Source organism: Podarcis muralis, chromosome 1 (genome assembly GCF_964188315.1).
Source record: "Podarcis muralis chromosome 1, rPodMur119.hap1.1, whole genome shotgun sequence".
Classification (NCBI taxonomy): Eukaryota; Metazoa; Chordata; class Lepidosauria; order Squamata; family Lacertidae; genus Podarcis; species Podarcis muralis.
Window position 1 is genome coordinate 5,772,625 of NC_135655.1, and position 570,962 is coordinate 6,343,586.

The 570,962-nt window shown below is 47.5% G+C and overlaps 13 protein-coding genes and 1 non-coding gene across 35 annotated transcripts; 8 read left to right on the forward strand and 6 right to left on the reverse strand.

Annotated features, from left to right (window-relative positions):
- Nucleotides 1-26,133: 26,133 nt before the first annotated feature.
- On the forward strand, nt 26,134-39,042 carry CDKN3 (cyclin dependent kinase inhibitor 3). Of its 5 annotated transcripts, none has more exons than XM_028725528.2 (8): nt 26,134-26,330; nt 30,207-30,274; nt 32,944-32,996; nt 33,244-33,288; nt 34,006-34,228; nt 36,005-36,036; nt 37,264-37,367; nt 38,620-39,037. In XM_028725528.2, the coding sequence occupies exons 1-8, from the start codon at nt 26,307-26,309 to the stop codon at nt 38,704-38,706; spliced, it is 636 nt and encodes a 211-aa protein (XP_028581361.2). In that variant the 5' UTR covers nt 26,134-26,306; the 3' UTR covers nt 38,707-39,037. The 5 variants fall into 5 exon arrangements, with proteins under 5 accessions (XP_028581361.2, XP_028581411.2, XP_077772604.1 ...); XM_028725578.2 differs by lacking the exon at nt 26,134-26,330 and adding an exon at nt 29,814-30,103 and having other exon boundaries at nt 30,207-30,254; nt 38,620-39,042; XM_077916478.1 differs by lacking the exon at nt 26,134-26,330 and adding an exon at nt 29,971-30,103 and having other exon boundaries at nt 37,267-37,367; nt 38,620-39,040.
- Nucleotides 39,043-41,850: 2,808 nt separating this feature from the next.
- On the reverse strand, nt 41,851-51,841 carry CNIH1 (cornichon family member 1). Of its 2 annotated transcripts, XM_028725656.2 has the most exons (6): nt 51,642-51,841; nt 49,425-49,493; nt 49,136-49,183; nt 45,755-45,867; nt 44,482-44,625; nt 41,851-42,790 (listed from the first exon to the last, which is right to left on the reverse strand). In XM_028725656.2, the coding sequence occupies exons 1-6, from the start codon at nt 51,720-51,722 to the stop codon at nt 42,763-42,765; spliced, it is 483 nt and encodes a 160-aa protein (XP_028581489.2). In that variant the 5' UTR covers nt 51,723-51,841; the 3' UTR covers nt 41,851-42,762. The 2 variants fall into 2 exon arrangements, with proteins under 2 accessions (XP_028581489.2, XP_028581547.2); XM_028725714.2 differs by lacking the exon at nt 49,136-49,183 and having other exon boundaries at nt 51,642-51,835.
- A 4,639-nt stretch (nt 51,842-56,480) lies between these two features.
- On the reverse strand, nt 56,481-82,694 carry GMFB (glia maturation factor beta). Of its 2 annotated transcripts, none has more exons than XM_028725814.2 (7): nt 82,503-82,694; nt 76,191-76,287; nt 71,876-71,925; nt 70,191-70,240; nt 65,914-65,996; nt 64,334-64,407; nt 56,481-59,983 (listed from the first exon to the last, which is right to left on the reverse strand). In XM_028725814.2, the coding sequence occupies exons 1-7, from the start codon at nt 82,503-82,505 to the stop codon at nt 59,912-59,914; spliced, it is 429 nt and encodes a 142-aa protein (XP_028581647.1). In that variant the 5' UTR covers nt 82,506-82,694; the 3' UTR covers nt 56,481-59,911. The 2 variants fall into 2 exon arrangements, with proteins under 2 accessions (XP_028581647.1, XP_028581734.1); XM_028725901.2 differs by having other exon boundaries at nt 82,426-82,506.
- Nucleotides 82,695-86,976: 4,282 nt separating this feature from the next.
- On the forward strand, nt 86,977-103,352 carry CGRRF1 (cell growth regulator with ring finger domain 1). The gene is made up of 6 exons (XM_077916835.1): nt 86,977-87,220; nt 88,936-89,075; nt 91,067-91,244; nt 94,194-94,341; nt 95,686-95,793; nt 102,452-103,352. Exons 1-6 carry the CDS (start codon nt 87,117-87,119, stop codon nt 102,743-102,745), a joined length of 972 nt encoding a protein of 323 aa, XP_077772961.1. The 5' UTR covers nt 86,977-87,116; the 3' UTR covers nt 102,746-103,352.
- Nucleotides 103,353-115,980: 12,628 nt separating this feature from the next.
- Nucleotides 115,981-251,566, forward strand: SAMD4A (sterile alpha motif domain containing 4A). 2 transcript variants are annotated; one of them, XM_028726174.2, is made up of 13 exons: nt 115,982-116,180; nt 118,020-118,795; nt 185,785-186,306; nt 206,654-206,917; nt 215,978-216,087; nt 217,359-217,445; nt 221,768-222,062; nt 225,716-225,801; nt 229,079-229,197; nt 232,817-233,018; nt 238,241-238,367; nt 239,719-239,802; nt 242,767-251,566. In XM_028726174.2, exons 2-13 carry the CDS (start codon nt 118,600-118,602, stop codon nt 242,793-242,795), a joined length of 2,121 nt encoding a protein of 706 aa, XP_028582007.2. In that variant the 5' UTR covers nt 115,982-116,180; nt 118,020-118,599; the 3' UTR covers nt 242,796-251,566. The 2 variants fall into 2 exon arrangements, with proteins under 2 accessions (XP_028582095.2, XP_028582007.2); XM_028726262.2 differs by lacking the exon at nt 206,654-206,917 and having other exon boundaries at nt 115,981-116,180.
- Nucleotides 251,567-269,718: 18,152 nt separating this feature from the next.
- GCH1 (GTP cyclohydrolase 1) lies at nt 269,719-312,136 on the reverse strand. The gene is made up of 6 exons (XM_028726603.2): nt 311,402-312,136; nt 294,002-294,111; nt 287,780-287,835; nt 276,647-276,678; nt 274,072-274,156; nt 269,719-272,997 (listed from the first exon to the last, which is right to left on the reverse strand). Exons 1-6 carry the CDS (start codon nt 311,745-311,747, stop codon nt 272,871-272,873), a joined length of 756 nt encoding a protein of 251 aa, XP_028582436.1. The 5' UTR covers nt 311,748-312,136; the 3' UTR covers nt 269,719-272,870.
- A 10,168-nt stretch (nt 312,137-322,304) lies between these two features.
- On the reverse strand, nt 322,305-358,698 carry WDHD1 (WD repeat and HMG-box DNA binding protein 1). 3 transcript variants are annotated; one of them, XM_077916997.1, is made up of 27 exons: nt 358,560-358,698; nt 356,689-356,916; nt 356,088-356,173; nt 353,910-354,021; nt 351,431-351,582; nt 350,074-350,185; nt 349,075-349,125; nt 346,522-346,617; nt 345,407-345,499; nt 343,493-343,599; nt 342,019-342,160; nt 341,644-341,845; nt 341,270-341,457; nt 339,573-339,757; nt 338,874-339,115; nt 336,833-336,970; nt 335,009-335,165; nt 333,606-333,720; nt 332,539-332,670; nt 330,137-330,369; nt 328,194-328,330; nt 327,752-327,793; nt 326,808-326,860; nt 326,536-326,694; nt 324,867-325,000; nt 324,592-324,727; nt 322,305-323,360 (listed from the first exon to the last, which is right to left on the reverse strand). In XM_077916997.1, the coding sequence occupies exons 3-27, from the start codon at nt 356,162-356,164 to the stop codon at nt 323,157-323,159; spliced, it is 3,399 nt and encodes a 1,132-aa protein (XP_077773123.1). In that variant the 5' UTR covers nt 356,165-356,173; nt 356,689-356,916; nt 358,560-358,698; the 3' UTR covers nt 322,305-323,156. The 3 variants fall into 3 exon arrangements, with proteins under 3 accessions (XP_077773123.1, XP_077773099.1, XP_028582566.2); XM_077916973.1 differs by having other exon boundaries at nt 356,689-356,798; nt 358,560-358,680; XM_028726733.2 differs by having other exon boundaries at nt 356,689-356,819; nt 358,560-358,656.
- A 444-nt stretch (nt 358,699-359,142) lies between these two features.
- SOCS4 (suppressor of cytokine signaling 4) lies at nt 359,143-377,937 on the forward strand. Of its 3 annotated transcripts, XM_028726945.2 has the most exons (3): nt 359,143-359,823; nt 363,493-363,539; nt 376,068-377,937. In XM_028726945.2, exon 3 carries the CDS (start codon nt 376,178-376,180, stop codon nt 377,486-377,488), a length of 1,311 nt encoding a protein of 436 aa, XP_028582778.2. In that variant the 5' UTR covers nt 359,143-359,823; nt 363,493-363,539; nt 376,068-376,177; the 3' UTR covers nt 377,489-377,937. The 3 variants fall into 3 exon arrangements, with proteins under 3 accessions (XP_028582778.2, XP_028582703.2, XP_028582865.2); XM_028726870.2 differs by lacking the exon at nt 363,493-363,539; XM_028727032.2 differs by lacking the exon at nt 363,493-363,539 and having other exon boundaries at nt 359,143-359,812.
- Nucleotides 377,938-405,515: 27,578 nt separating this feature from the next.
- Nucleotides 405,516-425,381, forward strand: MAPK1IP1L (mitogen-activated protein kinase 1 interacting protein 1 like). 2 transcript variants are annotated; one of them, XM_028727167.2, is made up of 4 exons: nt 405,516-405,662; nt 415,769-415,796; nt 418,582-419,289; nt 420,799-425,381. In XM_028727167.2, the coding sequence occupies exons 2-4, from the start codon at nt 415,773-415,775 to the stop codon at nt 420,808-420,810; spliced, it is 744 nt and encodes a 247-aa protein (XP_028583000.2). In that variant the 5' UTR covers nt 405,516-405,662; nt 415,769-415,772; the 3' UTR covers nt 420,811-425,381. The 2 variants fall into 2 exon arrangements, with proteins under 2 accessions (XP_028583000.2, XP_028583096.2); XM_028727263.2 differs by lacking the exon at nt 405,516-405,662 and adding an exon at nt 408,093-408,869.
- Nucleotides 425,382-439,175: 13,794 nt separating this feature from the next.
- On the forward strand, nt 439,176-461,190 carry LGALS3 (galectin 3). Of its 4 annotated transcripts, XM_077917420.1 has the most exons (7): nt 439,259-439,312; nt 449,340-449,401; nt 452,292-452,313; nt 454,050-454,472; nt 456,795-456,883; nt 459,209-459,377; nt 460,898-461,190. In XM_077917420.1, the coding sequence occupies exons 3-7, from the start codon at nt 452,296-452,298 to the stop codon at nt 461,051-461,053; spliced, it is 855 nt and encodes a 284-aa protein (XP_077773546.1). In that variant the 5' UTR covers nt 439,259-439,312; nt 449,340-449,401; nt 452,292-452,295; the 3' UTR covers nt 461,054-461,190. The 4 variants fall into 4 exon arrangements, with proteins under 4 accessions (XP_077773516.1, XP_077773546.1, XP_077773467.1 ...); XM_077917390.1 differs by lacking the exon at nt 449,340-449,401 and having other exon boundaries at nt 439,176-439,312; XM_077917341.1 differs by lacking the exons at nt 439,259-439,312; nt 449,340-449,401 and adding an exon at nt 450,571-450,602.
- A 1,758-nt stretch (nt 461,191-462,948) lies between these two features.
- On the reverse strand, nt 462,949-485,361 carry DLGAP5 (DLG associated protein 5). 4 transcript variants are annotated; one of them, XM_028727693.2, is made up of 19 exons: nt 485,252-485,361; nt 482,118-482,360; nt 480,952-481,172; nt 479,505-479,585; nt 478,892-478,979; nt 478,379-478,483; nt 476,954-477,027; nt 476,091-476,377; nt 475,276-475,400; nt 474,296-474,425; nt 471,957-472,042; nt 471,607-471,767; nt 471,142-471,237; nt 468,271-468,490; nt 467,341-467,542; nt 466,193-466,253; nt 465,833-466,082; nt 464,859-464,908; nt 462,949-463,175 (listed from the first exon to the last, which is right to left on the reverse strand). In XM_028727693.2, the coding sequence occupies exons 2-19, from the start codon at nt 482,347-482,349 to the stop codon at nt 463,074-463,076; spliced, it is 2,571 nt and encodes an 856-aa protein (XP_028583526.2). In that variant the 5' UTR covers nt 482,350-482,360; nt 485,252-485,361; the 3' UTR covers nt 462,949-463,073. The 4 variants fall into 4 exon arrangements, with proteins under 4 accessions (XP_028583526.2, XP_028583436.2, XP_077773414.1 ...); XM_028727603.2 differs by having other exon boundaries at nt 475,264-475,400; XM_077917288.1 differs by lacking the exon at nt 479,505-479,585 and having other exon boundaries at nt 475,264-475,400.
- On the reverse strand, nt 478,610-478,742 carry LOC114585627 (small Cajal body-specific RNA 14). Its single transcript, XR_003703934.2, has one exon.
- Nucleotides 485,362-487,574: 2,213 nt separating the features above from the next.
- Nucleotides 487,575-493,741, forward strand: IMP3 (IMP U3 small nucleolar ribonucleoprotein 3). Its single transcript, XM_028727821.2, has 2 exons — nt 487,575-487,709; nt 491,589-493,741. The coding sequence occupies exon 2, from the start codon at nt 491,597-491,599 to the stop codon at nt 492,158-492,160; it is 564 nt and encodes a 187-aa protein (XP_028583654.1). The 5' UTR covers nt 487,575-487,709; nt 491,589-491,596; the 3' UTR covers nt 492,161-493,741.
- A 13,960-nt stretch (nt 493,742-507,701) lies between these two features.
- FBXO34 (F-box protein 34) lies at nt 507,702-562,034 on the forward strand. Of its 4 annotated transcripts, none has more exons than XM_028727950.2 (4): nt 507,702-507,898; nt 538,502-538,580; nt 557,769-557,978; nt 559,248-562,034. In XM_028727950.2, exons 3-4 carry the CDS (start codon nt 557,899-557,901, stop codon nt 561,316-561,318), a joined length of 2,151 nt encoding a protein of 716 aa, XP_028583783.2. In that variant the 5' UTR covers nt 507,702-507,898; nt 538,502-538,580; nt 557,769-557,898; the 3' UTR covers nt 561,319-562,034. The 4 variants fall into 4 exon arrangements, with proteins under 4 accessions (XP_028583783.2, XP_028583872.2, XP_077773682.1 ...); XM_028728039.2 differs by lacking the exon at nt 507,702-507,898 and adding an exon at nt 508,338-508,580; XM_077917556.1 differs by lacking the exon at nt 507,702-507,898 and adding an exon at nt 538,276-538,405.
- Nucleotides 562,035-570,962: the final 8,928 nt, after the last annotated feature.

Genomic DNA, 570,962 nt, shown 5'->3' on the forward strand with positions numbered 1-570,962 from the left:
AATCTAGTCTCTAGAAACTTGCTATAACATGAAATAATAATAGGTATGGTGCAAACTACTAATAATTATAAATAGCAGAATGTAGGCATCCTATATATAGAAAGGAGCAAACCAGTGATATTTGAGGGAGCAGGCGAGCAGGCGGGGCCCATGACTTACATCTTAGGAGCCTACACAAGACAAAACACTGTTGCTATATGTAGGTTTTATTTTATTTGTTTTTTTTATCTTATATTTTGGAAATGTGCATCCAGGGTGTTTCTTTTGTTTTGGTTCAGGGGGGGCAAGAGAGTGGGGCCCTAAGCTATAGCTTGTTTAGCTTATACGTAAATCCGGCACTGTGTGCATTACATTATTCACAGAAGCTTGTGTAACCCTCTGTCATCCGCGACACTTTGGGGAAAATGTGTGGGAATGTTCAGGGATGCAGGAGAGGATATATTGTTTGATTATAGCCTTTCCAACTTGTGTTAACAAGTTCACAATTTAGCAGAGTAACATTCCCCTTTTTAAACTCACAGCGGATGTGTTTGCTCAGGTTCGCTAAAGCCTCTGTAATAACTGTTCTGGTATTTTCACCTTATTCCCTCATAAAAGATAAGACATGACACAGTCTTCTATAAAAGTATAAAAAGAGTTTACTTACTCACATTCTGTTTACAATCGGATCCCAGAAGGCAGACTTAGCTTAGAAAAGTAACATACACCTGGAAACTATCTCATAAGGAGACAGTCCCTTTATCCGCTCTTGACTGGAGGCCAAGAGAGCATCTTTGGCTAAGCAGATGTTGCTTCTTCGATGCATGTAGTCAAAGAGAGAGAGAGATGGCTGCCCTGCCCTGTGCTTTTGTCGTTACCTGCACAGGTGAGGCCACACCCACCTCTAGTCACATGCAGAGGAAGTCTGTCCCAGCCCAGAAGCAAACAGGAAGTTTACCTGCTGGCTGGACAAACCTTCCTCCCCATGTGTAAACATGTTCTCTCTAGGAATGTTGTGCTTGACTGCTCTTGTGTTTCACATCCGACAAAATGTTCATTCCTAAGATCATAAGAAGAGCCTGGCTGCTGGATCAGGCCAATGGTTTATCTGGACCAACATCCTGTTCCCACAACGGCAGAGCAGGTGATCGAAGAGGAAGCCCACAAGCAGGTGATTTTATTCTTATTACAATCAATCAGTGTGTACATTTTATTCAATAAATAGTTTAGGAATAAGAAAGCATCCTGTGCTGGTCCCGGGGGGTAGGTTACTGTTACCGTAGTCAAAGTTCAGTCCTGAGTCACTAGCCTGGAAATAGTCCACAAGGTGCGAGGCGAGGTCCGAAACAGGGAGCCGGGCGGGGACAGGAACGCTGGAAGGTCAGAAGAAGCCGGGCGGGGAACAGGAACGCTGGAAGGTCAGAAGCAGGAAGCCGGGCGGGAAACAGGAACACTGGAGGAACAGGACTGGATGCTGGCCGAAACAGCTCTTCAATGACGACGTTGCTCCCGCAACCTGGGACCGGGCTGACTGGCTTTTATCTTCTCTAAGGCCAGGGGCGGTCCCGGCCCCCAGGAGCCCCGCCTCTCCTGGCCTTAAGGCGAGCACTCCTCCTGGGAGAAACCAGTTCCCTTCGCCTCTCTGCCCTAAGCCTCTGCAGTTCAGGAGAGGCTGAAGGGTTACTGGGTCCCGGGGGAAGCTCACCTGTAGACACTGAGTCCTCAACCACCTCTGGGGCCAGAATGGATTCACCTGGTGCCTGCTCCTGAGGATCTGGCACAGGTGCAGGCTCTTCAGAATCCAGGCCTTGCCCCAGTTCAGCCGGCCCTGGAGGCGGGGACTCCTGTGCCGGCTGGGATTCCTCCGGTTCACTCTCAGAATCGGAATCCCAGGCCATCACACATCCACAATAAAACAATTTCACAAGACAATGCAATTAAAACAACTTCGAATCCAATAGTGAGGCTGACTGGGGCAAAATCCTCCCTTCTGAAGTCTTGTTGAAAGAGAGAGGTGCTTTGGGTGGCCGCAAACGTTCATCCACAAATGTTCATCCTGCTCAGAGTAGGTCCATTGAAATCAATGGGCATGACTAACTTAAGTCCGTTAATTTCACTGGGTCGACTCCGAGCGAACCTTAGCTGGATCCTTGGTCTCCGTGCTGTGATTTAAGTTTGTTAAAAAATATTTTATTTTATAGAGAGGTCTTTCGAGGGCACAGTTTTGAGTCCAAACTTGGAAGACCGGCCAGATATTTTAAAACGAAAATAGTACAAAAATGAAAATACAGAGCGATTGGAGTAAATGGTTTGGTCCGCTGGGCTTCTCGTTTGAGAAAGGTAGAGCATCGTTTCTTTCAAAACTCCAGCTCTTTGTTGCGGTTAGGATGGTAAATCTATTAGCAGAGCTGAGGCACTTAACAAGTTGAGCGGCTGAAGGGAGAGCCCTTCTGGATTTGGGGCATGTCTGCAAACCTCTCCGAGTGACGAGTTTTTCTGAGAAGGCCCACCACCCACCATGACCATCAGGGGTTTTTATTTTTCTTATTTCCTCAGAACTGTAATGATGGATGGCACCAGTGGGCTTAAAATGCAAGGCTTGGCTCCGTCCAGGAACCTTGTTTTCAAAGGCAATGATGCAGCGAAGAGTAATTTCTATCAGTGCATCTCGCTGAAAGGGAATCGTTCCTAACAAGGCCCACGAGAAAGGATGTTAGTTTGAGTACAGGACCTGTTTTCTCCGGGTTAGGAACTGTTTTCTGTGTCAAGGCTCAGTCACAGAATGTGTGAGGAAAGGGTGATGGCTGCCATTAGAGCATGTGCAAAGCGCATTTCTGTACCCAACAAGTAATGGCTGCTTATTTGGGGATAAAGGGTAATATTCAACTAAGTTCTAAGTTCTACTCAGAGTATACCAATTGAAGCTAATGAGCATAAGTATGTTAGCATTTCAACATTCTTCTTCTTCTTCTTCTTCTTCTTCTTCTTCTTCCTCTTCCTCTTCCTCTTCCTCTTCCTCTTCTTCTTCTTCTTTATCCTCCCTTCACCCTAAGGTCCCAGAGTGGGCTACAACAATTTAAAACTTCAAGAACTCTATCAGTTGCAGGATTTTGAAAGCAGCTCAGCTTAGGAATCTGCTGTGGACTTTATCACAGCAAGGATTTTGACTCAAAGAACCCTCTCTGGGATCAGAGAAAGCAAAGACTATTTTTAACAACTGTAAATAGAGGTATATTAGTGGCACATGCTGGTGTTGGCCTAGTAGAGACAACTCTGCTAAACAGCTGTTTTTTGTGGTGAGCTTAACCGCTTGGCTGAGCTTCTGCACCCCACAACCCCAACAAATGGGAGTGAGAAAAGGTGCTCACCTGAGGATCTTAGCACCTGGGTGGGTTTGTATAGGGAGACATGGTCTCTCCGGTAGCCTGGACCCAAGCTATATATAACAAGCCCAGCTGCTAACAACAGAACCATAGAATCATATAATTGTAGATTTGGAAAGGACCCCAAGGGTCATCTAGTCCAACCCTTTGCAATGCAGAAATCTCAGCTAAATCATCCATGACAGATGGCCATCCAACCCCTGCTTAGAAAACCTACAAGGATGGAGAGCCCACAACCTCCAGAGGGAGTCCGTTTCACTGTCAAACAGCTCTTACTGCGAGAAGGATCTTCCTGATGTTTAGTTGGAATCTCCTTTCTTGTAACTTAAATCCACTGAATTGAGTTCTACCCTCCAGAGCAGGGTTTTTGGAGGTTTTTAAGCAGATGTTGGATGGCCATCTGTCATAGATGACTCTTAGTCATCCAACTCTACAACTCTTCCAACTCTACAACTCTATTATTCTATGATTTCATGTGACAGCCCTTAATATATTTGGCTAACATATCTGGTGCTTGAGAAGACTCTTGAGAGTCCCATGGACTGCAAGAAGACCTATCCATTCTGAAGGAAATCAGCCCTGAGTGCTCACTGGAAGGACAGATCATGAAGCTGAGGCTCCAAGACTTTGGCCACCTCATGAGAAGAGAAGACTCCCTGGAAAAGACCCTGATGTTGGGAAAGATGGAGGGCACAAGGAGAAGGGGACGACAGAGGACGAGATGGTTGGACAGTGTTCTCAAAGCTACCAGCATGAGTTTGACAAAACTGCGGGAGGCAGTGGAAGTGCCTGGCGTGCTCTGGTCCAGGGGGTCACGAAGAGTCGGACACGACTAAATGACTAAACAACAACAACAACAAATTTCCTCTCAGTCTCCTCTTTTCCAGTAACAAACCAATAAGAAATGAACCAATAAGAGATTTAAATGCAGTATCGGCATTCTGAAGTAATTGCATGAGGAAAGAAGGGGATGGAGGAAATGTTTGTTAGAAGGCCTTGTAGACAGAGCCGGCCCTCCCAAGAGGCAAAGTGAGGTAGCTGCCTCAGGCGGCAAATACTGGAGGGTGGTGAATGGGCAGAGCTGTGCATGCATACACCTTGTGGCATATCCTGCACCTCCTAAGCTGATCTTAGCTCAGGTGCAACCGAAGATATGAAGTAAGATTCAATTGCCATTCCCTGGGCATCCTTTTCTCCTTTCCCTCAGGCGGCAAAACATCTTGAACCAGCCTTGCACTCTGCCCAGCCCTAATGAAAATGTGGATCTTGTTTACTTCCCAACAATGAACATCACTCTTGTGTGGGTCCGTCCGTCCCCCCCCCCCCCGAAAGCCAAATTGATACTCCCTTCTAATTCTCTACCTCATTTTCTAGGAAAAGGTTCAGGGAGCTTTTTAAAAAATACCCGAAACAACTGGTAACAAATGATTCATTTCCTCTGGCGCTTTTTAAACATTTATTTTTAGTCTTTATTGACCAAGAAGCTGCTCTGGCCCACACTCCCTCCTTCACCTGCTCATGCATATTGGGCCGGCAAAACTCGATCTCCCCTCATCTCTCAGGCCAGAGGCCTTCAAACCACAGGTCACTGCAGCTTTCTAAACACCCTCAGGGAGCCAAAGCTCTTTCTCCGAGAGCGCCAGACGAAGTGAAATCTACCATGCGCGTTTATATGATGCTTAGCTCCACTTAGTCTTGTATTTTATTCCACATGAAGGATTTGCCTTTTCCTATTCGCAAGACAATCTCACAGGGCGCTTTGAGCAAGAATTAACCAGTGAGGAATGTGGAGGGAGACGTCGTTCCTAAATGTCTTTGCCGTTCCTTCGTGCACAGGGGAAGGAATAAAGATCAGCTAAGAAGAACAATATTAAGGCAATCACAGAATCGTAGAGTTGGAAGGGACACCATGAGTCATTTTGGGGGACAGGAGGCAGGCAGGTGTGGAGGACTCCCTGATCCTGAATGGGGCAACTGTGCCCCCAAAGGACCAGGTGTGCAGCCTGGGAGGCATTTTGGACTCACAGCTGTCCATGGAGGCACAGGTCCATTCTGTGTCCAGGGCAGCTGTCTACCAGCTCCATCTGGTGCGCAGGATGAGACCCTATCTGCCCACAGACTGTCTCGCCAGAGTGGTGCATGCTCTGGTTATCTCCCATTTGGACTACTGCAATGCGCTCTACGTGGAGCTACCTTTGAAGGTGACCTGGAAACTACAACTAATCCAGAATGTGGAAGCTAGACTGGTGACTGGGAGCGGCGCCGGGACCACATAACACCGGTCCTGAAAGACCTACATTGGCTCCCTGTACGTTTCCAAGCACAATTCAAAGTGTTGGTGCTGACCTTTAAAGCCCTAAACAGCCTCGGCCCAGTATAGTGGAAGGAGCGTCTCCACCCCCATCGTTTAGCCCGGACACTGAGGTCCAGCGCCGAGGGCCTTCTGGCAGTTCCCTCCCTGTGAGAAGGGAGGTTACAGGGAAGCTGGCAGAGGGCCTTCTTGGTAGTGGTGCCCGCCTTGTGGAAGGCCCTACCACCAGATGTCAAGGAGAACAACAACTACCAGACTTTTAAAAGACATCTGAAGGCAGCCCTGTTTAGGGAAGCTTTTAATGTTTGATGCATTACTGTATTTTAATATTTTCTTGGAAGCCGCCCAGAGTGGCTGGGGAAGCCCAGCCAGATGGGAAGGGTATAAATAATATATTATTATTATTATTATTATTATTATTATTATTATTATTATTATTATTATTATTATTTAGTCCAACCCCCTGCTATTCAGGAATCTCAGCTGGCCATCCAACGTCTACTTAAAAACCTCCATGGAAGGAGAGTCCACAACCTCCCAAGGGAGACTTTTCCATCTCTTACTGTCAAAAAGTTCTTATTGATGTTTGGTCGGAATCTCCTTTCTCGCAACTTGAAGCCATGGGTTCGAGTCCTACCTTCCAGAGCAGGAGAAAACAAGCTTGCTTTAAAATAATAAGTAAATAAATAAAAGTCGCACACCCTTCTCTAGTCGCGATTCTTTCATTAGATGACCCTTTGGGTTCCTTCCAATTCTATGATTCTAACAGTGGCATTCCTCCCCCAGATCAAAAGCCTTCTGTGGACGCAAGCAGCCTTTTTCATTTGCACAAGGCAAAATCCGGGATCTAGCTCATAGTAAAGAGGAAGAATGTGAACCAACTTCTCTGCCCCCATGTTATGTACTGAGTTGAATAGGATCCAAAATGCAGCAGTCTGATTGGTCCTAGAACAATGCAGCAGTATGACTGGTCTGCAGGAGCCACCCAATCTGGCTCCAGATGGAAGTGAATCCACAACCTGATTGGCTTACAGGAGAATTCTGGAATTAGCCGATCACGTGCAGCCCATTGTGTAAATAATGTATATAAAGCAGATACTTTGAGGGGACATTCATTCCGCCTCATCACTATGAGCTGAATAAACAGCATGAAATCCACTCTCGACACTGAGTATATTTCACCCCAGGAGCTTACACTGCAAAAAAGGGAAGTAATATTCAACAGATAACTGGCACACAAAAATCGTAAGATGTGAAATATCTAATGGCTGCTTGGGGGAAAGTATTCAAACATCCAGAGCCTGTCTGGAGAATATCCAACATGAAAATTCAGAGGGGCGTTAGCAGGATCAAGCACATTTCACTTTGGACCTCGCGAGTTGCAACTGAGCAGGGCTTCAGGCTAGCTTCACGAGAGAGCCTGCTAATGACATGATATTTTGCCATAGTCAGAAGGATAATTTGCCTTGTGGCTTCCTGTGTTTTTTGCTTCCAGGCAGCCCTGACCGAGAAGTGCTCAACTTGTCACCTTTCTCCAGAGGTTGATTGGAGGATCTGAAAACTCACTTAAAGGAGCCCGTGAATTATTTTTTTCCAGGCTCCCTCCGGCGAGCCAAACTTTGCAGCCCAGCTGGGTTTGCTGCTCTACGTACGCTTATCTGTTTTGGTTGTCAGAGTGACATATTTTCCCTTGATCTGCCATGGGAAAGTCATTTACACAAAGCAGGAAGGAAGCTGCATTGCAGGCGAGTGATGAAGGACTTGGCATAAGCCGCCTTCCCACTTTTCCAGAGCGCTTTCCGGAATCACACCACCACTGGGAATGGTGAAATCCTTTTGACACTGAGCTCAGAGCTCATTCCCGACATCCATTTGCATTGCAATGCCATGTCTTAATCAGTGGAGGCTGGTCAGAAGGAAGAGGCTTCTGAATCAGGCCAATGGCTCATCTGGTCCCAAATGTCCTGTGGTCAGACAGAGGTGTGATGGGAATTTTATGGTCTTAGATATATGGTAATGTTCATAAGTGTCCCAACCAAGCACTTACATAGATCAGCACAGGAAGACCGACCTGGAACCATTTTGATTCCTAAACTGAGTAAATGTTTTCTCTACAAGGACAAAGTGGGAAACCTCCCCATTGTCTCTTTCCTCACAAATCCTGTCTTAAAGGTAAAGGTAAAGGGACCCCTGACCATTAGGTCCAGTCGTGGCCGACTCTGGGGTTGCGGCGCTCATCTCGCTTTATTGGCCGAGGGAGCCGGCGTACAGCTTCCGGGTCATGTGGCCAGCATGACTAAGCCGCTTCTGGCAAACCAGAGCAGTGCACGGAAACGCCGTTTACCTTCCCGCCAGAGCAGTATCTATTTCTCTACTTGCACTTTGACGTGCTTTCAAACTGCTAGGTTGGCAGGAGCAGGGACCGAGCAACGGGAGCTCACCCCGTCGCGGGGATTCGAACCACCGACCTTCTGATCGGCAAGTCCTAGGCTCTGCAGTTTAACCCACAGCGCCACCCGCGTCCCTGTCTTAAGGGCACATTTAAGATATGAATAGGGTGTGAGCCTGTGACCTGGCCCAGGAACTAAGTATTTGTGGATCGAGGGCCCGACCCCCGCTATGTGAAATAAATACACAAGGACACGTGATATAAGGTTAATGGGCAAGGAAAGGCCACAACTTTATTGATTACAGCAGTGAAAAGGTATTGGCTTAGGCATTGGATGACTATAGGAGGTGGGTTTATTCAACAGTAGGTGGAGCCTGTTGATGCCAATCCAACTATAGGCTCACCCCCTGATGTCACCGAGGGTCGTGCCATGGCCTCCCGCCAAGCAGGCATCGGACGGAATACACGACCGCCAGATTCCTTTAACGGAATAACCCACGGTAGATAGCATAGGCGATGGCCACACCTAGCCCTTGACACAGCACAACACATGAATCCAATGCCTAACCTACCCACCAATACCAAAAAAGTTGTGACGATTGCTACGAGGTAGGCGAAAAAACCAAAAAGCCTAATGCCAAATGGAAAAATTCCTACCAGGCCCCCCAGACAACCGGGGCGACCAACCTAAGGTCCATAGCAAGGCCAAAAACCTAGACCCTGAGCTAAATGGGAGTGGAGGGTGGGTGACTTGCTGAGGGACGACGACGAATGAGGAGGAGGCGGAGCTGGCGCCACAGCATTAAGCTGCTACACATGCCCCCCTGAGGCACCTGGTTGGCTGCCTCCAGTGGGCGTGGGCGCCAGCCAGGTAAGGAGGGGAGGGGGCTAAGGCCCCCTACCAGGGGCGGAGCTCGGTCTCCCGCCCACAACCACTCCCCTCTCTTCCAGGGAGGAGAGTCTTTATCATTACAAAGGACTGCCCAAGCTACCCAGGCAATCCAATCAAGTAATCTGCCAGACAGGAGATAAACAAGATATTTTCGAGGCTGCTGTTCCCTTATTTTCAAATCTGTAAGTTGACAGCTATGCCACTCTCACTTGCGGCAGTTCTCAGCGAATTCAGAAGCATCCAACTGTGGAGTCAGGGCATAGCCATTGACAATATTATTTCCTCCGTAAATGTGTCCAACCCTCCATGTTCGTAGGCACCGCTGCCTCTTGTGGCAGGGAGTTCCACAGTCAAGCTACGTGCTGCATGAAGAAGTCTTTTGTTTTATCTGTCCTGAGTATTCCAACATTCAGCTTCATTGGCTGACCACGAGTTCTAGCATATTAAGAGAGCCAGTGTGGTGTAGTGGTTAGTCTCGTAATCTGGGGAACCGGGTTCGCGTCTCTGCTCCTCCACATGCAGCTGCTGAGTGACACTCACTTCACAGAGTGTTTGTTGTGGCGCAGGAAGGGAAAGGAGATTGTTAGCCGCTTTGAGTTGTCTTTGTCCATGGAGTTTTCTTGGCAGGGATACTGGAGTGGCTTGCCGGTTCCTCCTCCAGGTGGATCACGTTTGGTCAAAACTCTCCACTATGACCTGTCCATCTTGGGTGGCCCTGCATGGCATAGCTCATAGCTTCTCTGAGTTATTCAAGCCCCTTTGCCACGGCAAGGCAGTGATCCATGAAGGGAAGCTGAGGCTCCAAGACTTTGGCCACCTCATGAGAAGAGAAGACTCCCAGGAAAAGACCCTGATGTTAGGAAAGATGGAGGGCACAAGGAGAAGAGGAGGACAGAGGTCGAGATGGTTGGACAGTGTTCTCGAAGCTACCAGCATGAGTTTGACCAAACTGCGGGAGGCAGTGGAAGACAGGAGTGCCTGGCGTGCTCTGGTCCATGGGGTCACAAAGAGTCGGACACAACTAAATGACTAAACAACAACACCCGCTTTGAGACTCCTTAGGGTAGTGATAAAGCGGGATACTAAATCCAAAACTCTTCTAGAAAAACTTTTCTCAATAAACTTCTATCTTGACCCCTCTTACTCATCTTGTCCCTAAACGAAGAAGTCCCCATCACTGCAACCTTTCATGGGCATAGCCAGGGGAGGACGGGGGGGGGGATTGCCCCTCCCCATCAAAATACTTAACTGAAACTAGAAATGGACTAGGTTTACTGAGTGTGTGTAGAAAAACTGCATTGGGGAAAAAGGAGGAACTGCTGGAAAGGTTTTCAGCAAATCCAAGAAAACTTGTTTTAGTTTAGACTTTTTAAAAAACAAGATGGAAAAAGGTGTGTTCTTTGTAGTTTTGCGAAACAGACTCATTAACCATATGATGCTTCATGCTATGCCTACTAAGTCGAAACCGTTTTGCAGCATTTGGGTTCCGTTAATATTAGAGACAGGGGATGCGGGTGGCGCTGTGGGTAAAAGCCTCAGCGCCTAGGGCTTGCCGATCGAAAGGTCGGCGGTTCGAATCCCCGCGGCGGGGTGCGCTCCCATTGCTCGGTCCCAGCACCTGCCAACCTAGCAGTTCGAAAGCACTCCTGGGTGCAAGTAGATAAATAGGGACCGCTTACTGGCGGGAAGGTAAACGGCGTTCCGTGTGCTGCGCTGGCTCGCCAGATGCAGCTTTGTCACGCTGGCCACATGACCCGGAAGTGTCTCTGGACAGCGCTGGCCCCCAGCCTCTTGAGTGAGATGGGCGCACAACCCCAGAGTCTGGCAAGACTGGTCCGTACGGGCAGGGGTACCTTTACCTTTACCTTTAATATTAGAGACAATCTCCTTTCGTTTCACTGTGGTGGCTTGGTCAAATGGGGGTGGGGTTTTTCAGCTGAACCCCCAAAGCAAAATGAGAGGTGAAGGGTGGAGTAATGGGGGGGGCAGCAGTGGGAAATTCAGGCCCTGCCTGAGTCTATATTTGCCAGGAAACTTTATCAAACCACCATCCTCTCCTCCTCCCTGCATAACCCTCCCAGTCATTTTTTTTAAATCAGGTTTCAACTGGTGTTGACTTGAATTGCAGCTCACTTATTAGAAAAGCTTGGACAGCCGATAACCTAACTGCCCACTTGTTCTTATCTCCATGAGGACCAGGAATCTGGCAAGTTGCTCTCTTCTGAAGAGGATCTGGCAGAAGCAGGGAGTTCGCTTCCCCCTTCACTGCCCTCATCTGCTAAGAGTGGCATGTGAGTCATGGGCGGGGGGGGGGCTTCCTCCTCTGGAGCTAAGAGAGCAATCTCCTGGGTATTCCTGGGGAGATAAGTCCCTAAAGAGCTGTGGAAACAGAGGCGACTTCTTCTGGAATGTTTTAGACTCAAATTGTTGTTGTTCAGTCGTTTAGTCGTGTCCGACTCTTCGTGACCCCCTGGACCAGAGCACGCCAGGCACTCCTGTCTTCCACTGCCTCCCACAGTTTGGTCAAATTCATGCTGGTAGCTTCGAGAACACTTTCCAACCATCTCGTCCTCTGTCGTCCCCTTCTCCTTGTGCCCTCCATCTTTCCCAACATCAGGGTCTTTTCCAGGAAGTCTTCTCTTCTCATGAGGTGGCCAATGTATTGGAGCCTCAGCTTCAGAATCTGTCCTTCCAGGGAGCACTCAGGGCTGATTTCTTTCAGAATGGATCGGTTTGATCTTCTCACAGTCCATGGGACTCTCAAAAGTCTCCTCCAGCACCATAATTCAAAAGCATCAATTCTTCAGCGATCAGCCTTCTTGATGGTCCAGCTCTCACTTCCATACATCACTACTGGGAAAACCATAGCTTTAACTATATGGACCTTTGTTGGCAAGGTGATGTCTCTGCTTTTTAAGATGCTGTCTAGGTTTGACATTGCTTTCCTCCCAAGAAGCAGGAGTCTTTTAATTTCGTGACTGCTGTGACCTCATGGGTAGAGACTTCATTTTACCTGTCCTGAGTCTTGCAGGCTGAGCTTCCTTAGATGCCCATGAATTCTAGTATTACAAGAGAGAAAACTTTTCACGGTCCACTTTCTCTGTGCCACACATCGTTTTCTAAACCTCTAGAGAGATTTTGCCAAAGTGGAAGTAACGTCCCTGAAGATTTTACCCCACTACTTACTGGTGTGCTGAATCAAAAAGGATTTGAAATCTTCTTTTAATTTAAATTTCCCAGCTGAGACACCGATTGGGTATCTGATTGACTTTTTACCAGGGGACAATTCCCTTTGCACTTCTGAAAAAGTGGCCTGTTTTGCCTTTAGAACGGCAATTTTAAGGAGAAACGTTTGTGGAGATGCTAAGTCAAATTCTTCAGGGAAGCAAACTCTTGCCTGGTTCCAGTAATTACTTTAACTGTGTGGTGTTTTGTTCTATGTATCTTCCTTTTTTTGTAATGTCTTCAGCTGCTCAAATGAATAATATTCTACAATATTCTACCTCGGACTTCTCTCATGTTGCCTCCTTCACCTGTTTCATGGCTGCATAACAAAGGAGTGCTTGCAAAGTGTTTCCAAGACAGCGCTGTATAAATATTAACCCTACCCAGAACAGATCTTGTGTAAGGTGCAAAGAGGCCCTGGCAGGTATAAGCCCAATCTGTGCGGGGGAAATTGTGATAATTATAGTGCTTGATGGGTGCGGACTTTTAAGCCACAACAGAACAGCCAACAGCTGTGGCTCACCCATCCCATTAAAATGCAATTTTTATTTTCATTTTTTAAAGCACCCATTGGTTTGACAGCATGGAATGGCTGTGTAAAGAGAGATTTGAATCGCCACCCCCTTAGGAGTCTGCAGATGTCTTTTTTCCAAAGGGGTGGGTTTCAAGGCTTGGCCGATGCTGGAAGTCATGTTCTTTGTTGAAAGATGCGACATGCGGTCCATGTATCTCTCTCGACTGCAGTTTCCAGACGGGACATCTTTCATCCTAATCATCACACCCGAGGAGGGGAAGAACATGTGGCTGCCAGACCCGTTTTCTGCCCAAGGCCACACACTTTCCACTCATTCTCGTTCGATATCCAAAGCAGTAGATGTTGACAACTTCTTCTTCTTTGGCGATCACTCGTAACTGAGTAAGATTGTCTTCCATGAACACAGTCTTAACAGTGAGTCCGTAAGTGACTGTGGAGGCCAATTCTGGATCCACACGTCCTTCCACAGTGCGGACATGGGTTTCCGGGCAGGATTTGATCATGGTGAGGGTTTGCCAAACGTGCCTTCCTCCTAGCACATTTCTCCCTTGCATCCTGAGTTCGAGTGTCTTCAAAGCCCATGACACCTTTGGTCAAGGCTGTTCTCCAACTGGAGCGCTCGCAGGCCAGTGTTTCCCAATTGTCGGTGTTTATACTACATTTTTAAAGATTTGCCTTGAGAGAATCTTTAAACCTCTTTTGTTGACCACCAGCATTACGCGTTCCATTTTTAAGATCGGAATAGAGTACAGTGGTACCTCGGGTTACAGACGCTTCAGGTTACAGACTCCGCTAACCCAGAAATAGTACCTCAGGTTAATAACTTTGCTTCAGGATGAGAACAGAAATCATGTGGCGGCAGCACAGTGGCAGCTGGAGGCCCCATTAGCTAAAGTGGTGCTTCAGGTTAAGAACGGACCTCCGGAACAAATTAAGTACGTAACCAGAGGTACCACTGTAGTTGCTTTGGAAGACGATCATCAGGCATCCGCACAACATGACCAGTCCAACGAAGTTGATGTTGAAGAATCATTGCTTCAACACTGGTGAATGTATACCAACACTGGTATACGTTTAAAGCGCTACTATGCCACTTCACATGGGACGCGGGTGGCGCTGTGGGTTAAACCACAGAGCCTAGGACTTGCTGATCAGAAGGTTGGTGGTTTGAATCCCCGCAATGGGGTGAGCTCCTGTTCCTCGGTCCCTGCTCCTGCCAACCTAGCAGTTCGAAAGCACGTCAAAAGTGCAAGTAGATAAATAGGTACTGCTCCGGCGGGAAGGTAAACGGCGTTTCCATGTGCTGCTCTGGTTCGCCAGAAGTGGCTTAGTCCTGCTGGCCACATGACCCGGAAGCTGTACGCCGGCTCCCTCGGCCAACAAAGCGAGATGAGCGCCACAACCCCAGAGTCGGCCATGACTGGACCTAATGGTCAGGGGTCCCTTTACCTTTATGCCACTTCAAATGAGGTTTGCCCCCCCCCCCAAGAATCCTGGGAGCTGTAGTTTGTTAAGGGTGCTCAACTTTGGTGGTAATAGACCCCCGTTTCCCTCACAGAGCCACAATTCCCAGACTTCCCTGCAAAGAGGGATTGGTTGTTAAACAGCTCTGGAAACTGTGGCTCCATGAAGACAGGGGTCCCCTAAGAACTCTTGCCGCTCTTTTATCAAACTACAACTCCCAGGATTCCTTGGTGGAAGCTAAAGTGGCAACATAGTGCTTTAAATGCATCGTGTGGATGTTTCCTGTTTTATTCAGAGCCCTTCGACTCAGCGCTGTCTTTAGCATATGCGCCGCCGGGGTGCAAAGGTCTGCCCAGCGCCCCCAAATTGGCCCCAAAAACATAACATAATATTTTGATGTAAGAGATAATGTCACGTGCGCGGCACCGTTGTGAATGACAAGCGCCGCCGCTGGTGCGGCGCATCTTTGGTAAATGAGCGCACAAAGTCGAAAGTCCTTTAATGAAACTGGAGGCATACATTTTGGTAATACCTAGGTATATATGTATTTTGTTTTTCTAGCTTGATCAAAGTTATTTAACAGGCAGATAGTTAAGAGCTTAGGCGCCTTCAGCAGCGGGCGCCTGGTGCCCCCCAGAATTTGATGCCTGGGTACCCCACACCCCTTGGACCCCTGAGTAAAGACTGTGGGAATGTTCAGGGATGCAGGAGAGGATATATTGTCTGATTATATCCTTATCCAACTTGTGTTAACAAGCTCCCAATATCAGCAGAGTAAAAAATTCCCCTTTATTTTAAGTTTGCAACAGCAGCGTTTGCTCAGGTTCGCTAAAACCTCTATAATAACTATTCTGGTAATTTCCCCTTATTCCCTCTTAAAATAGAAGAGGTGACACAGTCTTTTACAAAAGTATAAAAAGAGTTTACTCACATTCTGTTCACAATCAGATCCCAGAAGGCAGACTTAGGCTTAATGAAGTAACATACATTTGGAATCTATCTTATAGGAAGACAGTCCCTTTGTCCTCTCTTGGAAGAGTGCGTCTTTCACTCAGTAGATGTTTCCTCTTCGATGCATGGGGTGAAAGAGAGGTGGAAGAGAGATGGAAGAGAGAGATGGCTGCCCTGCCCTGTGCTTTTATCATTACCTGCACAGGTGAGGCCACACCCACCTCTAGTCACATGCGGAGGAAGTCTGTCCCAGAACAGAGGGAAACAGGAAGTTTACCTGCTGGCTGGACAAACATCCCTCCCCATGTGTAAACATGTACACTCTAGGAATGTTGTACAGTGGTGCCTCACAAGACGAAAAGAATCCGTTCCGCGAGTCTCTTCGTCTTGCGGTTTTTTCGTCTTGCGAAGCAAGCCCATTAGCGGATTAGCGGATTAGCGCTATTAGCGGTTTAGCGGGCTTAGCGGATCAGCTGATAAGCGGCTTAGCAGCTTAGCGGATCAGCTGATAAGTGGCTTAGCGGCTTAGCGGAACAGCTGTTAAGCAGCTTAGCGGATCAGCTGATAAGCGGCTTAGCGATCAGCTGATAAGCGGCTTAGCAATCAGCTGTTAAGCGGATTAGCGGTTTAGCGGATCAGCTGTTAAGTGGCTTAGCAGATCAGCTGATAAGCGGCTTAGCGGCTTGGGGAAAAGGGGGAGGAAGGAAAAAAACCCTGCAGGAACTCGCAAGACATTTTCGTCTTGCGAAGCAAGCCCATAGGAAATTCGTTTTGCGAAGCACCTCCAAAACGGAAAACCCTTTCGTCTAGCGGGTTTCCCGTCTTGCGAGGCATTCATCTTGCGGGGCACCACTGTACTTGACTGCTCTTGTGTTTTACATCCCACAAAGACAGCCCTGCTTTGACTGTTCTAAGGGTGGGGCACTTATATCAGCAGACAGGGATTTCCTGTGGGGATTACCACAGCCACAAAGGACAGAAGGCAGGCATTCAGAAGCTTTGCTGCCTCTGATTGCGGAGGGCAGAGCTTTGCCAGCCTAGCTAGTAGTCATTGATAGCCTCTCCTCCATTAATTTGACCCTCCAAAAGAGGATCTAAAACCAGGTCGGTGGCCTTCAGTGTCTCTTGCCATGCAATCGCAACTTTTGCACCCCCTTTTGCTAGAGTTGTGTGGTCTCCTTCCTCCGGCATGTTGATTTCCTTTCCACGTCATCCTGCGTTTGCAGAGGGTTGGACTAGATGACCCCTTGGCCCCTTTCCCACCCGACAATTCTGTGATCCAGTGATCCTGCTACATTTTCCTCATTTAGCACCTGTGCGGAGAGCTCCGTGGCTGTCTCTTTTGGCAAAGTGCTAGGGGTCTCTCTTTCCTCAGCCATCCCACTGTAGGGGGATTAATTAGGAAGTGGCCCCTTAGCTATACAGTGGTACCTCGGGTTACATACACTTCAGGTTACAGACTCCACTAACCCAGAAATAGTGCTTCAGGTTAAGAACTTTGCTTCAGGATAAGAACAGGAATTGTGCTCTGGCGGCGCAGCGGCAGCAGGAGGCCCCATTAGCTAAAGTGGTGCTTCAGGTTAAGAACAGTTTCAGGTTAAGAACGGACCCCCGGAACGAATTAAGTACTTAACCCGAGGTGCCACTGTATATATGGGACGTGGGTGGCGCTGTGGGTTAAACCACAGAGCCTAGGACTTGCCGATCAGAAGGTCGGCGGTTTGAATCCCCACGACGGAGTGAGCTCCCGTTGCTCAGTCCCTGCTCCTGCCAACCTAGCAGTTCGAAAGCACAAAAGTGCAAGTAGATAAATAGGTACCGCTCCAGCGGGAAGGTAAACGGCGTTTCCGTGTGCTGCTCTGGTTCTCCAGAAGCGGCTTAGTCCTGCTGGCCACATGACCAGGAAGCTGTACGCCAGCTCCCTCGGCCAATAAAGCGAGATGAGCGCCGCAACCCCAGAGTCAGCCACGACTGGACCTAATGGTCAGGGGTCCCTTTACCTTTACCACTGTATATATTTTTGGGGGGACGGAACACTCCCCATAATACACCAGCAATAAGAAGAATAATTAATATGGTGGAATTTCCCTGGGGATTTTCCTCTGGGCCTGTCTTCTGTCATTGCAAAACCAGAGCAAAGCTTCAAGGGACAAGAGGCGTTTCGCTCATTAACGAGGAGGCTTCCTGGGTCTTTTGCCAGGAAAGTGACATAAAGCCACTTCTTAGAAAGCAGTAAATGGAAGAAGGCCTTTTATCATGGCTGGTTTATTGTTTGCCGCTCTCTCCCTCTCCCTCTCTTCTTCTGTTTGGTGTCTGCCGAGTGAAAAGGGGCTGCGCAGTCTATGTGAGCGTGGTTTGAATGACACGGCACCCGGGGGGAAATGGTGGCAAAAGCTTAATTGCAATAACGTTAAACGAAGATGTGTCCCGTTCCAGCATGAGGCTGCGGAGAATGGAGTCGGGCACCATCTAGCGGGGTGAGTGCACACTCTTTTGGTCAAGGCTTTTCAGTAAGGCTCTCCAGGCATAGGAGAACTGTTTCATTCTAGGTCAAGTCATTACTGGGGACTGGGGACAGCCGCCGAGACCACATAACACCAGTCTTGAACGACCTACATTGGCTCCCAGTACGTTTCCGAGCACAATTCAAAGTGTTGGTGTTGACCTTGAAAGCCCTAAACGGCCTCAGTCCTGTATACCTGAAGGAGCGTCTCCACCCACATCATTCAGCCCGGACACTGAGGTCCAGCTCCGAGGGCCTTCTGGCGGTTCCCTCACTGCGAGAAGCAAAGCTACAGGGAACCAGGCAGAGGGCCTTCTCGGTGGTAGCACCCGCCCTGTGGAACGCCCTCCCATCAGATGTCAAGGCAATAAACAACTACCTGACATTCAGAAGACATCTTAAGGCAGCCCTGTTCAGGGAAGTTTTTAATGTGCGGGGTACAAATAATAAATTATTATTATTATTATTATTATTATTATTATTCCAACTAGCTCAGTCAAGGGCTATGAGCCACTATGGCTTTGCTTTATCTCCACAGCTGGAGACAGCGACGCTTCTGAAAATCAGTTGCTGGAAAGCACAGGAGGGGTGAGTTACTCTAGTGCAGGGGTCAGCACATTTACTGTGCCTCGGGTCGGTGTCTCCAGCACTGATCGCGCGGCAGGCTGGAGGACAGGGGAGAGCATGCCCATACCCGTGCTCACACCCTATTTCCGGCGCACTTCCGGGTCAGAGGAGCACTGGAAATAGCTTGTGCGCATGTGCACGGGCCTCCTCCGACCCGGATGTACACCGGAAATAGCGCTTGTGCATGCGCACAAGAGATTTCCGGTGCTCCTCCAACCCGGAAGTGGGCAGCTGCGCAGTGCAGCGCTGGTAAGAGCGGGCGGCGGCAGCAGGTGGCAGTGGTTGCCGCAGGCCGGATAAACAAGTCCCTCGGGCCTTATCCAGCCCGCGGGCTTTAGTTTGGGGACCCCTATGCTCAGATCCTGCTTGCTGGTTTCCCACAGGCAACTGCTCAGCCACTGTGAGGACAGGATGCTGGATTAGATAGGCTGTTGGCAAAGGTGGAGCTAGCTGCTCTGGCCCCTGGAGCGGCATACATGCTCTGTACCTGGCGGCAGCTAGCCGCCACGGGGCCTGGCTAGCTGCCCATGGAGGCGCCGCCCGCGGCAAGTGGCGATCATCCCAGGGGGTGCCACCCACGGTGAGCGTCCCAGGGGTGCCACCTGTGATGAGAGTCCCAGGGGGGTGCCGCCCGTGGCGAGCAGCAAGCGTCCCAAGGGGGTGCCGCCCATGGCGAGCGGCGAGTGGCCCAGGAGGGTGCCGCCCGTGCGAGTGGCAAGCATCCCAGGGAGCGACACCTGTGATGAGCATCCCAGCGGGGTCCTCCTGCAGCAAGTGGTGAGCGGCCCAGGAGGGTGCCGCCCGTGGCAAGCAGCAAGCATCCCAGGGGGCGGCGCCTGCGGTGAGAGTCCCAGGGGGGCAGTGCGGTGACATCACCCCCCCCTCCCCCAGGGATGACATCTGCCAGGTGGACCGTACCCACCGTTCCCCCCTTCCTCTGCCAGTGGCTATTAGCCTGATCCAGAAGGCTATCAGGCTCATCTTATGTTTTTAATCTGATGTTTTGCTAAGTCCCCCCCCCCCCCGGGTTATATTTGTGGCAGGGGGTAGGGGTTGTATCCTAGTGCTGGTTTTGACCTGTAAAGTCTTAAATGACTCAGGACCAAAAAAAAAAAGGTAAGAGTATTGGGGGGAAATCCACAATGTTTAAAGTACTTCCCCCCCCCAAAAAAAAAAAAAACAGAGTCCTTTTCGTTGGGGATAATGCAGACTGAAATTCCCAGGTGTCACAAAAAGTTATTTATGTATGCTACTATTGCGGCCCGTGTTTTGTTAGCCCCAAAAGGGAAAACGAGCGAGGTCCCAACTAAAGAATGGCAACTTAAGTTGACAGAATATGCACAGCTTGCAGACTAAACATATGGAGCGGGAAGAACATACGTTTAGAGAAGATTGGAAAATGTTTATTGAATATATGGGGGGGAATTGTGTACACCTGATAACATTGGCAGCATGAAGATAAATTCAACAGTGTAAATAAGTTTAGATCGATGTAATAATTGAATACTGAATGGTTTCGTTTTTGTAAAATATGCAGGGATTTATGATATGTAAAATGAACCATGGAAAGAGAAGAATGGAAGTCACTGATATTATAAGGATGTTAAAATTAGTATTTGAAATTGCTAAACAGAAAATTTAATTTAAAAATTATTTTAAAAAGAAAAAATGACTCAGGACCACAATACCACAAGGACTCCCTTTCCCCTTACGAACCTACCTGGACTCTGTGTTCACCATCGGAGACCCTTCTTTGTGTGCCGCCTCCATGAGAGGTCTGGAGGGTAGCAACACAATAACGGGGCCTTTTCGGTAGTGGCTCCCTGTTCATGGAATGCTCCCCCCAGGAAGGCTCACCTGGCGCCTTCATTATATATCATTAGGTGCCAGGCAAAAACATTCCTCTTCAACCAGGCCTTCGGCTGATTAATATTGTTGTAGACTTAGGATAAGCATAGAAATTAATAAATTCTGGGGTTATTTGGGATGGGAAGGGAGAAATATAAGAATATTCTGCAGCCTTTTAAATGCATTTGTGGAAAGGGGGGGTATTGTTTTGTTGTTTCTGTTTTTAACTATTAACTTGTGTTTTTACCTTGTGTTTTATCCTGTTAACCGCCCTGAAATCTTGTGAGGAAGGGTGGTGTAGAAGTCTAATGAATAATAATTATATTAAACAAATTATAATAATAGCCTAGCATGCTTAGGAAAGAAAGGACGTATTCTTCAATAGTGCAAATGGAAGCTGTATGATTCCACCAACCCACAAAAAAAGACAAACAGATTTTGGGACATACGATTTGTATTTGAAAAGGGGTCTAATGTCTCACCTGCTGATGAATGCACAAAGCCAGCGGGGTCCCTGTGAAGGTGGAAGAGCCATTACTGCAGATGACCTTCTTGATAAGCATCTCTGGGAATTAATCTGCTTGCAATTGTCTTCTCTGGGGCACCCCCTGCCCTCCCCCCCACATCTCAGCCCTGGCTCTATATTTCCCTATGGCTCCAGGAAGAAGCAACCTAAGGCAGTAAAAGAGATTAAGATAAGAATGGGTCGTGGTGACAGCAGGACTGGCAGAGCCAGCCTGGGGGAATGAAGATGCAGACTTGCCAACAGAAGGATCGGCCATCCTTTGGGATTTGGGGCTTGGGAATCAAAGCTGACCTCAGAGGCAAGAAGGATGGAGAACAGGATTGTGATTTATGAGTCACAAAGCAGAAGTTGCCCATGCCTTCTCTGAGCTTACTTTACAACATGTCTTTTGTGCATTATTTGTGATCTCTCTGATATTTGTAGAGGGTATCATTTTAAAGCCTTTCTGTTTCCAAAAACTTCGCTCGTCTCTTCTCTTGAAAATAACTTTGCACGCAATTTTCAGCCCTGGGTTTAAGCACATTATAGCTCAACTGTTTCCAAACAGATTCTTAAAGCACGTGCCCCTAAAAACACTTCAGATCATCCTATCGTTTTTTTGTTTCTCTTTCGCCTTCCCTCCCTCCCTTGGGTGGCCAGAACGGATGGTTTTTTCACTCCTTTCGGAAAAGTCTTGCAAACTGGGGAATCACATCCACAGCTCAAGTCGATTTTATGCTTGCTGACTTGAGATTATGGTATTGTTAACCATTTCGGTAGCCCAAGCTATTTCCATTGGCGACGCAGGCGCCAAAGACACTTGAAGAGAGAGACTGCAGGCAAGTGTTGTTGGTTTTTTTTTGTTACCTTGAATTTACTGACATGCTCTGCATTTTGTATATTTGCATTTTCAATGTTCTCTCTTTGAATGTTTTGAATGTTTGCAGTAAGCTGCTTTGGACACAACTAGTTCTGGTTATAGCTATGGTTTTCCCAGTAGTGATGTATGGAAGTGAGAGCTTGACCATACAGAAGGCTGATCGCCAAAGAATTGATGCTTTTGAATTCTGGTGCTGGAGGAGACTCTGGAGAGTCCCATGGACTGCAAGAAGATCCAACCTCTCCATTCTGAAGGAAACCAGCCCTGAGTGCTCACTGGAAGGACAGATCCTGAAGCTGAGGCTCCAATACTTTGGCCACCTCATGAGAAGAGAAGACTCCCTGAAAAAGACCCTGATGCTGGGAAAGATGGAGGGCACAAGGAGAAGGGGATGACAGAGGACGAGATGGTTGGACAGTGTTTTCGAAGCTACCAGCATGAGTTTGACTAAACTGTGGGAGGCAGTGGAAGACAGGAGTGCCTGGCGTGCTCTGGTCCAGGGGGTCACGAAGAGTCGGACACGACTAAATGACTAAACAACAAGTTCTGGAAAAACAGCATATAAGAAAAGCCAGTCAATCAATCAATCAATCAATCAAGTGTTTATACACTAATGCTAGAAGCCTCTGAACCACCTTTACTGGAGTGCTTGGTTTCAGAAGATGGCATTGATCTAGTAGGCACAACAGAAACTACAACACCCAGAACTGGACACAGTATTCCAGGTGTGGTCTGACCAAGGCAGAATAGAGTGGTACTATTATTTCCCTTGATCTGGACACTAGACTTCAGTTGTTGCAGCCTAGAATAACATTAGCCTTTTTTGCTGCTGCATCACACTGTGCCACCCTGCTCCATCCACCATGACAGAGAAATTCTCCCTCCGTTGGCAGCAATTTTGAGTGAGATTTTGCCGATTCTGTGTGAGCAGAGGAAGACAGTCAAGATCATGGGTAGACAAACTAAGACCCGGGGGCCGGATCCGGCCCAATCGCCTTCTATATCTGGCCTGTGGACAGTCCAGGAATCAGCGTGTTTTTACATGAGTAGAATGTGTCCTTTTATTGAAAATGCATCTCTGAGTTATTTGTGGGGCATAGGAATTCATTCATTATTTTTTCCAAAATATAGTCTGGCCCCCCACAAGGGGTGAGGGACAGTGGACCGGCGCCCTGCTGAAAAAGTTTGCTGACCCCTGGTCAAGATGATCAAGGGTCTGGAAGCCCTATGAGGAACAGTTGAGGGAGCTGGGTATGTTTAACCTGGAGGAAAAGAGACTGAGAGGAGATACGATGTCCATCTTCCAATATCTCAAAGGCTGTCCCATGGAGGAGGGAGCAAGCTTGTTCTCTCCTGATCTGGAAGGTAGGACTCGAACCAATGGCTTCAACTGATTTTACAAGTTTTTTTAAATAATTGCAACAGTTCTGACTTTGGATATGGGCTAAGGTGGAGTAGAGCTGGGCGATATCTGGTTTTCAACATTGTGCTATATCACCAGCTAAATGTCGTGATATAAGCCCTAGGACCCACGTACCTACGGGACCGCCTCTCCTGGTATGCCCCACGGAGGACCGTAAGGTCCACAAATGACAACACTTTGGAGGTCCCAAGTCGCAAAGTGGTTAGATTGGTCTCACCTAGGGACAGGGCCTTTTCGGTACTGGCCCCAACTTGGTGGAATGCTCTGTCACAAGAGACCAGGGTCCTGCAGGACTTGACATTTTTCCGCAGGGCCTGCAAGACAGAGCTGTTCCGCCTGGCCTTTGGTTTGGACTCAGTCTGATCCTTATGTTTCCCTCCCCTTATGGTTTTGACTTTTAAAATGAGGCTGCATTTTAAATTGCATTTTAATCTGTATTTTAAATTGGTTTCCCCCCCCCCCCTATTATGTTTCTACTGTAATTTTACTGGTGTTAGCCACCCTGAGCCCAGCTCTGGCCAGGGATGGCGGGGTATAAATAAAATTTATTATTATTATATTTATTATTCAAGTTGCAAGAAAGGGGACTAAACATACAGAAAAGCTTTCTGACAGGAAAGGCTATTTGCCAGTCTCCCTCAGGAGGTAGTGTACTCTCCTTCCTTGCAGGTTTTTACGCAGAGGTTTTTGGATGGCCATCTGTCCTGGACATAGCTGTCAACTTACAGATTTGAAAATAAGGGACCAGCAGCCAAAATAAGGGACCTGCAGCCTCACCTGTTCCAGGCACTCCAGTCTTCCTGTCCTCCTGCAGTCTGGTCAAACTCATGCTGGGTAGCTTCGAGGACACTGTCCAACCAACTTTGTAACCAGAGGTTCAACTGAATAGAATCTGAATCACATGCACCACAAGGCCTATGCAGCCTCAACTTAAGATGGCTCCCCGGCCTGGCTTTGCACTGCAAAGTTTGCAGCAGCACGTGCAACAAAATGGCGTCCAGCATTCAAAAAAACCCTCAGCTTGCATTAACTAGCCACACACAAGGCTTGCAAGCTCCACCCCCCAGTCGTTCTTAGACTTCTTATTGGGTGAGCAACACAGCCAAGCAACACAGTTGGAGCCTCCCTCCTCCCTGGCCGGCAGGGAGGAAGGGAGAGGAGCTGCTTCCTTTGAAATTTAAGGGACATCATTTAAGGGACATTTAAGGGACATCCATCAATAAGGGACAGCAGTGGGACATGGCGCTGGAATAAGGGACTGTCCCTTCAAATAAGGGACACTTGGCAGCTATGGTCCTGGATGCTTTAGCTGAGTTTCCTGTATGGCAGAGGGTTAGAATCATAGAATCCTAGAGTTGGAATAGACCACAAGGGCCATCGAGTCCAACCCCCTGCCAAGCAGGAAACACCATCAGAGCACTCCTGACATATGGTTGTCAAGCCTCTGCTTAAAGACCTCCAAAGAAGGAGACTCCACCACACTCCTTGGCAGCAAATTCCACTGTCGAACAGCTCTTACTGTCAGGAAGTTCTTCCTAATGTTTAGGTGGAATCTTCTTTCTTGTAGTTTGGATCCATTGCTCCGTGTCCGCTTCTCTGGAGCAGCAGAAAACAACCTTTCTCCCTCCTCTATGTGACATCCTTTTATATATTTGAACATGGCTATCATATCACCCCTTAACCTCCTCTTCTCCAGGCTAAACATGCCCAGCTCCCTTAGCCATTCCTCATAAGGCATCGTTTCAAGACCTTTGACCATTTTGGTTGCCCTCCTCTGGACACGTTCCAGTTTGTCAGTGTCCTTCTTGAACTGTGGTGCCCAGAACTGGACACAGTACTCCAGGTGAGGTCTGACCAGAGCAGAATACAGTGGCACTATTACTTCCCTTGATCTAGATGCTATACTCCTATTGATGCAGCCCAGAATTGCATTGGCTTTTTTAGCTGCCGCGTCACACTGTTGGCTCATGTCAAGTTTGTGGTCAACCAAGACTCCTAGATCCTTTTCACATGTACTGCTCTCCAGCCAGGTGTCACCCATCTTGTATTTGTGCCTCTCATTTTTTTTTTGCCCAAGTGCAATACATTTCTCCCTGTTAAAGTTCATCTTGTTTGTTTTGGCCCAGTTCTCTAATCTGTCAAGGTCGTTTTGAAGTGTGATCCTGTCCTCTGGGGTGTTAGCCACCCCTCCCAGTTTGGTGTCATCTGCAAATTTGATCAGGATGCCCTTGAGTCCATCATCCAAGTCGTTGATAAAGATGTTGAATAAGACCGGGCCCAGGACAGAACCCTGTGGCACCCCACAGGGTTGAGCTAGAGTCCCTTCAAACTCTAAGATGCTATGATTCTAGTAACATTTTTTTTTAACAAAGGAGGAAACAAACAGGCTCCCCAGAATGGCTCAGCCAGATGGGCGGAATATAAATTATTATTATTATTATTATTATTATTATTATTATTATTGGTATGTATAAACCATTCCAGTTTTTACACCCTGCCGTTCAAGTACATGATGTGCAAAAGGCTCACCGTCAGTGGTGCTTTATCGATCACATTATTATTTTGCAAGTGCATAATGTGATGCTAACAAACATATTTTTACAAAGCAGATTTTTAAAGGAGCGTTTTGCATTTATAAAGCAAGGGTGCCCTCTACTGCTGCAGTCGTGTTTTACTAAAACTCCCTTTTTTCTCTCACAGCCCTGTACCCACTTACAAGGGAATAAGCTCTGTTGAACTCAGCGAGACTTACTTCTGAGTAGACACATATAGGGCTGTATTGTCTATTGACGAAAAAAGGGAGGCACTCCAAGGAATAAATCCCTTATTCATAAAAACGTGGAATTAACACAATGCCTTATTTATATCTTAGATCCTCTGTGCTAGAAAGGGACCTAAAACTGTCTCGTAAAATCATGTGCACTTCACAACAGCAAGTGATTCTGCAACTGAATTATGAGAAACCATAGAAAAATATGGCATAATAATGAAATGTATATTTTTAATTTTAATGGAATTTAATGCGATGCTGCTACTAGCTTTTAAACAACAAAAAATTCACTGATACTTAATGTGAAAAACTGAAATTATTTCATTGTGGATTTTAATTATGTGCTGTTATCTTTTCGTTTTTGGTTGTTTTATACTTGTAAACCGCTTTGAGTTAAGAGCAGGCGGGGGCGGGGTCTTCAAAGCCACTGTCCAATAAGAAGCGTCCTTCCAAGAAGCCCTAGCAAGGCGGGAGCTTTGTTTATTCCCCGCCGGCTGATAGGGCGCCGGCAAAGGGGCGGTAGAAAAAAGGGCCAATCCGCGTTCTCGGCTCCGGCGCGAGCTCTCTCTTTCGAAACCGTTGGCGGCCGGCGGCGGTTTGTTTGTTTTTTCAGCAGAGAGGATGGCGCGAGTCCGCGCAGCTGAGGTGAGGGGAGGCTGTATCCTAGCAACGCAGCAGAGCGGGAGGGGAACTGCCAATCCCGCGCCGTTTTCTCTATTTTGGGCGGGAAAAGGGGGCTTTGCCCCCACCTCGTTCTCCTGTGACGGACTGAGCGCGGGGCGAATGGGATCCCTTTCTTCTCAGCCTCTCCCCGCCTCCCCGTACCAATCTCGTTTTTCCACGCCGTTCGCTTTAAGGGTGCCTCTGAGCATGTGCAGAGTGAATTTACCTCAGCGTTACACGGCACAGTGGAAATTAAGGGGGATAAGGAGGGAAAGGAGACAGAAGGCAAAAATTGTTCAGTGTTAATGCGCCCCTCACAGGCTTGTGGGACCTATATTTATATGTAATAAATAAATAATGTGTGTGTGTGTGTGTAATATTATTATAAATTATATTTATATAATTTATATATACACACACACACACAAATATATAAATAAAATTTACTTATTTATTACATTTGACGGTTGCTATATATTGATCATGGCCACTGGTCCCATCACCTCCTGGCAAATAGAAGGGGAAGAAATGGAAGCAGTGAGAGATTTTACTTTCTTGGGCTCCATGATCACTGCAGATGGTGACAGCAGCCACGAAATTAAAAGACGCCTGCTTCTTGGGAGAAAAGCAATGACAAACCTAGACAGCATCTTAAAAAGCAGAGACATCACCTTGCCAACAAAGGTCCGTATAGTTAAAGCTATGGTTTTCCCAGTAGTGATGCATGGAAGTGAGAGCTGGACCATAAAGAAGGCTGATTGCTGAAGAATTGATGCTTTTGAATTCTGGTGCTGGAGGAGACCCTTGAGAGTCCCATGGACTGCAAGAAGATCAGACCTCTCCATTCTGAAGGAAATCAGCCCTGAGTGCTCACTAGAAGGACAGATCGTGAAGCTGAGGCTCCAAGACTTTGGCCACCTCATGAGAAGAGAAGACTCCCTGGAAAAGACCCTGATGTTGGGAAAGATGGAGGGCACAAGGAGAAGGGGACGACAGAGGACGAGATGGTGGGACAGTGTTCTTGAAGCTACCAGCATGAGTTTGACCAAACTGCGGGAGGCAGTGGAAGACAGGAGTGCCTGGCGTGCTCTGGTCCAGGGGGTCACGAAGAGTCGGACACGACTAAATGACTAAACAACAACAACAACAACAACAATATATTGTCCAAGGCGACCCAGAGTGATTTGCAAGTAAACAGATAAACAAAAACCCACGTAATGAACCTAAAAACCAAGTTGGGGATACATTAAATGCACCCTACCCAATTTATAAGATTGTAACTCTCAAGACCCACAAATTATTGGCGATTCTGGGAAAGCAGAAACTAAAGGGGTGCCCAAGGCATGACCTCCAGGAGGATGGTGGCAAGAAACAAAACAAAAACCCTTTGGTAAAGGGATTTATTTCTGCTATAGCCATTTCTGTGGGAACAGCTATTACTGTATTATTAACTGTTGTTATTGCAGCATTTTCTATTGTGCTCTTGGGTAGATTTCTCCAGGGAGGTTTACATGTAAAAGAGCAAACTCACAAAAAACAATTAAAGCTTTTAATATTAAAGTCAGGGTTGGGGTAGTTATATGAAATGCATGATACAGTATGCAGGTGCTCAGTTTTATATATCATTAGCACAATCCACTCCATGCCTTCTACACAGATTTATGGCTCGTGCAGGAGGAATAATCAGGGGAAATACTCAATCCATAATAATAATAATAATAATAATAATAATAATAATAATAATAATAATAAAGCATACAAAGGTGGAAAGTGGGAGGCCCAAGAGCTTTATTACTTTCAAGGTGAGGGGAAGTGATCTAGCAAAGGCAGGCAGAATAGCTTATTCCATGGTCTTAACCCCATCATCCATTAATTAGCCATAAGCATATTGGTTATATGAGGCTGGATATATCCCAGCCCTTCGTGGCCTCGTCTCTCCACTCCTATATCCCCTTGCAACCCCACCAATTACATTTGGAGGGTGGCCACTTACGCAATGCCAAATAAAAATAGGACGAGGGCACACGTAACATTTGCACATGGCCATTTAAATGTACTGTACAGTTGCAACATCTGAAAGTCGACAGTATAATTAAATGGAGAAACTGTAACCTTTTATCCTAGTGGGGGTAAACTGGGTGAGTGACCCAAGGAACCTGTTTGTTCTGCTGTCCAGCTGTCTGCAACTTCAAGGCACATTGCGATCTTCCTTCTTAGGGTTCTTTATCTTTACCAGGCATGGCCAAACTTGGCCCTCCAGATGTTTTGGGACTACAATTCCCATCATCCCTGACCGCTGGTCCTGTTAGCTAGGGATGATGGGAGTTGTAGTCCCAAAACAGCTGGAGGGCCAAGTTTGGCCATGCCTGCTTTAAACCAAACAGCACTTCATATATTATTATTGTTGTTGTTTAGTCGTGTCCGACTCTTCGTGACCCCCTGGACCAGAGCACGCCAGGCACTCCTGTCTTCCACTGCCTTCCGCAGTTTAGTCTAACTCATGCTGGTAGCTTCGAGAACACTGTCCCACCATCTTGTCCTCTGTCGTCCCCTTCTCCTTGCGCCCTCCATCTTTCCCAACATCAGCGTTTTTTCCAGGGAGTCTTCTCTTCTCATGAGGTGGCCAAGTGGCCAAAGGATTGGAGCCTCAGCTTCATGATCTGTCCTTCCAGTGAGCACTCAGGGCTGATTTCCTTAAGAATGGATGCGTTTGATCTTCTTGCAGTCCATGGGACTCTCAAGAGTCTCCTCCAGCACCATAATCCAAAAGCATCCATTCTTTGGCGATTAGCCTTCTTTATGGTCCAGCTCTCACTTCTATACATCACTACTGGGAAAACCATAGCTTTCACTATACGGACCTTTTTTGACAAGGTGATGTCTCTGCTTTTTAAGATGCTGTCTAGGTTTGTCATTGCTTTTCTCCCAAGAAGCAGGCGTCTTTTAATTTTGTGGCTGCTGTCACCATCTGCAGTGATCATGGAACCCAAGAAAGTAAAATCTCTCACTGCCTCCATTTCTTCCCCTTCTGTTTGCCAGGAGGTGATGGGACCAGTGGCCATGATCTTCGTTTTTTTTATGTTGAGCTTCAAACCATATTTTGCGCAATCCTCTTTCACCCTCATTAAAAGGTTCTTTAATTCCTCCTCACTTTCTGCCATCAAGGTTGTGTCATCTGCATATCTGAGGTTGTTGATATTTCTTCCAGCAATCTTAATTCCGGCTAGGGATTCAACCAGCCCATTATTATTATTATTAATTAAATTTCTTAATTGCTTTAGCCCAGAGCAACCCAAAGTGACTCACAACCAAGCAGGCAATAAACCCCACATAGATACATTAAAACCAATATATAGGACAGTCCTCTTTACAGTAGACCCCATGGCCACCCTAAATCTTTGCTCCATCACCCTCTGACACCTGAAGATCTCCTGCTCCCTGAAACGACTGCCCATTTCCACCTGCTGCTCAATGGGCCTGGGCCTGCCTCACCCATCCCCCTGTGATGACACTGGGTCCTTATTTTCAGCTTAAATGCTGGAGGACATGTCACTAGACTAAATGTCACAATAAAGGTAGATATGTCAAAAAAACAACAAACCCACCCCACAATTCTGGTCAAGGCATTTAGAAACACCAACAGCTGGACAGCTTACAATCCTAATTTTAGCGGATGGCAGCCAGTTATCTGTAGCCTTTCATGATACATTTCCTGGCCAGCCAGAATGAACAATAGTCATGAAGCAGCTATACAGGTATCGACAATTTATTAGACGTGTGGAGAGGAGAAGTTGATTTGTACCCCGAGGGGTTGTGTGTACAGTAAGGGGGCTGATGTTGTAAAATGTTGCAATGCAGGCAAACGAGTTCGAATCATCGGACGAAGAACCCTCGGAGGAAGAACAGGTACCCTTTCAAGTATCCTGGTAGGTCCAAATTTCCTCAGGGGATCCCTTCCGGAATTCCTTTGGAGCAGCTTAGCATTCTGGCCACTAGCCACGTTTCATAGCTTGCTTAATTTTCTTCATATGGGGTGTTAGGGGAGGGGTATTCTTGGGGCAGTTTGTCCACCTTGGGTCCCCTGCACCCTGCACTCGGCTCTCGCCTGTGGCTCCTGGAAACTGGCAGTATGCAACAGCGGCCACACCTTGGGAACAACTTCGTCTGGCTAGCTAAACCAGGTGATGGTAGCCGATGGGTCTCAAACCCACGGTGAGTTAAGGACTTCCCCTGCATGCGAAGACAGGCTCTGGCGGATTGAGCAGATGAGACCAGGAGTGGGTTTCTGCACATGCTGCAGAGGGAAGTGAGGGGCAGGTGGGGTTCATTAATCTGTGAAAGTAGGCCATATAAGATAAGGAAAACACTCATCCTAAACCTCTTCTGCCTTACGGGATATCTTTGGGAGAAGAAAAGGCTAAGTAGTAAACCCTACACAAACCCAGAGTGGAGTCCCCAGGAAACCTTGTACGCCTCCTTCCAGCAACTCCTGCAGCCAAGCTGGTACCAAACATTTTGCTCTGTTTTCCTTTGGACCACATCAATGAGTCTGGGGTGTGTGTCTTGTCGTCTGGGCAGCTCAGGACCTCCATACACACTGCCCAGGCATGCACCTCGGAGAGGACACTTCGGTGCTGCTAATGAATTCACCCCGAGCCACACACCATTGTCTCTTGAGCCAGACAGATGCCAACAACAACCAAGTTTGTACTATTTGAAACTTCTGAGCTGTCTTCAAGGGCAGTTCCACAATAACACATTGCAGTAATACAATCAGAACATTGTATGAGCGTAGATGGACTGCAACTTGACTATTTTTGTCCAAAAGTAGCCACAGGTGGTGAACTGGTCATAGCTAATAAAAGGCATTCTGTGCTACAGAGGTCACTTCTGCTTTTCTGATAGCGCTGAATCTAGAAGAAACCCCTACACTCTGAACCTTCCTTGTCAAGGGGCAGGGATAACCTACCTTGTGATGGGTATAATATGGGCAGCTTTCAGCACATTCTGCCAAACAAGTTGCTAAGTCATAGCACAGGCGTCAGCAAACTTTTTCAGCAGGGGGGCCAGAAAGCACGCGAGGAAGCGGCAAGGAGAAGGGGCGCGGAGAAGGAAAGAAGGAAGGGCAGACTGAGGGAGAGGGAGGAGGAGCAGAAGGAAAATGCAGCCGGTGTCACACGCCCCCTTCACAGCGCCGCCCTGCTGAGGCAGGCGAGCCAACTCCCACCATCGATGGCACCTGGCATGGGACAAGATTGCTCCATCACTGAGGAGAAAAGCGCCGACGTGTGACAGAGAGGGAGGGAGAAAGAATGCGCGAACTGGTGAGCCATGTGCTGGCGATCCACGTGGCAATTCCCGGACCGTCCACGGGCTGGATATGGAAGGCAATTGGGCCTGATCCGGCCCGCGGGCCTTGGTTTGCCGACCCATGTCGTAGCAGCTTTACCATTTTGCATTGAATGCAGGTACCCTGTGTTCATAACCATGCAAACCATACTTTACATTTCTCCTTTGGGCTGCAGAGATTATTTGTAACAGAAAAGAAAATCAAGAAAACTGAAGTAGTACGTCATCAATTGGTTTACTGGAAATCGGTTATGCCCTTGGATCGTAAGAGGAGCTTCCCTTCTTTTAAGCTATTCAGTAGCATAGGCAGTACCCCAGAGGTTACCCACAGTTCACCTGGGTGGCTGCACAAGGTTCTCCCACTTCCAAAATTATTTCACACTAACTGATCAGCAACAACCTTGTAATTTCCAGCTTGTATTAAACATATCTTCTTATATACCCCTATGTTTTGCAACTTGAATGTCCCTCCACAGGTCAGGATCATAAATCCTTTCATCTGAAGAATCTCTGAGGGCCTTTCCAGACTAGTCTTTTTATATTGTGGGTGTGTTCTGCAACATGTACTTTGCACAATAATAATGCATGGGGTGGTTGTATTACTCTGCTTTAGCTTGTTCTGTGGTGCTTCCTCAATTTGTTGTTGGCATTCATCTGTCTCGGGAGACAATGGAGGAGTGCGCCTTTGAGGGTGAAGTCAAATGGTTGGAGAGTTACAGCACCTGCTGTGGCTGTAGAGACTGATGAGGGAGAGACATGTTTTGTTGCAGCTGGGGCAGAGGAAGGCAGCCGATTGCACTGCTGCAGATGCACCATGGCGTTTTTTCTCACAGCATTACTCCCTGCAGTCATTCCTCCTCTTGTCAGCCTGGCTTCCCCAATCCTTCCACATTATTGCACAACAATACCGGGACAAAGATCAGCTAAAACTTCTGGGATATAAAACGTTACAGGTTTTCAGCAGGATGTTGTGTGATAGGCTGGAAATATAGCAGTGTGACCGTCCCCACTACTGTTGCAGGCTCGGACAGTGTTGAAAATGGGGTCACATGTAACCACCCCGATAGCATCATGAGCACAAACTATGCATGTGCAATGAAAAGGACATCTAGGGAACTTGTGAGCTAGATTTTAAACTCCTCTCCTGCTGACGATGTAGCAGACCTGTAGCTGTAAAGAGAGCTTGCTGATTGCAAATTTAAATGCCATTGTAAAGGTTTTTAACTTTCTTTCTTTCTTTCTGTAGGTTAGCCCTATCACCAACCTATTCCCAATTTCTTGGAATTTGCTCACTACCAGGTATGCAATAACAGCTTAAAAACTTATTTAAAAGCTCATTCATTTGATGGGGGGGGGGGAATCTTAACTTACCCCATCCCACATTAATCTGCCTATGTCACTACATGTGAGGTAAAATGAAACATAACTGAATAAGGTGGCCTGTTGGTGGTATATAGACATAGATGTCTTGTATTTAACAAATACTTGTTATATTTCTAGCAGTACTTGATATGTTCTTTCATGCATCCACACTGCATCATTTTAGGTTGCCGATTCAAAAGTATTAGAAGAAGCCTTCAGAAAGATATAGGTAATTATATATCAGTGCCCTGGGGATCTTTCAGCCTTCCTTCAATGCCTGGTTGCTCCAAGTTTCCCTTTTCTTATATCTTGCAACTGGCATAGGATTCTGGGATAAGCATTTTTGGTGTTCTGATTTTCCCTTATTCCCTTCTTTGTGTAACATCTTTCCTGATAAAGGGTTCCAGAAGAGACATTTCCTCTTCCCTCTCACTTGAGAGAATAGCTCTTAAGAAGGCATTTGCCACCTGCAGTTTGTACAACGTTATTGCTTTAAGAATGATTTAAGATTTTTATTTTAAATGAATTGTTTATACATTTTAATTTTAAAAAATTACCATTAAAAAAATGATTTAAGCATTTTAAGAATTTAGTGTCTAATTGGGGGACACCTTTTTATTAATCCTTTTTTAAAAAAATTAGTTAATCAATAAATTATTAAATGTTGCTGCTCTCCTTGGAACATTTATTTTCCTTGTATCCTGAGCCGAGCACTAATTCCACCCTGCCAGAGTATCAAATTTCAGGGCCGTGCTGCAATTTCAGTTGCTAAAATTAGGCGAGCTTTATTAGGCGAGCAACCGTGGTTTGCCTAATAATCAGGTCATGGAACACACAAATTCCTTGTTGTAAAGTCAATTTGAATTGCTTTCTGAGTTAGGATTCGCAAGGCTTTTATGGTTTCGTGTAGCATTTTAACAAGGCGAACAGCTTCGTTCCTTTGCAGATGAACTGAAGAGCTACGGGGTGCAGGATGTCTTTGTCCTCTGTACCAGAGGAGAGCTTTCAAAGTACCGTGTCCCACACCTCCTAGAGGCATATCAGAGCCAAGGGATTGCTGTGCACCATCACCCTATATCTGATGGAGACACTCCAGACATAGCCAAATGCTGCCTGATTCTAAAGGAACTGAGGAGCTGCCTCGAAGGCGACCGGAAAACCTTAATACAGTGAGTTCCAGTGCGCCAGGTCTTTTGTCCTCTCTCCACAAGTGAAGATGGTCACAACCTGCATACACCCACCTTAGTTTCCTGCTAACACCACAGTTCAGAAATTTGCCTCCCAGCTTCTGCCACCCTCTTGAATGTTGCCACCGTTCACATGTAGGTGGGACAAAATAAAATGCAGATGTGCCGCATCCTAGAGAATCTTCCTAAATCAAGAAAATCCTACAACTGAATGCTTTAGGGCATAGGTAGGCAAACTAAGGCCCAGGGGTCGGATCTGGCCCAATCGCCTTCTAAATCCGGCCCACAGACGGTCTGGGAATAAGCGTGTTTTTACATGAGTAGGATGTGTCCTTTTATTTAAAATGCATCTCTGGGTTATTTGTGGGGCCTGCCTGGTGTTTTTACATGAGTAGAATGTGTGCTTTCATTTAAAATACATCTCTGGTGCATTTGTGGGGCATAGGAATTTGTTGATTCCCCCCCCAAAAAAAAAAATAGTCTCGCCCCCCACAAGGTCTTGAGGTACAGTGGACTGGCCCCCTGCTGAAAAAGTTTGCTGACCCCTGCTTTAGGGAAAAGTGCAAGAAGAATTCTCAGGGACGAATCACACCCCGGCCAGCACCTCTTTAATCTTCTACCCTCGGGCAGGAGATATAGAAGTATAATCAGTCGTACCAACAGGCTAAAAAAACAGTTTCTATCCATGGACTGATAGGCTGCTGAACAGAAAATAATATACTGCAACTGACTTTCGGGGTTGGTGTGTTGTGTGACAAGCATACAGAGTGTAATGAGACTGAGTGGGGGGGAGGCTCAGTTAATTTCATTGTACACAGGTTGTACATTGACAAGAAAGGTATTATTATTATTATTATTAGCAGTGAGCTTGCGAAGTCAGGATGAGAAGGAAGATGTGAGCCATTCCCAAGATTTGATTTTAGACTCTTAGTAATTATATTTTATCCTGCCTTTGCTCTAAGAAGCTTCTTCTTCTTCTTCTTTGGTGAAATCCAGCATCGCCTGAGCTCTGCGAGTGCGGCTTTCTCCCGATTGAAGTGCAGAGTGTAAGAAGCTTAAAGGCAGCATTCAATAGATTTCCAGCACTCTCCCATGCGGCACCCAGATTCGCTTAGCTTAAAAAAATGGTGCCACAGAAAAGCTTCTGTCCTATGCAACAATAAGGGTTCATTATAAGAAAACTGGAGAGCCCTTATACACTGTCATTGTAGGCTAGGACTGGGTTTTTGAAGGGGAGCTCAAGAAACATAGAGCTACCCGGAGCCCTGAACAAGCCTATGTCAGGGCAGCTTTCCCCAGCCTGACACTGATGAAAGTCAAATGCCCAAACATCTGAACTGTACCAGGTTTGGGGTGGCTGTGTTAAGGATATTGCTTCACAATATCAGATTGGAAACCTTTTTCTGGAACAAGACAGAGCTGGTTCGTTGTGACTCTTGATACTATCACAATGTCCAGTGGTACCTCGGGTTAAGTACTTAATTCATTCTGGAGGTCCATTCTTAACCTGAAACTGTTCTTAACCTGAAGCACCACTTTAGCTAATGGGGCCTCCTGCTGCCGCCGTGTCGCTGGAGCACAATTTCTGTTCTCATCCTGAAGCAATTTCTGTTCTTAACCTGAAGCACTATTTCTAGGTTAGCGGAGTGTGTAACCTGAAACGTATGTAACCTGAAGCGTATGTAACCCGAGGTACCACTGTACTTGTTCTGTTTTTGAAAGAAAAAAAATGCCCAATCCTTTTTTCCCCACTTTCAGCTGTTATGGAGGGCTTGGAAGATCCTGTCTCAGTAAGTAAATACTTTTTCTAAAAGCATTAATTAGTTTAATATTGGCATTTTCCTGCATAAATCCATCTGATCGTGAACCTATGTCCTCTAGTATGTTACACAATTGCAGATGTAAAAGGCGGAAGCTCTTTCAAAGCTGAGTTGGAGGAATTCTCCATGCCTTCTACTCCCTAGGTATAACAACAACAACTCTGGAAGAAGAGCATCACTGGCAGAGCGCAATTCCCCCCCCCCCCCGCAAGTTGCGAGAACTATTAATCTTTTATTTTTATTACTGAGGTGCCCATGAAGAGCCAAGATGGGCAATAAAAAGAGGGAAGTGGAACTTCCTTGCAAGACCTGTGTCACGGTGAAGAGTATGAGATTGGAGCTAGAAATCCTTGCTTTAAAGCTCAAAGATTGTTGTGGCACCTGAAATCCTCACAGATGTATTATGGCAGAAGCTTTTGTGACCAGTTATTCTCAGCTTGCAGGTTATATATCCATTGGTAACAAAGGTCATGAAATGCAGAAGGCATAATATGATATTTCTGTGCTGCCCTGTAGCTCAGCTGCGACTTCCCTGGGGTTCCTTAAGCAAGCCACTTTCTTAGCTTCAGCCTCAACAAGTGTAATGAACGCTTCACAAGAAAATGTGCTCTGAGCATGTACAGCAGGAATGGAGAACTTACAGCTCTCCAGATGTTGGGACTTCAACTCCCTTCATTCCTCACGATTGGCCACATCTGGACAGCCAGATGTTGCTCATCCTTCACATGCAGCATAATCCCTGGCATATATAATCGGAAGTAATCTCCCCTGAGTTCAGTTGGACTTGCTCCCAGGTAAATGCATATAGGATTTGCAATCTTAAAACGTATTAATGTGAAGTTACAGGGAACCAGGCAGAGGGCGCCTGCCCTGAGGAATGCCCTCCCATCAGATGAAAAGGAGATAAACAACTACATGACTATTAGAAGACATCTGAAGGCAGCCCTGTATAAGGAAGTTTAAAATGTTTGATGTCTCACTGTGTTTTTATATTTTGGATGCTGCCCAGAGTGGCTGGGGCAACCCAGGCAGATGGGCGGGGTACAAATTATAACATCATCATCACTGTTACTATTACTCTTATTATTATTATTATTATTCACTCAGGCTTTCAGGCAGGTTTTGCCTCCTCACTAAATACAACTGGTTTCCTTAAGCAGAAAATCTCTTGGGGTTTTTCTTTTTCTTTTTTTACAGTAGCAGCTTGTCTCCTGCTTCAGATATCTGACACAATAGGCCCACAGCAGGCCATAGACAGCCTGCGAGACTTGAGAGGTTCAGGAGCTATTCAAACCATAAAGGTATGAGGGAAGGCCATGATTGGCCGGCTTGGTAGTGGGAGGACAAGTTAAGGGGCAACAGCTGACTAAAGGCAGTGTTTTGTTTGGCACTGAAAAGCTTTCCTGGCTTTCTAAGAGTTAAAGCAGGATATCAGTGCTGCTGGTGACAGTATACAGTGGTGCCTCGCAAGACGAAATTAATTTGTTCCGCGAGTTTTGTCGTCTTGCGATTTTTTTTGTCTTGCGAAGCACGGTGTCGGGAAAGTTTTGGAAAAGCTTCAAAAATCACCAAAGTCTTCAAAAACCTCAAAAAAGGCTACCACACCGCGTTCTATGAGTTGCTCCTCGAAGTCAAGTCGCAACTGTATTAACGGTGTTAAGAAAAAGGAAACAAACTTGCAAGACGTTTCCATCTTGCGAAGCAAGCCCATAGGGAAAAATCGTCTTGCGAAGCAGCTCAAAAAACAAAAAACCCTTGTAGCGAGTTTTTTGTCTTGCGAGGCATTCGTCTTGCGAGGTACCACTGTATCCATAATTCATCATTTCTGCTCTTGACCACAAGGCCATACCAGAATCCTGCATTGCCCTTACAGAAAGCAGGCTTTCTAGACACGAGAAAAGCGAAAGTGTGGATAAGCCCTGAATATTTACAGAGCATTATTATTATTATTATTGGGTGGAATTCAACATTGTGCTCTTTCAGTCATTCCATCTGTGCAAGCCTTGCAGCTTCCCAGACGGAACAACCCCCCCCCCTTCCTATCCTCCCCCATGTGCCGTTCTGTGGGTTGTTCACTGGACCCCCTTGAAGCCAATTTCAAGGTGAGGAGAGGGCGGGAAATCCCTGTTGCACAAGTGGAAGTCCTTGCACCAGGCTTCTGCTGATGGTGCTGGTTTAGTGACTCCTACCCAGCACCTCCCATTGTCCTCTTATTCAGGGAGCTTGCCTTTTAATGGACTGCAAAAAATCAAGGACATGTGAGCAGATTAGGAGGATCCTGGACCTGGGCTCTCTAAGCAAGTTCAGCTGGGTGGGAGGAAAAATTGAAAAGAGACTCTAGGAACCTGCACTCCCAACAGACAATACTTTGTAGAACCTGAGAAAGGAAGGGGATCTGCTTGACAGCTAAAAAGTGAATTGGTCAGGAGTCCTTCCTTTGGGCTTTCAGAAATCTATTCTCACAACCACCTTTCACAACTGTCCTCTACTCATTTTAGCATCTGTGATTAGGGAACAGGTGCTGCAGCTTATCCACCCTGCTTTCCCTTGCAGCAATACAACTACCTGCATGATTTCCAAGAGACTCTGGCTGTCCATCTAGCAACAGAAGGTGCAACAGCAAGATCAGTATCACGATAAACAGCGGCAGTGGAACTGAGCTGCTTCTTACATGACCATGCTGCCAATTGCCTTTGCTTGGTGAATGCAGGTGAAAATGCACCTGTCTCCAACGTCTCATTGGAACTTAATTAGTCAGGTTATCCTGGCACTGTCTCCCTGGCAAGCTGTCTGATGCAAAATACAACAAATGTAAGCTGTGAGGGTTCTCTGTGAGCAAGAGCAATACAGTAATGTTTTCACAGCATAAATTCTCCTTTTAAAGGGTACATTTGTCGATGGATTCCTGAAACGCAACATTCTCAATATGTGGTTGAATTCACAATAAATATGATTAGTTTCAAACCTTCTGTTCATATTTTTAACTCTCCATCCCACGTCTTGTTTTCTGTGCTTTGGTGGGATATGTGTTTGTTCTCTGTTCTTGCATCTCCCTGGTTTGTGGGAAGCCCTACAGAAGAAAACAGCATCTGGCATTTTTAAACTTTAGGGTGCGTCAAAAGGTTTCCTGCTATGTCCTAGGACACACCCGCAACAGCTGGCATTCTGGATGATGTCTTTAACGTGGGCTGCCTTTCCAAATGTCTCTCTCCCATGAGGTTTGAACAAATACTGCACAAAATAGTGCCCCTGCAAGCTTGCACCTTACTTTCCTGTTCACTTCTCTAGAAACCTATGGGCTGTTCCCGTAACTGCAAGGAAACAGTGTGTATTAAAGTGATTGTCCTCCAAGCTTGTGTGATTGCCTAATCTGACTTGCCCCCCCCCCCCCCCCAGTGATCTCCTATCCTGAAACAATTTACTGCTATGGAGGTTTTCTAAAAACCAGCTAGTACCTGTCAAACCAGAAGTACCTCCTGTTCCATTTGAATTTCCCCATCTGAAATCATCAAGGGCAATATTGATCTATTTGATGTAGCCAGCCGTATCTAAGGTAAGCTTAGGCAGCAACCCTGGTTGATGTTAGCTTGGATGGGCTGCTTGTTTAGTGCCTTTGGAAGCCTCTGTAGAAGTGGAAGTGCTTTTTTTTGTTTCAGCCTCAGAGATACCTACATATGCAAGTCGTACTATATATCCATCTGGTCCATTGCTGTCTACTCTGACTGGCAGTTGATCTCAGGGGTCTCAAGAGTTCTTTCCCATAAACTGCTACCTGATCTTCAAAAAAAAAAGCCAACCCAATAAAAAAACCCCAGGAGATATCAGAGCTGAGGAGCCGTTATCGCTATCCCATGTTTATGGGATAGGTAAAGGTAAAGGGACCCCTGACCATTAGGTCCAGTCATGACCGACTCTGGGGTTGCGGTGCTTATCTCACTTTATTGGCCAAGGGAACCGGCGTATAGCTTCCGGGTCATGTGGCTGGCATGACAAAGCCACTTCTGGCGAACTAGAGCAGAGCACGGAAACGCTGTTTACCTTCCCACTGGAGTGGTACCTATTTATCTACTTGCACTTTGACGTGCTTTTGAACTGCTAGGTTGGCAGGAGCAGGGACTGACAATGGGAGCTCACCCATTGCTGGGATTCGAACCGCCGATCTTCTGATCTACAAGTCCTAGGCTCTGTGGTTTAACCCACAGCACCACCTGCGTCCCTTGTTTATGGGATACCTGTATATTGTTTATGGGATATCTGTATATTATAAAGAGATTCACACCTCTCTGCAGTTTCTTCAGTTTCTCCTACACTTACACCCTAGTACCTTATACAGTGGTACCTCGGGTTACATACGCTTCAGGTTACAGACTCCGCAAACCTAGAAATAGTTCTTCAGGTTAAAAACTTTGCTTCAAGATGGGAACAGAAATCGTGCTCCGGTGGCGCGGTGGCAGCAAGAGGCCCCATTAGCTAAAGTGGTGCTTCAGGTTAAGTACGGACCTCCGGAACAAATTAAGTACTTAACCTGAGGTACCACTGTATGTAAAAAAAAAAAGGACCACAAAGCAAGCTTTGAATTAAAGCCGACATCATATTTTAAGAGAGGCAAAGGCAGTTTGATGACAGCACCAGTATCTTATACACAAATGTAATGTTTCTCTCCTAGAGGAAGCTGTGGAAAACAAATGCTACACGCCCATCATGGGCAAAAACCTCGTTTGCTGCCTTAAAAGCACACATACTAAAAGAAGCTAATATGGCTGCCAGCTGTATAAAGATGTAAAATATCAGTCACAACACAGAAAGTAATAGGTAATCTTTTTTACGTGAACATACTGCTATGGACACTGCATGCTATTAAAGCTATGACAGGCACAATTTCAGATCCTTCAGCAAATACTAAAGCTAGAGATGCAGGATCAAGTGAACATAATCTACCCAAACATGTGACACTCGTCGCCAATAATGATGGTTTTGAATATGCCAAATGAGATGAATACCTATTTTTAAAACTGCACAGCTGTCAGAATAAGGACTTGCAGCTTCTTATTATCCTGATGTACTGAATTCACTTTAAAATCAAGTTTCATAGCTGTACAATGCAATCAGAAAATGCTTTACAGGATCTTGAAAACTTGGAATATGAGGCAAGGACTGGCTGAAATTTCTTCATTTCCATTCCTATTTCATCCACCCCTATGGACTTAGGTCGGCAATGCTCATGGCTGTCTTCCTTGGACCTATAATAGGTATCAAACCGGCCTGTTTGTGAATAAAAAGCAGCTCCGTTGTGCTCTTGAAGTCCTTTGATCCAAGGAGCATGAACCTCTCAGCAGCTCTTGCGGCAGAGTTGACTTCCACCAGTGATGGGCATAAGATGCACAACAGAAGGAGTGACCAGTTTCAGTCTGGTGTGATTGACTTCCCCTCTAAAGATCCAAAGTGTTTTGCTTTACAAACCAAGACTCCGTACTTGGAATCTCTTATAGAGTGAAAGCCTAACTTGTCCCTGTTCCTGCCTAAGAACAGAGGCAGTATTTTCCAGGATCAGGCCAGAAGTCTGGCTTTGTAAGAATTCATTTGAAACTGACCTGCTGCCCCCTGAAGGACATTGGTCTAGCTTCTAATCACCTTTGCTCTAAAGGCAGCCCTGCTGTTTAGCAGAAGGTGTCCTTTTTCAAGCTATTGCTTTACCTTTAAAACTAGAACGGTATTACCTAGTAGCGGCTGGCTAAAGTCAGCAGTTCCAAAGCACTTTGAAAAAGCCAAAGCAGTAGAAGAAAATGAAGTTTTATCCGTCTTTGAAGTTTTTATTGTATTGCACTAAGGAACAGCAGGGATATTCACCCAAACTCGTTGAACAAGTGTCTCAGATTGTATGCAATTCTACCTGCAAACTCACAAACTATTTTTATTACCACGCTTGACCCAGGTTGTATGGTAATTTGAGACCGCTACACAAGGTTGTTTTTTTTATATAGGGTGGTTTTAATATGTACTCTTCACCAGTAATTCCCTCTTCCCCTACCATATCTACTTAGTGTAGAAAATTAAAGCAAGGGGCATTCAATGTTTGCCGTAAATATGGGAAGTTTGAGCCATGCACATTATAGGGAGGTAATATCCAAACGGTAAAAAATAGAAGTACAATTCTTCCTGCAGTTGTTGTCATGTATTCATCTATAAGACACACAGAGGTTACCTAAGAGATAACATACAGAAAAGCATTCAGTCTTTCAGGAGCACTTGGTACCTACAGGTGACAGCTAGATGGCAGTCCACAACCCAAATGATCCACTACGAAGTCAATGGAACAAAAACAAAATTCTATTATACTAAGGACAGCAATTAATACTATTATAATCGAGGGAATGGGCTGCTCCTTATGGAGTGCAGGGTCAAAACTGTCCAAAGCCAGAGCTTTACATTAATTTATATGTGATTTTCATCACTTTAAACATCCCAGTAAAATTTAGAAAATGAAACCATCTTTCCATGAGTATTAAAGTATGGGCACAATTTAAAGGGGCAGGAGAAGAAGATGTAGGAGTCGTCTTTCCCCCCACCAGTTGCAACTGTGATCGTCAGATTCCACTGCTAAATCTTGATACTAGATTCTTCTTTGAAAACAATCCTTTCGTCTTGTGGCTTTTCTGCATGCACTTCGCTGGAACCAAGTCTGCTGGATGCCATCTTTTAAGAGCTCACCAAGACATAAATCATGCTGTTGGAAGAAGGATAAACAGAATAATATATACATCTCTTTTAAATTTAGCAGAAATATTTCTGCTTTGTTGCATACAGTGGTGCCTCGCAAGACAAAATTAATTCGTTCCGCGAGTTTTTTCGTCTAGCGAATTTTTCGTCTTGCGAAGCATGAAATCCCATAGGAATGCATTGAAAATCAATTAATGTGTTCCTATTGTCAAAAAAAGTCCAAACAGAGCCAAATTTGGTACAACAAGAGTTTATTAAGTGCTCTTTAAAGTCACACATACTGTAAAGAGCATTTCAAAATTCAAACCCAGAATTTTTTTTAAAAAACAGCAGTGGCCCAATGGTCACAGAAAATCATAAAAATGCAGAAAAAAACCACACAAGCTTCCAGATTCTTGCAAACCCCTCCACAACTGTTCCCCCAGCCACCCACCACACAGAAATTCAAACCCAGAATTTTTTTCGTCTTGCGAAGCAAGCCCATAGGGAAATTCGTCTTGCGAAGCAGCTCAAAAAACGGAAAACCCTTTCGTCTAGCAAGTTTTTCATCTTGCGAGGCATTCGTCTTGCGGGGCACCACTGTACTAGGAGTACCTTCTGTGTTCAGCCTTTACCACTGAGCTCATTATGTACCACCATAAGCCAGAGCCAGATACTCACTGGTACAACCACAAGGGAAGTAGATATCTGCACACAGTTGTTACTGCTGCTGGCACTCACTCTTGTTATAAACCGAGTGCTTGCAGTGGTTATTTATTGCCTGGCGCCCTCAACACAAAAACATGCATATCCCCCAGCAAAAGCACCACAGACGTTCACAACCTGGCGCCTCTGGTTGGCAAACCTGTCTCTTTTGCCAAGGCCTAAAGTAAAGGTAAAGGGACCCCTGACCATTAGGTCCAGTCGTGGCCGACTCTGGGGTTGCGGCGCTCATCTCACTTTATTGGCCGAGGGAGCCGGCGTACAGCTTCCAGGTCATGTGGCCAGCATGACTAAGCTGCTTCTGGCGAACCAGAGCAGTGCACGGAAACGCCGTTTACCTTCCCGCCGGAGCGGTACCTATTTATCTACTTGCACTTTGACGTGCTTTTGAACTGCTAGGTTGGCAAGGCCTAGCACAGTTCTAATAAACAAACTCAAGTGGCAGTAGCAAAAACATGCTTTGCTGGCAATTTAAGCAACAGTTGGGCACAACTTTACTTTGATTACGTTTTAAAGCAACATACTATCTGAAGAGCATGGCACTTTTTTTAAAGAAAGAAGTTTTGTACAACTCAAATTCCACGTCACGTAGCAATTTCAGAAAATGCATCTAAATGGTAGGGATTTGCTTTCTAGTTAAGAGCTGCTTTGCCTTTTAGGATCCAGTGGCAAGGCCCTGTTCCAGGCCGCAGCTTATCCAGAGGCATCTCTCATGCAGACTCCGGGCAAGGCCTTCTCAGTCACACTAATCCAATTACGGAACTCCACCCGCCCCCTGCTGAAAAGGAGGCAGGTCATGAGATGAATTCTGGATAACCTTGAGACACATATGAGATGCCTGGGCTTTTAGTCATTTTTAAAAACCCAACTATTGATACTTAATAACAAATTCTGTATAATGCTTATCTTACTTTCCTAAATCGTCAACCACCCTGAGTTGCTGGAAAGACAGTATGAAAAGTTCTGCAACAAATAAAAATGAAATGTGTGACTTACCCATATAGGTAGTAAAAAAAAGATAGAAGGTAAAATGCTAGTTTGCACCATCCTTCCTTCTGGCAATATGCTAAAATATCTGCATTCATGATGGTTGTAGGATCATAGAGTCCTGGGCCGCTCATTACAGGCCTGCTCATATACCTGGAAAAACGAATTTGCATTTTTAAAAGGTACAAGAAAAGAAATTTTGGTATTCAGAAATTCAGCAATGAGAAGAAATAAAAATGCAGTTGCATTCATGGAACTGGAAGATCTCTCTTCACCTCCTTCCACCTTTCAAGGTTTCCGACTTATCAAAATGTATTGATTTATTAGACTTGCATTCCACCTTTCCTCCAGTATGGAGCCCAAGGCAGCCTATAAGAAGCCTAAGCCTAAAGGAATTGCACCAGTTTAGTGAAGTGCATGACAAAATCCAAGCTAACCAAAACATTCCCTGTGATCCACTGCAACGCTGACATATCTAGATCGCACTGAAGGAGGTGGTGCCAGACATTTTAGCTTTAACAACTAGCTACTGACCTGATTCCTCTGATCGTGACTTGTTTTTGTTATTCGTTTGACAGTGAAAAATAAAATGTCCCTTGCAATGATTTCATGAAGCAAGGTGTTTGGGGCCAAAAAGGCAGGGTACTAACAGTATATATACTGCATTCATCTGCAACAGCTCAGTACAACATACCTATGATTACTAGATAGTAGGGACAAGCAGCAGATGGGTTATCTCCATCCTACTCTGTATCCAACTGCCTACCGTTGCAGACAGAGCACTGGACTAGATGAATTCTTGAACAGCTCTTTACATATTTCTAAAGGCGAAAGCAGGCTCAAGGCAGAACTACAAAGTTTATCTTCTTAAGTTAAGGCCTTACCCATGTGCTTTAAGTATCAGAAAAAGGAATCTCCCTCTACTTTGCAAAAGGAAGTCATGGAAATGGCAGAGAACCATGAAGGACACTGAAGATTTAATTTAGATCCAAGCTTGCCTCCTTTTCTGATTTCCTCTCTCCCAACAATAAGAAGTGGAAACTTGTTTTGCTTTAGATTAAGGCCAAGACTTCCAGAGGCCAACTGATGTGCAACATACACACTGAACAGCTTTGGCTGTTGTATTATTCATTCTTCGACAATCGTACGTGAAAAAGGCTTCAGCTGCATCGTTAACCCAATTCCTCCGCAGGCTTAATTTCCACAGGAAGTCTACACCAAACCGTACAGTAAGAAGTGCGTTTCCATGAATAAATTGAGACTGAACCATGCCCAGCATTACCTCCAAATATGGTAAGCCAACAACGGCATATTGAGACCCAGCGTGAGCCATTCTGTTGCACACAGAAACATAACACAGAAGAACGCGTGGATGAGGTACTCCGGAAGCACAAGCTGCAAAGGAAGACACACAAGTCAAGGCAGTTCTGCTTCCACATTTAGTGTATTTTACTTGCATTACAGTGACAGGGGGTGTACTGCGTCAAAAGAAAAAGTAAGGGGCAATAAGCAAAGCCAGCATTAGACAAGAGAAGCCAACATAATAGTTTCAACGTACTGTGTCATGAGTGTGTAAAACGTGCAAACAATACTTAGTACAATTTGCATAAAACTGGCCACTGCTCACATTGAATACCATTTATGCAATCTGCAGTATGAGAATAAAAAAGGAAAGTTTGCATATTTTGGAGAGGGACATCACTTAAACTGAGGGCTCGTATATATCTTCCATTTTACAACTTACATCTCAGGGAAAGTTAGATTTTCCATAGGCAATGCCCATCTGTCTTTATATTAGACTTGCAGATGGCCTTAAAGCAACCCTCCAAACGATTTCTGCTTACAGTGAGCTACATCCAAACCACAATTTACAGGTGGGATTTCAGCTACCTAACCAGGTGCCCTCCAACTGTATGAGATAACTCCCATCAACCCAATTGTTGGAAATGGTGGAAACTGTGCAAATCTACACATACAGCAAAAGAGGAGGATGTTTGGTATTTCTTTTACATTTTATTTGGGGTGGACACAGAGATCTCTGGTCTTGCCCACTGCATTGTTTAATCAAGTAAGGTGGACACTCACTCAACAAAGTTTTATTTCCTTGAAATCCATCAATGAACTTCTCCCTTCAAAATCAATTTAGCAGATTTCAAAGCAATTCTGAACTCTGTTTGCTTTCTGCACTCTGTGGTTTTAGAAAATTTCACTTTCAGGTTCACTCAGTTACATCTACAAATTATCAGGACTAGAAACTTACATAAAATCCTGAGAATTTCTGTATTCAAACCAAGACTCAACAACTGCACAATTCCTTGCTAACCTTCTATTGCTCCATTTCTATAAATTTTGGATGTCCCAAACTATTCAGGTGAAGCTGTGTACTACTGGTTGTCTAAATCCTGAAACTCTAAAATGCTGTGTATGTTATAAACCAAATGTTTTCTTTAAAAAGCAGTTTTTCCCCTTTACAAATAATTGTGCAGAGATAGGACCAATACTCTAACATAAACAATGTACACAAATATAAACAGCACAAATCCTGCTGTGCAGAAGGGAACAAGCAGTGCCTAGAATCAACTTAACAGGAGCCCATTTCTTACGTTCTACGAAAAGCAATTTCCATTTCTAATATATTCACTTCTTAACCATCATGCTTTCCAGTGAAAACCTACGAAGACAGTGTACCCTGTTTATATGGGAGCTGTTATCATAGACAGCAGTTTGTAGCCAAGAAAAACTGGAAACCATCAACCACAGATGGTAACAGAAACTGCTGTTGATCTGATATTCCTCACTCTGTCTGAACGTGCAGTCATTGTTGTATCCAGTACGAAAGGAGGAAGCACTGCAGTTAACACAGATTATTCAAATCTGCATGTCCCCAAACACAGGTTGAGATTCCAGCTGTGCGTCTGCTAAGCAATAGGAGACCTAAACACGAAAGTTATTACAAGGATTCAGCCACAAAGCATTAAAAACTAGACCAGATTGTGGCTAAAATTATTGTCAACTTGCTGGCCATTTCCTAATCTTGCATGTTAATCCTGTTTTTAAGAGTCCTGCACTTCTTTTAAACCTATTGCATCCCTATTGAGAGGAAAGCATTTATAAGTACGCTCTTTAGTCACGAGAAAGTCTGCAGACTCTCACCTGTATATTTAAAACATAGTTGTCCAACATGCATATGGTAGAATCTTTTTGATTAAAAGTCTGTGATAAGGGAATGCATACATGTAGTGAACATTTTCTCACCCTCCCAAATCAAATGAGAGATGACCGAGCAGGGTAAACTGTTCCATGCGCAACCACTATCCAAGCTTGCAACATTCTCTCAATTCCACGTATCTGCTTTGTGGAAGCAGCTTCTAGCAGTTGTACCCATACAGCCCATAACCTGCTTCTAGCTGATCGGTTTACATTCAGCACTCAAAGTTAGCAGGGCAATACTGAAAAATCATCTAGCTGGAGGTGTAAACCCCATTGCCCTCCAGGGGATGCTTGACTTCAGCTCACATCAGGATCCCTGCCCAATGGCCGTTCTGACTGGGGCTGATAGGAGATGGAGCCCAAACACATCTGGAGGACCAGAGGTTCTCCATTCCTGCTCTCGCTGAATTTTGTTTCCCCCCAACTTTCTCAAGCACCCCTGATTAATGGAGTAGCTGAAGGCAAAAGGGAAACACTTCGAGTGAAGGCAGAGGTTAACACCTGAGAAGTTGTTTCATTTATTTTAGCTCTCCAATCTGCTAAGCAAGTACATGTACAGTTGAAATGCTACATATATAAAATGAGTGTCTGCCATCTCTCTATTTAAACAGTGCAACCTGTTCCAACAGCTAACAGCAGTGTCAATAACATCTCCTGAGGCTGTGGCAACTTTCTCCTAAATCACAAAATGTAGGGATTAAATCCCCCACCAGGAAGGGCCACCTCAAATTAGAGGAGTCCACAGACTGCAGGTTATCCAGCTCTGGTTTAAACTGAAAACCTTTTAAAGACTACGCCTCTCACTAAGGTCTGGTGCAAATGTAACAGCAGCTGCCTACAAACCCTGGGCTGTATCCGATGCAAGTCCAACTGAGAGGACACCCACTGAGCTTAATGGACATTAATTAGTCTTGTCTTAATTTCAGTGGGTTTACTCTGAGGAGGACTGGCACTGGACACAACTCCATGTATAAAATATATATATATCAAGGGGCCAGACTTGGAATAGCACATTCCTGTATCCCAGTCCCCCGACTCCCCAACATGAATTCCCATAATTATGGTTTTGTGATCTGCACCAACACTAAACAGGGTTCACATCAGAACCAGAGTTTGAAGCCATGTTTTGAACTAGATTTGCAAACTCTGGTTGGGAGGAAACCTGGCATTTTCCTCGTTAAACAACAAGTGTCAAATCTATTGGATTCTTGCCAGCCTGGCTTAGTTACAGAAGAATTTAGGCATGTAACAGTTTTCCCCATCTCTTATTAAGCAAGCCAACTCACAACGCACAAAGTCCATGAAGTTATTACAACCCCTGAATAGACAAAAAGACAGGCAAATGAGCAAGCACACCGAACAAAAAGAAGTCAACAGAAATAATACAGATGTTCCTAAGAAAATGAAAAGTAGAGAGTGGCATTAAAACATTAAACTAAAAAGCAGTACACACCTTTAATGCAATTTTGACTCTCTTAATCTTTTTAACCTTTTCAACTGTCTTTGTACCGAAAATGTAAAAAGCAGATTAAAGAATGTTAGTATGACAGCTGACAAGATCACCAGCAGACAAGCAAGTCAGAACTTCAAGCTTAGAGGAAAAGAGAAAGAAATCTGCCAAGAAATCTTAGATCTATTACATATTATCAAGTAACATTTTACTAATGCATCGCAAGTCAATATTAATTACCAAAAACCTGGCTAAGAATGAATGCCAAGAGATCTCTCTCACGTAAACTTACAGGGTTGAGTGTATTACACTGGTCTATGGGATTCTTGTAGTCAGTCTTCAGCTCATCAAAAGCTATAATCTAAAATAAAATTAGAACAGTTGGACAGTAGGGTGAGAACAGCTCAAATGGAACGTGTAGCCCTGTTCAAAAGCACCACGCCCTGAAGAGACAAAATCCTAGTTTCAAGTTTACAGGAAACCCTCCCAAGGGTTAGATCCCAGCCAGCTAGTCTCTTAAAATGTATGGAACAGCTAGGCAGAGTCTGGACACAATGTGAAAGAACTCAAAAGACATTTCCTGTCGCCACAAAAACACTCCCTGACCTGCGCAAGACAGCTCAATTCACAGGTTTCTTCATCCGGTTTCTGGGGCTAATGAGGAGAGGGAAAGCACAAGCTCTCCTTTAACTTGGAAGCAGGCAACGCTCCTTGACACAATTAGCTGGTCCAGTGAAATACGATAACGACATCTATTCTATAGGCAAAAGATTGCTAAAAACAGTATGGCTATTTCGTAGCACTCTCATGACCCAGCCACATGGACACATTTTATCCTGATGCTACTTAGTTGAAGCTTCCCAGTTCTGCACAGAGTAACCCCAGCCAAACATTTGCTGAAGGGAAGCAGATTTTGCAGTCGTGTCAAGTTAAGAAATTGGTAGTAACTGGAAGAAGGTGGGGGGGGGGGGGGAGAGGTCTGGGGGGGGAAGTGCCCTTTGTTCTATCAGGCTCCAACCTCCTGAGCGAGCTCACTTCTGATGGGCAACAAAAATGTTCGCCATCTCCCTTTTGCTAATACCTGGGCAAAGTCACATTAATTCACCCCAGGGCTGGAGTATTAGGAGAGGGAAAAAAACAGAAAGTTGCCGCAAGATTCTGGTTTGGCAACTCCTGGTTGACCCAAATACCTCGAACCCACCACTTCAGTGCCCCACAACAACTCCTTCCTTTAACACCTGCGAACAGGTCCTATTCCCCCCCCCCCATATGCATCCATCTCTGGCACACTCCCCCCCCCACCCAGAAACCCCCTGAAATAATAAGTTCATGCAATCACCCACGCACCCCACTTTCCCCTCTCTTATCTCCTCACCCCAAAATACATGCCACTTATAAGTCCACTTGGCTTCTCCCTCCCGGAGACGAGCACCTATTCCCCCCCCCCCAACACACACAAGTAGCTCTCTCCTGCTAAGCCCCGCAGATTGCCTATGCAATGCCATGGGTCAACCACTAATGCAAACACCTGGAATGCCCTTCCTTCTTCCCATTTCACCCCCAAACCCAAGCTGCATCCCCATCCCCACCCCGTGTCGCCCTCACCCCATGGATCGTAAACCCATTTATTTTCCCCCAACAAACACACCAAGCTCTATCCCGTGAGGACCCCACTTTGCTCCTCCTCAACCCACTTTGCTCCTCCTCAACCCCAACACACAGCCCCCTCCCTCCCTTCACGAGGAGCCCGCCTAACCCCATACACCCCCATGCAAACACCCCAGCCCCCCATTCCCCATGGCTGCCCCCTCACACAGCCCCTCCCTCCCCTTATGAGGAGCCCCCCTCTCCCCACGGATCCCCCTAAACTTCACAGCCCCATTTCCCTGCCTGCATGAGGAGTACCCCTCACCCCATGGACCCCTCATGCCCCCCTCTCTCCCCAGGGACCCCTCCCCAACCTCCACAGTCCCATTTCCCTGCCCCCCTCGACCCATAGACCCCCCCATGCAACCACCCCAGCCCCCCATTCCCCATGGTTGCCCCCTAACAGCCCTCTCCCTCCCCTCATGAGGAGCCCCCCTCTCTCCCCACTGACCCCCCTAACCTCCACAGCCCCATTTCCCTGCCCCCCTCAACCCATACACCCCCATGCAAACACCCCCATGGCTGCCCCCTCACACAGCCCCTCCCTCCCCTCATGAGGAGCCCCCCCTCTCTCCCCACGGACCCCCCTAACCTTCCCTGCCCCATTTCCCTGCCTTCATGAGGAGTCCCCCTCACCCCATGGACCCCTCATGCCCCCCTCTCTCCCCAGGGACCCCTCCCCAACCTCCACAGCCCCATTTCCCTGCCCCCCTCGACCCATAGACCCCCCTATGCAAACACCCGCAGCCCCCCATGGCTGCCCCCTCACACAGCCCCTCCCTCCCCTCATGAGGAGCCCCCCCTCTCTCCCCACTGACCCCCCCCCCCACCTCCACAGCCCCCTCCCCCCCCGTCCACTCACATGCCAGATGGCGAAGAAGATGAGCGCGGCGGTGAGGAGCAGCGCCAGCATGTAGCAGAAGGCGGCGAACGTGAAGGCCATGGCGGCGGCGGCGGAAGACGAGGCCCCGGCCGAGCGGCGCGCGGGGGATGCCGGGCCGGATCATTCAGGGCGGCCGCCAAGAGCCCGGGCAGCGACGGCGAGGCCGAGCGGGGAGCGCCACTGCGCACGCGCGGGCCACGGTGACAGCGGCGGGCGCCTCCCCGCCTCTCCCTCGAAGGCGCCCCGCAGCGGCCACTCGCGGCCGGCGCCGGAACTGCAGCGCCGCCCGGACACGCTTTTGTTCTCCTGTCTCCGTTTCTCACGACCAGGGCCGGATTGAGGTTCAATGCGGACCATAGTGATGTATGGAAGTGAGAGCTGGACCACAAAGAAGGCTGATCGCCGAAGAATTGATGCTTTTGAATTATGGTGCTGGAGGAGACTCTTGAGAGTCCCATGGACTGCAAGAAGATCCAACCTCTCCATTCTGAAGGAAATCAGCCCTGAGTGCTCACTGGAAGGACAGATCCTGAAGCTGAGGCTCCAATATTTGGCCACCTCATGAGAAGAGAAGATTCCCTGGAAAAGACCCTGATGTTGGGAAAGATGGAGGGCACAAGGAGAAGGGGACGACAGTGGACCTAAACTACTGGAAGTACCGGGGCCCTTTTTATGTCCAACTGTCAACAACAAATTGTCGCTGTCTTTTGTGTTGAATATATGCTATATGGTAACTTATGGACCTAATAGGTATCTCAAGCCATTTGCACATGCAGAATGTAGGCACCCTACATATGTTGTTGTTTAGTCGTTTAGTCGCGTCCGCCTCTTCGTGACCCCCTGGACCAGAGCACGCCAGGCACTCCTGTCTTCCACTGCCTCCTGCAGTTTGGTCAAACTCATGCTGGTAGCTTCGAAAACACTGTCCAACCATCTCGTCCTCTGTCATCCCTTCTCCTTGTGCCCTCCATCTTTCCCAACATCAGGGTCTTTTCCAGGGAGTCTTCTCTTCTCATGAGGTGGCCAAAGTCTTGGAGCCTCAGCTTCAGGATCTGTCCTTCCAGTGAGCACTCAGGGCTGATTTCCTTCAGAATGGAGAGGTTTGATCTTCTCACAGTCCATGGGACTATCAAGAGTCTCCTCCAGCACCAGAATTCAAAAGCATCAATTATTTGGCGATCAGCCTTCTTTATGGTCCAGCTCTCACTTCCATACATCACTACTGGGAAAACCATAGCTTTTACTATACGGACCTTTGTTGGCAAGGTGATGTCTCTGCTTTTTAACATGCTGTCTAGGTTTGTCATTGCTTTTCTCCCAAGAAGCAGGCGTCTTTTAATTTCGTGGCTGCTGTCACCATCTGCAGTGATCATGGAGCCCAAGAAAGTAAAATCTCTCACTGCCTCCATTTCTTCCCCTTCTATTTTCCAGGAGGTGATGGACCCAGTGGCCATGATCTTCGTTTTTTTTTAGCAAACCAGTGATCTTTGAGGGAGCAGGCTAGCAGGCGGGGCCCATGACTTACATCATAGGACCCTACACAACACAAAATACTGTTACTGTATGTCGGTTTCATTTTATTTTTTATCTTATATTTTAGAAATGTACATCCAGGGTTTTTTTTCCCCATTGCATGGCAACATGGGCAAATGGCTTGAGATACGTATTAGGTTTTACCACATTGCTTATATTCAATACAAAAAACAGCAACAATTTGATGTTGTTGTTGACATAGGACAGCTGGACATAACAAGGGCCTCATTACCTTCAGTAGCTTAAAAGGTAAAGGAACCCCTGACCATTACGTCCATTCATGACCGACTCTGGGGTTGCAGTGCTCATCTCACTTTATTGGCCGAGGGAGCCAGCGTACAGCTTCTGGGTCATGTGGCCAGCAGGACTAAGCTGCTTCTGGTGAACCAGAGCAGCGCACAGAAACACCGTTTACCATCCCACCAGAGCGGTACTTATTTATCTACTTGCACTTTGACGTGCTTTCGAACTGCTAGCTTGGCAGGAGCAGGGACCGAGCAACGGGAGCTCACCCCGTCACGGGGATTTGAACCGCCGACCTTCTGATCAGCAAGTCCTAGGCTCTGTGGTTTAACCCACAGCGCCACTCACATCCTCCTCAAACCTAAATCTGGCCCTGGGTCCAGCATCCTGTTCTTACAGGAGCTGACCAGATGCTTGCAGGAGCACTCCCTGCACTGCCTTTTTCACTCCCCCAGCACACAGGGACGACTTCCCCCTTCCCAGTGTGACTCCCAAGTTTACTTTCCTGGGAAAGTGACAGCCAATTTGGACTTCACCTAGAATTTCTCTAAAGGACGGACCCAAAGTCTTGACTGCCGCAGAGGCCGCTGTGTCAAATTCAGCCCTGGATCAAAGGACTTGCAGATGCCAGGGGAGAAATCAGATGCCAGCCTGAGTCACAGCGGAGACGGCCTCATCCTGGAATCTCAAGGTCTAGGTCTTGTAAAGCGGGAACAGGGTGCTTCTGAGCATGCACAGACTTCCATTTTCCATCTCAGTGAGTTACTAGTGTGCCCCACATGCAGTCTCTCCCCATCCTGAGATCATCATGTTGTTTAGTCATTTAGTCGTGTCCAACTCACGACTACTGTGTCCAGTTCTGGGCACCACAGTTCAAGAAGGACACTGACAAACTGGAACGTGTCCAGAGGAGGGCAACCAAAATGGTCAAAGGCCTGGAAACGATGCCTTATGAGGAACGGCTAAGGGAGCAGGGCATGTTTAGCCTGGAGAAGAGGAGGTTAAGGGGTGATATGATAGCCATGTTCAAATATATAAAAGGATGTCATATAGAGGAGGGAGAAAGGCTGTTTTCTGCTGCTCCAGAGAAGCGGACACGGAGCAATGGATCCAAACTACAAGAAAGAAGATTCCACCTAAACATTAGGAAGAACTTCCTGACAGTAAGAGCTGTTCGACAGTGGAATTTGCTGCCAAGGAGTGTGGTGGAGTCTCCTTCTTTGGAGGTCTTTAAGCAGAGGCTTGACAACCATATGTCAGGAGTGCTCTGATGGTGTTTCCTGCTTGGCAGGGGGTTGGACTCGATGGCCCTTGTGGTCTATTCCAACTCTATGATTCTATGACTCTTCGTGACCCCCTGGACCAGAGCACGCCAGGCACTTCTGTCTTCCACTGCCTCCCGCACTTTGGTTAAAATCATCATCCGAGGCCCCAAACCACCTGCTTCTTCCGCAGGTCCAGAAGGTGGTGATGAGAGAATGAGCCACAGGATGCTGCCTTATACAGAGTCAGACCCTCTGCCAGAGCTATGGCCTCCTCTGCAATAGCCCATTTAAGGAAGACCTGACTGGCACCAGCCCTTACCCTCATTTCAGCACCAATGATATGATTAAATTTTATTTTCGATAACATTCATGTGTATTTTTATTGACTTTATTTTACGTTAGTTGTAAATCACTTTGGGACTTCTTTTTTCTAAGAGGGGAGCAATGTATAAATTAAATAACCCCTCTGGGAGAGGAACCCCGCCCCTTTTATGTACATACTTCTGCCAAACCCTAAAAAATATGCTATGCAATATCCCTAGTATATGAGCTCAAAAGCCAGCGCTAAACAGGCTTTCGAAAAATAGCACAACTGCATTGCCAAGTAGCCAGTTTGCGCACCACACTTCGTTTGCAACATGCCAGTAGTTCGATGCTGTCTATTGATCTGCATCACATGCGAGAGCCAACTTTAACGTTTCTAGGTCGAAACGTTTTCTGAGCAGGGTGGGAAACAAGGCAAACTGGGGGTCAGCGAACGGGAGGCGAAGGAAGCAATGGAAAACAGCAATTTTAAGTAGGATTCCACACATTCAAACCCAGGTCGAGAATTCCACTTAGCCTTAACTAGGCTCTGGAGGGTAGGACTCGAATCAATGGCTTCAAGTTACAAGGAGATTCCGACTAAAGACCAGGAAGAACTTGCTGGTGGTAAGAGCTGTTTGGCAGTCTGGGGTGGCAGACTCCGTGTCCTTGGAGGTTTTGTGGGCAGAAGATGGATGGCCACCTGTCATGGATGATCTAGTTGAGATTCCTGCATCTTGGGGTTGGACTAGATGACCCTTGGGGTCCCTTCCAACTCTACAGGTCTATGATTCTATGGTTTCTTATCATAGCAAAACAAAAACAAAAAAAACCCCTCACACCTTTCAAACAATGGTTAAGGTTGAACTGGGAATGGATGGAAAGAAATTAATTTAAGGGAAAGGTGGACAGGAGACTGCAACCCTCCACATTACTCCTGATCTTAGAAACGGGGTTAATAATAATAATAATAATAATAATAATAATAATAATAATAATAATAATTTATACCCCGCCCTCCCCAGCCAAGACCGGGCTCAGGGCGGCTAACACCAAATATAAAAATAATTGATTACAATACAGCTTAAAAAAAAAATTAAAATACAACATTAAAACATTAAAATGCAGCCTCATTTCAGTGGAACTCAATCAAAAACTTTTTTGGGGATAAAAACGTCAAGTCTTCACCAAGGCAAACTATCCAGACTGGTCCTACATGGGCCAGAAAAAAGCCAGGGAATCCACTTGGAAATGGCCATTGTAGCTCCAAGTTTCTGGTACGAAATGTGCTTGTGTGAAGCCCCCAACCTTGGTTTGCTGGGGACGCCTCTTTTGCAAATTCCCTCAAGCGGAAGACCCACACGAGAGCCCCACTGACCCACCAATAATTTTGCAGAGGACTTTTGCATTCTGCAAATACAAGCTTATCCATCCTTTGTGTTGGCTTCACGTCATCAAATAAAGAACACACTCCTTCAGAGCATACAAGATTTATTTCAGGTATTTACAGCCTGCTTTTCAATTTGAGAATGAGAACTTCCATGGCACATTTTGTTTTCTCCCCATGGAAATTGCTCTTTGTTATTTATTTGCATTTATACCACGCTCTTCCACCAGGGGAACTCAGGGCAGCTTTCGGCAATGCTTCCTCAATAAATCGTTTCCAAGTTTATAAATCGAAATACTATTAAAAAGTGTAATTTTTGCAGACTCGGTTAATCTCTAGCAAAGAGGAATCCTAAACTACTACCATATTAAAAAGGGCACACTGTCAATAGAAAGGTTAATTTATTTACTCTGTTAGAAAAATTATAGTTTTCTTATGGGAAAGTCAACTGTTTTCCCCGCCCCAATTGTGTGTTGGTCTTTCTTAACACGGTTGATAATAGGTATGCAAAAACTAAAAATCCAAGGCTGGAATAATTATTCCGAATTGAACAAAGTTAAGACGATTGTCATTTAAGTCTAAAAGTAAAAAATAAGGAAAGAAAGATGCTCAGCACAACAATTTAGAATAATGCCACTTACAAAAAGGACAATAAGGTCTCCTAAACGTTAAGAGAAAGGAAAATACCAGGCTTTGTTTTTATCACCATTGTCAACTGCTCTCAAGTGTTTTGACAGCTCAGATGTATCATCAGCTGCTGCACAAGCTCAAAAACTTGTAGGATTAGGCAGCCCAGAAGGGGCTCAAACCCAACAGCAACTAAACTGCCTGATTATCTTGCCAAGCTGGGCAAGGTTCCAGGAAGGTGCAAAAGAAGGGCAGCCCCTCCATTCTCCAAGGCAGGGGCAAGCAGTTTTATGGCCCGTGGGCTAAATCCAGGACGACTGAGTTTCCTGCTGCCCCAGGAAACAGAGGAGATTGCTGCCTGGCAACCCCCGACCCAGATCCATAGACTCGTGGCCCTGCCTGGTTTTAAGCAACGCTAGGCAAAAGAGTTTCCTGCCGTCTCAATCCAAAGGTGAAAAGCCAGTTTGCTCCCAGAAGTCAACAAGAGATTTCACATTTTAGTGTCACCAAGAGAGATCTATAGATGCCCTCTGCCATGCAGGAGAACATTGTTCCAGAAATGATGCGAAGCGCTTGCTGCGGAATGGAACAGAGATGGCAAACCTGTGGCCGTGCAGGTGTTGCCGGGACTCGGCCCCAGCCAATGTGGCCAACGGGCAGGGGATGATGGGAATTGTAGTCGAGGAGTGGGGAACCTCCAGCCAGCAGGGTGACACTGGCCGATGGGCTCATTTCCCCCAAACAGTCCCCAATTCACCCATCCGATGACATAGCTGGTGATGTCAGCTGAAGGGCAGGGCCTTCTCCTTTAAGTGAGCAAGAGGGGAAAAGGTTAAAGGAACCTGTACAATGCAGATTCTTTCCCTCCTACCCACCCATTGCTTGCTTCAAAGGGAAGCACTTTAAGCTAGTCCCCAAACGCAGACAGGGTAGCGGGGACAGCCTTAAAGCAGGCGCTGTTTTGCGTTCAGCAACACCTGCCCCCAGGTATAGAGCTGGATCAGCTGGGAGGTGAGCCCATGCGGCAAAGTATATCCAGTCAGTGGCCTGAGAATGGTTGCTCATGCCAGAGCTTAAGAAGAGCAGGTCAAGGCTGTACAGAACAGACAGGGAAAATCCACCGGCAGGCCAGGCCTGTGTTCTCTGTTGCCAACCCCTCCCGCAGGCAGGGCAATTAAAAGCTCAAGCGCCGAGTCCTGCACCAAGGCAATTCAAGTTGTGCACCGAGAAAGGTGGGCTGCTGTGACCTGCGCACAATTGACTCAACCCTAGGAGGAAAGGAAGGAAATGTGCAGGGCACCAAAACCCTGCCTCTCCCTCGCTGTTTTCAAAGAGGAAAGCCAGCACTGCCCCACATGCTTCCGACATGCTCGCCTTTGCAGCTGCAAGGAGCTAGGGGCATTCCTTCCCCAACGTGGTGCCCTCCAAGTGCTGTTGGGACTGCCACTCCCATCATCCCTGACCGCCGAGCTAGCCGGTTTTAGGCTTAAGGGGAGCAGTAGGACAAAATATTTGGAGAGCACCAAGGTGGGATTGAGACTAGCTTGAAAGAAGAACAGGTCAAGAATTCTGCAAGCGGAATTCTGAATGTGTGCTACCTGCAGAATCACAGCATGTATTACACAGTCCTGCCCGTGGGTCACGGAGCCCAAAGCAGAGCTGTGCTGGACATTCAAATACTAAGGAGCAGGGTTTGTTTTCGTGGATCTTTTTGGGTTGTCACCAGCCAAAGCACCCCGCTTTAAATCGTGGCAATAGCAGCCACAGAATATGCCCCTCCAGATGAAATTGATCAGACACCGTGTGCCCTCATCTTTTAGGCAGAGTCGGCCTGTGTATCAAGTCTAGTGTTTAAAAACTGGCAGCATAAGATTCTCTTACAATCAATGGAGAGATAAAGAAATGTAAAAAAGAAAAGAAAGGCACACAGAGAAGTGCTTGTATAAAAAAGACAAGAGAACAGTTAATAAAAACTGCGTATAAAGACTTAAGGAATGGATGTTCACCAGAGTGTTACTGAGCCCTTACGGATTTTTTGATTATTATTTTTAAGAAATCTACTTCCCTTTGGACTAGTAAAAGAAAAAAGAGGGACTATCTACTACACACAGAGAGAAGAAAAATAGACGGGTCAAACTTTTGACCCGAAATGGAAATATGTTGACGCAAGATCAACTGAGAATATCGTTGGAATTTTAAAGAGGAAAGGAAGCGGTCCATTCTGAAAAACTGAAGAAGCGAGGGTGTGATTAATACTTCAGAAAAATTGCATTTGAGATTGGTTCTAAACCCTTTTATGTCTAGAAGATTCAAGTCACTTAAGAAAATGCTGTTTTCACATACAAGCCATTAAGTGTCCAGTTTCTGTCCAACAAGGATGCCTCTGCAGCTCAGGTGAAGGGGGAAGAAAAGGCTACACATTTGACTGGGAACATCCTGCAAACAGAGCCCACGGACACAAGCAAGAGCGATACAGAGGGTCCCATTCATCTTAAGCGGGGCTTGCGCAGGAAGCGTTCCTTGGAGGGAGACTGTGCCACATTACCTGTCACAGTTACGAGTTCCAGATTAAGCCATATAGAAATATTAGTCACAAGAGGGAGGGGAGGTGGAATTGTCCCTGCAGGAGAGCTGTTCCCTTTTAAAACAGTTAATAAAGAGAGGGAAGAGAAAACGACCCCTTGGGCAAAGTTTGGTTACGCAGGAACTGCCACTTCTCCCCACGCTTGTATAAACTTTGCACGCACAAAAATATATATGTACATACATACACACACTGCAGGAAACGACTATAAATACAGTGCATCCTTTGTGGGTCTAAAAAGGAGGAGGAGGAGGAGTCGCCAAGTCTGGTTCCAGTTCACGCCAGGCTGGAATGCTTAAAGAGTCTTTCAATGGAAGAAGCCAAGTTTCTCGTGCAGCCACTCCTCAGTGAGGTCTTCTGTATTCCTGATTTCAAATACCTTTAGTAAAAAAAAAGGGGGGGGAAGTATTGTGTGAGCAACTATGGTCTCGGCCGATACAACAAGCTTTTCTGCTTGTGTGGTGGCACCTCGGTAAAATCACGTCTTACTGTTTGTAGCAGAGTTTTCCCCAGAGGCAGAGGACAAGAACAGGAGTCATACTCAAATTCACAGTCAAGAGATTCTTTATTGCTTGACTGGTTGCACAGGCATTTCTGTTACAGTGGTACTTCGGGTTAAGTACTTAATTCGTTCCGGAGGTCTGTACTTAACCTGAAACTGTTCCTAACCTGAAGCACCACTTTAGCTAATGGGGCCTCCCGCTGCCGCCGCACCGCCGGAGCACAATTTCTGTTCTCATCCTGAAGCAAAGTTCTTAACCTGAAGCACTATTTCTGGGTTAGCGGAAGCGTATGTAACCTGAAGTGTATGTAACCCGAGGTACCACTGTACTATTATATACAGGCTATTTACACTACCTCTTTATCTCTCCAGCACGGTATAATCTGGAGTCCAGTAATTAACAATCCTGACACAGCAAAACTCATAGTATCAGCAGCACACATTGTCTTACTTCCAACCTTGTTGTCAGCGTGCGTGCTGACAGCGTGTGTGTGTGTGTGTGTGTGTGTGTGTGTGTGCTTTCCTCGTGCGGAAATTGCAGCCTGCAACTTCCTCCCTTTATTTTGCACCTCCAGCTGACACCAATCAAGCCTAGAGGGGCACTCCTACACACTAAAGAAAAAAATCTGGAACCCTCTTTAAAGCTTCCAGGAACTTTTATCTGTGTCTTAAATAATGTTTTCCAAACAGAGAAACCTTTGCACAGGCAGAACGCTTTGGTAAGCTGTCAGCATGCGACGACACAACCCAGGAACAGATTTGACTGGCCTGCTAAACTGGGTGAGGCAAGCCAATGGGTCTCAAACCCTCGGTGACTTGGGACTCCGGAGGATTGAGCGGACGAGACCAAGAGTGGGTTGAACAGTCAAGAAGGCAATTCCTGCACATGCTGCAGATTGAAGTGAGGGGCAGGTGGGGTTCATTAACCTGGGAAAGCAGCCCATATAAGAGAAGGAAAACACTGATCCTAAACCTGGCTTCGCTTCAGGAGAATAAAAAGGCTCAGGAGTAAATCTGGAGTAGAGTGCCTCCTCCTGGCAACTCCTGCAACCAAGCTGGTGCCAAATGTCTTGCTCTGCTTTCCTTTGGACCGCAACAGTGAGAGCCAGTGTGGAGTAGTGGTTAAGAGCAGTAGTCTCGTAATCTGGTGAACCGGGTTCGCTTCCCTGCTCCTCCCCATGCAGCTGTTGGGTGACCTTGGGCCAGTCACACTTCTCTGAAGTCTCTCAGCCCCACTCACCTCACAGAGTGTTTGTTGTGGGGGAGGAAGGGAAAGGAGATTGTGAGCCGCTTTGAGACTCCTTTGGGTAGTGATAAAGTGGGATATCAAATCCAAACTCCTCCTCCTCTTCTTTTTCTTTTTCTTCTTCTTCTTCTTCGTGTCTTGTTTATGTAGTGACCGCTCCCCACATTAAATGGGGGCACCCTTTGCATGGTCACGCACAGCCCCCTGGACCCTATGCAGCACCATTAGCACAGGCTTGGCTTCGCCTTCCCCAGGTGGGATACCTGGAGGTCTCCGCCTACCTCAGCCAGTTACCCAATCCCACCTGGGGAGGCGTTGCCAAGGTGATCAGGCCAGGTAGGGGGAGGGACTACCTGCCCACGCAATAGGGGGAGGATCTTATCTGGGAATCGTTGGTTGGCTCCAGAGATTCTCCCACCCTACCCACCCTCAGTTAAGACTTCTTTTGCAGGTTAACCTTTTTTCCACAGCGGACGCTGCTACGTCAAAGTCGCTGTTGAAGGTCCGGGAAAGGAATTCCTCTGCATTGGCAGGTTTGCCTTTCCCGTAGCAAAACGTCACAACTTTGGCGGTATCAGGCCTTGGGCGGAATCCTTTAGTCTATCTTCCCTATACTCCTTAGGGTAGTGATGAAGCGGGATATCAAATCCCAACTCTTCTTCTCCTCTTTATCTGGTCAGCCCAGGAACTCTATATATCCTGCCCAGGCTTGCGCCCCAAGGACGTCACTTCGGTGCTGCTAACACAGAGGTTCGACTTCACCCTCGGAGGCACACTCCATTGTCTCTCGAGACAGAGGAGGCCAACAACAAACACCAAGCACATCCCTGATACTTAATCCAGAGACGTCTGCTGTTGGGCAGTGTGGTTTGGAGGATACAGCCTCCCAGGCAAACTTGGAGCCTGTGGGTGGGTCAAGACTGGCCCGCTGGCCTGAGAGTCACCCACCCCTGCTCTGCAGGATCTCTCAGAGGGGGGGAAGAAGAAGAAGAAGAAGAAGAAGAAGAAGAAGAAGAAGAAGAAGAAGAAGAAGAAGTGGAGGAGTTTGGATTTGATATCCCGCTTTATTACTACCTGAAGGAGTCTCAAAGCAGCTAATATTCTCCTTTCCCTTCCTCCCCCACAACAAACACTCTGTGAGGTGAGTGGGGCTGAGAGACTTCAAAGAAGTGTGACTGGCCCAAGGTCACCCAGCAGCTGCATGCGGAGGAGCGGAGACACGAACCCGGTTCACCAGATTACGACTCCACCACTCTTAACCACTACACCACACTGGCTCCCTGCCCTAGAAATTGCCTGAGGAACAGGGGAGCAGAAGAGGGGTGCATTAGCCACTGTGGTGTTATTTAATGCTTCCTCTGAATGCAGGCAGAGATGTCAGCTTGGACCGCATTTTACGCTATTGATTCATGCATTGATGTAAAACGGAAAGATGGGAGGGGGGCCCCGAAGCTCCATCACACAGTGCAGATTAGTTACTGCACTCAGAACCACAGTAGGACGATTATGGAAAACATGCTGGAGTGGAAGGAAGGGTCTCCTCAGGGGAGCGATGGAAGGACCAGGCAGGAGAACACAACCCTGCTCAAGACAGGCCAGCTCAGAGGATTAAGGGCACAGCAGGAAGCTGAAGGGTATAATAAGCTGGAAGTCTAGTTCGCCCTGCCCTAGATGCCAGCCACACATGCCCTGATAATAGAAGTACCGTATTTTTCGCTCCATAAGACGCACTTTTTTCCTCTTAAAATCTAAGGGGAAATGTCTGTGCATCTTATGGAGTGAATGTGTGGTCCCTGGGGCTGGGGAGGGGGACCCGGGCTTTCCCCACCAGCCCCACAAGCTCGGAGAGAAGCGGGAAGGCTGCGCGCAGCCTTCCTGTTGCTCCCCGACCTGCTCTTTGGGGCTGGCGGGGGAAAGCCGGGCTTCCCCCACCGCCAGCCCCGGGGAGCAGGTCGAAAGGAACCCGAAGCCTCCAGAGCGCAGCGGGAACTCCTGCTGCGCTCCGGAGGCTTTGGGTTGCCTTCACTGAAGGCGAATGAATGCACCTTGAACACACTGAACGCACCTTGTTTTAGAGGGGGAGAACAAAAAAAATATATCTCCCCCTCTCTGTGCAACGCCCCTTCAGCGAAGTGGCAGGAGAAATGGAAGGGGCTCCGTTTCTCCTGCCGCTTCGCTGAAGGGGCACTGAGCAGAGAGGGGGAGAATTTTTTTCCTTGTTCTCCCCCTCTAAAACAAGGTGCGTCCTATGGTCGGGTGCGTCCTATAGAGCGAAAAATACGGTATTTAAAACTGACAGAAGAGTTTAGGCAATGGGAAAAGCATCAAGTTGGCATAGGACCTGCTCTTATAACAAATAACACCATTGTCTTATAACAAATCAGACCATTGGTCCATCTAGCTCAGTGCTGGCTACACCAACCGGCAGCAGCTCTCCGGAGTCGGGAATCTACCCAAGGACCCCTCTGCACGCAAGGCAGATGCTCTAGAACACATACATAATTTCATTTGCACGCCACCTTTCCACAGTTCAAACCATGCTCAAGGCAGCTTACAACATGAAAACAAAAAACACGTCACTGCAACATAACAAAAGTAGTCGTGAACAATAAATCAATCATTTAAAGTATGCAACCAAAAGGAGCAATTTGTGTGTATATATATCACAACAGGATTGAAAATGATACAAAACAACAACAGCACCCGCACCCAAGAAAGAATCCACAGCAACACCCCAGCTCAAGATTCTGTTCAGCAGCCTCAGCTTTTGCAGCTGGAGTCAGTCAAGGTCCTGCCTTCCAGGCCAGGTGAGAAGCAGGAAGCAGGTCTTCCAGGACTCACAGCTAAGATGGTCTTCAGCAGCCTCAGCTTTTGCAGCTGGAGTCAGTCAGCAGCCTCCCCTCCCCCCCATTAAGCCACAACCCTTCCCCACAATGCAGTAAGTTAGTACCCGGCAAATTCTGGGCGCCTTCCACTCTTACCTTTGTGAGTTCCGCCGTCTGTACGAGCTTATTTTTGCTGCCGGCGTACATCATCTGTTGCTCAGGCTTGCACCCTGCAATTATCAGGAGGAAATCGGGATCAGGAGCCAAGCAAGACCAGCATTAAGGCAGTCTGTTCAGGAGGAACGGGGCAGGGGTGCAGATGGAATAGGCCAGCCGTTTTACTGCCTGCCTGCTGCTTCTCCCCACTCGCTACTGGCTCCTTGCTCTGCTAAAGCCTTTGCCAACCTGTCAGATGCTCTGGACTGCAACTCCCATTGGGCCGATGGGAACTGTAGTTCTGGAGGGCACCTGGTTGGCAAAAAGCTGCTCTACTAGAGTCTCGTCCCTTGCAAGTTGCCCCTTTCCATTTATTAATTGATTGCATTTATATCCCACGAGCTCAAGGTGGTGCACACCATTTCTGCCCCCCAATTTAATCCCCACGACGACACTGTGAGGCACTTGCGTGGTCAGTTCACAGCAAGTCCAAAGAAATGAGAGATTTCATGCAGTATATATATCCTCCAGGCACCCTCTCCCCCTTCCCCAGGAATCCAGTCACGTCAGCTTGTACACGCAGGTTGACATCACAGATGTTTCTGCTCCGATACTCTTAACCATAAAAGGGTTTTCCTTCCTGTACTCCTGACCATAAAAGGGTATTCCTGTCCCTATGCTCTTATCTTGGAGCAAGAGGTCACCAACTCCAAGAACACACTCTGGCGCCGTTCCTGGACTAGGTCTGTGAGTCAGAGTGTGGTAAGATAAGACCCAGACATGTCATCCCTACTCCACTGGAACAGCCAAGTTCATCCTTTGCCGTGACTGATAAAGGAGATAGCTTTGTTTATACAGCTGTGTTCTTGTTATGCATTTGCTCAACAGCTCAAGTTAATGCATTTTAGAAATGCTCCCTTGGAGAAAGAAGAAAAGGGGGGTTTGGGGTCCCGTTTCAAACTGACTACACAGAAATCCATTCCTTCAGGCTGGGCTGAGAGAAGGCAACGACTGGCCTAAGGTCACACCCAATGAGCTTCGTGGCCCAGTAGGGATTTGAACCCAGGTCCTAGCTTGACAATCTTAAGCGTTGCACCTCATGGGCTCCGAAATCTAAGCCAGGCTTTGTTGGCCTGGCACCCTCCAGAGGGTGTTGGACTACAACTCCCATCAGCCCCTGCCAGTGCATGATGGGAGTTGTAGTCCAACAACAATTTCTGGAGGGGGCCAACGAAGGCGAGTGTCAACACTTAAAATTGAGAGCCTGGGGGTCCCGAAAAGGGCAATTCACAAGCTTCACCAACACCCCCCCCCCAAGATCACGTGTGGGCTGTTCTTAGGGCTATCCTAAGACGTGTTTGTGTCCCGTCCGATCAAAACATGGCTCCCAGCGGAACTTGCTGTTCCTTATGGCAATCAGCCGTTTCCATCTTGAAGCCCAGCAGGCAGCTGTGTTTTGCTTCACAGAACTGTAGAGAGCTGGAAGGGCCCTCAAAAGGTCATCCAGTCCAACCTCCCACACAGAGCAGGAATTTGTACGGGAGAAACTGCCCCCATCATCCAGCCGGAGCTCGACTTACCGACGGGGCTGGAGAAGATGAAGCAGAGCGGGTAAGAGACTCTCCCGTCGTCGTGCTGGTACTTGTAGCTGTAGACGATGAACGTTTTCTCAGAGTTAAGGAAAATGGAAGCAGGAGGGGTGGGCAAGAGAGGCTCTTGAAGCCTGCCCGTTGCAAAGTGCTCAGTGTAGCTGAGGGGGGCAGTTCATACCTGGGGCTGCTACGTTCGGATCAATGAAATGCTAAAATGGACTAAAGGCGGCCATGATAATATCAGGCAGTTGAAAGCACTTCCCAGGGACTCTTGTTTGGTCTGAGCAGCGTCTCCCTCCCCGCACTTTCCACCCCAAGGTCCCATTTGCACTATGCATTTAAAGCAGAATCACCCCACTTTAAAACAGTCACATCTTCTCCCTAAAGAATGCTGGAAAATGCAGTTTTGTTTGTTATATTCTTTACGGAAAAATAAGAAGTATAAATAAGAAGTATTTTAAGCGCACCAGGTGAAAGAAAATGTGAAAATAAAACAAAATAACACCCGTGTAAAAAAACAAAAAACTATAAACATTACGGTAGTTAGTTTTCGTAGATTTTCACGGGTACAGGAATGCAGGTTTTGGTGTCCTCGGGTGTCTTCCCGTGTAAAAGTTGGGGTGTCTAGGCGACGTTTCGACGAGGTCTCACTCGTCATCTTCAGGCTGGTGCTTTCGGCTTCTTGTTACTGGAACAGAGCAGGATCTCAGTGTTTGAGTTCCTATAAATACTGTTGAGGGGTGTGGCGTATAGCCTCCAATGTTCTGGGCAGAGAGGAAGTTCCCAGGCTAGTGTGCCTTTTCTTCTTTTGTTCCTTAATTGCTTGAGGGATATCTTGAGTGATTTCTTGAGTGATATCCTGAGTACCACTTAGGTGGGTCATTAGGTGTGGATTAGTTGCTAAAGCCTTTGTGTCTTGACCTCTTGAACTTTGTGAAGAGTTTTTCTGAGAAGATGGCTGTACTGCATTTAGTTGTGCTCTGGCTTGGCTTCGTGTATAGGGGCGAGCTGTGGTTTTGTGGCCTGTGCCAGCCAGATCTGTGTAGGGATTGCAGGGGGGTGCAGCATCCGGAGGTGCCACCATGGTTTGGCTACTGGATGGTGTCTGTAATTTATCTGTGGAGAGGGTCTGGGTTTGGGTCTGGTGTGGTTGATTGGTGATGGCGTTCTGTGTGCCTCTGGATCTGGTGTCAGTTTTTGTGGGGAGGGCTAATTTCCAGATGTCTGGCAAGCGGGATGTGTCGTCACGCTTGTTCATGTTGTGAGGGTGTTTCTCTATCTCGATGGCTTCCATGATTATTCTCTTGTGGTGATGTTCCATGTTAGAGAGCAATTTGGAATCTGCAAAATTAATTTCGTGTCCTGTTTCTTTCATGTGTTGGAAAAGAGAGGAAGTTTTTTCTTCTTTTTTGACGGCATTCTTGTGTTCTGCGATACGTGCATTTATTCGTCTGTTTGTTTGTCCAATGTACAGCCACGTACATTGGACAAACAAACAGACGAATAAATGCACGTATCGCAGAACACAAGAATGCCGTCAAAAAAGAAGAAAAAACTTCCTCTCTTTTCCAACACATGAAAGAAACAGGACACGAAATTAATTTTGCAGATTCCAAATTGCTCTCTAACATGGAACATCACCACAAGAGAATAATCATGGAAGCCATCGAGATAGAGAAACACCCTCACAACATGAACAAGCGTGACGACACATCCCGCTTGCCAGACATCTGGAAATTAGCCCTCCCCACAAAAACTGACACCAGATCCAGAGGCACACAGAACGCCATCACCAATCAACCACACCAGACCCAAACCCAGACCCTCTCCACAGATAAATTACAGACACCATCCAGTAGCCAAACCATGGTGGCACCTCCGGATGCTGCACCCCCCTGCAATCCCTACACAGATCTGGCTGGCACAGGCCACAAAACCACAGCTCGCCCCTATACACGAAGCCAAGCCAGAGCACAACTAAATGCAGTACAGCCATCTTCTCAGAAAAACTCTTCACAAAGTTCAAGAGGTCAAGACACAAAGGCTTTAGCAACTAATCCACACCTAATGACCCACCTAAGTGGTACTCAGGATATCACTCAAGAAATCACTCAAGATATCCCTCAAGCAATTAAGGAACAAAAGAAGAAAAGGCACACTAGCCTGGGAACTTCCTCTCTGCCCAGAACATTGGAGGCTATACGCCACACCCCTCAACAGTATTTATAGGAACTCAAACACTGAGATCCTGCTCTGTTCCAGTAACAAGAAGCCGAAAGCACCAGCCTGAAGATGACGAGTGAGACCTCGTCGAAACGTCGCCTAGACACCCCAACTTTTACACGGGAAGACACCCGAGGACACCAAAACCTGCATTACGGTAGTTAACGTAAACTTAACCTAACTTAACTTAATATGGTGTTCAAAAAAATGAATTCCAAATATCGCTAAATTTGTCCATGGTGAATCTACATTTGTAAACGGCTTGTTCATGTGTTGCAGATTTGTACATACTGTATATTCTATCCATTCCTTGAAGAGAGCTGCATTAAAAAAAATTCCAGTTCATCAATACCTGAGCTTTTGCCTTGGTAAGGGCGTGGACAGTCCATTCATATTTTCCCTTTATTAGGTTCCATGTATTGGGTATATAAGTCAAGAGAATATTTTCCTCTGCAAATTTAAGATTTCTTAAGTTTAAAGGTGCTGAGATTTGTTAGGAGGCCTCCTATTCCTCTCCATAGAACTACAATTCCCAGAGTTCCCTTGAAAGAGAGATGGATTGTTAAGGCACTCTGAGAACTGTAGCGCTGTGAGGGGTCCCTTCACAATGCTCAGCATGCTTAACAAACTACACTACCCAAGATCCTTGGGGTGAGGCTGTGGTTGTTTAAAACTGCATTAGGTAAAGGAAAAGGGACCCTTGACCATTAGGTCCAGTCGTGACCGACTCTGGGGTAGCGCCGCTCATCTCGCTTTATTGACCGAGGGAGCCGGCGTACAGCTTCCAGGTCATGTGGCCAGCATGACTAAGCTACTTCTGGCGAACCAGAGCAACGCACGGAAACGCCGTTTACCTTCCCATCGGAGAAGTACCTATTTATCTACTTGCACTTTGACATGCTTTCGAACTGCTAGGCTGGCAGGAGCAGGGACTGAGCAATGGGAGCTCACCCCATCACGGGGATTCGAACTGCTGACCTTCTGATCAGCAAGTCCTAGGCTCTGTGGTTTAACCCACAGCGCGCCGAATCCTGACCATTGGCCTCTGTCACCAACAATTTCCATCCGAATCCTGCTTGTCCATTGAGGCCCCAGCTCTTACCTAGCTTATAATGGGCTCCCTAAAGACAGCCTCTCACCCCTAGTGGGCAAGAACTGTAAAAAGGGGCCTTGTACCAAGCCAGACCATTGGCCCACCTATCCTAAAATTGTCTACGCCAGTGGCTCCCAAACTACTCATACCACAGACCACTTGAAAATCGGCCAGGTTCTTGGCAGACCACTTAACTGCTTTTCTGCCTAGTGTAGCAATTGTAATACACCATAGGGACACAGGTGGCACTGTGGTCTAAACCACTGAGCCTCTTGGGTTTGCCGATCAGAAGGTCGGCAGTTCGAATCCCCACAACAGGGCGAGCTCCCGTTGCTCTGTCCCAGCTCCTGCCAACCTAGCAGTCCGAAAGCACGCCAGTGCTAGTAGATAAATAGGTACCGCTGCAGCGGGAAGGTAAACGTTGTTTCTGTGCATTCTGGTTTCTGTCATGGTGTCCCGTTGCGCCAGAAGTTTAGTCCTGCTGGCCACATGACCTGGAAAGCTGTCTGTGGACAAACGCCAGCTCCCTTGGATGAAAGTGATATGAGTGCCACAATCCCATAGATGCTTTTGACTGGACTTAACCAACCAAGGGTCCTTTAGCTTTACCTAATGCGCCATGCTAGACACTGTAGGGTTTTTAATTGCACTTTTACAGACATGCTGCAGACCACCTGAACGAAGCTCGTGGGGCCCCAGTAGTCCATGGAGCACAGTCTACACTGTCTGGCAGTAGCTCTCCAAGGTTTCAGGCAGGGGCTGTTCCCATGTGGGGATTGAACCTGGAATCGCCACCACTGACCCATTGATTTGTACACCTGTTTCGTGGCCCAACCCACGTGCCCAGGCAGAGCCGGGTGTGCTAGCTTGAGGCTTTTGCAAGCACCAATATGCAGACCGGAAATGGTTCTTCTAAAGCAAAATATTGCCGCCGCCAAAAAAAGGATATCGAGGTTGCCTCTCGGGCAGCTCGTCTTTTAGCTCATCTGGAGAAATGCCCTGGTAGAATTAAAAATAAAACAAGAGACAGGGTTGTGCACACAGGAAGCCACAGATATATCCAACAGCTGTATAAAATGGTATACATAACAGTAACTAAGTTATCTAAGCTACACTGGCTCCCAGTACATTTCCGAGCACAGTTCAAAGTGTCGGTGCTGACCTTTAAAGTCCTAAATGGCCTCAAAGGTCCAGTATACCTGAAGGAGCGTCTCCACCCCCATCGTTCTGCCCAAACACTGAGGTCCAGCGGCGAGGGCCTTCTGGCGGTTCCCTCATTGCGAGAAGTGAGGCTACAGGGAACCAGGCAGAGGGCCTTCTCGGTAGTGGCGCCCGCCCTGTGGAACGCCCTCCCATCAGATGTCAAAGAGATAAATAATTACCTGACATTCAGAAGACATCTTAAGGCAGCCCTGTTCAGGGAAGTTTTTAATATGTAATGCTGTACTGTTTTTAACACTGATTGGGAGCCGCCCAGAGTGGCTGGGGAAACTCAGCCAGATGGGCGGGGTATAAATAAAACATTATTATTAATTATTATTATTATTATTATTATTATTATTATTATTATTATTATTATTATTATTATTTGTACCCCGCCCATCTGGCTGGGTTTCCCCAGCCACTCTGGGCGGCTTCCAACAAAGATGAAAGATACACTAAAATGTCACATATTAAAAACTTCCCTGAACAGGGCTGCCTTCAGATGTCTTCTGAATGTCAGGTAGATGTTTATCTCTTTGACATCTGATAGGAGGGCATTCCACAGGGCGGGCGCCACTACCGAGAAGGCCCTCTGCCTGGTTCCCTGTAACTTGGCCTCTCACAGTGAGGGAACCGCCAGAAGGCCCGTCGTTCTACCCAGAGACTGAGGTCCAGCTTCAGATATAAAGGAAATAAGCAGCTATCTTCTTTTTAAAAGATATCTGAAGGCAGCCCTGTTTAGGGAAGTTTTTAATGTTTAATGCTGTGTTGTTTTTAACACTTGGTTGGAAGCCGCCCAGAGTGGCTGGGGAAACTCAGCCAGATGGGTGGGGTATAAATAATATATTATTATTATTATTATTATTATTATTATTATTATTATTATTATCTGAAGCATGTTCCCTTAAAGAGCCCTTGACTATTTTATTCTGTGAACCACCCTGATATCTTATGAAGGCTAGTATATAAATCTAATAAATCATCATCACCACCATCACCAGGTGCTGTTCAGATATTTCGCACTACAACTCCCATCAGCTCCACCCAGCAGGGACGAATCATACTGTGGCTGATGGGAGTTGTAGTCCAAAACATCTGGACAGCACCAGCTTGGCAAAAGCTAGGAAATAAAGCCCACTAAACTCAGTGGGGTTTGTTTCTGAACAGACATGCCAAGCGTGATGTTGCTACTTCTGCCAAGACCACCCAGGCATGGTTTCAGAGCATCCTGCAGGAACCAGCACTGCAAAGGGCAGAGGCAGCGTGGCGTGGAAAACAGACAAAGAAACGATTTTCCAAATGGCGCAGCGGTTCACTTTCGGAATCCAGCAATAAGAAAATCTTTGCTGTGAGAAGTTGCAGCTTGGAAGCAGTTTGTAGCTGGAGGCGAAGACACAAAATCCACACCATATAAATAGACCATCCACAAACCTCATGTTCTTCATCCAGAACCACCAGCTGCTTATCCTTGTCGATCTTCACTATAATAAAAGGGAGAAAGAAATTGAAGTGAACCCACTGAAATTAATGAACACGACTCAGCTAGGACCACTGATGCCAATGGTCCTACTGCTTCCTTTTTTACAGGGCTGCTCGCCCTGCCTTACTCTCTGGCTGCAGCCAATTAACAGTAAAAATCTCCAAATGGGTCCAAACTCCAATGTTTAAAATCACTGGTAGAGGACAAAGATCCAGAGATCACGTTAAAGGTGGCCAAATTCTGTGCGATTGCCATAAAACTTAGGGAACAAGCTGTGACACCATCACGATTAAGGTTTTAAATGACAACTTCAGGTTATATTTTAGTGAGTAAGATGTAATTTATATATTTTAATTGCTGCTGCATCTGTACTGTCCCTGTTTTACCGCACTGCAAATTTAAATGCATCCCTATTGTGTTTCGTGACTTCCCTGATTTTGTATGTGAGCTGGAACTGGTCTGTGACCAAAATAATAAATTCATTCAATTAACAGTAGCACAATTAACAGGCCAATGTTCGGAGCAACTCTCAGCTGACCCACCAAGAGGATTCTGGACACTGTTCCAAGGGCTGAATGCTAAAAGTTGGCAGGGCCAGAGGCAAAAGGAGGAGGAGGAACGACAGGTGAGTATGTTTTCCTTTGTGCAAGAGGCTATTTTCCACACCTATTTACGTTCCACACCCAGTATGTTTCCGAGCACAATTCAAAGTGTTGGTGCTGACCTTTAAAGCCCTCGGTCCAGTATATCTGAAGGAGCGTCTCCATCCCCATTGTTCTACCCGGACACTGAGGTCCAGCGCCGAGGGCCTTCTGACGGTTCCCTCGCTGTGAGAAGCCAAGTTACAGGGAACCAGGCACAGGGCCTTCTCAGTAGTGGCACCCGCCCTGTGGAACGCCCTCCCAGCAGATGTCAAAGAGAACAACAACTACCAGACTTTTAGAAGACATCTGAAGGCAGCCCTGTTTAGGGAAGCTTTTAATGTTTGATGTATTACAGTATTTTAAATTTTTTTGGAAGCCGCCCAGAGTGGCTGGGGAAGCCCAGCCAGATGGGTGGGGTATAAATAAATTATTATTATTATTATTATTATTATTATTATTATTATTAGGAAACCCTTCTCTGTCCTCCATGTAGACAAGCAGGGGAAATTGTCAAAGTTCAAGGGCAAATCCCAGCCAGGCAAAAACACTCAAGGAGGGTGCAAAGCAAGGCTGACGAGGGGTGAGGCCCAGGGAAGAGTTCCAAGGGCCAGAGAGAGAGAGGTCTAGAGGGCTGAATGTGGCCCCTGGGTCTGAGGTTTCCCATCCCTGCTGTTGAGCATCACCCTCTGCCACAAATACACTCAAAAAAAGGAGTGTCTTTATGGCAGAGGGTGATTACCAGGTAACACTGACTCCTCACTGGTGACCCGCCTGCACTCACTGTGTGCTATTAGCAACATGGGTTGCTATTAACATCATGCTTTTAAAAAAATAAAAATAAAAGCTTTTATGAAGACTTTGCTCTGTTGTTTTACCACTAGGGAAGGTTTCTCATCATCCTGGAAAAAAGGTGGCAAGTGGGGTGCCACAGGGTTCTGTCCTGAGCCCGTTGTGGTTCAACGTCTTTATAAATGACTTGGACAAAGGAAAAGAGGGGATGCTCATAAAATTTGTAGATGTCACCAAACTGCGAGGGGGAGCTAATGCCGCAGAAGACAGAATCAGGATTCAATACATAGCTGTTTCCCTTTTTTTAAGGGAAATTCCCTTATTCCGAATAGAATTCCTTACAGGAAAAGGGAAAAGTTGACAGCTATGATTCAATATGACCTTAACGGATTGGAGAACTGGGCCCAAGGTTACAAAATGAATTTCAATAGGGACAAATGTAAGGTTCTGCACTTAGGCAGGAAGAACCGGGTGCATAAATTTAAGATGGGGGACAACCCAGCAGGGACAGGGCCTTCTCAGCCACAGCACCCCCAAGTTACAGAACTTGCTTTTTTTCAGGAAGATATTCTTGCTGTTTGGAACCAGATGAAAACCGTGCTTTTAGATGTGTTTTTGCCTGGTGGCTGTTGAGCAATTTTTCTTTTCTTTTCTTTTTTGCTAGCTAGCTTGTAACTTGTGTTTTATTATGGTGGGATATAAATAGTTCATCCACATGCACACACACATAAATACTGCCCAACGTCACCAAACCACCCATAGCAAACGCCACGACGGCAGTTTCTTGTAGTTAAGAGACGTTTGCTCAACCAGGGCAGGGAAGGAGAATCAGGAGAAAGAAGAAACATTTGGAAAAGAACATAAGCCGCGATAAATCCATTTATCTTTGTAACCATGAGGGCAGTAATCTCTTTCGATTTCTTCTTTTTAAAGGGATCCTCAGGATGATAAAAGAGGCTCCACTTAAGCCGACAAGGTCAGCTCTGGACAGACAGACCCAAAGCTTAATTACGGTGTTGACATAATTTGGGACAAATTGGAGAAGCTGCCTCCAAGACTCTGCTGGCCATTTAATACCCTACTGCTTTGCTACGCCAGGAATGGGGAACCCCAGGGCCAGAGGCAACCCTCAGGCCTCCCTCTAAGCCACACCCCCTCTCCTCAAGCCCCTCCCCCTGTCCCCAAACCTATTTGGCTGGCTTCTGTCCTCCAACCAAGAATACCTTTTGCTTGCATGGAATGAGACTTATATACAGTCATAAGGTAAAGGTAAAGGGACCCCTGACCATTAGGTCCAGTCGTGACCAACTCTGGGGTTGCGGTGCTCATCTCGCTTTATTGGCCGAGGGAGCCGGCGTACAGCTTCCAGGTCATGTGGCCAGCATGACTAAGCCGCTTCTGGCGAACCAGAGCAGCACACGGAAACGCCATTTACCTTCCCGCTGGAGCAGTACCTATTTATCTACTTGCACTGGTGTGCTTTTGAACTGCTAGGTTGGCAGGAGCAGGGACTGAGCAACGGGAGCTCACCCCGTCATGGGGATTCGAACTGCCGACCTTCTGATCGGCAAGTCCTAGGCTCTGTGGTTTAACCCACAGCGCCACCCACGTCATATACAGTCATACATCGGGTTAAATATGCGTCAGGTTGAGCATCTTCAGGTTGCATGCTGTGGCGACCCAGAAGTAACGGAATGGGTTACCTCCGGGTTTTGCTGCTCGCGCATGCGCAGACGCTCAAAATGACGTCATGTGCATGCGCAGAAGCGGCGAATCGCGACCTGCGCAGACGCGTCTTACGTTCTGTTCAGGATGCGAATGGGGCTCCAGAATGGATCCCGTTCGCATCCAGATACACCACTGTATACACAATGTGTGTTTGTGTGCAGACAAAATGTGAGAGAGCCCCCTTATCTTTGAACGGCTGGAACCTGGACGACTGAACAAAGGCAATCGCAACGGCCATTGCTCCGCCCACTTCTGCCTCTAGCCCCGCCCACTAGTGGCTCGTCTCCCCCCCCCCCTTTCCCACCTCAATACTTCTCACCGCCAGCATTCGAAATTAGGCAGGCGCCGGGCGCATTTTGCCCCCAGCTATCAGCCACTTGCGACCAAGTGAAGATGACCGGGCGCCAATATAGTGCTTGATCTCCATCTGAAAGCACCTGCCTGGGGATTCTTGGATCTTGGCTGTAGAATTTTGTATTTTATCTGCACAACCAGAATGAATTTCAGGGACCAATTTTGAGCTGCCTGGCCCCAAAATGGCAACTAGGCATTCCGCTTTGGCAATCGTAACCTTGGTTTAAGGAGCCATTTACCGCCTAGCTTATATATATGAGTTTCTAACACTGATCACTACCTTCCAACAACACTTCTCCCGCTATACAAAGTTGGGACCGAGTGCCCGCATCTTGCCTCCGGCCACTCAGCGGACTCACAAATCCACAAGGAGAGCTCTGCTGGATCAAGCCAATGGTCCCCTCTAGTCCATCACCCTGTTCTCACAGTGGACTGCGGGAAACTAGCAAGCAGAATTCAAGCCCAAGAGTTCTCTCCCATCCGGTGGTTTCAACCAACTGGTAACCTGTGGCAGACACAAAGGTTGCCACTCAACCAGCTCTCCAAATTGCCTAGGACAGGGGGTTTTTTGTTCGTTTTTTTGCTGACATCCAAATGCAAAAGTTCTTTCAACTCAGCTCTCAGAAAGCAAAGTGCAAGGAGGCCTCAGGCCAAATGGAGAGTCCGCAATGCCCTCTGCTCTTACTCAGCAGATCCTTCTCCGCCCCAACCCAGAGCAAGGCCTTGAAACCCTGGTGGGCAGACGTCTTACTGATAATCGCAGCATTGTTCGTCTCTTTGCGGAAACGGAATTTTCTCAGCTTCTCCACAAGGTCTTCGGCCACGTCACAAACCACGAGGGATTCACTCTGTGGGGGGGGGGGGTCAGGGAAGGAGAGACGAGGAGGGAGATGAATAAGACATTCTTATTAAGACATTTAAGTCAGCCACAGCTCTCTGATCCCCAGCTGTTGGAAGGTCTGGAGCAGGCGCAAAGCCCCAGAAACTACAGTGGTACCTCGGGTTAAGTACTTAATTCATTCCAGAGGTCCATACTTAACCTGAAACTGTTCTTAACCTGAAGCACCACTTTAGCTAATGGGGCCTCCTGCTGCCGCCGCGCCGCCAGAGCCCAGATTTCTGTTCTCATCCTGAAGCAAAGTTCTTAACCTGAAGCACTATTTCTAGGTTAGCGGAGTGTGTAACCTGAAGCGTATGTAACCTGAAGCATATGTAACCCAAGGTACCACTGTAATAAGAGGAAACAAGTAACTACAGTGGTACCTCGGGTTACAGACGCTTCAGGTTAAAGACTCCGCTAACCCAGAAATAGTACCTCGGGTTAAGAACTTTGCTTCAGGATGAGAACAGAAACCGCGCAGCAGCAGCGGGAGGCCCCATTAGCTAAAGTGGTACCTCAGGTTAAGAACAGTTTCAGGTTAAGAATGGACCTCCAGAACGAATTAAGATCTTAACCTGAGGTACCACTGTATTCTGAAATGCTTTGTGGGGACATAGCTCTGTGATCCTGTGGTGGGAACAGAGGAAGCAGCCTAGCACAAAGTCCTACCATTGGTCTGTCTGCTCAGTACAGTCATACCTCATGTTACGTTTGCTTCAGGTTGCGCATTTTCAGGTTGCATCCCGCGGCGACCCGGAAGTAACGGGACAGGTTACTTCTGGGTTTTGCAGGTCTCGCATGCGCAGAAGCACAAAATGACGTCACGCACATGCGCAGAAGCAGCAATCCGCAGACGCGGGTTGCTTTCTTTTCAGGTTGCGAACGGGCCTCCAGAACGGATCCCGTTCGCAACCAGAGGTACCACTGTATTGCCAACGCCAGCCTCCCCCAACGTAGGACAGGGGGCTGATGGGAGTTGTAGCCCCAGTATGAGTAAGGTTACTGCAGACCTGGGACGGGAAACCTGTGCCCCCTCTAGATATTGCCAGGCTGGCTGCAGCTCCCTTTTCCCCTAACCATTGGTCATGCTGGCTGGTGGGAGTCGGGAGTCCAGGCACGCCTCACTATTCCTGCTGCAAGCGGAGAACTTGAGGAAAAGGACTTTTCTGCTCATGCCACTGGGAAAGTCCAGAAATAGAGGTGATCTGGTTGACCACTGATGCTGGATGAGATAGCAGAGAAATCACCTTGCCGACAAAGGTCCGTATAGTTAAAGCTATGGTTTTCCCAGTAGTGATGTATGGAAGTGAGAGCTGGACCATAAAGAAGGCTGATTGCCGAAGAACTGATGCTTTTGAATTATGGTGCTGGAGGAGACTCTAGAGAGTCCCATGGACTGCAAGAAGATCAAACCTCTCCATTCTTAAGGAGATCAGCCCTGAGTGCTCACTGGAAGAACAGATCCTGAAGCTAAGACTCCAATACAGTGGTGCCTCGCAAGACGAAAAGAATCCGTTCCGCGATTCTCTTCGTCTAGCGGTTTTTTCGTCTTGCGAAGCAACCCTATTAGCGGCTTAGCGCTATTAGCGGTTTAGCGGCTATTAAAGGCTTAGCGGCTTAGCTGCTAAAAGGCTATTAGCGGCTTAGAAAAAGGGGGGGGAAGCGGATTTTCAGTCTTGCGAGGCATTCGTCTTGCGGGGCACCACTGTACTTTGGCCACCTCCTGAGAAGAGAAGACTCCCTGGAAAAAACCCTGATGTTGGGAAAGATGGAGGGCACAAGGAGAAGGGGACGACAGAGGATGAGATGGTTGGACAGTGTTCTCGAAGCTACCAGCATGAGTTTGACCAAACTGCGGGAGGCAGTGGAAGACAGGAGTGCCTGGCATGCTCTGGTCCAGGGGGTCACGAAGAGTCGGACACAACTAAACGACTAAACAACAACAACAACAACAAAGGTGTTGCCGAACCGCAACTCACAGGGTTTCTAAAAGGATAAAATGAGAAGGGGAGAATCGTGTATGCCTCCATGGATGAAAGTTGGGATATAAAAATAAGCAGATAAAGGGACAAGATGAAGTCGTCCCCCCGCCAGGACTTAGACCACGCCAGAGAGTTTCTGGATATACATCACTGCCTCAATGTTCATCTTACACTTATGCAGCTAAGACAAAACAACCCATCCTGCAAATTCCTTTGCTCTCTGCAGCGAAATGCATCTCAGATAGTCATTTCCAGCAGGGAAAGGCCAAGCTGATGCAAGTGGAAGGACCGCAAAGAGCAGAAATGGGAGAGAAGAGGCACAGCGTTGCCGCAAAAGACGTCCTTCTTTATTCCAGCCTGAGCTTCTCTGCTCCGACAAGTAGCTTTGTGAAAATGTATTCCTGGCGGTTACACTCACAAATAAATGCAGCTCAGCGATTGTGTCAGGTGGAGGCACAGCCCAGTTCCCTGAATAGGCTGCCTCCAGGTACTTGCCCCACCCAGAAATCATTTGCTCATCATAGGAGGCCCTGAGCCAGCAAGGCACCCGTAAGCACCAGAACAGCTTACTGCAGCCCTGTTGCCAAGGAAAAGAGAAGGAAAGGCATTTGCGAGTCTCTAGCTTGCATCTCCCTGCCGTGTGGGGATTTGGAATGACTTCTGTGCAATGGTTTAAACCTGTTTAAATGCCAGAGGGTTTTTTGGGGTGGGGAGCAGAGGGACTGCACTTCTGCCGCTGCTGTTTCAATTGTAAGCTGCTTGGGGCAGGGACCATCTCATTGTTTCTTTTGCTGGAACTAAAAATAGTTTTTATTCAGAGGAGTGAGGAATCTAGTAGAGGAGCTTCAGCTCCTGTGCAAACCCACAAAGCACCTAATTCCTGGGGTGGGGAGGAGGCAGAAATCTTGACAGTAAAACTGGATTAGGTTTTGCAAGACAGACATGCCCTACTTTTCTCTTCTTTTGTTTTTTACTCACAGCCAGACTTAAGGCTAAGATCTCTCACAAACAAAACAGCTCAAGGCCTCTAAATTCTAACTGAAGCCTTGTTGAAAGAGGTTTACATCAACAGGCCAATTTCCTTGAGAACTCGCCTTTTGAGCATCGCAAGGAGTTAAGAATTTAAGAGAGGTTGGGCAGGGCGAGTGAAAAACTTGCAAAGGGGATGTGGCCGTGGCTCTGCTTTGCACACAGAAAGGTCCAGGTTCAGTCCCCAGCATATCCAGGTGTAGCTGGGAGAGACCCCTGCCTGAAACCTTGGAGAGCTGCTGCCAGTCAGTGTAGGCAGTGCTGACACACTGGCCTGACACAAGAGAAAGCAGATTTCTTCGCTTCCAAAGTGCCAAGACCAAGGGCCAAGGCCATCTAAACGAACTGCCCTCCCAGCACAAGCACCAGCCCCCTCCCACCATCTGACACTAGTTGCTTGCAATGAATGGTCATCATCATCAGTATTATTATTATTTTAAATGTGCATACTGCCCTTCTTCGTCCATAGATCTCAGGGCAGTTCACGCCATAAAAATACAGTGGTACCTCGGGTTACATACGCTTCAGGTTACATACGCTTCAGGTTATACACTCCACTAAGCCAGAAATAGTGCATCAGGTTAAGAACTTTGCTTCAGGATAAGAACAGAAATCACGCTCTGGCAGCGCGGCGGCAGCAGGAGGCCCCATTAGCTAAAGTGGTGCTTCAGGTTAAGAACAGTTTAAGGTTAAGTACGGACCTCCGGAACGAATTAAGTACTTAACCCGAAGTACCACTGTACAAAATAAAAACACAAAATTCATAATAAGAACAGTAACAAAGACGTGATGATGGTTGGAGGGTGAACAGAGGGTTAAAGATAAGCAGCAGTGGTGGGTGGGCAGAAAAGGAACAAGAGGATATTTATACTGGTGTGAACTTTCCCAAGAGACTAGAGGCAGACAGCAGATTCAGCCCTTTCTGGGCTCCATGAGTGGGTTTTGGGGAAGAGGGGAGAGAAGGCAGTCGTGGGTGGGGTGGGCACCTTTACCTCAATGATTTCCCAAAGCGAAAGCATCGCATTTTGGAAAAGTGCAACTGTTTTACTTTAGCTTTCTCCAAGAGAACAATTAGATGGACAGAAGGAGCCAAAAGGGAACTTAAGATGTATGCATACACAACCTTTTACACCAGATTAGCCAAACACAACAGCCAGCCCGGTTCCATATTTACCATTAACGGAAGCAGATTAGAATGACTAGGCAAGGGTGTGCCTTGGAAGAGATACCAAGTAAAAATTCCATCCTCTCACAGCTCTTTATGTTATTATTTTCCAGGGTGGCTAAAGTGCATAATGACACACAGGCAAGAATCACAATTGGTGTTGATCCAGATCGTACTTAAAATGAAGGAGTCCCATTGACCGCAAGAGAACTAGCTTCCAAGTATCAATAATAATAATAATAATAATAATAATTTACTATTTATACCCCACACATCTGGCTGGGCTTCCCCAGCCACTCTGGGTGGTTTCCAGCAGAATATTAAAATACAATGATTCATCAAATATTAAAAGCTTCCCTAAACAGGGCTGCCTTCAGATGTCTTCTAAAAGTCCGATATTTGTTTATTTCTTTGACATCTGGTGGGAGGGCATTCCACAGGGCGGGTGCCACTACCGAGAAGGCCCTCTGCTTGGTTCCCTGTAACTGGGAGCCAATGTAGGTCTTTTGGGACCAGTGTTATGTGGTCTCGGCGGCCGCTCCCAGTCACCAGTCTAGCTGCCGCATTTTAGTAGTCCAAGCGGGAGATAACCAGAGCATGCACCACTCTGGCGAGACAGTCTGCGGGCAGGGAGGGTCTCATCCTGCGTACCAGATGGAGCTGGTAGACAGCTGCCCTGGACACAGAATTGCACTGCGCCTCCATGGACAACTGTGAGTCCATTAGTGGGAACAGGGTTGAAGTATTCTGGGACAATGCAGATTACATTCTCCACTTTAGGAATAAACATGTATTAAGGGGGAAAGAGTCCTACCATCAACCCCTCCCATCACGAGGACAAGGACCCAGGCTGCAATCCTGGACAGACCTATGTGGGAGTGAGTTCAGTAGGGCTTACTTCCAAGTAGGCACACACAGGACTGCACTTTCCACATCGCAGAATGTGGATTTATCACCAGTGAAGCATTTTTCAGCCACTGATCTCCACACCCTCTCCATTCATGCTTGCAGCGAGTGACGAGGGGAAATTTAATCCACATTCCTGGTGTGAGTACAGACATAAAGTATACTCATCCTGGATTAGGGAGTACAGGAAAACACACTTGCGCATGGCACTTAAGTGTGGCAAAGAGAAACAACCCCAGATCACTCTTTGGAATGCACCCCTGATCCTGCCATTTCCAGAGGGCGAGTGGGTCAGGGTGGGGCAGTAAAAATAAGACAAAAAAGAGGTTGCGGGGCAAGGAGGCAGCCTGGCCAGTGCCTTTTCCAAGCACAGTCCCACTAAATGCAAAGTGGGTAAAATAATAATAATAATAAATTTTATTTATACCCCGCCCTCCCCAGCAAAGGCCAGGCTCAGGGCGGCTAACAACTAATAATAAAAACAAGTTAAATGAATACAACTTAAAAACAAGATTAAAATACAACATTAAAACATTAAAATCTGGCCCTTTCTTTGCAATGAAGCATCACAGTTTTTGGGGTTTTTTTTTTTCTTTGAGGGACAGGAGTCTTTTCTAGCCTTCCCAGAAGTCTGGGGAAATGTACTGTTTTAAGTTTTAACTTGGTGTGTTTGTTTTATTTATTAAATTTGCACACCGCCCTTCCTCCCAAGATCTCAGGGCAGTTCGCAGCATTAAAAAAACCACAAAATAAAGATACATGATGAGAATAAAAACAAAACAAACCTGTAACAACAACAACACCCCCAAATATACGAACAGGAACACGGTTTAAACAAATACCAAATCATCCCTGCAGCGGGAGGACATCGCCACATCTATTTTTTTGTGTCAAAAGTCACATTTATTGCCCAAAATGTCATATCTTCCTCTCCCTCCCCCCCACCCCACCGACGACGGAGACCCCCAGCAGGGACATGGGAGGGGTTTTTAGACACCCCACCTCGGACTCTAAGGGCACAAACCTTCCCGGGAATGTGGAAGCGGCGAAGGAGCCAGCCGGGGCCTCCCCTCGCCGCCCCAGCGATCCCCCCGCACTCACCATCTTGCTCCCGCAACAGCCTTTCCCTCAAGTCCCTGCAGCAGCGCGGCCCCTTTAAGAGCCCCCGAGTGCCCTCCCCGGCTCCCTTTCAATCCGGCCTCAGAACCGCTCAGCGCGCATGTCCGTCCCGGCCCCCGAGCCAATCCGAGGCGCAGCTGGGCAGGGTTCGGAGGCGTCGCCTGAGCTACGGCGAGCGGAAAGGGCCAGTCCTTGTTAACGTTTTCTTTTTCTTCCCCCCACCCAACCCTCTCATGTGATTATCCTCCTCCAAGGCAGGCATCCGTCCAGCCGCCCACGCCTAGAGAGGCCCGAGACTGTGAAGGCGCCCCCGCGGCGTCCCCGGCCTCTCTCGATAGCCCGGGGGCGGGGGCGGGCGGGGATTCTACTTCCTGCCCCCTCCCGCCTTGCTTGGCAGGAAGCGGCGTTGCCATGGCAACCAGAGGGGAGAAAGGGAGAGATGTTGATAAAACGCCCAGGTGGCTGACAAATAATAAAAGGCATGAGAAATTGAAACGCGACGGCCGCGTGTTTATTGGCAGCAGGTTTGCTGCAATAGAACAAACAAATTTTATTTTATTTTTACAAACATTCATACATACTGTACATACATTTGTTGTTTAGTCATTTAGTCGTGTCCGACTCTTCGTGACCCCCTGGACCAGAGCACGCCAGGCGCTCCTGTCTTCCACTGCCTCCCGCAGTTTGGTCAAACTCATGCTGGTAGCTTCGAGAACACTGTCCCACCATCTCGTCCTCTGTCGTCCCCTTCTCCTTGTGCCCTCCATCTTTCCCAACATCAGTGTCTTCTCCAGGGAGTCTTCTCTTCTCATGAGGTGGCCAAAGTCTTGGAGCCTCAGCTTCAGGATCTGTCCTTCCAGTGAGCACTCAGGGCTGATTTCCTTCAGAATGGAGAGGCTTTGATCTTCTTGCAGTCCATGGGACTCTCAAGAGTCTCTTCCAACACCAGAATTCAAAAGCATCCATTCTTTGGCGATCAGCCTTCTTTATGGTCCAGCTCTCACTTCCATACATCACTACTGGGAAAACCAGAGCTTTTACTATAAGGACCTTTGTTGGCAAGGTGATGTCTCTGCTTTTTAGAAGCTGTCTAGGTTTGTCATTGCTTTTCTCCCAAGAAGCAGGTGTCTTTTAATTTCGTGGCTGCTGTCACCATCTGCAGTGATCATGGAGCCCAAGAAAGTAAAATCTCTCACTGCCTCCATTTCTTCCCCTTCTATTTGCCAGGAGGTGATGGGACCAGTGGCCACGATCTTCGTTTTTTTGATGTTGAGCTTCAGACCATATTTTGCACTTATTTTATTTTATTTATACATACTTTCATACATACTGTACATACATACCGCCCTTCATCCATAAATCTCAGGGCAGTTTGCAGCATACAAATGCAAGATGGAAACCTGAAACACATAATAAAAACAATAATAAAACAAACCTATAACGCACCTCCACCAGGTGAAAGGTCAAAGAACCTCTGGAAGGTGAAGTTCAGTCAAAGGAGACTATGGGGTGTGGCGCTCATCTCCCACAAGCACACGTGTTAATTTTATACATCACTTTGGGAAGGCAGGTGGAAGAAGCAAAGCAACTCAGTACGTAACAATCGGCCATGTCAAAGCAATGATTCTTCAGCATCAACTTCGTTGGACTGGTCATGTTTTTTGGATGCCTGATTATCGTCTTCCATAGCAACTACTCTATTCTGAACTTAAAAATGGAAAGCGTAATGCTTTCAACAAAAGAGGTCCAAAGACTCTCTCTAGGCAAATCTTTTAAAAAATTGTAGTATAAACACCGACAATTGGGAAACACTTGCCTGCGAGCGCTCCAACTGGAGAACAGCCTTTGCCAAAGGTGCCATGGGCTTTGAAGATACTCAAACTCAGGGCGCAAGGGAGAAATGTGCTAATGTAGCACCCTGCTTGTGGTTAACGCTTAGCTGGAATGAAATATTCAACGCAGCAATAGAGAAATTAAAATAATAATTTATTTGTCAGACAAATAAATGAGAGGCACAGTGGTATATGGTTACCAAGCTCTGGCCTGCCTCCTGCCATTATGGCCAGCACTTATATTCCCTTAATCCAGCCCCCTTTGCTCCTCCTTGGGCTGCCTCTGTCCAATCAGCCTGGTTGGATTTCCTATTGGCTGATTGCTATAACCAATCCTAAAAGATACACCCATATTCTCCTGTCCTTATATGGAACACAAAGAGCTATATATTGTTACATCTATAAATGACAAATAAGTAGTAATATATCTTACATGTGTCTCAACAAGGAATCTTAATTACTAGCTCACCTCTTGCCCTCCTTGCCCTATTGCCTTCTAAAACAAATGGTTAATCTTAAATTTTTATCTTAAACATATGTCAAGGATCTTGAGTTTCACATCAACATTGAAAGATCTCCTTCATTTGAAGGTTTCTAAACAAATGCCTGACAACTATATATCAGGAGTGCTCGATGGCGTCTCCTTGTCTGGCAGGGGGGCTAGGCTGGTGGCTGACTTAATTTCAGGATAAATACAACTCTTACAACTATATGAAATAAGAATCTAGCATTTCTTAAATCCTTTGCATAATTACATTTAAGCCAATATATTTAATACATAATATATATAGCTTTTTAAAAGGAAAAGAAATCTTTGCAGAGTAAAAGGATCTCAATTTAAAAAGAAACAAGGAACAGCTTTTAAAACGCTTCCCAAAATACCAGCCAGCCAGATGCTTAGCCTTTTTGACCTTTAGGCAAATGACTCTTTGTATATTGAGAGGCCGAATGGCAAAACCTTACTATTTACCTACCACTTTTACAACTTAGTTGTACTCTACAGCATGCAAGGTCAGTGACCTGCTTTTCAGCCTTTTTATGACCGCAATAAACCAGGGGGCCCTTTGCTTGCCAGCTGCTTGCTGGAGCCGCTTGCTGGTTTTCTACCTTGGAAGAAACATTATTTTTAGAATTTTAGGAACCTGATCAAAATATAAGCCAATATAAGCCTTGATTAAAAATGCAGTCTATATTCAGATGCCTCACTAAGAGGAAGGCACGCTTGGCAAATCCACACTGTGAGCAGCTCCCACCCAGAAACCTATGTCTCCACTGTGGAAGGACGTGGGGATCCATAATTGGCCTCCACAGTCACTTACAGACTCACATTTAAAACCGTGTTTATGGAAGACAATCTTACTCGGCTACAAGTGATCGCCAAAAAAGAAGAAGCTAATAACAATAATTACCATTATATTTACATCACTCCTGTTCCCCTGACACACACACATATGCATACACACACACACACACACACACACACACACACACCCACACACACACACACACACCATAAAATGTCAGTTGGTAATACTGATCAGGTTAGAGGCTGGTGCTGGTAATTCCAAGGTTGCAGGTTCGATCCCCACATGGGACAGCTGCATATTCCTGCATGGCAGAGGGTTGAACTGGATGATGCTCAGTTCTCCTTCTGAATGATGTCATGGCCTATGGCTAGTGCAATAAAAAGTTTAATTGGCCTAATTGGAAGATGCTCAGGGTCCCTTCTGACTCTACAATTCTATGATTCTATGCTCTCAAGGAAATCAGCCCTGAGTGCTCACTGGAAGGACAGATCCTGAAGCTGAGGCTCCAGTACTTTGGCCACCTCGTGAGAAGAGAAGACTCCCTGGAAAAGACCCTGATGTTGGGAAAGATGGAGGGCACAAGGAGAAGGGGACGACAGAGGACGAGATGGTGGGACAGTGTTCTCCAAGCTACCAGCCTGAGTCTGACCAAACTGCGGGAGGCAGTGGAAGACAGGAGTGCCTGGCGTGCTCTGGTCCAGGGGGTCACGAAGAGTCGGACACGACTAAACGACTAAACAACAACATGCTTCTCTTCCCTTTCTTTCTTTCTTTCTCTCTTTCTCTCATACACAGGACTCAGCTAGACTGCTAAAGAAAAAGCGATTTACGTATATACCTTGTATATGCGATATAACATTGTGCCAACAACTACCAGACTTTTAGAAGACATCTGAAGGCAGCCCTGTTTGGGGAAGCTTTTAATGTTTAATAGACTATTGTGTTTTAATATTCTGTTGAAAGCCGCTCAGAGAGGCTGGGGAAACCCAGCCAGATGGGCAGGCTATAAATAATAATAATAATTATTATTATTATTATTATTATTGCCACCAGATGGCGACGTGGAGTCCCGGATTTTTTTCTCTACCTCTTTTCCCTGTTCAAGTTTACAGCGCCTTAAAGTGAAACGCTTCTTCGCTGTGTCCAGATCTGGCCACACACATTCCGCCTGCGCTATGCAATTCAAGCGCTATATGATGCCCCGGCTTCCCCCCTTGGAATTCTGGGAGCTGTAGTTTGTGAAGGGGCTGAGGCTCCTCCCCTCACGTACCGCGCAGCGTTTGACGGGGGAGCGGAGAAGGAAGGGCAAAGAGGAAGGGAGGAAAGGGCATCTGCGGAGGCTTCGTTGGCCCCTGGCGGGCATGCGCGTGGTTCGTTCGCGCAGGCGCTGTGGGCCGACAACAAAGAGGGACTGAGGCGGCGGCGGCGGCGGCGGCGGCGGCGCCTCTCACTCCCCGATGGCTGCCGCGTTCCTGGTCGCGCTGTACGAGTACTCGCCCCTCTTCTACATCTCCGTCGTCTTCATCTGCTTCCTGGTCACCAGCGGCCTGGTCATGGGCTGGTCAGTGGAGAGCGGGGGGGGGGTCAGAGGTCACGGGGGAGGGGGAAGCAAGGAGGAGGGGGGTCCAGGGAGAGGAGGGGGCTTGGCTGGGGGGGGGGAGAAATTTATTCCAGTGAATGGAGGGGGGTAAGTGGAAGATGGGGAGCTGTGGAGGGAGGGAGGCATATTATTATTACGACAGTATTATTATTATTATTATTATTATTATTATTTAATTTTATTTTCTCTCCTCCCACACAGAGACTCAAGGCGGCTTTCAAAAATTGAAAATAAACACAGATTAAAAGGGGGAAAGCCTTAAAACGCATAGAAAAATAGTCGTTGGAGACGTAATAAAGCTCTAAGGGGGTGAAGGGGTGCTGCATCTGGGAAAGTGGGGGGATGCTGCTATTATAATAATAACAGTAATAACATTAATAATAATAATAATAATAATAATAATAATAATAATAATAAATTATATTAATAATAAATTTATTTTTTATTTTTAGCCCACCCTGGCTGGGTTTCCCTAGACTTCCCCAGACTGGGTGGCTTCCAACAAAAGATTAAAAATACATTAAACCATCAGTCATTAAAAACTTCGCTATACAGTGCTGCCTTCAGGTGTCTTCTAAATGTCAGGTAGTTGTTTACCTCTTTGACATCTGATGGGAGGGCGTTCCACAGGGTGGGCGCCACTACCGAGAAGGCCCTCTGCCTGGTTCCCTGTAGCTTTCCTTCTACCAGGGAGGGAACCGCCAGAAGGCCCTCGGAGCTGGACCTCAGTGTCCGGGCTGAACAATGGGGGTGGAGATGCTGCTTTAGGTATATTATTATTATTATTACTATTATTATTATTATTATTACTTCTCTCCTCCCAGACAGAGACTCAAGGCTGCTTTCACAAATGGAAAACAAACACTGATAAAATGAGGAAAGCCATAAAACATGTAGAAAGATAGTCATTAGAAACGTAAGAAAGCTCTAAGGGGATATGGGGCTTCTGCATCTGGGAAAGTGGGAAAAGGATTCTAGATTGTGGTAGCAGATATTGTTGTTGTTGTTATTATTTATTGTTCCCATACCTCCCTTTAGCTGAGGATCACGGGGTGGTTTACAATATGAAAACACAAAAATACATATTTATACCCTGCCTTTCCCCATGACAGGGACTTTCCCCATGCCAGGCACCTTAGAAGCAAAAGTAAGAACAACTGAAAACATGAGAGGGGAAACAATAATTTAAAAGCAATTTAAAAATAATGCAATATATCTACACACTGACACATATATATATAAATCTATGAAATCCATACATTTAGTGCAGACAGAGGGGCATACTGTAACATTTAACATGAACCCCACCTGAAGTGTCCAGGGACCTTGACCCTAGCCCACAATATGCTATGCCAGTCAAACTTAACAACAATCTTTTGAGTAGGATAATTTTGAGACCCACATAGCTGCAAAACATGGAGGTGCACAATTTTATTTTTCATTACGGGGGGTGAGTGGATTGCATTTTTAACAGGAGGGAGCAAATAAGAGTGGTAGCCCAGCCCTGTGGTAAAATCCACATGCAGAGGGTCCGTTTCATCGAGGAGCAAATACAACAGGGTTGAAGATTGAGTCATTTTGTTTTAAGACAGTTGTTGCCTTTTGGCTCTACCTTCACCAGATTTGACTGTTGTTAATGTTAAGCGTTTCTGTTGATTTTATTTCGTGCTGCTTAGGTTTGGGTGGGACGTTCCCGTGATTCTGAGAAATTCAGACGAAGCTGAATCGACTGTGAAAGTGTCCCAGAAACAGATGCGGCAAGTGAAAAACCCGTTCAGCTTGGAAATAAAAAACCTGGAAACGGCTTCAGTTGCAAGTCAGTAGATTGTGTGTTTTGTTTTTGTTTTTTTTTTAAAGATATTTATTAAAGTTTTGAACAATAAAACAGACATCACATTCACAATCAAAAAGAAAAAACACCATACAATCAATCAAAAAAACCAAGAAAGAAAAAAAGTACATTAAAAAACCCCTCATACAAAATAGAAGAAAAAAGACATGAAAAAAAGAAAAAAAAGCATAAAAAACCAATTTCTTAGATATTATTTTCTTAACCCTCCTTCTAGACTTCCTTACATCTCCCTTTTCTGTGTTCCCTTTTACAAAATCTTATTCAACAATACTTCACCCTCTTTCAAATCTTATTTTGTATTATACATTTCAACTATGATGTCTCCAATTTTTCCATTTATTATCAATTATTTAAATTTAACATAACCTTATTCTAACTTCACCTTTGTTCTTATTCTTTTTGCATACTCCTTTCAGCTATGTCACTAATGCCGTATTATCTTTATATCCTGCATCATTCTAACATTCATACAATTTACAATGCTTTTGCAAATAGTCTTTAAATTTCTTCCAGTCCTCTTCCACTAGCTCTTCTCCCAGGTCTCGGATTCTGCCAGTCATTTCTGCCAATTTCAGTAGATTGTCTGTTTTGGTTGCTGTTCAAATTTTCTCCCCCTTCCCCCTCCCCTGCTATGCCAAGCGCCAGCTATCGATTTACCCGTAGCAACTATCCCTGTTAGACCCTTTTAACAGGAATGAGATGACCCAGTTTAAGCTGGCCCCTGCAAAGAGATTATTGCTTCCTTGATCTGCTTGACTATATTTATTTCTTCTAGCATATGGTCATGCAGAGGAGATACACCGTGTACTGTGAACTGGCATTCTTGCTAATGTAGGTTTTACACGGTCAATATGAACGTGGCAGCATGAAAACGCCACTAATCTCATGGATACCTGTGCTCTGTGCCAGAGGGATGACAGGATGCAAACACATTAACAGGGATCAGAGCAAAGGCCCATTTATTCCAGCATCCTGTTCTCAGGGTCTGAGTGTCACAGCTGTGCAGAAGAGCTTCCCTAGTGAATTGTTAGATAGCTGCCACCAAGTGACAATAGCAACGCATTTTGGGCTTGATCGTTCTTCTCCAGGAGACAAACAATCTAAATGTGCTTCGAACTTAGTCTCACTCAAAGAAATTGCATGTTTTATGAAGTTAAAAAGGTAAAGGTACCTCTGACCGTTAGGTCCAGTCGCGAACGACTCTGGGGTTGCGCGCTCATCTCGCTCTATAGGCCGAGGGAGCTGGCGTTTGTCCGCAGACAGCTTTCTGAGTCATGTGGCCAGCATAACTAAGCTTCTTCTGGCAAACCAGAGCAGCACACGGAAACGCCGTTTACCTTCCTGCCGGAGCGGTCCCTATTTATCTACTTGCACTTTGACGTGCTTTTGAACTGCTAGGTTGGCAGGAGCTGGGACCAAGCAACGGGAGCTCACCCGGTCGCGAGGATTCGAACCGCCGACCTAGGCTCTGTGGTGTAGATCACAGCACCACCCGCGTCCCCCTTTATGAAGTTAGTTTCTATGAAATAAGATTTTGGGTGCTCCTCACACATGCAAGTTTTCTGTGGTGGTCTCACCAAGTCGCTGGCATCCAAATGGCAGACTGTTTATTTTCCCCGTCTAATCTGGATTTACTGTTTACGGGGGAAATCCAGTAAAAAAATAAAAATACAATATATATTTTTTTAATCCATTGGCGATGACTTGCGTGTTACATTTCCAAAGCCTGATGGCAAATTCATCCGTTGTCTGGGAAAGCCCTTTCATCGCCTGAAGAAGAGCTGTCAAGCATGAAAGATTTGGGGACATGGTGATTTTCATCAAAAACGATGCTTTTCCTGCTACATAGTTATTTGGAATTGACATAATGGGTTCCCCCCCAACCTTTGGACCTTTCAGTTTTCAAAACTCCTGTTTGTGACTCCATGTTCTTTTCTTTCCCCTCTCTTCATAAGATGGCATAACGCTGGTGCCTGATTGCCTGGAAGACTGCCTCCTTACGTGCTACTGGGGCTGCAGCGTGCAGAAGATCCACGAAGCTCTGCAGAAACATGCTTACTGCTTTCGAATAAAAACGCCACAGGCCTTTGAGGATGCAGTGTATGACGAGTATCTCTACCGCCAGCAGTATTGGTATCCTTTGATCAGAGTTGCATATCTTTGCTTTTGTAGAGTTGCAGAATGTTGAACAGCTCTGCTTCTAAGCAAATCATCTAAAGCAAGTTTCTAGCCCCAATGGATCTAGCAAAAAGTTGAGAAAGCCAGGAGAGGAGATTCCAGAGAATGGGTGTCTGGTGCCCTTTCTGCCCATCAGTCTTCCTTGTACTTAGTCTATTTAAAATCAACAGCCTCATTATTTAGAATAAAGGTAAAGGGACCACTGACCATTAGGTCCAGTCGTGGCCGACTCTGGGGTTGCGGCACTTATCTCGCTTTATTGGCCGAGGGAGCCGGCGTACAGCTTCCGGGTCATGTGGCCAGCATGACTAAGCCGCTTCTGGCGAACCAGAGCAGCGCACAGAAACACCGTTTACCTTCCCGCTGGAGTGGTACCTATTTATCTACTCGCACTGGTGTGCTTTCGAACTGCTAGGTTGGCAGGAGCAGGGACCGAGCAACGAGAGCGCACCCCGTCATGGGGATTTGAACCGCTGACCTTCTGATCAGCAAGTCCTGGGCTCTGTGGTTTAACCCACCCTTATTATTTAGAATATAAACCTCATTATTGAAAGGTTTTGAGGTTCGTTTCCCCTTTCACCTCTGTACAGGGTGAGGAGAAGGGTGGGCTGCAGTTTGGAAGTCTTCCTTTTCGCTGCACATAGAAATGAATGTGTAAATTGGAGAATTAACTTGAACGCAGAATACCTTTTGGCTCTAGGTATTTAATTCTTTGGAAACTGCCTGCTGTAGCTCTCTTTCCTCTTAACTCGCTGCTTGGCTGCCACTAAACAGCTGATCAGCAGAACGTAAAGCAGCTCCTTTGGCCATTTGCCCTGCTACTACATGCACTCCTTCACTATCATGGAAAGCCAATGGACATGTTTAACTATTGTATTCTCTTGGTTTGCTTTGGGGGAGATACATAGCTCAGTGGTAGAGGGTCTGCTTTGCATGCAAGAAGTCTCACGTTCAATCCATGGCATATCCAGCTGCCAATCATTGTCAACAGTACGGGACTAGATGGACCAATGGTTTGGTTCGATGCAAGACAGCTTCCTTTGTAGCAGTTGCACAAACAAAGGAGCAGGAAATCGATAACTCCTCAGTCTTTTGTCAGCCCTTGAGTGCTGATGGTTGCCTGCCATAACAAATGTGGTCTAAACCACTGAGCCTCTTGGGCTTGCCTATCAGAAGGTTGGTGGTTCGAATCCCTGCGACGGAATGAGCTCCCGCTGCTCTGTCCCAGCTCCTGTCAACCTAGCAGTTCGAAAGCACGCCAGTTCAAGTAGATAAATAGGTACCACTCCGGCAGGAAGGTAAATGGTGTTTCTGTGCACTCTGGCACTCATCATGGTGTTCCATTGCGCCTGAAGCAGTTTAGTCCTGCTGGCCACATAACCCGGAAAGCTGTCTGTGGACAAACGCCGGCTCCCTCGGCCTGAAAGCGAGATGAGCGCCGCAACCCCATAGTCGCCTTTGACTGGATTTAACAGTCCCGGGGCTCTTTACCTTTACCTCTGCCATAACAAATATAAATTCTAGTCCATAGTAACTTAGATCTTGCACTAAGAAAAGGCAAATTGTGATTGGGCCCAATTTTGTAAATAAAGCAAATTTGCGTGCATTTGCTAATGTTCCATAACTCATTCTTGGTTTTTGCATCATTTATTCTCTCCATGCTAGCCACAGGGAGTGGCAGTCATGCAGAGCACTGAGACCACCTCCCCATGGCTACTGGAAATCTTAAAAAGTGGGGGGGGGGGCCCAAACCCTTGAGGTTATTCAAGTATTATTATTACTACTATTATTTATTTATATCCTGCCCTCCCCAGCCGAAGTCAGGCTCAGAGCGGCTAACAACTGTAAAAATAACACAGTTTACATAAAATCACAATCAGTTAATTGAAATACATTCTAAAATCAATTCATTCTAAAATTAATTCAGAGTCAAATTAATGGCAACCATTGGGCTAAAGTTCTATGAGGATTACAGAAGGAGGGGGTCAGACTGTGCCTTAGCCAAAGGCCTGGTGGAACAGCTCTGCCTTGCAGGCCCTGCGGAAAGATGTCAAGTCCCACAGGGCCCCAGTCTCTTGTGACAAAGCATTCCACCACGTCGGGGCCACAGCTGAAAAAGCCCAGGCTCCGGTTGAGGCCAGCCTAACCTCCCTGTGGCCCGGGATCTCCAAGATGTTTTTGTTTGAAGACTGTAAGGTCCTCTGTGGGACATTCCAGGAGAGGCAGTCCCGTAGGTACGAGGGTCCTAGGCTGTATAGGGCTCTTAAGGTTGAAACCAGCACCTTATACCTGATCCTGTACTCCACTGGGAGCCAGTGCAGCTGGTATAGCACTGGGTGAATGTGATCTCGCAGCGAGGACCTCGTAAGGAGTCTCGCCGCGGCATTCTGCACCCGCTGGAGTTTCTGGGTCAGTCTCAAGGGCAGCCCCACATAGAGCGAGTTACAATAATCCAGTCTGGAGGTGACCATCGCGTGGATCACAGTGGCTGGATCAGGGCGAGAGAGGTAAGGAGCCAACTGCTTAGCTTGGCGGAGATGGAAAAACGCCGCCTTTGTTATAGCTGCAATCTGCGCCTCCATGGAAAGGGAGGTGTCGAAGATTACACCCAAACTCTTAACGGACGGTTCTGGCACTAATCTGATCCCAACTCTCCATGCAGTAAGTTCCTCTGAAGTCAGTGAGACTTTGGAATATACATGTATAGGATTGCCCTGTCAGAGGCCAAACTTTGTAACAAATGCTAAATTCCGTGCTTGTAACAGATGGAACGCAACACAGTTTGTCTGTGGCGGGCAAAGCCAAGATGGATGCTAGATACATGAGTGCATCTTGAGCCTCAGCCTGTGGCACAAACATTGCATTTGTCTTTATTTGCGGTTCTGTTCCTTGACACAAACAAAGCATCGAGACATCTGACAAAGCGGGGAAGCACTGCCAGGTACCCGAAGAGGCACAAATCATTGACTTTGGCCCCGTGCCCAGATCTCGGTACCCGCTAGTTGCACTGCTGACGCTGGAGGATGAAGGCAACAGAGAAATATATGACATTGTAGGTAACTTCTTTCTTGAGAAAAGGAACTGGGACAGGAGTTTGCTTTGAACTGTCTGTGAAAAATTGCCGCCAAACAGAGTTGGCAGGGGACTTGCTTTTGCTTTTTGTCATAGCTGTTGGTGTGTGCTAATATTATTCCTTCTTTAAAATGACATCTCCTCCTGGATCCTTGGATTAGATAAGGGCAAAAATAGTTACAGTGGTGCCTCGCAAGACGAAATTAATCCATTCCGCGAGTCTCTTCGTCTTGCGGTTTTTTCGTCTTGCGAAGCACGGCTATTAGCGGCTTTAAGAAAAAGGAAACAAACTCGCAAGAACTCGCAAGACATTTCGTCTTGCAAAGCAAGCCCATAGGGAAATTCGTCTTGCAGAACAACTCAAAAAACGAAAAACCCTTTCGTCTAGCGAGTTTTTCGTCTTGCGAGGCATTCGTCTTGCGGGGCACCACTGTATTAGAGAGCTTGCCACATCCCAAAGATTGAGAAGCCAGCTCTGTTTCAGTCTGCTGGAAATAGTCACAAAGTTCATTACCCATCACTTCACATGCATAAGTTTTACCTGGGTGGACCTGAAATTTGGGTAGACGATTAATGAAGTTGAACTGGTTTACTTAATTGGCCTTCGTATAAGGCAGAATTACTACCATTGGGGATTTCACTAGACTCAGAGTAGGAAACCTGATGACTGCAATGATTTCTATATGAAGAAATAAAATGAAGGTTGTATAGTTCACTTTTAAAAGCATCCACTCTGAGGTGCTTTAAAAACAAAACAAACCTTTAGATACAGTTGTATTCTATTTGGAACGTTTTTATAATTGTAATGATTTTATTCGTTTCTGTAACTATTGTATATCATTGTAACCATTTCTGGGACTTCATGTTAAAATCTTACTAGTGGTTAATAAATCTTTTGAGATTTATCACTAGCCCGTAAAAACAGGCAACCTAAACAAAGACCTGTAGCAGCAAATAAAATCAATAATTAAGACCAGCCATTAAAATTGAGGAAGGAATTTTGCCCCTCTGCTTAAAATGATGTAATATGAAAGACCGCGTATAAATTTCAGTGCTCTGTTTCAGGGTGGGTATGTATGTGCTGTGTAATATATTAGTAAAAATCGATGGCTGTGTGGCAGGACGAATATTGGAATCTGAACCCAAAGTGATCAAGGCAATTCTAAACAAGATATGGGTATTAGCTCCTTGGAAATGACGATTAAGGACTGTTCGATTATTTCATCGCCTACAATGCCTTGTTTTTAAGTTCTTCACAGTCAGGTTGGATGTTGTTTGAACAATAAGCAGCATAGAATTCAAATGTTTTCTTTTCTTTTCATAGATTTCTATGGTATCTATAATTCATGTTACTGATGACAGTTACAGGCTTTCTTGTCGAATACTGTATCAGTATCTCCTCATGGCCCAGGGTCAATTTCATGATCTAAAGGTAAGCTTTGGGATTTGTGGTTTGTTTTACATCTCAAAAGGGGCTGGAAATAACTGCCTCGGTTTGCATCAGGCCAGTTGCCCACCCTGTCCAATATTAACACTATTGAGTAGCAGCAACTCTCCAGAGACTTAGGCAGATCATTTCCTAGGACTGCTAACGCCGTTCTTTTAACCTGGAGATGCTTGGGCTTGGGTGTAGAGCAGGGTGCCCCTGGGTCACCGATCTGTGCATTTTCCTCTAGTTTACATCTGCAACCCAGAAATGCCAATTCCGCAACTGTAGAGTGATCAAAACGCATTTTTGCAAATGCAGTTGGTTGCAACCCAGGTATGCAGCAGAACGAGATGAGATGATGGACTGTAGGTGCCTCGTCACATTTTTGAATTCTCCCCCTTTGTAAAACACTACCTGCAAGTAAAAAAATATAAAATAATCATAATAATTTTATTATTTATACCCCGCCCATCTGGCTGAGTTTCCTCGGCCACTCTGGGAGTCTTCCAGTAAAACAGAAAATCACAATAAAACATCGAACGTTAAAAACTTCCCGATACAGGACTGCCTTCAGATGTCTTCTGAAAGTTGTGTAGTTCTCTGTCTCCTTGACATCTATTGGGAGGCTAGTTTTATTATTAATAAAATAAAATTATAATCTCCTTAGGAAGATCATAGAATCATAGAATCATAGAGTTGGAAGAGACCACAAGGGCCATCGAGTCCAACCCCCTGCCAAGCAGGAAACACCATCAGAGCACTCCTGACATATGGTTGTCAAGCCTCTGCTTAAAGACCTCCAAAGAAGGAGACTCCACCACACTCCTTGGCAGCAAATTCCACTGTCAAACAGCTCTTACTGTCAGGAAGTTCTTCCTAATGTTTAGGTGGAATCTTCTTTCATGTAGTTTGGATCCATTGCTCTGTGTCCGCTTCTCTGGAGCAGCAGAAAACAACCTTTCTCCCTCCTCTATATGACATCCTTTTATATATTTGAACATGGCTATCATATCACCCCTTAACCTCCTCTTCTCCAGGCTAAACATGCCCAGCTCCCTTAGCCGTTCCTCATAAGGCATCATTTCCAGGCCTTTGACCATTTTGGTTGCCCTCCTCTGGACACGTTCCAGTTTGTCAGTGTCCTTCTTGAACTGTGGTGCCCAGAACTGGACACAGTACTCCAGGTGAGGTCTGACCAGAGCAGAATACAGTGGCACTATTACTTCCCTTGATCTAGATGCTATACTCCTATTGATGAGGCCCAGAATTGCATTGGCTTTTTTAGCTGCCGCGTCACACTGTTGGCTCATGTCAAGTTTGTGGTCAACCAAGACTCCTAGATCCTTTTCACATGTACTGCTCTCAAGCCAGGTGTCACCCATCTTGTATTTGTGCCTCTCATTTTTTTTGCCCAAGTGCAATACTTTACATTTCTCCCTGTTAAAATTCATCTTGTTTGTTTTGGCCCAGTTCTCTAATCTGTCAAGGTCGTTTTGAAGTGTGATCCTGTCCTCTGGGGTGTTAGCCACCCCTCCCAGTTTGGTGTCATCTGCAAATTTGATCAGGATGCCCTTGAGTCCATCATCCAAGTCGTTGATAAAGATGTTGAATAAGACCGGGCCCAAGACAGAACCCTGTGGCACCCCACTAGTCACTCTTCTCCAGGATGAAGAGGAACCATTGATGAGCACCCTTTGGGTTCGGTCAGTCAGCCAGTTACAAATCCACTGAGTGGTAGCATAGTCAAGACCGCATTTTACCAGCTTCTTTACAAGAATATCATGGGACACCTTGTCAAATGCCTTGCTGAAATCAAGGTAGACTACATCCACTGCGTTCCCTTCATCTACCAGGTTTGTAATTCTGTCAAAAAACGAGATCAGGTTAGTCTGACATGACTTATTTTTCAGAAATCCATGCTGACTATTGGTGATCACAGCATTCCTTTCTAGGTGCTCACAGACTGTTTGCTTAATGATCTGCTCCAGAATCTTCCCTGGTATTGATGTCAGACTGACTGGGCGGTAATTATTTGGGTCCTCTCTTTTCCCCTTTTTGAAAATAGGGACAACATTTGCCCTCCTCCAGTCTGCCGGGACTTCACCTGTTCTCCAGGAATTCTCAAAGATGACTGCCAGTGGTTCTGAAATCACATCTGCCAGTTCTTTTAATACTCTTGGATGCAGTTCATCTGGCCCTGGAGACTTGAATACATCTAGACTAGCCAAGTATTCTTGTACTATCTCCTTAGTTATTCTGGGCTGTGTTTCCTCTGCTGAATCATTTGCTCCAAATTCTTCAGGTCGGGCATTGTTTTCTTTATCGGAGAAGACTGAGGCAAAGAAGGCATTGAGGAGTTCAGCCCTTTCTGTGTCCCCTGTTTGCATTTCACCATCTTCTCCTCTGAGTGACCCCACGGTTTCTTTGTTCTTCCTTTTGCTACGAACATACCCATAAAAGCCTTTTTTGTTGCTTTTAACCTCTCTAGCAAGCCTGAGTTCATTTTGTGCTTTAGCTTTTCTGACTTTGTGTCTACACGTGCTGGCTATTTGTTTGAATTCCTCTTTGGTGGTTTCCCCCCTTTTCCATTTTTTGTACACATCCTTTTTTAATCTTAACCCAGTTAAAAGTTCTTTAGATAGCCACCCTGGCTTCTTTAGGCACCTTCCATGTTTCCGTCTCATTGGTATTGCCTGAAGTTGTGCTTTTACTATCTCCCTCTTAACAAACTCCCAGCCATCTTGAACTCCCTTTCCTTTTAGTATTACTGTCCATGGGATCTCACCCAGCACTTCCCTAAGCTTTATGAAGTCGGCTTTCTTAAAGTCGAGAAATTGAGTCCTAGTATGCTTGGCTGCTCCTTTCCGCTGTATAGTAAACTTCAGAAGAGCATGATCACTCGCGCCTAATGATCCTTCCACTTCTACCCCACTAACCAGGTCATCAACATTGGTTAGGACCAGATCTAAAATGGCTGTTCCTCTTGTTGCTTCTCCCACTTTCTGGACAATGAAGTTGTCTGCAAGGGCAGTGAGGAATCTGTTTGACCTTATGCTCTTGGCTGAGTTTGACATCCAACAAATATCCGGGTAATTGAAGTCCCCCATTACTACTATCTCCCTTCCTTTTGCATGCTTGGCCATCTGTTCCAGGAAGGCATCATCTATGTCCTCCGTTTGGCTTGGGGATCTATAGTAAACTCCCACAATAAGGTCACTGTTATTCTTCTCTCCCTTAATTTTGACCCAAATGCTCTCACTTTGGCTTTGAGGTTCTAAATCTTGGATCTCTTCACAGGTATACACATCCCTGACATATAACGCCACTCCTCCTCCTTTCTTGTCTGGTCTGTTTCTTTGAAATAGATTGTATCCCTCCATTATTACATTCCAATCGTGGGATTTATCCCACCAGGTTTCAGTGATTCCTATTATGTCATATTTAGTTTGCTGTACCAGGAGCTCAAGCTCATCTTGTTTATTTCCCATGCTTTGCGCATTAGTGTACAGACATTGAAGTCCATTAATCATTCCCCCATGTCTCTTATTTAAGGATTTTCTCCTCCCACCACTAGGTCTGCATGCTCTTTGCTCCATTCGGTCTATGACATTTGGATGATCATCTTCATCAATTGATAGACTCCTACCTTCAGGAGCACTGTCTCCCTCCCCCACATTAGTCAGTTTAAAGCCCTCCTGATGAGGTTTCTGAGATTTTTTGCAAAAACATTCCTCCCAACCGTTGTGAGGTGCAGCCCATCGCTTGCCAGAAGTCCATCTTCAAGAAACTGCATTCCGTGATCTAAGAATCCAAACCGTTCCTGTTTGCACCATTTGCGAAGCCAGTTGTTCACTTCCACTATTTTTCCCTCTCTCCCTGGGCCACGTCGTTCAACTGGGAGGACAGATGAGATGACAATTTGTGCATTTAATTGCTTCAATTTCCTGCCCAGAGCCTCGTAATCTCTTTTGATCTTCTGGAGGCTATTGCTTGCAGTGTCATTGGTTCCCACATGAACCAAGAGGAAGGGGTATTTGTCAGTGGGTTTTATGATTCCTTGCAGTCGTTCAGTTACATCTTGGATCTTAGCCCCGGGGAGACAGCACACTTCCCGAGACATCTTGTCAGGCCCACAGATCTCTGCTTCTGTTCCCCCTCAGTAGGGAATCCCCTATCACCACTACACGCCTCCTCTTAGGTCTGGTCGGGGTTCTTCTGTGAGCTGTCGGTTCCAAGGTCGCCTGGACATTCCCAGAGGACTGCCTTTGCTCCTCGTCTTCATATACCTGATCGACTGTAATGAGGGAGAGATCCTCAAATGGAGTCTGCTCTTCGTCTTCCATGCTAGGGGAGAGGACCTCAAAGCGATTGCGTATTTCTAAACAATCAGAGCGAACCCTGGGCCTCCTACTTCTTTGAGTCACGTTTCTCCATATATCTGACTCCTGTGTTGGTGAACTAGCCACCTTCTCAGGGGAGTCCCCTGTCTCTTCCTTGGTGGAGACGGTGTGCTCTGTTGCTTCCAAGAAGAGTTCCAGCTCTCTAATTCTTTGGAGCGTAGCTACACGTTCCTCCAGTTGCTGGACTTTGTCTTTTAAGAGGGCAATCAACATGCAATTGCTGCAGGTAAAGCTGCCTGCAACCTTTGGCAAGATGGCAAACATTGCGCAGGAACCACAGGCGACTGCAGCTGTTCCCTCACCCTCCATCTTGGGAACGTGTCGTTGGGGGTGACTACAGTGGTCCTCTATCATAAAAAGTGTGGAGACAGGACAAATAAATCCCTCCCAAAAAACCTAGGTCTCCCCCAACAAATGTTTGAGACTAGCTCCCCTAAATCTAAAATATGGATCAAACTGCGCGCGCCACTAGGCGCGCGCCGCTGCCCTAAAGCTCTGATGAGCTCCTCCCACAGCTAATCACCTACCTCAACAGAAGCCCTGCCCCCTCTGACCTTTGCCCAGAGAGAGCAGCTAATCAGCCACAAGAAACTCACACAAGAAAACCCTTTTTGTTCCTTCTTCAGCTGCTGCCCTAAAGCTCTGATAAGCTCCTCCCACAGCTAATCACCTACCTCAACAGAAGCCCTGCCCCCTCTGACCTTTGCCCAGAGAGAGCAGCTAATCAGCTTTTGGCCTTGGTCTCCCTTGCTTCCTGTTTGTAGCTTTCCACTTGCACGATCCTTTCCGCATAGGGGAACACTTAAAAAATAGTATTGCCTACATGCAATCTGAAGTGGTGCAGGCTGTTTCTGTTACCTAATCCTACTGTGCATGGAGACCAAGTTACATTTCTCTTGCTAGAAACCCGGGAAAATTTGGGAAATGTTACATACATGCAGGATGCAGTTTTTAAAAGCACAATTTTGTAAGCAGTGTGGACTAAATCCTCTTCTGGGACCCCTCTAGGTTAGGGACCCTGAAGCTTAAGTTTCATTAGTTTCATAGCAGAGTCTCCCCATGGCATATTTTGAAAATGCCCACGGGCTGCAAAACATGGAAGACCTGGTGTCAGGCATGGAGAGTCCTCCCCTCCTTTCGGTAACATCACAGATAAGAATTAGCGAGCAGTTGGTAGATTTATAGTCCTTTTATTACAGCGTCATGCTGCAAGCACAAGCACACAGCTCTCCGCACGGAGGGCAGTTGGCTAGTCTAATCCGACTTCCGACTTCTGCAGCATTTTAGGTGCCAATGGGAAGTTCCTCCCTCCCTCCCTCTGACTCCTTTGCTCTCTGATACGTTCGGACCTCTGAGTCTGTGGTGAGGGGGGCGTCCCCCACACGCAAGGGACGTCTCAACTAGCTGCCCCCTCCCTTCCGGTTCTGTTGTCATTATCTCATAACTGGATAACTCCTCCCTAAGCCGTTCAGCTTCTGTCTCTCTGCTTCTGATCACGCTGTGGACCGGGGGGGGGGCGGCGACTATTCCCCTTCCAGCTCTCCATCAGAGAGACGTTGGTCTGCCATAGAATACATTCCCCAGTCCTTGTCTTCAGACCACTCCCTGACACCTGGGCACTGAAACACCCTCTGTGTGTGTGCTTTCAGTACTCATAACATATTGTGCCATGGGTAGGCAAACTAAGGTCCAGGCGCCGGATCCAGCCCAATCACCTTTTCAATGCGGCCCGCAGGTCTGGGAATCCGCATGTTTTTACCTGAGTAGAATGTGTCCTTTTATTTAAAATGCACCTCTGGGTTATTTGTGGGGTCTGCCTGGTGTTTTTACATGAGTAGAACGTGTGCTTTTATTTAAAATGCGTTTCTGGGTTATTTGTGGGGCATAGGAATTCGTTCATTCCCCCCCCAAAAAAATAGTCTGGTCTCCCACAAGGTCTGAGGGACTGTGGACCGGCCCCCTGCTGAAAAAGTTTGCTCACCCCTGTACAGCGGTACCTTGGGTGAATAACTTAATTCGTTCTGGAGGTCCGTTCTTAACCTGAAACTGTTCTTAACCTGAAGCACCACTTTAGCTGATGGGGCCTCCCACTGCCGCCCTGCGATTTCTGTTCTCATCCTGAAGCAAAGTTCTTAAGCCGAGGTACTATTTCTGGGTTGGTGGGGTCTGTAACCTGAAGCATCTGTAACCCGAGGTACCACTGTATTATGCCTAAACGTTTATCTCTTTTTTCCCTGCCTCTTCCCGTTCCCAACCCCTAGCAACTGTTCATGTCTGCCAACAGCAACGCCTCATCTCTAAGCAGCCCTCCTTCGGGTGACAGGACAGAGGACCGCGTCCTCCTCGAGAAAGCCGGGCTGGCTGAGGACGAGGCGGACCTGCCAGATGAAAACAGCAAGGACTGCATCGTCTGCCAGAACCGGGCTGTCAACTGGGTGCTCCTCCCTTGCCGGCACACCTGCCTGTGCGACGAATGCGTGAAATATTTCAAGCAGTGCCCAATGTGCCGGCAGTTTGTTGGGGAGTCCTTTCCCCTGTGCGGCCGAGAAGAGTGAAGAACTGGGGGGGGTGAAAGGACAGAGCGGTGTGTACTTATATCCAGGCAGAGAGAGAGGAGAAATTCATGCAAAAAGTTGACAAGATGAGTTTGGACCTTCTGGAATAGTACCGAAGACCTTCCCTTCCACTTGAACTTTGGTGGCTGGTTGTCTGGCCAGCTCTAAAGCAAGGCTGGCACCTTCCCTTCGCATTGGATTTGATTTGGAAGCAACGGCGATGCTAAGGCTTGGGTTGCGCTGCTGCCTCTGCCTCCCGCAACGGTGCAAAGGTCTGCGCATTACAGGCAGAAACAGTGCTTTGAACTCTGCATAAAGGATATCTCTTTGTATGTGCGCATAAATTTATTGGGTATTTTCACGGCACTTTTCACCGAGAAGTTTCTCTCGACAGACTGATGTGGAGAAAGAGGAAATATCCCCTGAGAACACTTAATTTGTATTTATGTTGTGTGTGTGTTTTAAATTGCTGTCAGCCTGGTTTTCTACTTGATAGTAATGCTGCTCTTTTCAGTTGCAGCAAGTGGGGGGGGGGCGGGGAGGGGCAGAAGCAAAGAAATAAAACATAGAAAGAGTTTTCCTTGCAACTCTTCAGTACGTCCACATATATTTTGTGTACTGTATCTTCTTGGGTCTGGCGTAAGCTGGGCAGTCAAGACTCGGGAGTCACTGGCAGGAATTGCAAAATGCTTGGGAGCCTTCAACACTTCATGTGCCGAGATTTCTTAAGGCATGCGTAGTGCCAAATGTGAACGAAAGTCTCCAAAGGGCAGTAATGACACAAAGGTGACATTGGTTGAAGATGGGATCCCGTTTTTGTTTGTTTTTGAGCACGGAACATTAGGATGCCTGGACAACTGCAGATCGGTTCTGCTTTAAAGATTAAAGATCTTAGAATCATAGAGTTGGAATAGACCACAAGGGCCATCGAGTCCAACCCCCTGCCAAGCAGGAAACACCATCAGAGCACTCCTGACATATGGTTGTCAAGCCTCTGCTTAAAGACCTCCAAAGAAGGAGACTCCACCACACTCCTTGGCAGCAAATTCCACTGTCAAACAGCTCTTACTGTCAGGAAGTTCTTCCTAATGTTTAGGTGGAATCTTCTTTCTTGTAGTTTGGATCCATTGCTCCGTGTCCGCTTCTCTGGAGCAGCAGAAAACAGCCTTTCTCCCTCCTCTATGTGACATCCTTTTATATATTTGAACATGGCTATCATATCACCCCTTAACCTCCTCTTCTCCAGGCTAAACATGCCCAGCTCCCTTAGCCGTTCCTCATAAGGCATCATTTCCAGGCCTTTGACCATTTTGGTTGCCCTCCTCTGGACACGTTCCAGTTTGTCAGTGTCCTTCTTGAACTGTGGTGCCCAGAACTGGACACAGTACTCCAGGTGAGGTCTGACCAGAGCAGAATACAGTGGCACTATTACTTCCCTTGATCTAGATGCTATACTCCTATTGATGAGGCCCAGAATTGCATTGGCTTTTTTAGCTGCCGCGTCACACTGTTGGCTCATGTCAAGTTTGTGGTCAACCAAGACTCCTAGATCCTTTTCACATGTACTGCTCTCAAGCCAGGTGTCACCCATCTTGTATTTGTGCCTCTCATTTTTTTTGCCCAAGTGCAATACTTTACATTTCTCCCTGTTAAAATTCATCTTGTTTGTTTTGGCCCAGTTCTCTAATCTGTCAAGGTCGTTTTGAAGTGTGATCCTGTCCTCTGGGGTGTTAGCCACCCCTCCCAGTTTGGTGTCATCTGCAAATTTGATCAGGATGCCCTTGAGTCCATCATCCAAGTCGTTGATAAAGATGTTGAATAAGACCGGGCCCAAGACAGAACCCTGTGGCACCCCACTAGTCACTCTTCTCCAGGATGAAGAGGAACCATTGATGAGCACCCTTTGGGTTCGGTCAGTCAGCCAGTTACAAATCCACTGAGTGGTAGCATAGTCAAGACCGCATTTTACCAGCTTCTTTACAAGAATATCATGGGACACCTTGTCAAATGCCTTGCTGAAATCAAGGTAGACTACATCCACTGCGTTCCCTTCATCTACCAGGTTTGTAATTCTGTCAAAAAACGAGATCAGGTTAGTCTGACATGACTTATTTTTCAGAAATCCATGCTGACTATTGGTGATCACAGCATTCCTTTCTAGGTGCTCACAGACTGTTTGCTTAATGATCTGCTCCAGAATCTTCCCTGGTATTGATGTCAGACTGACTGGGCGGTAATTATTTGGGTCCTCTCTTTTCCCCTTTTTGAAAATAGGGACAACATTTGCCCTCCTCCAGTCTGCCGGGACTTCACCTGTTCTCCAGGAATTCTCAAAGATGACTGCCAGTGGTTCTGAAATCACATCTGCCAGTTCTTTTAATACTCTTGGATGCAGTTCATCTGGCCCTGGAGACTTGAATACATCTAGACTAGCCAAGTATTCTTGTACTATCTCCTTAGTTATTCTGGGCTGTGTTTCCTCTGCTGAATCATTTGCTCCAAATTCTTCAGGTCGGGCATTGTTTTCTTTATCGGAGAAGACTGAGGCAAAGAAGGCATTGAGGAGTTCAGCCCTTTCTGTGTCCCCTGTTTGCATTTCACCATCTTCTCCTCTGAGTGACCCCACGGTTTCTTTGTTCTTCCTTTTGCTACGAACATACCCATAAAAGCCTTTTTTGTTGCTTTTAACCTCTCTAGCAAGCCTGAGTTCATTTTGTGCTTTAGCTTTTCTGACTTTGTGTCTACACGTGCTGGCTATTTGTTTGAATTCCTCTTTGGTGGTTTCCCCCCTTTTCCATTTTTTGTACACATCCTTTTTTAATCTTAACCCAGTTAAAAGTTCTTTAGATAGCCACCCTGGCTTCTTTAGGCACCTTCCATGTTTCCGTCTCATTGGTATTGCCTGAAGTTGTGCTTTTACTATCTCCCTCTTAACAAACTCCCAGCCATCTTGAACTCCCTTTCCTTTTAGTATTACTGTCCATGGGATCTCACCCAGCACTTCCCTAAGCTTTATGAAGTCGGCTTTCTTAAAGTCGAGAAATTGAGTCCTAGTATGCTTGGCTGCTCCTTTCCGCTGTATAGTAAACTTCAGAAGAGCATGATCACTCGCGCCTAATGATCCTTCCACTTCTACCCCACTAACCAGGTCATCAACATTGGTTAGGACCAGATCTAAAATGGCTGTTCCTCTTGTTGCTTCTCCCACTTTCTGGACAATGAAGTTGTCTGCAAGGGCAGTGAGGAATCTGTTTGACCTTATGCTCTTGGCTGAGTTTGACATCCAACAAATATCCGGGTAATTGAAGTCCCCCATTACTACTATCTCCCTTCCTTTTGCATGCTTGGCCATCTGTTCCAGGAAGGCATCATCTATGTCCTCCGTTTGGCTTGGGGATCTATAGTAAACTCCCACAATAAGGTCACTGTTATTCTTCTCTCCCTTAATTTTGACCCAAATGCTCTCACTTTGGCTTTGAGGTTCTAAATCTTGGATCTCTTCACAGGTATACACATCCCTGACATATAACGCCACTCCTCCTCCTTTCTTGTCTGGTCTGTTTCTTTGAAATAGATTGTATCCCTCCATTATTACATTCCAATCGTGGGATTTATCCCACCAGGTTTCAGTGATTCCTATTATGTCATATTTAGTTTGCTGTACCAGGAGCTCAAGCTCATCTTGTTTATTTCCCATGCTTTGCGCATTAGTGTACAGACATTGAAGTCCATTAATCATTCCCCCATGTCTCTTATTTAAGGATTTTCTCCTCCCACCACTAGGTCTGCATGCTCTTTGCTCCATTCGGTCTATGACATTTGGATGATCATCTTCATCAATTGATAGACTCCTACCTTCAGGAGCACTGTCTCCCTCCCCCACATTAGTCAGTTTAAAGCCCTCCTGATGAGGTTTCTGAGATTTTTTGCAAAAACATTCCTCCCAACCGTTGTGAGGTGCAGCCCATCGCTTGCCAGAAGTCCATCTTCAAGAAACTGCATTCCGTGATCTAAGAATCCAAACCGTTCCTGTTTGCACCATAGTATGTGCAGATCCCCATGGATGTGACCCCAGCCTTTGTATATAGTGGGTTGCAGTCTAACCATGAAGAAGATGGCAGTTTCCACCCATGTGCCCCCTTTCCATCTTCCTTGCAAGCGTCATTTTTGCGGTTTGGCTGCCCACCAGTTTGGCTGCTGTAAGCTGCCCTGAGACCTTAGTCCCAAAGGCTAAATAGGGGCGCATTTAGCCCCCATTCTTGCAATTCTTCACCTCTGCTTTAAAGTAATAAAACCAGTACCCTAGAAAACATCCTTTAACCATACTGCCAGATCCCTTAGGACTTAAAACTATGTGCTTCCAGGGCTTTTTGTAACCTTCAGTCCAGGGCTGCTTTCTCTTCACTTTACCCAAGACTTCTATTTCTACTTTAAGCCACGCTGTTGTGGGCATCCGTCTGCCTCGAGACACGGTGGAATGTATCTCTGGGAGTGAAGTCAACAGCTGTGGTAGCACTGAAGTGACCTCCTTGGGGCGCAAGCCTGGGCAGTGGGTCTGGGAGCCCTGGGGTGCCCAGACAACGAGATCCCCCTCCTGGCCTTGCTGATGTGGTCCAAAGGAAAGCAGAGCAAGACATTTGGCACCAGCTTGGCGTCAGAAGTTGGCCTTCTGGCGGTTCCCTCACTGCAAGATGTGAGGTTACAGGGAAACAGGCAGAGGGCCTTCTTGGTAATGGCACCCGCCCTGTGGAACGCCCTCCCATCAGATGTCAAGGAGATAAACAACTCTCTTACTTTTAAAAGACATATGAAGGCAGCCTGTTTAGGGAAGTTTTTAATGTTTAATCCTGTATTTTGTTTTTAACATTCGGTTGGGAGCCACCCAGAGTGGCTGGGGAAACCCAGCCAGATGGGCGAGGTATAAATTTATTATTATTATTATTATTATTATTATTATTATTATTATTATTATTAAATTTGCATTGTGCCACTGCCCACCTCCCCAGTATGTGGTAGCTGGAAGATTCCCCGCGAGGAAATCTGGCAGTAAAGGCTCTCCACACCTGCTTTAAAGACAAAAGCAGAGACTGAATTGGGAGACAATCAACATATTGGACAGGAACTGTGTAAGACTGCAAGGCGTGCAAATCTGCTATTATGATTCCTCAGTGAGGCAGAAATCATCATCATCATCATCATCATTGTGTGTGTGTGTGTTTGGCTTGTATTTCCTTGCCCCTGGTAGCATGCCCACATGTCGGGTGTCACCAGCTGCTGATACAGCCCTATCCGTCTGCTGCTTCAGCAGCCTCTTGGGGCTGCACCTGAGCTGTCGACATCTAGGCTCAGGAAACGGCTCCTTGCTTGCAACATGGCATGAGAGAATGAGCTGCAGCTCCTCCAACAGATGGCTCCCGTCATGTTGGCAAGGCAAGGTTTCATGTTTGCGTAATTAGTCGCATGTCATATTGAAAGGGAAGGCCTGTTTGCATGCAAGAGACCTTCGCGTGGTTCTTGGAGTTAAGAGGCAAACTTGTTTGGGGGAGACGCAGCCTCTTTCCAGTTGCTCTTGAAACAAATGTTGACAGGGCTAAGAATAATTATTATTATTATTACTTATTTATTCATTCATTGCCCTCCCATCTGGCTGGGTTTCCCCAACCACTCTGGGCGGCTTCCAACAAAAGATTAAAAATACATTAAAACACCAGTCATTAAAAAAAACTTCCCTAAACAGGGCTGCCTTTGGGAAATAAGGTGGCAAGAAGTTGTCAGCCGTGCTCCCATCATGGAGGTTTACATGATAGGCTTCCAGTGACACCTTGCTGTCCCCTCGGAATAAGACAGCACTTGGGGGCGCGGCTCAGTAGCAGAGCACATGCTTTCCAGATGCAGTATTCCATCGGATCTCCAGTTAAAAGGGTGAAGCAGAAGACTTCTGCAAGAATGCCTAGATAGCTACTGCCAGCACCTCTCAGGTAGGCGCCATTGCCATTCTAAGAGGGAGGCATTCACAGGGAGTTCCGGCACCTCTTTTTCTGGGATATGCAACCAAACCTCCCTTCTTGTGGTTTAGTCATGTCCGACTCCTCGTGACCCCATGGACCAGAACTCGCCAGGCACTCCTGTCTTCCACTGCCTCCAACAAACTCATGTTGGTAGCTTCGAGAACACTGTCCAACCATCTCATCCTCTGTCGTCCCCTTCTCCTTGTGCCCTCCATCTTTCCCAACATCAGGGTCTTTTCCAAGGAGCCTTCTCTTCTCATGAGGTGGCCAAAGTATTGGACCCTCAGCTTCAGGATCTGTCCTTCCAGTGAGCACTCAGGGCTGATTTCCTTAAGAATGGAGAGGTTTCATCTTCTTGCAGTCCATGGGACTCTCCAGAGTCTTCTCCAGCACCATAATTCAAAAGCATCAATTCTTCGGTGATCAGCCTTCTTTATGGTCCAGCTCTCGCTTCCATACATCACTACTGGGAAAACCATAGCTTGAACTATATGGACCTTTGTCAGCAAGGTGATGTCTCTGCTTTTTAAGATGCTGTCTAGGTTTGTCATTGTGTTTCTCCCAAGAAGCAGGCATCTTGTAATTTTGTGACTGCTGTCCCAAAATATTAGGCAAAGTGTTAAATCCTGTTTCAGCAATGTGTGCACCTGGTACATGCATTTGCAACACCTTCCCTGTGGAGTGGTGCCAATGAAAGAGTTGGCATTCCCAATCTGAAGCAGCTTCCGCTACCTTCCCACTTTTATATAGGTCCCTGGGAGGGGAGATGTGAATTCAACAAAACGGACAAGAAGACAACATTCAGGGGGTGGGAACAACATCAGAAAGGAAAACCAGAGAAAATATGATAGGGGACCAAACGTGGCCCTCCTTCTTTGCAGAAGAAACTGGACTTGGGCATGCAGCGCCTGCCTGCACAGAAAGCAGCATTATGCCCAGTCAGACGATTGGTCCAGTTTCTTCTTTGGTGATCCCTCCTAGCCAAGTAAGATTGTCTTCCATAAACACGGTTTTAACAATGAGTCTGTAAGTGACTGTGGAGGCCAATTCTGGATCCACATGTCCTTCCACAGTGGGGACATAGGTTTCTGGGCAGGAGTTGATCACGGTGTGGATTTGCCAAGCGTGCCTTCTTAGCCCATTTCTTCCTTGTGTCCTGAGTTCGAGTGTCTTCAAAGCCCATGACACCTTTGGTAAAGGCTGTTCTCCAACTGGAGCACTCGCAGACCAGTGTTTCCCAGTTGTCAGTGTTTATACTACATTTTTAAAGATTTGCCTTGAGAGAGTCTTTAAACCTCTTTTGTTGACCACCAGCATTACGCTTTCCATTCTTAAGTACTGTAGTTGCTTTGGAAGACAATAATCAGGCATCCGCACAACATGACCAGTCCAACAGAGTTGATGTTGAAGAATCTTTGCTTTGACACTGGTGATCTTTGCTTCTTCCAGTACACTGGCGTTAGTTCACCTGTCTTCCCAAGTGATGTGTGATTTTTTTTAAGAGACACTGTTGAAGGAATCTTTCAAGGAGTTGGAGATGGCATTTATAAGTGGTCCATGTTTCACAAGCATATAGTAAGGTTGGTAGTACAATAGCTCTGTAAACAAGCATTTTGGTTTCCCTGCGAATGTCCTGGTCCTCAATCACTTTGCACTTCAATTGGGAGAAAGCTGCACTCGCAGAGCTCAGGCGATGCTGGATTTCAGCATCAATGTTGGCCCTTGTAGAAAGATAACTGCCCAGGTAGGAAAAATGATGGACATTTTCCAATGTTACACCATTAAGTTGGATTTGTGCCGCTGCAGTGGGGTTGTTTTGTGCTTGTTGGTGCAGCACTTTCGTTTTTAGGATATTTAGGATGGTTTGCAGCTCATCCTCTGTGTGTGCACATCAGCATACTGAAGCTCTTTGATGGAAGTTACGGTAACCTTACTCTTTGCTTTCAGCCGACACAGATTAAAGAACTTTCCATCTGTTCGATATATGATTTCTGCTCCGGTGGAGAGTTTCCCTTCGACAAAGTGTAGGATCATGGCGATGAAAATAATAAACAGAGTTGGGACGATAACACAGCCGTATTTGCCTGATCCCAGTGGGAATGGTTCACTTTGAGAGTCATTGTTATCTGCGATTGTTGCTGTCATATTATCATGGAGGTGCCAAAGGATGTTCACAAATTGATCTGGGCAGCCGATTTTCAGAAGGACAGTACCGTGAAATTGGTCCAGTTGCCTCATTACTGTCTACACCAGGGGTTGTCAACCTGGTCCCTACTGCCAACTAGTGAGCATTTTAGGATTCTAGGTGGGCGGTAGGGGGTTCTGCGACACAAGCTGAATCCCCCTTCCATCAAGCACTGGTGGGCGGTAAGGAAATTTTACCATCAAGAAAGATGCATTAGTGGGTGGAAGGTATAGACAGGTTGACTACCCCCGGTCTACACACTCCAGGATTTCAGACTAGGTAGACTGCAGCCCCATCAGGAGATATCAGAGATGGAACCATGTTCTCTACCACTGAGCCAGTTGCCATCTCATTCCACAACCTGCATTTTGCAAGGGCCAAGGGTGCCAGACAAGGACCAGAGTGACCCAGGTTCAAATCCCAACCTGGGCCATAGAATTTGGCAGGTGAGCTAGAGAAAGTCAGGTCAGCTTAAACCAGGCATGGCCAAACTTGGCCGTCCAGATGTTTTGGGACTACAACTCCCATCAACCCTAGCTAACAGGACCAGTGGTCAGGGATGATGGGAATTGTAGTCCCAAAACATCTGGACGGCCAAGTTTGGCCATGCCTGGCCTAAGCTATCCCGCAGGAATTCTCAAATATGGCACTGTGGTGCTGACAGTTGCCCACTAGATGGCACTTTCCTCTTAACTTTACTTAGGAGAGCAGCTATAGTTTCAAATGTTCACTTTTCCCCCAAATGGTGCTCATCTACTGCTGCACTTGACATCTGCAAACAAAAGGGCACAAAGTTTCAAAAGAGCTTGATCTGTCTGCTTAGCAGCGGCGTAGCGTGAGTTGTCAGCACCCGGGGCAAGGCAAGTAATTTGCGCCCCCTAACCCGTGGATTTGCGCCCCCTAACCTGTGGATTTGTGCCCCCTAACCCGTGGATTTGCCCTAACCCCAGATGTTGCGCCCAGTGCGGCCGGTTCAAGTCCTCCCTCCAGAGAAGGAGAAAACAAGCATGCTCCATCTTCCATGTGACAGCCCTTGAGATATTTGAAGATGGCTATCATCTCTCCTCTCAGTCTCCTCTTCTCCAGGGTAAACACACCCAGCTCCTTCAAGCGCTCCTCATAAGGCTGGGTTTCCAGACCCTTGATCATCTTGGTCACCTTCCAGCTTGTCAACATCCTTCTTAAATTGTGGTGCCCAGAACTGGACACAGTATTCCAGGTGTGGTCTGACCAAGGCAGAATAGAGTAGCACTATTACTACTGCTTTGGTTAGGTTATATAAAACAGCAAGCACCATAAAATAAATACGGTAAGTGGGGAGTGGGAAATGATAGAAGATCAAATATTAGGTTAAATAGAAGTTTCTTAATCCTACTTGTAGAATAGATTGCGTTTTAAATAAAGGCATTCTGAATCCTAAAATACCGTTTATGGGGGAGGGGGTAATTAATGTATATATTTAAACTGTAATCCATATCACTTTTGCAATACGGTTTGGAATGAAAGATAAAAATTAGAAAACCAAAGGCTACTTGTTAACAATGGGTCAGTAGGTACAGCATGAGAGTCTTAATTTCAGGGTTGTGGGTTTGAGCCCCACGTTGGGCAAAAAGATCCCTGCATTGCAGGGGGTTGGACTAGATGACCCTCAGGTCCCTCCCAACTCTACCATTTTTGCAGTGTAGGAATCACAGATAAATAATCCCTGGTAAACGGGCATAGAAGCTCTGCTTAGAAATCTCCAAGGAAGGAGAGTCCACCAGCTTCCAAGTCCGTTCCACTGTGTTGTTGTTTTTTTAATTGAATTCTGATTGTATAGTTTATTATTATTAAAGATTTTCTTGTTTAACAGAAGTATGTGTAATGTCTCTCATATTTTTTCCATGTAACATTTTTACAAATCAGTTTCATTTGATGAGACATTGCGGGGGGGGGGGGGGGAGATGGGTGGCGATTTTCTATTTTGCTTAATGTATGTAGGGTTTGGTGTCAGCATTGCTCATGCTGTTCACTTGTGTTCCTTTGGTGGTGAGAGAGGTTGGGGTTGGCCTAGGGTGTGATTGTTTGTTTGTGGTTGGCTGTGGTGGTCTTTGTTTTCATGCGTGAGCGGGGTGGGTGGGTGTTTTGGGTCAGGTTAGCCATATTGATTTGTATGCTGTTGGTGGAGTTTTGTCATTGTCTTGTTGGGCTGTGTATGTGATAAAGGGGAGCCATACCGGGGTGAAGGTGTCTTCTTCTATTTGTCCCCGTGTCAGTTTCAGTTTATTGGTTAATTTTTCTAGTAGGGCTGTTTCCCATACTATTTGGTACCATTGGTCCATGCTTACTCCTGACAGGTCTCTCCAGTGTCTGGCTATGATGTTTCTGGTTGCTGAGAGTAGGTGGGTTATGAGTTCTTTGTGGTGTAAAGGGGCATTATTGTCTTGGAAGAAATCCGTTCCACTGTTGAACAGCTCTTACTGTCAGAAAGTTCATCCTGGTGTTTGGTCAGAATCTTATTTATTGTCATTTGAATCCAATGCAGATATGGATTTAGAGGAGCATGAGCTGTTTGGTCGCACTGGGCACAGAGCCTCAGGGGCACTGCAGAATGGAACTATGATGCAGAATGGAAGGCGAGAGGCCGGTGGCACCAAATTTTGGCATCGCATAAACAACAGCTGCCAAGGCAGTGACTGCCACTAAATGGAAATCTCAGGACACACCAACAAAGGAAGAGTGGATTTGTAAATGAAGTGAATATATAGAATTGGCAAAATTAACTTCAATTATAAGACATCAATCAAACCAAAAGTTAAGAGTGGAGTGGAAGTATTTCGAAGATTACATGTCAAAATATTGTTTTAAAAATGACACGCTAATAGGCTTAGAATAAAAAATGTAAGCAATAATAAAACCAATAAAGAAAGAAGGAAAACTCAGAATTAAACAAAAATAATTTATTATAGAATGCAAAGGGGGAAAGGTAGAAAGAAATACAGTGGTACCTCAGGTTAAGTACTTAATTCGTTCCGGAGGTCCGTACTTAACCTGAAACTGTTCTTAACCTGAAGCACCACTTTAGCTAATGGGGCCTCCCGCTGCTGCCGCGCCACTGGAGCACGATTTCTGTTCTCATCCTGAAGCAAAGTTCTTAACCTGAAGCACTATTTCTGGGTTAGCAGAGTATGTAACCTGAAGCATATGTAACCTGAAGCATATGTCATCCGAGGTACCATTGTATAAAGAAGTCGAATTGCTGTGGAGAGAAGTAGAGGGTGGGAGGTGGGTTTTATAATTAAGTGTATAATTATGCAGCTGTTGTAATTTAGATACAGTATTATATTTTATATGAGGGAATCATTGGGAATTTTGGTTATTATGTAACCAATATGTATTATTGATCTTTGGGGTGGGGGGGAACAAATGAATTTTGGCAATGCATAGGTCTGCCATTGTCCATTCGTTCAGGTCCTGCTCTCTGGAGAGGCAGAAAACAAGCTTCCTCCATCTTCCACGGGCAGCCCTTCAGATATTTGAAGGCATCTATCAGAGCAGGTGAAGAACCCTGTGGCCCTCCAGATGTTGATGGATTCCAACCCCCACCGTCCCTCACCACTGGCTAGGTTGGCTGGCGCTGATGGTTGCCATCCAACCACATCTGGAGGTCCCCCATGGCTGGAGCAAAGAACATCCCTTAATGGCCTGGAATCTCTCTCTCTGCCTTTGGAATGCGACCCCCATCAAAGCTAGTGGGAGGGGCAAAAGGGGAAAGTTTGCAGGGAGTCTGCATCTGGGGACTTGGAGAGACCCTGAGAGCTAGGCTGAAGGGGAAAGCACCCTGGGGTGCTGTAGTGCCATTTGATGCAGCCATCTGGGTTTTGACAGCTGTTAGAATGGGGAGAGTAGTGATGTATGGAAGTGAGAGCTGGACCATAAAGAAGGTTGATCACCGGAGAATGGATGCTTTTGAATTCTGGTGCTGGAGAGTCCCATGGACTGCAAGAAGATCAAACCTCTCCATTCTGAAGGAAATCAGCCCTGAGTGCTCACTGGAAGGACAGATCCTGAAGCTGAGGCTCCAAGACTTTGGCCACCTCATGAGAAGAGAAGACTCCCTGGAAAAGCCTCTGATGTTGGGAAAGATGGAGGGCACAAGGAGAAGGGGACGACAGAGGACGAGATGGTTGGATTGTGTTCTCGAAGCTATGAACATGAGTTTGACCAAACTGCGGGAGGCAGTGGAAGAAAGGAGTGCCTGGCGTGCTCCGGTCCAGGGGGTCACGAAGAGTCGGACACGACTAAACAACAACAGAAAGAGGAGGCGTTCCCTCCCCTCCTCCTGCTGCTCACGAAGTTCCCCTTGCTCGGAGAAGTGGGGAACGACCCTCCGCAGGAGACTCTCCGCCGCAGGCATTTCCCTGGCGCGCCGTGCCAAAAACCTGGACGGCGTTTGCTCTCCAGGGCGCGCAGGTTGGAGGGGCTCGGTTGCAACGCCATTCTTCCCACCTACCCGCCGCCGCCGAGGAGAAGCCTCGATCTGCAATGCAGCAGCGTTAAACGGGCGGCGGGGAGTGTGTGCGCGCGTGCAAGGCTCCTCCAGCGCCTTTCCGCGGACGCGCAGCGAACTCCGGCCGCCAGGTCGCGCCTGCTTGCAAGGCCAGGTCGGTTGCCCAAAAATAAGGAACACCCCACCCGTTTCCAGCTCAGAGACACCCCCCAACCTGTAGGCACGCAGGCAGGGCGGAGATGCCTTTGGAGACGTTGCAGAGGGGCCGCCTTGCTGGCTTATTTTATTGTATTTTTGCACCAGCCCCCCCCCTCCCCAAAACCACCCCATTGCATGCATCCATGCAAGCAGGCATCTTTTGCAGCGCGCCCCGTGCGCCTCGCCTGCGGCTGAGTCAGCGGCGGAGGAATGCGAGGGGGAGGGCGAGCAGGAGGCGCCGCCCCCCCCGGCCGCTCCTCGGGGGAGGGGGCGTTGCGCCTCTCGGCGGCCATGACGTCATGGCCTATGCAAATGACCCTCCGGTGGGGAGCGGGGGCTCCGCGGGGCGCGCGGCTCAGTCGCGCCGAGGAGGCGAAGCGGGCGCCACGAGGGGACGCAGCGCAGCAGCCGCAGCCGGAGCCGGGGAGGGTGGGCTGGGGGGCGCTGCGCGGGCTGCAAGCCATGGCCCAGCCCGGGCACCGCCAGGCGCCGCCGACGCCACCAGCAGCGGCGCCCCCTCCCGTCCAGCGGGAGCCAAGAGCGGACGGCAGCCAGGTGGGCATCCCCGGGCAGGGCTGGGACGGGGCGCCCGTGGCGCGAGGGGCGCGGGCTCTTCCGCGAGGGGCGCGGCGTCGGAGGGTGTCCTGAGAGTGTAGCCCGACGTCTTCCCTGGAGTTCCTTTGGAGAGGGTCTCCTGAAGTGGGGGAGACTTTTTTGGGGGGGGGTCCAAGCCCTGACTCGGGACCCTTCCGAGGGCGCGGGGGTTGTGGGTGCTAGTGGAGGGGGACTCAACTTCTCGTGGGATTCAAGGGTGCCAACTTGAATATTTTTTGGGGGGGTGGGGGGGACACCATTTCAGTGCCATTGCCCATCAACTTGGGGGCCCTCAAATATTTTATTGGGGCCCCCAAAATTCCCTCAGCCCCCTAGGAGCTGGCTCCTATGCTGGGATCCCCATCTCAGGTTCCCAGGCGCCCCCCACCCAAGCAACCGCCTGGCCGCAGAGGGGCGGGTGGGCGCAGCTCGTCGCGCCGCTGCGGTTTCTCCGGCGGGGTTGGGGGGTCGGGAGCCCAACCCCGGACAGAAAACCCTTCTCCCCTCCCTTCGCCCCCTTTCTAATCCCGAGTTCAGTTCAGGAATCCCACCTGCCTTTGGGAAACTTTTTCTCCCCTTTCCCAGCACCCACAAACGGTGCTTGGATAATTAAAGGCTTTCCCCTCCACCCCAGTCTAAAATAAAAGTGGGCTGTTTCGTTTCTTGTGAACGCTTCCGCGAGAGACGGAGAGCTTGGGCAGGCGGACCCCCCAATATTCGCGTGCGCGCCTTAGTTTGTGCGAAGTGCGAGTTGCGCTTGTGCACGCACACGCAGGGTGGCCCCCTGTGGGCTCGAACAGCTGATCGGAGAAGGAAAGGGGGGGCGGCACGGCGACTGGAGCCTGCTTTTTTCGGATTTTATTTTAGCAGCCTGGAAAGGGATCCAGGGAGAGCGCCTCCTCCTCTGTTGAACTGTGTGCGCCTGTGGTCTTGGGAAAGGGGAGGGGGGCGCACACTGACTGGCAGAGTTTATTTTTGTCTCCTGCCTGCTGGAGCTGCCAGTGGGGCCTAAATCCAGGAGTGGGGAGGGTCTGGCTGGCTAGCTAGCTGCTTAGGAGATGCTCGGATCCTGTCGAGAGAGCTGCAGTGCTTCTTCCACTGCTTCCTGGTCCAGGAGAGAGGAGAGCAGAGGACCAGGGCTTGGGGCTGGTTTGCACCAGCTCTCTGTAGCAGCAGTGTTAAAGTGTGTGCGCTTTCCTCCCCGCCCCCCTTTCCACTTCCCCCTCTTCTGTCCTCCTGTCCTCCCTGCCTTGAGTGATGGGATTGCAGTCCCTTGCTCCTCTTCCCCCTCTGGCCCAATCCAGGTAACATTCCTACCTTGGGAGAATCTGCTCATGGGCTATAGAAGCAACAGGGGGAGCTCCCTACTTTCTCCTCCTCCTCCTCCTCCTCCTCCTCCTCCGCACTGTGTGGGAGGGAGGTTCCTTCTAAACCTCTGGAGGATGCAAAACCCACACCTGCCGCTGTGTGTGGGCTCCATATTTAGGTTCTGCTGTCTCTCCCTGCACCCTCAATTGCCTGACCTGTTTTTTTTTTTTTTTGGAGGGGAAGGATTTTTTCGAAATAATAATAAAAAACCTTGCAAAACATCACACTGCCGCTTCCCCTCCTAAAATGAAGAAGGCGCGAGCTCCCCCTCCCTCCTGGTTATCGCAGATCCCAAATTTTCCCTCTGTCATATTAGGAAGTGAGCCGAGGGTTCTGTCATGCTGAATCATAGCGCTGCCTTGCAAAGTGTGTCATCGTTACCATCACAGCAAAATTCTTCTTTCTCTCCCTCCCTCCCTCTCTCTCCAACAGTTGTGAATGCTTCTCCTCCTCCTCCTCTTTTTTCTTTTTTCTTTTTTTACCCCTCCTCGGCAAGGAATGCTGCGGCTGTGGATGGTCCAGAAAGCTTTCCCGTGGAAGGAGCCAGCGACGCCTGGGCTAAAATAACCAGACCGGGAAAGGGAGAGTGACGGGTGGCGGCTGTACGACGCAGGGACCTGCATGATCTCCACACATTGCTGTGCCTTGTTGAGAAGTGGAGCTATAGAAGTCCCCTTGGCTTTCTGCGCTGCATGTCGTCGTCTTGGGAAGAATTAAGAGGCAGCCACCGGCATCTCGGCCTGGAAAGAGAGAGCGAGAGAAAGAGGGAGCCTGGGAGCACCAGGAAAGCAATTGCACGTCAAGATCCGTCCACAAACATCTGTCTTATTTCTGCAATAACAACACCATCGTAAAGTAGACTTCGGTGGGGGTGGGGGGGGCGGAGAAGAAGAAGAAAAGGAGGGTTTTCTTCCTGCAGTTTTCCCGTCCCTGTATATGCACACATTTTCCCCTTCCTCTTAGCATTGCACGCACACAAGCGCATTCACACATACACACAAACACGCCAACCATGATGTTTCGAGACCAGGTCGGAGTGTTGGCAGGCTGGTTCAAGGGCTGGAACGAGTGCGAGCAAACTGTTGCGTTGCTCTCCCTGCTGAAGAGGGTGAGCCGGAGTCAAGCCCGTTTCCTGCAGCTCTGCCTTGAGCATTCCCTGGCGGACTGCACCGAACTCCACATCCTTGAGAACGAGGCCAACAATCCTGGTAAGATCCTTCTCTCTCTCTTTCTCTGTCCCTCCCTCCCTCTCCGCCCTCCCCTTCGCCGCTTGGTGCATCCAATCCGTCTTGAATGCCACATTGTTCTCTTGAGTGACGGCTAGAACAGGCTGGTGCACAAGGCTTGCACTTGGAGGGAGTTGTGGGGGGCACCCCGTAGAAATCGCCCTGGTTCCACACAAGGCGCGGCAGCAAAAACTTAAGCACTGCTGGGATTTTCTCTCTCCCCTCCTCCTTTCCTTTCCTCTCTTTTGCTGCAAGCAGAAAAAGCTTTGGTGTAACTCCGGTAGCATGAATGATTGATACTCCTCCTCCCTCCCTCGCACAGAACTTCCTGTCACATAAGTAACTCAGGTCACGTAGAGTCTGGATTTCCTAGGCTCCTTTTGGGCAATGTTGCTTCTTTGCTCTGCCTCTTCAGCAGCATGAAGAAGCAGAAGCAGTCGAGGGTGGCCTTGTGCAGGTTGCTAGATAATTCTCCCACCCACCCACCCACTTCCAATTTGGGAGGATCCGGGAGCCAGTGAGAGATATCTTAATTTCATGTGTGTGTGTGTGTGTGTGTGTGTGTGTGTGTGTGTGTGTATGTGTTAATGGCAATTGCTCTTTTCATATATGCAGTATTCATAATATAGGTCAATTTTAGCAGTTCGTGCCGCTTCGCAAGAAATCTTTACTGGAAACGTTTCAGAGAGGAAATATGTCATTTCATTGGAAAGTGCTGTGTTTTGCTTCATAAAATTAGATGCGTGGTTAAATGGGCAGGCTTGGTTTTAATTTTGGGACAGTGGTACCTCGGGTTAAGAACTTAATTCGTTCCGGGGGTCCATTCTTAACCTGAAACTGTTCTTAACCCGAGGTACCACTTTAGCTAATGGGGCCTCCCTCTGCTGCACTATTTCTGTTCTCATCCTGAAGCAAAGTTCTTAACCCAAGGCACTATTTCTGGGTTAGCAGAGTCTGTAACCTGAAGCATATGTAACCCGAGGTACCACTGTATTCTCCCTTGTGTGCTGCATAGTAGCACCTCTCTCAGTGTTGGTGGTAAACTGACAGTGGCATGAAGGAAATGAGTGCAAATATTTCTCATTGCTTGAGTTAGAGCAAGATAAATTCCAGACACCTGGACTGCCAGGTGCCAGAGAGTTTGCTGCTGGCAGATAGAGACATTTTTGCATGTTTGTTTCTCGTTTGAAGATCAACATGCTTCTGGTGGGGAAAAAAAGATAGTGTAGTTAACAAATGCTCAGTGTTCGTGACAATTTCGGATGTTGCAAGGCTAGCTTTTGAGAGGGCATCAGATTGTTGTTGTTGTTTAGTCATTTAGTCGTGTCCGACTCTTCGTGACCCCCTGGACCAGAGCACGCCAGGCCCTCCTGTCTTCCACTGCCTCCCGCAGTTTGGTCAAACTCATGCTGGTAGCTTTGAGAACACTGTCCCACCATCTCGTCCTCTGTCGTCCCCTTCTCCTTGTGCCCTCCATCTTTCCCAACATCAGGGTCTTTTCCAAGGAGTCTTCTCTTCTCATGAGGTGGCCAAAGTATTGGAGCCTCAGCTTCAGGATCTGTCCTTCCCGTGAGCACTCAGGGCTGATTTCCTTCAGAATGGAGAGGTTTGATCTTCTTGCAGTCCATGGGACTCTCAAGAGTCTCCTCCAGCACCAGAATTCAAAAGCATCAATTCTTTGGCGATCAGCCTTCTTGATGGTCCATACATCACTACAGGGAAAACCATAGCTGTAACTATACAGACCTTTGTTGGCAAGGTGATGTCTCTGCTTTTTAAGATGCTGTCTAGGTTTGTCATTGCTTTTCTCCCAAGAAGCAGGCGTCTTTTAATTTCGTGACTGCTGTCACCATCTGCAGTGATCATGGAGCCCAAGAAAGTAAAGATGGTGATGATGATTTATACTGTCCTTTATCAAAAGATCTCAGAGCAACATTAGAAACACATTACAAAACATCAATGATAAAAACATAGTAGAAAGCATTCTGACAGACAGCTTAATACAGTGGTACCTTGGTTCTCAAACTTAATCCGTTCCGGAAGTCCATTCCCAAACCAAAGCGTTCCAAAACCAAGGTGTGCTTTCCCACAGAAAGTAATGCAAAACGGATTAATGTGTTCCAGACTTTTAAAAACAACCCCTAAAACAGGAATTTAGCAGGAATTTTACTATCTAACGAGACGATTGATCCATAAAGTGAAAGAAATAAACAATGTACTGCAGTCACCAGTGGCGTAGCATGGGTTGTCAGCACCCAGGGCAAGGCAAGTAATTTGCGCCCCCTAACCCGTGGATTTTAGAGCTGCGAGTGCGAGCACTCGCCCCCCCCCAGATGTTGCGCCCGGTGCGTCCGGCCCCCCCTGCACCCCCCACGCTACGCCACTGGCAGTCACACAATTAATCAATCAGTAGCTGAACTGGGTTCCACACAGTCACAAAAACAAAACGAAAAGAGCCACAGAAACACAAAATGAATAGCAAATACAGACAGACCTCAACACAACACTCAAAACAGAAGTGTGGCGCTCAAAATGGAGCACGTTTGGCTTCCGATAAAAGTTCGCAAACTGGAACACTTACTTCCGGGTTTGCAGTGTTTGGGTTCCAAGTTGTTTGAGTACCAAGGCGTTTGAGAACCAAGGTACCACTGTAGTAAAATAATCAACATAATAACAGTCTGCTTCAAATGCTGTATCTGCCATGAACTCATCAGATGCCCTTAGACAAGCCAGTCTCAGCCTAGTGGCCTACCTTACTGCGTTGTTGTAATGTATGGAGATAGCGTCTGCAAGGTGCTTTGAACACCGGAAAGCGTTCTATATAAATGCTCAGTGGTCTTAGCCACCAGAAAAGGGCATGTCTTTGGACCAGCAGCTGCTGGTTTTAAGAATGTCTCATAGTAGCCCTTTAAAAAAAATGCAGCCGAACATGGTGCGTAACAGCTGCTCATGAGTAGTCACGTCACAGGAATGCATAAGGCAAAGGAGTCTCTGAGTGGGGAGAAGGGCTTGTGGGCTTGTGCTCTCTGCTTTGGCGCTGCGCTGGTTTTGCAAATGCAAGCCCAGGTTCACTTACTGTTCTGTTTGCTTGCTTGTTTGTTTATAGGCATTTATAGCCCGCCCTTCACATTGCCATCTCAGGGCAGGTTGCATACAGCTCCATCCAATTAAGCCAGCGGTAGGCAACCTAAGGCCCGGGGGCCGGATGCGGCCCAATCGCCTTCTCAATCCGGCCCCCGGACAGTCCGGGAATCAGTGTGTTTTTACATGAGCAGAATGTGTCCTTTTATTTAAAATGCACCTCTGGGTTATTTGTGGGGCATAGGAATTCGTTCTTTTTTCCCCTCTTCAAAATATAGTCTGGCCCCCCACATGGTCTGAGGGACAGTGGACTGGCCCACGGGTGAAAAAGGCTGCTGACCCCTGAGTTAAGCCATGCAAGATCTCCCACCCCCAAAGGTCTATGAAAAAAGATGTATTTTGAATTGATATTCATTCTGGCTTCTCTAGGGACCCCTTGTTGTGCAGGCTTGGTCTTGGTTTTGGAGCCAAATCACAGAATTGTAGAGTTGTAGAATTCTCTCTTAAGTCCAACCCCCCGCAATGAAGAATTATGTAGGTGTCCCAAATAGGGATCAAACCCACAACCTTGGTGTTACCACTCCCGTCCTCTTGACCAACTGAGCTATCCACACAGTTGATTTAACTCCTCTCCCAGATCTAAGGAGTCATGGCTAGCAGTCAGTTGGAAGCAAATGGTGAAAATGAGTGACAAGCTGTCTTGCTGGAGATACTTTTGTATATGTCACTTGCTAAGTTTTCCTTCTAATATTAGAAGCGTGGAGCTGTTGGGGAAAGGCGCTCTCTGCTTCTGCTCAGAGGCTCTTTGTTCATTGATCTGTACTTAGGTTGAACTCTGTCCAGCTTTGGAGTGTGTGTTTGTGTGTGTTCATCTTCAGATTCTTGTGTTGCAAATTAAACGTCTTGAGGGATGGAGGAAGAAATGCTTTGATCTTAGTTGCCTTGAACATAGATCATAAAACGGTCCAATATATAAGCGATTTTCTATTCCTTTTTTAAAATTCTGCAGTTACAGTCAGAAGCTGTTGTGTGTTTTATTTTTTTTAAAGGGAAAAAACACTTGCAATATAAGAGCCAGGTGATTAAAAATGACCAAACTTTGTGTATTTGATCCTTGCTTTCAAATTCCTGACCCGCAAGGTAAGGACGTTCTACGTATGCTCAGAGGTTAGTGCAGAAGTAAGAGCCAGTGCACGACATTAAACTGGGAAGTGCCCAGTTTGCAAAACATCTGCGCCACAAACTTGCTGGGTCGGCCCTAAGTGGCATGCAGCTCACATCCTGACATGGTCATGCACTGCAACATGGGGCTGGTGATACTGCCTTACTGTACATGGTGAGACTGCTCAAAGGAGAACTGAGCATGCTCAGAGACTGCAGAATGCCGCGTGTCTGTTTAAGCGGAGTGCGGGGGATGGAAAACCAGGAGAGGATTGGAGTAGTGGTGGAATGGCGTATCCCAGAGAAAGGGCTGGCTGGCAAGACCACTGAATAGAAGCACTGTATACAGTACAACATTTGACGTGGGTGGCGCTGTGGGTTAAACCACAGAGCCTAGGACTTGCCAATCAGAAGGTCGGTGATTCGAATCCCCGCGACGGGGTGAGCTCCTGTTGCTCGGTCCCTGCTCCTACCAACCTAGCAGTTCAAAAGCACACCAGTGCAAGTAGATAAATAGGTACCGCTCCGGCGGGAAGGTAAACGGCGTCTCCGTGTGCTGCTCTGGTTCGCCAGAAGCGGCTTAGTCATGCTGGCCACATGACCCGGAAGCTGTACGCCGGCTCCCTCGGCCAATAAAGCGAGATGAGCGCCGCAACCCCAGAGTCGGCCACAACTGGACCTAATGGTCAGGGGTCCCTTTACCTTTATACAACAACATTTTACTGCAGGGCCCACTTGGTCAGGGAAGTGTCAGGATTTGAGCCTGGCTAGCAGCTCTCCTCCCTGAATTAATTCTAAGGCTGTTTATTTGCACTGGAGGCAAGGGCTCTCTGCACGTACTCGGAGGCACTCATATCGCAGGATTCTGGCTGCCTTTTCAGGCACAGCCCTAATACAAATGGATGTTCCGTCAAAGACCATTGCAGTTTCTATCACCTTAGGGAGTTGCTGCGTGAGGCTGATGGGAGTTGTAGTCCAAAACATCTGGAGGGCGCCTGGTTGGGGGTTGCACCCGCCGCCTGTTCCTCTTTGGAGATTTCTTGCAGGTATTGAGGGGAGCAAACTTAGCTCTGCTTCTTGCTTCCCTCCTGACTGCTGCCAGGTGAGTGGCGCAATCTAATCTCCTTCCCACCCTTGTTCACACAGGTGACCCTATTGGGGTGTTTATTTATTTTTTAAAGCCGTCATCAATGCTGTGGTATTCTTAGAATATTTTAATGCGGTCAAACAATAGGCAGGCAGCTGACCAGCATGCCAACCCTGGCGTATGAATGAGACGGGCTTTGTTTCTGGTATGTGTTTATGCTTAAAATACTCTCTGGAAGGAGGGTCTCCCCCCCGCACCTGGGACAATTCCTCGTCAATGGGAGGTTGCAAACTGTTTCGGCTTTTTTGCAGGAGGAAGGGAAACCCTCTCTTCCCAGCTCTTTCCCTACCTTTGCTGTTTGTTGAAGGAGAAGGAGCCGAACTGATGCTGGCTGAGGATGAAATGTTTGCACCCTGCGGTTTGCACGTGGCTTGTCGTGGGGGGGGGGCGGAAATGCATGGGCCGGTCCCCGTTTTGGGGGAGGCCTCTTGCTTTCTGTCCTCCTTTCGCGGGAGGCCCAGCTGCAGCAGGATCCTGAACAGAGCCCCCAGTGTTTACTCAGAGGGAAGAACTCGGCGTGTCCTTCCAGTTCCCGTTGGAACACGGAGCTTGCGAAGTTCCTTTGGCAGCTGTTCCCTCCTGCCCTCCCAGAGCAGCTTCCAGCCGGTTGGCTGCTCAGAGGCTGTGCTGAAGTTGGTGTCTCCGAAACCTATCTGGTGGGCCACCCCAGAGAAGCAGGGGGGGGGGGCTGGGTACATTTCCTTTTGGCGGGGGGGCGGGCATCTGCCTGTCTTGAGCAGGAGTCAGCAAACTTTTTCTGCAGGGGGTCAGTCCACTGTCCTTCAGATCTTGTGGGGGGCAGAACTACCGTATTTTTTGCTCTATAAGACTCCCTGTTTCCTTCCTAAAAAGTAAGGGGAAATGTGTGTGCGTCTTATGGAGCCAATGCAGGCTGCGCAGCTATCCCAGAATCCACAACAGCAAGAGGGATTGCTGCTTTCACTGCACAGCGATCCCTCTTGCTGTTCTGGCTTCTGAGATTCAGAATATTTTTTTTCTTGTTTTCCTCCTCCAAAAACTAGGTGCATCTTGAGGTCTGGTGCGTCTTATAGATCGAAAAATACGGTAACTGCTCTGGAGAAAGTAACAATTCTCCACACATCTCTGCTGGTTGCGTCTCATAGTAAAAAAAAGGTAAAGGACCCCTGGACGGTGAAATCCCCCCCACAGACTCTCCCTTCCCTTCTCCACAGCACCGAACAAGCCGAACAAGGCGGTGGAGGGACGATGAGCGGCACGATAGGGCTGGCTCTGGAGAGGGGCTGCTTAAATTGGCACTCAGCCAGCTCAGCCCAGCCCCCTCCCTCCTCTAGGCAGGGCAGGGAGAAGCCAGGAGGAGGGAGGGAGGGAGGAGGCGCTGCCACAGTGTATGTGGGGGGGGGGGCGGGAAAAGGCACAGCCTGAACGATCAGAATCCCCACACCGATCCATGCGGTGATTCCCGGACTGTCCGCAGGCCAGAGCCAGAAGGCAATTGGGCCAGATCCGGCCCCTGGGCCTTAGTTTGCCGGCCCATGGTCTTGAGAGGCAGTGAAGTCAAACCGCTGCATCAAAGTGACCTCCTCAGGGTGCAAGCCTGTGCAGTGTGTCTGGAGGTCCCGGGCTGCCCTCTCAGTCTTGCTGATGGGGTCCAAAGGAAAGCAGAGCAAGACGTTTGGCACCAGTTTGGCTGCAGGAGTTGCCGGAAGGAGGTGTACAAGGCACCACCAAACCGCCTTAGGGACTCCGCTCCAGATCTGCGTAGGGTTTACTCCTGAGCCTTTAGTTCTCTCAAAGATGTCTTGCAAGGCAGTGAAGGTTTAGGACCAGAGTTTCCCTTCTCCAGAATGGGCTCCCTTCCCAGGTTGTCAAGCACCAGGCAAGCTCCTCCTGCCATGTCATGAAGCACACTGGATGCACATTTAAAGCGCATGGTCTCTTTCCCCACCGCCGCCAAATCACCCTGAGAACTGTAGTTTGAGGATGCTGGGAATTGTAGCTCTCTGGGAGTTAACTACGCTTCCCAGGATTCCCTGGGAGAATCATAGAATAGAATCATAGAGTTGGAATAGACCACAAGGGCCATCGAGTCCAACCCCCTGCCAAGCAGGAAACACCATCAGAGCACTCCTGACATATGGTTGTCAAGCCTCTGCTTATAGACCTCCAAAGAAGGAGACTCCACCACACTCCTTGGCAGCAAATTCCACTGTCAAACAGCTCTTACTGTCAGGAAGTTCTTCCTAATGTTTAGGTGGAATCTTCTTTCTTGTAGTTTGGATCCATTGCTCCGTGTCCGCTTCTCTGGAGCAGCAGAAAACAGCCTTTCTCCCTCCTCTATGTGACATCCTTTTATATTTTTGAACATGGCTATCATATCACCCCTTAACCTCCTCTTCTCCAGGCTAAACATCCCCAGTTCCCTTAGCCGTTCCTCATAAGGCATCGTTTCCAGGCCTTTGACCATTTTGGTTGCCCTCCTCTGGACACGTTCCAGTTTGTCAGTGTCCTTCTTGAACTGTGGTGCCCAGAACTGGACACAGTACTCCAGGCGAGGTCTGACCAGAGCAGAATACAGTGGCACTATTACTTCCCTTGATCTAGATGCTATACTCCTATTGATGCAGCCCAGAATTGCATTGGCTTTTTTAGCTGCCGTGTCACACTGTTGGCCCATGTCAAGTTTGTGGTCAACCAAGACTCCTAGATCCTTTTCACATGTACTGCTCTCAAGCCAGGTGTCCCCCATCTTGTACTTGTGCCTCTAATTTTTTTTGCCCCAGTGCAATACTTTACATTTCTCCCTGTTAAAATTCATCTTGTTTGTTTTGGAGTTCATTTTGTTTGTTTTGGAAAGCCATGTGCTTTCAGTATGTGTTTGAATGAATAGGGTGGGTGTGGCCATAGCTGTTTCACAAATAAAGCTGGCAGCTGTCTTTAACCACAGGTAAGAGTTTTGGCACATAGGACTGTTGGCTGTCTTCTCATGGGCAAATCTCCCCATTTGGCTGAAGAATCCCGACCCTGGCAACCCCAAGATCACTGGATGAAATAATGCTTTTAATGTTAACTGATTTCAAAAAGCCTTTTTTCTTAAAGAGAAAACAAAAGAAATTGTTTGCCATCTTTGCCGCCCTGGGCTCCTTCGCTCCAAAGGGTGGAATATATAAATAAATATATATAAAAATATATAAAATGGTCAAAGGCCTGGAAACGATGCCTTATGAGGAACGGCTAAGGGAGCTGGGCATGTTTAGCCTGGAGAAGAGGAGGTTAAGGGGTGATATGATAGCCATGTTCAAATATATAAAAGGATGTCATATAGAGGAGGGAGAAAGGTTGTTTTCTGCTGCTCCAGAGAAGCGGACACGGAGCAATGGATCCAAACTACAAGAAAGAAGATTCCACCTAAACATTAGGAAGAACTTCCTGACAGTAAGAGCTGTTCGACAGTGGAATTTGCTGCCAAGGAGTGTGGTGGAGTCTCCTTCTTTGGAGGTCTTTAAGCAGAGGCTTGACAACCATATGTCAGGAGTGCTCTGATGGTGTTTCCTGCTTGGCAGGGGGTTGGACTCGATGGCCCTTGTGGTCTCTTCCAACTCTATGATTCTATGAATATATATCCTGTCAATCAATTGAACATCTGACCGCTGCTGGCATGCCCTGGACGGTAGAGTCCCGGCTGAGGCTGTGACCCAGTTTGCACCTGCCTGAGAGGGAGTCCCATTTTGCTGAGGGAGACTCGCAGGTACAGTCATACCTCTGAAGTCAAACAGAATCTGTTCCGGAAGTCTGTTGGAATTCCAAAACGTTCGACTTCCAAAGCTCCTGCAGCCAATCGGAAGCCCCATCGGACATTGGGCTTCCAAAAGAACATTTGAAAACCGGAACACTCACTTCCGGTTTTTGGTTGTTTGGGAGCCGGAACGTTCAACACCCAAGGTGTTCAGGAGCCGAGGTACGACTGTACAGTGGTACCTCTGGTTAAGAACTTAATTCGTTCTGGAGGTCTTTTCTTAACCTGAAACTGTTCTTAACCTGAAGCACCACTTTAGCTAATGGGGCCTCCCACTGCCCCCACACGATTTCTGTTCTCATCCTGAAGCAAAGTTCTTAACCCGAGATACTACTTCTGGGTTAGCGGAGTCTGTAACCTGAAGCGTCTGTAACCCGAGGTAGCACTGTATAGCATTGCAGTGTCTAGTAGACTGAACCAGTAATGAAGCTGGGTTTCCTAGGAAGATTTGAGACACACAGACTTGGGCTTGCCAAAAGGCTGGCTTGCTCTGTGGGGAAAGCATTCTTCTTTAGTCTGTGTGTAGGTGCACAATCTTCTTTTTATTTGTCCATTCTGTCGCAGATTAGGGATGGATTGCGCACGCTGGGCTTGGCTCCCGTGGCATTTTCTCGGACCATGTCTGTGCTGTACGCCAATGCAAGTGTGGGTAACCTTTCCAGGCCTCTTATGTTTGTTGGACTACATCATCACCACTGGCCCTGCTTGCTGGGGCTGATGGGAGTTGTAGTTCAGCAGCATCTGGAGGACCAAAGATTCCTCACCTGCAGTGCAATGGTTTGCGTCATTAACTCTTGCCTTGCTGAGCCTCACTATGTCTGTCTTTTCATGTGTATCGTGAATATCAGACATCCCCAAACTCGGCCCTCCAGATGTTTTGGACTACAATTCTCATCATCCCTGACCACTGGTCCTGTTAGCTAGGGATGATGGGAGTTGCAGTCCCAAAAAATCTGGAGGGCCAAGTTTGGGGATGCCTGGTGAATGTATATCTTTAAAAATCCACCAACACATTCATGTTGGGCTTTGGGTCACAAGAGCTTCCGTTGCAATTAATTGCTTGTCTTTTGAAGTGTGAGGCTATGCTGCAGTTTTCCTTGGTGAAGTTTCCTCTTTCCTGGTTTTGCTCTGAGTTACGCCCTCTGGGAGCTGACATGTCCTTCAGAAGAAAGCTGCCATCCAGCCAGGATCCCTGGAGTGATGTATTCTGTCCCAGCTTGAACCTGCTGTTGGAAAATTCAGGACACATAGAAGGAAGAACTTCTTTATATGAAGTGCACAGACGTCAGTGATGACCAGCAAGCTAGCATGTTTACTTTATTATTAAATTCATTCGTATCCTGGCCTTTCCCCCAGACAGACAGCTTACAGATAGAATAGGAACAGCTAAAAACATAGAGAATAAAAACCTCAATAATTAAACAGGAGTTAAACACTGGTTGGAACCTAGCTATGGGATGACTTTAAAAGCCATCAGTGGCAACTAGCTGTGTTTGAAATTAGCCAGGCTGTCCGCCACTTGCGACCAAGTGGAGATGCCCGAGTCTTGGCTCCTGATGTCTCCACCATCTGGAGTTGCATGCCTGGGGATCCTTGGATCTTGACAGTTTTTAGGGACGCAGGTGGCGCTGTGGGTTAAACCGCAGAGCCTAGGACTTGCCGATCAGAAGGTTGGCAGTTCGAATCCCTGCGACGGGGTGAGCTCCCGTTGCTCAGTCCCTGCTCCTGCCAACCTAGCAGTTCGAAAGCACGTCAAAGTGCAAGTAGATAAATAGGGACCGCTCTGGCGGGAAGGTAAACAACGTTTCCGTGCACTGCTCTGGTTCGCCAGAAGCGGCTTAGTCATGCTGGCCACATGACCCGGATGCTGTACACTGGCTCCCTCGGCCAGTATAGCGAGATGAACGCCGCAACCCCAGAGTTAGGGGTCCCTTTACCTTTAATAATAAATTTTATTTATACCTTGCCCTCCTTGGCCAGAGCCGGGTTCAGGGCGGCTAACGCCAATGAAATCACAGTAAAAAAATAATAGGGGGGAAAGAGAGGGGGGGGGAACCAATTTAAAATACAGGTTAAAATGCAATTTAAAATGCAGCCTCATTTTAAAGTAGCCGATAAATCAAGACCACAAGGGGAGGGAAACATAAGGGTCAGACTGAGTCCAAACCAAAGGCCAGGCGGAACAGCTTTGCAGGCCCTGCGGAAAGATGTCAAGTCCCACAGGACCCTAGTCTCTTGGGACAGAGTGTTCCACCAAGTCGGGGCCAGTACTGAAAAGGCCCTGGCCCTAGTTGAGACCAATCTAACCACCTTGCGATTTGGGACCTCCAAAGTGTTGTCATTTGTGGACCTGAAGGTCGTCCGCGGGGCATACCAGGAGAGGCGGTTCCGTAGGTACGTGGGTCCTAGTGACATGCCATGTGGAATTCTGCCTGTGATGTTTTATCTGCGCAGTCGGAGCGAATTTCAGGAACCGAAAGGTTGCATTGAAAAAAAAGATGACTTCTGAGCCGCCTGGCCCAAAGATGGCAAGCAGGCGTTCTGTTTTGGCCACTGTAACCCTGGTTTGAGGAGCCATTGGCGGCTGGCTTATATATCTGAGTTTCTAACCCTGGCTACAAGCCCCAATGGCTATGCCGTGCCTTCACAGCTGGAGGCAACAATGGATCTGAATGCTCTTTGCTGGAAACCACAGCGGGGAGAGGGCTTTTGTGCTCAGGTTCTGTTTGTGGGTTTCTGGACCAGGTGGGCTGTTTTGGACTAGCTGGACTACTGGCTGGGACTTCTACTGCGTTTCCTGCCTCCCGGTTACAAACTCTGCCTTAATCCCACCCCCAAATTTATTGCCGCCTTCCACAACCTACCTCCCCGCTATCTCTCGTGGTCCTCCAAGGTGAATTTGACATTTGCTTCCCGCCAGGAATTGCACTGCGTCTTGCAATCAGCCTGAGTAACTGAAATAGTAATTAGTCTGAATGCTTTGCTCTATTTTTAGGCCACGTTAGTCAGCGCTTTTGCTTTCCCGAATCGCACTTGCCAGCTGAAACGCTTCTGTTCCGAAGGGGTGGCATTTATCGCCCTGCACAGCAATCGGAGCATCCCCCAATTCACGTCTCACCTGGGCCACAATCTCACCTTGTAGCCGTTACCTGTTTTGATTCAGACACTGTAGTTCCTTAAGCACCGGCCCTGGGCGGCTGCTCCAGTCGTCGGTTGCAGTTGTTTTACGGATGCATCAGGTTTTGTGACCTGAGGATGCGGGCAAGATCTCTGCAGAGGTGAGATCCTTCCCAGCGTTTGCGTCTTGGCTCGTCCGGCTCCTTGAATCGGGGCAAAGAGATGGGGGTCTTGCAGAATACAACTGCTGCGTTGAGGAAAGATGATTCAGCTCAGAAAGGAGGCTGCCACGAGATCGCTCTTTGGGGAGCGGGTGTTCGGTGAGTTGCATAAATGTTACATGTTAGGAGGCAAGGTGTTTTGACTGCTTGTTGACAAGCTGACTCCAGATCACGTTGGATGCATTTATTTTATTTATATTGTTGTTGTTTAGTCGTTTAGTCGTGTCCGACTCTTCGTGACCCCATGGACCAGAGCACGCCAGGCACCTCTGTCCTCCACTACTTCCCGCAGTTTGGTCAAACTCATGCTGGTAACCTCGAAAACACTATCCAACCATCTCGTCCTCTGTCGTCCCCTTCTCCTTGTGCCCTCCATCTTTCCCAGCATCAGTGTCTTCTCCAGGGAGTCTTCTCTTCTCATGAGGTGGCCAAAGTACTGGAGCCTCAGCTTCACGATCTGTCCTTCCAGTGAGCACTCAGGGCTGATTTCCTTAAGAATGGATGCGTTTGATCTTCTTGCAGTCCATGGGACTCTCAAGAGTCTTCTCCAGCACCATAATTCAAAAGCATCAATTCTTCGGCGATCAGCCTTCTTTATGGTCCAGCTCTCACTTCCATACATCACTATTTATTTATATACTTAGCAAAAATTTATACACCTCTTGAACGTAAGCTGCTTACAAGAACCCCTGGACGAAAGCGATTGGGTAGATCAACGGTTCTGAAATCCCTGCATGGTTTGCCATTTTTGCTTTCATGTGGCTCACAGGTTGTCTCTGGATTTGAAGATGGAAGGAGCTGGCACTTCCATCGCACTGAATATCCGTGTTGTTGTTGTTTAGCCATTTAGTCGTGTCCGCCTCTTCGTGTGGACCAGAGCACGCCAGGCACTCCTGTCTTCCACTGCCTCCCGCAGTTTGGTCAAACTCATGCTGGTAGCTTTGAGAACACTGTCCAACCATCTCATCCTCTGTCGTCCCCTTCTCCTTGTGCCCTCCATCTTTCCCAACATCAGGGTCTTTTCCAGGGAGTCTTCTCTTCTCATGAGGTGGCCAAAGTCTTGGAGCCTCAGCTTCAGGATCTGTCCTTCCAGTGAGCACTCAGGGCTGATTTCCTTAAGAATGGATCGGTTTGATCTTCTTGCAGTCCATGGGACTCTCAAGAGTCTGTACTGGTTTTTAATTGTGTTTTTACTGCTGCTTTTATTCCTTATGCAGAATTGGAATTCTGTGGAATTGCAGTTGCAGCAACAGGCAAAGAAAACCATAGAGTTGGAAGGGGCCATGAACATCATGTAGTCTAACCCCCTGCAATGCAAGAATATTTTGCCCAACGTGGGAATCGAACCCACGACTCTTGAGATTAAGAGACTCTTGCTCTGCCAATAGAATCATCCACTGATGGTCCAAGGCATGGGGGAAACTACTGGTATAGATGCCTTCAAGGCTTGCTTCTGAACTGAGTTTGGGACCAAGATTTTCTTGGTTGTGCTGGCAGGTGACCTACATGATTCTCCTGTGCTTCTGAGCACCTTTCAGTATATTATATCCTTCTGGGTTGGCTAGCTGGGAAGGTATCCTGGTTCATGCTCATCACCAAGGGAATGTGGTGGCCCCAAGCAAGGGTATCAGCCAGCCCAGGGTTCTTAAAGTGGGATGGAGGTAAGGCAAGGAGAGGTCAGGATATTGACCAAATGGAACGTGGGCAGAGGAGGGAGACCAAGATGATCAAGGGTCTGGAGACCAAGCCTGATGAGGAACGGTTGAAGGAGCTGGGGATGCTTAGCCTGGGAAAGAGGAGACTGAGAGGAGATAGGAGAGCCATCTTCAAATATCTCAAGGGCTGTCATATGGAAGAGGGAACAAGCTTGTTTTCTCTTGCTCCAGAGTGGCCATTATTCTCACCTTTACAGCAGCTCTTGCCCTAGAGATTGAGGTTGATTGCGGTTGAGGTTGAATCCTGACAAGACAGAAGTACTGTTTTGGGGGGACAGGGGGCGGGCAGGTGTGGAGGACTCCCTGATCCTGAATGCGGTAACTGTGACCCTGAAGGACCAGGTGCGCAGCCTGGGAGTCATTCTGGACTCACAGCTGTCCATGGAGGAGCAGGTTAATTCTGTGTCCAGGGCGGCTGTCTACCAGCTCCATCTGGTACGCAGGATGAGACCCTATCTGCCTGCAGACTGTCTCTCCAGAGTGGTGCATGCTCTGGTTATCTCCTGCTTGGACTACTGCAACGCGCTCTACGTAGGGCTACCTTTGAAGGTGACCCGGAAACTGCAATTAATCCAGAATGCGGCAGCTAGACTGGTGACTGGGAGCGGCCGCTGAGACCACATAACACCGGTCCTGAAAGACCTACATTGGCTCCCAGTACGTTTCCGAGCACAATTCAAAGTGTTGGTGTTGACCTTGAAAGCCCTAAACGGCCTCAGTCCTATATACCTGAAGGAGCGTCTCCACCCACATCATTCAGCCCAGACACTGAGGTCCAGCGCCGAGGGCCTTCTGGTGGTTCCCTCATTGTGAGAAGTGAGGTTACAGGGAACCAGACAGAGGGCCTTCTTGGTAGTGGCACCCGGCTTGTGGAACGCCCTCCCACCAGATGTGAAGGAAATAAGCAGCTATCTTCTCTTTAAAAGACATCTGAAGGCAGTCCTGTTTAGGGAAGTTTTTAATATTTAATGCTGTATTGTTTTTAACACTCGATTGGGAACCGCCCAGAGTGGCTGGGGAAACTCAGCCAGATGGGCGGGGTATAAATTATTATTATTATTATTATTATTATTATTATTATTATTATTATTATTAATTATAGGCCAGAGAACACTGAATGCAGGCCATAGTATAAATCTTTGGTTCCCAACGTGGGTAGTAACACACCCGGGGGATGGTGGAGTTACTTAAGGAGGGGTAATAATAGTAGTAGTAGTAGTAGTAGTAGTAGTAGTAGTAGTAATAATAATAATAATAATAATAATAATAATAATAATTTATTATTTGTACCCCACCCTCCCCCACCAGACGGCTAACATCATGAAACTAAGACAGTATAAAAAGAACATAAGAACTACAAGGCAAAGGGGCGGCTGTATGTGGATGTATGTGGCTCTCAGACTTCGAAAAGTTGTTATCACTGAATCACATTCACAAGCTTTGTTGCACTAATTGAACTGAATAGTTTAAATTGGATTTTGAATAAGTGTGCAATTAATTGTTGCTATTTTGAATTTTATTGGTCCGTCATCTTCTTTAGTGGACCGTGAAAAGCGCTATTCTGAATGATGCTTTCTACAGAACAGGTTAGGATAGGGGTAAAGGTAAAGGTAAAGGGACCCCTGACCATTAGGTCCAGTCATGGCCGACTCTGGGGTTGCAGCGCTCATCTCGCTTTACTGGCCGAGGGAGCCGGCGTACAGCTTCCGGGTCATGTTGCCAGCAGGACTAAGCCACTTCTGGCGAACCAGAGCAGCGCACGGAAACGCCGTTTACCTTCCCGCCGGAGCGGTATCTATTTATCTACTTGCACTTGGACGTCCTTTCGAACTGCTAGGTTGGCAGGAGCTGGGACCGAGCAACAGGAGCTCACCCCGTCGTGGGGATGCTTTCTACAGAACAGGATAGGATAGGGGTAGGGGGCACTAAAGGGGAGGAGTTTATGGACCCGAGGGGGAGGTTGCCTGAAAAAAATTGGGAGCTACCGATATAAACTAAGCTTAATAATAACCATCGTCTCAGTGCCCCATCTGCAACAGTGCTTTGAAAACTGGGGAATAGTTCTCTCTCTCTCTCTCTCTCTGAAAAAAAACAGCAAAATATTAGAACTGTCACTAAACTGAAATTGATTTGATTAATCAACTTACATTTTAATAACGTTAAATCTCTGCATGAATTTGCATAGGAGTGAAAAAAAGCGAAGTTAAAAATAGCAATCTCTTTTTATTTTTAGGTAGTGCAGGCAGGGGTTGCAGCAGACCGTGTTACGGAAGAGGCATTTGTGTGAGTGGCAGGAGATTGCTTTGACGGTGCCTGACATCCGCAGTTTTTAATAAGTAATTCTGTTAACGTACTTCTTTTAAAAAAGTGTTGCTTGATTACCAGGAGATACCTCTGTACCTTTGGAGGAAAAAAACCCCACTCATGTAGATTTGCTGTCCTACTAAACACAATTCATTTATTAGGGCCCTTTGACTTGGTTTTCTCTGACCCTTCCTGCCCCCACTCCCAACAGAATGGCAATTTCCAAGCCTCATCTTGTCAGAGTACCTAGAAAAGCATCTTCTGGTTCACCGGGAGTAAGAATCTGCAGTTGCGTCTGCTTCCTTTTTATGTAATAATTGATTAGATCACCGAATATCCCCGATGCCAAATTCCAGAGCTCTGACATGGCGAGCTCTTAAGAGAGAAGGCATTCGCTGGACACTTATATAAACTCTTGTGGTTGCGAGCCCAAATGTTTCGGAGCTGAAGTCTTTTGTCTTTTTAATTTCTTCCACGATTCTTTGAATTAGAACTGGGCCCATGATGTGGCAATAGGTGAGGGCTGTCTGCAGAACGTTACAAATTCCCAAATTTACCAGCCTGGGTTGACTTCCTGAGCTTTTGGCTACACATGTGAAGGCGCTAATCAGGGGTTTTTCCTAGATTTTTGAAGTGAGTTTGCAAACCGTGATTGAGGCAGTCAAGCCGCTGAGATGGTCCAGTCGTGCTGAATGTTGGAAAGTTGGTCTTTGATAACAGGGAACCTGGAGAAAGCTCTAGAAAGGTGCTAGAGAGAGACAACCTTCCTGTCCCACCTATATTGTTGTTGGCGCATCTGTCTGTCTTGGCAGACAATGGAGGAGTGAAGTTAAGCTCAAACCGTTGGAGAATTACGGCGCCTGCTGTGGCTGTAGAGACCGATACAGGAGAGACATGGTTTGTTGCAGCCGGGGCAGAGGAAGGCGTCCTTCTGTCTGCTCAAGGAACCAAGTCTCTTAGAGCTGGACAAACCAAAGGTCACGTAGATCCAGAAAGTTCATGAATTTGACTCTCCGGTGCAATTTTTTTGCATCTAGAAGCCCCTGGGTAGAGCTCAGGAGACAAGCTTGCCCCACCAACCAGAAATTGTATAGAAATGTACACAAGCTGCTGTTCTTGGCATCCATCTGTCTCAGGAGACAATGGAGGAGTGCGCCTTCGGGGGTGAAGTTTAAATTGCTAGAGAATTACGGTGCCTGCTGTGGCTGTAGAGACCGATACGGGAGAGACATGTTTTGTTGCAGCTGGGGCAAAGGAAGGCAGCCGGTTGTGCTGCTGTAGATGCACCATGGCGTTTTGTGTCTCTGCTCTCCTCCCAGTGGTCGTTCCTCCTCTGGTCATTGCTATGGATGCACAACCCGATTGTCTGTCTCCAGGTACTGTGGTCCCCTGCAAGGGATTCCCACACAGCGGGGTTGCTGCCTGCAGAGCACGTCCCTGGGGATCCAGCCATCTTCCATTCTGGGGACATGGCCAAGTCACGGACACCTGTATATCTCCAGACTTCTATATGCACAAGAATTCCATGGATAAGAGAGGTCGGTTAGTGTTATCCACACTCAGACGATTCACCTTTGGTGACACCGTTAAGATTCGTATGTTGACCACTGAGGAATAACCCTAGAGGGCTGAAATGAGTTCTCAGTATATTATTGCAGGTCACAAGAGCTTGGCTTCTCAGAATTACTGTGCGTTATATGAGCTTGAGGATTGCACTTTAAGATCATATGACCAGCAGGCTGGATCCGGCCATTGGCTCATCTAGTCCAGCACCCTGGTTCTCCTCCTCTGATTCTCTGCCTCTTTATTTGAAAGTAAGATACCTTAGGAGTCTTGCGCTTTCCTGTTGTTGATGTTGATGTTGAAATCTGTACACCACCCTGTACCCGCAGGTCTCAGGGCAGTTATAAAACTGCAATATAAAACCACAGAATACATAATGAAAATATAAACAAAAACAACCCAATAGAAAGGGATGCGGGTGGCGCTGTGGGTTAAACCACAGAGCCTAGGACTTGCTGATCAGAAGGTTGGCGGTTCGAATCCCCACGACGGGGTGAGCTCCCATTGCTCGGTCCCTGCTCCTGCCAACCTAGCAGTTCGAAAGCACGTCAAAGTGCAAGTAGATAAATAGGTACCACTCCAGCGGGAAGGTAAACGGCGTTTCCGTGCGCTGCTCTGGTTCGCCAGAAGCGGCTTAGTCATGCTGGCCACATGACCCAGACGCTGTACTCCGGCATAAAGTGAGATGAGTGCCGCAACCCCAGAGTCATCCGCGACTGGACCTAATGGTCAGGGGTCCCTTTACCTTTACCTTTAACCCAATAAACCTTCAGGAAGCAGATTAGTGGATTTCCCTGGAATTGCATCCTGTGTTTTCACTTGTGCGTGTGTTAAAAACAAAAAAACCTTAATATAACCAGAACTAAAAATACTTGTAAAAAAATAATCATGCGCTTTAACACCACATCCAAGCACGGAAACAATTCTCCATCCCCACAAAAAAATCTGCCGCTGGTTCCCTGGTCCGACTGCGCCGTGCAGCTGTCGCACTTTAAAAGGCCGCCCTTTGTTGCCTCCTCATTCCGCGAGAGGGTGGTGAAGGATCCGTCCCTCGGCCAGGGAGGCTTAACCTCGTTCGCCAGTTGTAGGTTGCGCAGAGGACGGGCGCAGGACAGCTTAAAGGGCTGCTCTGTCCGGGAGCTTCTCAAAGTCTGCTCTGTGCCCCAGGAACAGGTGGCCAGGGGGGAAGAGGCAGGGCGCTGTTCCCTGGGAAGCTTCAACGCAGCATTTGGAGGCGAGGAATCGGAAAGAAAACAATGCCTGATCTTGGTGCTTTTAAAAGGCGGCTTTCTTCCCTTCCCCCGTCTCTTCCAACCGGGTTATCCCCGGTTTCCCCGAGGAGTGAGGAGCACACGGGAGGACCGTGTTGTGTGTGGTGGTGGGGCAACAGAAATCCCTAGTGGTCTCCCGGGAGGCTAGTGCACAGCAGCTGAAGGAACCGGCTTTCTCAATGGAATTTTATCACAGAGGGGCCATTGTTCCGCTCTGCTGTGCGCATGGTTTGAGAACTGGATTAACCTTTTCTCTGCTGTATCCAAAATCAAACATAGAGAAGGGAGAAGTGAATGAAATCTTCCCTATAAATGTAGAGGGACAACACACCTTCCCGTTAATTACTGACTCTTTTGTAAATATTGCACATTTATAAAGAAGTAAAATGTTCTGGATATAATTGCAGTACGGGATGTATTCTGGTGGAAGCTCCTCCCTGCTCTCCTCACTCTCCCCAGGCTTAACCATGGTTTATCAAGCCATGGTTCTTAACCATGGCCATAACCGTGGTTATAGTGGCCCGGTTCGCATGATATTGTAGATTTATGAAGAAGTAAAATGTTCTGGATATAATTACAGTACAGGATGTCTGGTGGAAGCTCCTTCTTGCTATCCTTGCTTTCTTTCCCCATGCTTAACCATGGTTTACCAAGCCATGGTACTTAACCATGGCCATAACTGTGGTTACAGTGGCTTGATTTGCACGATATTGCACTTTTATGAAGAAGTAAAATGTTCTGGATATAATTGCAGTAAGGGATGCAGTCTGGTGGAAGCTCCTCCCTGCTCTCCTTGCTTTCTTTCCCCAGGCTTAACCATGGTTTACCAAGCCGTGGTGCTTAACCATAACCATGGTTACAGTGGCCCGGTTCGCATGATATTGTTAACATTTCATATAACCTCCCTGATAGCATCTTGAGCACAAATCATGCTGAATGCACAGCCCAAAAGGACATCTGGAAAAGGGACCTTGTGTTGCTGCTCCTCTGTATTCCTAAACTCAATCCCCTCAATGGGGATTGCTTCAGAGTAGACCTGTGTCTACTCTGCATTGTAAGAAACTGATGTGCCAGATCCTTGCATGGATGTCGAATGCAAGAATTGAAACCCGTCCCCATCATGGAGGATTTAAGGGGATTGGTCTGCTGGATACAAAAAAACCTGGACCTGTAGTTTCTTTCTGTGGGGAAGCAGCACGGCTACTTCCCACTTCCTAAAAGAGCACATTAAACTCAGCAGGCAGTGAACAGCATGTGTAAATTGGGCATGAATGAGCATCCTAATATACAGAATTTCAAAACTGATGATTCAGGGTTCCTGGCAGTGGTTTGCAAGGGCTGTGTGCCTGTTTTACTGCATTAACATTTATTATTATTATTATTATTATTATTATTATTATTATTATTATTATAGCATCCAACAAGTTATTTTTTCCTTTCCAATACTGCAGTGCTTAATAAACCTCAAGTTTCACCATGGAAAAATTAATTGCTACTTAAGCTGCATGGTGCTTTCTCCATTTTTCTCAATAGGCCCCCAGCTGCTGAAAAGAATATTTATAAACTTCTTAAAAGCGCTAAATGGCAAAAGCCACTCCAGTTGTGCCAGTGGTGGGAAGTTCTAGGGGACGAAGCTTGCGGCTCCTTTGACCCAGGGATTCGCGGCGTCTTTTCTTGCGCCTGCCTCGCCAAATGTGCGAGCAGAGCATAACGGAGGCCAATGCGCTCCCGCAAGCAGAGAGCCAAACTACTGACCCTGCGTCGGTCCCCCAAAGCGAGCAACTGCATCCCGCAGGAAACGTCAGCCGCCTCGCAGCTGCGTCTCTGCCACCCTGCTCAAAATCCCAACAGCTGTTTCTCTCGTCCTATTGGCTGAAGGCACTTCTTCTCCAAGCACAGGTGGGTATCGCATTCCAAAAGCTGGAGAGAGGCGCCCAGCTATCAGGAGAAGAAGAACCTGTCACTTGCTCTTCTTGATGCAACATCAGCTTGATGTTTTTCTTGTATTGATAAGGGTTTGTTATTTTTGTAGATGTCTGTTAGGCGATATAAGCCTTTGGTTTGCCAGGTGTTTATCTGGAGGTTTTGTGCAGAAGGCATAATGGGTGATGTGCCAGGGGAATTTGTGGGGATGGAGTCAGGGACAGTTTGCCTATTTCTGCTTTCCATGCTTTAAGCATGGTCTGTGTGTACCTGTTTAGTGCTGTGGGAATTTTCCTTAGTTTGTTTGGGCAGAATGGGTATGCTGCGGTGCAGTAATTTCAATTGTGTCCCTCTTCAGGTGTACCCATTGTTTTGTCACATCTTCTACTATATATAGGGACACGGGTGGCGGTGTGGTCTAAACCACAGAGACTAGGGCTTGCCGATCGGGAGGTTGGCAGTTCGAATCCCCGCGACGGGGTGAGCTCCCGTTGCTCGGTCCCTGCTCCTGCCAACCTAGCAGTTTGAAAGCACGTCAAAGTGCAAGTAGATAAATAGGTACCACTCCAGCAGGAAGGTAAACGGCGTTTCCGTGCGCTGCTCTGGTTCGCCAGAAGCGGCTTAGTCATGCTGGCCACATGACCCGGAAGTTGTACGCCGGCTCCTTCAGCCAATAAAGCGAGATGAGGGCCACAACCTCAGAGTCGGTCATGACTGGACCTAATGGTCAGGGGTCCCTTTACCTTTACCTTAGTGGTGGTGCAAGTTTCTTGCCCCTTCCCCTCTCAGAGATGGCAATGGCTGTGCCACCCTAGGTTTGTTAGCTGGTTAATTTTGAGCAGGCAAAATTTCCCTTTTCCTGGCCGAGGGGGAACTGGGGGGTGCCTTCCCTCGGTTACACAGAAAGATTCTGGCATGTACCGCAAACAGATCTATTTATGTCCATGAACAATAGGGCCAGACGTTGGAGGGGAAAATTCCTTTTCCAGCGGCTAGTCAGGGCCTCTCCAAAAGAATGTGTGCATTCCTTCGCTTTCCTCTCTTGGCAGTAGGTAGGGCTGGGAGGACGGCAAAGCAAGGAGGGAGCAGACCCACGAAACAAGGAAAACCTCCATGACGAACTTTCTCCTCGCGGAGGAAAGGAAGCGAGAGGAGGATGTGCATGGCTGTGGGCTGTCTGGAAAATTCCTCCCCCTCGGGGCTTTCAATTGATTGATACCTGAATCCCCAAAGGCTCTCTCCTCCTCCCTTGCCGCACAACAAAAGCCAAAAGTACCGTATTTTTCACTCTATAAGATGCACCAGACCATAAGACGCACTTAGTTTTTGGAGGAGGAAAATAAGAAAAAAAATATTCTGAATCTCAGAAGCCAGAACAGCAAGAGGGATCGCTGTGCAGTGAAAGCAGCGATCCCTCTTCCTGTTCTGGCTTCTGGGAAGCGCCGCGCTAATCCCGAAGCTTGGGGCTTCGGGATTAGCGCTCCGCTAGCCGTGTCTAGGCTGCGGATAGCAGCCTGCTTCCCGGAGCACCGGGCGCCCTGAAAGCAGAGCTCCAGGCGCTTCGGGAACACATCCACAGCGTGGGGAGCCTTACAGGAATTCCCCACAGGGCTCCCCATGCTGCGGATAGCAGCCTGCTGCCTGGCGGGTGGGGCGCCCTGAAGCAGAGCGCCCCTCGCGCCAGGCATACATCCGCAGAGTGGGGAGGCTTGCAGGAGTTCCCCACAGGGCTCCCCACTCTGCCGATAGCAGCCTGCTGCCTGGCGGGTGGGGCGCCCTGAAGCAGAGTGCCCCTCGCGCCAGGCATACATCCGCAGAGTGGGGAGCCTTGCAGGAGTTCCCCACAAGGCTCCCCACGCTGCGGATAGCAGCCTGCTGCCTGGCGGGTGGGGCGCCCTGAAGCAGAGCGCCCCTCGCGCCAGGCATACATCCGCAGAGTGGGGAGGCTTGCAGGAGTTCCCCACAGGGCTCCCCACGCTGCGGATAGCAGCCTGCTGCCTGGCGGGTGGGGCGCCCTGAAGCAGAGCTCCCCGCCCGCCGGACAGACATCGGCCAGCCCCACAAGCTTGGGGGACAGCAGGGAGGCGCAGCGCCACTATCCCGCTGTTCCTCGACCTGGTTCGGTTTCCCTGACCTGCTTTTGGGGGGGAAATAAAGGGGAAAATTTTTTCCTTTATTTCCCCCCCAAAAAACTAGGTGCGTCCTATGGTCCGGTGCGTCCAATCGTGCGAAAAATACGGTACTTCTCAAGCTGTGGCGCTTACCCTTTCTGACCTTAAGGTGGCATATGCACGTTCTGCTGAAGGGTCTTTGCATTTGTTTATAGCTGTTTGTGCCCATGCTCCTATATACTCCCCCCCCCAATGCTTTTTATTGAGATTTAAGAATACCAACACCAACCAACAAAAACATCAAATACATATATCCTACTTTATGCTCCATAGAGCCATTGACTTCCATCCTTCCCTTTCGTAAGTTTTCTTATTCCAATCTATAATTCAGTTTCATTGGTTAAGAATTACACCATGACATAAGATTTAATTCAATCCTGCCAACATTTTCATATTTCTACAGTTCTCACATATATAAACCATAAGTTTACTCCATTCTTTTTGGTACTTCGTCTCCTCCTGTTTGCGAATTCTGTGTGTCAATTTTGCCATTTCAGCGTATTCAACCAGCTTTATCTGCCATTCCCTTACAGTCGGAATCTCCTGTAACTTTTGGGCTATCAAAACTCTAGCTGCTGTTGTTGCATACAGATATAATCTTTGGTCTGTGTTCTTAATATCTCCTCCCACCAAACCCATGCTCCTATATACTAATATATTTCAAGGTAACTCAGATTTTGCACCGAGAAAGGGAGAGCGCTCTTGTCTTCAAACCCTGCTTGCCAAGATAAGATGAAACCTAAGAGCCATTGACCAAGTGTATCTCCAAGGGGAATGCCCCAAACCTACCACCAAAGGGGGACCATCCTTTATTTCTTTTTCTTTTTTGGAATTTGCATTTAATTTATTTGTTAACATTCTTATATTACATCAGTAAACGTCATATTACATTACAGGACTTACTATAATATACCGTATTTTTCGCACGATTGGACGCACCGGACCATAGGACGCACCTAGTTTTTTGGGGGGGAAATAAAGGAAAAAAATTTCCCCTTTATTTCCCCCCCAAAAGCAGGTCAGGGAAACCGAACCAGGTCGAGGAACAGCGGGATAGTGGCGCTGCGCCTCCCTGCTGTCCCCCAAGCTTGTGGGGCTGGCCGATGTCTGTCCGGCGGGCGGGGAGCTCTGCTTCAGGGCGCCCCACCCGCCAGGCAGCAGGCTGCTATCCGCAGCGTGGGGAGCCCTGTGGGGAACTCCTGCAAGCCTCCCCACTCTGCGGATGTATGCCTGGCGCGAGGGGCGCTCTGCTTCAGGGCGCCCCACCCGCCAGGCAGCAGGCTGCTATCCGCAGCGTGGGGAGCCTTGTGGGGAACTCCTGCAAGGCTCCCCACTCTGCGGATGTATGCCTGGCGCGAGGGGCACTCTGCTTCAGGGCGCCCCACCCGCCAGGCAGCAGGCTGCTATCGGCAGCGTGGGGAGCCCTGTGGGGAACTCCTGCAAGCCTCCCCACTCTGCGGATGTATGCCTGGCGCGAGGGGCGCTCTGCTTCAGGGCGCCCCACCCGCCAGGCAGCAGGCTGCTATCCGCAGCGTGGGGAGCCCTGTGGGGAATTCCTGTAAGGCTCCCCACGCTGCGGATGTGTTCCCGAAGCGCCTGGAGCTCTGCTTTCAGGGCGCCCGGTGCTCCGGGAAGCAGGCTGCTATCCGCAGCCTAGACACGGCTAGCGGAGCGCTAATCCCGAAGCCCCAAGCTTCGGGATTAGCGCGGCGCTTCGCTAGCCCTGGGAGAGCCACGCAACGTCGCGGGGCTCTCCCAGGGCTAGCGAGACCTTGCCGGCACCCAGAAGCTTGGGGCGCGCTGAGCTCCGCGCGCCCCAAGCTTCGGGATTAATGCAGCGCTCCGCTAGCCGCGGCTAGCGGATAGCTTCCTGAAGCCTGGAGAGCGAGAGGGGTCGGTGCGCACCGACCCCTCTCACTCTCCAGGCTTCAGCGAAAGCCTGCATTCGCTCCATAGGACGCACACACATTTTCCCTTGCTTTTTAGGAGGGAAAAAGTGCGTCCTATGGTGCGAAAAATACGGTAATTTCCAACATGTAAAGAAAAATTATATACAAATTTTGTATACCTAGAAAGAAAATGAAACAAACAAACAAAAAAGAACAAAGAGAAAAAACAAAAACAAATCCCCCCCAAATCAGATACATACCAACACACTAGACTTCCTGTCTATCCCATTGTATATTTCTTTTTAACAAATGAATGTACTCTTATTATTGTATATTTCTTTACATATTATCTAATACATTCCTATGTCAATATGTGCTCTTACTCTTCTTTCTCAACTCAGTCTCACTCCAACATCAATCAAATGCTAGCATAGATAGCGGACCTTTACTGTATTTTTGAACATATGTTTTATATCTATCCCACTTTCCCATAAATTTTTGAACCCTCCTTTACAGTGGTACCTCAGGTTGCATATGCTTCAGGTTACAGACTCCGCTAACCCAAAAATAGTGCTTCAGGTTAAGAACTTAGCTTCAGGATGAGAACAGAAATCGTGCAGCGGCAGCAGGAGGCCCCATCAGCTAAAGTGGTGCTTCAGGTTAAGAACAGTTTCAGGTTAAGAACGGACCTCCGGAATGAATTAAGTACTTAACCCGAGGTACCACTGTATTTCGGTGGGGGCTCCTCCCTTTGGAGAAAGGCATGCAGGCCCCATGGAAACAATTCCACATTTGCCCCTGTCTGCTGGGTGCCGGTCTGCCTTCAGAGGGATGGAGAAAGCAACGAAACGAGGAGACTTGCAAACGGGAAGATTACCTCGGCCTGCTCCAGCAGCTGCAACTCTGCAGGCACACTTGTTGCTTAAGCATCAAGCTGCCTTTAAAAGCATGCAGTTCCTTGGAAGCGTTCAGATGGTGCACAAACTGCAGCTGCAAGCCGCTGCTCTGCATTTAGCCCTCTGTAATTGGCTGGCAAACTGCGGAGGTTTCCTCCCTCCTCCTCTGATCCTACTTCTCTGCCTCCCAGCTGGGGTTTCCCTGCCTTCCCTCCTGCCCTTCGCAGAAAGGTCAGGACAGTGGGAAGCTGGCGGGTGAAGGCAGGCAATGGGAGAGCTGCCCCTTCCTGTCCTGCCGTGAACATGAGAAGAGACTCTGCTGGGTCAGGCCAGCGGCCCACCATCCCCTTCTCCCAGGGGCCAGTCGGATGCCTGGGGGAAACCTGGAAGCAGGATCCGAGCACAGGGACCCTCTCCCCTCCTGTGGTTTGCAGAAACTGCGACTCAGAAGCGTTGCAGCCACAACAGGGAAGGCAGAGCAAAGCCACCCTAAAATTCAGCTTCATGTCCTGGTGTCTACAAGTTCTGTTGTTGTTGTTGTTGTTGTTTAGTCTTTTAGTCGTGTCCGACTCTTCGTGACCCCATGGACCAGAGCACGCCAGGCACTCCTGTCTTCCACTGCCTCCCCCAGTTTGGTCAGGCTCATGCTGGTAGCTTCGAGAACACTATCCAACCATCTCGTCCTCTGTCATCCCCTTCTCCTTGTGCCCTCCATCTTTCCCAGCATCAGGGTCTTTTCCAGGGAGTCTTCTCTTCTCATGAGAGAACACATACATACCCTTAAGACAAGATTTGTGAAGGAAAAGACAATGGGGAGGCTTTTCCACTTTGACCTTGCAGAGAAAAAATTGCTCAGTTTAGGAATCAAAATGGTTCCAGGTTGGCCTTCCTGTGCTGATCTATGTATGTGCTTGGTTGGTACACTTATGAACATTACCATATATCTAAGACCGTAAAATTCCTATCACAGCATCGCCTTTTCTTAAGGTGCAGGTGCCAAGGATTTGAACTCAGGACCACCTGCGTGGAAGGCAAGCAATGGGCCGGCAGTCTGTCTCTCATTTCCATCTTACTTTGCTGCCATTGGGTAGTGCCTCACGACCACTTCCTAAGCAGTTATTTATCAATAACGCTCCCTTAGCGTCTGAGCGTCTTTCCCCGTACTGCGATAAAAAGGTGCCGTAGGTGGAAGCGAGGCAGACGATGTGGATTTCATCTGAGCTAACCGGGCGCCCTCCAGATGTTTTGGACTACAATTCCCATCAGCCCCGCCCAACACAGTTGGAAGCGCTTGGCCTGATGGGAGTTGTAGTCAAAATGTCGCTCTGCATCTGTCTTCCCTGCGCCCCGCTGTGAAAAGAAACAAGAGAAAGAGTTTCGATTCAGCCACTCCTTCCCCCGGCATTTGTTTAAAGTTGAGATTGCTGGCATCTGCTTCAAAGATTCTGTGTCTCAGCTGTTTTGAATTCAGCAGGCAGCTCACTCCGTTGTCTCTTATCTGGCCTTGCTCTGGAACAGAATCGGAATGTCCATCTTTTGACCTTAGCAGTTACTTTGCCTCTAGTTAGGGCTGAGCTCTATCGGCAACCGCCCCCCAGATTTCCGTCACAGGCGCAAGGAAATGCTTACGTCCTTCTGTCTCCTCAAGGAGCTGAGTCTCTTAGAGCTGGACGAACCAAAGGTCATGGAGATCCAGAAAGTTCATGACTTTGACTCTCCAGGTGCAATTTTTCTTTGCATCTAGAAGCCCCTGGGTAGAGCTCAGGCGACAAGCTTGCCCCACCAGCCAGAAATTCCATAGAAATGTACACAAGCTGCTGTTCTTGGCATCCATCTGTCTCGGGAGACGATGTAGGAGTGCGCCTTCGGGGCTGAAGTTAAATCGCTGGAGAATTACAGCGCCTGCTGTGGCTGTAGAGACCGATACGGGAGAGACATGTTTTGTTGCAGCCGGGGCAGATGAAGGCAGCCAGTTGCGCTGCTGCAGATGCACCATGGCGTTTATTTTCTCTGCGCTCTTCCCAGTGGTCAACACTGCGTTTGCAACACGGAAGTGACCTCTCCAGGGTGCAAGCCTGGGCAGTGTGTCTGGAGGTTTACTCCAGGGGTCAGCAAGCTTTTTCAGCTGCGGGCTGGTCCACCGTCCCTCAGACCATGTGGGGGGCCGGACTGTATTTGGGGGGTGGGGGGTGGAACGAATTCCTATGCCTCACAAATAACCCAGAGATGCATTTTAAATACAGTGGTACCTCAGGTTAAATCCTTAATCCATTCCGGAGGTCCGTTCTTAACCTGAAACTGTTCTTAACCTGAAGCACCACTTTAGCTAATGCGGCCTCCTGCTGCCGCCGCGCCGCCAGAGCACGATTTCTGTTCTCATCCTGAAGCAAAGTTCTTAACCTGAAGCACTATTTCTGGGTTAGTGGAGTCTGTAACCTGAAGCGTATGTAACCCGAGGTACCACTGTAAAAGGACACATTCTACTCTTGTAAAAACACCAGGCAGGCCCCACAAATAACCCAGAGAAGCATATTCAATAAAAGGACACATTCTACTCATGTAAAAACACACTGATTACTGGACTGTCCACAGGCCAGATTTAGAAGGCGATTGGGCTGGATCCGGCCCCTGGGCCTTAGTTTGCCTACCCCTGGTTTACTCCTTAGCTTTTTCTTCCCCTGAAGACAGATGCAGGAGAAAGAGAACAACAACATCTGCTCCCAAGATAGTATGATTCAAGCCACTTGCCATAGTTTTTTTTGGCAGGTAAATCCACAGGTAAAGCTTCCAGAATTTTTACTGTCCGGATCCATTTGGAATGGTTTTATGTAGTTGATAATCGTGACACTTTTACCTGTGTATTTTTAATGCACATTATATTGTTGTAGGGAAACGGGTGGCGCTGTGGTCTAAACCACTGAGCCTCCTGGGCTTGCCGATCAGAAGGTCGGCGGTTTGAATCCCCACGACGGGGTGAACTCCTGTTGCTCTGTCCCTGCTCCTGCCAACCTAGCAGTTCGAAAGCCCACTAGTGCAAGTAGATAAATAGGTACCACTCCGGCGGGAAGGCAAACGGCGTTTCCGTGCGCTGCTCTGGTTCACCAGAAGCGGCTTAGTCATGCTGGCCACATGACCCGGAAAAACTGTCTGCAGACAAATGCCGGCTCCTTTGGCCAGTAAAGCGAGATGAGCGTCGCAACCCCAAAGTTGTTTGTAACTGGACTTAACTGTCAAGGGTTCCTTTACCGTTGTTGTTGCTTTTGAGAGGGCATCAGATTGCACTGTAGCAACAAAATTGTTGTTGTTTAGTCGTTTAGTCGTGTCAGACTCTTCGCGACCCCATGGACCAGAGCACGCCAGGCACTCCTGTCTTCCACTGCCTCCCGCAGTTTGGTCAGACTCATGCTGGTAGCTTCGAGAACACTGTCCCACCATCTCGTCCTCTGTCGTCCCCTTCTCCTTGTGCCCTCCATCTTTCCCAACATCAGGGTCTTTGCAGGGAGTCTCGTCTTCTCATGAGGTGGCCAAAGTATTAGAGCCTCAGCTTCACGATCTGTCCTTCCAGTGAGCACTCAGGGCTGATTTCCTTCAGAATGAATAGGTCTGATCTTCTTGCAGTCCATGGGACTCTCAAGAGTCTCCCCCAGCACCATAATTCAAAAGCATCAATTCTTCGGCGATCAGCCTTCTTTATGGTCCAGCTCTCACTTCCATACATCACTACTGGGAAAACCATAGCTTCAACTATACAGTCCTTTGTTGGCAAGGTGATGTCTCTACTTTTTAAGATGCTGTCTAGGTTTGTCATTGCTTTTCTCCCAAGAAGCAGGCGTCTTTTAATTTCGTGGCTGCTGTTGCCTTTTTATATTGTTGTAGCAGTATTCAGCTATAGAAATATACATCAGTATACAAACCAGTTAACAGCTGATAAGTCCTAATGTCTGCACACCCTCCCAGGCCAGCCATTGGGGGCAACCAGGCCAGATGGGCAGCATATTATTATTATTATTATTATTATTATTATTATTATTATTATTCGCTGCAGAGACCACCGTTCCCTCCTCTTTCTCTGTTTCTGCCAATGTTTGGTGAGCATTCTGCTTTGGTTTGACTCTAGAACCAGATTGCAAAAGGGGAATGGGAAGGAGTCATAGAATCATAGAGTTGGAAGAGACCACAAGGGCCATCGAGTCCAACCCCCTGCCAAGCAGGAAACACCATCAGAGCACTCCTGACATATGGTTGTCATGCCTCTGTTTAAAGACCTCCAAAGAAGGAGACTCCACCACACTCCTTGGCAGCAAATTCCACTGTCAAACAGCTCTTACTGTCAGGAAGTTCTTCCTAATGTTTAGGTGGAATCTTCTTTCTTGTAGTTTGGATCCATTGCTCCGTGTCCGCTTCTCTGGAGCAGCAGAAAACAACCTTTCTCCCTCCTCTATGTGACATCCTTTTATATATTTGAACATGGCTATCATATCACCCCTTAACCTCCTCTTCTCCAGGCTAAACATGCCCAGCTCCCTTAGCCGTTCCTCATAAGGCATCATTTCCAGGCCTTTGACCATTTTGGTTGCCCTCCTCTTTTGAGTCCAGAGAATATTTGACAGTTGAGACTTATTTTGAAGGCTCTGCGACCTCCAGGCAAAGAAGTCCAGCGCTTTCCAGCTCTTAAGATTTCCTGTTTGGATTTTTAAATAGCAACACTTGAGCTAGATAATCGCAGGGTGGACATCTCTGCGCTGCCTCCTGAGAGCCAATAATAAAACCAGCCCAGCCTCTTTGCATTTTTTAAAAAAGCCCCATGCAGAGTTTCAAGGGGTTGTTTTCTGTTTCAATTTCTCCGTTTGGAGGGCGAAAGGAAAAGCATCCCTTGCCTTGGCAGGCGTGAAGCGCCTCTTATTTCTCGCTCGCTCGCTTCTCTCCCCATCCAAAGATCTGGGCTTGTCTTCCTTTCCATAGCCAGCCCTGAACCTCCCGGGGGTCTCTGCCCTTTTTCGCTTTGCGTGTTTTGGGCAGGGACAAAACCGTCCCTTTCGAAAGGGATGGCTCACGGTTCCGAAGGAATGTTCCCCCCTCTGATTCCCTGGTGGAGAATCAAACCCTTTTTCAAGTTGAGGGGAGTCAGAGGAGGGACTTGCCTGGTGCAAGGAGCATCTTTTAAAAAACCAAGCTGCATTTCAGAGTAACAACGGAAACGCTTTTCCTCCTTGGAAGAGGCAACGGGAATGAGGTAGTTCCAACAAAAGAATGAAGCAGCTTGTCGGACATTGTTGGAAAAAACGATGATGTCGGTGTGAGGGGGTGTTCGCTCGCTTGATGCTTGGAGCCGATTTGAATGTTGTAATCTTCCCCTCTATTCCTTCCAGTGGTCCAGCTGGCAAGGGACAAAGTAGTTGGCCCAGTGTGGCTGAAGCATTCTTAAAAAAACATTTAAGGACTCAAGACGAGCCCTGCAGGATCAGGCCAAAGCCCATGAGCTTCTTCTTTTTGGTGATCCCTCCTAGCCGAGTAAGATTGTCTTCCATAAACACGGTTTTAACAGTGAGTCTGTAAGTGACTGTGGAGGCCAGTTCTGGATCCGCACATGCTTTCACAGTGGGGACATGGGTTTCCGGGCGGGAGTTGATCATGGTGTGGATTTGCCAAGCATGCCTTCCTCCTAGCACGTTTCTCACTTGCGTCCTGAGTTCGAGTGTCTTCAAAGCCCATTACACCTTTGGTCAAGGCTGTTCTCCAACTGGAGCACTCACAGGCCAGTGTTTCCCAGTTGTCAGTGTCTATACTACATTTTTAAAGATTTGCCTTGAGACAGTCTTTAAACCTCTTTTGTTGACCACCAGCATTATGCTTTCCATTTTTAAGTTCGGAATAGAGTAGTAGCTTTGGAAGATGATCATCAGGTATCCGCACAACATGACCAGTCCAGCGAAGTTGATGTTGAAGAATCATTGCTTCGACACTGGTGATCTTTGCTTCTGCCAGTACACTGGCATTAGTTCGCCTGTCTTCCCAAGTGACGTGTAAAATTTTTCGGAGACACCGTTGATATATCTTTCAAGGAGCTGGAGATGGTGTTTATAAGTGGTCCATGTTTCACAAGCATACAGTAAGGTTGTTAGTACAGTAGCTTTGTAAACAAGCATTTTGGTTTCCCTGCAAATGTCCTGGTCCTCAAACACTCTGCGCTTCAATCAGGAGAAAGCCCATGGACACAGCAGAACTCTCCCCTCCAAATCATACTGCCTCTTCCCCTGGCATCAGGGTACCCTGCTTTGTACCCCATTCTCTTCTGCCTTGGTCAGACCACACCTGGAGTCCTGTGTCCAGTTCTGGGTGCCACAATTTAAGAAGGATGTTGATCAGCCAGAACATGGGGGCAACCAAGATGATCAAGGCTCTGGAAACCAAGCCTTATGAGGAACGGTTGAAGGAACTGGGTAGGTTTAGCAGCTCCTTTATGATTTCCCCTGCTGTTTTCTGAACCTTTTCCAGCTCTGCGATATTTTACCAGAACTGTACACGGTATTCCAGAAGTTCGGGCATTTGCCTTCAGCATGCAAGCCCTGAAATGTGTGGGTCCCCATCCTGTCCGTCTCTGAACTTTCTTGTGTTGAGCAGGGGAGGTCTTACGTGGGGGGGAGGGTCTTCTACCCGTGTTCACTTCAATGCAAGCAGAGCCCTCCAACTGATCGGTAACCCTGACAAACACCCTTAGTTACAGGAGGCGTTCTGTGGCTCTGTATATGTATTTTCATTAATATTATTTATTAAGTTTCACTTGAGGATCACAGGGCAGTTTGCAATCTAATAGACTGCTATACCTTTAAAGCACATTGGTTTTCTAAGATATCATTTTCAACAATTATTAAACAAACTTTTATATCTTATACAATTTTTTTTACTTCCATCAACCACATCTGAAAATTTTCCAGTCTTTTCCACTTGATTTACATTTCTTACTTTCATTATTACATAAATATCGTAACCAATATCTCTCTTCTTTCTCTTCTTTGCAATGTTTCATATATTCCTCCTTACAAAACTTATTGTAGTCCTACTAGCGTAGTTTGTTGATTACAGTTGCTCTTCAAATAATTCGTAAATTTCCTATAACCTTCTGTGAATCTCTGGTCCCGCAGGTTTCGAATCCTTCCTGTCATTTTATCCAATTCTGCGTAGTCCATTAATTTCGTCTGCCATTCTTCTTTCGTCGGAATTTCTTCTTGCTTCCATTTCTGGGCCACCTTTAAAGCGCATTCTTTCCCTCAAAGAATTCTGGGTACTGCCGTTTCTCTTTTTTAAAAAAATAAATTTTATTAAGGGTGCTCCAAAGCTCCGTCAAGTGCTTAGGGGCCCTGTGGGAAGTTTTAAGATGGCGGGTGACTTCTCAGCCACTGGCATCCAGGTGAGCTGTTGGGCAGGTGAGTTGAACAGGTATTGGGGTCCCAGCGCATGGGGGTGCCTTAAGAGTCTGCCCTGCCCTGGGTGCATGTTTCAGGTTTAGGTGAATCTTAGCTGTTTGGAGACACAAACATGTGGCTCATCTCTGGATGATGATCATCATCATTTTTAATTTGTATACCGCCTTTCTATCTTACAATACTCAAGGCGGTTTACAAGCTGAAGAAACAAAAAATGTACTGTATTTTCCGCTCTATAAGATGCACCAGACCACAAGACGCACCTAGTTTTTGGAGGAGGAAAACAAGAAAAAAAAATCTGAATCCCAGAAGCCAGAAAAGCAAGAGGGATCGCTGCGCAGTGAAAGTAGCAATCCCTCTTGCTGTTCTGGCTTCTGGGATAGCTGCGCAGCCTGCATTCGCTCCATAAGACGCACACACATTTCCCCTTACTTTTTAGGAGGGAAAAGGTGAGTCTCATAGAGCAAAAAATACGGTACATCTTATAACAATCCAATGCAATACAAAAATGTGACAATAAAACAGGCAACCTCCATCAAAAAAGTAACATTCAACAATCATTAGAATAGTATAAAATAATAATATCAACATACAAAAGTCAAACAGAAATCCTCTCAACAGTTACAATAATATCCAAACCATAATCAATAAAACAGCGGCAAGCCACAGTACATAAAACAATACAATACACATTGAGAAGCAGAGACCACGCAGTGTTTCCCAACCTTGGGCCTCCAGCTGTTTTTGAACTACAATTCCCATCATCCCTGACCACTGGTCTTGCTAGCTAGGGATGATGGGAGTTGTAGTCCAAAAACAGCTGGAGGCCCAAGGTTGGGAAACACTGGATTAGAGGGTGGGGCAAGGAAGGTGGAAGGAGGCCTTGCCTGATGGAGTCCCTCCCCTCATCCCCACATGATGCGCAGCTGAACATGTGAATGGATCTCCACGGGAAAGTTCTGTGTTCACAGTGGAATGTGGGAGTCCCATTCATAGAATTGCCTAGGAGAGCCACATTTGCCACATGCCAGTCGTGCGCCACCGAGCGACAGCCGTGCATGGGTGACCCCAGCCTATGCATGCAATTCCTGTGGCCATGGCACCGCGCCGTCCAATCCAGCTTTCCCCCAACCTGGTGCCCTCCAGGACTTCTGGACTACAACTCCCATAAGCCTTAGCAAGTGCAGGGATATTGGCAGCTGAGGCTGATGGGAATTGTAGTCCAAAGACCCTGGAGGGCATCGACTTGGCAAAGGTGGACGGGGTTGAATGTCGTGGCGGCAACAATATCTCCAGCTGCATCTTAGCTCCGCTTACTGTTTTCCACGCTTAAATCACCCCCCACTATTTAAATAATGGAAACTCACTTTGCTTGCCAAGGTTTTTGGGTTTTGCTGTTGCTTCTGTTGCTCCGAGAGCTAATTCTCTTCCTGCCCCCCCCCCCGCCCGCCCCTCTCAAAGGCCTCGAAACACCACACACAGACACTGTTTATACGGCAGGACGGAAAAGTTCACGTTTTATGCTGCCTCTGATTCATATTTTCCAGATACAACCGTTTCAGGTTGTTAGCCGTCACAATGCTCCAGTAGTTAACATGCAGTGATATATATTTTAAAGCCTTTTAAGGGATTCCTGCTTTTTTTGTGGAATCATAGAATTGGGAGGGTTTTCTAATTCGAGGGAGGAGGGAATTACAATATTTTCCCACCTCTGGCCAGCTTTCAGTAGGGTGATTAAAGGACAAAGTCTCTGTGAAGGAGCTGTTCTGAGGAAGGAAGGATAGAGGGAGAGAGATCTTCCATACACACATCTAAGGCTCTCCTGCCAGTCAATAGACCAGCTTTTCCCGGGCTGGTATCCTCCGGAGGTTTTCATAAAATTGTATAGTATTAAGGGATTCTTAAGGGTCATCTAGTCCAACCCCAGCAGTGCAGGAATCTCAGCTAAAGCATCCATGACAGATGGCCACCCAACCTCTGCTTAAAAACCTCCAAGCGCTCATCTCGCTTTACAAGCCAAGGGAGTCAGCGTTTGTCCGCAGACCATTTTTCCGGGTCATGTGGCCAGCAGGACTAAGCCGCTTCTGGCACAATGGAACACTGAAACCAGAGCAGTGCATGGAAACGCCGTTTACCTTCCCACCAGAGCGGTACCTATTTGGCACTTTTTGGCGTGCTTTTGAACTGCTAGGTTGGCAGGAGCAGGGACCGAGCAACGGGAGCTCACTCCGTCGCGGGGATTCGAACCGCTGACCTTCTGATCGGCAAGCCCTAGGCTCTGTGGTTTAGACCACAGCGCCACCTGCGTCCCTAGGAATTACCTAGAGGGGCATTAAGAAGCAAGGGGTGGCGGTGAGGGGAACTTGAGGTGTAAATGACTATCAGAAACGAAAAAGCTGGCGTCACTGAATCAAGTTCATCAGTTTTGTTGAATTTACTAAACTAAACAGTTGCACGGCAAGCCCGCAGTTTGCGCACATTTAACTTATATGCCTTCAGCTTTACACTTTGGCAGAAAAACGTAAAAGAATTAAATAGGGGGCGGAAAGTTTCTGTCTGGGGAAAAAGACTGGCCATCCCACCCGCCATTGAACCCAAAGTGTTTTGACTATACGGTATTTTGGCTTTAGGTGCAATCTCCGAGCGCAACCCCCATGTAAGATGTGGGCTTACTGTAACTGGATTTTGAATTAATGCGCAACTGTCTGTTACTGCTCTGAACTTTATTGCATTATTGCTTTCCTTAATGGGTCTGGATAATGCTTCCTATAGAGTAGGGGGCACCAGGGATGAGTTTATGGATAGGACTGCTAGGAACCATGTGGACCTCGGTTGTGGGCACCAAAACAAAATGTCTAGGCACCTCTCCCTGCCTCCCCCCCCCCCCCCGCCACAAGACCAGGGAGCCCTGCAGCAGCAGCAGCAACAACAACATTGCTGCTGGGTGAATTGGGATCTGCAGGGGAGTGCGGCAGCAGAAGACACGTCTTTTGCTATCACGCAGAACACCTGATTCACCCGGCAGCACAGCTGCAAAAACAAAAACAAAATGTCTGTGATGGCTTGGGATTCAGACTCGGATGCTGAACCTGAGGGATCCCAGCCTGCACAGGAGTCCCCGCCTCCAGAACCAGCTGAGCCGGGGCTGGGGCCTGAGCCTGAAGGGTCCTCACCTGTGCTGGGTCCTCAGGTGCAGGCACCAGCTGAGTCTGCTCTGGCTCCTGAGGTGATGGAGGACCCACTGCCTGCAGGTGCTCCACTCTCAGCCCCATCAGAGGAAGCTGAGGTTGCCTCTGGGTCCGGTAACCCTCCAGCCTCTCCTGAGCTGCAGAGGCTCAGGGCAGAGAGGCAGAGGGAACTAAGTTCCCGCAGGAGGAGTGCTCGCCTCCAGGCCAGGAGAGGCGAGTCACCTGAGGATCGGGGCCACCCTATGCCTCAGAGGAGATAAAGGCCAGCCAGCCCCAGTCCCAGGTTGCGGGAGCAACATTGTTGGTAGCCTGTTCCCGCCTGCACCCTGTCCTGCTCTCCTGCCAGAGTTCCTGACCTCACCCGACTCCCTGCCTTGGACCCCGCTTCAGCTTTGATGGACAGCCTCCATACCGCACCCCCGACCTCGGACTGGACTCGGACCTCGCCACACGGTTAACCCTCGGGACCAGCACAATGTCTTTTGCAGCTGCGCTGCCAGGCAAATCAGTTGTTTTGCGGGGCAGCAAAAGACGCACACCTTTTGCTGTCGCGGCGCCCGGCAGACCAGCTGACTGCAGCCAGGCAGGTGGAGATGTTAGGCATCAAGGAAGACAACTGGACAACTCTATCCAGCCGCAAAAGGCCGGTTGCCAGTTGCATTTTGGTGCCTGACTAATTCCGAACGCTGGGCAGCGGCCCCCAAAAGTTTGGGAACCATGTCCCTCCCTAGAGTACATGGGATGCAGCAGATGGACGAGACCGGCCTTTTGGTGTGATTGAGCAAGGCGATTCCCATTTTTCCTGACGATGGAGATCAGTCTCCACCAACCAACTCCATTGGTGTGTCACCAGGTTTGTGGCAGTGGCGAATCGCACCCATTAAATTTGTTGTTGTTTAGTTGTTTAGTCGTGTCTGACTCTTTGTGACCCCCTGGACCAGGCACTCCTGTCTTCCACTGCCTCCCGCAGTTTGGTCAAACTCATGCTGGTAGCTTCAAGAACACTGTCCCACCATCTCGTCCTCTGCCGTCCCCTTCTCTTTGTGCCCGCCATCTTTCCCAATATCAGGGTCTTTTCCAGGGAGTCTTCTCTTCTCATGAGGTGGCCAAAGTATTGGAGCCTCAGCTTCACGATCTGTCCTTCCAGTGAGCACTCAGGTCTGATTTCCTTCAGAATGGATGCGTTTGATCTTCTTGCAGTCCATGGGACTCTCCAGAGTCTCCTCCAGCACCATAATTCAAAAGCATCCATTCTTCGGCGACCAGCCTTCTTTATGGTCCAGCTCTCACTTCCATACATCACTACTGGGAAAACCATGGCTTTAACTATACGGACCTTGGATAATTCCACCTCCTAGTGCCCGGACTGGCTGTAGAAATAGCACTCCCCCCCCCCCCCAGGCTTTGTGGCCAAGGCTGCCAGAAAAGGCATCTTCGATTGCCGTGGGCTTTCTTCTCCAACGAGTTGTTTTGGATGGGGCCGGTTGAGACGTCTCTGTTTTGGTTTCAGCTGCCAGAGCAGAAAATGGTAACATCTGCACGCAGAGATGATAAAAGGAAGGAAGTCCTTTCTAATTCCCCACTCTGTGGTTCCATTGTGGGCTCCTTCCAAAAAACATCCATGGCACATCCTAGCTGTGTGTTCCTTTAAAATGACGGGCGCAGCTCAATTTTGTTCTTAAAAAAAAAAATTAAAAATGCAGTATGGTTTGAGATCCTTCCCCCCTCCCTTTTTTGCATCCCTTAGCACAGAGCACTGAAAATGTTCCTTTCTTAAAAGCATTTAATCAGACTTGGGCCCAGTTTATATGTTTGCTGTCGACATGCTTCTCTTGTAAATCGGCATCAAGGAAGGAGAGAGAGAGACTGGTGAGCCATTTAAGAGTCAACCCTCCTTCTTAATTCTATTTATTCATTTTTATTTCATAAAATTTGTCCACCACATGACTGCAAAAACAAAAACAGCCTCAAAGCGGTTTACGAAAAAAGATTTAAAAAACATTAAAACTCTCATCAACTCTCTAAGCATCTTGGTATACTTACTTAAGCAAGAATGGTTTTAGCAGGCGCCGGAAAGAGTAGAGCTATATCTGTATGCTGCCTTTCCTCTGAGGAGCTCAAGAGGGCATACATGGTTCTCCTCCCCTCTGTTTTTATCCTTACAACAACCCTGCGAGGTATAATTATTATTATTATTATTATTATTATTATTATTATTTATACCCCGCCCATCTGGCTGAGTTTCCCCAGCCACTCTGGGCGGCTTCCAATCAAGTGTTAAAAACAGTACAGCGTTAAATATTAAAAACTTCCCTGAACAGGGCTGCCTTCAGATGTGTTTTAAAGATAGGATAGCTGCTTATTTCCTTCACATCTGAAGGGAGGGTGTTCCACAGGGCAGGTGCCACCACCGAGAAGGCCCTCTGTCTGGTTCCCTGTAACCTCACTTCTTGCAATGAGGGAACCGCCAGAAGGCCCTCAGTGCTGGACCTCAGCGTCCGGGCAGAACGATGGGGGTGGAGATGCTCCTTCAGGTATACTGGGCCGAGGCTGCTTAGGGCTTTTAAGGTCAGCACCAACACTTTGAATCGTGCTCAGAAACGTACTGGGAGCCAATGCAGGTCTTTCAGGACCGGTGTTATGTGGTCCCGGCGGCCGCCCCCAGTCACCAGTCTAGCTGCCACATTCTGGATTAATTGCAGTTTCTGGGTCACCTTCAAAGGTAGCCCCACATAGAGCACATTGCAGTAGTCCAAGCGGGAGATAACTAGAGCATGCACCACTCTCGGTAAGACCGAGAGGCTCTGACTGGCCCAACGTCCCCCAGTGAGCTTCATGGCCGAGTGAGGATTTGAACCCTGGTCTCCTCCAGCTCCTAGTCCAGTACTCTAACCACTGAACCACCTTGCTGAGTTTTGTAATCCCATGTAAGCAAATGTTTGGGGTGACTGTATAAACCAGCCTTCCCCAATGTGGTGCCCTCCAGTTTTTTGAGCTACCTGTCAGCCCCAACCAGCAGAGGGGCTTGTACACCAGAAGAAGGCTGGTTTGCACAGTCCAGGCCCAAACAACCTTGTTTCCACCACCTGCATTTTATTATTCTTTATTGTATTGCATTAAAAGGGACGCGGGTGGCGCTGTGGGTAAAAGCCTCAGCACCTAGGGCTTGCCGATCAAAAGGTTGGCGGTTCGAATCCCCGCGGCGGGGTGTGCTCCCATTGTTCGGTCCCAGCGCCTGCCAACCTATCAGTTCGAAAGCACTCCCGGGTGCAAGTAGATAAATAGGGACCGCTTACTAGCGGGAAGGTAAACGCCGTTTCCGTGTGCGGCTCAGGCTCGCCAGAGCAGCGATGTCACGCTGGCCACGTGACCCGGAAGTGTCTCCGGACAGCGCTGGCCCCCGGCCTCTTGAGTGAGATGGGCGCACAACCCTAGAGTCTGTCAAGACTGGCCCGTACGGGCAGGGGTACCTTTACCTTTATTGTATTGCATTATATTTTAGTATTTGTCCTACGGGGCCGTCTCTCCTGGTCTGCCCCGCAGAGGACCTTAAGGTCCATGAATAACTATAGTTTAGAGGTCCTGGGCCCTAAGGAAGTCAGACCATCCTTCACCAGGGCCAGGGCCTTCTCAGTGATGGCTCCGACCTGGTGGTATAGAAACCACCAGGGCCCTTCAGGATTTAACCTCCTTCCGTCAGGCCTGTAAGACAGAGCTATTCCACCTGGCCTTTAATTTGAATTCCGCCTGATCTTTTATTTCCCTTCCCTCCCCCTCCCACTCGTCCTTTTATGAAGATTCCCCGCTCTGGGATCCCATAGCTAATTCTCCCTTGGCCTCCTCGCTGGCCCAAGTAGGACCAATTCAGCCAGCTAGCCCTGGGGATAATCTAATTGATTTTTGATTTTTGTTGTTATTCAAGTTTTTATACTGTATTTTATAATTAAGTGTTTTAAAGTGTTTTAAATTTGTTGTTAGCTGCCCTGAGCCCGGTTTTTGAACCAGGAAGGGCAGGGTATGAATAAAAATTTATTATTAATGTCTGATGGGGAGGATAATATGCCCTACACTTTCATAGAATCGTAGAGTTAGAAGGAACCCCAAGGGTCATCTAGTCCAACCCCCTGCAAAGCAGGAATCTCAGCTGAAGCATCCATGACAGATGGCCATCCAAACTCTGCTTAAAAACCTCCAAGGAAGGAGAGTCCACCACTTCCCTAGGGAGACCGTTCCACTGTTGAACAGCTCCTACTGTCGGAAAGTTTTCCCGAGTTCTTTCTTGTAATTTGAAGCCGTTTGTTCAAGTCCTACCCTCCAGAAAACAAGTTTTCTCCCTCTTCCATGTGGCAGCCCTTGAGATATTTGAAGATGGTCTTCATATCTCTTCTCAGTCTCCTCTTTCCCAGGCTAAGCATCCCCAGCTCCTTCAACCGTTCCTCATCAGGCGTGGTCTCCAGACCCTTGATCATCTTGGTCTCCCTCCTCTGCACACCTTCCTGCCCAGCTGCACCTCTTCTTGCTTTCCTTTTCTCTTCTTCTTCTTCTTCTTCCTCCTCCTCCTCTTCTTCCTCTTCCTCTTCCTCTTCTTCCTCCTCCTCTTCCTCTTCTTCTTCCTCTTCCTCCTCCTCCTCCTCCTCCTCCTCCTCTTCTTCTTCTTCTTCTTCTTCTTCTTCTTCTTCTTCTTCTTCTTCTTCTTCTTCTTCCTTTTCTCCTTCTTCTTCCTCCTCTTCTTCCTCCTCTTCTTCCTCTTCCTCTTCTTCTTCCTCTTCTTCCTCCTCCTCCTCTTCCTCTTCTTCTTCCTCCTCCTCTTCTTCCTCTTCTTCCTCCTCCTCCTCTTCTTCTTCTTCCTCTTCTTCCTCTTCTTCTTCTTCCTCCTCCTCCTCCTCCTCTTCTTCTTCTTCCTCTTCTTCATCATCTTCTTGCCGTGTGGCTTTTCAAGGCACGAAGATGTTGAGATCCTTCTTCCTCCGCTCCCTCCTCCTCCATCCCTTGTTTCCACTGTCGTGCTTTTCTAAATGGGGATCAGTGATCTCGGGGCAAAAGAATGCAGCTAACTGCTGTCATTTGGGATCCTCTGAAGCTCTGCGCTACGGAAACGCCACATTCTTCGAGCTCACTTGTGGTGTGCCAGCACATTCCACTCCTGTGAGGTGGAAGGGAATAAGTGGCCGATGGGATCTGGACACGCTGGGGCGGAGGGAGGGAATGTGATTCTTCCTCTCTTTTTTAAGTTAAAAAGAAAAAGAAAACCCTCTAAATTCTCTTCTTTCTCTGCAAGAGAGTTTCAGAACCATTTTTAGCTCCTTACGAAGGCGGAGATTCTCCTGTTTTAATTTTTAGAGGAGAACGTTATCTTGCTGACCTCTTTCTCTCCCCTCCCTCTTCAAAACCTTGCTCCCGGGACACTCTTTATTTTTAGACTTTATAAGGAAGAAAAAGAGCAGCAGCAAGCTCTCTTCTCTTCTCCTGGTGGGGTTTAGCTTCTCAACTCACCCCCCCCCCCCCCGGAATCGATTCCCTGTCCACTGCTCTCCTTAGAACCCTAGAATTTTAGCGCTGGGAGGGGATCCTAAAGCTCATTGGGTTGATAACTCCTTGCAATGCAGGAATCACAGTTTAAAGGATCCCTGGCAGCCATCTAACCCAGGGGTAGGCAAACTAAGGCCCGGGGGCCGGATCCGGCCCAATCGCCTTCTCAATCCGGCCCGCGGACAGTCCGGGAATAAGCGTGTTTTTACATGAGTAGAATGTGTCCTTTTATTTAAAGTGCATCTCTGGGTTATTTGTGGGGCTTGCCTGGTGTTTTTACATTTCAGCATTTCGCCATTTAAAAAAAATATTTTAACTGCTCTTTATTCCAGATTTAGAAATTCATTATAAAGTGGGTCGGTTAAGGGTGATTGTCCCATGGGTGCCCTAGTCTTAATTCCATACCATGTTTTGTGTGTTTTTTAACAGCTAATACTGAATGAAGAATCTCAGGTTTAGATTCCCAATTATTTTCTTTAAACCATAGCTAAGTATTTAAGTTTTCTCTTTACTATTAATTATTATGCACCCATTACTGGATCTGATTCTTTTGCCATGGCTAATTCGGTTGTACAGTAAACAGTTTGGATAGCCAGGGATTCTTTAGTTGAGATTCCTGCATTCCTGGGGGTGAGACTAGATGACTCTTAGGGTCCCTTCCAACTCTACAATTCATTGATTCTGTAATACCCTTTTCTACTTGGAACTCACATCCCCACTGCCTGTTTTTGTTTTTCGTTATTTGCAGAGTTTTAGGAACTACCCTAGGTGTTTTTTAACCTTCATTATGACCTCTATATAAACCACAGAGCCCAGGGCTTGCTGATCAGAAGGTCGGCGGTTCGAATCCCCGTGATGGTGTGAGCTCCCATTGTTCAGTTCCAGCTCCTGTCCACCTAGCAGTTCAAAAGCACGTCAAAGTGCAAGTAGATAAATAGGTCCCGCTCCGGCGGGAAGGTAAACGGCATTTCCATGCGCTGCTCTGGTTCGCCAGAAGCGGCTTAGTCATGCTGGCCACATGACCCGGAAGCTGTACGCCGGCTCCCTCGGCCAATAAAGCGAGATGAGCGCCACAACCCCAGAGTCGGCCACGACTGGACTTAATTGTCAGGGGTCCTTTACCTTTACCTATGACCTCTATATTACTTGTAACCCATATTCCTAAGTAACTTTATTCTTTGTTCATTTCTCCACACTATTTTTGTTAATCTGCATAATATCTTTTTTCATTTTGTCCGTGTCGTTAACACCAAGCCGTTCTGATTGACCGTAATTTGTTTTTGTCGCTCGATAATTCGCCGTAACCAGATAACAATCCTATAACTAATTTATAAGATTTCTCAGGATGCGATACAGACAGTACTGCATCATCTGCCTATAAAGCATTATCTTAGTCCCTAAGGAACCGCACTGAACCCCATGAACGCTTGAATTTTCTCTTCCTCACTTGTTTAGATTTTTAACCTGCACACTGCACCAATAACTTTTGGTTGTAAAGTGACTTATAAATCTGCAAATAACCCCCCCCCCAAGCTCAAACAAATGTTATTATCACCTGCATGCCAGCAAATGTAGCCCTACTAGGAACTCTCAAATCTTCAGTTCATACCTCATGCATAGCTGTCAACCGTCCCTTATTTGGTGGGAAACTCCCTTATCCCAGCGCCGTGTCCCGCTGCAGTCCCGGATTGATGATGTCCCTTAAATTTCCCGGGTTTCAAAGGAAGCAGCTCCTCTCCCTCCCTCCCTGCCAGCCAGGGAGGAGTGAGGCTCCAACTGTGTTGCTTGGCTGCCCAGCTCGCCCCCCTCTGGCCTCCTCTCACCAGCCTCGGCCCCCGGGAGCCCCTCCCTGCCAGGACTGGCGGGAGCCTCGGGCCCTTCCACCGCCATCCTCCTCGTGGCCACCGAACTGAGCTTCTCTGCCTGGGGCTTCCCCTCTGCTCGCCGCTGCTGCTCCCACTAGGCCGTACTGCGGCTGTGCTGCTGAAGGACCCAGATGAGATGGGCAGCCTGGCGTGGCCTATGAATTGCTGAGGAGCCTTGAGAGGAGAGCGAGGGCAACCATAGAGAAAGCAGTTCAGAGGGAGGAGGCGGAGGCGCGGGCAGGTGTTCCAAGGGCTACAAGGGAAGGACCGCAAGCGCTTCTCCCATAGATTTGTAGTGGTAGACCAGCATAGATGGTCTGATCCGCGGGTTTACTTCGGGCACTATTTCCCCCCCCCCTTTCTCCCGCCCCGCCTGATGGAACTGAGAGCTGCAGCTGGAGCACGAGAGAAAAGATACAGAACTGCAGCAGCGTCTTCGTAGCTTGGACTTCGTTTTGCACGAAAAGTGGTTGCTGCTTGTAGTTGTTTAATTGCAGTGTTTCATCGGCTGGTGTCTTGAGCAGCAACCTCTGGAAACGAAGGGCCCCAAACCGGCGCTGCTCTCCCAAATTATCTGGTCCCTTTTAACTTCGTATTTCAGCTGGTTGATTAAAATCCCTTATTTTGGCTGCTGATCCCTGATTTTCGAGGCTGCTGGTCCCTTATTTTCAAATCTGTAAGTTGACAGCTATGATCTCGTGCAAAGACCCCAAATGCCCTATGCAAATGCCCAGTGGCTCATTTCTGTTTCCTGGTTCCAGCTCATTTAGTCTTAGGTGGCAGGTATCTAATATCAAGACTGTAGAAGGCTTCCTTTAACAGGACTTTTGGATGGCACTTGCCAAGTTATTTATATTATTTATTTCTGTTAGCTTAATAATTATTATTATTATTATTATTATTTATACTCCGCCCATCTTGCTGAGTTTCCCCAGCCACTCTGGGCGGCTCCCAATCAAGTATTAAAAAGAATACAGCGTTAAATATTAAAAACTTCCCTAAACAGGGCTGCCTTCAAATGTCTTTTAAAGATAGGATAGCTGCTTATTTCCTTCACATCTGAAGGGAGGGTGTTCCACAGGGCGGGTGCCACTACCGAGAAGGTCCTCTGTCTGGTTCCCTGTAACCTCACTTCTCGCAATGAGGGAACCGCCAGAAGGCCCTTGGAGCTGGATCTCAGTGTCCGGGCTGAACGATGGGGGTGGAGATGCTCCTTCAGGTATACTGGGCCGAGGCTGCTTAGGGCTTTCAAGGTCAGCACCAACACTTTGAATTGTGCCCGGAAACATACTGGGAGCCAATGCAGATCTCTCAGGACCGGTGTTATGTGGTCCCGGCGGCCGCTCCCAGTCACCAGTCTAGCTGCCGCATTCTAGATTAATTGCAGTTTCCGGGTCACCTTCAAAGGTAGCCCCACGTAGAGCGCGTTGCAGTAGTCGAAGCTTTCAGTAAACATGGAAGACTTTGGGCTTACCACCATCAGAGACTTGTGTTCGACAGGAAGCAGGTTCCCAGCTACCTGCCTGAACACCTGGAGAGCCAACTGCCAGTCAGAGTAGACAGTACTGAACTACATGGATCATTGGTCTGACCCTGTATTAGGCAGCTTCACTTGTTAGATACGTGACAGATAGGAACCTGTGTGCATTTTCTCCAAGGAATCGTTTACCTTTAAGCCTTGTAAAGTTCTGCATTCTTGGAGCCAGCCTTCCACAACCTGATGCTCTATAGATGTTGTGGACCACAATTCCCATCAGCTCCTGCTAGGACAGCTTTGTCGGCTGCTACTGATAGGAGTTGTAGTCCAACAGGAGAGCACCAGGTTGACAACTGATTCACATGCCTCCAGCAAAAATTAAAGCAAAATACGGTGGCTTCCTCCTTCAGGTTTCCCAAAAACAAAGGTTTTGAGTTGTCTTCTGCGAAGGCTTCACCCCCAGCCAAACTGACAATTTCCCCGTCTCTCGTAGAAGCTGGCTTGCAAATATTCTAACAGCTGTGCTTCCCAGTGTGGGACGTTTGGGAATGTTCTGTGCCATCCTCCCAGTTTGGGCTGTTGCTTTTTCCAGGGGCTCGACTGCCACAAGTAGTGCAGTTGTTGTAAGCTTTCTTTCTGAGAATCGCAAGCGCTAGTGAAATATTAAATGGCAGAAACAGAGCAGCCCTGTTACAAAGGAGTCGGTGTGCCCCGGTTTATTCCTGGCTCTTGGTGAGACCGCAAGAGTATTTTTAGAAACGCAGTCATATGTTTGCTATATCTGGCGTGTCTGTACTTTTTCTCCCCATCTACTCCAGAGGGTTGTGGCCTCCTTTACTAGATAGCCGTTCTTACGGATCGTTTTGCTAATGTATTTAAAACGTCAGTTCTTGGAGGCCGCCCCATAAAGGGATATGACATCCCTGTTTTCTTCAATGAGCCCATTAAAAAAGATGAACCGTCCAACTGCTAAAAACAGCAACGGCCGCATCGCTTTCGGTTAATATTTAACACAGTGCTGCCACGATTATGATTTGAATTTCTATCCCATCCTTCTTCCCAAACGTTCCCAGGGAACCAAAGGCTGAAACACCAGGGCAATGCCATTAAAAATAAACTTTTAAGAAAGCAAGTGCAATGATCTGAAAACATTTTAAATCGTTAAGAACATTAAAAACCTGTTATATAACCTCGCTGCTAATAATTTCAAGGTTGCCTGGACCAGTATCTTTCAGCCATCAATGGCTGCTTTTAAATTCCTTCTGAAAAGTAAAATTGAGAAAGAAAGGTGAATCTCATTATTGGGAGGGCCGTCCACAAACACAGAACCACCCAGAGGCCAAAATTGTATGTTCATTAGGTGCAAAGTCCTCATCCTTTGACCAAAGGTACCATCTATTGAAATTTCCTTCTGGTCGCAATGTACTGAAATGTCTTGTAAAGATGTTGTTTTCCTTCCTGTTGTTCGTAAACTATTCTGCAACCGCTACAGGTTGCAGAATCCATTTGGAGTCCCCAAGCCTAGGATATTCTATTGATGCCTTGACTTTCAGACGTTGGGTTGTATCCTGCGCTGCTCTTCAGCTCTTGTAAAAGTCTTCTGCGTGCTCAGTGAAACTTCCCCCTCCTCTTTCCTGGAGCCCCCTTCACATTCTTGATCAAGAGGGGCTGGGGGGGCACTCCAGATTTGCGGGGAGGAAGCCTTGTTGCATGAGTGGAACTGTGCTCGTACATTGCTGGACAGAGTCCTTTAATATTTGTCAGAACCCTGGGCGCAGAAGGTGGCACTGAATTACGGCATCGCAAATTGTTGAGCAGGGTCTTGGAGGCATCTAGTTGATCCTGGTGTGGATTTGCAAAGCATGCCTTCCTCTTGGCACGTTTCTCCCTTGCGTCCTGAGTTCGAGTGTCTTCAAAGCCCACGACACCTTTGGTCAAGGCTGTTCTCCAACTGGAGCACTCGCAGGACAGTGTTTCCCAGTTGTCAGTGTTTAGACTACATTTTTTTAGATTTGCCTTGAGAGAGTCTTTAAACCTCTTTTGTTGACCCAGTACCGGCATTACGCTTTCCATTTTTAAGTTCGGAATAGGGTACAGTGGTACTTCAGTTTAAGTACTTAATTCGTTCTGGAGGTCCGTTCTTAACCTGAAACTGTTCTTACCTTGAAGCACCACTTTAGCTAATGGGGCCTCCAGCTGCTGCCATGCCACTGGAGCATGATTTCTGTTCTCATCCTGAAGCAAAGTTCTTAACCTGAAGCACTATTTCTGGGTTAGCGGAGTCTGTAACCTGAAGCGTATGTAACCTGAAGCGTATGTAACCTGAGGTACCACTGTACAGTCATACCTTGGGATAAATATGCTTCAAGTTGAGCGCTTTCAGGTTGCGGTCCGCGGCAACCCAGAAGTAACGGAGCGTGTTGCTTCCAGGTTTCGCCGCTCGCGCATACACAGATGGTCAAAATGACGTCACGCGCATGCACAGAAGCGGCGAAACTCGACACGCGCAGACGCGCTGTCGCGTCTTACATTCTGTTCGGGATGTGAACCGGGCTCCGGAACAGATCTCGTTTGCATCCTGAGGTACCACTGTATTTTAAAGGGCGGGGGGATCTCAAAGAAGTTTAAAATGCTTGAAAACATCAAATAAAACAGACCAGAAGAAAAGAGATTCAAGCTTCAAGGAAAATATCTCAGATCCTTTTCTAAGTGACATTTTGCTTTCCCTGTATTTATTCGCCTACTTAATTTATAGGGCTGCTCCATAGCAGAAGCCCTCTTAAGAAGCCAGTGGGGTGTAGTGGTTAGAGGACCGGATTAGTGACTGGGAGATCAGGGTTTGAATCCCTACTCTGTCATGAAGTTCTTGGGTGACCTTGGAGTCAGTCACAACCTCTTAGCCTACCTCACAGGTTTGTTGTAGGGATTAACTGAGGAGGCAGGTGAACCACGTACTCCTTGAAGGAAAAGGTGGGAGATAATAAATAGGCCCTTCTGCTTAAGAAAGCTGGAGGGGCCAGCCGTGCGGAGATGTCCGTAGCCAACCTGGCCTCCGGAGATCTCCAAGTGGTCGCAATTGGACCCGTACCAAACACAAAATGTGCCTGGCAAATTTCTGGCACTTGGTGTGAGTGTGTTCCTACTGTTGTTGTTGTTTAGTCGTGTCCGACTCTTCGTGACCCCCTGGACCAGAGCACACCAGGCACTCCTGTCTTCCATTGCCTCCTGCAGTTTGGTCAAACTCATGCTGGTAGCTTCGAGAACACTGTCCAGCCATCTCGTCCTCTGTCGTCCCCTTCTCCTTGTGCCCTCCATCTTTCCCAACATCAAGGTCTTTTCCAGGGAGTCTTCTCTTCTCATGAGGTGGCCAAAGTATTGGAGCCTCAGCCTCACGATCTTTCCTTCCAGTGAGCACTCAGGGCTGATTTCCTTCATAATGGAGAGCTTTGACCTTCTTGCAGTCCATGGGACTCTCCAGAGTCTCCTCCAGCACCATAATTCAAAGGCATCAATTCTTCGGCGATCAGCCTTCTTGATGGTCCAGCTCTCACTTCCATACATCACTACTGGGAAAACCATAGCTTTAACTATACGGACCTTTGTTGGCAAGGTGATGTATCTGCTTTTTAAGATGCTGTCTAGGTTTGTCATTGCTTTTCTCCCAAGAAGCAGGCGTCTTTTAATTTCGTGACTGCTGTCACCATCTGCAGTTATCATGGAGCCCAAGAAAGTAAAATTTCTCACTGCCTGCATTTCTTCCCCTTCTATTTGCCAGGAGGTGATGGGCCCAGTGGCCATGATCTTTGTTTTTTTGTTATTGAGCTTCAGACCATATTTTGCGCTCTCCTCTTTCACCCTCATTAAAAGGTTCTTTAATTCCTCCTCACTTTCTGCCATCAAGGTTGTGTCATCTGCATATCTGAGGTTGTTGATATTTCTTCCGGCAATCTTAATTCCGGCTAGGGATAGTACAAAAGGTCAAATTCGCATTCACTTCTTTGTCCACTTTGCCTCTGGCCATGCCTGTCAGGGCCATGTGGCCCCTGGAACGTTGCCCGGAAGAGAATCTGGCCCTTGCCGTTTCCGCTCGTATTGCATCTTGCCTTGCTTTCTGTCTTGTGTCGTCTCCCACCGTCCTGCCGTTTTTCCGTGGGTGAAAAACAAAGCAAAAAAAGCTTAACAGAACAAGATTAACTGTTGAGAGAGAGAGAGGGGGGAGTTTTCCTCTTCTTAAGTGGTAAAACACACACACACACACACACACACACACACACACACCTCGCAAGAGAGAGGCTGGTAACAATTTAAAAACCCAGAGGCTGCTGCATTCCCTTCAGAGAACAGAGTCTTTGCAGAAAAGCAGCCGGCTCTTGCAACGCAGAACATGTCAATAAGTGCAGCCATAAAACAGATTGTAGCTGCACACCCACTGATGGAAAATCGTTCATTAATCACCTGAGAATAACTCATATTCCAAAAACAGCTGCCTTACGCAGGAGTCTCTAGGTGCCCTCGTCAGATAGATGGCTCTGTAACGTTTGCTCGGGAATAAGGCGCAGAATAAAATAAAAGTCTTGCTACATCTTCTTAAGAGCAGTGTTTCTAAATTATACTAAATTAGCCCCATGAACTGTGGTGTCCCGCTGATTAACTCCAAAATTTGTCCAGCTAGCTAGCCATTATTCCTTCAGAAACCGGGGTTTTCCAGATGTCTATTGCTCTATTGCACAAGCAAATAACCATTCCCCTGAATAAGTGTTTCCTAAACTTGGGTCTCCAGCTGTTTTGGGACTACAACTCCCATCACCCCTAGCTACCAGGACCAGTGGTCAGGGATGATGGGTATTGTAGTCCCAAAACAGCTGGAGACCCCGGTTTGGGAAACCCTGGTTTAGAGAATGTGGCCTCCTTGCACTGCTTCTAGGTTTCGTGAAGGCATCTGATTGGCTGCTACAGGATGATGGACAGCTTTGGTCTGGTCCAACCAGGCTCCCTCATGTGACTGCAGGATTGTTGTGAATAATGATTTTTTTTTTCAAATAATATTTATTATTATTTTCATTTTCATATTATTATAATATTTATTATTATTTTCAGTAAATAAACATAGTAAAAAGAGAAAATATTAACAATAATAAAGACAAACAAAAAATAGGAGAAAAAGAGAAAAAAGATACATACAACGTATTACCACTTAATTAATTAAAATTAAGTACCATCCATCTTCATAAACATAGTATTTGACTTCCTCAAATCTCTTCCATCCGAATTTCTTAGTAATTATATGTAGCAGTTTCCAATATCAAAGTTTCAAAAAACCATATCACAGTCCTGATCATATTACATAACTTTCCTTATCGTACATTTTCTTATTTAGAAATTTAATTCCATTTTAATCCTAGGCCTAATTGTTTCTTTCAAGTGGTTACATATCTTTAATATTACAATATTTATTCAAATAGTCTTTAAATTTCTTCCAGTCTTCTTGGTCTTCCTCTTCTTTCTGGTCGCGGATTCTCCCGGATTGTTGTGACTAATGGGGCAAACCTCCCCCCTCCCCCCGTAAACTGCCCCTGATCTCCTTGGAGGAAACGGGGTGGATACCCTGTAGGAAAAAAGCAAATATACAGCCAACCATCCCTTTGCACCTCCTTTGAACTTGCCTATCCCACCCTCAACTTAAATGCAAAGTATTTAAGTTAACTCACAGGGGCAACTGTATTAGCCTGGGAATTGCAAAGGAGTCCTGGACCTTCCATGATGTGATTGGCAGCTTAGAGCTTCTGTATGCATCATGCGGCTATTTTTATATTCAACTCCTAACGCCTCGGGTTCAAAGAGTCACTGCCGGGTTTAGCCCGTCTGCTGCGCCGTTTTAGACGTCGTGCCAGGTGGCTCTGCCGTGAAACGAAAAGCGACCTGCGGAGGGTGTGCAGAGTCTCTCTCCTGAAATGGCAAATGGTGTGAAAAGGAAGGCTGTTAAAGCTGCCAGAAGCAGGGGCTGCAGGTTCGAAAGCCAACTCAGACGGGGAGCTAAGATTTCACCTCCGATATGTACAGTGGTACCTCGCAAGACGAATGCCTCGCAAGACAAAAAACTCGCTAGACGAAAGGGTTTTTTGAGCTGCTTCACAAGATAATTTTCCCTATGGGCTTGCTTCGCAAGACGGAAACGTCTTGCAAGTTTGTTTCCTTTTTCTTAACACCGTTAATACAGTTGCGACTTGACTTCGAGGAGCAACTCATAGAACACGGTGTGGTAGCCTTTTTTGAGGTTTTTAAAGACTTTGGTGATTTTTGAAGCTTTTCCAAAACTTTCCCGACACCGTGCTTCGCAAGACGAAAAAAATTGCAAGACGACAAAACTCGCGGAACGAATTAATTTCGTCTTGCGAGGCACCACTGTACACTGTCCGTCAACCTGCCATGTGTCCACAGAGGCAGAGATGCACACCTAGCGGTGCTTAAGTGATATATTCGCATATGGTATCAGATGCATTAGCAGTAGGTGGGTGGGGCACTCTTAGTACCGTATTTTTCGCTCTATAGGACGCACCCAACCATAGGACGCACCTTGTTTTAGAGGGGGAGAAGAAGAAGAAAAATTTCTCCCCCTCTCTGCCCAGCATCCCTTCAGCGAAGCGGCAGGAGGCGCTGTGCAGAGAGGGGGAGAATTCCCCCCCCCCCGTTCTCCCCCTCTAAAACAAGGTGCCGTTCAACAAGGTTCAGTCACCTTGGAAACCTGGAGAGCGAGAGGGGTCAGGTTTCAGTGAAGACAACCCGAAGCCTCCCGCAGCGCTCCGGAGGCTTCGGGTTCCTTTCGACCTGCTCTTTGGCACCAGAATTCAAAAGCATCAATTCTTCGGCGATCAGCCTTCTTTATGGTCCAGCTCTCACTTCCATACATCACTACTGGGAAAACCATAGCTTGAACTATACGGAACTATAGCTGCATTAGAGGCTCGTAACCTACACTTGCCTTTGGATTGGTGACTTCGCCAAGTTGCAGCTTTGGCTTCACTCTGCTCTTTAAAACACTGCCGCCGTTAGACCTCTGTTGTTTCTTGGAACTTGGCCTGCAATTCAGAGGGACCCTTGCCATCACTTGGGCATGTGAGTGTTGCCCCTTCCCCTGCAGGTCCGGTGGTCTGAACACCCACTTTTTTAAATAAAAAAAGGCACCGGATATAAACATTTACATTCTCTGTTCATGCTTTGCCTTCTTAAAAAAGGAGTGAGAACACAATTTTAAGACTTGCACATCTGCTCGAAGGATTGGAGAGGGAGGAGTCTCTGGACGGCGTTCCAGGCACTAGCCAATTGGTCTCATCCACAGATGGCTTTTCCTTCAGAGTTGCAGACCTGTTTTTGTCAGAGCTCATTTTAGAGGTGAAAAAGTACATTGGGATCAAGTGTCAGGAGGGACGCTCCACTCACACCCCGTCCGTCTCCACCCTACGGGGAGAACATTTATTCTGGCTTTTGAAAGCATCTCTTTCTGCTGGTGTGAATCAGCTACAGTCATGAGAAAGAGAACATTCGCATCCAATGCCAGCTGAAGATTGGGGCTATTGTCCCAAGCAGAGCCTTGAGACATTGTCAGGGCCGGATTTAGGTTTGATGAGGCCCTGAGCTCCTGAAGGTCTTGGGGCCCTTTATATGTCCAGCTGTCCTTTGTCAACAACAAATTGTCGCTGTTTTTTGTGTTGAATATATGCTATATGGTCATTTATGGACCTAATAGGTATCTAAAGCCATTTGCCCATGTTGCCATGCAACCAGTCCATGCAGAATGTAAGGTAAAGGTAAAGGGACCCCTGACCATTAGGTCCAGTCATGGCTGACTCTGGGGTTGCGATGCTCATCTCGCTTTATTGGCCGAGGGAGCCGGCGTACAGCTTCCGGGTCATGTGGTCAGCAGGACTAAGCCGCTTCTGGCGAACCAGAGCAACTCACGGAAACGGCGTTTACCTTCCCGCTGGAGCGGTACCTATTTATCTACTTGCACTTTTGACGTGCTTTCGAACTGCTAGGTTGGCAGGAGCAGGGACCGAGCAACAGGAGCTCACCCCGTCGTGGGGATTCGAACCGCCGACCTTCTGATCAGCAAGTCCTAGGCTCTGTGGTTTAACCCACAGCGCCACCCGCGTCCCTGTGCAGAATGCAGGCACCCTATATATAGAAAGGAGCAAACCAGTGATATTTTAGGGAGCAGGCTAGCAGGCCTTACATCATAGGCGCCTACACAACACAAAACACTTGCTGTATGTAGGTTTTATTTTATTTGCTTTTTATCTTATATTTTGGAAATGTACATCCGGGTTTTTTCCTTTAAATTTTTTTGGTGCCCCCGATAGAATGGGGGCCTAATCTATAGCTTGTTTAGCTTATACGTAAATATTGTTAACCACTATGCCACCAAGGGCTCTCCACCAGAGTTGCCAGGTCATGGCCCAAATCTTAGACCTTGGGGCAGCCCCTAGTGATGTTACAGGGCTGGGCCTTGGAGACGGAGGTTAATTGGGAAAGGGGAGGATGCAGGGCAGGGAACACACACTCCAGCACAATAGAGTGGGGCCCTAATCTATAGCCTGTTTAGCTTATACGTAAATCCGGCACTGGACATTTTCATGATATTTGCCTACAGTAATTAAGATGCAAGTGTTGCAATGGCCTATTGAATTGTTTGTGCTCTACTCTTAATAAACAGGGCTTTTGGTGGGCAAAAATTGCCCCTCTCTCCCCCCCCCTCTTTCTCTCGCTCTCTTGACTGCAGGGAAAGAATAAGCCCAGTCATTCAGTTCTCTTCCTCTGGAAATGCAAATCTTGTTTGCAGCAGAACCAGGGGGGCAGCAGGGAAGACACGGGGAGTTAATGCACTTGCTGTTCTAGCATGTGCTACTGATTCGTTGCAACGCATTTGCACTTCCCATGGCACATGGCAGCCAAAGATTGACCCGGCATCTCCCACCCCCTTGCGATCACACTAGGAATCCATTCTCTGTTCGGCAACCCCCTTCTGGCAGTCGATCACCTAGAAACCACCACAGCAGATTCCACTACCTCATTATTATTATTTGCCGCTGTAAAATGCTTTTGCGCTTCTTAGAGGGAAACCCTGAAATACTATTGTTCATATAAGCTGTGCTGCATTCTTCTTCTTCTTCTTCTTCTTCTTCTTCTTCTTCTTCTTCTTCTTCTTCTGTCGTTTAGTCGTGTCCGACTCTTCGTGACCCCCTGGACCAGAGCACGCCAGGCACTCCTGTCTTCCACTGCCTCCCGCAGTTTGGTCAAACTGGTAGCTTCGAGAACACTGTCCAACCATCTTGTCCTCTGTCGTCCCCTTCTCCTTGTGCCCTCCATCTTTCCCAACATCAGGGTCTTTTCCAGGGAGTCTTCTCTTCTCACGAGGTGGCCAAAGTCTTGGAGCCTCAGCTTCAGGATCTGTCCTTCCAGTGAGCACTCAGGGCTGATTTCCTTCAGAATGGATTGGTTTGATCTTCTTGCAGTCCATGGGACTCTCCAGAGTCTCCTCCAGCACCAGAATTCAAAAGCATCAATGGGATGCTTAGCTCTGCTCTAACCACAACCCCACACTGGCTCCCCATCTCGATATGGAAACAAGCAACCTGGAAACGCCAGCGTTGATCTCCGGCATGCCGCAAGCCTTCCATCCTTCTGCCGAGGAAGACTTCTGGCTCTTCAAAATGGGGCAGAGAGAGATGCAGCCCAGTGGAGAGGCAGAGAGGAAATTTGGATGTCCTAAGCCTTGCTTCCGTGTTCCCTTCCAAGAGTCTCTCTCTCTTTCGTTCCTTTCCTTTTAAAATTTCCAGTTGGCCATGGCGATCGCAGCCGGTGGCGTTCCGTTTGGCCGGCCGCCTTTCTGGCTCTTGTGCTGCGATGATTTCACCCTCTTCTCCCACCCCCCCATCCCTTCCTTAAATGTGGAAGTCATCCTCGCTTTGCGTCATATGGCAGGGAATCCAGCCTCATTTTTATTGGCCTGCATGAGTCATTGTTGCTTGTCCAGCTTCCCTGTCACTCGCTTGGAATTTGTGTTTGATCGTTTCCCCCTCTGCTCTGTTTGTTCTGGCTTTATTCTCTCCCCCCCCCCTTTTTTTTTTTTTTTTTTGTCGATGATGCTTCTTTGCTTTGCCCGTTTATCTCTTAGTGTGGTTTCCTGTCCTTCTCCTCTTCTGGTCCCGAGAAAAAAGTCGAGACCAAAGGCAAATCCAGGTTAGGGTTAGGGATGGGGAGAATCAAACTGTTTCCGGTCTGAGCCAGTTCCTTATGTATTCATTCATAAATCTGTTCCAGCGTTCGCCAGCCTGGTGCCATGGCTGTAGGGGAATTGTAGTTCAAAACATCTGGAGGGTGCCAGCTGTGGCTGTAGGGGAATTGTAGTTCAAAACATCTGCAGGGAGCCAGCCGTGGCTGTAGGGGAGTTGTAGTTCAAAACATCTGCAGGGAGCCAGCCGTGGCTGTATAAGAGTTATAGTTCAAAACATCTGGAGGATTCCAGGTTGCCAAAGGCTTGTATGTTTTGTCCCATTCCCACAAGTCATTGTGATTTATTTACTTATTTTACAAACAGAAATTCGCTTTATATTTTTTACAGTTAAAAACCATTTTACGTACAGTGGTACCTCGGGTTAAGTACTTAATTCGTTCTGGAGGTTCATTCTTAACCTGAAACTGTTCTTAACGTGAGGTACCACTTTAGCTAACGGGGCCTCCCGCTGTTGCCGTGCCGCCAGAGCACGATTTCTGTTCTCATCCTGAAGCAAAGTTCTTAACCCGAGGTAGTATTTCTGGGTTAGCAGAGTCTGTAACCTGAGGCGTATGTAACCCAAGGTACCACTGTATTTTACATCCTCATATATATATAAGTACACTTTTTGGGTTTGAAAACTCTGTGGCAAAATTCAGCGTGAAGCAGAGGGTTCGCTGCGACCTGTGCATTAGCCCAAGAAAAGGACAAATCAAGCCAGTTTGCTGAAAAATGTGGACTGAATGGAATCCTCAAATATTCCTAATTAGGATTAAAAGTTTCACACACACACACACAATCAATTACATTTCCACCCTTTTAATTGGAGAGGCACTTTTATTGTTGGACCACCTTCACACAAACCCATATATGAGGTGTGTTTGTGTTGGGGAGGGTATCCAGGAAGCTTTGACAGTCTCCGCGCCCCCAAGTGATACATTCAGATGACCATGCTTTCATTCAGGTACAGATGAAGCCCCTCTGCCCAGGTGTTTGGGGAGGGGTGAAATCTTTGGTGATACCTTATTTTAGCTTCTACGGCCTGTTTTATTTGTGATAGTTATTAATCTTGTAAGATGCCATTCGGTTTATTTTGTTTTAAGTTTTTATCGGTGTTAATTGCGTGCCACTCTGGAAACCTCCGACGGACGAATGAATGATTTAACGGGAAGACGTATTACATCCCCACAAGCAGATCAGGATTAATGCTGGACGAATGGCCCCCAGTACGTTTCCGAGCACAATTCAAAGTGCTGGTGTTGACCTTTAAAGCCCTAAACGGCCTCGGTCCTGTATACCTGAAGGAGCGTCTCCACCCCCATCGTTCTGCCCGGACGCTGAGGTCCAGCGCCGAGGGCCTTCTGGCGGTTCCCTCACTGCGAGAAGCAAAGCTACAGGGAACCAGGCAGAGGGCCTTCTCGGTGGTGGCGCCCGCCCTGTGGAATGCCCTCCCATCAGATGTCAAAGCGATAAACAACTACCTGACATTCAGAAGACATCTGAAGGCAGCCCTGTTCAGGGAAGTTTTTAATGTGTGATATTTTAGTGTTTTTTGGTTTCTATGGAAGCCGCCCAGAGTGGCTGGGGAAACCCAGCCAGATGGGCGGGGTACAAATAATAAATTATTATTATTATATTATTACATTGTTGTGCAACTGCCCTGTGGAACTCAATCCCATCAGAGATAAATAACTAGATAAGTTTTAGAAGGCATCTGAAGGCAGCCCTGTTTAGGGAAGGTTTTTAATTATTGGTGGCTTACTATGTTTTTATATCTGTTGCAAGCTGCCCAGAGTGGGGGAAGCCAGTCAGATGGGCGGGTGCAAATAATAAAATTAGCACCACCGTTAAATAGGTCAGAACAAATGCTAAATATAAAGACCTGATGCAACCTAACCTCCACATCCACTTTCTGCAAGCAAAACAGGGTGAATGCTCAGTAAACAGAGCGGCCCGAGGATTAAAACACCCAATTCTGCCTGGAATCGGAACTAGACCAAATAAATAAATACAGATCTGCAAAGCGAATTCTATCAGGACAGCTTTTCTGTTGGATGGACCTGAAATAACAGAGTGCATCTCCAGACATTGCTAAATCATAAGAACATGAGAAAAGTCTCCTGGATCAGGCCATTGGCGAATCTAGTCTAGTCACAGTGGCCACCCAGATGCTTCTATGGAAAACTCTGAAAGCTGGCTACAGTGGTACCTTGGTTCTCAAATGCCTTGGTACTCAAACAACTTGGAACCCAAACCCGGATGTAAGTGTTCCGGTTTGCGGACTTTTTTCGGAAGCCGAACATGCTCCGTTTGGAGTGCTACGCTCCCGTTTGAGTGTTACGCTGAGGTCTGTCTGTTTTTGCTATTTATTTTGCATTTTTGTGGCTTTTGTTTTTTTGTTTTTGTGACTGTGTGGAACCCAGTTCAGCTATTGATTGATTGTGTGACTTCAGTACATTGTTTATTGCTTTCATTTTATGGATCAATGGTCTCGTTAGATAGTAAAATTCCTATTAAATTCCTGTTTTAGGGCAGGCATGTCCAAATCCGGCATGCCGGTCGGTTTAATCCAGCCCCTGTGGCAGTTTATTTCCTGGGGTAAAATCCTAAGAAAAGCTAAAAAACATCAATCCTCAAAAAAGCTCAATTCCAACCCTTGAAAAAGCTCATCAACTTTGGGGTAAAATCATAAAAATAGCTCAACAACATCAATCCTTAAAATGGTCAACAACTTTGGTTGGCTCACTGGTCAGCCCCCACGGCCCTTCACTTCATCAAATCTGGCCCTCTTTGAAAAAAGTTTGGACACCACTGGTTTTAGGGGTTGTGTTTAAAAGTCTGTAACGGATTAATCCGTTGTGCATTACTTTCTATGGGAAAGTGTGCCTTGGTTTTGGAACGCTTTGGTTTTGGAACGGACTTCCGGAATGGATTAAGTTTGAGAACCAAGATACCACTGTATTGGGAAGCCATTCCTCCAGAGCGCCACCTGCAGCATGGACAAGCATGGGACAGAAAACTCCTCTCGTTCCGCTTGGCAGGGACCGAGTGAAACCGTGTGCGATCTAATTTTAGACCGGTGTTATTACAGGTCACAAGAGAGCCAGCTTGGAGCTCAAGCTGAGTGGCCGGTCACACGTGGAAGCTGCAAAAATAAAATTGGGGGAAGGGGGGGGAGAGAAGACTGGCGGTCACATGACAGCATCACATGAAGAGGAGGTTTGCGCAAGGAACGATCCGTTTTGTTTTCAGTTTGGTCGAGAGCACTGAAATAGTTTGTGCGCCCCGCTTTGACAAAAAAGCAAAACCAATGCGTTGCTTTAGCGTTTCCTTCCTTGCGGCACCTCACACCCCCCACCCGGTGTCAACTGCCAGCTCCCCAGACAGATATATTGGACAGCACCATAGTGGATCTGGTGGCATTATTTTTACACTAGAGGAATCTCATCAGTGATTGAGCAGGTTAAATTGCAAGATGCATGTTCACAGTTCAGTCGGTTCATGCAAGGAGTCTACCACCTCCAGAGGGAGTCCAGCTCTTACTGTCAGAAAGTTCTTCCTGATGTTGAGTCGGAATCTCCTTTCTTGTAACTTGAAGTCATGGGTTCAAGTCCTACCCTCTAGAGCTGGAGAAAACCAGCTTTCTTATGCCCACTTTGGGAACCACCGATCTCTTGCTTTGACATGCTCTCTCACACGCTGCTCAGTCCATGATTTCATGCTATGTGAGCATTATTTATGGAACATTCATTAAATGTACAGTGGTATCTCGGGTTAAGTACGTTCATTCCAGAGGTCCGTTCTTAACCTGAAACTGTTCTTAACCTGAAGCACCACTTTAGCTAATGGGGCCTCCTGCTGTCGCTGCGCCGCTGGAGCACGATTTCTGTTCTCATCCTGAAGCAAAGTTCTTAACCCGAGGTTAAGATGCTGTCTAGCTTTGTCATTGCTTTTCTCCCAAGAATTCCTAATGCTACACTGCTGCTATTGGGAGCTTTCTCCTGCTGTAAAGTGTGCAACCAGCCAATTCCTTCGTTATTCACCCCACACACATGGGTCGCAGGAATTCATATTTTCCTCCCACAAAATCTGCTCATCACTGCTAATAGCCGCCGATAGCCCTTTCCTCCATGACTGTGTGATGGTGATTACAGGCACAAGCCAATAAGGACCCTCTGCTGTCATCTGTTACCCAGTTCCGACTGAGCTGTGTCAAAAGTCTGCAAGATTTTTCTTAGCTTCAGTATAAAAACTTCTCTGTGAGCCTTGGAAAGCAAGGATGGTGCCTTCACATCCCCTCCACTAGCCCTGAGATGTTGCATAATTTACCCTCAGGTTAGGACAGCTAAAAAAGGCATTCCAGAGAGATGCTGCCAATTTATTTGTAGACAGACTATCGGTCTGACTCCCTCTTCATTCTTGTTGACTTCTCTTAACAGGATTTGAAGATGAGCAACCAAGATGGTTTAGTTTGCTGGGGCTATGTTTTCCAGAAAGTGTATGTGCGTTATTTTTCCCTTTTCTCCCTTAAACTGCCTCTTCTTAGACTACCATCGCCTTCTAGCTTTCCCCAACAGTGTGCCCTTCCAGATGTGTTGGGACCACACCTCTAAACTGAAAACAAGAGCGTAATAAAACAGCAATTTTAAGGCCTGTCTGCTAACAAGCAGAGCTCTTAAATGCGCCTCGGTAACGGTGTGTAGGAATAAGACCTCATTTGCTGCTGCTATGATATTCTTGGATTCCTAGCGCTGTGTTTTCCTTCTTCATTCTTACCAAAATAATCCTCGTGGTCTTTAATTATACTCCTGGCTCCTTGTTATAAATTGCTGTCTTGTTTACAAATGGTAAAAAAAAAGACGAAGAAATCACTAGGGGGTTTTCTGTGCGTGCGCTCATTGATTCTTCCACCTGCCACATTTCTTTGCGTTGCTCATTCACATTCTTACGAAAGCTAAAAGTCTATCGAGGGCAGCCACCTTCCTGTGAAACTTCCAACTCTCAAGGCAGCGGTGGCGGCGTTTTGGTTATTTTGGAGCACCTGACTCGCAAGAGATCGTCCCACCGGTATGGGGTGTCTTTTGATCAGTGTTCCCCAAATGTTCCGTACCTGGAGCACATCCGCTTTCCTGGATTTTAGTTCTGCATTCAAAGAGAGAGGGAGCCTGATAATATTGCTAAGCCACTATGCAGAACTGGATAAATTAACTGGAAGGATTCGAAACCTGTGGGATCAGAGATTCTTAGAAGACTGGAGTAAACATACGAACTATTTGAAAAGTAATAGAAATGAACGGGTTACGCTAGTAGGACTGCAAGAAGTTTTGTAAGGAGAATTATATGAAATATTACAAGAAAGACTATGAGGAGAATTATTAGTTGATGACAATTAAGAGTGATAGACGTATTAAGAAATGCAGAATAAGTGATAAAAGATGGGAAATCATCAGAGGTGTTGACGGAAGTCTAAAATAATGTATAAGAAAAGAAGTTATGTTATGTGATTGTTGGAAATGATATGTTAAGAAAACTTATATATATATATATATGTGTGTGTGTGTGTGTGTGTGTGTATTATAATAATTAATAATTAATCAATAAAATAAATAAATAAATAATACACACAAACCGTATTTTTTGCTCTATAAGACTCACTTTTTCCCTCTTGCTGTTCTGGCTTCTGAGATTCAGAATATTTTTTTTCTTGTTTTCCTCCTCCAAAAACTAGGTGCATCTAATGGTCTGGTGTGTCTTATAGAGCAAAAAATATGGTACAGTGGTGCCTCGCAAGACGAAATTAATCCGTTCCGCGAGTCTCTTCGTCTTGCGGTTTTTTCGTCTTGCGAAGCACGGCTATTAGCGGCTATTAACGGCTATTAACGGCTTAGCGGCTATTAACGGCTTAGCGGCTGTAAGAAAAAGGAAACAAACTCGCAAGAACTCGCAAGACGTTTTCGTCTTGCGAAGCAAGCCCATAGGGAAATTCGTCTTGCGAAGCACCTCAAAAAACGAAAAACCCTTTCGTCGAGCGAGTTTTTCGTCTTGCGAGGCATTCGTCTTGCGGGGCACCACTGTATCTATAAAATATTGCTAAGCCACTCTTTCCCAGAGTGGTTCAACAATCAGTCCTAGTTCACCGGGAACTTCTGTGACGAGAAACAGGGATGTCCTAACAGCTCTCTGCACCCTTAGCAAACTACAACTCCCAGAATACCTTGGGGGAAGAAGCCATGACTGTTTAAAGTGGTTTCATGGTGCTTTTCAATGTGTGGTATGAATGCGGCCTTAGTCAGGGAGCAAGCTGATGTTGTGACTTTATACTGCGGTTCCCTTGATCAGAGGGACTTCAGCTTGTGTCTTGCACCTGAGTGTGAATGTGTCTGGTTGTGAACACACTCCTAGCCATGCTTACAGAAAACAACGTTCAGCTTCTGCCATAACCTGCACCCATCCTGCCTATAAGGGATTTGTGTAGATCACTTAAGTGCTGGAATTTTGCTGACCATGTTGAGATGCTTAGACGTAAAAGCCGAAGGTGTCGATTATATACAGCTGACAGGAACTGCCTTTATGCTGAGAGGAAATTTCTGCTGGGCTTCTACCAAAACTGTATGTGAAGTCTGCCGAAAGCACAATGACCAACCTGCTGCCGTTCAGGTTTATCCCCTGCACCAAGAAAGGTCAAAGGTTAGGTGAGATAGGAGTCGGACTCCATCAGCATCTGGTGGGCACCAGGTTGGGAAAGAATACAATGAATGGTAAAGTTCAAGTTAGTATCAATGGACATTCAAGGCTTCTGAGGTGCAGCTGATTGGTGGAGAGGAATTTCAGAAGTGCTGCCATTGGCCTGAAAGCCAAGATCCATCCCTGAGCCTTGACTTAACTGGAGAAAATGAGAGAAAGGAGGTGTTGAGAAATGAGTGAATATATTATTGTAAGAGGGGCTTGGTGTGGATGATGCCTTTGCGTGACATCCAAGCCTGTCATTTTATATCTATACGTTGGGAGCCAGCAGCTGAAGGAACTTCTGGAGTAGTCAACGTAATTTCTTTAATGCCCCTAGACCATGGGTAGGCAAACTAAGGCCCAGGGGCCAGATTTGGCCCAATCGCCTTCTCAATCCGGCCCGCAGACAGTACGGGAATCAGCGTGTTTTTACATGAGTAAAATGTGTGCTTTTATTTTAAATGGATCTCTGGGTTATTTGTAGGGCATAGGAATTCGTTCATTTCCCTCCCCAAAATATAGTCCGGCCCCCCACAAGTTCTGAGGGACGGTGGACTGGCCCCCTGCTGAAAAAGTTTGCAGACCCCTGCCCAAGACAAACCTGTTAAGCATCCTTTTTACATGTTTAAAGGGTTGGTCAGGTACAGACATGTTGCCATAGAAACAACTCAATAATAGTGCCTTCAGAAAGAGGCGGAAAGCCTCGCTCTCCCATACCTGGCTGGATGCCACTCATCCTAGGGCAGTGATGGCAAACCTTTTAGAGACCCGAGTGCCCAAACTGCAACCCAAAACCCACTTATTTATTGCAAAGTGCCAACGCAGCAATTTAACCTGAATACTGAGGTTTTAGTTTAGAAAAAAACAACTCATCCATTAAGATCTTCTGCCTTAAAAGAAAAAACACAATAACAGAGCTTTCAACGACGCAAACAACTTTTTATTGAAAGGCAAAAGCTTGCATTTGGCATGCTTTTGAGCAATTCATGTGATTTTTGCTGTTGTGCACATGCTGATAATTTGTCTAACCTTGCTGAACTCAAGGCGGCTTACTCCCAAGTAGGAACAACAGACTTGCGGGAGGCCCTGGCACATCAAAAGTCTGCGCCTGCTCAGCCAGGGTTAGGTAAAGGTAAAAGGACCCCTAACCATTAGGTCCAGTTTTGACCGACTCTGGGATTGCGGCGCTCATCTCGCTTTATTGGCCGAGGGAGCCGGCGTACAGCTTCCGGGTCATGTGGCCAGTGTTGAATAGTGGGTAGACATGGCAGACGACACAGCGATTTCTCCAAAGCAGCTCTTTATTTGTAAGCTGGAACAGAACTGATCAGCAAACAGCTCAGCCGGCCTGCTTTTATAGGCAGCCGGCTGTCAACATTGTAGCAACAACAACCCAGGGTTTCCCACCTAAAATAACTGACGTGGACCTGAGTGAAAACTACCTACAGTATCCCCCTGCTGGCCCAGGGTGAGAACTTCAGTACATAACAGCCAGCATGACTAAGCTGCTTCTGGCGAACCAGAGCAGCGCACGGAAATGCCGTTTACCTTCCCACCGGAGTGGTACCTATTTATCTACTTGCACTTTGACGTGCTTTCGAATTGCTAGGTTGGCAGGAGCTGGGACTGAGCAACAGGATGCTCACCCCGTCGTGGGGATTCGAACCGCCGACCTTCTGATCGGCAAGTCCTAGGCTCGGTGGTTTAACCCACAGCGCCACCCGTGTCCCCTTGTATGTATATATGTAAAGACAACTGTATATCATAAAGGCACCACAGCCTCCAGTGATCTCACCCTATACTGAGACCAAGGGAGGTGCTGGCACCCCCGAAGTCTCTCGCAGCTGCTTCAAGATGAGGATGCAAGTAACATTGCATTTTGAGGTGTGCCTCCAGTTTCAATCTAGAAAGCACCGTGCTCAGGTATAAAAAATCTAGGAAGTCCTAAAGCAGTGTTAATCAAAGTGACCAGTACCACCCCCTGGGGGGCAGTGGGATCACCTGGGGGGGCGCTAAGGGGCAAGGATACTCCAGGAAAAGGTGCAAAAGACTATTAGACCTTGAAAAGCTGGATCATCGAGTTCATCAGTTTTGTTGAATTAATTAAATTACATAGTCTTACTGTATTTTTTCGCTCCATAAGATGCACCTGAACATAAGACGCACCTAGTTTTTAGAGGGGGAATGCAAAATATTCTTTAAACACTGACAGTTTGCCCTTCTCCCTCCTCGAGGAAAAGCCCCCCAAGAGCCGCACACACGCTCCGGGTGGCTCTTTAAAGGGAGCGCGGCTCTTGGGGGCTTTTGTGGGAGGAAGGGACAGAGCGCGGCTAAGCCAGAAGCTAGAACAGCGAGAGGGAGTGCTGCGCAGCGATCCCTCTCGCTGTTCTGGCTTCTGGGATAGCTGCATAGCCTGCATTTGCTCCATAAGACGCACACACATTTCCCCTTACTTTTTAGGAGGGGAAAAGTGCGTCTTATAGAGCGAAAAATACAGTAATTGGATTTTGAATAAACGCACCGTTGCTGTTAATTGTGCTAATATCTTCCTGGGTGGGCTGTGCAAACAGCTGTTTATGAATAATGCTTTTTGTACGGTGGGGGGGGCACTGGCATGAGTTTATGGAACCAAGGGAATGGTACCCCAAAAGAAATTCAGGAACCACTGTCTGAAAGACTTATTGAAGGCTGTGTGTGTGTGTGTGTGTGTGTGTGTGTGTGTTAGATCTGATTAGAAGCTACCCTGAACTGGCCAGTTGGATTTTCAGCTGGCGGTGTTTTGTGCCCGGGGGGGGGGGGGTGCGTTGTCGGCCATGAAACATGAGGAGAGAGCTCTGTGTATTTGGGGCATGCCTGTGATGTCGGAGGCGGTTCCATGACCGCCATAGGACTGTGTGGGTTTGGGCGATTTAAGCACAAATGTGCCGCTGGACCGAGATGCTTGCCATTCTTTTTCTCCTACACGTCTTTCCGCTTCCTTCCTTCCTTCCTTCTGCAGCAGCTCCTTGCTTTTCTGCCCCCACTTTTATCTGTGAACCTGCCATAACCCCCATGCAGAGACATTTGGCTCTGTGTCAGCTTTCCAAGTGGAATTTGCACAATCTTAGGATAAGGGCAGCGATGGTGGGTGTAAACCTGGACAACCCAGAATGGCAATGAGAATTATGAATGGTTCTGGGGACGCGGGTGGCGCTGTGGGTTAAACCACAGAGCCTAGGACTTGCTGATCAGAAGGTTGGCGGTTCGAATCCCCGTGACGGGGTGAGCTCCCGTTGCTCGGTCCCTGCTCCGTCAACCTAGCAGTTGTTAATTCTGAATTTGTTATATCCACCATAAAAAACCCCCAAATATAAAATAATCAGGGTGTGTAACAGGTAAGTAGTTATTTTCTTCCCCTGGTCCACAAATGATCAATACAGGTCTGTGTGGATTAGTGACCCTCGCATATCTTTCCTGACTGTATCTTGTGCCAGTGGCAACAGAGCAGCTGACACAGGTGTGATTTCTTTATTTTATTCGTTATTTTTATTTTACTTATTAATTTTGTATACTGTCCTATGCCCGTAGGTCTCAGGGCGGTTCACAACACAAAACTGCAATATAAAAAACACAGAATACATAATAAAAACCAAAAACAACCCAATACAGTGGACGCTTGGGTTGCGAACGTGATCCGTGCGGGAAGCATGTTCGCAACCCGCAGCGCTGCGTCTGCGCACACACGGGTCGCAATTCGGCACTTCTGCGCATGCACAAAGCACTATTTAGCGCTTCTGCGCATGCACAAGCGCCGAAACCTGCAAGTAACTCATTCCGGTACTTCCAGGTTCGGCGCAGTGCGCAACGCGAAATCGCACAACCTGACAAGTCTGTAACCCGAGGTATGGCTGTAATCCTCCCTCCCCCAACATATTATTCTATTTATTAAAATTTTAGGTCATCTATTAAATTTCTTTAATCTTCCTGATTGCAATAACAGGCTGAGAAAATCAGCGCCTGGGCGTTCTGTGTGACTCAGAAGTCTGCACACTCCCAGCAGAGAGATCAAGTCACCTCTTTGGTTTGGTTTTGCACTCCCTTTTCTTCTTCCGCTTTGTGGGAGGAGGGGAAAAGAAACTAGAGTGCGTTGTTGCTTATTCTGCAGGGATCGGCCTCGCAAAGCCGCCTCGGTGCGTCTGAATCTCCTTATTTTCTCACTCGGGCGGTTTGCTGATTTCACAACTCTCTTTCTCCCCCCCCCCCTTCCCTGACGCAACAGGAATCATTAACCAGTGGCAGCAGGAATCAAAGGACAAGGTGATTTCCCTCTTGCTAACCCACCTGCCTCTCCTGAAGCCGGGGAACATCGAGGCGAAAGTGGAGTACATGAAGCTCCTTCCCAAAATCCTGGCTCACTCCATCGAACACAACCAGCACATAGAGGAGAGCAGGCAGCTCCTGTCCTACGCCCTGATCCACCCCGCCACGTCCCTGGAGGACAGGAGCGCCCTGGCCATGTGGCTGAACCACCTGGAGGACCGCACATCGCTGGGCACCTACGGGAGCCAGGGCAGGGGCCGGTCCGACTCGGTCGATTACGGGCCGTCGCACTACTATCACCAAAGACAGAACTCGGACGATAAGCTCAACGGGTGGCAGAGCTCGCGGGACTCCGGCATCTGCGTCAACGCCTCGAGCTGGCAGGATAAGAACCTGGGCTGCGAGAACGGCCACCTCCCTCTCTATTCCTCCTCTTCCGTCCCCGCGACAATCAACACGATCGGAACGGGCACGGGCACAAGTAAGTCGCGGCTGGCGGTCTCGGGGGGCGTGTGGGAGGGCTCTTTCCTTTTCCCCCAGTAGCACCGCACTGAGCAAACTTGAACAAAACAGCGTATAACTCGAGGGGAAAGAAGCCTAAATTAGGGTCTGGGCTGGTGGAGAACAGGGTCAGGTTCAGTTAGGCAGCCGGGGGAGTGTCACAGCTACGCAGCCAATCAGAGCACGTGTTGCCTCTGTCAAGCATCCCTGGTTGCTAAGCAACCCCTCCACCACCATCCCTTGGCTAAGTGGGCTTACCTAGCATTGTATTAACCCTTTAAGTTACAAGCCGAATGATCCCAGCTGTGGCCCTTCCGGCAGGTTTACATGTCCCGTCCCACTTCCTATTCCTAAATAAATATTGGTATTTGAAGGTTTTCAGAACGTGGCAACAGCCATGGTGACAAACATCCATTAGGGTTCCAAGCAAGGAAGGAGGGAGTGGAATTGTGTAGGTCTCCTGTGTTGCACCAATTTGCTGCAAAGATCTAAATGCAGCAGCGACTTCTCCTGGAGAAGCCTAGTTGAAATATGTGAGAGTTGTCTGAGGACTCCAGGGTGCTCATTCATTTCAGTGGGGATACGGGTGGCACTGTGGTTTAAACCACTGAGCCTCTGGGGCTTGCCGATCAGAAGGTCAGCAGTTCAAATCCCCCATTGCTCAGGCCCAGCTCTTGCCAACCTAGCAGTTCAAAAGCACGCCAGTGCAAGTAGATAAATAGGTACCGCTGCAGCGGGAAGGTAAACGGCGTTTCCATGCATTCTGGCACACATCACAGTGTCCCGTTGCGCCAGAAGCGGTTTAGTCCTGCTGGCCACATGACCCGGAAAGCTGTCTGTGGACAAACGCCGGCTCCCTCGGCCTGAAAACAAGATGAGTTCCGCAACCCCATAGTAGCCTTTAAATGGACCTAACGGTCAGGGGTCCCTTTACCTTTACCTATGACACTTTAGAGTGTTCAGAGTGCTTCTTGCCATAGCTGTCAACGTTTCCCTTTTTCTAAGGAAAATTCCCTTATTCCGAATAGGATTCCTCGCAAGAAAAGGGAAAAGTTGACCGCTATGCTTCTTGTCTAGCCACCAGAAGCGGCTTAGTCCTGCTGGCCACATGACCCGGAAAGCTGTCTGCAGACAAATGCCGGCTCCCTCGGCCTGAAAAGCGAGATGAGCACCGCAACCCCAGAGTCGCCTTTGACTGGACTTAACCCTCCAGGGCTCTTTTACCTACCCAATGGTTAGGCATGGGAGCTGGTATTGGACAACAATCAGAGACCCACAGCTGCCCCACTCCTGATTTAAATTGGCACTGTTTGTGCTGCTTCCAGAGGAGCCGCCATGTCTGGCGACTGCAACAAAAACAAAGGAATATTGTAGCTTCACCAATTCATTGCAGTTTATATTTACAATCCAGTGGCTTTTTGTTTTGTGGTTTGCATGGCATAATCATAGAATCGTAGAGTTGTAGAGTTAGAAGGGATCCTGAGGGTCATCTAGTCCAACCCCCTGCCATGCAGGAATCTCAGCCAAAGCATCCATGACAGATGTCCATCAAACCTCTTCTTAAAAGAGAAGGAAGGAGAGTCCACAACCTCCCAGCCTTTCCCCTGTTGAACAGCTCTTACAGTCAGAAAGTTCTTCCTGCTGTTTAGTTTGAACCTCCTTTCTTGCAAATTTACAATGAATGAATAAATTTCATAGAATCGTAGGATTTCTCCCCCCCCCCAATAATCTTTATTAGTTTTTCAATTAGGTACTCCACATACAGTGCCCCGCAAGACGAATGCCTCGCAAGATGAAAAACTCGCAAGACGAAAGAGTTTTCCGTTTTTTGAGTCGTTCCGCAAGACAAATTTCCCTATGGGCTTGCTTCGCAAGATGAAACGTCTTGCAAGTTCTTGCGAGTTTGTTTCCTTTTTCTTAAAGCTGCTAAGCCGTTAATAGCCGCTAAGCCGCTAATAGCCGTGCTTCGCAAGACGAAAAAACCGCAAGACGAAGAGACTCGCGGAACAGATTAATTTCGTCTTGCGAGGCACCACTGTACACATATTGTATTACATTTTACATTTATACTTCAATTCTTGTTGTCTGTCTGTATTCATTTACAACTACTCTTAGTTATATTACTTTCCTTATTTTGCTTCTTATTATTTTCATTATCCATCACTTTTCTTAATCTTTCCCGTTACGAGGTTTATTTCCAATTCTACTGGTTTCGCTATTTCATCTTATCTTTCCTATATACGACATAAATTTTTCCCATTCTTTCTGAAATGTTTCCTTGCCCTGTTGTCGAATTTGAATCACAAACTGACGTGGAGAGGTGGCCAACTAAACTGAACTTTGGAAAAATGAGAAACCGAGGAACCGAAATGGATAAATGGATAGATTCAACCATCCTTAAATAGAACTCTCATCAGCCCCAGCTCGTCATTGTCAAATGATGGTCCACAGTGTCTGACTAAGGTTCTCTGGGGACTCAGGAAGGAGACATTCTCTATCTTACCTGGAGATGCCAAGTTAAGATCTACCTGTGAAGGAGGACTTTATATATTCCCTGCCCCCTTTTCTCTTGGTTCTCTGTTTTTGTTTAGATTAGTTTGTTCTTTTATTGCAATGTATTATGAAAAATCTTTTTTTTTTTTAAAGGAGTAATTCCCATTGAATTAAATGGCGCTTACTCCTAGGTAATTGGGGTTCGGATCCCATCCTTTGCAAAAAAAAAAAGAGAGAGTCTCGTGGCACACCTTAAAGACGAGTTAATTCATAACGACAGACGCTTGCGAGAACTACTACTCGCTTCATGACAATAATTAACAGTAGTGATAATTAATATTGATGGCAATTAAACTGAGTAGGAAGTTGAGATGGTGCTTTGGGTCGAGGTGACCTAAAAATAACCGAAGCTATTTTCCAATCTGGACTTTCTCTCCTCCCCCCCCCCCCCAAAAAAAATCCTGTCTCCATATCTGGCCTGGGGTAGTGATCGAGGTTTTATCCTTTTAAAGGGGCTCTTTAAGAGTACCTTTGAAGCAGAAATGGGTTCGAAGTGCTCATGTTGTAGTGCATTGACCCAAATTCCCAAGTCGGACCAGAGTTCGAATCCCCTTCTGGGTTTTTATTTTGAATTAAAATCCTAGGGCACCACACCCACAGACGACTGAAATTTTAAAGGGCACACGAATTAGAAAAAAACCCTGTCCTTAGCTTGGCCGACTTCAGGAGAAGTGCAGCAGAGGCACTTGGAAAATCAGGCGTGTTTTCTGCCAGGTGGATCTGTCAGGGCGAAGGGAGGTGTTGCGGGAACCCTAGGGTGCCATCTGCACCCCTCATGCAGCTACAGGTCCCGGAGTTCCCTGGGAAGAGGGACTGCCTGTCGGAAATGTGTCTCTAACAACTCTTATATGTAGGGCTGCCTCTGAAGACGGTTTGGAAACTTCAGCTGGTGCAGAATTCAGCGGCCAGGTTGCTCACCAGAGCAAGATGGTTTGAGCATATTGCACCGATCTTGGTCCAACTGCACTGGCTACCAGTTAGTTTCCGGGCTCAATTCCAAGTGCTGGTTTTGACCTATAAAGCCTTGAAACGGCTCAGGACCCCAATCCCTCAAGGACGGCCTCTTTCCATATGAACCTGCCCGGACCCTGAGATCATCTTCTGAGGCCCTTCTTCGTGTGCCCCCTCCTTGAGAGGTCTGGAGGGTGGCAACATGAGAACGGGGCCTTTTCTGCAGTGGCTCCCTGTCTGTGGGATGCTCTCTCTAGGGAAGTTCACCTGGCGCCTTCATTATACACCTTTAGGCACCAGGCAAAAATGTTCCTTTTTAACCAGGCCTTTGGTTGATCTGATGGATATCCTTTGCCCTTTTAAAATGTGGCTCCTTTTGGGGGGGTGTTATTGTTATTGTTTTTATTTTATATATTGTGATCTTTTCTGTGAACTGCCCTGAGACCTTCGGGTATAGGACAGTACATAAATTCAAAATAATAATAATAATAATAATAATAATAATAATATCAACAATATTTTTTTGTTTCAAACTGGCCGATCCCCTTTTTTTGCAATTATATTTATTGATTTTCATATTATATATTTATACATTCTTACAATATTAGCAACCTAAAACTCTCGGGAGTTTTACAGCTCTTGGTACCCTTTGCAAACTGGATTCTCTGGGGGGAGCCATGGCTGTTTAAAGATGTTCTGGGCAGTTTTTTCGTTCTGAAATTCAAATGTTCACAGTCCGCCCTGGGACCTGCTGGCAAAGGGCAGGTCATAAAGTTCGTCGTTGTCATCCGGGTTCCTTTCGGGTGCCCCCTGCCCCATCTGAGCCTGCCTCCCGCCCGCCCCCTCTGCACAAACGTCCTTCTGTTTCGCCTCTCTCCTGGCACGGGGCAGCCTTTCCCACCGAAGGAGCCTGCTGTGTGAGTCTTTCCTCTTTCGCTCCGTGTTCTCTCCAGGCTGCCTCTCCTGCACAAACAGCCCTTATCCCAGCCCCAAGGCACTTCCTGGCTCCGTACAATGAGGGCGTTCTGCTCCTGGCCCGGTTCACTCGGGCCAACACGCAGCTTTCAGTTCCACCGAGGGGTTTGCAGTGTCTCCCCCTTTCAGAGCAGGGTTTTGTGGCACGAAGCGTGTGTTTAAGGAAGCCGCTCTGGAAAAGGGAGTTTTTCTGCACTCTCGGCTCGCGGGAAGGGCCTGCACAAGGCAAGGCTCCTTCGCTGGATCTTACTGACCTTTTGTTTACTTCCATAAATATATATATATATAGAGAGAGAGAGAGAGGGCGGGGGGATGCAGGTAGCGCTGTGGGTTAAACCACAGAGCCTAGGACTTGCTGATCAGAAGGTCGGCGGTTCGAATCCCTGCGACGGGGTGAGTTCCCGTTGCTCGGTCCCAGCTCCTGCCCACCTAGCAGTTCGAAAGCACATCAAAAGTGCAAGTAGATAAATAGGTACTGTTCCGGCGGGAAGGTAAACGGCGCTTCCATGCGCTGCTCTGCATCGCCAGAAGCGGCTTAGTCCTGCTGGCCACATGACCCGGAAGCTGTACGCCGGCTCCCTCGGCCAATAAAGCGAGATGAGTGCCGCAACCCCAGAGTCGGTCACGACTAGACCTAATGGTCAGGGGTACCATTACCTTTACATATATATATATGTATATATAATATATATATATATATATATATATATATATATATATATATATATATATGCTTTCGTAGATTTTCACGGGTACAGGAATGCAGGTTTTGGTGTCCTCGGGTGTCTTCCCGTGTAAAAGTTGGGGTGTCTAGGCGACGTTTCGACGAGGTCTCACTCGTCATCTTCAGGCTGGTGCTTTCGGCTTCTTGTTACTGGAACAGAGCAGGATCTCAGTGTTTGAGTTCCTATAAATACTGTTGAGGAGGTGTGGTGTATAGCCTCCAATGTTCTGGGCAGAGAGGAAGTTCCCAGGCTAGTGTGCCTTTTCTTCTTTTGTTCCTTAATTACTTGAGGGATATCTTGAGTGATTTCTTGAGTGATATCCTGAGTACCACTTAGGTGGGTCATTAGGTGTGGATTAGTTGCTAAAGCCTTTGTGTCTTGACCTCTTGAACTTTGTGAAGAGTTTTTCTGAGAAGATGGCTGTACTGCACTTAGTTGTGCTCTGGCTTGGCTTCGTGTATAGGGGCGAGCTGTGGTTTTGTGGCCTGTGCCAGCCAGATCTGTGTAGGGATTGCAGGGGGGTGCAGCATCCGGAGGTGCCACCATGGTTTGGCTACTGGATGGTGTCTGTAATTTATCTGTGGAGAGGGTCTGGGTTTGGGTCTGGTGTGGTTGATTGGTGATGGCGTTCTGTGTGCCTCTGGATCTGGTGTCAGTTTTTGTGGGGAGGGCTAATTTCCAGATGTCTGGCAAGCGGGATGTGTCGTCACGCTTGTTCATGTTGTGAGGGTGTTTCTCTATCTCGATGGCTTCCATGATTATTCTCTTGTGGTGATGTTCCATGTTAAAGAGCAATTTGGAATCTGCAAAATTAATTTCGTGTCCTGTTTCTTTTCCAACACATGAAAGAAACAGGACACGAAATTAATTTTGCAGATTCCAAATTGCTCTTTAACATGGAACATCACCACAAGAGAATAATCATGGAAGCCATCGAGATAGAGAAACACCCTCACAACATGAACAAGCGTGACGACACATCCCGCTTGCCAGACATCTGGAAATTAGCCCTCCCCACAAAAACTGACACCAGATCCAGAGGCACACAGAACGCCATCACCAATCAACCACACCAGACCCAAACCCAGACCCTCTCCACAGATAAATTACAGACACCATCCAGTAGCCAAACCATGGTGGCACCTCCGGATGCTGCACCCCCCTGCAATCCCTACACAGATCTGGCTGGCACAGGCCACAAAACCACAGCTCGCCCCTATACACGAAGCCAAGCCAGAGCACAACTAAGTGCAGTACAGCCATCTTCTCAGAAAAACTCTTCACAAAGTTCAAGAGGTCAAGACACAAAGGCTTTAGCAACTAATCCACACCTAATGACCCACCTAAGTGGTACTCAGGATATCACTCAAGAAATCACTCAAGATATCCCTCAAGTAATTAAGGAACAAAAGAAGAAAAGGCACACTAGCCTGGGAACTTCCTCTCTGCCCAGAACATTGGAGGCTATACACCACACCTCCTCAACAGTATTTATAGGAACTCAAACACTGAGATCCTGCTCTGTTCCAGTAACAAGAAGCCGAAAGCACCAGCCTGAAGATGACGAGTGAGACCTCGTCGAAACGTCGCCTAGACACCCCAACTTTTACACGGGAAGACACCCGAGGACACCAAAACCTGCATATATATATATATATATATATATATATATATATATATATATATAAAATTTTTATTGATTTTAACATAGAAATTATAAAATGTACCACAAAACGTATCACTTATACAATCTTATTAGACTTCCATCAGCACCTCTGATGATCCACCATTTTAACCACTTCTTATGCATTTCTTAACTTTATATTGCCTTTACATCTCTTAACAAATCATCCTTCCCCTTCTCCATTTTTGCAATACTTTCAATAATACTCCTCACAAAACTTCTTGCAAACCTACAAACGTCGTCTGATCTTCACAAATGCTTTTCAAATAGTCTGTAAATTTACTCCAGTCTTCCGTGAATTTCTGGTCCCACCGGTTTCGAATCCTTCCTGTTAGTTTATCTAGTTCTGCATAGTCCATTAACTTCATCCTCCGTTCTTCAATTGTTGGTAATTCTTCTTGCTTCCATTTTTGGGCCAGTAATATTTTTGCTGCTGTTATTGCATATAAAAAGAGCTTATATTCCTTTCTGTTTATATCACTCCCAACAATGCCCAGTAAAAATGCTTCTGGTTTCTTTATAAATGTATATTTCAACATTTTTTTCATCTCATTATATATCATCTCCCAGAAGCATTTCACCTTTTTACATTCCCACCACATGTGATAGAATGTTCCCTCTTTTTCTTTACATTTCCAACATTTATTACTGACTTTATACATTTTCACTAACTTGACAGGTGTACTATACCATCTATACATCATTTTCATCACATTTTCTTTTAGGGCATTGCATGCAGTAAATTTTAAACCTTCTTTCCATAATTTTAAACCTTCTTTCCATAATTTTAAACCTTCTTTCCGTAATTTTAAACCTTCTTTCCATAATTTTACCCAATCGCTCAGCTGTATATTATACCCAAAATCTTTGGCCCAGTGAATCATAACCAACTTAACCTCCTCGTCCTTCAAATGCCATTCAAGCAGCAATTTATACATTTTAGACAAAATTTTAGAATCATGAGCTTTTGTATACTTCCAGGCGGCACCGAGGGGAGCGCCAGAAGAGCTCTGCCATATCGGACCCAAAGGCCCAACTAGTCCAGCGCTCTGTTCTTGCAGACGCCAAACAGACGGCCATGGGGTCTGTTTCAAGCAGGAACTGGGGGGAGCAGCGCTCGCCCCACCTGCCTGCGATTCCCTCAAGGGTGTTCAGAAGCATACAAGCAACACCCGGTTTTCACGGGGGCTGTGTTGTTCCAGGTCCTGGTGCCCTTGCTTGAAATTGCGTGAAATTGGACACCCATCAAAAAAGCCTGCAAACACCCCGTTCTGCCCTTTCAATGACCTTTCAGTGACATCTTTATGACATTTCCGAGTCATTTCTGGGTTCGGTGCTGCATACCTTTGTGCGATCGCACCTGAAACAGGAGTTGCCTATATTAGTATTAGTACAGTGGTACCTCGGGTTAAGAACTTAATTTGTTCTGGAGATCCGTTCTTAACCTGAAACTGTTCTGAACCTGAAGCACCACTTTAGCTAATGGGGCCTCCTGCTGCTGCCGCGCCACCAGAGCATGATTTCTGTTCTCATCCTGAAGCAAAGTTCTTAACCCGAGGTACTATTTCTGGGTTAGCAGAGTGTGTAACCTCAAGCGTCTGTAACGTGAAGCGTATGTGTCAGGGGTTCAGGAGCAGAGGCGAGGGCAAGGGAGGAAACAGAGAGCGAGGGGGAGGAGTCCAAAGAAAGGATGAGTGATGACGACGACCCGAGATCTCCGAGTCTTTCCAGTGAATCGGAAGATTCACAGAAAGGAGCGCCAGTGGCCAGAGCAAAGGGGGGGCCTAGGGGGACACCCCAGGAGGAAGGGACCAGCGGGGGTTCAGAGGGCAGCAGTTGGAAATCGGGGCCAGCGTCCCCACCAGAGCGCAGTGGAGAGGAAGGACGTCAGGGATCGAGCCCTGGCAGATCGCAGCAGGGAGGAGGGCATGAGTCAGGAGTGACCACGCCCCCATCGGGGAGCGAAGAAACGGTCAAGCGGAAAGTGGAAGGCTGGGCGCGCACGCCAAGTTCAAATGCACAGGAAGGCGGCGCAGTAAGCAGCCCGGAAAGGGAGCCAGGTCCTAAAGCCCAACGCAAGGAGACAGGAGGGTCCGGGGGGTCAGCGTCAGAGGAGTCCCAGAGGGAGGAGACCACGGGGGGCAGAGGGACCCAGAGAAGGACGGTCAGGCGGAAGAGGTGGAGTAAGGCGAGGATATTAAGTTGGTGTACGAGGGGCGGAGATTCAGACGGAGCTTCGCCGGTCTAGCCATAAGACGTAGAGTTGCACGCAGCAGCTTGGAAATGGAAACTGTAACTCAATAAAGACTTTTATAAAGCGAACGCTGGCTAGCGTGATCCTCTGTGAGCTGGGATCGGGGAGCAGCTCTGACAGTATGTATAGAATGTTTAATCGGCCAAAGGCCTGGTTATAAAGGAACATTTACAGAGAGACTGTCTCCAACAAGGAAAGGCAGAAGATAGTCAGCATAGCTAGTAGACATTGATAGCCATCTCCTCTATGGACGTGTCTCGTTCTCATTTGACACCACCTAGGTTGGTGGCCGGGGACGTGGGTGGCGCTGTGGTCGAAACCACTGAGCTTCTTGGGCTTGCCGATCAGAAGGTTGGCGGTTCGAATCCGCACAATGGCGTGAGCTCCCATTGTTCAGTCCCAGCTCCAGCCCACCTAGAAGTTCGAAAGCACACCAGTTCAAGTAGATAAATAGGTACCGCTCCGGCGGGAAGGTAAACAGCGTTTCCGCACGCTGCTCTGGTGTCAATGTTCTGTTGCGCCAGATGCGGCTTAGCCATGCTCGCCACATGACCCGGAAGCTGTCTGTGGACAAATGCCGTCTCCCTCGGCCTGTAAAGCGAGATGAGTGCCGCAGCCCCTGTGTCATCTGCGATTGGACTTAACTGTCAGGGGTCCTTTACCTTTACCTTAGGTTGGTGAATATGTACTTTTATGTGTATATATCTGGCCTGAGGGATGCGGGTGGCGCTGTGGGTAAAAGCCTCAGCGCCTAGGGCTTGCCGATCGAAAGGTCGGCGGTTCGAATCCCCGCGGCAGGGTGCGCTCCCGTTGCTCGGTCCCAGCGCCTGCCAACCTAGCAGTGCAAAAGCACCTCCGGGTGCAAGTAGATAAATAGGGACCGCTTACTAGCGGGAAGGTAAACGGCGTTCCGTGTGCTGCGCTGGCTCACCAGAGCAGCGATGTCACGCTGGCCACGTGACCCGAAAGTGTCTCCGGACAGCGCTGGCCCCGGCCTCTTGAGTGAGATGGGTGCACAACCCCAGAGTCTGGCAAGACTGGCCCGTACGGGCAGGGGTACCTTTACCTTTTACCTTTATCTGGCCTGAATCTCCAACATTCAACTTCACTGGGTTCCCCTGACTTCTAGTGTTAACTTAGTGGTGGAAACCTGGTGGCAAAACGCAGGATTTGCCAACTTGTCCCCAGAGCAGCACACAGACAAGCCTTTCACAGGAAGCATCCCTGACGTGCTCCAGCTTAGAACCAGACATATTTAGTATGTTTTGACTGTGGCTTCCTACTTTCACAAAGGCCACCTCTTCTCTCTCTCTCTGCCTGCAGGAACACAGTTTCTTTCGAAGCTATTAATACATCATTTCAGTATTTCGCCCAGCGGAGGCAGTGGGATGAGAGAGAGAGAGAGAGTATTTTTGAAACTGAATTGCAATAAAGCCAGCATAAATCTTTGGCACTTCCTGTTGTGATCTGCTGCACAGCAGAGGAGAGAAGGAAGCAAAACATTTCAGGCCACCAGTTTATTATATATTCATATTCTCTCTCTCTCTCAGTCTCCTCCGGTCCATATATAAATGGTTCTCTTCGAAAAATATCTTGTTGCTCCTGGGATCATTACTACATCTTCATTTGTCAAGTGAAGATGTAGTAACGGTCAGCTCCTCCCTGGAGGGTGTGGTTCTCCTCCAGGGATCTTGTAAAATCAGAGCTGGCATCTTGTCAAAAAGCTCAACTTAAAACAATTCCCCTAGGAATCTCAGGCCAGACCGAGACTTCTGAGTGGGCCCCTCTCTCAGCGAAGGTTCCCTTCCACCTGCCAAGCCCAGTTGCCCACTCCTGTCCGCTCGGAGTAGGCATTAATAAAAAGGAAACTTAAAGAGGTCAGGCAAGCCAAAAGGTTGTTTCCTTATTGTACATCTCACTGGACTGAGCTTGGCTGAAAGGCAGAGTTGGTTATGAAAGCCCCATTTAAAAGGAATAGCAAACAGCAGGGAACCTCTCCGTTAAGCCTGTTTGCACTGGAGCAAAAATGTACCGTATTTTTCACCAGACCACAAGACGCACCTAGTTTTTGGAGGAGGAAAACAAGAAAAAAAATATTCTGAATCTCAGAAGCCAGAACAGCAAGAGGGATCGCTGCGCAGTGAAAGCAGCACTCCCTCTTGCTGTTCTGGCTTCTGGGATAGCTGTGCAGCCTGCATTCGCTCCATAAGACGCACACACATTCCCCCTTACTTTTTAGGAGGGAGAAAGTGAGTCTTATAGAGCAAAAAATACGGTAACTTTGGATTCCTTGATTTTCATAAATACATCTCTCGTATTAGGTAAGTTCTTGCAGGATAAGGCTACTAGCCACAATACAGTGGATGCTCGGGTTGCGGACGTGATCCGTGCAGGATGCATGTTCGCAACCCGCAGCATTCGCAACCCACATCTGCGCACGCGTGGGTTGCGATTCGGCACTTCTGCGCATGCGCAAAGCACGATTTAGCACTTCTGCGCATGCACGACTGCCGAAACCCGGAAGTAACCCGTTCCGGTACTTCCGGGTTTCGGCGGTCTGTAACCTGAAAAAATGCAACCTGAAGCGTCTGTAATCCGAGGTATGGCTGTAGCTGTTTTCTACCTCTTTACTGTTGTAGGCAGTAAATGGGAATCCCAAATAGGAAGAGGCACAATTATGCTCAGCTCCTGCATGTTTTTGCTGAGAACCTAAATATATGTCACAGTGGTCCCAGGCGAGCCACACCGGTGAGCGCATTCCACAAGTGGGGAGCCACCAGGGAAAAGGCCTCGTGTTGCCACTTCCCAGAGCTGGAATAATGATCACAGGGTCTGGGCCGGTTCATATGGGGAGAGACAGTCCCTGAGATGCTGTATAATGTAGCACTTGGAAAATAGAACGAGTTAAGAATGGCGTAAGAGCAGCATTATAATTTTAAGAATGGCAGAAGAGCAGCCTTGGAAATTGTCAATTTAGAACCATTTGTGAACCACTTAATCAACGAGCTCTCGGAGCTGTGTACATAATAATTGCATTGACAAAGCAATCAGAGTAATTAAAACGAGAATCATCAGCTTGCTGTTTCCTACCCTAGCTGAAGATTCGGTTCCCTCCTGCCAACTTCCAGCCCACCTGGCTTTCAAAAGGAATTTCTTGGGTTTCCTAGCGTTTTGCCCTTTTCCATTTAAGATTTTACCAGTCCCACAGGAAGCCGCCTTGCCAACCCGATTCTGATATCCATTTATCTCCTGCGGAGAGCGATAAGCAGATTGCCATGAAAGCAGCCCTTTCCCTCACATGCTGTAAGCTGCTGTTCTCAAATCCCGTCGAAAGGAGAGAGAGAGAGAGAGAGAGCTGTTGGGTACGCATATGGAGCAGTAACTGAGCAGTTCAGAAATTGGCAGCGGCGATGCCATTACGAAGTGAGCATTTGGGGTGGGTTAGGGGGCTGCTGTTGTTTTTCCTTTGCCTAGTTCTGTCAGATGCTTCAGCTCCTTCGCAAGCAAACACAACGGCTAGCCAGCAGTTGGAGAGCGTTTTGCGGAAACGTCATTCTCTTGTTTTGTGCCACGGGGAGGTTTGGTGATGAAACCAAGGCCACATTCGCACCGTGCATTTAAAGCACTATCGCGTCATTTTGACGGTCAGGGCTTCCCCCCCAAAGGATTCTGGGAACTGTAGTTTGTTACAGGCGCTAAGGGTTGTGAGGAGATCCTCTGTCCTCCTCCCACAGCTAGAATTCCTGATTAACAGCTAATGGAGGATGGATGGTGGCTAACAGATTGAGATTGAATCCTGACAAGACAGAAGTACTATTTTTGGGGGACAGGAGGCTGGTGGATGTGGGGGATTCCCTGGTCCTGAATGGGGTAACTGTGCCCCTGAAGGACCAGCTGCACAGCCTGGGAGTCATTTTGGACTCACAGCTGTCCATGGAGGCACAGGTCAAATCCGTGTGCAGGGCAGCTGTGTACCAGCTCCATCTGGTACGCAGGCTGAGACCCTACCTGCCGCCGAGATCATATAACACCGGTCTTGAAAGACCTACATTGGCTCTCAGTACGTTTCCGAGCACAATTCAAAGTGTTGGTGCTGACCTTTAAAGCCCTAAACGGCCTCAGTCCAGTATATCTGAAGGAGCATCTCCACCCCCATCATTCTACCCGGACACTGAGGTCCAGCGCCGAGGGCCTTCTGGCGGTTCCCTCACTGCGAGAAGCCAAGTTACAGGGAACCAGGCACAGGGCCTTCTCGGTGGTGGCACCCGCCCTGTGGAACGCCCTCCTATCAGACGTCAAAGAGAGCAACAACTACCAGACTTTTAGAAGACATCTGAAGGCAGCCCTGTTTAGGGAAGCTTTTAATGTTTGATGTACTACAGTATTTTAATATTTTTTTGGAAGCCGCCCAGAGTGGCTGGGGAAGCCCAGCCAGATGGGTGGGGTATAAATAATAAATAATAATAATTATTATTATTATTATTATTCTGGGAATTGTAGTTCTCTGGGGGCAATAGGCGTCTCCTAACATCTCTCATCAATCTTAACAGACTCCTGTTCCCCTCATGGAGCTACAATTCCCAGAGTGGGTTAACAACTGATCCTTCTTCCAGGGAACTCTGGGAATTTTAGCTCTGTGAGGGGCAAGGGGTGCCGGCTGGCTGGTGCTCATGGGAGTTGTAGTCCAAAACATCTAAAAAGCAGCTCTAGCATGCAATATTCTTACCGCCTTCTCAAAACTGCAACTCTCTTGTTTTGCAGGAGTAAGCCATGGCAGTAAGAACATTTCCAAATTGGTTAAACTTCATCTCTAGGTCCTGCTGTGATCTTTAAGACCTCCGAGTATAGGGCGGTATATAAATTCTAACAGCAACAACAACAACCCAGATTTATTTCTTGCAACACTAATATGCACACCAAGTTCCTGTTGAGAGAGAAACATTTTTTAAGGCTGCCCCACAATTGGGAAACCCATTGTAGGTGGGAATGCTGGAGGTTTGGCAAAGGCTGAGCTACTATTATTTTTTAAAAAAATAAAAAATTCAGATGACCTGATATTTCTGGCAAATGTTCCAAATTTCCCCCCAGAAACCTCAACTTTCTGCCCCCAAAGTAACGGTGCTATACGACTGCTGAAAGTGGTCTGATTCTCACAACTCCTGCTACAGTAAGCCAGTAAGAGCTGTTTGACAGTGGAATTTGCTGCCAAGGAGTGTGGTGGAGTCTCCTTCTTTGGAGGTCTTTCTTTGGGACGCAGGTGGCGCTGTGGGTTAAAGCCTCAGCACCTAGGACTTGCCGATCGAAAGGTTGGCGGTTCAAATCCCTGCGGCGGGGTGCGCTCCTGTCGTTCGGTCCCAGCGCCTGCCAACCTAGCAGTTCGAAAGCACCTTCGGGTGCAAGTAGATAAATAGGGACCGCTTACTAGCGGGAAGGTAAACGGTGTTCCGTGTGCTGCGCTGGCTTGCCAGAGCAGCGATGTCACGCTGGCCACGTGACCCAGAAGTGTCTGCGGACAGCGCTGGCTCCCGGCCTATAGAGTGAGATGAGCGCACAACCCTAGAGTCTGGCAAGACTGGCCCGTACGGGCAGGGGTACCTTTACTTTAAGCAGAGGCTTGACAACCATATGTCAGGAGTGCTCTGATGGTGTTTCCTGCTTGGCAGGGGGTTGGACTCGATGGCCCTTGTGGTCTATTCCAACTCTATGATTCTATGATTCTAATTACTCCTGAAGAGGTAGCTATATTTTCTGCAATACACTACTAACCAGTTTCCCTTTGGGGAATGATGTGATGGTTAGGGGAGATAAGTCTTGGTAGGCAATGGGTGGTAGTCATATATGCAGGGATGGCGTGCATCGCTTCGCCACAGGGTCCTGCGAGATTTCGGCAAGATTTCAGCAAGATCTCGCCAGAAATTAGCGCTGATTTCAGTGTGCCTTCTTCACCTGCGAGGGGGGCTTCAGATTACAGGGGAATGAATGGCAAGGCCAGAAGCTGATTTTTTTCAGATACCTAGACAACAGCAAGGACCAGAATCAGGCCACAGGTACTCAGCAATCCAAATCTGGCAGCAGATTCTCACTGCCTGGTTTGCACATATCAACAAACCATGGGTTATTAAAGCACGGCTTTGTGTTATGTGTGAACCTACGGTACGTTGTTTGCTTACAAACCTTGGTTTGTTTCAACTATGGCTTGGCATTCCGTGGGAACCTAGCCGCCTTCCTTAATACTATGGTTTGTTTGGCCACCCCAACCCAGATGCTCGCCAGGCTATAATGGCAAGAGCAACTGGAAAAGACAAGCCTCAGTTTGTAGGACAACCTGTGGTTTGTGAAACCTACTGCTGTACCTCCACCATAACTGGCGGCATCGGAAGAAGAAGAAGAAGAAGAAGAAGAAGAGGAGGAGGAGTTTGGATTTGATATCCCGCCTTTCTCTCCCTTTAAGGAGTCTCAAAGCGGCTCACATTCTCCTTTCCCTTCCTCCCCCACAACAAACACTCTGTGAGGTGAGTGAGGCTGAGAGACTTCAGAGAAGTGTGACTGGCCCAAGGTCACCCAGCAGCTGCATGTGGAGGAGCGGAGAGGCAAACCCGGTTCCCCAGATTACGAGACTACCGCTCTTAACCACTACACCACACTGGCTCTCCATGCATGAAACCCGTTGCGTATTAAAACATCGGTTTCTAAAATTGCCTGCTGCGTTTTCTTGGCAACCGGCATTTCCTCCCCAATTACTCAGTTCAAAAGCAATATTGTCCTTTTGGTTTTATTTGTTTTTCCCTTTTAGAGTACACAGCTGCAGAATGATAATTTTAACTGAGGAACCGCTCCCCCATCCCACCCCACCCCCCAAATACACACACATTCATACATCTCCTACTATTGGCATGTATATTTCGGAGAGGTTGGAATTTGCATATTTGATTCCGCTTGAATAATATATCAGCCAAAACAAGGGTTTAAAGAGCAGGCCGGGAAGAGACAAGAGGTGGGCTGGCATTTGACAGCCTGGTTGTTTCAAGGCTGCCAACAGGGAGGGACAGGCGAGCCCCCCATTGCGTGTGTGCGGGGGGCAGTTGCTTGTTAAGAGGGGCTGCCACAGAGCCAGTGTTGTGCACACTCACACACCCCAGTTTCCTAGTTCTAGAAAGCTATGCATGAAACCTGTCATTTGTCTACAGGGGTCAGCAACCTTTTTCCAGCAGGGGGCCGGTCCACTGTCCCTCAGACCTTGTGGGCGGCCGAACTATATTCTGGGGAAAAATATGAATGAATTCCTATGCCCCACAAATAACCCAGAGATGCATTTAAAATAAAAGGACACATTCTACTCGTGGAAAAACACGCTGACCATCTGCAGGCCGGATTGAGAAGGCGATTGGGCTGGATCCGGCCCCTGGGCCTTAGTTTGTCTACAATTAAAGCACAGACTGATGTCTTCATGTGACTTCCAAAACAGGATTGATTTATTATTATTATTATTATTATTATTATTATTATTATTATTTATACCCCGCCCATCTGGCTGGGTTTCCCCAGCCACTCTGGGCGGCTTCCAGCAAAACACTAAAATACAACAACCTATTAAACATTAAAAGCTTCCCTAAACCGTGGTTCTCAACCTGTGGGTCCCCAGATATTGTTGGACTACAACTCCCATCATCCCTAGCTAGCAAGGCTAGAGATCAGGGATGATGGGAGTTGTAGTCCAACAACATCTGGGGCCCACAGGTTGAGAACTGCTGGATTAACAGTTTCTCTCATTGGGGATGGCATTGCTGGCATCTGATTGGTCCTAGAACAATGCAGCAGTCTGATTGGTCCACAGGAGCCACCCAATCCAGCTCCAGGTGGAAGGGAATCCGCAACCTGATTGGCCTACAGGAGAATCCCGGAATTAGCCAATCACGTGCAGCCCATTGTGTAAATAATGTATATAAAGCAGACATTCTGGGGGAACCTCCATTCCTCCTCACCACTATGAGCTGAATGAAGAGCATGAAATCTACTCTCGACTACAAGTATATTCCAACCCTCTTATGCCATCACTTCAAAACTGTATTCTCTCATTCCTTCTGTTGCTCATATTTCGAATCCTGCTTGCGACTTCACCATACTATAACATTCCCTTAAATAGCCGGAGAGGGGTTTCCATTCTTGCCCAGAGATAGTCCTGACTTTTGCACCGTAGGCGGTGTTCCAGCCATACGCGAGAGGCATTCTTGCGACCCAAAGACACGTTCCGGGCAGGGAAAAGCACTTGAGGAAGATGTGGATTGGGGCCAGGCAGAGTTGGGTAGCCAGGACAAGGGCATGGCGTGGGCAGAGACCCCAGGGCCATAGAGAGAGGCTTCGAGGACCACATTGGGTCCCTGAACCAGAGGGTCCCCATCCCTGTCCTCAGTACACAAGAACCTTACCACTAGGCCTTGTTGATTTCACTTGCAGGGGAAGCTTAGCGAGTGGCAGATTTTTGCACCCGCATGATTGCTCTTTTCTATTATTCCCCGTCGTTTTATTTTAGCAACTGCTGTGGCACCGGCCATCTGTCTGTACTCTGGGAGCTTTACGTCTTCCGTGGAAAGGGTTGCACTGCCGGAACAGCTCTTACCGCCAGAAAGTTCTTCCTGATGTTGAGTCGGAATATCCTTCCTTGTAATTTCATAGAATAGAATCATAGAATCATAGAGTTGGAAGAGACCACAAGGGCCATCGAGTCCAACCCCCTGCCAAGCAGGAAACACCACCAGAGCACTCCTGACATATGGTTGTCAAGCCTCTGCTTAAAGACCCCCAAAGAAGGAGACTCCACCACACTCCTTGGCAGCAAATTCCACTGTCAAGCAGCTCTTGCTGTCAAGAAGTTCTTCCTAATGTTTAGGTGGAATCTTCTTTCTTGTAGTTTGGATCCATTGCTCCGTGTCCGCTTCTCTGGAGCAGCAGAAAACAACCTTTCTCCCTCCTCTATATGACATCCTTTTATAGATTTGAACATGGCTATCATATCACCCCTTAACCTCCTCTTCTCCAGGCTAAACATGCCCAGCTCCCTTAGCCGTTCCTCATAAGGCATCGTTTCCAGGCCTTTGACCATTTTGGTTGCCCTCCTCTGGACACGTTCCAGTTTGTCAGTGTCCTTCTTGAACTGTGGTGCCCAGAACTGGATACAGTACTCCAGGTGAGGTCTGACCAGAGCAGAATACAGTGGCACTATTACTTCCCTTGATCTAGATGCTATCCTCCTATTGATGCAGCCCAGAATTGCATTGGCTTTTTTAGCTGCAAAAAATCCATCGTTTCGGGTCCTGGCAGTTTGCTCCATCTTCCAGCCCTTTAGATCAGGCATAGGCAAACGCGGCCCTCCAGATGTTTTGGGACTACAACTCCCATCATCCCTAGCTAACAGGACCAGTGGTAAGGGATGATGGGAATTGTAGTCTCAAAACATCTGGAGGGCCGAGTTTGGGGGTGCCTGCTTTAGATACTTGAAGATGACTCTCACGTCGCCTCTCAGTCTTCTCTTTCGTCGTCTCCTTCAACCGTTCCTCATAAGGATTGAGCAAGGATCTTACAGACAGGGATGGGCCAAGGCAAGGATGGAGATGGGGTCAGGGGCTGAGGCGAAGCCCCCAAGAAAGCAGGTGGTGGAGGAAACCAGGGACAAGGGCAAGGGAAGCGGATCGGGCCCACTCAGTCACCTGCTCATCTACAGGTTATATTTCCATCTCCTCTTCAAATTGCCTATCAGTGCAGCAAGCTTTTGAGTTTAACGGAACTCCTCCTCAGACAAAATGAGTATTTGGAGCACCAAGAGGAATTGAGTAAGCCAATTCTAGGGCCCGTTTTTCCTTTCAGTCCAGAGACAAATTCCACACCAGACACCGAAAGCCCTATTAATTCTGTTTTCAACGGCAATGGCTCTTCCCCCACCCGCACAAGAATCCTGGCAACTGTGGTTTGCTGAAGGTGCTGAGACTCGTTAGGAGAAAGCTACAATTCCCAGAGTTCCCTGGGAAGAGGGGTTGCTTGTTAGACCACTTTGGGCATCGTAAGTCTGTGAGGGCAAAGGGATAGGAGTCCCTTAAGGTTGCGGAGAGTTGCTAGGAGACCCCTGTTCCCCTCAGAGAGCTGCAATTCCCTTGGAAGAGGTGCTGGTTGTTAAACCACTCTGGGATAAGATAAAACTTTATTCGCATTAGCCAGTGGCCATAGCAACAGTAAAACATCACAGTATACGCAGAAAAGGAAATTTGAGATTAGAGCACAATTTAATAGTACGCACCCCGGAAATGATCTCTTTCAGCTTCTGCCTTCTGGAAGAAGGTATAGGGTTATAAAGGCCAGGACTAGCCACCTGAGAAACAGTTTCTACACAAATGCAATTCTGGTTCTATACGCAGCATAAGGGGTCTTTATAGTATAAAAGGTAAAGGTACCCCTGCCCGTACGGGCCAGTCTTGCCAGACTCTAGGGTTGTGCGCTCATCTCACTCTATAGGCTGGGAGCCAGCACTGTCCGCAGACACTTCCGGGTCACGTGGCCAGCGTGACAAGCTGCATTTGGCGAGCCAGCGCAGCACACGGAACGCCGTTTACCTTCCCGCTAGTAAGCGGTCCCTATTTATCTACTTGCACCCAGGGGTGCTTTCGAACTGCTAGGTTGGCAGGCGCTGGGACCGAATGATGGGAGCGCACCCCGCCGAGGGGATTCGAACCGCCGACCATGCGATCGGCAAGTCCTAGGCACTGAGGTTTTACCCACAGCGCCACCCGCGTCCCTAGCTCTATAGTATAGTGTATTTTAAAATGGGGTTTCAGAGTTTTTAGGGGGGGGGTTGAATGTTTTATGTAGCTTTTCAATTTCATTGTTCTGCATGGGACAATGACAATAAAGATATCGCATATCGTATATATCGTATATCGTAAAGTCCTGAATCAGCCGTCAGTTAGTGGCCCTTATTCTGAACCCCTCTGGGAATTGTAGCTCCAGCGGGCGTCTCCTAACACCTCAAACTACACTTCCCAGGATTCACTGGGCGAAGCCGCGGCGGTCCACCCGTTGCTCCATCTTGCGCCTCTGGGTCTGGCAGAGCGACCGAAGCGTCTGGGGCGGAGGGGGTGGCAGTGGTGAGCAAATACCTTGTTTTAATTTTCTGTTCCCTGCTTTTTTTTTGTTTCAGTTCTCTCGAGCCAGACCCACCACAGCCCTTTGAAACGGTCTGTGTCCCTTACCCCGCCCATGAGCGTCCCCAACCAGCCCCTAGGACACGGGTGGCTGTCACATGAGGACTTGCGAGCTAGAGGACCCCAAGGCATCCCTTCCGATCACGCCCCCCTGTCTCCTCAAAGCAGTGTAGCCTCTTCGGGAAGTGGTGGGAGCGAACACTTAGAAGATCAGAACTCTGCGCGTAACACATTCCAGGAAGAAGGGAGTGGTATGAAAGGTGAGTGGCGAGAAAACCAGGTTTCCCCGTCCTCCTCCTGTTCGCGTAATATTCAGCCACTTATTATTGAAGGGAAGTGCGTGGAACACATAGCTGTCAACTTACAGATTTGAAAATAAGGGACCTGCAGCCTTGAAAATAAGGGACCAGCAGCCAAAATAAGGGACCTGCGGCCTCACCTGTTCCAGGCACTCCAGTCTTCCTGTCCTCCTGCAGACTGGTCAAACTCATGCTGGGTAGCTTCGAGAACACTGTCCAACCAACTTTGTAACCAGAGGTTCAGCTGAATAGAATCTGAATCACATGCACCACAAGGCCTATGCAGCCTCAACTTAAGATGGCTCCCCGGCCTGGCCTTGCACTGCAAAGTTTGCAGCAGCACATGCAACAAAATGGCGTCCAGCATTCAAAAACCTCCTCAGCTTGCATTAACTAGCCACACACAAGGCATGCAACCTCCACCCCCCAATCGTTCTTAGACTTCTTATTGGGTGAGCAACACAGCCAAGCAACACAGTTGGAGCCTCCCTCCTCCCTGGCCGGCAGGGAGGAAGGGAGAGGAGCTGCTTCCTTTAAAATTTAAGGGACATCATTTAAGGGACATCCATCAATAAGGGACAGCAGCGGGACATGGTGCTGGTATAAGGGACTGTCCCTTCAAATAAGGGACACTTGACAGCTATGGTGGAACAGGTCTCGGTGTTTCAATTTCTGGGAATGGAGTTGAGAGACGACCTAACCTGGGGAGAAAACAGCAGAGACCTGATGAAGAGAGCACAGCAGAGGTTCTATTTTCTGAGAATCCTCCGGGAAAACAATCTCTCAAAGGACCTGTTGATGGCATTTTACCATTGCACTGTGGAGAGTGTGTTAACTTATGGTCTGTGTGTGTGGTTTGGGAGCTGCATGGTCAGGGGAAAAACAATGCTGTCCAGGGTTGTAAAGATTGCGGAGAGAACAATTGGGTGCACTCTTCCCACCTTAGATCAAATCTACGCTTCCAGGTGCCATAAGAAAGCGGCAGAGATAGCACAGGATAGTGTGCACCCCAGAAATGATCTCTTTCAGCTTCTGCCTTCTGGAAGAAGGTATAGGGTTGTAAAGGCCAGGGACTAGCCACCTGAGAAACAGTTTCTACGCAAATGCAGTTCTGGTTCTAAACGCAGCATAAGGGGTCTCTATTGTATAGTGTATTTAAAAATGGGGTTTCAGAGTTTTTAGGGGTTTTTGAATGTTTTATGTAGTTTTTCAGTTTCATTGTTCTGCATGGGACAAGGACAATAAAGATATCGTATATCGTATAACAGCATAAAGCAGAGCATCCTGCATCAGGACCCCAGTGCTCTCTCGCTCTCCCCTCCAGCGGTTTCCAGAAACTGGTGTTCAGAACTCAGCCAGGTGGGCGGGGTATAAATAATAAAAATTATGACAGTCATTTGCTTCCACCAATGGTGGAGGCAGGGCACGGCCATCAAGGCTTGTGGCCATGCATAGCCTTCGACGACAAAATTTCGTTGAAGTGGAATCACCAAAAAAGAAAGTCAGCAGGAGAGCTGTGAGTTTTAAAACTCCGGTTTCACTTCGTTTCGCTTTTAATTTGTATGCTCCTTTTCTATAGACGAGGTGGTTGGCAAGTTAATCTTTCTTTATGTTAGGGTTGCCTAACAGCCAGATAATGGGTATTGTAGTCCAAAAACAGCTGGGGACCCCGGTTTGAGAAATCCCGGTATGGAAATAACAACAACAACAACAACAACAACAACAACAACAACAACAATTAATTAATTACTATTTATTATTTATACCACAGGGACGCAGGTGGCGCTGTGGGTAAAAGCCTCAGCGCCTAGGGCTTGCCGATCGAAAGGTCGGCGGTTCGAATCCCCGCGGCGGGGTGCGCTCCCGTTGTTCGGTCCCAGCGCCTGCCAACCTAGCAGTTCGAAAGCACCCCCGGGTGCAAGTAGATAAATAGGGACCGCTTACTGGCGGGAAGGTAAACGGCGTTTCCGTGTGTGGCTCTGGCTCGCCAGAGCAGCAATGTCACGCTGGCTACGTGACCCGGAAGTGTCTCCGGACAGCGCTGGTCCCCGGCCTCTTGAGTGAGATGGGCGCACAACCCTAGAGTCTGTCAAGACTGGCCCGTACGGGCAGGGGTACCTTTACCTTTACCTTTATTTATACCACACCCATCTGGCTGGGTTTCCCCAGCCATTCTGGTTAGCTCTCAACAGAATGTTAAAAACACAATAAAGCATCAACCATCAAAAACTTCCCTGAACAGGGCTGCCTTCAGATGTCTTCTAAATGTCAGATAGTTGTTTATTTCCTTAACATTCCTTGATGGCAGGGCGTTCCACAGGGCGGGCGCCACCACCAAAGAGGCCCTCTGCCTGGTTCCCTGTAACCTCACTTCTCGCAGGGAGGGAACAGCCAGAAGGCCCTTGGAGCTGGACCTCAGTGTCCGGGCTGAACGATGGGGGTGGAGACGCTCCTTCGTGTATACAGTGGTACCCCGGGCTACATACGCTTCAGGTTACAGACTCTGCTAACCCAGAAATAGTAACTCGGGTTAAGAACTTTGCTTCAGGATGAGAACAGAAAGTGTTCAGCAGCAGCGCAGCAGCAGGAGGCCCCATTAGCTAAAGTGGTGCTTCAGGTTAAGAACAGTTTCAGGTTAAGAATGGACCTCCAGAACGAATTAAGTACTTAACCCGAGGTACCACTGTACTGGGCTGAGGTCATTTATTTCCTTGACATCTGATGCGAGGGCGTTCCACAGGGTGGGCGCCACCACCGAAAAGGCCCTCTGCCTGGTTCCCTGTAACCTCACTTCTCGTAGGGAGGGAACCGCCAGAAGGCCCTCAGAGCTGGACCTCAGTGTCCGGGCTGAACGATGGGTGTGGAGACGCTCCTTCAGGTCTACTGGGCCGAGGCCGTTTAGGGCTTTAAAGGTCAGCACCAACACTTTGAATTGTGCTCGGAAACGTACCGGGAGCCAATGTAGGTCTTTCAGGACCAGTGTTGCCTCCTTCTCCTGCTTCTAGGTTTCATGAAGGCATCTGATTGGCCGTGACAGGATGATGAACATCTGGACCTTTGGTCTGGTCCAGCAAGCTTCCCTCATGTGATTTGTCTGCATAACTTGCAAGGGTGCAGATTTTTTCCCCCCTTGGCATATGCATATGAATAGGCCTCCCTCTGTTAGAAATACTTTCAGGCTTTCTTAACGGCCTTCCATGTGTTCATCAATCTGTGCTGCCTCAATGGCACGCTCCGTGGAGGTTTTAACCATTCCCATCTGCTGCCTCTTGTCACCAGCCTAGCTCGAAACGGACACTCTCCCTTCTAGTCCGTTGTTTTGTGTTTTCACGAGAGAAGCGGCCTTTTTTGGGCTTGCGCTTTTTTCCTCGTGGCGCCGTTTAAAAGTGGATTAAATTAATTCCCCTAGGAAGCTAGCTGTGTGTGGCTGTTCTCTTTTTAATTTCGACTAAGCAATGCCAGCGTGGACCAGAGATTCTTTTCCAGAAAGGCACCAGAAAGGGGATGTTCAGTACCAAAGACGACACAGCAGGCCTCATAAACCAATCAGTGGACAGCTGCTCATTTGCATTTTATAATTAGCAAAGTTGATGCCACCGAGTAAGTGTTTGTGGACTGTATCCCAGGATGCTTTGTGCCCATGGTGGTCTCTACAGCAACTAAGAAGGAGCAGGGCCAACTGTTATTAACTAGTTAAATTGTTTTATTTATTTATTCATTCGTTTATTTTATTTTATTTACCCCACCCTTTAATCTTCCTGGAAACCATATGAGGGGAGTTAGGCTGCTGCGAGAGTGACTGGCTCTGGGGCATGTAGTTAGAATTGTGGCTGAGCTGCAATTCATCTCACCCAGAGTGTGTCTTTCCTGTAGTTCGGAGTCAAATTCTCACAAATTCAAGCAGTGGTTCTTACAGCACAAAGTGGACATCTTTAGCTTCTCTCGGACCTCTCTGCCTTCTTCATGTCTGTCTGTCAGTCAGTCAGTCACACTGCTACCTTTCCATTTTAATTACCGTATTTTTTGCTCTATAAGACTCACTTTTTCCCTCCTAAAAAGTAAGGGGAAATGTGTGTGCGTCTTAAGGAGCGAATGCAGGCTGCGCAACTATCCCAGAAGCCAGAACAGCAAGAGGGATTGCTGCTTTCACTGCGCAGCGATCCCTCTTGCTGTTCTGGCTTCTGAGATTCAGAATATTTTTTTCCTTGTTTTCCTCCTCCAAAAACTAGGTGTGTCTTGTTGTCTGGTGCGCCTTATAGAGCGAAAAATACGGTATCCATGTTTTGAGAGCAGCTCAAAGAGTCTGGTTGCCAGTGGTGGTGATGGCAGTGCTCAACGGCCCTCCCAACATCTGGGTCGCTGCTGTTTACCAGCAAGGAGAGACCGGAGGCAGCAGGGAGGTCAGCACAGTACAATTGCTCTTCTGGACCCCTTTGGTGCAGCGGTTCTCAACCTGTGGGTCCCCAGATGTTGTTGGACTACAACTCCCATCATCCCTGAGCTCTGGCCTTGCTAGCTAGGGGTGATGGGAGTTGTAGTTCAACAACATCTGGGGACTCACAGGTTGAGAAAGGCTGCTCCATAGCATCTCCTGTTGTTCCCGGGAGCTGTCCCAGGTCCTGCAGTGCCTAGATATCACCAGATGCAATGAAGCCCTCTTGGTGGATCAGTGGAATGCAGTGGACATAGTGTATCTTGATTTCAATAAGGCTTTTGACAAAGTCCCCCGTGATATTCTTGCGAAGAAGCTGGTAAGATCTGGGCTGAACAAGGTAACCGTTAGTTGGATGTGCAGCTGGTTGACTGACTGAACCCAAAGACTAATTAACGGTTGTGGGTTAAACCACAGAGCCTAGGACTTGCCGATCAGAAGGTCGGCGGTTCGAATCCCTGTGACGGGGTGAGCTCCCGTTGCTCGGTCCCTGCTCCTGCCAACCTAGCAGTTCGAAAGCACACCAAAGTGCAAGTAGATAAATAGGTACCACTCCGGCGGGAAGGTAAACGGCGTTTCCGTGCGCTGCTCTGGTTCGCCAGAAGCGGCTTCGTCATGCTGGCCACATGACCCGGAAGCTGTACGCCGGCTCCCTCGGCCAATAAAGCGAGATGAGCGCCGCAACCCCAGAGTCAGTCACGACTGGACCTAATGGTCAGGGGTCCCTTTACCTGTACAGCATCCTGGAAAAAAAGTGACAAGTGGGGTGCCCCACTGGTTCTCGGCCCATGGTTGTTCAGCATATTTATAAACGACTTGGATGGAGGGATTTAGGGGATGCTCATTAAATCTGCAGACGACACCAAACTAGGAGGGGGAGCTAACGCTGCAGAATCGGGACTAACAAAATGAATTTCAATAGGGACAAATGTAAGGTTCTGCACTTAGGAAGGAAGAACCAGCTGCACCCATATAAAATGGGGGACACCTGACTTATATGGGGAAAGGATCTTGGGGGAATGCAATCGGAACATGAGGCCACAGTGCGACACAGCAGCAAAAAAATCTAAGGCTATTCTAGGCTGCATCAAGAGAAGTATGGTGTCCAGATCAAGGAACGTAAAAGTCCCATTCTATTCTTCTTTGGTGTGAGAACCCCACTTGGAGTTCTGCGTCCAGATCTGGGCACCACAATTAAGAAGGACGTTGACAAGCTGGAGGGTGGGCAGTGGAGGGTGATCAGGGTGGTGAAGGGTCTAGAAACCAAGCCTTATGAGGAACGGTTGAGGGAGCTGGCAATGTTTAGCCTGGAAAAGAGGAGACTGAGAGGAGAGAGGAGAGCCATCTTCAGATATCTCAAGGGCTGTCACGTGGAAGAGGGAACAAGCTTGTTTTCTCCTGCTCTGGGCGGGTAGGACTCGAACCCATGACTTCAAGTTACCAGAAGGAGATTCTGACTAAACATCAGGAAGAACTTTCTGACAGCAAGAGCTGTTCAACAGTGGAACAGTCTCTCTCAGGAGGTTGCAGCCTGGAGGTGTTTAAGCAGTGGTTGGATGCCCATCTGACATGGATGCTTTAGTTGAGATTCCTGCATTGCAGGGGGTCGGACTAGATGACCCCTGGGGTCCCTTCCAGCTCCACAGATCTATTATTCTTTCCCCCTAGGCTCTTATTCCTTGCTCTCCCCTAGTGGCTGACCTCTGCCCTATACAGTTCTACCTTGGTTGCGTGGCGAGTTCCCGCGCCCTCCCAAGTGGAAATAATGACACATGACACAATTATTAAGGTTAATGAGCTAAATAAGGCCACAGCTTTATTGGTTACAGGTGATGAGCTTAGGCATTGGTCCTAACCGACTATATCCGACTTCAGCCCGTCCACTTGAAGTCTGGGAAGGGTTAACCACCAGTAGGGGGAGTCCTGCTGGTGCCCATCAACTAGGAACTCCCCCGGGGACACTGCTTGGGGGCGTGCCTTAGGCCCTCACCTCCCCAGGCTTCGGACAGGGCCACACACCCCGGAATCCTTTATTGGACTGCCCTTCAATATGCGGGGCAGGTGATGGCGCTTCCTCCCCTCTTCCATCTACAGAACTATACCAATGCCTAACCGCCAATACCCAGAAAGTTGTGACGATTTGCTACGAGGTAGGCGAAAACCAAGTGGCAGGTGCCAATTTGCCAATGGAAAAAATCCTACCAGGCCCCTCAATGGCGACCAACCAAGGTCCATAGCAAGGTCAAAGGCAAAACCTTATAGGGCGGGAGGGTGGGAAAACCAACCAGCTGAGGAACGTCAAAGAGGGAGATCCCCGGCCGCGTCCTGCTTTAAATAGGGCAGGCCACGCCCCCAGTGCCAGCCGATTGGCTGGCCAGGGAGTGACGCGGCCGGGAATCCCTCCAATCGCGCGGGGGCTGGGCCGTGAAGCTCACAACTCCACCTCCTCTGACGGGCGGAAGTGGCTATCCCAAACGCCTTGGTACTCGCACATTTTGGCTCCTGAACGCCGCAAACCCGGAAGTGAGTGTTCCGGTTCATGAACGTTCTTTGGAAGCCGAACGTCCAACGGTGCTTCCGCAGCTTCCGATTGGCTACAGGAGCTTCCTGCAGCCAACCAGAAGCCGCGCTTTGGTTTTGGAACATTTTGGAAGTCGAACAGACTTCCGGAACGGATTCCGTTTGACTTCCAAGGAAAAACTGTATTTGGGTTCTGATTGGATGAGGACAGAAAGCCGCCACCTACACAATGGGTGTTCAACAAGCAGTGCTAAGTAGCAGGAATAGGAACAGTATTAAATTTATTATCCACCCACCCTCCCACAAATCTCAGGATGGGTTGAAAACAATCCAAAATCCATAACTTAAATCAGCTAAAACATTCTGTTTATTCATTCTGTTTATTCATTCTAAACATTCTGTTTCCTAACAGTCATATTTATTCGTTTTGTGAACATTTAGTTATTTATTCATTCTATAATATTTGTATTTCTTTCTTTATTTTTATAAACTTTGAGCACCACTGAACTGTAGAAAAGAAAACCCTCCGAGCTGTTTACAAAAAGAAAAAATTACTGCTGAAAAATTCGCAACCCTAACTTAAAACGTGCAGAAAGTTAAAACCACAACAGAATAGACCAAAGCTAACTAAAACTCATACAAACTTCTAAACATCTGGGTAGACTTGTCTAAATAAGAATGTCTTCAGCAGACGCCGAAAAGAGTTGCAGTGAAGGCGCCTGTCTAGTATCAATAAGCGGGGAGTTCCAAAGTGTTACCACCACACGAAGTAATCAAGTTCTTACAGAATACACTGCTTGATTTTTTAAAAAAACACACCCTCAAAGCGGTTTACAAGAAAAAACAACAACAAAATTATCATTGAAAGCAACTATCTGAAACCTTCAAAAGATTAAAATCCGCAATAAATTGAAAACAATACTCACACCAACATTCTACATGTCTGAATTTTGTCTGAACAACAACACCAAAAATGCCTTTATCAGACACCGAAAAGCGTGCAGCGAAGTGCTGTCCATAGGCAGGGAGTTCCAAAGATTACTAAAAAGACTGGTTTCGTACAACCGCAGAACATGTATTATGATTTGGCACTCGTAGCAGTGCTAGTTCCACAGATCAATGTGGTAGAGAAGGGCATACAATCTTGCAAGGAGACTAGAAGAAGAAGAAGAAGAGTTTGGATTTGATATCCCTCCTTTCACTCCCTTTCACTCCTTAAAGGGAGTCTCAAAGCGGCTAACATTCTCCTTTCCCTTCCTCCCCCACAACAAACACTCTGTGAGGTGAGTGGGGCTGAGAGACTTCAAAGAAGTGTGACTGGCCCAAGGTCACCCAGCAGCTGCATGTGGAGGAGCAGGGAATCGAACCCGGTTCACCAGATTACGAGTCTACCACTCCTAACCACTACACCACAGACTAGTCCCACAGAATAATAATAATACTGTATTTTTCGCTCCATAAGACGCACTTTTCGCCTCCTAAAAACTAAGGGGAAATGTGTGTGCGTCTTACGGAGTGAATGCAAGGGGGAGGCAGGCAGGAAAAGCCCCCAAGAGCTGCACACAAGCTCCGTGCGGCTCTTGCGGGCTTTCACCTAGGAGCGAGAAGGGACTGACGCGGCCAGTCAGTCCCTTCTCCTCGTAGAAAAGCCCACAGGAGCCGCGCGCTCCTTAAAGGGAGTGCGGCTCCTATGGGCTTTTGTGGGAGGTGGGAGTGTTACCATAGCTGCGTGCAGCCCCTCCACCCGGGAGAGGCTGCGCGTGGCTATGGCTTCTTTAGCCGCGCGCAGCCTCTCCCAGCTGGAGAGGTTGCGCACTGCTAAAGAGGAAGCCAAGACAGCGAGCGCGATGGATTCCGCTCCCTGTCTTGGCTTCTTTGCTCTTTGGGGCTGGGGCGGGGGGGAATAAGATTTTTTTCTTGATTTTTTCCCCAGATTAAAGTTGTTAAGGGCTTTATATAGTAAAAGGAACGTCTCGAACATGTAGTCCTCTGTACCGTAGCTTTCCGTGCTCTGTTGTTCAACCCCATAAGATCTAACGTGGGCATTCCTCTCCATCTCCAACTTGCAGATGTTCCTGCCTGGCTGAAGAGTCTCCGCCTCCACAAGTACGCTGCCCTTTTCTCCCAGATGACGTATGACGACATGATGTCATTGACCGAGTGTCAGCTGGAGGCACAAGTATGTGAGGTCACACAGCAAATTCATGAAAACTGTTTTACAGTGGTGCCTTGGTTTACAAACTTAATCCGTTCCGGAAGTCCGTTCTTACACCAATGCGATCTTAAAACAAGGCATGCTTTCCCATAGCAGCGGGGGACTCAAATTTACAAATGGAACGCACTCAACAGGAAGCGGAGCATGTTCTTATTCCAAGGCAAAGTTCACAAACCAAAACACCTACAGCATTCTTAATCCAAGTTGTTAATAAACTAAGCTGTTCTTCAACCAAGGTACCACTGTATGTATGTATATATGTATTTACATACATACAGTGGATGCTCGGGTTGCGAACGTGATCCATGCAAGATGCACACACATGCAGGTTGCGATTCGGCGCTTCTGCACATGTGCGACTGCCAAAACCTGGGAGTAACCCATTCCGGTACTTCTTGTTCGGCAGTCCGTAACCCAAAAAACGCAACTTGAAGCGTCTGTAAGCCGAGGTATGACTGTACATACATACCCCATCCATCTGGCTAGGTTTCCCCAGCCACTCTGGGCGGCTCCCAACAGAATATTATTATTATTAATAATAATAACAACGATGATGATGATGAGCTAAAACATCAAGCATTGAAAACTTCCCTAAACAGTACCGCCTTCAGATGTCTTCTAAAATCAAATAGTTGTTTATTTCCTTGACATCTGATGGGAGGGCATTCCACAGGGCGGGTGCCACCACCAACAAGGCCCTCTGCCTGGTTCCCTATAACCTCACTTCTCGCAGTGCAGGAACCGCCCTTGGCGCTGGACCTCAGTGTCCGGGCTGAACAATGGGGGTGGAGACGCTCCTTCAGATATACTGGACCGAGGCCGTTTAGGGCTTTAAAGGTCAGCACCAACACTTTGAATTGTGTTCAGAAATGTACAATTAAAATTAAATAGTTTCAATTGTATAATGAATACAATTAATAGTTACTGTTTCAGATTTTATTGCATTTTTATATCTTCCTTACCGGGTTGTGCAAACTGCTATTTTGAATAATGCTTTTTTATAGGGTAGGGGTCTACTGGGGGTGAGTTTTACGGAACCGAGGGGACAGTGGCTCCGAAAACTTGGGGAACCACTGATCTGATTAATGGACTGAAGATTTCAAGTTCTCTTGGGGTTTTCTACTTGTTGCTGAGCACCGCCCTGAATTATATCTTGTAGTCCCATGTCTGCTTTGCAGTTGGTGGCCCACATGTGTGTGCATATACTAATACAGAGATCTACCTTGTTGTTGCAGAACGTTACCAAAGGTGCAAGGCACAAGATTGTGATCAGCATCCAAAAGCTAAAAGAGAGGCAGAACCTTCTCAAGTCCCTGGAAAGGGTGAGTTGACTCAGCTTATCCCTCAAAACTGTAGAGGTTTCGGCCGTTAACGTCAATTAAGTGTGTTAGTAATGAAGGTTCTCAATCTTCTTGTTCTTTGCTCCTACATATGTCTCCTCTCTGTCGTGTGTGACAATGATTTCCTGTACGAGCTGCCTTGAAGCATTTTTGCTTCCTCCCCACCCACCTGCATTGCAATTGGCTAAGCTGCTCTGATGTCACAGTATGTTCTAATTCCGCAGGGAAGAAGGGGACATACGGAGAGATGGGCCAGAAGTCAAGTAGAAAATGAAGAGTTGAGAACTGAGGGGTTGGGCAAGGAGGGAGAAAGGAAGAGGTCTGATGCCTCAGATCACATGATGGGACTTGTAGTCCAAAGGCTGTGGAGGGCACCAGGCTAGCAAAGGATGCTCTACCGAACAGTGTCTATAAACAAGGACTAGAAGGGAGAATGGTTCTCATGAGTAAAGGAAGAAGGAGAAAACGAAACTGAATATTGGAGAGATTATTGCAATACAAGTCTTTCTAAGAAGTCTTATTAAGCATCCCATCCCGTTATATATTTTGTAAAGCTTTCAGCTTGCTTTCAGCTTGTTTACTATACATTCAGACACCTCTTAAGATGTTGTTGTTGTTTAGTAATGTCCAACTTTTCATGACCCCCTGGATCAGAGCACGCCAGGCCCTCCTGTCTTCCACTGCCTCCCGCAGTTTGGTCAGACTCATGTTAGTAGCTTCAAGAACACTGTCCCACCATCTCGTCCTCTGTCATCCCCTTCTCCTTGTGCCCTCCATCTTTCCCAACATCAGGGTCTTTTCCAGGGAGTCTTCTCTTCTCATGAGGTGGCCAAAGTATTGGAGCCTCAGCTTCACGATCTGTCCTTCCTGTGAGCACTCAGGGCTGATTTCCTTCAGAATGGAGAGGTTTGATCTTCTTGCAGTCCATGGGACTCTCAAGAGTCTCCTCCAGCACCATAATTCAAAAGCATCCATTCTTCGGCGATCAGCCTTCTTTATGGTCCAGCTCTCACTTCTATGCATCACTACTGGGTAAACCATAGCTTTAACTATACAGACCTTTGTTGGCCTGGTGATGTCTCTGCTTTTTAACATGCTGTCTAGGTTTGTCATTGCCCTTCTCCCTAGAAGCAGGCGTCTTTTAATTTTGTGGCTGCTGTCACCATCTGCAGTGATCATGGAGCCCAAGAAAGTAAAATCTCTCACTGCCTCCATTTCTTCCCCTTCTATTTGCCAGGAGGTGATGGGACCAGTGGCCATGATCTTAGTTTTTTGGTGTTGAGCTTCAGACCATATTTTGCGCTCTCCTCTTTCGCCCTCATTAAAAGGTTCTTTCATTCCTCCTCACTTTCTGCCATCAAGGTTGTGTCATCTGCATATCTGAGGTTAAGATTGCCGGGAGAAATATCAACAACCTCTTAAGATACCGTGACCTAATTTTGCATGATCAAGGCATTTGTCTGTTTTGATACAGTTGGGTGCCATTTTGAATCAAGAGTGCCTTAGGAGTGCCGGGCACAAGGCTACTAGTAAATAATTTTGAGGAATATGATAGGTCTATAGTTAGCTCACTACCCACCTCTGTTTGGGCCTTTTCAGTAGCTCGGCAGGGTGTCTGTCTGCGTTGGGTTAGCTCACGCCTCTGCTCCCCTCGTTTATAGTACACGACTTATTTAGGAATCCTGCACAAGATAATGAAGCCGTAATAGATCCCTCTCCCAGTTAATACAGGCTCTTAAAGGCCAAGATGAGGGAGGAAAAGCCTGCATGATTCATGTGTGATTTCTGAGCAGTTTCATGGTCTCTTTCCCCCGCCGCTTCCCTGCCCCTGTTGCGTCTGAAATATTGATATATTGATTTGGCTGTCATGAATACGCAAACGCAGTCTCGCTGCTACGTTCTCTGTAAAACAGAAGGCGATGAATCAAAGTTGTTGGCGTTTTTCCACTGAGGCTGCAATCCTGAAATGTATTTACTAGTGGGCAAGTTCCAAGGAACATAATGAGAGTCATAAGTAAACACGCATTGGGCAGATCCTGAAATTGTAAGGGTGTTGTTGCTCTTTTGAGTGGGATTCAATCACATACCACCTGGGGAATTTAGGGCTTTTGGGGAATAAGGAAAGCAACAGAAAAATCAACTGGAAAGTTTGAGTTAACACTCCCTTGATGCAGTATCATCTAAGTAACCACTACCCGCGGAAAAAAGCAAGAAACAGGGTCGTCTGGGAGTGGCATGAGCAAGAGTAGGATGGGAATAGCCCGTTAACAAGTTGCTTTTACAGTAGTACCTTGGTTCTCAAACTTAATCCGTTCCGGAAGTCCGTTCCAAAACCAAAGCGTTCCAAAACCAAGGTGCGCTTTCCCATAGAAAGTAATGCAAAATGGATTAATCCTTTCCAGACTTTTAAAAATTACCCCTAAAACAGCAATTTGACATGAATTTGACATGATCCATAAAAGGAAAGCAATAATCAATGTAAAGGTGAAGGTAAAGAGACCCCTGACTATTAGGTCCAGTCGTGGTCGACTCTGGGGTTGCGGTGCTCATCTCGCTTTACTGGCCGAGGGAGCCAGCATACAGCTTCCGGGTCATGTGGCCAGCATGACTAAGCCGCTTCTGGCAAACCAGAGCAGCGCACGGAAGTGTCGTTTACCTTCCCACCGGAGCGGTACCTATTTATCTACTTGCACTTTGACGTGCTTTCGAACTGCTAGGTTGGCAGGAGCAGGGACCGAGCAACGGGAGCTCACCCCGTCACAGGGATTCGAACCGCCGACCTTCTGATCGGCAAGTCCTAGGCTCTGTGGTTTAACCCACAGCGCCACCCGCGTCCCTATAATCAATGTACTGTACTATAAAATAAATAAGACAGTATTGTAGATGATAAAAATTAAAATTAAGTTTTTTTCTTACCTGCACTGATGATAGTCATTGTTTGGATGGTGGGCTTTTATCCATTTCCGCAGTCACACAATCAATCAATCAGTAGCTGAACTGGGTTCCACACAGTCAAAAAACCAAATTAACCGAAAAAGCCTCAAAAACAAAAATGCAAAATAAATAGCAAAAACAAAAGCGTCAAACTTAATCCGTTCCGGAAGTCCGTTTGACTTCCTAAATGTTCCAAAACCAAGGCACACCTTCTGATTGGTGCAGGCACCCTGGGAACAATAGCCGATAGCCGCATCGGGCGTTCGGCTTCCGAAAATTGCTCAAAAACAGGAGCACTTACTTCTGGGTTTTCGGTTTTTGAGAACAAAGAGAAAGCCAGTTTTAGAAAACCTTTCAGGGCACACACCAAGGTTGTTGGGAGAGAAATCTGGCATGAAATTAATTCGCAGAATGTGTGCATTTGCTGCGGGGAAAGCCGATTTCTTTTTCATCCAGAAACCAGATAAGAATCAGCAGCTACAAAATGCTACAGCCTTTGAAGCCTCCTGACTGCAGAGAGTTCTGGCCTTGGCGTATTGAGATGAGCGTTCTTCCGTTTTCTTCGCCGCCCTTGCTCACGGTCAGGGGTCCCTTTACCTTTACCAAACTTAAAACCGTGGAGAGACCTGGTCTGAATAGAGACCTTGGATTCTTGCTTTTCCCTGTAAGACCAATTGCAGTCATTAGCAGTCGTCAAGAGGTTTACTACACCTATCAGCCAATCATCCATTCCCACCACCCTTCTGAGTAATACCTCTCCCCACCCTCTCACTATATATAAGGGTCCGGTGACTTCTGTTTCAGTGTATCTGAAGAAGTGTGCGTGCACACGAAAGCTCATAGCAAGAACTAACTTAGTTGGTCTCTAAGGTGCTACTGAGATTAGTTGAGATTCTGCGTATTTTTCACTCTATAGGACGCACTTTTTCCCCTCCAAAAATGAAGGGGAAATGTGTGTGCATCCTATGGCGCGAATGCAGGCTTCAGGCAGCTATCCGCAAGCCTTCTGAGCGAAGCAGGAGTTCCCGCCAGGCTCCGAAGGCTTGCGGATAGCAGCCTGAAGCCTGAAGCCCGGGGAGCTTGCAGATAGCAGCCAGAAGCGGATAGCAAGCTAAAGCCTGAAGCCCGGGGAACGCAGCGCCAACTCCCACTGCGCAACCCGGGCTTCAGGCAGCTATCCGCAAGCCTTCGGGCAGACTGTTCTGGGGGCTGGGGTCGGGGGAAGCTGGCGTAGACGGGTCGGGTAATTTGAGGTCCCTTCCAACTCTATGATTCTGTGTGGCTAAACCAAAGCACTAGGTTAAGCACAGGTACTTAGGCGAGGCTAAGAAGCCAAGGCATTAATGTCCAGGGGATGTTGTTTTCCGCAGGACATCCTTGAAGGGGGCAACCTGCGGGTGCCCCTGCAGGAGCTTCACCAAATGATCCTCACCCCCATCAAAGCTTACTCTTCTCGGAACCTGACGGCGGACGACCGCGGCCGGGATCCTGAGCCCCATCGCACGGCTTCCCTGATTGGCTCCGACGGCCAGGGGCCCGACTGCAAGGACTCCGCCGCGGGGGGGATACCCCACCACCACCTGCCAGGCTGCGAGGGGGAATCTGGAGGGGCTCCTTTGCCCGAAGGGGACATCCCAGGGCAGTTTACTAAGGTGATGGGCAAAGGTAAGGAGCCGTGACTGGGGAAGGTCTTTCTCCCAAGGGAGAGACAGGAGCAGGTGGTGGCCCTGGTGGGGCGGGGCGGGAGCTCACCTGGCTCCCAGGTAAGGGCTGGGATGCTGGGGACCCTATGACTGTACGGAAGCAGTGGGACTGGTTTGTCCATTGTGCCATTTTACGTGGCTCTCATTCATTGATTGGAGGGACACGGGTGGCGCTGTGGGTTAAACCACAGAGCCTAGGACTTGCTGATCAGAAGGTCGGCGGTTCGAATCCCCACGTTGGGGTGAGCTCCCGTTGCTCGGTCCCTGCTCCTGCCCACCTAGCAGTTTGAAAGCACATCAAAGTGCAAGTAGATAAGTAGGTACCGCTCCAGCAGGAAGGTAAACGGCGTTTCCGTGTGCTGCTCTGGCTCACCAGAAGTGGCTTAGTCATGCTGGCCACATGACCCGGAAGCTGCACGCCGGCTCCCTCGGCCAATAAAGCGAGATGAGCACCGCAACCCCAGAGTCGTCCACGACTGGACCTAATGGTCAGGGGTCCCTTTACCTTTACCTAATGTATGCAACACATTCAAAATCTTCCCAGCGTTGCCCAGTGTGCCGGGCCGTGGCGATCATTTCCCTTGTGCCTTCCTGCTTCTGCAGCACGATAGGTCCTAGAGTGGGGGCTGGTCCACTGTCCTTCAGACCTTGTGGGAGGCCGAACTATATTTTTTGGGGGGTGGGGTGGGAAATGAACGAATTCCTGTGCTCCACAAATAACCCAGAGATGCATTTTAAATAAAAGCACACATTCTACTCATGTAAAAACACACTGATTCCCGGACCATCTGTAGGCCGGATTTAGAAGGCGATTGGGCCGGATCCAGCCCCCGGGCCTTAGTTTGCCTACACATGGTGTAAGGTAAAAGGTAAAGGACCCCTGGATGGTTACGTCCAGTCAAAGGCGACTATGGGGTTGCGGCGCTCATCTCGCTTTCAGGCCAAGGGAGCAGGCGATTGTCCACAGACAGTTTTCCGGGTCACAGTTTGCTGCTCTGGTTCGCCAGAAGCGGCTTAGTCATGCTGGCCACATAACCCGGAAGCTGTCTGTGGACAAACGCCGGCTCCCTCGGCCAATAAAGCGAGATGAGCGCCGCAACCCCAGAGTCGGCCACGACTGGACCTAATGGTCAGGGGTCCCTTTACCTTTACATTCATTGATTGCACTTGTATTGTGCTTTTGCTTTTGTATTAATGTTCTGCTCACCTCTTTGGCTCCATAAGTGTTTTGGATTTGATATCCTGCTTTATCACTACCCGAAGGAGTCTCAAAGCAGCTAACATTCTCCTTTCCCTTCCTCCCCCACAACAAACACTCTGTGAGGTGAGGGGGGGCTGAGAGACTTCAAAGAAGTGTGACTAGCCCAAGGTCACCCAGCAGCTGCATGTGGAGGAGCGGAGACGCAAACCCGGTTCACCAGATTACGAGTCCACTGCTCTTAACCACTGCACCACACTGGCACATATGCCACCATAAGTGGCATAGAAAACGATCCATGGCAAACAAAACTGTTAGCATTCCTTTCTCGTCGCTCTCCAGCCTCGTCTGGTGTTGCAAAAGTGCCTCGGTGTTGTTGCTGTTGTCGTTACCACTGTGTGTCAGTCAGTCTAATCTGGACAAAGAGCGATCCGCTAGCTCAGGCACAGGCAAACTCTGGCCCTCCGGATGTTTGGAACTACAGTTCCCATCATCCCTGACCACTGGTCCTGTTAGCTAGGGATGATGGGAACTGTAGTCCCAAACATCTGGAGGGCCAGAGTTTGCCTATGCCTGCGTTAGCGTTTGTCTGGGGGACAAATGGGTGGCGAGAATAAAATAGAATTAGGCTCCAGGGCTTTTCACATGCAGAAAGCACCTTCCACTGCAATCTGAAATGTGGGGCCCTTTTTAAAAATTAGTTTTTATTAGAGATTTTCTTGTCCTACGAAACAAACAGATAAATTGGGGGGGGGGAGTACATATTTTGTCTCTACTTTCAAGAAAAAGGTCTTGTATATAACGTTCAGGCATATTCCATGTGCCCGTGTTTATGTGTCTTTTAGATCTGTGCTTTGCTCTTTCTCTTCCTCCTCCATTCTCTCTGACCATTTTTTAAATTAAATATTAATTTAATAATATAATAAAATAATAACAGCAATTTAATGTTATATATTGAAAAGCAGGGAAACGACAAACTGAACTTCCCTCTACCTGCCTTTACCCATCCTGAAGGCAGAGTTCAGAATTATTATTATTATTATTATTATTATTATTATTATTATTATTATCATCATCATCATCATCATCATCATTATTATTGAAACGTTTGAAACTTTAGCGCTCAATTCTGTGCGAATTGTTTCCAGAAAACATCCTATTTGTGCAACCTCATTGGCTCGGAAATGAGAGTTTTGCGTTGCCCTTTCAGGTGACAAGATTTGGGGAGGTATCCGGTTCTTTTCTGCCCTTTGAAATTTAGCGCAGCACAGCTGTATATCGGCCCCAAATCCACGCACCAGGTGCTGAAAAGAGCATTAGAAATCAGAACGGAAGCACTAATATTATAACCGGCAGAATTAACAACAACCCCCGACATCTGGACGCAGCCAGCGTCTAACCCCTGCACAAGTTTTGTGCAAGCAAATCGGGGCGATTGCTCAGTAAACACAAACTGTCTAGAGGGGACCTGGGAGCGCAGAGCTGGAAGTGTGACTCTTTTGCGGAAGTGTCTACCTGTCAAAGATAACAATGGGCCCGTGGTCTGCATTGCCGAATGTCTGTTTGTGCCCCCTTGTGGCAAGTGAGAGCTTTTCCTCCTCGAAGGCTCTTCATCTGACCTGTCCATTCAGGCAGAGGACCCCAGCTGCTTCTCCCTTTTTATAAATAGACTTAAATGGAGTAACTGCAGATTGACGCCATAGTAACGAGGAGCAAAATAAGGAGCCTAAGGGAGAAAGGCATTAATGGAATCCGGCTTGTGTGTGTGTGAACATTCTTCGTTGAGGGCTCTTCGCTCTTCCGCGCAGGTCACTATAACAGGGCCGGTTCGATTCCTTCCTTAACGTGAAAACAAGTCTAAAGCAGGTGCAAACTTCCCCAAGCGAAGGATAGACTTCTTTCTGCTTCTCTCCACCAGGGCCAGGGCCTTCTCAGTGATGGCTCCAACCTGGTGGAATGCTCTGTCCCAGGAGACCAGGGCTCTGCAGGATTTAACTTCCTTCCGCAGGGCCTGTAAGACAGAGCTATTCCGCCTGGCTTTCAATTTGAATTCAGCCTGATCATTTATTTCCCTTCCTTCCCCTTTTTATGACGATTACCCACTCTGGGATCCCACATATAATTCTCCCCTGGTCTCCTCGCTGGCCCAAACAGAACTAATTTAGCCAGCTAGCCCTAGTGATCATCTAATGTTTATTGGATGGATTTCCCCCCTAAATTTTTGAATTCTGAATTTATTGTTATTCACGTTTTATACTGTATTTTATGCTGTTTTTTGTTGTAGCGTCAATTAAGTGTTAAATTTGTTGTTAGCCGCCCTGAGCCCGGTTTTCTGAACCGGGAAGGGCAGGGTATAAATAAAAAATTACTATTATTATTATTATTATTTATCTATATATATATTTATCGCTTTGCAGTATGCACCCAGCTCCTTGTCTCCAGGCCGGATGAGGAGAATATCAGCTCCTATCTCCAGCTGATCGACAAATGCCTAATTCACGAGGTGAGTGGGTCTCTTCTTAGCTTTCGTTCTTTTCTAGGGATGCGGGGGAAACTGGTATTCAGCTGAATACCAGCTCAGGCATCTTAGACTACATCTCCCTGGGGCTGCTGGGAGTTGTAGGCCAGAACGCCTGGTATTGCAGAGGTGGGGAATCGTTTTCTTCCCGAGGGGATTCCGCTGTCCTACGGGGGATCTTCCAGGGGCCTCATGCTGTTCATGGCAGGAGCAGAAGCATAGCTGTCAAGCGTCCCTTATTTGGCGGGGCAGTCCCTTATCCCAGCGCCATGTCCCACTGCTGTCCCTTATTGATGATGTCCCTTAAATAAGCTACTGAAGGTAATGGGGCCCTTTCTATGTCCAGCTGTCCTTTGTCAACAACAAATGGTTGCTGTTTTTTTGTGTTGAATATATGCTATATGGTAATTTATGGACCTAATAGGTATCTAAAGCCATTTGCATGCAACAAAATATGTATTTTATCAAAGTAATTCTTGATCCCTTATTTTGGCTGCTGATCTCTTATTTTCGAGGCTGCTGGTCCCTTATTTTCAAATCTGTGAGTTGACAGCTATGAGAAGTCAGTCACACGGGTGCCAACTAGAATAAAATAGGGGGGGGGCGTATACAGTCATACCTTGGGTTGAAGTAGCTTCGGGATGAATATTTTCAGGTTGCGCTCTGCGGCGACCCGGAAGTAACGGAGCGCGTTACTTCCGGGTTTCGCCACTCGCGCATGCGCAGATGCTTAAAATGATGTCATGTGCATGCGTGGAAGCGGCGAAACACGACCCGCACAGGCGCAGACGCATCTTACGTTCGCTTCAGGATGCAAACGGGGCTCAGGAACGGATCCCGCTCGCATCCAGAGGTACCACTGTAATCAATCACATGGCTTGATGCACGCACACCATTTGAATGACTGTGTCTATCAACTTTGAGGAGCACCCTGTCCCTCAAATATTTTAGAGGGGGGAAGACTGAAGGGACGTCGGCCCCTAGAAGTTTACTCCTTTGAGTGGCTGTCCAGTACAGTGGTACCTTGCTTCTCAAACTTAATCCGTTCCAGAAGTCCGTTTCAAAACCCATAGAAAGGAACGCAAAATGGATTCATCCGTTCCAGACTTTTAAAAACAACCACTAAAACAGCAATCTAACATGAATTTTGCTATCTGAGACCATTGATCCGTAAAATGAAAGCGATAATCAATGTACTGTACTATAAAATAAGTAAGACAGTATTGTAGATGTTAAAAATTAAAATGAAACCATTTTCTTACCTGCACTGATGATAGTCATTTATCTTTATCCATTTCTGCAGTCATACAATCAATCAGTCAGTAGCAGAACTGGGTTCCACACAGTCACAAAAACAAATTAACCAAAAAAGCCTCAAAAACAAAACCACAAAATACAGTGGTAACTCGGGTTACATACGCTTCGGGTTACATACGCTTCAGGTTACACACTCCGCTAACCCAGAAATAGTGCTTCAGGTTAAGAAGTGTGCTTCAGGATGAGAACAGAAATTGTGGTCTGGCGGTGTGGCGGCAGCAGGAGGCCCCATTAGCTAAAGTGGTGCTTCAGGTTAAGAACGGACCTTCGGAACGAATTAAGGACTTAACCCAAGGTACCACTGTAAATAGCAAAAACCAAAGCGCCAAATTTAGTCTGTTCCGGAAGTCCGTTCGGCTTCCGAAATGTTCGAAAACCAAGGCGCAGCTTCTGATTGGTGCAGGTGCTCCGGAAACAATAGCCGACAGCCGCATCGGACGTTCGGCTTCCGAAAAGCGTTCGAAAACCAGAACACTTCTGGGTTTTCAGTGTTTGAGAGCCAAGGTGTTTGAGAACCAAGGCACCACTGTATAGGAATCAGGACCTAGAAATTGGTGTCTGTGTTTTATTTATCTCTTCTGTACTTGACCCTTAGTGTTGTATTTTTATTCATTTGTTCGTTCCTTCATTAGAATGTAAGCCCGTGTGTATGGAATACCTTGTTTTTTGATTTCATGTAAGCCTTTCTGACCGAAGGGGAGCGGGTACAAATACTCTAAATAAACAAATACAGATTTCACACGGTTCCTGATTGTGGAGATTATTCTCCCCACGTTCAAATGGAAGTGGCTGGAGCCCCTCGTCAGACTTCCCCACTGAACTGGGCACCGTCCTCCGATGTGAATCCCACACATGTTCATTGGAAGACCATTAGATGTTGACGAGTTTTACTGCTTCCACCCAATATCCCCAAGAGAGTGTAATCAGGGCCACAATATCCAAATAATAATAATAATAATAATAATAATAATAATAATAATAATAATAATAATAATTCATTATTTATACCCAGCCTGTCTGGCTGGGTTTCCCCAGCCACTCTGGGCGGCTTCCAACAGAATATTAACATACAATAGTCTATTAAACATTAAGGGGCGCGGGTGGCGCTGTGGTCTAAACCACTGAGCCTTGGGCTTGCCAGTCGGAAGGTTGGTGGTTCGAATCCCCATGATGGGGTGAGCTCCCGTTGCTCGGTCCCTGCTCCTGCCAACCTAGCAGTTCGAAAGCATGTCAAAGTGCAAGTAGATAAATAGGTACCACTCTGGTGGGAAGGCAAACGTTGTTTCCGTGCGCTGCTCTGGTTCGCCAGAAGCGGCTTGGTCATGCTGGCCACATGACCCGGAAGCTGTACACCTGCTCCCTCAGCCAATAAAGTGAGATGAGCGCCGCAACCCCAGAGTCGGTCAGGACTGGACCTAATGGTCAGGGGTCCCTTTACCTTTACCTTTTATTAAACATTAAAAGCTTCCCTGAACAGGGCTGCCTTCAGATATCTTCTAAAAGTCTGGTAGTTGTTTTCCTTTTTGACATCTGATGGGAGGGCGTTCCACAGGGCGGGCACCACTACCAAGAAGGCCCTCTACCTGGTTCCCTGTAACTTGGCTTCTCGCAGCGAGGGAACCGCCAGACAACTCACATGCAGCAAAGCGCCCAGGGCTCAAACCCTCTTTCTCCAAAGGTTGCGTCAAGCCTATTAGGCATTAAAATCGTACAGATCCCCCTTCATTACTATATATTTTTATTACCGGCCCTTCCCCAACAGGTCCCAGGGAATGGTCCTCCCATTTTAGAGTTCCGTATTTGCGAAGACGTTTTTTTATTCACAACTCGGGTGCATCCCATTATTATTATTATTATTATTATTATTATTATTATTATTATTATTATTATTATTATTATTTCTGATGTTGCCTCCTCTCCTCTCCCCCCCCTTTCTTTTGGGCAGGCGTTCACAGAGACGCAGAAGAAAAGGTTGTTGTCATGGAAACAGCAGGTGCAAAAACTCTTCAGGGCTTTCCCTCGGAAATCCATCCTCGATCTCTCGGGGTACCGGCAGCAGAGAACGTAGGTTTGGGGCCTTTTCTCTTCCGAATTCGGGGCCTGGGAGAGTGGCTGGGGCGCGTGGCAATGGGAGCCACGCTGATGTTTCGATCCCGCTGCGTGTGGGTGGGAGGCAGGAATCATAGAATAGAATCATAGAATCCTAGAGTTGGAATAGACCACCAGGGCCATCGAGTCCAACCCCCTGCCAAGCAGGAAACACCATCAGAGCACTCCTGACATATGGTTGTCAAGCCTCTGCTTAAAGACCTCCAAAGAAGGAGACTCCACCACACTCCTTGGCAGCAAATTCCACTGTCGAACAGCTCTTACTGTCAGGAAGTTCTTCCTAATGTTTAGGTGGAATCTTCTTTCTTGTAGTTTGGATCCATTGCTCCATGTCCGCTTCTCTGGAGCAGCAGAAAACAACCTTTCTCCCTCCTCTATATGACATCCTTTTATATCTTTGAACATGGCTATCATATCACCCCTTAACCTCCTCTTCTCCAGGCTAAACATGCCCAGCTCCCTTAGCCGTTCCTCATAAGGCATCGTTTCCAGGCCTTTGACCATTTTGGTTGCCCTCCTCTGGACACGTTCCAGTTTGTCAGTGTCCTTCTTGAACTGTGGTGCCCAGAACTGGACACAGTACTCCAGGTGAGGTCTGACCAGAGCAGAATACAGTGGCACTATTACTTCCCTTGATCTAGATGCTATACTCCTATTGATTGAGTGTTTTTAGGCTTGAGTGTCACCCTGCAAAAAGTCCAGGCCAGCCTGACCCAGAAGTCTTTAGGGTGACACTAGGGTTGAGGGGGAGGGAGCCAATGAGCGGAGTCACCTTGGAGGAAGCAGGGAGTACAGCAGCAATTAAAAATATCAGGGAAACTGTGGGTAAATGAAGGCACTATGGAAGACCCTCACCCAGAGCAGGTTAAGCAGTCGAGACCAAAACCCTTGGAATGCCCATGCAAACGAATAAGTTCGACTTCCAAAACGTTCGGAAACCAAGCCGCAGAATCCGCGTTGGATGGTTGGGTTCCAAAGAACGTTCACAAACCAGAACACTACTCACTTCCGGGTTTGCGGCATTCAGGAGCCAAAACGTTTGACATTCCCAGCCCCCTAGGGATTGGTTTTGTTTGTTTTTTGGTGTTTTTTTTAAATAACTTTTTATTCAAAATTAAAACAAAACATATTATCCAGAAACATATCATCCTTATTCCCCCCCCATTTTTCCTCCCTCCCCCCGCCCTCCCACACAAAAGCCACCCACCCCCCAACTTCCCTCAGTTCCAGTCTTTGATTTCTCTAAAAATGCTGTTTTCTGCATGTTACACAGTTGTATAGATCCTCAAACTATTTAGCTGATTATTATCAGTAAAAAGTTTGTGAATGTTTATTCAAAACCAGCCCAGGAGTCCAGTTCGCTTTGTTGCATCTTCAAATACTTTGTAAAGGGTTCCCATTCATCTTTAAAGTCAGTTATCCTTGTCCCGTAGCTTGTATGTCAATTTTGCCGGTTCTGCATAGTCCATCAATTTTTCTTGCCATGATTCTTTAGTTGGGGTTTCTTCAGTCTTCCATCCTTGTGCTATTAAAACTCTCGTGGCCGTTGTCGCATGCACAATGTTTTTCAGCTTTTTTGGCAGATCTTTCCCTACAATCCCTAATAAAAATGCTTCAGGTTTTTTAACAAATGTTAAATGGAACATTTTCTTCAATTCGTTGTAAATCATTTCCCAAAATTTTTTAATTACCTTACAATCCCACCACATATGATAAAATGTCCCCTCCTTTCCCTTACACTTCCAACATATATTTGAACTAGTTTTGTACATTTTACCTAACTGCACTGGTGTTGTGTACCATCTGTACATCATCTTCATGTAATAACCCCCTGGGGATTGAACCTGTTAAAACCGTGTTTATGGGAGACAATCTTACTCGGCTACAAGTGATCACCAAAGAAGAAGAAGAAGACCCTGGGACATTCTGCAAGCCAAGCATATGCCCTGCCTCTGAGCTGTGCCCCTTCCCCATAGTTCAGTGATGGCCAAGCTTGGCCCTACAGCTGTTTTGGGACTACAACTCCCATCATCCCTAGCTAACAGGACCAGTGGTCAGGGATGGTGGGAATTGTAGTCCCAAAACTGCTGGAGGGCGGAGTTTGGCCATCACTGTCGTAGTTGGTATCCATGCAAATGCTTTCCAATGCGTAAATGGATTATTAATTCGCAATGATTTAATCGCTCATTAATAATAATAATAATAATAATAATAATAATAATAATTCATTTATACCCCGCCCAGCTAGCTGGGTTGTCCAAGCCACTCTGGGTGGTTTCCAAGACATAAAAACATAATAAAACATCAAACATTAATAGTAACAATCTGATCCAATATAGAAGTCACAATAACTTTAAAATGCGCAACTTATATCAAACAAAGCAATGTTCAACAATTCATCAGAATCTAATAGTAAACAGTAAAATTAAACATCAGCAAATAATGAAACAGATCAACCACAATCAGGGGCATATGAAAGGGGGGTGCGGGGTTGCGGTCCACCCCGGGTGACATCCTGACAGGGGGTGACAAAATGGCGGGTGGCACTCGCCACGGGGCCTGCAGCGCGCATGAACCTTGCGTCTCGGCGCCTGCAGGCTCCTCGCTGTCCTCCCACTGCCTCCCCCCCCCCCCAGCTGTAGGGTGGCTGAGGTTCCACGGTGCGCCCTATCCCTGTGGGCGCCATGCTCCCCGTGCGGAATGGGGCGCTGTGCACCCATAGGGACAGGGGGCACAGCGCTTATAAGGACAGGCCGTGCCCTGCCCCATGGGCGATTCGCCCTGCCCCAGAGCACGCCGTCCCAGGAGTCTGAGAGGCTTCCTCCATCACTGACCACAATAAAGAATTACCAGCCTATAATCAATAAAAGTAACAGCAAATCACAATGCATTCTTGTTGTTTAGTTGTGTCCGACTCTTCGTGACTCCATGGACCAGAGCACTCCAGGCACTCCTGTCTTCCACTGCCTCCCGCATTTTGGTCAATCTCATTCTGGTAGCTTCGAGAACACTGTCCAAGCATCTTGTCCTCTGGCGTCCCCTTCTCCTTCTCTTTCCCAACACCAGGGTCTTTTCCAGGGAGTCTTCTCTTCTCATGAGGTGGCCAAAGTCTTGGAGCCTCAGCTTCAGGATGTGTCCTTCCAGGGAGCACTCAGGGCTGATTTCCTTCAGAATGGAGAGGTTTGATCTTCTTTAAGTCCATTGGACTCTCAAAAGTCTCCTCCAGCACCATAATTCAAAAGCATCCATTCTTCAGCGATCAGCCTTCTTTACGGTCCAGCTCTCACTTCCATACATCACTACTGGGAAAACCATAAATACCACAAAACATACAAATCATAGTCTGGGAAAGGCAAGGTGGGGCAAGTCAGGTGGAAACACCACTGTCTGATGGGGAGCAGAAAGTGCAAACGTAAAGCCGTTAAACCAAAAAACCACCGTGATTTATATTTGGAATTAAGGGGCGCCTGCATGATCCTTCGTTTTAAGCAGTGGCACCGGGCGGCTGAATCTTTGGTTCCAAATAGCGCCCCTGGGGTAGCAGAGGTAAGCCGGTGTGTTTGTTCTTTTCCAGCCGAGGTTTTGGCCAGTCGAACTCCCTGCCAACAGCTGGATCTGTAGGTGCAGGAATGGGCCGCCGGAACCCGCGCCAGTTCCAGATCCCCTCCCGGAACCTGCCTACCACGCGGCTGGGCCTCTTGGGCTCCAGCGGCCTTCTGGGAGCCAGCCAGCGCACCACGGCCGCCAACCCCACCATCCTGAAGCAAGGGAGACAGGTGGGTACCTGCCCCATGGCAGTGTGCTGGTCCCGGGGGGAAGGTTACCGTTGATGTAGTCGAAGTCCGGTCCTGGGTCACTGGCCTGGAAACAGTTCGCAAGGAGCGGGGCGAGGTCCGAAACAGGAAGCCGAGCGGGGACAGGAACACTGGAGGGTCAGGTCTGGGTCCGGACAGGAGCAGGTACTCAACAACGACGTTGCTCCCGCAACCTGGGACCGGGCTGACTGGCCTTTATCTTCTCTGAGGCCAGGGGCGGTCCCGGCCCCCAGGAGCCCCGCCTCTCCTGGCCTTAAGGCGAGCACTCCTCCTGGGAGAAACCAGTTCCCTTCGCCTCTCTGCCCTGAGCCTCTGCAGTTCAGGAGAGGCTGAAGGGTTACTGGGCCCAGGGGGAGACTCACCTGTAGGCACTGAGTCCTCAACCACCTCTGGAGCCAGAATGGATTCACCTGGTGCCTGCTCCTGAGGATCCGGCACAGGTGCAGGCGCCTCAGAATCAAGGCCCTGCCCCAATTCAGCCTGCCCTGGAGGCGGGGACTCCTGTGCCGGCTGGGTTTCCTCCAGTTCACTCTCTGAATCGGATTCCCAGACCATCACAGGCAGCCAGCTCCTTAAGAACTTAAGGGGACCCCTGTTGCATCAGGCCAAGGTCCCATCTAGATAACTAACGGCATTACCCAGATGCCAAGGACGGCCGCCAGTTTAGATGTCTTCGGAAGAGAAAGGTGCAAACAGGACGAGGACCAGAAACCTGTCAGCGGAGCCTCCACGCCCAAGGGCAGTCTATCTTGTGAGCTCTACAAGCAAACAGCAGGGAATAACCCTCAATTTCTGCTGTTATGGTTATGATTGAGGTCCCAGGGTGGGTTGTGGGCGTCGAGAGTGGTCCATTGGTAAGCAGAATGATGTATTTGGTAGTAGCTTGGCTATAGGAGTTGTTGGAAGGAGGCATACAATTATTATTTTTGTTACCGTATTTTTCGCTCTATAGGACGCACCCGACCATAGGACGCACCTTGTTTTAGAGGGGGAGAACAAGGGGGGGGGAATTCTCCCCCTCTCTGCTCAGCGCCCCTTCAGCGAAGCGGCAGGAGAAACGGAGCCCCTTCCATTTCTCCTCCCGCTTGGCTGAAGGGGCGCTGCGCAGCTCTCCCTCTCTGCTGAAGCCGGGAGAGTCTTGCTCTCCCTGCTTCAGCAAAAGGAACCTGAAGCCTGCGGAGCGCAGTGTGAGTTCCCGCTGCGCTCCAAAGGCTTCAGGTGGCTATCCCTGAAGCCTGGAGAGTGACAGGTGTCGGTGCACACCGACCCCTCTCGCTATCCAGGCTTCAGTGAAAGCAACGCGCAGCCTCCGGAGCGAGGAGGGAGCGCTCCCTCTGCGCTTTGGAGGCTTTGCGTTGATATTGCTGAAGCCAAGGAGCCTGCATTCACTCCATAGGACGCACACATTAATTGGGGGGGGGGGGGGAGTGCGTCCTATAGAGCGAAAAATACGGTATTTATTTATTTATTCATACCCCGCCCATCTGGCGTCATCCAACCACCCCAGAGACCCCACTCCAGATTTGGGTTTACTCCTCACCCCTTTCTTCTCCCGAAGATCTCCTGCAAGGCAGCGAAGATTTAGGATCAGAGTTTTGCTTCTCCCAGGTGGAAGAGCCCAAGATACAATACTGAAACACTATCTGAGATAGCTGTTATAAATAAATAAGGAAGGAACCATTTAAATTGTTTATTATTATGATGATGATCGTCTTTGACAGATGAGTTGCCTCCTAAACCAACATCGCAAGGTGATTTATACCAAAGATAATTAAAAGCAGTTAAGAACTCGGAAACAACAAATGCATTTAAAGAAGACCGATACCCTAATGAGTGGACGCTCTTTGGTAAAGACCCCCTTTTGCCAGCTGAGAGAAACCTCTAGGAATAAAACCATATTCAGCTGTTTCCGGAAAGTGCAGGTAGCAGGCACCTGTCGCGTCTCGACAGGGATGCTATTCCACAGGGCAGAACCCGCCACACTAAAAGCCCTGGTCTGAGTTACTGCAGAGGAGGAGAAATTTGATATTTGCAGGAGAAGCTCTCCCGCAGACAGCAGAAATGGCCTCCCAGGAGCATCTTGCTGGCTGTTGCTGAAAAACCAGATGGGTCTTAATCTGAAAGTCAGCAAACTTTTTCAGCAGGGGGCCGGTCCACTGTCCCTCAGACCTTGTGGGGGGCCAGACTATATTGGGGGGTGGGAATGAACGAATTCCTATGCCCCACAAATAACCCAGAGGTGCATTTTACATAAAAGGGCACATTCTACTCATGTAAAAACACACTGATTCCCGGACCGTCCGCAGGCCGGATTTAGAAGGTGATTGGGCCAGATCCGGCCCCTGGGCCTTAGTTTGCCTACCCATGAATTCTGAACCAACAAGGCGATCTGTACAAACGAATTTTTAACAAGTCCATGGGGAGAAAGGGGGCTATTGCGAACAAGTATTTAAACTGGAATTGGAGGGGTGGGGTGAGGCGGGGAGGGTGTCTCCCCTTCCCCGCAAACACACAAAAAGCCAGTTGTGGCATTCCTGTCCCAGAAAGATATCTTCTCCGAGCCCAATAGCCCACTCCCCAAACCAGGAGAAGAAGTCAAGTTGTTCAGTTGCCAAAGGTTGCTTTGTCACTAGTTTCCTTCGTTGGACTGAAACCAGGTCTTTGATTGAAAAGAAAGGGAGCCACAATGATCTGTAGGCATTTCCTGTTTTCACTCTCTTCCTTGCTGCAAAAAGAGGTCCTGTAAGGGGGAGGAAGAGGAGATCAGGCGGGGGGAGGGAGGGAATGCTTTGAGGAAAGGACTGGGGGGGGTGGAGTTGCATATTCAGGCGCATGTATACGCCTTCTTCTTAAAATAAAAACAAGTGCGGCATTTAGAAAGTTAAAGAAAACCTTGCACAAGATGTAAGCAGCGATGTGAGGGGGGATTGTGAGCAGGGTCTGGAGCCGTTTAGGTTAGAGAAGAGGGGAGAGGGGGGGCAACATGATAGAAATTTATGCAATTGAGCATGGCGGGGAGAAGTTCTTCTCCCTCGCTTGTAACCCCAGAACTCCTGCAGATCCAGTGAGGCTGAATGGTGGGAGAGTCAGGATAGAGGGGAGGAGAAAGGTATTTTCTTCACGCGGTGCGTAGTTAAACTGCGGAACTCATTGCCACATGAGGCAGGGATGGGCGGCTTTGAAAGAGAATTGGACAAGTGCTTCTGGAATACCAGTTGCTGGAAACCGCAGGACCGGGGAGAGGGCTCTTGTGCTCGGATCCTGCGTGCTGGTTTCCCATAGGGCTGGCCTCTGTGAGAACAGGGTGTTGGACTGGATGGGCCATGGGCCTGATCCAGCCGGCTATTCTTACGTTCTTAATCCGCTCCTACACCAGTTGATCAAGACCATGTGTTGTTGTTGTTTAGTCGTTTAGTCGTGTCCGACTCTTCGTGACCCCCTGGACCAGAGCATGCCAGGCACCTCTGTCCTCCACTACCTCCCGCAGTTTGGTCAAACTTATGCTGGTAGCTTTGAGAACACTGTCCAACCATCTAGTCCTCTGTCGTCCCCTTCTCTTTGTGCCCTCCATCTTTCCCAACATCAGGGTCTTTTCCAGGGAGTCTTCTCTTCTCATGAGGTGGCCAAAGTATTGGAGCCTCAGCTTCAGGATCTGTCCTTCCAGTGATCCCTCAGGGCTGATTTCCTTAAGAATGGATGTGTTTGATCTTCTTGCAGTCCATGGGACTCTCAAGAGTCTCCTCCAGCACCATAATTCAAAAGCATCAATTCTTCGGCAATCAGCCTTCTTTATGGTCCAAGACCATGTGAGTCAGCTACAAAAAGATCTGGTGGGAAGCTCTGCACGATGAGGCCAGCTTTGGAGAGAGACTGACCATTTAACAAAACTCGAGGGCTCGGGAGTTGGATTTGCTGCTTGGGTTAAACCACCGAGCCTAGGGCTTGCCGATCAGAAGGTCGGCGGTTCGAATCCCCGCAACGGGGTGAGCTCCCGTTGCTCGGTCTCAGCTCCTGCCCACCTAGCAGTTCGTAAGCACGTCAAAGTGAAAGTAGATAAATAGGTACCGCTCCGGCGGGAAGGTAAACTGCGTTTCCGTGTGCTGCTCTGGTTCGCCAGAAGCGGCTTAGTCATGCTGGCCACATGACCCGGAAGCTGTACGCCGGCTCCCTCGGCCAATAAAGCGAGATGAGCGCCTCAATCCCAGAGTCGGTCACGACTGGACCTAATGGTCAGGGGTCCCTTTACCTAATGTATGCAACACATCCAAAATCTTCCCAGCGTTGCCCAGTGTGCCATGCTGTGGCGATCATTTCCCTTTGTGCCTTCCTGCTTCTGCAGCACGATAGGTCCTAGAGTGTAAAGCAGGGGTCAGCAAACTTTTTCAGCAGGGGGCCGCTCCACTGTCCCTCAGACCTTGTGGGGGGCCGGACTATATTTTTTTGGGGGGAGGGAAATGAATGCATTCCTGTGCCCCATAAATAACCCAGAGAGGCATTTTAAATAAAAGGACACATTCTACACATGTAAAAACACCAGGCAGACCCCACAAATAACCCAGAGATGCATTTTAAATAAAAGGACACATTCTACTCATGTAAAAATACGCTGATTCCCAGACCATCCGTGGGCCGGATTTAGAAGGTGATTGGGCCAGATCCAGCCCCCGGGCCTTAGTTTGCCTACCCATGGTATAAGGTAAAAGGTAAAGGACCCCTGGGTGGTTAAGTCCAGTCAAAGGTGACTATGGGTTTGCGGCGCTCATCTCGTTTTCTGGCTGAGGGAGCCGGCGTTTGTCCACAGACAGCTTTCCGGGTCATGTGGCCAGCAGGACTAAACCGCTTCTGGCGCAACGGGACACTGTGACAGAAGCCATAGCGCATGGCGCCTTTTACCTTCCCGCCAGAGCAGTACCTATTTATCTACTTGCAGTGGCATGCTTTCGAACTGCTAGGTTGGTAGGAGTTGGGACAGAGCAACGGGAGATTACACCATTGCGGAGATTCGAACTGCCAGCCTTCTGATCGGCAAGCTCAAGAGGCTCAGTGATTTAGACCACAGCGCCACCTGCATCCCTGTAGGTCCTAGAGTGTAGACAGCCAACATGGGTAGGGCATCTTGTAGCTGCATCTCCCATTGGCCTCTCCATTTGCAGCTTGACGGTGCATGTTCTTCTCCCTTACAGAATCTTTGGTTTGCAAACCCTGGAGGGAGCAACAGCATGCCCAGCCGGACTCACAGCTCTGTGCAGAGGACACGCTCGCTGCCAGTGCACACCTCTCCGCAAACCATGCTTATGTTTCAGCAGCCAGGTAGGCCAAAGACGTCTTGCTCCTTTGCCAGTCCTCACCCTCTTCTTATCTCTGTTAGAATATTCTGTTCCACCTTAAAAGAGATGTGTATAGTTGTATGTCGCATGTCTGTTTACATTCCAGCACAGCTTGCTGGGAACTTCCGTTTGTGTGTATAGCTTTTGCTTCTGCTTCTCGCTCTTGGACACGAAAGGGAGAAGACATGTTTTTCCTTTGTCCTGATGTATGCCGAATAAACTGCCTGTAAATATGCTCTCACGGCCGTCTCCTGCCACTTCTGTTGCGTGTTATTAACTCTGCTGATTAGAGCGTGCTCCAGCTTCTGAAGACTTCTGAAGCTGTGAGTCACTGTTTGATGCTGAGCCAAGGACCGGAGATTGCTCGGCTACCAGCCGGTGGACTGGAGCTAGCTGGGGCCTGCCAAATTGCCCCTGTTTCCTTGGAAGCATCCCCACAGCCCACCTAAGTGATAAAGTGGACATTTGGCAAGCTTGCAATCTCCCTTCACCAGTGCCACCACACTCCAAAGTCTTTTAAGACTATTTTTAGGTGGTGCTTTTAAACCATCAGGTTAGGAGGGGGATTAAATATATGGATCCCTGTGGACCCAGGTGTGTGGGTGACCAGTGAAAGAAAACGGCTGCGTGCCTGGTTTCAAAACATCATGCTCCTGTACGGAGAGAGCCCCAGTAGCAGAGATTAAACTCACAAAAGTTAAGCAACAGTAAAGCATTAGGAATATAGGTTCTTAAACCTTTATATCCCGTTCAGCTGCACACAGCAGGTGACCTCTTTCTACCGCTCTTGAAATGAGCAGACCACACACTGTTAAGTAAGTTTAAAATGCTTTACTTACAGATTCAAGGTCTGAGTCATGCATAGTTGCGTGCAGCAGCAAGGATAATACAGGCACAATACTATTGGGTAGAGAATACAGAATGTAGTTCCAAATATGTGCTATAAGCTCGGGAGCTCAGGAGCAAACTTACACATGTCCTCTTTGGTTGCAGAGAGAGAGAAAGGAAGTAGAAAGGCTTGACTTCCTTTGCAGAGTAGACTATGGCATAGCCTGGCTGAGACTATCTAGCAATACAGCTCTGTGGTCCTTTACCCCTTCATGCACTAACTAGTTGTATTTGCTGCAATCTCCCAGACGAAAAGAGGTGGGCAAGTTCCCCACTCGGCCCAGAATGGAGAATAATAATAATAATAATAATTCTCCAGAAGGAAAAACTTTTGTCTTAACCAGATTTGCAGCCTGGATTTTCTTCCGCATGGAGGAAGTGGCTCCAGCTACGCTGCAGATATTTCCTATTCACATGGAAACACACTTTCTGGTTTTTTTCTGCAGAGTTCCAGGTACCAGTGACAGAACCTGACATCAATAATAGGCTGGAGTCGTTGTGCCTCAGTATGACAGAACATGCACTTGGAGGTAAGCGCTTCTCTTGTTTCCAACATCTTATCTGTGTCAGAAATGTCCTGAGATCCCATCCACTCATGACACACAGGAAAATGGTAGAATTCCGGACTGAGCCATTTCAAGCTGCAGTTTAAGGGATTGATATGTTCGGGGGGGGGGGGGGGAGAAAGGCACACAGAGAGAGACAGAAGCCCTTTGGGGAAGGGCCAGAGCTTAGGATACAAGGAGACAGCAATTTCTGTCCTGTCCTGCTTTCGTTGCAATGCACACTGTTTCCATTCAGCTACAGTTCGGTTTCTGCTAAAACCATTTTGCTACCCACTAAAGTTACCATAATGAATTGTGTAGGGAAAGTCAACCAAGCCTTATGAGGGACGGTTGAAGGAGTGGGGTACGCTTAGCCTGGACAAGAGAAGACTGGGAAGCGATAGAATAGCCATATTCAAATATCTGAAGTTTGTATGATTCTAGGAACTCTTGTAAGATAAATGTGTTGTCTTGCTAAATTTCATCTCTGTTGTCTCCCTCTTGGCCGTTCCTACGTCTTGGTTCAGGGGGAATTATTACAAGTCAGTTTGGTTTGTCAGGATGGACCAAGAATAGCCAGCCAAGGTGGGACCCTCTAAAGGCGCTTAGACTACATCTCCCATCACTCCCTGACCTTTGACCCCACTGGAGTTGTGCACCAAGAACACCTGGGGCCCACCATGCTAGCTACCCCTGCTATGAGCTGTAGATAAAGTAAAGGGTAAAGGGACCCCTGACCATTAGGTCCAGTCGTGACCGACTCTGGGGTTGCAGCGCTCATCTCGCTTTATTGGCTGAGGGAGCCAGCGTACAGCTTCCGGGTCATATGGCCAGCATGACTAAGCCGCTTCTGGTGAACCAGAGCAGCGCATGGAAACGCTGTTTACCTTCCCGCCGGAGCGGTACCTATTTATCTACCTATTTGACGTGCTTTCGAACTGCTAGGATGGCAGGAGCAGGGACCGAGCAACGGGAGCTCACCCTGTCGCGGGGATTCGAACTGCCGACCTTCTGATCGGCAAGTCCTAGGCTCTGTGGTTTAACCCACAGTGCCACCCGCGTCCCATGAGCTGTAGATGCTCAGCTGCAAAATCAGAATAACACAATTCTAGTGTTAATAAACAGCTCTGGAGTTCCCAAGCTGTAGCCCGTGGACCACCGCCGATTCACAAACTTCATCCACATGGTCTGTAGTGTATCTGTGGGTTTGTGGCTGAAGATGAGAGACGTCACATAGTATTCTGATTATTATTATTATTTATTTGTACCCCTCCCACCTGGCTGGGTTTCGGCCCCCGAAGTTCCCAACCCCTGCCACAAACCAATTGCACTGTTAGTCGTTGAATGCAGCGGCCGCTAAAATCATTAAAAACTGGCTTGCTTGTCTACAGTCCTATACCCACAGGTCTCGGGATAAAATAAAAATTCTAGCTGAGAGGGCAAAGAGGAAGGGGAAAGGCCATGTTTTCCGCTTTCATTACTCACCAACTTAAGCCTGAGATCTTCCTGGCTACTGAAAGTGGATCAGCTACGTTAGTAAGGGGCGGGGGCAGGCGGTGGGGGGAGGAATTCCTATTTTTTCCTGCAGCTGCTTTGAAAGGAATCTTGCCGAGACATTCCAAAGATCTTGTTCCTCGCTGGTTGTTTTCATTCAGCAACGCTAGACCAAGGACGGCCCGCTGAGCAGTGCTATAAATAACGTTTTAAAGAAAGGGGTCGTTGAGTTTTGAGCTCAGGTGGTTTTGCTGTTTGTTTGCTTTTCTGAAAGGAGACCTGAGCAAGCTCCCTTCTTTCATCTTTTTCCTTTCTCCCCCCCCCCCCATAAGTCTGAAAAGCCCCCAGGGGGATGAATCTGAGCATTGGGGCAGTTTCCACAATTATTTAGCGGGGAGAGCTGTAATAGTTGGCTGTAGACCGTAGGCTGAGTTGCCGCTGGACAAAACATGCCTGTGTGTTTATGTGTCTCCCTCCTCTCCCCCATCTGTGCCCACGTGTAACTTTGAAGCCGCAGCCCCCGCCCCCAGAAGCATTTCCTCCATCTGGCTCATGTGCTAAATGGAGAGCATCTTTGGGGGCTGAAGTTTGAAAGGGCAGACTCTTCACCCTTCCTCCCACCCCATCTCCCTGTGCCCTCTTCCTGGTTTGCCTCCTTCGTAGAGGGAGACTGCAGAGAAAGGTTCGCAAAAGGGCGACCCAAGCAGCCAAAGGGATGGGGCAACTCCTGTGCGAGACGTCTTAGCTTAGAAAATGTCAAGTAAGAGGAGATGCGGCAGAAGTGTATAACCAGGCAGAGGGCCTTCTCGGTGGTGGCGCCTGCCCTGTGGCAGGCCCTCCCATCAGATGCCAAGGAGATCTCTGCAACCTTTATAAGACACCCGAAGGCAGCCCTGCATATTATTATTATTATTATTATTATTATTATTATTATTATTATTATTATTTCCCCAGCCACTCTGGGCGGCTCCCAGCAGAATTTTAATAATAACAAAAAAGCGATAAAAGATCAAACATTAAAAACTGAGCATGTCGTGTAAGTAATAATAATAATTTATTTTGAGCCACTCTGGGCAGCTCCCAACAGAATATTAAGAGCACAATAAAACATCAAACATTAAAAGCTTCCCTAAACAGGGCTGCCTTCAGATGTCTTCTAAAAGTTGCTTATTTCCTTGACATCTGGTGGGAGGGCGTTCCACAGGGCGGGTGCCACTACCGAGAAGGCCCTCTGCCTGGTTCCCTGTAACTTGGCTTGTCGCAGCAAGGGAACTGCCAAAAGGCCCTCGGCGCTGGACCTCAGTGTCCAGGCAGAACGATGGAGGTGGAGATGCTTCTTCAGGTATATTGGACTGATATATATGAAATTGCTCCTGCATAGGATAAGCTTTCCATCTCGGCCAGCCTGTAGCCTTTGGTCTGGCAGCCTCTTAACAGTGAACCTCACCCTTTCAGATGGTGTCGACAGAACCTCGACGATCTAGAAGACGGAGGTGTCTGCAGTGAGAACGCTGGCCGTCAGCAAATTGGGCTGCTGGACCAGCAGCAAAGTTGGCAGCGAGTCCCCGGACGTGTCAAGGATCCCTGGAGATAATTTGCAACCTTTCCGTTGCCGTTTTCCTCTCTCTCTGTCTCTCTGTCTGTCTGTCTCTTGTCTCCTCCTCTCTCCATCTCTGTTTACATTTTGTAAAAGGGTCACACTTATATTGCTGTTACACATCGTCAAGAAACAGGACTGGGATCCGCCAGGTTTATGATTATGCACAAAACAGAGAAATGACATTGGGTGGGGAGCGAAAGATGTCGGAGGGCTTCCTCAGAGGAGCAGGCCTCCCCAACCGTGGCTAAGGGCAAGCCTCTTAGCAGCCAAATAATAATTCACGGAGCATCCGTTGGGAACGGGCAGCGGGGGTGGCAGACGGAACCGCTCCTCGCGAAGAAAGAGACTTTCTGAAATAACGTCACCGAAGCATGAAGACGACGACGCAGAGAGCGACGCGTCGGCCATCTGTAAATAGGAGCTGTGTTTCACCGACATTCACCGTTGTGAGCTGCAGTTGTTGTCGGGGGGGGGGGCGGCGGAAAGGAAATTAAAAAGGCCAAACTAATTTCCCTCCGTTGGCGTCCAAAAGAGCGGCTTTGGGTTCTGCGCATTGTTTACACGAAGGCGGGCGGAAAAGAGCGCGGCAGGTGTGCAGAGCGCGCCCCCACAAACGCCTCTTCCTCCTCCTCTCGCAGTGTTAAGTTGATGAACCGATGGGGTGGGCCAGTCCCAGCCCCCTGGCCTGCCACTTGGTGGGGGGACGTCTCGCGTGGCCCAGAGTCCCTTGCCAGCACCCCAGTCTCGCCTGCCACGTTCTCCCCAGGATCAAGGGTGCTTCCACCAGGGAAACCGCAGGCACAGCGAGAGAGGGGAGCGGAACAAGGCCCTTCGGTCTTGCCAGAATAATTTTGCCGCCGCCTGCAAGGACTCGTCTCACTAAAAGGATCTTTTGCATGGCATTTTTGTGTGTGCGTGTTTGTGTGTGTGTGTCTTATAGCAGCAGGTTTGCCTTTGAAAATAACTGCCAAGCTATTGCTTCTCTAGAGGGGGCCGCAGGAGGCACTTGCGTGGCTTTTTTCTTGACTTTCCGAGCCGGGGGCGGAGCAGGGCGCCGAAGGAAGGAATGAGATTTGTGGCAGGGCAGGCAGGAGGAGCTGTGTCTGGAGGTGCCGCAGAGAAGCCTCCGCTCCTTAGATTGCGTCTGTGTGCATATATTTGTATGTATGTGTGAGAGAGAGAAAACAGAAAAGATGTTGCATATGGACTTGTGAGCCCGTGTCCTAGGAGGAAGAGAACATCTCAGAGGTGCTTCTCTGGGAGAACGAGAGAGCCACGTCCACTCAGAGACTCATCTTGCTTTTGGCTTGGTACCTGAAGTGTAGGGTGGCAATGGGACTTGGCTCATTGAGCAACACAGGCATGGCCATCTTGTGTCAGACTGAAAGCTGCCGATTGGGTGGCAGCACCCATGAGGGCGGGGAGTCCATTTGGACCACCCAATTCTAGGGCCCAAGCCCTGTCTGCTTGGCATTGCTTGCCACTCAAGTGGATGGGTCCAGTTGGGAACCAGAAGTGTTGGGGTGGGAAAGGGTCAGGTTGCCTAAACCAGGCATCCCCAACCTGCGGCCCTCCAGATGTTTTTGGCCTGCAACTCCCATGATCCCTAGCTAACAGGACCAGCGGTCAGGGATGATGGGAATTGTAGTCCAAAACATTTGGAGGGCCGAAGGTTGGGGATACCATGCATGAAATCAGTAGTACATCAGATTTCTCCCCAAGGAAGCCATATAACAAGCTGCGAGACCTACCGAGACCTGGGTCAAATCCTGCATTGCAGCGTTAGTGACCAGTGCCCGTTGGGAATGACAGGGTGGGCATCATGGAGTCAAACAGCAGGTGGTGCCAGAGCCAGTGAGAGATTGAGATGTCCCCATCTACTCCCTGCAGAGTTCTCCACTAAGGCGGGGGAGTTGGCAGCCAATGCCACCCCCTGGATAGGTTGTACGCAAGAAGGCAGGCAGCTGGTGGCTGGCTGAGGCTGGCAAGGCAGTGCCCCCTTCGCACCAAATGGACTAGCCTCCATTGGTGGCAGGGAGCAGTTGGTGTAGCCCTTTGCCAACCCAGATGTTTTGGCTGGCAGTTCCTGTCAGCCCCAGCCAGCACTGCCCTGCTGGCAGGAGTTGGGGCCCCCAAAAGATCTGGGGAACCCCAGATTATCAAAGGATGGCATAGGCAGCCTCCCACGTGGCGTCAGAGTTCCTGCCTGCCCCTGACATAGCTTTAGAAGGTAGCCCTGACTTCCAAGTAAGCCTGCTTCCAATCTGGGTACCCTTGGAAGACCCTTGGAAATACCAGCAGGGCCTGACGTCCACACCGACGTGTCTGGGGGCTGGAGTGCTGCTCATTCAATCCCACTTTCTTTTCCCGGCCTGTGAGGTAATCGGAGGAGAGGGTGCCGAAGCGTCTTCTCAGGGGTGGAAGAACGTGCCTTTCCTGTGCCGAAGATCTGCGCAGGAGGGAAGGGTAAACAGAGCGGCTGGAGGCAGCAGTCTCCCCGTCTAAATGGGGCGTCTGTTCCCTGGCGTGTTTGTGCTGGAAAGCAGACACTGATGCCTTTCTCCGGGCCTGGCGAACGGGGATCCGTGCGCCAGGCTAGGAGGGGAAGGAAGCAGGGCAAGGCCTGTCTCCCCTCGTGAGCACAGGCAGGCGAGGTCAGTGCATGGATGGGTCGAGGGGGAAACAAGGCTTCAAAAGAAAACAGCTCTGGCCGAGCGCGGCTCCCCAAACAAGTAGGCTCATGCGCCTACTTTTTCCACTGACGCTCCCATCTCAGACCTGGCCAGCTTTAATCCAAGCTGGTCTAGGAAGCCTTTGAAGGCAGCCTCTGCTCCAACCTGCGAGAGATGTGAGGTCACTTCGGAAACTTGGTTTGCGTGGCATCAATACGGTTTGCTCTGTCTAAACAAGAGCCGCACCGTCTGCAAGTGTGATTTGCCCATTTTTTGTGGCCCAGAAAACTTGGCTGCTGGAGAAGGAGTGTGGCTTGCAGACTCCCCAACGCCCAATCCTTGCTCCCTTGTCTTTGCAATGGCGTGCTGATGCCACCTGCAGGAAGATATAGCTTTAAAAATAAAGAAATAAGTGTTCGCAGCTGAAATACACGTCACGTTTTGGTGCATCACATCATACCAGCATATTCCGTAATACCTGATTCTAAGGGCTCACCAAGTCAACGCTTGTTTTGGGGGGGTCTGTGCAGCGTGCAGATTGGTGCATCGTTTCAGCATTTCTGGATGCAGCAGGGCAGGAGCGCAGCCCGTTCCGCCACGCTGGCACTAGCCGACCCCTCAGGGCTGGCAGCAGCGGCGGCAGGAGTGCAGTTTCTGCACCTCCTCGTTCCTGTTCCTGCCACGCTGGCTTCAGTAGCGGGGAAAGGAAACACCTCTGCCTCTTCTCCCCCCGGGACGCTTCTTCCGTTCTCAGATGTGTGCCACAGTGCCAAGCAGCGGGCATCTCCACTCTGCGAATCATAAATTGATTTGGAACCTGTTTCATTGTCACGGCTCCCCTTGGAAGAACCTCCGTAGAATCCTAGAACTGCAGAGTGGAAAGGGACCCCATGTGGTCATCCATCCCAACCCCCTGCAATGCAGGGAATGCCCTTGGGAAATGTGGTTTTGAGAGGGTGCTCTCAGGAATCATTGTGATGGAGTAGATCCTGCAGGTTTATATGGGCTTGAGACCAGTTTTAAGTGGATGTGGCCCCCTTAAACCCCCTTACTGGACTTGGGGGGAGATCCTGGGCGTCCTCTCCTGCGTATCCTAGCTCCATCGCAGAACTGCAGCTGGCAGGGCCCCCAGGTGGAAGCCATCCTCATTTAAGCCAGGTGTGCACTACCTTTGGCTCTCCAGATGTTCTGAACTTAAAACTCTCATTATCCCTGGTCCCTGGTACAGTGGTGCCTCGCAAGACGAAATTAATTTGTTCCGCGAGTTTTGTCGTCTTGCGATTTTTTTCGTCTTGCGAAGCACGGTGTCGGAAAAGTTTCGGAAAAGCTTCAAAAATCACCAAAGTCTTCAAAAACCTCAAAAAAGGCTACCACACCGCGTGCTATGAGTTGCTCCTCGAAGTCAAGTCGCAACTGTATTAACGGTGTTAAGAAAAAGGAAACAAACTTGCAAGACGTTTCCGTCTTGCGAAGCAAGCCCATAGGGAAAATCGTCTTGCGAAGCAGCTCAAAAAACAAAAAACCCTTTCGTCTTGCGGGTTTTTTGTCTTGCGAGGCATTCGTCTTGCGAGGTACCACTGTATTGCTTTCTACAGCTGATGGAGGTGGAAGTTCAGCAACATCTGGTGGGCCAGAGTTTCCCCACTCCTTGCTTACACCAAAATCATAGAATCAAAGAGTTGGAATAGACCACAAGGGCCATCGAGTCCAACCCCCTGCCAAGCAGGAAACACCATCAGAGCACTCCTGACATATGGTTGTCAAGCCTCTGCTTAAAGACCTCCAAAGAAGGAGAGAAAATGAAACAGGTTGGCATGTTACAGGTGTGTTGGTCTGCCGTAGTCGAAACAAAATAAAAAAATTCCTTCCAGTGGCACCTTAGAGACCAACTAAGTTCTTGGTATGAGCTTTCGTGTGCATGGTATCTGAAGAAGTGTGCATGCACATGAAAGCTCATACCAATAACAAACTTAGTTGGTCTCTAAGGTGCTGCTGGAAGGAAAAAATTTTATTTTGTTTCAAGGTTGGCATGTAGTTGAGCCCAAGAAGTGCTACAGGAAACCCCTGTCCCGACACATCTATCCCGTGTGAGTCAATTGTCTTTCCCCCAGAGAGTCTCTCATGGCCCAGTTCTATTCGGGTAGAACGGTTTTCTTTCTCCACCTGATGGAGGTTTAACTTAGTGCCAAACACTTGCTGCGACTTTCTTTTCCAGTCAGCGGAGGGGAGAGGAAGGGGCAGAGCTGTGCCTCAGCCTTCGGGCAGAGAGATCTATGTAAATGCATTCGATATGCCATATTTTGAAGGCGTGCGTTGTTGTTTTTCGTTTTCCTCCTCCTTAAAACAAAAGGTGCCAAAATACAGTTTTCGTTTCTGTGTTTCTAGCGGGAACGCGTGATGCTAAAGGGCGGTGTGGGTGTGTTGTGTTTTGATCGTAGCAAAGAAGGAACGCAGTCCTGGAGGGGAAGGTTTTAGAAAGTGGTTTGTTTCAAGGCACCCAGGAAGAGGGGGCACAACCTGCCCCGGGTCCACTCCCTTGCGGGGGGCGAGTTTCTCTGGAGGGCGGCCTGACCAGTTTTGCTCAGGTTATCAATTGCGAGGGGCGAGGGATAAGAAGGGGGCGCAGAAGAGAGTGGAGGAAGCAGATTGGACACTGAAGGGGGACAGAATGACTGTTCTGAGTGTGGAGAGAGGGGTTTTCTTTTGGGGGGTGTCCTACAAAACTTGAGTGGCGTTGCTTGTGCAGGGAAACGGGGGGTTTGGTAGAAAAGGAAGAAGTTCCTGAAAAGTATTTAGAAATCTGGGGGGGGGGGGGGACCCTTTTATTTATTCATTTGCTGAATATAGGAAAACAGAGGTTATCTGATTATTAAGAGATATTATTTTGGATAAATATATGAATTATAACTCGCTATGGCTGGTAACCATGATAGAAATTCTGAGAATAACCATATGCTTGCTCGCTCTTTCTTTCTTTCTTTCTTTCTTTCTTTCTTTCTTTCTTTCTTTCTTTCTTTCTTTCGCTTGGAATAAGAGAGCTTCTTTTCCATTCGCAGTGTGTTGAGACATTGTCTTAGGTTGTGTGTGTGTGTGTGTGTGTGTGTGTGTGTGTGTGTGTGTTTCTTGTTTAATCAAAAGAGGCTTTAGATACATTTCAGAAAGCCCCCCCCCCCCCCAGGTTCCCTCTCAGTTCCTGTATTGACTGCAGGAAAAAGGGGGTGGGATGTGGGGACACCCCATAAGTATCTAAACTAAAAATTAAATCTATTTATAAAAAAAAAGTGGAGAAGTTGCATGCAAAAGGCCATGGAAGTCAGATGTTTAGTATTTTAGAACAAAACAAAAAAAAAGTGGCAGTGCCTTTCATTTTTCTATTTACTCATTTATCACCAAATGCAACCGTTTTATAATAAGCAATTATAGGATAGCGTCAGAAATTGCGAAATATTTCACTATGTAGAAACGTGTGGAGTTCTGTTATTGTTGTTATTATTATTATTATTATTTTGTCCTCCCGCTTCTCCTTGCTCTCATTACAAGAGTGTATTCAGCTGCCAGAGACAACTTGTTACTCTGCGATTTTATCACCTATGAAATTTATATTGCTGCTTTTCCTTTTAGCGGTTTGCGGCTTAATCGTTGGAGGGGGAAATGCCAGCGAGATTTCACGTATCCAGATTGCGGCCGCGGGGGGTTTCTGGGAAGGGGCTTCTGGTCCTCCCCCCCCACCTGCCGCAGAATTCATTTGGTGGGCAGTAGCTGGCGGGGGTTGGAACCAAGAAGAACGAAGCACCGGGGGCGTTTTTTTTGGGGGGGGAGCGCCGTCGCTTTTACTTCCTGCACTGTGATACTGTCTATACTGCAACGTGAAGCAACCCTAGTATACCTCCAAGTGCCCTTGGCTGTGTTCCGTGCTGCGGAAACAAACTGTGCAGGCCGCAGGGTGACACAGGTCTCTGCCCCATTCCGTAGGCCCATCAGCTGGAAGGGAAACTGCCCGAGGGGACGCAAGGCTTGCAGCGGTTCGAGGCACCTCTGTGACCTTGCACGACAAGGTCCCCGTCGGTTCCCAGGAGACTTGCGAAAGGGAAGTCTCCCAGCAGACCTTGAGCCGTGTTCCTCAGCCAAGGATGGGCACCAAACAAGGTGGTCTCTGCTGCGTGAAGAACAAACCCGCCTACATGGATTTGGGGCCTACCTGGATTTGGGGCCTGGATTCGGCGAGGTTTGGGACAGCGCTCTGTGCAAAACAGGGCCCCAAAATACATCTTCCCCCCTGCCCCATGGCAATCTTGCCTGTTGCAAAACAATCTTGCAATCGCTTGTAACTCCTCCTGGATGTCCGGAATGACCACCTGCGCAGCTGTTGTCAAGCAGTTTGCTTTTACCGCAGTGAGAGACACACACGCCGCAGCCTCCTTAGACTCCCCAAATTCTGGGCCACGGCAGTGCCTTTTTTTCTCTCTCTCTCCCCCGCCCCCTTTATTTTTCCCGGGTGGGGCCAAGGACGAATGACGCTGAGGAAACCCAGCCTTTCTTTTGAGGCGTCATTCGATGCTCCCTTTTCTTTCATCTTCCTCCGACGCAGTCTAGGCATCTTCCCCTTGTTGTCCTGAGATCGCAGAGGGAAGAGGGGGCGTTTCACAGCCCTGCTCCCCAAACCAGCGCTTATGAAGATAGATGTAGAGACCTGAAGGCAGTTCAGATTGCTGCAGAATTGGCACTCTGCATATGGCGCCAGCCTCCCACGTTTAAAGGCGGAACTTGGCTATTTCGTCTCATCAGCATCCTCTCTCTCCCTCTCTGGGTTTCTCAGGGCTGGCCTGGGTATTACTTCTCCCTCCTCTTTCTGCACCGAAGGCAGGCAGTGTGTGGCGTGTGGTATTTCCCCCAGATCAGTCTCTGCCAACCTGGCCCTCCCCACTTGCTTTTGTACTCCAGCTTCCATCAGCGCCAGCTGGCACAGCCGGCCAGAAAGCAACAGGTTGGCAAAGACTGGCAGGGACCTTCGCGGGAAGAGGGGGGCGAAGATACGCCCAGAACAGCTGCAACTCCATGTCCCATAACATCTGGTGAAGCCTGTCCGCAAAGCCCTCTTGCCGTCCCCCGTTTTGCCCTTCCCGCCCCCAAACTCCCCGGTCTTTCGAAGTTTTTCTGGATGTGCCTGATTTGAAGCAGGAAGGAAAGAGTAGACCTTGTAGAAAGTATAATTTGCACACAGCTATGATAACACTAAAGTTGATTTTATACAAGTCATCAAGAGTTTGCAAAGTGAGTTTTATTTTTTGTATTCCTTTAATCTTTACTTAAAAAAATAAAAATAAACGGTGAATGTGTATTCCTCTGGGAGGAATTGCAAGAAAACGGGAATGTTAATAAATGTTGAAGAAGAAGAAGAAGAAAAAGCAAAATACTTCCTCCCTTATTAATATATAACTCTTATGTATTTATGCCTTCTGTAAGCAAATGAAAACGAAAAAAGCTTGGGTTTCTGTTCTGCTGCATGCCTGCTTTTGGCACTGAAACACGCCTCCTGTTGTTTTGCATGCATTTTAGTCTTGACCTCTTCTTTTCATTTTCTTTGGTGGGGGGAAGGCTGTATTTCCCCTGTATAAAATTAGTGCACAAAGAAATATTTTTGCCTAGTTAATGTTGCCAAGCAATGCATATTTTTTAAGAAAGGAAATTTGTCATATATGGAAATAGCATGTTTGTTTACACGTTTCAGCTTCCTGAAGAAGAAAAAGAAGAGGGGGGGCGGAAACAAAACACACTATAAACGTTTGGGGATGCTGTAATTTCTTTGCAAGTGTACAGTTTTCAATTTGTTGTTATTACTGGTGAAACACCCTCGTGGTTTCAACTTGCTACGATATATATTTATTATTCGTCCTCCTCCCATGTAACTAGGAATCATGCCTATGTTTCATATCAACGTTATATTGGAAGTGAAGGGAGATGATTAATACAAGATTTTGTAACACTGGCGAGTGTCGGCTCTTTATGTGGGCGCTTGGTTTTGCTGTGATTTAGAGTGGGGAGGGAAATTATCCTTTCTCGTCGTTATCTGCTGGTACATTTCCCCTGCACAAACCCTCTGGAAGTGAGCAGAATAATCTAACTGAAAGTATTTGGCAATGATTTTTAATTACCGTATTTTTCGCTCCGTAAGACGCACCCGACCATAAGACGCACCTAGTTTTTAGAGGGGGAATGCAAGGAAAAAAATATTCTTTAAAGGGAGCACTGAGTAGAGCCTCCCACCTGCATTCGCTCCATAAGACGCACACACATTTCCCCTTACTTTTTAGGAGGGAAAGGGTGCGTCTTATGGAGCGAAAAATACGGTATTTCTACGCAAACTTCACACTTTACCTTCCAAGCCAAGCAGAATTATATCAATTGAACCAGAATAGCTTTTGAATTCCTAAGTCATGCAACAACTTTTTAGCACCCCTCATTTGGGGAATTTGAAAAATTCGGCACGTCCTGTTGTGCCACACATACCTTCACTAGACACCACTGGGGGACAGGTAGGGAAGCAAAGCAGCCCAGCAGTATCAACAGACCCCATAAAGTCTAAGCGTGCCCTCAGCTTTTCCTTGGCAGCCCCTTGGGTTGTCCAAGCAGTGACATAGCGTGGGTTGCCAGAGCCCGGGGCTGTGCGGGAGGGAAATGGACAGAGTATGCATGCACAAACAGCTGCCTGACGGCATCCGCGTCACCCAAGCGATCGCAGCCGTAGAGATAAGACGAGTCGTTCTGTTGTCTGGAGACGTCACTTCCTGGCTCGCATGGAAAAGCTGTTTTCAACGGAGCCCTGCAACAAAAGCACACTGCTGTATTGAGGCAGCACCGGGTGTTGAAATCTTGCGCCCCTATTAAATTTTGTGCCCAGGGCAACTGCCCTGTGGCCCCCCCCCCCACATGCTACACCACCGTGTACAAGTAGCTAAGCCAGCTGGATATGGACCTCAAAACTCCCAGGTTGGTTCAGCTTCTAGAGCAGCCTTTGCCAACCTGATGCCAGCTGCCCTGTAACGGTAGTCAAAAACATCAGGAGGGCACCAGCTTGGAGACAGCTGCTGCAGGTAAATGTATGCTGTCGCTCATTTGCTTCAAGAGTCGCTATGCAGCCAGCCTTCCAAAAGCTGGAGAAAATGCCCCTTCCAACACGTCAGGATTTTCCATGGACGTGGGCCTGCTGTTTGGATTTCAAATGCCTTTTTGATGCCCTGAGTGTGTGTGTTTAGCCACCTTGGTGGAAAACTGGAGTAAAGAGTTCCAGATTTGGGGGAAGCATGATCCAAATGGCACACGGAGGCCCTTGTGGGGGGGGGGAGTGTTTCCATGTCACCAACCGCAACTAGAATCCCCGCAAACATTGGATAGATTAATGTGAGTGATTAGGTACCTTCCTGTTCTTCAAGCAACCCTTTGTGTCACTGTATTTTTCTTTTTCTTTTCTTTTTTGTCCCCCCCCCGCAAAGATCCTTATTGAAACTTAACATATATACATAACAACCAAAATTCCCAATGATTCCCTCACATAAAATATAAAATCTAAATTGCAGCAGCTGCATAATTATGCACTTAATTATAAAACCCACCTCCCACCCTCTTCTTCCCTCCACAGCAATTCGACTTCTTCATATTTCTTTCTACCTTTCCCCCCCTTGCATTCTATAATAAATTATTTTTGTTAAATTCTGATTTTTCCTTCTTTCTTTTTTGGTTTTGTTATTGCTTATTCCAAGCCTCTTAGCATGTCATTTTTGGAACAATATTTTGACATACAATCTTCAAAATACTTTGTAAATTAAAGTGAGTAGATAGAATTGGCAAAATTGACTTCAATTATAAGATACCAATCAAATCAAAAGTTAAGAATGGAGTGGAAGTACTGTATTTTTCTAAATGTCTGCATCTCCCGTTAACCAGGCAAGCCTCACCCTAAACATGCACGCTCAGAGCTAGTTCTTGAAACTGCAGTGTGCTTATTGGCAGGAATACAACGAGACTTGTAAAGTAACACGAACTTTGGACACTATGGATGTATAACAGATAAAGGTAAAGGGACCCCTGACCATTAGGTCCAGTCGTGACCAACTCTGGGGTTGCGGCGCTCATCTTGCTTTATTGGCTGAGGAAGCCGGCGTACAGCTTCCGGGTCATGTGGCCAGCATGACTAAGCCGCTTCTGGTGAACCAGAGCAGCGCAGGGAAATGCCGTTTACCTTCCCACCGGAGTGGTACCTATTGATCTACTTGCACTTTGACGTGCTTTCGAACTGCTAGGTTGGCAGGAGCAGGGACCGAGCAACAGGAGCTCACCCCGTCGCGGGGATTCGAACCACCGACCTTCTGATGGGCAAGTCCTAGGCTCTGTGGTTTAACCCACAGCGCCACCCATGTCCCAATATAACACATAGATTACAGTAAAAGATACAGGAACAGATTTTAGAAATGGAGGGGTGGAGGAAAGCTGAAAGGCTCGAGAGAACTTTTTTTTTTCTTTCTTTCTTTTCTTTTCTGTATGTATATTTTTTTAGGAAAACTAATAAAAAATTACATAAATATATGAGAAACTGCAGCGTGCTTGTTCAACAGAAGTAAAAAGAAAAGAAAAATCCTTCCATATCAATGGTCTTGTAAGAGTCCTTCTCCCCTGGCTGTGCAGTGGCTATTTAGGAAGAACATGTGCCATTAAAAAACACCACTTGTTAAGCCCAGTTTGAACAATAGTGGCAAATGACTAATAACAGAGCATTCAGTAAATGTGACACTTCAATAAAAATTCAGATAAAAAATTAAATGTGACCCTTCAGGTGTTGACAAAGGAGCAGTGGAAGATGAAATACAGTCATACCTCGGGTTACAGGCGCTTCAGGTTGCGCGTTTTTGGGTTACGGATGCGCCGAAACCCGGAAGTACCGGAACAGGTTACTTCTGGGTTTTGGTGCTCGCGCATGCGCAGAAGCGCTAAATCGCGCTGTGCAGAAGCGCCGAATCACAACCCGTACGTGCGCAGACGTGGCGCTGCGAGTTGCGAACGTGTCTCCCGCACGAATCACGTTCGCAGCCCAAGCCTCCACTGTATATACAGTGGTACCTCGCAAGACGAATGCCTCGCAAGACAAAAAACTCACTAGACGAAAGGGTCATTCTTCTCTCCTCGCCGTCTCCCAAATCAGCCCTCCTCCCCGGAGAGAGCGAGAGAACACACACACACACACACACACACACACACACACACACACACACTTCACATTTGTAAGGGATTCGGGTAAAAGATCCAATCTGAGCCTTGGGAACTTCATCAAGATGACAGAGGAAGTTGGAAAGAGAGTAATCCTATTTCCTCCTTCAGCTCTGCACATTTCAGGAGAGAAAAAGGTAACCATCCTTATCACTTTGTGACCAAGTGGGCCATGAGTTGAGGGTGTGGGGACTCAAGAGATTTTGCGGAAGATCTCAAGAGTGCCTCTGGCAGACCCTGATAGGATGTTTTTATTCCTTTACTTGACGTAATCCTATCCTGTCTTCTCCTGCTGGGATTCAAGGCGTCTTACAACATTCTTTTAAAAAGCCCAATGAAAACAATAATTAAAATACATCTGGACACCTTTAAAACTGACAGTTTAAAATCCAGTTTGTCCTGAGAGCGGCCCAGCGGCCAGCATTGCCTGCATCTTAGTTTTCAAAGGCCTCTCTGAGCAGAAAGAAGAAGAAGAAGAAGAAGAGTTTGGATTTGATATCCCGCCTTTCACTCCCTTTAAGGAGTCTCAAAGCGGCTAACATTCTCCTTTCCCTTCCTCCCCCACATCAAACACTCTGTGAGGAGAGTGAGGCTGAGAGACTTCAAAGAGGTGTGACTGGCCCAAGGTCACCCAGCAGCTGCAGGTGGAGGAGCGGAGATGCGAACCCGGTTACCCAGATTACGAGACTACCGCTCTTAACCACTACACCACACTGGCTCTCCATCAGATGTGCTCAGTTGCATCCCTTCTAACAGGGGCTGCTTTTTCCCAGGGCGGGTCCAAGTCTTGTTGCCGCCTGAAGCAAAGGACAAGATGGGTTGGGTTCCCCTCACCCTTCTTTTTCTAAATAAATAAATAAATAAATAAATAAATAAATAAATAAATAATTGATTTTCTTTTCTCATAACAAATATCCAATATCATTACTTAACATTCACTTTCCAATTTCCCCCCTCCCTGTTGACTTCCCCCAACTTCCATTTCTGGTTTATTACATCAAATGTTACACTCTGCTGTTTGTAAATAATACTGTGTTATCACCTGTTATATTTCTTGTTCTCTGTAAATAAATTTGTAAATGTTTATTTAAATCCTGCCAACGAATCCATTTTTGTTTTGTTTCTGCAAAGGTTCCCATTCCATTCTGGAAAGGTTCCCATTCCTTTTCAAAGTCACTATTGCCCTTTTCACGCAGTTTATCCGTTAACTTTGCCAACTCTGCATAGTTCATCAGCTTTTATTGCCATTGTTCTTTTGATGGTATTTCTCCGGTCTTCCAATTTTGTGCTATTAAAATTCTTGCTGCTGCTGCTGCTGTTGTTGTTTAGTCGTGTCCGCCTCTTTGTGACCCCCTGGACCAGAGCACGCCAGGCACTCCTGTCTTCCACTGCCTCCCGCAGTTTGGTCAAACTCATGCTGGTAGCTTCGAGAACACTGTACAACCATCTCGTCCTCTGTCGTCCCCTTATTCTTGCCATCTCATTTTTGACCACGTCCAGCTTACCAAGGTTCATGGTTCTTACATTCCAGGTTCCTATGCAATATTTTTCTTTACAGTGTTGGACTTTCCCTTCACTTCCAGGCATATCCGCAACTGAGCGACCTTTCGGCTTTGGCCCAGCCGCTGCATCAGCTCTGAATCTACTTGTACTTGTCCTCTGCTCTTCCTCAGTAGCATGTTGGACGCCTTCCGACCTGAGGGACTCATCTTCCAGCATCATAACTTTTATATGCCTGTTGTCTTTGTCCATGGAGTTTTCTTGGCAGGGATACTGGAGTGGCTTGCTGGTTCCTCCTCCAGGTGGATCACGTTTGGTCAAAACTCTCCACTATTACCTGTCCATCTTGGGTGGCCCTGCATGGCATAGCTCATAGCTTCTCTGAGTTATTCAAGCCCCTTTGCCATGGCAAGGCAGTGATCCATGAAGGGGTAGCATACATAAATAATGTCCGATTTTCTTTTGGCAGGTTCCCCACACACCCTTCCATGTCCTTTAAGATGGCTGGCAGGACTGGGCAGCTGAATCTCATTTCCACACCCATGTTCAAACAGCTCCCTCCACCATACCTGAGCATGGCCAGCCATCTTAAAGGATGCTGGACAGGCCGTGTGGCACCTGCCCACCCACCCACCCACTGCATCATCCGCCTGAGCTGGGCGTCTCCCTCTGCCTAACAGTAGAGCCGGCCCTGCTCTTCCCTTCCCTTTGGGGCCTTTGTTGTTGTTGTTTAGTCGTTTAGTCGTGTCCGACTCTTTGTGACCCCATGCCTCCCGCAGTTTGGTCAAACTCATGCTGGTAACCTCGCAAACACTATCCAACCATCTCGTCCTCTGTCGCCCCCTTCTCCTTATGCCCTCCATCTTTCCCAGCATCAGGGTCTTTTCCAGGGAGTCTTCTCTTCTCATGAGGTGGCCAAAGTACTGGAGCCTCAGCTTCAGGATCTGACCTTCCAGTGAGCACTCAGGGCTGATTTCCTTAAGAATGGATGTGTTTGATCTTCTTGCAGTCCATGGGACTCTCAAGAGTCTCCTCCAGCACCAGAATTCAAAAGCATCAATTCTTCGGCGATCAGCCTTCTTTATGGTCCAGCTCTCACTTCCATACATCACTACTGGGAAAACCATGGCTTTAACTATACGGACCTTTGTTGGCAAGGTGACGTCTCTACTTCTTGGGGCCTTATTCGTGGCCAAACTGCAACCCGTTCCCCCCGCCCGCCATCAAATCACAGCTCAACATGACACACAACAGCCGAGCTTCTCCCGGACCGAGCGAAATCTTTATTAAAATCTCCTCTGTCTCTCCCGGAAGCAGGATCCTTATCGCAGGCCTTATCAGCCTTCGAGGCCGGGAAGCATGTCTGCAACAAAAAGGGAGCCTTGATGCACACTGTGGGTGGGAGGGAGGCGGGAACGGAACAAGCACCCTTCATCACGATAACGAATATTGCAAATGATAGCTGCCCCCTGGGACTGCCTCGCTTTCCCCATATCAGACCGCTGAGGCAAGACAGGAGGCCCTATTGTCTGATGTTCTTAGAGAGACTGTGCTTTTATAACTGCGGTCACATTTGGAGAGAAAGCCAGGCCTGTATTCTCATCGTTTCAGGAGAGCAGGATTTGTGCCAACCTCCTCAGGGCAGGGACCTGATCTCCTCCTTTGTGGAGAACCATGCCCACTAATGGCCTGGTTCAGAATGCATATAATAAATCATTAGCCACAACCCAGAGGGTTGTCAGAAGGTGGTGTGCATAGCTGTCAAGTGTCCCTTATTTGAAGGGACAGTCCCTTATTCCAGCGCCATGTCCCACTGCTGTCCCTTATCGATGGATGTCCCTTAAATGTCCCTTAAATGATGTCACTTAAATTTCAAAGGAAGCAGCTCCTCTCCCTCCCCCCCTCCCTGCCGGCCAGGGAGGAGGGAGGCTCCAACTGTGTTGCTTGGCTATGTTGCTCACCCAATAAGAAGTCTAATAACGACTGGGGGGTGGAGCTTGCATGCCTTGTGTGTGGCTAGTTAATGCAAGCTGAGGGGTTTCTTGAATCCTGGATGCCATTTTGTTGCACGTGCTGCTGCAAACTTTGCAGTGCAAAGCCAGGCCGGGGAGCCATCTTAAGTTGAGGCTGCATAGGCCTTGTGGTGCATGTGATTCAGATTCTATTCAGCTGAACCTCTGGTTACAAAGTTGGCTGGACAGTGTTCTCGAAGCTACCAGCATGAGTTTGACCAGACTGCAGGAGGACAGGAAGACTGGAGTGCCTGGAACAGGTGAGGCTGCAGGTCCCTTATTTTGGCTGCTGGTCCCTTATTTTCAAGGCTGCTGGTCCCTTATTTTCAAATCTGTAAGTTGACAGCTATGGTGGTGTGGCCTTACAGGAGACTTTGGGGCATTTGTCGCTGGAAAACTAGCGCCTCCCTTTGCTGGCGATGGTGCTTCCGCCTGCAGATGGCGATGCAGACTCATTTATGACAGCTCAGCCGAAGGACGGCAGCACTCGCTGCTCCTGGTGTTTCCAGCAACTGGTATTCAGAGGCATTTACTATATGGTTACCAGATTTTTTTCAATGAATCAGGGGACACTTTTTTTTTTTTTTTTTTTTTGGAAGCTGAGTAGCAACAGGGAATCAGTAGTGAGGATGGCGAGGCGAAAGACCCTGGGCCCAAGCACACATGCATATTGTATAAAGGTGCAAAGCCCTTCTTTAGCCCACTGTGAAACATAAATGCAGAGTTTTTAAAAACCTGGGCAATGACTGCCCACTTGCAACTCCTGAGCCTCCCCCGATCAGTCAAAACAAAGGGGGAAGGGGGCAGGAAATCACACAAGACACATCCTATGCGCACAAGACACATCATATGGGGACTTCCGGCGAGGAAAAATAGCGGGCGCCACGGCAGCGGGCAGCTCCTGAAGCCAGCCAGAGCCAACTGCGCTACCAGGCTGGCTCTGGGCTGCCGAGGCTGCCGCTGCCACGTTTCCCGGGACAGATTTGCAAATCTGGGGACTGTCCCCGGGAACCGGGGATGTCTGGTAACCCTAATTTACTGGCTCCAACAGTGGAGGGAGATTATAGCCATTGTGGCAAGCAAACATTGATTGCCTTCTCATCCATGAATTTGTCTAACCCTTTTTGTAAAAAAAGCCAACTAAGTTGATGACCAACACAGGCTTCTGTGGCAGGGAGTTCCAAAGTGAGTAAGTCCTTTCCTTTGTCGGTCCTGAGTCTTCCAACATCCAGGGTTAGGGGTTTTATGTTGCAAATGGGTCATTCAGATCTGATTGTAGGGGGTTGAACTGAAATAATAATATAATAATAATTTATTATTTATACTCCGTCCATCTGGCTGGGTTTCCCCAGCCACTCTGGATGGCTTCCAACAAAATATTAAAATACAATAGTCTATTAAACATTAACAGCTTCCCTAAACAGGGCTGCCTTCAGATGTCTTCTAAAAGTTTGGTAGTTATTTTTCTCTTTGACATCTGTTGGGAGGGCGTTCCACAGGGCGGGTGCCACTACCGAGAAGGCCCTCTGCCTCTCCCTGTAACTTGGCTTCTCACAATGAGGGAACCGTCAGAAGGCCCTTGGCGCTGGATCTGAGTGTCTGGGCTGAACAATGGGGGTGGAGACGCTCCTTCAGGTATACAGGACCGAGGCCGTTTAGGGCTTTAAAGGTTAGCACCAACACTTTGAATTGTGCTCGGAAATGTACTGGGAGCCAGTGTAGGTCTTTCAAGACCGGTGTTATGTGGCCCCGGCGGCTACTCCCAGTCTCCTGTCTAGCTGCCACATTCTGGATTAGTTGCAGTTTCCAGGTCACCTTCAAAGGTAGCCCCATGGAGAGCACGTTGCAGTAGTCCAAGTAGACTAGAGGACCCTTTGGTTCCCCTTCAATGCTATGATTCTATTACAGGATTTGACAGTACTGACCAGTCGTCTGTCTTGGGCCCCATCTGCACTGTGCATTTAAAGCAGTATCACGTCACTTTAAACAGTTCTGGGTTCCCCCCAAAGAATCCTGGGAGCTAGTTTCCTAAGGGACCCTGCAATAGTCATTTGAGGCCCTTCTTCATGTGCCTCCCCCATGTGAGGTCCAGGTGGTGGCAACATGAGAACGGGGCTTTCTCTGTAGTGGCTCCCCGTTTGTGGAATGCTCTCCCCAGGGAGGTTCACATGGCACCTTCATTATATATATTTTAGGCGACAGGCCTTTGGCCGATTAATATTCTATGGCCTTTTATATGTGCCTGCAGGAAGGAGGGGTTTGTTCTTTTCCTGTTTTGTTTCAATTATCTACTTGTTTTTATCCTGTATTTTAGTCTGTGAACTGCCCTGAGAGGTTATGATGAAGGGCAATATATAAATTTTCTTCCTCTTCTTCCTGTTAACAACCACCACCACCACAACAACAACAAGCATAAGCAATGTTTATGCACATCCCGGTCCTGCTTTGTCATTTTTTTGGTGATAGGTTGTCTTCCAGGACAAACGTGTGTGCAGATGTTGAGTTTTGTTTGTTTTTTTAAATGATATTTATTACTTTTCGAACAGTTTCAACACAACACTACAAGAAAAAAGAAAAAAAAAGAACAATACAAAAACACTACATACAAAACAAAAACAATTTAAAAACACCTCAAACATTTTCAATCTCCTATCTTTCATTCGCTTATTTCCAACGACCTCCTCACACCTCCCTTTTTGTATTCCACTTCTATTTATTGTTTCAGCAATTCCTTTCCATCTTCCTCTGTTTTCTATCCTGTAATTATCTTAACACATTCTTGCCTTATTTTTTCCTTTAATTTTCTATTAATCTATTTATACTTAATTCCTTATAACATTTCTACTAAAGCCATATAACTTCATTCCAACATTCTTCTAACATTCATTAATTTTACCATATTTCTATAAATAGTCTTTAAACTTTTTCCAGTCTTCTTCCCCCGACTCTTCTCCCTGGTCTCGGATCTTGCCAGTCATTTCCGCCAATTCCATATAGTCCATCAACTTCATCTGCCATTATCCAACACTTCAGTGCTTTCAAGAAGCAACCATTCTCTCAGCCAGCAAAAAGCAGATGATTCACAACAAAGTTTAGGGGTCTGGCAGGGCAAGTCCACCTCCTTCTTTAGCATCCGTCAATATCTTAAATTTTACTCGTGGCTTCCTGCCCTGCCAAACAAATCTAGAGACGTCCCTCTGCCACCTCCTGAAACAATCCATCCCATCCAAAGCTTGCAATGTTTGGAACAGATGTTGAGTTTTGTATGCAGTCATCTACATGGCATCCAAATGGACTTGGGAAAATTTATTATTTATTTATTTATTTATTTATTTATTTATTTATACCCCACCCATCTGGCTGAGTTTCCCCAGCCACTCTGGGCAGCTCCCAATCGAGTGTTAAAAAACAATACAGCATTAAATATTTAAAACTTCCCTAAACAGGGCTGCCTTCAGATGTCTTCTTAAAATCTGGTAGTTGTTTATCTCTTTGACATCTGATGGGAGGGCATTCCACAAGGTGGGTGCCACTACCGAGAAGGCCCTCTGCCTGATTCCCTGTAGCTTTGCTTCTCGCAGCGAGGGAACCACCAGAAGGCCCTCGCCGCTGGACCTCAGTGTCCGGGCTGAATGCTGGGGGTGGAGATGCTCCTTCAGGTATACAGGACTGAGGCCGTTTAGGGCTTTCAAGGTCAGCACCAACACTTTGAATTGTGCTCAGAAACGTACTGGGAGCCAATGCAGATCTCTCAGGACCGGTGTTATGTGGTCCTGGTGGCCGCTTCCAGTCACCAGTCTAGCTGCCACATTAACCAAGGGCCTGCCATACGTCTGGGAATCGGGCTGTCAAAACGGCTTCCGGGTTGATTTTCACTGAATCAGCAAAATGTCCAGGAAAACCCAGACATAGAGCAAGTAGGGTGATTTAAAAAAAATGCTTTACAAATCCAAAAAAAAACACCCAATAATTTTGTCCGGATTTTCACTTTTGGGAATATGACAACCCTAATTAACCTGTTTAACTTGATCACACGCATGGAGAAGAAAGAAGGGTAGCAAATTGTGCAACAGCCTAAACGAATTGCTTTGGGACCTGTTTCTTGTGAGACGTGATTAATAAATTTAATAAGCTGATTGCACTATGTTACCCAGGTCTTCCCAAGCAAACCACTGCATGCTATCGGCTGTGCCATCCTTTCGGTTTGCACTCAGTGGAAACTTACCAGCAGTTTTAACTGGTGCTGGCAGAAAGTTCCTAGTGTTTGAATAAGGGCACAAAGCTGTCAAAATAGCTCCTCGCTATGTCCTCATAACGTCAAAAGCTTTCGCAAAAGGGCAAAGCAAGGGGCTGAACCAGCCCACCCAACGAATGACAGAGCCAGTGACAAAAAACTGACCCTCCTTCTGCCTCCTGTGCTGCCGGCCAAAAGTACATCTTTCCAGAGTGACATCATTGTCCAGAAGAACAACAGCTCATCAATAGCTTTACTGATAATAATTAACTGCTTCGTACCAGGCCAGCGCTAGGGTTTGAGAAGCGAAAAAGGAAAACACACACACACCTCTGTCCTTTGGAAGGCTCCATTTGGACCATGATTTGTTTTTCTTAGTGGGACGCGGGTGGCGCTGTGGGTTAAATCACAGAGCCTAGGACTTGCCGATCAGAAGGTCGGCAGTTTGAATCCCCACGACGGGGTGAGCTCCCGTTGCTCAGTCCCTGCTCCTGCCAACCTAGCAGTGCGAAAGCACATCAAAGTGCAAGTAGATAAATAGGTACCACTCCAGCGGGAAGGTAAACGGCGTTTCCATGCGGTGCTCTGGTTCGCCAGAAGCGGCTTAGTCCTGCTGGCCACATGACCCAGAAGCTGTACGCCGGCTCCCTCGGCCAGTAAAGCGAGATGAGCGCCGCAACTCCAGAGTCGGCCACGACTGGGCCTAATGGTCAGGGGTCCCATTACCTTTACCTACCAGGGCAGCGCTAGGGTTTGAGAAGTAAAAAAGGAAAACACACACACACCTGTCCTTTGAAGGCTCTATTTTGGACCAAAATTTGTTTTTCTTAATCGTTTCTGCTCTGCAGATTCAGCACCCGGGAAAGCTGGATTTGACAACCAGCAGAAATCCTGCAAGTTAAACAAACCAGCCATGCTGGGTTTGAGAGCCCTCCTGCACAGTTAGAATCATAGAATTGTAGAGCTGGAACGGGACCCCCTGGGGTCATCCATTCCAACCCCCTGCAATGCAGGAATTTCAGCTAAAGCATCCCTGAGAGATGGCCATCCAAGCTCTGCTTAGAAATCTCCAAGGAAGGAGAGTCCGCCAGCTCCTGAGGGAGACTGTTCCACTGTCCAACAGCTCTTTACTGTCAGAAGGTTTTTCCTGATGTTGAGTCAGAATCTCCTTGTAACTTGAAGCTGTGGGTTCGAGTTCTACCCCCCAAGGTGGGGCCCTTCTGCCTTGATGAGGCCACTGGCCTAGCTACCCCAGGTGTAAGAGGTTGCTGGAGGGAACGGTCTCTCGCGTCTGATGCTAATAACGGCACTGAAAACATGTCATTTCCTGCACGTCTCCCAGCAGCCAATAAATCGCAAAACAATGCACAGCGGCTTGATTCCTGGCCGGTGTCAGTGATGTCGTGACATGTCTGAGCTTCAGCCATTTACTCACTGGGTGGCCTTCGGGAAGCTGCTATTCCTCTCCTGTTCCCCAAATCTGTAATATGTGGATAGAAAATTACTGCGTTCCCTTGTAGTGGGGTTGCTTTGAGGGTTAACGGGTGATAGGCAATAAGATCATAAGAAGAGATTCCTGGATCAAGCCAATGGCCCATCTAGTCGAGCCGGCGGCATAGGAATAGAATAGAATTTATTATTTATACCCCGCCCATCTGGCTGGGTTTCCCCAGCCACTCTGGGAGGCTTCCAACAAAGTATTAAAATACAGTAATCTGTTAAACATTAAAAGCTTCCCTAAACAGGGCTGCCTTCAGATGTCTTCTAAAAATCTGGTAGTTGTTCTTCTCTTTGACATCTGGTGGGAGGGCGTTCCATAGGGCAGGTGCCACCACCGAGAAGGCCCTCTGCCTGCTAGGAAGGGTGGTGCGGGAAGCGGGGTGTGAGTGTCATCCTGAAGGGGGGTGACATTCAGCGCCCACCCCCCTGCGCCGAGATCGGCCCCCGGGGAGGACCGCGCAGCCATGCAGATTGGCCCCGTGGGCGGATCGTCCCCGCCCCCAGGTGCACAGCATGTCTGCCACTCCGGGTGCCAGAACACCCAGTTACGCCACTGAGTCCAGCATCCTGTTCTCTCAGTGGCTGACCAGATGCCTATGGGGAAAACCCACAAGCAGGATTCGAACACAAGGAGCATCTCTCGCTGTCTGTGGTTTCCAGCGACTGGGATCCAGAAGCATTGCTGCTTCTAATTGTGGAGGCAGAGTATAGCAACCATGGCTGGCAGCCTTCAGCATCCCTGTCCACCATTAATTTTTCTGGTCCTCTTTTAAACTGAAGGGCATCACTACCTCTTCTGATAGCAAACTGTACAGTGGTACCTCGGGTTACAGATGCTTCAGGCTACAGACTCCACTAACCCAGAAATAGTACCTCAGGTTAAGAACTTTGCTTCAGGATGGGAACAGAAATCGTGCGGCGGCAGCGGGAGGCCCCATTAGCTAAAGTGGTACCTCAGGTTAAGAACAGTTTCAGGTTAAGAACAGACCTCCAGAATGAATTAAGTTCTTAACCCTTCCTCCATTCGCTGAATGGCCTTGGCTGTGCCTGAAATGATCCATAAATCCTTTGACATGCCAAGTTTGGACCAGAGAGACACCTGGGGTCAGAACCCAGCCAGTAAGTAAAATTGGGTCCATCGCTCTTCCATCGTATCCAAGGGATGGGGAACCTGTAGATGGCGTTGGAGTACAGCTCCCATCTTCCCTGGGACTGCTGCCGTGGGTGCTTTAGTTGAGATTCTGGCAATGCAGAGGTTTGGGGGTCCCTTCCAACTCTTTGATTCTATGACATTGGGGAACCAGAGTCTCTCCACATCTGGAGCACCAAATGTCCCTCCTCCTAGCCTTCCTTGCAGGGTTGGTGTGAAGGTAAAGGTAAAGGGACCCCTGACCATTAGGTCCAATTGTGACCAACTCTGCGGTTGCGGCGCTCATCTCGCTTTATTGGCCAAGGGAGCTGGCGTACAGCTTCTGGGTCATGTGGCCAGCATGACTAAGCCGCTTCTGATGAACCAGAGCAGCGCATTGAAACGCCGTTTACCTTCCCACCGGAGCGGTACCTATTTATCTACTTGCACAGGTGTGCTTTCAAACTGCTAGGTTGGCAGGACCTGGGACCGAGCAACGGGAGCTCACCCCGTCGCGGGGATTCCAACCGCCGACCTTCTGATCGGCAAGACCTAGGCTCAGTGGTTAACCCACAGCGCCACCCACAGTAAATATGGGCAAATTGTGGACTGAAAGGCAAGATGCATGTATGTGTGTCAGGGGGTGGGAGTGTAAAGTTTTGCTTTTCCTTCGCTCACGAGAAACACCTGCTACAAAATCCAGGCTCTTCAGGGAATTAAAGGTCAGCATTTGTGGATTCAAGAAATCTGAACAAAGAACAAAAGCAAGGAGGTAGAGGGTAATCTCAAGAGTATTAGATGCCTCGGCTAGGCCAAACAGCGGTGTTTGAGTAACCTAATGTTGACACTGCTTTTTATGTTTTTAAACCTCTGTTACTTTGCGGCTTTCTGAAGCAGTTGTGTCCGTTCTTCCTGGATGAACAAAACGAACCATTTCCTGCCTCTGGGGGTGCTTCTTCGCCTCAAACGAAATTAAAAAGATGGCGGTCTGGTTTTGGGAAAAGATTCAAACAGAGAGAAAAGAACCCAATGAACTGGAAGAAGTGTATAGTGTTGGGGGTGGGGAGAAAATGAGCATCCTTTCTGGGGCTGGTTTACATGCACTCAAGAAATAGATATTAAGAAGTCTTCAGAAACGGCAGCGGGCTCTCCTACAAAAAGTCAAAAAGCTGGGGATAAACATCAGGTCATATCCTGGCCTATGCATCAAGTCTGTCCCTGAAGAACATAAGAGCTTGCAGGATCAGGCCAGTCGCCCATCTCGTCCAGCATCCTGTTCTCTGTGATAGGAATTTTGAGGTCTTAAAGGTAAAGGTACCCCTGCCCTTACGGGCCAGTCTTGCCAGACTCTGGGGTCGTGCTCCCATCTCACTCAAGAGGCCGGGGGCCAGCGCTGTCCAGAGACACTTCTGGGTCACGTGGCAAGCGTGACAAAGCTGCATCTGGCGAGCCAGCGCAGCACACGGAAACACCGTTTACCTTCCCGCCAGTAAGCGGTCCCTATTTATCTACTTGCACCCGGGAGTGCTTTCGAACTGCTAGGTTGGCAGGCGCTGGGACTGAGCAACGGGAGCACACCCTGCCGCGGGGATTTGAACCTTTCGATCGGCAAGCCCTAGGCACTGAGGCTTTTACCCACAGCGCCACCCACGTCCCATTTGAGGTCTTAGATATATGTTAAATGTTCGTAAGTGTACCAACCAAGCACGTACATAGATCAGCACAGGAAGACCGCCCTGAAACCATTTTGATTCCCAAACTGAGCAAATGTTTTCTTTGCAAGGTCAAAGGAAAATGGAAAAGCCTCCCATTGTCTTTTCCTTCACAAATCTTGTCTTAAGGGTATGTCTGCATTTGAATAGGGTGAGCCTGTGACCTGACTCAGGAACTAAGTATTTATCTGGTGCTGGAGGAGACTCTGGAGAGTCCCATGGACTGCAAGAAGACCAAACTTCTCCACTCTGAAGGAAATCAGCCCTGAGTGCTCACTGGAAGGACAGAGCCTGAAGCTGAGGCTCCAATACTTTGGCCACCTCATGAGAAAAGAAGACTCCCTGGAAAAGACCCTGATGTTGGGAAAGATGGAGGGCACAAGGAGAAGAAGACGACAGAGGACGAGATGGTTGGACAGTGTTCTCGAAGCTACCAGCATGAGTCTGACCAAACTGCGGGAGGCAGTGGAAGACAGGAGTGCCTGGCGTGCTCTGGTCCAGGAGGTCACAAAGAGTCGGACACGACTAAACGACTAAACAACAAGAAGTATTTATCATTACAAAAGATTGGCCTGGCACCCCAGGGTATCCAATCAAGTAAGCAGGCAATCCAGTCAAGTGACCATTAAACAGGTAACCTGTCAGACGAGATAAACAAGTCACTGTTGTAGACCACCTTTTCTGTGATGTAGGGATAATGTTTGTGGGGGGTGGTCTTTAGCTACACCCCTTCTGTGATGTATGTGTAATGTTTCTGGGGGTGGTCTTGAGCTCCAGGGCAGGGAATTTAAAATGTCTATATAAGGCCTTGCGCGCCATTGTTCGTTTCTCCTCCTTTCCTGCGGGTGAGGAGAGCACCCTGTTGCAACAGATCAATAAAGATCAGGCTTACTAGCTGCTTTGCTTCTCAATATTCTCTGGGTGGCCTCTGTTATTTTCTCTTACCAATAGGGAACCTATGGAAGGACTCTATACGGGCTCTTGGATACCCCATAAGGGAAGAAGGGCAGATTTTGTTTACAACATCTCAGAGGCCACCCAGATGCCCTTGGGAAACCTGCAAGCGGGATCCAAGCACAAGAGCCATTCTCCCCTCCTGTGATTTCCAGAAACTGGTATTCAGGAGCCATCGCTGCCTCCAGCTGTGGAGAAAGACCACAGCCATCCTGGCTAGTAGCCATCAATAGCCATCTCCTCCATGAATTTGTCTAACCCTCTTTTAAGCCATCTGATTGGTCGGCTGTTACCGCTTCCTGTGGCAGGGAGTTCTATAGTTCAACTATGTACCATGTGAACAAGCTACACTGTGTGAACAAGCTACACTGGTGACTGGGAGCGGCCGCCGAGACCACATAACACCAGTCTTGAAAGACCTACGTTGGCTCCCAGTACATTTCCGAGCACAATTCAAAGTGTTGGTGCTGACCTTTAAAGCCCTAAACAGCCTCGGTCCTGTAGACCTGAAGGAGCGTCTCCACCCCCATTGTTCCACCTGGACACTGAGGTCCAGCTCCGAGGGCCTTCTGGCGCTTCCCTCACTGCGAGAAGCAAAGCTACAGGGAACCAGGCAGAGGGCCTTCTCGATGGTGGCACCCGCCCTGTGGAACGCCCTCCCACCAGATGTCAAAGAGATAAACAACTACCAGATTTTTAGTAGACATCTGAAGGCAGCCCTGTTTAGGGAAGTTTTTAATAAATACCTGAAGGACTATTGTATTTTAATACTTCTGTTGGAAGCCACCCAGAATGAGTGGGGGAACCCAGTCAGATGGGTGGGGTATAAATAAATTATTATTATTATTATTATTATTATTATTATTATTATTATTATTATTATTACTACTACTACTACTACTACTACTACTACATGAGAGCCAGTGTGGTGTAGTGGTTAAGAGTGGTAGACTCGTAATCTGGGGAACCGGGTTCGTGTCTCCGCTCCTCCACATGCAGCTGCTGGGTGACCTTGGGCCAGTCACACTTCTCTGAAGTCTCTCAGCCCCACTCGCCTCACAGAATTTTTGTTGTGAGGGAGGAAGAGAAAGGAGATTGTGAGCCGCTTTGAGACTCCTTCGAGTAGTGATAAAGCGGGATATCAAATCCAAACTCCTCCTCCTCCTCCTCCTCTTCTTCTTCTTCTTCTTCTTCTTCTTCTTCTTCTTCTTCTTCTTCCTCTTCTTCCTCCTCTTCTCAAATCTGTCCTGAAACTTCCAACATTCAGTTTCCTGGGATGCCCTGTTATCAGCAGAAAAGCTTTTCTCTAGCCACTTTGCCAGGCAGTTCTATCGACTCCTCACCTGCTGCCTCTTCCGGGCCTTTTCTCTGAAAAGATCCAAACGCTACAACCTTTGAGTCGCTCCATCCCCTTTTGTGAACCTTCTCCAAGTCCATATTGAGATGGCGCACCCACTTCATCTCACACCTGGAGGCTGCTGCGCGACTTTCTACCCCAAAGACCAGAGCTTTCCTGACTTTTCGTGCTGGTGACGCACTTTTCAGACCTGCATCATTTCGCAACACAGTCATTCAGTTTCACTAGCAAAGGTTAAACTGACCCCTTTTCCAGTGTTCGCACGACACACCGACACTCTGCAACCAACACACTAACATGCCGCAACACACAGTTTGGAAAGCTCTGCCACAGATGCACATGGTAGCGGCAGCACCCTGGCCCATGTCTCCCAAAAGCACAGGTACCGATCGCAGGTATAACCCCTGGGTTGCAATGTGTGAAGTTGCAGGCTGCCAGTGCTGAACTCACAAATCACACCGCAGAGAGTATCCCAAAAATGACCAAGGCTGTATTTCTCTTTTAATATTTTTAAATAGAACAGAGCTTGACAGAAGGGGGAAACACAACGACGGACTGTGCATGGCTTACGTTTATTTATGTACAGACTGGGCACGGAAAACGTTGGCTAAGGGTCACTTTCCCCCCACAAATAAGAGGCATAAGCAAGCCTTCCTCTTCGCCCTGCCGTCATCCAACTGTTTAGGGACTACGACTCCCATCCGCCCCAGACTGTAGCCCCAAACATCTGGATGAGGCCAAGGGGAGCAAAGTTTCCCATAAATAACAAATTCGCCAGGATGTAAGGTCAACAAATTCTAAGGCCACAAAGGGTGCGAGCCACTTGGAACTTCCTTTTGCTCGTGGTACGGGGGGAGAAGGAATAAATCGCTCCCTTGAACCGGTTTGCCTTTATGGAGACAGCAGAGGTTTTCCAAAAGTCCAGTTAAGAGGTATGTTGGAAGCACTCTGTGGCAAAACAAAAAAGCAGGGTTTGGACAGGGACGACACTGGCTCTGTCCCCAAGAGAAAAGTGAGGCTGCTCTGGTCCTGTCTCTTCCCTCGTTGCACAAGGCTGAGGGTCACCACTTTCCTCATCCCAGGGCTTCCCAGATTAAGGTTACCAGACGTCCCTGTTTCCCAGGGACAGTCCCCAGATTTACAAATCAGTCCCCAGACAGAATCCATTGAAGTTGAAAAGTGTCCCCAGATTCATTGAAAATAATCTGGTAACCTTATCTCAGATCTTGTTGGACCGCCAAGGCCCATCAGCCCTGACCACTGGGTGTACTGGCTGGCGCTGATGGGATTTCCAAGGGCAACAACAGGTTGGAAAAGGCCAGGTTGCCATTTTGACTTCGCACACTTCCTAGAAAGGGAGTATCTGTGGAAAATCCAGACGGGCTTTCTGCTCTCTCCCCCTTCCTCCAAAGAAAAGCCATCATGGCGAGCAACCGCCCACAGCCCTCTCCTCCACAAATTTGTCTAATCCTTTTTCAAACACTGCCTCTTGTGGCAATGAGTTCCATAGTTAACTTCTGCCTCACTCGCTTTTTCAGTTTAGTCCCAAAGCGTGAGAGCACGTGTTGCAGTGGGGTCCGCTAAGTCACCCCTCTGTTGCCAGGTAGGGTTATAAATATTACCCTGGCATTTAATTGGATGGCTGTGTTGCTGGAGGAATTTACTTGTTGCAAATTTGGTGGGAGGGACCGAACTGTTTAAATTCAGAGCACGCAGCTTGAGGCTTTCTCTTTCGCTGTGTGAGCCGAATCACCCGCCCACCCGCCCTGCGTTTGGAAGGTTTTACTTGACCTTCCTATGCCTGTCATGGGGTCGTCTGCCGTTGGGGCAGGGGCCTGGTAGGAATTTTGTCCATCTGGCTGATTGGCTGTGCCATTAGTGCGTAGCAAATCGTCACAACTTGTAAGGTTGGCGGTTAGGCATTGGTTATCAATTGGTTGGAGGAGGGGTAAGGACTGGCTGTGCCTGCCCCTCCAATGCTGCTGCGGAAGGGAATTCTGTTAAAGGAATCCAGGGGCTTGCCACGATTTCGTCCGAATCCCTGGAGAGGGGCTAGGGCCGGCAAGCCCTGGGGAGCATGCGGGTGAGCGCTGAGGGCCTGTGACTCAGCTCCATTGCTCCCCAATATTGTTTTCCCTTCCCTGGCATCCGATGGAGTTTGGATGTCAGTTCTGTCCCCAGAATAGCCTTAACCAATGCCTAAGCAACCACTCATAAAATTTGTAAAAGTTGTGGCCAAAATTATGCCAAAAAACCCAAACAAAAATTACGTGTGAGTTGTGAGTTATTTGAGGGGGTGGCTTGGGGACCTCGGCACGCAAATGCTGTTGGAGTTGGAGCCCAGTGACTTCTAGAGGCCCTGGGGTCCCCAGTTTACTGACTTACCGATCCAAGCTCTGGCAAATGATAGATTTGAGTAAGTGGATCAGACAGGCTTAGGGAGGGGGAGGCTTAGAGTCTGCTCAACACTTGCTTCCAGTTACTGCGCCATCTTTCCTTAATTAAAAGAGGGTTTGCAAAACATCCCTCCCATAAATTTTCCGTGTAGACTGCAGCAAGCCACTTCTGACGATGGTGGCATTTTGGTTACCTAAGAGGAAGGGGGCGGGACTCTTTGACGTGCACGGAAAAACGTTCCCATGAAAGGACCGTGGCTGGCCATGTGTTGGAAACCAGGGAGGAGTTCTCAGTCTGGGGAGAAGGCCTTCATAGGATCGCAGAATTATCGCAAGGGACCCCAGGGGTCATCTAGTCCAACCCCCGGCAATGCAGAGATCACAGCTGGCATGCGGCCCTTTGGGCGGTTGGACTGTGAAGGATTGTGGCCCCTGGGTTCCCTGCCTCTGCTCCACCCATTAAAGGAAGGATGGATTTTGTGAGTTATTTGGAAAGAAGGGGTTTCGCTTTCCCTCCTTCTGAAGGAGCATGTCCTTGCTCTTTAAACGATCTTAAGAAGCAGAATAAATTTTGTAAAATCCCACTCAAACCATCCACCAAAATCCACGGACAGCGTTGTGAGAGGACATCGGCCAAATGCGTCTTATGGAGTGAGTGCAGGCTGCGCAGTGTAGGAGTGCAAATGGCCAGAGATGTAGTGATCAGGTGGGATTGCTATGAGGAATTATAACAGATATAGAGTAAGCCATCTGTGTCAGCAATGAAAGCATTGCGTTGACTGGGTTTAAACTATTTTGATCAATCTACACCTCTGCATTTCTGGCCATTTGCACTCCTACACGCAACTATCCCAGAAGCCAGAACAGCAAGAGGGATTGCTGCTTTCACTGCGCAGCAATCCCTTCAATCCCTCTTGCTGTTCTGGCTTCTGGGATTCAGAATATTTTTTTTCTTGTTTTCCTCCTCCAAAAACTAGGTGCGTCTTGTGGTCTGGTGCGTCTTATAGAGCGAAAAATACGGTGTTTGGAACCTCCCAAACAGGGGGTCAGCTTGCCTTGAGCGAATGAAGGGTCACAATGGACTTGCCGTAAAGAACATTTTACAGAACCAATAAAAAGTGAAAACAAGGGAATTTAAATGGACAGTTACTTTACGGAAAGAGAGAGAGAGGAGGGAAGAAAGCAGCAAAATAACCAACAGCAGACAAGACAGTCCGGAGGAAGATGGCACAGTTTTAGCTGCGGATGAGCGTCAAAAACTCTTCCCGGGTCTTTGGGTCTTCTCGGAATACTCCGAGCATCGTGCTGGTCACAGTCTTGCTGTTCATTTTCTGAACCCCTCGCATCACCATGCACATGTGCCTGCGAGGAAAAGGAAGGGGGAGGAGATGCCATCAGGCAAGAAGCAGCGCGGCGAAATGGTTAGAGAGCCGGACTAGGACCTGGGGGAGCAGGGTTCAAATCCTCGCACGGACATGAAGCTCGCTGGGAGACCTTGGAGTCAGTCACATCCCCAGCATAAAAAAAAACTAATTAAATGTTTCAGAAATAAGAGCATGAGAAGAGCTTGCAGGATCAGGCCAATGGCCCCTCTTAGTCCAGCAGCCTGTTCTCACAGCGGCCAACCAGATATCTTCCTATGGGGAAACCCCTGTCAGGGCCGTCTTACCCATAGGTCATAGGGGTGCAGGGCACCCGGGCGCCGGGCTCTCAGGGGCGCCAGGCTGAGAGTCCGGGGCCTGAGATTTGAGTCCGGGGAAGAGCCTGCTCATCAGTTAGAGTGCCGGGGTGGGCTCTTCTACTGTGGGCGGCTAATTCTCCCCTGGTCTCCTCGCTGGCCCAAATAGGACTAATTTAACCAGCTAGCCCTGGTGATCATCTAATGTCCTACTTGGGCCAGCGAGGAGACCAGGGGAGAATTAGCTGTGGGAACCCAGAGCGGTTAATCTTCATAAAAAGGGGAGGGGGAGGGAAGGAAGGGGAATAAAAGATTAGGCTAAATTCAAATTGAAAGCCAGGTAGAATAGCTCTCTTACAGGCCCTGCAGAAGTTAAATCCTGCAGGGCCCTGGTCTCATGGGACAGAGCATTCCACCAGGTCGGAGCCATCACTGAGAAGGCCCTGGCCCTGGTGGAGGATAGTCTGACTTACTTAGAAACACAAAAATCTGCCTTATTCTGAGCCAGACCACTGGTCCTTCTACCTCAGTACTGTCTGCACTGATGGCAGCAGCTCTCAGGGTGGGTGAGTGTTTCAGTCTGGAGTCTCTCTGGGGATGTTTTTGGGATTGAACCTGGAACCTTCTGCATGCAAATCAGATGCTAAACCACTGAGCAATGCCCCTCCCACCCACAACATTTAACCCCTGGCCATCCAGGAGAGAGAGGGAGCCCTCTCCCCTCTTGGGTAACTCAGCAGAGCTCTGCGCATGCTTACGTCGCTTCAACCACCACTCCGACACCCGCAGGCTGCAAGGCTTCCGTGATGGCGATGGCAATCTGTTTCGTAAGGCGCTCCTGAACTGCAGCAAGGAAAGAAAACAGGGCGGGGGGAAAAGAGATCTGTAACTCTCTGCAAGTCAAGAAAGGGTTGTTTGGAAGGGGCAGCAATGCTTCAAAGCACTGGGGGCAGAGATTACATTTCAGAATATTCATTTAAAGGTAAAGGGACTGGAGCCAGTGTGGTGTAGTGGTTAAGAGCGGTAGTCTCGTAACCTGGGGAACCGGGTTCGCGGCTCCGCTCCTCCACATGCAGCTGCTGGGTGACCTTGGGCCAGTCACACTTCTTTGAAGTCTCCCAGCCCCACTCACCTCACAGAGTGTTTGTTGTGGGGGAGGAAGGGAAAGGAGAATGTTAGCCGCTTTGAGACTCCTTAAAGGGAGTGAAAGGCGGGATATCAAATCCAAACTCATCTTCTCTTCTTCTTCTGACCATTAGGTCCAGTCGTGACCGACTCTGGGGTTGCGGCGCTCATCTCGCTTTATTGGCCAAGGTTCCGGGTCATGTGGCCAGCATGACTAAGATGCTTCTAGCGAACCAGAGCAGTGCACGGAAACGCCGTTTACCTTCCTGCCGGAGCGGTGCCTATTTATCTACTTGCACTTTGACGTGCTTTCAAACTGCTAGGTTGGCAGGAGCAGGGACTAAGCAACAGGAGCTCACCCCGTCGTGGGGATTCGAACCGCCAACCTTCTGATCGGCAAATCCTAGGCTCTGTGGTTTAACCCACAGCACCAATCAATGACTTCCCTTCTTGAACCTCTTTCCGTGGTTCATTTTGCATACCATACACCCCTGCATCTTTTACATGAACTAAACCGTTCAGTGATCCATTGCTACAACCACCAGAACTTACTTTCAGTGTTGAATTTATCTCAATGCTACCAGTGTTTTTCAATGAACACAATTTTCAGTAAACATTTTCCAAGTCTTCTTTAAACGTGCATTCTTTCTCTTCTCTTATTCTATATGTTAAATCTGCAAGCTGTGCATACTCCATCAGATTAAGTTGCAATTCTTCTTTGGTTGGGACCTTGCTACTTTCCATTTGGGGGCTAACAAGACACGGGCCGTGGTAGTAGCGTACATAAATAGTCTTTTTTGACACCTGGGAATCCCCCTCTGAATTATCCCCAACGAAAAGGACTCTAGTTTTTTTTGGAAAGGTACTTGTAAACGTTTCCCCCCCCTTTATATATCATTTCCCAATACCCTTTTACAAGTCCACCACGTATGATAAAACGTACCCTCAACCTTGTTACATCTCCAGCACTTATCTGATGGATATAGGTTTGATGAGACCTTAAGCTACTGAAGGTCATGGGGCCCTTGATATGTCCAGCTGTCCTTTCTCAACAACAAATTGCCGCTGTTTTTGTGTTGAATATATGCTATATGGTAATTTATGAACCTAACAGGTATCTCAAGCCATTGGCACGTAAGAAAATTATGTATTTTAGCAAAGTAATTGTTGAACTGAAATACAATTAAGAAGAAGTATATTAATAGTAAGGGACGCGGGTGGCGCTGTGGATAAAAGCCTCAGCGCCTAGGGCTTGCCGATCGAAAGGTCGGCGGTTCGAATCCCCGCGGCGGGGTGCGCTCCCGTTGTTCAGTCCCAGCGCCTGCCAACCTAGCAGTTCGAAAGCAATCCTGGGTGCAAGTAGATAAATAGGGACCGCTTACTAGCGGGAAGGTAAACGGCATTTCCGTGTGCGGCTCTGGCTTGCCAGAGCAGCGATGTCACGCTGGCCACGTGACCCAGAAGTGTCTCCGGACAGCGCTGGCCCCCGGCCTCTTGAGTGAGATGGGCGCACAACCCTAGAGTCTGTCAAGACTGGCCCATACGGGCAGGGGTACCTTTACCTTTTATATTAATAGTAATTTTATAATGGGATCAAAATAAATAAATTATGTATTACATGAAATCAACCAGTAGGCATAAGACTCATACCCTTAATCTATGCTGCCTGATCATCAGTCTGCAAGCTGACTTTAATATTAGATAACAGGTACAACAGCTTGACCTGCATTCAACTGTGCTGCACTGCAGTCTGCAGCCGCATGCCGCATGTTGCCCTGCAACCCCTCCATGCAGAATGTAGGCACCCTATATATAGAAATGAGCAAACCAATGATATTTTAGGGTGCAGGCGAGCAGGCGGGGTCCATGACTTACATCACAGGAGCCTACACAACACCAAACACTGTTGCTGTATGTAGGTTTCATTTTATTTGTTTTTAATCCTATATTTTGGAAATGTACACCCAGGTTTTTTTCCTTTAAATTTTTTTTGGGGGCCCCAAGAGAGTGGGGCCCTAAGCTATAGCTTGTTTAGCTTATGCCTAAATCTGGCACTGATTTGCTCCCTTACCCTAATCCTGACTTCATGCAATTTCAGGGTAGCGATGAGGCATTACCAATCCTCCAATGGCAGGGCTGTGCGATGACACTGTTCCATTTTTATTATAGAGAGAGATATCATTAGGTAGAGCACAAAGGATTACTCACCTTGTAATCTTCTGCTGTAGATTTCAACAATCCTTTGTTTTAAAAAGGGAGAAAAAGAAAAGGCAGCGTTCTGTTACAACGGCACTTTCAAATTGTAGATTTGAAAGCAGAGGTCAAACTTACAAACCCAAAAAAGCAAGCTTTGGGCATTGACGGAATGTAAATTAATTGATAACCAATAAAAACAAACGGGACTCCCTCCCCAAAACACACTTTATCCCTGGTTTTTTGTATCCCTCCCCCATCATAAATCACACAAATTTCCTGTTATGGTCCCACCTGTAAACCATCCCAAGAAATCAAGGTAGACCACACCAGGTAAATTCCCAGGATCAGGACACACCCTCCCATGCGAATCTCTTTCAAGGCACCTTAATTTTAATAGGAGAATTATGGGCACACTTTCAGTTGCTCCCATGAAAATGAGCAGGACTTCAAACATTCTTAGCTTGGGTTGGGTAGAAACAGACCCACCAACCTGGATCGCGCAAAGGGATTTGCAAAAATTTTATTCGCATTAGCCAATGGCCATAGCAACAGTAAAACATTACAGTATTCGCAGAAAAGGAAATTTGATGTAAGAGCACAATTTAAAGTCCTGAATCAGCCGTCAGTTAGTGGCTGTTATTCTGATTGCCCCTGCTATGAACCTAGCAACCTTTGCTGTTATCTGCTCATTTTGATCTGATAGAAGAAAGGACATTGTGGCAGTGGCTGAGAGCCCTGGGATGGTTAGTACGAGTGGGGTGACGATCTCATTCCTCAGGTCTTTGTAGAGAGTGCAAGACCGGAGGACGTGTGCTGCTGTTTTGGTGCTACCATCTCCACAGGGGCAAAGACGTTTCTCAGACGGGATCTTTTGGAATCGACCCTCAAGTACCGCAGATGGCAAAACATCCAGTCTTGCAAGTGCAAAAGCACGTCTGTATTTTGGGATAATAAGTTTGTGCAGATATGGGGCCAGAGAATCAAAATGGAGAGGTGGGAAATGAACATACCAAGGGCAGAATTTCCTTATAGTGGCCACGTTGTTCTGATGCTTGCTATCTTTTAGACGTTGACCAATTAGACTGTTTGCTTTAGTAGGGTCCATAGTGAGTAGGTGTTGTGGGGATAATGCCACAAGAGTGAAGTTTTTCATAGAATCATAGAGTTGGAATAGACCACAAGGGCCATCGAGTCCAACCCCCTGCCAAGCAGGAAACACCATCAGAGCACTCCTGACATATGGTTGTCAAGCCTCTGCTTAAAGACCTCCAAAGAAGGAGACTCCACCACACTCCTTGGCAGCAAATTCCACTGTCAAACAGCTCTCACTGTCAGGAAGTTCTTCCTAATGTTTAGGTGGAATCTTCTTTCTTGTAGTTTAGACTTAAGCCAGGTAATTTTATGGGAGTCTTGAAGTACTAGGGATAGTAAACCGGGGGGATTTGAGTTTAGGCGGAGCCAGAAGTTAAGAGTTCTTTGGAGAGATTTGCAAAGTATCTGGAGCTCAGAGATGGGCAGGGGCAGAGCATACCAACTGGCAAGGTCAAAAAGTTACTGGAGCAATCTCTTCTAGCCTGCTTGTCAATCCAGACGTACGTCTCTCTGGAGACACCTTTTAGCTTCCAGTTCTTAAAACAGCGTATTTAGACGGGGGTCCCACCTGACCAATCAGTTTTGGAGGGGGGGGGGAGCAGAAGGTGCTGCTTTCAGCTCCAGGCTGAATCCTTCTTGTACCACCTGGGTGCAACCAGGGTCGTTGCTCAGTGGTGAGAAACAGCACAGAGAGAGAGAGATCACAGAAAAATCTGTCCCAGGCCCTTCCATGAGAATGCCAGGCAAAGCATTTAGGAAACTGTGCATTGATCCAATTATAGCTCCAAAATTTAATCCGCACGAAAATACAAAGTAAAAAAAAAAGAAGTGTTTATTTACTATTCCAGGATCACGCCCCCAAGTATACTAACCCGACACATTAGTCCGAGAAATCCTATTAGGAGAGATTATTCTTCTCCTGTTGACAAACCTGATTTGAAGCCACAAGTGGCTTTAAATAAAATAGGACAAAGAGAAGGTGTGGGGTTTTTTGTGCAAAGTTATCTGGGCTTCCTTGCCAGCAAGGTGGGTGAAGCGAAAGCCAGCTTTGGCTAATCAATGAAGTAGCAAAACGAAAGCACGGACTTCTCAAATTTGCTGTCTCCCCTAAATCAGCCCCCAAAGCTCCAAGGTCAATGGAGGCTGCAGTCTTGGAAACCTCCATAGCTACTGACTGCAAGAATACCGGCTTCACGGTATTGTTACAGGTTTGGGGGAGGTCATTTGGGGTGAAAACCAGGTTCACACCTGTGATCCTGTTTCTGTGAGGCTAGAGGAAAGGCCATCTGCCATGGATGCTTTAGCTGAGATTCCTGCATTGCAAGGGGTTAGACTAGAATAGATGACCATCGGACCCCTCTCCAACTCTACAATTCTACAAACGCTGCCGAACCTTAAGCAGAGGGCTTAAGGTCCATGAATAATCACAGTTTAGAGGTCCAGGGCCCTAAGGAAGTCAGATTATCCTCCACCAGGGCCAGGGCCTTCTCAGTGATGGCTCCGACCTGGTGGAATGCTCTGTCCCATGAGACTAGGGCCCGGCAGGATTTAACCTCCTTCCGTCGGGCCTGTAAGACGGAGCTATTCTGCCTGGCCTTTAATTTGAATTCAGCCTGATCTTTTATTCCCCTTCCTTCCCTTCCTCTCCCCTTTTTATGAAGATTACTCACTCTGGGATCCCACAGCTAATTCTCCCCTAGTCTCCTCGCTGGCCCAAATACTAATTTAGCCAGATAGCCCTGGTGATCATCTAATGTTTATTGGATGGATTTCCCCCCTAAATTGATTCTTTAATTCTGAATTTATTGTTATTCACGTTTTATACTGTATTTTATGCTGTTTTTTGTTGCATCAATTAAGTGTTTTAAATTGTAGCACAGGGCAGCAGGTTGGTGCAAACTTTGTTGTTGTTGTTGTTTAGTAATGTCCAACTTTTCATGACCCCCTGGACCAGAGCACGCCAGGCACTCCTGTCTTCCACTGCCTCCCGCAATTTGGTCAAACTCATGTTCATAGATTCGAGAACACTGTCCCACCATCTCGTCCTCTGTCGTCCCCTTCTCCTTGGGCCCTCCATCTTTCCCAACATCAGGGTCTTTTCCAGGGAGTCTTCTCTTCGAATGAGGTGGACAAAGTATTGGAGCCTCAGCTTCACGATCTGTCCTTCCAGAGAGCACTCAGGGCTGATTTCCTTCAGAATGAATAGGTTGGATCTTCTTGCAGTCCATGGGACTCTCCAGTCTCCTCCAGCACCATAATTCAAAGGCATCAATTCTTCAGCGATCAGCCTTCTTTATGGTCCAGCTCTCACTTCCATACATCACTACTGGGAAAACCAGAGCTTTAACTATACGGACCTTTCTTGGCAAGGTGATGTCTCTGCTTTTTAAGATGCTGTCTAGGTTTGTCACTGCTTTTCTCCCAAGATTGCTCAGTTTTTTGTCTTTTTTTTTTTAATGACACTAGGCCAGGAATCAGAGCAAAAGGAAAGAAGCAGCTCTCAAAAGCGAGACCAAGTTGTGTGTTGCATTCGTACGAAGGGAACGGTGGTGGGTGCGTGGGTGGGGCTGTGGTGCACGAGGCCTTTCGACCCAAAGCGGTACATCCGCGAATTAATGCAGTTCAGTTTCCAAGGAAAAGGAGAAAGCCCCAAAGGGCAGCTGTCGGCACAAACGTCGAGCCATATCGCAGAGCTTGGCATCTGCCATTCACGTGTCCATTGAGGTATAGTTAATATCAAAGCTCTGCGTGAATGAGCAGAAAAGCAGAATAAGAGGCCTACTGGATCAGATCAGGAGGCATACTGCGCCCATCAACGCCTGTCCAGCAGGAGCCCACCGGGAGGCAATAAACCCCTCTCTCTGCTCCGGTTCCCAGCAAGCGAGATTCAGAGGCCTGGTCTGTATGTGATGCTTCTCTGCGCACCAGGGGCAGGAAGGCCTCCAACAGAGATAGGGAAATCTCTGAATCTCTAGGGAGCAGCTGCAAGTCAGTGTAGGCAGCACTGAGTTACCGTATTTTTTCGCTCTATAGGACGCACCTTTTCCCCTCCAAAAATTAAGGGGAAATGTATGTGCGTCCTATGGAGCGAATGCAGGCTCCTTGGCTTCAGAGATAGCAACACGAAGCCTCCGTAGCTCTCCAGAGGCTTCGCGTTGCTTTCGCTGAAGCCAGGAGAGTCTGGTCTTTGAGGCTAGTGTTGGGGGGAAACTCTTGGGGACTTTTCCCAGAGGAGGGAGAAGGGACTGACTGGCCATGTCAGTCCCTTCTCCCTCCTGGTTGAAAAGCCCGCAGGAGCCGTGCGCTCCTTAAAGGGTGCGTGGCTCCTGTTGGCTTTTGCGGGAGATGGGGGAATTCCCCCACCTCGTAGAAAAGCCCGCAGGAGCCGCGCACCCTTTAAAGAGCACACAGCTCTTGGGGGCTTTTCCCCGAGGAGGGACAAGGGGCTGACTGGCCGCGTCAGTCCCTACTCCCTCCTGGTCGAAAAGCCCGCAGGAGCCGCACACGGATCCTGTGGGCTTTTGAAGGAGGTGTTCCCCCACCTCCCGCAATAGCTGCTCCGCTGCTCCCAGAGCTGGGGGGGGGGGGAATCATATTTTTTCCCTTGATTTACCCCTCTGAAAACTAGGTGCGCCCTATGGTCAGGTGCGCCCTATGGAGGAAAAAATACGGTAGGTGACTCGGTATAAGCCAGCTTCCTGCATCCCCAGAAGTCTCGTAAGTCCTCTGTGCCAGCATAGCAGATGGAGTGGGTGTCCGAGTTAAAATAACCAGCTAACCGACTGGTTAGCGAAAATGATTAAATATTTACATACAGTGGTGCCTCACAAGACGAAAAGAATCCGTTCCGTGAGTCTCTTCGTCTTGCGGTTTTTTCGTCTTGCGAAGCAAGCCCATTAGCGGCTTAGCGGATTAGCGCTATTAGCGGCTTAGCGGATCAGCTGATAAGCGGCTTAGCGGATCAGCTGATTAGCGGCTTAGCGGATCAGCTGTTAAGCGGCTTAGTGGATCAGCTGATTAGCGGCTTAGCGGATCAGCTGATAAGCGGCTTAGCGATCAGCTGTTAAGCGGCTTAGCGGATCAACTGTTAAGCAGCTTAGCGGCTTAGCGGATCAGCTGATAAGCGGCTTAGCAACTTGGGAAAAAGGGGGGGGGAACCTGCAGGAACTCGCAAGACATTTTCGTCTTGCGAAGCAAGCCCATAGGAAATTCCTTTTGCAAAGCACCTCCAAAACGGAAAACCCTTTCGTCTAGCGGGTTTTCTGTCTTGCGAGGCATTCGTCTTGCGGGGCACCATTGTACAGTGGACCCTCTGGATACAAACTTAATTCATTCCGGGGGTCCGTTCGCACTCCGAAAATAACGTAAATAGAGGCGCGCTTTTGCACACACGCACAGCGCGACCGAGCGCTTCTGCGCATGCATGCACAGCGAAACCCGGAAGTATCCCGAAGTATCCAGAGGGATATGTAAGTCGACTGTATTGCAAAGTTAACAGGGAGAGTAAGAGGAAACACTATACAAAAAGTTAATACGGAATGGATGGTTTTCGAAGAATATCTTAAAAATTATATGGATAAGGTGGATCTCCTGACAGACATAGAATGAATCTAGAAAATAGAGGAAATGTATAGCAAAACTCGTCTAGAAAACAGAATAATAAAAATGAAATGCGTACAGATTAATAAATTGTAAAATAGCACAATGAGAAGAGTTGGAAGTCAAACACTGATGGTGTGTCTGCATTGGGTTTGTATATAGGTAACGTATGTTTTGCAGGTAAGTAGGTATGGTATGGTATGCATTGTATGTACAGTATTGTATTGTACTGTTTAGGTTTATGTATAATAAAGATTTTTAAAAATTAAAAATTATAATAAAATAAAATAAAATAGGGACACCTGGGTTCAAGTCCCTGCCAAGCCACAAAGCATTGAGAGTATTCAGGACAGTTTCTCTCAGCCAGTGTTTCCCAAACTTTTTTTTCTCTGGGCCACCCTTTGAGAATAAAAAATTGTTTGCACTACACCAGGGGTCTGCAACCTTTAAGACAAAAAGAGCCACTTGGACCCGTTTCCGAAGAAAAAAAACCTGGGAGCTGCAAAACCACTGCGACATTTAAAGCATGCGTGCCGCTGCCCTCCGATCTGACAGCGGGCGGGAAGGTGACGTCAGGACGGTGCGTGACTAACGCACGCACCGCCCCCATGCGACGTCACAGCCAGTACAGCGCCCGCCACAGTGGGGAGTGTCGGGGCGCACAATGCGCCTCCTCCCCTCGCTAGTATCCGCCCCGGAGCCGCGGTAAAGGTGTAAATGAGCCACATGCGGCTCCGGAGCTACGGGTTGCTGACCCCTGCACTACACCAATTTTAAAATAGAAATATATTGGAAAATGCAACTAGTTATCGCTCTTGCTTTTGTTTTGAAAAGAAGTTTATCCATAGTCTGCAAATAATAATAAAATTGATACCGTACTGAAATGTTTAAATCTGTATTTGATTGTGCTTGAACCGTCCCACCATTATCTCCTGCCATACCAGTGTGGAATGCCACACGCTTTGAAAACCACTGCTCTAAGCTTTGATATACCTCAAAGGGCTGTTGTGTGTGTGGGTTCTTTCCTCCACATATTACAGATTTGGGGAACGGCATAGCTGTTTCCCGAAGGCCACCCAGTGAGTAAATGGCCAGAGCGAGATTTAAACTCTGGCCCTGAAGCTCAGTCATGTCACGACATCACTGACACCGGCCAGGAATCAACATTGTTTAGCGATTTATTGACTGCTGGGAGACGTGCAGGAAATGACATGTTTTCAGTGCCGTTATTAGCATCAGACGCGAGAGACCGTTCGCGCCCAAAAGTCCTTTCTGTGATTGTGCAATTTGGGGATAATTGTGGAGTGATGCAAACCCATCGATCGACCTGGAGCAGGGAGCCGATAAATGCATCTGAAACGAATCCCTCCCTACACTTGAGGATGAAGACAAGCGCCGCAAGGCAGGCGAGACGCTGGAGGGTAATTTCAGCATTTGCTCACATGGAGACGGACAAAAGCCAGCTATTATGCAGGCTGCCCTCCAGAGTTCCCGCGCCCAGAAAGCCAAAAGCCGAGAAGGAAGTGAATCACCAAATGCCACAAGGCCAGAAAGTCCACACTGATGTCAGTAGCAAGCTAAGAAAATAAAGAAATTGAGGCTAGGAAGAAGAAGGAGGAGGAGGAGGAGGCGGAGGAGGAGTTTGGATCTGAAATCCCGCTTTATCAGTATCCTTGTTGTTGTTGTTGTTGTTGTTGAGTCGTTTAGTCGTGACCGACTCTTCATGACCCCCTGGACCAGAGCACACCAGGCACTCCTGTCTTCCACTGCCTCCCGCAATTTGGTCAAACTCATGCTGGTAGCTTCGAGAACACTGTCCCACCATCTCGTCCTCTGTCGTCCCCTTCTCCTTGTGTCCTCCATCTTTCCCAACATCAGGGTCTTTTACAGGGAGTCTTCTCTTCTCAGGAGGTGGCCAAAGTATTGGAGCCTCAGCTTCAGGATCTGTCCTTCTAGTGAGCGCTCAGGGCTGATTTCCTTCAGAATGGATCAGTTTGATCTTCTTGCAGTCCATGGGACTCTCAAGAGTCTCCTCCAGCACCATAATTCAAAAGCATCAATTCTTTGGCGATCAGCCTTCTTTATGGTCCAGCTCTCACTTCCATATATCACTACTGGGAAAACCATATCTTTCACTATACGGACCTTTGTTGGCAAGGTGACATATCTACTTCTCAAGATGCTGTCTAGGCCTGTCATTGCCCTTCTCCCAAGAAGCAGGCGTCTTTTAATTTCGTGGCTGCTGTCACCATCTGCAGTGATCATGGAGCCCAAGAAAGTAAAATCTCTCACTACCTCCATTTCTTCCCCTTGGAGGAGAAATCTACCATTCATATGGTAGATCTTTGCTAGTTTTACTGGGGTTAAGTACCATCTATACATCATTTTCATAATATTCTATTTTAGTACAGTGCATGCAGTAAACTTAACCCCTTTCTTCCACAACCTTTCCCAATCTTCAAACATTCTATTGTGTCCAACATCTCTTGCCCAATCTATCATCACAGATTTAATTGTTCATCCTTTGTATGCCACTCCAACAATAAATTATACATTTTAGACATTTTGACATTAGTATCTAACAACTCCGTTTCCAATTTGGTTTTTCTGATGCAAAACCATTTTTCTTGTCAAGCTTATACAATTCATTGATCTGAACATTACAGCCTTTTTTGCCACTTGGTTAAAAGCTTGTCTGCCCAGGCACTGTGTTTTAGTTGAAACTGCTTTCAGTGCTCCTTAGTTTAATGTCCTTTCTTTCCCTTACATCTTTTTGCTGTTGGTCATTCCATATCCCTAAGCTGTGCGGATAGTTTCATTTTTGTGAATTGTCCTGGGATTTTCTGATACAAATTCAATTATAAAAAATGATTAAAAATAGCAAGCTACATGCTAACTTCCTGAAACAGTAAACCCTCCGTTCACAATTTGGACTGGTATGGGACTCAGCTACATTAGTAAAAAAACCCGATGTTTCAAATTCGTTATAAACATGCAAACCAGATGGCGCCAGAGAGCAAAACAAATTTGATGTGATTTTTACATAGCGTTTTTTTCTTTTTGTTATAACGATTAAATTTCTGACTTATTTATAGTGTTTTCCACCGTGTGTGTAGATCCACCCGTGGTCTATACTGTTTATGTTGATTCTCCTGCTTTAATCAGCAACTCAATTAAATCTGACCTTTCACATTTCTTTACAGCCACTGTTTGCTCTTTGATTTGATTTCTATACCACCCAATATATTAGAAATGTCTCTGAGCAGGATACAAAAAAACCGAAGCAGCAACAAGCAACTCATTATTTTTTTTGCTTACAAAAATACACATGTAAATATAAAACTGTAACATTAATACAAAGTTACTAATATGTGAAAATCAGTATCAATTCATTTTCCTTCTAACCCACCCTCTGGGTTCTCACTAGGGGTCCAAACAGCCTCTCAGCTCGCCCACAAAAATCTCACCATGAGAAAAGTTCCATAAAGAAGGCTGATCGCCGAAGAATTGATGCTTTTGAATTATGGTGCTGGAGAAGACTCTTGAGAGTTCCATGGACTGCAAGAAGATCAAACGCATCCATTCTTAAGGAAATCAGCCCTGAGTGCTCACTGGAAGGACAGATCCTGAAGCTGAGGCTCCAGTACTTTGGCCACCTCATGAGAAGAGAAGACTCCCTGGAGAAGACCCTGATGTTGGGAAAGATAGAGGGCACAAGGAGAAGGGGACGACAGAGGACAAGATGGTTGGATAGTGTTTTCAAGGTTACCAGCATGGGTTTGACCAAACTGCGGGAGGTAGTGGAGGACAGGGGTGCCTGGCGTGTTCTGGTCCATGGGGTCACGAAGAGTCGGACACGACTAAATGACTAAACAACAACACCATATGAATGATAATTCATGTTGGAGGTGTAGAGAAAAAGAAGGCACTTTTTACCATATGTGGTGGACGTGTCCCAAGGTGAAAGATTTCTGGGAAGAGATTTATAATGAATTGAAAAAAATGTTAAAATAGACATTTATTAAAAAACCAGAAGCCTTTCTACTTGGAATAATAGGACTGGAATTGCTCAAAAAAGATGTTAGATTGTTTTTGTATGCCACAACTGCAGCAAGAATTTTGTTAGCCAAAAATTGGAAATCGCAAGAAATACCAACAGTGGAAGAATGGCAGATGAAGATGTTGGACTTTTTGGAGCTGGCCAACCTGACTGGAAGACTCCGCGATCAGAAAGAAGAGGAACATCAAGAAGAGTGGAAGAAATTTAAGGACTATTTAGCTAGATATTCAAATATAACATAAGTAGAATCACTTGTAGGTACCAAATTGGCCGAGGATTAAAATATGTCGAATTTTATAACATTATCGACTGAAAATATTATGAAAAGGAAGGAAGATAGAAATTTGAATAAGTAAATTTTATTGAAAAATAGAAATTGGAAAACTGTTACAATGAGATTTACTGAAAGTCAGTCAGGAGGGATTTGAGGAAGTCATTTAACAATGTAAACTAAATTGGACCTTTAACAGTTAGGTGTTTATATGTTTGTATTTCTAATACTGTATTGTTTTTTCTTTTTGTGTGTTTGTCTTAAATTTGGAAAATTAATTTTAAAAATTGAAAAAAAGAAGGCTGTAATATTGGCCAACATACACCTATCAAAAAGCAATGACAAACCTAGACAGCATCTTAAAAAGTAGAGACATCACCTTGCCAACAAAGGTCCATATAGTAAAAGTCATGGTTTTCCCAGTAGTGATGCATAGAAGTGAAAGCTGGACTATAAAGAAGGCTGATCGCTGAAGAATTGATGCTTTTGAATTCTGGTGCTGGAGGAGACTCTTGAGAGTCCCATGGACTGCAAGAAGATCAAACCTCTCCATTCTGAAGGAAATCAGCCCTGAGTGCTCACTGGAAGGACAGATCCTGAAGCTGAGGCTCCAAGACTTTGGCCACAACATGAGAAGAGAAGACTCCCTGGAAAAGACCCTGATGTTGGGAAAGATGGAGGGCACAAGGAGAAGGGGACGACAGAGGACGAGATGGTGGGACAGTGTTCTCGAAGCTACCAGCCTGAGTCTGACCAAACTGCGGGAGGCAGTGGAAGACAGAAGTGCCTGGCGTGCTGTGGTCCATGGGGTCACGAAGAGTTGGACACGACTAAACAACAACAACACACCTATGAAAATTGCACAGGGAGGAATTCAGCGTAGCACTAACACAATTGGTCTGTCAGGGCATCCGTCTGTCATGAACTGATGTGCTCTGCACAGAGACTCACAGCTGCAAGCATCCTTTTCGCAGGTGAGTCTTGCCCCAGACTAGGAGGCTAACACACAACAGCACAGCTTCCTGGCACTTAGAAAAGGGTCAGATTATGCAGCTAAACACACTCTGCTCAAGGCAATCCAATTTAGCAAACAGCATTACTTTAATTACCTGGAGGTTCTTACCTTGCCAGCTTGCTGAGTCCCAGCACCTGTTTGTTAGGGAGGTAGCCTATGTGCACCTAAGAGAGGGAGGGAGGAAGGATGGGGGGGAAAGTCATGAAACAGATCACATAGGTGCACGGCTGTCGGGCAAGACCTGGGGGGGTTCGTGCATGTGCATCCATGCCATATCAGACACGAACCAGGAGTGTGCTTTTTAGCCTGTGCAAAGAAGAGCAAATAATGGCCATGCGAGTTGCGTTAAGAGGCCGAGAAAGAACAGAAAAGTCAACATGCACGGTGAACTCACTTCTCGTTTGTCTCTCCTTCCTGTAAAGAAGGGGGAATCAGAAACCATTCAAAGTGGGCTTCCAAAAAAGCCAAGAAGATTACAGTCATACCTCGGGTTACGGACGCTTCAGGTTGCATTTTTTTGGGTTGCGGACCGCCGAAACCCGGAAGTACCGGAAAGGGTTACCATATTTTTCGCTCTATAAAATGCACCAGACTTTAAGACACACCTAGTTCTTGGAGGAGGAAAATAAAGGGGGGGGGGGAATATTCTGAATTCCAGAAGCCAGAACAGCAAGAGGGATCGCTGCGCAGCTGTTCTGGCTTCTGGGATAGCCGTGCAAAGCCGGGCAGTGGGATGAAGGCTCTCCCTGCCCTGAAGAGGCTTCGCATGGCCAAGCCAGAAGCTAGAACAGAGAGGGAGCGCTGTGCAGCGATCCCTCTCGCTGTTCTGGCTTCTGGGATAGCTGCGCAGCCTGCATTCGCTCCATAAGACACACACACATTTCCCCTTACTTTTTAGGATGGGAAAAGTGCATCTTATAGAGCGAAAAATACGGTACGTCTGGGTTTCGGCGGTCGCGCATGCGCAGAAGACTGAATTGCGCTTTGCAATCAATAAGGGACAGCAGCGGGACACGGCACTGGGATAAGGGAGTGGTTGTGTCTGCATGATCAAAGCATCAGGAAGAGCCCCACTGAACATGGAGCTGCCAGAAGGGACAAATTGTCCCCTGCCAAATTAGCTGGAACTGCTTAGAAAGAAAGAAAAAATAACAATAACAATTAGGAAAGCCACAGAATGTACTTTCTCTGGAGAAGAGAATAATCTTACAGGCGCTGCAGTGCCATCATTTTAACGAGGGAGGAAAAGAGCAAAGAACAAGCGTCAGAGCCCAAGTCTGGGGGCTTTTCTGGCTGGAGAGCAGAAAGTAAATACCCCCAAAAAACTCTTCTTCTTCAGAGTAGAAGTCAGCTGCCGCCAGGCCCCAGAAAGAAATCCACAATCGTGGTTGCCATTGAGGACTTCCTGGGTGTAGCCTGAGCAATGCAAGAAGAGTCAGACCACGGGCCCATCTTCCTCAGTATTGCTGGCACTGACTGGCAACAGCTCTCTGGAGTTTCAGACTCTGGGGGAAGCCACGACTGTTTAAAGTGGTCTTAAACTGCTTCTAATGTGGAATGCAGATGGGGCCAGATACAGCCCCCACCCTCATTTCTGATGCCTGACCATAACTAAGCCTATGCACAAAAAGAGTCACTTTGCATGTTGATTCTCCGTTTATCTCTGCCTCGTTTCCAGAGTGTTTCATTCTGCAAATATTTTTTTTATTGTTTTCAACATGTAATTCTTTTTCCAACAATCCTTTTTGTCACATTATAATCCCTTTGACTCTGCCGAGTCCTGACTTCCCTCCCTCCCGACCGCTGGTATATACATCACATACTTTTTGCGTATATTATTGTCATAACTCTACTGTTTTATATTGGAGGTGTTATTCCAGTCCTGCTAGTGTCTTAATATTTTTTTGTTCTCCTTTATATATTCAATAAATTTATTCCAATTGTTCTTTGTATCTCTGGTCCTCTTGGTCCCGGTCCCAGAGTGTTTCATTTTGGATTAAGTTCATTGAGGCATGGACCTGCCTAGCTTATTGGCTACAATGCACACTGAGCATGTCGTGTAAGTAATAATAATAATAATAATAATTTATTTTGAGCCACTCTGGGCGGCTCCCAACAGAATATTGAAAGCACGATAAAACATCAAACATAAAAAACTTCCCTAAGCAGGGCTGCCTTCAGATGTCTTCTAAAAGTCAGGTAGTTTTTTATTTCTTTGACATCTGATGGGAGGGTGTTCCACAGGGCGGGCGCCACCACCGAGAAGGCCCTCTGCCTGCTTCCCAGTAACCTCACTTCTCGCAGTGAGGGAACCGCCAGAAGGCCCTCAGCGTTGGACCTCAGGGTCCGGGCAGAACGATGGGGGTGGAGATGCTCCTTCAGGTATACTGGACCGAGGCCATTTAGGGCTTTAAAGGTCAGCACCAACACTTTGAATTGTTCTCGGAAACATACTGGGAGTCAATGTAGGTCTTTCAAGACTGGTGTTATGTGGTTTCGGCGGCCGCTCCCAGTCACCAGTCTAGCTGCTGCGTTCTGGATTAATTGCAGTTTCCGGGTCACCTTCAAAGGTAGCCCCACGTAGAGCGCATTGCAGTAGTCCAAGCGGGAGATAACCAGAGCGTGCGCCACTCTGGCGAGACAGTCTGCGGGCAGGTAGGGTCTCAGCCTGCGTACCAGATGGAGCTGGTAGACAGTAATGAAACCATAATCATGCTAGAAGGCTCAAGGCGTCGCCAGAGATTTGGGGCACTATCCTGCTTCTTCTCTACCTGTCTTTCCTTCCACAGCGATGGGGGAAGAGTCCTTTTGCTCCCCCAGCTCTTTCCTTATTGTGTAGTAGTAAAAGATAAAGGGACCCCTGACCATTAGGTCCAGTCGTGGCCGACTCTGGGGTTGCGGCGCTCATCTCGTTTTACTGGACGAGGGAGCCGGTGTACAGCTTCCGGGTCATGTGGCCAGCATGACTAAGCCGCTTCTGGCGAACCAGAGCAGCACACGGAAACGCCGTTTACCTTCCCGCCAGAGCAGTACCTATTTATCTACTTGTACTTTGACGTGCTTTCGAACTGCTAGGTTGGCAGGAGCAGGGACCGAGCAACGGGAGCTCACGCCATTGCAGGGATTCGAACCGCCAACCTTCTGATCGGCAAGTCCTAGGCTCTGTGGTTTAACCCACAGTGCCACCCACGTCCCATTTGTGTAGTAGTAGTAGTAATAATAATAGATAATAATGATAATAATAAATCTGAGCACAGATTAGATTCTGAGCTTCCAGCATCCAGAACTTTTGAATCTTTTGGGAAAAGCTTCTCCAGTTAAAAAATTATAAAAAATAGAGGGGGGGCGGAATAAAGCAGAAGTTTATTGCTCACAGCAGGTTCTGTGCTCCTGTGATGCTGCCTTTTAAACTGACGGTTCGTGTGACCTGGAAGAGATCAGAGCTTATGTCCAGGGCAATCAGGTTTAATGCACAGACGTCTGCCCTCGAGGAAGGCTGCTGGGACGAAGGGCTTTGAAATGAAATGTCAGGAGCTATGATGAAGGAGGCAAGAGCAGTGCAAAGAGAGTGGGGGCAACCTTTCCAGAGGGAAGTCGGCAAAGACTTCGGCAAGGAAAGGTCTCCAGAAACAAGATTTGCAGGGAGACATCAGAGAGACCCTCTCTTTCTCTCCACACACACACACCACCCGTTCTCTAAAAACCTGGATCTTGAATGTGCAGCAAGCAAGTTACGCTTTCACTGGAAACAGCTTGTTTGAGCTCTCCTCTGTTTACCACCACCCCCTTCCTTGCAAAACTCGCTTTGAAGCAAAGCAAATTGAACTAAATGACCGAAGAGACACAATTTCAACTCGTGCCATTTATCCTCTTTTACGCAATTCGGGTTTCCTTGGCTCCTGAGGCTGGGTTTATGAATCCAGCACTGGAAAAGCGGTCTGCCAACACTGAGTCCCACCCACCTACCCAGACCCTAGCTGTCAACGTTTCCCTTTTCTTGCGAGGAATCCTATTCGGAATAAGGGAATTTCCCTTTAAAAAGGGAAACGTTGACAGCTATGACCCAGACGCCGGCTAGATCAGTGCTGAGCTCTGCACCAGCATTCGCTCGATTCCGGGTGGCAATTCTGGGCAGCAAATTCGGCAGCGGTGGCTTAAAATATGCAGAAAATTCAGCCACAGGTGAAACAGGACCCCTGACCATTAGGTCCAGTTGTGACCGACTCTGGGGTTGCGGCGCTCATCTCGCTTTATTGGCCGAGGGAGCCGGCGTACAGCTTCCGGGTCATGTGGCCAGCATGACTAAGCCGCTTCTGGCGAACCACAGCAGTGCACGGAAACACCGTTTACCTTCCCGCTGGAGTGGTACCTATTTATCTACTTGCACTTTGACATGCTTTCGAACTGCTAGGTTGGCAGGAGCAGGGAGCGAGCAACGGGAGCTCACCCCGTCACAGGGATTCGAACCTCCGACCTTCTGATCAGCAAGCCCAAGGCTATGTGGTTTAACCCACATCGCCACCTGCATCCTGCAGGTGAAACAGAGCCGCAGGCAAAACTAACAGGCAATGAAGCCCTTGGCTTGCCCCATGTGGCTAAGGTCAAAACTTGCTTCTCGCACAATACCAAACACTACCCAAGTATCCTGTTCCACGAGGACTAGAAAGACAGCCCTGTGTTGTAGTGGTTAGAGCAGGGTTACCCAAGCTGTTTCTCCAGGATTTTCTGAACTACAACCCCCATCATCCCTGACCACTGGTTCCGCTAGCTAGGGATGATGGGAGTTGTAGTCCAAACCAGCTGGAGACTCGAGTTTGGGAAACTCTGGGTTAAGAGTTTCGGACTGGAACCTGGGAGAGACCAGGGTTCAAATCCCCCCACTCGGCTATGAAACTCACTAGGTGTGACTTTGAGCCTGGTCACTGCCTCCTCTCAGCCTAGTCTACCTCACAGGGTTGTTGTGTGAATTGAATGGGGATAGGGAGAACCATGTACTTGAGCTCCTGGGGGGGAAAAGGTGGGATTTACATGCAAATCAAACATGCGGGGGCTCAATTAGTGCCAGCGCCTTCTGTCAAGAGCTTGGGTGTAACCTTCGACGCCTCCCTTTCCACGGAGGCGCAGGTTGCAGCCACAGCAAAGGTGGCATTTTTCCATCTCCGCCATATCAAGCAGTTGGTCCATTCCCTTTCTCGCCCTGATTTCGCCACAGTGATTCATGCAACATTCACCTCCAGGCTTGATTATTGTAACTCGCTCTACGCGGGGCTGCCCTTGAAGCTGACCCAGAAACTCCAGTGGGTGCAGAATGCCGCTGTGAGGCTCCTTACGGGGTCCTCGCTGTGGGATCAAATTCATCCAGTGCTTTACCAGCTGCACTGGCTCCCGGTGGAGTACAGGATCAGGTTTAAGGTGCTGGTTTTGACCTTTAAAGCCCTATGCGGCCTAGGACCCACGTACCTACGGGACCGCCTCTCCTGGTATGCCCTGCGGAGGACCTTAAGGTCCACAAATGACAACACTTTGGAGGTCCTGAGCCTCAGAGAGGTTAGATTGGTCTCAGCTAGGGCCAGGGCCTTTTCAGTACTGGCCCCGACGTGGTGGAACGCTCTGTCACAAGAGACCAGGGCCCTGCGGTACTTGACATCTTTCCGCAGGGCCTGCAAGACAGAGCTGTTCCACCTGGCCTTTGGTTTGGACTCGGTCTGACCCTTATGTTTCCCTCCCCTTATGGTCTTGATCTACGGGCTACTTTTAAAATGAGGCTGCATTTTAAATTGCATTTTAACCTGTATTTTAAATTAGTTTTTTTCCCCTATTATGTTTTTACTGTAATTTTACTGGTGTTAGCCACCCTGAGCCCGGCTTTGGCCGGGGAGGGTGGGCTATAAATAAAAATTATTATTATTATTATTATTATTATTATTATTATTATTATCAAAGATCAATGAGACAATGACAATCATCCTCACACAGCTAATCCCACAACAAACGTGCTTCAAGAAGGCACCCACTTAAAACATTTTTGTTCAGACAAGTCTACCCAGACATGTAGACGTTGCCTGTGTTACTTTTCCTTTTTTCCACTCTTTTTCATCCATCTGCCATGGCTGCTTTAGCTGAGATCCCTGAATGACAGGGGAGAGATGGAAGAGATGACCCCTGCGGGTAACTTTCGGCTCTTCAATTCTACGATTCTGCGATAACTTGCTGATGGAATCCCTCAAGGCTTTGGTGAACCAAACATTCAGAATCATACGCCTGCTCATTCTCTGTGTGTGGTTGGTTTTTTTTAATAAAAAAAAAAAGGGAACGGAAGTAAAAAATTACCTTTCCCACAAATGGAACCAGGTGGTGCTCGCACATCGAGAACATGTCTATGTCCTTCACGATCACCATTTCGTCGTGATCTTCATCAAATATGGCATCGTTTAGTACATCTGAAATTAAACAAAGCACATGAAGAAGAAGAAGAAGAGAAGGAAGAGGAGGAGTTTGGATTTGATATCCCACTTTATCACTACTCTAGGTACCGCTCCAGCGGGAAGGTAAACAGCGTTTCCATGTGCTGCTCTGGTTCGCCAGATGACCCAGAAGCTGTACACCGGCTCCCTCGGTCAATAAAGCGAGATGAGCGCAGCAACCCCAGAGTCGTCCACGACTGTACCTAATGCTCAGGGGTCCCTTTACCTTTACCTAAGGAGTCTCAAGGGGATGTGGGTGGCGCTGTGGGTTAAACCACAGAGCCTAGGGCTTGCTGATCAGAGGGTCGGCGGTTTGAATCCCCACGACGGGGTGAGCTCCCGTTGCTCAGTCCCTGCTCCTGCCAACCTAACAGTTTGAAAGCACGTCAAAGTGCAAGTAGATAAATAGGTACCGCTCCAGCGGGAAGGTAAACGGCCTTTCCGTGCGCTGCTCTGGTTCACCAGAAGCGGCTTAGTCATGCTGGCCACATGACCCGGAAGCTGTACGCCGGCTCCCTCGGCCAATAAAGCGAGATGAGCGCCGCAACCCCAGAGTTGCCCGCGACTGGACCTAATGGCCAGGGGTCCCTTTACCTTTACCTTTAAGGAGTCTCAAAGCGGCTAACAATCTCCTTTCCCTTCCTCCTCCCAACAAACACTCTGTGAGGTGAGTGAGGCTGAGAGACTTCAGAAAAGTGTGACTAGCCCAAGGTCACCCAGCAGCTGCATGTGGAGGAGCGGAGACGCGAACCCGGTTCACCAGATTACGAGTCCACCGCTCTTAACCACTACACCACACTGGCTCTCCTTAGTAGTTACCAAGTTGCTACTGATTACGGTGAAGGAAGAACAGTTTGTTTTGACTGCTTCCGCCCTCGCTGTTCCCAGCTGGGTCGTCTCCAAACCAAATATCTGGTATCGATCCTTGTTTGGCCCAATTGTATATATCATATTTCTGCACATTTGTACTTCTGTGACACAGGCACAGATTTCTGCATCTGGCTGGCCCAGTTTTATGGGAGAGATTCATCTAATCATCGGAAGCCCTGGGCAATTACTTCTGTTTGCAAATGGGGCTTTCTGCTTCCACTCCCCGCCCTCGCCACACACACAAACACACACGCAATGCCCCCCACAATTGGCTAAGACCCCCCAGAACGGTGTGCAAGGGAAGAGAAATGAGATTGTTCTGCCTGGCAAGCTGAAATGCTTGCACCAACAGAACAAACCCCGTCCCTTTTAAAACAAGTATCTAGTCCGTATAGTTAAAACCATGGTGCCCTGAGTGCTCACTGGAAGGACGGATCCTGAAGCTGAGGCTCCAGTACTTTGGCCACCTAATGAGAAGAGAAGACTCCCTGGAGAAGACACTGATGCTGGGAAAGATGGAGGGCACAAGGAGAAGGGGGCGACAGAGGACGAGATGGTGGGACAGTGTTCTCGAAGCTACCAGCATGAATTTGACCAAACTGCGGGAGGCAGTGGAAGACAGGAGTGCCTGGCGTGCTCTGGTCCAGGGGGTCACGAAGAGTTGGACATGACTAAACGACTAAACAACAACAGTCCTTATAAAGGAATATACATGAGCTAAATTACCTCTGTGAACATGGGCCTGCGGCTACAGAGTTATTTAGTTATTATTTGATTGATTTATAGACTGCCCTTTATCCAAAGATCCTGCGGCAGTGCACAACATTAATGCACAGAAAATAATAATAATAATAATAATAATAATAATAATAATAATAATAATAATAATGGTGTTTTATTTATACCCTGCCCTCCCCAGCCAGGGCCGGACTCAGGGCAGCCAACACCAAAAATAAATTACAACAAAACGTAATTGAAAAAAACCAAAAGCGGTTAATTAAAATACGGCTTAAAATACAGCTTAAATAATAACAGTCCTCCCTCACTACCGCCCCAATTTAACGGGCCATAGATTAAAAAGCAGAGACATCACCTTGCCAACAAAGGTCCGTATAGTTAAAGCTATGGTTTTCCGAGTAGTGATGTATGGAAGTGAGAGCTGGACCATCAAGAAGGCTGATCGCCGAAGAATGGATGCTTTTGAATTATGGTGCTGGAGGAGACTCTGGAGAGTCCCATGGACTGCAAGAAGATCAAACATGTCCATTCTGAAGGAAATCAGCCCTGAGTGCTCACTGGAAGGACAGATCGTGAAGCTGAGGCTCCAAGACTTTGGCCACCTCATGAGAAGACTCCCTGGAAAAGACCCTGATGTTGGGAAAGATGGAGGGCACAAGGAGAAGGGGACGACAGAGGACGAGATGGTTGGACAGTGTTCTCGAAGCTACCAGCATGAGTTTGACCAAACTGCGGGAGGCAGTGGAAGACAGGAGTGCCTCGCGTGCTCTGTTCCATGGGGTCACGAAGAGTTGGACACGACTAAACGACTAAACAACAACAACCTTGAGGTTACCAGAGCACAGACAACAGTAGTTAGGCTATCCCTGCCCAGATAGGGGCGTAGCTGGGCCACTAGCCAAAGCTGATAGAAGGCACTGAGGGCCACTAAGACCACCTGAGCCTCGAGCGACAGCAAAGGATCCAGGAGCCCCGTTAGACTTGGAACTGTGAGATTTTAGTTTGTGTCTCAGCTTAGGAGCACAGGATGCTGCCTTATACAGAGTCAAACCACAGACCCACCCAGGTCAGTCTTATCGACCCTGACTGGCATCAACCCTGCCCACTATACCTGAAGGAGCGTCTCCACCCCCATCATTCAGCCTGGACACTGAGGTCCAGCGCCAAGGGCCTTCTGGCGGTTCCCTTGATGCGAGAAGCCAAGTTATAGGGAACCAGGCAGAGGGCCTTCTCGGTAGTGGCGCCCGCCCTGTGGAACGCCCTCCCACCAGATGTCAAGGAAATAACTGTGCTCGCTTCGGCAGCACATATACTAAAATTGGAACGATACAGACGTCAAGGAAGTAAACACCTACCTGACTTTTAGAAGACATCTGAAGGCAGCCCTGTTTAGGAAAGCTATTAATATTGGGTGAATTATTGTATTTTAATATTTTGCTGAAAGCCACCCAGAGTAGCTGGGGAAGCCCAGCCAGATGGGCGGGTTATTATTTATTTTATTATTATTATTATTATTATTATTATTATTATTATTATTATTATTATTTCAGACAGGGCACTCTCCTAAGTCCTTCCTGGGAAATGGCAGCGATTGCACCTGGGGCCTGGCATACAAAGGTAGATGCTCTAAAAAGCATCCCTTTTGCAATGAGGCTGCCATGACCTCACCGAGCAACCTCTTTGTCTCAGTTCTCCATCTGTAAAATGGGTACAGCAGCTGCCTCCCTCGCACGACTATTGTGAACAAACAAACCGTAAAGCAGATGGGGAAAGTCGAAAGAGGCGGCACCAGAATCGCACATTTTCTGCCATCTGGAATTTTCCCACTCTGGGTTACCTGCCCTCGGGAAGGAAAGGAAGTCTGTGCATAAAGGCGTAGCTGGACTTCATTTTGTACTTTTTACACAGTGCCTGTGCAAGAGCCAATCTGAATAAGAACAAAAGGGCTTTCGGGTAGCAGTCCCCACCCTCGAAGGCCATCAAAAGCTCCCTGCCCCATCTCCAAGTGACTCAAAAGCTAATATAAAAAAACCTACAGCTGTGCTAGACGCCTTTTCTTTTACAGCTTCCTCTGACACAAACACAGACGCATAGACAACCCTCGCAAACACGGCCACCGATGCCTAGGAGCTGCCATTTAGGGCTGATAGTGATATGCTATCGCGGGTAGTTTTAATTTCCTGTGCGCAGCCAGAGGGAGGCAGGTAACCCTGGCGACCAGGGATGGAGCTGCTCTCGGCTCCTCTGTCATGTCCATCACCAGGAAGTGTCTGGAGAAGGCGGGGGGGGGGAGGGCAGGGAGGCCTTCCAAGCGAGTACAAAGGGCAGATTACGTTTGCCTCTGGCCAACTCCCTTCCCGCAAGGCAACCTTTGCCAGCCTGGTGCCCTCCAAACGTTGTGCGTCACAACTCGCATCCGTCAGCTCCGGCTGCGTGACTGATGGGGACTTCAAAGGCCTCCAGAGCAAGTGGAGGGAGGAGAAAAGTTTCTCTCCTAATGCCAGGGCTCGTGGGCAGCAAATGAAGCAGAATGTTGGAAGATTCGGGACAGATAAATAAAGGGTGTCTTCATGCAGTGCGAAGAATTAATCTGTGGAACTCTCTGCCACAGGAGGCAATGATGGTTGCCAACTTGAATGGCTTTAGAAGAGGACTGGACAAATTCATAAAGGAGAGGTAATCGGTGGGTGCTAGCTGTTTTGGCTATGCTCTGCCACCACAGTTGGAAGCAACAACAACAATAACAACAACAACAACAACAGGCAGAGAGCCTTCTCGGCAGTGGTACCCTCCCGGTAGAATGCCCTCCCATCAGATGCCAAGGAGATTTAGAACTAAAGTCATACCTCTTGTTACGTTCGGTTCAGGTTACGTCTTTGAGGTTCAATCCTGACAAGACAGAAGTACTGTTTTGGGGGGACAGGAGGTGGGCAGGTGTGAGGGACTCCCTGACCCTGAATGGGGTATCTGTGCCCCTGAAGGACCAGGTGCGCAGCCTGGGAGTCATTTTGGACTCACAGCTGTCCATGGACGTGCAGGTCAATTCTGTATCCAGGGCAGCTGTCTACCAGCTCCATCAGGTACGCAGGCTAAGACCCTCCCTGCCCGCAGACTGTCTCGCCAGAGTGGTGCATGCTCTGGTTATCTCCCGCTTGGACTACTGCAATGCACTCTCCGTGGGGCTACCTTTGAAGGTGACCTGAAACTGCAACTAATCCAGAATGCAGCAGCTAGACTGGTGACTGGTAGTGGCCACCGGGGCCACATAAAACCAGTCTTGAAAGACCTATATTGGCTCCCAGTACATTTCCGAGCACAGTTCAAAGTGTTGGTGCTGACCTTTAAAGCCCTAAACGGCCTCAGTCCAGTATACCTGAAGGAGCGTCTCCACCCCCATCATTCTGCCTGGACACTGAGGTCCAGTGCCGAGGGCCTTCTGGCGGTTCCCTCATTTCGAAAAGCAAAGCTACAGGGAACCAGGCAGAGGGCCTTCTCGATAGTGGCGCCTGCCCTGTGGAATGCCCTCCTATCAGACGTCAAAGAGATAAACAACTACCTGACATTCAGAAGACATCTTAAGGCAGCCCTGTTCAGGGAAGTTTTTAATGTATGACATATTAGTGTATTTTTGGTCTTTGTGGAAGCCGCCCAGAGTAGCTGGGGAAACCCAGCCAGATGGGTGGGGTACAAATAATAAATTATTATTATTATTATTATTATTATTATTATTATTATTATTTTCAGGTTGCGTCCCGCGGCGACCCGGAAGTACCAGAAAGCGTTACTTCGGGGTTTCTCCACTCGCGCATGTTCTCAAAATGACATCACACCCATGCGCAGAAGCGGCAAATCGCGACCCGCAGATGTGGGTTGCGTTCTGCTCACATTGCGAACGGGGCTCCGGAACGAATCCCGTTCGCAACCAGAGGTACCACTGTACACAACTTTTACAAGACATCTGAAGGCAGCCCTGTATTAGGAAACTTTTAATGTTTGGCATTTTATTATGTTTTTATATGTGTGGGAAGCTACCCTGAGTATAAATAATAAAAAGTTGTTGTTTGCCATCCATTTGACCGGCTTCCCCCAGTCACTCAGGGCATCTTCCAGCAAAAATATAAAAACACAATCAAACAATATAAACTTTGCTGTGCTTCCGAACACCAGTTGCTGTAAGCCTCAGGACAGGAGAATGGTTCTTCTGCATGAATCCTACTCGCTGGTTTCCCACAGGCAGCTAGCTGTGGCCTTGTGAGAACAGGGTGCTGGACCAGGTGGGCCACTGGCCTAATCCAGCAGCCTCTGTTTATGTGATATGATAGCCATGTTCAAATATATAAAAGGATGTCACATAGAGGAGGGAGAAAGGTTGTTTTCTGCTGCTCCAGAGAAGCGGACACGGAGCAATGGATCCAAACTACAAGAAAGAAGATTCCACCTAAACATTAGGAAGAACTTCCTGACAGTAAGAGCTGTTCGACAGTGGAATTTGCTGCCAAGGAGTGTGGTGGAGTCTCCTTCTTTGGAGGTCTTTAAGCAGAGGCTTGACAACCATATGTCAGGAGTGCTCTGATGGTGTTTCCTGCTTGGCAGGGGGTTGGACTCGATGGCCCTTGTGGTCTCTTCCAACTCTATGATTCTATGTTCTCATGAGCATGAAGTCGTGGAAGGCCAATCACTCTCTGTGAAATGGCTACAAAACTGCCTACCTCGCAAGGCTGTTGTGAGAATGAATTCAATACATGACTTTGATACCCTGGTGCAGAAATAACGGATGGAAACACCACCATCGTATTAGCAGCAGTTATTATGCCTGGGTTCTGACGGGGCTGCTTTTAAGGTGACACTTAGGAACCAGAGTCAACTAGTGAAGGAAACTGGACTTCCTGCAAAATTGAAATGATTTTAAGTCCTACTGAAATCAAACGCAAACAGGAGTGTGAAGCTATCCCCGCCTACACAGATGCTAACAGAGGCTTGATTATTGTAACTCACTCTACGCAGGGCTGCCCTTGAAGCTGACCCAGCAACTCCAGCGGGTGCAGAATGCCGCGGCGAAGCTCCTTACGAGGTCCTTGCCACGGGATCACATTCACCCAGTGCTATACCAGCTGCACTGGCTCCCGGTGGAGTACAGGGTCAGGTTTAAAGTGCTGGTTTTGACCTTTCAAGCCCTATGCGGCCTAGGACCCTCGTACCTACGGGACCGGCTCTCCTGGTATGCCCCACGGACCTTAAGGTCCACAAATGACAACATTTTGGAGGTCCCAAGTCGCAAGGTGGTTCGATTGGTCTCAACTAGGGCCAGGGCCTTTTCAGTACTGGCCCTGACTTGGTGGAACGCTCTGTCACATGAGACCAGGCCCCTGCGGGACTTGACATCTTTCCGCAGGGCCTGCAAGACCCTGGCCTTTGGTTTGGACTCAGTCTGACCCTTATGTTTCCCTCCCCGGATGGTTTTGATCTATGGGCTACTTTTAAAATGAGGCTGCATTTTAAACTGCATTTTATCCTGTATTTTAAACTGTGTTTTCCCCCCCCCCCCATTATGTTTTTACTGTAATTTTACTGGTGTTAGCCACCCTGAGCCCAGCTCTGGCCAGGAAGGTGGGGTATAAATATTATTATTATTAATTGTTGTTGTTGTTGTTGTTGTTGTTGTTGTTATGTCCAACAGGACTTACTTCCAGGTAAAAGCACAACAAGGTCCCACTGAACTTAATAGAATTTAACTTCTGTGTATGTTTTGGGAGGGACTCCAAAGGTCATCCAGTCCAACCCTCTGAAATCCATTTGCCTACAGCAAATATAAAGTATGCGCCGCTAAGGCATTTAGAGCACGTGTGAAGTGCAAACTCCCCATCGGCAGACGTGACGTTGGATGAAAGAGAGGATCGCAACAGTTGGGAGAAGATAAAATCTGAATAGGAAGAGAAGAGAATCGCCCATGATTTGGAGCCTTTGCGTCAGAGGTAAAAGAGCCTGTTGCTATAGGAACTATTTGCATGGCTTTAATGTCACTCGGGAGGCAAGCGAGAAGGAAAAGTCTTGACAGCCGTAATAGGGATGAAGAGGCTGGCTTTACAGCCTTTAGGGCAGGTTAACGGAAGACACAAAACGGCTAGGATGGCTGGCTCTCTGGTGCTTTGCATTCTCCAGCCACAGCCGGAATAATCAAAACCACGAGGAGTTTACGAAGTTGCTTCAAACGCCAGAGCCGGAACATGAGCCAGCAATGCTTACAGGGGCTCAGGCTGGGTGCATGCGCGCCTACGCAAACCCATGCGCCGCCAAAGGGCTCTCCTCAAAACCCCTGACTCTTGCCTTCTCACCTCCCATCATCTCTGCCCACTGTGGAGGGGACTCTTTAAGTTTCCCTGACTTGTAAAAAGGCCAGTTCAGAAGTACAATGAATGGGTGGGTGGACCATTCACATAACTGGCAAGAGGCGCACTCTGCTACGGCGTGGGGCATTAACCTTTCAATGCCCGTGGGAGCATTGGATTTTCTTTTTTTGTATAATTTTTATTAAAGATGTAAACAAAACATATTATCCAAAAAAATGTCATCCTTAATTCCCACCCCCCCGTTTCCTCCCCCCCCCAAACCCACCCACCCCCACGACTTCCCTCAGTACCAGTCTTTGGATTCTCTACGAATGCTGTTCTCTGCATGTTACAAAGTTGTGCAAATCCTTAAACTATTTAACTGATTATTGTCAATAAAAAGTTTGTGAAATGTTTATTCAAAACCTGCCAAGGAGTCCAGTTTGCTTTGTTGCCTCTTCAAATACTTTGTAAAGGGTTCCCATTCATCTTTAAAGTCAGTTATCCTTGTCCCGTAGCTTGTATGTCAGTTTTGCCAGTTCTGCATAGTCCATCAATTTTTCTTGCCATGATTCTTTAGTTGGGGTTTCTTCAGTCTTCCATCCTTGTGCTACCAGAACTCTTGCAGCCGTTGTCGCATACATGAAGACGTTTTTCAGCTTTTTTGGCAGATCTTTCCCTACAATCCCTAACAAAAATGCTTCGGGTTTTTTAACAAATGTTAGATGGAACATTTTCTTCAACGGAGCATTGGATTTTCAAGCAAGTGCAACAGGCACTGCATCCTTTGGTCTCTTAAAGGTAAAGGTATCCCTGCCCGAAGGCCAGTTGTGTCCGACTCTAGGGTTGTGCGCTCATCTCACTCTAGAGGCCGGGAGCCGGCGCCGTCCGAGGACACTTCCAGGTCACGTGGCCAGCGTGACAAAGCTGCATCTGGCGAGCCTGCACCAGCGCAGCACACGGAAATGCCGTTTACCTTCCCGCTATAAAGCGGTACCTATTTATCTACTTGCACTTAAGGGTGCTTTCGAACTGCTTTTCACCCTGCCACAGCCATGCGCTTTCTGTTCCCATCTTGAAGCAAAGTTCTTAACCCGAGGTACTATTTCTGGGTTAGCAGAGTCTGTAACCTGAAGCGTATGTAACCTGAAGTGTATGTAACCTGAAGCGTATGTAACCCGAGGTACCACTGTACGGTGGTACTACGACTCTTCCCATCAAAGTAGCTTCCCATCAAAGGGGGGGGCACCCTGCGTTCTTCCCATTCTCTGCTTCATCAACAACACTTGCAAAGAAGTCTTATGGCTATAAACATAAACACCACAGAACGAAACTTGCCTTCAGAAGAAAATATTATTGGTTACAAAATTTTACTCCTTTCTTGTTCCCCCTCATATTTTTTTCACAGCTTAGCTGTGAAAAAGAAAATAGAAAATTGTGCCAACATTTTTTAAAAAAATTCTGAAAAATAAAAAAGAGCTTTGGCAAGTTTGCTTTTCATGAGAGTCAAATTAAGGCACTTTCCCCAATGTATTGACAGTTTAAACAAGTTGAAGACATGGCAGATCATTCAGAGGCAATAAAAGGCTTTAAGAGACACCTGGTCGAAATTGCAGCCTTTCCTCACTCCGCTTTCCTGCCAAAACGGTATTTACAAGAAGAGTGACGTACAAGAGGCAACAAGGTTTGCCTCTGCCATCAGTCTCTCTGATGAGGTCTGGAATCATGCGCCGAGCCCCAAATGGAATCAATTGTTCGGAAAGCATCTGCTAGTTCCTCCATCAACATTGGCAGCGGAGAAAAGAGGTCTAATTTAATTCACATTTGTGATTGCACACAGTGCAAGTGGAAACAAGGGGGGCAGAGACGGACACACTTGTCTCTTTTGCACAAATCCTTTGGCACAAAACTATCCACTGTGGAAATTGTTCGGTTTGGTTTTGTATTTTTTAATGTTTTCTATATTGCTTATGTGATGGCAGAAGGTGAGGAGGAATTAAAGAACCTTTTAATGAAGGTGAAAGAGGCGTGGGCAAAATATGGTCTGAAGCTCAACATCAAAAAAAGGAAGATCATGGCCACTGGGCCCATCACCTCCTGGCAAATAGAAGGGGAAGAAATGGAGGCAGTGAGTGATTTTACTTTCTTAGGCTCCATGATCACTGCAGTCACGAAATTAAAAGACTCCTGCTTCTTGGGAGAAAAGCAATGACAAACCTAGACAGCATCTTAAAAAGCAGAGACATCACTTTGCCAACAAAGGTCTGTATAGTTAAAGCTATGGTTTTCCCAGTAGTGATGTATGGAAGTGATAGCTGGACCATAAAGAAGGCTGATCGCCGAAGAATGGATGCTTTTGAATTATGGTGCTGGAGGAGACTCTTGAGAGTCCCATGGACTGCAAAAAGATCCAACCTCTCCATTCTGAAGGAAATCAGCCCTGAGTGCTCACTGGAAGGACAGATCCTGAAGCTGAGACTCCAAGACTTTGGCCACCTCATGAGAAGAGAAGACTCCCTGGAAAAGACCCTGATGCTGGGAAAGATGGAGGACACAAGGAGAAGGGGACGACAGAGGTCGAGATGGTGGGACAGTGTTCTCAAAGCTACCAGCATGAGTTTGGCCAAATTGCGGGAGGCAGTGGAAGACAGGAGTGCCTGGCGTGCTCTGGTCCAGGGGGTCAAGAAGAGTCGGATACGACTAAACGACTAAACAACAAATATTGCTTATGAGTAGTTTTGTTATGTTTGCAGTTATGTGTATTTTCATGTTGGAAGCAGTCCTGTCCTGAGAATGTTTTTGAACTTTGGAAAGGCAGCAAACAAATGATATACAGTGTATATTTTAGCCAAGCTTCTAATATTGTGGCTTTGAATAACCACAAGCATTATGGAGACATTTAACCACTTTTGACTCCTCTTTTCAACTTCCTCTTTTACCAGTTCCCCAAATTTCTAGGGGATGTTTCTTCCTTTCAAGTAAAATGTAAATATGCTGGACTTTCTTGGCAATTGCCCATTTATATATATATTGAATTTGAGAGCACTATGGTCACTATCTGTATTTGGTTCAACAACATTTACATCTGGCACCAGATCCTGAGAGTCCCTTAAGGTTACTTCACCTGTGTTCAGATCCATGATCTACTGTTCTCAAGTTTCGCATCTAGAAAATGCAAAGTGTTACACCAAGTGAGCTGCACCTCCGATTAAAAATCGCAAGTGATTCTCAAAACAGTGATCTGCAATGCACTTTCAGGTGGTTCACCAGGCAGAAGTCAGTAAGGAGAAGCTGTCGCCATCGTCGCTTTATTGGTTCGTGCTGGTTGCTCAGCAGCGCACAGCTAGACCTTACGACACAAAAAGGCAAACAAACCGACAAGTGGCAGGCAGCTGCAGCGCTAACTCCAAAGCCTGTGGTTTAACGCAGAGCAAGAATTTTGAAGCATTTGCCTCGCTACGCCTTCGGCGGAAGCGGTTCCGAATTTGCCCTGGTGTGGCTCCTGTCCAGGACGCACAAAAATGCAAGCAAGGGCAAAGTGATTGGGACAAAATACCCAACTCACTTTACATGTAAAAAAGGGGGGGGGCAAAGGACCCCTGGATGGTTAAGTCCAGTCAAAGGTGACTATGGGGTTGCGGCGCTCATCTCGCTTCAGGCCAAGGGAGCCGGTGTTTGTCCACAGACAGCTTTCCGGGTCATGAGGCCAGCAGGACTAAACCGCTTCTGGTGCAATGGACCACCATGACGGAAACCAGAGCACACAGAAACACAATTTACCTACCTATTTATCTACTTGTGCTGGCGTGCTTTCGAACTGCTAGGTTGGCAGGAGCTGGGACAGAGAAACAGGAGCGCACTCCATCACTGGGATTCGAATGGCCAACCTTCCGATTGGCAAGCCCAAGAGGCTCAGTGGTTTAGACCACAGCGCCACCCGCGCCCCAACTTTGCATGTATGCTCATGTGGTCTGTACTGGTGGTGACTGACCATGAAAAAGAGTTATTATTGGGCGTGGGTAGCCTGATGAACAATGGGATTACGGCACTCACGTGATCTCATCCGCAATGCTAACCTGACAGGGCAGCGTCAAGTTTGGTCTGGTGCAAGCAGGGGCATACGAAGTGGGAGGCAGAGGGGGCGGGCTGCCCCGGGTGCCACTCGGGGGGGCGTGACAAGATGGCCCCTGCCTCCCCCCAGCTGTAGAGCGACCGAGGGCGCGTGGCGTCCATATGGGCTGCCTCTCGCACGGGCTGCCACGCATGCGCACTCCGTAAGGGATGCCGTGCATGCGCAGTCCGTACAGACGTCGCATGTGCGCCACCAGGTGGTTCGTCCTGCCCCGGGTTCCTCCGCCACTGGGTGCAAGCAGCCTGGCAGCAGTGTTAGAAACCCAGATATATAAGCTAGGTGCCATATTGCACCTAAAACCTGGGTTATGGTCTCCACAATGGAATGTCCAGTCGCCAGGGCATTGGGTTTGATGACTCCTTCCAACACTACAATGCTACGATTCTATTATCTCAACTACAATCTGCTGGGATAGCTCACGTGTTAGAGCATGAGACTCTTAACTTGAGGGTCATGGATGTGATAGGAATTCTGAGGTATTAGGTATATGTTAAATGTTCATAAGCGTACATAACCAAGCACGTACATAGATCAGCACAGGAAGACCGACCTGGAACCATTTTGACTCCTAAACTGAGCAAATGTTTTCTCTGCAAGGTCAAAGTGGGAAACCTCCCCATTGTCTCTTTCCTCACAAATCCTGTCTTAAGGGCACATTTAAGATATGAATAGGGTGTGAGCCTGTGACCTGGCCCAGGAACTAAGTATTTATCATTACAAAAGACTGGCCAGGCTCCCCAGGCAATCCAATCAATTGACCATTAAACAGGTAAACAAAGCACTCAGATTTCCTGAAGACCACCCTTTCTGTGATGTAGGTATGTGGGTGGTGGTCTTGGGTTTCACCCCTTCTGTGCTGTATGTATGATGTATGGAGGGGTGGTCTTGAGCTCCAGGGCAGGGAATTAAAAATGTCTATATAAGACAGAAGATGAGGTGGACAGTGTTGGACAGTGTTCTCGAAGCTACAAACGTGAGTCTGACCAAACTGCGGGAGGCAGTGGAAGACAGGAGTGCCTGGCGTGCTCTGGTCCATGGGGTCACGAAGAGTCGGACACCACTAAACGACTAAACAACAATATAAGGCCTTGCGCACCATTTTTCTGGGTCCCTCCTCCTCTCCTGCGGGTGAGGGGAGCACCCTGTTGCAACAGATCAATAAAGACCAAGCTTACTAGCTGCTTTGCTTCTCAATATTCTCTGGTTGGCCTCTGTTATTCTCTCCTACCAATAGGGAACCTATGTAAGGACTCTATATGGGCTCTTGGATACCCCATAAGGGAAAAGGGGCAGATTTTTGTTTACAACAGACTCTAATTCCCATTAGCCTCTCCAGGGTTGACCAGCAGTCAAGGTTGATGTGACTTTTGGTCCTGCAGCATCTGAAGGGCAGCACATTGACTACCTCCGATGTAGAGTGTTCAAAGTAAGCCAATAGAATACCTTTACTGCAACTTCCCCTTCTAGATGGATGGCCACCTGTCATGTATGCTTCAGCGGAGATTTGTGCATTGCAGAGGGTTGGACTAGATGACCCTTGGGGGTCTCAACTCTATGATTCTATGATTCATTGAAATATGAATAAAGCTAGGAGCAAATTCAAAGGCCTTGTGACTATATCAATCAACACAGGGGTGAGGAAGCTCAGGCCTGGGGGCCAAGTGTGGCCCTCTGTGTCTCCGTATTTGGGGCTTGGAACTCCTCCCAAGCTATGCTTTCTCTCCCTAGACCCCATAAGGAGAAAAGGGCAGGTTTTGTTTACAACATGGGTTTTAGCCCCGCATGGGGCAAAACATTCCTGCATTGCAGGGGTTTTGAGTAGCTCTACAATTCTACAAGTCCAGTGCTTGACCGCAGCTTGCTCTCACAACCATTCACTCATCCCTGTATGCAAGGAGGAGAAACGCAAACAGTGGAAATGGAAACGGAATTAACCATGGACTAAGGTGGAGGTTTTTAAGCTGTGGTTGCCAGCTGTGGTCTCCACGTAGTCGCCATTGGACCTCTGTCAGTAGCAAAATGTGCCTGGCTAATTTCTGCTCTGATCTCCCCTCCACCTCGCCCCTCCCAGTGACGCGGCTGGAGGGAGGGGATGGGGGCAGCACAGCCCCGAGAGGACGCCACCCGCTAAGATTCTGACCCAGCTTTGAAAAATGAGAATTCCATGCTAGGGATCGTTGGGGAAAAGATCCAGAATAAAACTACCAAGATCACAATAGCATTGCACAAACCCATGGGGCAAGTGCACTTGCTATAGTGGCATGTAACGCCAAGCCAGGGGTGTCCCAACTTTTTTCAAAGAGGGACAGATTTGATGAAGTGAACATGTGTGAGGGCTGGCCAAAGTTGTTGACCTTTTTTTAGAATAGAATAGAATTTATTATTTATACCCCGCCCATCTGGTGCGGGCGGCTTCCAACAGAACACTAAAATACAATAACCTATTAAACATTAAAAGCTTCCCTAAACAGGGCTGCCTTCAGATGTCTTCTAAAAATCTGGTAGTTTTTTTATTGCCTTGACATCTGCTGGGAGGGTGTTCCGCAGGGCTGGTGCCACTACCGAGAAGGCCCTTTGCCTTGTTCCTTGTACAGTAACTTGGCTTCTCGCAGTGAGGGAACCGCCAGAAGGCCCTCAGCGCTAGACCTCAGTGTCCGGGCAGAACGATGGGGGTGGAGACGCTCCTTCTTTTTATGATTTTACCGCAAAGTTGTTGGGCTTTTTTAAGGATTTTACTCCAGGAAATAAACCAGCACAGGGGCCGGATTAATCCAACAGGCCCCCGAAACGGACTTTGGACATGCCTGCTCTAAGCCATCATTTATTTTTAGGGAATAGGTCATGAGTCAGGGACAGGCATTAACTTTGCATGCAGAAAATTTCAGAGATTCAATCCTCACAGCTGAAAGAGACCCCATCCTGAAACCCTGCTAGCTGGTGGACACACCAATGTTTCCAAAACTTGAGTCTCCAGCTGTTTTGGACTACAACTCCCATCATCCCTAGCTAGCAAGACCAGCGGTCAGGGGTGATGGGAATTGCAGTCCAAAAACAGCTGGAGACCCAAGTTTGGGAAACCCTGGTGTACATAGTACAGTGGTACCTCGCAAGACGAATGCCTCGCAAGACGGAAAACTCGCAAGACGAAAGGGTTTTTTGTTTTTTGAGTTGCTTCGCAAGACGATTTTCCCTATGGGCTTGCTTTGCAAGACGGAAACGTCTTGCAAGTTTGTTTCCTTTTTCTTAAAACCGTTAATACAGTTGCGACTTGACTTCGAGGAGCAACTCATAGCACGCGGTGTGGTAGCCTTTTTTGAGGTTTTTGAAGACTTTGGTGATTTTTGAAGCTTTTCCAAAACTTTCCCGACACCGTGCTTCGCAAGACGAAAAAATCACAAGACGAAAAAACTCGCGAAACGAATTAATTTCGTCTTGCGAGGCACCACTGTACTAATAATAATGCTAATAATAATGTTATCATTTATATATTGGCCAAACACAACAGCCCTGTTTGAAATCCTGGAGAGCCACTAGTCAGAGGGAGAGGAGAGGGGAAGACAGAGGGAGGAAGGGAAGACTTCTCTGAGACCAGACCGCAGATGGAGTTCGGGAAGAGCTAAGATTCAGACCCAGGAGTTTCCAATTCACAACGGAGGGTGTGTTCACACCAGGGGACACTGATGGGGGCGGGATGTCTTTACCCTATGCAAAGGAGTCCACACCTTGTCTAGAGATTAAGAGTGGTTTTAGCCTTAAGGACTCAGATCTGTGTGAAGCTGGTTGGGGAAACAATGCCCGAGATGGTATTATTTCACAACAAAGTACAGGATATGCTTGCATTCTGGATGATGTCCTGTGAGCAGGGATTAAAAACACAGCACTAGAAACACAGTTAGTAAACAGGAGTGAGAACAAGGCCTCAGGTTTCTTAGCTGCTTTGCTATGCCAGCGCCATACAAAGTGACTCAGCAATTTAAAGTTGTTTCATTCATTAAAACTGAAGTTTATTATTAACTTTTAAAGTCATCTTAAAATGGGAGGAGCCTGCAGAAGGCACCTGGTCCAATCCTTGGAAGCAACTTTCAAGCCCTAAACGGCCTCGGCCCAGTATACCTGAAGGAGCGTCTCCACCCCCATCATTCTGCCCGGACACTGAGGTCCAGCGCTGAGGGCCTTCTGGCTGTTCCCTCACTGTGAGAAGTGAGGTTACAGGGAACCAGGCAGAGGGCCTTCTCGGTGGTGGCGCCCGCCCTGTGGAACGCCCTCCCACCATATATCAAAGAGATAAACAACTACCAGACTTTGAGAAGACATCTGAAGACAGCCCTGCTTAGGAAAGTTTTTAATGACTGATGTTTTATCACTTTATTATTATTATTATTCTGTTGGAAGCCACGCAGAGTGACTGGGGAAACCCAGCCAGATGGGTGGGATATAAATAATAAATTGTATTATGATGCTGATGATGATCTCCAATTATAGTTGGGAAACGCTCCTTGTCTGAAATCCTGAAGAGCTGCTGCTGCCAGTCAGTGTGGGCATACTGTGTTAGACAGCTTGACTCTGCAGAAGCCAGCTTCTTAAATTCCAATGTGTTTCCAAAGTAACGACGATTTCATTGGAAATTCACTTCCCAACTTTTGTAATCTCCTGCAGGCAAGTCTCTTCCCCAACCTTTCTCCATTCCGGTGCCCTCTGGTTGCTTTGGACTAAAACAAGGCCACCAGCCCTGGGCAGCACTGCCTAGTGGGTACTGCAGTCCAAAACAGCTGGAAGGCAGAGTCTGCTATAATCTACCCCATGGGAACAGTAAGGGTGCCTGAAAGGACCTACACGGAGCCATTTAAGCACATTCATTTATTGGAACCAGGACACTACAGCCAGCTCAAATTCAGTGGCGTAGTGTGGGGGGTGCAGGGGGGGCCAGCCGCACCGGGTGCAACATCTGGGGGGGCGCACTCGCACTCGCAGCTCTCTGCCCCTACCTGGCAGGGGCGCAAATTACTTGCCTTGCCCCGGGTGCTGACAACCCACGCTACGCCACTGCTCAAATTGCCCCTAATTTGAGAAGAGCAGCCTGCCTACCTCACAGGGATGTTGGGAACAGGAACAATGCAAAGCATTGGGCATTCTGCTTTGTTTTTAGTTTGGCGGGGATCTATTCTCCAGGTGCACCCTGGTGCACCGGAGCCCTGCTCACCTGTGATGGTCTCTTGGTAGCCTTTGGTGAAGAACTGCATGGCGGTGGCCGCCCTCCAGGGGGTCTTGAGGAGCCCCTGGCGCTCGGGGTCCTCGCCCAGGGCGCGCAGGATGGTGCTGTAGGCGGCGGCCAAGCCGGGCAGGTTCATCTCGTTGTCTTCCTCGCTGCGGGTGCGCTCCTCTCTCCAGCTCTCGAAAGAGCTGGCTGCAGCCTTCGGGCAGCGCGGCGCGTCCGCGGAGGAACGGCCGGGCAGCGCCTGCGGCGGCTTCTCCGCCAGCGCGTAGCCGTTGTAGCTGGCGGCTCGCAGAGGCTGCTCCAGCAGCGCCCGCGCCTTCACCTTCTCCATCGCTCCGGAACCGGGAGACCTGTCCGTGCGGCTGGGGAAAACCCTGGAGATGTGGGCTGGATCGGGCGACTTTGCGCGCAAAAGGACGCGCGCCCTGGAGGGACCAACACCCGAGGGACCGTGCCCGGTCTCAGACGGAGGGGGCGAGTCTTTCTACCCACGAGGAGCGCAGGGATCCGCAGCGCAGCGTTGCCTCCAGCGCTGGAGACGGTGCGCCAAAGCGGTGACCCGTGCGCCTTGGCGCTGGAGAGGTTGGGAAGTTCTTGGCGGAGCGTGTTCCGGCAGGGAAAAGCGTGGCGCGACTCGACGGAGGAGGGAAAAGAACACCGATGTCAGGATCCTCCCCTGCCTTTCCCTCGGCTCCACCCTCGGACTTTCCCCCGGCCCGCTCGCCCCACTTTATAGCGCGCCAGGCTTCGGCGCAGCTCCTATTGGGCTCCCCTGCCCGTGCGTCACCCGCCCTGGCAGCCTGTAAGCGGATCAGGCGGCCGGCGAGCTCCGCGGGCGGAAGCGGGGGTAGCGGCGGGCGGCCAGGGGAGCCCAGGCTGGGCCAAGCGGGGACGCGGAGGAGCCCCTGTCGAAGTGGGAGAGGCTGGGTCGCCGTGGGGAACGCAGGAGAAGCCCGGGCCGTCGCAGGAGGCTGCCTGATGGTTTTTATTTGGTTCATAAGGATCTTTGCGCACTGCCAACTCTTAAAAAAATAACATCCTGGCCGACGGGTACGATAAAATCATGGAAGCATCAAAACAATGTGAAATAGCATAAACCCAAATGACCAGCGTGGAATCCAATTCTCTTTCGTTCTTGTTTTGTTTTGTTTTGTTTTGTTTTGTTTTTGAATGTCACTGTAATGTTCTTGGAATTACAGCTAAAGCATCCAGGACAGATGACCATCCAACCTATGCTTGTTGTTGTTGTTTAGTCGTGTCCAACTTTTTGTGACCCCCTGGACCAGAGCACGCCAGGCACTCCTGTCTTCCACTGCCTCCCGCAGTTTGGTCAAACTCATGCTGGTGGCTTCAAGAACACAGTTCAATCATCTCATCCTCTGTCGTCCCCTTCTCCTTGTGCCCTCCATCTTACCCAACATCAGGGTCTTTTCCAGGGAGTCTTCTCTTCTCAGGAGGTGGCCAAAGTCTTGGAGCCTCAGCTTCAGGATCTATCCTTCCAGTGAGCACTCAGGGCTGATTTCCTTCAGAATGGAGAGGTTGGATCTTCTTGCAGTCCATGGGACTCTCCAGAGTCTCCTCCAACACCATAATTCAATGCCTTGCTGTGGCGAAGGGGCTTGAATAACTCAGAGAAGCTATGAGCTATGCCATGCAGGGCCACCCAAGATGGACAGGTCATAGTGGAGAGTTTTGACCAAACGTGATCCACCTGGAGGAGGAACCGGCAGGCCACTCCAGTATCCCTGCCAAGAAAACTCCGTGGACAAAGACAACCTCTGCTTAGAAACCTCTAAAGAAGAACTAATGTCTTACAACATTAGTTGTTACACATTAATTCATTGCAAAATAGCCAATGTCCATCATTAAATAATGTACCAATATTTGTTGTTGTTGTTTAGTCATTTAGTCAAGTCAGACTCTTAATGACCCCCTGGACCAGAGCACGCCAGGCACTCCTGTCTTCCACTGCCTCCCGCAGTTGGGTCAAACTCATGCTGGTACCAATATTACCCATTATTAAATCGAGTCAGATATGAAAACACTTTCCAGTGCAATCAGCTATTAATAATCTTTATTCTTGGCTGTACTCAATTCCTCAAAAGTTCCCATTGTGGGGGGAAAGTAAGTAGTGTCCTCCTTCCAGAGGAACCCCAACTGAGTGAGTCTTGTGCCTCAGGAGCTTTTTCCTTGCTCAGAGAAGTGAGGGTGAGTATAACAGCCAGAGAGCGGGGGAAAGAGAGACATTGAATAATAATAATGGCCTGCCTTGCAGGACTGTTGTGTGGGTTAGTGAATAATGCATATGAAGTGCCTTGCGGGTGGTTCCAGGAAGGCTTAGTGCACAGAGGAGAAAAAGGTTCAAACTCCTATTCATGAGCCCCAGGTCTTTGCAATGCCAAAGTGAGATAACCTCCTTTGCACGCTACCCAGACATACAAGAAGAAAAACAGTATATAAAACAAATAGAAAATAGATTAAGATACCCCAGAGAATGAACATGTGGGCAGGGAGTGTCTCAGCTTTTAATATATGTACAATGCATATTATTAAATTCATGCGGTGCATAATATTGGCTACTGAGTCCTCCACCCTCTGGCTGGAGGAAGCTCTCAGGAAGACGTTTATTTCTGCACATGCTAAATGTTTCCTGAAAACTTGTAAGGAGATACCAGTGGGAGTGAACCACAGGCTCACTTAAGCCATGTCTGTTTCAGCTGGGGTAATATCGGGCGCCGCTTCCTTGTAAGGGATTGCATTTATATCACCATCAAACCATTTGGGCTTTCCTCCCCGTGAAGAAAAGCATGCACTGGTCATGTAATAATAAATGTAGCATGTGCAAAATGGCCTGGAGTCTTCTTGGAGGAAAGGAGACCTGGAAAGATAGGAATGAATCAGGGTAGGAACAGATTTTCACATTTGTATCCTGCCTTTCTCCGTGGCAGCCCAGCCCTACAATTCTCTGATTCTGCAAGAGGCAGTGGCTGGCTCTAAGTTACCCAGTGAGCTTCGTGGCTGAGTGGGGATTCGAACCCTGGTCTCCCAGGTCCTACTCCAAAACTCTAACCACTACACAACACTGTGTACATCATGTGGCCTGTCCCACACCTGGCTGTTGCTCAGTGGTATGAACAAACTTCCTAGGAGTTTATCTCATTGAAGACTTTACTTGGAAAATCAATACAACCCAGGTGGTTAAGAAAGCCCAACAGAGACTCCATCTGCGTGGTGCGATGGTTTGACATCAACTGATAGGAAGTGCCTACAGAGGGTGGTGAATACAGCACAATATATTATGGGTTGTCCCGTGAATCCGCTGGATGAAATAGCAGAAGAATGTTGCCTCAGGAGAGTGAGGAAAATTCTCAGGGATGATTATTCACACCCTGGCCGGCACTTTCTTGATCTCCTGCCCTCAGGCAGAAGATATAGAAGCATGATTAGTCGCACCAACAGGGTAAAGAACAGCTTCTATCCGTGGGCTGTTAGGCTGCTGAATGAAAAGATAACAACAGGGCAACTGACTTTTGGGTTTGGTGGGTGTGCATCAGTAAACAAGGGGAATTAAGACTAAGAGAGCTGAGTGGGGGGTGGTGATTGTGTAATCTCACTGTATACAAGTTGTACAAATGACAATAAAGTATTTCAAAGTTTTTATCGGTGGTTGCAAGAACCAATGATCTCTAGGTCTGAACAAGATGCTTGTTTAACCTGGAGGTAGGCTGTCTGAATTGTGCATTGCTTTGTAACGATTTGTTGGGTCTCTGGACCATAATAAAGATTGATTGAGTGATTGATTGAATAAAGTAGTTCAATTTCAATTCAATCTCCTTTCTGTGCAGAAGGTTCCAGGCTCCATCTCAGCATCTCCAGGAAAGGCTGAGAAATACATGCCTGTCTGAAAAATTGGAGAGCTGCTGCCATACTGAGCTATTGCTAGTCCATTGCTAGTCTAGTCGGCTACTTTGTGTGTAACTGGGCATGTGTGTGTGTGTTTGTGTGCGCCATCTTGTCATTCAACACAGGCAGCAAAATGTTTTGAGCTGGCCTTGGGCACAGGCAACCTTTTTGACCCTGAAAACCTACCATTTCCTCATCACCAACCCTACTGAGAGCTCCATGCCAGTGCTTGGCAAGGCCACACAGTGCAAATATAGATGCAGTCACACTTTCTCTCCCATGGAGACAGGCACACAGTGTCCCTCCTCAGCCATATCTAGGTTGGTAGCTGTCATTGGGCGTGAGGTTTAACCCTCTCAACCCATTCTAACACTGTAATAGGAAGGAAGATTGCACCAGATAGCTCCACTACTTTTGAAGACTTTGATCTTGTCTGTTTTGTTTTGTTTTTTTCCACTGCTTTTTTGCCTCTTCCCTGCAGAGCTCTGTTAGCTCAGTGGTCAGTATTCCTGCTGCCAAATGGAACGGAGGAAATTGTTAGTTGTCGAGGAGATAAGGGCCTGGGTAAGGAAAATATGTCATAAATATGCTTTGGTGACTCATTTCCTCTTTGTCCCTTTTGGGCACCTAGTATCATTCAAAACCTCACTCGCTGAATCATCACCTTGTTGTGGTGAATGGGCTTGCATGTTCCTATGATCCTTATGAGCGAAGCCAGTGTACTGGAAGAAGCAAAGATCACCCATGTCGAAGCAATGATTCTTCAACATCAACTTTGTTGGACTGGTCATGTTGTGCAGATGCCTGATGATCGCCTTCCAAAGCAACTACTCTATTCCAAACTTAAACATGGAAAGCGTAATGGTGGTGGTCAACAGAAGAGGTTTAAAGACTCTCTCAAGGCAAATCTTTTAAAATGTAGTATAAGGACCCCTGACCATTAGGTCCAGTCGCGGACGACTCTGGGGTTGTGGCGCTCATCTCACTTTATTGGCCAAGGGAGCAGGCGTACAGCTTCTGGGTCATGTGGGCAGCATGACTAAGCCGCTTCTGGCAAACCAGAGCAGTGCACAGAAACGCCATTTACCTTCCCGCTGGAGCGGTACCTATTTATCTACTTGCACTTTGACATGCTTTCGAACTGCTAGGTTGGCAGGAGCAGGGACTGAGCAACGGGAGCTCACCCCGTCGTGGGGATTCGAACCGCCGACCTTCTGATCGGCAAGCCCTAGGCTCTGTGGTTTAACCCACAGCGCCACCCGCGTCCCTCCAAAAATGTAGTATAAACACCAACAATTGGGAAACACTGGCCTGCAAGTGCTCCAATTGGAGAACAGCCTTTACCAAAGGTGTCATGGACTTTGAAGACACTCGAACTCAGGACAAAAGGGAGAAACGTACTAAGAGGAAGGCACACTTGGCAAACCCTCTCCCTAATCAACTCCTGCCCGGAAACCTATGTCCCCACTGTGGAAGGATGTGTGGGTCCAGAGCTGGCCTCCACACTCACTTACAGACACACCGCTAAGACTGTGTTCATGGAAGACAACCTTACTTGGCTATGAGTGATCACCAAAGAACATCATTCAAAACAAAAGATAAAACAGAACGGACAGCTCAGTGCTCAGTTGTGGTGTTTGCCGAATCCCAGATAGAGAGAACAAAGATCCAATGGGGAGGGCAGGGGTAGCACCATCACCATCAGGGCTATAACAGCAAAATGCAACTTTCAACACAAGATGAAGCCCATTTCCTTGGCTTGAGGGATCTTTGTTTCCTTGTTAATTATAAACTGTTATGAAGTCTTCTTTTAATCATCATCACCATGGTGAAAAGAGTTCTACTCCAGAGGATGGTTGCAAAGAACATTTTGAAAATATTGTAGATTTCTTTTAAGTCTACAGAAGCCAGAGGAGAAGGAAAACAACATAAATATTGCAACATTTCAACTACTTTAAATGCATTTTTACTCAAAACAAGAGATCTGTATGAAGTGTATATGGTGCAAAAGATGTACTGATGACATGTGCAAGTAATTCAGTGAGGTTTGTAGCCTCTCTCAATCATCATCCCCCCCCCAAAGTGAAGAGAGTCTCAATTTTTATAAGCCTATTCTGCTGAGAACTCTCCTTTCTCCCCAATAATTTCAGAGGAGTCCCTTTTGTGTACCACATCCAGCTCTGCATACATGGCCACCGGGTGTCCAACTCTCCTAGCCTCACGATGAGCCGAAGATAGTTTTGAGTAGCAAAATTGTTGCAGAAATTATGGGTGCCACCCTCAGCCATAACTATGGGGTAGGAATGTATCTCAGTGGCAGAACATCTGCTTTGGAATAGATGCGCCAATGGTGCGACTCAGGGACATGACAGTTACAATATTTTAGGTGTCCTAATCAGTGTTGTTTTGAAAGGTTCGGTCTGCCATCTTGGTTCAAAATGGCACCCAATGGCATCCATAGTCCGAAACCTGTAGCCAAATTTGGCTACAGCACCTTAAGAGGTGTCTGAATACAGCGTGGAGACAGAGAGCTTTCCAAAACATAGAAACCGTTAAGTGCTTTGTAACTGTTGGTGGGCACCCGTCTGTCTCGGGAGACAGTGAAGGAGTGCACCTTTGGCGGAGAAGTCAAATCACTGAAGAGTTACAGCGCCTGCTGTGGCTGTAGAGACCGATATGGGAGAGACATGTTTTGTTGCAGCTGGGGCAGATGAAGGTGTCCGGTTGGGCTGATGCAGATGCGCCCTGGCATTTCTTCTCTCTGCGTTCCTCCCAAATAAAAAGGGTCAATGAACTTCTCCAGGGCTGAGAAGACCATAGAGAAGACACCATGTGAGTCTTTCTCGGGAGGCTATTTCATAGACGCGGTGCCACCACCAGCAAGGACCTTTCCGTAAAAGATACCCAGAACACTGCGCATCACCTGTTTGCTAAGACTGCTAAGGGAAAGGAGATTGTTAGCCGCTTTGAGACTTCCTTAGAGTAGTGATAAAGCAGGATATCAAATCCAGTCTCCTCTTCTGTACATTATGCTGCTTGACACGAGTCTCCACATTCTTCTAACTTTTTTTCAGTGCATGTAATCAATTTCTCCAGCTTTGTGATCCACGGCAAGGATGGTATGTTGTAACAGATAAACTATTGAGCCTAGGGTCAGGGCAAAGGTTGCCCTAAGGCCAGGTATTGCATCTTGTTTAATCAATAAACAGAAGGCCGTGTCCCCAGATTTCGACACATCTGTAAAGCCAAACAGTGAGCTTCAGATAATGCAAAGTCCCCGCCACCCTGCATGAAAAAGGTTAGGTTTATTTGCACGCTGGAATCCTCTAGCGCCCAGAGAAGAATGTGGTCAGGGAGCTTCCTGGGAGGAAATCCTAAGAGAGTTGTTTAGCCAAGAGAAAATGCAATTTAAAAGTGACAGGATAAACATCCTTCAGATATCTGAAGGGGTGTCAGCTAGACAATGCAGCAAACTTGGAAAGAAGTGGACTCTCCTTCCAGACTGGGATTCCACCTTTCAGGAATGCTGTAAAGTAAAGGTAAAGGTACCCCTGCCCGTACGGGCCAGTCGTGACTGACTCTGGGGTTGCGTGCTCATCTCGCTTAAGAGGCTGGGGGCCAGCACTGTCCAGAGACACTTCCGGGTCACGTGGCCAGCGTGACGAAGCTGCTCTGGCGAGCCTGCACCAGCGCAGCACACGGAAACGGCGTTTACCTTCCCGCTAGAAAGCGACACCTATTTATCTACTTGTACTTAGGGGTGCTTTTGAACTGCTAGGTGGGCAGGAGCTGGGACCGAACGACGGGAGCTCACCCCGCCGCGGGGATTCGAACCGCCGACCATACGATCGGCAAGTCCTAGGTGCTGAGGTTTTACCCACAGCGCCACCCGCTGAGGCCTTTCTGCTTCGGCTGGATGACCTTTTGAGATCCCATCAACTCCAATACAGTGGTACCTCGGGTTACATACGCTTCAGGTTACATACGCTTCAGGTTACAGACTCTACTAACCCAGAAATAGTGCTTCAGGTTAAGAACTTTGCTTCAGGATGAGAACAGAAATCGTGCTTCAGCGGCAGGCCCCATTAGCTAAAGTGGTGCTTCAGGTTAAGAACAGTTTCAGGTTAAGAATGGAACTCCGGAATGAATTAAGTACTTAACCCGAGGTACCACTGTATTCTATACAGGTGTATAGAACAGGACTTCCACACAGCACTAAACGCAATACATTTTTATGTACCACATTTTTTGCTCTATAAGACGCCCCAGACCATAAGACGCACCTAGTTTTTGGAGGAGGAAAACAAGAAAAAAAATATTCTGAATCTCAGAAGCCAGAACAGCAAGAGGGATCGCTGCACAGCGAAAGCAGCGATCCCTCTTGCTGTTCTGGCTTCTGGGATAGCTGCGCAGCCTGCATTCGCTCCAAAAGACGCACACACATTTCCCCTTACTTTTTAGGAGGGAAAAAGTGAGTCTTATAGAGCAAAAAATACGGTACTTCCCCATGGCCAAGACCCTTCCATGATAGTTGCTCACAGTTATGTAAACTGCATGCAGCTAAGTTCCTTGCTAGAATTAATTAAGTCTTGTTTGCAGGTTAAGCCTGTTTTAATGCTGCCTGTTGATTTGTCTGGGGTAGGAGACTTTAATTGAGCAGTCATTAAAGGCCCCCTCTTGGAAACAGAAACGAGCACTGGGGTAATTAAAAGAGGCTAATTATTGGGAAACTCTTCACTTATCCCCCAGATGTAACTCACAATGAGGTGGTGAAAGCAGTCAGTTAGCCACGTTGCATATATCTAGCAATCCTGCTTTTAGTGTTTCATCATAGGCACAGATAAAGGTAAAGGGACCCCTGACCATTAGGTCCAGTCGTGGCAGACTCTGGGGTTGTGGTGCTCATCTCGCTTTATTGGCCGAGGGAGCCGGCGTACAGCTTCCGGGTCATGTGGCCAGCATGACTAAGCCGCTTCTGGCGAACTAGAGCAGCGCATGGAAACGCCGTTTACCTTCCCGATGGAGCGGTACCTATTTATCTACTTGCACTTTGACGTGCTTTCGAACTGCTAGGTTGGCAGGAGCAGGGACCGAGCAACGAGAGCTCACCCCGTCGCGGGGATTCGAACTGCTGACCTTCTGATTGGCAAGTCCTAGGCTCTGTGGTTTAACCCAAAGCGCCACCCGCGTCCCACCAGGCACAGATAGAGAAGAACTAAATCTCAGTGCTTACAGAAGAGCATCAGCATTCAATCATAGGTCCAGATAAGGAATGCAAACCCCAGAGTGGAGCAGACTGACAGCATCGTCTGGATGCTTCATAAAAAACAAGTGAACAAATGGCGGCAGATTCCAAAAAAAGAAGTTAACATGGAAGCAACCCCAGTGGTTTAAAAACTCAAAGTGCAGCTATGGGGAGGGTGTGGGTCAGAGAATCTGCACCCGAGACCTGGGTGAATGCTGAATTTCCGCATGGAGCTTGGCTTCATGGATGAGATGGCTAATATCCAAGAATAGACCCAAACAATAAACTTTCATACTCAGAAGCAGCAGACCTTGGGTTATCAGATGCTGAGGGCAAATAGGGGCTTGGTCATTCCTCCTCTGGTCATTGCTGTGGATGCACAACCAGACTTTATCATGTACGAAGCACCTTAATAGCTTTTCTACATAAGCTGCCTTCGTAATCTTTAGAGTAGCCCTAAAAGGCAGTTCAGCATATTTTTTAATTCCAAAATGAAAGGGCTACAGATGCAGAGATTGGCAACCTTAGGCAAGCCATCTGCTGAATGCCTGAGCTCTGAACTTGACATCCCTGGCTCACAGTCCATTCTTATCCAGTCCGTTAAGACTAGCAAACCGTCCCCTTGCTTTCTTAAAACTGAAGCCCTCTCCAAATGCCTCTGAATGAAAGTGGGATGGGGAAGGACAATCTTTTGATTTGCAATTCAGGGCAGCCGTGCTCCTGCATCTCTTTGCTCATTTACCTCGGGGCACTGTTATCCTTGGATCGATTATACAATTACATACTTAGATCACAGTATCCTTCCGATGAATTAGTGAATTTATTGAGTCCAACAGAGTTTACTATAACAATGGCTGTGATAACTGCTTCTTTGGCTATTACCAACTTGGCTGTAGCAAGGTTCAAAGTGGTTATGGCCTACTGCACAGGGATGGGAAGCGCATGTCCCTCCAGATGTTGTTAGGCGCCAACTCCCAGCAGCCCCAGCTAGCACGGCCAAGGGACCTAGGGATGATGGGAGTCCAGAACTATTTAGAGGGGCACAAGCTCCCCATTCCTGTTCTGTAGGCTCAAAGTCCTTCCTCTCCAGGAGCTGAACTGACATATGAGGGGAGGGGAGGGGAGAAGGATTTCTTCTCTCATCAGTTAAGTTGGAGGGGACAAAACAGACCTACCCAAATATAAAACTAGCATCTGAGATAAGTGAAAACAAAGCATTCATCAACTAAGATATACAAGACAGCATCTTAAAAAGCAGAGACATCACCTTGCCAACAAAGGTCCGTATAGTTAAAGCTATGGTTTTCCCAGTAGTGATGTATGGAAATGAGAGCTGGACCATAAAGAAGGCTGATTGCCGAAGAATTGATGCCTTTGAATTATGGTGCTGGAGGAGACTCTGGAGAGTCCCATGAACAGCAAGAAGATCAAACCTATCCATTCTGAAGGAAATGAGCCCTGAGTGCTCACTGGAAGGACAGATCCTGAAGCTGAGTCTCCAATACTTTGGCCACCTCATGAGAAGACTCCCTGGAAAAGACCCTGATGTGGGGAAAGATGGAGGGCACAAGGAGAAGGGGACGACAGAGGACGAGATGGTTGGACAGTGTTCTCGAAGCTACCAGCATGAGTTTGAACAAACTGTGAGAAGCAGTGGAAGACAGGAGTGCCTGGCGTGCTCTGGTCCAGGGGGTCACGAAGAGTTGGACACGACTAAACGACTAAACAACAACAAGAAGATATACAAATGTCACCACTTTATTTAGTAGAACCATTACATAAAAATACAAAAATTCCAGCATTTGGAAGAAAAACATTTGTTTTGCAGAACTTTGATATACCCGATGATGCCCACATGCCTAAGGCAGGAGTATTTAATGTGACACCCTCCAGAAGTTGTTGGACTACAACACCCATCAGCCCCGATCACTGGCTAGGCTGGATGGGGCCAATGGGGAGTCCAGCAACATTTTGAGGGCACTGCGCTAGCTACCCCGGCCTAAGAGACAAGTCTCTCCTACATTCCTTTCCTACGTAGATTGGGGGAAAGTTACACAAACCAGATGGGTGTGGGGTGAAAGATTCTTCTTGAACACGGCTGGGTGGGAAATGGGGTTGCATGATGGCTCCACTGTTCTCCACTCACCTATCAGCACACGGTGAGTCAAATCAAAAGCTCACTAGGCTGTGGCTGCAAGACAGGCAAACCCCCAAAGTGCCAGAGCCTAACAAAGGGTTTCACGCATTCTGTAACTTAAAAAGGAAAAGCAACAAAGTAGTAGTGGAAAACAGAAGGTCAGAAGAACAGTGTCAAGCAAGAACAGTGGACATCTATGGAACGGACTCTCTGCCTTTTCTCCTTGGCCATATCTGCTTTCTACTGCCATGGTGCAGTCCCAAAGGAAACATGGGGCACTATTGAAATAACAGGTCTCATGCCAGGAATATTTGGATATGGCTTACTGAAGCAGGCTTACTGGGATCAACTAAATGTGTGGCATGACAAAATAAGGGCAACACCTGTTTGGAGGCTGGTTCAAACAACAGGTTAAAGTTAACCCACAAGGTGCCCTTAGGAAAGCACAGGCTGGTTTATCTCTGCTTGAAGGCAAATGCTGATAGCTTTGCGATGGCAGACTCCTGAATGGAACTGGGTTTTGTGACCGAGCTTGTGTCCTCCTTTGATTTTTTCCCTTGGCCTTCTTGCCCATCACTGTTAACAACTTCCAAGCGCTTCCGCTTTTTCCCTTCCGACGAATCGCCAGCTTCTTTTCCTTTGGCTTTCTCGGTCCAGACCTAGGGGAGGAAACCAATTAACTAATGTAACAGCGATTTACCATTATTCAGCTATTCAGAGGTAAAGTGCAGGAGTGGGAAAGTGTCACTGAATTCTGTGGAATGGGATACTTCTTCACCAGCACTGAATCCTAACATAATAAGATCAGAAGAGCCTGGCTGCTGCATTCAACCTATAACCCTGGCTTCTCTCAAGGCATCACCCCTAGACCAGATTTCCAACTGTAGCAAAGATGGGGAGATGTTGAGCAGGGGGTGCAGTGCAAATATGACAGTTAGCATGTTGTAGTGATTAGCACTGAACTAGAAGGGACGCAGGTGGCGCTGTGGGTTAAACCACAGAGCCTAGGACTTGCCGATCAGAAGGTTGGCGGTTCGAATCCCTGCAACGGGGTGAGCTCCCGTTGCTCGGTCCCAGCTCCTGCCAACCTAGCAGTTCGAAAGCACGCCAAAGTGCAAGTAGATAAATAGGTACCGCTCCGGCGGGAAGGTAAACGGTGCTTCCGTGCGATGCTCTGGTTCGCCAGAAGCGGCTTAGTCATGCTGGCCACATGACCCGGAAGCTGTACGCCGGCTCCCTTGGCCAATAAAGCGAGATGAGCGCGCAACCCCAGAGTCGGCCACGACTGGACCTAATGGTCAGGTGTCCCTTTACCTTTTTAGACCTAGAGAGATACAGGTTCAAATCTCTACTACGAAAGCTCACTGGGTGATTTCACACTGTTGACTCATGTTAAGCTTGTGGTCTGCTAAGACCCCAAGATCCTTTTCACATTTACTAGTGGCAAGCCAGGTGTCCCCCATCTTTTATTTGTGTAGCTGGTTCTTCATGCCTTACAGTTGTTCCTACTGAAATTCATTTGGTTAGCTTAGGGCCCAGTTCTCCATTCTGCTAAAGTCACATTGAATCCCGATTACGTCTTCTGCGACGTTAGCTACCCCACCCCCATGCCTGCAGGGGCTGATGGGAGTTGTAGTTCAGCAACATCCAGAGGGCCTGAGCTTCTACACACCTGGCGTGGCACAACATAGGCCATACTGTGCCAAATGTGCAGATTAATGCTTCACGCAGCTACCTCCAAGTTCATTCATTCTGGGGCATGGTAACAATGCTGGAGCAGGCAATGGAAAAGCCGCAGAACCCAGGAACGGGGAAAGGAAACGGGGGGGGGGGGGGAGGAGGATTTCTATAGAAGAAGCAAATGAACATTCCATGGGAGAACTCCATTACCATCCTTTCTTCTGCAGACAGATTTCTGAACCGACTCATGCCTTCTTTTATTATCTCAGTTTCTTCAAAATGAGGATTATCTGCCCCAATGCAGCTTCTGTTCTCGTCTAGCCACATCTGGAACCCGGTCTTTGGCCTTGAAAAACGGAAGAAGAATAGAAAGGGATTCTGAAATGTTCTGCAGCGGAACTTTTGGAACGCCCGGGGAGCTTTCTGGATTAGCCACCCCAAAATGTCAATGGGAAAGACTGGGACTGCCCCCCTGGGAAACTGACCTTTTATTGTCACTGCTCTCAGCCGGAGTTTGAGGTGGTTCAGATGGGGGTGCTTCAGTTCCCCCTCCTCTCTCGCCTATGTTCTTCTTTTCAGTGCTAGGCGTTCGGGGTTGGAAAAATGCAGCTGCTGCAGCCTATACAATTAGATACAGATTCCTAAAATTCACAGTGAACATGTATTATTTATGCATTTCAGACCGTAAAATACTCTGGGCGCCCATCTCTTGATGTTAAAACATTTCCCTTGAAAGGGTGTCTTTATAGATAATTTTTTTCTCCCAGTCAACAGTTTTAAATGCATTATTAACTACAACAGAAGAAGTTAGTGAGACAGCATTTCTTTTGCTTTGTGTGTGTGTGCATTTATCGTTTGTTTGTATGTATTTTATCTTCACCTACTTCCTGTTTCTTTGTATTGAAAAACAAAACAATAGGCCTACCAGGGTCTTAGCTTGTTGACCACGCAACATCGTTTTTTACCCACTTAAAAAAAATGCTGTCAAACAACCAACGAAAAATTGTCTACATCTTGAGATAAAGTAACAACTGTTCACTGTTCACTTTTCTATCATGTGCATATTGTTATTTATGAATGTTGCACCACAACTATACACCTAACCCTCAACAAGTGACTGGAAAACAGTTTTTTGAGATGAGCCCTACAAATTTCAGATATGAAAATCTTCTTCAGTGCCAACAAGCAACACCTAACAACAATTCAGAAGCAAAACAGGTAAAATGTGTGCCCTTGAGAGAAAATGCAATCATCTAGTCTTTGTGCATCACCCAGTATTCCCAATAAAATCACTAGTATGCTACTCCTAAATGATGAAAAAAAGTATTAAAGATCTTAAAAGGTAAAGGTAAAGGGACCCCTGACCATTAGGTCCAGTCACGGCTGACTCTGGGATTGTGGAGCTCATCTCGCTTTATTGGCCGAGGGAGCCGGTGTACAGCTTCCGGGTCATGTGGCCAGCATGACTAAGCCACTTCTGGCAAACCAGAGCAGCGCACGGAAACACTGTTTACCTTCCTGCTGGAGTGGTACCTATTTATCTACTTGCACTCTGACGTGCTTTCGAACTGCTAGGTTGGCAGGAGCAAGGACCGAGCAACGGGAGCTCACCGCGTCATGGGGATTCGAACCACCGACCTTCTGATGAGCAAGCCCTAGGCTCTGTGGTCTTGCAAGCCTGATAAAGGGCACAAAAGAAGAGGTGGGGGTGGCCCTGTTTTGTGGCCCTTCAGTGGTGCTCACTCTGTGTTTCTCTCACTTCTTCATCTCACAAACTGACCTTCATGCTTGATCTTATAGCCCTCACTTAGGGTACAACATTTCTTGCACTTGAGATGAGCTGACAACAATGAATTAGCTGAGCTCCACCACAATACAATCGTATCTTGGATCCCGAACGCCTTGGTACTCGGACATTTTGGCTCCCGAATGCCGCAAACCCGAAGTGAGTGTTCCGGTTTGTGAACATTCTTTGGAACCTGAACATATGATGGGGCTTCCGCAACTTCTGATTGGCTGCAGGAGCTTCCTGCAGCCAATCAGAAGCCGTGCTTTGGTTTCCGATTGTTTTGGAAGTTGAACGGATGTCCGGAACGGATTCCATTCGACTTCCAAGGTACGACTGTAAGTCAACACGAAGCTGAAGATCCTCACCTGCTTTGACTTCGGCTTAGGAACCAGCGGTTTTATAACTGGACTCTTCTTGTTTGGAGCAACTCGGCTGTTTGGCATGGAATTTTTCTTGCCCTGTTTGGTCATGTTGTCTATGATATTAGCCAGCTGAACCAGTTGATCCTTTTGGCTACTGGATACCTAGTGGAGCAAAACATTAAAAAAACACCTTACTTTCCATCGCTCAGGATTTCTGACAATCTTCACACATTTTACTTAAAATCTGAAGTGAACTAAAATCACCAAATTCTCACCTTGAAGGGATTGACTCGCTTTTGACTGCTGGAAACAACTGCAGCTTTTGTTACTGGAGAGAGAAGCGATAGGGGAGAAGAACACCAATGAAAACCTTTAGAAAACACTGTGTATGCCTTTTGGGAAAAGGAACGAATTGTTTTCATTTACAATAGTTAAGTGGGCCTGCGTATACAGAAGTGCTTTATTAATTAATGTTATATTTCTTTATTTTTAGGGTTGTATTCAATGCTGTATACATGGGATTCTATTTATAAGCATACCTCAGAGATATTGCAGGTTCGGTTCCAGACCATCGCAATAAAGCTAATATTGCAATAAAAACCAGCTCCAGCCATAGTCTACTCCTATGGCCAGAAGAGGGGCAGAAGCGGGGAGCTTCCTTCCCCTGGCTGGGCTGCCTGAAGTGGCACTCATGTCCTGGTAAGGAGCAATATCCACGAACCACAATAAAGCAAAACACAATAAAACGAGGTTTGCCTGAAGCCGCCTCTCCCCATGCTCCACACAACCCCCCAACTCCTCATAGCTGATTTGGGGTGCACAGTGGGAGCTGGAGAGGAAGTGTTCCAATTTATTACAGTGGTACCTGAGGTTACATACGCTTCAGGTTACAGACTCCGCTAACCCAGAAATAGTGCTTCAGGTTAAGAACTTTGCTTCAGGATAAGAACAGAAATCGTGCTGCGGCGGTGCGGCGGCTTCAGGAGGCCCCATTAGCTAAAGTGGTGCTTCAGGTTAAGAACAGTTTCAGGTTAAGAACGGACCTCCGGAACGAATTAAGTACTTAACCCGAGGTACCACTGTACATCAAAATTAAGGGATGCAAGCATGCTATTTGACAAAAGGAGAGGAACTGCAATTGGGTACCAAAAGTTGCGCAAACAGGCGCAACCATGAATATTTTTTCCTTGCCTAGAAGATAATAATAATTTTGACTCACCAGATTTGGGAGCAGACACCTTTTCAGAGATTGGCGGAGGTCCTTCAGAAAGATATGACAAATGGTGTATATGTAAGTGCAAACACAAGAAGAGGAGTGAAATTTGAGGCATCTTCCAGGTTAACCCTGAATAAGTGCTGTATTATAGTCCTAGTTAAGAACACCAGCTAAGCAAAATAGATGGTAAGTGAGCTACAAAATGCTAAAAGCTAGAAAACACAGAAGGCAGACCCTACTTGCTACTTTGATTACTGAGGGAAAGGAGAAGCAAGCTTTTCCTTCCTTGAAAAGGAAAATGAATCAAGAAAAATAAACCCCAGAAAATAGTTCTTCTTTGTGGAGCCTGTCATGCTCTTATCAACAACCCGTCCTCAGGATCTGGGAAATATGACAACTATACAGCCTTCTGCCCTGAATACTTGTGTGCATCTGTCAGTCTTACTAGGTTTTGTCACTTCAGATGTGCCTTCCTCCTCCTCCTCCTCCTTCTCCTCCTCTTCCTCATAGGTCTCCATACTTTGCTGACGTTGAAGGTTTCTGATCCGGGCCTGACCTGATTCTGTGGGGGTGCTACTGTAACTGAAAGCAGATAAATGAACTTAGCAGTCTACTCATTTAGTTAGATATTTAGATAAACAGATAGATAAGAGGCAGCTGCCACACATGTAACGCACTGGGCCATTAGTAAGATTAAAACAACAACTGATTTAGGTCACATGCTAGAAAATATCTTAAAACTGCATACCTAGGTAAAAAGAAGACGATAACTACACACCCTGGCACCAAAATAAATAAATCAACAAACTTCTATTAAACTCAGTGAAGGGCTAGGAATAGACAGTGCTGTACCACTGATGAAACTAAGTGTGTGTGATGGACTATATGGAACTGGCAGAAATGACCGGCAGAATCCGAAACCAGGGAGAAGAGTCGGTGGAAGAAGATTGGAAGAAATTTAAAGACTATCTACAGAAATATTGTAAAATTAATGAATGTTAGAATGATGTTGGATAAAAAGTTAAGTGGTTTTTAGCTATAATGAATATGAAAAAATGGATTATTAACAGGTAAAAATTTAATGTTACAATATTTTAAGATTAAAGACTAGGATAAACAAAGAGGGAAAGGATTTGCTGAACTAACAAATTGAATTGGAATACAAAAAGGGAGGTGTGAGGAGGTCCAGGAAACAAGCAAATGAAAGATAAGTGATGGAAAGATGGAATTGTTTTTTAACTATTTTTACTTTGTATTTTTCTTTTTTCTTTTTGTAATATTTTGAAAATTTTAATAAATATCTTTTTAAAAAAAAGAAACTAAGTGTGTGTGGTTGGAAGAAGATATCAATCACTCTGAGGTTTCTAAAAGGAGGGAGAGGATACAGGGAAAATATAAAGAACAGTAACAAATGTTGCACAGCACCTTAATGGACTGTCCTAGAGTTAACATCAAGTTTCTGGTTAAAAGCACACTCTAGCAAAGGTCACTGCCAACACACAACCCTTATCTACAATTAAGGACAGTGGTGAAAATGAAGAAAATTCAAGTGAGAAAGGAGGAAAGTGTGCAGACAATGGCTTAAGGGTTATATTCACACAGGCCCTTTGTAAATGTATGAGTGTGTGTGTGTGTGTGTGTGTGTGTGTGTGTGTGTATCTCCGTCTCCAAACCTTTACACTCAAAATGCTATTCTGTCCTAGGAGAGAAAGATAAGCTTAACTCTTGCTTCCGGAACATTCCCAGTTTGTGAAACATCCCAGTCTCCGCAAGAATCAACTTCAAGCCATAAAAAGATGGCTGTATCTCACTTTTTATAGAAAATTTGTTCTGAAGAAAAAGAAGAAGAAGAAGAAGAGGAGGAGGAGGAGGAGGAGGAGGAGGAGTTTGGATTTGATATCCCGCTTTATCACTACCCTAAGGAGTCTCAAAGGGGCTAATAATCTTCTTTCCCTGCCTCCCCAACAACAAACACTCTGTGAGGTGAGTGAGGCTGAGAGACTTCAGAGAAGTGTGACTAGCCCAAGGTCACCCAACAGCTGCATGTGGAAGACCGGGGAAGCGAACCCGGTTCCCCAGATTACGAGACTACCGCTCTTAACCACTACACCACGCTGGCTCTCAAATGGTGCCTGTTCCCTTTTTAAGCATTGTTTCAGTCCAGGGGTTGAGCACCAGTATAAAGGCTCCCCATTATCCACGATACTGACAGGGAAGGAACACCACCAAACCTCAGGCACTGGCAGATAGTATATGGGACTGCAAGCCACACAAATGCCCACACTCACTATGTGTCACTAGTACACGCCTACGTGATGAATGAGGTCCCTGCAACTCCTTCACTGCAAAAGTCTGCCAACTGTAGTTCACTCTGGAATTTCTTTTTACCCAGCATTCAGATGGTTTCGGAAATCCTCTTCCTCCTCCTCTTCCTCCTGCATGCCGTGCTCTTCAGCAGCTGCCAACTCAGCTGCTCTCTCTGCTGTCAGTTCACTGAGCCGCTGGGCGAGATTCAGCCTCCGAGAGCGAGAGGCGTACTTGATAGCTAAGCTCCTGGCATTCTGAGTCATAAGCTCAGCAAGCTCCATGCAGCGAAACTCCCGTTCCAGGGTGCAGGAAAGCTATTCGTACGAAAGGGAAAAAGAGAAACAAAGTCCCGTGGTGTTTGGCAAGGGAAGGTTCTCTTGTAAAATCAAGAGAACAAAAGAATAGAATAGAATAGAATAGAATAGAATAGAATAGAATAGAATAGAATAGAATAGAATAGAATAGAATAGAATAGAATAGATTCTTTATTGTCATTACACAAGTGCAACATTGCACAAGTGCAACGAAATTGGATGCCATCCCTTAAAAACAACAAAAGCAAAACAACAACAACAACCAAACAAACCACATTCCAGCCACACCCACACCAACACCCATCAAACTCCCAGGCCACACTATCGAGTTACAGCATTCAAAAAGGCCACAGCTCTTGGATAGAAACTGTTTTTCAGTCTATTTGTCCTTGACTTGATGTTTCTATATCTCCTGCCAGAAGGCAGTAGTGCAAACAGACTGTGTCCCGGGTGAGATGAATCCTGCAGGATGTTGTTTGCTTTCCTAAGACAACGGGAACCGTACAGTTCTTCCAAAGATGGGAGAGGATGACCAATAATCCTTTGGGCTGTGGTTATGACCTTCTGGAGCACCTTCCTCTCCCTAGCTGTACAACTGGAGAACCAAGCACAAATACAGTATGTAAGAATGCTCTCTATGGAGCCTCGGTAGAAGGACACCAGCAGTCTCTCACTCAGATTGTTCTTCTTCAAAAGTCTGAGGAAATAAATTCTCTGCTGGGCCTTCTTCACCAGAGCAGTGGTATTTGCGCTCCAAGTCATGCCCTGATCGATAGTTAAAAGCTATACAGTAGTACCTCCAGTTAAGTAACCCTCTGGTTACATAAACTTCGGGATGCAAAAGTGGCAAATCCGGAAGCATTTTACCGGGTTTTACTGTGCGCGCATGCGCAGAAGCGGTCCTCAGGTTGCGGAAACCTCGGGATCCAATCAGACCTCCGGAACGGATCCCGTACGCAACCGGAGGTACCACTGTACTCCTATCCTCCTCCCTGTCACTGGGAAAGCCACCTGCCTGTGGCCATTCTTTTAAAAAGGAGTAACTTTGGTGGGAACCAGCCTGCTACTGGAGTTACACTGCCTTTCAAAACTGTTAGTTTAAGAAGTGGACCTCAACATTTTAAAACTGTACAGGAGACAAGACAGTAATCGGCAGTGCAAAGCTCTGGGGCTATGACACGGCAGACCAGGGAACTATGGCGTATTAGGGTTAGTTTACTGAGGCTTCACCAGCAAACAGCAAGGCTCCTTTCCTAAGAGCCTCCTGCTCTAACAGGCGTTAGCTACTCACACATTAAGCCCCCGGTACATTCCTCCTCTCTGATCCAGCCCCTCCTCACCCTTCTCCATTCTCCTCCCATTCCACATAGTTTGCGCTGTGCCTTGCCTCCATCCCTGACACCTCTGGCTCCACCCACTGCAGCAGCTGTGGCTACAGTCACAGCCAGCCCACCTGGAACTTCGCAGCAGCCTGGGAATAGCAGAGGTGTTGGCACTGCCCAGCCACAAGATTTGTGTGTTGATTAAGCAGATCTATCTGCGTTATCTATCCACGCTCAGACCACACAATGTGTGTTGGCAAGCTGTTGTTGTTGTTGTTTAGTCGTTTAGTCGTGTCCGACTCTTTGTGACCCCCTGGACCAGAGCACACCAGGCACTCCTGTCTTCCACTGCCTCCCGCAGTTTGGTCAAACACATGCTGGTAGCTTCGAGAACACTGTCCCACCATCTCATCCTCTGTAGTCCCCTTCTCCTTGCGCCTTCCATCTTTCTCAACATCAGAGTCTTTTCCAGAGAGTCTTCTCTTCTCATGAGGTGGCCAAAGTCTTGGAGCCTCAGCTTTAGGATCTGTCCTTCCAGTGATAACTCAGGGCTGATTTCCTTCAGAATGGAGAGGTTTGATCTTCTTGCAGTCCATGGGACTCTCAAGAGTCTCCTCCAGCACCAGAATTCAAAAGCATCAATTCTTCGGCAATCAGCCTTCTTGGCAAGCTAGATCTTGCAATAGTGCTCAAGCCTAAACACCCTTTGTATGTTTCAGGGGTTAATAAAGGGTCACAACCAAATTCCCAAGCTGCAAAGAAATAATGCTATTTTCCTAAGCAGCGTGACATCAAAATGCTTCAAGAGCTGTAGTTGCTTTTTGAATTGAGAACCTTCCTCACTTACCGCAAACATTTTCATCAAAAGATTCTGCTGTTCTTGGGTTGCCTGGCTTTTCACACTTTCATCGTGTTCATATCCATTTTGGGATAAGTAGTCCAGGTAGCGGTGAAACAAGACAGAGCGCCAAAATTGCTCCTGAAGCATGCAGGAAAAAGAAAGGGGGGAAACCATAGTTCAACACGTTGCTATTTAATCAGGACCATTTGTAGGTCTCGATATTTGCAGGAGTTTAACAAGGTCCTGAGTTTGCTCTAGTCCTTACAATAAACAAGCACACAAATGCATGGCCTCCACATGCGATGCATGTAAACCGCTTTGAGGGTTTTTACAACACAGTGGTGTATTAAATGAACGAATGAATGCAAACACACATATACAAGTACGGGCAGAGCTTTTGTACGTTTTCTGTTCAATACATGCAATTTAAACATGAATTCAACAAATGTTTCTGACCAGATAAGAACAGGGGGTTCTGCAGTGCTTTTCTTCACAACAGAGATAATTTGCATCAGAGGTGTTTTATATTAAACAACATGTCAGATAAACTACTCAAGGAACTCACGTGCTCCACTTCCATGCAATACAGACGAAGCAAAAACCATACAAAATGGGTCTGAGAAAAGGAAGCAAACTGCAATCCCTTATTTAGGTCTTCAGTCTTCCAGCTCCAAATATATTGTTTTCCCTTCAGTTTTTGGTGCTTGGTATTATTTTGAATCCAGCATTTGCTATGTGTTGCTGCTGCAAGGAATTTGTCTATGACCGCAATTGGTTTTTATGTTAATATTTATCATGTGACGTATGTCTTTTATGCGGTTATTATTTTTCACCTGGGATCCAAACGTATGAAGGGTGAAAAGTGCAATAAATAACAACAACCATAATGTTGCTTTCATTAATAACACCGTTGTCGTTAACAAACACCCTTTTCCAATACGGATCTACGGACCAAATCCCAAGTTCTGACTACAAACACACTGCAAGGGCTGCTTTAATAATCTGGACACACATGTCAAGAGGGCACGGACGCAAGACAGCCAGCAAACCAAACCAATGTTGACTTTCCCTACCTCCATCTGGCCCTTATCTGTTGCTGTCTGACAAAAAGGAAGCTTGAATGGCAGCACTGCTACTGCAGGACGGGGAAGGGTAGCGGGGAAACGGGCTCCTTTACAAGGGATGCACCTGCAAGGAGGGAAGCACAGAATTAAGAATGCACACCTAAAAGCAGTGTCTCTCCCCCCCCCCTCCGAGTAGGCTCTGTCTAAAGGAGCAATTCATGCACTCACAGCACAATAAATAAAAGGTACAGGTTTTCTTGCACTGTACCACTTCAGTCTACAGGTCAGGGAGGGGCAGTTTCTGTACTCTCCCACATCAGAGGGGAGAAAAATGGCATGCATTAGTTTTTATTTTTAAAAAGTAACATATTACAAAGAGTAGAACAAAACTCCAAAAAAGCATTTGCTAAATCTAAAATTTTAGCCCCATTCAATTACACTAGTACAATCAAATCCTTCATACATTCATTCTCATGGGTGATATATTTTAAAAATATAAATATAAAGAGAAACCCTGTATTTAAATAACACACTTTCTGTCTTTTTCTTTCTTGGAAGAGGAAGGAAAACCACAATGACTGTGACTTGCATTCATCAACCCAGACGTATCCTGGGGCTTTTCATTTGTTTCCCTAGAAATGAATGACTTGATGGGGGGAGCAGAAGAACGTGCCGTTTCTGTACAATTGGCCATGTCCACAGATAACAGCAAGATGCCTCCCTGAGTGGCTGCAGTGAGCCCAAGCTTAGCTTTAGCAGGGGGAAATAACTCAACCATTGGAAGAAAAAGATAAAAGTATCAAGACCATGTACGGCTGCGCTCTATATCTGCAGGGTGTCTGCAGTAAAAGAGGAGATTCGGGGCAGCCCTAAGGTGATGGTAGTTGTGACAATAACATCACTGAAGGCAAGAGCAGCCTGGCGCAGTAAGATCTGCTTCTCCAGCAGCTGGAGGCTTTGTTTGTTAACTGTATTTCCACTTTGAAGGTACATAAGTCTGGATTATTTCTTCTGTAATAGTGAATTTATTCCGCCTACCAAACTGTTGCGGTTTTTGTTTTACTTAAATATATTAACATGCTTTGTTAGCTAGCTGCTGTTAGAAGCTGCTCTGGGGACAGCTCACTTTGGAAAGGTAGCAAAAAATAAACCAAAGCAAGTCAATTAAGGGAAGCCTTAGTTGCACACCTGGCCGTTTAAAGGGGAAGAGATGCTTTCATTGCTAGCAGCTCCACAGAGACCTCTTCCCACCCAAGAAATCTAGGCTGGAGGGGCTTGGACTAAACAGGCAGCAGTGGAGAAGGCGTAGACAGAAAGCAGCAGAGGATAAACGGACAGGTGGCTTTGGACAAAACCACCTGAATATTCACTTGCTTTTCCTCTGTATAACCATGCAAACTCTAACTTCCTACCTGAGCTGCTGCGGGTTTTCATGAATGCCCACAATCCAGTAGTGATCTGACTTCCCTTTACAGTGCTCCCTTGTGTCACAGACTGGGGTCCAGGTATTACCAAGTCCTCGGTTCAGCATGCGCACGACGCCCTCTGAATCCGCGTAACAAGGGGTACCTACAAAATCAGGAACACACACACACAGTGTTGTTTTGAGGGTTCTCTCAGAAGCAGACGCATGAGCTACAGGTAGGATGTTAAATGCAGCACTCCTCTCTGCCTTACTGAATAAAAAAAGTATGGCACATTTTGAAGAGAATCAGGGGCTGTTAACTTTGGAAATGGCACCACCTTCTGGTAGTCTGTAGTAACTAAGTTGTTGAAATTCGGTTTTAACAGCAATGTCCCCTTGCAATCTTCAAGAGCAAGCAAGTGCACAAGTATCAGTGACCCTTTTAAGCTGGTAGACAGCGACAATGATGTTACTCTTGCAGGATAGCCACCTGTCATTCACAAAGGATCAGTACTTTCCCCCTTCCCCACCCTGGTATCTCCCTCAAGTTGAGAGATGCTAAGTTTTGCTCTTGAAAAACTCCTTGTGCAGATCAATCTCCACAGATCTGGGTGTTCACTAATAATGCTGAACTTCCCCCCTTAGGACACTGCAGACATCCCCCCTCTTAGGACAGGCATAGGCAAACTCAGCCCTCCAGATGTTTTGGGACTACAACACCCATCATCCCTGACCACCGGTCCTGTTAGCTAGGGATGATGGGAGTTGTAGTCCCAAAACATCTGGTAGGCCGAGTTTGCCTATGCCTGTCTTAGGAGGCTGCGGGCATCTTCAACACCACCAGCAACCAATTTTAGCTTGTAAACCAGCCCTTAGGGATAACGGCTTGCACCCTAACTTCCCTTCCACTCATCAGTATTGTTATTTTATTCAGATTTTTGCCTGCTCTTCACCATCAGGTCCAAGGGCTGCAATCATCCAAAACTGAATATTAAAACTGCTATAACAAATTATAGTCGCAGAAATAGGGTGAGTTCACATTCATGGGCCAGGGCTTTCCCTTCTCTCCCCCCCCCCTAGACCTGGGGGCTGGGGAGCCTTTGGGAATGATTTGGAATATAGTGCAGATGCCTGCAGGGGAGGTGGTGGAAACTGGCTCCTCTCACTTTCATGAAGAGAAACTTAGGATCCAAACCGGTGAGCAATATCCAGTTATGTCTATCCACTAACAGAACAAACTTACACCTGTGCAATGGGACTTCCTCTTCTGCTTGCAGACCCCCTTGTACCCACCCACCCCCTCAATACAATGGTGCCTCGCAAGACGAAAAGAATCCGTTCCGCGATTCTCTTCGTCTAGCGGTTTTTTTGGCTTGCGAAGCAACCCCATTAGCGGCTAAGCGGATTAGCGCTATTAGCGATTTAGCGCTATTAGCGGCTTAGCGGGTTTAGCGGCTAAGCTGTTAAAAGGCTATTAACGGCTTAGCGGCTTTGAAAAAGGGGGGGGGGAGCAAAAAAAATATGGCAAGACTCGCAAGACGTTTTCGTCTTGCAAAGCAAGCCCATAGGGAAATTCATCTTGCGAAGCGCCTCCGCGACGGAAAACCCTTTTGTCTTGCGGGTTTTTCGTCTTGCGAGGCATTCGTCTTGCGGGGCACCACTGTATAAAGGATCATAGGAACTTCTAGAACAGAATTGATGGGGTGTGAGAGGACTGCAGGGGAGAGTAGAGGAATGGGATGTCTGTCACACAATGCTGCACATTCCCCCCGCCCCCAGGAAAATGATATTGACGTATCTCAGAATAAAGGAGAGAAGTGAACCATCTTACCTTCTGCTGAAAATCCTAGCCATGTGAGATAGGATTTCCTGGAAAGAGGAAGTGGGTCACCGTGCAAAAGCTGCCTCTTCTTCCTTCCCAGCTCTAGCAGCTGCACCCCAAGACACTGATCCCCTTCAAAGCCAGTACCTATAAAAGCAAGAGGGGTGGGGGTGGGGATTAATTCTAGACCGAAGGAAGTTGCAGAAAAGGAGCTGCTGCTGGTGGGTGAAGATAGCTGGAAGTTGCTCTGTCGGTGTGCCATTTTCTAGGCACCTGAAGGACCTGGCTGAATTTCTATCCCCTGGATAATTTTTAAGCATTCACAGAAATATCTAAGTTCTTAAGTCTCAATTATTCCTTTTATAATATTGAATTTATTCTGTCTGCTAAATTGTTGGTGTCAGGGAACTGCCATTGGCTCAGAGGTGAGAAATAGAAGGGCAGTTGTGTTACAGGGAGGCTCCGAAAATCTTGCGAAGCAGTTCCTTTTCTGGGGAGGAGGAAAGCCCCACCTCCAGTGGGGAAGAGGTGCAGGGACCAGAGGATGCTAGGGGGAGCCTAAACACCGCTTCTGGGCAGGCCGGACAGGAGAGAAACACGCCCTTGCCATCACCCATCCTGCGCAGTAGTTTGAGGCGCAGAGAGGGGAGGAGACATTTGGGGGTAACGAAACTCTTATGTTGGGGAGGCCCAAAAAGAGACCACTCCCAGATTCTGCTAGCGACTGAGCCAGACATGAGCTTTGGGGCTCTTCACTGTAAATAGTTTGCACCAAAATAAAGCCTGTAAAACACAGGTCGGAGTCCTGCTTGGTTACTCTTCAGCAACCGCAATAGCCATCTGACATCTGGTTTTTGTCTTACTTGAATTAAATGATATATTTTGTTAAGTGGCTGTTTGTGGCAGGACTTCTCCTTCCTCTCTCCTCCTCCCCCCAATACCACAGCCTTCCATCCTCCCACCCCATCCTCCCCCAAGTCTGCTAAGGAGGGTTCCCCAACCTGAAGGGTGGGGTCTGTGCGGGAGAAGAGAATCCATCCTGTCAACCTGCTAGCAGATGGATACCGTCAGCTTTCACCCTCATTATCCTAAAACAATTCCAGTGAAGCCTAAACTTCATTGTGGCAAGACAGGGGTGTCAGAGAGACGGGTGGTGTAAAGCCAGTAGTAAAATTACAAACAAATGGAAGTCGTTGGGCATGTGATGACGGCTCACTTTAGAAATGCAACCAGATTAACATACTGAACATTTCCCCATTCGAAATGAAAGCATGATGCTTCTATGGCATTTTTTGAAACAGAGGTTGCAGCGAAAAAGGAGGTGGGGAGGAAATATACCGTATTTTTCGCTCTATAGGACGCACCCGACCATAGGATGCACCTTGTTTTAGAGGGGGAGAACAAGAAAAAATAATATCCCCCTCTCTGCTCAGCGCCCCTTCAGCGAAGCGGCAGGAGAAACTGAGCCCCTTCCATTTCTCCTCCCGCTTGGCTGAAGGGGCGCTGCGCAGCTCTCCCTCTCTGCTGAAGCCTGGAGAGTCTTGCTCTCCCGGCTTCAACAAAAGGAAACCAAAGCCTTTGGAGCGCAGCGGGACCTCGCGCTGCGCTCCAAAGGCTTCAGGGATAGCCACCTGAGTTCCCGCTGTGCCCCAAAGGCTTCAGGGATAGTCTTGCTCTCCCAGCTTCGGCAAAAGGAACCCGAAGCCTTCGGAGTGCAGCGTGAGTTCCCGCTGCGCTCCGAAGGCTTCAGGCGGCTTTCCCTGAAGCCTGGAGAGCGAGAGAGGTTGGTGCGCATCGACCCCTCTCGCTCTCCAGGCTTCAGCAAAAGCAATGCGAAGCCTCCGGAGTTTGGAGGGAGCACTCCCTCTGCGCTTCGGAGGCTTCGCATTACTATCGCTGAAGCCAAGGAGCCTGCATTCGCTCCATAGGACGCACACACATTTCCCCTTAATTTTTGGAGGGGGAAAAGTGCATCGTATAGAGCAAAAAATATGGTAACTTACCCCAAAACATATTTAAACAGGAAAAAGAAGCCTGCCAGGGAAATTACCTTTGTGAAAAGCCACCAACAGCTGCTCTCCGTGTCCCGCCATGGACACCACAGGGCCAGGGAGGCTGAAGATGTCTTTCTGAACTCCCCCGTTGGTGAAGAGGCGGAGGAGAAGGGTGCTTGTGGCACACGCAGCCCAGCCCTGGCCCAAACAAACCGCTTCAATCTCTTCATTCTGCAGCATGTCAACTGTCCACTCCTTGTTGGAGTCCCAGGAGTTAAAATGTATGCAGTGAAGCTTGCTGAAAATGGGGGAAAGCGAGGGGGGAATGGGGAACAAAAAACAAGAAGTGATTAGGGATGTTCAGACTAGAGTCTCTCTGCTGAACATGTTTTTCAGGGTGGGGGGTACTTCACACAATAGTAGGAGTTTTGTTGGAGACTAAATTAAACCAGAACGCTGGTTTGTACTGTTACAAGTTGAAAACACGCTAAGAAAACTGATCACCAATTCATTAATTAGTAAGTCTTCTTTCATTTATCAGCTCCACCTTTTCTTCATTCCTCAGCTGTTCCCTTGAGGTTTTGCACGAAACCAACGGTATCTCCAAGAGATGTTGCACTAACAGCAGCTCTGAGATCCATTCATCCTGATCATGACCACTACAGGTAAACCCATGGCATGCCAAAAATAGGTTTGGTAGTTTGTGTGTTTTTAACAAGTTGTGTTCTTCACAGAAAGATTAAAATACATCTTACCTCGCCAGCTCCTCTGTGCTCTCGCAGGCTAGCAAAATAGCTTCACTGGAAAGGGCTGCCATTGTGTGATTCAAAGAATTTGGCAAGTGCATAGCGTGATGGACGGCCGTGTCATGGAATTCCACATCAATGGCGTTGTCCTGCTCATCATTATAGCAGCGAATAATACCAATAGAGTTCCACACCTATGGAAGGAATGTCAACAGTAACACTACTTTCAGAAAAGCAACATACAGCCTTCAAATGCCTGCTTTCTACTCTGAATGGATCCCAGGTCCCCTGGTCTAACTCTAGCAGAGGCTACTACTCTTTTCCGAACTTAAAAATGGAAAGCGTAATGCTGGTGGTCAACAAGAGAGGTTTAAAGACTGTCTCAAGGCAAATCTAAAAAAATGTAGCATAAACACTGACAACTGGGAAACACTGGCCTGCAAGCACTCTAGTTGGAGAACTGCCTTTACCAAAGGTGAGGGAAGGTAAATAAACAGATTTCAGTAAATAAGGTGCTCACCTCCCGCCCAGGAACCAATGTCCCCACTGTGGAAGGACGTGTGGATCCAGAATTGGCCTCCGCAGTCACTTACGGACTCATTGTTAAAACTGTGTTTATGGAAGACAATCTTACTCGGCTACGAGTGATCGCCAAGGAGGAAAAAGAGGAAAAGGAAAAGGAAGAGGAAGAGGAAGAGGAAGAGGAAGAGGAAGAAGAAGAAGAATGTTCACACAAATATCAGACAGGCAGGGTATAAATAATAAAATATTTCTGTTATTATTATTAAACATTATTGCTGGATTTTTGAAAACCACTTTGCAATCCTTTTCTTGAAAAGCAACATACAAAAACTTAAAAATTATAAACTCTCCATTTCCCCCTTAATTAGATGGGGACAACTGGCTGATTATTTTGACATGTTTGGTTTAAAGGGCTGAGGGCAGAAGAAATTTCAAAAAGCAAAGGGGGATAATACATGCCCAAGAGTCTGCCGTGAAATGATCTGATAAATGCTGGCCAATATTATACCACAGAGGAGAGTTTAGCCTGCAGTGCAGACATATATTCTACTGTGGTTTATTACTCCAAACAGCAAAAGACAGGGGCAACGTCTGAGAGACCAGGCAAGTTCCTCGCTCCTGTGACATTTCTCTTTTCATTTCTTTTCTTGTAAAGAGAGGCAATGGTACCTTATTTACTGAAATCTGTCTATTTACCTTCCCTCACTCCTCTGTGGAATAACACCCCATCACCTTGTTTCTTGGAAGAGGCGGGGAAGAGTCATTCCTACTCACAAAGAAATCTTAAGCCACTTTATCACCCCCATTCAGGCAATGAGGTGAGTACATATACCCTTTCTGGAAGGTTTTTCTGTGCAACAGCAGCCTATGTAGAGATGCACTGCTTTAAAAAAGAAAGGAAAAAAGAACTCAGCCCGCTCCCCCCCCTTAAAGGAGACAACAATTGTTGAAGGGTCCAATTTATCTGGGAACTGGTACTGTTTTGGGTGGCATCACACTCCCTTGCAAGATCAGCTGCATAGCCTGGGGGTACTTCTCAGTTCAGTATCACTCTTGGATCTTGAGGTGGGACTTATGGCCAAGAGTGCCTTTTCCCAACATCATCATCATCATCATCATTATTATTATTATTATTATTATTATTATTATTATTATTTTAAATCAGCCAAAGAAACAAAACTCACCATGAAGCGGTGAGTGAGATGAACCGGAGTGGAGCCAGGCTGGAAGGGCTTTTGCTGAGGAGTTGGCACTGGCCCATCGTAGAAAGGCCCCTGGGTTGATGATAGTGGCAGCAGCGGGGCAAGGCTTTCCTGGTCGTCCTCTTCTTCCTCCTTATCAAGGGCAGAGTTAGCTTTCAGCAATCCAGTATCTATGCAAGATACATAGCTTTGTATCAGTGGCTTAGGAAGGCAAGGGCTTTTTAAAAAAATCTTGCAACACCCACATCCCAGCCAAAGGATATTGTGAGCCAAGTTGGCAGCATCCACAATGTGTCTGCAGTTCCTGCAGTGTTCGTCCCCCCTGCCCCCCACTCCATGCTTTGGGAAATTCAAACCTAGGGAGTTCTCATCATCCTCTATTATTGCCCCTCGGTTTCTGGGACGGCCCGATGCCATCATGGGGTCGTCGTCGTCATCTTCATCGTTCCTCGCAGCTTTGGGACCCCAGTCGTCCCCAACCGAGTCTCTGTTCAGGAAGTCTTCGCCGTCATCCTCATCAAAAAGTTCGTCGTAATCTTTGACACCAGGAGCAGATGCCTAAAGCCATGGTTTAAAAGTTACTGTCATAAAATCCACATAGTGCCATCAAGAAAACATCACGTTTTATCCTGAAGCCTGCCAAACTCCAGATTTACATGAGTGGATATGGGTTACCATCCACAATAGGGAAGGATACCGAAAAAGCCAAGAAAGCTTCCGGTTTGTATTACCTTGTGGTTTGATTTCTTTCCATCTACATCACAGACGTTCTCAAGTAGTCCCAGATTGCCTTCCATGTCCGTATAAGCAACCTGCCCGCCTTTTGGGTGCCAAGCCAGACCACAGATGGTGTAACTTTTGTCATGCTTCACCCTAAAAAATAATGAAAAACCAGTGTTCTGTGCAGGTTTGAAATCACAATCTGTTAAGCCCTCGCTACAGAAAAAAAATTGTTTGGCTCCCAGGACTTGGACAAATCATTCTTGGCTTAGCAAAGATCACCACAGCAGAACACAAGAACCCTGTGAAGAAACCCTGTGCCAGTCCTAATAATGTAATTGTAATCAATTAAGTGAGAAACAAACACACTAGTCTTCCTGAGCTCATCAAACCTTCTCAATGTGCTACGTCCTTCTGAATCATATGTAGTTAAGAACAATTCTAATTGGTTCTTACTAAGACAGATGAATCACATGTGGTCTGTGCAACCCACACCGCTATGCTCAGGCAGGCCCAACACCCAGCTAAAAATTAATGTGGGCCGTTTGCAGTTTGCACGGCTGATATACACAGAGGAATGTCTTAGGTCCATGGGCCTGAAATTCCACATCCCTGCTCTAGGGCATCAGGATTTTTCACCCAATGCAAGTTGCCCTAATTTACATAGGATTTTTTTCTCCCAAAAACAATCCCAGTTCAAAATTTTCCAGAAAATCCACACCACTGAGCACTGCAGTACAAAGAGGCTAACAGTTATGATTGCATGGAATGGACAGAGATGGCCAAAACAAGGCAGGCACCTGTCCTGTCATAAGCTGCTTCACCTCTAGATTAAACCAAAGGTAAGCATAATAATAATAATAATAATAATAATAATAATAATAATAATAATTTTTATTTATACCCTGCCCTCCCCAGCCAAGGCCGGGCTCAGGGCGGCTAACAAGCAATAATAAAAAGTTGAATGAATACAAGTTGAATGAATACAACTTAAAAACAAGATTAAAATACAACAATTAAAATATTGAAACATCGAAATATTAAAATGCAGCCTCATCACAGGAGGAGAAAGGAAAAAGAAAAAAGAAAGAGGGGGAGGGAATCAAATTGGCTCCAAGCCAAAGGCCAGGAAGAACAACTCTGTCTTACAGGCCCTGCGGAAAGAAATCAGATCCTGCAGGGCCCTGGTCTCATGAGGCAGAGCGTTCCACCAGGCTGGGGTCAGTGTTGAAAAGGCCCTGGCTCGGGTTGAAGCTAATCTAACTTCCTTAGGGCCCGGGACCTCTAGGGTGTTGCTATTTATGGACCTTGAGGCTCTCCGTGAGGCATACCGGGAGAGGCGGCCCCGTAGGTACGAGGGTCCTAGGCTATTAAGAGGGCCAAATGTTCATTTGATAGACCTGTGGCTCCCAATTGCTCTCTTAATAATTGTTCCACTTTGTGGAAGCTCATCTTTACAAGACACATTATGAAAACTACAGGCACCTCTCCAAGCACTCCTGGGTGTCCACATTCCAAATGACTATCCAGCCACCAACACTTCCTGCTGCCAGATACTGTCCACACGGAGACCAGGCTACAACATTGAAGGGCTGGTAGGGGGTGGGGGTAGACAAAGGAAAAAATAAAGATGCATCATTAACTGCAGAACACGTTGAACAATCTCACTTTCATTTTGGGCTCCAAGCAACTGTGCTGATTATTAATTCCTTGTGAGAAAAGAAAGCATCTATATTGGGATTTTCTAAGCAAACTGAAAGGCAAAACAGATGTATGAAGATACTGGGCACTCGTTTCAACTTTACATTTATCATCCTTGCGAGGAATGAGGAGCCTTGTATTTAAGGGGGGGAAATACCCTGTATCTTATATAAATATGAAAGTTGAGAAACTATTTCCAGTTGCCACAGCCACTGCCCAGTCCTATGAAATGTCAGGTTCTATTTTACAATTCTAACATTTGGAAAGAAAATTAATATCCCACAGTAGTAGTAGTAGTAGTAATAATAATAATAATTTATTATTTATACCCTGCCCATCTGGCTGGGTTTCCCCAGTCACTCTGGGCGGCTTCCAACAAAACACTAAAATACAATAACCTATTAAACATTAAAAGCTTCCCTAAACAGGGCTGCCTTTAGATGCCTTCTAAAAGTTTGGTAGTTATTTTTCTCTTTGACATCTGATGGGAGGGCGTTCCACAGGGCGGGTGCCACTACTGAGAAGGCCCTCTTCCTGGTTCCCTGTAGCTTTGCTTCTCGCAGTGAGGGAACCGCCAGAAGGCCCTCGGCGCTGGACCTCAAGTGTCCGGGCTGAACAATGGGGGTGGAGATGCTCCTTCAGGTATACTGGACCGAGGCCGTTTAGGGCTTTAAAGGTCAGCACCAACACATTCCATTGTTCTGCTATGCACTCTTTGCTTACCTGAGCAATGATGCATCTATCTGTAGGAAGGACTATTGAGCCTAGTTTCCTTTGGTTAAGAGTCAATGCCTGAGTGCACTTGAAACTGAACAGTACCTTTGCAATGAATTGTTTATACATATGCACAGAATCTTGAGAGCAAGTAGACTCCTTTCAGCAAGCGGTACAACCACTAATACTGTATCAGATTTCCAAAGAGGAACTGCTATATCCCAAGGATGCTTGCAGCACAATATTATACAGGTCTGCACAGAAGTGCCATATTTTTCGCTCTATAGGACGCACCTATACGCACCCTGTTTTAGAGGGGGAGAACAAGAAAAAAAAATTCCCCCCCTCTCTGCTCAGCGCCCCTTCAGAGAAGCGACAGGAGAAACGGAGCCCCTTCCATTTCTCCTCCGGCTTCGCTGAAGGGGCGCTGCGCAGCTCTCCCTCTCTGCTGAAGCCGGGAGAGTCTTGCTCTCCCGGCTTCAGCAAAAGGAACCCAAAGCCTTTGGAGCGCAGCACAAGTTCCGGCTGCGCTCCAAAGTCTTCAGGTGGCTATCCCTGAAGCCTGGAGAGGGAGAGGGGTCGGTGCGCACCGACCCCTCTCGCTCTCCAGGCTTCAGCGAAAGTAACGCGTAGCCTCCGGAGCGCGGAGGGAGCACTCCCTCTGAGCTTTGGAGGCTTCGCGTTGCTATCGCTGAAGCCAAGGAGCCTGCATTCACTCCACAGGACGCACACACATTTCCCCTTAATTTTTGGAAGGGAAAAAGTGCGTCCTATAGAACGAAAAATACGGTAAGTTTCACTGAATTCAATGAGACTTACTCTCCCAGGTAAGGAGATACAGGATTCCCTGCTGGTAGACTGCTCATTTAGAAAAGCATATCATAGCCATCCGGGAGCGATCAGTTTAACAATGGACACGTGTCAGGAAAGCCCCCCTCTTACAATACGTACAGATTGAATAGCAAGCACCTGGAGGATACTAACCTGTGTGACGGACTTATCCAACAGATCTAGTTGATGATCCCAGGTTTCTCGTCTGTATAGTTTAACCACTTTCTCTACTGGAACAGCAAGCAACTATTCAGAGGGGGAAATGTTTTGTTTTTAATAATAATAGTTTTATTATTTATACCCTGCCCATCTGACTAGGTTTCCCAGAAAATCTCAGTTGTAAAATGAGTTCGTTTTGTGGCTTTAGTTTAATAGTATTTTTAAGCCACAGTGTTGTAAAATATCAAGGGAGAGTAAAACAATAAAAGAACACCGTTAAAAACAATTCGATGTTTGATAAGCAAGCACTGATGCTTCATTCATTTTGGAAGGAACTCACTAGACACAGAGCATTGTACACAGAACACAGAATGTATTGTATGGGTTCCGTCCTGTTCCAACAAAGCCGAGAGGCCAGCCTGTGGCAACAATCTGAGTCAGAAAAAGCAGGACAGATCCCATGGCTAAGACTGCAAACCCTCAGGAGCAATGGAGACTGATACAACGAATGTCTGAAATCAGCCAAGCACATGCATGCTACAGCAGCTATACCAAGTACCAGTCTTCCACAATGCTGCTTGCCATGAGAAGCGTGGCACTGCCCTCTGGCAAACATGACAAGTAGACACCTTTCTTCCCAAATTTGAAGTTACAGAGGTGGCCAGAGATTTTTCTGAGCAAATGATTAGCAAGAGTATAAGTTACTTTTGCTTGCCCTTTTCGCTTTGTGAGAAGAGCAACCAATAAATGTAATTAATCGTGATCATCTATTGTATGGGAAGAAGTTCTTGTGCCATTTCATATGTTGCCCACTCTCTGCATCTGCATTACTTAGAAGACACAGCATTTATTATTACAACAGCAGCACCTTCACCAACACTCTCCATCCTTAACCCTGAGCAGGGCTCTGCCATTGTTCCACATTTTGGATTTCTAAACACTCAGCTGCTACATCTCCACTGTACAGTGGCATCAGGGCAGACTGATTTTCAGAGGAAGAACAATTTGAAAAGAAGAGATTCTAAAACATTTCCCTACCCATTGCTTTTCCAAATTTGCACACACACACACACACACATGGATTAAAACACATAAAGACAACTTGTTACCTTTCCTGTTTTGGGTTGCCACGCGTGTCTACATATTGTTTTTGCATTCACCACATCATTACACTTCTGCAGCAATGGCCAGTTTGTCTCACAACTCTGGAAGCAAAATAAGTTAATAGTGGTTATCCATCTTGAGAGGAACTCTTTCTAAACATAATGAGATTCAGGTAGGTAGCTGTGTTGGTCTGACGCAGTCGAAATAAATAAAATAAAATAAAATAAAATGTCCAGTAGCACCTTAGAGACCAACTAAGTTTGTTCTGGGTATAAGCTTTCGTGTGCATGCACACTTCTTCAGGTACTTAGCTGGTCTCTAAGGTGCTACTGGACATTTATTTTATTTTTTATTTAAATGTGATGAGTTTTAGATGAAGGGGGGTGCAATCTAAATCCCCACCCAAGGAAGGACAGATAGCCACTGTGGATCCACAGCCTGGGAGAATCGAAAATTAGGTCTTCAACTATGCCAGTTAAGTATCTCTACATAGTGCTACTCAAACTTTGAGATCATTAGGAACTTCGAGAAGTGAAATGGAGACACTTCCATCCCTTAACTGGAATGTTTCTTTAAAATGTCTGAACAGGGCTGGTGTGGAAAATGATATGTAGGACAAGCCATAAATTTGAATGATTTGGTAAATATGTACTCTATGAACCTGCTGCCTTACAGCAGTGTTTCCCAACCTTTTTTGGGCAAAGGCACACTTGTTTCATGAAAAAAATCTCGAGGCACACCACCATGCCAGATGGGGAAAGGTCACTTTTTACTTATGTAAAAAAAAATAAAAAAATAGTAACAGCATAGAAGGTAATGGTAGATGACTGTTAGGGTCTCCCCCCAAATGCAGAATTCTATTAATATCTTCCTTAGCGAGCCGCGTTAACCCCTGTAATGCTTTCTATAGAGTAAGCATAGGGGACACTGGGGGATGTGGAACCAAGGGGGCAGTGGGCCAAAAGAGTTCGGGATCTACTGCTTTAAACAGAAATAAGAGCCAGTGGGTTCTTCCTTTTTTAAAGTATCGTTTCAGCGGGGACAGCAGTCCGGATTTCCAAAAAGCGGCGCTTTTTTGCGTCTGAGCAAAGAAGAGAGAGAGGGGAAAAAAGAGAGAGAGATTGATTTGTGGCTGCGCAAAGGGGGGAGGAGCCCAGGAGTAAAAGTAGGAAGGACGAAGGGAGGGGAAAGGAAAGTTAATAGAAGGAAAGGCGGGTGGGAGAGAAAGAGAAAGAAAGAGGGAAGGAAGGGGGGAAGAGAAGTGGAAAGGAGGGAGACCGAGGCGGGGGAGAAGCGTCTGGAGAGTTGCTCCGAAGTTTGGGGGGCCGCGGGGGTGGGCACGCGTCCCAGGAGGTGGAGGCCAGCCCGGGCTGGGAGCCGCGCCGCGGCCCGGGGGCGGTAGGCGGACCGCGGCTCCTAGGATGTGGAAAGGGGACGGCGGCGCAGGGGGAGGAGACCCGCACGGCTAGGGCAGCGCGCAGGGGGAGGGGAGCGGGCCGGAGGCGGGCGAGGGGGGCCGCGATCCCGCGCGCCGCGAACATGGCCTCCTTCCCCGCGGGCCCCGCCGAGCCCCCCTGGCCGGGGAGGGCGGCGCGCCCCCGCCGCCGGAGGAGAGCAGAGGCAGGAGGAGGAGGACGAAGGCGCTGCCGAGGAGGCGCGCCAACTTCTGCCAACTTCGGCGCCTGCCCCGTCGCCGCAGGCTCCTCCCAGCCGAGAGCCAGAGGACGGCGGCGGAGCAGGAGGAGGAGGATCGGGTTTGGCGATGGCTGCTGCGTCCTCTCCAAGCGCGGGGCTGGCCTCCGCCGCGCCCGATCCTCCGCGCTCGCCGCGCTTCTCGGCGGAGCAGGTCTCGTGCGGGTGCGAGGCGCTGCTGCAGGCGGGCGACCCCGGCCGGCTGGGCCGCTTCCTGGGCTCGCTGACGCCCGACGCCGAGGCGCCGTGCCTGGAGGCGCAGGCGGGCGAGAGCCTGGCCAAGGCGCGCGCGATGCTGGCCTTCCAGCGCGACGACTTCGCCGAGCTCTACCGCCTGGTGCAGAGCCGGCGATGGGATGTGGGAGGGAGCTCGCTCGCCGCCCCGCGTGTGCCTATGTGGGGCACGTTACAGCCCCGTGACCTCAGCGCCACGCAGGCAGCCAGGCAGGCAGACGGCGAGAGCCCCGCGCTGGGCGGCCTCTCCTCGCCGCCGCCGCCCTGCCTCTTGCCGCCCGACTCGCCCGCCTCCCTCCCACGGCACACCAGGCAACGTCTCGCGGCACACTAGTGTGCCGCGGAACACCGGTTGGGAAACACTGCCTTACAGTATATGTTCCTGGTTGCCTGAGTAGCCTGTGACCATTTTTCCTGTAAAGAAACACTCTCTTCCAGAAGGCAGGGGCCCTCTTGAACTAAACACAGAAGGGGGTGGTTTTTCTAAGAGCACGAAAACGTTAACATTTGAACACAGACAATGGGAGTTGGTATGAGGTCAATGCAGACATGAGAGAAATAAAATTTAAAAACCGACTTAAGCATCTCTTGTGGTAAAATTCCTGGTTTAACTCCAAGAAGTCGCATTTTACCTGCTCTGAAATTTTCCACACTCTGACCGATCCGTCACAGCTTGCCGATGCCTGTGCAAGGAAACATATTTACAGAGTCATTCGCTTCTGACCAACCAGCAAAGTACTACTGCATTAAGGTTTACATTTAAAATGGCAGCAAACAGTATCATAAACATATTATGCAATCAAACGTTCATGGACATACTGGTCTTCAAATGTATTAGCCTTTAAGGTGCCCTTGATGTTTTCCTATCAAGTGTTGGAATAAATAGTTGAACAAATCAAGCCTGAATTTGCTTTTCATATTATCTTTTCTACTTTTTGGCATAGTTACTTTTTCATGGAGTCACTTCGCCAGTGCCACATCAATTTTATACAGTGGTGCCCCGCAAGACGAATGCCTCGCAAGACGAAAAACTCGCTAGACGAAAGGGTTTTCCGTTTTTTGAGTCGTTCCGCAAGACGAATTTCCCTATGGGCTTGCTTCGCAAGACGAAACGTCTTGCGAATTTGTTTCCTTTTTCTTAAAGCCGCTAAGCCGTTAATAGCCGCTAAGCAGCTAATAGCCGTGCTTCGCAAGACGAAAAAACCGCAAGACGAAGAGACTCGCGGAACGGATTAATTTCGTCTTGCGAGGCACCAGTGTGTGTGTGTGTGTGTGTGTGTGTGTGTGTGTATATGAGAGAAATATTTTGTTTGAAGGCACTCTTAAAAGAAATGGTTGAGTATTTACAAAGCCATGACAACATCTCATTTTTTAAAAGTGATAATGAACACTATAAACTTTTTATTAGCATCTGACGGTCGTGTCTCTCCCCAAAGAATCCGGAGAGTCATAGTTATATAGCTTTGCAGGTTATTCTGCACTCTATATATGTCACAAAGTAATTTTAGTTTTGAATTTTTTAATTATTAATTTATTTCATTAAGGAGGTTTCACAAAAACCACCTTAATTAAAATGTGTGCTCCACTTTTAAGAGACAAGAGAAGAGAAAGTCCACCGGAAAAGTTGTTACCAGAAAAGTGTTCTTTGGATCGAATGACACACTTAAAACAGGTGCGTCATGTCCTCGAAATGTCTTTTGCTGGCTGCTGTCAGTTACTTCCACAATCTTCACCAGGAAGTCACTAGGGATAATCATAATACTACTATTAGGGGCTGTGCTATATAATGAAAAATTGAGAATCTAACTTTTATTGGAATAAATGAAGCTGTATTTCTTCCATTTAAAAATGATTCAATTACAATTACAGTGCAGATGTACTTTTTAAAAGGCACTGCATGTTTCTACGCAAGTGTGGGCACACTTAACACAATCACACACAATTACTCTACCACAGATAAAGTTAACCTCTGTTGAATCTCTGCAATTCAGAGATTCATTTGTGTTATCAAACATTATAGACATAAAAACCATTTCCATAATGCATATTAAAACTGTTGATTATAATGAACTACTAACTCTGACAAATTGTCTTCCTGCCATGAGCCCCTCAAGGCAATTACAACAAATTGATCTAATTTTAAATGACAATTAAGGACTCTTGAGAACCACCTCCACAAATATCACCTCCAAATGCTTATAACAAGAGCAAGAGGTGGAAAAACGGAAGTAAAAGTCGGCTGGAGTGCTTTAAGCTAACCTTCAGAAACTCAGTAAAGTTATAACTTATATCGTACATACTCTTCTGCAGCCTGCATTAAATTAGGTACAGCCAGACTCATTTCTCCACCAGATCAGTGCAAGAATGTAGACAGCTTCCCATGAGCAAATCTGATGTGTTTTTCTCAAGGGAATGCCAATTATATGTAGAGAGAATATACTATGTTCCTGCAACAATCCCAACATTAAATACAATCAGCAGAGCATGCAAACTTTTTTTCTATCATACATTAAAGGTAAAAGGTAAAGGTACCCCTGCCCGTACGGGCCAGTCTTGCCAGACTCTGGGGCTGTGCGCTCATCTCACTCTAGAGGCCGGGAGCCAGCGCTGTCCGCAGACGCTTCTGGGTCACGTGGCCAGCGTGACAAGCTGCATCTGGCAAGCCAGCGCAGCACACAGAACGCCGTTTACCTTCCCGCTGGTAAGTGGTCCCTATTTATCTACTTGCACCCGGGGGTGCTTTCGAACTGCTAGGTTGGCAGGCGCTGGGACCGAACGACGGGAGCGCACCCCGCCGCGAGGATTCGAACCGCTGACCATGCGATCAGCAAGTCCTAGGCACTGAGGTTTTACCCACAGCGCCACCCGTGTCCTATCATACATTAACAGAATATTAAAACAATGTCTTCTATCCAAGGTTGCTGGTATTCAAAATTCATAGGGAAAGCCGTTTGTGTGTCTTTTCCTTCTACTTCAGAGTCAAATTACCTGGATCCAGCAGCTACTTTGCTCCCATCAGCACTGAAAACTACATGGTTTGCATTCATTGTGAAGCGTGTCAGGATACCATCTGGAGCCCCCTCTGGGAATGTATGGATCTGGACAGTATTGTTAGAGACTGCCGTAATCAATCTTCCATTCTACAAATAAAGCAATGGGAGGGTCAGGTGATTTAAATAAACATCTACTGACTCCAGGAGCAGTTCATTTTCTACTTCAACAGGCTCCCATGTAACCATCCAGCCACAGCTTCCAAACATCTGATCAGTGTGTCTGGGGCCGAGTCAGGATGGCCATCCATCAACAGATAGAGTTGGGTGTCATCAGCATACTGATGGCAGCCCAACCCAAAACTCCGGACAAGCTGGGCGAGGGGGCACATAAAGATGTTGAAAAGCATTGGGGAGAGTATCGCACCCTGCGGCACTTCACACACCAAGGAGTGGCGTGACGACAGTTCCCCCCCAAGCGCCACCCTCTGTCCCCAACCAGAGAGAAATGAGCGCAGCCATTGAAGGACTGTGCCCTGGATCCCCATGTCGGCAAGGCGGTGGTCCAAGAGTTCGTGATCAACCATGCCGAAGGCTGCTGACAGGTCTAAAAGAATCAGCAGCCCCAACCCGCCTCGATTCAGCTGCCTACAGAGATCATCTGTTAGGGCGACCAGAGCCATCTCGGTCCCATGACTGGAGCGGAAGCTGGATTGGAATGGATCCAGAGCCGATGTTTTATCCAGAAACCCACCAAGCTGTTCAGCAACCGCTCTCTCCATCACCTTACCCAGGAACGGAAGATTCAAAACCAGGCGGTAATTGGATAGAGCTAAAGGATCTAATGATGTTTTCTTTAAGAGCGGGCTGACCACTGCCTCCTTCAATTCCCCTGGGAATGTCCCTGTGCCAAGGGACAAATTGATGATAGCCCCTTTTCAGTACTAATAAAGTTGTCAATACACTTGGGTGAATATGCATATTACTCAGCTGGGCTCAAAGACTGGCCAGGGTAGAGACTGGGGAGAGGCCCATTCCTCCTCCCCCATTTATGTTCCCTTGGCAAATATGGGCTTGGGAATGTCCTTGCATGTATTACAAATTACAGTTAAATCTGTTTCTAGGGAAATCCATATATATATGCACAATTGTAAAATTAACAACCATTGTAAACTTTCCACGTAAGAATAGAGAGCAACAGTCTAGTACAGGCATCCCCAAACTCGGCCCTCCAGATGTTTTGGGACTACAACTCCCATCATCCCTAGCTAACAGGACCAGTGGTCAGGGATGATGGGAACTGTAGTCCCAAAACATCTGGAGGGCCAGTTTGCCTATGCCTGGTCTAGTTATGTACTATAATTGGATGCTGTAGCAGATTAGCCACTAAAGCACAAATTCAGTAACGGCATGAAGTTGGGGGCAGCAAACATGAGTCCCAGGGCCAAAATGGTACGAGGGAAATGGTAAAATGGTCACAGCAAACACACAACACACAATAACTTTAATGCTGACGATGTTACAAGTAGCCAGGTAAATTTGCAAGCACAGCATAACCAGTCTTTAATAAAAGATAAAGATTTGAAAAATTTAGGGGGTGATTTTCTTATAATAGTAGTCTCATTTGAGGCTAATAATAATAATAATCTCAATTATAAGTATCAATTGAGTTGCTTTAACTTGCTGTATTCACAAGAGGGCAGCCTTGGGCAAGGTTTCACAAATAAAATACTGTTATTAAAAACTGCAGTCTGAGTATCAAATTTAACAAAATGATAATATTGCAATGAAGAAAGTCTTGTTAAACTTTGAAACAAGAGCTCAACTTAAATTGACAAAAAAAAATGTAGTGCAAATATTGTTTCAGAAAGGAGTTGCTGATGCCGAACATGTGGGTTTGTATTGCTAATGTTTTACTCATCTTTTTCTATTTTTCCATCAAAACAGGAAACATAAAATAATTATTTTGTTTAAAGAAACTCTAAATACACCTACTATCTGCTGGTGTTAAAACAGAAGATGATACAAATGATAAGTGATACCTCTTTCAATTAAGTTAGCAGTTTTGAACACCCTGCACAACACTGAAAAGAAAGTTGCTACACCAGAAGTTTTTACTTGTCTAACGAGTTCGCAAACAATTTGCAGCACAGACAGCCTAGGTGAATGAAGAGAACCAGCTGTTCCAATTTACAAAAGCTTTTGTGCCTAGTCATAATTCTCACGTCACAGGTAATCAAGTCAGTGACTATATTCAATCCTAACATAATAGACTGCATAGCAGAAGCAACAGGTTGCTCAAACGTTGCTGACTTCCAATCAGAATAAAGCACGGCTGTGAAAATGACCTCATTGTAGGTATTGCCTAACGCACAAGGCCTATTTGATGACACTACTTTTACAAAGAAGCCCTGCACACATACTGGAAGAACCAGAATATCTCCAAGTTCCCGCTGTATAGTTCATAACTGCAGTACCTTGAGAGCAAACGAGTAGGCCTTTTCTCCCACGTTAATTGACTTGGGGTCATTGTCATCCAGGCTTTCCCAAATCCTGACATCTCCATCACTGCCGCATGTTACAATACAGCTATTCAAAGAAACAAGATCAATCTTACACAAAGATGTACGAAACTGTATCAAAATTCTTCATAGTTTTCATTAAAGTAAAACAGTGATGGAAGTTGCTTTGCAAACGCTTTCATTCCTCAGAAACAATATACAGTGGTACCTTGGAAGTCGAACGGAATCCGTTCTGGAAGTCCGTTCGACTTCCAAAATGTTCAGAAACCAAGGCGCAGCTTCGAATTGGAAGCTCCTGCAGCCAATCGGAAGCTGCGGAAGTCACATCAGGACGTTTGGGTTCCAAAGAACGCTCGCAAACCAGAGCACTCACGTCCAGGTTTGCGGCGTTTGGGAGCCAAAACATTCGACTTGCAAGGCGTTTGGGATCCAAAGTATGACTGTAAATTGATCACAAGAAGAAGGTGCTGGCTTTGGTGTCAACAGTCACGGTGGATGACAGTGTAAAAAGATGAGGTGCCCTACTAAATTTCAGGTGACTACTTCATATCTCAACCTTATAGATTATGGTGATAAAACAAGGCATAAGGAAAGAGGCAATCTCTTGAATACATGCAAAAAACCCAACCTTGGGCAGCAAGACCATACAATTAAACCACATGACTTCCCCCAAAGAATTCTGGGAAACCCTCACAGAACTACAATTCCCAACAAACTGCAGTCCCCGGGATTCTTTAGCTGAAGTCATGTGGTTTAAACGAATGTTGCATAGTAGGCAAATTGCTTCCTCCCTCATGAATTTAACTATCAGTGGTTACTTGCCACAATAGCTATGTGCTGCCTCCATAGTCGGAGGCAGTATGTTTCTAAATAACAGCTGCTGGAAACGACAAAGGGGAAACTGCTGTCGTGCTTGCGGATTTCGTACAGTCATCTGGTCAGCCACTCTGAGAACAGAGCTGAACTAAACGAGCTATGAACCTCATCCAGGAGGGCAGTTCTTATAAATTTGGCACCAATGGTATCCATTTTTGCAGAGTTCAAACTGCATCACTCTGAAAAAGGACAGCACCCTGGCTAAGTGCATCTGTTTTGGCCACCAGGCCATGACAGTTTGTCCTCATGCCTCTGTTGCTTTTCACTGCTGTGCCACCTGGCAGAAAAGATGAATGTAGAATCTGCTTGCACTGAGATCATGCAAATCCATCTGTGCATGACTGTACTATTCCTAGTTGTCAATGGAGTATTCAGTTCCACACAATGCTGGAGTTCCCTTGTAATTTGGCAGCAGTCATTCAGATGGGATAGGCAATAAAGGCACAACATCACTTTGACCCATAGCATGAACAAAAATCTTTGGGTCTTAAGAATTATGAAGTCATTTATTTGTTCTTCACATGAAACAAACACCGTGGGAAGCCAATAACAATCACTTCCTGCCATCTATGCCAGGAATGGGGGACCTATGATCCTTCAGATGTTGCAGGACTCCAAACCCCACCAGCCTTAGCCAGCATTGCCAATGGCTAGTGATGTTCTAGATTCAGGTAGGTAGCCATGTTGGTCTGATGCAGTAGAAATATATATAAAAATAAAAAAAATGTCTAGTAGCACCTTCTTTGGTCGTGTCCAACACTTCATGACCCCATGGACCAGAGCACGCCAGGCACTCCTGTCTTCCACTGCCTCCCGTAGTTTGGTCAGACTCATGCTGGTAGCTTCGAGAACACTGTCCCACCGTCTTGTCCTCTTGTCGTCCCGTTCTCCTTGTGCCCTCCATCTTTCCCAACATCAGGGTCTTTTCCAGGGAGTCTTCTCTTCTCATGAGGTGGCCAAAGTACTGGCACCTCAGCTTCAGGATCTGTCCTTCCAGCGAGCACTCAGGGCTGATTTCCTTAAGAATGGATAGGTTTGATCTTCTTGCAGTCCATGGGACTGTACACGAAAGCTCATACCAAGAACAAACTTAATTGGTCTCTAAGGTGCTACTAGACAATTTTTATATTTTTTTATATATGGCTAGTGATGTTGTGAGTCATCCGGAGGGCCACAGGTTACCCATTCCCAACATATACATACATTGTGTGTGTGTGTGTACATTAATCACATGCAACTGGACCCTCAGTCACTTACCTCCCAATGTCATCAAAGCAAACATCTGTGTGACCTTCTGTGTGGCCGTATCTCATTGGCTTTTGTGACAAAGGCATATTCTTTATCTAGGTTACAAAGTTAAAAAGGGCTTCAAGCAAAACAATTACAAGTGATTAACAGGTTTTTGAGTTCAAAAATCACCAAATCTACAATTACGTTCAAACTATTTTTATTTTTTAATATAACGTCATTAACCTGCATGAAATTTTACAGTGTAACACAGCCAAAAGATTACCTGTAGAAGCTTACTACCTAATTTTAAGCTGGGGGTATGTGAATGGGGAAGTGGAGAGGCAATAGTAGTAGGTAAAGGTGAAGGTAAAGGGACCCCTGACCATTAGGCCCAGTCGCAGACGACTCTAGGGTTGCGGCGCTCATCTCGGTAACATATACAGTAATGCCTACAGTCATTATAAAGAATCTCAGTTACTATACTATGGACAACTGTATTAGTCCTTTTTCATCATTTTGCCACAGACACAATTCTTTAGGATAGGAAAAAGTCAATAACTTATTCCGTATGTTATGAAGGCTTGGCTATTATTAGACTCCTTTCCTTTCTTTGTCTTGTTATGCTTACGTTTTCTTCCGTCAGCAGCCCCTCGACGAAATCTCCAAATGGGCGGTTTTCTAATCGGTGCCAGTGATTTGAGGTAGAGGTAAAAGCAGTGCAATTCCAGAGTCAGTGACCTGCAGTGAAAGCGTATAGTCCTGTAAATGCAAAAACCACAGTGGGATCCGGACCTCCTGGACCTGGAAGGTTTCGACAAATTCTGTTGCAGCATTCAAGGAACTTCAGTAATAGTTGCTAGGTAGATAGAAGAAATTAGATTTATTGAGAATAAGTTTAATTATGAAAATGTGTATTGGCAATAAGTAATATGAATTTGAAATATGGAATAGACGGGAAATTGGGTCTTTAGTGTTAAGACCAATAGATGTTTTATTGTTTGCCAAGAAAATTATGTGTCTATGGTTATTTTTGTAATTTGTGTGTAATTTTTGTATTTGTGTTTCTTTGTGTGTGTTTTTGTTGTTGTATAAATAAAGATAAAAATAAAATAAAATAAATAAAAAAACCACAGTGGGACATACATGCAAGGAGATAAATCATCACCACCATCATCACAACATTAGGAGGTTGTCTATCACAAAGAAGATAAGAAGCAATGACACGGGTAATGCAAATACCTTGGATTACTGTTTAGAAGCACACCTTTTGCAAAGGTATCAGCCATACAGGTGACTCTTCACTCAAGGAGTTGCCAGACTCCTGCTTACTCTCTCTTAGGAGGGCACCAAATTCCCAGGATCCCAGCTTGGCTGCCACTTAATCCGAAACAACTTGCACCCAGTTCTGCCTCATAATGTTTTATTTGAAAAAAAGGGGGGTATGGCCTTGCATACCTTATTTCCCCACAAAGTTTGCTACTTGGAGAGGTGAAGAATGGAGAGAGAGAGAGAAAGGAAGTCAGAAAGACAGCAGTCATCTCTTCTCTTCTCCCCCCCCCACCCCCTTTTTTTGCTGGAGCACAAAAAAAGGGGAAAGGAGCAGCGGGGAGACACCAAGAAATAGAGGCGGGGTGGCAGCCCACTTCTAGGCAGGCAAGAAAGCAAAATAGCAGCACACATGTCAATGGCAGGTGTTCAGAAATAGAGGGGGAAGTGGAGGTAGCTGCTCTTCTCTTTATCTGTAAGCCGCCTTGAGTCCCTGTCTGGGGAAAAGGTGGGGTAAAAACAAAATAATAATAATGATAATAGCAGGTCCTTGTTTTGGGGGGGGTTGCTTGCCCCTCACCATAATAAATAATAATACAGTATTAATAATAGCAGGTCCTTGTTTTTTTGGGGGGGGGTTGCTTGCCCCTCACCATAATAAATAATAATACAGTATTAATTATAATAACAGGTCCTTGTTTTTTGGGGGGGTTGCTTGCCCCTCACCATAATAATAATAGCAGGTCCTTGTATGGGGGGGTCACTTGCCCCTCAGCAAATTAATAATAATACGTAATAATAATAATAATAATAATAATAGGTCCTTGTTTGGGGGGGTCGCTTGCCCCTCTCTGCAAAATAAATAATAATAATAATAATATAAATAATATCAGGTCCTTGTTTGGGGGTGTCGTTTGCCCCTCTCTCCACAAATAATAATAATAATAAGAAGAAGAAGAAGAAGAAGAAGAAGCCCTTGTTCAGGGGGTCGCTTGCCCCTCACCACAAAATAAAATAGTAATAGTAGTAGGTCCTTGTTTGGGGGGGAATCGCTTGCCCCTCACCCCCGACCCCCTCGTGGCGCCGCCTCTGGGGGCAGCCTGAGGTAACAAATCCCCCCCCCCCTTTTTGCGAAGGGGCGCTTCTTCCTCGGCTTCTCTTTGGGGGGGCTGAGGAGAGAAACAGGGCCGAGGCCGGCGCCCCCCCCCCCAACACAGCCCCCCCCCTCCTCACCGCGACACGGAGGCCCCCGGCCTCTCCTCCTCCTCCTGGCCTTTCTCCTTCTTCCCGCGCTCTGGGCCTGAGGCGGAGCCGGCGTGGGGCGTCAGAGTCCCGGCCTCCCTCTCCTCTCCGCCTCCCGCTCCTCCTCCTTCCCGGGCCGGCCGGATCCTCCGAGACCATGATGGGGGGGCGGAGGAGGCGCCTGAGGCGACCGGGCCGCCTGGCACCGAGCGAGGGAGGAGGAGGAGAAGAGGAGGCGGCGGCGGCGGCGGGGGAGAAGCGCCTCTGCGCGGCCGGGAGACGGAGCAGGAGGGCGGGCAGCAGCTGGCCGGGCCTCTCGGCTGCTCCTCTTCCCTTCTTCTCCCTTCTTCTCTCCACCCTGTGGTGTGAAAAGGACATCTCTGTGTGGATCTTTATGGAATATACACTTGCCTCTTTTTCAGCACTTTCTGCCTCACGGTTTCCTCTCTCCCCATTAATCTCTTTATTTCGGAGCTCCCACCCCCCTCTCCTATTAATTTTTTTTAATCCCCCCCCCCGAGTTTATTTCTCATTTCTTCTCGCCTTTCCTTCCTCAAATAACCTCTTCTCCATTGGCATTTTTGTCAAATAACCCCCTTCCCCATTGGGGAGGGGGGCTCCTTCCTTCCTTCTTTCTTTCTTTCTTTCTTTCTTTCTTTCTTTCTTTCTTTCTTTCCTTCCTTCTTTCCTTCCTTCCTTCCTTCCTTCCTAGGGGAGTAAGTTTTAGGACGGCACCCCCCCCCAAAAAACGTGCCTCCCTATTTACTTCCCGTGTATAAGACTTACTATATTTCCCCCCAATTTTTTGTAAGTTTAAAAACTGGGGGGGGGGTCGTCGTTGCAATTAATTATTTCTTAATTTGGGGCTCCAAAAATAGGGGGCGTCTTATACATGGAAAAATACAGGAATTAAAATTCCCCTGCGCTCAGCTCTGCCCACCTTCCCTTTTCCGCTGCCTCCATCCTTCCCCCTTTCCCAATGCTTTTCCTTCCTCCTCTTTCCTTTTAAACTCTCCTTCCTTGCCCCCCCCCCACTTTCTTTCCTTCCTCCCTCCCCATCTCCTGCCTCCTCAGCCCAGCCCATCTCTCCCCCCCCCCCCAGTTCCAGCTGTGCAGTTAATCCAGTCAGGCTTTGTGTCTGATGGGGAGCGGATCTGCCTGTCTTTGCTGGGGTGAAGCCCCTCTTGGACCCCTTCTTTTGGGTGCGAGACCTCCGCCCCCCCACCAACAACATGTCTCTTCTGGTAAGCAGCAGGTAAGCATGCTCAATGGGGGTGGGGGCAGCGTCCCCTTCATTATGGAAATTGCTTTATTATTATTATTATTATTATTATTAAGTGCTAAAGGCTTTCTGATTGCCATCAGTTCACGTCCTCGAGGCATGTTTCTTAACATTCTGGGAAATGTTATTAATTGTAATATTCTTCCTTAACATCACTGCTTTTTTTCTGGGGGACACACAGGGGTGTGCATACCCCTAAACATTTTGTGAATCTAAGTTTGGCCTCATTGAGGAGCAGTATTTCAATATGAGTAGGAAAATGAGAGTACCCCTAAACATTTTTTTTAATGAAAAAAAAGCACTGCTTAACATTATGGGGAAAGTGTATCTGGGGGGTTATTGGAACTGGAGTTGGGGGTCTGTTACTTGCATTGGCTGGGTATCTTTCTGGTGGGAAGAGGAGTAGGCTGTATTCTGACAAAATCTGTCTTGCTGATGGTTTCATAACTGCTGTCGCAGAAATGTACATAACTTCTTTTTTAGAAAACAGCTGGAGGCAAAACTTTTTAATGAGTCTGTGCCTTTAAGGTTGGAATTGGTGCTCGGTAATAAATTTTGATTCAAGAAGTTCCCAGTTTTAACCCGCTCTAGGGATGTGTATTAAAAAGTGGATGGGCAAATAAATATTTAGGATCCTTGACTGCATTGCTGAAGGTTTTTCTGGACAGCATCTACTTGTGAGTAACCAAGCATTTGACAGTGTTACGGGTCACTTCAGTATCTTATATCCACCCACGGCATAAAGTGATACTCGGCTGACATGCTGTCCTTGTTTCAAAGGATTTCCCTTTATTCTGGAGTATTCCCATCTCAAAACCAAGCACTGCACTTATTTTTAAAAACTTTGATATGCCCACCACACTTTTCAAAAGTTAAAAAGCGAGGCTTTCTTCTCTTTCAGATGACATTTCCAAGTGTAGCTGCTTCTAGCTCTTCTTCATACATGGCACACATTTTACATCTCATGTCTTGAAACATGTATGGAAATGCCACTTAAGAATGACTAAAATTCAGGTCTGATTCACTGCCACCTTCTATTCTGGAAATATTCCGGAAGCGATTCGTTCAAAGCCAAACCTAGATCTTAAGATGTGTGTCCTTTATTATAATGATAGTTATAATAATAGATAATGATGATTATAATACTATAGCAGCAACACTAGTTGTGTGTGTCTTATGGAGAAACCACAAGGAACTAAAATGCTTGTTCTTGCCTTTTAATGGTAGCTTGGTAGCTATTGAGATCTAGGCTGACAAAATACATGAAATAGCTCTGGACTGTTTGTTTGGCCTTGCTTACAATACATGTGTGAATATTTCTGGTCTCATATTGACACGTGTGTGGGTACTATTATTATTGCTACTATTATTAATGTATATGCTAACCATCTGACTGGGTTCCAACAAATTAAAACAGAATACCACATCAAACATTAAAAACTTCCCCGAACAGTACTGCCTTCAGATGTCTTCTAAAAATCAGATAGTTGTTTATTTCCTTGACGTCTGACGGGAGGGTGCGACTACCAAGAAGGCCCTCTGCCTCACTAGATGTTTCAGGATATGGCAATATACTTTGTACACAAATAGGTGGCTTCTTCTGTTTCTAGAAATACAACTATTAGACTGTCCTTAGCTAGAATATAATTTTTACGAGATGACCTTTAAAAATAAGCAACTAAATATCCACTTTGTTGTATTTAAGGAAACATTTTAAATAGAATTGGTGTTTTCATTTTACTCTTTTATTTTTGGAGTGTTAACAGGACTTCTTATTAAAAATGGAATTATGATAAATACCTATTGAGGATCTCAATTCTGGTTGAATTGCAGATCCATAATTAAGCTAAATATATTTCTGTGTAGGGGGAGAAACAAATTGTGGATATTTAAATGGGAGCTGCACAAGAGTAATATTTTTTCTTCAGTTTCCATTCATTTGAATGAGCTGTGCAAAGGAGAACCCAAGGCATTCTGTCCCCATTCATGCCTGGAGATGACAATGGATTGAATAAACTGAGGCTTAACCCAGATAAGATAGAGAGGCAGTAGGTGGATGGTTTGTCTGCCAAGTTGAGTGGGTGGTTTTTGTTTTTATTTTTATTATATATTTTGTGGTTTTATCTTGTGAACCACCCTGACATCTGTGGGTATAGGGCAGTATACAAAATTAATAATAATAATAATAATAATAATAATAATAATAATAACAATAATAATAATAAATCTATTCTGGATGGGGTTGCACTCCCCCTAAATCATGGGTAGGCAAACTAAGGCCCAGGGGCCTTCTAAACCCGGCTCACAGACGGTCCAGGAATCAGCGTGTTTTTACATGAATAGAATGTGTGCTTTTATTTTAAATGCATCTCTGGGTTATTTGTGGGGCACAGGAATTCGTTCATTTCCCCCCCCCCCCAAAAAAATATATAGTCCGCCCCCCCCAAGGTCTGAGGGACAGTGGACCGGCCCCCTGCTGAAAAAGTTTGCTGACCCCTGCCCTAAGTGATCCAATTTGCAGTTTGGAGGTACAGTGGTACCTTGGGTTAAGAACTTAATTCGTTCTGGAGGTCTGTTCTTAACCTGAAACTGTTCTTAACCTGAAGCACCACTTTAGCTAATGGAGCCTTTCACTGCTGCCGCACCGCTGCTGTGCGATTTCTGTTCTCATCCTGAATCAAAGTTCTTAACCCGAGGTACTATTTCTGGGTTAGCGAAGTCTGTAACCTGAAGCGTCTGTAACCTGAAGCGTCTGTAACCCGAGGTACCACTGTACTCAGTATCCAATAATGTCACTAGACTAGAAGCACAGGTGTCCTCAGGGGCTGAAAATGTCCTGCCTTTTATTGACTTCTGGTGAGAAATCGGCTACAATCTTACTTGGACAGAGATAGCTTGGCCACGGTACGGTCATCCATGCTCTGATAACCTCCCCTTAGATTATTGTGTTATGTATGTAGCTGCCTTTGAAAACAATTATCTTGTTAGTCCAAAATGGGGCAGTGAGGTTGTTGACCAGGACTAGGCAACTGAAACATATTATGCTAGTACAGTGGTACCTCGCAAGACGAATGCCTCTCAAGACGAAAAACTCGCAAGACGAAAGGGTTTTTGGTTTTTTGAGTTGCTTCGCAAGACGATTTCCCCTATGGGCTTGCTTCGCAAGACGAAAACGTCTTGCAAGCTTGTTTCCTTTTTCTTAAAACCGTTAATACAGTTGCGACTTGACTTCGAGGAGCAACTCATAGCACGCGGTGTGGTAGCCTTTTTTGAGGTTTTTGAAGACTTTGGTGATTTTTGAAGCTTTTCCAAAACTTTTCCGAAACCGTGCTTCGCAAGACGAAAAAATCGCAAGACGAAAAAACTCGCGGAACGAATTAATTTCATCTTGCGAGGCACCACTGTACATTATCAGCTCTTCTGGCTTCTTGTTCATTTCCAGGCAGTTTTGGGCCAGGTTACCTGTAGGATTGCATCCTCCCACATATACCCAGACCTTGAGTCCATGATCTCTGAGTACTACCACCAGGTGTGATCCAACTAGTAGCAATAAGGCCTTCTCAGTAATATCACCCTGGTTGTGGAATGCCCTCCCCAGAGAGCCTCACCTGACCCCTGTTATGTATTTTTTTCTGAAGCCAGGTGAATTTTATCCTTCCAGGATTCTGAGGGAGGTTTTGGCTTTTAAGGTACCAATTTTATTGATTTTTCTCTGGCATTATGTGTTATATAAGGGATTTGTACCAAGAAAGAAAGGTAAAGGTACCCCTGCCCATACGGGCCAGTCTTGCCAGACTCTAGGGTTGTGTGCCCATCTCACTCAAGAGGCCGAGGGCCAGCGCTGTCCGAAGACACTTCCGGGTCACGTGGCCAGCGTGACAAGCTGCATCTGGCGAGCCAGCGCAGCACACGGAACACCGTTTACCTTCCCGCTAGTAAGCGGTCCCTATTGATCTACTTGCATCCGGGGGTGCTTTCTAACTGCTAGGTTGGCAGGCGCTGGGACCGAGCAGCAGGAGCGCACCCCGCCGCGGGGATTCGAACCGCCGACCTATTGATCGGCAAGTCCTAGGCACTGAGGCTTTAACCCACAGCGCCACCCGCGTCCCTACCAAGAAAGAAAAGGAAGGAATAAAAAAAAGAGAGATTTGTACTTTGTATTGCTGAATTTTAGTAGTATTTATGTATTACACCCGAAAGTGAGCTTCTTCAGTTCACCACCCAGAGAATTGCCATAAATAAATAAATAAATAATATTGATTAACGTATGGAAGGATGCAGTTTGAATTTTCTGCCTCTGGCACCGAAACAAAGGTCTAGCACAGTTTAGTACACTTCACACTTCTTATACCTTACGTGCTGATGACTGAGAATCATTTGCCAAAAACAGCAACTGATAAAACAAAGTTTTTGCATGAATAATTTCCCCACTCCATGGCACTATCTCACTATCACAGCGTGATGCAGCAGCAAAAAAAGCTAATGTTATTCTAGGCTGCATCAACAGAAGTCTAGTGTCCAGATCTGGGGAATTAAGGGTATCACTCTATTCTGCCTTGGTCAGAACACATCTGGAATACTGTATCCAGTTCTGGGCACCACAATTTAAGAAGGATGTTGACAAGCAGGAAGGTGTGCAGAGGAGGGAGACCAAGATGATCAGAGGTCTGGAAATGAAGCCTTATGAGGAGCTCTTGAAGGAGCTGTGTATGTTTAGCCTGGAAAAGAGGAGACTGAGAGGAGATAGGAGAGCCATCTTCAAATATTTTAAGGGCTGCCCCATGGAAGATGCAGCATGCTTGTTTTCTCCTGCTCTGGAGGGTAGGACTCCATCCAATGGCTTCATGTTGCAAGAAAGGAGATTCCAGCTAAACATTCGGAAAAACTTTCTGACAGTAAGAACTGTTTAGCAGTTGAACAGACTCCCACTGGAGGTGGTGGACTCTCCTTCCTTGGAGATTTCTAAGCATCTGTCATGGATGCTTTAGCTGAGATTCTTGCATTGCAGGGCATTGGACTAGATGACCCTTGAGGTCCCTTCCAACTCTTAAGATTCTATGATTCTCACAACTCATCTGCCCATGTGACCAGGCACACAAATAATGGTACCTAATGCCTCTTTACTGAAACAATGGGTTGGATTTTGCTGGTCTTGCATTCTGGGAGTACTCAAATAGGGCTTGCTTTAACCAGACATATATAGGATTGCACTGTGAGTCTCGAAATGACAAAAAATACAACATTGCACAGTCCCCTCTTAAGTCTGCTGAAGAGCTGACAGCCTGTTTTCTCGGCTCTTTGTAGTTCAAGCCCAATATATTTACTATATTTTGAGTGCATGATAACATCTGCAGAATTGGGGCTACTATAAGTACAATTGTAGTCAGTTGTGCTTCAATGGAGTGCCTGCTTTAAAATAAAACCCATCTTTGAAACAATACTTTATACATATTGTTTTTAAAGAGAAAATGTCTTTGGCACACAGGTTACAAAATACCTGAACTGAAAAGAGAATTTCCTCTTACCATTTCTGCAGCTGAAGCTTGCTTTTAATTTCACTACTAGGCCAACAACAGTAATCACTCCCGGGCAGATATCTTTTTAAAAACAAAACAAACTTGCAAGCAGTTTTCACAACATATTTGCTTATAGTGTATGGTAACTTTCATAGAATGTGTGTGCTTGATCTGCTTTGTAGTCTAAATGGTGCTCTAGTAGGTTTTATTCTGATGCCTATTTTGAGTTAAGCTGAGAGAGCCATCTCTTGAGTGGTAGGAGGGAGGAACGAATTGCCCTTAAGAACAGAAGAGTGCTGATGGGCTGCAGCTTTTGGTATTTGTCTGGTTTCTTACCAACAGCACAACCTTAACCATGTCTACTCAAATGTAAATCCTGTTGAAGTGTAGGGGCGCTGTGGTCTAAACTATGGGTAGGCAAACTAAGGCCCGGGAGCCGGAGCCGGCTCAATCGCCTTCTCAATCCGGCCCGCGGACAGTCCAGGAATCGGCATGTTTTTAATGAGTAGAATGTGTCCTTTTATTTAAAATGCATCTCTGGGTTATTTGTGGGGCGTAGGAATTCATTCATTTCCCCTTCCCCCAAATATAGTCCGGCCCCCCACAAGGTCTGAGGGCAGTGGACCGGCCCCCTGCTGCAAAAGTTTGCTGACCCCCGACTGAGTCTCTTGGGTTTGCCAACCGTTGCTCTGTCCTAGCTTCTGCCAACCTAGCAGTTGAATTCAACCCTGAGCAAATGGAACTAAGATTGCAGTTTAAATTACACTGGGATAGCAAATACTATTTGTTTGCAGCCTGCATGTATGCGGTTATAACATATTCATTGCTCCTATGGATTTATTACTGGAGATAGAATTTCTCTCTTTAGGGAAATGCAGGCTTATGGATTCCCTGGTCTTTATCAGCCACTTGGAGGTTATCCATACTTCACTTGCCCAGTCCCTAGAAAGCATGGGTCCAGGCAGTTTTCCACATGTCCCATACTTTCTAGGCAAGGGTCATAAAATCATAGAATTGTAGAGTTGGAAGGAACCCCGAGGATCATCTAGTCCAACCCCCTGCTGTGCAGGAATCTCAGTGGTTTTGCCCTTGCCCTTCCACTTTCCCATGGAAAACCCGCTCTTTGGCAATAAATCAGAGCAAACGTCAGTCTGGAGAGAACCCAATTGACATTTGCTCTGATTCAGCAGTAAATATTGGATTTTCCCAGGGGAAAGCAGTGGTGCAAGGGCAAGTCTGGATATGATCTTAGTCTCAGAAGAAGAGTGTTATTCTGGGCCTCATATCTGTCCACACATGATGCAGGGTCCAAAGTAGCTGGTTTCAGACTTCTCCAATCTTCTGCTGTTCTTCCTGTTGTTGTGAAGATCAGTCAAATTTCTCCTAGTCCAGGGGTGTCCAAACTTTTTTCGAAGAGGGCCAGATTTTAGAACCACAGAGAGGAACTGTTTATGAGGGCCGGATTAGAACGGACTTTGGACATGTCACTACCTGTATGAGAGAAGTGAAAAGGAACAATGTTGGCTTCCATTCTCTCCCTGAGATAAGAGTCCATTGCGATTGCAACCAACAAAAGAGACAGTCCTGTGTCAAAGAACAACGAATCAAACTCCTCCGCAGTGTTTTTCATGCTCTGATTACTTCCCTGTGGCGGAATCATATGGTCCAAAAGGAAGCCTTTATTTTATTGTCTCTGTGTGGGAGCTAGCTGCATGCTTAAGTGTTTTGTCAAAGGCAGAATGCTTTTAAAAGGCTTTCAGTGTGTGCCCACTAACAAGTAAATTGTACATGGAAGACGTGAGCATCCTTTCTGCTGAGACCTATGTCACATCCGCTCTGTTTCTTAGTGAAAATAAAGCCTACAAAGCAGATGCTCGTAATGTGGCTTATCAAATGGCCCGTTCCATCAGTGTTGCCCTCTGGGTGAAAATATACTTAATATCTATGTGGTCTTTTGTTCTTATCTGTGTTGCTGGCATTAGTGAACATAAAGCTATATGCATTTATTTGGTTCAGATATCCTTGGGTTATGAAGATGTTGTTGAAGCCTGATTTGTGGGGGGTTGGGATGGAGACTTAGGGGAAGTAGAACAAGTTAAAGCATGATATTAAGCAAGTCTGTACAGCTGGCATGTATCCCAATTTATGTGAGTGTTCCTCCTCTAAACCAAGGATGATTGGGAATTTTCTGTTGTCTTGCTGTGTTGTTAAAATGGGAATGTCCTTACATTAAGTTAATGAGGTTACGCTGGTGATCTTGTACATTTAGAATTTTGTATTTGCATAAGACCTTGTTCTGGTTTTTTGGACCTGCTTTTTGTGTTAATGTACTATTAGGTTCCTCTAGCCTTCAAAATGGTGCTGGCTAAGCATAACATTTAATAAATAGCCCCTTTCTCTTGCTCATTTGAAGAAGAGGAGACAATGTCTGAGAAATCAGTGGTATCTGCCCTCGGGGAATAGGACACAGACATTGGGTGTCTCTCAGTAGCAATATTGTGAGGGTAAATATAATGAAGGGAATAGATTAATTAAATGGAGAGAAGACCCGAGAGCTGCTTTTTTCAGTCATCTCAGTCCATTTAATAAGAAGAGGTGGAGAGCTGAGCTGGGAGAAATAGAAATGTAAGCAAGATGTAAAATGGTTGCTCCAAAGGTCCGGTGGAAAGCCCTGTTTCTGTGTGTACAGATGAGCCCCTTCCTCTTTATCTTCAGCTGGGCAGGGGAAATATGCTTTGAGTTATAAACATGGAGAAGAATGTGTGTGTGTGTGCGCGCGCTTAGATTTCTCCAAAGGTTATGGCATGTGTAAGATAATATTTCTCTGCAGAAGAATGTTTATTGTTAAGAAAGAGGGTTTATTGCTTTTGATTTATAGTCCAACATATCCCAAGGTGATAAACATTATGTTTGTTTAAATAAATCTTTATCAGCAGTGGAAGGGACACTGTTATTCATACCATTTACAGATGAGGCACCAGATTTGTGTCTTGGGCTGCAATGTGAACACTAGGGAGTAAGCCCCACTGAGCACAGTGGGACTTACCTCAGAGTAAGCCTACATAGGATTGCTTAGTCCAGGAATCCCCAACCTTCAGCCCTCCAGATGTTTTGGACTACAATTCCCATCATCCCTGACCACTGGTCCTGTTAGCTAGGGATCATGGGAGTTGTGGGCCAAAACATCTGGAGGGCCGCAGATTGGGGGTGCCTGGTTAGTCTATCATCAGAGATCAACAAGGAAAACATTTCTCTGTTGAGGTTTTTCTACCCTTGACCTCTCAGTGGCTTTTGATATGACATAAAAGAAAAGATTAACGGGTTGTTGTTTTTTAAGTGCCCTGATTTTCTTCCAAAAATGGCATTCAAGTCTTGAAATAACCATAAGCATCATAACATAAAATACTGTATTATAATTAACAGCAGATTCAAGCAGTTTAAAACCAAGAGATCAAAGTCTCAAAGACACAACCTCAAATAGTTAACAAACAAAAGCACTCAAGCTAGCAGGAAAAAGCCCACTGGGTCACCATTAGAACAGTGTTACCGGTCACCAAAGGCTCACATAAACAAAGACAGGCTTTGCCTGATGCCTAAAAGATAATAAGGACAGCTCCAGGTGAACATCCATCTAGAGGGAATTCTATAATCAAAGCATTCTATCTCCAATGGTGGCATTTCCATTTCTGGGGGCCAGCTGCTTAACTTCAGACTATGGGGTTGCCTGAAGAAGGCCTCCAGTCACTATCTCATTTGTCCAGGAGAAGAAAGCCCTTAAAGTACCTTGTTCCCAGGCCATGTAAATTTGTGGCTATGTATTAGCAAAACTAGGGACGCGGGTGGCGCTGTGGGTAAAAGCCTCAGTGCCTAGGACTTGCCGATTGAAAGGTCGGCGGTTCGAATCCCCACGGCGGGGTGCGCTCCCGTTGCTCGGTCCCAGCGCCTGCCAACCTAGCAGTTCGAAAGCACCCCCGGGTGCAAGTAGATAAATAGGGACCGCCTACTGGCGGGAAGGTAAACGGCGTTTCCGTGTGCTGCGCTGGCTCGCCAGATGCAGCTTTGTCACGCTGGCCACGTGACCCGGAAGTGTCTCCGGACAGCGCTGGCCCCCGGCCTCTTAAAGTGAGATGGGCGCACAACCCTAGAGTCGGACACGACTGGCCCGTACGGGCAGGGGTACCTTTACCTTTACCTTTATTAGCAAAACTAGACCTTTGGCAACACATGAAATAGGAGAGGACAACTTTTGAGTAAACAATGCATAGAAATCACTTGAAATTTCTGAAGACATTTCAGAAGAAGCTTGGTGTAGAACACATTATGTTAATTGTGACTTCTTTTGGACCTCCTGCTGGAGTCAATAGGAATAAGCAGGGCAGCTTTATGCTGGTTCTAATGCTCTCCGGGCAGTTGAGGGTTTACTCCGTTGTGGACACTTGTGAGCTGTTCTGTAAAGTTTCATAGCCCTCTTTCTGTCTGTATAATATCTGTATAAAATCACCGAGTGAAATCATTTGGTGTGCGGATGATCCCTGACTCCATTTTTCCTGTAGAACAGACCCAAAGGCAGCAGCTTCAGCTGTAAACAAGCTTGTGGCGACCATAATTAGATGGATATACAAAATGCTGCCAATGCCAGCTAGTAGTCCCTTTTCTCCAGGGGTCAGTTTCCACTTGATGAATAATAGTCTTTCTCTTTTGGTGACCCAAGTTCACGGTCTTGCTGTGCTCCAGCATCTACTCCAGGTGTGGAGGAACCTTTGGGGCCTGTAGATGTTGTTGAACTACAACTCCCATCATCTCTGGCCATTGGCCAGGTTTGCTAGTGCTGATGTGAACTGTAGTTCAGCAACAGCTGGAGGGCCAAAGGTTCCCCACTCCTGGTCTGCCATTAGAAGCAGAGCCAGGGGCGCCGACTTATAAAAAATATTGGGGGGGGCCCAAGACCTCCAAACCACTGCTGCTGGGGGAACGAAAGGGGCGAGCCCCAGGCTGCCCCGACCTTAAGTGAACCTGTGAGGGCCCGCCCTTTGTGGCAGCCGATTGGCTGCCGCCGTGGGCGGTGAATATTAATGAGCAGCCCCGGGCTGCCCCGACCTTAAGTGAACCTGTGAGGGCCCGCCCTTTGCGGCAGCCGATTGGCTGCCGCCGTGGGCGGTGAATATTAATGAGCAGCCCCGGGCTGCCCCGACCTTAAGTGAACCTGTGAGGGCCCGCCCTTTGCGGCAGCCAATTGGCTGCCGCCGTGGGCGGTGAATATTAATGAGCTAGGGGGAATCCCCGCTTCTCGCGGGGCTGACGCCAGCCCCGCAAGATTGTTGATGGGTCGAGAGCCCGCAACCCCACCCCCTCTCTAGATAAGCATAATATAACTAACAATTTTCTTAAATTATTGGGGGGGCAGAGCCCCCCCAAACGAATTTTTGAGGGGGCTCGGGCCCCCTCAGGCCCCATGGAGTCGGCGCCTATGAGCAGAGCTGAAACAGAGCGGTGGCTAAGAGCAGGTTCCATCAACTGGTCATTTGGACGGCAGTCTCACTGTATCTCTCATCCATTCTTCTTCAGTAACTTCCAGGCTAGACTCTCTGATGCACTCTGAGAGGTGCAGAGTAACATGAGTTGGAACATGAGTTGGTGTGCAATGCAGGGGCCTGGGTTTTTGTGAAGGCCAGTCACCAAAATTGTGTGACACTGCACCTGTTCTAAACTACACTGGCTTCTTGTTGTTTTCCAGACCTCACGCAAAGTGCTGGTTTTGACCCTTAAAACCCCTCGGAGCCTGTTTTCCACTTGAGACCTGTGGAAGAAGCTGTCCTCTAGCACAGGGCTGTGGCCTTTTCAATTGTAGGCCCTCTAGGGAATCTAAGCGTTGTAAAAAGCTAGAAGGTAAAGGACCCCAGGATAGTTAAGTCCAGTCAAAGGCGACTATGGAGTTGTGGTGCTCATCTCGCTTTTCAGGCCAAGGGAGCCGGCGTTTGTCCACAGACAGCTTTCCTGGTCATGTGGCCAGCAGGACTAAACTGCTTCTGGCACAACGGGACGCTGTGATGAGTGCCAGAGTTCACAGAAACACTGTTTATCTTCCCACCACAGCGGTACAGTGGTGCCCCGCAAGACGAATGCCTCGCAAGACGGAAAACTTGCTAGACGAAAGGGTTTTCCGTTTTTTGAGTCGTTCCGCAAGACGAATTTCCCTATGGGCTTGCTTCGCAAGACGAAACGTCTTGCGAGTTCTTGCGAGTTTGTTTCCTTTTTCTTAAAGCCGCTAAGCCGTTAATAGCCGCTAAGCCGTTAATAGCCGCTAAGCCGCTAATAGCCGTGCTTCGCAAGACGAAAAAACCGCAAGACGAAGAGACTCACGGAACGGATTAATTTCGTCTTGCAAGGCACCACTGTACCCATTTATTTACTAACACTGGTGTGCTTTCGAACTGCTAGGTTGGCAGAAGCTGGGACAGAGCAACAGGATCTCACACCATCACAGCCACCCATTCCCCTAAGCATAGTGCTACCATCTTTTAAGAGAGGTTAAAACGTATTGTAGTTTTGATACAGTACTTTGTTTTATTTGTGTGTAACCCACATTGAGTTAACATATTTGCCTTAAAGGTAGCTTGTATGTGGCTTAATAATAAATAGTATTAAAATACTCATTTTAAAATGCCTCAGAGGTTCAAGTGCCCTTGCTCCACATTATAAATGTATTATGTTCCATTTTGCATGTTTCTTATTCCCTGGGGCCAGCAATGTGTTTAGATAAACATTAAACTGTAGGGGAGGCAAACAAAGGCATGTGTTGTGCATGAGTTGAATCTTGAAGGCGGCTTAATTTTGGTAGTGTCATTTCCCCCCTCTTGCAATCCCTTAAAAAAAAAAGCAATCCATCATGGTCTTTCAAAATTGCTTTCATGAAAGGAACTGGGTTTTATATAATCCTGTTCAATATGTAAAGCCCTAGATACTTCAAGTGCCTTGGGGGTGTCCTTTAAAAAGAAAAAGAGAAAACCCTTCATCTTGAAAAGCAAGTGACAAGAGTACCAAGAGATTCCCAGAATGTAACTTATGTATTTTTAATTAATTTCTGTCTTGAGTGTGACCTGAAAGTGTCAGTATAGAATAACATCTCTTAACATCACACTTATGTGAACTAATATTGAACAAGCATAACGTGAATCTTTTGAGCATGTAATATTTCTTGGCCTACTTTGCCTCTCTTCTGGGGTTTTTGCTCTTGAATGACTCACTGGCATGAATATATATATAGCATTTGTCTAAAAAGGACAAGCGAAGCAAAATCCTCTCCAACAGCTCTCAGCTACCTGGTGCCCTCCAGATGTTTTTGACCACAATTCCCATTACCACCAGCCACTATGAAGAGGGCGGACATCTGGGGGGAAAGCGTTTGGCAACCCCACCCACCATTGAACCCAATGTGTTTTGACTTTATGTGATTTTGGCCCGTGTAAGTTGCAGGTTTACTGTACAGTGGTACCTCAGGTTAAGTACAGTGGTGCCCCACAAGACGAATGCCTCGCAAGACGGAAAACCCGCTAGACGAAAGGGTTTTCCATTTTGGAGGTGCTTCGCAAGACGAATTTCCTATGGGCTTGCTTCGCAAGACGAAAATGTCTTGCGAGTTCCTGCAGGGTTTTTTTCCTTCCCCCCCTTTTCCCCCAGCCGCTAAGCCGCTTATCAGCTGATCCGCTAAGCCGCTAAACAGCTGATCCGCTAAGCTGCTTATCAGCTGATCCGCTAAGCCACTTAACAGCTGATCGCTAAGCCGCTTAACAGCTGATCCGCTAAGCCGCTAAACAGCTGATCCGCTAAGTCCGCTAATAGCGCTAAGCCGCTAATGGACTTGCTTCGCAAGACGAAAAAACCGCAAGACGAAGAGAATCGCGGAACGGATTCTTTTCGTCTTGCGAGGCACCACTGTACTTAATTCGTTCCAGAGGTCCGTACTTAACCTGAAACTGTTCTTAACCTGAAGCACCACTTTACCTAATGGGGCCTCCTGCTGCCGCTGCGCTGCCAGAGCACGATTTCTGTTCTCATCCTGAAGCAAAGTTCTTACCTGAAGCACTATTTCTGGGTTAGCGGAATCTGTAACCTGAAGCGTACGTAACCTGAAGCATATGTAACCTGAGGTACCACTGTACAGCACTTGTCCCAACAGCGCGGTGGTGGTCCTGGAAGTATGCCCACTTCCAGCGATGACGTTAAGCCCTCCCTGCAGTTTATCTCTCATAACATGATCACGGAGGAAGTCCTTGAGAGCTAATTAAGTTAGAATTGTGCTTCAGGTGATACAGAGGTCCATCAGCCACAGTTCCATTTGTCTGGAAGCACTGGAAGTCACATGTATTTACCATGGCCTTTTGCACTTGAGTTGTACATTTTTACGACCCTTTGTTACTCTATTATTTGTACAGTGGTGCCTCGCAAGACGAAATTAATTCGTTCCGCGAGTTTTGTCGTCTTGCGATTTTTTTCGTCTTGTGAAGCACGGTGTCGGGAAAGTTTTGGGAAAGCTTCAAAAACCTCAAAAAGCTTTAAAAACCTCAAAAAAGGCTACCACACCGCGTGCTATGAGTTGCTCCTCGAAGTCAAGTCGCAACTGTATTAACGGTGTTAAGAAAAAGGAAACAAACTTGCAAGACGTTTCCGTCTTGCGAAGCAAGCCCATAGGGAAAATCGTCTTGCGAAGCAGCTCAAAAAACAAAAAACCCTTTCGTCTAGCGAGTTTTTTGTCTTGCGAGGCATTCGTCTTGCGAGGTACCACTGTAATTGTTTCCCCAGCTGTTGTTAGACTACAACTCCCATCATCCCTAGCTAGCAGGACCAGCGATCAGGGATGATGAGACTTGTAGTCCAGTAACAGCTGGGGACCCAAGTTTGAGAAACGCAGATTTAAAATAATAAAGATTTTGGAACTCTGGTACTCTGTTCTTTTTTTAATTAAAAAAACCCCAAACATTAAGCAAGTAGCTATGGATATTCCAGTGTGTAGCTGCCACAAATGCTAATATTTATAGCTCCACAGGTAAAAAGGATCTTGCATGAATATGGTGTCCATGTGAGCTAATCGCCTTGATCTGAATATCAGTGGAATAAGCTAGCAAGATATAACTTGGAGTTTAGCTTTGATTTGCATTTCCACCCACAAACGTTTCAAAATATCAAATAAAATACGATTGTCCTGATTCTGTGGCAGATATAGATTATCTGATTCAACCTCTCCCTCCAATTAATTAGTAACGCTTTCCTAAGTGGATATCTGCCAGCCAAGGCTTGATTCTTGGAAACAGGTTAACCCCTTAATTCCCAAACAACACCACATACAGGATTTTTAAAGCAGTAGAATGTCTCCACGCAGTGTCTGCCACATTGAGCTCCTGAAGGAAGTATGGGATAACAAAAGAGGAAGAATATGTTTAGTGCTTGTCTCAGTATGAACTTAACGGATTAAGTGCAATTCTAATCACCCCACAGAAACCAGTGTAGTCCTTTCCTTTCCAATAGAGCTTCTGTTGGGCTGCTGGGCACACAAGCACTGTGGCCGGGCCCTTTAGGTCAAGATGCTCTTCAAAACCCTAGGAACATGCAGCAGTGTTCACTATCCTTGCTCCTTGTTTGCAGCTCTACTGCTTTTACTGGAAATAGTTCAAAGCCAAGGGAAGGACAAGCCACCAGATATTCCTAGGGAAGGTGCAGATTGAGATTGAATCCTGACAAGACAAAAGTACTGTTTTGGGGGGACAGGAGGCGGGCAGGTGTGGAGGATTCCCTGGTCTTGAATGGGGTAACTGTGCCCCTGAAGGACCAGGTGCGCAGCCTGGGAGTCATTTTGGACTCACAGCTGTCCATGGAGGCACAGGTCAAATCCGTGTCCAGGGCAGCTGTTTACCAGCTCCATCTGGTACGCAGACTGAGACCCTATCTGCCTGTGGACTGCCTCGCCAGAGTGGTGCATGCTCTGGTTATCTCCCGCTTGGACTACTGCAATGCGCTCTACGTGGGGCTACCTTTGAAGGTGACCCGGAAACTACAACTAATCCAGAACGCGGCAGCCAGACTGGTGACTGGGAGCGGCCGCCAAGACTACATAACACCGGTCTTGTAAGACCTACATTGGCTCCCAGTACGTTTCTGAGCACAATTCAAAGTGTTGGTGCTGACCTTTAAAGCCCTAAATGGCCTCGGTCCAGTATATCTGAAGGAGCGTCTCCACCTCCATCGTTCTACCCAGACACTGAGGTCCAGCACCGAGGGCCTTCTGGCGGTTCCCTCCCTGCGAGAAGCCAAGTTGCAGGGAACCAGGCAGAGGGCCTTCTCGGTAGTGGCGCCCTCCCTGTGGAACGCCCTCCCACCAGATGTCAAAGAGAACAACTACCAGACTTTTAGAAGACATCTGAAGGCAGCCCTGTTTAGGGAAGCTTTTAATGTTTGATGTATCACAGTATTTTAATATTCTTTTGGAAGCTGCCCAGAGTGGCTGGGGAAGCCCAGCCAGATGGGTGGGGTATAAATAAATTATTATTATTATTATTATTATTATTATTATTATTATTATTATTATTGGCTGTGAACAGCTTGGCTCTGACGCTTTGCGCCTGGGCGAAGGAAGCCTGAGTATATGCTTGGGTTTATTACACATGTACTCATAACGTAAGCTGAGGACTGTCTTTTTTGTTTTCCTAGGTACATCCGAAAAGCACCTGATGGAAGCTTTCTGAGATAGAAACTGGTTCCAGAGGATTTGGCAACGGTAGCCTTGGAACTTTTGTGAATCCGTTTGCATTTGTGGGGAAATGGCAGAAAATAAAGAAAGGAGTCCTAAAAATCCAGATGTGAGGCCTAAAACCAGCCGGAGTAGAAGCGCAGACAGAAAGGACGGCTATGTGTGGAGCGGAAAGAAGCTTTCCTGGTCAAAAAGGAGCGAAGGCAGTTCTGACGCTGAAACGGCCAGCCCCTCAGGGAAATCCATGTTTAGTTTAAGGAACCAGGAGAGGAAACACAGCTGTTCCTCTACTGAGCTGGACTTGGAGCGTTCCTGCGGCCACAGACTCCTAGGCCGCTCCCTTAAGCAGAAGCTGCAGGATGCTGTGGGCCAGTGCTTTCCCATAAAGAACTGCAGCAGTCGACATTCTTCGGTGCTTCCATCCAAGAGAAAGATCCATATCAGCGAGCTCATGCTGGACAAGTGTCCTTTCCCGCCACGATCCGAACTAGCCTTCCGGTGGCATTTAATCAAACGGCACACTGCCCCCGTAAGACAGGCGTCCGAAAGTTGGTTAAGTATGGAGTCGTCACAAGGTGAAGGGAGGAACGGGGAACTCAGGGGCGTTGAGAGTGCCGAAGGAGGAGAGTCAGCGGTTTTGCAGGCATGCAGCATTCCTGACGTTGCAGCCTGCAGGTGCGACCCTCAAGGTGACCCTGCCGCAGGCAAGCAGCTAAGGAACAGCAGAGAGGAGAGTGACATGGACTCCGACGATGAGGTGGTGACGCTATGCACTAGCTCTAGGAAGAGAAACAAGCCACGGTGGGAAACAGATGACGAGCTGCTGCAGCTGGAAACCCCCCCTAAATATCACACCCAGATAGATTATGTCCATTGTCTTGTCCCTGACCTCCTTCAGATCAATAATAATCCCTGCTACTGGGGAGTGATGGATAAATACGCGGCAGAAGCACTTTTAGATGGGAAGCCAGAAGGGACTTTTTTGCTGCGAGACTCTGCCCAGGAAGATTACTTGTTCTCGGTCAGTTTTAGGCGTTACAGCCGGTCCCTTCATGCCAGGATCGAGCAGTGGAATCACAACTTCAGCTTCGATGCCCACGACCCATGCGTCTTCCATTCTCCCGACATCACTGGACTCCTGGAACATTACAAAGACCCAAGCTCTTGCATGTTCTTTGAGCCGCTTCTCTCGACTCCCTTAAACAGGACTTTCCCCTTTTCCCTTCAACATATATGCAGGACAGTTATTTGCAACAACACAACTTACGATGGCATAGACGCCCTTCCCGTTCCGCCCTCTGTGAAGTTGTATCTGAAAGAATATCACTATAAGTCCAAAGTTAGAGTCCTCAGGATTGATGTACCAGACCAGCAACTCTAGAAGACTTTCGGAGAGACCTTTGGGAGTCTCTGTCCTTTTCCCTCTAAATAATTGTTTCCCCCTGAAAAAAAATATTTATAGTCTCAACTGAACTCTGCCTGAGCCTTATGGTCCAAATAGATTTTTATTCTGCAGCTCCAACAGGCAGGTTTTTTTGGGGTGAAGACACAAAATCTGTGCTTTTATTGGTAATAATATTCTATAGGGTTTTATGGAATTTCAAGTAGATTTTTTTAAGTTTTCACTCAAGCCTAACCTTTTAGATTGAAGCTAAGTCAAAATGATTTTTGACTTGCCTTTTATATACTGTGATTTATATGCAGTACAGGCATGTTTGAAACACTGTATGCAATGTCTACTCAAGAGTGACTAATTTGTATTTTATACCTTTCTTTGAAAATTAGTACATGGTCCTCTCTATAAAAAGTAAAATTAATGTCTATTTATGATGCTGCTGCTGCTGCTGTGTGGTTTCTTAATCTTGGTCATAACAATAATATATTATCTGTCTTCTGAGTCCATGTGACCATAATCTGGTATAGGGCACAACATAATTTGGTCTTCTGATCATTTTTTACTTGTTTTAAAACTATGTACAGTGGTACCTCGCAAGACGAAAAACTTGCAAGACGAAAGGGTTTTTGGTTTTTTTAGTTGCTTCGCAAGACGATTTTCCCTATGGGCTTGCTTCGCAAGACGAAAACGTCTTGCAAGTTTGTTTCCTTTTCTTAAAACCATTAATACAGTTGCGACTTGACTTCGAGGAGCAACTCATAGCACGCGGTGTGGTAGCCTTTTTTGAGGTTTTTGAAGACTTTGTTGATTTTTGAAGCTTTTCCAAAACTTTTCCGACACCGTGCTTCGCAAGACGAAAAAAATCGCAAGACGACAAAACTCGCGGAACGAATTAATTTCGTCTTGCGAGGCACCACTGTACTGAGCTTAGATTGCCTCGTTTGGAAATATCTACCAAGAACCCAGAACGATAATGCACCATATTAAGCGATGCCAGTGTAAATAGTTAGTAAATATTTTACAAGGAATTAAATAATGGGCAGGGCATCCGATTGGGTGCAGACCTCACAAGCTATTAACTATATGTGCTAAAACAAATATGATTAAAATGTGCTGAAGGGGGCGCATCTAAGTTCACCAAATCCACTCTTTACTCCTCCCTGCTCACCCATTCCTTTTACCTTCCTTTCTTCCCAAATAAGACAACACTGGGATAGCTCAGTAGGTAGAACACGAGGTGCTTAACCTCAGGGTCGCAGGTTTGAGCCCCACGTTGGGCAAAAGATTCGTGAATTGCAGGGGGCTGGACTTGATGACCCTCGCTTCAGTTCTAAGAAAGAGAGATGTGGACCTCCTGCCTCTCTCACACACACAACTCAGTCTTGCGTAGCGTTGCCATGTTTCAGAAAGTGAAAATCCGGACACAAAAGTTGCTGAGCTTTTTTTGGCACTGGCTTTTTTTTCTTGGTTTTTGAGCTATTTTTAAGGACATTTGCCAAAAAAGTCAACACTTCCAACATGCGCTGCCATACTTCTGGGTTTCCCTGGACATTTTTGAAAATTACACCCGGACGCAATTCACGGATATGTCTGGGGAAACCAGGGCGTATGGCAGCCCTAGTCTTGCTTAGATTAGCGCTCTCTTGTCATTTTCCCACCCCCAAAACTGCCCAGCTCTAACCAGTGTAGTTTTACATGCTTAGAACTACAGTAACCTTTCTCCAAAAGCATGGACAGTACCCAGTTGGACAGATGTATTATATCTGCATTCTTCAGGCCGGTTTCATAGTTAATGCAGGAGAGTATTTTCACTGCAGACATTGGGGGTTCTCTGTGAGCAGAGACAAGCAGGTAGCCTGAAGACCGAAGTTTATAGGAAAACACATCCTCTTTCAGGCATGCGTCTCTCAAAGTATAAATTGAACTAGATACGCGCTTTGTCCTCCCATCTCAAGGACAGCACTGTGTCCCCTCAGGACTAAGAAGTAGATTATTAGGTTTTTTCCTCACTTGCTATTTTAAAATAGCTTTCGAACTCCAGAGGTCTCCCTGGAGAGTCAAGAGGGCATTGGGTCCTCCTACAGCAAGCTCCAGACACTCACTTAGAAATTTATGAATAGGTCTTGGTGAATTCTCTATTCTCGAGGCACACTTTTTAGCATTGCTTCCCTGTCGATTTGTTCCTTCTATTTCAGTCATAAAACTACCTATGTTTTCAGGTTTAATAATATCAGTGGGAAGGGTCTCTCCCCCCCCCCCCTTTTTAAAAACAAACCCCAGGCAGTGGTGTAACTTTCTCTTCTTCCTCCCACCCTGCATGTACCTTCCCCTCTCAGGATTAATATTTTTGAATTAATCTTGTTTCATTTAAAAAGAAGGAATCCCAATTTTCACTTTTAAATTTCTCAAGATGACCTATATCTGTCCCTGTAGTAGCTTCCTTTTGCTTTTATTTCATCTGCATGCTGATACTATTCCTCCTCTCCTAAGTGCTTTGTATTTACATTTGCTTCTCCCTTGTAGCTCTGTGAGTAGGGGAGGACTAACTCCCACCCCATTTCATTGCAGTACGAAAGGAGAAACACTCTGTTTCACAAGGCTTTTAAGTGTGGAATCCAATAAAGCTAGCATCTCCCAGAGGCAATGTAAGGACCACGTCTCAGACTATGCGCAGGGGTCAGCAAACTTTTTCAGCAGGGGGTCGGTTCACTGTCCCTCAGACCTTGTTGGGGGCTGGACTATATTTTTTTTGGGGGGGGGGGAGAATGAATTCCTGTGCCCCACAAATAACCCAGAGATGAATTTTAAATACAGTGGTATCTCGGGTTACAGACGTTTCAGGTTACAGACTCCCAGAAATAGTACCTCGGGCTAAGAACTTTGCTTCAGGATGAGGACAGAAATTGCGCAGTGGCGGTGCGGCAGCAGCGGAAGGCCCCATTAGCTAAAGTGGTGTCTGAGGTTAAGAACAGTTTCAGGTTAAGAACGGATCTCCGGAACGAATGAAGTTCTTAACCCAAGGTACCAATGTAAAAGCACACATTCTACTCATGTAAAAACACGCTGATTCCCGCACCATCCACGGGCTGGATTTAGAAGGCGACAGGGCCGGATCCAGCCCCCGGGCCTTAGTTTGCCTACCCATGGACTATGGAAGTGCTGCCACTAGCACAAGAACATTTGACTGTGCAACAGAACATCCTCTCCCTCTTCTCTCCCTGCGCACCCCTGTGCTGGGGCTTCCCAGTATAATACTTTTTTATATTTTAAACTACAATGAAAGCAACTTATTTTTAAAAATGTTTAAGGAAAATCACATTGCACATGTGCAAAGATAGAACCTGCACTTCTGGCGGGGTGTGTGTGTGCGGGAAATAATGGTACAGAGGTTTTTGGTTTCTGGAGCATGGCAGCTGCACTTACCGTATTTTTTGCTCTATAAGACTCACTTTTTCCCTCCTAAAAAGTAAGGGGAAATGTGTGTGCGTCTTATGGAGCGAATGCAGGCTGCGTAGCTATCACAGAAGCCAGAACAGCAAGAGGGATTGCTGCTTTCACTGCTCAGCGATCCCTCTTGCTGTTCTGGCTCCTGAGATTCAGAATATTTTTTTTCTTGTTTTCCTCCTCCAAAAACTAGGTGCGTCTTGTGGTCTGGTGCGTCTTATACAGCGAAAAATACGGTACTAATGTTCATTGCTTGTTACTGTGTGTTGAGGGAGTATAGAAAACCTTTTGTCGGAGCCAGAACAAAGGAATGTTATTCCCACCTGCCTTCTCTCTCTCTCACTGTCTCTCTCGCTCTCGCTGTGACCAGAGAGAGCCACAGAGCTCCTTTCACCCTCTTTTATGAGTGTGCTTTAAGTATACCCTGATGCACAAGCAAGCTTGAGAAAGCACCTTTCACGTTGAGGGAACCAGCTGGCAAGAGAGCCGACAGTCTCTGCCGTATGTCTGCAGATTTCCCCAGAGAAGCCCTAATTCCCATTTTCATTTTTCTCAGAAAAGAAGCCTAGTCCGTGCACAGCCTGACACAAGAGGGAAATGCACAGGTTCCGTTCATTGGTTTTGTCAGAAATTACCCTGCCCCTGCCTCCCAGTGTTTCTTGGCCAATGAACGAGGTGATGATAACGAATGACATTACTGAAAGCACATCTAGTCAAAGCGAAGGCTGAAGTCGCAATACCCAGTGAAGGAGTTTCTGGGTTCATTTCCAAGCCTTCTGCTGGGCGTATTTGCAGCATTTTTAGTCTACACTGGGGCTGGCCGGCACTGCGATTCCATTCAGAAAAACGGCTGAATAGCTAGCTCCTGAGAAAGTCTCGGGAGGACAAAACCCAGAAAACACTTGGCTTGCAATGCTGCAACAGCAGCAACATCCTCCGTACTAACATGAATGAAAAATGACCCTAGCTGGGGGAAATGGCTAGCATGGAAGCCACCGTCGTTCTGAGCCAGAGAAAACCAGGATCGTTTAGTTAAAAGCAGAAGGTCAAGGGATAATCTTACAACTTGCTGCAATATTTATGTTTTCTTCCTAGATGTAGCATTCCTTCCTGTGGTGTCTTGTTTCCACAACAGAAGCCCTTTTTCTCCGCCGAACTTTACTATCTCGGCAGGCAAAACAGCTCATCTCATTGGCCACTGTGTGGGCAAAAATAGGGACTGTCCACTCCTTCCGCCCTGCTAGTGACCGCAGCTCTTTTTAGTTGCAGCATGTGACATTTAGGGCCCTCAAGGGTAGAAAGATTCCACATGAGCCAACCAAATGCCAAGCCAGAAAGAGAGTGAGTTGGTGGGGTTATCTTATAAAAACTGCACTCTTCTGTAAAGAAGAGACTTTACAGTTAAATTACCGTATTTTTTGCTCTATAAGACTCACTTTTTCCCTCCTAAAAAGTAAGGGGAAATGTGTGTGCGTCTTATGGAGCGAATGCAGGCTGCGCAGCTATCCCAGAAGCCAGAACAGCGAGAGGGATTGCTGCTTTCGCTGCGCTGCGATCCCTCTTGTTGTTCTGGCTTCTGAGATTCAGAATATTTTTTTTCTTGTTTTCCTCCTCCAAAAATTAGGTGCATCTTATGGTCTGGTGCGTCTTATAGAGCGAAAAATACGGTAAGTGTCATCAACCAGGAAAGACAAGCTACTCAAAGCCTATCACAATAAAAGCATCCAGTAGGAAAATAGTGCCCAAAAGTAGCTGGGAATGGGAGAAAGTGAAGTTATAACAATGACGGCTTTTATTGTTGTATCCAGCACAGTGGTCAGGGATGGTAGGTGTCGTCCGAAACATCTGGCAACCTCCCCAACCTGGTGCCCTCCAGATGTTTAGGATACAAGACCCATCAGCCCCAGGTGCATGGCCAAAGGCCAGGGGCAATGAGAAGTGTAGTCCCAAACAGGTTGGGGGAGGCTGATTTATAGAAAGCCACTTCTGAGCTGGAGAGGAGGTGGGGTTGCGGGTCCACCCCCTCCCACTCACGCGGGGACTGGCTCTTAGCCCCCGCAAGAGCAGGGGAATCCTTGGGCGCGTCACCGACCAGGCCAGCCAATCGGTGGGCTGAGGAGGCGTGGCCTAGCACATTTAAGGCCGGCGAGCCCGGGGACCACCCTCTTTTCCCCGTTCCAGCTGCTGCGGTTTCCCATCCCACCCACCCTTAGGTTTAGCTAGCTTTGACCTTGCTATGGACTCCGGTTGGTCGCCGCAAGGGGCCTGGTAGGAATTTTTCCACTTGGCAAATTTCCAGCCATTTGGTTTTTTCGCCTACCTCGTAGCAAATGTCACAGCTTTCGCGGTATTGGCGGTTAGGCATTGGCAGGGGGAATTGTTATACAAATGAAGGGGGGGAAGGAAGCACCATCACCTTCCCCCAATGAAAAGGGTGGTCCGGTAGAGGACTCCGGGGGGCGTTGCCCTGTCCGAAACCTAGGGAGGTGAGGGCCTCCAGCACGCCCCCGAGCAGTGACACCCGTGGGATCCTAGTTGGCGTACTTCAACAGGACTCCCACGGCTGGTGGATAACCCTTCCCAGTCACCATGCCGGGTAGTCGATAGGAGCCAATGCCTAAGGCCAATATCTTCTAATTCCTGTAATCAATAAAGTTGTGGCCTTTTACGCCCACTAACCTTAAATAATGTGTCCGGTGTCTTCATTTCACTAGGGGGCGGGGAGGGGACTTGCCACACAATCGAATCACTGTGTGTGTTTATGTATCTGTGGTGAGTTGCCTGGGTTTTGAATCTGCCACCGTGGTTCCCTTAGTTCCCAGCAGAGTACAGTCATACCTCGGGTTGAATATGCTTCAGGTTGAGAGTTTTCAGGTTACGCTCCACGGCGACCTGGAAGTAACGGAACGTGTTACTTCCGGGTTTCGCCGCTTGCGCATGCGCAGACACTCAAAATGGCATCACGCGCATGCGCAGAAGCAGCGAATTGCGACCCATGCACGCACAGACGTGGGTTGCGTTTGCTTCAGGATGCAAACGGGGCTCCGGAACGGATCCCATTCACATCCAGAGGTACCACTGTACCCTGTTTGGGTTGGTGGTGTAATCCTACAAGTATTAACCCTTGCAGAAGAAGAGGTCTAGCGATCCACTTAAGCCTCCAAAATAGACTCCGGTTCTCCAGCTTTTTATAGTAGGGCAGATAACAACAACAACAACAACAACAACAACAATAATAAATAATTTTATTTATACCCCGCCCTCCCCAGCCAGACCCAGGCTCAGAGAGGCTAACACCTGTAAAATTATAATAAAAATATAATTGGGGGGGGGGGTCCAATTTAAAATACAGGTTAAAATGCAATTTAAAAAGCAGCCTCATTTTAAAAGTAGCCCACAGATCAAAACCATAAGAGGAGGGAAACATAAAGGTCAGACTGAGTCCAAACCAAAGGCCAGATGGAACAGCTCTGTCTTGCAGGCCCTGCAGAAAGACGTCAAGTCCTGCAGGGCCCTGGTCTCTTGAGACAGAGCGTTCCACCAAGTCGGGGCCAGTACTGAAAAGGCCCTGGCCCTAGTTGAGACCAATCTACTTTTAAAATGGGCTACTTTTAAAATGAGGCTGCATTTTAAATGGCATTTTAACCTGTATTTTAAATTGGTCCCCCCCCCCATTATGATCCTACTGTAATTTTACTGGTGTTAGCCGCCCTGTGTCTGGCTCTGGCTGGGGAGGGTGCGGTATAAATAAGAATTATTATTGTTATTATTATTATTATCCTATGGTTGGAGGTAGCAATGCTTCTGAACTCCTGTTGTTGGAAACCACAGGAGAGGAGGGGTCTCTTGTGCTCATGTCCTGCTTCTGTGTTGGGGCACCTAGTTGACCATTGTGAGAGCAGCATGCTGGACTAACTGGGCCATTAGCCTGACCCAGCAAGCTCTTATCACGTTCTCATGTTCCTTAGTCCACCGGAAGACAGGCAGGTGGTCATCTGTAGCAGCCAAAGCTTCTGAACTATCTTTAAGGGCGTTCCACCATTGATTACTAGAGTGCAACCAATCACTGTGGTGGCAAATGACTGGATGCCTGCGGCAAGCTCCTGCTCTTGCAGGAAAGGGTGCGGGCAGCAAATCAGATGTAGCTGATAAAATGCACTCTAGGCCTGTTGCCTGATATGCAGGGCTAAGGTGGTTTTCCCATGCATGGCCCAAAAACGAGGGCGTAGATGTGCGTAGAATCTGCCGATCCGAATTTATATTTATAGCTGCAGAATTTAGAAATAATGGGAGGAGTTCAACGTTGGGCTCCTCTGATCGTTCCACCAGGGGAAGCTGTTATGTACTGAAGTTCTCACCCTGGGCCAGCGGGGGGATACTGTAGATAGTTTTCACTCAGGTCCACATATGCAAATAAGGGATTGAAAGTGACATTCAGTGATTGGATAGTCACAGAAAGTGGTTACTGTTGCGTTCTGGTGGAGCTCTATATAAGCAGGCTGACTGAACCCTTCAGTTCAGTTCTGTTCTGGCCTGTGAATAAACAAGAGCTGTTTGAAGAATCGCTGTGTCGTCTGATGTGTTCACCCACAACTTAACACAAGCATTTCCGCTTGCCAGACAGAACCATCTCCTCTCTCTTGCTTTGGGGGGTTCTCCTGGCCCTCCAGGGCAGAATTGGGGGAGGCACAGGGGCATACGGAGAGTGCACATTGTGCTTCTGCTGGCATGCCAGCTTAGCTGAATCCCGCACAATTTCCGTAGCCAACATCAACAGTGTAAATTAAATAGAAATGCAAAACATCTCACTGTACCGGAGAACACACCTGTATGGCAAGTGACCTGTGCACAGTTCTGCTGCCCAGTTGCTCACTGTTGAGGGGCAACCTCAAGACCCCTGTGGGTCTCCTTTCGTAGGGAAAGAGCACCTCAGAAGAACAGTGAAAAAAAGAGGGAACAGCCCTGGGGCTCAACAAGGCAAAATTCATTATTACAGCTCAAGGCCAGCACACCTATAAGGTAAGGTGAGGCGACTACCTCGGGCGGCAGGATCCACAGAGGCAGCAAAGCCTGGTGGAGATCTTTATTCAGCTCTTCTTCCTGATATAGATCTTCACTCACCCCTTCTTCCCTGGCAGGGAGAGTGGCATCTTGTGGTCTGCCTCAGGTGTCAAAATCTCTTGCGCCGGCCCTCTTACACCTCATGGGAATAATTTTGAGTGCCTTATTTATTGAATACCAGGACTTTCTCTCCACCACCCTATTTTCTCTCGTTCTTTAGAACAGTCTAGAACAGGGGTCAGCAAACATTTTCAGCAGGGGGGCGGTCCACTCTCCCTCAGACCTTGTGGGGGGCCGGACTCTATTTTTTTTTGGGGGGGGGGGATGAATGAATTCCTATGCCCCACAAATAACCCAGAGATGTATTTTCAATAAAAGGACACATTCTACTCATGTGAAAACATCTGATTCCCAGACCGTCCGCAGGCCGGATTGAGAAGACGATTGGGCCGGATCCGGCCCCCGGGCCTTTGTTTGCCTACCCATGGTCTAGGACTAGACTGCCTCTCAGACAGAGGGCAGCTTCAAGCAGGAATGTCCACTGTAAACAAGCAGCTCAAGACATTTTGCTGCCTGAGGCAAAGGACAAGACGGTGCCTTTCCCCAAACCAACTGGACTGGTAGTTGAAATTTACTCCAATATTGGGGGCGTCCTCCACTGCACTCGAGGGCAGCAGGCTAGCATAGCAGTTAGAGGGCACTCACAGCTCTGTCCACTCTGCAGCTTGCATATAATAGTAACTGGTTTTTTCCCTCCTCTACTCTCCCACTTGGAAAACTGTAATTGCTATGTGGGACAGTCATGACTCATAATGACCATTAGGCATCACTGACCTGTTTCCCAGCTCTGAATGTTAATTAAAGTGGAAACAGTGTCACTAGATGATGATGATGAGCCTTGGATGCAACAAACCACTTGATGTTTTGCATGTTTGTAAAATGAGGCTGCTTTTTAAATTGTATTTTAACCTGTACAGTGGTACCTCGGGTTACATACACTTCAGGTTACATACGCTTCAGGTTACAGACTCCACTAACCCAGAAATAGTGCTTCAGGTTAAGAACTTTGCTTCAGGATGAGAACAGAAATCGTGCTCCGGCGGCACGACAGCAGCAGGAGGCCCCATTAGCTAAAGTGGTGCTTCAGGTTAACTACAGTTTCAGGTTAAGAACGGACCTCCGGAATGAATTATATAATAATAATAATAATAATAATAATAATAATAATAATAATAATAATAATAATAATAATTTATTTATACCCCGCCCATCTGGCTGGGTTTCCCCAGCCACTCTGGGCGGCTTCCAACTGAATATTAAAAACAGTACAGCATCAAACATTAAAAACTTCCCTAAAGAGGGCTGCCTTCAGATGACTTTTAAAACTAAAATAGTTGTTTATTGCTTTGACATCTGCTGGGAGGGTGTTCCACAGGGCAGGCGCCACTACCGAGAAGGCCCTCTGTCTGGTTCCCTGTAACCTCACTTCTCACAGTGATGGAACTGCCAGAAGGCCCTCGGCGCTGGATCTCAGTGTCCGGGCTGAACGATGGGGGTGGAGACGCTCCTTCAGGTATACTGGGCCGACGCCATTTAGGGCTTTAAAGGTCAGCACCAACACTTTGAATTGTGCTCGGAAACGTACTGGGAGCCAATGCAGATGTTATGTGGTCCCGGTGTTATGTGGTCCCGGCGGCCACTCCCAGTCACCAGTCTAGCTGCCGCATTCTGGATTAATTGCAGTTTCCGGGTCACCGGAATTAAGTACTTAACCTGTATTTTAAATTGGATTCCCCCCCCCCCCCCGCATTATATTTTTATTATAATTTTACTGGTGTTAGCCGCCCTGAGCCTGGCGAGGGAGGGCGGGGTATAAATAAATTATTTTATTATTATTATTATTATTATTATTATTATTATTATTATTATTATTATTCCTCTGCCAGTGGTCAGAATTTCTTTTTTTGTCATTCGGATCCATTGATTCAGGCCCAACCCTCCAGAGCAGGATAAAACAAGCTTTCTCCATATTCCATGTAAAAGCCCTTCAGATATCTGTGGGACGCGGGTGGTGCTGTGGTCTAAACCACTGAGCCTAGGGCTTGCCAATCAGAAGGTTGACAGTTCGAATCCCAATGAAGGGGTGAGCTCCTGTTGCTCGGTCCCTGCTCCTGCCTACCTAGCAGTTCAAAAGCACGTCAAAGTACAAGTAGATATATAGGTACCACTCCGGCGGGAAGGTAAACGGCATTTCCGTGCGCTGCTCTGGTTCACCAGAAGTGGCTTAGTCATGCTGGCCACATGACCCGGAAGCTGTACGCCGGCTCCCTCGGCCAATAAAGCGAGATGAGCGCCACAACCCCAGAGTCGTTCGCTACTGGACTTAACTAACAGGGGTCCTTTACCTTTTTTATCCTGTCTCCTCTCAGTCTCCTCTTCCAGGCTAAGCATACTCAGCTCCCTCGACCATTCCTCATAAGGCTGGGTTTCCAGACCCTTGATCATCTCAGTCACCCTCCTCTGCACATGTTCCAGCTTGTCAATATCCTTCTTAAATTGTGGTATACAGACTCCAGGCAGGGCCTGACCAAGGCAGAATAGAGGTACAGTCATACCTCGGGTTACAGACGCTTCAGGTTGTGCGTTTTCGGGTTAAGGACGCGCCAGAACCTGGAAGTACCGTAACGGGTTATTTCCGGGTTTCAGTGCTCGCTCATGCACAGAAGTGCCAAATCGCAACCCGTGCGTGCGCAGACACAGCGCTGTGGGTTGCGGACACTGCGGGTTGCAAACGTGCCTCCCGCACGGATCACGTTCGCAATCCGAGTGTCCACTGTAGTCTTACTTTCCTTGATCTGTTAATGAATGTTAATGAATTGTTCTGTGGTTTCTTATTATTTTGGGCAGCTTTTAATAATAGGATAGCCTCTCAAGAGTGGTTAGCCTGTCCCCTGCCCATGCCTCAGTTTAACAGGACTCTTAAAACTGCTTTGTTCCAGCAAACATCTTTTAGTTAAATCCTGTTGTCTATCCTTTTTTATCAGTTGCTCACACAGGTTTTTTTATGGCTGTGCTTTGGCTACTGTTGGTTTTATTGTGAGGTTTCTTGGGGCTGTTTCTTGGGGCTCCAAGACTTCCCCATACCTCCCCTTTTTGTATTCCATTTCCATTTATTTAGTTCAACAAGTTCTTATCCCTAATTTTAACCTTATTATGTTTAGCTCATTATTCAATTTAGTTCATTTTAAATAACCATATTCATCTTATAGTCCACAGTCTTTATACATTCAAATCTTTTTCTAAGGTCGCCCCCAATTCCCTTCCACGAATTCCCCTTTTTTATACTCATAGCAAGACAAAATAAAGAAAAAATAAGAAAAATTCAAAATATCATTGTCCACCCTTTGGATTCCCAAACTCCAACCCCCCTTTGCCGGTTTCGATCCCCAATGTCCATCAGTCTATCTGCTGTCAGCCTGAAGACCTCACATCCGAGGCCCTTAATTCTCTCTCAGTTCCATTTTCTTTTCATTTTCTTGTACTTTTTAGATTTGTAAGTCACCTTGACTTTTATAGGAAGGCTGGGTGTTGATGGCAAAAATAAATAACCAATCATTTTAGACACATGGGAAGTGTGAGGTATAAATAAATAAAAGCACATCATTGTTTGGTCGATGGTTTAATGTGTTTAGATACCACGTTCCTGCCAAGACATCTGTCTGCACAGGGCACTATGGGTCTTTGTGCGGGGGGGGCAGTGTTTGGTATTTATATACCTCCCAATTAACCGTAGGCTCTTGGTAGAGGGGATGCTCAGAAGCGGCAGCTAAGAAATGTGTAAGAATTACCAGCAAGTACAAAAAAGAGCCTATTGACTTTGTCCATGGAGTTTTCTTGGCAGGGATACTGGAGTGGCTTGCCGGTTCCTCCTCCAGGTGGATCATGTTTGGTCAAAACTCTCCACTATGACCTGTCCATCTTGGGTGCCCTTCTCGGCATAGTTCATAGCTTCTCTGAGTTATTCAAGCCCCTTCGCCACGGCAAGGCAAAATATGGTTTGAAGCTCAACATCAAAAAAACGAAGATCATGGCTACTGGTCCCATCACCTCCTGGCAAATAGAAGGGGAAGAAATGGAGGCAGTGAGAGATTTTATGTTCTTGGGCTCCATGATCACTGCAGATGGTGACAGCAGCCACGAAATTAAAAGACGCCTGCTTCTTGGGAGAACAGCGATGACAAACCTGGACAGCATCTTAAAAAGCAGAGACATCACCTTGCCAACAAAAGTCCCAGTAGTGATGTAGTAGTGAGAGCTGGACCATAAAGAAGGCTGATCGCTGAAGAATTGATGCTTTTGAATTATGGTGCTGGAGGAGATTCTTGAGAGTCCCATGGACTGCAAAAAGATCAAACCTCTCCATTCTGAAGGAAATCAGCCCTGAGTGCTCACTGGAAGGACAGACCCTGAAGCTGAGGCTCCAACACTTTGGCCACCTCATGAGAAGAGAAGACTCCCTGGAAAAGACCCTGATGTTGGGAAAGATGGAGGGCACAAGGAGAAGGGGACGACAGAGGACGAGATGGTGGGACAGTGTTCTTGAAGCTACCAGCATGAGTTTGACCAAACTGTGGGAGGCAGTGGAAGACAGGAGGGCCTGGCGTGCTCTGGTCCAGGGGGTCACGAAGAGTCAGACATGACTAAACGACTAAACAACAACAACAACAACAACCTTATACAATCACACAATACAATTTATGCAACAATACAATAGTTTATACAAGAAAATCCTCCCTTTAAAAAAATAATATGAAGTAACTTATTCATACGTACACTCAAACACACACCTTTCCCCTGTTCTCACCAAAATTGGTTCTGCTTTCTTTTTCAAAGGAGTAAAGGAAGCAATTATTAAGACAAAGAATCTGGTAATGTTTTTATTAACCGCTGCTCTTTGCAGCGCTGTTCAAATAGAGAAAACTTTAGCTGATATCAGTTTTAAGAACCGGTGGAGCAATGCGTGGAATTTAGTCCTTCGAGAAACACTTACCGGGCACGTCAGATTTTTGAATAGGAAAGCGAAGTCAGACCCGTTTATTATAGTCTGGTGGGAATTGACTGAATATATCAACAAGGAAAAGCTACATCTTCCTTTCTCCACCAGTTTCACAAGACATTCGGGACAAATGAATCTCTCCATAAATAATCCATCACTTCTGTTTATTACAAGTTATACTTTACATCTCCTAATGTGCATTGCATTGTCAACTAGTGTGCAACTGTGTTGTAATGCTTCTCTCTCATGCTTGATATTTTGCTTCACCTCAGATACCATCAAAGTCCATCTAAGTTCCTTCGGTTTTGTTTTTATATTTGTTGTATCATTGAAAACCCCTAAAGAATTTTTTTTTAAATGACAAAACCCACAAACACCTTTCCCCATTCCTCATCTTTTCCATTCAGGGCTATGTTTTCTGAAACTTATTACCGTATTTTTCGCTCTATAAGATGCACCAGACCACAAGACGCACCTAGTTTTTGGAGGAGGAAAACAAGAAAAAAAATATTCTGAATCTCAGAAGCCAGAACAGCAAGAGGGATCGCTGCGCAGTGAAAGCAGCAACCCCTCTTGCTGTTCTGGCTTCTGGGATAGCTGCGCAGCCTGCATTTGCTCCATAAGATACACACACATTACCCCTTACTTTTTAGGAGGGAAAAAGTGAGTCTTATAGAGCAAAAAATACGGTAATTTACTTAGAACACAAATTACAGTCATACCTCATGTTACGTTTGCTTCAGGTTGAGCGTTTTCAGGTTGCGTGCCATGGCGACCCGGAAGTACCGGAACGGGTTACTTCCGGGTTTCGCCGCTCGCGCATGCGCGGACTCGCAAAATGACTTCACGCGCATGCACACAGTGGCGTAGCGTGGGGGGGTGCAGGGGGGCCGGCCGCACCGGGCGCAACATCTGGGGGGCGTGCGCTCACACCTGAGAGCTAAAATCCACGGGTTAGGGGGCGCAAATTACTTGCCTTGCCCCGGGTGCTGACAACCCACGCTACGCCACTGCATGCACAGAAGCGACGAATCATGACCTGCATGTGTGCAGACGCCCAGACACGGGTTGCGTTCTTTTCAGGTTGCGAACGGGCCTCCGGAACGGATCCCGTTCGCAACCAGAGGTACCACTGCAGTCCACTCCAACATCCAATCATACACGTATAATTTTTTATAGATTTGTTTACTGCATTTATGTATCCCGCCTTTTCCTCTAAGGAGCTTGAGGTGGTGTACATGGCTCTCCCCTTCTTCACAACGACCCTGCAAAGTAGGCTAGGCTGAGAGCCACTGCCTATCTCAGTAAGCTTCTTGTCCGAGTGGGGATTTGAACCGAGGTCCAGACCCTCCAAGTGTCCCTATTTTCCAGGGACAGTGCCGGATTTACAGAAGCCATCCCAGTTTTCTGATTTGATCCTGGCATGTCCCACTTTTCCTTAGGACATCCCTATTTTCATCAGGGAAATGTTGGAGAGTATGGAGTTATGTGACCCCCGAGCCAAGGAGATAAGTAACTACACAACCTTTAGAAGACATCTGAAGGCAGCCCTGGATAGAGAAGGTTTTTTTTAATGTTTAATATTTCATTACTAGTACGTTTCCGAGCACAATTCAAAGTGTTGGTGCTGAACTTTAAAGCCCTAAACGGCCTCGGTCCAGTATACCTGAAGGAGCGTCTCCACCCCCATCGTTCAGCCCGGACACTGAGGTCCAGCACTGGGGGCCTTCTGGCGGTTCCCTCACTGTGAGAAGCCAAGTTACAGGGAACCAGGCAGAGGACCTTTTTGGTAGTGGCTCCTGCGCTGTGGAACGCCCTCCCACCAGATGTCAAAGAAAACAACCACTACTAGACTTTTAGAATTCATCTGAACACAGCCCTGTTTAGGGAAGCTTTTAATGTTTGATGCATTACTGTATTTTAATATTTTCTTGGAAGCCACCCAGAGTGGCTGGGGAAGCCCAGTCAGATGGCCAGGGTATAATATATTATTATTATTATTATTATTATTATTATTATTATTATTAGTTGGAAGCTGCCCAGAGTGGCTGGGGCAACCCAGTCAGATGCTCAGCTTACAAATAATAAAGTTGTTGTTGTTGTCCTTGAATAGGACTTCCCTATTTTCATTGGAAAAATGTTGGAAGGGTATGCTGGTCTCCCAGATTCTAGTCGTACGCTCTAACCACTATGCCACACTGTCAAACCTAGAAACAATGGCTATGTCTTAAATAGAAAAATAGTGCCTCTTGCACTAGTAGGGAAGAGGGGAACTAAGTGTGTCCTTCTGCAGTTTCAAAGTCCCATATGCTCTCCTCCATGGTTTTATTTTTAAAAATCTTTAAACCAGACAGCCCTCCAGGCAGAGGACACCTTCAAAGAGAGCTGGCCTCCATAAAATGGGACACTCTGTGTACATCTCCCTCCTCAAATAAATTTGCCTGGCTTCTTCGAGTTTATTAAGGAGGGTGGCAAAGACTTATTCTCTCCAGCCCTGCCTTTAATCTGATTTAACCTCCTGCTGTGGTGATGCATTTTTAAACAGGCTCTGTTGCTTTATGCGCTTCCCATGCTGCCGGTTTAATTATTTAATTGATATATTGCGTTTGCTGTCATTTTCATTGGGTTCTGTATTTTCCCCCCCAATCGGATGCAGTGTGCTTGTTATACCAACCAGGTGCCTCTGGGAAGCCTGCGAGCGGGAGCTGAACATCAAGATGCTTTCCCCAGCTTGTGTTTCTAGACAACTGGTATTCTGAACATAGCCATCAACTTACAGATTTGAAAACAAGGGACCAGCAGCCTTGAAAATAAGGAATCAGCAGCCAAAATAAGGGAATTTCAGAGCACAGGTATGTTCGACTTCTGAGCCCCTCCGAGCCAAAGGCAGAAAGCCCAGCCAGCAGCCAAACGAAGCCTCAAGTGGTGGTTCCCACAGCGCAGCAACCCGGCAAAGGAAGTTGCTGCAGCTAGAGGCGCGAATCAGAGACAGCGTCCAGGAGCGCCGAAATCCGCACAAGGGCTTTCTGCCTAGTGCCCCCACCCCCTCAAATTCGGGGGTGGTATAGGGCACAGCAGGCAAGGGCAGTCCCCCACACACACCTGGGGGGGCCGGGAGGCTGTTTACTCCCATCACACTGGGGTTGCACGCTCATCTCACTCTATAAGCCGAGGGAGCCGGCATTTGGCCGCAGACAGTTTTTCCGGGTCATGTGGCCAGCATGACTAAGCCGCTTCTGGAGAACCAGAGCAGCGCACAGAAATGCCGTTTACCTTCCTGCCGGAGCGGTACCTATTTATCTACTCGCACTTTGACATGCTTTCGAACTGCTAGGTGGGCAGGAACTGGGACTGAGCAACGGGAGCTCACCCCATCGCGAGGATTCGAACCGCCGACCTTCTGATCGGCAAGTCCTAGGCTCTGTGGTTTAGACCACAGCGCCACCCACTGTTTCTTTACAGTGATATAAATTCTGCCTCAGTTCCTTTAAAATCTAACAGCCATCTGTCCTGGGTGCTTTAGCTGAGATTCCTGCATTGCAGGGGGTTGGACTAGATGACCCTCAGGGACCCTTCCAACTCTACCATTCTATGATTCTATGTCTGTAGATACTGAATCACAGCGATAAAAAACAAATTAAGATGTTACACAGACTTGTTATGTGTTATAACGACTTTTGCACTTTTAAAACATTTTAAGTGATCTTGGGAGGATTAAGGCCACAAGGCATCCTGTAAATGCTAAAATAAATAAATGAGAACTCCCATTCTGTCCTCACAACAACCCTGCAAGCGAGGTTCTGCGAACCCTTCTCTTCCCCCCTCCCCTTTTATGAAGATCACCCGCTCTGAGACCCCACAGCTAATTCTCCCCTGGGCTCCTCGCTGGCCCAAGTAGGACCAATTCAGCCAGCTAGCCCTGGGGATTATCTAATTGATTTTTGATTTTTATTGTTATTCATGTTTTTATTCTATATTTTATGCTGCTTTTATAATTAAGTGTTTTAAATTTGTTGCTAGCCGCCCTGAGCCCGGTTTTTGAACCAGGAAGGACAGGGTATGAATAAAAAATTATTATTATTATTATTATTATTATTATTATTATTATTATTATTATTACCCAGAGACAGCGACTGGTCCAAAGTAATCACATCAGCTATGTATTAGCGTGAATTGTGTGTGAGAGAGAGTTAAGGTGGCTGTTTATAATTTAGTGAAAGTCAACAGGAACCTATTGACAATTCTCGGCCAAATTTTGGCCGTCTCCATCACATCGCAGCACGTTAAAACAGAACACGAAAGCCTGCACTCACTGACGTGTGTTGAAAACCTGAGGACATACATGTCTATTTTTGGACATTCCCGAAATGAATCATGTGAACATCATGCCTCGGCGTCCCAGCAGACAGGTTAATATATGTAGGCATCAGTATATTTGAGTGCTTCTGTTTCGAAAACCAAACCTGCGGTGCGTTTCTTTAAATAAACTGCCCCCCAGGTTCCAGTGCAAAGAAGTCACCCTTGTATGATCCATTCATATATGACCTTACTGTAAAGCAGACACATGCTCTTAAATAATTAAAAATATGGGGGGGGGCAGTTAACTCAGTTTTTTTGTGGTGTGTGTGTGGGGGGGGGGACGTGCCCTGGGGTGGAGGGAGGGGGTTAGGGAAAAGGATCAAGGAAGCTTTTAGCCAGATCTTTGGCCAGGTTTATTGATGACCCGGTGATCAATTTCATGTTCTTTCCTGGATGTTAAAGCTAATGGGAAGTGAATGGCTTTTAGTTAAACGTGCGTTTTTTTCCCCAGGACTCGGGGACCGAGACCACGATCTGCGAAATGATGAGAAATAAGCTATTCCCTTAACCTTTTTTAAACAGGGCAAACGTGGCCCCCAATGTCATTCTGCCTGCCACTCATTAGAGAAATGGCTCTCGCTTTCGCCCCCCTCTCCCTGTTTCTTTTTTCATTTTACGAGAGATAACATAACCCACCCTATTATTTATTCATGAATCGTAGCCATTAAGACGATAAATCAAATTATCAGCTTCCTGTCTCGCTCCGGGTTTAATCATTTTTTATGGCTGGCGTAATACAAAGACAGCTTCCTTCCTATGAAACAGGAGACCTCTGACGACCTATTTATTAGGACCCTCGCATTTCCTCCCCATTTTTAAGTCTGTCCCGCTCATTTTCTCTGTCAATCGCAGCTGTAATAAAAATCCAATAAGGAACTTGAACATTCATTCAATGGAGCAAAATTAACCATGAAACCAGGGGGCTTTTTAACCTTTCTCGAACATACAGTACTAATAAGTGACTTCTAGTATATTCAAGCTTTTCTCAAAATTACTGTATTTTTTGCTCTATAAGACTCACCTTTTCCCTCCTGAAAAGTAAGGGGAAATGTGTGTGCGTCTTATGGAGCGAATGCAGGCTGCGCAGCTATCCCAGAAGCCAGAACAGCAAGAGGGATTGCTGCTTTCGCTGCGCAGCAATCCCTCTTGTTGTTCTGGCTTCTGGGATTCAGAATATTTTTTTTCTTGTTTTCCTCCTCCAAAAACTAGGTGTGTCTTATGGTCTGGTGTGTTTTACAGCGCGAAAAATACAGTAGGGAGAGGAAATATCAGCCACTGGAGGTGTGTTTACATCTGAAGTGAAAACATTATATATGTATGTGTGTTTTTTCAAATTGCTTCCTCTGTGAAACATCTTTAAGCGATTTAACAATGAAAACAGCAGCAATAGACACAGAGAGCAACTGTAAACATATGATGCAGAATGGGGTAAAGCTGTCCGCTTAAAAAGAGACGGTGACTGTCTGACATGTAACAGGAGGATGTTTCAAAGTTAGGGGCCAACACAATAAAGGCCCTGCATCCTTAAATCTTACAAAATGGGACTTTCAGGTGAGCATCTCATCAGGTATCGGCAGGATGCGTTCTCCTGCACAGCGCAGGAATAATGAGAAGAGACAGCCAGCAGTAGATCACACCGAGCAAGTTGGAGTTAACTTTTTATTAGCAAAAACAGGAGGGTCAGGCCTAATGAGCGCAGCGTATCATCTCCGGCAGGTCTTGCCTCTGTGAAGCCATTGCTGAGGCTGAAGGTTGGTTCTCCCCAAGCTATCTGAGACTGCGCCTGAATGAAGGAAGCTTCTCCTATGCCTTTTCATACCTCTTCTGGTTCTGGGAGACAAGGGGGGGAGCTTCTTGCAGCAGGAGGGGGAGATATCCTTGCCTTCTCACCAGCCTGATTCATCTCTGCCTCTTGGCCTCCCTCTTCTCCTGCTTCAGCTTCTGCCTCTGATTCTGGGCTGCTCTCTGCCACAGACTCTCCCCGCTCACAAAGCCTTGTTGCCTCTTCAGCTTCCAATACCTCCTCTTCCCAGTCTCCTCCCTCTGACCACTTCTCATTGTCCCACCACCAATCCCTGGACTTCGAGCCTTCTTCCCTTTGTGGTTCCCCAGCTGCTTCCCCCCACCATTCCTCTGTGTCCCACTAAAGGTAAAAGACCCCTGGATGGTTAAGTCCAGCCAAAGGCGACTATGGGGTTGCGGCGCTCATCTCGCTTTCAGGCCAAGGGAGCCGGCGTTTGTCCACAGACAGCTTTCCGGGTCATGTGGCCAGCTAGACTAAACCGCTTCTGGAGCAATGGGACACCGTGACGGAAACCAAAGCACACGGAAACACCGTTTACCTTCCTGCCACAGTGGTACCTATTTATCTTTTGAGGTGTGCTTTTCATAGAATCATAGAATCATAGTTGGAAGAGACCACAAGGGCCATCGAGTCCAACCCCCTGCCAAGCAGGAAACACCATCAGAGCACTCCTGACATATGGTTGTCAAGCCTCTGCTTAAAGACCTCCAAAGAAGGAGACTCCACCACACTCCTTGGCAGCAAATTCCACTGTCGAACAGCTCTTACTGTCAGGAAGTTCTTCCTAATGTTTAGGTGGAATCTTCTTTCTTGTAGTTTGGATCCATTGCTCCGTGTCCGCTTCTCTGGAGCAGCAGAAAACAACCTTTCTCCCTCCTCTGTATGACATCCTTTTATATATTTGAACATGGCTATCATATCACCCCTTAACCTCCTCTTCTCCAGGCTAAACATGCCCAGCTCCCTTAGCCGTTCCTCATAAGGCATCGTTTCCAGGCCTTTGACCATTTTGGTTGCCCTCCTCTGGACACGTTCCAGTTTGTCAGTGTCCTTCTTGAACTGTGGTGCCCAGAACTGCTAGGTTGGCAGGAGCTGGGACAGAGCAACGTGCGCTCACTCCGTTGCGGGGATTCGAACCGCCGACCTTCCGATTGGCAAGCCCAGGAGGCTCAGTGGTTTACCTGTGCCCGACTAGTCCATGACAAATAACATAAATGCTGATACGGAAACAGGGATGGGGTGGGTTCAGCCTTATGCCTTCTATTTCCCCCTCCACTTTTTATTTGTTTACTGTACAGTGGTACCTCAGGTTACAAACACCTCGGGTTACAAACACTTCGGGTTACAGCCTCCGCTAACCCGGAAGTAGTACCTCGGGTTAAGAACTTTGTCTCATGATGACAACAGATATTGCGCACCGGTGGCACGGTGGCAGCGGGAGGCCCCATTAGCTAAAGTGGTGCCTCAGGTTAAGAACAGTTTCAGGTTAAGAACGGACCTCCGGAACGAATTAAGTTCGTAACCAGAGGTAATCCCTGGGGTCCACTTCTGTGTCTTGAATTCACAAAGCTTGAGTGGAAATTCGGGATTTCTTCGGAGGAGAGCTGGGGGAGCCTGATGCCCTCCAGATGTTGTTGAACCCCCAACTCTCATCAGCCTTGGACAACATAGATCCAACTGTCAGGGGCAATAAGAGCTGCAGTCCCTGAAAAGTGGCTTCTGCACAAAACCTTGATAAGGCAGCTGCGGTCAAAAGGCCACTTTTTGTTTGTTTGTTTGTTATGTATTTATAAAAGATGTAGATTGACAGAGCGACGGCTCGAAGCATCACATCACCTGACTGACAATAACAACCTTCTCAGGTTTTTCCTCCTCCAGGCTTGTGAGGAAAACAAGGTTGCTGGAGGTTGCGCAGAAAGGGAAACAGCAGGGAAGTATTTTCACTTTGGGAAATAAGACACCAAAGCCAACACTGTGTCTTACGAGAGGAGGGCAAGCTGCAAGTCCTCATGAATGAGCCAATTTGTCAGGCGTACAGGAACGTGGTTCTTTGGCAACAGACTTCCGCCGCTGCCGCCATCGCCTGTGCAGCCCAATTGATCCCCCCCCCCCCAGCTGCAGCTTGTTGCATCAATTTGTCAGGGTTTAAATATCAATTAAAAGGACGGCTCTCTCCTCTGCCCGCCTCTCCCCTGCTCATGTTTGCTCCCTTCGTTCGCCTCCCCTCCCTCGCAAAACACTAATGAACTGTTTAATGCCCAAGAGGCAATTTCAAATTATCTAGCGTAATGAGGGGTCTGCAGCAGAAGATTTATTACCCTTGTTTGATCTCCTGCTAATGCATTATTATTATTCTGATCAAGAAAACAACCTGGGGTGGCTGGAAGTCCTTTTGCGCCTCTCTGTGGGGTCTTTTCGTTTGGTGGGGTGGTGGTAGTTGTTAGCAATGGACCACACATGGCACAAAGCATCTCAGCCCACCAGCTAATTCAATTCTTGTCTACCGCTAGGGACCAAATTGGATTAGGCCATTTCCTGGTTCCACTGCAACTATCACAGATGAATCTATATTGTATAAGTAAACACACAACCCTTTTAACTTTAGAGAAAAGGTGAGGAAGAAGAGACCTGATGGATGTGTATATAATTATCCCAGGGATGATCCTAGATTTACAGAAGCCGTCCCAGCTTGTGATTCGAACCTGGAATATTCCACTTTCCCTTAGGACATTCATCAGAGAAATGTTGGAGGGTATGGTGTTATGCGACCCCCAAACCAAGGAGATAAGTAACTACGCAACCTTTAGAAGACATCTGGAAGGCAGCCCTGTACAGGGAATTTTTTTAATGTTCAGTGTTTTATTATGTTTTTATATACATCGTAAGCCACCCAGAGTGGCTGGGGCAACCCAGTCAGATGTGCGGGGTATAAATAATAAAAGTATTATTATTATTATTATTATTATTATTATTATTATTATTATTATTAAATTAATTAAATAGGACACCCCTATTTTCTTTAAAAAGTAGAGACATCACCTTGCCAACAAAGGTCCATATAGTAAAAGCTATGGTTTTCCCAGTAGTGATGTATGGAAGTGAGAGCTGGACCATAAAGAAGGCTGATCGCTGAAGAATTGATGCTTTTGAATTATGGTGCTGGAGGAGACTCTTGAGAGTCCCATGGACTGCAAGAAGATCAAACCTCTCCATTCTGAAGGAAATCAGCCCTGAGTGCTCACTGGAAGGACAGATCCTGAAGCTGAGGCTCCAATACTTTGGCCACCTCATGAGAAGAGAAGACTCCCTGGAAAAGACCCTGATGTTGGGAAAGATGGAGGGCACAAGGAAAAGTGGACGACAGAGGATGAGATGGTTGGACAGTGTTCTTGAAGCTACCAGCATGAGTTTGACCAAACTGCGGGAGGCAGTGGAAGACAGAAGTGCCTGGCGTTCTCTGGTCCAGGGGGTCACGAAGAGTTGGACACAACTAAATGACTAAACAACAACAAATTTCATCGGAGAAATGCTAGCGGCTAGGCTTCAACAGGCAGGGATTTTTTCATCCAGGCCTGGATGGAGCGCTTTTTCCTGGGGGTTTCAGGAGAGGCTCAAAAATTGGGGTTTTGAGGAGGGCACGTCTAAGCAGGTTTCCAGAAAGATTTATTTTCCATTTTATTAAGCTTGCAGATGCGAGGAAGGAAGAGAGAGGGACGTGAAGCGGTGTCGCGGCACAGCGGTGCTGCCATCCATCACGAAACGGGCAACGCAGCGGATACCGGATCATCCTGGAAATGGGTTTGGCGAGCAGCGATGGAAATGAACTTAGAAGCGCAGTCAGCTCCCTTACGGAGCTGAAGGAGAGATTGATTGCTTCAATTATACAGTCTGACTTCCCCTCAAATGACGCCTGAGGCTGCTGGAGTATTACCACTCCTGTATCCTTGCAAACCTCCTCGTGGGAGGGCAGCAAGGCTGAGACCAATGCCCTGGACAGGCAGGCCTGGAGGCTACAGGGGGGGAACCTTGGTATTGCAATTTATGAAAGCTCAGAGGCAGCAGGACCACCCCCCCTGCCCCACTTTCCCATCAAATAGCCCCTTGAGCAGGCCCATTTGGAACAAATCTCTTCAGAATGCTCTGCACCCCACTGCCTTGCAGCAAGTTTGCAGCAAGTCTAATTTATCACCGAAATGTCTATAAAACTCCCCGAGGGAGACCGCTTCCTGTTCCCCAAATGCCCCTCTGCAGCCTAATCTCATCCTTTGTTCATAAATGGGGGAAAAAGGGAACCGGTGGGTATTACATTAATAGCCCTGAGAGTCGGAAGAATTAGGCGATTTCCATGGAATTCGCTGGATTTGCTACTGCCGTCATAAATATCCCCAAGGGGTCGGGGTGGGGGCTGGGAAAGCCGGTTATTTATACTGCATTAGCAAAGCCATATTTGGAGAGCACGTTAAGCTGACAGTATGTTAAGCAGAGTCAAGTCAGTTCGATAGCAAAGGCGTTGCCCAGTGTTTTTTTTAATGCACACAGGGGTGCGCATACCCCTAAACATTTTGTGAATCTAAGTTTGGCCTTGTTGAGGGGCAGTATTTCAATATGAGTAGGAAAATGAGAGTACCCCTAAAGATTTTTTTAAGAAAAAAAAGCACTGCCATTGCCTATCAGTTAGAATGATGGTATTAAGGTCACGGCAGAGGGATGGTGTAATGATGATGATGATGATGTTAATAGGCAGTTTACAAAGCATGAAAGAAACAAGATTCTGCCCAATCTAATATATGTATTCCATGCTTCTTGTCCCCTTCCCCATTTTTGCAAATTTGGTTAGGCTGAAAGAGTCAGAATATCCCACAGTAAACTTTGTCATGAACCAGGAATTCAAACCCCGGTTCTCCGTGGCTCAGGTCCAAAGCTCTAGCCACTGTACAAAACGGCCCCTATTGCCAAGAATACTTGTATTAATAATAATATTAATAATTACTTATACTCCGCCCATCTGGCTGAGTTTCCCCAGCTACTCTGGGCGGCGCCCAATCGAGTGTTAAAAACTGAAATATACTCGGAGTCAAGAGTGGATTTCATGCTCTTTATTCAGCTCATAGTGGTGAGGAGGAATGGAAATTCCCCCAGAATGTCTGCTTTAAATACCGTATTTTTTGCTCCATAACACTCTCTTTCTTCCTCCTAGAAAGTAAGGGGAAATGTCTGTGTGTGTTACGGAGCGAATGCCTACAGATGGCGGGGGGGGGGGGTCTGCTGCAGTCGTGAGCAGAGGATCCATGGTTCCCCTTCCTTCCCTCCTCCGTGGCTTACTCTGAAACAGCAAAGTGGGAGAAGAGCCGCTGAGTGGGGAGGAGAGAGGGACAGAGAGCCTGCTTGCTTAAAAGGAGCAAAGTGGGAGCGGAGAGGAGCCTTCTCCTCTTATACCCCTCTTCTGCATTATTAGCAGCATCCTTCTCCACCCACCCCACGCGTGTTCCTTGTCCCTTGAGTGCTTTTCCTTCCCTCCCCACTTAAAACATGGTTACAAAACACGGATCCACATGGATCCTCAGGATTTTTGCACTGGATCACCCCAAATTCACCATCAGATCACATAGCATGTCAATGGCTACAGCTTGCACCAAAAAAATCATACACCAACTGTTGCCTGGGGCCGCAGTGGTGCAAAAACATGGTTACAAAGCATGGATCCACATGGATCCTCAGGATTTTTACGTTGGGCTACCCCAAACTCACTGTCAGATCACATGTTTGTGGCCACAGCATGAACCACAAAAATCATACATCCACTGTTTCGTTTAGAATTTTTTTTCTTCTTGTTTTCCTCCTCTAAAAACTATGTGCGTGTTATGGTCGGGTGCTTGTTATAGAGCGAAAAATACAGTACATTGTTCACACAGTGGGCCCCACGTGATTGGCTAATTCCGGGATTCTCCTGTAGGCCAATCAGGTTGCAGATTCACTTCCACCTGGAGCTGGATTGGGTGGCTCCTGTGGACCAATCAGACTGCTGCATTCTGGATCCTATTGTTCTAGGACCAATCAGACTGCTGGATCCTATTCCAATCAGACATTTTGGAACCTATTCAACTCAGTACATAACAAAAGCAATACAGCATTAAAAACAATACAGCATTATATTCCATTAACTTTTGTTTCGTAGAAATGAGCAGCAGCCCCTTGAGGATTAAATCCCTCCCCCTCCATCCAAAAAGCTTTGAGAACATCATTATTAATACACTTAATGCAACAGGGATTAATGCAATTATCAGCCTGGATTTCCTTTTCCTGCTGGCTGATGGCATGTTGAAACGAGAGTGCTTTGTGCCTGCGCCTGTGGAACGCCAGAAGGGAAGGAGTCATACACTTCTTACTTTCAACAATTGTTAATTATTTCTAAATTTGCATCTCTCAATATAAATCAGCATGTGGAAAAGTCATGAAAACTTGTGTCGTTTGTTACTGCACGGCCCAGCGGAGGGCATTCCACAGCTCCAAGGAAGCAAGGAAGAATTCTGTGCTTCCTGCAAGGCGGAATGTAACTCTGGACTTTCTCAGATGATCTCAAGTCACAGGGAAGTTCACCTGGGAACAGGCACTGAGATGTCCCAGAACTGCACCATTCAGCGCTATATCTAGGTCAAAGCAGGCTTAAAGGGACCGGAAGCACACTACTAATCATCAATAATACTATTTCAGTGAAATATGACCACGCCAACCCACGCACATCAGGTGGTGGCATTCTGGACTGACTAGTGGTTTAAATCGTTTTGATTTAAATCAAATGCACCCTGACCAACATGTCAAAGCATGGCAATTTTTTTCTCTTCTTCAGAAGTTTTTCCAGCTGTGCTGATTTGGGGTTCACCCTTTTGGGGACGTGGTTAATTCATTATTATTATTATTATTATTATTATTATTATACCCCACCTTTTCCCCTGATAGGACTGTAGGCCACCAGGGTTTCTGCCATAATAAATGTAGTCTTTCTATTTATTTATTTTTAAATTAATTTATTTAACATGATTGTTACAAAATATAAGCAAAATATTGCAAATACATACATATATATTTCAAATAAGCACATATATATGAAAAAAGGAACAAAAGAGGAGGGAAAAGAAGAAAAAAGAAGAAAGAAGAAAAAATAAAGAGAAAAGAAGAAGAAAAGTTGGAAGAAAATGTAATCTTTCTGACAGGCTTCACTGATCTGGTGCCCTCCAGATGTTTTGGGCAACCCAGCCAGCTAGTAGCAAAAACTAGCAAAGACTGTAGTTCAAACATTCCTCTAAATTCTATAATAGTGTTGTGTGTGTCTATATAATATGTGTGTGTATATCATAGAATTGTGTGTGTGTGTGTGTGTGTGTGTGTGTGTGTGTGTGTGTGTGTGTATCATGCCAACAAAGGTCCGTATAGTTAAAGCTATGGTTTTCCCAGGAGTGATGTATGGAAGTGAGAGCTGGACCATCAAGAAGGCTGATCGCCGAAGAATGGATGCTTTTGAATTCTGGTGCTGGAGGAGACTCTTGAGAGTCCCATGGACTGCAAGAAGATCAAACGTATCCATTCTGAAGGAAATCAGCCCTGAGTGCTCACTGGAAGGACAGATCCTGAAGCTGAGGCTCCAAGACTTTGGCCACCTCATGAGAAGAGAAGATTCCCTGGGAAAGACCCTGATGTTGGGAAAGATGGAGGGCACAAGGAGATGGGGACGACAGAGGACGAGATGGCTGGACAGTGTTCTCGAAGCTACCAGCATGAGCCTGACCAAACTGCGGGGGGCAGTGGAAGACAGGAGTGCCTGGTGTGCTCTGGTCCAGGGGGTCACAAAGAGGCGGACACGACTAAACGACTAAACAACAACATATCATTCTATGATATACACGCACATATTATATAGACACACACCACACTATTATATTTTAGATAGAGAACTGGACACACACACACACACACTCAAGGTACTGAGTTCGAAACCTCCCCGGCCCACCCGAGATACTTACAGTTCCCTCCTCCGGCCAGCAGGGGGCACCACAGAGACTCCACCTCTTCTGTTGGCGCCGGCGCATGCGTGAGGGCGGGGCTGTTTTCCCCTGACGTCACGTGCCCCCGGCGAGGGGCGGGGGAGAGACTCGGAGCTACTTCTCCGACGGAGGGGGCGGGGCCCAACTCCGCGCCTGCTCGCTGGCGAAGGCAGCGGGGCAGCGTCACGTGATCAGGCCCCTCCCCCTTTCCCTCACTTGCGACGCGAGAGCGAGGCTCGTTTCCGCTTCCGGCTGGCTAAGGAGGGCGTAGCGGTGGCCCGGAGAGAGCGAGGCTCATTTCCGCTTCCGGCTGCTTCAGGAAGGGCATTGAGGGAAGAGGCGGAGGAGAAGCGGCGGCGGCGTCTGTGGCGGGGCTTCCTCGACGCGCGCGCCCAGGTAGGCCCCGCCATGGGGGGGGGGGGAGGGGCCCGGCTGAGGCGACGGGGGGCGGTGGGGAGGGGAGGGGCGCGCCTCGTGAGGGGGAAGGGGCGGCCCTCGTGGGAACGGAGAGCGGCCCCCGGCAGCTCCAGCCTCCCTTCGCCCCTCGGGCTCCCCGGGCCCTTTGTTTATTTGCTTCAGGAAATCTGCACCCCGCCTGTTCATAGGGCCGAAATCAACCTCAAAGCGGTTCCCAAAAAAATTAAGACCGAAATGTTACTATTATTACTATTATTATTATGATCAATGTTTATTACGGCAAACAGCCAGTATACTAAATCCAGAATTTCTGACAATAAAAACGATGAGCATGGGATTTAACAATCAATATGCTATTTAAGTGGAATAATAGAGAATAAGAATAATACCAACATCAATGTTTCTTACAGCCAGCATACTAAAACCAGAATTTCAGCATAGTTCTTTACACAGACAGTAAAAACGATGAGCATGGGATTTAACAATCAATATGCTATTTAAGTCGAATAATACTAATATTATCGCCAATGTTTATTGTGGGAAACAGCATACTAAAACCAGAGTTTCTGCATAGTTCTTCACATAGACAATAAAAACGATCAGCATGGGATTTAACAATATACTAATTAAGTGGAATAAAAATAATAATATTTAGTATTTATATCCTGCCAGTGGTTCCTGCACATGGAAAAACATAATAAAACATCAGACATTAAAAACTTCCCAATGCAGAAATTGTGAAAGACCCACAGCCCCACTTTGACACAGACCAAAAGTTAAAATGCGAAAGCAGGTTAAAGTCGCCTCAGCTTTCTGAGCACATGGGCAGGCTTGCCTAAACAGGAATGTTTTTGGTAGGAAGATTCCCTCTGAATTTCTGTTGGCAGGGAGTTCCACAGGACTGGGCCCATGGTACTGAAGGGTCTGCTTTTTGTTGCTGTCAGATGAGTCTCAACGACTTGGGGGGTCAACAACACTCCTGACCTCAGCTTTAGAGCTGGAGTCCAGGGGTTCAGGTTTACCCATGGTCAGATTTACTCCCCAGTCAGTTGTCTCTCTCGTTTATTATTAGTGTTACTGCTACAGCTACATACTGTCCTGGAAAAGGTTTTGAGAAGGGCAACCAAAATAATCAAGGAGAGAAAGAGAGTTCTTTTGATTTAATCTTGTTGAAGCCATTACAAAAGATAGATCAAGGGGGCGGAGCAATGCACACATACCCCCGCCCCCCCGGAAAGGTTGCTGCATTTGGTGCTCTTTTCAGTTTAGAAGAAAGGTTGGATAATGTGTGTGTGATAGGAGCATACAAGATTATGCATGGTGTGGAAAAAGCGGATAGTGTGAAGTTTTCATTCTCATGATATTAAAACTCTTTAGGACACCTGAGGAAGCTGAATATTGGAAGTGTCAGGATAAAGTACAAGTGCTCATTCCTGCAAGAGGCAGTAATGGCTTCCAACTTCAATGGCTTTAAAAGAGAGCCAATTTATTGGAAGATAGGCCCCTTGTCAGTGGCTCCTAGCCATAATGGCTATGTTCTCACCCCAGTGTTGGAGACAGTATGCCTCTGAATACCATTTGCAAGTGGCATAGCTGTCAACTTTTCCCTTTTCTTGCGAGGAATCCTATTCGGAATAAGGGAATTTCCCTTTAAAAAAAGGAAACGTTGACAGCTATGAAGTGGGGGAGGGTTGTTGTTCTGTAAGCACCTGTTTAGCCTCTGTGAGAACAACTAGATGGACAGCTGGCTTGATCCAGCAAGATATCTGGTTGGCGACTGTGAGAACAGGCCTCCTCCAGAAGGGTGGCCTTTTGTTCTTAAGGCTCAAGCCTTGATTCCAACACAGGTGCTGGGGAAATAGAGTTAATAGGGGAAGAATATGTTGTTATTTTAACCACATGCAGGGGAGGGGGGTGGCAGCTGGGAGAGTCCTGAGCTGAGGACCAGGTAGTCCCCGTGTCTCCCATCGTACATATGCCTTGGGTAAAGGTAAAGGTACCCCTGCCCGTACGGGCCAGTCTTGCCAGACTCTAGGGTTGTGCGCTCATCTCACTCTATAGGCCGGGAGCCAGCGCTGTCCGCAGACACTTCCGGGTCACATGGCCAGTGTGACATCGCTGCATCTGGCGAGCCAGCGCAGCACACGGAACGCCGTTTACCTTCCTGCTAGTAAGCGGTCCCTATTTATCTACTTGCACCCGGGGGTGCTTTCGAACTGCTAGGTTGGCAGGCGCTGGGACCGAACAACGGGAGCGCACCCCGCCGCGGGGATTCGAACCGCCGACCTTTCGATCGGCAAGTCCTAGGCGCTGAGGCTTTAACCCACAGCGCCACCCGCGTCCCATGCCTTGGGTACATCACCTTAACCTTAACTTTAACTTCTTTACCTTGCAGTCTTATGTAAGGATTAAGGAGGAAATACCTTTGAGCAATCTAAGCTCTGCATCAGTGGTTTATCAATCCATGAGTGCAGGCTGAAGTAAGCCATGGAAACCTAAGTGACCTGGCTGGGTGCTTATGGAGTAATGAAGAAGCCCTGCATATCCTTGGTGATAAATCCTTGAGGACCTAAATATAGGTCAATGATCGCACCCCTGGAGAGGAAGTAAAGGTGCATGGAAATTACCTGAGGCACCCCAAGCTACAGCTGACTAGTGTGTGGGAATCCCTGAATATCACCATTTGACAGAAACCACAGCCCTGTCCCTGTGTTTGGAATGCCTGGCAAAGTTGCGATGAGGATGCCTGCCCATTGTTATGAGAGCAGATTGAAGAAAATTTATTTCTGGCCTGACTGTGCTGGCTGCCAATTCGTTTCTGGGCCCAATTAAAAGTGCTTTTTATGGCCTATAAATCCTTAAACAGCTCAGGACCGCAATACAGTAAGCCCACAACTTAATGCAGATATAACTTGTGCACATTCAGCTTCACACATTCGGCACAAAACAAATTCAAAGGGGACAAGCATTTGTGGAAAAAAGACTTTGGCAATCTCAAGGACCACCTTTCCCCATATGAACTGATCCAGACCCTGTGATCATCATCACCTGAGGCCCTTCTTCGTGTGCCCTTTCCACAAGAGGTCTGGAGGGCAGCAACACAATAAACGGGCCTTTTCTATGGTGGCTCCCCACTTGTGGAATTCTCTCTCTGGTGAGGCTTGCCTCGCACCTTCATTACTTTAGGTACCAAATATTAACATTCCTCTTTTCCCAGGCCTTTGGCCTTTTAAACTGCTTAGTTTGTTATTATTTTATGCATTTTTGTGTTTTTATACTGTAAACCATCCTGTGATCCTCGGAGGAAAGGCCGTATATAAATTTAATTATTAGTAGTAGTAGTAGTTTCCATCTAGGAAAAAACCAAAGCCACTCTCATGCATCAAGACTGATACAAAGTGTTGCTGTCAATTGTAAATGAGATGCTGTAGCTGTGGGGCTCGGAATTTAGCCATGTTTACTAGAAAGTAAAGGCTAGTGAGTTCTGCTGCCAGAGGAGTGTGCCTAGAATTACAGCTGTGATACCATCACAGGTCTCCATGTCGCTCTTCTCTCTAATACCTAAAGAATAGCTGTATTTTATGTATGAACAAACGCTTTCTCTGCTGGCACACCCTTTAGTGTTTGTGTGTATAAAGATCAGGTATGCCCTCTTGCTTTGCTGTTTGTTAACACACAAGCTTCATAAACTTCATGGAGACCCACGATCAATATTTGCACTCCTGTGGCAATCTAGAATGCAAGCTGTCGCCGTACGTGTTAACGTACACTGTATGGATTGTGAATCCCTACTGCAGCATTCAGTTAGACGTCTAAAGTACCTCTCTGTTTCTGTAATGCTTTTCGTACCACAGCATTCTGCATCTCTAGGACCAAATCGGATGGAAAATGCTCCCCCCTTCCACATCAAATCGTGTGGGGGCCTCAGGTGTCTTCTATCACTTACTGAAGGGTTTTTTTCGGGCGTAGGGCATTCTGGCACTTCCAGAAATGGCTTATTCAAAAACAGTTTCCAGTTAAATTATGGTTTTTCCCTCCCTCCCGTTCTCTAGGGCTCAGTATGTTTAAGCAATAATGCAGTATGTTGGTGCATTTCCTTATTTTTTATTTGGGTTTGTGACATCATAATAATAATTTGTCATTTGTACCCCGCCCATCTGGCTGGGTTTCCCCATCATCATGGTTCTTACGAAAATAACTGACCACAGTTTTCCATTCTGCTAGGATGATTCCTTCCACCTTCGATTTTTTTGTAGGGCAAGGTTTAATGAGGCACTTAAAAGCTGAAACTGCACCACCTCTGGAGATACTAGTTGATCACAAGTGCTGTTTTGCTTCTAGTGAAGTGGTGCCAAATGGTTGCCAACAATGAAACAATTTAAGCTAAGCCATGAGGGAATTGAGACAATTTAGCTCTGTGTTGTCTGCTGAGATTTCAGCAGCTAGACAATTTGCAGACAAGAAGAATAACACCGGATTCCAGATACACTATCGTTTGTTCATAGGTAGGTATGATTAGCTGTTGTGAAGGGGTTGGCTAGTTGGTCCTTTGAATGCATCAGAATCACATGTTTCTCTCCCTCGGAAGCTTTTGCTTCTGTGTCTAACAAACCACGGTTTAGCATTTTGTTCTAACCCGAGCAAACTGTGGGTTGCCTTGCTGAAACAGACAAACTTCAATCCTTGCTTTATGAACCTTACTTGTTTCAGTAAACCATAGTTAAAATGAACTTCAAGGTTGGACGTACCACTAAACTGTGGCCAATTGAAAATGGAGGCAAAGGCTTTTGATCCCCTTATGGTCAGGGTAGGGCAGGGGAGGAAGGTCGTGTGAGAGCCTGAGACTTGTCCAGGTTCAATCCCATAATGATAAACCATAGTTCATTATTATGTCTGAACATGGCCTCCATCAGAATTCAGATTAATCTTGACACTCTATGGGCTGAAGGATATGAGACAGTGATTCACCCAGCTCTGACCAAAGGATCAGATCAGCAAAGAAGATTCTTGGAATAGCATTAAACCAGAGCAGGTCAAAACTTGGTTGGGGTTGCTTCCTGGTCTGATCAACAAGGGAGCTTAGCTTGCTGCCGTCCCCCTGTTCTCTCAGATTTCATTTGCCCCTGCCTTATTTGAGCACTTCCTCCAACCCACTAACACGTCCCTACCAGAAAAGTGTCCAAAAGTCCTGGGGAAGTTGTGCAGCTAGGCTGAATTAGTTTCAGTCGCTTGCGTGCGCTTGTTTTATAATCCAGTTTCACTGTTGCAGAATTCCTGGCTTCCCTTGGTGGGTGCGGCTGTGTAGCTAGTACCAAGGACCTTTGCATCTCTGTCATTCTGGTCATAGCTGTGCCAATCCAAGGCTTAGTCAGCAGCTGGCTTAAAGGTCTTGCCTCTCTCCTCCATTCCCCTTCCTCATTCATGGCATGGGTGTGGCAGCACAGAGGTCATCAAAGCCGGCAATTAGTGCTGAGAAGCTGTTCTATTTTTAGGCTTTGCCCGAGTGTTGATCAGGGTGGGGAGGGAGGAATAACTCTTGGGTACCACTCCTCTGCTAGAGTAATTCAGTATGTCTGTTACTTCCCTGCTTCTCTTCTTGGAAACTAAGGGTTGCTGTAGTCCGACTAGACCCATTGGGATTAATGGACCTACCGTATTTCCCCCTCTATAGGACGCACTTTTCCCCCTCCAAAAATGAAGGGGAAATGTGTGTGCGTCCTATGGAGCGAATGCAGGCTTTCGCTGAAGCCTGGAGAGCGAGAGGGGCCGGTGCGCACCAACCCCTCTCGCTCTCCAGGCTTCAGGAAGCTATCCACAAGCGTGCAGGCTTTGGGCAGCTATCCGCAGGCTTGCGGATAGCAGCCTGCAGGCCAAAGCTGTTCTAGCTTCGGGGTGGCTGCGCAAAGCCTCCGCAGGGCGCCTCCACCCCGCTGCCCTGCGGAGGCTACAAAGGATGTCCCCGAAGCCTCAAGCCTTTGGAGTGCAGCTGCGCTCCAAAGGCTTCAGGGATCTTTGCGGTTGGCGGTGGGGGAAAACAGTGCTTCCCCCCACCGCCAGGCCCACAAGCTCGGGGGGCAGCGGCAAGGCCTGCTCTTGAACGCACCTTGTTTTTGAGGGGGAGAACAAGAAAAAAAAATTTTTTCCTGTTCTCTCCCTCCTATGGGACTCTATGGTCCGGTGCGTCCTATAGAACGAAAAATACGGTAGGTTTGCCTTGTCCAGTGGCTCTGCTTTGAGTAGGACCAACATTGGGTAAAATTCCAGAAGAAAGAAATGTTATACACACACATGCAAGTGTGAGTAAGAACGGAGCCTTCTGCCAAGAGATCTGTCCCACCCAATATTTGTATCTTGCACAAGTGCCTCTACTGCAGTTAAGATATTAAGAGCATCAGGGACACGGGTGGCGCTGTGGTCTTAACCACTGAGCCTCCTGGGCTTGCTGATCAGAAGGTCGGCGGTTCGAATCCCTGCAACAGAGTGAGCTCCCGCTGCTCTGTCCCAGCTCCTGCCAACCTAGCAGTTTGAAAGCACGGCAGCGCAAGTAGATAAATAGGTACAACTGTGGTGGGAAGGTAAACAGCGTTTCCGTGCGCTCTGGTTTCCGTCACGGTGTTCCGTCGTGCCGGAAGCGGTTTAGTCCTGTTGGCCACATGACCCGGAAAGCTGTCTACAGACAAATGCCGGCTCCCTCGGCCTGAAAACGAGATGAGCGCCACAACCCCATAGTCGCCTTTGACTGGACGTCACTGTTAGAATTTCAGCTCCGGTCGTCCGAGCTGATATGGCTCATCTTCCTTTGAGCCCAGCAGAGCATTAAAACAACAAAGTCCACAACGGAAGGATGAGGCAGGTATGGGCTACATTGCTATACTTTATTACTAAGCAAAGAAAAACACATCTCCTCTCTATGAGAGCAGAGAGCAGCTGAACAAAAGAAACGAAAGAAGAAAGGAAACAGGAAACCACTAACGTCACATCCCGTCTCCCTTTCCCGTGAGAATCCAACAGTATCTGGACTCTCTGGAATGTAAACAGTCCTGTGACTGCAAGCAGCGGCTCAGTGAGAGAAACAGAAACTAACAGTAACTGTCCAGGGGTCCTTTACCTTTTTACCTATTAAGAGCATAGGCAAACTCTGGCCCTCCAGATGTTTGGAACTATACTCATCATCCCTGACCACTGGTCCTGTTAGTTAGGGACGATGAGAATTGTAGTCCCAAACATCTGGAGGGCCAGAGTTTGCCTGTGCCTGATCAAGAAGATTCCTGCTGCGTCAGACCAAGGGCATCCTGTTCTCCCAGCAGCCAGCTGCATGCCCATGGGAAGCCCACAAGCAGGACCTGGGCACAACCGCAGTCCCCCCTACCTGCATTTCCCCTCCAAGTGGTATTCCCAGGTAGACTGCCTCTGATATTATGGGTACCTGATATTGATCCGGATGGGTTGTAGGACGTCCTGTGCATCAGGGGATTCAGTGGGGCTCCTCTGTGTTGCCCCATTGGGTGTGGCGGTTTTGCCATTCCTCTCTGGACCCCTCATTACCCCAGTTATGTTAGGACAGGGGTCTGCAACCCGCGGCCCCGGAGCCGCATGTGGCTCTTTTACAGCTTTGCTGCGGCTCCGGGGCGGATACTAGCGAGGGGAGGAGGCGCATTGTGCGCCCCGACACTCCCCACTGTGGCGGGCGCTGTACTGGCTGTGACGTCGCATGGGGGTGGTGCGTGCGTTATTCACGCACTGTCCCGACGTCACCTTCCCGCCCGCTGTCAGATCGGACATTAAGGTAAGAAACAATATATGCAGTGTTATATTTGTTTTAAATGTCGCAATGGTTTTGCGGCTCCCAGTTTTTTTTTTCTTCAGAAACGGGTCCAAGTGGCTCTTTTTGTCTTAAAGGTTGCAGACCCCTGTGTTAGGATGACCAGAATGGGTGGATCACATGGAAAATAGGAGTATGCTAAATTTGGGGGTAGCATCTGCTCCTGCTTTTAACTATAATTAAGGGTACCTTAAGAACAACTACCTCCCATATATACCCTCCTGGATCTTCTGCTCAACACAATATGTAAGGCATTGTTTTCAGGTTTGGCAACTGGGCCTAAGGCCTTAGCCTCTTCCGTTGTTCCTCTTTGGCGTGCCTTCCCCAGGGAGAGCCAAATGACCCCACTGCTATATGCCGGCTGGTGCCAGATGAAGACCCAGATCTCTAGGGAGGCTTTTGAGGCAAGCTGCATGGATGGAGGATTGTTGTCTATTCTTGTTTTCTCTGCTGATCTGCTGAACTTTCTGGATGCCTGTTGTGATCACTGATTCTACTGTTGAAACTTAACTGTTTAGCTCATGGTTTGATTGTGCTTGTTGTACATTTTAAACACTTCCTTGGGGGAAGAAATATGGGATAGATTTTTCTCAAGTTATTGCACAGCATTTAAGCCAGGGGTAAATGGCAGTGGCAGATGCTCAGGAAGGGGGGTGGGAATACCGTATTTTTCGTCCTATAGGGCGCACTGGCCCATAGGACGCACCTCGCTTTTTGGGGGGAGGGGAAATGAATAAAAAAAAAATTATTTCTCCCCCCCCCCCAGCTGCGGCTGCCGCCCCAAGGCTTGCGGACACCTGCCCGAAGCACAGGGTGCCCTCCGGAGGGCTCCCCGTGCTTCGGGCTGCAGGCTGCCGCCCCGAGCCTCGCGCGCCCGGCAGGACCTCCCGCCGGGCGCGCAAGGCTTGCGAATAGCTTCCTGAAGCCTGGAGAGCGAGAGGGGTCGGTGCGCACCGACCCGTCTCGCTCTCCAGGCTCCAGCGAAAGCCTGTATTCACCCCATAGGGCACACACACATTTCCCCTTCATTTTTGGAGGGGAAAAAGTGCGTCCTATGGGGCGAAAAATATGGTAGTTCGTTGCAAATTGCAGGCGTGCTATTATGTATTGCTCAATGTTAAATGGAATGCTGGCCCAATTGCTGATGTGCCGTCAGCAGATTTACTGACACCGTTGCGCCACTTGCCTTTAAAGGCAGAACATCTTGCTAAACACGGATAGCACTGGCTACCTTGACCTGGAGAGTTTGTTCTTCTGGCGTGTGTGTATTGTGATGGTTCCATTATTTTTCTTTTGTGATGCTCTTCCTGACTGGGGACTCAGTCCTTATTCAAGGGTCTTAGTCAGAATCTTTTATCCTAGTAAAAAGGGATGATGTCTCCTGACTCAAATGAGCAGCAAGCGCTCACTTCAACTCATCGCTTGCACTAACATGGGTCCCTTTTCATTCACAGTGATACAGGGACCTTTTTATCCAACAGAAATAGGCTGCAGCTGCTTTTATCTAGTGCAGTGATGGCCAAACTTGGCCCGCCAGCTGTTTGGGGACTACAATTCCCATCATCCCTGTCCACTGGTCCTGTTAGCTAGGGATGATGGGAGTTGTAGTCCCAAAACAGCTGGAGGGTCAAGTCTGGCCATCACTCCGTCTAGCGGGTCCAACCAATAAGATGATTTGTGGTTTTACAAGATGCTACCAATGTTGGGTGGGGTTGTTTTGATTTATACAAACGTTGTATGTGACTTTTTCTTTCCCTTTTATGATATTGTGTATTTGCGTTTTCAACTGTACCTCTGATAACAAGTGACTAATAAGTCCCATTAATAATAATACTGACGCTGATGGCACTGACTCTCAAATACAGTCGTACCTTAGATCTCAAACTGCTTAGTTGCGGAACGTTTCAGCTGCTGAGCGATAGAAAACCGGAAGTGAGTGTTCTGGTTTTCGAATGATTTTCAGAAGCCAAACGTCTGGCATGGCTTCTGCGGCTCCTGAAGGCAATTGGAAGTCGCGCCTTGGTTTTTGAACGGTTCCGGGAGTCGAACAGACTCCTGGAACTCATTCTTTTTGGCAACCAAGGTGCGAATGTAGTGGTTTGTAGGAACCCAGTTGATGGTGAAGGTGGCTGAACATGCAACGGCTTAATGATGTGCAGTTCAAGAACTCTCATTTGTGCACCAAAATGCGCTTCATCTAAATTACATGCCTACTGTAGTCTAAAATTCTGTATTAAACCAATCTCATTTATTTCTTTTACAGGAAAATGTCAGCTGCTGACGACTTCTCGGTAAGTCTTCCAACTTGGCTACTTTCTAAGTTGCAACCAGAGTGGAGTTGATTTAAATCACTAGTCTCTTTTTTTTTTACAGAAATCCTCATTCTTGCTGGTATAATCTTAATATTTACAACCATAATCTTAATATTTACAACCAATCTTAATATTTACAACCATATGAAGGTTTCATTTTTTGGAATAATAAATTTTCAGAGTAGTTTTAACAGTTTTATCCAAAATTGCTGATTTGGTTATACTATTAGAAATACATAGACAGATAATTATGAAATTATTGTGAGGTTTAATAAGTTAACTATATTTGGACAACTTTTCTGCTGTATATTTAAATAACAATTTACTTAACTGAAACATTAACAGTATAGCATATGCATCCATGTTTGTTAACTGATGTGGTTAAACGGGTTTTTTTATATAAAAAAACTTAAACTGAGTTTTGGGCACACATGAAAAACTTAAAACAAATCCTTATTTTCTGATGAATAACCTTTTCTTATTTTCTGATGAATAACCTTTGGACTATAATGTAACTTAGATCAGTGTTTCCCAAACTTTTTTGGGCAACGGCACACCTGTTTACTGAAAAAAAATCTCGCGGCACACCACCATTAAAGCCCCGCCCCGTGACGTCAGCGCGCAGCGTCACGCCGGGAGGGACGCACGAAAGCTATCCTATGTAAATACGGATTTAGCCTCGGTTTGCTCTGGCTTTGAAGCTAAAGGTTAAAGGGGGGGGGGGGCAGAGAGACGTGTAGACCCGTTTGCTTAGAAGTAGGTCCCCAGTGTTTCCCCATGGGGTCCCAAGGAAGAGCGGCGCCACCCGATTGGATTTCCTAAACTCCCGCCCTGAGCGCTGGAGTTCCGCGTAACCCAAATTAAACCCGGTTGCTTACACTCTGTCCAGGAGGACGCACAATCCCCGCTTGACGGATGGGTCTGTTCCAAGGCTGGCTCCGCTGGCAAAGCCGGCTTGCTGGACGCCTCTTGGCAGGGAGAGAAGCGGACGGACGAGTTTTAAGAGGCTCTCCGTCGCTCCAGAAGAAGGCAGGGCGAAGATTTCAAGGGGCATCGCTCCGGCTGCTCCCTCTCCCGGCGCGCAGGAGCGATGCCTCTCTCTGGCTCTCCCTCCGCGCAGGCTGAGGGAGGGAGGGAGGGGCGCGTGTGACCCGTCTCTGCTGGGAGACCAAACCCAGCGAGGCAGAGTCGCGCGGAGGCGCCCAGGCAGCGCTGCCGGCTGCGAGGAGGAGCGCCAGGCAGCAGCAGGAGGCGCGGCCTCTCCTCGCCGCCGCCGCCCCGCCTCTCGCCGCCGACTCGCCCGCCTCCCTCCAGGCATCTCGCGGCACACCCGCCGATGTCTCACGGCACACTCCTGTGCCGCGGAACACCGGTTGGGAAACACTGACTTAGATAGAAAACTATATTTAGAAAGATTTCCTCCCCCAAAGCATTTTATTTTAAAAATCCAATTTCAATAAAAAATATATTTTTTATTTTTATTTTTAAAAATCAATGATTTTTATCCACCCTGGTTGCAACCAATGTGTGATTGTATCGAGACCAATTCCGATGTCTGAACGGATGATAGTGTGTATTCCAGTGCAAACCCAAGAGCTGAATTTTTTATGGGGAAAGAAGCACATTAAGTTGCTATAGCTTTTTGCGCTGACCCTTGAATGTTACGGTTGAACTGCTTCACTTTGTTAATGCAGTTAACCTTCCCCATCCCACATAATGTTAGTGGTTAATCTCTGCCCGCTGGGACTATAACCTGCGTTGTTGGGCGGGAGAGTTTGAGATTGTCCATCTGACAAGCGTGTGGTTGGAGCCCTGATAAGAGGAGGCAGAAGGTTTAAGAGAAAGCTTTTCCAAAGAAGGGAAGGCAGGGCCTAAACCATGGAGACATCTTGATAAATTGCAAGGCAGAGGCGACGTCAGCGTGGAACAAATGTGGAATGGAGGGAGGGAGAGAATAGGCAGGCAACCATGGACTGGAAATGGCCTGAACAGTTGTGACCCACCAGTAAGCTATGTGGGTTTGCAGAAAAATTCCCAGTGCCCCAACAGAGACCTGATTACGTAAAATTGTCTTACTATAACAACACTTTTAAAGGTTTAATGAAAAACCCCACCATCCCACTATATATAAGGGTCTGGTGAGTTCTGTTTCAGTGTATCTGAAGAAGTGTGCATGCACACGAAAGCTTATACCAAGAACAAACTTAGTTGGTCTCTTAGGTGCTACTGGACAATTTTTTTATATATTTCAACACTTTTAAAAAGTGGTTTATTAAAATCTCCAAGCTGTATAAATAGTTCCCCCCCCCCCTTAATATCAAACAGTGTTTGAGCTGATGTGCTTACCTGGGGGAAATTTGAGAAAGGCACACTTAACCCGGCAAGTTCACATGTTAACTTGGAAGTGGTTTTACTTGGGATGCTTCAGAGTTGACCACTGATCGCCTTAACCTTCTTTAAAGAACAGTAAAGCGGAGGTGCTGAAATCTTGGTGGGTCCCAGCGAGAAGCTGGCCGCCCCAGAGTCGGGTCAGGACTCACCGGCAAAGAATTTGCTGTGGAAAGGCACAGTGACTTCCCCCATGTCTTGAATCTGGTGTCCTTCAATGGTGGGATGAGCAAGGAAGGTATCAAAACAGTCTAGAGAGAGATGAGAGGTTGTTCTTATGTGGCTGATGCCAGAGGTGGTGGTGATGATAAAATGTAGGCTCCTCTGGTGGAGTAGCAACAGTGGTGGAGTCTCACCCCGTGTTTCGTTTTCCTAGCTGGCGGATGCTCTCCCGGACACGTCTCCTGCCAAGAACGCCTCCTTGGGCAACACAAAACCTACTCAGCAACCCGGCCAGCCCCCCCAAGCCTGGCCCGCTTCCAACCCCTGGAACAACCCGCCGAGCGCTCCCCCCGCGGCAATGTCGGGGCTGCCTCCCAGCACGTCCACCTCCAACGTCCCTTTTGGACCCCCTCCCACGGGAATGTACCCTTCCCTCCCCCCCGGAGCCCCTGCCCCCTTCCCACCTCCTGGGTCGGCTTGCCCCCCTCCCGGCACCCCTTACCCGCCCCCGGGCCCTGCCCCACCCGGCCAGTACCCTCCTCCAAACATGTCCTTCCCAGAACTCCCCAGGCCCTACGGGGGCCCAGCAGAGCCGGCCGCGCCCCCTGCTGCCGCCGTCGGGCCGTGGGGGTCCATGTCTGCCGGAGGAGGGTGGGGACCCGCTGTGGGGGGCCAGTACCCTGCGCCTAGTGTGCCGTACCCACCCCCAGGGCCGTATTCCACTCCCACCCAGGCACCAGGGGCCGCTCCTACAGTGCCGTGGGGCGCCGTCCCCCCCGGACCATGGGGGCCTTCGCCACCAGCCCCATTTCCCCCGCCCACAGGGTCCTATCCGGCTCCAGGACTGTACCCAACGCCGCCGAATCCTTACCAAGTGCCACCTGCGCCCGCTGGAGCTCCGTCCATGCCGGGGGGCCTTCATGTGAGTGCAGCAAGCTTCTTCTTCTTCTCCTAACAGTCCCTTCGTTTGCAGCTTGGCTTCAGAAATGTCCTCCCCCAATTGCTGTGCTTCATCAGAGCCAGCGAACCTCTTCAGAGGCAGCTGATAAGTTTTATTTTTCCTTATTCTATTTATTTGGGGTTTTTATTTATTTATTAGATTGATATACCGTCCCTTCATCAAAAGATCTCGGGGGCGGTTCACAAGATAAAAATACAAGATAAAAGCGCAAATTGTTAGAACAGAAACATCAAAACAGTAACCCTCCCTCCCTCCCTGATCTTCTAAGGGAAGCTTTTCCATGGCAGCTTGCCTTAGGAACCCTGCGTATAACAAAGAATTGGGGGGGGGGGTGTTTTCTGGAGTGCCCTCTGATGCGTAGTGTCTTGGCCTGCAATGCATCATCTTCTCACCGGTCAACCGGATGCCTGTGCGAATCCTTACAGCTGTCAGGAGCTCGTCCTACACTCGAGTAGGACCCTGGCATAGACACATGCCCGACTGGCATGTTCTCTCCCTCCTGGTCGATCGTTCGGTAGCTTCAAAATCTTACTTCTCCCCGAACATCTCAGCGACCGATGCCAACAGACACTGGCACACTTAGGGATCTGCAGAGTCTTCGCCGCTTGCGTAACAGAACTCAGCAACTCAGCATTTTGGCTAATCTACTTTATTTACATATAAACACACACGGAGCACTGCAATGTGGCTCCCTCTCTCTCTAGCATCAGACAGCAGAGAAAAAGAACAAAGGACAATAGTCCCACTTCACGGAACACAGTAACACAAACATCCTGTTTCCGTCACTTCCCACTCTGTGGAGTCAAAACATACACCGTCATGTGATAGACAACAATCCCATGACTGCAATCGTGGAGCAGCCCCCTCCCCACCTGTGATTCCAATGCATCTGGCATCCTCGCAGCTCTCACAGGGGAGGGAGAACACCCCCATTGTAGTCAGCAATGGGCAGCAACCTGCTGTTGGGGGTGGGAAATAGCCATGGATGCATTACTAGGTGCAGATCATAGCCTCTTCTGCCCAGTTCAGTGAGTCACATTTAGGGCCCTTATGCTTCAGGGGGAAAACCTATTGGTGAGTGACAGTGGTCTAAAAAACAGGGAATCTCTAGGCATGGCTTCTGCTGGTCAGAGGGTGTGATTTCCGTATGCAACGCTAATCCTATCCCCTTAGCGTGTTCTGTAGTCACTGCAAGAACAGCCCTGGTAGCATCATTTTTTTAAAAAGAAAAGAATTGCTGCCTATCTAACACTGTCCTTTCCCCCGTGCAGATAATAAACTGGCCTCAGTCGCACACAATAGGCTCGGATATAGATTTAGATCTGTTGAGAGAAATGCGCGTTTAACGGCTTTGCACATTTGTCAACCCCTCAACCCTTCGCCTGGCTCCTGGAGCAAACCCTCAGTAGTTTGATCTTGGAACTGCAGAATTTGACTGACCTCTCTCTCCTTCTCTAATCTTTCCCCCAGCCTTACCGTTGAACTTGTGCCGGGCTGATGAAGCGCAGTCTCCTCACCTACAACTGCTATTTACAAGAGAAGTTAAACATTTGTTTTCTGTAACCTTTTGGAGTCTCAAAAGAGCTCGCTCGCCTTCTGCCTGCTCATCTGAGGCACGGAGGAGGACTCTGCGTAAGCTGGACTCTGTTCAAATGCTGAAGTAACCTTTTTGTTTGTCAGTGAATTAGGATAAAACATACCCCAGCTGCCCAATCCTTGCTTGGGAGGTGAGGACCCCACCTTGGAATATGCGGCTCTTTGCCCAGAGAGTTAGGACTGCTCCAGAATAGTCCAGGAATTTGATGGAAGGCCTGGACCCATCGCCATTGCTGGACTTGTGTCTGTGTGTTCAGGTTATTCAAGTCAATTCAATAAACTCGGTGTATTCTGGAGAAATTCTTGGACAGAAAGGCTAGACACATTACGAGTCACTCATCAAACTGAAAAGAAGCAAACCATGTTAATCTGGAGGCAGTTCTCAACATCGCATTCGATTTATCTTAGCCATGTTCTGGGAGATAGTTGGCAGAGATTTAGATCTGACACTTGATGTCTAGCCTCCAGGCAGCTGTGAACATCGTTGCACCGCCCAATTTAGGTGTTCAGGCAGTTCGGATAGATCATTCTGAGGGACTAGTCTGCCAGCCGAATTAGACTTCACTGTTTTCATTAAGAGAATGGATTTTCCCTCTGAGATGGTCCATATATTAAATCTAAGACTAGAGCTACCGTTGGGTTGACTGATGAGCCGTGATAACTTTTGGGTTGTTGCCGTGATAACTTTTTGGTTGTTTTTGTCCTTCAAATGGAATTAAAATGTCTATTGTAGTGAGGAGGCAGGAATCCGACCAGAATAATCCTCTTCTTGCTTAGTGGCTCCAGAAACCATGGTCCTTGCATAACCGCTGCCCTCACTTGGGAACCGATGGTGTCTATTATCAGAACTCCACAAAGCGCAGTTGCACCTTCACCTGAGTGCTGTCATCTTGTTCCCAAATCAGATGGCAGAGTCTAATATCGGATTAAATAGGAAGGTCGTTCTGCAGCGGGGGGTGTCTCCTGAAGTCTGTTCTCAGGCTGTCTTGGTTCAGCAAAGTAAATTGTGTATAGCCAACACCGGGCAGTGGTTGCAGCAGCAGTTTTAACTTGCCTTTGTGTGTGTACTTTCCCCTTCCATTCTGGCTTCTCAGAGTTCGTCCCTAGGCTCTCCTTCAAACAGCCCCTGTAGGGATGGCACCATGCGCTCATCTGGTTGCTGTTGCCGTCTGCAGTGTTGCAGGACAGGGCAGCCTTGCCAGTAAATCCACAGTTCAGTTGCCTGCAAAACCAGCTGTGTTGTCTTTTTGACAAACCTCCGCCTGCTCATCCAAAGGCAGTTCTTAACTCTTCATCAGCAAGTGACCATTTAGAAGCCATCTGTGGGAAATGGCTCCGCAGGAGGGCAACCTGTGGCTCATCGGTGTCTCACCCCTGAGAATTGCAAGGCTGGGTAGAGTAGAGATGAGGATGGAGATGTTCTTCTCTAGCGGCTGCAAAAAAAAAATAATACTGGTTAATCATGGCAGGACTAGGTTTCCCTTTGGGTTCCTTCCGACTCTACGATTCTGTGCTGTGGAGTGGATATGGAACAGGGAGTTTAAACAAACAAAATAAAAAAAAAACTGCATGTGTGGAATGGAGGGGCCTTTCCAGTCTGTGCTTGTGTGAGTTTGTGGCAAGCGTTTATTTCCCCTTGGCTGCATGTCCTCCTTCCATGTTGCACTTCTCTGATGGAGATATTGCACCCTCCCAGAAATTCAGAGCCTAGTATTTTCTTGGTTGTGGGGAGGGGAGAATGCATCCCCCCCCCCCAGCTAGCACATTCATTGTTGTTGTGATTTGCTCGGTGGTGTGACTTTGCAACACCCGCAATTATCAGATATTGTTCAGTGTGGTGATTGAGGTTAGTGATGGGTGACAATTCCCCAACTCCACCAGTTTTGTCAAGAACTCCAAGCCTAATAAACCCTGAAGTAAAAGTCCTGCTAACCTTTCAAAATAAAGAAAAGCAACCTTTGGTTTTATGTTCTAATATGGCTCTTTGAAGGCTGTGTGCTGTTCTGCTGCTGTGCTAGAAATCCCTGTCCCGCATGCACATTCAGCAAAGTTATTTGTTCTCCTGTTTGGATGGGATGCATTATTGGCGCTGAACAGGGACTTGCCAAAGTATGCAAAAGCTAAAATGAAGCGTGGGCGTGCATTGACCTGTGGAAAGGCCCCAGAATCACCGTTTAGCACTTGGGAGTCGTTTACCGTAATTGCCATTCCATCAGGTTTTGGACAGAGCGGGAGTGGTTTGTTCCACGCCCGAAGCGTGTGAGCTTCTGAGGTGTCCAGGAGAGAAATGTGAATGTACCTACCATAGACCAGCCTAAGACAACCCACGTGTATGTCTTCTGTGTGCTTTAAAAAAAAAAAAAGAACTCTTGGAAATAACGAACGGTAAAGGAGTTTTTCACAAGGCTGGAGCAGACCAGCGGTCGTGCCGAACCTCAAACTCGTAGGACAGACTTTTCCAAAGGTGCGTTCAGTGCCTCCACCCTGAGGCCATCCTTCTGTAGAGACTGCAGGATTTGTAGTGCCCCTGGAGAGGAAGAGGAGAGAGACCGTAGACCTGGCTAAGAGAGCATCACATCGTCTGTGAATTCAGCTGTAACCCGCTTGGCTGAAGTAGGTGCTAAGATCCCACCTGTAAGGACCTTCAAGTTTTGTCCCGCCTCTCTTCTGTTCCTATTGATCGTGCACATGCAAAAGTGTTGGGGAGGCGGTGGAGTCACAAAGTGTGTGTCCTGTCCCCGCTTGCTGGCTAGCAGCCAGTGCAAACAAGCGGTGGTATCTCTCAGCCAGGACGAGGGGGCGGGTTTTGGCTACACACTGTTTTCACCTTGTGTGTTGGCTTTGGAAGCTAAACCCCACATAAGATGCGGTTCTGCTGCACCATGCAGGTGTACTCAGAAGTAGGCCCCACTGAACTTGATGGGACTTACTCCCAGGTAAGTGGGTATAGGCTTGCAGACACTGGACTAAGCAGCTTGGACAGAAAGGCTGGCTGGCCGCTGCTTCATCTCTTCCAAATTAAGAGGATGAAATCTGAATTCAGGGCTCTGCAGATTTATTAAACCTCTGCCCAGATGCCATGCCGAGAGAGAGCCTGGGTTCTGTGCGGAAGTTTGTGCAGGGCACCACCCGTAACCTTTCACTACTTTGGCATAATTCTGGGGTGCTAGGAAGTGGCAGGAGCAGGCGGCCAGGCAGGTTGCGGAAACCCCAGTCAGCGACAAACACACCCTTGGGAGATCTGCCAGCATCTGCCACAGTTCCTGAAAGCTGAGATCCTGTGCCCATATTTCCATATTTCTCTTCCTTTTCCACTTCCCTCAGAAACGCTGCCCAAACACAACAGCGGCTAGATAGGAGTCAGTTGACATGCATTGCTCTGGTTCAGCCTTCCCACAGCCAGGCGCCTGTCGTATGTTTTGAACTGCCAGCTCCTGTCACCTGGGTGGGAGTTGGCAGGTCTAAACATCTGGAAGGCTGTGGAGAAGGATGCTCTGGTGACACCATTTGGATAAAAGGGATCATGCATTGCTGGTTGGCATCTGTCCGTCTCGGGAGACGATGGAAAAGTGCACCTTCAGAGACCGATACAGGAGAGAGATGTTTTGTTGCAGCTGGGGCAGATGAGGGTGTCCGGTTGTGCCACTGCAGACGCACCATGGCGTATCTTCTCTCTGTGCTCCCTCCCAGTGTGCATATGTGGGAAATATATATATATATCAATCAAAGTTTCTCTTCTGGGTATATATGGAAAGAGTCACAGCAGTATATGCAAGGGAGATGGAAGTCCTGTGAATTAAAATGCATTTTGCATCTTTGTGCTTGGCTCCTCCAGGAAACTTTTTCCCAAAATAACAAATAAAAATCCAAAATGGACCAGACTTGGTTATGGACAAAGCATCCTTCCTGGGGATTCACGAACTCTGCTTATTATCCCTTGATGTTACTTGGACCGCTCCCACCGACCCCCCTGGTCATGAGACTACTCTTTCTCATAAATATTGGGGGGGGGACACACCCTACCCCGCCATCCCAGGCAATTGTTCAATGCTGTGTAGTAAAACTTTTTAATCATTCTGTCCCGAGTGTGAGCAGTTTTTAGCCCAATTGATGCTTGTTATGCAATGGAATTTGTATCAATCTGTACTTTGTGAGTTGGGGTTTTGTTTTGTTTTTTGAGGGGGGGAAACTGCTGAGAAATTAGGGGTTGGGTTTTTTTTGGCTTGTGCTTCTGGGGTGGATATTTAACTGCATTTGTTTACAATATGGAATTATTAAGCAATCACACTTCTGAAGCATAGACCATATCACCTGCTGCTGTATTATTATTATTTTTCTTTCTAGATGATAAATTTGTTGTATGATGGTAGTGAAGAGGCTTTAAATACAGGATTTGATATTTTTTGAAAATGCTGTCATTTTTTGTATACAATTGGACATTAAACGTATTTTCAAGATGACGGTGTTCAGAGTGCTTAGAAAGACTTCTGCCTTAGGTGATGAAAGCTTCCTCCCACCTCGCTGTATGACAATAATCCAGTACCCTATCTTAAGAACATAAGAGCCTGGAGGATCATTCCAATAGCCCTTCCTGTCCAGAATTCTGCTCTCACAGCGGCCAGCAACTGGTACAGTCGCACCTTGGAAGTCAAATGCCTTGCAAGACGAACGTTTTGGCTCCCGAACGCCGCAAACCCAGGAGTGTTCCGGTTTGCGAACTTTCTTTGGAACCCAAACATCTGCCGCAGCTTCCGATTGGCTGCAGGAGCTTACCGCAGCCAATCAGGAGCCGTGCCTTGGTTCCTGAATGTTTTGGAAGTCAAACAGACTTCCGGAACGGATTCTGTTAGACTTCTGAGGTGCGACTGTATTCAGAAGTATTGCTGCCTCCAAGAGTTTTAAAGCAGTGCGTTATCTCTGGTCACTTCTGTGAACACACCACCTGACTGACTGTCTCTGTTGCATCCCAAAAGCAAGGAAGGATTGATTAATAAAATACACGTGAGACTTGACCAGCAAGACTCCGGGAGGAGGTACCAATAATAATCCTGTCCACCCCTTGGCCCAGGTCGTTTTATTCACAAAAGAACTTTTTACACAGTGTCCGTAAGAACCAATCAGATTTCCTCTGAACATTTCAAAAAAACCCACGTGGGGACAAAGTTAAAGTTAAAACTACAAAGAGCTCATTTGAGCATGCATACATTCTGAGAGTAAATAAAACAAGACTGGAGGAATGCATTCAGCAAAACCCCGGGGGTCATAAACAGGAGAGGAAGGATGGCAGTATCCTTGTGAACACTCTTCCTGGCCCCTAAGATCTATCTAAAGATTAACAAATTGCATCAAAGCTACCTTCTATCTTTATGACCCAGGATGCCTGGGGAAGCAACCAGTCTGTGTTTGAGAATGCTTATACGTGCCTGTCAGGCGCAGAGAAAGCAAATGGCAGAGGTGCAGAGGCTTGTGGGAATTCGATCAGAAATTATTGTCAATGAATCAAACCCAGTCAACGCAACGCTTTCATCGCAGACACAATGGCTTGCTCCATATTTCATAATTCCTCATAGCAATCCCACCTGACCCCCATGCTCTGGATATCTGCACCCCCAGGTGCAGTCTCCAGGCACTGTAGTCGTCTGCAAGGGATTCCCACATGGCGGAGTTGAAGTCGCCCACCTTCATGTCATGCTTCCAGAAATTTTTGTGGCGCAGAGTTGGTCTGACAGCGGGCCTGGTGCCGGAAGCCTGCTCCCCACAGAGCATGTCCTTGGGGGGGGGGGTTCTGCCATTTTCCATTCTGCGGACATAGCCAAGCCAGCCTAGATGCTCCAATTCCACCCGACGCTGAGCATGTGGAAGACATCGAGGCATCACTCTTGGCGGGTTGAAGTTGCCCACGGTTCACTTCCATGCTCAACAGTGAAGGGTAGAGCTTCATCTTGGTACAGTGGTACCTTGGGTTAAGTCCTTAATCCGTTCCGGAGGTCCGTTCTTAACCTGAAACTGTTCTTAACCTGAAGCACCACTTTAGCTAATGGGGCCTCCTGCTGCCGCTGCACGATTTCTGTTCTCATCCTGAAGCAAAGTTCTTAACCTAAGCACTATTTCTGGGTTAGTGGAGTCTGTAACCTGAAGCATATGTAACCTGAGGTACCACTGTATTGGGCATTAGCAGTTGCTAAAATTTAGCTCTTACGGTGCAGTGATCTAGTTGGTGCACTGATCTAGTTCGGTCTCTGCAGATTTGGGTTGCCTCGGAAAGCTGCCCCTCTCCCCACAAACACACCGGCCTCATGTCACATCACAGACCAGAGCAAGAGAGAGTATTTGGGCCTGCTCACAGAAGAAGCAGAACTCCAGAGTAAAGCAACTGCTTTGCATATAGAAGGCCTCCGATTTAATCCCCGGCATCTCTGTGTAGCGCTGGGACTTCCCCCTGCAGGAAAACCTAGGCTGTCACTGCAGACAGAACTGAAATCAAATCTACGCTTCCAGGTGTCATAGGAAAGCTGCAGAGATAGCGCAGGATAGTGCGCACCCCGGAAATGATCTCTTTCAGCTTCTGCCTTCTGGAAGAAGGTACAGGGTTATAAAGAATAGGACTAGCCGCCTGAGGAACAGTTTCTATCCAAATGCGATTTTGGTTTTAAACGCAGTGTAAGGTGGTCTCTGTGGGAGTATATTGTATTTAATTATGGGGTATCAGAGTTTTTAGGGGGCTAAACAGGCTGGGATAGCAGGCTTGTTTGTTTTTGAATGTCTGATGTAGATTTTTTCAATTTCGTTCAGTATGGGACAATGACAATAAAGATTATTGTATCATATCGAAATAGATGGACCAAAAGCCTGAATCTCTGCAATGCACCTTCCTTATTCCCTTTTTAAATTAGCAGTTCCTTAAGAACCCCAAGGACCAGTCCACTGTTTCTCAAACTTGGGTCTCCAGCTGTTTTTGGACTACAACTTGTCATGAAACTCTACTCAATATTGATCCAGAGCAGAACTCCCAACGTATAGTTAGCAGAGTAAAAACACGTTGCAGGATTCCCATAAGATAGACCAATTGTATTTCATCCAGCAGAGTTTGCTACTGCTGTTGTTGTTGTTTAGTTGTTTAGTCGTGTCCGCCTCTTCGTGACCCCCTGGACCAGAGCACGCCAGGTACTCCTGTCTTCCACTGCCTCCCGCAGTTTGGTCAAACTCATGCTGGTAGCTTCGAGAACACTGTCCCACCATCTCGTCCTCTGTCGTCCCCTTCTCCTTGTTCCCAACATCAGGGTCTTTTCCAGGGAGTCTTCTCTTCTCATGAGATGGCCAAAGTATTGGAGCCTCAGCTTCAGGATCTGTCCTTCCAGTGAGCACTCAGGGCTGATTTCCTTCAGAATGGAGAGGTTGGATCTTCTTGCAGTCCATGGGACTCTCAAGAGTCTCCTCCAGCACCATAATTCAAAAGCATCAATTCTTCGGCGATCAGCCTTCTTTATGGTCCAGCTCTCACTTCTATGCATCTCTACTGGGAAAACAATAGCTTTTACTATACAGACCTTTGTTGGCAAGGTGATGTCTCTGCTTTTTAGGATGCTGTCTAGATTTGTCATTGGTACTGCTACTGAAGGTAAATGAGCATAATGGTCACAAATGCAATGCATTAGAAATCCAGTTGCACCAGGCTTAAACTTACAGTAACTTATAATGAGACTAAAACCTCAACACTGAAGCATACTATATACAGAACACCACACCAAAAGGAAAGAAAGACAGAAAAATGAAGCCCAGGCTCCATCTGGCCTTATAGTCAGCATGACCTTGACAGAAAGAGATAAGAGAACCAGTTTAAGCCAGCTGTACTCGGGTTCCCTTAAGGAATAACCCAAACATCACAAACCTTCTGCTTGTTTCTTTCACAAAGAGAAGCTTCCAGTACCCTCTTGAATTAATTAGAATAGGAAAGATCTGTGCATACTTTGTGTACCAAGAAAGGCAGGCTGGCACAACTCCCATCACCCCTAGCTAGCAGGACCAGTGGTCAGGGATGATGGGAATTGTAGTCCAAAAACAGCTGGAGACCCAAGTTGGGAAAACACTTGACTGCTGTCTTGGATGTACAGTGGTACCTTGGTTCTCAAACTGAATCCGTTCCGGAAGTCCGTTCCAAAACCAAAACATTCCAAAACCAAGGCACGCTTTCCTATAGAAAATAATGCAAAACGGATTAATTCATTCCAGACTTAAAAACAACCCCTAAAACAGCAATTGAACATGAATTTTACTATCTAACGAGACCACCGATCCATAAAATGAAAGCAATAAACAATGTACTGCAGTCGCACAATCAATCAGTAGCTGAACCGGGTTCCACACAGTCACAACAACAACAACAAAAGCTGCAAAAACAAAAATGCAAAATGCATAGCAAAAACAGACAGACCTCAGCGTAACACTCAAAACAAAAGTGTGGCGCTCAAAACGGAGCGTGTTCAGCTTCTGAAAAAAGTTCGCAAACTGGAACACTTACTTCCGGGTTTGCAGTGTTTGGGTTCCAAGTTGTTTGAGTACCAAGGCATTTGAGAACCAAGGTACCACTGTAGCAGTTTAAACTGCCATGTCCTTCTTCAACCAGGAGAGGGCGCAAGGACCACTGTCTTTAAGCACAGACCTGCAACCCTGGAGCCTGGCATTTTGGGAAACACTTCATTTTCTTGCAAGATGGTTACTCTTATCCTTAGGCTGGATTTGTGCATGCAGCAGGAGGATAGGTAGAATAGCCTTTACATCTATCCCAACCAAGCCCCCCTGCAGTGCAGAAATCTCAGCCAAAGTATCCATGACAGATGGCCACCCAACCTCTGCTTAAAAGCCACCAAGGAAGGAGAGACCAGAACCTTCTGACGGAGTCCATTTCTGTGCATCCACCTTCCCTGCCTGGACCTAAAGTGGAACATTGCACTCTGCTGCTTCAATTGGCTACAGACTTATCGATAATAATAATTCATTATTTGTACCCCGTCCATCTGGCTGGGTTTCCCCAGCCACTCTGGGCAGCTTCCAACAAAATATTAAAATACAATAGTCTGTTAAACATTAAAAGCTTCCCTAAACAGGGCTGCTTATAGATGTCTTCTAAAAGTCTGCTAGTTGTTTATCTCTTTGACATCTGGTGGGAGGGCGTTCCACAGGGTGGGCGCCACCACCGAGAAGGCCCTCTGCCTGGTTCCCTGTAATGGCTTCTCGCAGTGAGGGAACTGCCAGAAGGCCCTCGGCGCTGGACCTCAGTGTCTGGGTAGAATGATGGAGGTGGAGACGCTCCTTCAGGAATACTGGACTAAGATCGTTTAGGGCTTTAAAGGTCAGCACCAACACTTTGAGTAAAGGACCCCTGACCATTAGGTCCAGTCGCGGACAACTCTGGGGTTGCGCGCTCATCTTGCTCTATAGGCTGAGGGAGCCGGCGTTTGTTCACAGACAGCTTCCGGGTCATGTGGCCAGCAGGACTAAGCCGCTTCTGGCGAACCAGAGCAGCACATGGAAACACTGTTTACCTTCCTGCCGGAGTGCTACCTATTTATCTACTTGCACTTTGACGTGCTTTCAAACTGCTAGGTTGGCAGGAGTAGGGACCGAGCAACGGGAGCTCACCCCGTCATGGGGATTCAAACCGCCGACCTTCTGGTCAGCAAGCCCTAGGCTCTGTGGTTTAGACCACAGCGCCAGCCGTGTCCTGCTCGGAAACGTACTGGGAGCCAATGTAGATCTTTCAAGACCAGTGTTATGTGGTCCCAGTGGTCGCTCCCAGTCACCAGTCTAGCTGCTGAATTCTGGAATAGTTGTAGCTTCCGGGTCACCTTCAAAGGTAGCCCCACGTAGAGCACATTGCAGTAGTCCAAGTGAGAGATAACCAGGGCATGCACCACTCTGGCGAGACAGTCTGCGGGCAGGGAGGGTCTCATCCTGCGTACCAGATGGAGCTGGTAAACAGCTGCCCTGGACACAGAATTGACCTGCGCCTCCATGGATAGCTGTGAGTCCAAAATGACTCCCAGGCTGCGCACCTGGTCCTTCAGGGACGCAGTTAGCCCATTCAGGACCAGGGAGTCTTCCACACCAGCCCGCCCCCTGTCCCCCCAAAACAGATAAGAGCTGTGTTCGGGATCTGGGTGTTTTTATTCCTCATGTGTTTCTGGGGACATTGTAGGTATGATTGGTTCTTGCTTACAGGGGCAAGAGAAGCCACATTGGCTCAAAGCGCAACCAAGAATATTATACTGCAAGCAGAGCTGCTTATTTCGTGCTGTTGGAAGAACATTCCCAACGTGAGGCCCACGGAGTCACAAATGCGCTTTAAACCACTTCCAGAGCTGTTTTGTGGGGCGCAGCCAAGGAACTCTGCCAAAGGATTCCTGCGGCCTGCCTTCTAAAAACTCATTTCTGGGATCTCAGAAACATGTCTCTTGTTAACATGAATCCACGATTTGCATGCAACAAGGGGGGGGGGGGCTTGGGTTTAAAACAGATCTCTGGTTCCTTGAGGGCTATTGGGACGCAGAAATGGTAAGAGCCAAGACTTCTGCCTCAGGTGATCGGCTTTACACACCCTGCACAATCTCCCAATTGCAACCTTTGCCAATCTTGGCTGCTCTCTAGTCTAGATGATGTTGGGCTACAGTTTTCATCATCCCTGACCATCGGCTAAGCTGCCTGTGGATAAAAACAGTTAAAAGCAGCTACATTTAATAATAATAATAATAATAATAAATTTTATTTATATCCCGCCCTCCCCAGCCGAAGCCGGGCTCAGGGCGGCTAACAACAATAAAACAGTACAAAAGTACAACATAAACAACATTCTAAAATCATTCATTATAAAAATTAATTAATTAAATTAATTTATTTATTTATTTTTAATTTTTATTTAAAAAATAAAAATAAAATCAGCGATAAACTAAATACACATCAACATACAAGATTTCTGCATAGGCTTGTCTATGCAGCAATCTTCTTAGTAGGTGTTGCAAAAAGTGCTGTGAAGGTTTCTTCCAAATAATAATAATAATAATAATAATAATAATAATAATAATAATAATTTATGATTTGTACCCCGCCCATCTGGCTGGGTTTCCCCAGCCACTCTGGGCGGCTTCCACAGAGACCAAAATACACTAAAATGTCACAAATTAAGAACTTCCCTGAAAAGGGCTGCCTTAAGATGTCTTCTGAATGTCTGGTAGTTGTTTATCGCTTTGACATCTGGTGGGAAGGCGTTCCACAGGGCGGGCACCACCACCAAGAAGGCCCTCTGCCTGGTTCCCTGTAGCTTCGCTTCTCGCAGGGAGGGAACCGCCAGAAGGCCCTCGGCGCTGGGCCTCAGTGTCCGGGCAGAACGATGGGGGTGGAGGCGCTCCTTCAGGTATACAGGACCGAGGCCGTTTAGGGCTTTAAAGGTCAGCACCAACACTTTGAATTGTGCTCGGAAACGTACTGGGAGCCAATGTAGGTCTTTCAAGACCGGTGTTATGTGGTCTCAGCGGCCGCTCCCAGTCACCAGTCTAGCTGCTGCATTCTGGATTAGTTGCAGTTTCCGGGTCACCTTCAAAGGGAGCCCCACATAGAGCGCATTGCAGTAGTCCAAGCGGGAGATAACCAGAGCATGCACCACTCTGGAGAGACAGTCTGCGGGCAGGTAGGGTCTCAGCCTGCGTACCAGGTGGAGCTGGTAAACAGCTGCCTTGGATATCAATAGGCAGCGAGTTCCACAGTTCCCAGGTTGTTGCGTGGATTACTGGAATAATGTATGCGAACTGCTTCAAGGACTTGAAAAGGACTGGAATAAATTGCTACGGGATGAGATACTCAAGGCAGCTCCTTTGTGACTCACAGCAGCTTTTGCAAGAGATAAGTGTGTCACATCAGAGATTATACCCGTGACTGTGACTGAGAACTGGGTCTTTCCTGCTCATGAGGTGACCCTGCCGTTATTGAGCAGGACACACCTAGGAATGAAGAAAGCGGTTGACATGAATTCCAGCTCTTGATTTTCTGTATGCTTTCAACAATATTTAATCATTGCACTTATATATCCCATTTCCCCCCCTCCTGTGAGGCAGATTAGACTGAGAGACAGTGACTGGCCCAAGGCCATTCAATAAGCTTCATGTCTGAGTGGGAATTTGAACCCAGATCCTAAACTGAAACGCCTAACAGCGGCACCAAGGAAGGGGAACCTGTGGCACTATCAGATGTTGTTGGACTACAACTCCCATCAGCCGTATCTAGCATGGCCAGCGCTCAGGAATGATGGGAGTTGGAGTCATTATATTCATTGGGACTAAAAGAAACTCATTTTTGGAGCTCACACGTATCCTAGGCATATTTACTCAGAAGTAAGTCCTACTATGCCCAATAGGGCTTTCTCCCAGGTAAGTGTACACAAGAGCGCAGCCTGAGCTTTGAGACGCAGACTTGCTCTTACTCATGGGTAGGCAAACTAAGGCCCAGGGGCCGGATCCGGCCCAATTGCCTTCTAAATCTGAGCCGCGGACGGTCCGGGAATCAGCGTGTTTTTACGTGAGTAGAATGTGTTCTTTTATTTAAAATGCATCTCTGGGTTATTTGTGGGGCACAGGAATTTGTTCATCCCCCCCCCCCAAAAAAAAATATAGTCCGGCCCCCCACAAGATCTGAGGCACAGTGGACCGGCCCCCTGCTGAAAAAATTTGCTGACCCCTGCTATGGAGTTGATAGTGAATTGCCATCACCTGGCTTGTGGAACTACTTGCTTCCCACCTGGGGCGGACCAACACTCGTCGTTTATAACGTTAAAAATGTGTTATTAAAATGCGACACCAGAGGGCACTGTAGAGCAGCGAGCCACCGCCAATGGAAAATTGCTATTCAGCATTGTAGAAACATTTAGCAGATCAATGTAGATCCAGCCCTGGTCTACCTGCAATCAGGTAGATATTAGGAAAAGATTGCAAGCTTCACGTGTAAAAGGCTGCTCCATGTATAAAAGGTAAAGGGACCCCTGACCATTAGGTCCAGTCATGGCCGACTCTGGGGTTGAGGCGCTCATCTCGCTTTATTGGCCAAGGGAGCCGGTGTACAGCTTCCGGGTCATGTGGCCAGCAGGACTAAGCCACTTCTGGCGAACCAGAGCAGCGCACGGAAATGCCGTTTACCTTCCCAACGGAGTGGTACCTATTTATCTACTTGCACTGGTGTGCTTTTGAACTGCTAGGTTGGCAGGAGCTGGGACCGAGCAACGGGAGCTCACCCCATCTCAGGGATTCGAACCGCCAACCTTCTGATTGGCAAGCCCTAGGCTCTGTGGTTTAACCCACATGTATACAGTGGAGCAAATTCAGTGGACCTGAGATGAAGGGTTCAGACTGATTAAATTTCTGACCTGCCCTTCCATGGGAGCCCAGGGTGGCAAATAATGTATTTAAACTAGCCATACTAGGGTAAGAACAACTTTCTCATGGTATGAGTTGATCAACAGGGGTGGCGGGGGGGAGCTACTTTCTATGGAAGGTGATGGACTCTCCTTGGTTAGAAGATTTTAAGCTGAGTACCTATCAAGGATGGTGTAGCGATGGATTTAATAATAATAATAATAATAATAATAATAATAATTTATTTGTATCCCCCCCCCAGCCAAAGTTGGGCTCAGAGCGGCTAACAACAGGTAAAAATAGCGCAGGGTACTTAAAATTGCACAGTCAATTAATTAAAATACATTCTAGAATCATTCTAGAATGTAGAATGAATTTCCTGTATTGGTGGGGGGTTGGGCTAGATGACCACTGAGGTCCCCTCAGATTCTTTGAAAGCGGGGGAGGGTGGGTTCAAGAGAAGGCCTCTGTCCCCCTCTTTTGAATTTTAAGAGATTTCGGAAATAGTTAATGGAAAAAAATTCCACTGAAGTCTGCCGAAGGCCTCCAGGTGATACCAGAATTACTCCCTCTCAGCTCGTGGGATCGCGATCTGGGTGTCCCATTCCTCAGAGGGGAGTGAAACTGTGGCCTGAACACATATTTCACACCCTTTCTTGAAATGCTTTTGTGCATAACTGCGGCTGGGTGGCGGATGCCTCATGACTCATTGCTTGGCATTCAAAACTGTTTTGAATGCTTGCGGAGCTAAGCTTAACAAAACAACCATCATAATAAAACGGTGATTCCCCCCCCCCCCCCATAGCAGTCCTCCTGGTATTCTGGAGTCCAAAGCGATGCAGGAAACCGCTGGACCTCATTGCAGCACAGGCACGCAAGGCATAGAAAGGGATAGTTGAGTCTGTATGGCATGAGGCTCTTCATCTGAGGGATGTGGGTTCGAGTGCCACCTCAGGCAAAAGATTCCTGCATTGCAGGGGGTTGGGATGGATGACCCTTGGGGTCCCTTCCAGCTCTACGATTCCATTCAATCAGGCTTCCTCAACCTCGGCCCTCCAGATCTTTTTGAGACTACATTTCCCATCATCCCTGGCCACTGGTCCTGCTAGCTAGGGATCATGGGAGTTGTAGGCCAAAAAAATATCTGGAGGGCCAAGGTTGAGGAAGTCTGCATTAAATGCTCTTCTAGCTAGGCTTGGGGTTACAGGGGGGAGTGAGAAACTCAGCGAGGTCTAGCCAGGTCCTACATCTGAAATGTGGAGGATTTCAGATGAATGGGTAAATCGTCTAATGAGTTGCACATGGTTCTTCTTCTGGGTGTGGCCAAGCACATGAGCTGGATCCTTAGCCTTGGAAGACTTTGAGCCAAAATCAAGCAAGTGTTTTCTGTGTCCGGGGCTGCTGTCTACCAGCTCCATCTGGTACGCAGGATGAGACCCTACCTGCCCGCGGACTGTCTGGCCAGAGTGGTGCATGCTCTGGTTGGACTACTGCAATGCGCTCTACGTGGGGCTACCTTTGAATGTGTCCCGGAAACTGCAACTAATCCAGATTGCGGCAGCCAGACTGGTGACTGGGAGCAGCCGCCAAGACCATATAACACCGGTCCTGAAATACCTTCATTGGCTCCCAGGACGTTTCCGAGCACAATTCAAAGTGTTGGTGCTGACCCTTAAAGCCCTAACGGCCTCGGTCCTGTATACCTGAAGGAGCGTCTCCACCCCCATCATTCAGCCCGGACACTGAGATCCAGCTCCGAGGGTCTTCTGGCGGTTCCCTCATTGCGAGAAGTGAGGTTACAGGGAACCAGGCAGAGGGCCTTCTCGGTGGTGGCGCCCGCCCTGTGGAACGCCCTCCCATCAGATGTCAAGGAAATAAACAACTACCTGACTTTTACAAGACATCTGAAGGCAGCCCTGTTTAAGGAAGTTTTTAATGTTTGCTGTTTTATTCTGTTGGGAGCCGCCCAGAGTGGCTGGGAAAACCCAACCCGATGGGCGGGGTATGAATAATAAATTATTATTATAAATTATTACAGTGGACCCTCTGGATATGAATATAATTCTTTTCATGTGTCCGTACGTACCCCGAAAATCGGCAAGTAGAAGTGCCACTTCTGCGCATGTGCATGGTGTGATAGAGCTCTTCTGCGCATGCGCACGTGGCGAAACCTGGAAGAATACACTTCCGGGTTTGCCACGTTCGCACCCGAAAGTTACGTTACCCAAAGGTAACATTAACCCGAGGGTCCACTGTGTTATTATTTAATTCTGTTGAAAAGATTTACGCTCAACTCTTACCCATTGTGCCTGCCTGCCTGCTTCGATCGGTGGGGTTGGCCATACTACTGCTGCCCCGTAACACCCATTCCACATTTGTAAGAACTGGACCATTTAGTGTAGCAGAACCTACCCTTCGGAACTCCCTGCCACTTGATACCAAGCACTTTTTGGAGCCTGATAAAACTATTCTTGTTTAGACAGGCCTAGCCAGGTGCTTAGAAAGTTTGTGTGAAATCTTACCAGTTTTAAAACTTTTTGTAAGTTTTAAACTACGGTTGCAAATGTTTCTTGATTTTATTTTTATCTTTTTGCAAACCACTTGGAGGTGGTTGGTTTCTTTTACAATCAAGTGGTGCAGAAACATTAACAGAAATGAAAAAAACGAAACAAATGGAAAGCAATCGGCAGATGCTTGAACCTTAAACCTTAAATCTCAGTTTTTGGACGTTAAATGGGACCCACATTTTCCCTGCAAACTCATAAACTTCATGATATTCTGCCTGCCCGTGAGGGACTGTGCCACCTCACATTTATCTCTGGGGGAATTTCAGCCACTGCCCTCTGCCGCCCCTGAACAGTAGCAGAATCTCACGAAAATGCAAATCCTTGTGACCCCTTAGGAAGACTTCCACGCTGCACATGCAGATCAAGAGTGGAAAACAAGTTCTGATGAATCATCCATGTGTTTGTTTCCATAGCAATAAGATCAGCTGTTCTAAGGCTCTTAACCAGTGCTTCTTTTCTTTAAAAAAATGTTTAGGGGTACTCTCATTTTCCTACCCATGTCGAAATACTGCCCCTCAATCAGGCCATACTTAGATTCACAAAATGTTTAGGGCTATGCGCACCCCTGTGTCTCCCCAGGAAAAAAAACACTGCTCTTAACTCCTACGAGGCAATGCTCTTCTCTTGCCTTCTGCTAACCTGGCACCACCCAGAGGTTTTAAGACTACGGTTCCCATCCGCTGGGGCTGTTGGGAGTTGTAGTGCAGAAACCTCTGCAGGGCGCCCGGTTAGCAAAGGCTGCTTTAGTCTAATCTGAGCCAAACCTCAGGCATATGACTGCCTGGTCAGAGGCCTTGTGACCTTCACCTTGCAATTTCACCTTTGTCCTCTTGAGCTGCTCTCACCCCCTGCAATGCAGGAATATGCAGCTGTCTCGTACGGGGATCGAACCTGCAACCTTGGCATTTTCAGCACCAGGCTCTAACCAGCTGACCCCAGCCCCAGCAGAGATTTCAAACTGCAAAACATGCAGAGAAGCAAAACGTGAAACTATAGGCAGAGGGCCTTCTCGGTGGTGGCACCTGCATTTGGAACGCCCTCCCACCAGATGTCAAAGAGTGACTATCTGACTTTGGAAGACATCTGAAGGCAGCCCGCTGTATAGGGAAGCTTTTAATGGTCAATGTTTTATTTTTTTAAAATATTTTGTTGGGAGCAGACCAGAGTGGCTGGGGCAACTCCGTCAGATGGGTGGCATATAAATAAAACAACAACAACAACAACAACAACAACAACAACAACAATTAGCTGTCAGGCCTTTATTATTACAGTAGGTGGGTGAGGGGCCAAAATGTCACCTGATTAAGGCACCCGTGCCCTTGAAATAACCGTGGTCCCTTTTTAATGTTACAAAAGCATCCTACTGCTGGTCCATTTTCAGAACAAAAATACTAATAAAATACTATTTTTAAAAATCAGTGTAAAATACTAAAATACCAAGTGCTAAAATAAAATAAAATCAGTGATAAACTAAAAACACATCAACATACAAGATTTCTGCATGGGCTTGTCTATGCAGAAATCTTCCTAGTAGGTGTTGCAAAAAGTGCTGTGAAGGTTTCTTCCTAATAATAATAATAATAATTTATTATTTATACCCCACTCATCTGGCTGGGTCCCCCCAGCCACTCTGGGCGGCTTCCAACAAAACACTAAAATATCAATTAGTATCAATTCTTAATACTAAAATGCTAATAAAGCACTATTTTTATTAGTGCTAGTACTTAGTACTAAAATACTTAGTACTAAAGTGTTTATGTTGTCGTTTAGTCGTTTAGTCGTCTCCGCCTCTTCGAGACCCCCTGGACCAGAGCATGCCAGGCACCTCTGTCCTCCACAAAAGTGTTAATTCTTAGTACCAAAAGACTAATAAAAATGACACCGACCACCCGTCCATAATATACCTGGACACATGCTCTGACTATGCGCTACTTGAACAAGTGCATTTTTTCCTCTGCCTTAAATCTCCCAAGGTGCAGCTTCCCTGAATGTCTACAAGCTCAAGCCTTAGGACAGAAGGAGGGGGGGAACTTTCCCCTGTACACTTTCTTCCTGCCATGCAGATATTTGCAAACACCCCCCCCCCGTCTCCTCTCTCTCGCCTTTTCTCTAGAGGGAAAAAGTCCCCCCCGCCGCCCCTTTTCCTCGTAGGGGAGTCGCGGGCTTCCTGGACGGGGCGGGATGCCGAGGGGAACCCCGGCTGGGTGGGTGGGGAGCAGCCCTAGGGTGGGTGGCCCCCATGAGGGCCAGGCTGCAGAAAAAGGCGGTGCAAGGTCGTGGGCGACGGGGAGGGGCATTTGGGGGGCGGGACACCCGACGGGGCGGTCCCGGGACGGGGATATGAGACGCCTGGCCGGCCCCGCCCGAGCCCGTCTCGGCTGCTGCTTTTCCCCTTCTCAGTCCGAGGCTCCGACGGGATCCTGCCAGGTAAGAAGGGCGTCGAGGATCGGGCCCAGGAGATTTTGGGGGCGCTGGGGGGGGGTTGGCTGACCTTCCACCCCTCACCACGAGAATGGTGCCACTTTTGGGGGTTCATTTCTCCAGACCCCCACCCAGCTGTCGGTGTTGAGAGACGGTTCCAAAAAGGGGAAACGTCTGACTTTTGTTTTTGGAGGGTGGGGGTCTCTGGCCCAGGAGGGTGGGATTTGCCAGCTCCAAACCCCCGCCGTCTGCGATGACCTCCCGGCGGCGGAGATTTGAGGGGTCCTCCTCCTGCCCCCGGTTTGGGCATCTGCACCCTCGAGGGGCGTGGAGGAGACCCCCGCCAAGAGCGCATCTGGCTCAGAGCTGACTTCTCCGAAGCTTGCAGAAGCCGAAGCCGTCCAGGGGCAGCCCAGCCCAAACCAAAAAGGAGCCTTAGACAAAAAGAGCCTTTGACGTCTCCTCTGTCCCCCCCAGCCCCTATCAACGTCTGAATATGTGGGTTTGTCAAACTGAATCCGTAGCCTATTTCACAGCATGGAGCTCTGCCACCCTGCAAGGGTGATTCATCCCCGTCCGATATTAAATCCACACGCATGGATCTTGCAAGTTACATAAGAAGAGGCTGCAGGATCAGGCCCATAGCCCATCCATGCTCTAACCCAACTCCCAAGAGACTGGGATCTACTCACAGAGTTTAAACTGGCAGTGATCTACCCCCCTTTTTGGGAATTCGGGTCAAAGTTGTTGAGTTTTTTTCAGGGAGGAGGTAAAATGTTGAGCTTTTTTCAGGGGAGCCACAGTTGTTCAGCTTCTTTGGGGGGAGCCAGTGATCTACCAGTGATCTACCGCAGATGTCCCGTGATCTGCTGGTAGATCACAATCTACCTGTTGGACATGCCTGCTCTAACCAGCTGAGCTATCCATGGATTAGACAAAAGAGCAGGGAAAAAATGTTGGTTCTGCTCCGCCTGCGCATTTGGAGACAGCCATGCTTTGGAGGTGCTTCGGATTAGACCTGCAACCTTCTGCCCAACATGTGCTCTAGCCACTGGCACTGCGGCTCCAGTCCCCAAAGCTGTGGGGTGCACCATCAGGTTGCCCTTTCACATCCTGCTACAGCTGGCCAGCAGCGGGTCGGACTCTGTGTCTCGTGCAGAGGCAGGGCAGGGCTGGGTGTTAGGCACAGCAAGGAGAGTGGAAGCCCAGAATGCAGAATTGTAAAGTAAAATGGTCGTTTTGTGCTCAAATCTAGGCGGAATGGGGTTGGTGTGTGGGAGGAAAAAAATACAGATTTCGGAGTGGTGCAGAAATATTGAACTGTGACTCTGGGTTTGGCTTTTGGCACATGTTGGCAAGCAGCCAAGCAGCGAAATAGTTTAATCCTGCATGCAACAGCCTCTTCTGTCTCTTCCAGAAGTTGCTGTTTAGGTAAGGTAAAAGGTAAAGGACTCCTGGACGGTTAAGTCCAGTCAAAGGCAACTATGGGGTTGCGGCGTTCATCTTGCTTTCAGGCCGAGGGAGACAGCGTTTGTCCGCAGACAGCTTTCCAGTTCATGTGGCCAGCATGACTAAACTGCTTCTGGCGCAATAGAACACGCGACAGAAACCTAGTTGCTGTTTAGCTTCAGTTAGGTCACATCTGCACCGATCTCTTTCCACAGAGCTATAGGTAGCAAACGTTTGCTTTTTCTGCATCCAATAGAAATCCATAGCATCGATACTGAGAACCAGCTGGGTGCGGTGACTGTGCTGTAATGGATAATCGCAGTTCATATCCTGTGTTTATGTCCAAGATCCAAAACGGCTTACAATCCGGATTCCTGTTTAGTAACACTTGCAGAGAGTCTTCCGTCTGTATGGGCAGAGGCAGTGATGCTTCTGCAAGCCAGTTCCGTGAGACCACGGGAGGGCAGGGTTTTCAGGTCCCCCTCCCATTGAACCCTTGGCCTGGCCGCTGTGGGAACTGGATGCTAGACTTGGTGGCTGACTGGCCTGATTCAGGAGGCTCCTCTTAGGGCGCAACTATCATAGAACAAAGGGACGTGGGTGGTGCTGTGGGTTAAACCACAGAGCCTAGAACTTGCCCATCAGAAGGTCGGCGGTTCGAATCCCCGCGACGGGGTGAGCTCCTGTTGCTCGGTCCCTGCTCCTGCCCACCTAGCAGTTTGAAAGCACACAAGCACAAGTAGATAAATAGGTACCGCTCCAGCGGGAAGGTAAACAGCGTTTCCGTGCGCTGCTGTGGTTCGCCAGAAGCGGCTTAGTCATGCTGGCCACATGACCCGGAAGCTGTATGCTGGCTCCCTCGGCCAATAAAGCGAGATGAGCGCCACAACCCCAGAGTCGGCCATGACTGGACCTAATGGTCAGGGGTCCCTTTACCTTTACCTATCATAGAACAAAACAACAACAACACAAACTGGCTTATAAGTATAAAACCAAATTTACTAGAATACCGGTAATAGCTAGAATAGAGATAGACTTGTAACCATTTAAGCAACAAACATACTAAGGTGCCATGTGCAAAACAAAGCCTGGAGATACTGTAAACATGGAGTGGATAAATGTACAACTGTATCTTAACAAGTTACACGTGCAATAAACGTTATACAGACTGGATAAATGAACCGTTCAACAAGTAGCGTAAGTCCAATCGCAGAACGGCAACCCCGTGCCGCCAGAACGGCAAGGGTAGCGCACTGGAGAATCTGAAAAAGTTTTTCAAAGCTGTTTTTCAAAGATTGAACTGGATGAGTCTTCAATGGGTCTTGAGTTGGAAACACAAAGCCGTATGCATGGATCAATCACGGGAAGGCAAATCAAAGCCATCACCCTGGTGAGAATAATGCTAGTGGGGAAAAGGAGACCTGTTCTCTGGATATATTACAGGTTTCGCTACACACTTCATCAGTCCGAAAAGCCAGTCATACAAAACGGTTTGCTCAGGATAAAGAAAGTATTCCAACTATCATAGAAGCAGCAGCAGCAAAGGGAAGAACTGCCTCTGGCCATTTCAAACCCACGCTGGGTGACCCATTCAGCCCAGCCTACCTCGCAGGGTAGTTGTAACGATAAGGTAGCGCTTGCTACATCCAAGCATTGATGCTCACCGCATCCAAATATGCCACCCTCAGCAAAATGGGAAGAAATGGTGCGATGTGCCTAGGACCCTCGTACCTATGGGACCGCCTCTCCTGGTCTGCCCCACAGAGGACCCTAAGGTCCATGAATAATCATAGTTTAGAGGTCCTGGACCCTAAGGAAGCCAGACTATCCTCCCCCAGGGCCAGGGCCTTTTCAGTGATGGCTCCAACCTGGTGGAATGCTCTGTCCCACGAGACTAGGGCCCTGCAGGACTTGATCTCCTCCCGCAGGGCCTGTAAGACAGAGCTGTTCCGCCTGGCCTTCAATTTGAATTAGCCTGATCCTCTATTCCCTTTTCTCTTTCCTCTTCTATGAAGAAACCCTTTCTGGGACCCCACATTTAAATTGTTCCCTGGTCTCCTTGCTGGCCCTAGTGGGACCAACTTGGCCAGTTAGCCCTGGTGATCATTTGATGTCTACTGACTGGGTCCTCCCCCCCAAAAAAATGACCCCTGAATTTTTGAATTTTATTGATATTGATGCTGCATTTTCTGTTGTATTTTATGCTGTTTTTAAGTTGCATTTTAATCAGTGTTTTATATTTGCTGTTAGCTGCCCTGAGCCTGGTTTTTAAACTGGGAAGGGCGGGGTATAAAGAAAGAAAAAATTATTATTATTATTATTATTATTATTATTATTATTATTATGCATTTTTATGTTGCTAACTGCCCTGAGGTCTTCAGATGAAGGGCGGTAGACAAATCAAATAAATAAAATAAAGGTTGGTAATAATGATATAGTAGTGTTCATGCCTGACGCCAACTTGTGAGTGCATTTTATTTTGCAGATAAATGCAGTGCTTTTTTCCTGGGGTGTGCATACCCCTAAACATTTTGTGAATCTTAAGTTTGGCCTCATTAAGGGGCAGTATTTCAATATGAGTAGGAAAATGAGAGTACCCCTAAACATTTTCTTTAGGGGGAAAAAGCACTGGATAAATGTATTTTATTATATTTTATTTTGCAGAATGCTTAGACAGCTAAATGTGAAGATATCTAAGTAGTGTATCAGAGCAGAGGGTTAAAAAAAAAAGTTAATGGAAACTTTTGTGCGATTTGATTCTGGAGAGACTTCCTGGTTTACAGCTGCTCTGCCCCCCCCCCCCGCGCCCCACCCCCTGTGACTCCCAGCTTTTTGTGCGGTGGCTTTTTCATTTGTCACAATGTCAACATCCCTCCTTTTGAAATGACAGCCGTGTGAGAATAGAAGGCCCCTTTTCTGTTCTCCCTTGCTTGGAAATGGGCGAGGCTCTGTAATCCCCTGGGCATTATTTCTGCATTGTAGGTCTGAGCCCCTCCCAGCGCTGATGCTCAGCACAGCCTGTAGCCCTTGACCGTCCAGGGTGCTCCTAGCTGGGGAGGAGCCCATACCTATGGGGCAAAGTGGCTGCTTTGGGTGCAGAAGGACCCAGGTTCAGTCCCCAATGGCCTCTCCAGTTCTTTCTTTCTTCTTTGGCGCTCACTCTTAGCTGAGTAAGATTGTCTTCCATAAACAATGAGTCCGTAAGTGACTGTGGAGGCCAATTCTGGATCCACATGTCCTTCCACAGTGGGGACATTGGTTTCCGGGCAGGAGTTGATCACAGTGTGGATTTGCCAAGCGTGTCTTCCTCCTAGCACGTTTCTCCCTTTTGTCCTGAATTCGAGTGTCTTCAAAGCCCAGGACACCTTTGGTCAAGGCTGTTCTCCAACTGGAGCGCTCGCAGGCCAGTGTTTCCCAGTTGTCAGTGTCTATACTACATTTTTTTAGATTTGCCTTGAGAGTCTTTAAACCTCTTTTGTTGACCACCAACATGACGCTTTCCATTTTTAAGTTCGGAATAGAGTAGAGTGGTACCTCGGGTTACAGACGCTTCAGGTTACAGACTCCACTAACCTAGAAATAGTAGCTCGTGTTAAGAATTTTGCTTCAGGATGAGAACAGAGGGAGGCCCCATTAGCTAAAGAACAGGCTAAGAACAGTTTCAGGTTAAGAACGGACCTGAAACAAATTAAGTACTTAACCCGAGGTACCACTGTAGTTGCTTTGGAAGACGATAATCAGGCATCCACACAACACAACCAGTCCAACGAAGTTGAAAAATCATTGCTTCGACACGGGTGATCTTTGCTTCTTCCAGTATACAGTAGCAGGTGACAGCCACAGTGGCGTAGCGTGGGTTGTCAGCACCCGGGGCAAGGCAAGTAATTTGCGCCCCCTAACCCGTGGATTTGCGCCCCCTAACCTGTGGATTTGCCCTAACCCCAGATGTTGCGCCCGGTGCGGCCGGCCCCCCCTGCACCCCCCACGCTACGCCACTGGACAACCGAGACCCTTGAGAGCCACTGTGAGTCAGAGTAGACAACCCTGGGAGAGATGGGCCACTGAACGTGACTCAACAGAATATGGCTTCATCCATTCAGATCTGGTCTGAACTGACACACTCCTAATGTAGCAACTGCTTCTCCAGGTTAGAACAAGGATCTGTCTCGACACATCTTGTTCACAAGCACCTTGGCAAAGGAAGGTATTTGCAATATAAAAGCAGAAAAATACATAACATAGTAACAAATGAAAACAGTTACACACACACCCCAGTTTAATAGGCCTGTGAGGAAAGGAATGTTTTTGCCTGGCGCCTAAAGATATGTAACAAAGGTGACAGGTGAGCCACCCTGGGGAGATCATTCCACAACCAGGGAGCCACTGCAGAAAAGGCCCCGCTCTCAAGTTGCCACCCTCTGGACCTCTCATGGAGGAGGAAACACAAAGAAGGGCCTCAGATGATGATCTCTCTGGGGTCACTTCAGAGATGCAGTTCTTGAGGTTTTGCTGTCCTGAGCCATTTGGGCCGGATTCTGAGTCATATGAGCATATGTCTCAGTGAGAAACCTGGCCACTTAATTCTGTGCCAGCTGAAGTTTCTGATCTTCAGAGGCAGCCCCACGTATGATGTGTTGCAGTAATCTACCCTAGAGGTTACCAGAGCATAGAGGAAAGAAGTTAGGCTGTCCCTGTCCAGATGGGGGCACAGCTGGGCCACCAGCCGAAGCTGATGGAAGGTGCTCAGTGCTAACAAGGCTGCATAAGCAGTGCCAGATTTACGCATAAGCTAAACAAGCTATATCTCAGGGCCCCACTCTCTTGGGGGCCCCAAAAAAAATTGAAGAAAAAAAACTGGATTTACATTTCCAAAATATTAGATAAAAAACAAATAAAATAAAACCTACATACAGCAACAGTGTTTTGTGTTGGTTCCTATGATGTAAGGCATGGGTAGGCAACCTAAGGCCCGGGGGCTGGATCTGGCCCTATCGCCTTCTCAATCCAGCCCGCGGACGGTCCAGGAATCAGCGTGTTTTTACATGAGTAGAATGTGTCCTTTTATTGAAAATGCATCTCTGGGTTATTTGTGGGGCATAGGAATTCGTTCATTTTTTTTCTTTCCAAAATATAGTCCGGCCCCCAGCAAGGTCTGAGGGACAGTGGACCGGCCCCCTGCTGAAAACGTTTGCTGACCCCTGATGTAAGGTAATGGGCCGCGCCTGCTAGCCTGTTCCCTAAGGACAAAGGACAGCTGGACATATAAAGGGCCCCATTACCTTCAGTAGTTTAGGGTCTCATCAAACTTAAATCTGGCCCTGTGCATGAGCCTCAAGCGAAATGGAGGCTCTGTTTTATTTGTTTAATTCTAGCATTCCTCTCCCAGTTTTCTAGCATGGGGCAGATTTTCAAAGTGGTGAATGACATAAGGAAAACATTAAGAACAGGCAGCAATAACAGCGAGATAGTCATGCAGAAACAAAACCATGCAACCCTTTTGATCTCGGCTGCCTGCAATTGTGTTGAAGGCAAGAGAGTTAATTGCCTGTTTGGTGCTCCAGAGGCCCAAAGAGAATGGTATTCTGTTGTCTAAATAGTTGGTGTTCCAAGAGGGCTGCCATTATCAGAGTTTTGGAGCCTCCTGATTTGTGTTTTGTAAAGGCATTCTTTGCTTCCGGGAGAGTAGCCTGGGCTTGCCTGCACCAGCATCGACTTGGTTCTTGAAAGGGCTTTGTAATAGCAGGGAGGGATGGTGAGGACGGAAGGAGGAGCATACAGTATTCAGAAAGATGCAGTGTCCTTTCCATTGTTGACATTGCCCACAGTCCTGCAATAAGGTGCTTTAACGCATGGGGACGCGGGTGGCGCTGTGGGTTAAACCACAGAGCCTAGGACTTGCCGATCAGAAGGTCAGCAGTTCGAATCCCCGCGACGGGGTGAGCTCCCGTTGCTCGGTCCCTGCTCCTGCCCACCTAGCAGTTCAAAAGCACGTCAAAGTGCAAGTAGATAAATAGGGACCGCTACAAGGGGAAGGTAAACGGTTTTTCCGTGCGCTGCTCTGGTTCGTCAGAAGCGGCTTAGTCATGCTGGCCACATGACCCGGAAGCTGTCTGTGGACAAACGCCGGCTCCCTCGGCCTATAGAGCGAGATGAGCGCGCAACCCCAGAGTCTGTCACAACTGGACCTAATGGTCAGGGGTCCCTTTACCTTTACCTTAGGCAAACTAAGGCCCGGGGCCAGATCCGGCCCAATCACCTTCTAAATCCGGCCCACAGACGGTCCGGGAATCAGCGTGTTTTTACATGAGTAGAATGTGTCCTTATATTTAAAATGTATCTCTGGGTTATTTGTGGGGCATAGGAATTCGTTCATATCCCCCCCCCCCAAAAAAATATAGTCTGGCTCCCCACAAGGGACAGTAGACTGGTCCCCACTGAAAAAGTTTGCTGACAACTGCTTTAAGGCATCCCTGATAGGGATATGCCTGACATCTGTCTGCAAATAATTCTATTGTATTCCTGGGCAGAATTGCTCAGCTCTACAAATCTATGATTCTATGAACTTGTGCTTTAAATAGACTTGTATTAAGTTTTCTTGATCACCTCTGGTGAGTCACAGTTGTCTCCAGGTGACCAAGTGGGAAAGTTTGTTGATATTATTATTATTACTATTATTATTATTACAGGCCATCAATATGCTAGAAAATGCTCACGCAGGTATGAGTAGACAAGGGGCAAGTACCTTTCTCTCTGAGCTAATCTTGCAAATAAGTACACAACTTTGTGAGCTTGGGGGAAGAATAAAAGCATGCTCAGAGTTAAATTCCTTGTGGTTAGAGCCAGGATGATACGTGCTAGATTTTCAGTAAGCGTACTTTGAGAAATGTTTTGCATGGTTGGCACTAAATTAGCATTTGTTGCTAAACTTTGCAACAAAACTCAGGGAGAAAACAAAAGCAAAGTCACCCAGTTTAGAGCTGGCTATCGAACAACCTCTACCTATCCTAATTTGATTGCCTAATTGGGCTGGAATGTTTGGCATGAAGGCTCTCTGTTTCGCTGGAGCAGTTAAACAGGGTGGTTGCTCAGCCTCGCAACCTTCAGGTCTGATTCCTTTTCTCAGTGACGCTTGCCTAAAACTCTGATCATCTTAAATCTCATTGCCGCAAAACCTAGGTTCTGCAGCTGGAATAAATTGCACAGGTCAGAGTTTCTTCCTCAGTTGATGGTTAGTTTGCAGGCAGATCTGAATCTTGAAGTCTGTTTCGTATTGCAGATGAAGGTCTTGATAAACTTCCTCTTTGCGTACCAAATACCGTAACTGGCATGTTTACTTCCAATGTGCCTGTAGTGTAAGTCCACCTTCAGGTATCAGGTAGAGGTGAGTCACTAAAGATAAGCAAGAATCCACATGCCTGGGATTTAGTTTCTGGCTCTTGAAGGCCCCATTCTGTCTGATCCTCGCTATCCCGTCGAGGATGAAAGAAACTATACACAGAGACAGACTTGGGTCTGTCTGCCTGATGGGAAAATCAGACTGATTTAAGAGCTGCAGAAATTAAGTAATATGCAACTGGGGTGGAGAATAGGGACGTCAGGAGCATTCCAGATCATAAGATTTCAGGGCTCAAAGCTGAGAACTAAGGTAATGTCATTGGGGAGGGGGCAGACACTGATGATGTCACAGAGATGATGTCATGGGAATGCCACTAAGCACGACACATCAAGCATTAACCTGAAAGACCTACATTGGCTCCCAGGATGTTTCCGAGCACAATTCAAAGTGTTGCTGACCTTTCAAGCCCTAAACGGCTTCAGCCCAGTAGACCTGAAGGAGTGTCTCCACCCCCATCGTTCTGCCCAGATACTGAGGTCCAGCGCCGAGGGCCTTCTGGCGGTTCCCTCATTGTGAGAAGCCAAGTTACAGGGAACCAGGCAGAGGGCCTTTTTGGTGGTGGCACCTTTCCATCAGATGTCAAGGAAATAAACAACTATCAGACTTTTAGAAGACATCTGAAGGCAGCCCTGTTCAGGGAAGCTTTTAATGTTTAACAGGCTATTGTATTTTAATATTTTGTTGGAAGCTGCCCAGAGTGGCTGGGGAAACCCAACCAGATGGATAGAGTATAAATGTTGTTGTTGTTGTTGTTGTTAACTGCAATCACTATGACCTTTTGCAGAGATGGAGTCACCAAGCTACGGTTTTTCAGAGATCCCCTTGAAAAGGGGTTGACTATTAAACTGCTTTAGGAATTGTATCTCTGCGAAGAGAATAGGGGTCTCCTGAAAACGTTCCGCACCCCTTAACAAATGACAGCTCACAGAATTATTTGGCGTTCGCCATGTCTCTTTAAAGTGGCCGTGGCTCTTGGGGCTTCAGGTTTCCCGGCCCTACGAAGATGCCATTGGGGCATTGAACCCGGAACCTTTTGCATGTGTGGACAGGATCTCCCATAGCCGAAGAAGCTGAGCGTGTGCAGAGAGCTTGCCAGCTCCTAATAGGACAGAAACTGGGTAGTGCAACATCTTGGAATTGGATGGAGTGGGGAGTGACCTGAATTCTGATCCTCCTTCATCTTGCTAGGTGACCTTGAACTGACTCTTATCCTCACGACGACCCTGCGAGCTGTGCCAGGCAAGCCCCAGGTACATGCCTCTGCTGAGGCCCGTGATAATTATAATTTATTACCTATACCCCACCCATCTGACTAGGTTGCCGCAGCCATTCTTTTCTTTTTCTTTTTAAACAAAATGTTTATTACAAAAGAAAAGCTCAGCAGGCCACATATATGAACATAACCAGGTGTCTGGGGATTGGAAAATTCATCAGCCAGCTCTCTGAATAGCAAGAAGCCTTGCACTTTCCTTCATCGGGGTACTGAATACTCGTGGCGCAAAAATGACTTGAAGAGCAGGCAGCTGCTAAGAAGATGCTATTGGCTAAAGCCATCAGTGGACCAAAACAGTCTCTTGGTGATTACCCTAAAGAAAACCTCTTTGCTGGACTAGGCTCTCAAGCACCTGCAGCCTGCTGACAGCCTGTTATTTTTGTCAGCGATTAGGGGGTTCCTCAAGGGACGCTGGTGGCGCTGTGGGTTAAACCACAGAGCCCAGGACTTGCCGATCAGAAGGTCGGCGGTTCGAATCCCCGCGACGGGGCGAGCTCCCGTTGCTCGGTCCCTGCTCCTGCCAACCTAGCAGTTCGAAAGCACGTCAAAGTGCAAGTAGATAAATAGGTACCGCTCCGGCGGGAAGGTAAACGGCGTTTCCGCGCGCTGTTCTGGTTCGCCAGAAGCGGCTTAGCCATGCTGGCCACATGACCCGGAAGCTGTATGCTGGCTCCCTCGGCCAATAAAGCGAGATGAGCGCCGCAACCCCAGAGTTGGTCACGACTGGACCTAATGGTCAGGGGTCCCTTTACCTTTAAGGTAGTCTCTGTGGGAGTATATTGTATTTAAAAATGTGGTATCAGAGTTTTTAGGGGGCTAAACAGGTTGGGATAGCTGGGATAGCAGGCATGTTGGTTTTTGAATGTCTGATGTAGATTTTTTCAATTTTGTTGTTCTGTATGGGACACCGACAATAAAGATTATCGTATCATAATTGATATTCAGAAGCATTGCTGCCTCCAACTGTGAAGGCAGAGGAGAGCCATTGTGGCTAGTAGATATGAGAGTCATCTTCAAATATCTCAAGGGCTGTCACATGGAAGAGGGAACCAGCTTGTTTTCTCCTGCTCTGGAGGGTAGGACTCGAACCCATGGCTTCAAGGAGATTCTGACTAAACATCAGGAAGAACTTTCTGACAGGAAGAGCTGTTGGACAGTGGAATGGTCTCCCTCAAGAGGTTGTTGACTCTCCTTCCTTGGAGGTTTTTAAGCAGAGGTTGGATGGACATCTGTCAGGGATACTTTAGCTAAGATTCCTGCATTGCAGGGGGTTGGACTAGATGACCCTCGGGATCCCTTCCAACTCTACCATTCTATGATTCCATGGTGAAAAGGTAAAGGACCCATGGGTGGTTAAGTCCACTCAAAGGCGACTATGGGGTTGTGGTGCTCATCTCGCTTTCAGGCCGAGGGAGCTGGTGTTTGTCCGCAGACAGCTTTCTGGATCATGTGGCCAGCAGGACTAAACCGCTTCTGGCGTAATGGAACCCTGTGATGGAAACCAGAGCGCACAGAAACACCGTTTACCTTTCCGCCACAGTGGTACCTATTTATCTACTTGCACTGGCGTGCTTTCAAACTGCTAGGTTGGCAGGAGCTGGGACAGAGCAACAGGAGCTCACCCTGTCGTGGGGATTCTGTGATAGCCCTCTCCTCCATGAATCTATCCTTATCGTTAATGGCAGGGAAGGATAAACTGTAGAGTGAGCATACTTTTAATCAAATCAATCATGGGTGGGGTGAAGTGATGAGTCACCGTTTCGCAGCGTGAGCTGTTGCCACAAACCTCGCAGGACTGTTGTGAGGAGGGCTTCAGCAGGGCAGTGCTTGTCGTGCCAATGCGCCGTTGGTGCATTGTAAGCAAACTCTGTAGGCCAAATACACTTTCTTAACATGAATGGGGAGCATTTGATTTGAGTCATGGGCGTGTCGCGGCCTGAGTGAGTCATATTTGCACAGAGCTTTCGCCTGAAGCCACGGACAACGGCTGTGTGTTTTCCCAAAGTGGATGCTATGGCAATTTCCCTGAATATCTCTTTGAAAGGGCGTGTTCATGCGTGTTTTGTAGGCTTTCTATGAAGTTTGTGGGTCTCTCTCTTTTCTTATTTGGCCAGCTTTCAGGGGAGTGTACCCTCTCTGAAAGACAGCTCTGTTTGTGTTAAGAAGTGGGGGGGAAACCTGAAATATGTTCCTGGGCGGTCTTCGCTTCTTGTTCCAAGATGAGTCAACATCATGTGTATACTCAGAACACAGACGGAAATGAATTGGTAGCAGATCTGGATGGCTCACTGCTAGAAAGCAGGGAGTAATTCCATTCGGTTTGCATTTAAAGGCAAAGCTACCTAATTCTCACTTTTCGAAACAACACAAGCGCTGAAAAACTAGAGAACTGAAAAACACCCGTCCTTTGAAACTGGCGCAGTTCTGGATTTTGCAATGACCTTCTGCAGCCAAGTAATGTGCAGGTGCTGCAGTAAGGTCTTTATGAAGATGTACACAGTGAAAAGAAAACACGAACATGCTTTATATTAGGCAAAATGGCAAGTAAACATTTAAAGAAGTTTGCACTCCAATGCTGGTGAATTTACATGAGCGCTTGAAAGCAACATCTGGATTCTGAGCTGTTTCTTTGCCCAAAAATAAGTAAATCCCAGCCTTTATCAAGCTGGTGCTTCTCCAGATGTTTGGGGCTACAACTTCCATCAGCCACAGCCAGCAAACATCTGGGAGGGGCACCAGGTTGGCTAAACTTGCTCTATCCATTGCACCACAAAGCCTCCCTTGGCTCTGCCAAGATTTGCATTTGGCCAGTGGAATCTATGGATGCTCCTTGCACTCACCTGTTCTCTTTTCCTGTTTTGTTTCAGGAAGATGTCTGACGGCTTTTCAGTAAGTATCTGCTCTCCTGATGCAGTAGTGCTTTGGATGCCAGTTTTAAAAAGGACTACTGTGTTGTTGCTGTGACCTGAGACGTCACGTGGTCTTGGCCTGAGAAAGCAGGGCGCTTTCTGTCTCATCCAGAAAGCACCAGCCACGGTTTCAGCTGAGACATTTAATTGCACGTTAAGTCAAAACCCAGTTAAAACTATATATCGGGGTTTTTTTCCCATCTATAAGATGCCCCCATGTATAAGACGGCCCCTATTTGGGGGGCAACAACCAATCATAGAATCATAGAATCATAGAGTTGGAATAGACCACAAGGGCCATCGAGTCCAACCCCCTGCCAAGCAGGAAACACCATCAGAGCACTCCTGACATATGGTTGTCAAGCCTCTGCTTAAAGACCTCCAAAGAAGGAGACTCCACCACACTCCTTGGCAGCAAATTCCACTGTCGAACAACTCTTACTGTCAGGAAGTTCTTCCTAATGTTTAGGTGGAATCTTCTTTCTTGTAGTTTGGATCCATTGCTCCGTGTCCCCTTCTCTGGAGCAGCAGAAAACAACCTTTCTCCCTCCTCTATATGACATCCTTTTATATATTTGAACATGGCTATCATATCACCCCTTAACCTCCTCTTCTCCAGGCTAAACATGCCCAGCTCCCTTAGCCGTTCCTCATAAGGCATCGTTTCCAGGCCTTTGACCATTTTGGTTGCCCTCCTCTGGACACGTTCCAGTTTGTCAGTGTCCTTCTTGAACTGTGGTGCCCAGAACTGGACACAGTCCACACTCGGCACTATCCGTGTATAAGATGCCCATTGATTTTTGACATTACAGTGGTACCTCTAGTTACGGTCTCAATCTGTTCTGGGGTGCCATTCGCACCCCAAAAAGTCTGCAACTAGAGCGCTGCTTCTGTGCATGCACGCAGCATGACAGAGCGCTTCTGCGCTAGTAGCATCCGTGCAGTTATCGTTGCAAAATTAAAAATCTGCTCCATTGGAATATCTGCACCTATCTTTCCTAATAAAAAAGCCTCTGGGTTTTATTTTTACAAAAGTTAATTTGAATTTTTTCTCCATCTCATTATACAGTGGACACTCGGGTTGCGAATGTGATCCATGCAGGATGCACGTTCGCAACCCGCAGCGCCACATCTGCACATGCGCGGGTTGCAATTCGACGCTTCTGCACATGCACAAAGTGCAATTTAGTACCATTCCGGTACTTCCGGGATTTTACGGGTCTAGGGCTTGCCGATCGAAAGGTCAGCGGTTCGAATCCCCGCGGTGGGGTGCGCTCCCGTTGCTCGGTCCCAGCGCCTGCCAACCTAGCAGTTCGAAAGCACCCCCGGGTGCAAGTAGATAAATAGGGACCGCTTACCAGCGGGAAGGTAAACGGCGTTCCGTGTGCTGCGCTGGCTCGCCAGATGCAGCTTTGTCACGCTGGCCATGTGACCCTGAAGTGTCTCCGGACAGCGCTGGCCCCCGGCCTCTTGAGTAAGATGGGCGCACAACCCCAGAGTCTGTCAAGACTGGCCTGTACAGGCAGGGGTACCTTTAGCTTTTTAACACGTAAAACGCAAACTGAAGTGTCTGTAACCTGAGGTATGACTGTATATCATTTCCCAAAATGATTTTATTACCTTACAAGGTCACCGTATATGATTTTTCTTTACATTCCAGCAAATATTTGGACCTCTTATACATTTTTGCTAACTGTTGCTTTGTTCTCTCCACAGTTGTCTGATGCCCTATCCGGGGGGGCCAACAACCCGAACGCCAACCCAAATGCCCAGCCAAACCCGTGGGGAAATCAGCCCGGCACTTTCCCAGGATATCCCGGAGCGTTCCCCGGCCCATATCCTGGAGCACCCGGCGCATACCCAGGGGCCCCTGGCGCGTATCCAGGGGCCCCCGGCGCGTATCCAGGGGCCCCCGGCGCATATCCTGGGGCCCCACAAGCTGGTGGTGGATACCCTGGAGGCCCACCACAGCCAGGCGGATTTCCCAGCGCACCTGGAATGGTTCCACCAGGTGCCTCCGGCATGTATCCTGGCCCCGGACAGCCCCCAAGTGGCGGAGGAGCACAGCCGACCGCACCACAGGGTGGACCCGGATTCCCACCGTCCGTTCCGTCCGGAGGAGCACCTTCTGGGCCGTTGGTGAGAAACTTGCTTGTTTGCGTGTGCCTCTAGGCTAGGAAATCTCTCTCTCTGATCTGTCTTAATTTCAGAAAATGTATACAGTGGTGCCCCGCAAGACGAAAAACCCGCTAGACGAAAGGCTTTTCCGTTTTTGAGTTGCTTCGCAAGACGATTTTCCCTATGGGCTTGCTTCGCAAGACGAAAACGTCTTGCGAGTCTTGCGATTTTTCCCTGCCCCCCCCTTTTTCTAAGCCGCTAAGCCGCTAATAGCCTTTTAGCCGCTAAGCTGCTAAGCCTTTAATAGCCGCTTAGCCGCTAAACCGCTAATAGCGCTAATCCGCTAATCCGCTAACAGGGTTGCTTCGCAAGACGAAAAAACCGCTAGACGAAGAGACTCGCGGAATGGATTGTTTTCGTCTTGCGAGGCACCACTGTACACTGCATTGACGGTAAGTGAAAACATCAAAAGTGGCTTGCAAGATTTAGGGTTCTGTGTCTTTTTAAAGAAGGAAACGAATACCCTTTGTTCACAGAACCAAAAGTTACTCCTGGATGAAGCTGTGAATAGGATCAGTTTGCAATATTCCCCATAGATAGGTTTTTCTGCTGGACGCCAGTTGTCTACTCAAAACTCCATTCCACAGAATTCTGTATTATTTTACTGTTGTTAGCCGCTCTGAGCCTGGCTTCGGCTGGGGAGGGCAGGATAATAATAATAATAATAATAATAATAATAATAATAATAATAATAATAAATTACATGGTGCCCCGCAAGACAAATGCCTCGCAAGACGGAAAACTCGCAAGATGAAAGAGTTTTCCGTTTTTTGAGTCGTTCCGCAAGACGAATTTCCCTATGGGCTTGCTTTGCAAGACGAAACGTCTTGCGAGTTCTTGCGAGTTTGTTTCCTTTTTCTTAAAGCCGCTAAGCCGTTAATAGCCGCTAAGCCACTAATAGCCGCTAAGCCGCTAATAGCTGAAAAAACCGCAAGACAAAGAGACTCGCGGAACGGATTAATTTCGTCTTGCGAGGCACCACTGTACATGAGTTCCGCAGCTTAAGGCAAAGATCTGAGGGTTGGCGGAATTAAATTAAACTAGCCAGAGTCATTTCATTATTATTAATTTGTACCCCACTTTTATATACTGATTTGTATACCGCTTCTATGCCCAAATGTTTTCTATTCCACTCTGGTACCACAGAACAGAGAAACATCTGACCAAAATTGCTGTGAAAATAATATTTTTTGACGAGTTGCACCAAGGTTTTTTTCCTCTCTAACTTATTAGTTGTGGCTTTAAACAGTTATTCTATTTTACCTATATTTTGGTGATTTGTTTATATTTTATATATCATGAGCTGCCTTGAGGTTGTCTCCCAGGTCCTAGACCAGTGGTTCTGAAGCTTTTTTCTTCTTTGGGCCACACTTTCAGAAGAAAAATTTGCTCACACCACACCAAATTTCCTCTTGATAAGGAATACATTGGGAGGGGACTATTGCTAAAGGTAAAGGGGGTGGCGCTGTGGGTAAAACCACAAAGCCTAGGACTTGCTGATCAGAAGGTCGGCGGTTCAAATCCCCGTGACGGGGTGAGCTCTTGTTGCTCAGTCCCAGCTCCTGCCAACCTAGCAGTTCGAAAGCACATCAAAGTGCAAGTAGATAAATAGGTACCACTCCGGCAGGAAGGTAAACGGCGTTTCCGTGCGCTGCTCTGGTTCACCAGAAGCGGCTTAGTCATGCTGGCCACATGACCCGGAAGCTGTATGCCGGCTCCCTTGGCCAATAAAGCGAGATGAGCGCCACAACCCCAGAGTCGGCCATGACTGGACCTAATGGTCAGTAGCAGGGCTTAATTTATAACATAGAACACAACTATGATCATGAGATGTCCAGAAAGTACAAAACAATGCAGCTACATAAGAACATGTAATATTCCCAAAATAATTATAAATGAGCCCCTTACATATGTACCTTAAGTATGTATACAAACTCAGTGAGAGGTGTGTGCTTGCCTTTGCCGGGTAATCTCACTTATATTAGGTCTAATTTGAGGCAAACAAACCAACACAAATAAGCCTTTATCTTTTCTGATCTTGAAAATCCCTGATCTCAACAATATGCTGTGCAGAACTATAGCCAATGGGTTGCTGATGCTCTTGCTCTGAGTTTGGAAAGATAACTAGCCGCTATTCTGCAAATAAATAAATAAATAAATATTTTGATACTATACACTGAAATGTTCACATGTTCCTGTGATTGGTCCTTGAATCTTCCTGCCACACCCATTGAGACCCACTGCCCTCAACCAAAACTCTGAACGTTATACCATCTTTTGCAGAAAGTTCCCTGCGACATCCCACTGCCGGCAGGACTCCAGCCTCGCACTTTGTTGACCATTGTCGGGACGGTGAATCCAAGGGCAAGCTGGTAAAGATGGAATATAATAATAATTTATTATTTATACCCCGCCCATCTGGCTGAGTTTCCCCAGCCACTCTGGGCAGCTGGGAAAGGGTTTGGAGGGGGGCGGGGGTGTTCCAGTTTTCTGTAGGAGGGGATTGCATGTTTGGGGCCGAATTACGGCTGTGGTGTCTCCCTCTTACTCATGGGTAGGCAAACTAAGGCCCGGGGGCCGGATCCAGCCCAATCGCCTTCTCAATCCGGCCCACGGACGGTCCGGGAATCTGCGTGTTTTTACATGAGTAGAATGTGTCCTTTTATTTAAAATATATCTCTGGGTTCTTTCTGCCTGGTGTTTTTACATGAGTCGAATGTGTGCTTTTATTTAAAATGCATCTCTGGGTTATTTGTGGGGCATAGGAATTCGTTCATTTCCTCCCCCCAAAAATATAGTCTGGCCTCCCACAAAGTCTGAGGACAGTGGACCAGCCCCCTGCTGAAAAAGTTTGCTGACCCCCTGCTCTTCCCTGTCCCTTCTCCCTAGGCTCCCAATTCAGAACTAGGAACCCATAGATAAGGGTGGAGATGTGCTATTTTGAGTCAGCCAGGGGGAAGCGCATGAATGAGCTGGCTAACCATGCTCTAGACCGGGCTGCTATCCCACATATCCTCCAGGCAAATCGTCATCTCTGAGCGGCTTTTCACAAAGCTTACACAGTCTTTAGAATCAGGGGTTCCCAAACCGCTTTGGGCCCTCGGCTGCTTGGTTCCATAAACTCATCCCTGGTGCCTCCCTAGCCAAGCCTATAAAGAGCATTATCCAGAATAGCTGTTTGCACAACCCACTAAGGAAGATAGGGACCCCAGACCATTAGGTCCAGTTGCAGCCAACTCTGGGGTTGCGGCGCTCATCTCGCTTTATTGGCTAAGGGAGCCGGCATACAGCTTCCGGGTGATGTGGCCAGCATGACTAAGCCGCTTCTGGTGAACCAGAGCAGCACACTGAAATGCCGTTTACCTTCCTGCCGGAGCGGTACCTATTTATCTACTTGCACTTTGACCTGCTTTCAAACTGCAAGGTTGGCAGGAGCAGGGACCGAGCAACGGGAGCTCACCCTGTTGCGGGGATTCGAACTGCCGACCTTCTGATCGGCAAGCCCTAGGCTCTGTGGTTTAACCCACAGCGCCACCCGCGTCCCTAAGGAAGATAATAACACAGTAAAATTCAGAACAGCAACAATTAATGGTGCATTTATTCAAAATCCAGTTAAAAGGTTAAAAGGTAAAGGTAAAGGTACCCCTGCCTGTACGGGCCAGTCTTGACAGACTCTAGGGTTATGCGCCCATCTCACTCAAGAGGCCGGGGGCCAGCGCTGTCCGGAGACACTTCCGGGTCACGTGGCCAGCATGACGAAGCTGCTCTGGCGAGCCAGAGCCGCACACAGAAACGCCGTTTACCTTCCCGCTAGTAAGCGGTCCCTATTTATCTACTTGCACCTGGGAGTGCTTTCGAACTGCTAGGTTGGCAGGCGCTGGGACTGAACAACGGGAGTGCACCCTGCCGCGGGGATTCGAACCGCCGACCTTTCGATCGGCAAGCCCTAGGCGCTGAGGCTTTTACCCACAGCGCCACCCGCGTCCCCAGTTAAAAGGTTAAGTCAACAAAATTGACGAACTTGATCCCTGTGATACCAACTTTTCAGATAGTCATTTATATTTCTAGTGCCCCCTGCCCCTCCTTCTTGTTGCTCACCCCCCATGTAATCTGACCCCCCAGGGGGGCAGGACCACCAACTTAGTTAGATGTCACCCTGTCTTTATTGAGCTTTCGTCCTAATTTGCTTAGGGTGCATATAATTTCCCCCATCCTTCATCTCACACTTTTAAATGCATTTCCTCATCACATTCCTTACTGCAAAACTGTGTTTATTATTATTATTTGAAAAGCCATCCAGGAACTCTGTGACAGTCAAACTCTTAGCTGAAAAAGAGCTACAAGTTGCACACCCATCAGCCAAATTTGCTCTGGCAGCTAAGAAGTTCTGTTCCAGCTCTGTTAATGCTTTCTAATTTTAAATTTTTATGCTGTACATTTTTTATGCTGAAAATGTTTCTAGGTTAGGTTGTGCAATTTCAGAGGAAAGCCTTGCTCTTGCCCTCTGCTGTACATTGTAAAGACCTTTGGCTTTATGCAATAAATTGATTATTCTTTAAGGGGATTTGTTGGACACTGGGAGAACACTGTGACTCTGATAACAGCGGTCTTAATTCCTGGCTCCCACTGTGTGATTTATGATCAAATGTTGAGACATTCCTCGGGAGACGGTTACAGCTTGTGTCTCCCTGTTGCAGCATTAAAGTGGATTTGAAGAAGGGCAATGACATCGCCCTCCACTTCAACCCCCGCTTCAATGAAGATGGCAGGAAAGTTATTGTTTGCAACACCATGCTTCAGAACACCTGGGGGAAGGAAGACCGGACGGCCCCCAGGTTCCCTTTCGAGGCTGGCAAACCTTTCAAGGTAAAGGGGGGCACAGGGAAATGGGGTTCTCTCTCTTAACTGAAGCGAGATGAATGAGTTAAACATTTATGCTGTACAGTGGACGCTCGGGTTGCGAACGTGATCTGTGCAGGATGCACGTTCGCAACCTGCAGCGGCGCATTTGTGCATGCGCAGGTTGCGATTCAGCACTTCTGAGCATGCACAAAGCGCAATTCAGCGCTTCTGTGCATGCGTGACCGCCGAAACCCGGAAGTAACCCATTCCAGTACTTCTGGGTTTTGGCAGTCCGTAACCTGAAAAAACACAACCTGAAGCATCTGTAACCCGAGGTATGACTGTATAATGAAAGCACGGGCTGAAATTGGTGTTTTAATGATGGGCAGCTTATTTTACCATGAAAATTAATTGCTGCATTTCCACAAAGAGCTGTGCCTAAAGCAGTGAACGACAACTTCCATCAGCCCTAGAAAGCATTGGCCATGGGAGTTGCAGGTCCCCACAGGTTCCCCACACCTGATCTAAATCCACAAAAATTACATCTGCTTCCGTATCACTGTTTCATTACACCGTAAGCCTGCCGCCGTATTTCTGCATCGCCTCTAGTAAACATCCATCATTCAGTCAGCAACATAGGCATTTCAGCAGCAGTCTTGCTTAGTGGTTATAGCAGTAAGAATAGAAGATGACCACAACCTAGATTGGACGGTTTCAGCCTCCCGACCAGATGTTTCTGGCAAGACCACAAGCACCCAGTATTTAACATTTACACTTTTTTGTTCAGAGAATGCAAGTGTGTGGCCTCTATCAACTCTAGTCTCGCTTTCCATTTGTTTATTTGCTGACATAACAATCATCAAATATTGAGGGTAAGGGGTTTGCAAACTCCTGCCATGTGAGCTGTGTCATCTTCAAAACTACAGCTCTGGCTTCAAATTAGGGGTAGTGAGCTGTACATTTAGTAAAACCACCATTTACCACATCCTGTACCAGAACCAGGATTCCACGACTTGACTGTACAAAATTTCATCAGCAGCTAACCGTGTGATGACTCTTCCGCACAGGAAAACAGCTTTTTTAGATATATAAAAAAGGCATTTATAGACTGCTTAATCGTCATCTCTAAGAGGGGTACATAAAACAAACCAAAGCATAGAACAATTAAAAATCACCATAAAACTAAATACCAACACGTAATGCCTGCTGGAAGACGAAAGTCTTTGCTGTGTGCAGCAAGGAGGTTGCCTACCTAATCCCAAGTGGGAGGGAGTTCCACAGGCTTAGACCTGCAGCAGTGGTTTACTGACTTGACTCAAGGGTAGAGCCACTGAAATTAATGCAAGTTAAGTTAGTCATGGCCGTTAATTCCAATGAGTTTACTCTTAGTAAACGTTAGTTGAATATAGCCCTAAGCCTTGATTGCCAGAGTGCTAGAAAGCCACGCTCTGTTCAAAGAATTACTTAAGTTAATCTCTGCTCACAGCCTCTACCAATCTGCTTTCCTGGTTCTTTTAACGTTTTGAACGTCTCTCCTTTTCCAGATCCAGATTCTGTGCGAAGCGGATCACCTGAAGATAGCAATCAACGATGCTCATTTGATGCAGTATAACCACCGCATCAAGGAGCTAAACCAGATCAACAAGCTGTGCATCAATGGCGACATCACCCTCACCAGTGTCACACCAACAACCATCTAACCCAAGGCTGCAGCAACCCAATACGCCAACTCTGCGTGCATTAAAACAGCAGCTTTCGTTTTTCTAAAAAGATGTCTGGCTGGCTTCGCTTTGTAAGGCAAAGTTTAATAAAAATATATATACGCAGGACCAGTCAAGGAGAGGCTGAGTGTCATATGTAAGTCCTCACAAGCAGGTTTCTAGTCCTTATGGGCACCAGAGGGTTAGAAAGGGTGTTGGCAATGGAGGGAGGATGGAGTGGGGATGCAGCTGAGCAGGACTGCTAGAAGTGAGGGTTTCTGACTTTTATTAGTAACTTTTTAAAAGCTAAACATCCGTCAGATATTCAAGCAAATAATAATAATTTATTATTTGTACCCCGCCCATCTGGCTGGGTTTCCCCAGCCACTCTGGGCAGCTTCCACAGAGACCAAAAATACACTAAAATGCCACACATTAAAAACTTCCCTGAAAAGGGCTGCCTTCGGATGTCTTCTAAAAGTCTGGTAGATGTTTTTCTCTTTGACATCTGGTGGGAGGGCGTTCCACAGGGCAGGCGCCACTACCGAGAAGGCCCTCTGCCTGGTTCCCTGTAACTTGGCTTCTCACAGTGAGGGAACCGCCAGAAGGCGCTCGGCACTGGACCTCAGTGTCCGGGCAGAACGATGGGGGTGGAGACGCTCCTTCAGGTCTACAGGACCGAGGCCGTTTAGGGCTTTAAAGATCAGCACAAACACTTTGAATTGTGCTCGGAAACGTACTGGGAGCCAATGTAGGTCTTTCAAGACTGGTGTTATGTGGGGAAGGGGGTGGGAGAAACATTTCAAAACTTATCAGTATAGGAGTACTGGCACCTTCAGAAATCCTAAGGTCCAACATTGATGAATAATACCAATTTGGACTTGTGGGTGAACATACCCAAACAGTTGGAAACCAGGGGCCTTGAAGTGGTGCTCACCAAACTTAACATTATCATGCTTATTCAATTTGTGTTCAGCCTTTCATCTGTAGAATCCCAGGGCAGTTCATAACATACCCTATTTTTTGCTCTATAAGACTCACTTTTTCCCTCCTAAAAAGTAAGGGGAAATGTGTGTGCATCTTATGGAGCCAATGCAGGCTGCGCAGCTATCCCAGAAGCCAGAACAGCAAGAGGGATTGCTGCTTTCACTGTGCAGCGATCCCTCTTGCTGTTCTGGCTTCTGAGATTCAGAATATTTTTTTTCTTGTTTTCCTCCTCCAAAAACTAGGTGCGTCTTGTGGTCTGGTGCGTCTTATAGAGCGAAAAATACGGTGATCACCTCGCCCCAACAGTGTTCAGTCTTACCGGCATACCTCGGGCAAAAAAAACTCCCAAACAATACTGCTTTTATTTGGACTAGAGCAAACTCTGCTGTGTACCCTTTCGTGGACCCCAGGGGTATGTGTACCAAACTTTGGGAAACTGGCCCGGAGGATGGGCAGGGTTCGTTTTACAGCCTCTTGTGGTTCTGTAAGAGGAAGTTATCTTCCTCCCTAGAAGTGGAGGTGAAAGGCAGAGGAAGGCATAATCCTGTGAACAGAATGTCCTCCAATCGAATCTGGCAAATCACAGCATAAACTAGGTTAAAAAGCAACAACCCACAGAGCTTTCATATTGACATGAATGGTGCAGGTCACAGCACTCACATTTTCCTGTCCCAAATTAGCCAGAGGCATTTTGTTTTATTCTTTTCCCACTGCTGCATACAGCACAGAATACACCCCACCCAGCTTGTTACAATACACGACAGGTCTGAGCTGAAACAGAAATAGATTTCCCCCAAAACAGTTCTGGATCATAGTTGATTTTGGGAGGGAAGAGGGATTATGGATGAGGAAAGATGTTAAAGAACCCACACAGATGATACTGAAAGGCAACTCAGAAGACACAGACCAAACTTTAATAAACATTTAATAGGAGTACTTAAAAACAGAAAAAACACAGTAAATTTCCTTTTACCCACTCCCCCCACCCACCCCGGTTTGTAAATAAAAATCAATCTTATTCTGCCCCTTCTGATTAAGTAAGTGGAGAGAAAACAATGAGGTCGTTGCTTGGGTTGGCCACAAATTTCTCTGCCTGGTTCCTCGGAGTGACGAAAAGGCTTTCATCTAGGCTGGGCTGTGGGGAACAAATAAGGAAGGTTATATAATATAATATAGACAGGAAAGCAGTAAATAAATCATGTCCATGGAAATCAGGTGCATGTTGTACACTGCTGAAAAATTCAAACTTTTGGAAGGAGGCTAGAAATCTGCTCTCCTGCTTTAGGAAGAAACTTTATGGCAGCAAAAGCAGTTTGACAGCATAATGGACTCTCTCAGAAAGTGATGGGCTCTCCATCATTCAAAGTTTTTAAGCAGAGGCTGGATGGTCACCTGATTCTTTAACTGTGATTCCTACACTGCAAGGGGTTAATTCCTATCTGTCGCTTTCCAACTCTACAATTCTATGACCTGCACTTCCCCTCTTATTTCAAGACAGAATATACATTCACCTGCCTCCTCTCAATAATAGCCAAGTGATAAAAGACTGACAAGTGCTTTCACAAACAGCATCCAAGCTCTTTTCATTGCTGCGTGCCTTACACCCACTTCACACTTGCATGCATGCATGCAATGAACGGCTTCCTTAACATAAGTGACTCAGAGGCTTCTTGCTCAATAGCAACTGCCTCCAGGGCTTTCAAAAAAGTGACCTAACCGGTTGGCGCAGCAAACAGCCTAAAAGGGAGATCAAGGATCCTCCCACCGAATTTAGAGATACCATCTGACAGATATATAGTTATCATAAACGGTAGCCTTACAGTTGCTTGTCATAAGCAGAAGCAGTTCCTGTGTGGATTAGAAGAACGTAATACGCTGAATTGCCTCATTGCCCAGCCTTAAGAGAAGTTAGTTACCCTAACTTTCCCCCTAGGTTTTTGATCTGCCAAAGTAATGAAGGTGACATATAAGGCTGAGCGATATATCACTGTATTGTCCAAAACTGGTTTGAAGTCCAGATTGTGATATCGGTTTCATAACTTTTGACCTGGCAATATATTGTGAATGGTGTATGCATGCACGTGCTATGCAAAAAAATCACAATGTGGGGAAAACTGTGACGCCAGCCATGGGAGGGGAAGTAAACTGCATTTCCTTAACATTCCCCACCCCACCCCACCCCAAATTGTTGAATTTAGATTGTAGGCTGCTTTGGGGCAGGGACCTGGCCATTTGTCCTCATGAAGCTGTCACGTGCTTTTCAAATGTAGAGTCAAGAAGTTGGATAGAATGCCATCCAGAGAAATTTTCACTCTGAGAAAAGGATCTGATGAGGAGATGTGTTCATGCTCAGTTGCTCTGACGAGCCCACGGCTGCTCTTTGCTAATAATCTATGTCAGTTTGTTACTGATTTCCAAGGAGTTTTTTTTTTTTTTTTTGGGGGGGGGGGGAGGTGAAAGAGAAAGGGCTTCTTGACATAAGCCTGACTTCATTGCAGCAGACAGTTTGAGTCCTTTGCCTCCTTATGGCGCATCATAATCTGCATTATGCATAATCTCCATGTATAAGACTACGGATTTTTTTTACTCTAAAATAATGTTAAAAAATGGGGGTAGTCTTATACACAGGGGTCATCTTCCCCCATTTTCATAAATTTGAGTCCCCCAAAATAGGGGGTGTGTTATACACAGAAAAATATGGTATATATATTTAACAGGAAACCATGGCATCAGATTTGTCGCAGTAATTGGAGAAATGTTACAGTTGCTAGTCTTTAGAAGTCCACCCAACCCTTAGCTCCTTTTCAAACAAACATACCTGGAGTTCAGGCACTGCACCATCGCAGGAGAAGTCACAGAGAAGAGAACCTGGAAAATAAGGACATATTTCCAGCGGGCTTTTTAACGTAACTTAGGTCTGGTTCAATAGTATGTAGGAGAGGGTTTCTAGTGGGCTGTGTCAATAAGGTTTGAGGATACACATCTCGTTACCAAGTACCTATGGTTCATGAATGACAACAGGGACTCACTGCTGTCCCATCTCAAAACCAGCACAGGCAGTGACTGTTGGGGACATGTCTGATGTGTGCGCAACTGCACATGTGCACAGCGCTGAACCCAAAGGTGATGCGAAAACGTCACCAAAGGGGGCAAAACACAGTGTTTTGAGGCTTTTTCAACGGGTGTTCTGATTCTATGCAATTTCACGCAAGTGCATAATGACTCGGAATGCAACCCCTGCACAAATGGGGAGTTGCCTGTAACAAACAGGAAATATCTTCATTTCAAGATATAGCAGTCAAACACAAGGATGTGTCAGCAGGGTGAGAATATAGGAGCAACGAGACACCCACCCCCAATGCTTAACATGTGAACTTGGAAGTCTGCCACACTGTTCACAATGAGACTTCCTTTTCCTGAAAAACAAGCCTGGGGTGGCAGCCTAAAGGTTCTGGGCCAGATTTGACAAACCCTGTTAGCCCTTGCAAGGGACCCCATATTGGCTCAGTGGGGTTAGGGGAGCCTCCAAACAGCAATTGTTACAGCCCTATGCTGAATTCCTCCTTCCATCTACAGCTTAAAGCAGCTGATCACGCAGGCTGTAACCTCCATAGAAGATTATGCCACAATGCATTTGTTAGTCTTTAAAGTGCACCAAAAACACAATGTGGTGAGTGAGATACAAGCAGCTCCTTGAATTCAAATTCCGAACTGTTCATGTAATCACAGAATAATACATGGACCTCAGCCAGAGGTTCTTTCCGCTGCCTAAAAAGCCCCGTGGAAATCTACCTGTTTGACATTCTGGAGTGGACAGCTCTTCAGCCTGGGAGCAGGTTCCTTCAGGCTGGGAATCCTCCTTGGGACTCCATGAAAGAACATCCTGTTCGCCCAGATCTGCAATCGTCTGTTTCACCTCTTCTGTAGCTTCTGGAACTTCTATTTTATCAATGGAACCTTCCAGGCCCTGAGAATCAGTAGAAATCAAGTCATCCATATCACACAAGGGTGATCTGCTGTCACAAGTGGTTGTTTGTACATCCTAAGAGTTCAGGAAGGAAGAGAGAGAGAGATTTCAAGGAGCAGAATGAGAAGGGGGCCATTCTGAACTTTCAGGACAGGCACACATTCAACATAGACGATACAACTTACAGCAGCTTCTTTCGCCATGTCTTCTGCTGTAGCACAGGGTTCCTCTGCAGCTTGGATGTTACTGGGGGGAGACCACACGTGTTCATCATCAGTCAGAAACTTGCATGTTAGGTTTTTAAAACGTTCATCTTGGGGGAAGGTGTGCATGGGTGTGAATGACAGCTGACAAGGGCGGCCCAAATTCTCCCTCTCAGTTTACGTCCAAGATACTGGATGGACAATTACAAGGGCAAAGTTTACAGCGTGAATTAGCACAGAGAAGCACTTGTCTGAAATGAACAGCTGCTTCTCCCAGGCAAATATGCCAGCAGCAGGATCCCACCCTCTGCCCCAACTGCATCTTTCCTACAGCTGGAACAAAATATCACAATGCTCAGCACTGGAAGAGACCGAGGTGACAGAGCTGTACCCATGGCCAACAAAAATTGGGTCGTGCATTTTTGCCGGAGGGAACTGAGATGGGAGAGGAAGGCAGCGAGTTTTTAAGTTGTGCTCTCCGCAAGGGTATTTTCAGCACGAGTTAAAATGAACAGCTTCCAATGACAATTCAACTCCAAGCCATACAACCAATCACCTGGCACAGGGAAAAGAAGGCAGAGGTCTTGAGCAGAGCGCTGTGGTGCAGGAAGAGAGCAGGTACTGGTTGTGCCCCAAGAGGTGGCAAAAGCAAATGAGGGTTTCAACTTTGGTGTTCCAATCCTCTAGCTCAGTGTGGATCGCACCCAGCAGCTGCAACTAACCTGCTCAACAGCACCAGCCTACATAAACCTTGGGGGCTGAATGGAGCCTCTATTCACCAAGACAGAATAACTGTGGTGGGGACAAATAGAAAGCGGACCCGTTTCATGCTTTGTGTGTGAACACCCAAAATAATTTTTGCCATTTACTGTGCAAAACACTGTGTTTTCCTTGTCCAGGGAAGGGGGAGGCTGTGGCCAGATGATGCTGGACTACAGTTCCCATCATCCCTGACTGTTGATCACATTGGTGGGAGCTGTAGGTCAGCCATATCCGGAGGTCCACAGATTCCTCACCCCGGAAAAGATCTGGAAATAGCTACTGACGAGGCGATTCATCTGGATCTCACTAACACAGAGAGTCATTTCTGCACCAGACAAAAAGGGCTCACATTCAGGCCAAGTGCATACCATTGTTCAGAAATGCAGCAGAGGTCAGTTCTGGCAGGTTCCAACACCGCACTTGGATCCGAAGGAGGAGGAATGGCGATGGACGCGGTTGGCGTGCTTAGCCTTACAACACAGGTATCTGCACAGCTCTGAAGCAGGGCCCTGTTGGCAGATCTTGGAGTCATCCGCCTGGAAGTCCTGCTTGTAGACTGAGGAGTCCTGCCTGTGCAGTGGAGAGAGGAGGAATAAATCAATGGGTATTGTATTAGGATGTCATGCATGTCAATAGAAAATCTGAATTCTTCAGAATTGCCCCGTGTCCTGAAACATATAGAAGCTGCTTAAATCTGACATAGGGGATGGCAGAAGGTTGGCTCCAGTCTCTCTTCCTGTTTGGACTGGTGTGCCAGCTGTGTCCACTCAGAAAACTAGGAGATGGCTTCCACCATTCATACCCTGAAAACTTCTCAATGGGATTACTGAAGAATATCCTTTGTATGTAACTGCCCTGGAAAATGAGCTAGAAACTTTAACAGGTACAGCGTACAGAGTGAAATCTTCACTGGCTACAGGGCCCAACTAAAGGAGAGGTCTTAAACCAAAGAACTGAGTCTTCTCACTTTTGGAGTTGTTTCAATAAACCTTTGTGCTGTGCAGTGGGTGTGTATGTCTATAGAGAACAGGAAGCACACACACTGCCTCCTAGCTCACAGTATGTATAACCAAAACATCTGGTCTGGGGTAGGCGGATAAATTCATGGTTCCCCTACCTAATATTCCTTATCTAAAGAGAGACATGCTTCACCATCACCTCCATGCTCCTCATTCCCAGTAACTGAGTAAGGCACGCTCACTAGAAGCGCACTAGACTTCCAGAGGCGCCCCCTGCAGCAAAGAAGCTTCCCCTTCACGCCCAAATTCACTCACAGAAGGAACTGCTCCAACACTGACCTGGGAAGGGCCTGGGTGATTCAATTTTGAAAAACCCGCCATCGAAGGTCACCTTCTCCACTTGCTTTGGGGTTTCTTGACCTACAGCCTCCACCATCAGCCCTTCTGCTTTCATCTTGTTCTTCACGGCTGCCTTTATCGCTGCAAGGCGCTTTCGGGCTGCTCTCCTTTCAACAGAGCCACCCCCTGCTTTGGTTGCCCTTTGAGGGGCTGCTTTCTTCTGAAAGACAAAAGGCAGGACAGCATTTTCTCCCCACCTTCTAAGAGCTCAGACAGAAAACTGGCACAGTGCAGGACCCTTCAGCCTTCCGGATGTAGATAAATTACTGCATCCCTGCCCATGCTTGCTGGGGCTAGTGGGAGATGAATTTAAGCAACACCTGGAGGACTAAAGGTTCCCCACGCCTCCCACAGCAGCCAGGGAAGTGCCAATTGAAATCTCAGCCGAAGCCTGAAACCAGACTGGCATGGATCCAGAAAATCAGGCTCATCCAGGAATGTCTATAGCTGCTCCGCCACAACCCTCTCAGTTATCTACCACAGAAAGGAAGCATTTCTGACCAGGCAACAGTTGCTACAAATCTGCTGCGTCCAGACCTGGCTCTTTCAGTAATGGTTGCAGCTTAAGTCCTGCAAACTTATAATGATTGCAAACTTTGGAACTAGCTGGCACAGTAACTTTAAAGGTAAAGGTAAAGGGACCCCTGACCATTAGGTCCAGTCATGGCCGACTCTGGGGTTGCGGCGCTCATCTCGCTTTATTGGCCGAGGGAGCCGGCGTACAGCTTCCGGGTCATGTGGCCAGCATGACTAAGCCGCTTCTGGCGAACCACAGCAGCGCATGGAAACACCGTTTACCTTCCCGCCGGGGTGGTACCTATTTATCTACTTGCACTTTGATGTGCTTTCGAACTGCTAGGTTGGCAGGAGCAGGGACCGAGCAACGGGAGCTCACCCAGTCACTGGGATTCAAACCGCCGACCTTCTGATCGGCTAGTCCTAGGCTCTGTGGTTTAACCCACAGCGCCACCCGTGTCCTACAGTAACTTTAGGGCTAGCCAAATACAGCTGGCCTATTATCCTGTGGGACCAACCTTCACCAACCTGAGGACCTCCAAATGTTTCAGACTACAACTCCCATTAGCCTGTGCCAGCCCAGCTGTGCTAACAGGGGCTGATGAGAGTTGTAGTTCCAAAACATTTGCAGGGCCCCCAGGTTGACAAAAGTTCCACTGGGATATAGAGCCCTCTAGTGGTGAACTATAGAATGACATGGACTCCACTCACTACGGAAACAGCAAAATCGCTGGTTAGATTAACAGAATTGTTGGAAGGGACCCCAAGTGTGATCTAGTCCAACCCCCTGCAATGCAGGAATTAAAGCTAAAAGTGTGCAGATGGAACCCTGACTTTTTCTCCTAAAGGCACTCTTTGATTTACTTCTCTAGAACACATTTCAAGCAATCAGTGTGCTTCACATTATCTCCGATGAAGAAGAAGAGTTTGGATTTGATATCCCGCCTTTCACTCCCTTTAAGGAGTCTCAAAGCGGCTAACATTCTCCTTTCCCTTCCTCCCCAACAACAAACACTCTGTGAGGTGAGTGGGGCTGAGAGACTTCAAAGAAGCGTGACTAGCCCAAGGTCACCCAGCAGCTGCATGTGGAGGAGCGGAGACGCGAACCCGGCTCCCCAGATTACGAGACTACCGCTCTTAACCACTACACCACACTGGCTCTCCTGAAGGTTGACCAGTGTTATTACCACCACCGCATACTGAGAGCAGGGGGCTTGCCAAAGGCCAGGAACTGGAGGTTGCAAGCCTTACAGATCACTCTTACTTAGCAAGCATCTCTCTCTGGCACCTTCTACTATTTGAACTGTGTGTGTGCACAAATTCAAAGAACCGCACAGGCCTCCCCCTCCCGACTCTGGTCAGAGTGCCCAGTCTCCCACCCTGCCCTGTTGGTCAGCAAGGGGATGATGGGTGTGAGGATGGGGGATGGCATGGGCCACTTTTTGGTTGGACGAAACAAAAACATGATCCCCAGTGAGCTTACAAACCAAAATACAGCACAAAGGATACATGGGTCAGCGATGTGAGTGCAGTCTGTGATTGTTTCAGTCGCAGCTGCTGAGGCTACGTGACAGTTACCCTAGAGAGAAAAGGTTGGTTTCCTGCCTAGAGGCCTAGTGAAGATCTACTCCAAAAAGTGAGAGAAGTATTTGTGGGGGTTTTTTAGCAACCTCCTGGAGTTGCTTTGGGAAAGTCTGTATTTTGGTAATCCTGTTAGACCAGGGGTCTGCAACCTTTAAGACAAAAAGAGCCACTTGGACCCGTTTCTGAAGAAAAAAAACCTGGGAGCCGCAAAACTCGTCATTATAAAAATAACTTTTTTGTCACTTTTTTTTATTATTTCTTTGTTTGACCCCTCAGAATTACTCCTCCTCATAGAAATAAACGTTAAATTAACAAGTTACCTTTTTGTGTGTGTGTGTTCTTCACTCCCCTTCGAAACAGTGACCAGCGTACATGCCCCCTTTCAATGCAGTGACCAGCGTACATGCCCCCTTTCAATGCAGTGACCAGCGTACATGCCCCTTACAATGTAGCGGGCCGGCAGGTGGGAAGGTGACGTTGGGACGGTGCGTGACTAACGCACGCACCGCCCCCATGCGACGTCACAGCCAGTACAGTGCCCGCCACAGTGGGGAGTGTCAGGGCGCACAATGCGCCTCCTCCCCTCGCTAGTATCCGCCCCAGAGCCGCGGCAAAGGTGTAAAAGAGCCACATGCGGCTCCGGAGCCGCGGGTTGCAGACCCCTGTGTTAGACTGACAACCCAAGAGCAGAATTACAGAGGCCTCTCATACCTTGAGAGGTCTCTTGGCCTGGACATCGTCTGCCATTTGCCATCCATTCTCCTGGAGTTTCCTCAAGTTCTCAAATTTTTTCTTTACGTCTTCTACCTATATTCAGAAAACCAAAAGCAATGAGAAAGAAACAACGACGGCAGGGCTAACCAGCTCAATTAGCTGTATTTATTAAACTGATTAATGTTGCTTGTTACTTAAACGGTCCCCAAGTGACTTAAATTTAAAACTTCACTTGGCTGCATTCTTTGAAAAACAAGACAAAGAGCCCTAAAAGCCCAAGAAACTTACAGGGTAAAAGACAAAGGGCTAAACCTGAAGAATCATGAAACAGCTTCCCCAAAGCTGATTTGCAGACAATGCTAGTGGGAAGGATAAATGTCCTGTATTGAAGTTGTGGGATGACAATGTGCTCTTGAAGAACCACCTGAATATGAGACAAGCTTTAAAAAACAGAGCTCTTACTTGGAAGTTCACCATATCCCAGAATCCATCCAGATCATCACAGGTTGTTTCCTTTTCTCCGCGTCTGAACTCACAGTTATCCACCAGCCCTTCAAACTGCTTGAATCTCTCGGCTATCAGCAGCCTGGTTTGCCCAACAGTGGTACGGACAAGATCTTTGGCTGTGGAAATGAATATTTCATTATGTATAATAAAGTGTTGGATGAGACATTAAGAAGCCTAATTCGTACAAATCTCGCTTGTGTAGCTTGAGAGTGTCAAGGCCAAAGCCACTCGGGCCAACAGACGCGAGCAAACTGTTCCATCCAGGACAGCAATTTTGCAACTCCTCCTTCAGCTTCTTCACTTACCATCCTCTGGAATATCCGCCTCAGCTGCTCCATCCCACTCAAGGCAATGTGATGCCAGTCTCTCTGCCTCGCACCGAAGGAGGTTTCTTTAAAAGAGAAGCACACAGACAGAATGAGTACAGTCATAAAAGGTAAAGGTAAAGGGACCCCTGACCATTAGGTCCAGTCGTGACCGACTCTGGGGTTGCGCGCTCATCTCGCTCTATAGGCCGAGGGAGCCGGTGTTTGTCCACAGACAGCTTCCGGGTTATGTGGCCAGCATGACTAAGCCGCTTCTGGCGAACCAGAGCAGCACACAGAAATGCTGTTTACCTTCCCACCGGAGCAGTACCTATTTATCTACTTGCACTTTGATGTGCTTTCGAACTGCTAGGTGGGCAGGAGCAGGGACCGAGCAACGGGAGGTCACCCCGTCGCGGGGATTAGAACCGCTGACCTTCTGTTCGACAAATCCTAGGCTCTGTGGTTTAATCCACAGCGCCACCCGCGTCCCTGAGTACAGTCATAGGTAAAGGTAAAGGTACCCCTGCCCGTACGGGCCAGTCTTGCCAGACTCTAGGGTTGTGCGCTCATCTCACTCTATAGGCCAGGAGCCAGCGCTGTCCGCAGACACTTCCGGGTCACGTGGCCAGCGTGACAAGCTGCATCTGGCGAGCCAGCGCAGCACATGGAACGCCGTTTACCTTCCCGCTGGTAAGCGGTCCCTATTTATCTACTTGCACTTAAGGGTGCTTTCGAACTGCTAGGTTGGCAGGCGCTGGGACCGAACGACGGGAGCGCACCCTGCCGCGGGGATTCGAACCACCGACCTTTCGATTGGCAAGTCCTAGGCGCTGAGGCTTTAACCCACAGCGCCACCCGTGTCCCTTGAGTACAGTCATACCTTGGGTTAAATGTGCTTCAGACTGAGCATTTTCAAGTTACGCTCCGCGGCGACCCAGAAGTAACGGAGCGCGTTACTTCTGGGTTTCGCTGCTCGCACAGACGCTCAAAATGACGTCACGTGCATGCGCAGAAGTGGCAAAACACGACTCACCCTCCAGAACGGATCCCATTTGCATCCAGAGGTACCACTGTACTTGGCAATACTGGAGACAGGGTGGGCTTCACACAAACTTTGCTCCAATTCCCAGCCCTTTAAAATAATTTGCATTTGCATTCCACCCTTCAGCAGTAGAGCTTCAGGTGGCATCCCTGGGGGTTCCCTGCTTCTTCCTCACAATGTGCCCTGCGTTGGAGGTTTCACTGAAAGAGGGTGACTGCCTTGAAGTCATCCCGGGAGTTGTGTGTCCAGGTAAGGATCTGAGCCCAGTCCTGCCAGGCCCTGGCCCAACAAACCACCCACTATATCACACATGTCCTTGGTCTCTCAGCCTAACCAACCTTACATGGTGGTTGTGAGGATAAAATGGTCCACAAAAACTTATTTACCATTTGAGGCCTTGCTAGTATGATGATACAGATGCGGGTGGCGCTGTGGGTAAAAGCCTCAGCGCCTAGGGCTTGCCGATCGAAAGGTCGGCGGTTCGAATCCCCGCGGCGGGGTGCGCTCCCGCTGCTCGGTCCCAGCGCCTGCCAACCTAGCAGTTCGAAAGCACCCCCGGGTGCAAGTAGATAAATAGGGACCGCTTACAAGCGGGAAGGAAAACGGCATTTCTGTGTGCGGCTCTGGCTCGCCAGATGCAGCTTTGTCACGCTGGCCACGTGACCCGGAAGTGTCTGCGGACAGCGCTGGCCCCCGGCCTATAGAGTGAGATGGGCGCACAACCCTAGAGTCTGTCAAGACTGGCCCGTACGGGCAGGGGTACCTTTACCTTTACCTAGTATGATGATGCATTTAATTCAGTTATAGATATTGCTGCATATATTGAATATTTTACTAACGACGGACAGCATAAAATGGTTTTAGAGAAATAATAATGATAAATCTGGGAGAGAGGTAATCTCCTTGGATGATTAATAAGTTCTCATGCTGTTCTATTAAGTCGCAAAACATCTGTGAAGGGCTTTCCCAATGCCAACTGAGCCAACCCCTCCATTTAAGAGTTCAGATGTGTTTGAGGTGTCAATGGGCTTTGAGCTGAGTGAGAGGGAAAGTGTGCCAGATGAATGGGCTAAAAAGGAGCTTTAGAGACACTGCAGCTCAAAAGGAAGAGGGCAGCTAACTAAAATGTATTTTACTGGGTCAAGCATTTTGCTCTGCAGTTACTTTGATTGCAAAGTGAATCTCATACAAAGCAGAGGGACTGCCCATAAAGTGAGTGTTCCACAAGCCAGTGTTCTCTTCAGTCACGCTCCCAAGTGTATCAGTCTGGACCCCTCTGCCCTTTTGTACAAACCTGAAATAGGGCACATTGTGTTGTGGCTCTCCTGCTGGGTCAGATGAATCGCTGGCTGGCAGATCCACTTTCTGTGGATTGATCTGCTTTTCAAAGGGAGTCGCATCCATTGTTTCTTCAGTTACACATTCTGAAAGATGAAGGATATTTTTACAGAGAAAACTGCAGAACACTGTAAAAAGTACAGGGAAAAAATCATGCTGCAATATAACTCTGTCAGTCCGCCTGGTTGAATGAATTGCCTGCCTTTTGACGACTTATCAAGTTTAAACTTATACTGTATATCCATAAAACTGTAATGCAGTGGTACCTCGGGTTAAGAACTTAATTCATTCCGGAGGTCCGTTCTTAACCTGAAACTGTTCTTAACCTGAGGTACCACTTTAGCTAATGGGGCTTCCCGCTGCTGCTGCCCCACTGCCATGCAATTTCTGTTCTTATCCTGGGGCAAAGTTCTTAACCCGAGGTACTATTTCTGGGTTAGCGGAGTCTGTAACCTGAAGTGTCTGTAACCTGAATAGGTGCTATTGGAGGATACAGGAAGTTGCAACACTTTACAATTCAAGACTGTATCACTCTCCAGTCTCAGCCGCAATGATAAATCAACTTAAGCTTCAGTCCACTAAATGTCACAATCTTAAAAATAGGTTTAGCATTTTAATTGTGTTTTACAATGCTTGAAGTATTTTGGGTGGACATCACACGAACAGCATGCAGTTCCTGTTCCTAAATTTGAAACTTTCAGCAGCTGCTTTGAAAGCCTTGTGGGGCTATGAAGCAAGATACATATTCCATATGAACAGATCGATAGCTTAGGAAAGCCTTACAACAAACCTATAAGGCAGGTTGGCATTCAGGTGAAGGGGCTGGGAGAAGGGCAACTTGACTAGGACCAGTTGTGAGTTCAAAGTGGAAGGCTGAAGGCTAGCAACTATGCTACAAAAGCGCTCTCCCTCCCTCCGACACACCTGTGTTAGCACCTGGAAATTCAAGTACAGACGGATGTTCCTGAAGATCTGCCTTTGTCATTCCTGGGCTAGAGACCTTCTGTTTAAGCCCACAGTCCTGTGGCAAAGCTTCCAGAGCACCTTCTCCAGGGATTTTGCTAGGAAGAATAATAATTTACTTGGCATTATGTTTTACATGTATGTTTTAATGTATTTTTAATCTTTTGTTGGAAGCCGCCTAGAGTGGCTGGGGAAACCCAGCCAGACGGATGGGGTATAAATAATAAATTTATTATTATTATTATTATTATTATTATTATTATTATTATTATTATTATTATTAGGCAAGCATCTGAATAGACAGAACATTACAGCATTTAGGCAGTTAAGTTCCATTAATGACATAGCACAGAAACTCTCCTGCAAGGAAAGGAATAGCGGGGCTGCTTCTCTTACATGGCATTTTGACTGGGTCAAGGCAGTGCACTCATTTGCCACAGCTACTTCAAAATAAACAGCAGGCAGCTCTCCACTGATATTTTTAACGAAATCAGGCTTGCAAATATTCAGATCACTCAGGAAATCTGAACACTGGATCTGAGCCTTCATAAAATTGGCCTTAGTCAAGGTGTCAACTCTAAAGGACTTCCCAGATCTCATGGTTCTATCAAAAGTGGATAATGTCTTTGGGGACAAAGGCCACAGCAATTCATAGTAAAACCTTCGGGAGCTGGAAGTACCAATTTTTAATTTCTAAAAAGGACAATTTTTGCAGAGGTCAGAGAGATGTTACAAAAACACTTGGGCAACTCCTTATCTCATCAGAGGACCCTATGGTAGCCCATTACCTGGTGGTCTCTGCAGGGCTCCAGCAAAGATTGGGCGACAGGAATACCTCTGCCTTGGAAGGGGACATTGGCTTGACTTTGTAGGCAGTCAAACCCTCCAGAGGCTTGAACACAAAATTCTGAGGGGCAAATGAGCGCTCTCTCCTTTGTGGTGCAGGAGCCAGGATGATAGGGGCTGGAAGGTTTTCTTTCTCCAGGTTTTCTTTCTTCAGCTTTGCGGCTGTAGCCAAAGGGATTTGGGTGATCAGAGGCTCCACTGAATGATTCTCTTTCACGCCACACAACACCTGTAACAGGACATAAACGTTTATTTCTTTTTCTTGAATTATATGGACTTTTCTCAGCCAGTAAGGAGGAGACAACATCTCACCCTTAATGAGCCCGGCTTCGGCTGGGGAGGGCGGGATATAAATAAAATTTATTATTATTGTTGCCAGTGGCTTGAATTAATTAATTTTATAATGAATGGTTTTAGAGTGTTGTTTATGCTCTACTTTTGTACTGCTTTATTGTTGTTAGCCGCCCTGAGCCCGGCTTCGGCTGGGGAGGGCGGGATATAAATAAAATTTATTATTATTATTATTAGGGTCACACACACACACACACAGTTTCCATCATTGTTACCCTTCTAGAAATATGCATTGCAGATAGGACAACTAGAAAAGCAGATAACATTGGAAATGTTGGCTGATGGGAAGCGAAGTCCACTGACGTATGGAGAGCCACCCAGTCCCCGAACCCTGCTCAAGATTCTTAATCATTCCCCCGTTACATGATAACAGCAATCTAACAAACAGGGCTGTAGAGATTATTGATATGAAGGTTGCAGTGTGTGAAACACTAGGAAAAGCCAAGACACTTACTGTTGCCTTTGCATTTTTGACCCCTCTCTGCTGCTGCTTGCTGTTACTTGCTTCCCTTTTCTGCGGTGGAAAACCTAAAACAAGAAAAGCTGCAAGGTTCTGAAAAGCTCATCAGAACAAGGAAGGACAAGTCAGAGAAGTTTCTCAAAAGCTTTCTATGGGGACACATCCCAGATATTTGGGAAGGGCAGTTGTAGTGAAGAAGCAAAGCATTGTGGGGAGACCAAAAAGGCCAAAGGATTTATGGGGAATGCGTTCTTGTTGCTTTAAGTGGAGACTTGCTGTCTATGGGAGTGAGAATCCTTATTGTGAGCATCTGCAAAAAGAAACTCACCAAGTGATTAGTGGTATTCTAGCACCTGGTACTTAACAAAGCTGTCTGGGTGTGAATGAGTTATCAACCCTAATCACTCTGAGAATGGGTATCTGGTGAGTCTCTGAAGAAGCTTTTGATCCAAGTTCCTGAGAATTAACAAGCTCAGCTGCCCCAAGTTAAGTTATTAGTCAATTAGCTGACCATTGGTGAATTTAAACATCATCAAGAATTTTGATTGGATCGGATTTCCGTTTCCAGGTGAGTTTTAGAAATAAAGACTCTGAGAAAGTAGCCTGGGGTGCACTCTGCAACCTGCCTGTCTGTCAGCTTACCACCTTGCTGATAGTTGTCCTGCCTGTGGGTCTTTGTAATGAAGATCTTTTCTGTCTTTGAGATGCAGATTCCATTGAGGACTTTGAAATTATACTAACTTTACCTTTGTTCTCATTTGTAAGTATGTTAGCTAGCTATACTTTACCACGTTATTGTTTTCTGTTTGAACTGTATAAGAGAATGTGCCTACTTTTAAAAGTATGTTTAAACCTGTTTTTTTTAAAATAAATTTTAAAAAGAGAACTTTCCTTGTCCTGTGTGCCATTCTGGGGGGAAGTCTGAGTCCAGAAGCCTGACCAATCAGTTTCGCACTACCTGTTGAATTTCTGCCTGCATTTTTGTGAAAGTAACTTGCAGGGCAGGGCAGCTGGTAATTAGGAAGCATAACTTTCTCCCTTGAGTTACGTTTTCTGGTGCCCTGGTACAAGGGAGTGGTGGCAGCAACTACCCTATTAATGCGTTTTGTCCTATAAAAAGTATATGCTGCCGTTTCTCTGAACCTGACCCGGCTGGATGGTAAGGACAGGTGAGGGAGGGGCGCGTGGCCGGAGCATTACTATAGCAGTAATATTTAGAGCGCTGCTTCCAGTCAGTGTACAGACTATTGAGCTAGATGGACCAACGACTGACTCAGTATGAGGCAGCCTCCTATGTTCCTGGAGGAAAAAAACATGTTGAAAGTTCAATTTGGGCCAAGAAGAAAATGCAGAGTTGTCGCTATATGCATTGCTTGACGTTTCACTCCCCAATCCACAGCTATTTACTACCTCACTCACCTGCGCTCACAGCGGGCCGAGATATCTGTGGTATTTTGGTCAGAGCAGCAGCGGTGGCCCTTGTAGCTCTTCTAGCAGCAGTTGTGGAAGTTGAAGGCTGCACCCCTGAAGGTGGGGGAGAGAGAGAGGAAGTTGATGTGTACTCCCTTAAAACATTTCACATTCTGGGTGCAAGACGTCAACAGCACAACCTACTCAGAATCAAGTCCCAGTGTGTTTTAGCAGAGGCTGTACGTGGCAGTAATTCACAGAAGACCTGATAACTGGACAGGACCTGCCGTGGGAGCCAATAGATTTCTGTGCGTGGCTGTTGGGAGTCACACTCATACGATTAACAAATGCAACCAATTCCAACTGCAGCCACATTGCTTTGCATGTCCAGGAGTTCAATGGAAGACTTGAACTCAGAGCTCCAGGAGCAGTGCTTTAGCACTACGCTATCCAGAAACTCACACGTATAGTAGCCCCAAAAGGTTTGGGGCAATCCTGCAGTGTTTGGAAGACGATGCATACCTTTCCTCTCTTTGGAGGGTTTGTCTACGTAGATCTGCCTCTGGTTATGCTGAGCTGTTTGCAGAGTGGAACCCTTGCTAGGTACCATCTATAGAGAGAAATGGAGTCAGGGTTTCATAAATGCATAACTTTGTTACTGTGACACACACACACACACACACACACACACAGAGAGAGAGAGAGAGAGAGAGAGAGAGAGAGAGAGAGAGAGAGTTTACCATCCATTTACTTCTACAGGACCTTCCGTTAATTCCCAATAAGACAATTAACTCAGTTATATGAACCTTACATCTATTCTTGCAAATAAGCCCACTTGCAAATATTCTGGCCGAACATATATAGGTAGGTTAGGATTTACTTTGCCATTATTAAATTTTTATAAGGGCTCAAATTAACATAAAACATTTGCAAAGCTACAAACTTTTTGAGTTGGCCATGACCCTTAATTTCAAGCTGCAAACACATAACACACAAACCTAGCCCCATATGTAGAAATAAATAAACACCAACAATAAAGACTACCCACCCCTGGTTTATTACCAAGCTGCCATAGTTCTAGCAGCTCATTTTTCTGTTCAAACCACATGTAAAAGAATAAAAATGTAAGACAAACCACTGATTGCGGTGGTCTAGCTGGTGGTCTGATTGATTCTTGCAATTGATTCTTCACCTTTGACCTTGTTAAACGCGCTTCCTAGGAATACCCAACACATAGAGTAAGCACACATCACCCCCAGAAACACACATTTCCTATTAAATTTTTAACCAATAAACAATTTAAAAAAATAAATCCTGTATTTGCACCTCCTAACCAGAGTCGCCAGCCATATGAAAGAATGGCCAGGCTGTCCAAAATCAGTGACCATAATCAGGTATCCTAACAAGACACGAAAAAAGCAACACTCTCAAATTTCTGTGACAGACCACCACCTTCTATGATGCATGCATGATGCTTTTAGGGTGGTCTCTACTGAAGGGGTTGGACAATTTCAAAAGTCTTTAAAGGTCCCTGCACACTTTATTCTTTGTCTCTCTTACCTCCTTACCAGGAGGGGAGGGAACTTTGTTGGAACAGAAAAATAAAGACTTGCCTTGCTTTCACTGCATCCTGCCTCCATCCATTTGTCTCTGATGGGTTATGGACTTAGGGGACTCAGCACCTTGGGGAGTTGGGCAGCAAAAGCCACCCCCCCCCCATTTTTCTATAACATACCTATCAGTACACCTCTGTGACCAGCAAACCAGGGCAAACACCATGCTCAAATTTGTTCTTACAGGGTACATTTATTTACTTTGAGGTGAAAACCTGTGTACACAGTAGTGTTTAACCTACATCCAGTGCGCTCAAACTGCCGGTTTGGGAAGTGGTATACACACAATATTAGCTACATTCCAGATCTATCCTGTCATTTCCTTTGAAATTTTGTGCTTTGATGCATTCCCCCTCCCCCTCCCCCCTAAAAAAGCACCAGTTTTCAAACTGAAAGAATGGCCTAGTTGTGCTTAAAGCCAGTAATGTGTGCACAGCCCAAGTCACATTAGAAGGTTGCATGCATATGTTATTTTTCCCCTGATGGAAGTGCTTGAGTGTTTGAAATGAGAACTTATGTACTTCCCTTATCGTGCTTCAGGGGACAATCTTATTCAAAACAAGCTACCCTGGCAAACCCCTGCTCTGAAGGCCCTTGACTTTAATAATGGAACACAAGTTGTTAGCTGCTCTGAGCCTGGCTTTGGCTGGGGAGAGCGGGATACAAATAAATTTATTTATTTATTTATTTATTATTTTAAAAAATAAATAAATAATGGAACACAAGTGACTGTCAGCACCACAATTACACATAACACACATCAATTATTGGAGTGCCCATTGTGAATCAGGCTGATTCCTTCCTTCCTTAACCACTACCCACCAATCCCTTTTTTTCTGGTCCACATAAGGCATACCACCCCTCCAAAATCAGAACCTATTTCAAACTATAATATTCAACTCTGGTTTGGACAAAGTAGGACAACCCAACAACATGGAAAAGAAACACAAGAGAGTTAAGTACAAGTACCACACTTGCTGCTTTTGTTACAGTTTCCCTTGGCTTGTTGAGCACCGGTATATTTGATGGTTTTGAAAGGAAGCCAGGTGCCTCTGGTTTGAATTGCCCACATTTAAATATGGGCTTTCTCTGCTCTTTTAACTTCCGTAGTTCTTTCTCAGCTTTGTAACGCTGTAGCATTTCCAAACGCTCCTGTTCGCGAGACTTAGCTGAAGCACTTGATTTCTGGCCTACATGGAAAACAAAAATAACTTTAGATCCCACCAGAATAACTTCAGAGGAATTAACAGTCCAATCACATCTGTGTTTAGTTTCCAAGTTTCAAGTTTTATTGCGGCAAAAGCCAGTGACACTAAACACCACAAGATCAAACAAAAAGAAATCAACAACAACATCAGAAAAGAAAAAAAAGGGGGGGGGGGAGAAAGGATTACACAAGGGAACTTCGCAGTGTGCCATTCAACAGAGGAGATTTACGCTTCCTGATTACCAAAGTGCAAAATTTGGCCACCTCATATGATATTGAGCTTGAGGAATCTTCCAGAAGGTATTTTCGTAGAATTTCGGGGGAGGATTCCAAATAATGTTGTAGGGGTATAAATTTTGATAAAAGCGGCAAAATAAGTTGAACTCGACATCTGTGTTTACATCAAAACATCTCATGGATTTCAATATGATTTACTTCCAAAAGGGACCTAAATTGGAGACAGCCATATTCATCTACCTATCCACTATTACCCCAAAGTCTCATTCCTGGTCATTCATTGTCTTTCAGTCCAGAGGATCAAATATGCAAAATTAGTATTATCTGCCACTACATGAATCACTTTACACTTGTATACACTGAATTGCACATGCCATTTTACTGCCTGTTCGCCCACTTTCAAGAGATCTTTTTGGAGCTCTTCAAAATCTTTTTGTTTTAACCACTCTGATAAATAATCTACTATCATCAGCAAATGAGCCTCTCCCACGTCACCTCTAACTTAACATCTTAACGTTTGGGTGCCTTAGAATTCTGGGGTGGGTGACGTCTGAACTTGGGTCATTTATCAGTTTCTGTTTTGTTAATAAGGCCTCTGTAGCACATTAACTTTGTAGATGTAGGAAACTCTACAATGACAGAGTCTAGAAATCACTGCTTTGTCAAACACGAGTTGCAAGTCTTTACTTACTTGACTTTGTGCTGCTCCTCAGGAAGTATCCTTCACCTGACTCCTCCAGCAGTGAAGGCTCACCATTTCTTGATGCTTGTGCGTTGACATCAATGAGTCCAAACTGCCTGCCTTTATTAAATTCCTTGTGTCTGCTCTCCTTTTGGGAAATGGACTTTCGGTGGGCAAGTTTTGTCTTCAAGGCCTCCGTACTTAGGTCCTTTTTGTACCGAGCAGCAAAAGTGGCAGCCATCTTGCTGTTTTCTAGATGCGAAGTGAGAAAGATTATAGGCTATGGATGCCCGCCCTTTTGTGGCACCCTACTTGCACTACAGTAGTGATGTATGGAAGTGAGAGCTGGACCATAAAGAAGGCTGATCGCTGAAGAATTGATGCTTTTGAATTCTGGTGCTGGAGGAGACTCTTGAGAGTCCCATGGACTGCAAGAAGATCAAACCTCTCCATTCTGAAGGAAATCAGCCCTGAGTGCTCCCTGGAAGGACAGATCCTGAAGCTGAGGCACCAATACTTTGGCCACCTCATGAAAAGAGAAGACTCCCTGGAAAAGACCCTGATGTTGGGAAAGATGGAGGGCACAAGGAGAAGGGGACGACAGAGGACGAGATGGTTGGACAGTGCTCTCGAGGCTACGAACATGAGTTTGACCAAACTGCGGGAGGCAGTGGAAGACAGGAGTGCCTGGTGTGCTCTGGTCCATGGGGTCACAAAGAGTCAGACATGACTAAACGACTAAACAACAACAACACTTGCACAACATACTTCTGCCTATGCAAACAGGACCTCCCATGTGCAGATACCCACTTCCCAGGTGTCTCCAAGATCTGCTTGGCAGGCAGAGTTGGAAGACCCTCTGGAGCAGTTTGGGGTGGGATGCTCGAGGGGCTGGCAGGGAGAAAGGAAAGCAAAGTCTGTCACATCTGCTGCCAGGACAAAGATCTTGCCCTTGAGGTTTTTTGGACTGCGTTCCAGTTCACTTACATTGACAAGCTACTTGGCTTTGATACGGACATAGGTAAATGGTATTGCAGCAAAACACTGTTTAAAAGTACTATAGGACCTACCCACATGATGCTAACACTATGCAGTAGAACCAAAGAACGTTACCCCCATCTCTCTCCCCTCCCTTTTCCTCCAACTACATGATGTCTATGACAACAGTGCCTCATACTGAACGAACTGTGAAAAAGAACACAGATTGAAAATGAAGACGCAAAGTGTACATGTTTGTTACTTTCCATGAAAGATTTTCTTCTGTTACAAAGCAAACTTTAAAAAATGAAGCTGAGTCAGACATTCCCCCCCCGCCCTGTTAGTTTAATGTACTGCCTGCTTTAGGATATCAGCCCTGAGTGCTCACTGGAAGGACAGATCCTGAAGCTGAAACTCCAATACTTTGGCCACCTCATGAGAAGAGAAGACTCCCTGGAAAAGACCCTGATGTTGGGAAAGATGGAGGGCGCAAGGAGAAGGGGACGACAGAGGACGAGATGGTGGGATAGTGTTCTCGAAGCTACCAGCATGAGTTTGAGCAAACTGCGGGAGGCAGTGGAAGACAGGAGTGCCTGGTGTGCTCTGGTCCAGGGGGTCACGAAGAGTCCGACACGACTAAACAACAACAACAACAACTGCCTGGTTTGCCTGCAATAGGAGTCTTCTGTAGCTCAATATACAAGAAGAGCCTAGTCCAGCATCCAGTTCTCACAGGGGACAATGAGGTGCCCCAATGGGGAACCCTTAAGCAGGATTTGAGCGCAACAGCACCTTTCCCCATTTGCAATTCCTTGTAAATTGTCCAGACAGAAAAAAACTACAATATCCCTGCACGCATAGGAAGTGGCTACTTGAGGATGTGCAATCAGGAAGAATGTAATGCTATGAAACAGCGTCTTGATGCAGGGGTCAGCAAACTTTTTCAGCAGGGGGCCGGTCCACTGTCCCTCATACCTTGTGGGGGGCCAGACTATAGTTTGAAAAAAAGGTGAACGAATTCCTATGCCCCACAAATAACCCAGAGGTGCATTTTAAATAAAAGGACACATTCTACTCATGTAAAAACACGCTGATTCCCGGACTGTCCGCGGGCCGGATTTAGAAGGCGACTGGGCCAGATCTGGCCCCTAGTTTGCCTAACCATGTCCTGAGATATCTGGATGAGGGGTGGTTTGCAAATTTAACACATAGTAGCAAGTTCCCTATGTATGGAAGTGAGAGCTGGACCATAAAGAAGGCTGATCGCCAAAGAATTGATGCTTTTGAATTCTGGTGCTGGAGGAGACTCTGGAGAGTCCCATGGACTGCAAGAAGATCAAACCGATCCATTCTTCAGGAAATCAGCCCTGAGTGCTCACTGGAAGGACAGATCCTGAAGCTGAGGCTCCAAGACTTTGGCCACCTCATGAGAAGAGAAGACTCCCTGGAAAAGACCCTGATGTTGGGAAAGATGGAGGGCACAAGGAGAAGGGGACGACAGAGGACGAGATGGTTGGACAGTGTTCTCGAAGCTACCAGCATGAGTCTGATCAAACTGCAGGAGGCAGTGGAAGACAGGAGTGCCTGGTGTGCTCTGGTCCAGGGGGTCACGAAGAGTCGGACACGACTAAACGACAACAACAAGTAAGTTCCCTGCTGCAGGATCAGGCCAAAGGGGGCCCAGCATTCAAATCTCACAGTGGCCGACCAGGTACCCCAGATGGGAATCCCACTTGTGGTTCCCACCAACCGGCACCCACAAGCATTTGCTTCCTCCCAGCTGCGGAGGCAGAGCAGAGCCTTCGTGGCCATTGACTCCAATGGGTCTACTCCGAGAAGGACTGGCATCGTAGGCCACCTAATATCCCGGAATTATTCAGAGGACAGCGCGCTCGTTGGAGAGCAGCCGCGATTGATGCCTCCGCAAATCTTCCCAACCCTCATTGTGAAAGCCGTCCAAGTAGGCGGCTATCTTGTGGCAGGGAGTTCCGCAGACCCGCTCCGCGAAGGAGGACTAGCGTTCGGCCGAAGCTTCCCCCACTCATAAGACGACGGACGAACCGCCGAGCGACCGGTCCTCCACCCCCTCAGCCCCTTCTTTCACCCGCCCCCCCACCCCAATTTATGGGGCCTTCTCATTCCCCACGGCCGCCCGCTCAACTCACCAAACGCGGCCTCCCCGCTCCAGCGCCGACCCCCAAACCGCCTCTCGGCTCTCCTCAGATTCAAATATTATGGTCCCCGCCGCTGATTGGTCGCCCGCGTCGGAATGCAGGCCGCCCATTGGCTGTTTTGTCCACCAATTGGAGGCTCGCTTGCTCAAGCGCGCTTTGGTGGGGGTGGAAACAACAACGTCGGCCCCGCCTTCTTCTTTCGGGCCGCGTCTCTCTTTTCCACGCCCTCCGCCGCACTCCAGGGCCACTGATTGGCCCGAAGTGGAGAATCCCGTCACTCGCTCTTTCATTGGCTCCGAAGCGGATAACTCAGTCACACGTTCTTTCATTGGCTGGCTTCTTCCTTTCAGAGAGCCGCTGGCATAGAGGTAGGTAGAAAGCAGAGTTGCACGCCTATTAGGAACTGGCGGGATTCGATGCTCCTCCTGGAAACTCTAGGAATTCGATGTTGTTTTTAAAAACGTAGCTTCTACTGCAACCGGCAAGCAAGGAACAGAATTTTTGTTGTGTTTTTTTTTTTCTAAATCAGTTCTTATTTATTTAATGTGAAAAGAGACAAACATTGATTCTATTTTTAAAAGAATTTTAAATCGTAGAATAATAAGCTGGAAGGCGTACCAAGGGTCATCTAGTCCAACCCTGTGCAATAAGGATTCTTGGCCACCCAACCTCTGCTTAAAAACCTCCAAGGAAGGGGAATCCACCACCTCTTTTCCAGTCAAACAGCTCCTACTATCATCAAGTTATTCCTGATATTACGTACTTGGAATCTTTACTTGATGATATCAGCTTTTGAATTAATCAATAAAAATTAAAAACCCCACTGTAAATGGGATGTCTGGGGCAGGGCCAGATTTGGGCCCTAAGCTACTGAAAGTATGGGGCCCTTTATATGTCCAGCTGTCTTTTGTCAACAACAAATTGTCGCAGTCTTTTCTGTTGAATATATGCTATATGGTAATTGATGGACCTGATAGGTATCTCAAGCCATTTGCACGTAACAAAATATGTATTTTATCAAAGTAATTGCCATGCAACCATTCCGTGCAGAATGTAGGCACCCTATATATGTTGTTCTTCTTTAGTCGTTTAGTCGTGTCCGACTCTTCGTGACCCCATAGACCAGAGCACGCCAGGCCCTCCTGTCTTCCACTGCCTTCCGCAGCTTGGTCAAACTCATGCTGGTAGCTTCGAGAACACTGTCCCACCATCTCGTCCTCTGGCGTCCCCTTCTCCTTGTGCTCTCCATCTTTCCCAACATCAGGGTCTTTTCCAGGGAGTCTTCTCTTCTCTTGAGGTGGCCAAAGTCTTGGAGCCTCAGCTTCAGGATCTGTCCTTCCAGTGAGCACTCAGGGCTGATTTCCTTCAGAATGGATAGGTTTTACCTTCCTGCAGTCCATGGGACTCTCCAGAGTCCCCTCCAGCACCATAATTCAAAAGCATCAATTCTTCTGTGATCACCCTATATATAGAAATGAGCAAACCAGTGATATTTTAGGGAGCAGGCTAGCAGGCAGGGCCCATGACTTCCATCATAGGAGCCTACACAACCCAAAACACTCTTGCTGTATGTAGGTTTTATTTTATTGTTTTTTTATCTTATATTTTGGAAATGTACATCCAGTTTTGTTTTCCTTTAAAAAAATTTTTTGGGGGGGCAAGAGAGTGGGGCCCTAAGCCATAGCTTGTTTAGTAAAGGGACCCCTGACCATTAGGTCCAGTCATGACCAACTCTGGGGTTGCGGTGCTCATCTCGCTTTATTGGCCGAGGGAGCAGGCGTACAGCTTCCGGGTCATGTGGTCAGCATGACTAAGCCGCTTTTGGCGAACCAGAGCAGCGCACGGAAACGCCGTTTACCTTCCCGCCAGAGCGGTACCTATTTATCTACTTGCACTTTGACGTGCTTTCGAACTACTAGGTTGGCAGGAGCAGGCTTATATGTAAATCCGGCACTGGCCTGGGGGGGTTAGTGGAAGGCTGGTGCCTTTGGTGGGGGGCACATCACATTCCTGCTGAGACAGTTTGTGCATCTGTGGTCCCCTGCTCCCCGAACTCAGCTCTCACCTAAAAGCTGTCCGCATGAAACAGCAGCTACACTTCGTTTGGGCCTCCCTTTTGCAGCCCCTTCCCTAAGACTGCACCCAATCACAAAATATGTCTAGAATATATTGCTTTTTAAAAGTTGCTGCTCTCACTGGGGGGGGGGGGGGGATAACTATTCTCTATTCGTTACTGTCGGAGAGAAATATTCCAAGGGAACCCGGAAGATGTGCAGTGCGACCCATATCACATTTATTATGTCTATGTTCAACAAGAAGAGGAAGTGGGCGGAGCTCAGGGACCGGAAAAGGAACTTCTGCTGCCCTTTCCCCACGTTGTTGATTCTGGTGCTGGTTTCCCCAGGACTTTTGCAGAGCCTGGTTTTTGCTGTCTGTGAAGCCGCTGCAGGTCAGTTGGTGGTTGGGGTGTTTCTTTGGGGGGCAAATATTTCTTTCCTCTGGCTTCCCTGTCTCCTTTGTTTCTATTTGTTAGATCCAGCCCCCAATTTTTAAAAAAAAAATAATTATTGAGTTTTCCACTTAAATCATATTCACATTTTGTTACATAATTCTATGACTTAATATATTACTCTGTAAGAGCACCGATCTCCTTCCCTCCCCTCCCTCTTTCTGACTTCCACATAACTTTCCATATTCTTCGCATTTCTATAAGCACTTATTTACCCATTGTCAAATTATAATACTTCCCCTTATTATCAGTAAATCAGTTCCTTATACAGTGGTACCTCGGGTTACAGACGCTTCAGGTTACAGACTCCGCTAACCCAGAAATAGTGCTTCAGGTTAAGTACTTTGCTTCAGGATGAGAACAGAAATCGTGCTCCGGCGGCGTGGCCCCATTAGCTAAAGTGGTGCTTCAGGTTAAGAACAGTTTCAGGTTAAGTACGGACCTCCGGAACGAAATAAGTACTTAACCCGAGGTACCACTGTATTAGTTACAGGGAATCGCACTTGGGGATAATGTTGACCTACCCCATTCCTGCTTGTATACCTCCCACGGGCCTTTGGCCGGTCAACGTAAGACTAGGAAGCTGGACTCGAGGCGCCTTTGCTTGATCCAGCTGGGCTCTTCTTCCTTGATCACTTACCAAAGAGCTGTCTGTACTTTTCAATGAAATCAAGATACTTCACTGAGCCCGGTTAATAATAATAATAATAGTTTATTTGGACCCCGCCCATCTGGCTGGGTTTCCCCAGCCACTCTGGGCAGCTTCCAACAGAGATTAAAATTACATTAAAACATCAGTCATGAAAAACTTCCCTAAACAGGGCTGCCTTCAGATGTCTTCTAAAGTCAGATAGTTGTTTATCTCTTTGACATCTGGTGGGAGGGCGTTCCACAGGGCGGGCGCCACCACCGAGAAGGCCCTCTGCCTGGTTCCCTGTAACTTCGCTTCTCACAGTGAGGGAACCACCAGAAGACCCTCAGAGCTGGACCCCAGTGTCCAGGCTGAATGATGGGGGTGGAGACGCTTCTTCAGGTATAATGGTTATAATATTCGTAGTGGTAATAGCCCATGAAAACTTTTTCCTATCCTCCTTTGTGCATTTATATGTCAGGTATATATAGCAAGTGCTAAAGAGACACAGTAAACAGTTTCAAAAATACATATTTTTGTTGCATCATTATTTGAAAAGCCAGGTTTATGCCAGGGCGGGGTGTATGACCTCAGGTAATACTGTCAAAATTTTCTGTACAGTAGATTTCCAGCAGAGTGTGTGTCCCCTTACCTTCTAAGTAGAGATGGCAGTAATTGCAGCTGGGGTGTTTTCCATGGGCCCAGCCATTACACTCCCATAAACTGACATAATAATAATGATAATAATAATTTTATTATTCTTACCCCGCCCGTGTGGGTTGCCGCAGCCACTCTGGGCGGCTGCCAACACTCATTAAAACATTCAACATTGATAAACCTCCCTGAAAAGGACTGCCTTCAGATGTCTTCTGAAGGTTGTATAGTTACTTATCTCCTTGTCATCTGATGGAAGGGTGTTCCACAACATGACTACATTGGCAGAAAGTATGCTATCTATCCATTTAACTATTCTATCCTGCCAATTAGCTACATAGGATTATCTTCTCGTCCGTTTCCCCCATTGCTAGTGGTGTTGTCAAATATTTGGCAGGGCACAATGCATGGTTTGGCGGGGGCTGCATTTTCCTTCTTAGGTCACAAGTGGTCTGGACCACATATTCTGCAAAGTCACTGGCTGAACTGCTTCCTCCTCCTCCCCAACTGAAACGAAGACTGCAGTCTTGGGGTATATCTGCTGACATTAATCCTGCATTCAGGCAGCTTCTTCTCTTCCCCCTTCTTGCCTTCTCTGCGGTCTCTTTTTGCTTAGAGGCAAACCCAGAAATAGTGCTTCAGGTTAAGAACTTTGCTTCAGGATGAGAACAGAAATCGTGCGGCAGCGGGAGGCCCCATTAGCTAAAGTGGTGCTTCAGGTTAAGAACAGTTTCAGGTTAAGAACGGACCTCCGGAACGAATTAAGTACTTAACCCGAGGTACCACTGTATCTGCATTGTGCATAGGAGGCTTGCGATGCTTCCTAAGTGTTTAAGGACAATCGTGATGCTGATTATTTATTAAATTTGTATACTGCCCTTTACCCGCAGGTCTCGGGGGGGGTTACGACCTGTAATCACAATATAAAAACACATAATAAAAATAAAAGCAAAAACAACCCAATAACCACCACCCCATCCCATTTTAAAAGGGCAGCCAGTGAAGAAATGGCCCATTCTCGTGTTGCTAAACTCCGGACCTTTCGTGGAGGAGGCACACGACGGAGGGCCTCAGAAGATGATCCTTGGGTTCAGGGAGGTTCATTTGGAAAGAGGTATTGTGGTCCTGAGCCGTGTAAGGTTTTGTAGGTCTAAACCAGCACTTTGAATTGGGCCCGGAACCTAACTGGTTTATAATTGATTATCATGTGTTTAGCTAAGCCTCTCTCTGACCTGTCAGGAGTAAGGATGGACCAATGGTACCAAATAGTATGGGAAACAGCCCTACTAGAAAAATTAACCAATAAACTGAAACTGACACGGGGACAAATAGAAGAAGACGCCTTCACCCCGGTATGGCTCCCCTTTATAACGTACACAGCCCAACAAGACAATGACAATTATCCACCAACAGCATACAAATCAATATGGCTAACCTGACCCAAAACACCCACCCACCCCACTCACACATGAAAGCAAAGACCACCACAGCCAACCACAAATGAACAACCACACCCCAGGCCAACCCCAACCTCTCTCACCACCAAAGGAACACAAGTGAACAGCAGAGAACCTGCACAAGCAACATTGACACCAAACCCTACATATAGTAAGTAAAATAGAAACATCGCCACCTGACACCCCCCCCATCTTCCCCACCCCACCTCTTTCCCCCTTTTCTTCCTAATGTCTCAACAAATGAAACTGTTTTGTAAAAATGTTACATGGGGAAAATAATAATAATAATAATAATAATAATAATAATAATAATAATAATAATTATTATTATTTTATTTATACCCCACCCTCCCCAGCCAAGACCGGGCTCAGGGCGGCTAACAACCAATAATAAAAACAAGTTGATTAAAATACAATTTAAAAGATTAAGGTACAACATTAAAACATTAGGGTGCGGCCTCTTCATAGGAGGAGAAAGGAAAAAGAAAGAGGGGGAGGGAATCAAATTGATACCAAGCCAAAGGCCAGGCAGAACAACTCTGTCTTACAGGCCCTGCAGAAAGAGATCAGATCCTGCAGGGCCCTGGTCTCATGAGACAGAGCGTTCCACCAGGCCAGAGCCAGTGTTGAAAAGGCCCTGGCTCTGGTTAAGGCTAATCTGACTTCCTTAGGGCCTGGGACCTCTAGGGTGTTGTTATATATGGACCTTAAGGTCCTCCGTGGGGCATACCGGGAGAGGTGGTCCTGTAGGTACGAGGGTCCTAGACCCTGAAGGGCTTTAAAGGTCAAAAGCAGCACCTTAAATCTGACCCTGTACTCCACCGGGAGCCAGTGCAGCTTCAAAAGCACTGGGTGAATATGCTCCCATGGCAAAGACCCCGTGAGGAGCCTCGCTGCAGCATTCTGCACCCGCTGGAGTTTCTGGGACAGCTTCAAGGGCAGCCCCGCGTAGAGCGAATTACAGTAGTCAAGCTATACGAGAGAGAGACATTGCACACACTTTTGTAAATCAAGAAAATCTTTAATAACAATAATAAATGAAGCTAAGCTTCTCTCTCTCTGGCCATTTGCGTGTAGGAGGAAAGATGGTGCGCAAGTTGAAGTTCCACGAGCAGAAACTCCTCAAAAAGCTGGACCTGGTGAACTGGGAGGCTGCCTCCGGGAACCTTGCCGAGCTGCGAGTGCTCCGCCGCTTCCGCTTGCAGCGCAGGGAGGACTACACCCGCTACAACCAGCTGAGCCGTGCGGTTCGGGAGCTGGCCCGCCGCATCCGGGACCTCGGCGAAGCGCCGGAGTCGGCGGCTTTCCGGGCTCGGAGCACTGCTGCTCTCTTAGAGAAGCTGTATGCCATGGGGTTGGTGGCCTCCAAAAGCTCCCTGGAGCTGTGTGACCGCGTCTCGGCCTCCTCCTTCTGCCGCCGCCGCCTGCCTTGCCTGCTCTTGAAGCTCCGTATGGCCCAGAACTTGAAATCGGCCGTCACCTTTGTGGAGCAGGGGCACGTGCGGGTAGGGCCCGAGGTCGTGACGGACCCAGCCTTCTTGGTGACTCGGGCGATGGAGGACTTCATCACCTGGACCGACTCCTCTCGCATCCGCCAGCATGTGCTCAACTACAATCAGGAACGGGATGATTTTGATTTGGCTTGCTAATTATCTTTTTTTTTTTTTAAAGTGGGGGCACCTTTCCCCAATTTGTTAACCTGACTTACCGTATTTTTCGATCTGTAAAATGCACCCGACCATAAGATGCTACTAGTTTTTAGAGGAGGAAAACAGGGAAAAAATATTCTGAATCAAATGTTGTATAAACTACCGTATTTAATAAACAACCAGTATATCAGAATCATATTACAGCCATGTAAAGTGAACAGCAGTCGACAGTGGCATTAAGAACCATCATCACTGTCATTAACAAATGAAGGGAGACTTTAAGGTTTGAGTACTCTCCTAGTCTTCTGTGAACCCCAAGAACTCATCACTGCTAGAGTCAGAATTTATGAAGCTCAGTTGCTCACAATCACTGACATCACTTTCTTCGCTATCTTGATGTAAAATACCATCTTCGCGTGCAAGCCCCCTTTTCCACCCTCCTCCTCTCCATCCCTTTCACCCAAACTCCTCAGGTGACGTCTGCAATTTCTCCCCTTCGCTGCTCCCTCTCCTTTGCCCTCTACCATGACTCTCCACTCATGGCAACCTACAGTACCTCCTCTCCCTTCACCCAGCTTCTTGGTCCCCCTCCTCTCCATCCTCTTCCTCCCCTCTCTCAGCGAACAGCCTGCCCGCTGCTCCAAAGCTTGAGGGGAAGGGGCAGGCTGCTGGCAGAGCAGAATCCCCAACCCCCATTCAGCAGCCCAGCCCAGGCGCACAGCCTGCCCACTGCTCCAAAGCTTCCCAGGGCTGCAGGGGGGAGCCGAGGCTGCCGGCAGAGCAGCGCAGCTCCCCCACCACCACCAAAGAGCAGCCCAAGAGCGTGTCGCACTCCGGCAGTTTGGGTCCAGGGACCACACATTCGCTCCATAAGATGCACAGACATTTCCCCTTACTTTTTAAGAGGGGAAAAGTGTGTCTTATGGAGCGAAAAATACGGTATTTATTAAATTTGTACGCTGCCCTTCATCCGAAGATCACAGGGCGGTTCACAACATAAGAATGCCAAATTCATACAGAATAAAACAAAAACATCCATCTCTTGTGTGATCCTTGTGGACCACAGGGGTAGGTAGGGCTGGAATGCTTAGCCCAGATAATCTCCAAGGGCCCCAACATTTCCCCCACTTGGCAGTTAATGCCCTGATTAATGTGGATAGTCTTGATATTTTGGAGGGTAACTGTTTACCGCTGCTTGCAATAGTGACTCTGCTGTCTGGGTTGTGTCTGTAGATCCTAAAGATGCCTGAATCTTATATTCATTTTTTAAAAAAATATCATTTTTGTCCAACATTAATCTAAGTAAGATAAAAACATGACATAAATAAAAAAAGAAAAGAAAGAGGTAATAAAAAAGAGATAGAAAAGAGTTTCAAGAGGAAATAGAAAAGGTAGTGTTCAGAGATTAAAGAACTTCCAATTCTTCATCTGTCTGCTATATATAAATAATGTGGCTGGGGAAGCCCAGCCAGATGGGTGGGGTATAAATAATAAATTATTCTTATTAACCACTTCATACATGCCAATGTAACACCTAACAAAACCACTTTCTATAAACAAACATTATCTTCCATCCCCAAATCCAAATGTCATTATTTCATTTTCTCATCACTTCATTTTCTTATATCTTATATTCCGATGGCAAAGGTTGAACTGCATTTTCCTTTAGGGGAAAAAACAAAATGACAGGCTTGGGACTTGGATAACACACACAGAGAGAGAGAGTCTCCACCAGAGGGAGGTGGTAGACTAAAAGCTGTCGGCGCATGCTTGGAAAAGCAAATGTGCTGGCTGGCAAAACAACACTCCATACAAATACTCTATATCAAACATTCTCTGTGTCATAGACATCTTACAGGAGCACACCAGAAGTGAAATAACAGATTATATTTGACTGCTCCCTAGCAAACAACCCCAAATCTTGATCCATCTTTAATTAAAAAGCCAACAACCAGTATCATTCACTTCTGATCGCGGGCTGGATGGCTGCCCACAAGTAATCCACACAGCAATTCTTTTCAAGAATCCCCCCGCCCTCCCCTGGCACGTCGGCAAAATAATTTCCTCTCTGTCTCTATGGTGACACGTTCCTTGATAGTACAGCAGAAGTCATTCCGCTGCCGAATTTCTTGGCTGGTACCTCAGTCTTTGAATCGATGCTTAGTGTTTGTGCATTTCTGTCTCACTGCTCTGCTGTGCTGGCCCCAGTTGTGAGCCAAAAACCTTCCCCTCCCTCAATATTTCTCACTCTCACAGTAGCTTTGCCACCATAATGCATTTTGAGATGTCTGTTACGGTTGGGATAAGCGAGATTAGCGTTCTGTGTGTTTCACTGTCACTCAATATGTTTAGAACTTTTGTCGTCTTTTTGTAAAATGGATATTGGCTTTTGCCAAGTTTAAAACAGAACCATGCACCTATCAATTGCTTCTGAAAACAACAACAACAATAATAATTTTATTTATACTACGCCCTTCCCGGTTCAGAAAACTGGGCTCAGGGCGGCTAACAAATTTAAAACACTTAACTGATGCAATAAAAAACAGCATAAAATACAGTATAAAACGTGAACAACAATAAATTCTGAATTCAAAAAACAATTTAGGGGGAAAACCCATCCAATAAACATTAGATGATCACCAGGGCTAGCTGGCTAAATTAGTCCTATTTGGGCCAGCGACGACAACAGGGGAGAATTAGCTGTGGGATCCCAGAGCGGGTAATCTTCATAAAAAGGGAAGGGGGAGGGAAGGAAGGGGAATAAAAGATCATGCTAAGTTCAAATTGAAAGCCAGGAGTAATAGCTCTGTCTCACAGGCCCTGCAGAAGGAAGTTAAATCCTGCAGGGCCCTGGTCTCATGGGACAGAGCATTCCAGCAAGTCGGAGCCATCACTGAGAAGGCCCTGGCCCTACATAACAACGTGTAGCCACAGAATATGATTCTTTGGCTACCCGTTATTTCCTTATTGCATTTATATGCCACCACTCCTCCAGGGAGCTCAAGGTGGTGTATTTAGTACACCTTTTCCCCATTTTATCCTCGCTGCAACCCTGCAAGGTAAGTTAGGCTGAGAGTGGGTGACTGAACCAAGGTCACTTGGGGAGCTACGTGGCCGAGTGGGGAATCGAACCCTGGTCTCCCAGGGCCTAGTCAGATGCTAACAACTACGCCATACCAGGCAAGGCGATTTATGATCCATTCCATGGCGTTCTAAAACGCTTGTTAAGTTAACTTTCAATGGGTTTTGAGCCTGTTTGAAAGCTCAGATTGAAATTCTGTATGCAATTTAGGGTTGAATCCAGTGCGGAATACACCCCATGAAGTTAATATACATGACTAACCTAAATTTCAGGACGCAGGTGGCGCTGTGGGTTAAACCACAGAGCCTAGGATCAGAAGGTCGGCGGTTTGAATCCCTGCAACGGGGTGAGCTCCCGTTGCTCTGTCCCTGCTCCTGCCAACCTAGCAGTTCAAAAGCATGTCAAAGTGCAAGTAGATAAATAGGTACCGCTCCGGCGGGAAGGTAAATGGCATTTCCGTGCGCTGCTCTGGTTCACCAGAAGCGGCTTAGTCATGCTGGCCACATGACCCGGAAGCTGTACGCCGGCTCCCCATCAGCCTCTGCCACTATGGCCAGTGATCAGAGCTGATAAGAGCTGTAGTTCCGAAACATCTGGAGGGCCACGGCCTCTGCATTCCTGTCAAAATGAATTCCAAAGGGTTAAGTCAGTTGTAAATGAAAAACAAACAAATGTGGCACTTGTAGACAAAGAGATCTGTGTGACACAGGCATTGTTGATACTTCATCAGAATAATGAAGCAAGCTGTAATTTGTGACAGTAGGAACAGTCAAACTCCAATTCCCATCAGCCCCAGTTGGCATTGCTGATGGTCAGGGAGTTGGTAGTCCCCCCAAAGCATTGTGCGGGCACAAAGTTGCCTCGCCTTGATTTATAGCCTAATGAACCTGTCATTTTAGACCCTGCTGTGTCCCCAAGAAAATGGTCAGAATGTTTGTCCTTTTCTAGCCTAAAACATTTGCATCTGCAACCAACTTCACCCAACATGCACCCAAATCACAGCTTATACTTTTACAAGCAAGAGGCTGTGTTGTCTTTAATGACTGCCTACGAGACAGAAGCGGGACGCGGGTGGTGCTGTGGGTTAAACCACAGAGCCTAGGACGTGCCGATCAGAAGGTCGGTGGTTCAAATCCCCACGACGGGGTGAGCTCCCGTTGCTCGGTCCCTGCTCCTGCCAACCTAGCAGTTCGAAAGCACGTCAGAGTGCAAGTAGATAAATAGGTCCCGCTCCGGCAGGAAGGTAAACGGCGTTTCCATGCGCTGCTCTGGTTTGCCAGAAGCGGCTTAGTCTTGCTGGCCACATGACCCAGAAGCTGTACGCCGGCTCCCTCGGCCAGTAAAGCGAGATGAGCGCCGCAACCCCAGAGTCGTCCGCGACTGGACCTAATGGTCAGGGGTCCTTATATCTTTAACCTAAATTTCAGTGCGTCTGCTCTGAACTGGTTGCAATCGCTATTAACAAAATTGTGTCGGGCAAGCTTGGAATTTATTCTGAATAAGCACGGAGTGGGCTATAAGAGGTTTTTGAACAGGTCGCTTGCTATTGCCTGCAGCAAGTAAAATGAAATTGCTTTGCATCTGACACACACATGTGCAAATGTGCAAGGGTTAAGTTACCTTTCTGTCAGCTGTTGTAGAAATGGGAAAACCTGAGATGCCCTTCAGATAGTTATTGGGCTCTGACCCCCATCAGCCTCTACCACTATGGCCAGTGATCAGGGCTGATAAGAGCTGTAGTTCCGAAACATCTGGAGGGCCACGGCCTCTGCATTCCTGTCATTTGTTGTTGTTGTTTAGTCATTTAGTCGTGTCCGACTCTTCGTGACCCCCTGGACCAGAGCACGCCAGGCACTCCTGTCTTCCACTGCCTCCCACACTTTGGTCAAACTCATGCTGGTAGCTTCGAGAACACTGTCCCACCATCTCGTCCTCTGTCGTCCCCTTCTCCTTGTGCCCTCCATCTTTCCCAACATCAGGGTCTTTTCCAGGGAGTCTTCTCTTCTCATGAGGTGGCAAAAGGATTGGATCCTCAGCGTCAGGATCTGTCCTTCCAGTGAGCACTCAGGGCTGATTTCCTTCAGAATGGATAGGTTTGATCTTCTTGCAGTCCATGGGACTCTCAAGAGTTTCCTCCAGCACCATAATTCAAAAGCATCAGTTCTTTGGCGATCAGCCTTCTTTATGGTCCAGCTCTCACTTCCATACATCACTACTGGGAAAACCATAGCTTTAACTAGACGGACCTTTGTCGGCAAGGTGATGTCTCTGCTTTTTAAGATGCTGTCTAGGTTTGTCATTGCTTTTCTCCCAAGAAGCAGGGTTTAGTCTGTAAATGAAAAACGAAAAACATACAAACGTGGCACTTGTAGACAAAGAGATCTGTGTGACACAGGCATTGTTGATACTTCAGAATAATGAAGCAAGCTGTAATTTGTGACAGTAGGAACAGTCAAACTCCAATTCCCATCAGCCCCAGTTGGCATCGCCGGTGGTCAGGGAGTTTGTAGTCCCCCAAAGCACTGTGCCTAATGAACCTGTCATTTTAGACCCTGCTGCATCCCTAAGAAAATGTTCAGAATGTTTGTCCTTTCCTAGCCTGAAACATTTGCATCTGCAACCAACTTCACCCAACATGCACCCAAATCACAGCTTATACTTTTACGGGCAAGAGGCTGTGTTGTCTTTAATGACTGCCTACGAGACAGAAGCGGGACGCGGGTGCTGCTATGGGTTAAACCACAGAGCCTAGGACTTGCCAATCAGAAGGTCGGCGGTTCGAATCTCCGCGACGGGGTGAGCTCCCCTTGCTCGGTCCCTGCTCCTGCCAACCTAGCAGTTCGAAAGCACGTCAAAGTGCAAGTAGATAAACAGGTCCCGCTCCGGCGGGAAGGTAAACGGTGTTTCCGTGTGCTGCTCTGGTTCGCCAGAAGCGGCTTAGTCCTGCTGGCCACATGACCCGGAAGCTGTACACCGGCTCCCTTGGCCAATAAAGCGAGATGAGCATCGCAACCCCAGAGTCGGTCACGACTGGACCTAATGGTCAGGGGTCCCTTTACCTTTACCTTACGAGACAGAAACCAGCAGGTACGATGTTTTCCTGGCCTGCAGATACACAGAGGAAGAAAACGGCACCTACTGATACCTGCCTGTCGTGGAGCTCTGCAAAAGCCGCACCTGTTCAGTGCGCAGGTGCCAGGCAAGTCGCTGCTGCCTTTTTGCAATCTCTTTCCAAGGCTTTGTGTTCACTGCGTAATTGGCACTCTGAATCTGTGGCTGCGCATAGCTGCAACCGGTGCATAATGAAGGTGGCTTTCTCTGACACGACGCAGCAGCAGCAGCAGCAGCCGCCCACGTGAGGCAAGCCCTTTCTGCAACGCTGCCTGGCAACTGAGAGCTCCTTCTGCTAGTCATTTGCTATCACGTTCCCACTGCAGAGGCTTATGCCAGCATTCCTGGTTCCGTGGTGGCTAAAGTACAAGTGGGATGGTACATCTGAACCTTCCTCGTTCCAGCTTTCTCCAACTCCACTAACTGATCACCTTTCACCTGTGTAAGCCTTTGCATATCAGTAATGGACTGTGTCAGGCAGAAGGTCTTTGGCAATCACTTCTAGCCAAGCAAGATTGTCTTCCATGAACACGGTCTTAACAGTGAGTCCATAAGTGACTGTGGAGGCCAGTTCTGGATCCACACGTCCTTCCACAGTGGGGACAGAGGTTTCCAGGTGGGAGTTGATCACGGTGGGGTTTTGCCAAAGTGCCTTCCTCTTAGCACGTTTCGCCTTTTCGTCCTGAGTTTGAATGTCTTCAAAGTCCATGTTACAGGTAGGTAGCCGTGTTGGTCTGTCGTAGTCGAAACAAAATAAATTCCTTCCAGTAGCACCTTGGAGGCCAACTATGTTTGTTATTTGTATGAGCTTTCGTGTGCATACACACTTCTTCAGATACTTCTTCAGGTATCTGAAGAAGTGTGCATGCACACAAAAGCTCATACCAATAACAAACTTACTTGGTCTCTAAGGTGCTACTGGAAGGAATTTTTTTATTTTGTTTCAAAGTCTATGACACCTTTGGTAAAGGCTGTTCTCCAACTGGAGCTCTCGCAGGCCAGTTTACCAACTGTTGTTGTTTATACTTTGTTTTTTTAAAAAATATTTGTCTTGAGAGAGACTTATAAACGCCATCTCCAACTCCTCAAAAGATTCCATCAATGGTGTCTCCCAAAAAATTTATACACATCACTTGGGAAGACAGGCAAACTAATGCCAGTGTACTGGAAGAAGCAAAGGTCACCAGTGTCGAAGCAATGGTTCTCCAACATCAACTTCATTGGACTGGTCATGTTGTGCAGATGCCTGATTATCGTCTTCCAAAGCAACTATTCTATTCCGAACTTAAACATGGGAAGCGTCATGCTGGTGGTCAACAAAAGAGGCAGAAGTTAATAGTGTTTTCTTCAACCTTTTAAGGACAGTGCTAGATCTTGCTGTTCATTTTCAAGGTCCTTTAACAGTTATTATCGGGTGGCCAGGAAACGAGAAGAAAGTTGGTGCATCTTGCATACCTTCTTCATCTGTTTTTCTTTGTCTTGTAGAATCATAGAATCATAGAGTTGGAATAGACCACAAGGGCCATCGAGTCCAACCCCCTGCCAAGCAGGAAACACCATCAGAGCACTCCTGACATATGGTTGTCAAGCCTCTGCTTAAAGACCTCCAAAGAAGGAGACTCCACCACACTTCTTGGCAGCAAATTCCACTGTCGAACAGCTCTTACTGTCAGGAAGTTCTTCCTAATGTTTAGGTGGAATCTTCTTTCTTGTAGTTTGGATCCATTGCTCCGTGTCCGCTTCTCTGGAGCAGCAGAAAACAACCTTTCTCCCTCCTCTATGTGACATCCTTTTATATATTTGAACATGGCTATCATATCACCCCTTAACCTCCTCTTCTCCAGGCTAAACATGCCCAGCTCCCTTAGCCGTTCCTCATAAGGCATCGTTTCCAGGCCTTTGACCATTTTGGTTGCCCTCCTCTGGACACGTTCCAGTTTGTCAGTGTCCTTCTTGAACTGTGGTGCCCAGAACTGGACACAGTACTCCAGGTGAGGTCTGACCAGAGCAGAATACAGTGGCACTATTACTTCCTACAAACATGAGCCTGACCAAACTGCGGGAGGCGGTGGAAGACAGGAGTGCCTGGCGTGCTCTGGTCCATGGGGTCACGAAGAGTCGGACACGACTAAACGACTAAACAACAACAATTACTTCCCTTGATCTAGATGCTATACTCCTACTGATGCAACCCAGAATTGCATTGGCTTTTTTAGCTGCCGCGTCACACTGTTGGCTCATGTCAAGTTTGTGGTCAACCAAGACTCCTAGATCCTTTTCACATGTACTGCTCTCAAGCCAGGTGTCCCCCATCTTGTATTTGTGCCTCTCTTTTTTTTTTGCCCAAGTGCAATACTTTACATTTCTCCCTGTTAAAGTTCATCTTGTTTGTTTTGGCCCAGTTCTCTAATCTGTCAAGGTCGTTTTGAAGTGTGATCCTGTCCTCTGGGGTGTTAGCCACCCCTCCCGGTTTGGTGTCATCTGCAAATTTGATCAGGATGCCCTTGAGTCCATCATCCAAGTCGTTGATAAAGATGTTGAATAAGACCGGGCCCAAGACAGAACCCTGTGGCACCCCACTAGTCACTCTTCTTGTGGTTGTTACATTCTCACGGCTGCTTCCTGTTGCCGCTACCACACTTCCTTTGCTTCCTCCCAGCTCTTCCACCTGTTTTTCTCTAGTATGCAATCTGAATATACTTTGGCCTGCTAAAGTTGCCCATGTTCTTAAATTAGAACCATGCCTTTGTTAAGCCTCCCCCCTCCCAAAAATGCATGCACGCTCTCACACACGCAGAGTTCTTAGCATTATTATGATGGAAGATTGGGTTAAATTATGGAAAACTGACTTTAAAATTACAGATTGTTCCCTATTGAAGGAGAATTACATGATGTACAGATGGTACACAACACCAGTGCAATTAGGGAAAATGTACAAAACTAGTTCAAATATATGTTGGAAGTGTAAGGAAAAGGAGGGAACATTTTATCATATGTGGTGGGATTGTAAGGCAATCATTTTGGGAAATGATATACAATGAATTGAAGAAAATGTTCCATTTAACATTTGTTAAAAAACCCGAGGCATTTTTGTTGGGGATCGTAGGGAAAGACCTGCCAAAAAAGTTGAAAAAACATCTTCATGTATGCGACAACAGCCGCGAGAGTTCTGGTAGCACAAGGATGGAAGACTGAAGAAACCCCAACTAAAGAATCATGGCAAGAAAAATTGATGGACTATGCAGAACTGGCAAAACTGACATATAAGCTACGGGACAAGGATAACTGACTTTAAGGATGAATGGGAACCTTTCACAAAGTATCTGAAGACGCAACAAAGCGAACTGGACTCCTTGGCAGGTTTTGAATAAACATTCACAATTTTTTTACTGATAATAATCAGCTAAACAGTTTGAGGATCTATACAACTTTGTAACATGCAGAAAATAGCATTATTGGAGAAACCAAAGAACTGAGGGAAGACGGGGGGGTGGGGTGGGATGGGGTTCCGTGGGGGGGGGAGAAAAAATGGGGGGGGGGATAAGGATATGTTTTTGGATAATATGTTTTGTTATAACTTTGAATAATAATAAAAAAGAGTTCTTAGCATTAGATCAGACCAAAAACATTCTGCAGGACGGCTCAGCTCTTCCGCAAGGCTTGAAAAAGGCACCAACATTTTGTCACATTCATTGCAGTAATGATTCCAACCTGACCTGGTAGAAAACTAACGGTCTTCATTCACAGAGGTTGAACTGTAAACATTCCGATAGCTTTTTGCTCCCTGAGTGGTTGGAATGTTGTTGAACGTTCTGTGCCATCCCACTAGCCCAGGTGATTGATATCATAGGCTATACCACCACAGGAACAATGCAATACGGACGAGGGTGCAAGACACCTTTCCATTCCCAGAATGGTTCAGGTGTCACAGATCCCCTGAATAGCCAACGATTTATTTTATCTACTTTTAAATTAAATTAATAAGCTTAATAATTGATCTGTGATCAAAATAATAATAATAATAAATTTTATTTATATCCCGCCCTCCCCAGCCGAAGCCGGGCTCAGGGCGGCTAACAACAATAAAACAGTACAAAAGTACAGCACAAACGACACTCTAAAATCATTCATTATAAAATTAATTAATTCAAGCCACTGGCAACCATTGGGCCAGAGCTCCGCGAAGATTGCCGAGGGAGGGAGTCAGGCTGTGCCCTGGCCAAAGGCCTGGTGGAACAGCTCTGTCTTGCAGGCCCTGCGGAAAGATGTCAAGTCCCGCAGGGCCCTGGTCTCTTGTGACAGAGTGTTCCACCAGATCGGAGCCACAGCCGAAAAAGCCCTGGCTCTAGTTGAGGCCAGCCTAACTCCTCTGTGGCCTGGGACCTTCAAGATGTTTTTATTTGAAGACCGTAAGTTTCTCTGTGGGGCATACCAGGAGAGGCGGTCCCGTAGGTACGAGGGTCCTAGGCCGTATAGGGCTTTAAAGGTTAAAACCAGCACCTTAAACCTGATCCTGTACACCACCGGGAGCCAGTGCAGCTGGTATAGCACCGGGTGAATGTGATCTCGCAGCGAAGACCCCATAAGGAGTCTCGCTGCAGCATTCTGCACCCGCTGGAGTTTCTAGGTCAGTCTCAAGGGCAGCCCCACGTAGAGCGAGTTACAATAATTCAGTCTGGAGGTGACCGTCGCGTGGATCACAGTGGCTAGGTCAGGGCGAGAGAGGTAAGGAGACTCTTCTTCATGTGCTTCCTTCATGAGAGGTCCGGAGGGTGGCAACACAAGAAAGGGCCTTTTCTGCAGTGGCTCCCTGTCTGTGGAATGATCTCCCCAGGGAGGCTTGCCTGGTACCTTCATCATACACCTTTAAAGGTAAAGGGACCCCTGACCATTAGGTCCAGTCGTGACCGACTCTGGGTTGTGGTGCTCATCTTGCTTTATTGGCCGAGGGAGCCGGTGTACAGCTTCTGGGTCATGTGGCCAGCATGACTAAGCCACTTCTGGCAAACCAGAGCAGCGCACGGAAATGCCGTTTACCTTCCCGCCGGAGTGGTACCTATTTATCTACTTGCACTTTGACGTGCTTTCGAACTGCTAGGTTGGCAGGAGCAGGGACTGAGCAACGGGAGCTCACCCCGTCGCGGGGATTCAAACTGCTGACCAAGTCCTAGGCTCTGTGGTTTAACCCACAGCGCCACCCGCGTCCCCACTCATACACCTTTAGGAGCCAGGTAAAAACATTTCTTTTCAACCAGGCCTTGGGCTGATTAATATTCAGTGGCCTGTTAAATTTGTTAGGGGAAGGGTTATTTTCATTTTTAAAAAACGAAAACCTTTTTTTTATTACTTCTATCATGCATTTTTATCTTGTGAACCATCCTGAGATCTTTGGATGAAGGGAGGCATATCAATTTTTAAAATAAGAATAATATACATTTTTATACCACCCTTCATCCAAGGATCACAGGGCAGTTTACAATATAGCAACACAGAAGCGCATAACATAGTAACAAATAAATACAGTCACACACATACTGAGTTTAAAAAGCCATAGATTGTTTAATTAGCCAAAGGCCTGGGAGAAGAGGAACGCTTTTCCTGGCGCCTAAAGATCTGTAAAGAAGGGGCCAGGCGAGTCTCCCCAAAGAGAGCATCCCGCAAGCAGGAGAATGCCACAAACTTCCCTGTGGACCTCATGTGGATAAAGCCTTGAGGTATTGTAGCCCTGAGCTGTTTAAGGCTTTGTAAGTCAAAACCAGCACTTTGAATTGGGCTGGAAAACTAACTGGCAGCCAGTGCAGTCAAGTCAGAATTGGTGTAATATGCTCAAAGTGTCTGGCACATCCACTGCCTCGCCTGCAGATGTAAAGGAGAAGAAGGGCTGTGTATTAGCCATGACAATGGAACTTCCATGTTCAGCAGCAGTATACCACGATACCAGCTACTGGGGAAGACTGCGGTCTTAATGTCCGGCTTTCAGACCCTCTAAGTGTCCCTATTTCCCAGGGACGTCCCTGATTTAGAGAAGCTGTCCCGGTTTCTGATTTGATCCCGAAATGTCCCACTTTTCCTTGTTGTTGTTTAGTCATTTAGTCGTGTCTGACTCTCCGTCACCCTCTGGACCAGAGCATGCCAGGCATTCCTGTCTTCCACTGCCTCCCGCAGTTTGGTCAAACTCATGCTGGTAGCTTTGAGAACACTGTCCAACCATCTCGTCCTCTGTCGTCCCCTTCTCCTTATGCCCTCCATCTTTCCCAACATCAGGGTCTTTTCCTTAGGATGTCACTATTTTCATTGGGAAAATGTTTCAGTGGAAAAATGTTGGAGGGTATGGAGTTATCTGCCCCCCCCCCAGCCGTCTGAAGGCAATCCTGTAGAGGGAAGTTTTTTTTAATGTTTTATTGTGTTTTTACATATGTTGGAAGCTGCGCAGAGTGGCTGGGGCAACTCAGCAAGATGTGTGGGGTATAAATAATAAAATTATCATTATGGAATGGGACGTCCCTATTTTCGTCAGAGAAATGTTGGAGGGCATGTGCTTTTCTGGGTGGCCGCTGTTGGCGACAGAGTGGGGGATGAGACATATTTTGGGTCCCACTCAGTCTCTTTAAGGTTTCCTTTAACCATTGTCCAAATGGGACCACACGACTTAGGAGCAGCTGCAAAGGCATCTAAGCCGGGGTCAGCAAACTTTTTCAGTCGTGGACCAGTCCACCGTCCCTCAGACTGAAGGAGGCGAGGACAGGTGACCCCACCTAGGCCCGAAGTCATCCCCCCCCCCCAACCAGGCCTCAAAACTGTCCAAAATTCCTTTTCTCTCTTTTAAAAATCCACAGCTAAAGTTTTCCTCTGCTTTGCTCACAAGATGCTGTTGCATAGGCAAACCGTTACTTTTATCAGTACGAGAGAACTTCAAAAAGGCTAATGAATAGTCCCAAGACAGGAGCTTTCTGTTCATGCTCAGGAAACTGAGGGGAGGGAACTGGAGGGGAATATTTGCTCTGTGCAAATGGCTGTGAACTTGTACTTGCTTTGTGAATTTATCACGCAGGTGCCTTCTGCCACCCCGGATGGCAGAATAAAGCTTTTTCTCTGATTTATCCCTTTGGTTTCGTTTGACTCCTTCTTCCCTCTCCCCAGGTGCAACCTTTTTCCTACCCGTGAAAAGAGGCCTAGAAAGGTTACAAGACCATGTGGTGGGCCGGACTATATTTTGAAGAAAGAAAAATGAACAAATTCCTATGTCCCACAAATCACCCAGAGATGCATTTTAAATAAATTCTACTCATAAATAAAATTCTATTCATGTAAAAACACGCGGATTCCCGGACCGCCCGTGGGCCGGATTTGGAAGGCGATTGGGCCGGATCCGGCCCCTGGGCCTACCCATGTGCAAAGGCATCTAAGCACCTTTCCACCCCTCGAGGAAAATGTCTCCACTGACACGCAGCTCTTATCCTATCTCGAGCAAAAATGGGGAGCTGTGCACAGTGTCTGCAGGCAATTGTTTTCACGGTTAAAGCAAACAGCGCGGTGATAAGGTGGTATACGCCCATGAAAAGCCCTGATAAGTGCAATAATTAAATAATCCACTGCCCACACACCAGAGCTGCGGAGGTTTGGCTGATCCCCTAATTACTCTGACAGAATCAGACTTCTTCCTTGGACCGTGATAAGATAGGGCTGTAATTTTATCTCTTGTTTTCTTCATGCCTGGGAAAGGCTGTAATGCCGAGAGGCTAAGTGTCTCGGGGAAAGTTATACAATATGCAGACCATCCTTTAGCAGAAGATTGTCAAAGCTTTGCATTGTGGGGGTGGCTGGTATCAGCCTGCCTGTAAGATTAGCACCACATGTTAAAAACAAAAAGCCCACCAAACCAAATAAACTTTAAAAAACTGGCACCAGGCTCACGTTAAGGTTAGCACTTTCCGGGGGGGGGGGCGGGGGGGGAGAGAGAAAAATTTGTATTTTATCAGGGGATTGATTTGTAAATATGGGGACTGTCCCCCGGAAATGGGGATGTCTGGTAACCTTATATTAAACTGGGTTTAAGAGTTAGTACCAAGGGACGTGGGTGGCGCTGTGGGTTAAACCACAGAGCCTAGGACTTGCCGATCAGAAGGTTGGCGGTTCGAATCCCCATGACAGGGTGAGCTCCCGTTGCTCGGTCCCTGCTCCTGCCAACCTAGCAGTTCGAAAGCATGTCAAAGTGCAAGTAGATAAATAGGCACTGCTCTGGCGGGAAGGTAAATGGCGTTTCCGTGCGCTGCTCTGGTTCTCCAGAAGCGGCTTAGTCATGGTGGCCACGTGACCCGGAAAAACTGTCTGTGGACAAATGCCAGCTCCCTCGGCCAGTAAAGCAAGATGAGTGCCACAACCCCAGAGTCGTCCGCGACTGGACCTAATGGTCAGGAGTCCCTTTACCTTTAACCTGAAAAAAACCCAACCTGAAGCTTCTGTAACCTGAGGTATGACTGTATAGAAATGTAAATAAATAATAATAATAATAATAATAATAATAATAATAATAATAAAAATAATAAAGCCAGCCCCGCAACCTGGCACTACTAAAGCGGCCGCCCTCTTACGTTTGAGCCTTTGACACATAGATTTTTGTGCTTTTATACTACGAAACGCGCTGTGATCCTCGGAGGGAGGTACAGTGGACGCTTGGGTTGCGAACGTGATCCATGCGGGATGCACGTTCGCAACCCGCAGCTGCACATGCGCGGGTTGCGATTTGGCACCTCTGCGCATGCGCAAAGAGCAATTTAGCGCTTCTGTGCATGAGCTACTGCTGAAACCCAGAAGTAACCTGTTCCGGTACTTCCGGGTTTCGGTGGTCCGTAACCCAAAAACACACACAACCTGATGCGTCTGTAACCCGAAGTATGACTATATAGAAATAATAATAATAATAATAATAATAATAAAGCCAGTCCAGCAACCTGGCACTACTAAAGCGGCTGCCCTCTTCCCTTTTGTATATTTTGGTGTTCTTCCACCGCCCTGTGATCCTCGGAGCAAGGGCGGCATAGGAAATGAACCAATACCAATAATAACCCCCATAAGCGTGGCGCTGGGCCCCAGGGCCTTGCCCGCGCCGGGGCTTGTGTGGGTGTCCCGGGGGCTGAGCTTGGCCCTGGGCCCCAAATCCACTCAGCCCCGCGGCGGCCTCGGAGGCCTGCCCGCCTGTCCCTCCCTGCCCCTGCTGAGGCGGCGGGGAGCCGGCGAGGCCCGCCGGTCGCAGCGGGCGCCTGGTCGGCCCAGCCCTGCCTGCCTGCCTGCCGCCGCCGCAGCAGCCTCCCCCGGCGGGCGGCGCCCCACTCGGCGCCGCTGCTCCGCCCCGGGCCTTGGATTGGCGGGAGGCCGCGGCTCCTCCCAGCGCGGGTCGGGGGCCGAGCGAGGGAAGCGGGACGGAGGAGACGTCGGCGAAGGTAGCGCCGGAGGAGGAGGAGGAAAGAGGAGGAGGAGGAGAAGCGCCGCCGCCGCCAGCAGAAGCAGAAGGAGCGTCGGAGGCCCCAGAGCCGGCCCCTCGCCAGGTGAGGCGAGGCCGCTCCCGGGAGGGCCCGCGCCGGGGGCTCGCGTGGAACCCGCCGCGGGCCTCGGAAACCACAGCGGGGGGCTTCCTTCACCCCCTCACCGAACCAACCCTCGAGGGCGCCCTTGGGAGCCCCACACCCCCAATTCCCGCTTTTCAGCGCTATAACAGGACCTGCCCCCTATATGAGGGTTTTCCCCCCCTTGAAGGCTTGTAGGGGAATTATCCTTCCCTTTTATTGGGGGGGGATGATATTTGAGGCGGGGTCGTTCGGGTTTCAGCCTCATTTTGGGAAAAGGAATCCCTCCCCCCTGCACCTATTTTGGGGTGTCTGTGGGGTCGAGGCGTGGACTCGAGGTGTCTCCATCCTTTTTTTTTGTTGGGGGTCTGGACCTCCTTCTCTTTAGCTTTGGGGGGTGTGGGGGCTTCTCCGTATTCAGGGCTTAAAGAGGGGGGGCCCTGCAGGATTTGGGCTGCCTTTGCATTTCGGGGTTGTTGTTTTTTTTGTGTGTGGGGCGGAGGCTTCTTGTCCCCATTCCCCACCCCACCCCCTGCTGGAGTGTAGGAGGGCCCCTATATTTAGGATTTTGTCGTGCTTGGGGAATATGGAGTTGGAGTCCCTGCTGCTTCCAGGGTTTGGGATGATGGAGAGATTTTCTCTTTCCAGGAGGCAGGGATTTGGGGTGAGTTCTCCTTTCTCCACACTCCTATTCTTTCCCTTTCCCCCTACTCTTCGGGATTTGATTCTGTGCCTTTTGAAGGCTTCCCTTAAGCCAAAAGGTTCCCTTAAATTCGAGAGAGGAGGCTTGACCCTGCTGCTCGAATTGCAAAGACTTCCTTGTTCCATCACCAGGGACCTCGGAGGAGCTGCACATCTCAGCCCCTTTTTTTGCTTAGGGGATTAGGAAACTGGAGCAATTGCCAGCCCAGGTCCCAAAAGGCTCCTTATGACACGATGAATTTGCAGCACAGAAGGACCGTGCAGCCTGCGGATCTTGGCCTCCCGCACCTGGGAGCAAGCCCTGTTGAATTCAGCAGGATTTACTTCTGAGTAGACATGATTGCGATTATTTTGCTGTTGCATTTGTTGATCTCTTTTCTTACAAAGGTAGCTCTTTTGCACTGAAGCCAGTTAAAAGGCAATAAAAACCTAAAACAGGCAATTTGGTGCAGTTAGCAAAAGGAAAAAAGGCAGGACTACAAGTCATGCTTGGTATTGTGCCGTCCGTTAATTTAAATGGGACTTTATTTGTTTCTGTGTCTGTATATAGTTAACTGGACATGGTTCCAAAGATTTCAGTGAGCTAGCATATATTTTGCCCTTCAGTTTACTCACTTATTTTTGTAATTTTAAACTTGTTTCAAACTGGATTTACTAATGTGTTTTAATTGTTGCTTCCCGCCCTGGGATCTTAGTGTGAAGGGCAGGCAATAAATTGTAATGGTAATAATAAGGGAAACCCTGTATGCCTGCGTACACAATTTTTCTCTTACCTGCGCAGGTAATTGGCTTTTGTGACGTGTCATGTGCTTCTTTCCAAAGGGAAGGTTTGAGTAGGGACTGTGGACTCTTAGTGCTGGAGTCCTCAGTTTTTATTCCTTGGCTGTAAAAATATAAGGTATGTTCGGGCATCTCTGTTTGGTTTGAGCTATGAGGAATCCATGATGGGCATGACTGTTTACTTTGAGTTGGTGGCGTGGTATTCCTGTGGTAGAATATGTGACTTTTCACCAGTGCACACTTGTGGATATTAAGAATGACTCCCATAGTGTTAATGCATGTGTTTTAGGGTGCTCCCAGAGAATAAAAATGAATGGTGTTTTTGCTAATGCTATACAATACTAGCATTCTTCTAAGCTAGTTATGCAATATGTGATCTTATAAAATGTACTGACTACTGTACCTTAGAAGAGCTAGTTCTTTGGGGGGGAAACTACATCTTTCCACTGCTACCCCTTTAACAGAGGTTCCCATGGCTGCTTCTGCCAGAGGAATTTCAGCCATTCATCCCTTTCCCTTTAAAGAACACCTGCCATTGCTATTGATGCTTCTGGGGGAAAGCAATTACCCCATAACTAGGGTTCCTGCCAGCCAGCTTAATTTAGGAGAGCATTACCTGCCCATGCTCCTTTTTCCACAAGGGCTCTCACACCAATGTAGCTGCTACTCCACGGAGGGAACAGATGAAAAAGAAGGTGATGCTGATAATAGGGTTGCCATATCTTGAAGAACAAAAAAGAGAACAGCCCGAGCTGGTGAAAGAGGGGCGCTGGTGTATGAGGGCACTGTACCAGTGTGCCTCTTTTCCCAACTTGGGCTTGAGCTGGCAGTGGCTACAGTGTGCAGAGCCGCCTGAGCCAACCCCCAAATAAATAAATACCCCCCCCCCAAATCACAGACATTTCCTTTAAAATGTAAAAATCCCCCTGAATGGGCCTGTTGGTCCCCCCAAAAGAGGACATGTCTGGTATTTCCCAGGCATATGGCAACCCTAGCTGATAAGGAATGTGCTAATGGTGCCTCATTCCCTTGAATCTGTATGGGGTCCAGCTGTAGAGGGGATCTGTCAGTTTCACCTTTTGCTGCTGCATTAGAGCCAAGCTGTGCAGGCCTCATATTTAATCTTTAAAAATATTAAGTTGGCAAGCTTTGTTCCCTTCCTCTCTGCTGTCTTGCTACAGTTTTCAGGTAAAATGGTGCAAAATTGAGAGACCCCTTGGGAACTCAATACATGGGTACATGGGTGAAGGTTGCACACTCTCCCTGACTGACTCCAGCTACAAAAGCTGAGGCTGCTAAACAGGCTCTTAAGCTGCGGTGTTGTTTGCGGGGTTTTTTAGTTGGGTTGGGTTGTTGTCACTGTTGGGTTTTTGTGATTTATGTGGAAATTCTTCAGTTTGCTTGTTTATATTTTGATGTTTTATTTGTTGCTTATGACTACTTCTGCTATGTTGCAGTTATGTATTTTTTCATGTTCTAAGCCGCCTGGAGCATGATTCGAATTGTGGAAAGGTGGCAGACAAATAAATATACAGTGGTACCTCGGGTTACATACACTTCAGGTTACATACGCTTCAGGTTACACACTCCGCTAACCCAGAAATAGTGCTTCAGGTTAAGAACTTTGCTTCAGGATGAGAACAGAAATCGTGCTCCAACGGCGTGGCAGCAGCAGGAGGCCCCATTAGCTAAAGTGGTGCTTCAGGTTAAGAACAGTTTCAGGTTAAGAATGGACCTCCGGAACGAATTAAGTACTTAACCCGAGGTACCACTGTATATGCCTGTATGTATCCAGTGTTTGAAATCAGCGAGCCACATTTTGCACCTGTCTTCTGACCACTTGCGACCAAGTGAAGATGTCGGGGCACCAGGATGGCGCATGACGTCTCCACCATCTGGAGGTGCATTCCTGGGGAATCATTGGATCTGGACTGTTTTCACACACTAATACCCCATCCTGTAGAATTCTATCAGTTATATTTTATCTGCACAACAGAATGAATTTCTGGAACCAAAATGCTTTTTCTATGCAGCCTGAGCAGGAGCAGTCTCCATTAAGAAGAAGAAGAAGTTGGGATAGTCCACTGTATACGGTATGTGGACTTCTCCCTGGATCAAGGGACTTTTCTTCTTTAAGTTATCAAAGCTCTTAACCTAGCTCAGGGTTGCCATCTGAACTAGCCAGATGTTTAACTGATGATCAATCACAGTCAGTCCATCATTTGAAAAATAAGACATTAGAGCCATCTTGCCCCCAAATGGCAAACTAGACATTCTGTTTTGGCACATGTAATCTTGGTTTCAGGAGCCATTTGGCTCCTAGATTATATATCTGAGTTCCTAACACCAAATGTATTATAAGCCATATATCTGAAGCAAGGGAGGCCAGAGTGCTACCTTGGACCACACTTGAAAATCATATAATTATGGCAGAAGCTCCAAAGTAATGACTGGGAGAAATCGAGACTGAACCTTTCTCCCTAACATTCTAGATAACTTGCATAGCTGAGTGCTGAAATATTCCATTCCCACCTGCGGCAGCCTGAAGTGGATCAATCCAGGAGAAGCTTTACTATTTGATTTTACTGAGAGTATAAACTGGTCCTTGCCAGTTTCTGTGTCCACAGTACCAAATTGCCCATCTTGAGTTGCCTGATGTTAGGAATGAAATCCATGCCATACAAACTGGCAGTACAGTGTCTTAGCGGTATTTTTCTAGGTGGGCTCTGCAAATGCAGTCTATTAAAATGCAGTGGACATTTTTTAAAATAAAAAGTGATGCGTATCTTTGCATCCCTGTTTTCGTGCTTGTATGATCAATTCTGTTCCCTTCCCTTTCATGCTCTCATTGCTGTGTGGCAGTTACATAAAGAGCGTATTGTGGAACTGGATTGGACAGTGTCGTCAGATGCGCAGTGACACTTCAGGATTCACTGACGATGCTCTGCAATGGGCTCAACACAGCGTGCACCGAGTGAGCTGGCACCAGGCTTTAAATGCTTGGCACATTAGTGTCTCTTTAAAAATTCCTTTTCTTGAAGCCTCGGCATTGCGCTCATACTAATTGCATGGTTTTGGGTAGGTTAAATATGCTTATGCCATTTTTAAACAAAGGGCATAATGACAGTAGCTAGCGATTCTTGCTTTGGTGTTTGAGGCTTAAAGAATGTCTACGATGTGCGTTTTGAGCCGCGGTTCCGAATATGTTATTAGGATGCCAGCCTGAATCTTTTATTAACAAACGGAAGAATGTGACCCCAGGTTGCTGGGGTGGTGTGCGCGTGTGCGCGCGTCTGTGCGTAAGGATTTTTTTTAATTTTTAGGTACAGCCTTTCTCAAGTGGTTCTACCAATTAATAAGCCAACATGTTCCCATGAATAGAGTGATGGGAATTCACAGCGAATGCAAACTTGAGAGCCATATCAAAATGTGTTGCATCTTTTTTTCTATAGGAGGCACTTGCTCTATATTTCCACCCTGCCTTGCTTCTCCACCCTCCCACCCAAATGTTCTTCTTTTAACAAATGGACCAAATGGACTTCAGGACTCTTCCCCCGACGATGCCTCTCACCAGCCCTGCTCCCCATCCTCCAAAGTGCCTTCACCTGGCTGGAATGTGTCCTTTACCTGTGATAATTACTCCATATTTCCTGGATGGAGAATTGTGTGTGGGTGTCGGGAACCTCTGACAAAAGCCTGAAGCCTTTGACTTCTGTGTTGCTGGAATACAGCGGACTGTACAAAAATGAGGCTTGCATCTGTTTCTCTGCCTACTTTTGCCTCTGGTCCCACCCATGATTTGCATGCGGCCCCTGGAAGATTGGCCATGGCGGAATGTGGTCCTTGGGCTGAAAAGTTTCCCTGTCACAGCTTTGACCCAAACATGGTGGTTTGCGAAGTGGGCCCCTTCCTGCCTGCCTCCTAGTGAGCAGTCCTTCGTTAAATAAATTTTCATTCCCTCCTGTATACCCTGATAGGGGAATAATAGAGCTGCTCCCCACATGTCTGCTCAAAGAGCTTGGCTTCTCTACAAGCTGGAAAGGAAAACCGCAGTGTCTCTACAAGGAGAGCAGATGCAGACACACACACACACTCCATTATGTAGGTGTTGGTTGATTGAGAACACAACTATTCAATGCATCCTCTCTGTCTTGAGAGCCCTGAGCTTTTGCTCTTGCTTTTCACCCAATAAATGTTCCTGGTGGTGTTGTTGGTTTCTGGATGGCTGGGGTGATGGGCACTTCAGGGATCTCATTTGAAACCTCAGTTTGGCTATGGGCATGCTTGTTGGTCTTCTGAAATATCTCAAAGATGGAAGTAATAATGGCTCAAGCCAATAAGACAGTGTTAGAAACTCAATTATACAAACTAGGCGCCAAATGGCTCCTTAAAGCAGGGTTGTTGTTGTTGTTTAGTCGTTTAGTTTTGTCCAACTCTTTGTGACCCCATGGACCAAAGGATGCCAGGCACTCCTGTCTTCCACAGCCTCCCGCAGTTTGGTCAAACTCATGCTGGTAGCTTCGAGAACACTGTCCAACCATCTCATCCTCCGTCGTCCCCTTCTCCTTGTGCCCTCCATCTTTCCCAACATCAGGGTCTTTTCCAGGGAGTCTTCTCTTCTCATGAGGTGGCCAAAGGATTGGAGCCTCAACTTCAGGATCTGTCCTTCCAGTGAGCACTCAGGGCTGATTTCCTTCAGAATGGAGAGGTTTGATCTTCTTGCAGTCCATGGGACTCTCAAGAGTCTCCTCCAGCACCACAAACAGGGTTACAGTCGCCAAAATGAAATGCCTAGTTGCTGTTTTGGGACCAGATGGTTCGAAAGTCATATTTTTCAGTATGATGTTTTGGTTCCTGAAATTCATTCTGATTGTGCAGATAGAATAGAATGAATAGAATTCTACAGAATGTGTTGCCAGTGTGTGAAAACAGTCAAGATTCAAGGATCCTCAGGCATGCACCTCCAGGTGGTGGAGACATCAGGCGCCATCCTGGTGCCCTGGCACTGATAGCCAGGTGGAAAATGCCCCTCGCGCCTGACGAATTTTGAATGCTGCGATAAGGATACTGTAAAGTCGAAATAAAAGACTGGTGCAAAGCGCCTTACAAGCTAAAAGCACATTTGAACTTTAGGGGCAGGGGCTGCCGGTAGTTTAGTGCCTAACTGAGCTCCATAATGAATGAATGGTCTGGAGTGCATCGTTAGCCAAACTTGCATTTCCCACCTTCTCTTTTCCAGGGTTTGTTATGCTTACAGGATTATGTGTGACTGTGCAATGTTTTCTCTTTACGGAAGAGGGGAAAGCATGGTGTGGCTTACTTATACATAGAGATGAGCTGTATTTTTTGTGAATTAGGTTGGCTAGACATTTGAACTCATCAAATCAAGGGTAGCTGTGCCTCTGACTGCCTGAATCTGTTTGGAAACCAGCCGGGTGGCCTGGAGGGGATCTTGTAGGCAAGCACACAGAGAAGCCCAATACTCTGGCTGCCTTTCCTGTTGCTCCTGCACCACAGATCCCTACTAAAAAAGGTAAAGGTACCCCTGCCCGTACGGGCCAGTCGTGTCCGACTCTAGGGTTGTGCGCCCATCTCACTTAAGAGGCCGGGGGCCAGCGCTGTCTGGAGACACTTCCGGGTCACATGGCCAGCGTGACAAAGCTGCATCTGGCGAGCCAGCGCAGCACACGGAAACGCCGTTTACCTTCCCGCTATAAAGCGGTACCTATTTATCTACTTGCACCCGGGGGTGCTTTCGAACTGCTAGGTTGGCAGGCGCTGGGACCAAGCAACGGGAGCGCACCCCGCCGCGGGGATTCGAACCGCCAACCTTTCGATCGGCAAGTCCTAGGCACTGAGGTTTTACCCACAGCGCCACCCGCGTCCCTACTAAATGAGACTTAGGATAAGTGGGGAGAAGGCTTGGTCAGGCCCTGACCTCCTTAGCTTCAGAGACTATACCATCAGGTGCCTTCAGAGCATCTGATAGCAGCTTGCAAGCTAATGATGGGGGATAATAAAACCCCCTCTTCAGATGCTAATCCGAAGTGTTGGTCCCAAGGCCGACATAAACTGGGAGTGGAACATCTGGCGTAATTTGTGAGCAGCGCCTTCTTAAGAGAGTAGGCAATACACTGCAGCCTTTCTACGGTTTATAGCTTCTCTCCCCAGTCATAACATGTAACTCTTCTCTCCCCAGTCATAACATGTAAATGCACTTGTTCCGATCATAAACGTCGCTTCCCCTCTGGACTTTCGCTTGTGATGAGTTTGGCCTTTGAAACCATAGCTGGCAAGTTCTCTGCTGTGCATTTCCTCTTTAATAAATGGATAATCTTTTGCTTCGGGGACTGGGTGTGTTTGGGATACTGAGTGCAAAGAGGGAAGGAGTGTCCAGGCAGCCAGGGAGTGAAAGAGTCTCATTCACTAGCTGTGCTGGCGCTGCATCCAGCTTGTGCCTGCTGTTGCATGGCACTGCCTATCAGCGGTTTTTATTGGGTTTTCAGTAAACGCATGGCAGCAGCTGAAATAAAAACTAGTGTGATGAACAGTCATTAAACAATCAACGCCACTCCCTTACGCTCACCCTGTTTCTTCCTAGTCTTGTGTGAGTCGCTCCCTTCTAGAAAATATGTATTAAAAAAACCTGGGCTCAGATCTCTTTGCACACTCTTCATAGTATATGGGCCGTTGTTTTTGTTGGCATCCGTCTGACTCGATAGACAATGGAGCGCTCCTCCAGGGCTGAAGTCAAACCGCTGCGTTCGCAGTACTGAAGTGACCCCCGGGGTCCAAGCCTGGCCAGTGTGCATGGAGGTCCTGGGCTGCCCAGAGAAAAGACCCCCCTCTTGGACTCCAAAGGAAAGCAGAGCAATATCTGTGTCCAGGGCAGCTGTTTACCAGCTCCATCTGGTACGCAGGCTGAGACCCTATCTGCCTGCAGACTGTCTCACCAGAGTGGTACATGCTCTGGTTATCTCCCGCTTGGACTACGGCAATGCGCTCTACGTGGGGCTACCTTTGAAGGTGACTCGGAAACTACAACTAATCCAGAATGCGGCAGCTAGACTGGTGACTGGGAGCGGCCGCCGAGACCACATAACACCGGTCTTGAAAGGCCTACATTGGCTCCCAGTACGTTTCCGAGCACAATTCAAAGTGTTGGTGTTGACCTTTAAAGCCCTAAACGGCCTTGGTCCAGTATATCTGAAGGAGCGTCTCCTCCCCCATCGTTCTGCCTGGACACTGAGGTCCAGCTCCGAGGGCCTTCTGGCGGTTCCCTCACTGCGAGAGGCCAAGTTACAGGGAACCAGACAGAGGGCCTTCTTGGTGGTGGCGCCCGCCCTGTGGAACGCCCTCCCATCAGATGTCAAAGCGATAAACATCTACCTGACATTCAGAAGACATCTGAAGGCAGCCCTGTTCAGGGAAGTTTTTAATATGTGACATTTTAGTGTATCTTTCATCTTTGTTGGAAGCCGCCCAGAGTGGCTGGGGAAACCCAGCCAGATGGGCGGGGTACAAATAATAAATTATTATTATTATTATTATTATTATTATTATTATTATTATTATTATATATTTGGCTGGAAGTGTCTTCTGTCTAAAACCCTGTCACATGGAAGATGGAGTAAGCTTGTTTTTTCCTGCTCCAAAGGGCAGGGCTCAAAGCAATGGCTTCAAGTTACAAGAAGGGAGATTCTGACTAAACATCAACTTTCTGATAAGAGCTGTTCAGCAGTGGAACAGACTCCCCCAGAATGTGGTGGACTCTCCTTTCTTGGAGGTTTCCAAGCAGAGTTTGGATGGCCACCTGTCATTGATGCTTTAGTTGAGGTTCCTGCATTGTGGGGGGTTGGCCAAGATGACCGTTGGGGTCCCAACTCTACAATTCCATGATCCTGGAGGGCTGCTGCCATGAGTGTAGACAATGCTGAGCTTAGATGGACCAATGGCCTTGACCTCCATGTAAGGTAGCTTCCTATGTTTTTGTATCTGTTGCAATAGGACTTCACACGTTTATAGAACAAGATACTGGGACATCATGAGAACCTACTGATCTAGACACTGTCTGTTTCCATTGTCAGGAGGGCTGGAGCTTGGGGGAGACCTGCTGTTTCAGCAGTGAAGCAGTTCAGACTGATAGCTGCTGATCCTTGCCATATCCACACTGGCTTCTGAATGTTGTATGCAGAATACCCCGTTAGCTGGGGGAAATCTTTTGTAGGAACAAGATTGGCCAAGTTTCTCCAGCTGTGCCAGTCTGCAGGTGGTTAAAGAAGTGTCTCGTAAAAATCTGATGGTTGACCTACAACTCACACTTGGGGGCTTAGAGTTTTGTGTGGTGGAAGAGTAGATAGTGTATTTGACCCTGAAGGCATAGAGGGGTAGCTGCAGATCATAGGGAGCTGGGCATGTTTAGCCTGGAGAAGAGGAGGTTAAGGGGTGATATGATAAAAGGTAAAGGTACCCCTGCCCGTACGGGCCAGTCTTGCCAGACTCTGGGGTTGTGCACCCATCTCACTCAAGAGGCCGGAGGCCAGCGCTGTCCGGAGACACTTCTGGGTCACGTGGCCAGCGTGCCAAAGCCGCATCTGGCGAGCCAGAGCCGCACATGGAAACACCGTTTACCTTCCCGCCAGTAAGCGGTCCCTATTTATCTACTTGCACCCGGAGGTGCTTTCAAACTGCTAGGTTGGCAGGCGCTGGGACCAAGCGACGGGAGCGCACCCCGCCACGGGGATTCAAACCGCCGACCTTTCGATCGGCAAGCCCTAGGCGCTGAGGCTTTTACCCACAGCACCACCCGCGTCCCTCCGGGTGATATGATAGCCATGTTCAAATATATAAAAGGATGTCATAGAGAGGAGGGAGAAAGGTTGTTTTCTGCTGCTCCAGAGAAGCGGACACGGAGCAATGGATCCAAACTACAAGAAAGAAGATTCCACCTAAACATTAGGAAGAACTTCCTGACAGTAAGAGCTGGTCGACAGTGGAATTTGCTGCCAAGGAGTGTGGTGGAGTCTCCTTCTTTGGAGGTCTTTAAGCAGAGGCTTGACAACCATATGTCAGGAGTGCTCTGATGGTGTTTCCTGCTTGGCAGGGGGTTGGACTCGATGGCCCTTGTGGTCTCTTCCAACTCTATGATTCTATGAGGTTTTAAGACTAAACTAAATTATGGTGCTGTTAAGACTAAACTAAATCATGGTGCTGTTTTCCTGTTTGGTGTCTGTGCACAAGGGAAGGGTATCCTGGGAGCCTGCATAGATGTAGCTTTTTGCCATCAAAATGCTATGTGTCTTTCGACCTTCTGATATGTATATTTTTAAACATAAGCTGGGGAGACACGGTTGATGATTCCCCCTCCCTGTTTCTTATTGGAGCTTAGTGGCCCATGAAAATCCAAATACGCTTTCAGTTTAGAGAAATGCTCAATTGCAAACAATAAGTGACTTTTTCAAAATGCCCTCCAGCGGCGGCAATTCCTCCTTGCGCACAAAGCAGTCCTGTTTACAACTTGGGAGAGTTATGTTAAGTGGTTTTTCCAGCAGATATTTTGAATCCTTTGAAGCGGCCTCCTAGCCATACAAGCCTAGAACATAGGTGCGAAAACCACAGGGGGTACCATTTGCTGCTCAAAAGACCTGTTCTTTCCTTCAGGGCAGTTTATTTTGCTAGTTGTTTTCCAGAAAACCCACATTATGCCCCCCCCCCTTGTGAGCAGTTTGTGGGTTCAAAGGTCACAGTAACTTAAACGTGTGTGCTTTTCTGTGCATTTGGCTGTCTGGAGGACTGTAGGAACTGAGCTGCGTGATTGGGCTGAATTAACTGCATCTGTTGCGTTTCTTGTACAGCGGTACCTCAGGTTACATATGCTTCAGGTTACATATGCTTCAGGTTACAGACTCCGCTAACCAAGAAATAGTGCTTCGGGTTAAGAACTTTGCTTCAGGATGAGAACAGAAATTGTGCTCCGGCGGCGTGGCCCCATTAGCTAAAGTGGTGCTTCAGGTTAAGAACAGTTTCAGGTTAAGAACGGACATCCGGAACAAATTAAGTACTTAACCCGAGGTACCACTGTGTTTTCTTTTTGGAAAATAATGCAGTACAGGGAGGGAACCACCAGAAGGCCCTCGGAGCTGGACCTCAGCGTCTGGGCTGAACGATGGGGTTGGAGACGCTCCTTCAGGTATACAGGACCGAGGCTGTTGGGTTGTACCCAACGGAGTTGTCTATTTAGTGCAAAGACTCCCCCCTTCTCCCCCCCAGTCCCCTTTTCCAGTCCAGAGCTGCTACAGAGGGTTGGTGGAAGGTCCAGAACAGACTGGGGCAGGGAGAGGACATGGTTTCTTTCGATATAGATCCATGGACTTTCAGAGGTGATATGGCACTCAATAGCGATTGGTAGGTCTGGCAAGTGGGGAGAGGGCCTGTTGCGCTCAGCTCCTTTGTTCTGGCTTCCCATTGAGGCATCTGGTTGCCCACTCTGAGAGCAGCACGATGCTGGACTAGATGAGCTATTCCCTTTACTCAGAAGCCAGGTGCTTTTGATGTTCTTAATGGGTGGATTTCTGCCCTTCGCTGCCACTTCCTACATAGGAATCTACCCTGTGCCGAGTCAGACGATTGGCCCGTCTAAATCAGTCTTATCTACACAAATGTTTCTCATACTTGGGTCCTCAGCTGTTGTGGGACTACAACTCCCATCGCCCCTGGCTAGCAGGACTAGTGGTCTAGGTCGGGGATGATGGGAGTTGTAGTCCAATAACAGCTGAGGACCTGAGGAACACTGGTCTACACTGATTAGCAGTGGTTCTCCAGGGTTTCAGACCAGGAGACTTTCCCAGTCCTACCTGGGATTTAACCAGGGACTTGTTGCATACGAAAGCAGATCCACAAGCAGCGCCAGGACTCTCCAGACTGCAGTTTGGAAACCAGTGGTCTGGTGGGATGCTTAGTTTCATCTTATCTCCCCTTTTTTCCTTGTCTTTCTTCGTCTCCACAGCCAGGATTTTACCCTAGCAGTTTTCATGCTTTGGTATTGCTGATTTTTCCAGGTGTGTGTGTGTGTGTGTGTTTGCGTGTTTGCTTCTATCTGCTTGCAGTTCTCTCTTTACGTTTGTGATTTTGAGCAGTAACGTCAAATGACACTCTGCTGCAGGAGAAGGTCTTGCTGATTAGAACCAGCTAACTTGTGGGGGAAAGTGAGCGAAATGCTTCTGAGGTCATGAGGGTTTTCAAAACAGCAGAATGCGCTGAGTGTAACAGCTGCAAAAAGCATCGTGTTTAGATGATGCCTGGAGTTGGGCTCTTGCCAGTTTTTAAAAGATAATTGGTTGTAATTCGACAAGCAGCGCGCTGGTTTTGCGGTGCTTGGATGCAAACCTGCGTCTGTCCTGATGGGAGCCAGAGAGGACACTCGTGATTCAGAATTCAACAGATGACAGGGTTGGCTCACTCACATGCTTCGTTCATGTGCGTCTGTGGCTTGTTTCAGCTCTTTTACCGAATAAAGAGAGACTGATGAATGACCACGTAAGCTGCTGTTGTGATTGCTCATGCATTCCAGCGGAGTCCACACACCGCTGCTCTTGGTATTAGATCAGAAGGGCTGCTTTGCTGTGTCAAAGCAGTGTCAACCTATCCCGGCACCTTGTCTGCTACCGTGACCAGCCAGCGGCTTCCAGAAGCTTACTAGCAGAACTTGAAAAAGATGGTCACCCTCTTTATCAGCCTTCCCCAACCCTGGCACCCTCCAGATGTTTGGTGCTGTGATTCCCATCAGCTGTGTTGTCTGGGGTTGATGGGTAGCGTAAATCCAAAATGGGTGGCACAGGACCTGTAAATTGTACCTCTGCATAGCCAGACCTCCAGTGAGTGACAGGCGCAACAACGCTCATCCATGAGCAGTCCCTGCTTTCGTTTGTTTATTAAATTTGTATACCGCCCTATACAAAACAGGGCAGTTCACAACACAAAGTTACAGCAGCACAAAATACTTAATAGAAATAATTACAACAATTAACAATACTAATGTATATAAACCACAGCGGACGCTCAGGTTGCGAATGTGATCCGTGCGGGAGGCACGTTCGCAACCCTCAGCGTCGCGTCTGCGCACGTGTGGGTCGTGATTTGTTGCTTCTGCGTATGTGCAAAGCGCTGAAACCCAGGAGTAACCCGTTCTGGTACTTCCGGGTTCGGCACAGTGCGCAACCCGAAAACGTGCAACCTGAAGCGTCTGTAACCCGAGGTATGACTGTAATAAAAAATATGCTCCCCAACAAAAGCCTCTAAAACAATCCCCCAGCCCACCGATACCAATACAAAAATCCAAATTAGCACATAACATTTAAAAACAACCCCACCCTCCAGATAAAACAACACCCACCCAAGTCAAAACCCCACCCTTGGTTAAAATAACCTAGCAATTTCCTGCCGGTCTGCTCATTTGCCCTCCACCAGTGCCTGCCTTACTCTAGTAGTAAAAACGGGGGTGGGGAAGCTACACAAAAAAGTAGAGTTTCTCTATTTCCCCCCCCCAAAAAAAACCCCTTTTTGTAGCTGAAGCTCTGTTTGAGCTTTATCCTGCCCATCCTTTCCTTTCCAAAGGCGGGCAGTCTGCCTCGGTTACCCTTAAGGAAGAGTTTAGCCTTAACTTGCAGCAACGATGGCGGTGAAATCAAAAGCCATGCGTGCCGAACAGCCTTGTAGTGGCTCTGCTGCTTTTAGTGCATAGGGAAGTCCCTTGTGCTTTGCTCTGACATGCGATCCCTTAAGGTGCTGCCCATCTTGGCATATACTGAAAGAATGTCGGAAATGGCACATGTAGTCCAATGGAGTCTTGCATTTGCAGCTCCCATTATTTCCTCTGGTCATTGTCTCCGGTGGGTCATCCTTGTCACTCGTTTTAGTCCATCCCATCAGTTTTTGCCTATTGCTTCTCAGAACCTTCGTTTCTGGCGATGGGCGGGGCCAGAGGCCAAAGTGGGTGGAGCAATGTATGTGGATTTTACCTTTGTTTTGCAGGCTACTTTCTACACACACTTGCACATGCCTGTACCCTTCCCCCAAGCAAGGAGTATTATTGGAGTTGAACTCGAAAGAGGGTGCAAAGAAGTGCCAGGTAGGGGTGTGGTCTAGGGAAAGGGGGTGTGGCTTGGGTGAGTCCCAGGGGCCAGATAGAGGAGGACAGAAGCGCCGCCTTTGGCTTCTAAAAAGAGGCAATTGAAATTCCGCAAGTTCAGATCTCTCATATGTTTGAAGCTGCGTTGGGTTTAGCCACACTTTCAAGTCTCAGAGGAGAAAATAAGGATAAGGTTAATCAAATACAGATATTTATTTGCTTTTTTGAAGTTCTTGATGGTGGCAATCCCTACCTTTCCAGTTTACCTCTTTCTTTCAGAGACGTGTGGAGGCCAAGAAAAATAAACTGGTACTTGCTCATTAGCTTTGACGTGAGGCACAAATAAGCCTGACAGCTTCGGAACAACTGATGCTATCAATAGTGGGGATTGTCGTCACTCTTGTGGTTTGTGGTGATCTCTTTATTATGATTTTGGAGATAATAAGGGCTTATTCATACATGGTAAGGTATGAAGGGTTTTCTCTGTCGTACTGAAATTAACGCCCTGGAATTCTTTTGATAGTCAGGCACACCTCGCTTTGGATCATTCTGGCTCAAACACAGAGAGAGCACTGTGGTGTAGTGGTTGGAGTGTTAGACTAGGACCTGGAAGAGCAAGGTTCAAATCCCTGCCCAGGAATGAAGCTCACTGGGTGAGTCTCTCAGCCGAACTCATCTGACTAGGTTGCTCTGTGAGCATAAAATGGGGAGAGGGAGAACCATGTATGCTCCATTCACCTCCTGTTTATAGGTCTGGAAACTCCGTATTTTGGAGAAGATAACCTTGATATTTCTATATTCAGCAATCTGGTCCCTTCTCTGTGTTGTTGACAGGTCCAGCCAGTGCTGGGGAGGACTCCAGATTGCTGAAGGACTGGCTTACATGGTCAGGGATGGAAGAGCTACTGTTTTCCATTTTCTTTGACCAGATTCACCCTACCTATGGGTAGGCTGTTCAGTCTCATGAGAGCCAGTGTGGTGGAGTGGTTCAGAGCGGTAGACTCGTAATCTGGGGAACCGGGTTCGTGTCTTGGCTCCTCCACCTGCAGCTGCTGGGTGACCTTGGGCCAGTCACACTTCTTTGAAGTCTCTCAGCCCCACTCACCTCACAGAGTGTTTGTTGGGGGGGAGGAAGGGAAAGGAGATTGTTAGCCGCTTTGAGACTCCTTCGGGTAGTGATAAAGCGGGATATCAAATCCAAACTCCTCCTCCTCCTCCTCCTCTTCTTCTTCTTCTTCTTCTTCTTCTTCTTCTTCTTCATCTTCATGTGAAAGTGAATGCCAAGATGTTCATAACTATCGTACTCAAATGTAAGTTTCCATGTGTCCTGAGACTTGGGGTGTGTGTGCCGATGACAATGATAAGTGGGGTGACTGTTTCAGCTTCCCCATTCATATGGAGGATGATAGATCTACCCTCCAAAATTCCTAGAAGTTCACCTTATCAGTGCCTCTTAGTCATGATGGCCGTATTCTATGGTCAGTGTGCTCATTGAGGAACAGAAATGGGCTGTGGCCTTGCCGCCTTCCTGGTGGGCTTCCAAGAGGTGTCTCAATGGCCACTGCAAGAAGTAGGATGCTGGACTAGGTAGACCTTTTGTCTCATCCTGCCAGATTCTTTCATGTTCTCATGTTTTTTCTGATGACTCCAAAGTAATCTGAATTAATGCTTTTATTTCACCTTTAAATGCCTGCAGAATCCACATTCGATGGCAGCATTTTCTGTTAACCTCTTAAATGAACCTGGATGAAACATTTGCAGAGGATATTCAATACCCCCTTCATTGTTGGTATCATGTGTAGAGGGACGTTGTTCTTTCGTCTGTGCTTCTTAACATTTAACAACCTGGGGAATTTGTGTAACCTTTCCAGCAGCATTAAATCTCTCTGACGGAGGGCTTCTCCGATTTGTCTTGTTGCTGCTGTTTCAGTGTTCCCAGCATTTCTGAACTATTTTTAGCTTGGCTTGTCATTTGGTACTAGGTGTTCTTGAGAACTATTAATTATTAAGTTCACTGGAGTTCTTTTGTTGTGCCACTGCCGGTGTTGCTATACACACACACACAGATCAGTACATAGATTTTTCACTAGAAGCTTTATTGCTCTTGGTCTCCATCTCCCCCCGTCTTTAGCAGTCAAATTAACTTAAAACCTGTGATGTGGCCTTAAAGCAAGGCTTTCCCATAATTTTCATAAGAACATAGGAAGTTGCCTTATAACTAGCCAGACCCTTGTTCCATCTAGCTCAGGACTGTCTACACCAGGCATGTCCAAAGTCCGTTTCGGGGGCCCGCTGGTCGATTTAATCTGGCCCCTATGGCAGTATATGTCCTGGGGTAATTCAATCCTAAGAAAAGCTCAACAACTTTGGGGTAAAATTGTAAAAAAAAGCTCATCAACATGTTCATCAGGCCCTCTTTGAAAAAAGTTTGGGCGCCCCTGGTCTACACTGACTAGCTGCCAGGGTTTCAGATAGGGTACGTTTTTAACCCTACCTGCAGGTGCTGGGGATTGAATCAGAACCTTCTGCACACAGATCAGGTGCTGCTATTCCCCCTTCTTCACTAATACAGTGGTACCTCGGGTTAAGTACTTAATTCGTTCCGGAGGTCCGTACTTAACCTGAAACTGTTCTTAACCTGAAGCACCACTTTAGCTAATGGGGCCTCCTGCTGCTGCCGCACTGCCGGAGCACGATTTCTGTTCTCATCCTGAAGCAAAGTTCTTAACCTGAAGCACTATTTCTGGGTTAGCGGAGTCTGTAACCTGAAGCGTCTGTAACCTGAAGCGTATGTAACCCAAGGTACCACTGTACTAATATGTATAGCATTGCCTTTAAGTAGGTGTTCGTTCTCTCTCTCTCTCTCTCTCTCTCTCTCTCTCTCTCTCTCTCTCACACACACACACACACACACACACACACACCCCAACACACCTTTTGGTCCTTATTAGCATCTTGCATAAACTTAAATTGGTTCCTTTCTGGAACGTGTACACTATTACCTTTACATACATTTAATACTCTGCTTTTTTGTTTTTGTTTCTGGTGTCTTTTCTCACCTTTTCAATAAGGAGAAAGTGGTGAAGCATGACTTTTTATTACATCAAATAATATTGAACATGCTGGCAATGGCAGCTCTCGACGCTCTAATAACTTCTTCAGGCATGTCCAAGGAATTTCTTTCTTTAAAAAAAAAAATCGAATGTATTGCTTAACTTAAAGTCCCAGTTAAAACATGGAGACAGTAATGGCTTGGTCCTTGTAGACAAAAGTTGATGTTGGATAAAATCGACCTGTGCCAATTTTATTTACAGTGGTGCCTCGCAAGACGAAATTAATTCGTTCTGCGAGTTTTGTCGTCTTGTGATTTTTTTCGTCTTGCGAAGCACGGTGTCGGGAAAGTTTTGGAAAAGCTTCAAAAATCACCAAAGTCTTCAAAAACCTCAAAAAAGGCTACCACACCGCGTGCTATGAGTTGCTCCTCGAAGTCAAGTCACAACTGTATTAACGGTGTTAAGAAAAAGGAAACAAACTTGCAAGACGTTTCCGTCTTGCGAAGCAAGCCCATAGGGAAAATCGTCTTGCGAAGCAGCTCAAAAAACAAAAAACCCTTTCGTCTAGCGAGTTTTTTGTCTTGCGAGGCATTCGTCTTGCGAGGTACCACTGTACTTACCTGACAGCAGGCAGTGTTTTTGCTTGCCTGAACTTTGATCTGATTTTACACTTTCTGCCAGGTTGGTTGTTCACAGACGCCGCCACAAACCCAATCTGGAAAAAAACGAGGGGGTTAGTTTCTCTTGCAGAGCAAACCTCTAACCTTTCTGGTGCTCGACATCTTATTGGTTCCTTGCTGCTTCTGTTTTTTAAGCCCAGGGGTGGGGATCCTGCGTCCCTCCAGCTGTTTGCTTGACTCCGAGTCCCATCTGCCCCAGCCAGCAGGACCAATGGTGAGGCATGATGGGAGTTGCAGTGCAACTGCATCTGGAGGGTCTACATCCCTCCACTACTCTAGGTAAAACACTGAAGCCGCTCTCTCTGGCTGATTATTATTAAACTTGGATGTTAGAGGCTATTTTTTATTTACCGTATTTTTCGCTCTATAAGATGCACTAGACCATAAGATGCACCTAGTTTTTGGAGGAGGAAAACAAGAAAAAAATATATTCTGAATTTCAGAAGCCAGAACAACAAGAGGGATCGCTACGCAGTGAAAGCAGCAATCCCTCTTGCTCTTCTGGCTTCTGGGATAGCTGCGCAGCCTGCATTCGCTCCATAAGACGCACACACATTTCCCCTTACTTTTTAGGAGGGAAAAAGTGAGTCTTATAGAGCAAAAAATACGGTAATTGGCCACTGGGAGCAGCCTTCCTGAGATCCAAGCTGCCTAGAGAGCTTGGGATAGGAGACACTGCACAGTAGCCCTGTGGATCTCTGTGGGAGAAGAGGATTTTGGGTTGGGGAATGAAATCTGGAGTACGAGGAGTAGTAGAGAAGGAATCTTGCTCTCTGGCTCTTGTGTTTTATGTAAAGCAAAACACAGAAAAGGACGCCAAGCCCAAATAGGCCTCTGCTCCAAAGCAGCAGCCTCTGAGCCAAGTATCTGCTGAGGTTAGATGGGCTTTGAACCGGGGGAACTATTAGAGTCTTGATTAGGACTTCCCAGGCTTCCAAGATGTCCTTGCTTTGCTTGACATATTTATTGCAGCGCTGCGGTTTTAATACGATGCTGAACGCCAGCATCCCAAGGATTTTCGTACGCCGGGAATTTTCCTCCCTTACACGTCCAGCTGTCCTTCCCTTGCGGAGCCGGTAGTGCGGGAAGCCGTAATGCAGACCTTGCAAGCTGCTGACCGTGTTTCGAGAGAGGCAACGAGGCCAATTTTATAATAAACGGCATGGGATTATCTGTCATTCTGTGCCTGCTGCAGAGCAATATTTAATTGCATTCTGCACGTCTAAGCAGACTTCAAAGGAAGGTTTCACTTTTTCAAAAATCATTCCACCACACCCACTGGTGCTGTAATAACTTGCATGCAGCTCCCAGTGAACTTGGCCTATTAAACTTGCTGGATTTGTTATCCCACCCCGGGGTTAGAATAAATAGGCCTCCCGCGCTTCTTAGATGCTCTCCATTTCATAATCCACTTCCTACAAAAGCATGACGCTTAATGCAGTGGTAGACCCGTTGACAAATCCCTTTTCCCTTCGGCGGCTGCTGGTGGGTAGGGAGGTAATTTTCAAATTTTACACAGAATCGCAACTTTTCCTGCTTTATTTGCCCAGTCTTATTTTCATTGTGTTAGTGGGCGTTTGAATAACGTCTGTGATGTGGAATTAGTGGAGGCAAACAAGGAAACTCAGATTACAGCAGGTAGATCATTAACAAACTTGTGTTTTCCTTACGACTTAAAACTTCCTTGTTCCGAGGGAAGCTGTTCTGTGGCATTCATCCCCATAGATGCTTAATTCTCTAATAAGGAAGTGGATTTGGTGGGCGCCAGCTGCTGGGAATTGGCAGGTGGGGAGAATATCATTGGTCTCAGCTCCAGCTTGTGGGCTTCCCATCACGGTGACTGCATTGAGGACAGAATGATGGACTCGATGAGTGTTTCGCCTGATCAGTGGTTTTGCTAATGGTACAATGAGATTCATAGCTGTTTTAAGACCAACATGGATGCTATCTTGTTCCGCCTGTCTTTGTTTATTTTTTTTTAAAAAATTGAGGCATGGGACATGTTATGTTTTGCAGCCCGCATAAGGGAGAAAATATCTGTTGCGCTCAGCTGGCTGTTTTAATCACTGTTTGCACAGTAATTTGAGCCTCCGAAAGGCTGGGAGCCAAATTTGCCGGTCTCTCCCTCTTTTATTCCGGCTGGGAATGCAGGTCACTGGGCAGCGGATGGAATTTTTTTCGGCTGGGTTTTTAAATTTTTTTTATTTTTGAGCCAGCACTTTTTGCTTTTCAGCGAAACAACAAAGGAACTCTCTCACCCGCTTAACAGGGTGGCTTTTCCCGTGGTCTTGCCAATAATGCCCCTTTGGGTCTCGTTCCAATTCCTATCAGACTGTGAGACTCTCCAGGCAAGAACCAAACGGTTCCTGGGATCTGCAGACGGCTTTTGCATGCTTGAATGTTGCCCCTGTGGGGGTGGGAGGAATTTTTAAACACATGGAAGACAAGTGTTATTGGGGAGAAGAGGCTTCATTATACACCTTTAGGCGTCAGGCAATAATTTCCTTTTTAACCAGGCCTTTGGTTGATTTGATTGACGTTCTGTGCCCTTTTAAAATGTGGTTTTTTTAGGGTGGGGTGGGATTATTGGGTTGTTGTAGTTTTTATTTTGATTATCTATTTTGCGGTTTTGTATTTTGATTTTATTCTGTGAACCGAACGGAGACTGCAGGTATAGGGTGGCAAATAAAGTAAAATAAAACAAAACTTTCACAACATCTGCTTTTTGAACCAAGTGGAATACAATCAAACCTCAGGTCTCGAACGGCTCTGTTTTCGAACGTTTCGACTCCTGAACACCGAAAAACCAGAAGTAACTGCTCTAGTTTTCAAACAAATTTCGGCAGCCGAACATGCTACATGGCTTCCATTTTGAGTTCCCCTATTGTATTGAGGCTTCCGCTTTCGATTTTCGGTTGTCATACGTTTTGGAAGTTAAACGGTCTTCCGGAACGGATTACGTTCGACAACCGAGGTTTGACTGTAGTTGGTTATGTGATCTCCCCCCTCACCTGCAGTCTGAAGTGGTACAATCCAGGAATGTTTCACCCTATGGTGAGCAGTCCCTCTGGCTCAGTATTGTCCACACTGACTGGCAGCATCTCTGCAGTGTTTCAGGAAGGAGTCTTTTTTCCGGGCCAGCTAGGGATTGAGCTGGGGACATTTTTCATGCAAAGCAGGTTGTCGCCCACTGAGTGTGACTGTTCAGTATATATCTACATCTTTCTCTCTATACGTATGTGTGTACCCCACCAAGCATGTCACAAGGAATCCTGAGTGATCTTTTTTTTTTAAAAGTAGTATTTATTAAGAGTTTAAAGATTACAAAAAGAAGAAAAAGAATTAAACAAAGCAAAACAATACAATACAATACATGAAAAACAAAAAACACTACTTATCTTAACAAAACAAAAACAGAAACAATTAAAAACACATCCAATATTTCCATATCTTATCTTTCATTTACTTGTTTCAACGACCTCCTCACACCTCCCTTTTTTGTATAATTTATCTTAACCCAATCTAACCTTATTTTTTCCCCTTTAGCCCATTAACAATCTATTTTTACTTAATTCTTTATAACATTTCTGCTAAAGCCATATAACTTCATTCCAGCATCCTTCTAACATTCATTAATTTTACAGTGTTTCTGTAAATAGTCTTTAAATTTTTTCCAATCTTCTTCCACCGACTCTTCTCCCTAGTCTCGGATTCTGCCAGTCATTTCCGCCAGTTCCATGTAGTCCATCAACTTCATCTGCCATTCTTCCCAGGTGGGTAGATCTTGTGTCTTCCAATGCTTTGCAATAAGTATTCTTGCTGCTGTTGTAGCATACATAAAGAAAGTTCTATCCTTCTTTGGCACCAATTGGCCGACCATGCCCAGGAGTGATCCTAACACCACAATACAAAAACAGCATTAAGCAATAAACCATTTACCGTATTTTTCGCTCCATAAGACACACTTTTTTCCTCCTAAAAAGTAAGGGGAAATGTGTGTGCGTCTTATGGAGCGAATGGCTCTGCGCAGCGTCCCTTCAGCGAAGCGGGAGGAGAAACGGAAGGGGCTCCATTTCTCCTCCCGCTTTGCTGAAGAGACGCTGCGCAGAGAGGGCCACCTTAACCTCACTGGGTTGTTGTGAAGTTGTTGTGTGATAGCCCTTGTTTAGCCCCCTGAGCAACTTAACAAACAGACAGGAGAACACGATTCTTGTTTTCCCTCTTCAGTCAGTCTTGGATTCCATCACTGCCCAAACCATGTGCCTCTGTCTTTCCAAACGGCCAGATGATCCCATTTTTTCCCCCTGAGGCTTTCTGTGAGAGAATGAAATCCAAGCACTAATGCCTGTTAAAATGCTTCTCCTGTTCACTCGCAAAATCAAGCTTTTGAAAAGAGGCTCTACAGAAATAAAAGATTCAGAATATTTTTTTTCTTGTTTTCCTCCTCTAAAAACTAGCTGCGTCTTATGGTCGGGTGCGTCTTATAGAGCGAAAAATACGGTAAATACAGTGGTACCTTGGGTTAAGTACTTAATTCGTTCCGGAGGCCCGTTCTTAACCTAAAACTGTTCTTAACCTGAAGCACCACTTTAGCTAATGGGGCCTCCTGCTGCCACTGCGCTGCCAGAGCACGATTTCTGTTCTCATCCTGAAGCAAAGTTCTTAACCTGAAGCACTATTTCTGGGTTAGCGGAGTCTGTAACCTGAAGCGTATGTAACCCGAGGTACCACTGTAGTCTTGAATCAAAAGCAGTACAGCAGTGAGTGGAACCAAATGGAAAAACCTGCCTAGCAGATCTTAAAAGCACAAATGCCAGTGTCAGCTGATAGTATTCTGAGGTGATACTCACTTCCCTGTGCTGGCACCCAAGTATTGCATGCATGCGCAGCCCGATGGAAGCACAGCCCACTCGTTCCCGTTGCAGAAATGAACTTCCCTGGGATCTACGGGTGAAGGGCACTGTGCAAAACAAACAAATAAATCAATAGCCTTATGCTGGCCATGGGCTGCTTAGCTGGTTCCTCCTGGGGTGGAGGTGAGCTGTTACATTCAGGTCCCACTTACAGGCTCCCTCTGGGCACCATGTGGGGCTTTGTGAGAGCAGAGTGCTGGACCAGAAGTGCCCTTATTAAGAATTACATGTGCTTTTCAACTAGAAGGATCCAAAACGATTTTTCCTACAGGCATAAACGGCTCTGCAGAGGCCCACCGAGCCTCTGTGCCCTTCGTACCAAAAACAAAACTGCCGTTAGATGATGAAAAGCCGTGCGCCCAAGCGAAAATATGTGAGCTCTGTACAGCTGTATATGTGAGCTTTCCCATGGCAGAAAGCACTAACCCCAGAAGCCTGGCAATTAATAGCACTGAGAGCGGCGTGGGCTTTTTCAGTGCAGTGGACTCAAAATCTTCAACAGGCAATGTGCAAAAAAGGGGTGTTCTCCCTCTCAACCCCCTACATGCACACTTAATGAATTTTGGAAGCAAACCAGCCGCGATCTGAATAAAGAGCAACAAAGCAGCATGCTGCTTTTTTAGCCGGCCACAGTTACGTTTCACTTCTGGTTTGCTGCCATCTGCTCTCTTGCTGTGGAGTTAGCACTTTCCTGCTGCTGGTGGAGTGTAAAAATCCAAATTAGTTTCCTCTGGGAGATCTAGCAAGTAGTTCTGAGGCTCTTTGGAAGTGGGAGGTGGGTGGGGGGGAATGACATTAGCGGTATAATGCAGGCAGGTCTAGTAATTTGGAGCCGGCTGCTTCTGTCGCTGTAGAAAGTGAATAACCTCATCTTGTTAGCTCTCAACTTCACAGAGGATTTCTATTTCCAGGATAAAGTGTGGGAAGGGAGAAACTGGTGCAAAATGAGAGCAATTTTGTCAGAGTAACTGAAGCTGGAATAGAAGGCCAGTAGTTGCAGGAAGTGAGCCTGTAAAACGGCTCAGAGCTTGTTCAGTAGCTGGCAAGGGGCTAGAAACAGCTCTTCTCTTTCTAAAGGCATCTTTAGATGCCCTGTTTCTGGAGCCCTCGCCCTGTTTTGCTTACAAGCCCTGAACGGCCTCGGTCCTGTATACCTGAAGGAGCATCTCCACCCCCATCGTTCAGCGCGGACACTGAGATCCAGCGCCAAGGGCCTTCTGCTGGTTCCCTCATTGCGAGAAGTGAGGCTACAGGGAACCAGGCAGAGGGCCTTCTCGGTGGTGGCACCCGCCCTGTGGAACACCCTCTCTTCAGATGTCAAGGAAATAAGCAGCTATCCTATTTTTAAAAGACATCTGAAGGCAGCCCTGTTTAGGGAAGTTTTTAATGTTTGATGTTTTATCGTGTTTTTAATATTCTGTTGGGAGCCGCCCAGAGTGGCTGGGGAAACTCAGCCAGATGGGCAGGGTATAAATAATAACTTATTATGATTATATTGCACAAAGCTTATGCAGGGGTTAGATCGGGGGTCAGCAAACTTTTTCTGCAAGGGGCCGGTCCACTGTCCCTCATACCTTGTGAGGGGGGAGGACTATATTTTGAAACTCCCCCATCCCTTCTCCACAGCACCGGACGAGCCCCGGTAGCTACTTACCTGTGCCTTGCGAGTGGCAGTGGCTGGCGGCAGAAGGACGATGAGCGGCGCGAAAGGGCTGGCTCCAGAGAGGGGCTGCTTAAAATGGCGCTTAGCCAACTACAGCTCAACAAAGCGCAGCCTCCTTCCTCCTCTAGGCAGGGCGGGGAGAAGCCAGGAGGAGGGAGGGAGGAGGCGCCGTCACGGTGTGTGTCGGGGGGGGGGGGGAATGGTGCAGCCCGAACGATCAGAATCGTCACACCATCCACATGGCGATTCCCAGGCCGTCCGCGGGCCAGATTCAAAATGCATTTGGGCCGGATCCGGCCGCCGGGCCTTAGTACTTTTTCAGCAGGGGGCTGGTCCACTGTTCCTCAGACCTTGTTGGGGGTCGAACTATATTTTTTGGGGGAGGGGGAATGAATGAATTCCTATGCCTCACAAGTAACCCAGAGATGCATTTTAAATAAAAGCACACATTCTGCTTATGTCAAAACACCAGGCAGGCCCCACAATTAACCCAGAGATGCATTTTAAATAAAAGGGCACATTCTACTCATGCAAAAACACACTTATTCCCGGAGCATCCACAGGCTGGATTTAGAAGGTGATTGGGCCGGATCTGGCCCCCAGGCCTTAGTTTGCCAACCTATGGGTTAGATCAGGGGTCAGCAACCTTTTTCAGCCGTGGGCCGGTCCACCATCCCCCAGACCATGTGGTGGGCCAGACTATATTTTTGGGGGGAGGGGGAATGAATGAATTCCTATGCCTCACAAGTAACCCAGAGATGCATTTTAAATAAAAACATACATTGTACTCATGTAAAAAAAGTTGATTCCCGGACTGTCAGTGGACCAGATTGAGAAGGCGATTGGGCCGCATCCAGCCTACGGACCTTAGGTTGCCTTCCCCTGTGTTAGATGATACCCAGTCTTTAGTCAGCATTTGTTCCGATTTGTTTATGGGATGGTTAGATGACAATGACCATTAATTCTGATTTGCTTGGGCTTTGCTTACAAGTCCTCCTGTTAACAATTCAGTCATCCCACACTCTTTAGTGCCTTTCCTCACAACTTTCCTAACTGCAAAAAGTCTTCCTTTTTTTCAAAGAGTTATGCTATGGCGACAGCACGTTTAACCCATTTTAATGGTGCAAACCTAAATTTATGGTATGCGTTTGAATTCCTTCTGGGAAAGAGTGACTGTCCGCGGGCCCCATAAAACTGTCTTGAACCTCCTGTTTTCTCATTTAATGCCCAAAGGAGCAAAGTAGGTCGTAGCCAGTATAAAAGCTTTTTAGAAATGGAATGAATAATACTACTAATAATAACAACAATAATAACAAAAAATATCATTCATTGTTGTTGTTTTTTAAAAGTCACCTAGACATTCAGTTGTGGTGAGTGTAACCTAGGTTTAAGGTGCTATTTGATGATTAGGTTAAATATCTGAGTTTCTAACACTGCTTGGAGGGTCTCTCTTTCGCTCGCTCCCTCTTTCTCTTTCTCTTGTAGCCGAAGGTTTATTTAAAAAGCTTGCAGTCGAATCATGTGCGCATTTACCTGGAAGGAGGCCCCTCTGCGACACTTAGGAAGAGAAGCAGCTAATCAGCAGGGACAGACTTCTGATTCAAAGATTCTTTGGGTGGTTGGTCTGCAGTAAGCAGTCCTGATTCAGTGAGGGTAGCATTTCCCCCTTTCCTGTTTTTGATGGTGTCCCCTTTTGCCAACCCTGGATTTCGTCGTTCCTCCCTAGATGAGCTTAAAAGAGAGGGAGGGAAGCATATTCCTGAGAATGTGAAACGCCAAACTAGGACCCCAGCTTCTTGAATGCGAAACGGTTTTTGTTTGGGTCGGGGAAGTGTCGTGTGGCGTTGCCTTCCTTACGGGCTCCTACATCTTGGTCTATTAATAAGCTGCAGGTCTATTAATAAGCTGCAGGTTTATACTTAGCCGAGCAGCAAGGGGTGGGTGTACCGCTGTTTATGCCTGGCAGAGCCTGGCGTTCCTGGCCTACTTCTGTTCAGCAGAGCTTCACAGCCTGCCGTTGTGGGGAGTGAATGGAAAGGTGCATCGCATGCCAGTTTGCTGCACCCAGGGCACTTGAGGTATTAGATCGGATCGCGCCGTCCGTTGTTCTCCTGGTATCGCTCTGTACAAACGTCACACATCAGACGCTTCAGCTGCCCAGGCAAGTTCAGAATCCGGAATAAAGGCTTCCGCACAAAATGTGTAGACGTAACAGGATCGGGATGAGCTGTGCTCATGTAGAAGACGCAGGGTGGTTAGAATAAAGGACTTCGTGCGTGGCTAAACTGTGGAATTCTCTCCCTCAAGAGGCAGTGATGGCCACCAACTTTGGATGGCTTCTAAAGACGAAATTCATGGAGGATAAAGCAATTGTTGGGTAGGAGCCACAATGGTTGTGTTCCTCCACACTGCTGCAGGCAGTAAATGCCTGGTTGTCCACTGTGAAAACAGGATGCTAGATGGGCCATTGGCCTGATCCAGAAGGAATCAACTTTCGTCATTACTTTTAGAAAGATGTAAGTTTCTGGTCCTCAGCATGGCAAAAGTGGGAGGGGATCTATATCTGTCTGTCTGTCTATCAAGTGGGAGGAGATCTGTCTGTCTCTGTCTCTCTGTCTGTCTCTCTGTCTGTCTGTCTATCTATCTATCTATCTATCTATCTATCTATAGCATTTTGTTGCCTTCATCAGAGGAGCTCAAAAGTGGCACATCAGCCTCACAACAGCTGTGTGCTTTAGGTCTGGTTGAGAGCCAGTGATTTGCCATAGGTCATAAGCTAAACTAAGGAGGAACATCAGTCTGGATTCAATACCTTTGGCGATAAAGCCCAAGGGAAAGCTGTACTGCTGATACATTCTCTTCCAGTGCTTTGCATTTTTACATTTTTTAACGAGGGTTTTTATTTGGCTCCATTGTTTTCTAAGTTTCCTTTGGTTAAACGTCTTACGATGCATGTCGCTTGTTAAATTTAAAATAAACACAGACTTTGTTTCATTGTTGAACTGACTCCTGACCGTTGGGTAGGTCAGGACTTTAAATGATGAAATGAACAATGAATGTTAACCTTTTTGCTTATGGAGCTTCTGAATTTGCATAACAGGATCTTGTCCGAGAATGTTTTTATCCCAGGTTCTGAAATACCCTGATGGGAGGGACTTGGTGGTGAGAGCTTGTAGAGCCATGGGGCAGGAATGGGAATGGAGAGCACGCTGCTACTGTGGCTCCAGTCCTCACTATGGGACCGAGTCCAGAGGGTAGCATTGGGAGAGTGGTTTTTGGCCCCCTGGTGGTTATGCTATTTTATTTTATCCCCAGTGCTATTTAGTCATAGAACTGTAGAGTTAAAAAAGACCGCGAGGGTCACCCAGTCCAACCCACTGCAGTGCAGGAATCTGTTGCCCTACGTAGGGCTTGAACCCGCCACCTTGAAATTAAGTGTCTCACACTCTACCAGCTGAGATATCCCAGCTTCACAAGGTAGTATGTATATGAAGTTGTTGGGAGACGTCACAAGGATTTTGGGGGCAAGGTGCTTTAGGTGCACTGATACCTGCTGGCTGGATTTCTCCATAACGTCTCAATTGGGAGAGGCCATGTAAGCCCTGGCCTGGTACCCTTTGTGGCCTCCAACTTGCCCTACCGGCCACCACTGGCCAGGGTCCTTGAAAAATGGAAGTTCCCTGAGCAGCCTCTGAAAGCGGCTGGTGATGTCAGGACCTGGGCTGCGTCCAGGCAAATCACACACTCAAGGTTTTGGGGTGAGGTTGTCGGCATGCAGAGGGCTGGGAGGTCAGCTAGTTAGCCCTGGCTGGGCTGTCTCCTTCCAGCTGTCCCGCTGCGAAGACCATAACCTTTGCTCCCACGTAAATCAGCGACCTGGGCTTCTGAGCCAGGGCACACTATCAGCAGATCGAACTGCGCACACAGAATAGGCGTGAGGCTTGTGGAAGCATACTACAACTAGGTAAAGGTAAAGGTACCCCTGCCCGTACTCTAGGGTTGTGCGCTCATCTCACTCTATAGGCCGGGAGCCAGTGCTGTCCGGAGACACTTCCGGGTCACATGGCCAGCGTGACAAAGCTGCATCAGGTGAGCCAGCGCAGCACACGGAAACGCCGTTTACCTTCCCGCCAGTAAGCGGTCCCTATTTATCTACTTGCACCCGGGGGTGCTTTCAAACTGCTAGGTTGGCAGGCGCTGGGACCGAGCAGCGGGAGCGCACCCTGCCGCGGGGATTCGAACCGCCGATCTTTCGATCGGCAAGCCCTAGGCGCTGAGGCTTTTACCCACAGCGCCACCCGCGTCCCTACAACTACAGATTTATTAATCATAAATCAGGACAAAGAAACATGTTCTCTCTCTCTCTCTCTCTCTCTCTCTCTCTCTCTCTCTCTCTCTCTCGTTGTCTCAGAGAGAATGGGAAAAACAAAAGCTATACACAACTGAAGTTCCCAGCAAGCTGGTCTGGAATATAAACAGACATGTGACACGCAACAATTCCACACATCTGCTCCTTAAGGTGGAATGGAAATGTCAACAGAGCTTCTGCTGCTCTGTCCCAGCTCCTGCCAACCTAGCAGTTCGAAAGCATGCCAGTGCAAGTAGATAAATAGGTACCGCTGCGGCAGGAAGGTAAACGGCATTTCCGTGCATTCTGGTTTCCATCACGGTGTTCCATTGCACCAGAAGCAGTTTAGTCCTGCTGGCCACATGACCCAGAAAGCTGTCTGTGGACAAACGCCGGCTCCCTTGGCCTGAAAGTGAGATGAGCGCCGCAACCCCATAGTCACCTTTGCCTGGACTTAACCATCCAGGTGTCCTTTACCATTACCTTTTTACTCAAGGTTTGTTCTTGACTTTGCTGCTTGGTTTTTTTTGTCTAGGGGAAACAATCTGTGTAAATGGCAAAGAGCCTCCTTCCCCTTTGAAACTTGAAGAAGGGGAAGAAAACCTCACGTTTCCCTGAATCACTGGACGGCTATTGTTCTAGGGCTGCCCCTGTAGGGTCGTGGGATAAGCTGGCAGGACTGGGAAGGGCTGTCGCTCCGTGGCAGAGTTTGCCATGCTTTGCATATGGACTGTCCTGGGTACCATCTCAAGCATCTCCAGTCAGAAGGCTCTGATCACAGGTGACCGGGGACCTCTGCCTGAGACCCAGAAGAGGTGTTCTAGATGAACCAATCATGTGAGTTGCTTAAATAATGCTGAATTAGCCGAAACAATGGCATTTGGGGCATTTCTGTTGTGTGCAGTGATTTTGCCCATACACTGGGTGTAGTATGATGATGATGATGATGATGATGATGAGTCCACCTGACTGGGTTGCCCCAGCCATACACTGCATATTTTGTAGTGGTGTTTTGTGGCTGTCCTTGAGCTTTCTGTGTTGAGGGGAGCTATAAATATCCAGGAGATGAGAGGTTGTGGCTGCTCTTGCCTGCCGTAGCTTTTGGAAATTCATTGCCCTCTCTTTCCACTTTGAGTTGTCATTCCCAACACCCTCCAGAGGGAAGAGGCCTGTGATGTTCTGGGCGGCAGTGCTTTTAATACATCTGGTTGATTGTGTCCTCTGGTAATTTTTATGATGTGTCCTTTTTATAAAGATGGAATGTTTGCTGCCTGCTAATTGCTTGCTGCCCTCTAACCTCCCCTTCCTTTTCCTTTTCAGAAATGCCCTTCAAAGGATTGTGCCGAACACCGAGGGTGCTGTGATGTCTGAAACTGCGCAGAGGGGCTTCTCCCTGAAGGTACTGCTCTCAATTTGCCCCAGCGAGGTGCCTATGTGCAGCTCTACGTATTTGTTTTGGGCATTTTGGGGGTGCTGTGCAGAAAATCTCTTCCTATTTATACAGTTTGGATGCTGATTTTTAATTTTTTTTTTAACGGGTGGGAAGGGATCTTTCATTGTAGTAAGAGACTGCTTGGGAGCTTCCTTCTGTTTTGCACTTTACATGTTCCAGTCAAGAGTACCCAGATCCAGTACTTTTTTATATTGATTGATTGATTAATTGATTGAATTTATAAACCGGCCTATACCTGGAGGTCTTAGGGCAGTTCACAGAACAAAATCAACAACCCAATAACCTCCCCCCGCAACAACTCCACATTTTAAAAGGGCATAGGATGTCAATCAAATCAACCGAAGGCCTGGTTAAAAAGGAACATATTTGCATGGTGCCTAAAGATGTATAATGAAGGCGCCAGGCGAACTTCGCTTGGGAGAGCGTTCCACAGTCAGGGAGCCACTTCAGAGAAGGCACCTTGTCTACATCCTCGAGCCTTTCCAACTAAAACTCATCCAACACAACAGGACTAGACTGTGCTCTGGACAAAAAGGCCCTGTACAACCTGGAAAAGCTCTGCCAGATGACATAATGAGGATGCAATGGAGGCAGCAATGTATGCCTTCTTTGCTGCCTTCACTGCCACTAGATAGGCTCAATAATGAGCCCTTACCAGTGTTTGATTGCATTCATTCGGATCTCTCCTCCACTTGCGTTCAAGCCGTCTTCCAGCTCGTTTCCTCGCCCTAAGCTCTGGAGTATACCATGGAGCTCCATGAAGTGAGAGAGGACGCTCAGGGGCGATCGTGTTAATAGCCTGTTTTGGTGTTCCAAAGGTCAGCCAGGGCTTCAACAGGGGCTCCAGTCATATCAGCCGGAAACCCCTCCCCCCCAAGCTGTGTGGAATCCCACTGGATCCATCCCACCTTTGAAGGTGACCCGGAAACTACAATTAATCCAGAATGCGGCAGCTAGACTGGTGACTGGGAGCGACCGCCGAGGCCTTGAAAGACCTGCATTGGCTCCAAGTACGTTTCCGAGCACAATTCAAAGTGTTGGTGCTGACCTTTAAAGCCCTAAACGGCCTCGGTCCAGTATATCTGAAGGAGCGTCTCCACCCCCATCGTTCTACCCGGACACTGAGGTCCAGCGCCGAGGGCCTTCTGGCGGTTCCCTCCCTGCGAGAAGCCAAGTTACAGGGAACCAGGCAGAGGGCTTTCTCGGTAGTGGCACCCACCCTGTGGAACGCCCTCCCACCAGATGTCAAAGAGAACAACAACTACCAGACTTTTAGAAGACATCTGAAGGCAGCCCTGTTTAGGGAAGCTTTTAATGTTTGATGTATTACAGTATTGCAATATATTTTTTGGAAGCCGCCCAGAGTGGCTGGGGAAGCCCAGCCAGATGGGCGGGGTATAAATAAAAAATAAAAAATTATTATTATTATTATTATTATTATTATTATTATTATTATTATTATTATTATCAGCCTCTGAGGACAGACCTTCCTAATAGGCCTCCCACCTCTGTGGAGGGGAAAAGTTGCTGACAGCCTAAATCTCAACAGGAAGTGATCTGACCATGACAAGGGACTGATGCCAATGTCTCCCACTTTCAAATTAACCTCTGCCCAGTTGAGAAAACAAGGTTCAGAGTGTGGCCTGCCAGTGACATGTTGGGCCATGACATGTTGAGACAGCCCCATAGTTGTCATGGCGGCCATGAAGTCCTGAGCCAGCTGCCTTGGCATGGATGTTGAACTCTCCCAGAACCAGCAGTCTGGGAGTCCTCAACACCGCCTCCGAGACCAGCCCTGCCAGCTCAGGCAGGGAGACTGCTGGGCAGTGAGGTGGGTGGTAAACCAGCAGAATCCCTAATCTGTCCCGATTGCCCAGTGCCAGGAACACACACTCTAGATTCCCCCCCAACTGGACAGAGAGCCTGGAGATAGAGAGGGAATCTCTATAGACTCCCCCTCCCCAACCCTCGGGTCTGGCCTGATGCTGCAATGAGTACCGAGGTGGGCACAGCTAGGTGAGACCAACTCCACCCTGTTCACCCACCCAGGTTTCAGTGAGACATGGTAGATCAGCCTCTTCACCCATAATCAGATCATGGATGTGGGAGATAGTTTCCTGGGCTGACCTGGCATTCAACAGCAGACCCAAGGGCTGGATGATATGACAGCCACAATTCCCCAGGTTGGGGGAGGGACTGGCACAAGGCACAGTCACTATCTGCCTGTGCTGTGTGCCCCTTACCCGTCCTGCCCCTCCTCCCATACCATACCTCCCCCTGCTCTCCATCACTCCTCTCCTCCCAGGAATATCCCACAAAATGCCCTTAAAACCCAGTTAAAAACAGTTAAAACACTAAAAGGACCAATTTAAAAGGATATAAAAATCAAATTAAAAGCAATTTAAAAGAAAAAGCTCTCTCTGCTCAGTAGCAGCAGCAGCAGCAGTGCTTATAAAACCTGTCAGGCTCTGCCCTGGGCCTGGTGGAGAGAGGCAGGAGCAGGGACCTCAGGCTCTCATTTATTTATGACTTTTTTCTTCCAAGGAGCTGTCCAATGTGATGTATGTAGTTCTCCTCCTCTCTTTCATCCTTACAACAACCCTGTGAGGTAGGTTAGACTAAGAGAGGGTGACTGGCCCAAGGTCACCCAGTGAGCTTCATGGCTAAGTGCAGATCGGAACCCTTCTCTCCCAGGTCTGTGGTCCAACACTCTGAACCATTATGCCACACTGGCTTTCATGCAGAAGGTAGCTGGACACAAGCAGATATTACAAGTTCAAAAAGGCAAATGCTTTCTAGAAAATGGAACAGTAAGATGCATGTCCCCAGTTTTAATTCAGGAGAAAATTGGACCTTGGCTGTCTGAAATCTGGGGAAACTGTTGTTGTTGCTGTTTAGTCGTGTCTGACTCTTTGTGACCCCCTGGACCAGAGCACGCCAGGCACTTCTGTCTTCCACTGCCTCCTGCAGTTTGGTCAAACTGTACTCAGTGCAGTTGGGGAAACTGTACTCAGTGCTTATTGTCTGCATTGGGATCTTAATTAGTAGAACTTGGGAGAAGCTGATCACCAAGAGACAAAGAAATCACTGGTGAAACTCACACCCTCCCTCCTAAGTGTTGCACATCTGGTACCACTGCTGCTTTGTTGTTGTTTAGTTGTTTAGTTGTGTTCGACTCTTTGTGACCCCATGGACCAGAGCACGCCAGGCACTTCTATCTTCCACTGCCTCCCGCAGTTTGGTCAAACTCATGCTGGTAGCTTCGACAACACTATCCAACCATCTTGTCCTCTGTCGTCCCCTTCTCCTTGTGCCCTCCATCTTTCCCAACATCAGGGTCTTTTCCAGGGAGTCTTCTCTTCTCATGAGGTGGCCAAAGTCTTGGAGCCTCAGCTTCAGGATCTGTCCTTCCAGTGAGCACTCAGGGCTGATTTCCTTAAGAATGGAGAGGTTGGATCTTCTTGCAGTCCATGGGACTCTCAAGAGTCTCCTCCAACACCATAATTCAAAAACCATTGCTGCTACGTGAGCAAAAAGAGACAGTCTTCAGCCACCCATTCAAGCTGCTTCATTTGAAGAGGTCACATGAGAAGCTTGTTGTGCAAGCTGTTGAATCTGCCTTACGTTGGCAGGGTGAGTCCTGGGTAGATCTGAGAGCTGGCTGGCTGAGCTTTGGAGTTGGTAATCAGCTCAGACTTCTGTTAACCACTTTTGTAGTTGCCTGAGGTGAGCAAGACTCTCCTCCAGGTGACCAGATGGAGCTTTGTAAAACTGGAAGTGCATTGGGGTTTGTGGTGTTGGTGTCATGTTGTTGTTGGACCTTTGATGTGCTACAAAGTTCTTTTGGCAGCTGGGCGAGTAAGTTTTGTGGATCAGCTCAGTTTCTTAAGCTGCATGATGGAGTGTCTTGGCTCAGCCCTACTCAGATCTGTGACTTAGAAGTTGTGCCCTAAAATCAGAGGTGTGTAAGAGACGTCTACAGTTCCTCAGTCATGAGGAGAAGGAGTACTTGGTTCATACAGCATTGTAGATCTTGTTTCTAGAGTTTTTGGGTTACAGTTCCCATCATCCCTTACCACTGGTCCTGCTAGCTAGAGATAATAGAAGTTGTAGTCCAAAAGCAGCTGGAGACCCAAATTTGGGAAACCCTGATCTAGATTCCAGCTCTGTGATTCTGTGAGCTGTTCCCAAAAGCAAGTGAGAGAGAGTATCTGGAAAGTAAGGTAAAGGTAAAGGATCCCTGGACAGTTAAGTCCAGTCAAAGGCAACTATGGGGTTGCAGTGCTCATCTCACTTCAGGTTGAGGGAGCTGGCGTTTGTCCACAGATAGCTTTCCAGGTCATGTGGCCAGCAGGACTAAACTGCTTTGGTGCAACGGAACACTGTGATGGAAGCCAGACCGCATGGAAATGCTGTTTACCTTCCCACTGCAATGGTACCTATTTATCTACCTGCACTAGTGTGTTTTCAGACTGCTAGGATGGCAGGAGCTGGGACAGAGAAACGGGAGCTCGAATCCCCCTGTCGCGGGGATTTGAACCGCCGACCTTCCTTAAAGCTTTCTATGTTCTTGTCTACACGAATGACACCAGCAATTTTTGTTTGCAGCTGTGCAGAATTACATAGTGCTCTCTCTTTCCCTGACTCTCCCTCTGAGATCCCATGTCTTTCACACCCATCTTCACTCACACATAGAGTCTTGAGTCTGGAGGGTCTATAAAAGTAGACAGGACCCTACAAGTTCCCCAGTTGGGCTTTACCTGGAGATGCTGATGTTTGAAGCTGCGGCCTTCTGTGTGCAAAGCTTTGGCGTGCTCTGCCACGGAGCCTTTCTGCACAGGAGGCCTTTTAATTCCCCAGCCTGCCACCGTGCGACAGGTTGCTTTCTGTCTGGACAGGCCTTGCCCAAGAAAAGGCCTGCGGTTGGGTGTAAGGAGGGGGCTCTGAACCCGTCTGTGCCTCGCTCAGGCAGGAGCCGGCTCTGCTGCCAGAAGCTGCTGTGGTTCCAGAACACGGGGTTCTCCGCAGCCCCCATCATTCCCATGGTAACAGGCTGATGTCACATCTGGTGAAGGACGTGGTTTCAATGGCTGGATGACGCAGGGCTCACGCGTGGCTCAGGTGGAGGAGCAGATGGACTTTTTGCCGGGCTGAGTGTTCCCCTGAGAAGGGCGGGAGGCAAGCAGGGCCGTTTCCTGCACTGAGGACTGAAATATGGGCTTGCAAAGAGGAAAAGGTGAATGTGTGAATCGGCTGCGTTTGCTTTCCTGCCTGTTGCTGACCGGCCTGGTAGAGAGGATGGCATGGTGCAGGTAAAACCTTTGGAAACAAGCCTTTATTCAGAGCTGGGCATGGGTGGAGAGGAGAGGACCTTTTCTTTGTCACCTTCTAAGTTTCTGTTTGCTTCCGGGTGGGGTGGGGGGAACTTTCCAATGTCGTCTTGTTTTAATTCTGTTCCAATTGCCTCATTTGTTCTCTGAGCCACTCTCTTCCCCGCCCTGCCTCCTCCACTCTCTCCCCCCTCTCCTTTTATACTTACTAGGAAAGGGAACTCTCCCCTGTCCTCTTTGTGTGATGGTCACATTTTCCGATATCCTATGAGCAGATTCCAAGATTGCAGAGTGGGGTCCCCACCCATTTGATTTGGCGGCAACCTTTCGCTCCCATGAAAGCAGGGGCCGATTGTTCCGATTCCCTGTGTATATGTGCTTTGGCAAGGCTTGAAGGCACTTCCAATCACGGCTGCCCATTGTTGGCTTGCAGAAGTGGCTGCAAATGAAAAGGGTGCAGCCCCAGGGCAGTAAAGATTATGGGATTGTTCTCCTCCCTGCCCTGCCTCCCTTGCCCTAATACTACTTATTTCCATGACATACAACTTTCCCTTCAGCACTTCCCTGCTGGGACTTCACTCCAAAGACCACTGCTTGGTGGGCAGGAATCTTTGCATCTCTCTGCCCACCCCCCAAAAAAATATTTTTTAGTTTGCTCTCTTTCTTTTGTGACCACGTTGGGGATTTCACAGGTGCTGCCCTTGGCCTCATTCCTACGTTTTGGAAGTTTTTTATGCCAAGACTGTTTAAAAATAACAGCAGATATCAAGGAATTGAAATAGCACACAGCTGGGTCCCATTTTCACACGGCGCATTGTTGAAACAAGGGGACCCACTCCCACGGGAGGTAGTGATGCAGCCACCAACCTGGATGGATTTAAAGAGAGATTAGACAAATTGTTGTTGTTGTTTAGTCGTGTCCGACTCTTCGTGACCCCATGGACCACAGCACACCAGGCAAATTAACAGAGGATAAATTGGTAGAGCATAAGACTCTTTTTTTTTTTTAATGATATTTATTAAGAATTTAGAATTTACAGGAAAAGAAGAGAGAGAAAAAAGAAATTAGAAAAAGAATTAGGTAGAGCATAAGACTCTTAGTCTCAGGGTTGTGGGTTCAAGTCCCATGTTGGGCAAAAGGTTCCTGCACTTCAGGGGGTTGGACTAGATCAGGGGTCTGCAACCCACGGCTCCGGAGCCGCATGTGGCTCTTTTACACCTTTGCCGCGGCTCCGGGGCGGATACTAGCGACGGGAGGAGGCGTATTGTGCACCCCGACACTCCCCACTGTGGCGGGCGCTGTACTGGCTGTGACATCGCATGGGGGCGGTGCGTGCATTAGTCATGCACCATCCCGACATCACCTTCCCGGTTTTGCGGCTCCCAGGTTTTTTTCCTTCAGAAACGGGTCCAGGTGGCTCTTTTTGTCTTAAAGGTTGCAGACCCCTGGACTAGATGATCCTCGTGGGCCCTTCCAACTCTACCATTCTATAATTTCTCTGATTCTAAGGGCTACTAGATGCCATGGCTATGCACTGTCAGAGGCAGTAAATGCCTCCGAATACCAGTTGCTTGAAACTGGAGAATGGGAGCTGTTCTGTTGTGCTCCAGTCCTGTTTGTGGGACAGGCCACTGTGAGAACAGGTTGCTGAAATAGACAGGCCTTTGGCCTGATCCTGCAAAGTGCTTATGTTAAATTCACTAGCCTGAGTTTAGAGCAGGGGCCAGCATCCTTTTTCAGCAGGGGGCCGGTCCACCGTCCCTCAGAGCATGTGGTGGACTGGACTATAATTTTTTTGGGGGGGGAATAAACGAATTCCTAGGCCCCACAAATAACCCAGATACGCATTTTAAATAAAAAGACACATTCTGTTCATGGAAAAACACGCTGATTCCCGGACCATCTGCAGGCTGGATTGAGAAGGCGATTGGGCTGCATCTGGCCCACGGGCCTTAGGTTGCCTACCCCTGGTTTAGAGCATGTACTCTACCAGTGAGTATTTGGCCCTTAAGAGCTTGCTAAAAAGCTCCAGAGCTGGATGGGCAGCTGAAGAATATCCCTGGCATTTGGGCTCCCCTTTTTCATGATTCAAAACCTCTATTTTAGAGCAAAGTCTAACCAGTCCAAGCTGGATTGAGCAGTCTGCTTGTTTTCTGGGATTCCTTTGAATGAAATGTACTTCATTTAAAAAGGAAAACAAAAGGAGAAGCTGAGTCATGATTTGTGAACATGGTGTTACATGATGAGTGATCTTTGCAGTCCTGTCAACAAAAACTATGTAATTACTAAGAAAAAGGGCTCCAGGTTCAGCAGTAGATCACCTGTGAGATTGCAAAGAGTTTGCAGGATGTTTACCTTGAGGTTTGTGTGTTATTCCTCCTTTCTTCCTTGTTCCTGGTCTGGTGCCATTCTAGTGGTTTGATTCTCTGCGTTTTGGGACGGGACGGCGTGTTATAAGGAATCTTTTAAACCCCAGACTTTAAAGGCAGTTATTTCCAGACTTAACGAGAGGCTTTCATACTCTGAAACGCAGTTTGTGCTGTACTCTGTGTATGTGAGATTACTTCATTTCAGGGGGTTGGACTAGATGACTCCTGGGAGTCCCTACTCCTGTCCCTTGCTAATTCTGTGCCTCGGTGGCTAAACGTATTCTGGGGCAGGGTAAAGTCCACTTTGCTCCTTCCCCAGGTCCTGCAGATGCTGTACTGCCTAGATCTAAGCCATGGCTTCACATAGCACTGTGTCCAAAGCTGGGATCGTGGTCCGTCTCCAGCTCCAGCTCGTGGTTTGTTTGGACTGGAGCAGGAGAAACCACAGCCCTGGGTTTGCACGCAATGCTAAGCCAAACCAAACCATGGCTTAGCTGAGGGTAGCCGAGCAGAATCAAGAGAGGGTCAAAGCAGCCAGGATTTTTCCTTTGAGTACCAACCTGCTCACTCATTCACACTTAGCCATGTGCTTCCATGTGAAGCAGGTCATTGTATGAAACTGATTTAGTGATTTTTACCGTGTTTTAAGAACCTTGCTTATACACCACTTTTGAACACGGGGAAGAAGTTTTAAATCAGTGTCCAGTCTGGTCTTGGACTACAACTCCCATCAGCCCCAGTGAGTGTGGTCAATAATCAGGGATGATGGCAGTTGTAGTCTGGCAGCACATTGGCTATTGCACTATACCAGAGTAAGTCTGTGTCTACACACACAAACACACACGGAATCTTTCCTGGGATCCACAGCTAGTACTTGGTTTCTCTGCAGTTAAAAGGAAACAGTTCTTTTAAAAGTGGAGTGCATGTGTCTTGCCTTTTAAAGAAAACAATCCTGAACGGAGCAATTTTTTTGTAGCCATTAGTTTCCCTGATTTTGTGTGTGTGTGTGTGTGTGTGTGTGTGTGTGTGTTTGCGGCGCAACTCCTCTCACAGCCATGGGCTTTTTGCTGGTGGTCCAGCACATCGTTTCATTCCTCTGTGGACTTTCCCCCCTCCATTCTTCAGGGTGTGAGGCTCTTCCAGCAACTTTCCAGATACTTGTCAGTGTGAGCTGGGAGGGTGGTGTGTTTTAGTAGCGGTGATGAAAACAGCAACCCCCAGCTGGAAAACTGTCAGCTCTCCAGTATCGGTGCTGTAAAACAATGCTGGGATCACCCAGAATGGAAAAAGCAAGCGGCTTGGATTTCTACACACACACACACACTCACACACTCCTTGGAAGAAGTGATTTGCACAAAGTCTTGCAGAATGTTTATTAGGGGCAGTGAAGACACTTGGAGGCTTCTCTGTGCCTCGTGAAGTCCCAGCTGGGAATCAGAATTGTAGCGTTGGGAGGGACCTTGAGGAAGATGCAGCTGTCCCATTCTTGCTTGTCCTTTGGCTTCCCTGAATTGTGAGTGCACTGTTCACAAGGATCTGTTTCCAGTGCAACCTTGGAGTATCAGTTTGCACAGTCCACCTGCAAGCCATCCTGTGTAATGTACCATATTTTTCGCCCTATAGGATGCACTTTTCCCCCTCCAAAAATGAAGGGGAAATGTGTGTGCAGCCTATGGGGTGAATGCAGGCTTTCGCTGAAGCCTGGAGAGCGAGAGGGGTCGGTGCGCACCAACCCCTCTCACTTTCCAGGCTTCAGCATGAAGTCGCGCAACTCTCCCACGGCTTGTGGAGAGCTGCCTGAACTCCGAAGCCTGGGGGCGCGCTGAACTCAGTGCCCCCCCCCAGGCTTTGGGCTTCGCGTAGCTCTCTGCAAGCCGTGGGAGGGCTGCGCGAAGTCGCGCAGCTCTCCCACAGCTTGCGGAGAGCTGCCTGTTCTGGGGGCTGGGGTCGGGGGAAGCTCTGGCTTCCCCCGCCCCAGCCCCGCACCTGGGGGGGGGGGAAATAATTTTTTCCCTTTATTCCCCCCCCCAAAAAAAAAACTAGGTGCGCCCTATGGGCCGAAAAATACAGTAATTTACGTGGCAATGTGTGGATGTGCAAACCAGCCATAAGGTTCTCAGAATTCATTTGTTGTTGTTGTTGTTTAGTCGTTTAGTCGTGTCTGACTCTTCGTGACCCCATGGACCAGAGCACGCCAGGCACCTCTGTCCTCCACTACCTCCCGCAGTTTGGTCAAACTCATGCTGGTAACCTCGAAAACACTATCCAACCATCTCGTCCTCTGTCACCCCCTTCTCCTTGTGCCCTCCATCTTTCCCAGCATCAGTGTCTTCTCCAGGGAGTCTTCTCTTCTCATGAGGTGGCCAAAGTACTGGAGCCTCAGCTTCACGATCTGTCCTTCCAGTGAGCACTCAGGGCTGATTTCCTTTAGAATGGATGCGTTTGATCTTCTTGCAGTCCATGGGACTCTCAAGAGTCTTCTCCAGCACCATAATTCAAAAGCATCAATTCTTTGGCGATCAGCCTTCTTTATGGTCCCTCAGAATTCATACAAGAGTCCAAGGCCATAGGAAGATGGCAAGCTGCCTCACATTGAGTCTTGCCATTGGTCCATCTAGCTCAGTATTGTCCACACGGACTGGCAGCAGTTCTTGTAAGGTTTCAGGCAGGGAATCTTTTCCAGCCCTACCCGAATATGCTGGAGACTGAACCCTGAAGTCTTTTGCATGCAGCTCTGCCTCTGAGCTGCTTTAGACCTTCCTCATAGTGTTTCCTGGGCATATGCTGCCTCCCAAATGTATGAATGGTTCCCAGTTCCTTTTTCAGCTCTTAAATCTTCCTCCTTTCTTGCTGCATCAACAGCTTGGCTTCCAGAAGCAGCAGAATCCAAATCCTGCCAGACTGGAAATGTGTGTAGATTCAGTGTTTGCACTGACAAGTGCTTTGCCAGCTCTTTGAATCAAGGCTTGAGGTGTTCCCCATTTTGCCTTAAAAACAGGTTATTCAGGAGGACGCGAGAGAGCAAGTGGGAAATAAAACCTCAGTTATCAACATTCCTTAAGCTGTAAGTCACTTTCTGCTTTCGATGGAAAGTTAGCAATGTGGAGAATGGCTGCTTATTTTTCTCCCAAAGCCCCTGATCTGCCTGGAGGTGGGCACTGCTGCTGTTCTTGTATAGTCCTCCCGGGCATCTGCTAAGCTTTGGCCCTAGTTAGATTTGAATCTCAAAAGAACCTAGTTGACTTTTTGAAAGGCCCGTCAGGTTGAGATGCTTTGATTACCAGAACAGATAGAACATTTAATTGAATATCCTGGTTGAATGTCTTTCATCTACCACATCAGGCCACCCTGAAGCCTAATTGGGTGCATACAAATGGCACGCTCTATCAGCCATGAAGCGGCGCTTTTGAAGATGTAAGGTATCAGAAGACTCCTTGTTTCTGCAGTCACAGATTACAAAGACCGACCGCCTAGAACAGGCATGTCCAAAGTCCGTTTTGGGGGCCTAATCTGGCCTGCCGGTTGGTTTAATCCACCCCTCTGGTGGTTTATTAGCTGGGGTAAAATCCTTAAAAAACCTCAACAACTTCAAAAGGTCAACAACTTTGGTCGGCCCTCACAGCCCTTCACGTCATCAAATCTGGCCCTCTTTGAAAAAAGTTTGGACACCACTGGCCTAGAAATTCTTACTGAGACTGAGGGACCTTTACAAACGACCTGCAGCAGTGAAATGGTTGTAAGGAGCCTCCAAACTCTGTCACAGGTGATGGTTATACATGCTGGCATGCAGGGCTTCAGGCATGTGGGATTGGAGAACCTTGGCCAAACCTTGTGGCCAGTTGCAGCTGTGTGTGTTTGTGCAGGTGCAATGTTTCTGTGTGGCAGGGGTAGCTAATGTGGTGCCCTCCAGATTTTGCTGGACTGCAGCTCCCATCATCCTTGATCATTGGTGTCCTGAACCCCGGCGTACCTGGCGACCAGTCCTGCTGGTGTATACGGTCCCAAGGGCAAATGCTGGCAAGTGGTCCGGAAATACGGTCCAGGTTCAATGCAGCAAGCCAAGTCCAAAGTGCGACAGTCAGGAAATGCAGTCAAGGTTCAGTTCAGTGTCACAAACCGGCAGGACAATGGGGAAGAGGAAGGGGATCCCAGCGAGGGGTGCAGTCGTGATTGGTACATCCTGGGGCAAGCTGGGGGTGGAGAAGGAGAGGTTGGGGGCTTGGAAAGTACTCACAGGGCAACAGAGAAGGGCAAGGGGATCGGGGTCAGTGCACATGGACCAGGGGCCTCCGTCTCTGTGAACACGCAAGCAGGAACACAAAGGAGGAGGAAAACAATGTGTAGAAAGAAAACTCCCATAAGAACCTGTAATTAAAAATACCGATGCCTCCCCCTGAGCTTTTAATATTGGAGAACTTAAGCATGCTCGTAAATCCAAAGTTTTGTGTCTCTTTTGCAAAAAAAAGTATACTTTTGTGTGTGTTCTGCTCTTTCCATTGCATAGGGAGCAGTGGCAGGTACACTCTAGGACAGCGTTTCCCAAACTTGGGTCTCCACTGGTCCTGCTAGCTGGAGACCCAAGATTGGATAAACCCTGCTCTGGGAGGCTGAGGCAAGCAAAGGCCCACAACCCAGCTCCCTAGCTGGCCAGGTGGGGCTCATTAGCTCTGGGAGGAGGGTTGTGATTCCTCAGCTGGATTAGGCTCCGGACAGGTGAGGTTGCCATGGCCTCGTCAAGCCCAGATGCTGCAGACCCAGCACCTCAGCTCTGCTCCCCTTTTAAGCCTTGACTCCGAGGCTGCTCCCTATGTCTCAGAACCTGCCGTGTTTGTGGAAACGGGGCTCCCTCGGGTTCCTGTGCACTGACCCCCATTCCCTCACCGTCCTCTGTCACCCCGTGAGTACCACCTACGCCCCCAACTGCTCTCATGGGGACCTGAAGGGGTCTTTTCTTTCCCATGCTGAATTCCCATTGCCTGCTGGGATGGAAGAGTCCAGGATGCAGAGCAACCTTCTGCAAAATGGGGACCAGTTTGAGGACGGTCTTGCGCTGCTTCTTACGGGAGTAACCATGATGGAACAATCAGACTGGGGACTCAAGCCCATTTCATCAGGTACACGAAGGTGGCATTGTAGTTGGCAGGTATAGAAAGAAGAAAACTTTAAGGTGGGAGTTGAATGAGATGCAAAAATTACAGCCGGTGATAATTGGAACTTAATATATATGTTAAATAGGCACACCTTTAAGCCTTCATAGTGGCAGATTAGCGATTGCTACTGAGATGATTGTATTAACACCTGCACATTTGCAAGGTACAGTCCAAGATAACACAGATATTGCTATCCGTGTAAGCAATTAACACATGTGGTGTGATGTAAAAAATTGTTTGTCTCCAGTTAATCCACAAGTGATGGCATTAAACGTCTTGATGAATTCGGCAGTTTCATGTTGTCCTTCACTTGTTCCAGAGCAGCCACCTACAGAGTGTCCTGGGAGGTTGAGATGTTCTCCCGCTAGCTTTTATGGATATTGCCATTCCTGATGTCCGATTTGCGTCCACTCTTCAGCAGGCAAGATGCTACACAAAGTAGTGGGTGAGGGGCAAGAGGGCGAAGATTGCACAAAAATTAGGCTGCCCTCATGGCTACAACATCAACCTAATTTTTGTCCCCCCCTCCCTCTTTTTTATAAAGTCTCTCCTTTACTCTCTTGCTTTGAGTAACATTTTTTTCTGATGAAGAGTCCTGGAGAATCCAAAAGCTTTGCCACTCTTTTGTGACAGGTTGGTTAGTCCCATAAAGTTATTGCTGAACTGTTGGTTTTCTTCTCTTTATGGACTAGTACCTTTATTTTTTACCCCCAACCCCAAAATATATTGTTGTTGTTTAGTCGTTTAGTCATGTCCGACTCTTCGTGACCCCCTGGACCAGAGCACGCCAGGCACTCCTGTCTTCCACTGCCTCTCACAGTTTGTTCAAACTCATGCTGGTAGCTTCGAAAACACTGTCCCACCATCTCGTCCTCTTTTGTCCCCTTCTCCTTGTGCCCTCCATCTTCCCCAACATCAGGGTCTTTTCCAGGGAGTCTCCTCTTCTCATGAGGTGGCCAAAGTATTGGAGCCTCAGCTTCAGGATCTGTCCTTCCAGTGAGCACTCAGGGCTGATTTCCTTCAGAATGGAGAGGTTGGATCTTCTTGCAGTCCATGGGACTCTCAGGAGTCTCCTCCAGCACCATTATATATATATATATATATATATATATATATATATATATATATAGTAACACAGGGGTGTGGCTAATCAGAAAAATTAAATAAGGGTGACTTTCCAGGAAGAAGAGAACGTGGCAGGGCTACATTCTGGTGCTGAGTTCAGTTGCTTTTCACAGGGTGAGATACGCTAACCACCTGCTCACATTTGATTGAAAACACACACACACACACATATGGGCTGTGGCTTAAAAGAGTTTATTTCCAGAAAAACACTGCAGATAAGAGACAACACAAAGGACAAGATAGTACACTATTTTTTAGAACTGGCCTTCCCCTGCACAAAGGAGGTGCGAGTGAATTTCTGTCGGCAAGAATGCCGTTCAGCATCTCATCTGTTCCACAAAGATAACGCACGTGAATTTGCCCCTTATCATCATCCCTCAAATGGAGAGTCATTTTCCATATAGCCAGACAGGGTACAATAACAGAGTCTATCACTGCTGGTGGTATTCTGCAAACATCCCAGCGCCTCCTGTTGGGGTTTGCTTGTGCTTCTGCCTTCATGTTGGGGGAGGGCCGGGTTAGGGCTGAGAAAGGGTCAGGAGGCAGCAATATCTTGGAGCCACCTCTGATGCTGCAGCATTTGTCCTTTCCCACCCAATCTTAATTATTATTATTAATAATAATAATAATAATAAATTTTACTTATATCCCGCCCTCCCCAGCCGAAGCCGGGCTCAGGGCGGCTAACAACAATAAAATAGTACAACATCAGTATTCAGCTACGATCTCAGAGCCCTGTTGGTGCCCAGTACCGTATTTTTTGCCCTATAAGACTCACTTTTTACCTCCTAAAAAGTAAGGGGAAATGTGTGTGCGTCTTATGGAGCGAATGCAGGCTGTGCAGCTATCCCAGAAACCAGAACATCAGGAGGGATTGCTGCTTTCACTGCGCAGCGATCTCTCTTGCTGTTCTGGCTTCTGAGGTTCAGAATATTTTTTTCTTGTTTTCCTCCCCCAAAAACTAGGTGCGTCTTGTGGTCTGGTGCGTCTTATAGAGCGAAAAATGCGGTACTTCTCTCGTGCTTTTGTAAAGTGCCTTCCGGAGAACAGTATGATGGGGACAGCAGTGTTGGGTCTGGTAGGCATACAGTGCACAGATATTGAGCTGAGATGGGTAGTACAGGCAGTGGGAATAGGAGCAATGTGAGGAGGGCAAAGAGCGGAACAGGGCAGTGGTGATGTCCCCTCCCATCCATTGCAAGAACCCTTCTTGGGTTCTCCATCATCACGAGGCACCGTAAAAGCATTTCAGAGCTTTTCAGTTTGATCACGAGGACTAGGCACACTCTGTTTTCTTACCAGATAATAAAACTGTAAGTCTGTCATCTCACTGCAGTTCCCATGGCCACCAAGAGGTGGCCATGGCAGTTCCAATGTGATGACAGACCAGCAGGAAAACAGGCAGCAAGGCTGGCAGGCACCCGAAAAGAGCTGCATAAAGGCATGTGGGAGGCACACCAGAGACTAGTTTGGCAAACCGCTCTCTGAAGGAGCACAGTCTGTGCTTGGGCAGACGGCTCTCAGAAGGGCCTTCTACCCTCCTTTAAAAGATGCTGGGGAGTTGGACAAACCATGAGGGGTGGTGGCTTCAGGCAAGCTGTGAGAGGGAAGAAGAGGGGTGGTTAAGGTATAAAGGGAGGGGTTTTGGCCGGGGGGGGGGGAAGGGCTTGGCAAAGCGGTGGCAGCCCCTTGTTTAAAAGGGATATCTGCCTTCAGATATCTTTGGAAAGTCGTGTAGTTACTCATCTCCTTGACATCTGCTGGGAGGGCGTTCCACAGGGTGGGCGCCACCACCGAGAAGGCCCTCTGCCTGATTCCCTGTAACCTCCCTTCTCTCAGGGAGGGAACCACCAGAAGGCCCTTGGTGCTGGACCTCAGTGTCCAGGCTGAACGATGGGGGTGGAGACGCTCCTTCAGGTATCCTAGGCTGAGGCTGTTTAGGGCTTTAAAGATCAGCACCAACACTTTGAATTGTGCTCGGAAATATCACAGTTTCCTAGTGGTAGTGTGGTGGCAGACCTACGCCTGTGTCTGCTTAGTCAGGGATTTTAGATCTGCAGAAATTTGGACTGAGTGCAGGAAGAGAGTCTAAACAAGGCTGTCGTTCTGTTGACAAGATTCCGGATGCAGCGCTGCAGAGATGAAGGCTTGCAAAGCCACGTGCTGCCACCTAATTGCCAGTACGGCCTGTTTAGCAACTCGGTGGCACGATTTCCTAGATACCAACCAGTATTTAACCAGATGACATTCCACTGCCTTGGCACTGACTAATCCATATATATTTTTCCAGCCCAGGGCTTGTTTTCCACCCTGGGCTCTGCCTCCAGGTCACGTGTTTGTGTCTGACGTTTTCCAGGCTTCCCTCCAGCTTCTCTCCAGTGGGGAGGCAAACGCTCTTGTGTGGAAAAAGAGCAATCCTACACTCAAGTGAATTGGGGGGGGGGGGGCGGGGAGGTGCGTGGAAGAGGGAGAGGCGCACATGCTGTAAGGAGCAGGTTGGGAAAAAGTCCCCCAGCAGCTGTGCTTGTGCTCATTCTGCAGTCTCCTCGGCCCAAGGGGCTACCAAGGGCAGTCGCTCCTGCTGTGTGTCAGCCTCTACTCCCCTGAAATCCAATATGTTGCCTGGATTTTGAAAGTCAGCAGCATAAGCAGTTCTGCTGCTCCTACTTTCCGCTTCCCTATAATGCGAGGGGTCCAAGGACCAGAAAAAGGGTGAAACATCGTATTGTAAGACCAACCCATCCTTTGCCAAAAGACAATGGCAAGCTGTTCGATGCCACAGCATCCTTCTTCCCAAGGTGCAGTTGTTGAGAACGTGTGTGGCTGTCACAGGAGATTGGGAGGGGGAGGATGGGACATGAGACTGCAGCTCAGGGGCAGAGTATATACACTGTGTGGGCAGGAGGTCCCAGGTTGTTGCCCTCCCTCTGTCCTGAGAGAGACAAGGAAGCGTGCCTCTGGGGGCAAAGTCAGTCTGCTGGAGAATCACAGCGCCTGCTGCGGCTGCAGAGACCAGCAACTCGTAACTGCTGCCTCCCGTGTTGTTTTTGCTGTGTTAGCAGCACCTAAGTGACATCAATGGGTCTCAAGCCTGGATGGTGCATATGGAGGTCCTGGGCTGCCCAGACAACAAGACCCCCATCTTAGCCTGGCTGATGTGGTCCAAAGGAAAGCAGAGAAATTGTGTTTGGCACCAGCTTGGCTGCAGGAGTTGCTGCAAGGAGGTGTACAAGGCACCATCCAACAGGCCGTGTATCAGGTTTACTCCTTAGCCTTTTAACTCACCGAGGGTTTGACACCCATCAGCTCCCCTCACCTGGTTTAGCCGCTCAGTTGAAGCCGTTTCCCGGGGTGTGGCCACTGCCGCACGCAGACAGCTTCTAGGAGCCGCAGGCGAGATCTGAGTGCAGGGGACCGAAAGTGGACAAAGTGTGAAGGTACATTCTTTCACCTTTGGTGGACGTGCCCAAAGATCAAGGCTTTCTGGGAGATGATCTATAATGAAATGAAAAAGGTATTTAAATATACCTTCCTGAAGAAACCAGAGGCCTTCCTCTTGGGCATAGTCGGCCAATTGGTGTCAAAGAAGGATAGAACTTTTTTTATGTATGCAACAACAGCAGCAAGAATACTGATTGCAAAGTATTGGAAGACACAAGAAATACCCACAGTGGAAGAGTGGCAGACAAAGGTGATAGACTTCATGGAATTGGGAGAAATGACTGGCAGAATCCGAGACCTGGGAGAAGAGTCGGTGGAAGAAGATTGGAAGAAATTTAAAGACTACTTGCAGAAATACTGTAAAATTAATGAATGTTAAAATGATGTTGGATAGAAAACAAGTGGTATTGGTAACAAGATTAACAAGAATATGTAAATACGGAATGATAATGGATGAAAATATATTGTTATAATAGGTTAAGATCTAAAGTTAAGGTTAATGAAAGAGGGTAAGGATTTGCTGAATTGATTATATAAATGGGAATACAAAAAGGGGAGGTGTGAGGAAGTCAAGAAAATAAGCAAACGAGTTTATAGATATTGAAAACTGGATTTGTTTTTAAATCTTTTTTCTTAGCTATTTTGTTTTTTGTATTTTGTATGTATTTTCTATGCATTTTTTTTTGGACAATATCTGTATTTTTTCTTTATCTCTTTTCTATTTTTGATCCTTTTTTATTATTCTTCTTCTAACTCTTTGTTTTTATTTTTTCTATTGTGTAAATTCATGTCTTTCTTTGGGAAAAGCTTAATAAATATTATATATAAAAAAAACAACGAAGGTGGACAAAGTGTCCCAGAAAGAGCACGATGTGTCTCCCACCAGCCTGCCTTGCCCTGATGCCTTCCAGTTGTTACTGCACCCAGACAGGATGGCCAGTGGTCAAGGATGCCGCGCCCAAAGTCATCTGTGAGCAGGCATGCCCTCTGGGTATTACTCGACTGCAGCTCCCATCATCCTTGACCACCGGGGAGTGGCAGTCCAGCAACGGTGTGGTGCAGTGGTTAGAGTGTCAAGGCTAGGATTTGCAACACCAGGGTTCAAATCCCCACTTGGCCATGAAGCTCCCTGGGTGACCTTGGGCCAGTCACTGCCTCTCAGCCCAAGCTGCCTCACAGGTTTGTTGTGGTGGTTAAACGAGGAAGGGGAGAACCACCTTGTATTCAGTCTTCACTGGAGAGCCAGTGTGGTGTAGTGGTTAAGAGCGGTAGTCTCGTAATCAGGTGAACCAGGTTCATGTCTCCACTCCTCCACGTGCAGCTGCTGGGTGACCTTGGGCTAGTCACACTTCTCTGAAGTCTCTCAGCCCCACTCACCTCCCAGAGTGTTTGTTGTGGGGGAGGAAGGGAAAGGAGATTGTTAGCCGCTTTGAGACTCCTTCGGGTAGTGATAAAGCGGGATATCAAATGCAAACTCTTCTTCTTCTTCTTCTTCTTCTTCTTCTTCTTCTTCTTCTTCTTCAGCGGGATATCAAATGCAAACTCTTTTCCTTCTTCTTCTTCAGCTCCTTGGAGTAAAAAGTAAGGCATAAATGTGATAAATAATAATAACATGCAGTTCCTTTAATAGCAGCTGCAATGCCGCTGGTGTGCATAACGCACAATGGTTTGTGTATCTTTGATGCGTTCTAACAATGCCCGTTTTCATTTCCCCCCAGCGTTTTTTAGGTGCCAAAGACCCAGTTGACCGCCGTGTGGAGCGAGATAAGTTCAGGCAGGAGCCCCACCGGAGGACCGGGATGGATTGGCTGTGACAACCTGCCGCAGGTGGAGGTGGAGGGGAGAGTTATGATGAAGAGTTCCTGCAGAGCTGGCCTCCACCGGGAACTGCTGAATTCCACATCCTCCGCGTTACACCCGGTCAAACGGTACGGTTAGATGCAGAGACCCCATTTCTCCTGGGCAAACGCTTTCTACCTCAGCTGCCTTCCGATAGGCTCTTGGTGGCTGAAAAACCCATTTTAAAGCAAGGATCCCAAGGAAACTGGGAGGAACACTGGATTGCTGGCAATTTATAGACTCATTTTGGGTCCTAGGTGACTCTGATGTCTCCTACGATGAAGGGGGTTTGTGTCAGAATTGCAAAGGGAAAGGCTATGGTCTTTTATAGACTGGGTAGCTGACTAGAAAACAAGGAGGAGAGGATAGGAATAAGTCAGCTATTTTCCCAGTATGTACAGTCGTACATTGGAAGTCGAATGGAATCTGTTCCGGAAGTCCGTTCGACTTCCAAAACGTTCGAAAACCAAATCACTGCTTCTCATTGACTGCAGGAAGCTCCTGCAGCCAATCAGAAGCCATGGAAGCTCCGTCAGACGTTTGGGTTCCAAAATAACATTTGCAGACCGGAACAATCACTTCCGGGTTTGCAGCGTTCAGGAACCAAAAGTTCCAAGTTCCAGGGTTTTTCAGGATCCAAGGTACCAGTGTTCTTCATTATAAATATTTGTGTCCCTTGCCTGCCAAAGTAGGACCCTCGAAACAGCAGTGGTCCGTGCAATATAACAAATGTGCCTTTGTCGAGATGCCCTCCTAAGAAGTGTGTCTGGGCCTTCATTCCTAACTCCCTCGTGCTAAGACAGAAGATGCCGGACTCCTCCAAAAATTCATGGGTGCTTGAGAAATCATGCTAAGGTCATGGCTTAATTCTGGGTCAGTATTCTCTGCTCTGAAGTCCCGACAGGATGACGGGTCTTCCGCTCAGCCTTAGAAATAAAATCCAAACAAATAACCAATTTGAAAAATGAACTCAGTCTTGAGAGGCCGAAAATGAGTTTGTTCATTGTTACTGAAGTTCCTTCTTCCTGTAGTTTTAGGTTTATATCAGAGCCTTCCCCAAGCTAATACCTCCCTCCCCCCAATATTTTGGACTAGAACTTCAATCCGCCCCAAGCAGCATGGACTGTAGCCGGGGTGTCGTCCTCTCTCTGTTTCTCTCTCTCTCACACACGTGTTTATATGTGTTTGTGTGTATGCACACATGTGCATGTATGAACACACAACTCCCTACCTACTGTATAAAAAAGCTATCCCATCTCCTCTTGATCTCTCAGCTCTCGGCTCCTTGCGTACAAAAGCACACTTCAAAAATCATCAATGGTTTTTAATCTCTGCATTTCTCTCTCTCTCTTTCCTAGAATATCTGGCATGCACTTAAAGCCCTATCTCAAGTTACAGAAGAAAGAACGGCCTCTGGAAATAAGCCTGGACCCTCCCCGAAGCCCACCAATGAGCCAGCCCAGGTTGGCAAAAGAGGAGAAGCCCCGCAACCCCGAGCCAAGCCTCTTTCCAGCCCCCCCTCTCCGGAAGCCATTGGGGACCCTCTCCCCCAACACCATCGGCAGCAGCAGGAGCCACGCCGAAGGGCCCGGCGGGAAGGAGAGGAGAGCCGCCCTCCCGGCCACCATCCACCAGGGGGACGACGGAGAGGGGCCACTGGACATCTGGGCCATCGTGAAGCCGGGGAACACAAAGGAGAAGGTCGCCTTCTTTGCGGCCCAGCAATGCGGCGACCGCAGCCGGGTGCTCTCCGTGAAGAACAAGAGCACCTGGGACATCGACGGGAGGTCCACTAAGCGCAGGAAAAAGTCGCTGGATATCAAGAAGGCAAAAGTCCACCTGGAAAGGATGAGAGAGGCCAGCGGGAGGTGCTACCAGCCTGAGCCATTTGCCTGCGGCATCGAGCACTGCTCTGTCCATAATGTGAATGACGGCCTGGAGGGGGGCTTCCCGGGGCGGCCCCTGTCGGTCGTCGAGATGGTTGCTTTCTTGGAGCAAAGAGCCAGCGTCTTGCTGGCCGACTGCTCCAAAAACTGCCCCAGTGCCTCTTCTGTGACCAAGTTCCCTGGCCAGCCCAAAGCCGCTCCCCTAGCCTCTCCCGGACCTTTCCCCACCTCGGGAGTCTGCGAAGCTCCCTCTGAAAAGGCAGCCTGTGGGGCGAGCGGCAGCAGCAGCGATGGGGAGCAGCAGGCAGAGCCCCTTCGAGTGCTGGACATGGTGGCCAAGCTGGAGTCGGAGTGTCTCCGGCGCCAGAACGAACGCGAAGCAGGGTCGCTCTCGAGGAACAACAGCTTCCGGCGGAATGTGGGGCGGATGCTGCTGGCGAGCGGGGCGCCCCCGGAGAACGACGCCGGCAAGGCGCCCCCAGAAGCTCCCAGCCAGGAAGAGCCCTGTCCGCCGCTGGAAGGCCAGCTATCTTCGATCGCAGACGCCCGTGCTGGGAACGGCCTTCTCGTGCTTGAGCAGGGAGGGTCGGTCTCCTCCAGCCGCGGCTGGCTCGGTTCTGAGAAGGCGAGCAAACCCACATATCCGGAAGCTGCTCAGGCACCCCCACATTCCTTGCACAGCAGAAAAGCGACGGTTGATTGTACGCCGAAGGAGCCGGCCACTCTTCCCAGCCTGGCTCCCAGTGCGCGAGTGAGAGAGTCCGTGAGCATTAGTATTTCTGTCACCAAGAGGGACGCCGGCTGCAGAGCCACCCAGCCTTCTGACGCCGCCTTGGGCGAAGACCCTCTTCCGGGCAGACTCTTCTTGCTCCTGTCCAGGTGCGAGCCCACCCAGGAGTGCCTGCGCTCGGGGGAGACCCTCCCCGAAGAGTGCCGTGTGGGTCCTCAAGGGAAGGAAACCTCCCTGGGCGATGAAGCCCTGCGCCTGGCGACCCTCGCTCCCGGGGAGCCCCAGGAGGCGCCCTCGGAAAGCGCCCCGCAGGCCCTCGCCTCTTCGCGCCTGAAGCGGCAGAGATCTCACGACTTCCTGGAGACCAGGTTCAAAATCCAGCAGCTCCTGGAGCCGCAGCAGTACCTCCTCTTCCTTCCTCACCACATCATCGTGAAGATTTTTGGGCTTCTGCCCACCCGCAGCCTGGTGGCACTCAAGTGCACCTGCGGGTACTTCAAGTTCCTCATCGGGTACTACAACATCCGGCCGGCCGACTCCCGCTGGGTCCGCGACCCCCGCTACCGGGAAGACCCCTGCAAGCAGTGCAAGAAGAAGTACACCAAGGGCGACGTCTCGCTGTGCCGCTGGCACCCCAAGCCCTATTGCCAAGCGCTGCCCTACGGACCCGGCTACTGGATGTGCTGCCACAGGTCCCAGAGGAGCATCCCCGGCTGCAGGCTCGGCCTTCACGACAATCACTGGGTGCCTGCCTGCCACAGCTTTAACCGTGCTCTGCACAAGAAGCCCAGGGAGGCGGAAGAGGACTGTTAGCATGCCCTCCCTGGCGCAGTCTTTGTGGAGCCTCACATCCTAGGTGGGGAGGGGAAAAGATGTTTTATGCCTTGTGATGTTTACACTGTATATAATTTTGTGGGTGGTTTTTTTTTTTTTTTGGTCCCCCCCCTCCCCCTTTCTATTTCCCGCTTCCACAGGGCTATGAAGAAACTGCACATGACTTCTAAATCACAAGAGCCTTTTTTAACCTTTTAGAGAAAGAGAGAGAGAGAGAAATAGCCCTTCCGTGTACATAATATTCCCAGAATCTCCTTGTCCATCAGAGTGACTTGACAGCTGGTTGACCAATGTTGAAGATCACTACAACGCAGCTACGAGAGTGTTGCGGCTACAAGTCCCGTGTCGTCGTTGTTGTAAAAAGCAACAACTGTGTCTCATTTTCAAATCTGTATATCCTGTACAAAAATATACATATATAAATATATATAAATATAAATATATATTGAAAATGTTTCTGGAAGGAAACTCTAAATAGGTAAAAGAGGAATCTTCGAAAAGATGGTTTAACTGGACAACCTTAAAAAAATAGGCTAGAACAAATATTTGTTATATCTTAGGGTGGCAGCAAGCGAAAGAGGGGTGTTTTTCTTAGAGCAAAGAGTGTTGAGAAAAAGCTCTGGCTTCCCATGCCCACCTCACCTGGTTTTTGTTTCATTTTTTTTTTTACCTTAAAATAAAATGTGCATTCTGAATCTTGCTCTTGCTCACCTCTGTTTTCCTCTCAAGATTTTTCCTCGTTAGCGCTCTCTCTCTTAAAAAGGGGTGTTACAGATAGGTAGCCGTGTTGGTCTGCCATAGTCAAAACAAAAATAATTCCTTCCAGTAGCACCTTAAAGACCAACTAAGTTAGTTCTTGGTATGAGCTTTCGTGTGTATCTGAAGAAGTGTGCATGCACACGAAAGCTCATACCAAGAACTAACTTAGTTGGTCTTTAAGGTGCTACTGGAAGGAATTTTTTTTTTTGCTTTAAAAAGGGGTGGTATTGCAAGCATTCTGGTTGTGTGAAAGTGCTCTGCATTACGGTCAGAGAAGCAGGGCCAGCTCCGGACACTTTGCTGGCCGGGGCAGGATGGTGCGCCCTCCCTTTTCTGCATACCCAAGCCCATGGACTGGTAGTTGGGTCTTGCCATGCAGCCACCAGCACGGAAGAATCTTCCACTACACCAGAAGGCAGCAGGTTAGTTTAGGGCATCCAGGACAAGGCCACACAGCCCTTGTGCATAGGAGGGCCATACAAGAGGATGTATCCCACCTGGGGCAGTTGCCTTGTTTTGCCTAATGAAGACAGCTTATGTAATTGAGGGATCTTGGACCTGATTTTGAATGACACTTCCCCTATCCTGAGGTTATGTGTGACTCGGCCCACACAGTCCAGGAGGAACCCCAGGGGGGATACAAGGAGCTTTAGGGAGAGGAGGGAAAGAACAAGATTGGTTGCATGACCTTCCACTCATGCAGCCATTGGATACAATCCCTCTGTATTTAGCCAGGGGATGTGTATTTAGGCTGGTGGAGGTGTTGAAAAACTAACTGGATTTTGAAATTTAAATGTGAATCTTGGCAATTTCCGATTCTGCAAATGTCAAAAAACAGATGTGCACCTATGCTATGGAATGCACACTCAATTTTCAGACATTTACGAGGTTTTCCGGAATGCTCAAAATCAACATGGGCATGCTGATGTTTTCCAAATATTTAGGCATTCAGAGTTACATAACCTTCATAGAGTTTACTCCCAATTAATAGATGGTTGCACACTTTGATCAGAGGCAGGTTGCAGCTGCCTCAAGCGCAGTCGCTTCTCGCCACACACATGGATTTGACTGTTGGAACAACCTTTTGTTTTGAGAAGCAACTTCCCTCCAGCTCTGGAAGCTAACTTTGATTAATGGAAAAGTGTGTATTTTATTCGTAGAATCAAGTAGTAGATTAAATTATGTAGTAGACTGTATATGGTTCCAGGTTGCAGAGGACACCAGATCAAGATGAGCATCAAACGTTTTAGAAAACGTTGGGAGTGTTTCATAGATAGCAATTAATTTGAAAATCAACAACAAGCATGGTTGTGCTTCATGTAGGAGCAAAAGTGCCAACCATCTCTATAGCCAGGTTGAGGCAGTTTAACTGGTAGCAAAGTCTTCTGAGAAAATATCTAACTTAGCATGAGTCACCATGATTCTATTATGCAAGGCCAGTGTTTTACGTTCTCATTGATGGGCCTGGTTTCTGAGATATGTGAGGAATACATTTTCACACTGGAAAAGAGGATGTTGATAAAGGGGGGGGGGGGGAATTGAGAAGAGCTTCCGAGAAGAAAAAAGGGCAAAAAGGCTTGTAGCTCAGGAGCAGAGCACCTGCTGTGCATGAAGAATGTCCCAGGTGCAACGCTCAGCATCTCCAGGCAGGGCGGCTGGGAAAGGTTCCCTGCCTAAAATTCTGCAGAGCTGCTGCCAGCCTGTGTAGACAGCACTGAGGTAGATGGAACACTGGTATATGGCAGCTTCCTATGGCATGACCAGTCACAAGTACAGTGGTACCTCTGGTTAAGTACTTAATTCGTTCTGGAGGTCTGTTCTTAACCTGAAACTGTTCTTAACCTGAAGCACCACTTTAGCTAATGGGGCCTCCCGCTGCTGACGTATCGCCGGAGAACGATTTCTGTTCTCATCCTGAAGCAAAGTTCTTAACCTGAAGTAGTACCGTATTTTTCGCTCTAAAAAGTTTTTCCCTCCTAAAAATTTTCCCCTCCTAAAAAGTAAGGGCGAATATGTGTGCGTCTTATGGAGTGAATGCAGGCGGGAGGCTTAGAATAGAATCATAGAGTTGGAATAGACCACAAGGGCCATCGAGTCCAACCCCCTGCCAAGCAGGAAACACCATCAGAGCACTCCTGACATATGGTTGTCAAGCCTCTGCTTAAAGACCTCCAAAGAAGGAGACTCCACCACACTCCTTGGCAGCAAATTCCACTGTCAAACAGCTCTCACTGTCAGGAAGTTCTTCCTAATGTTTAGGTGGCTTTGCTCAGCGCTCCCTTTAAAGAGCTGCGTGGAGCGTGTGTGCGGCTCTTCGGGGCTTTTCCCCCGAGGAGGGAGAAGGGCTTAGCCGCGCGCAGTCTCTCCCGGGCAAGGGGAGCCTTCATCCCGCTGCCTGGGAGAGGCTGCGCACAGCTATCCCATAAACCAAGACAGCCTGCGGGATTGCTGCGCAGCGATCCTGCTGGCTGTTCTGGCTTCTGGGATTCAGAATATTTTTTTTCTTGTTTTCCTCTTCCAAAAACTAGGTGCGTCTTATGGTCTGGTGCGTCTTATACGGTATTTCTGGGTTAGCGGAGTCTGTAACCTGAAGCGTATGTGTCAGAGACTGCCTCCAGGTCCCAGCTCACAGAAGACCAACGCTAGCCAGCATAACTGTACAAAGTCTTTATTGAAGTTTAGTTCCCATTTTCAAACCCTAGCGTGCGTCTCTACGTCTAGACCCTAGACCAGCGAAGCCTCGTCTGAGTCTCCGCCCCCTGTACCCCAGTTTAAGACTCTAGCCTTACTCCACCTTCTACGTTTCTCCTTCCTCCTCTGGGTCCTACTACCCCCCTGGGTGCCTTCCTTCCTGGACGCCTCGGAAGCGGACCCTTCGGACTCCTCCCCCTCTCTTCGGCGGGCTTTGGGACCCGGCTCCCTCTCCGGGCTGCTCATTGCGCCCCCCTCTTGTACATTTGAACTTGGCGCGCGCGCTGCCCCTGACCTTCCTTTTGACCGTTTCCTCGCTCTCTGATGCAGGCGTGGCTAACCCTGACTCATGTCCTTCCGCTGACGGAAAGCTGCCTGCTGCCGATGCTTGGGACTCCTCCCCCTTACTGCTCTCCGGTGGGGAAGCTGGTCCCGATTTCCAGCTGCTGCTCTCTGAGTCCCCTCTGGCCCCTGAACCCCTGACATCCATCCCCCCCTCGAAGCCCCCCTTCCCCCCTCCCCTCCTTCCGGTGTGGGTACTGGGTGCTCCGTCGTAGCGGGGGTGCGTGCAGGATACAGTTCGTCCCCCATGTACTCGTCGACGTCGCTCTCCTCTGCCTCCATCTCTCTGTCTCCGTGCTCGAACCCCACGTTTTCCCGCAACACGTCCATGTCCGTCTCGCCCCCCTCCCCCTCTTCGGGTGGTCCCAGCCAAGGACCCCTCAGCCACTTCCTGCGCCACTGCTCCTCTGGTTGATCGTCCCACCAATACGAGTGGTCTGAGGCAGACCCCGGTGGCGAACCCACCTGGGAGCTCGGGACTGGTGCCTGTTCCTCGTCCGAGGCGAACCCCTGGAATGTGCTGGCTGAAAGAGTGGGTGTGAAGAGCCAGTCGTCGAAAAACTCTGCTGGCATGGGCCTGTGCGGGAAGAGGGCATGAAACTCCTCTTTGAGCAGAGGCTCCTCCAAGGCATAGTCCGGTACCCAGCTGTTGGCACTGGCCGGGGTACCCTCTCTGGCTAGGAGATATTCTACTCCCTCTTCCCCCCATCTCGAGTCTAAAATCTCTGTGACCTCGTTGATGTGCCCCCTCCTAGGCGACCCCCCCTTTCTGGGCCCTTCTCTGAGCGGGTCTGGTGCTGTGTCTGGCTCCTGAAATCTATGAGGTGCTTTGTAGGGCGTGAGCACCGATCTATGGAACACCGGATGCATTCTGGAACCTTCCGGAAGAGCCAACCGGAAGGCCACTGGATTGACCTGTGCCTGGACTTGGTAAGGTCCTAGCTGCTTATGTCCTAGCTTCTTCTTCGCTAACGATCTGGTCGGCACTGCTTGCGCTGCTAACCAGACCCAGTCTCCCACCTGTATGTCTTCCCCAACTCTTCTGTGTCTGTCGGCCTGCACCTTGTATGCGTGCTTTGCTAGTTCTAACTGCCTCCTGAGTTGTTCGTGGACTTCCTGCAACTCCGACGCTAAGGCTTCCGCTGCCTGTGGCTCCCCCTCCCCCACTCTCTCTAAACCCGGGAAGGTTCTGGGATGCCTCCCGTTGTTGGCGAAGGACGGCGTCACCCCCGTCGACACGTGCTTCGTATTGTTGTAAGCGAACTCGGCGAGTGGCAGGTAGTCCACCCATGTCGTGGGCTGCTGATTGGCGTAGCATCTCAGGTACTGCTGCATGATGGCGTTGACCCTCTCCGCTTGCCCGTTGGTCTGTGGGTGTCTCGCCGACGCCAAATTGACTTTGACGTTCAGAATGCCCATCAGCTTCTGCCAGAAGTTCGAGATGAACTGTCGCCCCCGGTCGGAGAGAATAGACCGTGGCAGACCGTGGACTTTGAACACGTGGTCTATGAACAGTTTGGCGGTCTGCTCTGCCGTGGCTACCTTCGCACACGGAATGAAGTGTGTCATTTTAGTAAACATGTCCACCACCACTAGCACTGCTGTCTTTCCCCTCGAGCTGGGCAGATCCGTGACGAAGTCCAGGGCCACCCTCTCCCACGGTTCAGACGGTGTCTGCAGCGGTTCCAGCAGTCCCGCCGGCGGTTTGTGAACTGACTTGGCCCTTTGGCAGGTGTCACATCTCGAGACGTAATCCGCTACTTCCCCCCGCATCTTGGGCCACCAAAAGTCTCTGGCTACTAGTTCGACAGTCTTTTCTTTGCCAAAGTGCCCGGCGGTGGGAGCGTCGTGTAGCTGCTGCAGGACCCTTGCGCGGAGGTCGTCTCCCGGCACGTAGAGTGCTCCCTTGTGGAGGAGCAACCCATCGCGTACCTGGAACTCGTCGGCCCTCGCTGTGCCCCTGTGCACCTCCTCCATCTTGGCCTGTGCGAAGGGGTCTTCCCGCAGCGCGCGACGTACGGCGTCCAGGTCCACGGTTGCCGACGCGCATGCCCACGCTTCCGGTGCGAAAATGTGCTTGGCCGCCGACGGTGCCGCCTCCTCAAGGTATTGCGGCTTTCTGGACAATGCATCCGCCATCACGTTGTTGTCGCCTGGAATGTACTCTATCTTGAAGTCGAAGTCCGCGAAGAACTCTGCCCATCTAATGTGTCTCTGGTTGAGGAACCTAGCCGTGCGCCAGTACTCCAGATTCTTGTGGTCCGTGTGGACCTGCACTGTATGTCTGGCTCCGATGAGGAAGTGCCTCCATGCCTTGAATGCTGCATGTATGGCTAGCAACTCCCTGTCCCAGATAGTGTAATTCTGCTCCGACTTGCTGAGCTTCCTCGAGTAGAAGGCGCACGGCCTCCAGTCCCCCTGCTGGTCTTGTTGCAACAGGACAGCTCCCACGGCTCTGTCTGAGGCGTCTGTCTCCACCCTCATGGGTCTGCTGGGATTCACATGCAGCAGCTGCTCTTCGGACGCGAAGAGACGCTTGAGTTTCTGAAAGGACTGCTCCGCTTGCTCCGTCCAGATGAATTTCTTCTTGGAGCTGAGCGTGTCGGTGATGGCCGCTGTCTGCATGGCAAATCCCTTGATGAACTTGCGGTAAAAGTTGGCAAAGCCGACAAACCGCTGGACTTCCTTCCGATTGCGTGGGCTTTTCCAGTCCAAAACTGCGCGAACCTTGGCGCTGTCCATGGCGAGCCCCTTGTCCGACAACTTGTAGCCCAGGAAATCCACCTCCGTCACGTCGAACTGGCACTTCTCCAGCTTGGCGTACAGCCTGTGCTCCTTCAGTCTCTGCAGAACTTCCCTGACATCCCTCTCGTGCGCCTCTCGCGATTCTGAAAAAATCAGGATGTCGTCCAGGAAGCATACGCACTTCTTGTAAAGGAGCCCCGTCAGCACATGATGCATAAAGGCTTGGAAAGTGTGAGAGCCATTTTGTAATCCGAAGGGCATAACTCTGTATTCGTAGGTGCCCAGTGGCGTGAACATGGCCGTCTTCCACTCGTCGCCGTCGCGCATGCGAATCAGGTTGTACGCCCCACGTAGATCCAACTTGGTGAAAACGCGTCCTTTCCGCACCGTTGCGAGCAGGTCGTCTATCTTGGGCATGGGGAAGGCTGAGGGCTTGGTTTTCGAGTTTAAAATTCGAAAGTCCACCACCAGCCTCCTTTGGGGCGTGTCCCGCTTCTTCACAAAGAATACTGGACTGCCTCCCACCGCTTTTGACTCCCGGATGAAACCACGCTTCAAATTGTGATCTATGAACTCCCTGAGTTCCTGCAGTTCATCCTCAGACATGGAGTACAGTTTCCCAGTTGGCAGCGTCGCCCCCGGCAGGAGGTCAATCTTGCAATCATAGGGTCTGTGAGGAGGTAGCTTGTCCGCCTCCTTCTCGCAGAATACCTCCAAAAACTCCGCATACTTGCGGGGTACTGCTTGCAGCGTGCCCAACTGTAACTGCGGGTCTTCCTCTTCCCCTTCTGGGCTGGGTATAATGCAGTGTTCCGCACAGTAGGAGGATCCAAAAGTCAGTTGGCGCTGGTACCAAGCCAATGCTGGGCTGTGCCTGTGCAGCCAACTCATGCCTAATACTACAGGCGTGTCCGACAGTTGGGTGACATTGAAGCTGATGACCTCCCGGTGATTCCCAATTTGCATCACCATCGGCGGCGTTTGCTGCACCACCTGCCCCCCTAGCAGTTCCCTGCCATCCACCGTGACCACCTTCAGGGGCAGCGTGGCTGGCAGTAATGCTACGTTGTGTTGTTGAATGAACTCCAGTCCTATAAAGTCTGCATTACTGCCAGAGTCAATTGTAATAGGCACTTCTAAGGTGAGTCCATTGGGCAGCTGGAGCGATGCGGTGAGCTGCACCACTGGTTTGGGCGGGAGGGGGTCTGTGGGCTGCAAAATCTCTGGGGACTTCCTCACTGACTCGTCTGGCTGGGCCCCAGTGCCTCCTATTCCAGCCAGACTCCGTCGTTTCCCTGCTGTGGTTCTCTCTGCTGAGTTGTTTCCATTACTGTCACTGAAGCTGCAGTGTGCTTGTGGATCCTCTGGGGACACTCTTTCGCCATGTGCTCTCCACTCTCACATATATAGCACTTCCTGTTCCTTCTAGGCAGCTTCGGTTTTACTGCTCCCGGTGTTAAGGCTCTGGTAGCTGAGTGAGCCCTAGCACCGCCAATCTCCATCTGCTCTTCGCCCCCTCCCTGTGGAGGCGTGGACTGCGCACGCGCTGCCTCTCTGGGCAAGAGGGGGGGCACTCTCGCTGGTGTGCGTTCCCAACGCCCTTCTTCTTTGCTCCATGGGCGTTCTTCCTGCCTCACCCCAATCGACAACGCTCTTTCAACCACTTGCTGAGTGGTTGTGGGTCTCTCTCCCCGTGCCATCTCATCCTTGATCTGTGGGCTCAATCCCTCCAAAAAAAGGTCTCTAACTGGCGGAGAATCCTTATCCCAATTCAGCGCGTGGACCAATGCAAAAAACCGGGAATGATACTGCCTTACGCTGGCTTTCCCTTGTCTTAGCCCAAATATGTCTTTCCGGGCAATGTCAATGTCTATGTTAGATAAGAAACAGGAGTCCATTGCCTTAATGAATGCATCTGCGCTTTGGAGCGCTGGATCCTTATCCCTCCACAGATTGCGCAGCCATGCTTTCGCGTCCCCATGCAGATGGGACAAAATAAACCCCACTTTCTCCCGCTCATCTCTCTCTCCAGCAGCTGCAGCGCAAACAGCACGTCTGCTCGGAAATTGGGGTACTGCTGCAAATTCCCATCAAAATGAGATACAATGCTGCCTCCTCTGTTCCCCAACCCAATCCCCTCGGATCTGGGTCCCGGTAGCCCCTGCTTCACAAGCCCTTCCAACCTGGCTTGAAGATCTCTGCAGGCAGCTGCCGCTTCTTCCTCTCTCTTCCTGGATGCGATTATTTCAGCGCTGAGTTGTGTCACCGCTTCTTCCAGGGAAGCTATTTTCTGTTCTGTAGTCATCTCGCCTGACTTTTGTGAGCTCGCAAGGCACCAGTCTTCTGCCCTCCCTGCCTCGCTCCCGTAGCGATGCTTGAGGCGAAGAAAACCGATGAAACTGTGAGACGAGGCTTACTGTCAGAGACTGCCTCCAGGTCCCAGCTCACAGAAGACCAACGCTAGCCAGCATAACTGTACAAAGTCTTTATTGAAGTTTAGTTCCCATTTTCAAACCCTAGCGTGCGTCTCTACGTCTAGACCCTAGACCAGCGAAGCCTCGTCTGAGTCTCCGCCCCCTGTACCCCAGTTTAAGACTCTAGCCTTACTCCACCTTCTACGTTTCTCCTTCCTCCTCTGGGTCCTACTACCCCCCTGGGTGCCTTCCTTCCTGGACGCCTCGGAAGCGGACCCTTCGGACTCCTCCCCCTCTCTTCGGCGGGCTTTGGGACCCGGCTCCCTCTCCGGGCTGCTCATTGCGCCCCCCCTCTTGTACATTTGAACTTGGCGCGCGCGCGCTGCCCCCGACCTTCCTTTTGACCGTTACCTCGCTCTCTGATGCAGGCGTGGCTAACCCTGACTCATGTCCTTCCGCTGACGGAAAGCTGCCTGCTGCCGATGTTTGGGACTCCTCCCCCTTACTGCTCTCCGGTGGGGAAGCTGGTCGCGATTTCCAGCTGCTGCTCTCTGAGTCCCCTCTGGCCCCTGAACCCCTGACAGTATGTAACCTGAGGTACCACTGTATTAGGAAGAGAAGGGTAAACATGTTTTTTTAGATTACTAGGACTCTGAGAAGGAACAAAAGTTA

Excerpts from the sequence above, each read along its gene's own strand:
- CDKN3 (XM_028725422.2), top strand. The coding sequence starts at position 30,074 with ATGAACAATAGTCATGAAGCAGCTATACAG. Across the intron at positions 32,997-33,243 it reads TGGAATTTGCTCACTACCAG|GTTGCCGATTCAAAAGTATT; the intron begins GTATGCAATAAC and ends GCATCATTTTAG. Across the intron at positions 33,289-34,005 it reads AAGCCTTCAGAAAGATATAG|ATGAACTGAAGAGCTACGGG; the intron begins GTAATTATATAT and ends GTTCCTTTGCAG.
- CNIH1 (XM_028725656.2), bottom strand. The coding sequence starts at position 51,722 with ATGGCCTTCACGTTCGCCGCCTTCTGCTACATGCTGGCGCTGCTCCTC. Across the intron at positions 49,494-51,641 it reads TCTTCTTCGCCATCTGGCAT|ATTATAGCTTTTGATGAGCT; the intron begins GTGAGTGGACGG and ends ATTTTATTTTAG. Across the intron at positions 45,868-49,135 it reads GAGTCAAAATTGCATTAAAG|CTTGTGCTTCCGGAGTACCT; the intron begins GTGTGTACTGCT and ends CTTCCTTTGCAG.
- GMFB (XM_028725814.2), bottom strand. Across the intron at positions 64,408-65,913 it reads CATCTTCTCCAGCCCCGTCG|GGTGCAAGCCTGAGCAACAG; the intron begins GTAAGTCGAGCT and ends TGATAATTGCAG. Across the intron at positions 59,984-64,333 it reads AGACGGCGGAACTCACAAAG|GTATTTGAAATCAGGAATAC; the intron begins GTAAGAGTGGAA and ends TTTTTACTAAAG.
- CGRRF1 (XM_077916835.1), top strand. The coding sequence starts at position 87,117 with ATGGCTGCCGCGTTCCTGGTCGCGCTGTACGAGTACTCGCCCCTCTTC. Across the intron at positions 89,076-91,066 it reads GGAAACGGCTTCAGTTGCAA|ATGGCATAACGCTGGTGCCT; the intron begins GTCAGTAGATTG and ends TCTCTTCATAAG. Across the intron at positions 94,342-95,685 it reads ACAGAGAAATATATGACATT|ATTTCTATGGTATCTATAAT; the intron begins GTAGGTAACTTC and ends TTCTTTTCATAG.
- SAMD4A (XM_028726174.2), top strand. The coding sequence starts at position 118,600 with ATGATGTTTCGAGACCAGGTCGGAGTGTTGGCAGGCTGGTTCAAGGGC. Across the intron at positions 222,063-225,715 it reads TACTAAGGTGATGGGCAAAG|TATGCACCCAGCTCCTTGTC; the intron begins GTAAGGAGCCGT and ends ATCGCTTTGCAG. Across the intron at positions 238,368-239,718 it reads GCTTATGTTTCAGCAGCCAG|AGTTCCAGGTACCAGTGACA; the intron begins GTAGGCCAAAGA and ends TTTTTTCTGCAG.
- GCH1 (XM_028726603.2), bottom strand. The coding sequence starts at position 311,747 with ATGGAGAAGGTGAAGGCGCGGGCGCTGCTGGAGCAGCCTCTGCGAGCC. Across the intron at positions 287,836-294,001 it reads TGGTTCCATTTGTGGGAAAG|GTGCACATAGGCTACCTCCC; the intron begins GTAATTTTTTAC and ends TCCCTCTCTTAG. Across the intron at positions 274,157-276,646 it reads CTACAGCAGAAGATTACAAG|TTCAGGAGCGCCTTACGAAA; the intron begins GTGAGTAATCCT and ends TCCTTGCTGCAG.
- WDHD1 (XM_077916997.1), bottom strand. The coding sequence starts at position 356,164 with ATGCCTTTGTCACAAAAGCCAATGAGATACGGCCACACAGAAGGTCAC. Across the intron at positions 330,370-332,538 it reads TTTTGATGAAAATGTTTGCG|CTTTCCTGCACCCTGGAACG; the intron begins GTAAGTGAGGAA and ends TCGTACGAATAG. Across the intron at positions 324,728-324,866 it reads GAGAGCAGTGACAATAAAAG|GCCAAAGACCGGGTTCCAGA; the intron begins GTCAGTTTCCCA and ends CCGTTTTTCAAG.
- SOCS4 (XM_028726945.2), top strand. The coding sequence starts at position 376,178 with ATGGCAGAAAATAAAGAAAGGAGTCCTAAAAATCCAGATGTGAGGCCT.
- MAPK1IP1L (XM_028727167.2), top strand. The coding sequence starts at position 415,773 with ATGTCAGCTGCTGACGACTTCTCG. Across the intron at positions 415,797-418,581 it reads CAGCTGCTGACGACTTCTCG|CTGGCGGATGCTCTCCCGGA; the intron begins GTAAGTCTTCCA and ends TCGTTTTCCTAG.
- LGALS3 (XM_077917341.1), top strand. Across the intron at positions 452,314-454,049 it reads AGATGTCTGACGGCTTTTCA|TTGTCTGATGCCCTATCCGG; the intron begins GTAAGTATCTGC and ends TTCTCTCCACAG. Across the intron at positions 456,884-459,208 it reads GTGAATCCAAGGGCAAGCTG|CATTAAAGTGGATTTGAAGA; the intron begins GTAAAGATGGAA and ends TCCCTGTTGCAG.
- DLGAP5 (XM_028727603.2), bottom strand. The coding sequence starts at position 482,349 with ATGGCTGCCACTTTTGCTGCTCGGTACAAAAAGGACCTAAGTACGGAG. Across the intron at positions 479,586-480,951 it reads TAACAAAAGCAGCAAGTGTG|GAAGCGCGTTTAACAAGGTC; the intron begins GTACTTGTACTT and ends GGGTATTCCTAG. Across the intron at positions 478,484-478,891 it reads ACCCTCCAAAGAGAGGAAAG|GGGTGCAGCCTTCAACTTCC; the intron begins GTATGCATCGTC and ends CCCCACCTTCAG.
- IMP3 (XM_028727821.2), top strand. The coding sequence starts at position 491,597 with ATGGTGCGCAAGTTGAAGTTCCACGAGCAGAAACTCCTCAAAAAGCTG.
- FBXO34 (XM_028727950.2), top strand. The coding sequence starts at position 557,899 with ATGATGAAGAGTTCCTGCAGAGCTGGCCTCCACCGGGAACTGCTGAAT. Across the intron at positions 557,979-559,247 it reads GCGTTACACCCGGTCAAACG|AATATCTGGCATGCACTTAA; the intron begins GTACGGTTAGAT and ends TCTCTTTCCTAG.